Genomic DNA, 541034 nt, shown 5'->3' with positions numbered 1-541034 from the left:
AAACTGTTTTCCTATCTTTGAGTTGAATGTCAGTCAGTGAAAACAGCTTATCTCCCTTCCACTTTTCAGAGTTCTCAACATCACAGGTATATTTTGCTCTTCAGATCTAGGGAATTATAAACATCAACAAAAAGTCCCTAGGAAGGAATGAATGAAGAAAGCAATCAATAAGGACCCAATCAGTGCTTATTTTTAAAGACTTGTCCAGCCGGACAGTGGTCATAAATTTTACTGCTACAGTAATGAAGCAAAATTATCAAAGAAATTCTCAAAGTTGGACACAAGCCTGTGTCCCGTACAAATAATAGGGAGAGGAACAGAAACAACAAAAAGGTTCAGGCAAAAAACGTTTGTTGCAAATGGCAGGAATAGAGAGTGAACTAACAAACATTACATGGGACACCCTTATGTATCATACTTAGTATTGCTAAGAACATATAGGGTGTTTACAAGTGTCGACGGCGTTTCGATCCTACAAACGAAATATTAGGATCATCATCAGGACAACATTGATTATGCCTGTACAGTTAAACCTGAATAGCCTTAAAAAATAGGAGGGAAGAAGAGGGAGAAAAGCAAGATAACAGTTAGAAAGTAATAATTCAATAAACATGATTAAAAAGGGGGTTAAAAAGTCTGATCAGGTGGAGGAGGAGCCTAGCGCGCAACCAAGATGGCCGCGTAGGTGCGAGGCTCCCGAGGACCACCACGACCTCCTGAATTAATCCTGGCTATATCCTGTCCTTGTTGAGGGGACTGCATCGGTGAACCCGAGCTGAGGCGCCATCCGTTTTTCCTTTTCGAATCGGACCCCGGACACCGGTGGGAGCACCGATTGAAGGTTGCGGCCTTCTCCGCGCTGGCCCCCCGGATTGGAGTAGTGGGGCGATCTGGGGACAAAGCGAACAACAGCGGCGGGCAGGGCTGGGCGACTCGCGTCTCCCGTGCTTTCACTTTCGCTTTTGCGCTCTCCTTGCCCTCAAGCGAGGTAGGGTTGCGGAGCGGGGTGCGGTGGTGTGGCCTTGTCCAGGTGCCCGGCTGACCCGCCGGCCGTGAGTCGTCCTGCGGCCCAGTGGTTGCCCTCCCCCCCCCCGGAACCCGTGAACTGGTTTATCGGCCCTTTCGAGGAGATTGGCACGACGGTGGGAGAGCAGGCATGTCCACCAAACAAGATGGCGACCGGGCGAAGGTGAAGACGACCCGCCGCGGCCCGGCGCCTCAATCCAACAGTATGGACCGCTACACCCTCCAGAAGGGATCTCCGGAGACATCGCGCACATCCCCGGCGGGCCCGACGGAGGCATCTGCTCAACCGGTGGATCTGACCCTCCGGGACGTCATGGGCGCCATCGCAGAGATGAAGGCCTCGGTGGACCAGCGCTTCGACACCCTAGCGCAAAAGATAGACTCGGTCCTGGTGGATGTTAGCCTTGTGAGGGCTGACTTGTCCAAAACCAACGACCGGGTCGATTCCCTGGCCCACACCACAACGAGCCTCACGACGGACGTGGTGGCCCTCCAAAAGGAGGTGCGCCGGCTTGGCCAGGCGAGCGCCCTGATGGACCGGCGACTGGAGGATTCCGAGGGTCGGGCCCGGAGGAATAACGTTCGTATTGTGGGAGTGCCGGAGGGACGAGAGGCGGAGGCGGCAGATCTTTTTGTGGAAGAATTGATCCTTACCCATCTCCAGCCCCGGGGGCTGAGTAAGCTTTTTGCGGTGGAACGTGCTCACCGGGTCCCTGGGGGCAGACCTAAGGCCGGTGCCCCGCCGCGGCCTCTCATTGCCCGGATTTTTAATTTTCGGGACAGAGACGCTATCCTGCAGACCTCCAGGCAACAGGGACCGGTCAAGCTTGATAACATGGATGTGCATTTCTACCCAGACTTTACTCCGGCGGTCCAAAAACAGAGATTGAGTTTTCTCGGAGTTAAACGTCGCCTACGGGACCTGAACCTTAAGTACTCAATGCTTTTTCCAGCTAAGCTGAGGGTGGAGGTGGATGGGCGCACGCACTTTTTTGACCGACCCGAGGCGGCTGGGGACTGGTTGGACACTCTGCCTGGAGATCGGGGCCGAGGGGGTGGGGGGGGTGCGGTTGGCGGGGAGGGCCCGCCGGATCAGAACTGAGGGGTGAAGAATAGGCCTTGCTCGGGACAACATTCCTTTACCATTTACTGATCGTTTATGTTCCCCTCCGATGGAGGTCGTGTGGGGTCTGTTGGGGGCTTCCCTCCTCCTCTGGGGGACTAGTTAGTTTTTCATCTATGGGGCGACAGGCACACTGCACTTTGGGGGGGCTGTTCGGGCTCATGCAGGGGTGCAGGGAGGGGGGAGTTCTGTTGGGATGGGGGGGTGGGGGGGGGTGTGTTGTTTGTTTGCACCACAAGGCAAGCCCTTTACTGTATTGTTGCTCTCGAGATGCTCTGTGGGGGACGACTGATTGCTTCTACGTATGATGGGGGGTAGGGATTTGACTGTGTTGTCATGGAATGTTAACGGCCTGGGGGACAGGATTAAGCGTGGTGTGGTCCTGCAGTACCTGAAACGTATCTCACCAGATGTTGTCTTCCTGCAGGAGACACACCTTATAGGTAACTCCTTTCATGCCATGAATCGGCGCGGCTATCGTTTGGTGGCCCATTCGGGCTTCACCTCGGGCTCGCGGGGGGTGGGTATCATGATTAAGAACTCGCTCCCGTTGGAGATTGATGAGGTGCGCCATGATGAGAGGGGACGCTACACTGTTCTGGTGGGTAGAATGGAGGGTAGAGTGTTTGTTTTTATATCAGTGTACGTCCCGCCTGGGTTACAATCTACTACATTTGCGGACTTGGGGCGCCTCCTCCTGGACCTCCCGGGTGGCCTGCTGGTGGTTGGGGGGGACTTTAATGCGGTAGTTTCTGGGTCTATGGATCGCCATCCCCCTAGGGACCTCCCCCGGGCACAGGCCTGGCTGTCCGGCCTTTTAGATACTCTGGGCCTGGTGGATTGCTGGCGACTAAAGCATCCCGCGCTGCGGCAATACACCTTCCACTCGGGTGCCCATGGTAGCCTCTCGCGGCTTGATTACATCCTTGTCCCGGCGGCCTCTGCTGGGAGGGTGGGAGAGGTGTGCCATCTGGCACGGGGCATTTCAGATCACTCCCCAGTACTGTTACATTTCGATGTCTTCCCTAGGGGGGAGGGCAGGGTGGCTCCAATCAATGCTTGGTACTTGCGTGACCCCACTATTCGTGCCGACTTGATCAAATCCTTACAGAGATACTTTGATGAGAATGTGGGGTCTGTCCCTTCGGCCATCTCCCTGTGGGAGGCTTTTAAGGTAGTTCTCAGAGGGGAGGCCCTCTCCTTTATCTCCCATGCCCGGAGGCGCGAGCGGGAGGAGGTAACCCGGGTGGAGGCCGAAATTGCGGAACTAGAGGGTGACCTGGGGAGCGGGGTAACAGACGCCAAGTTGCATGTTTTGCACCTCAAGCAGGCGGCCTATAGGGCCCTCGTCACGGAGGCGGCCAGGGGCCTCAGTAGAGAGCAACAGGGGCGACTGTATGATGTGGGTGATAAGGCTGGTAAATTGATTGCGTGGTTGGACAAGAGGGAGAGAGCGAGTCGTGTGGTTCCTTTGATTGAGGGGATGGATGGTGCGCCTGTCACCGAGCCGGAAGCCATTGTCTCCTGCTTCGCGGATTACTTCTGCGAGGTGTATTCCCCGGTTTCTCCCTGCTCGGAGGAAGATTCCCATGCCCTGCTTCGGGACATCGCGCTGCCCTCCCTTACGGTGGAGGACAGGGATTTGCTGGACGCTCCTCCCACCTCGGACGAAATTGCCCTGGCTATTCGCTCGGTCGCATCCGGCAAGGCCATGGGCCCCAATGGTATCCCCATCGAGCTTTACAAGCTGCGACCGGATGTACTGGCGCCCCACCTGCGCGCCATGTTCCTGGCGGCCCACTCGCAGGGTTCCCTCCCGCCGGACCAGCGTCTGGCCACAATCGTGGTGATCCACAAGGAGGGGAGACCCCGTGAGCGGGTTACATCCTATAGGCCTATCTCGCTCTTGAACGCGGAGCCCAAAATCCTCGCCAAGGTACTGGCCAACCGGCTGGTTGGCGTGGTGGGCGATTTGGTCCACCAAGACCAATCTGGCTTTATACCCCATCGCAACACGGCTCTTAATCTGCGACGCTTGCATGGGGTGCTCGCGCGTGTCCCGTTTGTGCGGGAGCCGGCCATCTTGGCGTCCTTAGACGCCACCATGGCGTTTGACACGCTTGAATGGCCATACATCTGGGCGATGCTGGCGAAATTTGGATTTGGACCGGGATTCATTAGCTGGGTCAAATTGTTGTATTCGGGCCCATTGGCGCAGGTGGTGGTGAATGGGCGAGTTTCGGCCCCCTTCGCGCTGGGGCGGGGCACGCGTCAGGGTTGCCCCTTGTCACCGCTCCTGTTTGCATTGGCCTTGGAGCCCTTGGCGGAGTGGCTGCGGTGGCACCCCTCTATCCGTAGTCTCCGCTGGACCCCCGAGCATGAGGACCGCGTGTCCCTCTACGCCGATGATATCCTCTTGTATCTCGCCTCCCCGCGTAACTCGCTGATTGTCCTGGTTGATGTTTTGCGCTCCTTCGGTCGTAACTCAGGCCTTGTCATCAACTGGGCGAAATCCTGCGTGTATGTGCTCTCCGGGGAGGCTCCGGCCCTACCACGGGACTGCCCGATCCAGATTGCCTCCCAGGGGTTCCGGTACCTGGGTATATATATTACCCTAGACCCGGAGGCCCGCTACGAGCGGAATTTGCTACCCCCCCTCCAGCGCTTGCGGGAGGACGTTGCGCGCTGGCGGCGTCTTCCGCTTTCGCCGCTTGGCCGAGCGGCCTTGTTTAAGATGATGTCCTTGCCGCGCTTTCTGTATGCGCTTCAGAACACTATGGACTTGGTTCCGGCGCGCTACTTCCGTGAGGTGGAGAGCCTGCAGCGGCGCCTGTTCTGGGACGGGAGGCCGCGTATTGCTCTGGCTAAATTGACGCTCCCGTGGTACGATGGGGGGGTTGCCCTCCCGGACATTAAACGGTATTACTGGGCCTCCCAGCTCGCTGCGATTAATCATGGCCTTTACGGGCCCGCCCTGAACCCGGCATTTGAAATGGACAAGATGCTCCTGCCCGGTGGCGACTACAATCGAGCGCTCTACTCTGGCGCGCCCGACTCCCGTCTGACGGGACCGACGCGTGTCATGGTGCGTGTCTGGCACGCGGCTAATGCAGCGATGGGGTGGAAGGACCGTTTGACCCGGGCGACACCGCTATATGCGTCTGAGAGGTTGGGCTCCCTGTGGACATCGAAGGGCTTCGAGAAGTGGGACACGATCGGAATCAGCACAGTGGGAGACCTCTGGACAAGGGGTGGATTCAAAACTTTTGAGACGCTGCGGACGGAATTTCAGCTGCAAGGCAGTGAGTACTTTCGGTACTTACAAGTCCGCCACGCGCTGGGCTCCGTCTTCCCTGATGTCGCGTCCATTCCGGAGTCTTCCCCCCTGGAGGACAGAGTGCTGGATGGCCATGTCCCAGACAGCACGATCTCCCTTATATATAAAAAACTGATCAACGACAGATCGTGCCTGCTGACTAGTCTCCGCGAGGCCTGGGTTGCCGACGGGCTGGAACTGGACGACGAGGACTGGATTTCCGCGGTGGCCTCTCCGAAGGAGGTGGCCATCCCGGCTCGCCTTCGCTTCGTCCAGCTTAAGATCCTCCACCGGGTTTACGTGACGGGGCCAAGGCTTCTACGTATGGGCTTTGTTGGTGACGGATTGTGTAAGCGTGGCTGTGGTGCCTTGGCAACTTTCATGCATATTCTGTGGGAATGCCCACAGGTGGAGCGATTCTGGCGTGGTGTGCATGAGGTCCTGCGTGTGGTGACGCGTGTTGCGCTGTTGCCTGAAGCGAGGAGATGCTTGCTGAATGTGTGGGAACCAAATGACTATTCGGTCCCGCAGACGCGGTGGGTGACTCTGGGATACATGATAGCTAAGCGCGACATTGCTCAATTGTGGGGATCCCAGTGGCCCCCAGCGGTGTTGGCCTGGAAAGAACATATGGATTGGTGTATGTTTCGTGAAAAGGTAGTGTATGTGGCGAGGGGTAAGCCTGGGGCGTGGGTGAAAATCTGGGGCCCCTGGAACGCCTATCGCGGGGGTATTTGTGAGCCGCCACTGCTACCGGCCGCCTCACCAGCTCCGTCCCCCTAGCCGACCCCCTCCCCCAGCCACGGCCGTGTGGTTCCCCTGTCCCTGATCTATTCCCATTCCCCTCTTCCGAGTTTGGCTGCTGGTTGGGATCCCCCACTTAAGGAGCACGTGCTGTCACTTTGGATGGCGGGTTGCCTTGCGGGTGTGGTTTTTTGTGTTGTGCTGTTTTGAAAAAAGGAAACCGTATTGTGGGCTTGGAGTTGTGTGGCCTGCGCTATTGATATCTCCTGATTTACCGATCTGCACCGCCAAGAGACTCTTACTGTAGGTATGTCATGTGCTTCTGCCACTCTAGCGGCCGGCCGGATGGTTGTAGGCCCATACTTGTAACCCTTTTTAACATGTAATAAACGGTTTCAAAAAAAAACAAAAAAAAAAAAAAGTCTGATCAAACACAATACTGTACGTCATCTTATATCAAGGAGCAAAGAGTGATGAAGAAACGAATAAGAAGGCAAAGAAAGGGGGGCAGATATACTCACACAATAGTGAATGTACACGGTGTCAAGAATCTTACGAGGTGTATTTGGGATCAGTTTCCAAAATAACCATGCAGACCAGTGAGAAGGTAAATTCCAGACAGCTAAGTACAGAATTAAGTGGCGTTAGGAAGAAGGTCATCATAAGACCTTAATCAATGTCCGAGAAATCAGAGGTATACTGTGCATAGTGACAACCAGGTAATTCGACCGTCGATGCCGACAATATATGTAGCAAAACAAAATTGTTAGAACAGAAGGCTGTCCGGTAAGTATACATGCCAAGGGGAGGGAGTGCGAAGGACTAAGGTTTAAGAATAACCTTGTGACAGAGAAGCTGTAATGAAGAATTTATCAGGACGTGCGGCGCATAAGGAGTGACTAACCCGAATATATAAGATGAACCAATTGTGAGGACAGGCGGTGATAGAAGGATGGCGAGAACCAAGTAGGGACGGATCATGAGCGGGTAAGTAAGACTAACCGCAGGAGGCGGTGCCAATGTGGAGTGCTCTGTGTGCAAATAGAAGGTAAAGATTAGGTGTAGTTCGAACAAGGGGGGACAAGGAAGGTAGAACGACAGGGGAGAGTAAACTCACCGTAACGTGAGTGAGAATAAGTACGTAACGGGAATTGGAGGCGGTTGGAGCCGTACATGAGAGGAATCGTCAGGAGGACTTGGAGTAACATGTGGGTACACTGTGGAGAGAAGAAGGGAATTAAAAGCCAAGACAAGAAGTAGCGCCAGCAGAGTGGGGTAGGGAGAACGGGAGGGCTCACCGGGGTGGTAGAGTAATGCACAGGTCTGTCAATGCGGGGTGTGCGATCCGTAGTAGCGGCAGGAGCCGCAACTGTAGGGATAGCCTGATTGCCGGATCGTCAGGAGGGCTGGAGTTTGTCCACGGAATTGCGCTATGAGGAAAAAAGGGGATTAGGGGCCATCGGCAAGGAGTAGTGTCATCAGAATAGAAACGGGAGGGCGGGAAGGCTCACCGGTAAGATAGAAGATTCGTTACTATCCGTCAATGCGGGAAGAGAGAGGTCCGGTGATACGGCTGCTGCCATGGGTGGAAGAACAGGACTGTGTTAAGGGCAGGGAAAGGCCGCTGGTTGGTCGACCCGAGCAGGGGCGTAAAAAGGGAGAAAGGACAAGATGGAAAGAAGGTTGCCATCTTGGAAAGGGCTGAAGAAAAAGAAAACAGTGTTGCAATTGAGAAAATAATAGAGAAAAAGGAAGTGTTACAGTGAGGGAAAATAGGAGAAAGAGTAGATGACAGGTTGGGTGATTGCGTACACGGTGACAATAAGGTGCTAGTTATAATTCCAAAGGAATTAGAGAAGGTAAAACGAAGTATTTGCAGTAGTTGCAAAAAGCCAGGAGGCAGTAGAAAACCAGACATGGAAACAATTGGACAGACAGGAGTTGAAAGCATTACCAGTAATTACTCATTGAATTGTACAATTGATTTCTTAGTCAATGGGGAGAACAGAGTTACAGATCAAATAGTTGTGGACCAGTCCTCATGTCTGTTCAATCCCGAGTTGAAGCTATCTGTCTTCAAAATCCATTTTAGTTCCTCTCTGTTCAGTGTTTTCACGATATCACCTCCTCTTGGAGGCAATTTCACAGCAGAAATGACAGTCCACCGAATTTCATCCTCGGAGTGTTTCTTTTCCAGGAAATGTTCAACCAATGGTGCTGTGAGGATTTTACATCTAATTCTACTGCGATGTTGAGAAATTCGAAGGCGGATCTTTTGCGTCGTCTGGTCAATGTAAATCTTATTACAGGGACAGAAGATTGCATATATGACATTGATAGAATTACAATTGGTGAACATTTTTAATTCATTTCTGATGTTGCCAAAGACAAAAACTTTACACTCAATGGTCAATGCACATACTACACAGTTACCACATTTGGCATGACCTTTCAATGGTGGAAGAGACCAGATATCATTTAGGGTGTTGATGGTTGTCTTATTGGTAGTAGTGGGTAAGGCTGCACGAACCAAGTGGTCCTTAATATTTTAATTTTTCTTGAATGCAAACAAGGGACGTTCCAAGCGGAGATTACCAGCATTCAGAATTGGCCAATTATTAAGGATGCTTTTGCGTATGGAGTTAGACACTGTAGAAAAGGTGGTAACGCAAACCAATCTGTTGGTTTCAGACTTAGGTTTGGGTTCAAGGAGTGCTTCACGGGGACAGTACCAAGCACGTTTCATGGAGTTACGTACTAATTTCTTAGGATAGCCCCTTTTGGATAGTTTGGTGGAAAGTATTTTAGCTTCATGAAAGTAGTCCTCCTTTAAACAACAATTTCTGCGAATTCTCAAACTGTGAAAAAGGAAGGGAATCTCTCAAGGCACGTGGGTGACTGCTGTTGTAACTTAACAAGGTATTCCTTTCAGTGGGTTTACGAAAGAGACCGGTGACAAGATAGCCATCTATGTGCTTAATGGTAAGGTCAAGGAAAGGAATAGAGTCAGGGTAAATTTAAGGACCCCACAATTGTTATTAAGCCAATGGAGGAACGGAGCGAGTAGATTTTCATTTGCCTGCCATATCATAAAGATATCATCAATGTATCTTTTCCACTTATAGATACAGGATCAAAAAGGATTAGTAGTGGTCAGGATACAGTTCATTTCTAGTGCATCCATGTATAGAATAGCCAAATTTGGGGCAAAAATTGCGCCCATGGATGTGCCTTTGACTTGTTGGTAAAAAATGTCTTCAAACATGAAAAAATTCTTAGTAAGACAAACTTCTAATAGTTGCAATATGAAGTTTGTAGGGACTGTGTGGGGTCGAGGTCTTTGATCAAGGACGGTTTCCATCACAAGCGACGAATCCCTTTGCGGTATATTAGTATAAAGGGATTCTACATCCAAAGTGCAAAGAATGTTAAGTTTGGGGTCATATGGGTGGTGCTCAATCAGGTTAATCATAGACATACTGTCACGGATGTAACAGTCAGTAAGGGGAACAAAGTCCTTAATAAAATGATTAACATAATGGCCTAACGGCTCAAGAATAGAGCCACATCCAGAGACAATAGGTCGTCCAGGGGGATTCTTAAGGTTTTTATGAATCTTAAGGAGCGTATAGATTACTGGCATCCTGGGACTTTTGATATTAAGAAATTGGTATTCTAGTTTGGAGAGGAAACCTTGTTGTAGGCCTTCATCCGTGATCTGTCGAATGAGGGTCTGAAGTTCCTTAGTAGGGTTAGTATTTAATTTACAATAATGGTCAGTATTTGCCAATTGGCGATTAACCTCATCTTTATAGTCCTTTAACAAGATACATTGATGATATCTTTATAATATGGCAGGCAAATGAAAATCTACTCGCTCCGTTCTTCCATTGGCTTAATAACAATTGTGGGGGCCTTAAATTTACCCTGACTCATCAAAGGGACTCTATTCCTTTCCTTGACCTTACCATTAAGCACATAGATGGTTATCTTGTCACCGGTCTCTTTCGTAAACCCACTGAAAGGAATCCCTTGTTAAGTTACAACAGCAGTCACCCACGTGCCTTGAGAGATTCCCTTCCTTTTTCGCAGTTTCTGAGAATTCGCAGAAATTGTTGTTTAAAGGAGGACTACTTTCATGAAGCTAAAATACTTTCCACCAAACTATCCAAAAGGGGCTATCCTAAGAGATTAGTACGTAACTCCATGAAACGTGCTTGGTACTGTCCCCGTGAAGCACTCCTTGAACCCAAACCTAAGTCTGAACCCAACAGATTGGTTTGCGTTACCACCTTTTCTACAGTGTCAAACTCCATACGCAAAAGCATCCTTAATAATTGGCCAATTCTGAATGCTGGTAATCTCCGCTTGGAACGTCCCTTGTTCGCATTTAAGAAAAATTAAAATATTAAGGACCACTTGGTTTGTGCAGCCTTACCCACTACTACCAATAAAACAACCATCAACACCCTAAATGATATCTGGTCTCTTCCACCATTGAAAGGTCATGCCAAATGTGGTAACTGTGTAGTATGTGCATTGACCATTGAGTGTAAAGTTTTTGTCTTTGTCAACCTCAGAAATAAATTAAAAATGTTCACCAATTGTAATTCTATCGATGTCATATATGCGATCTTCTGTCCCTGTAATAAGATTTACATTGGCCAGGCGACGCAAAAGATCCGCCTTCTAATTTCTCAACATCGCAGTAGAATTAGATGTAAAATCCTCACAGCACCATTGGTTGAACATTTCCTGGAAAAGAAACACTCCGAGGATGAAATTCGGTGGACTGTCATTTCTGCTGTGAAATTGCCTCCAAGAGGAGGTGATATCGTGAAAACACTGAACAGAGAGGAACTAAAATGGATTTTGAAGACAGATCGCTTCAACTCGGGATTGAACAGACATGAGGACTGGTCCACAACTATTTGATCTGTAACTCTGTTCTCCCCATTGACTAAGAAATCAATTGTACAATTCAATGAGTAATTACTGGTAATGCTTTCAACTCCTGTCTGTCCAATTGTTTCCATGTCTGGTTTTCTACTGCCTCCTGGCTTTTTGCAACTACTGCAAATACTTCGTTTTACCTTCTCTAATTCCTTTGGAATTATAACTAGCACCTTATTGTCACCGTGTACGCAATCACCCAACCTGTCATCTACTCTTTATCCTATTTTCCCTCACTGTAACACTTCCTTTTTTCTCTATTATTTTCTCAATTACAACACTGTTTTCTTTTTCTTCAGCCCTTTCCAAGATGGCAACCTTCTTTCCATCTTGTCCTTTCTCCCTTTTTACGCCCCTGCTCGGGTCGACCAACCAGCGGCCTTTCCCTGCCCTTAACACAGTCCTGTTCTTCCACCCATGGCAGCAGCCGTATCACCGGACCTCTCTCTTCCCGCATTGACGGATAGTAATGAATCTTCTATCTTACCGGTGAGCCTTCCCGCCCTCTGTTTCTATTCTGATGACACTACTCCTTGCCGATGGCCCCTAATCCCCTTTTTTCCTCATAGCGCAATTCCGTGGACAAACTCCAGCCCTCCTGACGATCCGGCAATCAGGCTATCCCTACAGTCGCGGCTCTTGCCGCTACTACGGATCGCGCACCCCGCACTGACGGACCTGTGCATTACTCTACCACCCCGGTGAGCCCTCCCGTTCTCCCTACCCCACTCTGCTGGCGCTACTTCTTGTCTTGGCTTTTAATTCCCTTCTTCTCTCCACAGTGTACCCACATGTTACTCCAAGTCCTCCTGACGATTCCTCTTATTTACGGCTCCAACCGCCTCCAATTCCCGTTACGTACTTATTCTCACTCACGTTACGGTGAGTTTACTCTCCCCTGTCGTTCTACCTTCCTTGTCCCCCCTTGTTCGAACTACACCTAATCTTTACCTTCTATTTGCACACAGAGCACTCCACATTGGCACCGCCTCCTGCGGTTAGTCTTACTTACCCGCTCATGATCCGTCCCTACTTGGTTCTCGCCATCCTTCTATCACCGCCTGTCCTCACAATTGGTTCATCTTATATATTCGGGTTAGTCACTCCTTATCCGCCGCACGTCCTGATAAATTCTTCATTACAGCTTCTCTGTCACAAGGTTATTCTTAAACCTTAGTCCTTCGCACTCCCTCCCCTTGGCATGTATACTTACCGGACAGCCTTCTGTCCTAACAATTTTGTTTTGCTACATATATAGTCTGCATCGACGGTCGAATTACCTGGTTGTCACTATGCACAGTATACCTCTGATTTCTCGGACATTGATTCAGGTCTTATGATGACCTTCTTCCTAACGCCACTTAATTCTGTACTTAGCTGTCTGGAATTTACCTTCTCACTGGTCTGCATGGTTATTTTGGAAACTGATCCCAAATACACCTCGTAAGATTCTTGACACCGTGTACATTCACTATTGTGTGAGTATATCTGCCCCCCTTTCTTTGCCTTCTTATTCGTTTCTTCATCACTCTTTGCTCCTTGATATAAGATGACGTACAGTATTGTGTTTGATCAGACTTTTTAACCCCCTTTTTAATCATGTTTATTGAATTATTACTTTCTAACTGTTATCTTGCTTTTCTCTCTCTTCTTCCCTCCTATTTTTTAAGGCTATTCAGATTTAACTGTACAGGCATAATCAATGTTGTCCTGATGATGATCCTAATATTTCGTTTGTAGGATCGAAACGCCGTCGACACTTGTAAACACCCTATATGTTCTTAGCAATACTAAGTATGATACTTAAGGGTGTCCCATGTAATGTTTGTTAGTTCACTCTCTATTCCTGCCATTTGCAACAAACGTTTTTTGCCTGCACCTTTTTGTTGTTTCTGTTCCTCTCCCTATTATTTGTACGGGACACAGGCTTGTGTCCTACTTTGAGAATTTCTTTGAGAATTTTGCTTCATTACTGTAGCAGTAAAATTTATGACCACTGTCCGGCTGGACAAGTCTTTAAAAATAAGCACTGATTGGGTCCTTATTGATTGCTTTCTTCATTCATTCCTTCCTAGGGACTTTTTGTTGTTTATAATTACGCAATTTCCAGGGTCCCTGGTCGACCTTATATGGGTGCTCTTGTTGCTATTTAAATATATCTTCAGATCTAGGGAGCTTATGAATTTACTCGAGTGGGACATATTATCTTAAAAGGGATGTAGACAATACGTTAGACACCCTTCTATCTTAGATGTCTCACACCATGGAGCACTATGTTATACTTAGTCTTAATGGCTGCGTTCATTGCAAAGTCTCACACCTGGGACTCATCACTCTTTCATAGAACTATGACATTTTGTCTAAGAGTGGTAGATGCATGCTATACACATTCTATACAAGTGCTAAGTAACATAGGTTTTCGGATCTGTGCTTAGAAGATACATTTGGTACACTAAAAGTACACCTAAAAGATAGAAATGGTGTGTATTTCGATGAATTAATATCCATGCTTCATTTTCTACCATCAAACAGGGTTTTCAGAAGCAACTACAACTCTAAAGAAATGCTTCTATTTGTAGAATGTATTGGCTGCAGAAACACCTCCTGTGCACACTCCTGACATCTAGTGTTGGGCCCGGACGCTGCAATTTGTTTTTCTCGAGGGTTATGGTCTGCGTCATAGCTTCTCCACCCTGAGGCAATGTGCATGTTGAATGGCTCCTTTTGTTAGATTAGATACTTAATGGAGAAAACAAGATTGGAAATCGACAGCAAAAACTGTTGGAACCGTGTAGGAGTCAATCAGAAAGCAACCAACTTCGACATCATTGCCTTCCACACCTATTGAGAATGCTGGTCTCCTGTTAATGGAGGCTGAAAAGGACACTCTTTAGAATGTGCTCTCAGTGTGGGGCGAAGTACGCCTACTCTGACACCCACAACGTCTGTAACCTGTGTTGATCGCCGGAGCACAAATAGGACTGTGCCATGTGCGACATATTTGAAAATAAGAAAGCACTTTGAAGCAGATTGGATTGGCGGGGCTAGCCCACAATATGAAGATACCAACGGAGGCGGAGTCTTCCCCTAAAGAACCCCACCAGCTTCACACCAGCGAAGGTGAGATGGATGCCGATGTCACAACTGGAGGAAGGTATGTTATCGCCATCCCCTTCTGATGCCTCCAATGAGTCCAGTGGGTGTGAAGAGTCGGATGTGCAGGTCGATGACACAACTCACCAAGCTCCGCTGCCAGGGTCGGGCCCGGACGAAAACGACTTCAAGGGTCGTAGGTACAATTAACCCACCCCGCTAGAAGAAAATCCTACATAAGTTTCCTCCTCAAGGCCACGGTGCACCACATCCCTCGGGCTCTTGTCGACACTGAGAGCGTGCCTCAGAGCCAAGACAGGACGAAAATATTCTCTATCCTGATCTGGTGACAAGGCCTACAGAGAGGCATGGAGCCCACACCAGGCTGACATCGATGTCAAAACAACCATCGACCTCGAGCCACAAAACGCCCATGCCATTCTTCGGCACAGGACAACCACTCGAAGCTGAATAAGCGATCGGTGTCAGGCTATAAGGATTCAAAACACTCCTCTACTCCCACTTAAAAGATCACGGTCTGTCTTTGAATTAGAAGAAAACCATGACTCCATCAGTGCCAGAGAAACAGCCTACAGTATCGCAAAAACCAATAATGCAGGCAGAAGGGAATGTTTTTGAAGGCCTTCACTAATCCATGCAGAAGCGGCACCATAACTAAACGTCCAAAAGACAGTCAGGACTTAGATTTTCCACAGCCACTACCAAAAAAGGTAGCAACAGAACATAGGGCCACAAGCTCCATGCCATTAAGTCAACCTGTCACCACACACGGTACAGTATCGGCCCTGCCGCAGATATGGCAGGGCACCGACCCCCTCCCCTCGCCTGCTCGCCCGGCCCGGCGCGTTGCACCGCGTCAGTATGACGTGGTGGGCACACCGCACCGCGCCGGGGATTGGCTGATGGGGGCGAACCCTTGGCCCGGAAGCGATTAAGGCGCTTCCGGGTCAAGGGGGGGCAGGGGACAGGCCAGTTAGAACTGGCCTGTCCCCAGTAGTAAGAATAAAAGGCCGGGTAGCGCGGGACTCGGACTCTTTGTCCCGCGCTCTCAGGCATACGGCACGCAGCCTCTGGGAGGCTGCTAACTTTTTGTTTACTTTATTTTACTGCAGGTCTTCGTGTTTACGGATTTCGTAGAGGAAGCGCGTCGCTGAAGACTCGGGCGGAGAGCGGGACTTGGAAGCTGAAGGACCATGGAGGTTGCCTTATCGAGATTCGCGTGATGCCCAGTCCCTGTGTCGGTTTCGTCGGTGTAGAAGGCATTCGAGCGCAAGAGGAACAGCGGTGTTGGTCAGCAGCGATGCGAGCGGCTGCCGCCGCCTTTGATAATGATGGTGAGCATGCGCTTGTCTGGCAGCGTAATTCGTTAATGGGGGGGGGCCTTGAAATAAGAAAAGGTAGCAAGCGGCACACGGGTGCAAGGGCTCTAAAAAATGCAGAGTAACTGGCTTAATGTTTAAGATATGAGATTCTTGCTTTTCAAGGTTGCGGGTTCAATTCGGGGAGAGGAGTTGGCTTGCTGGCTGGGGCGCTCGACCCCGGACCTGGCGAGCTGGGTTCGAGTCTCGTTGAGGACGCTGAACATCATGTGATTTTGGGCAAAGTCACTTTCCCGTTGATTTTGTTCGGTTGGTTCTCTTCGCATGTTCTGGAGCAAAAAATGTAGGGGTAGTGTTTAATTTGAGGATGGTTGAAGCCGTGCTTCGTGTTTGCCATCCATCTTGGTGTTGGGATGGCGAGGCAGGAGCGGGTAGCTGCGGATAGTATGACATACAGTGTGCCAAGAATTTTTTACACTGCGGGTCTTTTTGGGAGCAGAGTAGCTTGGATATTGTGTAGGTTGGTAGGTGTTGGCCTTGACTTTGGAGTAGCTCAGCTAGTTGTGTGTGGGCCATGATTTCAGCCGCAAGGCAGGGCGTGAACATCAATAGGCTACGCTCTGCTGGTGGCAAAGTAGGGGACGCTAATGGTGTTGAGTTCCATCAGCGGCAGCGGCCAATTTTGACCTGCTTTTCTGCTAGGGACACAACAGATCATGCACGATATGAAGAAAGGCCCCGTATATTTCAATTGCATTTCGAAAAGGGGGAGAGGTTGTGGTGTGATGGCTAGGGATGGAGCCTCGGGGTAGCGTACACATCCTGTGAGTGTGGACAGGTCTCCCCACGCATACCGGTTGCTCATGCACTGGAATGAGTACATGAATGCGTTCATTGTGTAATGTACAGGAGTGAGTCCTTGTGTAACGTAGCGGGTGCTCATTTAGAGCGCCCCAATACCTTCGGGGCGATTTCGCGCTTTAAACATTGAAATAGAATTGTATCCTTCCATGCCTTGCACAAGTTCGCACGGGCTAGAGAAACAGTCAGGTCTTGTGTTCCATTGCGGAACATAACTGTGATGGTTGTGTGATGAAGTGCTGACATGCTGGCAATCCGCCTCTTGTGCTTCAATGATCCTCGTGTAGGTCATGTGGCGCAGTTGTACGCTCTCGAAGAGAGAGTCCGTTTTGTGGGTTTTGTCTACTGCGGCAACGTGGACTATGTTGTGCTATGTTAGGCAACGGGTGCTAAGCTAGGCGGTTTCAATTGAAAAGTGAGTACGAGGCTCCTCGAGTATTGCTCATGGTAGGCACTCTCCTTTGGGGGAGTCCAATGTTACCTCATGGGATGCGACCAGATGCTATGCATGGCAATCCCAAGTGTAAGTCGGATTCTAGTGTCCCTGATGTAGTGCAATGTTTCATATGGGATGGGACTGGCGGGGCGCTCTCAAGGGAGTTTGCTTCCAATGATCCTGGGGTAATGCATTTGGTCTTATGTTAAGAGCTCTCAATTTCTGAGTCTGATCATCAATTGCGGTTGACACCCCTGAAAAGGTTCTCGGGTAGTTGAGGCCGCACCTGCAGGTGAATACAGATGAATAAGGCGGCTGATGTTTGCCGCTCCCCTTTTTTAGTTTTCCCTAATGAAGGCAAGAGCGTTCAATAGATTCAATGTTTTCAATGCTGAAGCAATTGCCTTAGGAATTATGGTTTGCTGTCAAAGCCAAAGGATATTGGGCGCTATAGATTGCTTTGATTTTTACAACATTACAGGCTTCGGATCAATGGGGAACACATAAGGGTTGTACATGCAAGTCAGTACTCAGTGCCTTAGAGGCAGCATATACATTGGACCCAATTCCAAACTGTTTGGAAATTCATTAGATGGTTGAAAGCAATGCCTTAGCCTGTATTGCAAATACATTAGGTAACACTGTAGGAAGCTGTGTTAGGGGCGTTGGCATTCGATATGGAGGAATGAAGTATGCAGGAGTTGGAACAGTATATTGTGAGTCAGTGTTTTGCTTCGGGGGTTTCAGCAAGAACATTCATACAAAGCGGAACATAGCCAAAAAAGCGTCCTATGGTGAATGTACCTGATTTACTGAAAAATCTTTGGGATTACGAGGGGTGTGTGCCATGGCCTGTAAGTCAAGTACTGCTAGTGGGCCTCTACCGCAAACGTTGCCACCCGCCGGGGTACCCCCTTTTGGTGGGTCTGCTCACACAGTTGGTAAATTGCCATGTTGGGCCAAAATCTTCATTTCTTTACATATAAGTTACCTCTATGCTAGGCTACACGATTCCACATTGGGCGACATTTACTTGCGTAGTGAGTTATGCTTAGCATATTAAGCACTTTTCTTTACATGGTTGTGAGGTCAGGCCCACTAGGCACTGGCCTCAGGTGAGGGTCATTTAAGTATAATCTTAACATGTATGACGTCAAAAACATTACATTGCAAGGCTGTTTGTCATTCCGTCAAGGGTATCCGTGTGTGCGATGGTGGTACATAGGAAGTAGGGGTCTGGGTGAAGAAGCCCTAGGCACCATGTGCAGGGGAAGTGAGCTGTAGGAGGGTGTTATGTCCGCTTATACACGTAGGCGCTGGATTCCGCTGTCTGCTCAGTGTCTATACACCCTCATGCGCATACATGTAGGCACAATGATGTATTGTATCGCACGGTATCTCGGCACCCATGTGCCTGTGTACTTGTACCTTGAATGGCTGTGTGGCATCACACGGTACCGTCGCTCCCCTGGTGCGTGTACAATGCGGCATTATATGCCTGGGGTTTGTCGTGTTGTACCTATGCACCATTGTTCCTGTGCACTTACACAGTGAGATATATGTGTGGGGTCGCAAATTATTGACGTCCTTGGGCCTGTAAAATAGGCAGGTTATTCCTGGGTTGTGTTGTGCAGGACCAACTCCCTGGGGCTGGTTCACATTTGGGGGCCTATGTTGTTAGACCCACGCAGTATCAATGCATCCGTCGGCCGGCAGATTATGGGGCCTGGTGGTGTCACACCTAGAGACAGGTGTAGTATCGGCAGTACCAACGCACCCCTTGGCGTACAAATGATGGGTCCGGTGGGCGTCAAAACAGTACCTATACACTTTAAAGCCTGGGGTGTGTGGGAAAAAGGGGTACAGTCTCACGAAGCAACGCTGACTTGAGAATCGTTTTGGGCATCTGAAAACATAAGGCACTAATCATTGATCTTTGATTTTCATTTGTGTATGACTGGATCCACGCCTGGTGCCTGGGAAGTGCTACACACCGCAATGGCTACAAGAAGGGGACAATCAAGGGGACCGGTGGATCCGGAACGTGAGTGGCAAGCGACGGCATCAAGTGGGATGGGTGATCAACCCAAGCGGTGCTAGCATGAGGCAGTGCTCTCTATGCATTATAGTTGAAGTGTATAGTTATCACCCATTTGTTGTTGCCATTTGTGGTAAGTCGGCAGTACGCTGCCTTGCAGGTGTATACCTTGCCAGCTGCCCATGCTTTATAGATTATAGTTGAAGGGTATAGTTGGCACCCATTTGTTGTTGCCATCTGTGGTAAGTCGGCAGTACGCTGCCTTGCAGGTGTATACCTTGCCAGCTGCCCATGCATTATAGATTATAGTTGAAGGGTATAGTTGGCACCCATTTGTTGCCATTTGTGTTATGGTAGCAGTACGCTGCCTTACGGGTGTATTCCTTGACCTCTTGTCCGGAACACAGGTATTAAGGGCAGAAGCGACACATCAATTCCCGTGTCATGGAATGGTTAGCTGCAATTACGGCGCCTGTGCACGCAGGCGCCTTCGGGGCGGACATTCCGCAGTGTTAGTGTTGGGATGCTCCGTGTAGGAGGATAGGCGGACACAGAGCCTACCCCAGAACATAGCGGTCGGGTGCAGGTGGTTCACGGTTTACAGGATGTGCTTAAGGGTGAAGCGTGGGACCTGTGGGGCACTCCTTGGGTAGCCTTCCAATAGCATAGATTCACCGCCAATGAGTAGCATTGTCTGGGGGCGATGTGATTACCCGCAGCACCGCGAGGCGATGAAGTCAGGCCGGGTAGGGGCTCCAAAACGGTATGTTAAGTCCCTATGAGTAAGCCAGCCCTAGCATTATTATCCTGCACCTGGGGTGTGACCGGGTACAAAACTATTCCTAAACACCCCTGCTCATTAAAATTGGTTTTGGCCATTAAGGTGCCTGTGCTTGCAGGTGCCATCACAGCGGTCACTGTGCGTTGTTGGGATGCTCCGTAGTAGGGGCAGCAGCCAACACAGAACCTATCCTAGAACATATTGGTTAGGTGGTTTATGAGTCCCATGGTATGCTTATGGGAGATTTTGGGGAGCCTGTGGGGCACTACTTGGTTAGTATTCTAAGGGTATAGTTACATCGGCGATGAGTAGCAGGTCTGTGAGTGGCCAGTTAACTCGGATGGTTAGAGCGTGGTGCTCATAACGCCAAGGGCACGGGTTGAAACGTGTTACATCGCGATGCGATCAATCGAGACCATTTAGTGGCTCCAAGACGGTATGTCAATTTTGTCTGATTGGGTCAGCCCTGGCATTGTTATCCTACACTGGGGGGAGGCGGGTTGCGGACTGTACGCCTGGGTAGAACAGTAGGAATACTTCGCATGAAGTGGGGAAAGTTGACACGTCTATGCCCGGGGTACACCTCGGCATAGATCGCAGAGAAGTATCTTTCCATGAAGAAGGGGGGCCTTGGCCTTAGTCAATTTAGGGGTTTTATGACTGATCTTCTGAAGAGACACGGTCCTCCACCACAATAGTTATTTCACATGTGGGGGGGGGGGGGGGGGAACGACTTGGTAACAGTAGGCAGAAGGGCCTTGATGGAGGGCATACTCTCCGAGGTTGGCTGGTTAGCAAAGGAGTGCCAGGGCTGCAGCACAGTTTGGTCACAGATGATACCCAGATTTTAATGGAGGGGGGGGGGACTCTGTGAGGGCATTGAACCACTCGGTAAAGAGGGTCAACAATAAAATAGCAAGGGTGTGTCAGGGGGGAACTGTGCTTCATAAAAGTCGGGGTCCACTTGACTAGGTTAGGTAATGAAATAGTGTTAAGAAATCTTTCATAGCTTGGCCAGGGAGTTTAAGGGCAGGGGCATGACCTTTCTGAGTGATAGTATGGGGGGGGCCAGATAGTCGGGCAACTATGCTGGCCTGTGGCGGTAAGGTCATGACTGGTGAGCAGTAAATTTAAGGTCCTTAGGGGGCGGCACCATTCTCGGATGGGGTCGCCCAGGGGGAGGGACAAGGGGGTCCATCCTAGAACTCCAGGGGCGGTACACCCGGTTGGCTGGATGGGTGCGGGGAAAGGGGGGAGTCACGCTTTCTTTAGGCTGGTTGGCCACCCCGCACTGGCATGGACGTCATTAAATGGCGCAGAATGCAAGATCCCCCAAATTGGAATGGAGTTCAGGGAACGTATGGGGGTAACCGGGGGGTGGAAGTACCCTCTCGGTAAGCGGGCCCTCTGCACATGCGCAACTCCTACGGGAGGGCGTGGCTAATTGATAAGGATCTGACACCGGTTAGCGACCTTGCCGTAGGCCCAAATAGGATACGCAGAAAGTAATTAATGTATGATTATGTACAGATGTTAGATTCGGATAGGAAAAACTATGTATTAGAATTATGTTAAGGTTAGCCATCCGATATCTGTGAATCTGAATTTGTAATCAAATGTCGTGTTATGTTTCTGCGTATAATTGTGTTAATATTGTTTATTTCAACATTTTTAATTTTGTTTTCATATTTTAATAAATACGGCCGGGGGTTGTACGACCTCCGCCTCCAAAAGAAACTCCCTTCTCATGTCCATCATTAGAAATGTGGTTATGCGCAAGGGGGAGGGGGAAATTCGGTAGTCCCAGACCATATCACCCACTCAAGAAGTTGGGGGCAGAGCCGGCCCAGATCATGAGGCCTACTACTCTGACTTGCAAGGGAAAACAGCCTTAACTACGAGGTCTTTACCTCGTTGTGCATTTACCACGCATTTTTTAGCACTCATTTTTACCGCAAATATGCATTTACAACGCATGCCAATACCGCTCATTTAAGTTAAGTTGAGAGAGAGTGGGTGATCTCCCCCCACAAATACATTGTTTTTAAATCTAAAAACAATGCTTGGTATTGGCATGTGTTGTAAATGCATATTTGCGGTAAAAACGTGTGCTAAAAAATGCGTGGCAATGGCACACAATGTATTTACATGCGTTGTACCATCGTCCAACCCCTCGCAGGTTGATACACAATACAGCCCAGACCCGTGGGATGATTATGATGTAGTCCATCCAGATACTGACATAGAACCACCTGTCCTGGATAAAGCATCTCCACCTGATGATACCTCCTTGTTCAATAGTGTGATACTAAGTGCAGCGGAATATCGCAAACTGCCAATGGTAAGGAGGAAACGTATATCCTGGTAGAAACACTTTCCAGAACGGAAAGCACAGTCCAATATCTACGCATGATGTATTCTGTGCTGAAGGTATCTAAAGACCTTTTTAAAGACTTAGTCAAATCTGATAGAAACATCTAGCCACAGATTCGTTAACTTTTGAATTCTACAAAGGCGCCATTCTAGATCCGGATTTTTCAGCAGTACCTCTGCGCGCCTAGGGACGGTGTTGTATGGCTCCGCGATGACGTCTACTCCGGTCAAGACGGTAGTGGAGCCATATAAGTCCCATACGGCGCGCAGACGTATGTTTCTTCTTTTCCGCTCTGTAACACAGATCTGGAGAAAGTGTTCCTAGGGTCGATTTTTCTTTTTTCTTTTTCCTTTTTTGACACTGTCGGTGGAACAGTGTGCCTTTGTTTAATGTCTACAGGTTTCAAACCTTGTCGGTCTTGTAGCATACCATTTTTCTGTGGTATCTGAAGGAAACAGTTAGTTATAGAGTCCTTACCTTAGAATTACCCCAAGGCATCAGACTAGATCCGGAAAGTTTGTCAGCAGTACCCCTGCGTGTTGGAAGGTGGCGTCGGTCGAGTCGGTCGTCGGCGTCGTGGTCCTTGGGATGACGTCGCGGTAGCTACATAGACGCCACCCTTGCACGCTGCTGTCAGTTCTTTCTTTTTCCGCGCCAGCAAGTGCAGATCCGGAGAGAGCGATACTCCCAGTCACTTTTTGACCTAGTGTTTTGCGACTTTTGTCGACTGAGTTCTTGAGTCTTCAACCGACTCCTGGTGCACCAGGGATGCCCAGTTTCAAGGCATGCGGTTCCTGTACCTGACTGATGTCGGTGATGGATCCGCACCACATGTGCCTCTTCTGCCTGGAGTGCGACCATGACCCCAAATCGTGCTCCGACAGTCGAACCATGGCCCCGAAGTCTTTGCGGGAGCGGTCCCTAAAGCTCCTCGAGGCCCGGCAGTCTGCTCCGCGTCACGCAAGGTCCCAGTCACATGGGAGGTCTAGGGACCGATCACGGAGTCATCATCACTCCTCTTCTAAGTCTTCGCACTCTGGGTCAGGTAAGTCGAAGCATAAGAAGTTTAAGAAGCATTGTCGCTCTTCGACTTCCGCTCGTCCATCGGCCGATGCGACGCAGGGTGCGGGTGGTGCCCATCCCGGGCTCCGCGTGCGGAGCCTTCAGGGTCGACTCTGGCCTTCCCTCCCAGCCCGGGACAGGGAGCGACCCCTGCCCAGCTTCCTCAATTTTACAAAGCGCTACACGCCATCTTTGGGCAGCCAGACTCCGCCTATGCGCCTTCCAGCCCTGCGAACTCAATTGGGTGCCCTAGGCCTTCGACGCCGGCGGCTCCAGCCTTGGCACTGCAGGGCCCCCTTTGATCCAGGCCTGGATCCGGATTGACGCAGGTAGATCTCGTGACCCCTCCACTGGCACAAACTCCACCAGCACCATGTCCGCAGCCGATGCTGGTGTCGGCCCCGGCTTCCAACCTGACATAGACACGGAGCCAGACCGGCGTCGGCCGCATCCGGTGTCGATGAGTACTTTTGTCCCTGTGTTCCACCCTGGCTGTTTTCAGCCAGTTTGGCAGCCAGAGGGAGGGTGAGGAAGACTGGGAGGGGTCTGGGGACCGTGTGACAGACCAGTTGGAGTACGATCCAGACTGGAGAGAGGAACTGGGGGATGCCAGTGGTCTGGATACCTCCCCAGGCCTAGGCATGTTGTCTCCTTCTACTGTCATACGCAGTGGTGTTGTGTAGGGCGGCCGAGGCTCTCCACCTCGAGCTACCTACGGTGGCAGTCAGGACTAACCACCTGACAATATCCTTCAACCGGCAGCGAGCTCTTGTAAGCCCCTGCTGCCGTTTAATGAAGCCCTCAAGGAACTCCTTTTGGGCACGTGGTCCAGGTCCAACACAGGGGCTCCTGTGGACAGAATGATTGCCCAACGCCACCGCCCGGCCCCGTGCCACCCCACTTTCCTCTCCGAAGACCCCACCCCTGAGAGCTTGGTGGTTCAAGCCTTTACTTCTGAAGGCGCCTTCCCTACCACACCACCGGAAAGGGAATCCAAAAAGCTGACCCACCTTGGGAAGAAAATGTTTTCTTCTGCCAGCTTGAGACTGCGGTCGGTAAACACTGCGTGTCTGTTGGGCCGTTAAACCCACTCTGCGTGGGATACGGTGGCTCAGGTGCTGCCTCAGTGCCTGGGCAAGGCTCGGGCCATACCCTCGCCAGCAGTTGCCAAGGGGAGAGACGCAGCAAAGTTTACTGTCCTCTGTGGGCTGGATACCACCGATGCACGTGGCAGAACGATTTCAACATCAGTAGCCCTTCGACTGGTTTTTCCGGGAATGCCCTTTCCACCCTTATGGACATGCCCTTTGATGGTCGCTGCCTGTTCGGCGACAAGGCAGACAACGCGCTGGAACGCTTTAAGGGCTCTCGGGCTACGGCCAGGTCCTTGGGCCTCTCCACTACCCGCCCTGCGCAGTCTGCCTTTCGCCCCTTTCGTGGCTACGGAAGGGGTGCCCCACTATTTCCCACCCAAAGCCACAGGCACTTTGACCAGAGAACTGGAGGCGTAAACGACTATCGCAAGAGATTCAATCCTTTACTGTGAGGGATGTTATGACCCACAAGCTTAATTCCAGATGTCTGCGCATGCACTGTTGGCCGCACAGTCTTTCCGTTCATAGAGCTCGTTTGAGCCCAATTTCTTCAACTACACAGCCTGAATCACTAAGCTGTGATTTTAAGTGCTCTTACCAAGTCCTGATGAAGACCCCAATCTAAGGATCTAATCACCTTGAACACACAAAGGGGGTTGAAACGTTCACTATCACCATTACCATACAAGCCCCGATGACTGTAATTTATTAACAGTGTCCCTAAGTGCTATGTATATCTATTAGAACAATTGACCTTTAACAGGACGGATAGGTCTTGCTATATGAATCTGATGTATATATGTCAGTATACCTCTCCTTTGTCCTTTACCTTTACCCACTCACTAAGAACCCAACACTCCTACCCATCCTTCCCTTACACTAGAGCACTTTTGATTACATGTGTATCTATGATGCTAGAGCAACTTGATTGCCTAAGCAAATGTGTTTAATGCTTTAAAAAAAAAAAAAAACATGAAATGCATAGTATGCTTAATTGAAGTTGTGAATGTCATGTATTCCTTTTCTAAAGGTGTTGCTACTGTGACCATTTGTTTACTATACTGCAAAGCCACAGGCCGGTGCAAGCTGTTCAGCCCCAACATGGCCGGGGACGTGGGGACCACCGGCGTGGTTCTGGGAGCCAGCAAGCGGGCCAGTCCACCACAGCCCCCTCTGCAGCATCTACCAAACCTTACTAGTCTGACCTTTCAAGGCCAGCAAACGCCAGTGGGTGACAGGATCCGCCATCACCTCCCCCACTGGCGCACCATGACGTCGGACAGGTGGGTTTTGCAAATAGTCCGATGGGGCTACTCCCTCCCCTTCAAGACTACCCCTTCCTCCATGCCACCTCAGTATCCTCGCATGTTGGGGGATCACCTGGCCCTTCTCCAACAGGAAGTTTCGGCACTCTTGGCCAAGGGTGCCATAGAGCGCGTTCCTGCCCCAGAAGTAGGTCGTGGTTGCTATTCCCCCTACTTTCTGGTTCCTAAGAATGACAAAGGCCTGCGTCCTATCTTGGATCTCAGGAACGTCAACCGCTTCCTCCGGAAGGAGAAGTTCAAGATGTTGACGCTCGCTCAGGTCTTGCCTGCCCTAGACCCTGGAGACTGGATGGTAGCGTTGGACTTGCAGGACCCTTACTTTCACATCCCCGCCTTCCGGCCCACTGGCGTTACCTGCAGTTCACGGTAGGCCACGAGCAGTTTGTTTACCATGCTCCCCTTTGGCCTTCCGAGCACCCCTCGGGTGTTTACGAAAGTGGCGGTGGTCGCAGCTCATCTGCGCAGATCAGAGGTTCCAGTCTTCCCCTATCTCGACAACTGGCTGTTGAAGGAGGGCTCGCATCAGGCTGTCGTCTCCCACCTCCAGACTACGGCAGACCTCCTGCATTCGCTGGGGTTCTCCAACGTGCCGAAGTCACACCTGACCCCCTCTCAGAAGCTCCTCTTCATCGGAGCGGTTCTGGACACGACACAGTTTCGGGTTTATCCTCCCAAACAGCGAGTCTGGGATATTCGGGCTATGAATGCGATCTTTCAGCCTCTATCCCAGGTTTCGGTCAGGATGACCCTGAGGCTGCTTGGCCTCATGGCCTCCTGCATCCTGCTGGTCAATCATGCCAGGTGGCATATGCTGGCTCTGCAGTAGGACCTGAAGTTCCAGTGGGCACAGCATCAGGGGTATCTATCCGAATGCGTCCAGATCTCGGAGGGCACTGCACAACAATTGCAGTGGTGGCTCACAAACCAGCGTTGGCTCAACGGCGGATCCCTCTCTGTTCCCCAACCAGACCACACAGTGATGACAGACGCATCCCTTCTGGGATAGGTCAGCCACATGGGAGAGGCAGCGATCAGAGGCCTCTGGTCTCTGGCGGAGTCTGAGCTCCACATGGAGCTTCGGGCGATCCGTCTTGCACTCAAAGCCTTCCTTCCCTCGGTCCGGGGGAAGAGTAGTGCAGGTGTTCACGGACAACACCACCGCCATGTGGTACTGCAACAAACAAGGCAGGGTTGTGGACCATATGTCAGGAGGCCCTCTGCCTCTGGACATGGATGAAACATCAGGGCATATCCCTGGTGGTTCCACACCTGGCAGGTTCACTGAACGCCAGGGCCGACGAACTCAGCCGCCGGTGCATTATGGATCACAAATGGTGTCTTCACTCGGAGGTGGTGCAAGGTCTCTTTCAGCAGTGGGGAGAGCCTTTGTTAGATTTATTTGCCACCGAAGAGAACGCGCAATGTTAGCAGTTCTGCGCGTAAGAATTTCCAAGTCGGCACTCGCTGGGCAATGCTTTTCGTCGCGAGTGGAGTTGCAGTCTTCTATACGCCTTTCCGCCTACACCACTTCTGCCCAGAGTGCTGAAGAAGATCAAGCGCGACCGGGCCAAAGTCATTCTTGTGGCTCCGGATTGAGCACGAAGAGTCTGGTGTCCCGAGCTGCTCAACATGGCCACCAATCCTCCGATCAGACTGCCTCTTCGGGAGGATCTTCTGTTGCAGCAGTAGGGGACGGTCCTCCATCCGAACCTGTCCAGCCTCCCCCTCCTTGCGTGGAGATTGAACGGAAGCAGTTGACGTCGTTTGACCTGCCTCCCAAAGTCTGTGATGTTATCTTGGCAGCCAGGCGTCCCTCCATTAAAATGGTATACGCCTGCAGATGGAATACATTTGTGGCATGGTGCACAGCAAAGGCTGTGGACCCCTTTCTGCCTCTTTCTGAGGTTCTCTTGTTTATACTTTTTTTAGCCCAGCAGGGCTCTGCTCTGGGCACTCTTAAGGGCTACCTCTCGGCCATATCAGCCATTCTCAGGCTCCCTGATCAGATCCGGAGAGAGCAGTACCCCCAGTCAATTTTTTACTGAGTTTTTAGCGCCTTTTGTCGACTTTGTTTTTGAGTCTTCAACCGACTCCTGGTGCACGAGGGATGCCCGGTTTCAAGGCATGCGGTTCCTGGACCCGACTGATGTCGGTGACGGATCCGCACCGCATGTGCCTCTTCTGCCTGGAGTGCGACCATGACCCCAAGTTGTGCTCCGACTGTCGAACCATGGCCCCGAAGTCTTTGCGGGAGCGGTCCCAAAAGCTCATCGAGGCCCGGCAGTCGGCTCCGCGTCACGCAAGGTCCCAGACGCGTGGAAGGTCGAGGGACCGATCGTGGAGTCTTCATCACTCCACTTCTAAGTCTTCGCACTCTGGGTCAGGTAAGTCGAAGCATAAGAAGTTGAAGTATCGTCGCTCTTCGACTTCCCCTCATCCATCGGTCGATGCGACACAGGGTGCCCATCCCGGGCTCTGCGTGCGGAGCCTTCAGGGTCGACTCTGGCCTTCTCTTTCTGCCCGGGACAGGAAGCGACCCCTGCCCAGCTTCCTCAATTTTACGAAGCGATGCGCGCCATCTTTGGGCAGCCCATCTCCGCTAGCGCGCCTTCTGACCCCGCGGACTCAGCTAGGGGCCCTAGGCCTTCGATGCCCGTGGCTCCAGCCATGGCACCGCAGGGCCCCTTTGGATCCAGGCCTGGTGCAGGTAGATCTCGTGACACCTCCACTGTCGCAGACTCCACCAGCACCACGTCCGCAGCCGATGCTGGCTGGACCCACAGCCGGCGTCTACCCCGGCTTCCAACCAGACGTGGACACTGAGCCGGACCGGCATCGGCCGATGCTGGATGTGACGCCGATGAGTACTTTTGTCCCTATGTTCCACCCTGGCCATTTTCAGCCAGTTTGGCAGCCAGAGGAGGGTGAGGAAGACTGGGAGAGGTCTGGAGACCCTTTGACAGACCAGTTGGAGTATGATCCGGACTGGAGAGAGGAACTGGGGGATGCCAGTGGTCTGGATACCTCCTCAGACCTAGGCATGCTGTCTCCTTTTACCGTGGCTACGGAGGACGGAGCGACGTACATAGTGGTGTTGTGTAGGGCGGCCGAGGCTCTCCACCTCGAGCTACCTACGGTGGCAGTCAGGACTAACCTCCTGACAGAGGTCCTTCAACCGGTAGCGAGCTCTTCGGAGCCCCTGCTGTCGTTTTAAAGAAGCCTTCACGGACATCCTTTTGGGCACGTGGTCCAGGCCCAACACAGGGGCTCCTGTGGACAGGATGATTGCCCGACACCACCGCCTGGCCCTGTACGACCACACTTTCCTCTCCCAAGACCCCACCCCTGAGAGCTTGGTAGTTCAAGCCTCTACTTCTAAAGGTGCTTCCCTTCCGCACCACCGGAAAGGGAACCCAAAAGGCTGGCCCACCTTGGGAAGAAAATGTTTTCTTCCGCCAGCTTGGGGCTGCGGTCGGTAAACACCGCATGTCTGTTGGGCCGTTACACCCACTCTGTGTGGGATACGGTGGCGCAGGTGCTGCCTCAGTGCCCGGACAAGTCCCGGGCCATACTCTCCCGTGCAGTTGCGAGGGGAGAGACGCAGCAAAGTTTACTATCCGCTGTGGGCTGGATACGGCCGACGCACTTGGCAGGACGATTAAAACGGACGCAGAGTAGACAGACGCCACCTTCTGACGTGCAGCGGTACTTCTGATGAAAAACGTTCCGATCCAGTCTGATGGCTTGGGGTAATTCGAAGGTAAGGAATCTATAACTAACCTATGTTTCTTACAGATATATCATTACCGAAGGTAAGTAACTTGTTCGTTTTAGGCGAGCACCACGATGCCGAGGATTGTGGCTTCTGCCAGGAACTAAAGCTGATGTTGTTAAAGGAGCAGCGTTTGAAGTTGATGGCGGTGTGTGTGTGTTTCAATGCCTCAGAGGCTTTCGAGCCTCGGTCTTCATCTCGGTAAGAGCATTTGCGGGGTCGATCTAGGAGCCAAAGCTGTTCTGGAGGGCGTCATTCTCGGGGGAAGTCAAAAGGTAAGCGGGTGTGAAGTTGTTGCATTCTCTGACTTCACTGCATGGAGACTCCTTCTCCCATGGCTCCTCCTGTTCGACGGTTGAGGAGGCCGTATGCGACTCTGCACCGCCTCACCTCGTGTTTCCGGGAGTTGGGGCATCGATGGCTCAGATGAGGTAATATTATAGTTCCTTGCACCTCATCTTTGGTCCCCTATCTCCCTCTGGAGTTCCCGTAGGCCCCAAGGAGGTGGGTGGGGCACTATCTGAGGGTTTGCCCTTGGTGACGGTTAAGCCGTTGAAGTCGAGGGGTCAGCGCTGGTTGAAGTAGGCTACCGACGCTTTGGCACAGGTTCGCATTCCTTCGGGATCATGACCTATGATGACTGACTTCCATCAGCTGACTCCGACACTGACCGCGGTGTCGACGAAGTTGCTTCTCCTTCGTGTAGGCGTCGTACGATGTCTGATATACAAAGTCGACTATTCAGATTGAGGGGAATATGCAAGTTTTGATTCCTTCTCAGGAAGAGGTTGTGTAAAGACAGCATGTGTCGATTGAGACAGGGCCCTTTCAGTCCATTTCTGACATTAATGTGCTTCAGATGGAGGAGAGCTGATTTTCTGCACTGGGAGAGGCTAGTGACCTGGATTTATCACCAGCATCAGGGTTGCTTTTTCTCCCCCCTGGCCTTGCTACGGAGGCAAGTTCCTCCTTTGTAGATATGCTAAGAAAAGTGACTAGTTTTAAAGTTGTCACTCCTGTGGTGCAAAGGTCCACAGACCCTTTGATTGAGGTCCTTATTCAGGGATAGACCGGGGTAGAACCTGTTCTTCAGTTTGGGGAGGCCCTTGTTCATATTTTATTAGGTACTTGAACCAAGCTGGAGTCGGGAGTCTCAGTGGACGGAGATATTGCACGTACCCACCTGCGTTCACCTGGGGACCCAGGTTGTCTTCGTAGACACCCTTCTACCTGTAGCTTGGTGACTAAAGTTGCGACTACTTCATGGGATGTAGATTCTGTTCCTAAAACTCCAGTGGGTTAGGAGTCATAAGCATGTGGTAAACACATCTTTGCTTCGGCAAGCTCTGCCTTAAGATCCATAAATACATCTTGTGTGCTGGGGTGAAATTCCCATGCTTTATGGGATTCACTACAGAATGTGTTGCCATCTCTTCTGGGTAACCTCAGCTCAGAGATTGGTGATTTCATTAAAGATGGTCAGCAGGCTGCTAGGCTAGGTGTGGTATGGACTCTATGGTCTCTGTGGGTCGCGCTATGGCATCGGCAGTGGCATTAAGGAGTCAGTCTTGCTTGGTAACTTTGGGTGGCCATCTTTTTAGGAGTCGAGCTGAAGCAGCATTAAGACGCTTCTGTGACAGACGGAGGTCTTCAGAATGAGTGCTTTTCATTGTTTGTTACTGGGTAACTTGTCTTTATACTTGAGATGCAGCCCATTGCTTTATAAGTGAGTAAGCTTTGTTAGGGCATTTTACATGTCCATTGTTGATTTGACCACTTGGTGTCCTGCAAGAGCAGATGTTCTATTTTCAGTATCATTTTTTGCTTGTTTAGGATTGGTTTAGATGATCGAGGGAGGTTTCCCTTTGTCCCTTGCTTGCTGAGGATGAGCTTTGTGCCCAAGAGGTTATTGTCAAGAGACGTGCCTTCTTGTATGTAAGATTTTCTGAAGCAAGCTTTTTTGAAGCAGTTCAGTATGCTAAAATGTGTATGGCTTCGACCTTTTGTTGTCTCCCATAGGGACATGTTGGTATGCCAGTGGTAAGTCTGGTACATAGACATGACATCTATCCTTTTCAATTAAGGTTTTGGACGATCAAAAAAAAAAAGTTTGGTACATAGGGATGTTCTGGTCTTTACTCGTTAGAGTAATCAGCGCAGTATGTCCTCACTACTCGTGTGGTGTGCATTTTTAGGTCTCGCCTGGCGTTAGCAGCGCACAGCGCTGCTCTCACCATGCGAAGGCTTATTGTAATCAATTCAACATGTGCACGCGTATGAAGGGACAAAGATGCCATCTTTGTCCCTCCGTACGCGTGCACATGTAAAAAGCCCTCGCATGGCGAGAGCAGCGCTGTGCGCTGCTAACGCCGTCGGGCTGTCAACATGCGCGCATGTGGACAGCCCGCCGCCATCTTTGTTTTACCTGAGAGAGAGGGGGCTTGGTAGTTCACGCTGCTCCTTCAGCGAAGCAGCTTCCTCCATCTTTGTTTTACCTGCGAGAGAGGGGGCGGCGCTCTCCTGGGCGCACTCTGATTTTCTTTGCCAGGCGTAGGGAAGACACGGTCATTAGAAGGTACCGGGCGCTTCCCTATTTTAGCAGTTGATTCTGGATTTGTGTTCTTCTACATTTCCATCTCCTTGTTCTCTTCTCTCATCTAGGAACACCACATCACTAGGCCTCTCATTGTGTATGTTTACAACGTCCATTAGCAACAGAGTAGGCAGAGTTATTGGGTTATTTTGTGGCAGACTGATTCCTGAAGTACCGTGAGAAAAAAAATCAGAGGGGTAACAAGTGAACACAGACAGGCCTGAATATCCCAACGACGTTATGCTGCATAACCAGTAAATAAAAAATGACGCTGGGCGGTGTACGAGTCAGTCCACGAGACAGCCGTCGCCGCTGCTGAATTGTCGGCATATGTTCAACTGCTGCTGTGGAGAGTTCAGTAAATATGTGTCTGGCGGTAAGAGGGTCTACATGCCTCGCTGGCTGAGATTAAATTGGCTTTTGTCCGAGTCAGTAACGAAATTTCCAACTGGCTGAGGGTAAGTGTCTGTCTGCGTGCCTCACTGTGTGGAAACAATTGTCTGGGAGAGGGAAGGAATTAATAACCTTTAAGGGGAGATTGAGAAAGCGCAGCCTCTCTTGGAGATGAGACAGCGAGTTGGTGGGGTCCAGTAAAATCTATCATGGCCTTTGGTGGGTGACAGAAGCATTAGTCAGTGTGTGTGAGACGTCAGTTTAAAGAAAACAAACCAGCGTGTCTCATTGGTTGAGGGGGAGCTATTTCCGGTTGGGTAAGACTGAGATTAAATTGGTAGGTAAAACCCAGTGAATTTGCATGTCATTGCATAGATTGCCCATTGCATTGAGCGAGCTCAAGAAGCAATATATAAAGACAATTACAACCTAGCTGAGCTGGAGTTGTTTTGAGTGCATAGGTATGGTGTCACTTCTGGGTTAAAAGTTGGGGCGCCAGGCTGCAAGTCTGAATGTATGGAAGAGGCTGAATATCTTCCTATTCAAGTGTGACAGAGGGTTTCAGGTTGCTGAGGGAACGTCAAAGGACATCCGCTCCTATAAACCCTGAGCAATGGAGCAAGAGCTGGGCAGTGCAGAGAGGCCACCATTGGCCCTTTATTCATAAAGTCACAGTTCAAATGAAGACAGCACGAGCTGGCATCTGAGCCATCGCAGGGGGCCTTGTGAGGCATTGCCACCTTTGGAGGATGAAGCAGTCAGCACAGGGTTCATGGCATGCAGGCGCTTTTGGGAACGGCTAGTCATGTGTATGGACCAGTGCTTCCATTGCACGTGACCTGGGAAGTGCTGTGGCTCCTGAGCGCTTGGTTTCTTGCCTTGAGCATTCCTTGCCCCGGCAGTGCCTGGTCACCCATCCATCAGTGCCTGTCATATCTAGAGCATACAAGAAGTGCTTGTCATATCTGGAGCATACAGGAGGTGCAGTGGTGGCATGCCCCTGCTCTCTCTCAGGGGCTCAAAGATACAATCCTGTCTCAATGGCCTCAGCTACCATTCATCCAGCAGGTGCAGTTGCCCAGGGCTCATGGGTACCAGGAGCCCACCAGTGCAACCCAATTACAGCTGGCCTGTATAATCCATCAATGAGTTGGTGGCGGTAGTTTTCTTGCTTGCATTAGAATTAACGTTACCAGATGACCCCACCGTTACCAAGGACACAGTGCACAACACATGTGATTTAGTTTAACAACATATTGCATTCTGGGATTTGTAGTCCCGGTTCGCTTCTTTTTATCTAGTTCAACTAAATGAATGAGGTATTTGTATAGTGAGACAGCTGCCCTAACAAGCAGTAAAAATGCAATCAGTCTTGGCTTTGATAAAGTTAAAGCCATTTGCTTTGCTAATGGTATTGTATAGCAAAGCAAATGGCTTTAACTTAATGAAAGGCGAGACCTATTGAATTTTTAATGCTTGTTATTATAGTGCTGATGGATTCAGGGCCTGCGCTTTGTATTCTTTTGAATACATATTCTTGTTCACCTTACATTAAAGTCCTCTTGGACTATGTGTTTTATGGTGCAGGTTGTTTTCTCCTCCTGAATGGACTGCATATCTACATTTTTATTATGTGTGCTTCACTTTTTGGAGAATTGTGTGAGTAAACTCAGTTTATGGTGTATTCCTTGGAAGACTCGAGTTAGTTGCATTCTCCTCTGTGGAGGGGATAGGTGATTAATTTTTTCATTCTTAGAACACAATGGGGTGAACTCAGCATCTTATGCTGTGTAATAGGTAGTGTTGGAAACAATCTGATGAAGACTTCTAGCTGCAGTTTCCTTACCTGTTTTCGGTAATACAATTTATGTTTGGAGTTTTTTAGGCTTTATAGGAAGTTCTTCTTGTTGTTCTCCCACAATGCTTTTTTCATCTGCCTGAAGGATATATATTACCAGTCTTTTTGGGTATATATCTGTGTTTTGAAAGTCTTTGGGAAATTATGGCTGTGACTTCTTGAGGTGGTCTTGTGATCAAATTGTTTTGTATGAACAGTGTTTTTGCATGCGCTTGTTGCTAACAATGACTCAGTTTATATATTAGTTCATTTCAATGTTTTGTTTTTTCCTTATTTAATATTTTGATACTGCACTGATAGACGCGTTTTCTTCTTTCTCTTGCCTTGGTATTTTGAGTGTGCCCACGGCTCAGTCATGTTCAGACTTACGGGCCATGACAAAGGCCATGCAGGCGCAGGCTTTGTAGATACCTGCCGTCCTGCTGTAAATGTGGGCCAGTGATGCTCTGTGTTGTCAGACCACTTGAACTCTATTGTGACACAAATGTATATATATTATGCATATGTCCAGGTGATACACCTTTGTGGCAAAACCTTTTTACAACGGGCATAATTGATGAACATCAATATTAAATTCAAACCTCTCGTCACAGCTAGAGGGTTGAGGCCGGACCAGTCCGCACCTATCAATGTAAGTAATGTATGGGAAATAAGTACTGGTGCAAGGAACCAAGGAGTACACCCTTCTCTACTCCATATTTTGAAGAAAACTCCAAATCAACAAAAAATTCAAAGCGGTTCAGCACACAATGATCAACAAAAGGCACAAAGTGGTACAACACACAATGATAGTATAAGTAGAGTTCACGGGGAGGACAGTCTTTGTGCTCATCCAAGAACTTCCAAGTCAATATATTTTTTTCCCTAAAAAGTTCTTTATTAGGCTTTTCCTCAATCAAAGACTGGTTGGTCAAATAAAATCCAGTAGCTGAAGCGTTTCGGCCCAAGGGGGACTTCTTCAGGGCTCCACAATGTAAAAAGGTTTGTCAGAGTCCCAAGCTTTCTCTTGGTATGGTTTACATCCTGAGATCACACATTTTGTATAGTGTGTATATCTATTAGCACAGCTTGGTAACCAGAGGTCGGTCAATGTGTCTGCTTCAAAGACTTAATAAAGAACGTTTTTGAAAAAAGAAAAATATTGAAATGGAAGTTCTTGGATGTGCACATAAAGACTGTCCTCCCCGTGAACTCTAATTATATTATAGTTGTGTTTTGAACCACTTTGTGCCTTGTTTTTTTTTTCCTTTTCATAGTGCATGATAATTATTTATTGAGTCTCCGAGGCAACATTAGTAAGGCTTTCCAGGTAACTGCATGACATTGTGCACAAAGCTGCAATTGGTATTTTGTGTTTCCATGTGTAATTTTTGTGCTGCATCCATAAACAGGCAGACACCACATGGCCAGTATGTCCTGCTTAAGAAATTAACTATCTTAAACTTTCTGGTGAGTTCCTTTCAATTCCATGCAGGAATCAAGTCAGTTTCACTGAGAACAAAACTTATATTGATTCAAAAGAAGAACCAGTCCTGAAAGAGGTCATCAGCATCATGACAGCCATGAACGAACAACACCACTTTGAGAGAGGATAAGGATTCTTCCCCTGTAGTTCAAGACACCGTAATACTTTGTGCCTTTTGTTGATCATTGTGTGCTGAACCGCTTTGTGTTCTTTATTAAATTCAAACCTATTAGTGTAATGTTATTCTCTTTACAGTGCATTATGTAATCTTGGAGTGGTCATTTTGTTCTAACAAAATTCTCTATACCATGGAGGTATTATTCTTCATCTTTCTTTTGGTGTTCTTTCATCTTGGTGTAATGGAATGTGTTCTGAGCCCTCCTTTTGGTTTTTATCAGGACAGTTCTTTCTGATATTTCTTTGTTAAGAAGAATGCGGATTACATGACTTTTGTCTTGCACTCTGCTCTTTTGGTCAACGAGTTCTCTTTTCCCGTGGGGGGATGAGGAGAATGTCTGTTAACTGACAGGTGGTTCTTTTTTTCCTGTTTCCTTCAAGGGCCGATTCTCTCAGGCCTGTAGTGGTGTAGGTTTTTTTTTGTTTAATATATGCTCTGCGACAGTGATTATGGATTCTATTAACAGCCAAGCTCTTGTTCTGCTATTCCTACGTACATTTGGTCGGTTATTAGTTCTGACCAGCTGGTTCTCCTTGAGAACTTTTGTAGGATTAGTTCGTAGACCCTCCTCTAGTGGTGTATAGCTATGGTATTTAATTCCAAAGTTAAGGAATCTGCTGCTAGATGTCTCTATCAGATGTAAAAGTTACTTACCTTCGTTAAAGTAATTCCTGGTAGAGACCCAGTCTACCCGCAGATTCAGTAACTCCCTACCCATCCTCCTCACTCTGCGAATAGCCTATGAGGTAAGGGCGCTACCTTTTTTCAGTACTGGTTTTATGTTCCAGTGATCACTATGTCAGCCTATGTTAGGACTAAACAGACCGCTTTGGCTGGCCACATTGGTTTTGTTTAGGTGTGGCCATACCATCCATTTCCAAATGTGTGTGGTCGGTAGAGTGGGGGGTGTTTTCTCTTTCACACTGGATTGCACACCAGTGGGTAGTATGGATTTATTTGTTCTTTCTTTGAAAGTCCTTGTTTGGTATCGTCACATCTTGTTATGGCACTATCAATATGTCACATAATGGTGTGATTCAACAAGCAGTTTGGTGTTGTCTTTATAGGTTTAGTTTGCTGTTACCATGCCATTCATTACCATTGATGAATGGTCTATGGAGTGTAAGGTTTTCTTCCTTCACATGATGGTAATTCAACAGGGTGCAGGGTTTCAAGTAGCCCTGTACTTTATTGATTCTTTTGGAGTTTTCTTTAAAATACATGTCTGGTATTAAGATACCATTTGATGTTTCTTCTTTATAAATGTTTCAAATTGTTTTTTTATCTTTTTGGCACACTGTTTCTGCAAGCATTTTCTATAGTGCCTCTGCGTTCTGGCGCGGAGAGTTTCACAGAAGAAACTGATGTCTGTGCTCCAGAGAGGGAATATATGGGTCCACTGACATCATGCCCGGAGTCGACATTATTGCAGAGCCCAACATCGCTGTCCCCGGTGCGCAGAGGTACTACTGAAAAATGTCCGGATCCACACTAGCACCTGGGGAGAATTCAAAAGTTAATGAATCTGCGGCTAGACTGTGTCTCTACCAGATGTTATGTTACTGAAGGCAAGTAACTTTTACATCAAGGGTACTTACCTCTAGGATTGAAAGAAAGTACAGGCCTTCACCTTCAGACCTTATACATCAGAGACCCAACTGCAGACTCCTTAGTTATTACTACACCTCGTAAAAGAGCAGCATCCCAAACCACCGAGGAAGCTCCACCTCTTGATAAGGAGAGTAAGCTCATTGACGCAGCAGCGAAAAGGGTTGCAACTGGTCATGCAGACACTGGAGGGTTGCCAATTCAGTCAGCCTTCCATCACGTTATACTAGAGATACATGGGATGAGATGGAAGAACTGTTGTAACATCTCCCAGAGCAATATAAGAACAAGCATTGGCATAGCCAATAGGTCTCGCTTTTGGGACCTTATAAGTATTTAGTTATGCAGCACAATATCTTTGGTGCAACAGCATCAACTGTTGCATGGCTGAACACTTATAAGGTCCCAAAGGCGAGACCTATTGGCTATGCCAATGCTTGGATGCAAGGCGGAGGGGAGAAGGGTGCAAGGGGGAGAAGGGTGCAAGGCGGAGGGGGAGAAGGGTGCAACGGGGAGGGGTAGAGGGGTGCAAGGCAAAGGGGGATATGGGTTGAAGGTGGAGAAGGGTGCAAGGCGGAGGGGGAGAAGGGTACAAGGCAGAGGGGGAGAAGGGTGCAAGGTGGAAGGGGAGAAGGATGCAAGGCAGAGCATGAGGATCGTCTAGCAGCACCAGGCCTGTCATCAGTTTTTACGGACCCCTATACAAACAACTACTGCTTAGGCCTGATGTGTATGAAACGAAAATCACTTTTTAACAAATAAGTATGGCGCATTCCTACCAAGCGGAATCTGTCCATGTTGCCTGTTCACCTTGCCAAGACCAGCATGAAAAAACTTCTGGAAGTACCGGCTGCTTAGTATGAGAAATCGTTGCACGTTCTCGCTCCTCCTCAGTCTGACAATACAAATCGCGAACGACTCCGGTGTGTGGCATACGTCATCTTTTCACCTTCAGGTCGAACCGTTGCCTCCGATTAATCCTTTGAGAGGCGGACAGTTTGAGGTGACAGGATTCCTACGGCTCCCACCTGTTTCGTTCAACAAACAAGGCGCTGTTAGTGACACACAGCAAGTCGCCCATAACCGACCTCGGTTTCACGTCAGTTCATTAAGTAAACTCAATCCTCCAACCACCGTCCCCCCCCCCCCCCCCCAATCTCCGTTCAGTTTTTAAATTAATCTCCACCAAAGTTTCACACTCGCTTGTCATCAGACTTGTGCACGCCTTGAATTTCCCTTCATTCAGAAAAGGAGGGAAAAAAAGCACGGCGAGACGAAGAGGGAGGAGGCTGGAGGGAGGGAGTGGCCCAGGCTGACACAAAGAGAAAGCGAGCCCAGGGAGGACATGAATCACTGGCTGGAGGTGGAGTGAGTGACAAGGAAACAAGCTTCCTAGGACCGGTTTCTGGTATTTCAGCCGTCTTCAGCCAGGCTTGCTTGAATCCAGTGGCAAAGTGAGCAAGGGACTCAACGTCTGACCATGCCCTGCCAACTTATGGCGAACAAAGCGGTACAAAAGGGGGATTCAAGCAAGCCTGGCTGAAGACGGCTGAAATGCCAGAAACCGGTCCTAGGAGGCTTGTTTCCGGTCCAGGGAAGGCATGGCTTGGCGGTTCGGGCTGGACTGTTCCCATGAGGCACAGGGTCAGACTGATTTGCATATGGCCATGTCTGAACTGGGGTGGCAGAGTGGGCTAAAGAACGGTGATGGATCAAACCCAGATCTGTTGACTGGGTGTGCGTGTTTGATTGGTTCTGATGCTCCGTCCATCACCACCCCTTTTTGTACCGCTTTGTTCGCCATAAGTTGCAGGGTATGCTCAGACGTGAGTCCCTTGCTCACTTTGCCACTGGATTCAAGCAAGCCTGGCTGAAGACGGCTGAAATGTCAGAAACCGATCCTAGGAAGCTTGTTTCCGGTCCAGGGAAGACATGGCTTGGCAGTTCGGGCTGGACTGTTCCCATGAGGCACAGGGTCAGACTGATTTGCATATGGCCATGTCTGAACTGGGGTGGCAGAGTGGGCTAAAGAACGGTGATGGATCAAACCCAGATCTGTTGACTGGGTGTGAGTGTTTGATTGGTTCTGATGCTCCGTCCATCACCACCCCCTTTTGTACCGCTCAGAGGGAATCCGAGGCATAGTCCCAGCTCCAGAAATTTAAATGGAGTTAACTTTTGGGCAAGGAACGGATCGTTGTTCCACTTTACGTCTGAGATTATTCAGACAAGTGGCTTGATAGAGGGACAACGGGGGAAGTACATCAGTGCTGTAAAGAGCTATAAGCGTGGAACACTTCCTTCCATATAGCTGGGAAGCTTTGAGCACAAAAAGTCACCAGTTCCATGGGGACCGAGTATGAGAGAACAGTAGGTGAGACCTAAAAAGCTGACGAGAAGGGCGGGGGAGATAGGAGGGGGTAGTGCAAGCAGAGGTGACGAGAAGGGCGGGGGGAGAAGGGAGTGCAAGCAGAGGAGCCTGAATAAAGCTGACGAGGAGGGAGGGGGAGAAGGGAGGGGGGAGTGTGAGCAACAAGATAAGAAAGGTAGATGGCGGCTGCGTGCGTTCACATGCACGCAAGCTTTAGGCCAGGAATAAAGCTGTGGGTAGCACTTTAAAAAGCCCCTTACTAAAGTCGAGCTAGCAGCGCATGCGCTGCTCTAGGCTCAACCTAAAAAAAGAGGAGATCTGATTGCTGAAGGAAGACCAACATCAAATACAACAATCTGCTGTGCTCTAGATAGTGCAGACGCAGCTGCAAGAGGTATTAATTCTTCAGTGATGCTTTGTAGACATGCATAGCTTTGCATTTCAGGGTTCAAGCCAGAAGTGAAACAGCACATTTTAAACCTATCCTTTGCTAGCAAGCATTTCTTTGCTCCAGAAGTTGGCACTTGAAAAAATCAAATAGGAAGCACCTAAAAATGAATGGGAGCCTTGCAGTCCACTACTGAGCACCATCAGCCCTTTCGGAGGGACCAGGACCTCAAAGAATAACACCCAGAATCCCCAAGTTACCAATGACAGCAACAACAATACCACCAACAGTCTGGAAAAGGATATTATAGAGATGGATTCAAATCAAGAAGTTAAAGGTAGAGGAACATCCACAAAGGGAGCATTAACCACAAAACAGTGTCTCACCAATCATTCCCCCTGATCGCACATCACCTGTCTGGAGAAGGCTACTACAATTCCACCAGCTGTAGCCGGAAGTCAAATCAAACCAATGTGTGTTAGACATCCTCAGGCAGGGATATGGTCCAGAGCTCAAACCTCAACCACCAAATATCTCACCAGGAAAACACACCCTCAATTCTCATCATCTACACCTGCTACAGGAAGAGGTTAAAGTGTTATTACAAAAAAGAGCCTTAGAACCGGACTCATTCAAACATCAAGGGAAAGGAGTATACTCCCTATACTTCTTAATACCCAAAAAGGATGGGACACTTCGCTCCATACTGGACTTACGCCTACTCAATCAACACATCCTGTCTGAATACTTTCACAATGATGATACTGCAGGATGTGATACCATTTCTGCAGGAAGGCGACTTTGTGCCAGCATTAGATCTGAAGGATGCATATTTTCATGTACCAATCCATCCGGCACATTGCCGTTACCTCCGGTTTGTGAAAATGTACATCATTATCTGGTCAAAGTACTACCATTCGGTGTAATACCTCATGGTTGTTCATCAAATGTCTAGCTGTACAGCAAGTCTAAGAAGGGAAAACATCCATGTCTTACCATACCTGGACGATTGGCTGATCAAGAGTTCCAGCAAACAAAAATGTCTACAGGACACCCAAACCACTATTGACCTCTTACTCAAATTGGGATTTAGAACAAATGCAACAAAATCATATTTATTCCTACTCCAAATACCACCTTACCTTGGAGCCATACTTTGTTCGATCACAGCAAAATTTTACCCCAATCCGCAAAGGGTTCTCAATCTCCAGAACCAACTGGCTCTTTTTCAGCCACATCGTTGCCTATTAGTCAAAATGGTGTTGCGACTTCTAGGTATGATGGCTTCATGCATAGCGATAATTCTCCATGCAGGACTACATATGAGACCCCTACAGGAGTGCTAAGCACCACAATGGTCGGACCCAATTCCGCTAGTGTCAATTACCACGGATGCGCCACTCATGGGTTGGGTGCTCATATGGAGGACATTACAGTACAGGACCACTAGTCTGCACAACAACAGACATTTCACATCATTGTTCTAGAACTACTAGCCATACAAAGCATTTCTACCCAACATAACAGGGAAGAATGTTCTTCTACGCACATACAATATGACTGCGATGTACTACATCCAGACACAGGGAGGGACCCATTCCTTACAGCTATATCAACTAGCACAACTCATATGGAAATGGACAATCGGGCATGAGATCCACCTCCTGTCACAATACTTACCAGGAGTGGACAACACGCTAGCAGACCTACTAAGCAGGACGCAGCAACAAGTCCATGATTGGGAAGTCCACACTCCAGTCCTACAAAAAATACTTCCAACGGTGGAGGACTCCAACAATAGATTTTTGCCACTGCAGAAAATGCAAAATGACAGTCTTGCATTCAGGTGCCCATTTCCACAGTCCAAATGCAATGGTCTATGGGTAAACTAATCGGGGATATTTTCATACGCTTTTCCACCTCGCCCACTCATTCCTCATCTGCTCGGGAAACTGAGACAAACATCCCTAAAAATGATACTCATAGCACCAACGTGAGCACGCCAACCATGGTACACAGCACTAGTGCAATGAATAAATGTATTGGTTTCAATTAATAAAAATTGTTACAAAACAGTTACATGTTCACACTAAAATTATCCCATTATTAATTACCACATTTCATTACAATCAGTGCATTTCAATATGCGACTAAAAGGAGTTAATAAAACCACCCTTAAAACAAAGGTTTGTGTTCTGGCGTGAAGTCACGTTTATTCAGTGTTCGTGAATATGCGCATGGCATCCCGTTAATAGGATTTGAAGCTGCCGTGCAAATTTGGCTAGCCTTGCCAATTCAATGGCGTTTAGAATTTGAAACAGAAGTTCCATTGCCTGTTTGCAAGAATGGTTTCCATATTTTTAAAACGGGGGATCTGAAAGAGACGGTTAGTTATAGATTCCTTACCTTAGAATAGATTCCTTACCTTAGAATTACCCCTAGGTGTCAGACTGGATCCGAAGAATTTTTTCTTAGCAGTACCCCCCTGCGTGTCGGTGGGTGGTGTCTGTTGACTCTGTGTCCGGCGTCGTGTTTGTCGGGATGACGTCTAGGTGTCTATTTAGACGCCGCCTCTGATTGCTGACATCAGTTCTTTCTTTTTCCGCGCCAGTCTAGTGCAGATCCGGAGAGAGTTTGCCCTTTATTCACTTTTTGACTAGCCTTTTTCGACCTTTTGTCCACGTCTTTTTTGATTCTTCGACTCCTGGTGCACAAGAGATGTTCCATCGCCGAACCAGATTCAAACCTTGTAACTCTTGTCCCAAGCTGATGTCCATTACGGATCCGCACCTCGTGTGCCTCTGGTGCCTGGAGCACAACCACGACCTGAAGTTGTCCTCAGACTGTTGGGCCATGAACCCAAAGTCTTTGCAGGAACAGTCCTGAAAGCTTTTGGAGGCCCCGCAGTTGGCTCGAGATCCCGGGTGAGAGGAAGGTCTCCAGACCTGTCGCGGAGCCACCATCATCACTCGTCTTCGTATTCGGGTAAGTCGAACCACAAGAAAAAGGTGAAGAAGCACCATCGCTCTTCGCCCTGTCCGTCAGCCTACGCGACGCGGGACCCCAGAAAATTGTTGCTCTCCAGCGGAGCCTGCTTCTAGGATGACTCCGCGCTACCCTCCCTTTCCGGGAACAGGAGTGTCACCTGCCCAGCTTCGTGCCTTTTACTAAGCGCTTCATAGCATCTTTGAGGGCCCCCGAGGATCCAGACCCTGGACCAGATCGGCGCCGGTCGACCTCACAGTACCTTCCCCGGTGCCAATTCCAATGACTATGCCCCCAACGTCGGTTGTGCCCCCGACCGACGTCGACCCCCAGTCTTGCCCCCGACTTGGACACGACGGCGGACAAACGTCGCTCGACGTTGGTACCGGCGCAGGAGGGTACTTTTGTACCCCTGTTTGTTCTGGGTGTTCCTTTTCGCCCTGAGTGGCGACCAGAGGAGGGTGAGGAGGACTGTGAGGGGTCTCTGGTTTGGATACCTCCCCAGGCCTTGGCATGCTTTCTCCCCTACTGTGGCTACGGAGGAGGGAGCTTCCTATACAGTGGTGTTGGGCAGCTGAGGCCTTGAACTTCCTACGGTGGCAGGCGGGACTAACCTGACGGAGGGGCTTCAACCGGCAGCAACCTCTTTGGAGCCCCTTCTGCCTTTTAATGAGGCCCTCACCAACGTCCTTCTGGCTACTTGGTCCAAGCCCAGCACAGGGGCTCCTGTGGACAAGATGATTGCTGGACGCCACCGCCCGGCCCCGGGTGACCCACTTTTCCTCTCCCAACACCAGAGAGCTTGGTGGTCCAAGCCTCGTCCTCTAACGGCACATTCCCTACTGCTCCCCCAGATAGGGAATCCAAGAAACTGGGCCATCTTGGGGAGATGTTTTCTTCCACCAGCTTAGCGCTGCGGTCGGTGAACACTGCATGCCTCTTGGGCTGTTATACCCATGTGTGTGGGATACGGTTGCGCAGGTGCTGCCACAGTGCCTGGAGGAGGCCAAGGCCGTTCTCACCCGCGCAGTGGCAGAGGGTAGAGACGCAGCTAAGTTCGCCATCCGATTTGAGCTGGATACCGCCCACTTGCTGGGCAGAACTGTTTCCACGTCAGTAGCCTTGAGGAGCCACACCTTGTTGAGGCGGTCTGGTTTCTCTGGGGATGTACAATCCACCCTATTGGACATGTCCTTTGATGGCCGTTGCGTTTTTGGTGGCAAGGCGTACTCGGCAGTCGAGCGCTTCAGGGATTTTAGGGCTACGCCAAGGTCCTTGGGCCTCGCATCCACTTCTCGCCCCACGCAGTCTGCCTGTCGCCCCTTTCGTGACTACGGAGGGGTGCCCCGCCACATTCAACACCGTCCAGCCACTGGCCTACACAAGCTCACCAGCCTCTGTGTGGCCACGGACGTGGGACCTAGCAATGCCGGTCTGGGTCAGCGGGTGGACCAGTCCACCCATAACCCCCCTGCAGCCTACAAGCCCTCCTAGTCCGATCTTTCAGAGCCATCAGAGGCCAGTGGGCGGCAGGATTCGCCATCACCTCCCCCACTCGCAAACCATCACGTTGGACAGGTGGGTTTTTCAGATAGTCCAAAGGGGCTACTCCCTCTCCTTCAAGACTATCCCTCCCTCCATGCCACTGTCCTTCCATTGCATGTTGGAGGATCTCTTGGCCCTTCTCCGCCAGGAAGTTGCACCTGTCTTAGCCAAGGGAGCTATCAAATGGGTCCCTGTGCCAGAAGTAGGTCGTGGTTGCTACTCCCACTACTTTCTGGTGCCCCAGAAGGACAAAGGCCTGCGTCCTTAGACCTCAGGGCCCTCAACCGCTTCCTCCGGAAGGAGAAGTTCAAGATGCTCACGTTGGCTCAGGTCCTGTCTGCCCTCGACCCCGGAGATTGGATGGTAGCATTGGACTTGCAGGACACATACTTCCATATCCCCTTCCTGGCAGCCTACAGGCTAGTAGCCTATGGTTCACGGTAGGCTACTAGCATTTTCAGTTTACCTGCTCCCCTTTGGCCTTACCAGCGCCCCTCGGGTGTTCACGAAAGTGATGGTGGTGGTTGCAGCTCATCTGTGCAGATCAGGGGTTCCAGTCTTCCCCTATCTCAATGACTGGCTTTTAAAGGCGGGATCGCCCTGGGCTGTCGTCTCCCACCTCCAGACTATGGTGGACCTCCTGCACTCGCTGGAGTTCACTATCAACGTGCCTAAGTCACACCTGACCCCCTCTCAGTAGCTCCTTTTCAGCGGAGCAGTTCTGGATACAGCGCAGGTTCAGGCTTATCCTCCACAGCAGCGAGTTTGGGATATTTGGGCTATGACATTGATGTTTCAGCCTCTATCCCAGATTTCAGTGAGAATGACCCTGAGGCTGCTGGGCCTCATGGCCTCCTGTATCCTGCTGCGGGATCATGCCAGATGGCATATGCCGGCTCTGCAGTAGGACCTGACGTTCCAGTGGGCGCAGCATCAGGGCAATCTTTCCGACTATGTCCAGATCTCGGGGTGGGGGAGGGGGGGAAGGGACTGCAAGTCAAATGCAGTGGTGGCTAACAAACTAGGATTGGGTCAGAGGCAGATCCCTCTCCCTTCCCCAACCAGACCTCACAGTGGTGACAGAGGCGTCACTCCTGGGATGGGGCGGTCATCTGGGAGAGGCGGAGATCAGAGGACTTGGGTCTCCGGTGGAGTCCGGGCTCCATATCAACCTGATGGAGCACTGGGCGATTCGTCTGGCACTGAAGGCATTCCTTCCCTCTCTCAAACGAAAGGTGGTGCAGGTGTTCAGACAACACAACCGCCATGTGGTACTGCAACAAACAAGGTGGGATGAGGTCATGGACCCTATGTCATGAGGCTGTTCGTCGCTGTGCATGCCTGGAACATCAGGGCATGTCCCTGGTGGTTCAACACCTGGCAGGTTCTCTGAACGCCAGGGCGGACAAACTCTGCCATCGGTTCATGATGGATCCTGAATGGCGTCTTCACTCGGAGGTGGTGGGAGGTCTCTTTCAGCAGTCGGGAGAGCCTTGGTTAGATCTGTTTGCCACCGAAGAGAACGTGCAATGTCAGCAATTCTGCGGGTTGGAATTTTCAAGCCGGCACTCACTCGGCAACGCTTTTCGTTGCGAGTGAAACTGGGGCCTCCTGTACGCCTTTCCCCCTGTACCACTTCTACCCAGAGTGCTGAAGATCAAGCGTGACCGGGCCCAAGTCATTCTTGTGGCACCGGACTGGGCACGACGAGTTTGGTACCCCGAGCTCAAAATGCCGTGGTGGGGCTTGAACCTGGTCTTAACCGATCCTATGTGCGCTCCCTTCGAGCCTCTTCAGAACTGTCCTCTTAGGCTCCTCACGCTAAGAAACGCTTACCTGGTTGCCATCACCTCTGCATGCAGGGTGAGTGAGCTTCAGGCTTTGTCTTCAAAACCTCCTTTTCTGGCTGTCCATCTAGACAAAGTAGTCCTTCGCACAAGGCCCTCTTTTCTTCCCAAAGTGGTTACCTCTTTCCATATAGGACAGACCATCACTTTGTCCACATTCTCCCCGCTTCCGCACCCTTCCAAGGAGGAGGAAAGACTCCACCATCTGGACCTCAAACGTGCGCGGTCTTTCTACCTCGACCGCACAAAAGATTTCTGGGTGGACGACCAACTCTTTGTTGGATATGTGGGGGCCAAGAAAGGTCAGGCTGTACAAAAACGCACCATCTCTCGATGGGTTGTCCAATGCATTAAAATCTTCTACTCCTTGGTGAAGGACCCTCTAGTGGGACTGTGTGCCCACTCCATCGGGGCAATGGCAGCAACTACTGCCTTGAGGCGTGGAGTTCCGCTCCTTGTTATCTGTCAGGCGGCTACTTGGACCTCTGCACACGTTCACCAAACATTACTGCCTGGACAGCCAAGTCCGGAGAGACGGCTACTTTGGCCGCTCTGTTCTCCATGACTTTCTGGTGTGAACTGGGTTTGCAGACCCACCTCCGGGGCTGGCATTGCTGGGGTATCTATTCTAAGGTAAGGAATCTATAACTAACAGTCTCTTTCAGATAAACAAGTTAATTACCTACGGTAACGAAGTATCTGTAGGAGACATGTTATTTAAAGATTCCTTACCGCCCTACCTATCCTCCCCGTTCTGCGAACTGACTTCTAGGGATAGGGACTACCTTCCAAGGCCCTGGTTATATGCACCAGTGATCAGTGTCTTGTATGACTCTGCGCTTCTGGCGTGGAAAGTCGTGTCAAAACGGATGTCAGTACACAGGGGCGGTATCTAAATAGACACCGCTACGTCATCCCGGCGAACATGACGACGGACATGGAGTCCACCGACACCACCTACTGATGCGAAGGGGTACTGCTAAGAAAAAATTCTCCGGCTCTATTATGATGCCTAGGGGTAATTTTAAGGTAAGGAATCTATAACTAACATATGTCTCCTACAGATACATCGTTACCGAAGGTAAGTAACTTGTTCTTTTAGTAAAGTGCAGCGTGCTTTCATCATACTAAGACAGATGCAAAGGAAGCAAGCCAGAGATTAGTCGTTTAATTTATACATTCTGCCGATAATGACTGTCCCCAGGGCTTTCCAGTGGTTGTTTATATCTTTTATTGGGAGCGACATAAGCCAAATTATTAAAATTTGCTTTAAAATGTGTTTGTTTAGCCTGCTAGTTAAGTACGGCTGGCATGTTTTGTTCCTGTAGGAATTAACTAATACCTGAATATTACTTTCAGAACTTTCAATGAGTTGCGTGTCTTCATGCCTGAATAAATGACTGACTTGATCCCTCTGCACTTTATTTAGTATCCCAGGTTGATGGACAAAAGTGCTCCAGTTTGTCATACCTAGGTGTAATTTACTGCAGGCGATCCACAGGTACACTGACCTGGGGTTATTCTCTTCTATAAAAATTTCCTTCAAGGCTTCCTTCATTGTATTTAGGGCCGCTGCACAGATTCTGCGGTAGTATTGCATAATAGAAGGCCAGTTTTCATATGTTTGTTTAGTCCGAACTCCAGTCTTATCCATGCGTTCCGAGTGTGGTGGGGGATTTGAAAGACCCTTTTGAAAGCCTGACAATGTGCGGGTTCCAAAGTTTTTACCAGAGCCCCTGGAAAGGCCAGTTGACCATATGCAATTGAAGGGAGTGTCAAGAATTCCTGTCATACAAGGGAAACACGCCCTTATGTAAACAGGAGAGCTGTTACATAACTCAAGGAAAACACGCCCTTATGTAAACAGGAGAGCTGTTACATAACTCAAGGGAAACACGCCCTTATGTAAACAGGAGAGCTGTTACATAACTCAAGGAAACACGCCCTTATGTAAACAGGAGAGCTGTTACATAACTCAAGGAAAACACGCCCTATAAAGGGAGGAACCGGGAGGTACAACGCTGTCGGATATTGTGTTCACACCGACGTACCTGCTTCGTGAAGAGCAGTGTTCCGGAGTGGTGCTCCAGTAAGGCAAGAACGGAGGTAGGTCGAGTCGTTACTCCCTGGGCCGTGTCTTGCCCCATCGTCACCTGTGAAGGACCCGGAAGCTCTACCGGTCAACCATTGAGCTTCGCTTTTTGACTCGGCTGAGTCCAAGCGCAGTGGCGCTTTTGCTGGTTGGAGTCGTAACTCCCAGCCCGACCAGAGACACAGGGACTGCCAGCTGTAACGCACACCAGGAGGTGTTTGCCGCGTTACAGACTCGGAAGTCCACAGGATCGATCGAGCGGCTGCTCTCGGTTCAGTCTTCTTGCTTGTGATTGGGGTATCGGTGACGCATCACCAGGAGGTGACTCCGCGTCCCGGTGCAGTCTGAGGAAGAGGTTGAGCGGCTGCTCCCTTCAGGTAGAGACCCCGGCTGGGTGTTTCCCTGACTCCTCGATTCTCCCCAACACTCTTCGTGCCCCTCACAGCCTACCGATTGGCATTGTCGGCCATTTCATTTCTGCCCTCTGTTGGCATACGCCGGGACCGGCGTATATGCAGAGGACGGTTAGGACCATCCGTGCTGTGGGCTGGTAACGTACTTAGCCTGGAGGATTCCAGTGACTATAACTTGTTTATTCTTTGTATTATATTTGCCTTCATTAAAACAACTAACCCTTAACTAGTGGTTGCGTCCTCATTGTCGTGTCTGTTAAACGATCCTGAGACGTTCAGGGCGTTACAAAATATCCGACCTTAATAACACTAACTGTCTCCCGGTCGATAACAGACATGGCAACACTTGATGATGTGCTGGCTGCTTTAGCGGCCATGCAAGTTGAAGTGGCTGCCTCTAGGCAAGAAACAGCCGATGTAAAAGCCAGACTGGATGCTATCCAATTGGACCCGCTCACGCCCAGCACCTCCCTCACGAATCAGACCCCTGCGGTAGTAGTGGAAATGCCGGTAGCCATCCCCTTGGCGACACCAGAGAGGTACAGTGGGGATCCTAACACAGTGCAGGTATTCCTCACACAAGTGGCGCTACATTTATCGTGCAAACCAAAGGCGTTCCCCACGAGTCAGGCTCGTGTGGCTTTCCTTATATCCTATTTGGCTGGAAACGCGGCACAATGGGCCGTACCTCTGGTGAGCAGGGACGACCCCCTCTTATGTGATTGGGGTGCTTTTCGCGAGGAATTCCTGAAGGTATTCGACAGAAGGGCTGACTCGTACACGGCGGACCGTGAAATGCTTGAGTTGAGACAGGGATCCAACGACCTGGTGCAGTATCTCAACGCGTTCCGAAGGCTGGTTGCGGAAACCAAGTGGCCTGTTGCTAAACAGACGGCGCTCTTCCATCAAGGGCTGTGCGATGAGCTCAAGGACGCCGTGGCTCATATTGACCCTCAACCCAAGACATGTGAGGGCCTTATCAACCTGGTATTACGGCTGGAACATAGGCTAAGTGAAAGAAAGGGGGATCATGGGAGAAAAGGAAAATCCCTTCCATCCTATGTGACGGTGGGAAGTCCTGAAACTTCCACCGCATCCAAGGGAGAACCCATGGACATCGGCGCAATACGAGCGAGCCTCACAGCCACGGAGAAAGAGTCACGCCGTAAACAAGGATTGTGCCTATATTGTGGCAAAAAAGGCCACTACGTACGTGAATGCCCTGCCAAACCGAAGACGTCACGTTATCGGGCCAACCGGTCGGTAACAGCCGTGGTGGACATACCGGCGGAAAACTAGAGGACTCCAAGACCAGAGAAGGGGCATCTCGGAGTCACTCATCCATCCCTTCACTTTCCAACTCGGTCACTAAGGGACAACGACACCTGTTTATCACGGTGCACGTGGGAGTGCATGACCAGTGGATACCCGTTGTGGCCATGGTGGATTCAGGGGCCACTGGCATGTTTATGGACCACAACGAGGCATGCAGGCTAGGGCTAGTGCTTCTTCCCAAAGCTGTACCCGAAGACGTCTATGCTGTAGACGGAAGGCGATTGGTGACGGGGCCCATCGGGCAGCACACGGGGGTCCTTCCGATGAGATATGGGTGGAACCATTTGGAACAAATCGATTTTAACATCATCCGAGCGCCCCAATATGGCGTCATATTGGGATTGCCGTGGCTACAGAAACACAACCCCTTTGTGGATTGGCCAACACATCGCATCGAAATGACGTCACCGTATTGCATCCTGCATTGTGGAATAAGAACGGAATCCCTTGACGCAGATGAGAGCGGGAGTCAGACGGTGGCTACAGCGGCAGAAAAAGATGTGGCTCTCCCCCAGGCTTATCACAGTTTTGAGGATGTATTTGATGAGGTGAAGGCGGAAGTGCTACCACCACATAGACAGTTTGACTGCCAGATCGACCTGGTGCCAGGGGCCAGCGTTCCCAGCGGCAGGCTGTATGCCCTGACGGAGCCTGAAAACGTGCATCTCCGGGGGTACCTGGATAAACTCCTCAAGCTAGGATAAGACCGCCCTGTCCACCAGCTACCACCCTCAAACGGACGGCCAAACCGAGCGCCTGAACCAAACGCTCAAACAGTATCTGCGATGTTTTGTGGACCAGGGCAGGGAAGAATGGGTCGACTTGCTATGGGTTGCAGAGATAGCCTATAACAACGCCACTCACAGCTCCACACAGTCATCTCCGTTCTATAGCAACTATGGCCAACATCCCAGGTTCTTGCCATTTCTACATCCGTTCAGAGAGGACAGGATTCCCGCCACAGCGGACAGGGTGGCACACATAAAAGACACATTGATGCGCTCAAGGGCTGTCCTAATAGAGGCCAAGAGAAGATACAAGGCTGCGGCAGATAGGAAGAGAAGGCCCGGGCCACTGTACCGCACTGGAGACTACGTCTGGATATCCACAAGAAACATGAGGTTTCGAAAGAACAGTGTGTTCCATCCCAAGTACATGGGCCCCTATCGAATTACCAAGTGTATGGGTCCCGTGAACGTGAAGGTGTGCTTGCCCCAGTCATTGCGGATACACCCTGTCTTTCATGTATCATTGCTCAAACCAGCACCCTCCAAGCCGTCTGGGACACCTCGGCCGGTATGCGTGGAGTCGGAGGTGGAGTATGAAGTGTCGGGCATACGGGCGTCCAAATGGCGCAGGGGGAAGCTGTGGTACCTGGTTGCGTGGAAAGGCTATGGCCCGGAGGAGCATTCATGGGAACCGGCTGAAGGGGTTCATGCTCCGCGCTTGGTCTCCTTGTTCCATCGGCGTTTTCCTGCCAGCGCTGGACCCGTGGGGAGCCGCTGAGAGGGAGGATGTACTGTCAAGAATTCCTGTCATACAAGGGAAACACGCCCTTATGTAAACAGGAGAGCTGTTACATAACTCAAGGAAAACACGCCCTTATGTAAACAGGAGAGCTGTTACATAACTCAAGGGAAACACGCCCTTATGTAAACAGGAGAGCTGTTACATAACTCAAGGAAACACGCCCTTATGTAAACAGGAGAGCTGTTACATAACTCAAGGAAAACACGCCCTATAAAGGGAGGAACCGGGAGGTACAACGCTGTCGGATATTGTGTTCACACCGACGTACCTGCTTCGTGAAGAGCAGTGTTCCGGAGTGGTGCTCCAGTAAGGCAAGAACGGAGGTAGGTCGAGTCGTTACTCCCTGGGCCGTGTCTTGCCCCATCGTCACCTGTGAAGGACCCGGAAGCTCTACCGGTCAACCATTGAGCTTCGCTTTTTGACTCGGCTGAGTCCAAGCGCAGTGGCGCTTTTGCTGGTTGGAGTCGTAACTCCCAGCCCGACCAGAGACACAGGGACTGCCAGCTGTAACGCACACCAGGAGGTGTTTGCCGCGTTACAGACTCGGAAGTCCACAGGATCGATCGAGCGGCTGCTCTCGGTTCAGTCTTCTTGCTTGTGATTGGGGTATCGGTGACGCATCACCAGGAGGTGACTCCGCGTCCCGGTGCAGTCTGAGGAAGAGGTTGAGCGGCTGCTCCCTTCAGGTAGAGACCCCGGCTGGGTGTTTCCCTGACTCCTCGATTCTCCCCAACACTCTTCGTGCCCCTCACAGCCTACCGATTGGCATTGTCGGCCATTTCATTTCTGCCCTCTGTTGGCATACGCCGGGACCGGCGTATATGCAGAGGACGGTTAGGACCATCCGTGCTGTGGGCTGGTAACGTACTTAGCCTGGAGGATTCCAGTGACTATAACTTGTTTATTCTTTGTATTATATTTGCCTTCATTAAAACAACTAACCCTTCACTAGTGGTTGCGTCCTCATTGTCGTGTCTGTTAAACGATCCTGAGACGTTCAGGGCGTTACAGGGAGTTGCTTGCCTTTTAGCATTTTTTGTATTGCCGTGGTAGATGGACTACATTTTTGCATTTAATTTACACATGGTGTAGGTCAGCGCCGTGGCCTTTGTTTCTATGGTGGCAATATGCTGGTTGGGCCTACCCTTGCTAGTAACACACGTGCCCATATAGTTGTACTTGGGAGCGGTGCTGATTTTCAGTTTTCACCAACCTCCAGTATCACTTAAGTTTATTGGCAAAGGCTCCAAAATAACCACCTTTGTTATATTGGCATTGGCCACTACCTCGTTAGCGGTGTTGTACTTGCTTTGCGCATCTAGGGCTTTCTGCAGTCCCATACGTTTGTGGTCTATAAGGACCATGTCATCTGCCTACTGCATTAAAAACAGAGACCGCCTGATTGTTGGAATAAACAAGTTGGCCGCTGTTAAAAAACTGCCTAGATCCGCAGGGTACAGGTTAAAAAGTAGAGGTGCTAGCACACAACCTTGCTTGAGCCCCTGGTCCGTGAACACCTTTTTTGTTGCGGTGCTTGAGTTTTACCCGTACTCAGGTTTTTGTGTAAAGGGCAATAATGGCATTCAGCAACATATTCAGGATCCACCGGTTTTGTAACTTTGCCCGTAGTAAATTCCTATTAACATAGTCAAATGTTGCAGTATAATCCACGAAACAGGCAAAAAGTGGGCGTTGTCTTTCATATGTAGCTTGATCAATGAGATAGGCTAGGGCTATCACATTTGCCAGTGTTTTATGCACTGGCCCTGAAGCCTGCCTGAAATGCTGGGAGTATGTCCTCATCCCTGACCCAGTTTTGTAGTTCCTGTAAAAGGCGTGTGAATATCCTTGCCTCAATATTCAGAAGCGCTATCATACTGTTATTTATAGGGTCTGATGTATCGCCTTTTTATGGATTGGTTGTAATAGAGATCTTCTCCAGCTTTCTCGGATGGTGGCATTGGGCATGCAATAAACGAATAACAGGGTGAGTAAAGATGCCCAGAAATCGTAGTCCTCGAAAAATGGGGTGTATCGACTAAACCTGCCCATGCCTAGTTTTTTCCTGACCCTAGTCCAGTTTTGGAATGCTGTAATCAGAGTCTTGAATCGGGTTCTTTTATAATAACTGGGCTCATACATTTTTAGAAAGCAACCGCGCACTCCCGGACCCATTAGCATCTCATATATAGTGGGCAATGCATTTAATGACATAATGCAATTTTCAGCAGATCGAAACAAGGGCCAGTAATATTTAAATGAGGCTGCCAAATAATATAATCTGAAGTTTGGCAGTCCGAGACCACCTCTTTCAACTGGTAATGATATAAAAAAACGCGTCGTGCAAATAGTTTTTTAAGACCAGATAAATCTCGCTATCTCTCGCTCAATCTGTTGAAACCAAATATTGTGTATTTCCAGGGGTATTGTACGAAAGATATAGAGTAATTTAGGTAGAACTACCATTTTTATCATATTACATCTGCCAATAATAGATAATTTCAGATTATCCCATCTAACCATGTCTTTCTTAGTTTTATGTATTATAGGGGTTAAGTTTGCCGCTACTATCTTGTGGTAAATAATTTAATTACCGGGACTTAATTTGATACAGAAACATAATAAAAATAGCTCAGTAAATAAGAGGCAGAATCCGTGGTATTAGAGGTTTGGAATGGGCTTTATTCCAATGGACGATTCGAATCGGTTGCTCCAAGTTCCATCACCACGAAGGTTCAGGAAGTGAAGTACATACTTTATTGATAATTAATCACTTTTATACAATAGGCATTACAGTGAAGCAAATGCAAGAGGCGTAACAATTGATAGTGTAGATAAGAGATACATACGTAGCAAAAAGTGGGCGTAACTAGGTGTGACTAAAGAACGTCATCAGGTGTGATGTCATAATAGGGTGGTTCCATGAAAGAATTTCGCAATGTCAGCAGAAATACTTGGCAGAAATGCGCGCGCAGCAACATGACGTGTGATTGACGTGCAACTAGGGGGTGAAGGGGACTTGACATTTAGCTCTACATGTGGCGACAGAAGTCTGGAGGGTCAAGTCAACCTAATCCCAAATCATATCTAACATCCTATGTTTAATGAACTATGTTATCCAAAAGAGAGGTCTTCTTAGAGTAGAATCTTATTCTATACTGACTATACTGACTGTTAGTGCGTGTACAAGCGTCTAAGTGTCTACACTAGATGCGAGGGTAGAAATCTTCCATAATAATAGGGCTATGAATTACTTGCATAAAGACAGAGAAGCCGGGCCTTTGCTGGGTAACTGGAAGAATGTTTACTTAAACTACTAGACAGGAATGCATTGGGCAGGGAGCGGAGCAGATAATTTCGAAGGTGAAATACAGTTTTTGGCAGGCAACAGGCTGATGTCAGACTTCGTGAGCCGCGCAGGGAATGAGACAAAGTTCATGGTCACAGATGCAGGCTCAGACTGGAGCTTTCAGAGGCAGAAGGCAAGAAAAGCTTGATGACAGAATCAGGGCCTACTTGCCTGGACTGTAAAATGGCATGAGTGAACCATATAAAGCCGGTGGCCTTTCATACTTAGGAATGGAATATCCGGCCTATTCATGGCGGATCTGAAAGAGGACATGTTGACGGTGGACGCACATGTGTTTGCGTCTTCATAACTGGAACTGGAGGGAACATACATGTACTTGTGATTCATACATGAAACCGTTGGGGTCCAAGATAGGGGACATAACTGATCGGAAAAATCCACATTTCCACATTCCCTCCTTGTCCCCTACTTGCCCGTTAAGAGATATCAATCTTCATCAATCCGTTGATCTGTTCATATAGCATCATTTGTTCTTCTTTTTTCTTCTGGGATGAATGAAATCTTGGTGGTGGAATACACGATGTGGCACACAGACCACAGATCGCTGGTCCACATTGTAGACATAGACAGCAACTGAATAGTATGAGAAGGCCAATACCTAGGACAGATAGGACCTTCCATCCAAAGGTAGATAATACACTCCAAAACCAACCGGACCAAGTCCAGGTGCCTGGATTCTGGTGTATCTGGCTTACAATCTTATGAAGGCGAGTTATGGCTTTATATACAGATGGCGAATTTTCTGGTATGAAAATGCAACAACTTGATCCGATGACCCTACAAGCTCCGCCCCTATCGGCCAAGATGACGTCAAGGACAAGACGATTTTGAAGCACAACAATCCGCATAGCAGACTGCTCTTCTGTTAAATTGCCTAAGGCGGAAATAGTTTCGTTCACTACTGCTTCAAGGGTTCTAGTTAATCTACGTATCAGCTTACTATTAGTAACGGTACCTATATAGGGAAAGAGACCTTTATTGAAATCTGTGTATTTTTCCCATGCTGTTTCAGTGTAATCGACTATTGGGAGATCTCTCCTTACTCTATTATATACTAAATGAGTATTTCTGTGATAATCAGGAGGAGCTAGGAAAACAGGTGGCAAAAGAAATCCAATGTAGCAGGTACCATCCCAATCTAGAGGCAAACGTACATATGCCGTCTGACCACATATGAAATAGGAATGGCGGGAAGCTCTAAATGTAGACTTGCCTTGATCACTAAATTCTACTACAGTGGTGCATCTACTATGGCCCATATGTATGGAACCATTCTTTCTTACACATAATTCACCTTTTACTGGAAATATTGACATAGCGGATAAAATTGGAGTAGCTTCGGATTCGACATTTAGGATCATAAGATTAAGCGTAAAATTACCTAATCCATACACTTCATTTTCTAGATCAGTTCCTGTTCTCTTGGGAAGTCCCTCCTTGTTAGGGTAGCAGACTTTAAGTAAAACTAAGTTCAAATTTCCCCATACCCAGTTATCTTGATAAACTGCAGAATTCGAATCTAGGGAATTAATTAAACTAAACCATGCTCCACAGGAGCCGTTGTGTGTGAACGGGTATGGAAAGAGAGGTAGAATTCCTTTATAATTCTGATAGGGAGGGAGTCGGCCACATATCCAACAATTTGTAGCATTGCTAACCTGATGGGAATGATGTAACATACTAATAAACGTGTTATTGCGCAGCGCAAATCTATAAGACAATTCATGTGGAGGTAATTCACTAAAAGAATGTTCAGCGGTAACATTATAAACATGTCTAGAAATAGGATAATATATGTGCAACAATATACTTGCAGTAATTATTAAAAGACTTAAGAAGAACAAAATTAATAACGTCACTGTGCAATGACTACGCAGTGATTTACAGTACGCATGTCGTTTCAACATTTTTCGGGGTTGTTCTCTATTCAGGTCTAAGGGATACATGTCAGAGACAATTCAACCGCTTCACCTTGGAGAGGACTTAAACAATCAAATTGCTTGACTGATTAGACCTGAGTTTTAGTTTATATAGTTCGTGATTGCTCATGTCAACCAAAGGAAGTTTTGAGTCAATAGGTGAAGACACACGAGGTGTGGTATTTACATCCGATGGTAGTCCATGAAATTTCTTGATATGACTTGAATGTATCCAGCCTTTTCTGCCCTCGATCTTCACGGCTGTCCTTGTGGTGAGCAAGACAAGTTGCGGCGACTTCCACCTAGGATCCAGTTGAGTCTTTCGATCAAAGTTCCTCACTAGGACCAGGTCGCCCGGGACTACGTCATGGGGTTTCACCTCAGTGTTGTCAGGAAAAGCTGCAGCTACCTGTGAACGACAAGATTGTAGTGCAGACATCAAGGAAGCCAAGTAATCTGTCAGCATATTACAGTCAATATCAGTTATTTTGCGTGGTATCGGCGTCCCCCACATATTCGGTGGTCTGCCAAAGATCACCTCATACGGGGATAGCCCTGTTCGAGAGTGTGCTACCATTCTCATGTAAAAGAGTGCAACTGGTAACGCTACTACCCAGTCGACACCTTTCTCTCTGCATATTTTGGACAATCTGATTTTCAGGATCTGATTATGTCTTTCTACGAGACCTGCTGCCTCGGGGTGTCGGACACAGTGGAATTTCCACTGATAGCCTAACAAAAGTGAAACGTGTTTCATTAATTCGGATGAGAACGGCTGGCCGTTATCTGAGTAGACAACACGTGGTAAACCGTATCGTGGGAAGAATTCTCGAACCAACTGTTTGGCAGTAGTCGGGGCAGTGTAATCTGAAACCGGGTATGCCTCTGTCCAACGGGAAAGAGCACAGACAACTACGAGAACATATTTGAATCCTCGACATCGTTCCATCTGGATATAATCCATCTGGAGGACTTCAAAAGGGTGATCAGGAGGCTGAAATCCACCCTGTTCTACGGGAACGCTTTTTCCTGGGTTGAACTGACAACAGATCATACAGGTACGAACTTTTTGTTTAGCTGCTGCTCGTAAATGTTTATTGAACCAAATGTGTTGAATGCTGTCTAGCATAGCTTTTTCTCCTAGATGCGCTGGACTATGTATAGTGTTAATTATAACTTGGACCATTGAATCAGGAAGGAACCACACAGATTTTTCCTTCGTCATCCATCCTTGATCCGTTTGGATCCCTCCTAATTCAGTCCATTTCCTTATTTCATCTGGTGTAGCATGTGTCTGTATGTCAATTACGTCAAGAGTAGGATCTTTAATCGTCATACAATGTGTTGGCGTCGGGACTATTGTCTTTGTCATGTCGGATGTTTGAGTTTGAGCAGTCTGTTTAGCTGTTCTGTCAGCTAGATCATTGCCTTGGGAAATGATATCAGTAACTTTCGTATGAGCTTTACATTTCATAATTGATATTGCAGTGGGTAGATGTATTGCCTCTAATAAGGCATGGATGAGGGGTCCGTGCTGAATGTGGGCACCGTGAGAAGTTAAATAACCTCTCTCTCGCCACAGCACGCCGAAGTCATGTACAACTCCGAATGCATAACGTGAATCAGTGTATATGTTGACTTTTTTATTTGTGGCTTGAATACAGGCTTGTGTCAGAGCGATGAGCTCTGCGGCTTGAGCTGACAAGGTATTTATGCAATTTGTTTCGATGACTTCAGTGTCTGTTGTGACTGCGTAAGCGGCCACTAACTCTCCTGTACTTGTTCTCATACATGAACCATCTACATACAACGTCAGGTCTGGGTCTGACAATGGGACATCTGTCAAGTCTTGTCTGGGTTTCGTCGTGATTGTAATAACTTCAATACAGTCATGAGCTAGTGGGTCTGTTCCGATTACAGGTAAAAGTGTGGCAGGATTCAATGTGTTACAACGTCTGATTTCTATATGTGGCTGAAACAATGTTAATTCATACCCTGTAAGTCGCGCTATAGTCAAGTGTTGTGTTTGCGTTCTATTTACAAGAACCTCTACTGCATGTGGTACTTGAACTGTCAATGGATGTCCTAACACTATGGCATCGCTTTGTCTGATTGCTAAAGCTGTTGCTGCCACTGATTTTAGGCATGCAGGCAAAGCCTGAGCTACGGGATCTAATGTACTAGAAAAATAAGCACATGGTTTGTGTGATCCTGCTTGTTCCTGTGTGAGTACTGACAAGGCAGTACCTTCGCGTTCAGTAACAAAGAGTGTAAACTGTTTATTGTAACATGGTGTTGCTAAAACAGGTGCTTGGCATAAGGCTTTCTTTAGGCTTTCAAAAGCTTGTGTATGTTCCTGAGTCCAAGGGAGAACAGTCGATGTGGCTGCCTCCTGTGTTGTCAATTGAATGAGTGGTTTTGCTAGAAATGCATACTGAGGGATCCACTGCCTACAATATGAAGTGAGGCCTATGAAAGCCCGCACCTCCTTCTGTGTCTTGGGTATTGGCATGTTAGCTATTAACTGAATGCGGTTGGGTGTAAGCTGCCTTCCCTCCTTGGACAGCGAGTGTCCAAGATAAACAACTCGCTGGACACAGAATTGCAGCTTAGAAGGGGACACCTTGTGCCCCTTTTCGGCTAGAAATTGTAAAACTGTCAGTGATGCTTTCTCACATTCGGGTTCGCTTCTAGCGGTGATCAGCAGATCATCGACATATTGAAGCAAGGCAGTGTTAACTGGCATGTGGATACTGTCGAGTTCTCGTTTCAGTGCTTGGCTATAGATGCTGGGGCTTTCTGTAAATCCTTGAGGTGCGCGTGAGAATTTAAAGCTACGTCCATTTAAACTAAATCCGAACAAGTATTGGCTTTCCGGATCTATTGGGACGCTGAAAAAGGCATTCTTGAGATCAATTACAGTAAAGAATGTTGCTTCGGAGTCAATAGCTGTCAGTAATGACGAGATATCTGGGACCACAGGGAATTGTGGCACAATGCACTTGTTTAATTCGCGCAGATCAATAACCAATCGATATACTGGCGGGGCCTTTGGATCTGTTCGTTTAAGAATCGGAATTATCGGTGAATTACATACATTGGAGTCTGTTTCCATAACCACTCCTTGGGTAATGAGCTCGTCAATGATTTGCAGTAAAGCCACTACAGCATCTGGTGGTAACTTGTATTGTCGCATTCGTGGTAGTACCACTCCTGCCTTTAGTGTAACTCGATATGGTGTAATATTCATGCAACCAACATCAGTAGGGCCTTGTGCCCATAGATGTGTAGGTAAAGTCTGTAATCGGGGATCCATGTCTCGAGACACATAGTGACCTTTGAAATCACGTAAAAACAATCTTACTCCTTCCGGAGAACAACATATTATAGCTCCTAGAGCTTTCAGTGTTTTTATACCTAACAAGTTTTCTGGACATGATTTAGTAAGCAATAAATCTGTAGTTCGGGTCAAAGGTCCTATCGTAAGTGGAAGAGGCTGTGATACTTCATTAACAATAGGTTTTCCTGAAAAACCAAGGGAAATATTCTGTGAGCCTGAGAGGGGTGCCCCTGGAACTTCACTACGTTTTATGGTTGTTCGACTTGCCCCTGTATCGAGTAAAAATTTTCTATCTTGGCCTAATAATTCACTATGTACATAAGGTCCTTCTTGGTCTACAGGGACCTCGATAAGGGGTAAGTCAACTTCCCTCTCTAGGCTGGTTCATGTGTATCGTTGATAATCAGGATAGTCGTACTGTGCGGTCTGGTACAGCTGTCGTGTCGTGGTTTGTGTGGCAGCAACAGGCAGCGCTGGTGCAGCTGGCACAAACTGTATAGACTGTGGTGGAGCTGGCATGGACTGTGCATGCTGCGGGGCTCCTTGTTCATTCTGATCCTGTCTAAGTGGCCGTGGTCTTTCTTTTGTAATACCTGTGGCGATATTACGCTTCAGGACTGGGCAATCGTGTATATAATGTCCTGGCTGTTTACAATAGTTGCATGTCCCTTTTACAGGTCCTGCTGAATCACCGGAATGTGTCGTACCCTTTTTATGTCCTTCAGCTGGAACTGTCTGGGAGACTAGCATTTTCATTTTCGTGTCTTTCATGCGTCTTTGTTCATGTTCTTGTTCCTCTCTAATTCTATTGTGATGATACTGTAACATTTGTAACATTTGCGATGGGGTGTTACCTTGCCAGGTACTCTCGAATTTTAATACTCTATTCTTCACTTGGGGTAAGGAATTTTCAACTAATTTTGTCACAAACAGATGTGGGTATGATTCGCTACTTGCTTTTATGCCACTATTTATACCAAAACATTTTTCAAATCGGGCATAGAAATCACTAGTGTCTTCATCTTGCTTTTGTTTACAGGCTGAAATTGTACCCCAGTCTTCTTTTTTCGTAGTTAATAAACGTGGCAGTACCTGTACTAGTAAACCTGGTAGTGCTTTAGTTTTATCCCCAAGCCCTGCTCCTGCAGTTCGGGCCTTTTCTTCTGCTTCTAATGCTGACCAGTCTATCTTTTTCCTCCCACTCTTTTTCCTTGAGTTTTTCATAAATGCCAGCAGGCATCAATACCTTTAATATTGTCATAATGTCGGGATAGGTATACTCTCCCATGAGTAACATGTCTTTAATTTCTCGGTGGAAACCCGCTGGGTCTTTGTCATGACTGGGTACCACTTTCTTCATTTGTAACAATTCTATTTTCGATATGGGCGTATATACAAATACACGTTTAAACTCATTGTCCTCGCCTTTTATTGGGTGTACTTCTCGTAAGGGATTCCGTCTGTCCATGTAATACGTGGTTCTTTCCTTGATGGGCAGTGAGACATGTTCTGGGCATACAAAGAGAATGTACTGCTTTCTTGATTGTAGTATTTCTTTAATTAATTTAGTACCTGAACCTCTCCATCTATTTGTGAGTAATTCAGTCAATATATCAGGTAAGGGACCAGGATCTGAATGCTGACTCTGATATAGTATAAGGAGTTGTTGAATCATATAAATCCCAGCTAAACGCTGTTCATCTGGGGTGAGATTCAAAAATGTGTGTGCTACTGTATCATCACCATACATTCCGGGACTGTCAACCCAATGAACGGCTGACCTGGCTAATTCTTGTTCATCCATAGAATCGAGAAAATGATAACCCCTTCGTTCTCGGAGTAATTTGTCAGCGGCTTGGAACGAATGCTTGGGGGACCTTATATTTATTATAGGTGTTTGGAAATTCCTGTTATTATCTGGACATATCGGACGTATCGGGTCAATAAAACATCTAGTACTATTACAAGATCTTCCTCTACCTACATAGGCTATGGTGTCTGACTGTCCTGTGGGCAGTCCTGATCCTTCCTCCTCGCTTTGTTCGAACTGATCTACCGCTAATCTCTCTTCGTGTAGGCGTTCTATTTCTTTACGGATCTTTCGGCACATGGCTATTATACAATTTTGCTTATCATGTCTCCCTTCTGATATATTCTGGCTCCATCTGGTAAGAGTTTGCATTGCTTCCGGGTCTACCCCCGGTCGGTCTTGATTTCTGATCACACAATTTATGAGGAAACGTAACAGTTCCCCCTGTATCTCCACTTTCTGGTATTCCATAGCTCTGTTAATACATTCAGAATCTCGCCCTGTTTGGACAAAATGGTATATATTATCTAGATGCACAGTCATTCCTGGTATCTTCCCTAAATACACCGCGGCTCGTCTGATACGTAATGATGCCATGATCATTTCGTCCTCTTTGCCGGGCACAGGGTCATATCTACAATCTATAAGAAGTTCCTTAAGCGTGCGGGCATTTATGAGTTTGGGGGTACGTGAATGTGCTGATTCTTGAAAGGTAAGTTTATTTACTCTGGGTGGCGTAGAAAAAATATTGGTAGCACCTCCGGTAGCCCCGTCTGGGGTATCGGGCGCGAAAGTATTCGTTGAACGCGATACAGCAACTATAGGTGTGGACACAGCTATAGAAGTAGCTGTAGGAACAGATGCTGAAACAGATGTGCTTGCCGGAACTTGTGTCAGGATTTGTTGCTGTAGAGATACAGATACAGGATCTTGGCGTTGAACCTCCCTGGCAGGCGGTCTATGTGGGGCGGGATTAGCGTACTCGGGAGCTGCGTCATCTAAATATGAGGAAAGAAAAACATCTTCTGCTGTTCTAGGATGCCCTTTAGGATGCATTTTTATTGGAAACAATGGGGGTGGCAAGTCTTTTGGTATCTCCGGGGTAGCCTTAGGTAATCCCTCGGGCAGGAGGGGATACATACCATTCATAAGGGCATTTCTTTGTCTGTCTATTTGTTCTGATTTCACTCGTGTACCTTCTTCAATTAATAGATTTTCTCGGACTTTATTTGAATTCTCTTTATTTTTCTCTTCCTGTCGGAGTGCTTTTTCTGCACGTCTATGAGATTCTTTACGCCATAACTCAACGGCGTCTTTCTGTGACTGTCTGACTTTCCTTTTCCATAACTCTTCTTCTACTTTCATGATGCACTCTGCATCCCAGGTCCCAGCTGCGGGCCACCTCTGACTTTCTGGTAATTCCTTGGTGTAGTCTACCCATAAATCAAGAAATAATATAGCGTCTAAGCCATGTTTATGATACATGAAGTACCCTGGAGTGTCCCTAGGAGGAATAGGAACAGCTTCTTCGAGTACCCCTTTTCTAGTTGTGATCTGTCTTAATTTCGAAAAGAGCGGCATATTGAGAACTGATCTGATACTTGATCTTGAACAAACTTAATACAAATAAACACAATAATGAACAGTCATTCACACCACAATATGCAGGACGTATTTAAAACATTTAACATTTAACATTTAACTGAGCAACGCTGATGATGACGATCTAAGGAAACTGAATCACTAGACATAATACTCGACATTATCTGGATTATTCTGAATTTATATACTTGATATACTAGATATACTGCTAAACAGTACAGATACACTGCTGAAACAGTGCAGACCGGATTTGTGTACCCAAACCCGTCTTGACCGGCACAACCTATGTGCACGTCAGAATGCCTCCCCGATAATGGTACTCACCGGGTAGCTCGGAACGGAAGGCCTCGGAACGGAACTGAACTGGACCGGACTGGACTCGACTCGAAAACTTCGGACACTTCGGACACCTGGCGGGCCTCTGTATACCTCGGATCTTGCTCTCTCAGCTAGGCTCTGGTCGGGATACTTCGCACTTCTCACCGCCTCGTCTGGGTGTTGATCGCAGCCTCAGTCGCCCCCGCTTGACCGGAGGGAGATACAGGAAATCCTGCTGGTACGCGTTGTTGTCCGTCCAGCTGTGGCAGGAGACCGGGCCTGCAACGCACCGCCGGCGCGTGAGATGAGAAAGTGTCCCTGTTCGGGCGCCATTCATGTGGTAAATAATTTAATTACCGGGACTTAATTTGATACAGAAACATAATAAAAATAGCTCAGTAAATAAGAGGCAGAATCCGTGGTATTAGAGGTTCGGAATGGGCTTTATTCCAATGGACGATTCGAATCGGTTGCTCCAAGTTCCATCACCACGAAGGTTCAGGAAGTGAAGTACATACTTTATTGATAATTAATCACTTTTATACAATAGGCATTACAGTGAAGCAAATGCAAGAGGCGTAACAATTGATAGTGTAGATAAGAGATACATACGTAGCAAAAAGTGGGCGTAACTAGGTGTGACTAAAGAACGTCATCAGGTGTGATGTCATAATAGGGTGGTTCCATGAAAGAATTTCGCAATGTCAGCAGAAATACTTGGCAGAAATGCGCGCGCAGCAACATGACGTGTGATTGACGTGCAACTAGGGGGTGAAGGGGACTTGACATTTAGCTCTACATGTGGCGACAGAAGTCTGGAGGGTCAAGTCAACCTAATCCCAAATCATATCTAACATCCTATGTTTAATGAACTATGTTATCCAAAAGAGAGGTCTTCTTAGAGTAGAATCTTATTCTATACTGACTATACTGACTGTTAGTGCGTGTACAAGCGTCTAGGTGTCTACACTAGATGCGAGGGTAGAAATCTTCCATAATAATAGGGCTATGAATTACTTGCATAAAGACAGAGAAGCCGGGCCTTTGCTGGGTAACTGGAAGAATGTTTACTTAAACTACTAGACAGGAATGCATTGGGCAGGGAGCGGAGCAGATAATTTCGAAGGTGAAATACAGTTTTTGGCAGGCAACAGGCTGATATCAGACTTCGTGAGCCGCGCAGGGAATGAGACAAAGTTCATGGTCACAGATGCAGGCTCAGACTGGAGCTTTCAGAGGCAGAAGGCAAGAAAAGCTTGATGACAGAATCAGGGCCTACTTGCCTGGACTGTAAAATGGTATGAGTGAACCATATAAAGCCGGTGGCCTTTCATACTTAGGAATGGAATATCCGGCCTATTCATGGCGGATCTGAAAGAGGACATGTTGGCGGTGGACGCACATGTGTTTGCGTCTTCATAACTGGAACTGGAGGGAACATACATGTACTTGTGATTCATACATGAAACCGTTGGGGTCCAAGATAGGGGACATAACTGATCGGAAAAATCCACATTTCCACAATCTCCTCAGTTTTAGCCCTGACTCGGATACCGAGATACACCGCCTCCTCCACTATTCTATCATCTGAAGAAGTCATAAATTTATTAACAATAACCTGGGTTTTATCTCTGTTAAGCCTGTAGCCAGAGGTTCGGCCGAGCTTCTCGGCCAGCATTTCGACTTCAGGCAAAGCGGTAGATAAATCCGACGTAACGACAGCGGCGTCATCGGCGGATTTTAATGTCCATATGATTTAGTCTGAAGGGGGAAATATTCTCTGAGGCCTCTAAGAGCTTGAGAAAAGGATCCATATAGAGTGCATATAGCAAGGGCGAAGATGGACATCCTTGTCTTGTCCCGCGCTCTATTGGGAAAGTTTTGGAGGAGGCACCCATAATCTGTACCTGTGCTGACGGTTTATAGTAAAGAGCCTGCATTGCCCCAATGAAGCCTTCTCCTAGGTTGTTAGCTTTGAGGCATTTCCATAAGTAATTCCAAGAGACACGATCAAATGCCTTTTCGGCATCTAGGAAGGCCACTGCAAGTGGAAGTTTTAAAGCATCAGAGGCATCAAGCATTGTAATAAGTCTCCTTATATGGTCCTCTGTCCCCCTCCCCTGTATAAATCCATGCTGCCATTGGGAGACCAATCGCGGCATGACTCTGTTAAGGCGAGAGGCAAGAATCTTGGAATATAGCTTAGCGTCGCTATTTAAAAGTGTTATAGGTCTATAAGAGCCCATATTTAACGGGTCCATATCCTTCTTTAGGAAGATGACGATGTTTGCCGAACCCCAGGTGGCTGGTGGTGTGTCTCCTCCCTTAATAGAATTGAAAAGATCAAGGAGCTCCGCCCTTACCTCCTTGAAGAAGGTTTTTCAATAACAGTCAGGTCCCTGAATCATTGTTGGATGGTTATTTCGACCGGTGGCTAAGGGCCGGTGTTCGCAATATAGCAGACCTGCTTGATGGAGATCAATTGGCCACATTCGAAATAATTAAAAATAGGTTTAACCTGTCCAATAGTGAATTTTTTAAGTTCCTACAAATTAGGGACTTTATTACTAAGAAAACTGGGGGTACAACTGGGCTCACTGTGATCCCGCTGTTAGAAGCCCTTACTGGCAGGGATCCTCTTACAATTTCGAAGTTATATGGGATACTCCGGGAAGGGTTACCTGACGATATTAAAAAGCATTCCAATAAATGGCAGGAAAGGCTCGATGTCACTGACTCATGCCTTGAAAATGCTATCATTTTAGCTAATACTGTCTTGTTCACTGCTAACCTTCGCGCTCAATGTTTTAAAACATTTTTTGACCTCTATATCTCTCCTGCCAAAATTTTCAAATGGGGCGGGCTGGAGGGTATCCACTGTTTTAGATGTAAAACTTTGGGTGCAGACCTGGTACATATTTTTTCTACATATCCAGAGCTTGATAAACTTAGATTGGAGATCACGTTTTTGCAACATGCTTTGAATAGGAGGGTATTGTTATCCCCCCAACTTATGCTACTCGGGGTATCAATTTTAGCGGATAAGGACAAGGAGTTCCTGTTTATCGGGATGTCTATACTCAGATTATGCATCGCTTCCTCGTGGCTCGACCCAAAACCTCCTACATTTGGGCAATGGAAAATGCGTCTGTTACATGTTTTTCATTTGGAGAATGCCCTCTATGCTCATAAGGGGAAGAGAGGGAAACTTAAGGGATTACAGATCTGGAGACCAATCAGAGATTGGGTGGATGATCTAAGCAATTAAAAGTATTTTTCTTCTTTCTCCATTTGCTCTCTTTTTTTTCTGTCTTTTTTCTCTTGTTTTTTTTCTTTCTCTTTCTTTTTTTTCTCAAAATATTGATGAATTTGCTTAAAATGTATTCCTGAATTGTGCTCATTATATACCCCTATTACGCACGTGCCTGCATTTCAAGCAATGTTGTGTTTCAGCTTTTTGTCTAATAAAAAAAAATAAAATAAAAAAAAAAAGAAATCGTAGTCCTCTTTAAATAACTGGCCAGGTAGCTTGTTCGGACCCACTGCTCCGTTGCCCCTGATGTTCTTTTAATATTGTGATCACGCGCTTATGTGCATCCTAGACTTTATATGCACCATTGCTTGCTGTTCCCTTTGTTCCAGTTTTTGGACCCGAGATGTTGTCCTGGGCAGTTATTTCTGAGCTTCTACTGTTCGATTTGCAGTATAGTGAGTTCATATGCTTGATCCATGTGAGGCTTGGACTCCGTTTCGACTGTCATGACCGTGCCCGTTTTAAAAGACTGTGTGCGTATATCCATTGAGATTCTTGTTGTAGTTTTTTTAAGTTCCAAATGTTTTCCTTGTGCATTTTGTGGGTTAAGAACCACTTGCGTTGGACTGCTCACCACCCAACCCCCCCCCCCTTCCAGTTGCTTGTAGCGGCGTTTTGCCTGACTTTTGCTTTAAGTTATTGTTGTACAATTTGTTTGACCTTGCTGGTCCCGACATTATACCTTGTTCAACTTCCACGTTGGTTGCAGTTGCCAAGGCTTGTTGGTGCTCCTGCCAGACACCGACCCCTCAACTCTCGACATCCAATGTGGGACAGCTCGTGTACAGCTCCTGGTCTTCCACAGCGTCACCTGGTCCACACAGCTGCAGTTTCAAGGTCACCCTCAGTTCGCCTGCAACACTACATCGGTGGGCATTCGCCTTCCGTGCTCCTTGGTCACTCCTGAGTGGCATAGACTCTGTCCCCTCTGCTTGCAAGTTCTTCACATCTTGAATCCACCTTTGGTTTCCACCTGACACTTTCACCTTGTCCAGCAGTGGATTCCTGAAGTCCTCCATTGGGGTAGACAGCAGTTTCCGACGCCACTCCACACCTATGCATCCGGCTTCCCTGGTGCAGGTATTCTGGTTCCTAAGTTACCCCACAGGTGGGTGGCTCTCCAGCCTTCTGTCTTCCACTGGGTTTCTTCAGGGTCCACTGGGAAGGGCCCAATTGCAACCGCGACCTACCTATTAACTTGCATTGATCCCGCGTTTGTGTTCCCACTCTGCACACAGCCTGCGTGTGGCTCCTGGTTACTTACCTTGGGTGGTTCCTTCGGTCCCCGGCACACCTGTGTCTTCTGGGTATAGTCTTGACTTGAGTCGTCATTCACATACCACTATTTTAGTATATGGTTTGGTCTTTCCCTGGTGACCACTGTGTATTTCGTGCTACTTAGCTGTTTCTATTGCAAAGTATCGTGTGCATTGTGATATCTCCGGCTAGGAGATATCTGTATGTGTTAGTGAGTGTGTTATATTAAATGCATATATTTATAAATACACTGTGTGGTTCTTTTTCACTTAATCTATTCCTACAAGATTGTTTTGATAAAACATGCTGCTTTACACTCCTTCTGGACTAAGCCTGAAGGCTGCTCTCCACAGCTACATCTTAGAGAGCTTTCTAAGGTTGTCCAAGACCACTGAAATCACCATAGGGATTGAATGGATTGGTGAAAGGTGCCCACTTACATAAGTGTACACCATATATCAAGCCAGATTCTCTCTAGGGGTTTGTGTTCAAGATGGCTCATGGGGGCTGCCACCTAGACCTTGAAGCGATTCATTGTTTTTCACCTTTGATGTTAGAGTTAACTTGTGGGGAGGCCAGGTCCAATGATATTTCAATAAACTGTAGTTCTTCATGTGCCTGCTCAGCTTCCTGATGTAATCCTGGATATGCCTCCTGCTTATCTGTGTTCTTTCGGGGCAGGGTTGAATTGGCTTGCATCTGGCCCTTCGTTAAAATTTGCCACGAAGTGGGGACTGGAGTAAAGTACTTGGTAATTGTCGCAACATAAGGGGATGGGAGAGTGGTAGGTGTTTACTCACTGCGGGCATAAGAGGCTTTGATGGATCCTTGTGATGGGTGGACATAGCTCATGGTTTCCCCTTTTTCCTCATGTTTCTTTTTTGTCAGTGTTTGCCTCTGTTGTGTCCCTACTTGTTTATGCTTTTTATTGCGTTTCTTGTCTTGTAACTTGACCGGTAATCTGTTATTCAATTTCCAGCTGTGGAAAAGACCCTTGCTTTTTTTTATGCCCCAAAATGTTTTTGCTCCGTGTTCTTTCTGTACTTTATCCTTCCGGGGTGAAGTTGATATCATTTGTGTCATTGGCATACTGGTTCCTGTGTAGTGCCACATGGTTTTGTTCTTGCCGAGGGATGCAGTATGGGTCGTCGGCAGCAGAGGCAGGGAGCTCACCCAGGCCACAAGCCGCACCCGGGCTTAGCTGGGACGCCTCCGTCATCTTGGGCTCACCCTGGTCAATGCCCATACTGCAGTGTCTAACCCTGCACCTACCTTGCTGAGGCCCCTATCCACCCAGAGTTCTGCCAAGAATCTGACCAGGCTCTAATGGGTTTTGTTTGTGCTTTTCCCTGCTCGGGTATTGACCCCACGTGAGTTGGGGATGACAATCTTACTCCTTTGATATTAAGACCCTTCCTTGCTTGATCCAGTTCGTACGAAGAATGGCCCGCCCTGCATTCAGTCACTTGTTCCCCGGGCTTGGGTGGCCTGTGTGCCAGCACACAACACTTTTGACTATGTGTGGCAATACTTGAACTGCAGTTCCCTGCACTGCACTGCCCTGTCGAGACTTGGCTATCAAGAGGGAAGGAGAAGAGCATGGGGACAGCCCCCCCTCCCCCCGTGGTGCATGCCACTCGGATGCGCAATCAGCAGTTGCCCCTTCAGGGACCTTACCGGAGGTCACGATCCTCCCTTCCCCTTCTAATCTGGGCAGAACCAGGAACTGGTCAGTGGTCCGAGCCAGTGGTCAGGGGCCGTGCCTGCCCTTCTTGCGCTCTATGGCCCCTCCTGGTCTGGCTTTGGTTCGCCGCCTCCCCCCCTGTGGATGCTTCCCACTGGTCGTGGCTCCACTCTCCATGCCACGCCGTAGCGAGAGATGGTGCGGCGGACTGTGCTCTCCGACTCGCTCACTCCGGTTTCCCTTCACCTCACTCAGTACCTTTCATGTAAATACCAGTTGCTCCCTCGCCTTCACCCCTTTAACGGAAAGGCCTCTGCGCCAGGTGCGGCTTGGGCCAAGCGTGAACAGCTTCTGGACACACTACTGGAGCTGTCCCTAGTACATCATGAGAAGCTTCCCACCATTCCAAATCTTCCTCATTTATTTCGAATTTGATAAAACGTGATAAGCCTGTCAAAAAGCACCAAAGGGGTAGCTCTTCCAGGATCCGCGCTTAACTGGCGCAGAAATAAAAGAACTGACGTCTGTGCTCCTGAGTGGCACCTATCGTGGTACTGCAATGTCATTACTGACACTACCAATGCCATCACGCGGAGCTGGATGGAGGCACCGTATTGGTAAGGAATCTAAGTTTCTATCAGAGAAGGAGCTACCAAAGGTAAGTACCTAGTCCATCTGATAGAGACATGATCTAGCCGCAGATACCTTACCGACCCACCCTTCCTCCCCGCACTGCGGATTCGTTTTTAGTGTCAGGGTTGTTCCCCCTTCAGGACCCTAGTTATTTTTTTAACACACTATGGTCAGTTACTTCATGGCTCCGTGCTTCTGGCGTGGAAAGTACAGATCTCACTGTGCCAAGGTGGCGCCATTATAGACAATGCGGATGTCATGACTATTACGAACAAGGAGCCGATGATGTCAGGCAGTCAACCGTTGCCACCTATCGCACGCTGGGATACTGCTATCAAAAATCTTCCGGAACCAGCCTGTGAGTTCTGAGGTAAGGAATCTGCGACTAGATTATGTCTCTACCAGATAAGGTATTACCAAAGGTAAGTAACTTGTCCATCGATGCATATCTGCAGAACAGAAGACGACAATCTCTTTTTCGCATACCAGTGATAAAAGCATTCATGAAGGACTCGTAAGAGTAATTTCACCAAGAATACCTCTTGTGCCATCATGATATTTATACCTTGTATTAACATGATTAATGTCTACACCCTTTGAATCAGTGCATAAATGTAAAATTCAGTTTCTAAAATGGAAAGTGGTTTTCCTGGTTGAAATTACGTAGCTAAGAAGAGTAAGCGAAATACATGCACTAACTATTGAGGAACCTTATTTCCAATTATTCCAAGACAAAGTTAGACTACGCACAAACCCAAGATTTCTGCCAAAGTGATATCCCCATTCCACTTAAATCAAACAGACTTACTGGTTTACTTCCCAAAACCAGCAACAGTTGCAGAAAGAGTGTTACGTACACTAGATGTTAAAGAAGCCTATATGTACTATGAGGAAAGAACACACTGATTTAGAAAATCACAACTCTTTGTAGCTTTTTCCAATCCAAGGAATGGTAACCCCATCTCAAAGGCAGGAATTGCTAGATGGATTGTGAATTGTGTACAGATTTGCTGCATTAAAGCAAAACAAACACTACCCACAACGCCAAGGCCTCATTCCACAAGGAAAAAGGGAACATCAATAGCCTTCTTGGGAAATATCTCGCTAACAGACATTTGTATAGCGGCAACATGGACACACCCACACACTTTTACCAAACCCTATTGTGTTCATATACAAGCTAGACAGCAAGCTCTAGTGGGACACAGTTCTACGTGCATTATTTCAAGCAAATACACCATATGATTCCTAAAGCCACCGCAAGAGGAGTACTGCTTTACAGTTGATGCATAGCGTGTATCTGCAGCCAACACTTGCTATGAATGGAGTATGTTACTTGCCCTGTAAGCATTAAACCATAGCTTTTAATGCTGCAGATTCACATGTACCTTACTGCCTCCCCGGCAGGTATTAGATGGTGGGACATACCCACAACCACTTTAAGCACGTTCAACTGCAAATGCTAACTTAGCAGATTATATCCTCAATTCCCGTGTGGCAGGGAAAATCCTTTACAGTCTAACAAAAAAGCCGTTGAGCATGCATTTTGCCTTGAGGAGGAAATATGACGCACAATGTCGACCATAAAAGACTTCCTTGAGAAAAATAAATTGCCGAGTCCTGGCCCAACTCTAGATGGCAGGAGTGTGCATAGCATGTGACTCTGCACCGCTGCACACTATGAATAGATGCTTACAGGGTAAGAAACATACTCCTTTTGCATGATGACCTACAAAGTTTTAGACTGAAGCTGCTGGTTTTTCGATCAGAGTGTACTGAGGCCTATTAAGCAGATCCCAGTGCCAGTGTTCTAACCTCTTACAAAATGTATGTTGATTTGGCAAACCCTGGTTGGCATACGCTGACTCACATATAAGTACCTGTTTTTATGGTAGCCAGGGCATGTGAGACAGAATTAGTGCTGCAGCCCTGGACGGACACTATGTCAGGACCGGAGGCGAGGATTATGCTTTTATCTTCCTTCGCTTTATTTTTTGATAGCAGCCAGATTTTCAAAACATATGCAACAAAACTACCATTCCCATGAAGCTCTGGGAATGAGAAAAACATCAACAAACTCCCATCAAGATCCAGTCAGGTCCACATAATTCACAATATAGTATTTCAACTGTGTGCCTTCTTCCTCTTTCTTCACAGCTCGCAGCCATAAGATAAGTGCCTCCTAATTGCCTGCTTGTTTTCTGTGATCTTCATTGTCCTAGCTAGAGTTTATAATTGAGCATTGCATTGCTTGTATGCTTCGTTGCTTGTTAATGCCTGCTTACTTTCTGTTTGTTTTCCTTGATCACGGGAACGCTCTGCTCCCCTTCGCGATTGGATTTATTGGTGCGGCTCTGAAGTGCTGTGGGGACTGCCCACTGCTAGAAGGCACGCGTGCTCCAGCCCAGCGCCGTCGCACAGCTCGGTTTCCCCTCACAGCGGGAACAGAGCCACGTGCCTGAGCCGAGAAGCCTACGCCTGGAGAGTGATGCCCCCACAGCTTGTCTGTACAGCCCGATTGGGCTTTAATTGCAATAGTTTTGTTGATGCCCTTGCAGGATTCTGTAAAAATCATTTCCCTGACGCCCCAGGGGTCTGTACCACTGTCAGGCACTGACACCACCCAGGATGACACGCTGCCAGGCGGCCCCGCTCCCAACATTATCTCCTGCACCAGAGGTTTTGTGTCCTCTGCCTTTGACCCATTTGAAGTGCAGCACCACCCACCCATATTTTTTGGGCTGTAACCCCACATTGTAAGTAGTTACCTGCTAGCCTGAGTTCCCTGCAGGTTTCTGTGAGCGATTGTTCTATAATCACTCTAGCAGCGTTGTGTCCCTACCTTAATGTTTTTGCACCCACGCCTAGTCTGCCTTTTGCTCCAGGGTTACTACCTTTTGCGAAAATAATAGGATTAACAATTCCTAATAACAAAACTGTTGTGACACTGCAAATCAATCTGAAGTTATTCATGAACCCTCACTCACCAACATAGTTGGTGACATGCTTCATCATGGGGTTCTCCTGGGGGTACCTTGTGTACCGCCAGTGTGCTACGACGCTATGTTAGGGCGGAGCAGCAAAATCAGACTAAAAAATGTGATTGTCAGTGAGAAAAGTGAAGGAAAATTTCTAAAATGTCAAGATTCATCCACCAATATATTTAATTAAGATGAAGCTTAGACGTTAAAAACAGTGACGGATGTATAATCGTGACTATTAGTGGGTCAGATACATCCAATGGCGGTCATATTGGTCGACATGTTTCAGCTTCACATGTATAATTTACAAATCTTTCATCAGGACCTAACCAGAACAAAAAATACACCAGGGCGGTATAAGCTTACTAAAGCCTACCCTGACCTCAGGTGTCGGAAACCAGGCTAGGTGGTTTCGTGTAGGTTTACGAGCCAGGCAGTGGACTTGGAAGATTTGTCCTGTAGTCCCGCCGCCCACCTTTTGCCTAAGGAGCACAGCAACTTTTTTACATATGTATCCTTTCGGAATTGCGGAAGGCACATAACGAGAACCGTGAGTGTATCGGTTTCCGACACCTGAGGTCAGGGTAGGCTTTAGTAAGCTTATACCGCCCTGGTGTATTTTTTGTTCTGGTTAGGTCCTGATGAAAGATTTGTAAATTATACATGTGAAGCTGAAACATGTCGACCAATATGACCGCCATTGGATGTATCTGACCCACTAATAGTCACGATTATACATCCGTCACTGTTTTTAACGTCTAAGCTTCATCTTAATTAAATATATTGGTGGATGAATCTTGACATTTTAGAAATTTTCCTTCACTTTTCTCACTGACAATCACATTTTTTAGTCTGATTTTGCTGCTCCGCCCTAACATAGCGTCGTAGCACACTGGCGGTACACAAGGTACCCCCAGGAGAACCCCATGATGAAGCATGTCACCAACTATGTTGGTGAGTGAGGGTTCATGAATAACTTCAGATTGATTTGCAGTGTCACAACAGTTTTGTTATTAGGAATTGTTAATCCTATTATTTTCACACTCTTCTGTTGTTTTCTTCTGATTATTTTAGGGGGACTAAGAGTGTGGCTTGCCATCTCTCTCTTGTTGTTTGAAACTTACTACCTTTTGCACCAGCTTCTGCGCAGTGCCCCTTATGGTGGGCATGGTGAAGCTGGGAGACGTGGATCAAGGGTAAGTAGACCCCTTAGGATTGCTCCTCTGGGATGATGATTTTTACGATGTAGTTGATCAATCAATTTGCAGAGCAGTGTCTGAGGCTATGTCCCCATTAGAAGATCGCCTCTCACAAAAGATTGCACGCGAATGTGCAAAAATTGCAGGGTCGCTTCAGACCCTCCCGGCGAACTTTGCTGGCTAAACGCCGCCGGGAGGCCGGTGTAGATTATGACGCATTTGACAGGCTGAAGCAAGCATTTTTGGCACAATCCACTGCCCCCATCCCGGCGAACTGAGACCCAGCTGGTCTATTTACAGAACCCTGGCCCCAGACCCCCAGGGTGACGACCCCCAAGGAAACTCCGATGAGGAACCGGGTCCATCTAGACCATGGCTCCCCTGTTCCCTGCCCCTCCCTCCCCAAACCAGAGTAGTACTGACCCTACTTCGGACATGCTTGACCCAGATGAGACCCTTCACCCGCGTTCTTCCAAATGGGCCCCTTCGGAAAAGGTAGTAAGTTATGTAGCAGGCCGCATTCGCAAGCTGCTGGAGAAGGAATTTTGCAGTTACCGTCTGGCAGAGTGCTCCCATCCTTCTCTCGAGGGCAAGGTGGGCCTCACCCCAAGCTGGATCCTCGAATGTCCACCTTCCTCCAAAAGTTCATGAAGGATCCAAAAAAAGAGGATAGATAGGTCCTGGCGGGCATGCCAGGACAAACTCGTGGATGTCCTTGGTTCTTTAACAAAAATTCTTGACATGGGCGAGGATGTTTTGTCTGGTTGGGTGCAACACGCCGTCATATTTTTAGGTAATGCAAACTGCGCCCTATCAACTCAGGGTTGCCCCTCTTTGTTAAGCAAGGTTGACCACAAGCTGGGGGAACTGGCCGGCTCCGAGGCAAAGGCGTTTGCTGAGGGGGGTCTCTTAGGGGAGCCCTTTATCAAAGAGCTGGGCAAATTTGTAAATACTTTCACCTCACTGGACCAAACCCAGTCCTCCAGTAAGAGAGTTTTTCATGCCCGAGTTTTCCAAGGGGCTGGACGAGGCAGGGGCCTCTCGACCAGCAATGCTCAAGCACACAATACCTCTAAAGGGCAAGGCCTCCGGCTAGGCCAATATCGAGACCAAGGCTGCTTCGCCAATTTCTACCCGAGAAGACTTTAAGAAGCAGGGGTGGCAGAGGAGCCTCGACAACCAATTCTTCCGTTGAGTGTTCTCCCTTCTTCCTTGCTAAGAGTAGAGGGCCTGCTGGTAAATTTCACCCAGGCTTGAGAGTCCATTACAGGGGACGCATGGGTGCTTCAAACGATCAGGAGGTTCCACATAGAGTTCCACGGCTCTCCCAGACAGGATTCCCGTCCTCGTTCCATTCAGTTTTCAGGCTTCCAGGCAGGGTTGGTGGATGCAGAGGTTGCAGCCCTCCTCTCCAAAGGGGCTGTTGCTCTAGCAACTCCTCATATGTGGGGTTTAATCAGCAATATCTTTCTAGTCCACAAGATGGATTGGGGCCAGAGACTGGTCATCAACCTCTGGGATTTCAACAAGTGGCTGGTATATCACCACTTCAAAATAGGAGGGATCTCCCTCCCTGCTGTAACTACTCTCCTAAGGTCCTTTGAAGACGCCGCGGGACACCAGAATAATCTTGCTAAATCTCATGCCCTTAATCTTACTCTTAAGACCTCAGAAGTCTGGGAATTACAAGATCTGATTCCGGTACAGTGGACTGAGGTATCGATTTGGTACTTTGGCCTACACTTGACCCCCACACTCTCGACATGGACCTCATCCAATTGGCCTAGATCTAGGAAATATAATCAAACAACAAGAGAGAGAGGGTCAAAAAAACACACTCTTCATCCCCCTAAAGTAATATTACTAAACAACAAAAGAGTATGAACAACTAACTTTACAAAGGGGAAGGGGAATTACCGAAAAAAGCACACAAAGTGTTTTAAAACACTTTGTGTGCTTTTTTCGGTAATTCCCCTTCCCCTTTGTAAAGTTAGTTGTTCATACTCTTTTGTTGTTTAGTACTAGATCTAGGAAAGCCATCCGTGAGGAACTGCATAGATGGACGGGCCTTCCTCTTGCATGGTTAGGTCGCATCAATACTATTAAAATGTCTCTTCTTCCTAAAATCTTATATCTTTTTCAAACCCTTCCCACTCCTATACCACAGTCTGATATTCTTGCCCTACAGCGTGCCCCCCACCTTCTGGAATACTATTGGGCCTGTCACCTCCGTTATATATATCGGAGTGGGAGGTTGGCGAGAGCGAGAAACATTGGTTCCACCTGGACCGAGCGGTCTCCTTTCGACCTTTGGGGGACTTGGCATGGCTACCACGAGGGGCCTGCCCCCACAGCACCTACATAGCCACCCCTACGTGAAAAGTACTAGAGGTCTGGGATAAGTTGGCGATATCCCGAGGCCTAACAACATTTCCCTCCCCTAACCCCATGTTCCCTCCTGCTCTGCAAACCCAGGTGTTTAGTGCATCAACCGAGGGGGAGTGCCGGGTTATCCATGACCTCTTTCAGGGCAATGACTTCCTTACGTTTGAACAATGTAGGCAAACTTTTCATCTCACTGAGGGGACACAAATGCAATATTATCAGCTACGTTATTGGCTTACACCCAGGGAGCCACCAGACGGCTTTCCACCTTTGAATCCTTGGTTCGCAAATTTGAGGGTTCGAAAGGTCTGATCTCTAATACATACACCGTTTTTCAACATTCTCAGCGACCCATACCACATGGATACCAGACGCGATGGGCTGTAGACTTGGAAGAGTATATACCTCCAGAGGGGTGGGCTCAACTGTGGCAGGATATCCCAAGGGTATACTGGAGCATGCCCCAACGCAAGTCAGCATATAAATAAATGACGCAGTGGTATTACACCCCAACCCGCTTGCTCCAGATGTTCCCAAACTCCCCCCGACCTGTTGGAGGTGCCAGAGTGATAGAGGCGACTTAATTCACATTTGGTGGTCCTGCCTGAGTCTCACGATGTTTTGGAAGGAGGTCCTCAGTCATATCAAAGAGGTGGCGAGCTTCCCTATTCCTTTCTCCCTGCTAGTCACGCTCTTTAGCATCAAACCCCCAACTCTAACTGCTATGACAGACACGGATTGGCACTTGATTCTCCACTCACTAGGAGCTGCTCGACAGTCAATAGCTTTATTTTGGGAAAAAGCCACACACCCCCTCCCCCATAGCCACCTGGTTTCTTTGATTGTGGAATGTTTTAGCCCTTGAATTACTTACAGCACGCATCAACCACGCCGGTGCAAGATTTGACCGCATTTGGTAGCCACTTGTACACTATTTCCCCATGTCTAGGCACCCCCACTGGTTCCCCCCAGATTACTGGCCTTAGTTGTTTGAAGACTCCCTTGAACCATTCTTTAGGGGTTAGAAACTGGGCTCCCCCAGAACAGCCCACCTAAATCAGAAGGCCTGCCCTCTTGCCCCCTGATGACCCTTTAGCTCCCAATTTGGGGTCTGAATTCTGCCAGCGCATCCTCCTTTTTCTCTCCCCTTTCCTGAGGGAATTTCTCTCTCGTTTTTTCTTTTGTATCATTTTTTTATATAATTGCCGACAGGTCTCTGTTGCTTTCTTAGTCTAAAGGGCTCTCTTGGACAGTGAGAAGAACTTGTATATCATGAGGTCATGCATAACACGGCCCCAAAGATTTCATCGATGTGTCCATGATAACACATTGGGCATTCGGAGTACGGGGAGCCTCTTGTTTTATCCCTTTACTGTCCCCTGGAAGTGGGTATATTGTTAGGATAGTTGGGGATGGGGCTTAAGCATGTACGGTTCTCCTCCACTATGGCATACTTTACAATAGAAATTTTGGTGATATCCTGCATGGGTTCAACTAAGCTCTGTATGATCTTATTATGTTGTTTCACCACGTATATAGAATGTGGACTTATTAGATGTTCTTCTTACAGGGACATGTGTCCTCAATTTGTTTGAACTTTTGCTTCTGTTCTTTATTCAATAAACAGAATTTACAAAAAAAAGTAATTTAAATAATTGTATATTCTTCAAGCTACCTCTAATGTATTATACAAGGTATTCAAAATCCAAAAGTTAAAATTCAGTGCAGGTTCTCAGCGAAAATATTTATTTACAAAACATGTTGTGTTTTTGAGTGATTGTTATAAAGCACATATTTCAATTAAAGGAAAAGTAATCCAGGGGGAAAAAAAATAGGAGGGATCCATCTCCTTCATCTTTTGTGCGGAGGACTGGCTGTTCTACCTCGACCTCAAGGATGTGTATCTGGCGATCCCAATATTCCCACCACACAGGCATTTTCTGCATTTCCTTTGGCAGCACCAAAACTTTCAGTTTACCACTCTAACCTTTTGGACTCTCCTCCGCCCCTTGGTGCTTCACCAAGGTCCTCAAACCAGTCATGGAGCACCTCTGGGCACAGGGAATCAGTCTTATCGTTTTGTAAGGCACTAATTTAACGCTAGATACTGAAGTAACTCAGTCGTGCTTTTCTCAGAGACCCCTACTCATAAATACTCTATAAGACGTCTGGAGTGGGTAGGGATAATATCCGCCATGGCTGAGTAGGATGAAAATCCCATGTATTAGCTGCTTGGTTTGTTCAACGTTGAAGGATACAGTGTTCCAAAATATTGTCCCTTGAACCTTGTTCTACATTTTTTATTAAACAAAAATGTCTGATACAGAGACCAAGTCGTAGCAGCTCTCAATACTACAGGTTTAAATTAAACCGATGAGGGTGTTATAAACATCCATCCAAATTTTAGGAGAGCCATCACTCTAAAACATGGCCTAACACCAAGAGGTGGTAGAGCAGTTTTTGTGATAGAGGCACATGAATCTTTTCAGACAGAGGTATTCTATTCATGGATTACATTCCCAGAATCAAATCCAGTAACAAAAATGTTTCACTTCTTCAAAGAAGATGAACCACCTGAGGAATACATTCCCTTCGAGGATGTTGAAATTCGACTCATATACCAGGAGCATCAGCTCTGGTTTAAAGGCACCCTAAAACATTACAATCACATCACCAGGCTTGATCCACTAGATAGACCAGAAGCAACATGGCCGATTCTAGCTGGCTACATACCTCATCGTGACATTGAGGCAATGTCAGATAAGGAATTACTTAATCAAATACAAGAATTAATAGAATTACACAGTTAAACCACAACTGTCTGAGGGTCCTGAAAAAGATTCTATTAAACACAATCCTACATCTTCTAAAAAGAAGTGGGAAAACAAAAAACAACATTCAAAAGAGAAACGTTCTCAATCCCGAGGTAGGTCTCCTCAAAAGGAGCACTCTGACAGGAAGTATAACCTCAGGAATAGGGATAATTTGAAAAAAACTGACCGGTATCAAGATACTGATACACGTTCCTCTCGTACCTTTCAGACCTCTTCACAGACATCCAAAAGAAGAGGACGGTCAGATCACAAAGAAGAACGCGTTAAGTCCAGAGACGATCAACACATTCAGAAAAACAAACCAAAACCTCAATTGAACAAGAAAAAGGTAGCAGGTCTGAAGATCAGACATGCCGAAAATCCTGAGTACGCAACTCAAGAACGGAGAATGGGCTCAGACAATGCTGGAGTAACAATAGCTCGCTAGAACCTGAAGGAACTTCTGGAGACAGTGGACTTGAATGAGTACATAACAGTTGAAACTGTAGACCTCAGGGTTAGTTCTCCACAAAAGTTATATGAGATAACACTCCGGATGGAGGGAGACATACCAAGAAAAGTGAAAGCACTCTTTTGGGAAAAACATTCAAGGGGTTATGACATACTTCTAGCAGAAAAAGACTGGCCACCAGAATTTGTCAGGGAGTGCCCACATGGCGAAGACATCATTATGCCAGCCTTCTCCAACCATGTTCCTATACATTTAAAATATACTTATGCCAGGAAATGGGCAGTAGCCCAGGCCCTAGCATTATACAAAAATCATTTAGGATGGGATGAGGACTCACCTCACCATAGAATCCAATTAAAATGTCAACCTACTGCACAAAGGCAGTACCCAATTAAGCAAGAAGCTAAAAAACAGGTCAGGTTGATCTTAGATCAACTTGAATACCAAGGGTTGATTGAAACATGCACCTCATCGATGAACAATCCTTTGTTTCCTGTCTCCAAACCAGACAACACATATCGTCTAGTTTTGGATTACAGACACTTGAACACTTGTTCTAAAACTTTTACAGTACAAAATGCACACAGTACAGCACTAATGAATAACATTGTGCGTAAAAACTATAAAACCACATTGATATTTCAAATGGTTTCTTTTGTCAAAATATAGCACCTGAAAGTAGGTACTTGACAGCTTTCTCAATAATGGGAACCCAGCATCACTTCTGTCGACTCCCACAAGGGTTCAAGAACAGCCCAGGGTTATTCTCAGCAAGAGTAACAGAGTTACTACAAATTTATGATGACGAGGCATTGTCATATCTCGATGATATCTATCTGACAGACGATGACCTGGATAGGCACTTGAACAGGGTGAACATCATTATACTGGGCTTCGCCTCTGAGGGCTATAAATTCAACTTTAAGAAATCAAGAATTGCCCATCTCAATGTCCTTTTCCTAGGATATGAACTTTCAAGTGAAGGCAAAAGCCTGGCAGCAAACTTTTTAGAAAAGTGTGCGCTGCTCCAACCTCCGAAAACGCTGAAAAACTTAGTCAATTCTGGGTTTCCTGAATTTTGGAAGAACTTACATTTCTAAATTATGCAGAAAGGGTTAAACCTCTCTGCAAACTAATCAAACCTGATTTCAAAATCAAAGATTGGACACAGGAACACACAGAAATCCTGCGTTCACTTCAAGCTGACATGTTAGCAACAAATCACTTATAAACACGCAATTTAGTGATCCAAATAATTTCGGGTCAATGCGGATTCACCTATTTAACTTTTAACGAAGGTGAAAAAGTACCAATTGCATACAAATCACATTTGTATACACAAGCGGAAATGCGCTTCGCTTCACTTCAACAGAAAAAATTCTGACAGCAGTTCAAACCGCTGTAGCAAAAGACAGAGCCCTAGCTCAGGGGAAACGCAATATTGTCGTAACTCCAGTACCAGCCTTAGAGGCAGTTACAAAAGCGAGCATTCCAAAAGCTTTACATCCAAGATGGATACAATGGGTTAATTCTATTGCTGCAACAGATGTTGAATATGTTTTTGATCCTTATTTAAAAACACAAGCATTCCTGCAATACGAACACGAATGTCCTCTGCCTATTGAGATTCTCCCTCGTGACCAGTATGAATTCATAATTTATACTGACGGATCAGCATAACCCGCTAGGGAAAGTAAGCAAGCTCACAGTGCAGCCTGCACGATCGTTAAAGGTCATATGCGCAATGGTAAATTCCGACCGATGGTCACTAAAACACAATCTCTACGAGATTGTACAGCTCAGCGAGCTGAACTGCAAGCATTCAAATTGGCACTTGAAAATACGGATCGCAAATTCCCCACATTAATAGTGTGCGATTCTTTTACTGTGTTCAATCATACAATGAATATTTACAGAACTGGCTTCAAAATGGTTTCAAAGATGCAAAAGGTGGCACAATCAAGCATAAAACGCTTTGGGAACAAGTAGTTCAGTTGTGAAACGGACTACAAAACACTCATGTGATACACACGCTGAGTCATCAATGTGATGGCGTTCACGTTGCAGGGAATTCATTGGCTGACGAAGCCGCAAAACGGGGCTGTGCAAACGGCTTCCGTAGCTGCGATCACTCGTTCAAAAACGAAAATAGACAGTGAGATATTGTTGGCTGTCAATGCTTCAAGCCAAGGCAATGGTGCAGCGTTACCTAAAAGGTTTCCACTCAAATACTCGTATATAATTGATGTGAACAACGTTCCATTTGCTCGAATCCCTGGAGTTGGGGATAGGGTTATTCCAAACTTGGAACGTAAATTAGGACTAATCCTAGCAGCACATGAAGGGATAACCTCTGCCCATGCAGGTGTTTCTCCCACAGTATCATTATTAAAACGAAGATATTGGTGGCCCGGCATTAGGAGACAGACAAAAAACTATGTTTTGGAATGTGAAATATACCAGAAGATGAAAGTCTCTACAGTGAAACTTCCTGCGCAGACACCCCTGTTAATTTCAGATAAACCATTAGCTTGTGTTTACCTGGATTACTGCGGTCCCTTGCAAAGGGATGGTAACTATAAATATATCATGGTCGCAGTGGATTCGTGCTCAAGGTTCCTATGGATGTTGCCTCAGCGCTCGGCTGACGCTCAAACTGTTATAAAAGATTTGCTAGTCTTTATCAGCACATACACAATTGGCACACTACATTCTGACCAGGGCCCTGCGTTTAGCTCTCGGGCTTACGAAGAAGCCATGGCCAGTTTGGGCGTTGCATTGCGGTACTCCTCTCCATTCCATCCTGAGGAAAATTCGGTTGTGGAAAGGAAAAACCGGGACATAAAGCGGTCTATAACAGCTAGGATATTAGGTTTGGGTGATGGGTGGGTTAAACATCTTTATGGGGTCCAACGCTCATTAAACAATTTGCCAAGACATTCTCTAGGGGGTCACTCCATATGAGGTCCTATTTGGGACAAGAATGTGGGTTCCTGATCTTGAATGTAAAGGCACAGTGGTGGAAAATAAGCCATTTGTTATCGAAGATCGTTTGGCTGTTTTAGAGGACTTATATGAACTAAGATCGAAACAAAGCAACGTGTTCCTGAAGCCAAACACCACTGGGGATAATCCAGCCATCCCAGCAAGGCCTGTCTGGATCCCAAAGCTCGGGGATCTACACAGAGAGAAGATCGCAGACTAGAAGGAATTTGGGCCTTCTTACAGACAACCAGTACTTGTCCTAGCAATCCACAGATCAAGAACTGTACTTCTGCCGCCCCTTGCTGGTAAAAAGGAGAAAAGATTTGTATCCATCGACCTCATCAAACCACACTATGTGGCCGAAACTAAGCAGTAGGTCATGTGGACTCCGACCAAGTAGCAGACGCACTCCTCTAGCTACTATCCAAGAGGTTCAAACTGAAAGACTCATCACCATTGAGAATCCAACAGTAAGAAATGAAGGACTAAGCAACAATGCTATGGAACTTGTTCCCCTTGAAACCCAAATAACAGTTCGTCCTGAAACACCGGTCTACACCAACGTTGCAAGTGATCCACTGGTTCCAGCGATTTCAAAGAATCCTGATGCAATTTCAACCATTGACAGAACTGCTTCTGGCTATTTAATTAACTTTGATACGTTTTCGGAGGATCCCAGCGAGCCTGAAACGACGCCAGCGAAAAGAACTTTCAAAGAACAAGCAACACCTAGAAATGTATTTATGTATAACCAAAGGGAACATTGTCCTACACCACCAAGGGGTAGCTCAAAAACGTTTGAAATTAAGTTTCCATATTTTTCAGGGTACAATATATCCAATCCAGAAACGTTTTACTTTAAAAATGTGAACAAAACAGGAACAAAAAATATGTTAACTAATACGAAATAGATTACAGGGTTACGACTTTTGGAAAAAGACAATTGACACAAAATCTGTCTGGGGTACAAAAGATTGGCAAGTGCAAGGGATAGAAGCTTTGTTTAGAGCCTGCATCATCCCACAGCAGATAATGTTTTTGAATGACACTGTCCAACAAATGTCTTGCCTTGGGTTAGCCAAGATCAAAGACATGAACAAACTGTCCATACCTACACCTGCAAGTAATAGCACTACACAGAGGCTAGTCGACGTACATACTAACCTACAAGACAACAGATCAGATTCCGAATGGAAAAAACTGGTTGCTCTGGCCCACAGACACAAACATATCAAGAAAGATTCCTGAACAAAAGACAAGGTTTAACAATCAATAGGCCAGACCCATGCTATGTTCAAAGACAGCATCTAGGGGTAGTAACAACGTACAGTGTAGGAAAATGATGCCTTGATTGGCTACAGACATCTACACTAGAGGATGTGAAACAACACTTATCTTTACTTAAAGAAGATGCAGACCTTAGGGAATGCTTGCTAGGTCCAAGAAAACCATGTCAAAACGTATCGTATATGCCGGCATCTATGCTGCTTATAATGAAATATGGAAGGTTACCCAAGCAGACGCTGCAGAAAGAATACGAGAAATTGATTGTATTAATTTAGAGAAATCTCTCGCTGTGGTCGACAATGGGTTAACGACTCTGCCATCCAGGATATATTCATTGGGCAACATTGTATCCTCTACTATAGACATTGTGGAACAAGATTTGGTCCTGCTGCGTCAAGGCCAGTCTCAATTAAGTTCTATTCTGTCATTAGGCTGGACGCTACAAAACTTGCGTGCAGGCTATGTGCCTTGGCGTTTCATCAACACGTCTTCTCTGTTTTCTGATTACAATCTCACTGACAAACAGATCGAGCTGGCACAAACGGGAGCGAAGTATACAATGCTGAGCATTGAAAAACTGGAAAAATTGCCATTTACGGTAGTGGAAAAACCAGCTACAGAATGGATCATACATGGAAAAATAACTCTGCCTGTTACAACTTTCCATTTTCAGTATTGCCTTAAACACATGCCAGTAGGCAAATATGAAAGGTTGGGTTAAGAATACATCAGGACTTCCTGGGATTTACCTTACACACACAGATGTTTGAGTGGGGGGCGTGAAGTGTTTATTATGTTATGTTATTTAAATTTATTGAGCGCACAGATACTCGGGAGTGTCCCGGCGCTAACAACAGAAAAAAGGCAACCATCCCACGAAATTCATCAAAACAGCAAGGTCTTCAGGGATTTCCTGAACAAGAGAGGATCACGAATGGCCCTCAAAGACAGGGGAAGAGCGTTCCAGGCAAGGCAAGCTCTACGGGCGAAGGAATTGCCCCCCAAGCGGGCCCGCTCAAATTTAGGGGTCTGCATAAGCAGCAGTGAGGAAGACCTCAGCTGTCTCCTAGGGATGTAAAAGGAGAATCTGACCTGAAGATATTTGGGGCCAAGACCATAAAGGGCTTTTTGTACAATTGACAGCATTTTAAATTTAAGACGAGACTGAACGGGGAGCCAGTGAAGTGCCCGCAGTTGGTCCCGGGCACTTTGCCGGGAGGACAGTCCGCCCAGAAGTCTAGCTGCTGAATTCTGGACCACCTGTAATTTCGATACAAGGTAACCAGGGCTCCCTACCAGGAGGGCATTGGCATAGTCTAAACGGGATAAAAGCAAAGCGCGCACCACCGTTTCTCTAGCCCTGTCTGGGAGCAAGGGGAGAAACTTCCTAAGACTCCGCACAAGCCCAAAGCATGTGCCGGTAAGTTTTCTTATATGCGAGGCAAAGTTCAGGTTATCATCAAACCAAATACCGAGGTTTTATTAGCGGTACATACTGTGAAAATGCACTAAGCGGTTCACTCATATGTCGGGATTTAAGTTTACACGGGGCTTGTAGCGGTTCCACTGCAAATTTATCCTGCCACCTGCAAGGTACACCAGCCGCTGTAATTAATCCAACGTTTGGACAACTTTCAAATGGGAGTTACCTCATGTTGAATGATCAGAGCTGTTGTGGCATGTTGCCAGGTATCCCATATCCAGTAACGGTTACTTCCAGGGTCACTTGCTGTATGCAAGTCTTGTTCCCCCAAATAGACAGTCAGGGAGTCGCCTTTATGGCCTTCACTGAACATCTCTTCTATACGAATTGATACTTTAAGCAGAATAAAAGCCATTCTTTTACAACAAACCGTGCCTTTGACCTCGACCAAAGAAACCTATGATCTACAAGTCACAAGGACTTCGGCTGCGATACAGGCTCTGTTAAGGACAAATTGCCCTACACATTTCACAGAAATGTTGGGACGTATCTTAAACATGATTGATACGAGCGGTATTGGGCATGTATTTAAGACCGTATGTTCAGGACTGTTAACACCTTTTCAAGCAGTCCTCGGAATCATTCCAAACTTCATGCACTCGGTGTTTGGTGGTCTGCCACTAATTCTAGCACTCGTTGCAGGAATCCTGTTTTTATTCCTTCTGCTACGCTATGGCAAGCCAATCCACCAGCGTCACTCCCAGCACCTTCGAGAATGCTCTCCTGGAAATGAAGTGTCGTGAGCGCATAATACAGCTATTAGGTTTACCTCGTCTACGAGAACTAAATACCACATGGTTTCTGTCGTTCAGACCAATCTGGCAAGATCGCATGTTACCTGTTCTACGCTGCCTGCTTTGTGGTGAAGAATGTGTGCTAGACATCTGTCTTACAATCCCATCAGTCGTGCCAACGGATATCGATACTCTGCTGGACCCGATAATGGCCCATGCTCTCTGTTGTCCCCAGAGGCTACCAATCCTGATGACGGAATTCATTGAGATCTCACAGACGCAACATGCAACTGCTGAGGTACGAGATGGATCAACAGGCCCACAGGTATCAACGAACAGTGCTACTGACAATGCATCACATCTATGTGCAGTTAGTCTTCTAAACGAGGTAATCGACCTATCACCGACAACAATACACAACTTTTTGTCTACACGATTAGAGGATTTCATGTTTTCCCCAGCATCTTCAAATAACTTGATTTGTCTCACAATGCACCATATAATCTATGAATTTGGCCTTCATTTTTTCAAAACAAAAAGACTAAATTTGGAACTTTCCTAAGATTGCACTTTTGTGAATATTGACTATTTTCTTTTATGGCTAAAAGCTCTGCTTACAGTAGAACTATTCATAGAGAACAGACTTTTTTGAAACACTTCCAGGGACACATTGTCACCTTTTTCCACATTTATGTAATCATGTCGTGAAATGGCTCCGGAATGTTGTTTTTCCTTTCTGTAAAACTGGTCCATTTCATTACATATGTGTAGGCTTTCCTGTTTTCAGTTTCTATTTTTTGGAAATTCTGGTGGTGTTTTTTCAGTGTTTTCAATACCTCAAAAAAACAGTGCTTTTCAGTGGTTACTCCTTTTCGTGCCACAAAAAACAACTGAAACAGTGTTTTACCAGTTTTTATGGAACGCTTTGCTTTTATTATTGCTTTTGCCATTTTTCTTCAGAAAATGTATACTGCTCTACATTTCAGAAGCTTAATACATTCATGAAATACTTTCCATTGTCCTTTGATTCTGCAGCTCAGATTTAACAAGCATTTGCAATGCAATAGGTCTCGCATTTATGCGAGTTTAAGCTATTCGCATTGTAAATGACAAAGCCTTTTATTTATGTTTTAAAAACAAAAACAAAATACAAGGCATTGTTATTTGCAATGTCAATAGCTCAAACTCGTGTAAATGTGACACCTATTGCATTACAAATGCACTTTGAGAATAGGCCTCTCTGTGTTGAGTGCAGATAGTTTTCAACTAATTCCCTGCCAAATAGGCAGTCAAAGCAGATTGGCTGGGAGAGCAGGAATTTGTGCAAACCTTTTGGTACCAGAAGTCAATCTAGCTACAGAGTTTTGAATCCCATTACAACGGAGCTATTTTGTGATTGAAACCCCAAAATATGCACCACAAAATTAACTACTGCTTGTGGGTGTCTGCATCAATGATGGTGTTCTGTAGAACTGTGTCGTCAGAGACCACACCGTCAATAGTAGTGTGCAGTGGAACACAACCACTGATGCAGATGCTAGTGCGCAATTGGCTCCATGCTCTCGGACTACTGCAACCCACTTCCCAACAGTTACTCTTCTGTACCAGAATTGAGAACAAGTTGCCCTACCCAGGGGAACTATCAGAGATAGGAAGGGGCGAAGAGTGCCAAGTATGCAACCCTTTGCATGCCTTGACGCACTGGCTGAACACTCTGCCCACGAAGTTCTGTTCAGTGGAAAAGCCATGACTTTTATTCAGTGGCAGCTACTGCAGAACAGGAGTGGCGGGGGGCGGTATAAAAAATAACAATAAAGATCTCTTACCTGTTAACGCTGCACGCTTTTCGTCGTCCCCTGCTCTTCCTCACTCCTGGAAGCACCCAGGGGTTCATCAGTGCAAATACTGGATTTGCTGAAATCGACATTACAAATCGCACTGCGGGCTTGCCTGGAAGCAGTTCTGAGCTACTTGGCGTCAGTGCACTATCTAAGAAACTTGACCGGAATCGAGTTTGAGCGCTTTACATAGCACCAGTTGCATTACATGAGGACACATTAATTTTTGTTAGGCCGGCCAACCGAATCGGTGGTATCCATCCCACACCGAATGATTAATTTAGCAGCCTGCTGTCCATCCAAAATCAACTGGGTCAGATCGTTCCGATTAGCTTCTGGGAGCAATGGCAACAGCTGTGCCAACAGATCCCATAGGGCAGGAGAAAAACGTCCGAGGACACAAGATGCATTGATGGAACGCAAAGCAGCACTAGTGGATGAGAAAATATGCTTTCCACAAGAGTACTATTTCCGGGAATGTCTGTCAAGAGGAGTATGAGGCAGACAATCCAAATCATGAGAAGCTGTAGCGAACTGCACCACGAAACTGCGGTCTGTCAGGTTGCGGAGGAGACAATCCAGGTTGGTGGGGGCAGGACGGTGATTGTAGGCAATAGAATAGTCCACAGGGGCACCACTATCTGGTTTAGACCAAGTCCCTAACAAAATATTATGCAGTGCCTCACAAAAGGGCAATAACTCAAAACCTGTTTGGCCCGTGTGAAGAACTCAAAGGAGGGGTTGCATAGACTTTGCCACCGAAGGAAGGGACAAATCTAAAACTACAGCCGGCGGAGCTTGCCGGAGCCGAGAATGGCCGCCTAAGGGACGAGCTCCGCACTACTGACAAATCCTGCAGGAATTCTACATTACCGAAACGAATATCACTTTACCACATGGTGCCCTGAGTTGCAGAGACTATCCGCTGCGATAGCGCTGCTCCCGAGGCCTGACGGAGCGGCGTGAGTGGAGTGGCAGACACGGCGGGGAGCGCGCTGATTGGGCCGCACAGCCTCGGACTCAAGTCTACAAGACGCCCGCCGGAAGTGACACCCGGCTGGGCTGCTGAACCTGCGTTAGCCGGCCAGAGCCCTGAAGAAGCCTGTCGCACCCTCGGAGACGGAGGCCGCCTGCGGACAGCACTGCATTGCTGGCTGCAACTTATTGTCCTGACGTGAGGAGCAGCAGTGCAACGAGCACGCCCAGATCGGAGCTGAGGGGAACGTGTGCCCCGGGACCGCGGCTCTCCCGCAACGGCAATTCGGAGATGTTGGTGAGTGTGCAGTGGTGCGGCTACCCAGGCGTTCACCCTGAGATCTTGTGGAGACCGTCAGACGGCCTGTTCGGAAGGGTGCGGTGGCTGGGGGTCTTGATGAGGCGCGAAGAGTGAAGTGGTTTCCACTGTCATAGCCGTCTCGCCCAGCACTGCTGTCTCTCCATTGATAGCCGCTTGGCAGGACCTGCATTGCCATGAGCTTGTCCCGTAGCCTGGAGCACCATCAAGGGGCCAAAATGCGCAACAACAAAAATCAGTGACACTCGGTTTAAACCGAGTCAGCTGATTTTCGTCCGGTAGGGTACTCTCGGGCATAATCGTTTTAAACCGAATTCCGGACAGCCTACATATGTGTATATGTATTTCTGTTCATTCTCTTAGCATTTACTGTAAATATATGCTTAGAATGAAACATTGCTTTAATATGTACAGCACCTTTGCATTTCATGCGTAGCAAACTTAACGACAACATCTTTTGGTATGCTTTTACAAATGTTTTTATTGAACATGTGATACTCAATTTTATGTGTTTAGCATGTTTAGCATTTAGTAATATCGATCATTCATCAATGGAGTGGGTGTTGTGTTTCGATTTAGATACCCGTATATAGGTTTCCCTGAATCATGTCTTTATACAGGAACAATTCGCTTTGCCCTTATTTAGGCATAGAATCCCAGTCCTTATTTAGGCATTAGCCATGCAATCCAAATACAGACATGGTCACCTACATCCGTCCATCCCACGTCACAACGAGTTCTTAGAAACCAGACCTTTAAGCCGAACGGGACTTTCCCTAGCTAGGATTATTGATTTCTCCAAGAACTCATCTATTATGCATGAACTACTATTCCTTAGGGGTTCATCCATGACGTCTTCCTCTGCCCGACTTTACGTCAATGCTAGCACTCCTAAGCACCTTCCAGGTATAAATATACCTTCCCTTACCATGGCAAATCATGGCACGACTCAGCACGACCTGACTGCACGGTTCGCCACAGCAAGTTCGGAAGAATCCCGGCCTGATGCACTGACCAGACGCTGTCATCCCTGCTCGCAGAGAATCCAGCTTCCAGTGTTCTGACTCCCTTCGCGGGGTGTTAGAGTTTGAGACCCGGAAAGAGATTCCCACCTCTCTCATTCGAACGGTATGGAGCTGACTAGAACCTAGAAGGACTCTTGGCATACTAAACTTAGTATATACCATACTATAGAAAACAGCACCTACTTCTTACCCCGTACTACACTTAGGTTAGGTACACTGGAGTAGAACTATTTAGAAGCATCAGACGAGTATTCACTTTTTAGCCTGTGTTATTTATGTATATATATATGTATATGATATGTCATAGCTAAAAGACAATGCTATTGCAGTATTTCTTCTTACTGCTTACGCTGTGTGTATTATATCTAGCTTACAGTCTAATGATTGTAACAGCTCATATCTCTTACACGAGAAACAATACTGTTCAATAAACCCTTTTTATTGAAAGGCCCGTCTATTTATTTCTGTGTAACTCTGGAGAAACTAAGCATGTACGATTGACTGAGTGAAACTGTTATCTATTGTTTCCACGATTCTGAGACGCGTTCCGATTCTAAGGGAAACAAAGTTGTCATGTTTATGCGGTTGTCAGAAACTAATCCATTCTTGTTAATTCAAGAAGTTTCTAGTGACCTCCAAGTTATCTGGCACACACAAGTAATTAAGTTTAATGTACTCGATAGGAGCATACTGACCGTAGTCCTATGCAGAAACTATAGTGTATAATATTCCAATGCGCAGAGCCTATAAGGGAAATAGGAACTACACTACACCGCTAGGTCCGGTATATTGTCCTGCCATGCCTGTCTGGTTTTATGCAGTGTTGTTTTAGAGTGTGTGGTTAGGGTCTGGTAGACCAGTCTAATTTTATGGTCCCCTATAAGAGGTCAGTATTCAAGAGAATGGAACTCTGGCAAGCTGTCCAGGGTACGGATGGTAGGAGCCAAAGCGTGGCGCAATTGCAAATATTTATAAAACTGATTTATGCAACTGGTATTCCACCTGCAGCTGCTGAAAGGATTTTAAGACCGTTCCCTTCATAATATCTCCCAATGTGGATATGCCTACCACGTCCCATTGACGGAATCCATGGCGCGAATGGGTTCCGTGTGAGAGGGGAGTCGCCTGGGTCAGCCGACCACACAACCCCATCCGCCCAACATACCGCCAGAGCCGAATTACAGTCCTGCCAGCAGGGGGTAGGCAATCAAGGCCCCGTGCACTATAATGTAGCTGCAGGAGGGGGGCCCCTTCCAATACTGTGTGTTCCAGTGTGAACACAGGATCCGAAACCATATTTATTTTAATACTATTTACCCACAGGGGATGGTGGTGTGTGCACAGGGGTGTTCTCATGGCTTAAAATAATATTGCAACATCCCTTTGGGAGAGTCGCCCTGTTTAAAATGATGTTTCTCCCCAGATTCCTCTATGTCCTCCAAAACACCCCCTTCTGCTTTCCTCAAGCCTGGTTTCGGGTGCTGGATAGTATGGCCACCAAATTCCGGGGGGGGGGTGTTTGTGTAAGGGGAGGCCTCGTCTGGCTCTGACTCTATGCCGGATTCTTCCCTTCCATGGGGGTATGGGGGTGACACATTTATACTTGTACTACTTGGCGACCCGCCAACTTATCATACATGATTGGTTTAATGGGGGCTGGTCCGACCCGGCCTATAAGCTTGAACTGAGCGAGCTAGGTTTGCCCAAAATCTAGTCCCTGCTGTACTGGGAGTCCATTCCGTCCACCTTACCAGAGGTGACACGCACCACGTTTGGCCTGGTGGGCAGCTCTGCGTCATACCCAATGGACACACAAGTTAACTCAGCATATGCCTCTTTGGCAAGGCACATGGCTCTGGGAGGTCAGTGGGTTGCAGGGATTTAGAGCGTGGGACCTTATAATGATCTCCCAGCTCAGGTATGTGTGGGCGAGCGGCCACATGCGCTCCTTCCAAGACCTTCGGTCCAGATACTCCCTACATCCAACTCAATTTTACAAATATCTGCAACTGCGACATGCCCTCCATGTACACATATCGGAAGATACAACGATCCCAGAGTACAGTGCATCCGAAGCACAGACTGTTGGGCGACCTGGGAAAGGGGAATATTTACCGAACACCGGTTAATAACACCCCAACCTCACTGGACCGGCTTCGAGGCCAATGGGAGGAGTGGGTGGGTCCACTGGATGAGGCGGACTGGCGAGATGCTCTCATGGCACCCAAGACAATTACTGCAGCACCTAAGCTCCGCTTGATCCAACTATACTATTTACATGCCGCCTATTTAACCCCAGAATGACTTCATCAGGCAGGCTTTTACCAGACTGCTTCCTGCACACGGTGCGGCCAAGACCCGGCTGATTTTTTCTATATGGTATGGGCATGTCCCCTTTTGGCAAGGTTCTGATGAGACATCGAGAAAGCTCACAGAAATCCTGGGGTGGGAAGTCCCCCATGACCCACGGCACTCACTCCTCGGGATTACGGATGGGCTGGATGGGTCTAGGAACGAGAAGCTATTTTTCAACACAGCTATGGTCGTGGCAAAGCGAGGCATAGCCGCTTCTTGGAAGCTTCTAGCTCTGCCTTGCTCTGGTAGGTGGCGGAAGGGGGTGGACTGGTATGCGACACAAGATAAGCCTATGTACGAAGCACGGGGTTGTCCAAGGAAGTACCATAGGGTGTGGGGCCCACAGTTTCCCACCGCACACTCGCAGCGAGACTTCACGACGCGGGGATACAAGGAACTGCCCTCATCTGGATCCAATCCTCTCTCGCCGGAAGAACCCAGAGGATCAGACTCCCTCCCTTCATCTCCAAACCCACCGATATCAACTGCGGTGTACCCCAGGGTTCCTCACTCAGCCCCACAATCTTCAACATCTACATGGCCCCCCTCGCCGCCATCGTAAGACAACATGGGCTCAGTATTGTATCCTATACCGATGACACCCAGCTCATCCTCTCACTCACGAAGAAACCCGAAGACACCAGACTGTTTCCAGGAAGGAATGAAGAACATGGCAGCCTGGATGAAAGACAGCTGTCTGAAGCTCAACTCAGAGAAGACCAAGGTCCTCATCCTCAGACCCTGCACGTCCACCTGGGACAACACCTGATGGCCCTCCGCCCTCGGGAATCTACTCACCCCTACTGACCACACACGAAACCTCTGCATCCTCGACTCCTCCCTCTCCATGAATCACCAGATCAACACTGTCGCTTCCACCAGTCGCTTCCACCAGTTTCAACTGCCTGCGCATCCTCCGCAAGACCCTCATATGGATCCCACCCGACTGCAGAAAGACCGTCACCCGTGCACTCAACTAGCAGATTGGACTACGGCAACGCCTTATATGCCGGAATTAACAGAACTCTACTACAGACTCCAGACGATCCAGAATGCTGCCGCCAGACTCATCCTCGGGACTCCGCACCACGAACACATGACCCAACACCTGCAAGACCTCCACTGGCTCCCCATCGAGAACAGGGTCACCTTCAAACACCTCACCCACGCCTACAAATCCATCAACAACATAAGACCAAAGTACCTCAACGAGAAAGTTTTCTTCCACGTACCCAAAAGGAACCTCCGCACCGCAGACCTCGTGCTGGCTGAGGTCCCCCGCATCCGCAGAACAAGAACAGGCGGGAGAGCCTTCTACATCGCAGCCAAAACCTGGAACGAGCTCCCCATGCACATCAGACGCTCCCCAACCCTGCTAACCTTCAGGAAGGACCTCAAGACCTGGCTCTTCGACTGAACCGAAACTGTGACTGATCCGGAGCTGCTTCCCCCCCACCCATAGCGCCTTGAGACCTTCACGGGTGAGTAGTGCGCTTTACCAACCCTTGATTGATTGGGGCAAATGGCTGGGTACCATGGAGTAGTCAAAATTGTGTGCACATTGTTTATATCCAACTGAATCTTATGGGGTCGAGCGTTCTGGGATTGTTCATTTATTCGACTGGGAATTGTTATCCTCTGTCCACTGCTGATTTGCTGGCGTTTTACTGTCAACAACAAAATTGTTTATAAAAAAAAAAGAAATATTGCAAAACATACAAATAATGTTGGCATAGTGCTGTTGAGACGAGCTAAAGGTAAAGATGTTTTTGGCTACATTAATTGTAATAAATCTGTTTTTATTGAGAACAGTGTGACAACCTCTGATGTTCATTGGGATTCTTTAAGGATATCTGAAAGTACACTCACTGCTTTCATCTGGGTACAGACACTGCCTTTTTTCCTCTCTTTTATTCAGATTCTTTTTTCCATTCAAGTTTTCAGTCCGTAAAGTAGTTGTTCAGCTACAATCAATGTTTTTGGGGGTTTTCTACCCTGGGTGAAGGTACTGCAGCCGTCAATTCCACTACCAACTTATTCCCATTAATGAAACATTCCAACCGCATCCTTAAAATTCCATGTAGTAGAAGGAATGCCACCCAAGTATCCCTGAAGCTGGTCAATGGACTACCCTGAGGTTTACCTGGGAAGTGAGAGAATAAGCATATAAGAACATGCATTGGAAAAGCCAATAGGTCTCACCTATTCAGGAGCATTTGGCTTTGGTAATGTCTTTTAGCCATGTTATATAAATCAGTGTAGCTGCTGTTTAGCAGGGCTAAATGCTAGTAGACTGGAGTAGATTGGAATGAGAGAGTTAGGTAGATTAGCGGGGTAAATAAAGTGGGGTAGATTATGGTTGGGTGAAGTGGTGTATATTGGAGTGGGGAAGAGTGGGGTCGATTGGGGGAGAGGGATAGATTAGAGTGATGTGGGGGTAGGCTCTCTGGAATGCACTACCCCCAACCCCAAATCAGGAACATCCAGAACCAACTATCTTTCAGGAAGACTCTAAGGACCTGGCTTTTTTCCTGTTAAGATTGTTCTCTTGGGTTCTTCTTGGGCCATTGCTGCAGCTAGTTTTTACTTCTGGACTTGCACTGGGAAGCCCATTCTTTGGGGCATTTATGCACTGTATAAATTTAACATAACATTTAACATATTTTAATACAAACCTGGCTAACGGAACATCACATCCTAGAGGACTGCCAGGCAGGGTTCAGGGTTGGGATTTAAACCATGGACCAGGTGTTCCGCTTCAGCTTCAGTGCGCTATGCTGGAAATACGTAGCTCTGAAGCAAGCCCATCATTATGTTGCCTTCATTGATTTGAGGGCAGCATGTGATCTGGTTTCCAGGGAGAACCTTTGGCCGGCCCTGGAGGCATATGGTATTTCACAAAATATTCTCAGAATTTTAAAAATTCAACATTTACACTCATATGCTCAGGTCAGGTGGAATGAGGGGAGCCGGGGGAGGAGACCTTACATCCAAGAGAAGTATCAAGCGTGGGGTGAGGCAAAGTTGTGTGCTTGCTCCAACACTTTAGTTTGTATATAAAATGGTGCAGTACAGTGGCTGGCAAATTGCCTGCCCGATGCACCAAAACTAGCAGGCAAGAGTCACCCCATTGTAATGTCTGCAGAGGATGCGTTGTGAATATCCCGTACATCTCGTGGACTACAGTTGTTGATTGACCACTTCATCCTTTTGCCGCTCAAGGTGTCTTGAGATACACTTGGTAAAAACAAAATGTATGGCCCTAAACATCCATCATTCTTTTAGGGGTAAAATAGAGATCGAGGGGGTTCCACTGGAGCAGGTAAAGTCTTTTGATTATTTAGGAGTAAGACTATCAGATAACATGGCTTGGGTATAGCAAATAAGAAAAAGCAAACTATTTTACTTCAGAGAGCCATGGCCATAGGGAAGAAATGTAAGGCCACCTCTAGCGGAGCTGTAACCCCAGTGCTGGAAGTGTACAGGGCTACGGCTGTGTCGGGGGCAACCTATGGTGCTGAGCTTCGGGGATATACAGATAACTGACCTCACTCTTGTGGAAAATAGATGTATTAGGTTTCTTTTTTACCTTCCCATACGTACTCCCCTTACCCCACTTCGTTTTGATCTAGGTTTAGGAAGGATTGATCATATGATCACCCTAAAACCCTTAATGTATTGACTCCGTATTTAGAACACCCCGGAACTGAGAACATATAGGGAAGGCCTGGCGGAGATTATTAGGTTAGACAAGGAACTCCGTCTCCCCTGGTTAAAAAAGATAAAGTCTTTCTAGCAGGATCGAGTGACCGTATCGAATGCTGCTGAAAGGCCGAGGAGCACTAGTATGGCCGATAAGCCTCCAGACACTACTCCGAGCAGTGCAGTTTCAGTGCTGTACCCTGTGTGGAAGCCAGATTGCGAATCATGTAGCAGCTCATTGGCTTCCACAAAGTTAGCTAGTTGAAGATGGGCCAGTTTCTCTAGTTTTTTGGCTGGAGCCAATAGTTGGGATATAGGCTGGAAGTTGCTGGGTACTTCCGGGTCGGCATTGGCCTTCAGGATAGGTAATAGGTAGGCATGTTTCCATGCAGAAGGGAAGATCCCAGACCTAAGTGAGATGTTCCAGATGTGATAGAGGACCGGGTTAAGCCAGTTGGCTACTAGCCCAAACTGCAGAGATGGGCAAGGGTGCCCAGGCGACCCAGATTTGCATTTCCGCAGTTCAGCCAGAGAAACCTCCGAGGGAATCCTGGAAAAGGAAGATCAAACTAGCTGGTTCTTGGGGGCTGTGGATGTCACCTGAACCTCTAGGATCCGGAGCCAGGGGGAACAAGGCAAAGATCTGCATAATTTTTTCTTTGAAGAAATTTGAGAGGCTGCTGCACAGGTCCTGAGGCTGTCAGGCTTCGTGCTCTAGTACTGTGGGATTAGGGAAAGATTTCACTATCCTGAAAACTTCCCTAGATGAACTTTTTGCACTGGCGATGCGATCAGCCAGGAAATCCCTTCTTTTGGAGAAATTTGTGGTCTTCTTTTAAGACATTTTTAGATAGGTGTTTGGCATCTTGTGAGTAGCACTTTCTCCATTCACGTTCCAATCTGTACTCTTGTTTTTTTTGCATCTGATTTCCTCTGTGAACCAAGGGGCAGATGGTGTAGCTCTAGAGAAGCTAACGGATCTCAGAGGGGCAAGTTTATCAAGCGCAGCCGTCAACCAAGTATTCAGACTCGCAGTGTCGTGGTCGGCATTGCCCATGAGGAGAGGTCTCGAGTCATCCAGTGTAGAACCTAGGGCCTCAGGTGTGGCCCTGTGCCAGTTCCTTTTGACTACCTTGGGTCAGGTAGGTACTCTTGGTGTGGTCTTCATGGGGAACCAGAAGGGGACAAGGCAGTGGTGCGACCAGATAATATGTATGGGCTTGTCGACCCTCACCTCCTGCATATTCGTGCAGATGAGGTCAAGCATGTGTCCGGCTTTATGGGTGGGAGAAGAGACCAGTTGGACAAAGATTAAAGCCAGCAAGGGTCAATATGAAATTTGCACTATGGGTGCAATGGGGGTCGTCTACATGGAGGTTGAGTTCACCTAGGACTGTAAAATTTGTGTACCGGTGGATGCTCGAGTGATCTGGTCTGCCAGAATCGTCGTGGCACTATGACAGCAATCCGGTGGCCTGTATAGCAGAAGCCCCAAGAAGGAGAAGGTGGGGGATAGTTTAATACAGGAATGCTACCAATTTGATCAAGGTTGAGGGTGGAAGTCTCCCATGTGTCTATATACACAATAGCCACCCTGCCCCAGTGTCTTTAGCCCCCCTATTGGAGCAGACTATGCGACATCCCAGAGGAATTGCCAGGGGAACCGAAAGGTTCATGTATTCCCTTAGCGGAGTCTGTGAGAAACATATCATCCCATTTGTTATCTTCGAGGGATTGGTTAGCTCTCAAGTGCGTGCTTGAGTAAGGATCTACAGTTGATTAGGCAGGTTTTCATTTTGCTGGGACTGGAATTCTGAGGTGCGACGCGACCAACCTCAGAGTCCTGATTGGAAAATTCGAAGTTAAGGGCGAAATTGCATGCTGGGCAGCAATAGGTCTTGCGTATCCCCCCCCCCCCAGAGTGGCACGAGGAGGGTCAGCACATTTATTAGGCCTAAGTGCCAGCAACTCATTTCTCCCCATCTTACCATTTTGCTGCTATTGATTTGGGCAGCATGGCTGGCGCTGGTTGCGATCCGGGCACGGACGGGCTTGCCTTTGGCATCCGCGTAGCCGTGGTGATTAAATAGCAGCCAGACGAGAGAACTGGTCTGCTAATCTGGGGAAAATGGTGGCAGAATGTCACCGCAGGAGCGAGAAAAATTGCGCTCAAGCAGGACTTCACCACGCCGGTCAATGGCCGTTCAAGTACTCCGCTCCGGGGGAGCGGCAAGACCACGTTGAGCAGGGGATCAGAAAGGATATTAAAATCCCCTTTGGGGCAGTGTGAATCATAAGTTTAAAATCAAGCAAAAACATACAAATGAGCAGTAAAAATATTAAATTAAAACTCCTTTAAAACCAGCAAATATAAAAATAAGGTTAAAGAGAGGGGCTGTGCACCCTGCAACATGCAGCAGTGCACAGCGCAGCAAAGACAGAAGATTCTGGAGCAGGAGAAACGCTTACGAAGCCACTGGCGGGCACGGGCAACAGTACGGGCTTCTAACACTGAAGTCCGCATCAGTCTATAAAACTCCATAGCCTCATTTGGGTGCGAAATATGCAGCAGTTGGGGTTTAGAATACTTGGTTTGCAGCATTGGTGCAGAACCTACTGTATATACATAGATATTTCTGCAACATATTCCCTGAAAACAAAAAAGCGGAATAAGCAAGGCTCAGTTCACAATTGTTTTCCTAACTCTTTATACCTACCATACAGTTTCAAGGTTTTTTTCCCTTGCTATTAAAGGCTGTGACCCAGCCATCTGTGCCACGTCATTGATTTCATGGACCTCTTAGTTAACTCATCTCCGTTTACTTCCTTTATTCACCTGCTCTCATTTACCTAAAAACAGGCTCCAACAGTTCAGTTTACGGCCAACTATTTACTTTCACTCCATTCAGTTTCATTTATAATACCCATTGTTTGTAAGCAGCATTTATGTTCTTGGATCACTAAACATTTATTACTAATGTGAACTAAGCCTTTCTCATTCCCTTTATGATATATTTTACCTCTCACCAAAGTCTCCGCTACATCTCTAGTGTCTGTTTGCAGACTTGTTTCCCAATACTCTAGTGCCTGGCGACAATGTAGCAACAATCAGAGGGGTACTTCCGGACAGAGTTCTACCTCCTCAAATGGATGCACCCTCCTCAAATGGGTCACGTTCTTACAGCGCCTTAAACCGACCCAGAGCCTGCTTCATAAACCTGTCCTGCCAAGAAGTGCAAGGTCAATGGAGATGGTCTTTTCAGGCTCAGAAGAGGTTCGAGCATCTGCTTTAAACTAACTTCTCGTCCAGAAAACAGGCAGACCTTGGAGATGGTTCCTTCTTTGAAACCCACAGTTTAAGATGTTTTTGCCACGCGCTCCTCCCCTGTAGGCTAACATAATATTGAATAGGAATGCATCCTTAATGAAGATTAATTTTGTACAGATCAACAAAGTTGCGACTCAATCAATCAATCAATAGTTCTTTATTCGGATGTTAAAAACACCATAAAAGCACATGTACACAATACAGGATCTTTTTAAAAAGTAATTAAATCAATCAAGTAAGAACATTTGATGAGAATAAAACCGAGTAAAAACAGTCGTATCACCTAACAGGTACACAACTTCTTGACGGACGCAGTTTAAACCTGACCTTTGGTTGATCTTAGTCAGTGCTACTTTGATGAAATTCAGAATACAGCACAAAGTCAGTGGGTCAGCTGCCCTTTGTAGAAACAATAATGCTGAGTTTGCCTGAGTCAAATTAGCCCTTTTCAGGATATCAATTAAAAAACTTCGCCTGGGTATGGAATAATAAGAACAAAAGAATACAAAATGAAGGGTGTCCTGCGGAGACCGATTGTCGCAGCCGCAGGCACCCTTCTGCTCAATCGGTACAATGTAACCTTGTGGGTCCGCCAATAAATAAGGTAAAAGATTGAGCCTAAAACGGGATATTAAAAATCTATCCTGTGCATTATGCATTAAACAGAGATAGGGTTCCATTCCCACAGTGGTCTTGATGTGACTGTGCAAGTTCACTGACCTTATAGTCCCTTCTTCCAACATTCTAGTTGTATTTCTTTGGGCCATGAACAAGCTTTTTACCATTGGTTTATCCTGGGCTCTAATCACTGATGGGTTGGTAAAAAATTCTATGTGACCCAACTTCTCTAAGGTAGCCATAACATATTTAAACCAGGGTATCTTCATACATTTCTCTCTTCCTAGACAATCGCTCAGTATTAGTCTACTTAACTTGGCTTCTGTGTTTAACCAAATATTGAGCCACGCCAGGATCAGTCTAAGCTTAACCGTGTCTTCAATGTATGGCCTCCCTAGCTCTCTATGAGCGATGATGGCTGGGGTACTCCGAGGGATTTTTAGTATGGACCGGAATATTTTATTTTCCTCCCGCTGTAGTTGTGTTATATTTACAAAACCCCAGACTTCAGCTCCATACAGAACTTTAGAACAGCTGATGGAATTATACAAATGCAATACTTGTTCTGGGGACCATCTACCTAGTCTACGCCCATAACTGATCACTGCACCATTTGAGGATATTAATTTCCCGCATCTCTCTTCTACCAGGGATGTGAATTTTAATCTCTCATCAAACAATATCCCTAGGTAGGAAAAGAGTTGCACTCTTTCCAGTGTGTGAGACCCGATTCTATGTGTAAACGTGGGCCGTGATTTTTTCCCTGCCATCATCACGAATGATTTACCCAAGTTTACAGAGAGATCTAGGGTTCCCATGAACTTCACAAAGCCATCAATTAGAGTCTGTAAGCTTTTCGGGGTACGGGCTAACAGTACGGCGTCGTCAGCATATAGTAAAACTGGGATTTGACGCGTACCAATTCTCGGGCAATCAGTATTTAAAGCAATCAGGGTCTGCTCTAAGTTGTTAATGTAAAGGGAAAATAAAAAAGGGCGCAAGGATGCACCCTTGTCTTACCCCACTAGAGCACACAAAAGCTTCAGTGAGGCCCCCTTCATTATTATAGCGTACCCTGGCTGTAGTATCTCTATGTAACTCCCTGAGAATGGTAATCAGTCCCTGGTCAATACCAAGTTGGGTCATCATTAGCCACAATTTCTCCCGATTTACATGATCAAAGGCAGCCGTCAAGTCCATGAATCCTAAATAAATGGATTCGTTACTTGTTATGGTGTACTTGGCGACTAGCATGTATAAATTAAGACATTGATCACTAGTTGACCTCCCAGATCTAAATCCGTATTGGATTTCCGAGACGATATTATTGTCCTCGGTCCATTCAATTAGTCTGTTAAGGATTACCCTTTCCAGGATCTTAGCAGAGACGTCGATCAGAGAAATGGGCCGGTAGCACTGGGGGTTATCCCTATTACCCTTCTTAAAAATAGTGATAATGGTGGCAGTTGACCATGATCGCGGCAGGCCAAACATGATTGCTACATTTATTACCCTGGTCATTAAAGGGGCCCACAACTCCACGTTGCTAATAAACAGGTCAGGGGGGACCCCATCGGGACCTGGTGCCTTATTTTTTGATAGGCCCTCGATTCCTGTGGCAATTTCAGCTAGAGTGAACTCGACCATCTGATTCTGCGAGGTGACATCTTCCTCGATGACAGTGATCGTCTTCTCGTGATTGTACAAACTCTTAAAGTGTGCGACCCACTGCTCCGGGAGGATATTTGCACCGATTTCTGGTGTATGGCTATCGTGAAAGCAGGGTTTATTAATTATACTTCAAAATTTTGAGAGATCCCTACTTTCAGCCGCTTCCCTTAGGTCAGCCCACACTTCCCCCTGTAGGACTAATTTCCTTCTTTTGGTTACAGCCTTGTATTTTGCTCTACACTGGGTAACCCTATCTATGTTCCTGGGCTTCTGTTTTAAACAGCTTTTTAGCTCTCTGAGGGCCCAAGAGCAATCACTATCGAACCATTTAGGCTTTTTACAGATCGTGTTGTCAAAAGCTTATCAACCAAGCTGGTGATCTTCCCAAATGCGCTCAATAGAGGTCCCTCAGTTGCTAAATCAAGGCATTCTTCAATTGATTGTTTCCCTTGCTCGATCAGGTCTCTATAGAATGCTACACCCTCAATCTTGGCCCACCTGGGCCGCCTTCCTTGGTCTGTCGCCCTCTCAAAGACCCCGTCCACTATGCCTATACTGACTGATACTGCAATTTCATTATTAAAGGGTTGTGATCACTGAATGGATTCCACTCTATTCCAACCACTATAATCAGGCGCTTAAGGGATCTAGAGACCAAAAAATAGTCGATGATTGACGAGCACCCTCTACCTTTAAAGGTCGGGGGAAGAGAGCCGTCACTTTCCATAGCCATCATGTCCATAGTATGTTCCATGTTATGACTAATCAGGAGTTTACTCAGTTCTCTGCCTGCTGTTGTATGAGCAAAATGAGGCCCCTTATCCGAAGGACAGCGCGACCAGTCTGAGCTTGTTGGAAGCAAGAAGGAGCATAGGTGGGTATTTAAATCACCCATAATTATGTAGTGTGGATACATTGCTCCATTTACATGTGAGTGGTCCTTACTCAATAAGGCGTCTAATGTTCCCACAATATCATCTTCCTCATTGACTTCACCCGGATTATACATGTTGAATAATATCAGGCCAAGTCCCTGCCCCTCAAACCTTACGGCCTGTACATTACGAGATGGGCTTGGTATATTTATCCACTTGCCTTTTACCCTTAAGTCCACGTATATGGATAAACCCCCCATAGCTCTGCCAAAGCTTGGTTTTAGGGCTGGGATAAAAAAACATTTAAAGCCCTGTATGTGAAAGGGGCTATTTTCAGTTACCCAGGTTTCCTGGAGGCCTATTACCTCAAATTTGGTGATGTATTCTCTCCACTCCTGATTATGGAACTTGCTTGCCAGGCCAGCCGTGTTCCAGGAGATGACGTTTAAACCACCCTCTAGCTTCCTTGCCTGGTCCATTTTTTGGAAAGTGGCTTGTATCCTATCTGAACCTCCTGTCGCCCTTAACTCCTCTCTTATACCCTCCAGACCCTGAGGTATCCCGCCTTCATCTAACTCCCTTTCCACTCTGTTGGTGCGTGACATGTCGCCACTGGGAGCAATTAACTGATCAGCTGACTCAGCCTCTCTAGTTTCTGGAGGCAATACTAGCTGATCTAAGTTGTTCGTTTGGCATTTACCTACTAAGGGGGCAACCTGTGCAATGGTCAGTTCGTCTGCCTTATCTCCCGGATTATTGACCTTCCCGTCCTTGCATTGGTGTAACATTGTCCACGCGGAATGGGTTAGTCAATCATTATCCTCTAGGGACATGAGGGGGGTGAACCTATTTTCCCACCTAGCCAGGTCGGCTTCCCGCAGCCTCAGCCTCTCCCTGGCATCCCTGTATTTCGTGAGGGTTTATACGGGTTAACTCCCATTGACCGCCCTCATGATGTCTTCCCGTATGTGGGGCATTTTGGCGGGGATAGAAGTAGTCCAAGGGTAACGGTTTTATAATCCTACTGTGTACCACTGTATCCTCTCTGAGAATGTGTTTAACTACACTGCTGTCCCTGAAGTTAATGATTATGCAGTTTCCTGGGATGTCTTTATACCGGTTTCCAAGCCAATTCACCCTTCTCACTAGAAGAATCTCTCCGTCTTTCCCATGTGGCAAGGGTTTATGACAGCCCAACCAGTGAATAACCTTGTTTTTTAATTCCTGATGGGACTCCTTCTGATCATCTTTAAGTTCTGGAGCCCCTGCCAGAATAACAACTAGTGGACATGCCTCTGGCGGTAAATTTAGCGTTGGAAGGGAAACTGTAACAGCTGGCCTGGGTACACTCGTTGATTGTTGAGTGACATGATTCGTTTGAGCTGTACTTAGGGGGTTTGGATAGTTCCTTAATGTCACGTTTGAAGCTTGCCCTAGCACTTCCTTTTGCTGAACCTTCCCCTTTGAGTTTATAAGCTTGGTCTGCAGCATTATATGGGTCTCACGTGCTAGAGTCTGCGTAACTTGTGCTTGGTTCACCTCTAAGTTACTGAATTGTCCCTCATTCACAGAGGCACAATTGAGGCCACTTGCGCTAGGGGTAGGGACTGTGTCTGAAGCTGACTTATGTACCCTCTCCCTACTTTTTATTTCATTAATTATCTTGTCCAATCTACTGGCAAGTGGTTTGATCTGGTTAACTATAAAGGTTTCCAATTGAGATTGGAGATCTGCCACTATTTGAGACAGCCAAAGTGGTGGGATTGAGTATTGTTTAGGCTCATCTTCCCTCCCTGTCCCTATTTTGGTTTTCGTTGTAAGCGGGGCATTACAGCTTTTTAATTTTTTCGGCCTGCCTTTCGTTGGGCCGGCTTTGCGTTTCCTGCTTGCCTCTGGTGGTATGCCCATGGTATGGACCGCCCTGTCCCTCTCCGAATTCTGCTGGGCACATGGGAGATCCAAAACACTCCTCTCTAAGGTTAGGAGAGGGGGAGAATCCAATTTATCGCTAACTATCACTTGGGTGGGGGTCGATGTATCTAGTAGTGGTGTGAGGGATAATCGTCTCTCCGTGCGTTCAATTTCGCTAGAAACCGCCCCTATGGCTTTTTGCAACATTCGGTCAATTGCCGTCGGATGAATCTGTGTTGGCAATAAACCCTCTTACGTGGGGGGCGGTTTTAGCTGAGTGGGTTGCCTCAATTTTAATTTAGTTGAGCGGGTTCTTGCTGTACCTGCCATGCTGCCGCTGTCTTATGCTTAGACCACCAGGCAATCAGCTGGTACACCCACCGCTTACTCAGCAGTATTCCCTACCACTTGCCTGCACCGCCCATAGAGGCCTTCTACACCCCTAATAGTCACCGACTCCTTTACTTAGTATCTGTGACCCTTCCAGGGCACTCCCAGTGCACGAAAAACAGTTAAGGCCTCAGGGGCTAAATGCGTCCGTGGTATCAGTCCAGCCACCTTGCCACTGGATCACACTGCAACCACGTTGACCCAGGTAAGCAGTATTAAGTCTCCAATCTGGGGTACTCACAGCTGGGTCTGTTCTGCCACCACAGTACTTACAGTTCGCAGCTTACTCACAGTGAGATGAACATGCTTTGGTTATTATTCTTCCCAATCACGTAGTCAATGTTAGGGGGGGCGGCCCAGCCCTGCCTCTTCCTGGCGATGACGGGCAAGGACGGGCAAGGACGGGCAAGGACGGGCAAGGACGGGCCCGCCCTTGGCCCGGGCTTCGCCCGGGCGCGTCCCGCGCTGCGGGAGGCGTGCATCGAAGATGTAGGCAGGTGACGCCTGCCACTGACGTCACCTGCTGCGCCGCTCCGGGGGACCTGGGAGGTGTAGTTTTTAGCCGAGCCGTTGCCCTCACGGCGGACCTGGAGGTCTGTTAGCAGGTAAGTGTCCCTGCGTTCGGGGAGAAAGCCAGACTCGCGCCCCCTTCAACTGCGTCCCATTAAACTTGATGTGGCGTGAATGGTTATGTCTTCATGGTGTTACCTACTTCGATCAGATATCCAGACCTGCTATCCAATATAAAATATTCAATCTATTCATCTACTAAGGAATAGTTGGGCAACGGCAGCCAAAGTAACCATATCACTCATTGACAAAATGTCCACCTTCTCTAACCAGTACTTTACAAAAAGTCACAAGCTTTTAAAGTCTAAACAGATGTAAAAAAATACAACTAGTTACTTACCTGTACACTATGGTTCTCCAGTATTATCTTTTATAGATTCACATGCTTGTATCTTCCCCGTCATGGGGGAGTCTCACGGTAACAGAACGACCATAGCAGTACTAGAAAAAACTGCATAGAAAAATCCCATAGGGAATCACATTAGGTAACCAAACCTCATTATTTGGTCCAAAACTCAGCCAATTAGCTGCTAGCCCTGACATCATACTCCTCAGCAGAGCCATCATACCTCAGGTTTCCAGCCCCAAGTGAGAGACAAGGATATATCTAGAGATAAAAAGGTTCTACCTGAGAAACGGGGAGGTGGGCGGGCAGCATGCGAATCTATGAAAGATAATACTGGAGAACCATAGTGTACAGGTAAGCAACTAGTTTTTTCTCCAGTATTAAATCTTAAATAGATTCACATGCTTGTATTAGAATAGCGAGCAGTACTTGTACCAAACTGCGTTTCCAGGATAGAACCCCATATTCTCTGTGGGCTCTGCTCCTATTTCTAGAATATTAACAATCTTATAAGTATACTAATGCCAAGACAGTACTCAAGACATGCAAAAAAATAAATAGTTATACATATTGCTAATATATCTATGTCTACCAGAACATATAAATATCTTGAGAAATACCTTATTGAAATAGATGGCATAGAACTGCTTGTCCCACTGCTGCATCCTTTTTCCATGCTGCGTCTAGACGATAGTGTCTAGTGAAGCTGTGCGCATTTTTCCATGTCGCTGCCCTGCAAATGTCTGGCAAAGACACTCCTGCAAACAGAGCCGTGGAAGTTGCAATCTTTCTCGTAGAATGCACGTGCACCTTGGGTTGTAGAGGTTTTCCAACTTTGACATGACACAAGGAAATGGCCGAAGTTATCCACCTCGAAATACTAGATCGGGACAGCGCCAAACCTTTTCTGGGACCAGAAAAAGCCACAAAAAGTTGGTTTATTTTCCTGAAAGATTTCGTTTTATCAATGTAGAATTTTAAACACCGTTTAATGTCTAAAGAGTGTAGGGCTCTCTCCGCAGATGACGAAAGATCTTTAAAGAATGTAGGTAACACTACAGGCTCATTCAGATGAAAGTTGGATGGGACCATAGGAATGAACTTTGGATTAGTTCTAAGGATAACTCCATCCGGTCGGAATTGGAGAAAAGGTTCTGCATTTGAGAAGGCTTGAATTTCGCTGACCCTTCTTGCTGACGTGAGAGCTAATAGTAAAGCTGTTTTCCATGAAATGAACTGTAAATCCGCTTTATGTACTGGTTCAAACAGTGGTTTCATGAGCTGCGTAAGAACCGTATTAAGCTGCCAAGAGACTATTGGGCGTTGCACCGGGGGAACACTCTGAAGAGCCCTTTGAGAAATTCTTTTATCACTCTTTGTGACCAAAGAGATGGATGGTTAGGAACTCTCATCTTGAGATAGTGGCCAAATGCACTTTTATAGACGTATGTGAAAGTCCTGATTTAGCCAAATGTAAAAGATACGGAAGAATTTGTTCTGAGTAGGCGTTAAAAGGATGTAGATTTTTAGATGCACACCATTGACAAAATCTCTTCCATTTTGTTGTATATGTTTTATTCGTAGAGATTGCCCGAGATCGTGAAAGAATCTCGGCATTCCTGAGAAATATCGAAAGATTGGAATTCATGTTCGTGAGGTTCCATGCTGACAAGTTCAGCGATTTCAACTTTGGATGGAGAATTTGACCTTCGTTCATAGTGATCAGATCCTGCACTAATGGAAACTGTATCCTGGGTGCCACTGATAATTTGAGAAGTTCGGAGAACCAAGCTTGTCTCGGCCATGCCGGGGCTATAAGAATCAAATGGCACGGTTCCGATTTCATCTTCCGCAACACTTTCGATATCCGAGGAAAAGGAGGAAATGCATACGCGAACATCCCTGTCCAGCGCATTTGTAGTGCATTGCCCCACGATCCCTTTTGCGGAAACCTGCTTGCAAAGTATTTGCATTTTGAGTTGTGGTGGTTCGCGAACAGATCCAGCGATGGGGTGCCCCATAGATGAAATACTCAGAGAAGTTGGCTTTGGTCCAATTCCCACTCGTGAGAAACACTGGACGATCTGCTCAGAACATCTTCTCGTGTTGTTCACTCCTGGAACGTGCTGGACCTGAAGTGATATGTTGTGAAGCAGTAACCACCTCCAAATCTCCTGTGCTTGTTTCAACAGGAGTTTTGACTTTGTACCCCCTTGTTTTAATAGGTAAAACATCGTTGTTGGGCTGTCTGTTTTGACAAGTACTGTTGAATCGTAAATTCTGGGGAGAAACGCCTGTAATCCCAAGAAGACCACTTTTAGCTCTAGCAGGTTGATGTGAAGCTGAGCTTCGCGGTTTGACCAGTGACCCTGTATTTCGAGGTCCTGGAGATGCGCTCCCAAACCTTGTAGCGATGTATCTGTCATCATAACATAACTGTGATGCTGAGGTTCAAAAAGTAGACCTTCTGTCAAATGTTCCCTGATCTTCCACCATGACAGGGCCTTTTGGATCTGAGGAGTGATAACAATCCGATCTTCGAAGGATCCTTGAGATTGAATCCATTGTTTGTCTAGGAGCTCTTGAAGAGGCCTCATGTGTAGTCTGCAATTGGGAAGTAAGGGGATACAAGATGACATCATCCCCAATAGGATTTGTAGATTCTCACTGAAACGCACTTTATTTGTAGATGCGACGCCAGGCTTATGATTTTTTGAGTACGCTTTTCTGAATGATAAGCTTTTGCTTCCTTTGTGCGAAGCATGGCTCCCAGAAATTTAAGGGCCTGAGATGGCATGAGGTGCGACTTTTCTAGATTGATCCTTAGACACAGACGACTGAAGAGATCCATGCTACATTGCAGAGAGCGCTGGGTTTCCTGGAACGAAGTACCCTTTATTAGCCAATCGTCTAGATATGGGAACATTTGGTGATCTTGAAGTCTCAGGTGTGCTGCTACTGGCGCCATACATTTCGTAAAGACCCTTGGCACAGACTTCAGGCCGAATGGCAAGACTTTGAACTGGTAATGGCGCCACGCCACCATGAAACGTAGAAACTTTGTGATTTAAATGAATCGGAATGTGAAAATAAGCATCTAAAAGGTCCAGGGATGCCATGTAATCTACCTTGCAGAGAAGTAGGAATATTTCTTGCAGGGATAACATTCGAAAAGATATCTTTTTGATGAATTTGTTCAAACCTCTCAGGTCCATTACCTGCCTCCATTTCGAGGTGTCTTTTTTCTTTCTCAAAAAGAAATGCGAATAAAAGCCTTTTCCTCGTTGAAGACGCGGAACCTCTTCTATTGCTTCTTTTTGTAAAAGGGATATAATTTCCGCCTTGAGAGCTGATAGGTGTTCTTGCTTCCTGTGAATAGGAGGATGATTTGGAGGCTTCTGTATGAATTCCAGGGTATGGCCTTGTTGTATAACGTCCAGTACCCATCTGTCTTATCGACAGCCAAGCCTGATGAGAGAGAAAGGTAATGATCCTTGACGTCTGAGCATGTGGCGGGCGCTTTGACGGAGTCACTGTCTATTAGATTGTTGCGATTTACCTCTTGCAGAAGACTACCCTCTGCTGCTGATACGGGATGTTAGAGGATCGAAATTGTTGGTTACTTGAAAATGGACGATACCCCTGCTGACTGTATGGCTGGTATTTGTTGGACTGGTACGAAGATCTTCGATTATATTGTCCGATCTTGCGAAAGGACTGGAACCTGCCCTGCTGAAGAGATCCCAACGCTCGCGCAGTGTCTGTGTCAGCTTTGGAAAACATATAGATGATGCCCTCCAAAGTATCAAAGAGATTTTCTCAGTCGAACAGCATGTCAACTATTTTTGCTTGGACTTCCGGTCTAAAAGATGTGGCTTTAAGCCATCCTTGCCTTCGGAGGGCCACTGCACCAGCCATTTGCCTGAATGCTACAGAAGACGTATCCATTGCAATAACTAGGGATTCAGATGCCGCCCTAGCCATCTTGTAAAATGGCGGCCGCTTCTTCCTTCTTATCCTCTGGTAAATGGGCAAACAAAGGTGCTATATCTGACCACATCTGCCTATTATATCTACTGATAAGAGCTCAAGCATTTGCAGCTTTAATGGAGGCTGCTGCCATTACAGCAATACACTTTCCCGCACCATCCATTAGTCTTCCTTCCTTATCAGGAGGGGCTGCAGAAGTGGAAACTGGGTTTTTCGATTGTCTTTGAGCGGCTTGCATCACTACAGACTCTGATGTCCAATTAAACAAGCTGGAGAGGATTCTGGGGCTCGATATTTTTTCTCTATTCTGGGTACCGAGACAGCAACCAAAGCCGGATTCTTCATTATTTTCAATCCCTCGTCCCAAATGTGATCAATAATTGGAATCGATCTAATGGATTTTCTTGATACCTCTTTAAAATCTTAGAGAAAACACTCAGCTTCTTGTACCGGAAGTGGGAGTTCAAATCTCCTTGAGGCTTTTTCCATATTGTCATGGAATCCTCCAATATCTTGTGGAGGAGAGTTTGCCGGCGACGGTGATGGAGACGGCGTAGTAGGTAGAATGTACTGATCCCATTCTATCCCAGCTGGATTGTCCTGAAGAAGTTCCCCTTCTTCTGGTTGTTCTGCATCACTCCCCTCTAAATCATCCCGGATTGTAACAATTGGAGGAGATTGAACCTTTTGAGATGAAAAAATGGGAGGAGGTTGTGTTAGTTGAATTTGAGTAGGACCAGATGAAGACTTCGAGGCTTGGACGTTAGCTTCAGGAAAACGTCGTTAATAGTCGTTGATCATGAGACATAAGTCAGTCACTAGAGAAATTGGCATTAAGATAGATTCTTCTCTCACATCAGGCTGTGCTTCTTCCTCATAATCATATGATTGCTAAAAAGACTCATATCTTTTTGACTTATGCACTGGACGATCTTGGAATGAGAATACCTCCTGAACCTCCTGATATTCTTAATCATCCGTTTCCTGACTCTTTATCGGAAGTTGGAAAGGACTATATGCCACTCGTGATGACTTCATCCTCTGACTGCAATTCTAGAAATTTTTGTCCAGCCTGTAAAATCTGAAGATTACTTCATAGTCGACGAGCCCGTCGACGGTGGAATAGACTTCAATGATATCTTTGTCTTTGCTTTTGGAGATTTGAAAGACGTAGCCAACGGAGCTCCCATCGACGGAGTTCTCGTCGACGAGGAAATACGCATTATCGTTGATGGGTTGGTCGTCGACGAGGTCATAGTCGACGGAGTCGTCCTCAAGGTTGCTGGCGAAGGAGTCGTCGACGAGGTAGTCACCGGTCTTCCCGTCGACGGGGTCGTCAACGAACCTTTCGACGACTATATTTAAGTAGTCTACGTCGACACAGCTATCGTCGAGATTGTAGTAGTCGACGGAGTAGTCGTCGACGGAGCTGTCGACGTTTTCATGGAAATCAGTGCCGGCGACGCCCCAGTCTTCGTAGACGGAGCTGAAGACACCCCTCTTGACTGAGGATTTTTTCAGAGGAGTGTGAGGAAGAGAAGACTAAGAAGCCTCTTTGTCTTTGGTTTTCTGCTTTACGTTCTACTTTTCTCAGAAGCAGAAGATTTCCTCTTTTTAGAAGACTGAGGATTAACTTCCTCTTCAGAATCAGATTCTGAAGTGACTTTTTTTGAAGCCACAACAGTAAACGTGCCTCCTTGTCTGAGTTTTTGCCGAAAAGGTTCTGCAGTGTTTGAAGTCTTTAGGCACATGTTTAGGATGAAGACAGTACAAAGCGTCCTTGTGGGGATCTTCAGAATACAGTCTAGGTTTCCCACAGGATCTGCAGGGCCTGAAGAGACTCTTTTTAGAGCTTTCAGCCATAGTAGGTAAAATATAAAAACAGTACCTCAAATCCAGAAGAAAAAACTTTCAGTTGAAAAGGTCAAAAGTTCACTCAGGAACAAAACTGAGCAAGGCTCAGGGAGACTCCTCACACGAAGGCGGTTGGAAATCTGAGGTTATGATGGCTCTGCTGGGGAGTGTGATGTCAAGGCTAGCAGCTGATTGGCTGAGTTTTGGACCAAATAATGATGAGGTTTGGTTACCAAATAATGTGATTCCCTATTGGATTTTTCTATGTAGTTTTTTCTACTACTGCTATGGTCATTCTGTTACCGTGAGACTCCCACCATGACGACGGGGAAGATACAAGCATGTGAATCTATGAAATATTCAATACTGGAGAATGAAGCAGCCCCTTTTCCAACAAATGTGTTTTGTACCAATTACACATCCAATAAAGCAAGTACAGCTGTGAGCAGGATCAAAAGGCTGACCTGCTTTCACTCCTAGGCTGTGGATTTGTCCTGTTTCTCCCCATTAAGTTGCATGCCCACTGAAAATAAAGACTGTTCTTTCCAAAACACATATCCATGGCTTTTGAAGGCATTTTCCTCCCTCTTTCTCCTACAGCTCCTGAATTTCTGGTAACATTTCAAAATGCAGTGCATACATCAAATATCTTCTTACCACCATAGAGTTGACCTAGAAAATGTAGATGCCTGTGGTGTTTAACTTCTGACCCTGCACCCCTGAGACTCCATATGATAGTTGCATGTTTTTGTTGCAGGTATTTGATCTGTACTAATCTTTTGCACATGCAGAGAGTGGACAAGGGCCAACATGTGGCAAGTTTTGCGGGTGGATGACATGTGGATTGTCTTCATGTCCAGACACTTGTATTAAGGAACGCCATCAATACCTGGCCTTTGCTCTAAGTATTCTTACAAATTGAAGACTGGTGGGTCCGTCACTGAAATTTGTTAGCAGTCCACTGTAGTATCTGGCGAACACACATCGCCAAAAAGCTGCAGCTGAGTCCAATGAATTCACAAGGTGTTTTTTTCTCCCATGTGAAGCTAATAATTTGAAATTCTGAATAGTGATCAAGTGGTAGTTAAAAACTAGTTACCCATTTTGGAATACCGAATCAAGTGATTAGTTCAATTATCCAGAGGAGAGGCATTGATTTAGTCCACCAATCTTTTAGTATGACTACTAGTCTATTGCATGCTTCTCATTACTGCTGTGCCGAATTCAAGTCCATCTGCATGCATCCATACCCTAAATGCATCCAGCATCCATCTACGCTGCCCATTTCTCAATCCAGTTATTCTTTTATGGCAAATCTGGTTTAATCCTCATTACAGTTACCAGCTTTTGAACATGGTAATTAGGTTTTAGAGCAAAGACCTACCAGATTTTTATCTAAACTGGACATACGACAACTAATCAATTCTCTATGCACTGCGCTCTCGGCAGTTGCCCATAGACATTAAATGTCTGATCTATTAAATCATACTAGTTTTAACTGTGACTGGTGACAGTTTATTGATCAGTTTGTATGAAACCGAAATGCAGATTAAGACAAAAAGGTTGCACAAAGCAAGCGGCCCCTCCGCTCTTACTTTTGACACGAGGGACAGTGGCTAGATAAAGGTCGGCTACTTAACACTAAATGACCTCCACCAAGCCAAAGCATCATGCGCCCTCAGACACAAACGACATTATCACAACTATAAGTTTCCCTAACTCAGCTTGATTAATCTTCCGACTATCAATTTTAAGTGTGTTTTGGCATTGCAACCTTTTGTCTTCGTGTGCATTTTGGTTTCTGAAAATACACATTTTTTCTATTAAATACCACTTTTCATCTTGGGCAAAAAACCAAAGGAAAGCTTTTGTAAAAAAACTATTTTTGCCATGAAAATATCAGTTTTCCGTTTTAAGAAACTGTACCCAAACAGCTTGTAACCATCAAGTGCTCACATGTCCAAATGTCTCACATGGACAGATTCTGCCTCAAATGAACGGGTATTACAGTCATAGGCCATGATTTTTCACCATAACATCAAGGGTGCCTGTAATATGCCAATAATGTCCACCATTGTGTCAAGATTGGACACCATAATGGCAAGGATGCCCATGATATATCAGTCATGGCATGAGTGGCTGAAAGTATGCAAATCATGATCTTAATAGGTCAATGATGGTTTCCAGTATGCCACAACTAGACCAAGAATGCCTCACATATTTAAGGATTACATTAGTTTGCCACTGGCACCGTTATTCCATGAACAGAAAACTGCGACAGATGAACCCCTTATGATGGGGAGTAGCATATAATTCTGATGGCCCTTGGCAACAGTCATAGCTTCCAGGGAGCAAACTTCTTTGGGCTGATTCACAAAGGTGACTTACACTTTTGAATCAGTTTATTTCTTTTAGTATTCACAAACTAAAATGTAATAGTAACTTTATGACCGGTCCTTTCTAAGCGCAAAGTGTTCAGTCCCGCCTGTGGGGCCTCTGCAGTTGGAAATTTGCTGTTAACTGATAGAGCATACCAAAAACAATACCTTACATACCACTAAGTTTACTTTTGAGAATCCGGACCCCCCAGCATGCAGGGACACAGTGTCAAACAGACACATATGCGTGCACACAGACAGACGAATGGACAGGACGTTTTTACTCGTTTCACCTCATGATCCATAACTTTCTCCTCGGCTCTTGGGCTGAATATGCAGCCAACTAAAGCATTTTGACAATGGCTCCTGTAGTGCCACACTTCAGTGGGTCAGCAATAGTTACTGCTCACGCTATTGCTGGCATTCATATTTCATGGTTCATTGTTCACACAATGCCATTGATAGAACAGGGCCTAAAACATGGCCATCTCCATGTAACTTAGCTAGATGGAGAGGGGAGCCGGATGTTCATGTGGTGGAATCATAGGCAGGCACAGGATGTTTTTTTCATGAGTCCCTGCCATTGATTTGGCTGGCTGTCACACTACAGGTCTTGAGAAAAGTAGTGCTGCCTCCTTTAATATGCACAGACTCTCCAAATGAGATACTAGCCTTGGCTTCACCTCCGAGAGCTACTTTGAGGGGGTGCCTGTGAGCTATCAGTAGCTTATGAGCTACTCATTGGAGACCCGTGGCTTAAAGATTGTTTGGAATTGTAGACTCCGCAGCTATCTCCTTTGTGGTACCTTCAAGCTAGTGAGAAGTTAGTCGGGACTACAGCTGGTTCACGGTTTTGCAACCTAAAACATTCCACCAAGAGGTTTTTGTACATTTTTGAATTCAGATGTTGCAAGGACCACAGACTGGAAGGAGAACCAAGAACCTCATACTGCTACCACAGGGCATTTGCCAATGAGGACTGCAGCAATGCCAAATCTCTCTCAATGTACAAGAGATTGCGTCCTGCAATCAAGTCAATGTCCTTCTTTAGTAGTGGTTCAAAGTTAAGACTGCCCATTTTTCATTTCTGAATTCCAGCTACATTTCAAGTCAGACTTTTTGTAATGCAGCCTGGCTGGATAACATACAAAGTGGGCATGACATTTTGGCTGGCCAGAGACCGTCGGCCAAAATGTCCTCCGCACTTAAGTGCCTACCACTTCTCCCCTAGGCTCTAAACAACCCAGCCCGCCCCACAAATCAATTGAGCCAGTACGCTTAAATAAAATAAATTATTTTATGTTTCCGTTTTTAATTGCTCCGTGGGGAGACACTCCTCTGCCTTAGAGGGGGAGGTGCCCCCGATATATCCCTCCAAAAAATGTATTTGGTAGCATATAGTTGGGTCAAGGTGGTTTCAGTCTGGTATGGTGAGGTGTGAGCTGGATTCACTCTGGATTTTGTCATGCCCTCACCGACAACACACACTCATCTCCGCCTTAAAACTTGATTAGTTGAAAACGATTGTGTTTGAAGTACCCCTAACAATCTGCACTCCTCTCCCTTTCCACTGACCCTTAGGCCCCCCTCGTGTCCTTCTCACCACATTTTAACAAGATCCGCCAACGTGTGTTGGGAAACCTGAAGCTTGCATTCCTGGCTTATGGACCACGCTACACGCCTGTAAACTAACTCTTGCCTATAGCGTAAGGCAGTCTCGTAAATCCAAATATCACAAACCTCTTTCCACTCCAAGATGTCTTTCCTAGGAAAACCCAGCCTTCTGTAACACCCTACTTAAAACAACCAGGTCAGGAAACTGAATGAAGGCCAACAAGTGAACGGATGAAATTGCATTCTAGCATTATTTGTTGTTATCCATGCAATGACTGTGGCAAGGCATGCTCTAGTTTAGGGAATATCAGCACCAACCAAGAGTGAAAATTCTAATTTCCAGATAAGACACTTGAATGTTAACTGGTTGCACTTCACATGATTATCATTGTGCAAGGTATTGTTACATACACCTGTGGTGGAATTTCGTTGCATTTTGATGCATCTTTGACAAAACAATGAATCTTAAAACTTTAACAAATGACTCCACAAATGTTTTAGTGTCAACTTCACTCATGTTTATTGAGCAGAGTATTAAAGTGTCTCAAGCAGTTTGTAAACAATTTCATAAAATTAGCTTACACAGCCATCCCAGTGACTCTAAAATTACAAATGTTTTCGCACCAGTCACGCAAGTAATTATCAAAAATATTTTTTTAACCAAGTTAATAAAATGCTACGTGGTGCACCTTCATAATCTTGTACCTCAAATGTGCACCGTTATTTTAAAAACTGCACAATTAAAAAACATTCAGATGAACCCATAGCAAACAGTTTTCACCTCACATATAATAGTCGTTGTATTTAAATCATTTGTTAATTCAAAGATGAGGCTTTCAATTAACTTCAGCCTTCAAAAAAAGTTTTTAAACTCCTAGCTGGAACTGAAAAAATACAGTAAGATTCAACCAAAGCAATGCTCCATATCGGCTCTTCAGATTGTTAATTTACATTTTTTCTTTTTTTTTTTTTTACTTTATCCAAATTTTGATAGTAATTTGACCTTTAGGCATACATAATATACACAATTACAAGGAACAATGACCAAGATAACGAGCAATTATTCGAAAGGAAGATGAAGTGGATAGGGCTGTCCAGTTCAAAAGTCACATTAACATTAAACTGAGTTTGAAGTGCAACTCAGCAGAGCCTTCACATAACGTAGAAAGTTTAACTGTTGATAAAGCAACATAAACTCCTTATTTTATGTAGTATAATGCTGCGTTTTTATTAGCAGTGAGGTGTTAAATCTCCAAATTACTTTCCAGCATAATCATAATGACTCCACATTTTATGCGCATCAACTTGCACTGCTAACCAAACGGCTGTTTTAAAAAATGACCAATCAGGGTGCAACTGGGGTGGTAGTTTACGTCTCATATGGTAAACGTGTTGCACAAGCTGGCAGAAAAACCCTCAGTGCGTTCCCTTACCTGACCACCAAAAGGCTGGAAGGGCATATGCGCATTACCATCTGGTCGACAATTCTAAAAACTAACACTAGTGTTTCAAGAATCTGTAACCTGCTCCCAAAGAAAAAGTCAAAAAAAAAAATTCATTACTCATTTGTTTTGTTTCTAAAAAATGTGGCATGTGTAGTCAAACACGGTCCAACTGTTTGCTAATCTTGCTTCGTCTCTTCTGCCTGCAGATTTGAATCTTCCATTGGCCGTACATCATCTGCTAAAGAAAGATCAGTCTGGTTTAGTACTCCATCTTGAGCAGTGTTATCCACTTCAAAATCTGGTTTGGAATCTGTGCTGTTCAGATGAGTGAAAGGAACCGTTGTGTTTGGAACTGGATAAGGGGACTCTTCGGGAAGAGTAGACGTGGAGTGATCTGAAAAACATACATAGACCAAACAAATTTAGCAGATTTAAAGAAAGTTAAAGTCATGGTCACACCTTCGTAAGCTGCCACAATTTTGCGTATAAACAACGTATTTGAAGCAGCACAATATTAAATGGGCTATTGATGTCTCAACCCAGCTCTCACCCCAGACTGAGAAATAAACATTCTATAAGGGATAAAGCACCCCCTGCTGTATAGTAGGATATTGCAAGTCACAGAGGAATCCCAGAACCGTGTGCCTTTATAAGGTTCGGGAACTCAAAGGTCACTAGAAATATCCTTGTGTGCCCCAGAGTGTTCTTTATCCCATATAAACACAATCACCTTTCCTACAAACCACTTTAAACCTTGGTGCATGGATTGTTCAAATGAAAGCGCATGTTTGCAAACATGAATACAAATCAAACCTCTAGTGCAAAATTAAACCCATCAAAAACCAGTGAGATTTGTTGCAAATAGATTAGAAACAGTTCAATACAAGTCAGGTGAAAATATAAAAGCTGCAGTAAGCTCTGAATGTCTAGAAACACGCACAAGGATTCTAGCTTTAACCTTTCTATTATTATCTATGGAGTACAAAAAACAAACATGTTCTCTCTGCTGGTCACTGAAACAGGGCAAAAGAAAGAAAAGCAAGGCTTCCTTTTCCTTGCTTTTAACAGCTGCTTCAATTATGCTCCGAGACCTGACCTGCCTTTCACCTCTGCTGCTGGCTCTGGTGATGTCTCAACTCGAGTGAAATAATCTATTGTTGAGTTCTGACACTTCTCTATAATCTGGGACTGGGTGCGTCACAAATAGCTGATTATAAAGAAATTAGACAAGGTGTTTATACAGGGAATACAGAATCTTTGTTAAAGATGCAGGACTGAGCAAATAACGTTTTTTTCTTCTACACTTGATGGCCCTTTAACCCATGACGTGGACACATTCATAAGCATGATGCATAGTTTACGAGGGAAAAAAAAGGTTTTGCTGCAAGCAGGATGTAGCTGTACTGATCAGTCTGGGGCAAGATCATTGGGAGTTTGCCAATTCCTTTGCTATACTTCAAAGACGTGCACTTTGTATCCAGGATTCACACAAAAGTGGCGGCTTGTGAATTTAGAAAGTGATTGACTGAGCAAGATAGCGAAGAGAACGAGCTACATTTCTTCATGTGCGTTCGGGGATCAGGTGGTTCTCCACTCCCACAAAAGGAGTCAACTGGAGCATTTTACATCACACTTCATACATTGACCTAAAAATCTAGATGGAGGGTGAGCGACTGCAAGTATGACCCAGATGCCTGGCTCAGCTCGAGATCTTTGACCCTCGATACCCAAAACAAAGTGAGCTTTCATATGGCTTCTGCTTGCCACCCACACTCTAACCTCATGTGTCAAGAATGACAGGCAAATTTATTAACCTATGATGTATAACAGGAGTAAGAGATACCCATCTAGGGGCTGAATTGCACAATGTGAAACTAGAAAACCTGGGATCAATCTCAGCTTTCCAGCTTGAACACGTTCTGTGCTCCTATCAAAATATATTTCAGTGAGCCACCTTATTTCATTATCACATATGAGAGCCTTTAAATACATACATTCAGGACATGCACTGTACAAAAATCTCATGTTTGATTTCATACACTATAATGTTGCTTCATGTATAACAAGAATGCAAGCTACCTCTAGGTACACAGGGTGTATGTTACCACAGGGCGGCGTATGTTTCTAAATACATGTTTAAAAACACTGCAGACTTTGCGTCCTACTGGCTACAGGTGCCAACTATGCAATATGGAGAAGCAGTTTTGTATCCTGACAATTCTCTCTGCTGAACAATTGGAACATTATATAAGTCTTTGGTAAAGTGCCCTTATGTCCTTGGGCAAAGTTATTTTAATGTAAAACTGCCAAAAATGAAATGTGAATATTGACTCACCTATGCTCTAATCATCCTCCAAGAATTGAGAGCAAAACATTACACATTTGACTAAATTGACTAAATTGCAGTGTGAAACTAGAAAATCTGGCATCAATCTTGGCTTCCTGCTTGACCAAATTGTGTGATCCTAGGCAAATAATTTCAATGAGCCACCGTTTTGTTCATTATTATACATAAGAGCACCTCCAAACTCATGAGTTCATGGTGTGTGTGCTGTACAAAAATAGGTCTTATTTTAAGAGTCTATAAATCTGTTCCATGCATAATAAGCATCCAGCCCACATACAAGTTACGGTCTGGTCTTAGTTCACTTACAACGTTATTACATTGGGGCAAATAATGAACAAGTTACTTACCTTTGTTAATGATATATGTAAGACATTAGTTGTAGATTCCTTACCTTAGAATTACCCACAGGCGTCAGACTAGATCCGGAGAAATCTTTTCATAGCAGTACCCTTGCGCGTCTTTAGGTAGCATCGGTCGACCCCCCATTCGTAGTCTGCATCATGGTCGCCGGAATGACATCGCGGTATCTACTTAGATGCCGCCCTAGCGCGCTGACATCAGTTCTTTACAAGACATTCCACGCCAGAAGCGCAGAGCCATGCAAGACATGGTACACAAAACTAGGGCCTTGAAAGGAAGTCCTTAATCCAAGAAGTCAATTTGCAGAACAGGGAGGATGGGTGGGGCGGTAAGTCATTTTTAACTAATATAGGTCTCTTACAGATATATCGTTACTGGAGGCAAGTAACTTGTTCATCTGAAAGAACATTAGTTATATAGATTCCTTACCTTAGAATAGATACCCCAGTAATACCAACCCAGGAGGTGGGTCTGCGAACTAAGTTCACACCAGGAAGACCTGGAGAACAGAACGGCCAAAAAAGCAGTCTCTCCGGACTTGAGATTTCAGACAGTAATGTTTGGTAAACATGTGCAGGGATGCCCACTTGGCTGCCTGGCAGATGTCATGAAGAGGGACTCCACGTCCCAAAGCAGTAGTGGCTGCTGTCGCCCTGGTGGAATGGGCACGCAGTCCTGCCGGAGGCTCCTTCTTTGCCAAAGAGTAACAACGTTTTATGCAAAGAACGACCCACCGAGAGATGGTTAATTTTTTCATGTCTCGACCTTTCTTGGCACCCACATAGCCAACAAAGAGTTGGTCATCTACCCGGAATTGTCTTGTGCGATCTAGATCGAAAGATAGTGCACGTTTTGGATCCAGACAGTGGAGCCTCTTCCTCTTTTGAAGGATGTGGTGGCAGAAAGAAAGTGGGCAAAGTGATTGTTTGACCAATGTGGAAAGAAGTAACCACTTTGGAAAGAAAAGAAGGTCTGGTTTTTAAGATTATCTTGTCCGGATGCACAGCAAGAAAAGGAGGGCAGAGCCTGAAGCTCACTCACCCTGCGAGCAGAGGTGATCACCACTAGCAAGGCAGTCTTTAAAGTGAAGTCTGAGAGGACAGTTATGTAATGGCTCAAAAGGAGGGCACATAAAATATGTTAGAACCAAGTTCAAGTCCCACTGAGGCATTACGAAAGGAATAGGAGGAAAGAGGTGTAATGCCCTTAAGAAACCTATTTAAAATAGGGGACTTGAAAAGAGAAGGTTGATCAGGCAGCCGAAGAAAGGCTGAGATGGCTGAGAGATAGCCCCTTTAGCCCAAAGCTCTGCTGGGCCAATTAAAGGAGGAATAAAAGAACCTCAGAAAGAGAGGATCCACAGCCTTTGCTGTGCACCATGCCACAAACTTGTTCCATCTACAGGCGTATACTGTCTTAGGGGAGGGATGCCTGGCTGCCAAGATAACATTGCAGACTTCAGGAGGAAGGGCAAAGGCTGTGAACTGTCGCCGCTCAATCTCCACGCAAGGAGGTGGGGGCTCAACAGGTTCGGGTGGAGGACCGTCCCCTGCTGCTGAGACAGAAGATCCTCCCGAAGAGGCAGTCGGATCGATGGCCAGTTCTAACAGCTCGGGATAGACTCTTCGTGCCCAATCTGGAGCGAGAAGGATGACTTTGGCCGGTCGCGCTTGATCTTCAGCACTCTGGGCAGAAGTGGTATAGGCGGAAAGGCGTATAGAAGACTGCAACGCCACTCGCGATGAAAAGCGCCGCCTAGCGAGTGCCGCCTTAGAAATTCCAACGTGCAGAACTGCTGACATTGCACGTTCTCTTTGGTGGCAAATAGATATAACCAAGGCTCTCCCCACTGCTGAAAGAGACCTTGCACGACCTCCAAGTGAAATCCCTTAAACAGGTGGCAAATGTTCTTTCCACTCCGCTTGCGGATCTTATTAATCTTTCGCTTGCACAAGGAATAGTGCCTCAAAGGTGGAAATCCGCTGTTGTCAAAGCACTTTTGAAGAAACCGGGACTAGATCCGTCTAATCTGGCCAATTTTAGGCCCATTTCACTCTTGCCCGGTTTCTCTAAAGTCGCAGAGAAGCTGGTCAATTACCAACTTTCTCGCCATCTTGAAGACCACCATTTGCTAGGGGATTCCCAGACGGGTTTTCGCCCTGGTCAGGGGACAGATACAGCCTTACTGGCAGTGGTGGAGGAAGCAAGGAGCATTCTCGATTCAGGGGGGTCAGTGGCAGTGATCCTCCTGGACTTGAGTGCGGCCTTTGACACCGTTAACCATCAGGTGCTCCTCCAACGGCTGGCAGAGGTGGGTGTTAAAGGGATGGCCCTTAAATGGTTGAAATCCTTCCTCTCAGACCGGTCCTATCAAGTCTGGGAAGGGGGAGAACAGTCCACCTTGTTCCCTCTTCAATGTGGAGTCCCGCAGGGCTCATCTTTGAGCCCTACCTTATTTAACACCTATATGGCTCCCCTTGAAAGAGTGGTCTCCCCTTCAGGAGTGAAGATCATCAGCTATGCTGATGATACGCAGCTGGTTGTGGGCCTCACCCAGCTGGAAGAACAACCCGAAGTCCTTCATGACTGTCTCTCCAATGTTCATCGTTGGATGTCTCAGTCCGCGTTGAAGCTCAACGGTGACAAGACTGAGCTGATGGTGCTGGGCAAGGCCTGTCCCTCTCTCATCACCAGTTGCTGGCCGCGGTCCCTGGGTGATCCACCATCCCCCAAGAAGGAAATCAAGAGCTTGGGGGTTTGGTTGGAGGAAGATCTATCCTTCAGGACCCATGCTAGGAAAACCGCGGGGGTATGCTTTGGCTTGCTGCGATCTGCTCGCAAAGTGCTACCTCTGCTCCCTAACTCTTCCAGGAAGCTTTTGATTCGCGGCCTAATTTTGTCGCGGCTTGACTTCGGGAACGCACTATTTTTGGGCGCCCCAGAAGCAACTTTCAAAACCCTTCAGCAGGTGCAGAATGCAGCAGCGAGGGTGTTAATGGAAGTGCCGCGTAGACAATCAGCTGCCCCCGCCCTGAAAGCGCTCCACTGGCTCCCTGTTAAGGAGCGGGTGAAATTTAAGGCGCTATGTACGGCCCATAAAATCTTGTACGGCAGGGGCCCTTCTATTCTGTCTTCTATGGCACGCCCCTACAAGCCCACACGCCCACTGCGCTCGGATCAAAGACATCTGATGCAGACCACAAGAGTAAAAAGAGCTCGCTCCGGGGGCCGACGCTTCTCGGTGCAAGTAGCGTCACACTGGAATGCCTTGCCCCTTAAGATCCGCGCTGAGCCCAATATCCTGCACTTCAGGAAACTACTTAAAACACACTTATTTCCAGTGTAGGATTGAGTAAGAACCTTTCGTGTCTGTGTTCACAGCGCCGGGCTGCCCCTGGGTAACTGCGCGCGTTACAAATTTTATATAATAATAATAACAAGTGAAGACGCCATTTGTGATCCATCATGCACCTGCGGCCGAGTTAGTCCGTCCTGACGTTCAGTGAACCTGCCAAGTGTTGAACCACCAGGGAAATTCGCTGATGTTCCAGCCATGTCCAGAGGCTAAGAGCCTCTTGACATAGGGTCCACGACCCCACCCAGCCCAGTGTGTTGCAGTACCACATAGCAGTGGTGTGGTCTGAACACCTGCACTACTCTTCCCCAGACAGAGGGAAGGAATGCCTTCAGTGCAAGACGAATCGCCTGGAGCTCCAGAAGGTTAATGTGGAGCCCGGACTCCGCGGGAGACCAGAGGCCTCTGATCTCTGCCTCTTCGATGTGGCCGCCCCATCCCAGAAGGGATGAGTGTCTCACCACCTTGAACTCTGGTTGGGGAAGGGAGAGGAACCTGCTGTTGACCCAACCCTGGTTCGTGAGTCACCACTGCAAGTGGTGTGCAGAGCGCTCTGAGATCTGGACGCAGTCTGAAAGATTCCCCTGATGCTGTGCCCACTGGAACTTCAGGCCCCACTGCAGAGCCCGCATATGCCACCTGGCATGATCCACCAGCAGGATGCAGGAGGCCATGAGGCCCAGCAGCCTCAGGTTCATTCTGACAAACCTGGGATAGAGACATAAAGATCTTAATCATAGCCTGAATATCCCAGACTCTGTGCTCGGGAGGATATGCCTGAAACTGCGTCGTATCCAGAACCGCTCCGATGAAGAGGAGCTTCTGAGAGGGACTCCGGTGTGACTTCGCCACGTTGATAGAGAACCCCAGAGAATGCAGGAGGTCCGCCATAGTCTGGAGGTGGGAGACGACAGCCGGGGGCGAGCCCACCTTCAACAGCCAGTCGTTGAGATCGGAGAAGACTGGAACACCTGACCTGCACGCATGAGCTGCAACCACCATCAGTTTCGTGAACACCCATGGGGTGCTGGTAAGGCCAAAGGGGAGCATGGTGAACTGAAAGTGCTTGTGGCCTACCATGAACCATAGGTAATGACGATGGGTCGGCAGGACAGGGATGGAGAAATAAGCGTCCTTCAAGTCCAATGCTACCATCCAGTCTCCAAGGTCGAGGGCAGACAGGACATTTTGAACTTCTCCTTCCGGAGGAAGCGATTGACGTTCCTGAGATCCAAGATAGGATGCAGGCCCTTGTCCTTCTTGGGCACCAGAAAGTAGTGGGAACAACCATGGCCTACTTCTGGAACAGGAACTCGCTCGATGGCTCCCTTGGCCAAGAGCTATAACTTCCTGTTGAAGGACCAAGTGATCCTCCGGCATGCAATGGAATTGAGGTGGCATGGATGGAGGGGTAGTCTCAAAGGGGAGGGAGTAGCCCTTTCGGACTATCTGCAAAACCCACCTGTTTAACGTAATGTCCTGCCAGTGGGGGGGGGGGGGGGGGGGGGGAGGTGATGTTGGCCCTGGAGGGTTGAACTAGGAGGGTTTGGAGGCTGCTGCAGAGGGCATTGGTGGACTGGGCCGCCCACTGGTCCTCTGACCCATGATGCTGGGTCCACGTCACCAGCTGCGCAGCGGCTGAACAGTTTGAGCAGGCCTGTGGCTCTGGGCAGAACGTGGTGGGGCACCCTTCCGTACCCACGAAAGGGGCAAAAAGCAGACTGCATAGGGCAGGTGGAAGCGAGGCCTAAGGATCTGGCCGTAGCCCCAGAATTCTTAAAGCGCTCGAGGCGTTGTCAGCTTTGTCGACAAACAAGCGACGGCCATCAAAGGGCATGTCCAAAAGAGTCAATTGGACATACCCAGAAAATCCACTGGACCTCAGCAAGGCGTAGCGTCCCAGGGCTACCGTCGTGGAAATCGTTCTGCCCAGCGATTGAATGGTGAACTTGGCTACATCTCAACCCTCGGCAACGGCATGAGAGTGTGGCATGGGCCTCCTCCGGGCACTGTGGCAGCACCTGGGCAACCATATCCCACACGGAGTGGGTGTAACGGCCCAACAGACATGCGGTGTTCGCCGACCGCAGTCCCAAGCCGGCGAAAGAAAACATCTTCTCAACATGATTCAGCTTTTTTGTTTCCCTATCTGGGGGGGACCGGTAAGGAATCCACCCTTGGAAGTAGAAGCTTGGACCATCAAGTAGGGTGTTGGGAGAGGAAAATGGGGTTGCCCGAGGCGGTGGCAATCATGCTATCCACAGGAGCCCCTGTGCTGTGCCTGGACCAGGTGCCCAGAAGGATGTCTGAGGGCCTCATTGAACAGCAGCAGGGGCTCCGAAGAGGCTGCTGCTGGTTGAAGCACCTCAGTCAGGAGGTTAGTCCTAACTGCGACCGTAGGAAGCTCAAGGTTTAAGGCCTCAGCCGCCCAACGCAACACCATTACCTAAGATGCCCCTTCCTCCGTAGCCACGGTAGGGGGAGAAAGCATGCCAAGGTCTGGTGAAGGGTCCAGACCACTGGCATCGCACAGCTCTACTCTCCAGTCTGGTTCTTCCAACTGCCCTGCAAGAGGGTAAACAGACACCTTCCAGTCCTCAGCCTCACCTGGTTGCTACTCAGGGCGATGGAGAACACCAGGGTAGAACAGGGGTACAAAAGTAACCATCGGCAACATCGGTCCGGCTCAGTGTCCACATCGAGGTGGAGGCCGGGGTCGCCGCCGGCTGGGGATACAACTGGCATCGTAGTTGGCGGAGGGGTCGACATCGGGAGTGGCGCCGGGGGAGGTGTTGTAAGGTCGACTGGCACCGATCCTGATCCAGGCCTAGATCTTTGGAGGCCATTTGGGCCAGAGCCAGCTGGTTTGAAGGCCTAGGGCCCCCAACCGAATACGCGGGGCCCAAAGGCGCGCCGGCAGATGCGGGCTGCCCAAAAATGGAGTGGAGAGCTTCGTAAAAACTACGAAGTTGGGCAGGGCTCGCTCCGTGTCCCGGAAAGGGAAGAAGCTCAGAGCCGACCCAGCAGGCTCCGCAGACGGAGCCACAGGACGAGCACCATCCGCATCCCGTGTCGTGTCGGCCAACGGATGGGGAGAATGTGAAGAGCGACGATGCTTCTTCGCTTTCATCTTGTGCTTCGACTTACCCGAAGACTAAGACTTCGATGACTAGTGGTGATGGCAGCTACACGACCAGTCCCGCGACCTCCCTCTTGACCGGGACCTCGAGCGGAGTGGATTGCCGAGCCTCGAGAAGCTTTCGGGACCGCTCCCGCAAAGACTTCGGTTCATGGCCCAGCCGTCAGGGCACAACTTTGGGTCGTGGTCGTGCTCCAGGCACCAAAGGCACACAAGGTGGGGGTCCATGACCGACATCAGTTTGCGACAGGAGTCACAAGCCTTGAAGCCAGTCTGATGTGGCATTCTTAGTGCACTAGGAGTTAACATGACAAAAAAGACGTCGACAAAAGTCGAAAAATGTCAGTCAGAAAGTGACTGAGGTACTGCTCTCTCCGGATCTGGGCTGGCTGACGCGGAAAAAGAAAACTGACCACAGCATGCGAGGGCGACGTCTAATTAGATACCGTGACGTCATCCCGGCGACCACGACACCGACTAAACGCGGAGTTGACCGATGCCAACTAATAACGCGCAGGGGTACTGCTACGAAAAATGTTCTCCGGATACAATCTGACGCCTGGGGGCAATTCTATGGTAAGGAATCTATAACTAATGGTCTCCTTCAGATGTTTTAATTTGTGTTTAAAAGCTGACTTTTTAGAATTACTTTTCAGTGCTGGGATATAATCTGATATGTTAAAGAATCTCTTGGTTTCATGATTTGCAAGCCAGAGTGATAGCGTTTAAAAAAAAAAAAAAAAAAAAAAAGATCATGTTAAATACTTTTACTGCTCATATCATCTCTCCCTTTTTTGATGGCTCGCCCACCTCAGTTTGCTACTCTTTTGCCGATAAAATTCTAAACAATCTACCTGCCTCTTAGAGGACCCATGTTACCTCGTAGAAACTACCAGTAAAGTGTGAGGTACAGCGTGCACCCCTGTCATTTCTTACAGAATTCATGCAGAGGAAGATGGAAAGAAACCCACAACTAGCCTCAAGAGTTCATGCAGTGGGGCAGTAAGCACCTCTAATTACTATCTCCATATTAAACATTTGTGGGCTGCTTTTAATTCACAGATCATCCCTGCTCCATGCCACTTAGGGCCAGATGACAAGTTGGGCAGTTAGTTCTGTCCTGTGGTTAAAACCCGACAAATAATGTACAACATGGAATCTTTATTTTTCAGGGGTGATAAATTATGCCTTAGCTTGTAATCAGGCCCTTAGAGAATACATGCAGGGAGCAGGAAGCCAAGCTTTGTTGTGCTGCTCTTAACACTTCATAAACCGGAGCCCGAGGGGGCAGGAAGTTTCTCTTCAGCTGCCCTATTCCTCACTTCATACAGTGCAGCTTCATGGAGCAGTAAGAAAAAAAAAAAAACACTTTCTGGTGCTGTTAATACCGCAAGGTGCACCTTCAGGGGCATTAAGCATACCATGAGCTGCCCTGCTTGCCAATTATTACTGGATCTAGCCTAACCTGCAGTGGCGGCTCCTCCGCTATGGCAGAGGAGCATTGCCCCACTGCTTTCAAGCAATGCAGGAAGCAAAAACATAAAATGATTTGTTATTATCATTTTATGTTTGTGCTGTTTGTGGGCGGGACTGCTCTGCACTCTGAGCAGGGCTGGAGAGGAGGGGTTTGCCCACTCCTATGTGCGCAATGACTGTTTGGGCGGCCAGAGTCGTGCGCACTTTCCCCGTTCTCCATGCAGGCTGCATTACAGCCTGCATGGAGAACATGCCCACCCCTCCAGACCCTGGCTGAGTGCTGTGTCACAGCGCTCAGACCAATCAACGCTGCAGTGCAGCATTGTGATTGGCTTAGGGGAGGGAGTCTGGCTGCCTGCTTCCTGTTCCTGAAGTCGGAGGGAAGAGAGCAGGAGCAGAGACGTGGGACCCGGCGGCAAGGTAAGACTTTTTTATTCTGCTCACTCCCTCCAGCAATTGCAGCCTCGTCCCGCGTGACCTTCACTCTGCAAGCCATGTCAGCAGCCACTGCTAGCCTGCCAGCATGGAGCTGCCGCCGATGGTCTTACAATGATGAGGGAGGCCACGAGGCTTTACGGGCACGTGCTGGCACATAACCTTATGCCCAATCAAACTCAGACAAGCTTCTGAAGGGACCTAAGGGCGCATGACAGACAAGCCCCAAATTACTATTATCGGACATGCTGAATTGCCCAACGATAGTACAGCATGTCGGGTATGTATTGAGTCTGTGTAAAGACTGGCTGTAAGCCCACACCTGGCATGCACAATACAGTCCAGTGACACCCTCTTCTTGCACTATGTGATCTTGTAGCTTTTACGTGTAAACTATCAGAGCGTTGCTGTCATGTAACAGTTCTAATATGTAATAAGTAAGATACAGTGAGGCTTGGTGGCTAGTGAGCAGATGATACAGAAGACGGATGCCATTTTTAAAACTGTTTCGACAACTAAAACCTCTTGGTGGGCTTGACTGTACACTCAAAACTTTTGGGTAAACTTGGTGTTGACCAGGTAGCAGCTTTATTCAGGTCTCCCATGGGAATGTTCCCTAAGAACACCATAGTAGACACCTTCTTTAGAGTGGAATATGCTTGTGGCATTATATGTACTACAAGTTTATTTTTTGCATTGCATGTTTGTAAACGTGTATTGATTCTGAGGATTCATCCTTTAGGAGATAGGATTACCTGTATGAAGTTTTGCAAATGTAGCAGTACCTTCAGCATACATGCAGATCTATATCGGTCAATTTAGTACATCAGTGCTCTCTTGACAAGTGTCTCCAAAGCCCTTTCAGCCAGTCTATGGGCGGAGGAAGAAAACTGGCAAATCAACTGCCTAACTTCTATGAAAAGGAGACAACTTTATGAAGACATTTTTTTCTAAAACTACTCTAACTTTATGTACCTCAATAAAAGGTTCCGCCACCATTGGGGCTTGCAACTCAGATTCTCCGGAGTCAAGTTAACGCAACAAGAAAGGCTACCTTCGAGGACAAGAATCACACTTCACAACAATGTAGTGGCTACAGATAAAAAGCAACTAGAGCTGTTCAGATTATGTTCCAGACATATGTTGTAGGAATACTTGGTTGAATCACTTAAGGCGCTCCATAAAGGCCATAACCACCTGAATTTTAAAGGGAGACATTCTGCTTTGCTGTGGGCTTCTACTGCAAATAAGCGTAAGTGAATGGTAGTTTGTCACTCTGAGTTATGTAGATGTAAAAATAGCAGATGCTGCCCTGTAGCAATGGATTATTGGGGGGGCGGATGGAGAGGAGGAGGTGGGGGTCTATTTGTATACTCAAGCAGAAATGGAAAAATCTCTTCCACTTTGCTGTATAGTGCGCACACAGTGGAATTACACAACTCATGCAGAATTTGAATACACTTCTCAGGAAGTTTGGGGTAACCCAACTCTAAGACCTTGCTCGTCACAGCTAGATTTAGCAGCAGGAGGTTGGATGTAAGAACTGGCCTTGATGCTGAGCTGAAGCTTCTTGTGAGGGTTTACCGACATTTCCAGCAGCATAGAGTATTCGTTATGTCTTGCGCCCAAGTCTGTGCTGTCAGAAATGAGTGAACTGGATATTGGCCTCATTTTTCCTTATGTATATGCTATCTCTAGTATTTGGTCGGCATGTTTCGAGGTATCCCCTAAACCTCTTCCTCAGGACCACATGGGGAACAGCCCCATGCGTACCACTCCGTGATAAAAAAAAAAACAAGTCTCTAATATGGAATACGCTAAGAAAAACACAAATGCACACCTAATGTGTGAGCCTCAAATTAAAATACATACGGTTTAAATGACTCGTAGTATCTATTCAGGGAGATAAAGCAACATGGGCATTAGTATACACTGCCTGCCCACCTCTCACGTGGGCAGGTCCATATCATATGCAGTTCCAAGATCAATGCGCTCCTCTATAATTGGTGTCAGTGCCCTTACAAATTCAAACTTTAATTAGTGCTTGTATCCAATGTGAATCTATAAACCACATCAGACAGCTCTGTTGTGAGAAAGCATGGTTAAACATTAAAAACATTTGTAGAAAGGAAAAGAAACTCGTGAAGAAACATCACAAGACTAACATACAAATATGCTGCTCATAATTCTAAGAACATACTTCTGTTTTGGCAATACTGTGCTTCACAGATTGCCAGGGTGGAGGGGCTTGTAGTAACCCTAGAGGAATGTGTATAAGGCATTAGAGTCACGCACTGAAAAAGGAAAATTCTGATTAGTTATTTCCCATAGTGTGAGCAGAAAAAATGAAAAACTAGCGTTTCTCAGGGATCCTGGGTTCCTAAAAGGGAAAAAGGGCCTTGCTTTCTTCAACACTCTTCCGTCAATGACACCTACTCATACTCTGGCCGACCGCATATTGGCATGTCTATCGCTAGATGCTGTTTAAGTACTGGCAGGAGAAGCCCAGTCATGCTCCTGTGCGAGCAAAAATTGGACCGCGGTTGTTGAGGAAAATGGCCGCCCATTCTTGGAACAATGTGCCCACTATTTTGGATCATTTTTTAGTATTGACAAAAGAAAGCCCTTTCATGGTTGTATACAAGTGAAGACTGGACCGCGGGTCTGAGGAAAAATGGCCGCCCAGCCTTGGAAGCAAATCGAGGACAGTCTTGGATCAATTATTTCTAGTGACGATGATCGTCACGTAAAGTTTTAACTGGGTTTATAAAACCATTGAAAATAACATGGGGTGTAAAGTGACTTTAGAAAAAATTAGTTTTCATGGAGTCACAAAAGCAATTTAATTTTTACATATAGATATATATATCTTAGCCAGGGCGTGTTAAGGCAGTTGCCACAATTAGGAAAAGACTGCTTTTTTCATGATGAAGTCAGAGTGTCATATTGGAAGGAGGACCACTCCCAATTTTTTTCAAATGGGGTGGAGTTATAACATCATTACGGTGTCTTTTGAGCAGAAAAAAACTATAGTCATTACTTGGCAGTGAAAACATGGGACTCACAACGTGGCTGTGTTACTGCTATAGACAGGTCGTTGTGTGTTGGCATGTTCATCGCGCCATTACTGTAGAGTTGTATAAGCAAAAAGGGGTCTTACGTAGGGGTCTGTGCATGGCACCTTTGTTTGGAGAGGTGATGTGATCACCAGCCGGTCTTCACAGCCGTGATTCCAGTTGTTTTGTTAAAAACAAATAATCCCAGGATGGTATTGTGGTTATTTTTGTCTGTATCTCCTATGTGCCCATGATGTGCTTCACCTTGTGAACGGCCCCCATAGGATATTATCATTGAGGTCTGTCGTATCTGTGTGCAATTTGAACACCCATCTTTGTTCCTTTTCCAGTAGTTTTTGTTCCAAACTGTCACAGTATGTTATATGTTCCAACACCACCCGTCGCATGTCATTAGGGGTGTGTTTCTTTTCGTTGAAGTGGGCTGTCATCCTAGTGCTTGCCCTGTGGCATCTGATGTTGCTATGGTGCTCACATATTTCTGTGCTGACTTTCCTAGTCGTCATGCCTACATAGTGTAGGTTGCAACAGCATGTAGTCAAGTATATCACCCCTGAGCTATTACTTCCTTAAGTCCCAAGTTGTTCCTGTTTTAAAGGTCCTGTGTTAAAGGTCACCTATTTCGTAGTTGATGTTAGGTGGCAGACACTACAGTTGCCACATGTGTGATGGCCTGTGGGCAACGTGCTGAGTAGCTGTTGGTTATTTTATAGTTGGGGTTTTTGGCGAGTGTTTACTAGGATGTCTCTGAGTTTCTTCCCCCTCCTGTGTCAGAACATGGGTAGTGGAATGTCCAATTTTCCGCTGTTGAGGATGCACCAGTAATTTTTTACTATTTTAGAGACTTTGTCTGATGTTATATTAAATGTAGTAATACAAATTGGTCTTTTGTTCTTTCCTCTATCCTCTTTTTCATATGTCTCGAGGAGTGCATCCCTGTGATTGTTGGCTGCTCTTTTCTTAGCTTTGCTAATGGTCTTAGCAGGGTATTTTCTCCTCCAGAGTTTTTCCGATAGGTCTTTTGCCTTTGTTTCATAATCCTTTATTTCTGAACAGTTCCTTCTGAGCCGGAGAAACTGGGCGAATGGAAGGTTTTCATTCAGGTGTGGAGGATGAAAACTGTCAAAGTAGTAGATAGTTCTTGGCTGTGGGTTTAAAGTGAATCGTCTTGAGAACTCATTCTGCTGCGTAGATGTTGAGGCCTAGGAACACCAATTCTGTTCTGCTCATGGTGTCGGTGAATTTTAGAAAAGGGTCCTGTTGATTGAGCCATTCCAGGAAAACATTAGCTTCAGATTGGTCACCTTTCCATATCATAAGCACATCGTCAATGTACCTCTTCCATTCCAGTATTTTTTATCTGTGTGGGTTGTTGTCTGACAAAATCTTTTGTTCTTCTAAGTGATGCACATACAATCCTGCCACACTTGGAGCAAAGGTACTCCCCATGCTGGTCCCATGCTGTTGTTGGAACAGGATGTCCTCAAAACTGAAAAAATTCTCAGTCAGTGCCCATTTGCAACAGTCAAGGACTAGATGATGTGGTGTGCGGTAGGGCCATTCTGCTCCATATAAGGTCTCTTCTTGGATGTCCAAGGTTTCTTTGTGTGATAAGTTTGTGTAAAGGCACATCCAAACCAATGAGGTCGTTCTGTGTAGGGTTAAAGTTAAGGTCCTTAAGTAGGCAAAGTACTGCTTTTGTATCCTTCAGATACGTGTTTTTTTTGTATCAGAGGATGGAGAAATGCATCTAGATAGTGTAGAAATAGGGCACGATTGTTTGGGTAGTGATCATAAGTTCACCTTCTTTCTTAGTGACCCAATCGTGTGTTAGTGCTTCTTCAATCATGCTGGTAATCCCAATTCGTAATCGTTCTGTGGGGTCTTCTTTGAAGCACTTGTAATTTCTTTCATCTGATAGGAGTCTGTGGCATTCTTTTCAGTATCCCTCAGTGCTTTGTAGGACGATACCTCCGCCTTTATCTGCTGGTTTTATTGTACTATCACAGTTGTTGGCCAGTTCCTTGATGGCTTCTTGTTCTTTCTTTGTGGTGTTATGGAATGTTTTTAGCTTCTTGAATCAATTTCTCTCACTTCTTTTAGAACCGCCTTCTCAAAGGCAAATAGTTCTACCGGTAGCGTGACTTGTGGCGGTGTTAAAGTGGATTTAGGATATAAGCTAGTGTCTCCTCTTTGATTATCCATAGTTGTTTTGTTTCCAAAAAATACCTGTAGCTTTATTTTTCTTATGAACTCATTAAGCTCACAGCTGAGTAGGAACTTATCTAGAGTTGGTGTAGGTACAAAACCTAATCCTTTTTCTAGGACCGTTAGTTGTGTCCTTGATAGGGTATTTCCTGATAAGTTTACCACTAGACTGGATTGTTGCTGGTTATCGGATAGTTCGGTGGACCCATGCTTGCATGCAATGGGGTGTCATCCACAGAAACACGTTGATGAAGCCGCCATCAACACCATAGTTAGGTGGAGCGGACGACGTCAAGGCGTCCTTGAAGTCATAGTCGACGCATATGTAGACATCATTGGCATCTATGAGGCAGTAAAAATGTATGCCTTGCTGTCAAATGGATTGAGATGCATTTAGGTAGAGTGAACTCCAGGAAAACAACCAGAGCTGTAGGCACCGACAGCGAAGTTCATGAGGAGAGGTATTTGCATTTCTCCTGTGAACTATCCTTCTGTGACCCGAAAAGAGTCTAAGAAGGACCTTAAAGCGCATCTGGAGTACCATACTCCTTTGCTGTCCTCATTTGACATGTATTCTGTTAGACACCATAGGAATATCCTTCTCTCTTACCTTACAAGGGTGGATACAATAAATAAATCCATAAGTGGAGTATCTGAAAGAAAAACAATTAACTCAACCACAGTCACAGGGTCTAGAGTGCCCCCCCCCCTTTTTTTTTTTAAACTGCTTCTGTGGTAATAATAAAGATGAAATGTAAGAAATATGAGTTGGTATAGCTGAGCAGAGCTCAGGAGACTCCCTGCATACGACGTGCAGTAAAAAATCTGAGGGATCCAGCCTCTGTTGGACGTGTTCTAAGAGAGTGCTGTCACCTGATTGGTTATAGTTCAAGTTTGGTCCATTTTTTTTTAAAAGAACAAAGATAGGCTATTAAAATGTCTTTGCATTACCATTATAGCCTCGTATAATATTAGATACTGCTTTACTATAGTACCTTGGGACTCCCACCTCAACGAAGGGGAATGATCAAGCATGTGAATCTATGAAAGATCCAATACTAGATGAACATTGTTCAGCTCTTACATTCCATCGATGATCCAATTTCTATTACACTGCACCTCAATGAGCTAGGGGTGCAGGTGGACACCTGCAAAATCTACTTTGCTCTTATAGGGGCTCTGGACTAGGGCTAGTGAGTCCTTCACAGCCAATGAGAGCATTAAGAGGCATCAGATGCATTTAAATCCTCTGGTACTATGTCCTGTCAACTCTATGGACCATGATTTGCTACTCACCAGGATGATGCACAACGCTTTCAAATCAATGGCATTATGCAACTTAAGACTACTTTAATGGAAGGCAGCCTTTTAGTGCCCGTAAAATCAGTGAGGTGCATAAGAGAGCTTAAAGCCCTTTGTGTCTTAGAGCCCTTTACAATGTTTTACAGTGTCATTCTTCAAGTTCATCCTTCCTTCTTCTCTAAAATGTTGTCAGATTGTGACCTAGATTGGAATTTGGTTATTCCCACTTTCTTCCCACCGCACAAGCCTCTTTGCTGGGGAGTCTAAGCATAACTAGACTTATCTAGATTAAACCAGGCATATGTGTTTGCCAGACCTGCTTTTTGTGAACCTTGAGGGTAATAGTGCTGGCACAGTATGTCCTAAGGCCACCATGTCTAACTGGATAACATCATGCATCACCCATCCTTGTTCCTGCTTGTACACAGCCCCAAGGAATTATTTTCCTTAATGACTGAAAAATTCAGAATAAATGGCAGGCATTAGTCTCCGCATCAAATTTTATAAGCTAGATTTTGTCAATAATACTAACCTATTTCTTACCTATAATCTTACTCCCACATGGAGAAGTATGTTAGTGCATGAGGCTTCTTAATAATTATTTGATCAGCAGAGTCAAATAGATTCTCACTGGGTCACTGGAAATTGATCAAAATGGGATAGGTGATTCTATCGCAAAGAAACAGGGATTGTAAATGACTCTCCAACACTTAATTCAAATAATATCATAAATCGTGCCTTGAAAATGTATTTTTATATGTGACATCGGTTGCATGAATTACACAAACATAATTGATTCAAATTATAGATATATTTATTATAACAATATAAAAATATAACTTTGTACAATATATGAAAGGCATTAGAATTCATAAATAGCACTATGAACACTATCCAGATAGTTATAAGATTGCTACAGAATAACTCTTCCGGCATAGACGAATAGTTCATTTTCTAATATGATGTTCAGATGTGCTTTGACCATTTATATTCTTCATTAAATAGTTCCCTTTGATAAAAAAAAAAGGTCTGTCCAATGGGTCTAAAATTATATTGTGAATATTTCAGCATTTTGGCACTACAATATAATTTTTTCATAGTAATATTAGATGAAACCTTTATTATATCTTTGGCAATTTTATTATGCTTTCAATGTATCAATTAAACAACCACAGACCAAATAGGTGGAGGGAGTCTTCACAATGGGAAAGATTTGAGCAGATATGTAAAATTGGTGGGGTGAACAGAGAATTGTAACTTTTAGCATATTGGCTAATTCAAGGGCCACAAGATGCAAACATCTTTGGAGTATTACCCATAGTTTTTGTCACCATTGAAAACTGAATAGACATTATGAAACCAAAAATCTCATTCAACTGGCAACTTTAAGCAAATTGGATACTTTTATTCTTAAGGTTTAAGAGCTGCTTGAGCCTTTTCCAGAATTTCTTCTCGGATCCTCGGGTAACTGGGATGAGTTTTAAGAACCTGAAAGCAAGAACAACAGTCTGTAAGGTGAGTGCATTTCCAAACATAATAGACAAACCAGTAGAGCACTGGAATCAGGGGAGCAACACTGAAGATAGTGGAGAGGCATGGAGCCAATAATTAATCTTTATAGCCTGACCGTGGGCAATCCCAGCCATTAAAGACCCAAACTGAACGCAAGGGCCTTTAACAAGGGAGCGGGCTTTTGATGGACAGGATATCTCAGCTACGGCAGGCTATAAAGCTATCAGAGCATTCTGCTCCATCAGGACAGAATGTTCTAATTAGTAAAACAAAGGCCTCATGGAGCCTGAAGGGGTCAAAATCCTCTCGGGCTCCATGAGGCTTTTGTTCTCAGCTGTCGCTGTGAATGTTCTACAGCTAACAGCCACGCGCAGGGCCTGTGCTGTTAGCTTTTGAACATTCACAGTAAGAGTACTTAAAAAGGGGCTGAAATCAGCCCCTGGTGCTCCCCAGCTTGGCTGAAGTGCTTTTTGCATTTCAGACAAGCAAAGGAGACACAGGAGCTGAGCAGCATTTCCCCAACCTCCTTCTGATGCTCAAGTGACTCTGAGCTAGGGAGGGGAAAGGCTCCGGTGTGCCCTGCAGCACAGCCTCTGCCTTTTGCTTTCATCTGCCCACTCCATGTATTTTGGAGAGGCAGGGAAAGAAAAAGGCAGAGGCGGTCTATTAGAGCTTTGAAATGTTGTGAGGCAGGAATATACCAGTTCCTATAGGCCGCTGTTGCTCCGTTATCTTCAATGGAGCACTCAACATTCCATTGTTCTAATTGGTAACATACGTCTTCTCCAACATTTCAATGTTTGTCATTCTGTCTCTCCCTATTTAATTCATAACAGTAGATGAAATGTTTTAATAGCCATGTACCCCTCATGCCTGAAGCTTTATCAATATTTAAAGGTCTGCACTCGGTTTATAGACCCCTGCCTGTGGCTCAGGCCTTTAACTCGGGAAATAAAAAGCAAGACTTACCTTGTGACAAACGTCTATTGCATTCAGATATTTCTTCCCCTTCAAATAATTGAATGCCAGTTTAAAACCTAGAAAATTAAGGTGGAACAAGAGTAAAAATAAAATATATAATATTTACCAACCCACCTGAACACAATCCAACGTTAACATGTTTCTCGTTCGAGTGTAATCATTGTAACAAAACTACACAAGTCTACTTAGAGAGTAAGCTTGAGTGCAAAAGTTGCAAGAGCTCACAAGAATGGCTATCAGGCAGATGCTCTATGAAAAACCACAGTTTTATTGTAAGGCTGCACGGATGACATGGCCGAGTGCTCCCCTTGTTGATAAAGAATGTGGTTGTTGCTTGTGTTGATCAACACTGAAAAGGAAGGAAAGAAATATTGTGGAGCTAGAAAAACTACCTTAACTCCAGCATGTTGATATGTATGAGGGATTTTAAAAAAGGATTATAAGTTGCAATCTTGGAAAGTCCCATGGCTGTACTCAAATCATACTCCGAGGGCTCAGTAGTGACCATCGGCTGATGGCTGGAGGAAATTAAATGACTCCTTGAGACCACTATTGAAGGCCATACAGGAGATCCTGGAAAACTGTCAACAATGGAAAATTAACCATGCCCTGCTCAAACGACTGGAAGAAAATCATCTGTGAGTGAGAAACTTCTTTCAATACTAGGTAGGTCAAGTTGGAAGAGTATAACTACTAATCCAATGTTATAGTAGGCGACAGGATGATCCCGTCGATCCTAAACACGCCCATAGAGTGCCCTCTTTCAAATCTAAGAACATGTCCACCCCAGGGACACTGATTTTCCAACCTTTGTGCTACGAGCATACAGAATCTGTCCTGTCACATATGAAGAAGACCAGGTCACTTCTCTGCCAAGGCGCAAAGATCAACATTTCCCAGGACTACGCCAGAGATACAGTTATCAGGAGAAAAGGGTTTTTAGACCTCAAATGAACACTGCTGTACAGAGCAATCCAACACTCTCATTGATCCAGCCAAATTTAAGATGGTTTACCATGAAAGACCCATGTGTTCTTTAACCCAGTGATTTGTGAGTGTTCTTAGACAACACTATGGAGTCTCACATGGAAGACTCTGAGTGGTCCTGGTTGATGACAATACTCACTCCACACCTCAGATTCACAGATCACTGCTGAGGAAGTATTGTCGCCGGAGGGAGTAACAGTCGACTGAGGGCCCTATGGGTGGAGGTTGGATTATACTACCTGTGTTCTTACATACAAGTTAGCCCCCCAACAAGGCATTGGTCAGCGGTGTGAAGATCTGTAACCGCAGGGGATATTGCGCTTACCGTTGATATAATTGTATACATGATACCCCTCATATACCAGATTTATGCCTTTGAGTACAAATGTATTTGTGTGCTGTTGTGATTGGATATATTGAACTACCTGTCTATGCCACAATCGCGTTTTTGAGTTGTCTGCATTTGGGTTTATGCTGAAACCAATAAAAAACAAATCTACACTCACTCCACATTTGGTCAGCCCACCTAAACGATATCCTTTACAATCTATCACGATGCTTTATAAAACCAAGTACTGTTCTAGTGTTCATATTGCTTGTAACATTTTGATTGTTTTGCTTTTCAGATTTAACCTTATACCACATGCTCCCACATACTATTCATTTTCCATGATTGATCCACACATGATACACACATGATCTATATACCATAATCTCTACCTACCCTGCATCACTGCACCATGTTCATATGGCCATATACACAATACACGCACTCTACTTTTCTCCCCAGTATGTCTTCTCCTAACATGACATATTACCACTGATGTGTGTAACTATCTTCCACATGGTCTCTGCCTATGCAGGCTATGTGACTTTGACCTGTCTCATGCTTCACTCATCACCTCCTACGACATGTTCTACTATTATAATCATAGGTCCTGCACTCCATGGTAAGTCCCACATTCCCCTGATGTGTTTTCCAATGATCCGTCATACGGTCTTGCACGGAACCAGACACATGACACATCAGGTATCATATATATTCTAGCCTTGTGTGACCTCTCAAAATGGACCTTCGCTCATTGTTCCCTGTCTAGTAAGCAGCTGTCCTGCCCACAAACTATTTGAGCGCCTGGGTCATGACCCCCTCACCTTCCCATTCATAATATGCTAGGCACAAAGTTTCCCATCATAAAGTTCTATTACCTATGCAATGCCCCACTACAGCTACAGTGTTTATCCATGACACTTTATCACACTTCAAGCTACATCCATCTGCTCGCATACAGCAAGTCCATATTATAACGTCCCTTAACACCTCACAAGGTCTCCACACACTTGTTACTGTTTATGTGCATGTATATGCTCATGTATTATTATCCTGGTTATTGATGTTGACAATGATTGTAATACCGTGCATTAAGCCATGTGTTTTACTCGCTAGCATTTATTGCCGGTCAGGGTCCTACTGGTTATATACTGTTTACACCTTGTTGCTCCACATGCGTTGTTGCGGGCTCGTGCCCTCCTTTTTGCGCTTATTGGTTATATCTTATTGCTTATATCCTGCAGCGGACATCCACTGCCCCACACTCTACACTTCGCCTTTTCAGACTTTTTTCCCAGTTGGAGAACGATTGCTCTCCCCGTGACACCCTGACTCAAACACCACTATGCTTAAAGTGATTTCACCTAAAGCCAAAGGACTCAACCACCCGGTAAAGCACAGAAAGATTTATGATACTGCCACTCTATAAAAGGCAGTTTTGTTTTCTTGCAGGAGACCAAAATTACACATACAGCTGCACTTTCCTTCCGTACGTGTTAGGTATTAGACATTGCTTGCTTGCCCGCTATCACCCAAAAAACTGAGTTCTTACACTGATCTCCAAAATTTCAGAGCTCTCAATTATTTCATCGGAACCAGATAACAATGGTAGATGGTTAATTACACAACTACAAAACCCCACCACAGAAATCTATGCAGTGAAAGTATACGGCCCCAACATAGACAACCCTAAATTCTGGGATGCCCTTTCTGCCAAACTTGCTCTTTCCCCGGATGCAAGGATTATACTTGGAGGCGATTTCAACCTTCTATTGGACCCTCTCTTTTAGATACAGAATCCCTACATCTCATAAAGCGCTTCACGCCCTATGTTCGGCTCACAAACTGGCTGATGTCTGGAGACTCCACAACCCCACTGGCTGCGAATTTACCTTTTTCTCACCTCCTTATAACACTTTCTTCAGAATCAACCACCTCATAGTGATTCCACTCTCCTTCCACAAGCCGCCTCTACCTCTATACAACTGATCCTTATTTCGGATCATGCAGCCATCTCATTGCAACTCCAGCTCCTTCCCCCTCCCCGAAATCAAAGTCCTGGCGTATGAATTTAGAGATCCTGGAGGACTCATATGCGGTGAAGGAACTCCACGATGAACTATCCCAATTTGTTCAGATAAATTATAACTCTATCCTCTATGGGACTCCCTGACATGCTATTGTAGAAGTAAAATAACAGGTTGAGTGTCGTGGGAAAACAGACATAAAATCATCCCTAGACCTACTGTCCTCAAAAATTAAATCGAAAGAACTGAGTTACCGGCAAAATAATGACCCAGCTACATTAAGACAACTTAAATGTGAATTTAAATCCATAGTCAGTAAACGCATGCATCACTGGGTCCATACACAAAAAGGCAAAAAGTTGTGCTACCTTAAAAAGGCTGGCAAGTCCCTGGTGGCCTATCTGTAGTTTAAGTGTAACTCTAATCTCATCCAAAAGATCAAAGATGGACACTACAAACTTCAACTGAAATGATACAAAAAGTCAACATTTCTACACCAACTTATACACTCCTTCGACAAACAGGCCTTTTAACGATTGCTCAAACTTCCTGAAGTCCTTACAAATCAAGCAAATCTCCAACTCTGATAGAATCTCGCTTGCCAGTCCAATCACAAGTGAGGAGATCATTCACGCGATAAAAAGTATTCCATCTGGTAAGGCACCGGACTGATTCTAGATCACATTTTATAAAACCATTCTCCCGCTCCAATATCACCACATTAGAATTGACTCTCTCTCACTGTGCTACTGCTGGCTCAGAATCAGGACCCGCGTCCAAAGCCACCATAGTGGTGATCCCAAAGATGGTAAGGACCAATCTGACCCCAACGATTTTAAGCCTATTTTCCTCATCAATATGGAAGCTAAAATCTATGCAAAAATTCTTGCAAACCGTCTCACCGCCCTGATTCTCAAACTAGTCCACCCTACTCAATCTGGTTTTATCAAAGGACGCCTAGTTAGTGACAACATCCATCTCTTCTTGCATATTACTGAAAAAGCCTCCAACCCGCTTTCCCCACCAGTGGCGTCCACAGCCCTGGACGTGGAGAAGGTTTTCGACAAGGTCTCCTGGCCATACCTCAAAGCTGTTCTCTCGAGACATGCTTTAAGAAAAGAATTCACAACAATGTATAAAGCGGGTTAGCCCTGTTAATCCAACCGCATCTGGGCAAACAAGCATACATAAATACAAGTAATGCGTTGGAACCAATCTATCCTAAACAATAAATAGATGGACAACATCAATTATTCCTTCGAAACAAGGTTCACTCTCTGGATTAATCATATCAATCAATATCATTGACAGAAGGCAGTTTTAGAAAAAAACTTTTTATGTATCTATATGCAAAGAAATAAAGACACTTATTATGTTCAACTATACATGCGAATATAACATTGTTTTAAGCAAACTAAAGGAAATTAAATCCCCAAAAAATTAAATTAAAAAACTCAATCAAAAAAACAAGGAATATATCCTCTATTCCCTATTCCCCTATTAGTGAATATGGATGCTCTCACTTTTTAATAAGAGCATTCCATTGTCTCAGATAGCCCTACTACACAGTACTATGAGGAAAAAACAAGATTCTCAGAACAATTTTCTTAGTACTTTTTTAAAATTATTTTATAAACACTTTTGATTTGTCAAGGGCTTCTTCAATTCATAAAGTCGACGCGTTTCAGCCCAACTTGCTTTGGGCCTCATCAGGACTAGGGTGTATAAGGATATCTTTCGATAAAGACATCAGTCTCATTGAATAGTCCCGGCTCATCAATATAGTAAAGTCTGGAATGAATATCCACCGGATAAACGGAGATGTCTCAAGAGTTCAGTTCGTAGTGTTGCAAGTGCAACGTATTATTCGCGTCACATAATTCGTCTCGCAGGGTTTAACTTCCTTAATCCTTTATTCATGCATTCATTCAGTGTGCTGTGCACGCGTTCTCATCCGACTCTCAACTTAATTCCAAGTTTGTGGTAAATGTCACGAAAATGTCGAAGAAAAGAATTCATCACAATGACTATGGCCCTATACTCCAACCCTTCAGCAATAATAGAATCAATGGAACCCCGTCCCAGCCCTTTATGCTACAACAGAGAACCCGTCAAGAATGCCACCTACCCTGCTACTGTTCTTACTTACCATTGACCTTTTGCTCCTGATGCTAAATGAATTGCCAGACATCCCAGGCGTCTCCTTTAACAACCTCCGATACAAAACAGCTACATATACAGACAACATCTTGATATTTACAGAATCTCCGGATCTCGCGATTACTGCAATCCTATCGTGTATTGATCGTTTTTCTAACTCGTCAGGTTACTCCCTGAATAGAGACAGCACTGAAATCCTTTAGCTGAATATCCACTGCCATCCCTCAATGGCAGTGAAATCTACTATCAAATATATTGGGATATGGTTTTGTAAAGACCTCGCCGAATCCATTTCCGTCAATTAGAATAAAACCCTGAATAAAATAAAAGACCTACTATTAACGTGGTCAACGAAGAGCATATCCTGGTGGGGTAGATACAAAACCATCAAAATTATGGTTTCATCCTTGATTAACTTCTTATTAAATATGTTACCGACTCAACTCTACGCCAGACTTTTTTCTTAAAATTGACAAAGCTGTTTCACACTTCCTGTGGGAGTATAGAAGACCCAGAATTAGTCTTAAAAAACTGAGGACAACCACAAAAGTGGGTGATTGAGATTTCCCTAATTGGATATCCTACCAAACTGCCTACCTGGCATCCCAGGGTTTACAGTGGTTTGAAACTGACCCGGTAACAAAAACAACCTATATGGATCGACATGGAGTCTTCTATCTGCCACCCCTTTCCACGCTGACTATGTCACAACATCCTTATACCCAGTCCCGTACCATCTTGAAAGACACTGTGTACACCACACTTTCCTTAGATGCAACACTGGAAACCAATATTTGTAAAGCAAACTTGATATCACTACGGCACAATAAGAAAATACATATTCCTAACTCCCTTACCATCGGACCGATCTGGGCAACTAAAGGGATTGCAACGAAACCAGACCTCTACGATAAAGCTGATCTGATCTCCTTTAACTCCCTACAACAAATACAATCTCTCAAACATGGACTTCCATGACTTCCTTCATATTAAGGCCAAAATATGTAAGCTTGGTCCCTTTCATAGCTCACCCATACAACAGAAACTTCGACTGATACTATCAAGTGATCATGCTGCTTCATAATTCTACAAAATCCTTACCACCTCTAAAACCCCACGCCATCCACCTTTAACACAGAAATGGGCTTAAGTGGGTTTACACCTACTTCAGCACAAACTGATTCCTTCTCTAACCCAGACCAAATGTTTTGCAGCACACTTCATGTACTGGACTCAAGGATGCCAACACTTGCTGGGCATGCAACTCATTCCCTGGCGACGAGTAACACATGTTCTTCTCTTGTCCTTTCCTGCAATCCTACTGGGAAGATGTTTCCCTACAGCTACAAAAAAAATTCAAATCGACCAATTCAATTCAATTTATCTTTATTCGGATAAAGTAATAATCCATAAAAGTACAACATCACTATTGATACCTATAGCATACAATATTCTCTTGAACAAGAAAAATGATTAAAATAAGCATGTGTTAAATTTGTAAAATCCATATCATAGGCCTATATATAGCTTAAAAGTACAATTTAAAATAAGAGTGGGTTTGACCGATTGTTCATACAGTGGTCAACAATCTTACATGTGGAAAAACACAAAAATGTAAACTTTAGAGCACTGTGCAAAATAAGCAATTTGTAAACATCAGACTGTGTAAATAACAAGTTGGTCATAAGTTACAAACTGTTCGGTACTAGAAAAGCCCTGTATGTGCAAATATTAATAAATTGTAAATGGTCAGTAATGTGTCTTAAGTAGACCATGAGAGTGACCTCGACATTGCTATACAGAGAGTTGGCAGACATCTAGACATAATCATAATGCAGATAAGCAATTTGTGGCAACCAGCTTTAAACAAAATAGACATGTCTTGGCTATCCATGATCAAACGAGTTTTGCAGATTATGGCTTTTTTTCAGGGGGTGAGCATAGAAGCTCGAGATTTAACGGCTGCTAGTAAAAAAGAGCTAACACGATAAATCATATTCTCGCTACCCAGTTGCAATATTTCTTCATATGCAGAATTGTGACTGGTCGTCCCATTTGCCTTAAAATGGGGGATTAGATATTGTTTAGTGTACCTTACATAAAATCTACAGGAGAACAAAAAATGTGGTAAGGTTTGTTTACAGCCATCACCGCATGGGCAAACCGTCTCCTCCAGATTTTTATTAAAACCAATCGGGAAGCAGAGCAGAAATTTTACGCTATTGTCCCTAAGACGGAAGAGCAGACACCTGTTCCATCTCCCAATGTTTTTTCTTAGGTACTCCTGTGGTTGTGAATGGTTGGAACCTACTGTCCTCGGGATGGACATATATCTAATAATGAATGGCTTACTGCACTGAGCCTTTAGTCTGTCAATACGATATAGATCATATAATGCATCCCTTGCTGATTTTAAGATTATATTCTCAGCAGCAGAGGGAAGAAAAAAAGTATGTTCTAGGTGTATACTGGCTAAGCTTTTATGTACAGCATTGAGCGAGGGTATGAATTTACCCCTATCGCATCTCTGGCAGTCTGTTATAATTTGTTGGGTTAAAATGGCTGCAGGGTTGCGCCATATCTTTAGCCAGAATAAGGCGGGACGAGATTTAATAAAGTCTTCTACATAATGTAGATTCAATTCTTTGTGGCATAGGAAGGTGGGTGATGAAATTTGTGCCCTAAGTAACCTTCTGCAAAATCTGTTTTCTTCCATTTGTATCCCGCTGCAGTCCACGAACCCCCAAACTTCAGAGCCGTAGGTCGCTGTAGGCAGACACTGAGTTCTGTAGATCTGCAGTAATGGGGTCACTACATCTGCCTTTTTAGGTTGTCGCAGGCTGATTATGGAATTAATTGCCATACCTAGTTTGTTTCTGCCTCTAGCTACATGCGATTTCCATGAGCCCGTGTCAGAGAAAACTAGGCCTAGATAAGGAAAAGTGCTCGTGCTTTTTAAGAGATCAGTTCCGATCCTTATGTTCTTTATACAATATTTTTTGGGTCCACATGACATGAGAAAAGATTTATTAAAATTGGTGCGTAATCCCAACTCTCCCATAAAAGATACAAAACCAGAGATTAAAATACGTAATGTTTTAGGTGTGCGACCCATAAGGACCGCATCGTCTGCGTATAAAAGTGAAGGGTACAGTTGACCGTTGATTTTTGGTACGTCACTGGTTAATTCGATCAGGGAATTGTTCAATTCATTGATATAAAGGATAAAAAGCAGGGGGGCCAAGACACACCCTTGTCTGACCCCTCTGCCAATTAAAATATCCCTGGAGACCTCCCCTTCATTGTTAATCCTTACTCGTGCTTTCAGGTCTCTGTGCAAATATGCCAAAAAGTGTACAAGTGCATCATCCAACCCATAATTTAAAAGAATCTCCCATAGGCGTGAACGGTTGACAAAATCGAACGCTGAAGTTAAGTCCATAAAACCCAAATATAAGGGTACTTTTTTTGCTACTGTATATTTCCCCACTATAAGATTTAGATTTAAACACTGTTTGACAGTACCAACGTGGCTCCTGAAGCCCAATTGGCATCAGTTTAAAATTTGTTCCTCTTCTGCCCAATTCCTGATTTTATTAAAAACAACCCGGCCCAAGATCTTCAGGGTGTTATCTATCAAGGATATTGGGCGATAACAGCAAGGGTTGGATCTATCCCCTTTCTTAAAAATGGGTACTATTATGCTTGTGGACCAAGTTTCTGGGATGGGAGTATTAGTCAAATTATTAACAACATTACATAAGAGAGGGGACCAAAGATCGGGTTCAGATTTAATGAGATCGATTGACAAACCATCTGGGCCTGGGGCTTTATTACCTGCACTTTCGTGTATGGCATCTTCGACTTCAGACAGTAGTATGGTTAAATTGGAGGGTGAGGGGAGACTGTCCATGCTTGCTGTATCAGCTAAATAAATTTTTGAGAAATGCTCCTACCATACGTTGCTCAGTATATTACAGCTTATGGGAGTGATATTTGATCCTATGGATCTAAAAGCTTTCACCTCTCTCCAAAACCCCGTTACGTCTTTGAGAGCTGCAGCGCAGGCAAGGGAATCCCACCGTTCTTTTAACACCGCCTCTGCGCGTATTTTAGTTGCATTCTTATAGCGCTCTCTCAAAAGCTTAACTAATGCCGTATCCCTAGGTTCAGCTTTTAATGCGTCACGTAGGGCCCTATTTGCCCTAGAACAAGTGCCATCAAACCATCTAGGGTTCTTGCCCTGGGTCGTGACTGATTTCGAGATTTCTAGTTTTATTCGGGCGCACAACATAGTAAAAGCCTGGATAATATCGATTCCTGGGCAAGTGCTAGACAGACACGTCTCTATAAGTGGACGGTGAGATTTTATGATACGAGCCAATAAAGCATTGTTATCTATCCCTCTCCATATCACTTTCAGCTTGTCAGTGGATGCTGTCAAATCTTTTGCCCCTATTTCTTTACGTTTCCTAAATTTATTTAGAAATCTAATAGTAGTGAGAGTTGGGTTATGATCGCTGTAACTAGTACCTAGAACTTCGGCCTTCACTAAAAATTTTTCGAGAGAAGCTGAAATGAAAATATAATCAATAGTAGATGAACAGCCACGGCCTATATAAGTAGGCAGTGGGGGGTTGTCTGGGTCATGACCGACTTTTACCATTACATCAACTAGGTCGTGGCTGGATAAATAATTATGCAGTTCATCGCCTCTGCTACAGGGAATTTTCCCAGCATTACTCATAGCAGATGTATCTATGCTATTATAGAAGTGGGCGTTAAAGTCTCCCCCCAGACAAATACCGTCTAGTTTTCCATATTTTTCTTTGTGCACTAAATTATCAATGAATTCAAATAGCCTAATAAAATTTTTGTTGGGCAATGATGTAAAATGGTTATTATAGAAGTTTATTAGACAAACCGTGATTCCGTGCGTATAAATCAAAGCCTGGACATTGTCGTTATTAGTCTCTATGGGTTTAATGCTATTGCCTTCAATACTTTTTATCCAAATGGATAAACCCCCGCTTGGTCTACCAAAATCAGGGGTGGGTGCGATTTTATTGTGGCATGCAAATCCCTCAAGTAATAGACCGCTAGTGCACCAGGTTTCTTGGAACATCAAAATATCAAAGCGACTGACCATATGAATCCATTCATTTGAGGCCAGTTTAGCTTTTAGGCCTGCGATGTTCCAACTAAGTATATTCAGGTTTTGTTCATGGGGTTTTAAAGCAGTAGTCACGGGCAGATTGACTAATGCTAATTCTACCTGCCGTGATCCCTGGAGGTTATCAATAGGGCTACATTCAATTATGTCAGAATTGTCGTATGGGGGGCTCGATTGTGATGTTTCGATAGCGGTGGAACTATACATTGGTCAATCCTGGTTCTCCAGATCAAATAAGGTACTAAACCTATTGCATAGCTGGGGTGCCAGGGTGATGTTATTGTATGACCTTGCTCGAGGTCTATAAAAGAAGCCCAATGGTACGAGGATAATATTTGTAGGACTAGTGAACGGATCGAATGGGGCATTCAGCAGCCATTTTGCCAGTGAGGGAAACCTTAAGGATACGACTATGCAGTCGCCCATAATGTGTTTGGTAGAAGGTCCCACCCAGGCCACCCTGCGGACCATTAGAATGTCGTTTGCGATTTCCCACCCAACACCCTTATGTTTACATAGCCAGTCCATACATTTGTTTTTGAGCTCATCCCAGGACTCTGTCTGATTGTGTCTAAGGGGGGTACGCCAACTAGTGTTATTACGTAAGGACAGGCTTCTGGGGGCAACTGAAGAATGGCTTCCATGCATTTATTAACCTGAGGAGTTGCGATGGATCTATTGGTTGTCTCAGAGGCTTGTTTTGCAGGACCTAACGTAGATGTTACAGTTGGTGCTACGGGGGGGGGGGTTACCAAGTTACCAGAAATATTATTAATAGTGTGTGCCTTTTGTGGTGGCAGTGTACTAGGCACAAAACTGTGTATGGGGTTGGTTGGTGATGGATTAGAATTAACCCCCCCAATGCATTCTTTACACGCGCTAGTTGGTCCAAACGGAACACTATTACTAATACCCTCTGTAATTCTTTTATGGAGGGCATCCAGATCTTTTAATAGCTTTTCGCCTCTAATATTTTCTATAGTCATGGACCCTTTTCTCTTTTTTTCCTCGTTTTTTATAATGCTTTCCAGTCTATCAAGTCTTTTGAAGATGACATTAAACTGGTTTACCATTAGATCCTTCAGTCGATTGAAAGTGGAGTCCACTATAGTATCGATTAGGTTTCCATTCGGGCTTCCGTGTAAACCATCCCTTGGTGCAGGCTCTGTTTGTGTGGGGGAGGAAATACGAGCCATTTCCGCTATTGTGGGGTCAGGAGTGCTGATTGCTGGATGCACAATACAGTCAATAGGTGCCCTACCAGGGTCGTCAGCACCTCGTGACCACATACTCATTGGCGTTGGTTGAAGTTTGTTACAAGGGGGCTGTTTCCTCTTGCTTCTAGTAGATTTACCAGGACCCCTCTTCCTTTTCTCCCCCACAGTCTTTTCTGGTGTTATAACAGAGTTTTTGTTACTTGCAGCATCAGGGCTTTGCTGGGAGTCAGGGATGGTAATTACAGCATCGGTGGACGTAAGAGCCTCAAGAGTGGTTTCAAGGTGTGCTGGCTTATTGATTATTACAGTAGGGAACAATGGAAATAGGGTCACAGTCCCGTTTTCACGTGGGCCCTCTGACGGTGGCTGCTGTGAGGGTATATAGCCCATGGACAGTCTTCTCTCAGTGTTTTCGATTTCTTTATTGACCCTATTTACAGCGTCCTCCAACATGTTCTCAAATGAGGAGGTGAGCGTGCTGAAGCTTCCAAATGCGGGGGCAGTGGGGGCGGTGATAGGTATGGAACTCACGCATTTACTCATTGTGTGCTAGATGACCACTTACCGGCGCTCGCCGCTTAGAGGGGGGCCCCAGCCCAGCCACGGACGGCCACAGACGGCCCGCCCTTTGCCCGGGCTTAGCCCGGCGCCGTCCGCGCGCGTCCCGCGACGCGGAGGGAGCCTCTCAAATTTTAGCGCCTCCGGGCGCGCTGGTAGGCGGGACCAGGAAGTGCCGCCAAGGACTCTGGGGGCTGTAGTCCCCCCCAACAGCGGCCAGCGAAGGTAATGGCGGCGGGGGAGACCACAGCGTCACCGTCCCAGGAGAGATGCCAGGAGTTGAGCAGAGCGTCAGGTAAGTTCAGCAGGTTCAGCAAAATGCCCCCGCTCCACCGAGGGAGCCTCTCAAATTTAAGCGCCTCCGGGCGCGCTGGTAGGCGGGACCAGGAAGTGCCGCCAAGGACTCTGGGGGCTGTAGTCCCCCCCCACAGCGGCCAGTGAAGGTAATGGCGGCGGGGGAGACCACAGCGTCACCGTCCCAGGAGAGATGCCAGGAGTTGAGCAGAGCGTCAGGTAAGTTCAGCAGGTTCAGCAAAATGCCCCCGCTCCACCGAGGGAGCCTCTCAAATTTAAGCGCCTCCGGGCGCGCTGGTAGGCGGGACCAGGAAGTGCCGCCAAGGACTCTGGGGGCTGTAGTCCCCCCCCCCCACAGCGGCCAGCGAAGGTAATGGCGGCGGGGGAGACCCCAGCGTCACCGTCCCAGGAGAGATGCCAGGAGTTGAGCAGAGCGTCAGGTAAGTTCAGCAGGTTCAGCAAAATGCCCCATTTCCTTATCCTTCCCATTACTAGGACCTCATCTGGCCAATACCCCAATTGATCTCTCTGACATAGATCTTCCCCTCCTTGATCTTTTACTCACCATTGGTATCAAAGTAATACTGATTGATTGGAAATCTAGTAACAACGTATCTTATCATATCTGGTGGGCCCGAGTTACCCATCTAAGAAGCACACATATAACCCAATCTAGTAAAGGCTGGCCTGTAATCTCCCAATGTATTTAGGAAACGCTTGATCTCTTTATTCACAACACTCCCCCACCCCTAAAGGGAAATCTGCATCTCACCCCCTGGCCACAGGTTCTCCCTGAAACACCACAACTTAGGTTTTAACTCCTCTCCTACTGACTCACATGACTCCACCTCTCCCCCCTTCTGTATCCTCTCACCCCTTCCCCCTAAGATATAGTACTGAACACAATCGTACAGATTTGTACAATATGCATATATTTCTGCTTGCATTTCCCAAGACTCATCATATTTCCTACAGCTACATACCTCTCCTATACATCAAAGCTCTATCCCTACACTACAATCTGAGTATGGTTTATAGTTAATGGTGTTCTAAGAATTCTGTCAATAACAAACGCAAGCATCACATGGATGTACATATCTTGAAATTAATTATTTTATTTAACCTTTTCTTCTCCCTTATTGTTTCCTTCTGTATTGTTTTTTTATTCATTAAAATGACAAAAATATCTTTAACTAAAAAATGAATAAAAAGATAGGACAACTACTCTCTTTTTGGGTCCAGACGGAGTCTCTTCTCCTCTTTGGAGGGATGAGGCAGAGCAAAGAATGTAGGCAGGGTACTGCTCTGGCCTACACGGAAGGGAGTGACAACCTTCGGAAAGAATCAAGCCTCGAGAAGATCAAGGCTTGCACCAAAAGCTTCCTGGCAGAGAATGGCAAAAGTGGAAGAACCTTCCTAATCATTTTTAGAATGCCATAGCAGGTGCCTGCCACCCTGCGCACCTGTTCCTTAAAGTTCAGGCTGTCGTCCAGCCACACCCCGAGACTTTTTATTTGAGTTTTGGGAGTAGGCATCACCCCTAAACATTTAGGCCAAAGGGTGAGGAGCTCGGACTCCACTGGAGACCAGAACCTTCTGATCTTCAACTCTCCCAGATGGCCACCCCAGCCGATGAGTGACATCTCTCACTACTGTTATATCTGGTTGGGGAAGGGAGAGGGGGTTGCCACTGACCCAATCGACCCCCTACCCTTTCAAAAGGAATCCCAACAACTGGAAGGGGAATTAAGGGGGGCTTGGCTTGACAGGTAACACAGGAGTTACAGAACTCCTTTACTTTCTGGGACACGTTGGGCCAGTACAAGTGTGTAACCAACTTACTCGAAGTTTTAGACTGGGCAAGTTGCCCAGCTAGGGGATGTCATGGGCCAAAGTGAGTAGAAACTCTGTACATCTACCACTCTCTTAGGGGCACCAGGTTCAGCTTGCTGTCTCAGGCTTTTAAGCATGGGACAGGTTTTTGGTTCCTGGCATAGATCTTCCCTAGAGGGTCCCCCTGGACCTAGAAGCTCTGCCGTCTAAGGCCCAAGTTCCTGAGATTCAGTTCCCTCAAGTGCTGACTGGTCTTCTCCCCGGGGAGAGGGGACCTGAGCTCGGGTCTGTATGGAAGTTGGTTTCCCAGCCTTCCTGCCTTTTCTCTTGGAGGTTTTGTGGACCATAATTCCAGGCTCCAAGACCTCTTTTCCACCCTGGGCTTTGCGCTGTTTAAAGGATATCAGTTTTTCAGTCATCACGGTGACAGTTGCACCTGTATCTCTCATGGTTTCTACCTCAATCGCATTGAGTGCTTCTGTCTCTATTTCTTCAGGTTACTGGGCTGGACAGCTACGGTAGCCATATCCACCCCACCCTCAGACTAAAATAGCTTCAGTGTGCAGTCTGCCTTGGGCAGGGCACACTAGGGGTCCCATCTGTAGTCAGGCAAACCCGAAGATTTCTTGTTGATGTCCCACCCCTTTCCCCAGGAAGGGAGAAGTAAGCCCTTTCTTTTGGTCACACTCACCCTGGGCTTTTCTGGACACCCTTGTTTTGACCCAATGGTCAGTCTTCTTCCATAACTCCTGAGGAGAGACTAACCCTAAGTCCACCAGGTACCGATGTAATTTCTTAGATGTACAATTACTCAACAGATGCAACTTCATCAGCAAATTATAGAGCTCATCATAACCTTCACATTACTGCCCTTCAACCAGCCACTTAGTGTATTGACTGAATAGTCAACAAAGTCTATTCATGATGGACTCAAAGTTTTGCGAATCTCCCTGAACTTAACCCAGTACTGTTCAGTTCTGAGACCAATGCCTTCAATTAGGGTAACCTTCATGAGGTCATAGGACTCAGCTTCTTCCTCATCAAGCGTCAGGAGTCTATCCATGCACTTTTCTGAGAATCACTCCCACAGTACAGCTCTAGTGTCTCTGGTGTAACTGTCTCATTTGACAAGCCCTCTAAAAGGCTGTAAACCATTTTGAAATGTCATCACCATCAACATATTTAGGGATAATCCCTTCGGGGATTTTGGGATCAAACGTTTCCTCCTTCTCCCTATTTATTTTGTTGCTGCAAACACTCATGGATGCCAGACCCATCTCAGCCCTTTCTTTTTCCATAGCCAGGATTTTGGCTTCAAAGGCTACTCTCTTGGCTAGTCTAGAAAGATATACAGCTTCCTCGTCTATTTCATCTATTTCTCAGTCACATGAGTTGTCTGGCCTATCCACAGAAGGAGAAAGCACTCAAGGTACAGGGATAGGATAGAGGTTTTGGACCTCATCCTCTCTGGTTAAGTTAGAGGGGCTGCCCCCTTGGGGACTGACTACAGTCTCATTTTCACTGTCATTCTCCTCTTCAGATGTGACAGGACCTTTTATCAACTGGGCTGCATCAAAATCTGCAAGGGCCTCCTGGAAGCTCGCCTTGGTAGGACTTGAGCCAGTAGCAATGTTAATGGCTTTACAGAGGCTCTTTAACTGCTGCATACTAAGCTTCAGATAAGGGGTCAGGCTGAGTTCCTGCACTTTATCCTCTGGGCCAACAACGTTTAGTACAGTTGGGACCTTTTCAGAAAATTGTGCAACATATTCTAAAATAATTTTAAAGACCTAACTAACTAGCCCTCTTTAACTTTCTAATGCAGTGGGACAGAGGACTTCACACAATGCACTGACAGTTGCAATTAGAAAATTTTGCAAAAATCAAAAAATAAACAAATTTACAAAATATTTTGAACTAGTGTCAATTGTGGATTTCTTAGTGGAATCACCATTGACCAAGTGGTATCAGCAAATACAAGTCTTGTATCCCATCGCTGAACCACCTAATGTAGGAAGCTGGCTTTTTATGTACTGATGCCTATGAAAGGGCACACCAAGCAAAAAGTCCAGACGACCCTTATTTCGTTTACAGGGCTTAGTTACATAATCCCTATGCTCTATTAAAGGTATTGTGGTCGAGCAGCTTAGCCTTATCAGAGGGGAGTGTGAAGCATCTGTTGTACATACAAGTCAATAAATGGTTCACACACTCATGAAGAAATCCAAGACCAATTTATAAAAATAAAGTATATATTTTTATAGGAATTTAGACACAAAGAGCTTTAGAATAACTTTACTACATTCGGAGATAAAGATTTTAGAAGAAAAATAGGAAAATGGTTTCAATAACCATTTTAAGGCACGCGTCTCGAACTCTACAATGCTAACCTATGGGAGGAAAAACTCATGTAGCTAAACGGTACTTGCAGTCCGAGTTCAGAGGTGCCTTTTGAGACTTATGTGCTAAGGGGCCAAGGTCCAAAGTATCACCCTCAGTTTCACTTTACCTGTCCTAGTGTTTGGGTGCAGAGGTGCTGGTCGGGATGGTAGCCTTGAACGCTACACCGGTAAAGTCAATGGGACTTAGAACAAAGGTTGCAATGGGGGAATTGGGGACAAGTCTGGCTGAATCCCAAAGGGGAGGTCAGGTCCTGGGGACCCCTATACCAAAGGGATGCAAACAGAAGTTGTGAACCCAGGCTGAGGGGTGGGGGGGGGGGGGGAGCAGGTACAGAGGTGCTTGGCCGGCTGGCCACTTGCAAATGAGTCTCCCACCATTGTCGGTATGGAGGGGAAAAACAAGACCGCAGGGCCACTCTGGTCTTGGGTCTTGTTGGTCCTAAAGTCCCTCAACAAACAGGAGTATTTCCAAAGAGGTGGTGTCCACGCTGGACGAAGAACATGCCTTGGCTAGTGCCAGTGCCCCTGGTACTCGAGGTATTGTTGCAGGTGGGCTCCTGGATGGTCTAGTGTCTCGAAACTCGGCAGGGAGCTGGGACTGATCTGCCAGAGCCACAAAAACCTCCTCATGAAGTGTTGCTCCCTCGGGGAGATCATGGACCTGCAACACAGTAAACTGGGCAGATGCAGTCAGTGCCTGCTGATGCAGTAGTATGGCTCCTCCACCCCAAGGGAGATGATAGCTGGTTGTCAAAGTGCTGGGCAGTCCTCCAAGCTTTGGGAAAGATGCACAGATGCAGGACAAGTTGGCTCTTTGCAGTTTTTTAGAAGCAAGCAGCAAGGCAGGGTTTGGTGACAGTTTCGTTGCAGGTCCTTGGTTCTCACTGTATCATCTCTTTGTCCTTCTGTTCCCAGGAAGTCAACTCTGTGTCGGGGGACCCCTAAATACTCAATATAGGGTCATTTAGGGTACTATAAGGTAAGCTACCTATGACTAGGGTGACTACACCCCCTTTAGGTCCACTTCCTGCTGGGAGTGGGCATAACCCTGACCCAGAAGTCTATATTTTCACCAAAAACAAGATGGTGAAAACCTTCTCTGGCTGTTCACTTCAGGCAGCCCACCTTTCAGGTGTGATTAGCTGTGAGTGAAACACGCTTCCTGAATATCTAAATTCCCGCCCGATTTGGCTTCCAAATGGGCTCCAGGGCATGGGTGGCATTCCCCAGGTCTGGGGGGAAGCCGAAGTTGCATGTCAAAAGCGTCAGAGGCTTTGAAGCCTCTTGATTTGATATGCTAAATTGCTAGCCATCTTGCTTGAGGAGGTGAGAGCACCTTCTGCCGAGCAGGTATTGTTCCTGGCCTCAAAGAGCAGCTCTCCTTTGCGGGGGCCAGAAATCCATCTATGGTGGCAGGCTGGAAGATTCCAGTCAGCCAGCACACCAAATGACTAGTAGGGCTATAGGGGGCACCTCCAACGTGCCCACCGGGTGCATGTCCTAATAAATCTGATACTGGCATGAGTACAGATTTAGTATGGCGAGGTGTTTGATACCAAACACCATTACTTTCAGTCAAGCCATCATGTAGCTGGGCAACTCATAATGAACAGTGTCCAGTACAAGTTCTTAAAATGCCTTCCTGAACACTTAATTACTAGTAATGGATCTAGGCATCACAGGGGCACATCTGCTCATGCCAGAGGAAGGAGAGATCATTATATATCATAATAAGGGAGTGACTAGAGCCCTGCCGGGAGCTCCTCCAGATGGAAGAGGGTTCTGCGACCTTGAATTTAGGGCTTCTGGTAAGTTTTACAGTAAGACGTTTAACTATAGGGGTGCATATAGGGATAAAATAAATAGGATAGGGAAACTGCTCTATTCAGTGGCTACTACACAGGATAAGACAAGCACATCACCACCAACCTCCCCAGAACATTCCTCGACCTGGAAAGAACCCTCCTGAAGGATAATGCCCTGCTGGAAGAAAGAAGATACTAGACTCCTGATTTCTGCCTTTCACCCTTGGATTAAAAGAACAAGTAACTTACCTTCAGTAATGCCTTATCTGGTAGAGACTCTCTCTAGCCTTAGACTCCTTACCTTAGAAGTATCCCCAGAAGTCAGACTGGACCAGGAAAGTTTTCAGCAGTACCCCTGCATGCCGGTAAGTGGTGCTGTTCGGTTATGCGTTGACCGTACCAAAAGTGACATACACTGGACCTATATAGACGCCACCTTGGCGCAATGAACTCAGCACATGTTCTTGACTTTCCACGCTAGGAGCATGGACCCAAAATGAAGACTGTACACTGGTGTGAGTTTCAAGGGAAACCCTCTTCCTTTAATCAGGTCGCAGAGCAGAGAGGATGGGAGGGTCTGTAAGGAATCTGTGGCTAGACACAGTCTCTACCAGATAAGGCATTACCAAAGGTAAATAACTTGTTCATCTGATAGAGACTCCTAGCCGCAGATTGGTTACCTTAGACTATATAACCAAGCAATACCTCACTGGGGGCGGGTCTGTGAACCAACTTAGGACTAGAAAGTTCTGCAGGATCGAATGGGCAAAATGCCCGTCCCAACGGACCTGCCTGTTCCCGGAAGTAGTGCTTTGTGTAAGTGTGCAATGAAGCCCACATTGAAACCTGACAGATGTCCAGGACTGGAACTCCCCGAGCTAATGAAATGGTCGCAGCTTTTGCTCTGGTAGAATGAGTGCACAAACCGTCAGGTGCTTGCTTTGTGGCCAACCTGGAGCAGTTCTTTATGCAGAGCACAATCCATCAGGAGATGGTTCATTTCTGCAGTGACTTCCCTTTCGTGGCCTTGATGTACCCTACGAAGAGTTGGTTATCCATCTGGAATTCTTCTGTAAGGTGTAAGAAATTGGGTTGTTAGTTGACTGGGGTGTGAGCCCTGTTCAAGCAGGAAAGACAATCCTTGTCATGTTGAGCCACAACATGACAGGGATGAACCCTCTGGTAGCTTGGCACACAGTAGCCAGGCTTAACTTAGAGGCAATGTGTATGTGTAAAGTATTTGTGCAACACTTCAAACAGTAATAAAGTGAAAAACACCACACAAAAACGATCCCACGCCAAGTTACAAAGATAGAGTTGTTTCTAATAAATAAAACACAACCAAAATGACAAAAATCCAATCAGTAGAACCTGAAATATGCAATTTTATAGATTTTGTTAAAATAATGCCAAAAAAGCTCAAAGCACAATGTAGTAGCACTTTACTAGGGACTTATAAGTTAATTAAATATACCAATTGGGTATAAGCAATGGTTACCATGTTCAGAGGGGAAGACACAAGCAGTTCAGCACTGGTTAGCAGTGGTAAAGTGCACAGAGGCCAACAAAATGAATTTAGCAAAAACTAGGAAGAGGAGGAGAACAAAGTCTACAGATGACCAAGTTCAAAATGCAGTCAAGGTTAGAACGAAAATGCTCTTTTTGGATCCAGATGGCAGAGTAGCTCCTCATCCTTGAGAGGGTGAAATGGGGTTAAAAAAAAAAAGGTAGGCAGGGTGATCGTCTAGCCTACGTGGAAAGGGGTGATTACCTTTGAGAGGAAGGAGACAAGTGTCAGGAGAACCAGTTTTTCAGGATAAAAAGTAGTGTAAGGCGGGTGTACCGAGAGGGCCTGCAACTTGCTGACCCTCCTGGTTGATGTAATGGCCACCAGAAGGGAGGTCTTGGTGGTTAATAACCAAAGATGACAGTTGTGCAACGGCTCAAAAGGGGCACACATCAGGAATATGAGGACCAGGTTCAAGTCCCACTGGGGCATGAAGAATGGCCTTGGGAGAAATGTGTGTTGCAAACATTTGAGAAATCTCATCACAACGTGCAACTTAAATAAGGAAGGCCGGTCCAGCAACCACAAAAGCAGAATTGGCTAAAAGATAGCCCTTAACTGCAGCAGTTAGGGGATCAATGCCTTTTGATGCACACTATACCATGCAATTAGTCCGGATGGCAGGCATATACCAATTTTGGGGGGGGGGGGGGGAACCACACCTGGCTGGCAGAATACCATCAGAGACTTCAGGAGGAAGGTCGAAGGATATCACCTGTCTCTCCATGCCCAATCCGGAGCCACAAAAATGACTTGGGCCCGTTTGTTCCTGATCTCCTTGAGAACTCTGGGCAGGAGTGATATTGGTCAAAAGGTATACAGGATGTCGCAGCTCCACTCAAGACAAGAAGCGTCTCCGAGTCAGAGCCGCCTTGGAAAGTCCAGCATGCAGAACTGCTGACATTGAAATTCCTCTGCAATGGCGAATAGATCCAACCAGGGCTCTCCACACTCTTGGAAGAGGGGGCTTGCACCACCAACAGATGGAAACTACATTCATGATCCACTAGGCATTGACAGCTGCATTCGTACGCTCTGGTGTCCAGAGAGCCTGCCAGTTGTTGCACTACCAGGTAAATGCCCTGGAGTTCTACCCATGTCCAGACATGCAGCACCTCAAGGCAAAGGGTCCACAACCACATCACCCTCTGCTTGTTGCAGTACCATATGACGGTGGTGTTGTCCGTAAACACCTGCACTAACCTTCCCTTGATGGAGAGTTGAAATGCCTTCAATGCCAAACAAATGTCCCGGAGCCCCAACAAGTTCATGTGGAATCCAGAATCTGCCAGAGACCAGAGTCCTCCGATCTCCACCTCCCCTAGATGGCTGTGCCAGTCCAAGAGTGACGCATCTGTCCATACACTCAATTCTGGCTGGGGAATGAAGAGGGGTCTGCCGCTGACCTAATCATGGTTTGTCAGCTACCACCTCATGCCTTTTGCAGTTCCCTCCATGAGCTGGTCCATGTCAGAGAGATTCCCCTGATGCTGCTCCCAGTGGAACGTAGTCTCACTACAGAGCCCGCATATGTTAATAGGCATGTGTTACCAGCAGGATGCAGGAAGCTTTGAGGCCCAGCAGCCTCATAGTTTGTCTCACCAAAATCCAGGGTGGAGGCTAAAACATCGATATCATAGCCTGAACATCCTCGCCTCTTCATTCGGGAGGAGAAGCCAGAAAATGTACCAAGTCCAGAACAGCTCTGATGAAAGGGAGCGTATGAGAGAGAATCAGGTGCGAGTTCAGCACATCGATAGTGAACCCCAGTGAGTGCAAGGGGTTCACCATAGTCTGGAGGTTGGAGACTACTGCCTGGAGCGAACCTGCCTTTAACAAGCAATTATCGAGTCAGGGGAAGACTGGAACCCCAGACCTCCACAGGTGTGCTGCAACTAACGCCATCACCTAGGTGAACATACAAGGGGTGCTGGTAAGGAAGAAGTGAAGAATGGCAAACAAAGTGCTCGTAGGCCACCATGAACAGCAGGTAACGTCTGTGGGTGGGCAGGACGGGGATGTGAAAATATGCATCCTGGAAATCCAATGCTACATTCAGTCTCGGGGATCTAGGGCATAGAAAACTTGAGCAAGTGTGAGCATTTTGAATTTCTCCTGCTTGAGGAAGAGATTTAGAAGGCGCAGGTCTAGTATAGGACGAAGGCCTCCGGCCTACTTGGGCAACAGAAAGTAGAGAGAATAGCAACCAAAATCTACTTCTGATTTCAGCACCCTCCCTATAGCTCTCTTCGCCTAGGGAGCCAACGCTACCTGGCAGAGTAAGGAAAGATGGTCCTCCAACTGGTCGTAAGTGGATGGCATGGGTAGAGGGCAGCCACACTGGGGACAGAGTAGGCCCTTTGTACAATCTATAGTACCCAACGGTCTGATGTTAAGTTCCAGTGGGGCAGGTGACGGCATATCCTGCCCCCCCCCCCCCCCCCCATTGGATGTCCATGATGGTCGGGGGGCAAACTAAAGGGGCTTGAAGGCTGTGGCTGCCTGGGGAGTAGTGGACTGGCATGACCTCTGGCTACCTGTCCTATGTGGTCTGTGGGAACCACATCCTGAGTCAGAAAAAGTAGAGAAGCTTGTTGGTCATGGTGGCTGGTAGGGCACTGATGCAGTTGGAAACCAACACCATGGCCACAAAAGGGATGATAGGCAAACTGGAGGTGGCATGGGGCCATAAAGAGGCCCGAGGCCCAAGGGCCCGGCCCTAGCCCTGGAATCCTTAAAGCGCTTCAGAACTGAGTCGGTCTTCTCTCGAAGAGCCCGAAGCCATCAGAGGGCATGTCCATAGGCGATGCTTGGACATCCTCAGAGAAGCCAGTAGTCCCAAGCCAGGTGTGGTGCCAAATGGCCACCGGTGAAGAAATTGCTCAGCTCAGTGAGTCGATCGTGTCCAGACTAACGAATGATGAACTTTGCAGGGTCTCTCCTGTCTGCAATAACCTGGGAGAGTATGGCTCAGGCCTCCAAGACCATCAATTGTTCTTTTTGCATTTGTCTCCCCAAATGGGATGGGTATGCCCAGACGTGGGTCCATGCTCTCCATGCCACTCGAGTCAAGCTATCCTGGCCTGATCCGAAACCGGTCCTAGTATGCTCGTTTCCAGTCCAGGGAAGACCTGGCCTCGCAGATCGGGCTGGACTGTTGCCATTGGGCACAGGGTCAAGACTGATTTGCATATGGCTGGCTTCAAACTGGAATGGCATGGGTGAGCATAAATATGATGGACTCCGGCCTAGATCTCTGTACTGGGGCAAATGTAGGACATTATTCTGCATTCAGTTCATTCTGTTTATCAACTGCTCTTTTTGCATTCCTCCAAGACCATTGGTAGCACTTGCACAACCAAGTCCAGAGTGTGGGAGTAACGACCCAAGAGGCATGTAGTGTTCACCGATCACAGTGTTAGGCTAGCGGAAGAGAACATTTTCTACCAAAGTTATCCAGCCTCTTGGACTCCTTATCCAGTAAAGTGGATGGGAACGTGCCAGGGTTAAATATGGAAGTGGAGACCTGGACCACCAAGCTCTCTGCAATGGGGTGCTGGGTGAGGAAACTGGGGTCACCTGGAGTAGGGTGGTAGTGGCTGGTAATCATCCTGTACACAGAAGCCACTGTGCAGGGATTGGACTAGGCACCAAGGAGGATATTGTGAGGGCTTTATTAAAGAGGAGCAAGAGTTTGGAGAGGACAGTCCCTGGTGAAGCACCTCCATCAAGACGTTAATCTTGACCACCACTGTGGGCAGCTAAATGTCCATGATCTTAGCTGCCCTACGCACCATCTTAGCGAAAGAGGCCCCCTCCTCCGTAGCCACAGTCGGAGGGGAGACCGAGCCAGTGTCAGGTGGGGTGTCTAACTCATTGGCATCCACCAAATCCTCACACCAGGTGTCCTCACTATCATCCAATGGGTGGCGATGTTCATCAGGGTTTCCATACCCCTGCAATTCATCCCCTGTACCAGGCCAGTCAAAGATAAAATGTCCTGACTCGGACCTAGAAGGCACTGCTCAGGAATTGGTGTCATGTGATAGCAGTCCTGCTGTCGTACTTTAATATTCGGGACCGCGTAGGGGACAGGGCCCTACCTCTTTCTATCTTGGTATTAGCGAACCGCAAATGGTAAATGCGGCATGTACGAGTGCTTTATATATCGTTCTAGCTATGAATGCACTGTGTACACGTTATTCTGCTCCACTACGCGGGTTCCATTTTGGAAGCAGTGGCCATCTTGTCATTGCCCTCACATAGGCTATGATGGAGTTAATACGGGCCTCACAGTACATGGGCTTTCCCTCTGACTGCTCTGTGACCTGGGCAGCTGGCTCTGCTGCCCCGGGTCAAACCGGTCTCACGAGCTCCCCTTCCTCCGTCCACCTGTGATTAGCATCAGGGTTTGACCCGTCATAAAGCCCTTTCATTCTACACAATCCCCCGGCTAATCTCTTCCACACCTGCTTGTTCCTGCTTTATGACTTGTTTCCCAAAACAGGAGATGCTCATGTTTATTGGGGGGTCTCTTTACATCAAACGTGGGATCTGAACCTTACTGTGTAAATCATTGTGGGCTGGCCGAACTGGAATGTGGGATGGTCATCATGACTCTGCTTTTTCGTTTGTAATGTATATCTTTATATAACCATATCGTAAACCAAGGAATGTGTGCCTGGAGCATGATATTTTGTACTTAAGGAGAAGTCCGTTCCTATGATTTTCAGCAGTCTCCTGAGAACATACACGCTGTTGTACTTCTAGGATACCTGTCATTGGTCTGCAGCCAATAAACGAATCTTTGACTTCACCCAGAAGACTCTGTGTTTCTGTAGGTCCGGAACAGGGTGAACCCAGAAGTCATAGGGTGTGTGCCCCTGCACCGCTGGGTCTAAAATACCCAGTACTTCACTGCTCTGTGACGAAGTAAAAGACGATGGGGATGGCATCGTCGATAGGCATCAGCACGGAGCGCAAAAGTAGATCTGTCTCACTGGCAGTGCCACTCCAGATCCAACAACGGTTCAATGGGGCCCAACTGGTGCCGAGGGCATACCTGCAGGTGGGAAACAAGTAGAGGCGCCTGCCGAACCCAGGGGGCCCAAAAGCTCTCCACAGGGGTTGGGACACCCAAAAATGTGGTACATGGCCTCAGACTAATGTATTGGTCAGGAGTCACACCGGGAAAAGTGGGGAAGCGTGGAGCGGACTCTGGTTGGGGCTTCGCAGAAGCGCGGGGCATGGAGTGCTTCCTTGTTTCCTCCGACGATTTGGACAGATACAGAGAAGTCAAAGATCTCTTTGACTCCTTGTATTTCTTTTGCGATTTACCCGACAACGACTTTGACCGGGACGACGACCACCAGCAAGCAGTCCCGAGACCTTCCACAAAATTGGGATCTTGATCGTCGCGGGTCACCCGAAGTCAGGTGGCCAGGAACTTAAGGGAGCATTCCCTCAGCACCTTCAGGTGTATGGCACAGCAATCATCGTAGGACTTTGAATCATTTTCTTTCTCGAGGCATCACAGACGGACCAAGTGGGGGTCTGTCCCAGAAATTGGTCTGTGACTGGCGCCACATGGTTTGAAATCCGCTGGTTACTTGGGGGACATCCCTGTCACACCAGGAGAAAGGATTTTTCTCAAAAAGTAGTTGACGAAATGCTGAAAAAAACCAGTCAAATAGTGAGTGAAGGGTAGACCTTCACAAATCTGCGCTATTTGGTGCAGAAAGGAAAGAACTGATGTCGGATTGGCTGAGGTGGCACCTATATAGGTATCGCGTATGTCACTTTTGGTGCGGACGACATTGATGCTGGGCAGAACAATGCCACCTACCAGAGCGCCGGGGTACTGCTTCAAAATTTCCAGATACAGTCTGATGCCTGGGGATAATTCAAAGGTAAGACGTCTATCAAATCTGCTCTCCAAAGGCCATATTGATGACCTTCTGCTTGCTTGCTCCAAGGACTCAAAAAGCAGGACTCTTGACTCCAGGAAGAATCGGCTGACCACAGATTACTGGATCCTGCAGGTGAGAGACCAAGTGCACAAAAGCCTCTCATGAGTGTCAAGTCATTTAGATATAAACCAACCAAAAACCTGATTCGACATCAGTCTGGAATAAGTGATTTGATTTATTTGAATATTTATAAAGCGCGCGATTGCCCATGGGCGTCTTGGCGCTAGGAAGATGCAGAGGACGGAGAGCTGCTGAATCTATGTAACTAGCCAACGTTGAATAACCAAGTTTTTATCTCTTTCCTGAATAAAAGCAAAGATGGGCTGTTCTTGATTGCTACTGGAAGCATATTCCATGCCCTAGCTGCGTGCAATAGAAAGCTTCTTCTTCCCCACCTGACCTGTTTGTATTTTGCACCTGTATAAGTTTTGATTGGCTGGATCTCAAGGTTCTGGAAGGCTCATACAGTTTTAGACGGTTTTTAAAAAACTGCGAACCCATCCCATGCAAGGCATTGTAGGCCAGACACAATGCCTTAAACTTTATTCTTTTTCCTATTGGAAGCCAGTGGAGGGATTTTAATGTGTGTGTAATAGGTTCAGACCTGGGAATGTCCAGTACCAGCCTGGCTGCTGCGTTTTGGAGTTGTTGCAGTTTAGCCAGATGCTGGACCTGTAACCCTGCATATAGAGCGTTCCCGTAGTCCAGCCTTGATAAGGCCAGGGTTGTTACAACTGTTTTACAGGAATCATGGGGAATGAACGGCAGGAGTTTCCTTATTTTCAGGATGAACCAGATGTTGGATGCTAATTTGTTTGACTGGGCATCGTAGGATAGTTTATTGTCTAGAAGGACTCCCAGATTTTTTACCTTATTGACTGGGGATGGGCAATTACCTAAACTATCTGGCCACCAATCCCGGGACCAGATTTCCATGTCTGTCCCCAATAGCATGACTTCGCTTTTATCTCCATTTAGCTTTAGGCAATTGCTTTGCATCCATAGGTTAACCTGTTCCATGCATATTTTAAAGCTATCTGCTGTTGCTTTGGCGTTGTTAGCGATTGACACCACGATTTAGGTGTCGTCAGCATAGGAGACAGGTAGGAAGCCACAGTTCCTTATTATTGCCACGAGAAGTGCCACGTACAAGTTGAATAGAGTGGGACTTAGCGAGGACCCCTGGAGTACACCACACGGCGAGTTAAATGGTTTTGATTTAGCCCCTCCCAGCTCCACTGTAAACGTTCTGTCAGACAGGTAAGAGGCCAGCAGTGTTCGGGATGACGCATGGACTCCTGATTCTGTAAGTCGGGTCAGGAGCGTATCATGGTTTACCGTGTCAAAGGCCGCCAAAAGATCCAAAAGGATCAAGGCGGCCCTTCCTCCGGCATCCAGTACGCTCCTGAGCTCTTCAGTTGCCATGAGTAGGGCAGTCTCTGTTCCATGTCCCTCTCGGAAACCAAATTGCGAGTGGTCTAGGGCGTTTGTCTCCAAGAGAAATTGAGACAGCTGTATATTCAATAATTTCTCCAGTACTTTAGCGGTGAACGGGATTCTCGCAATGGGTCGGTAATTACAGGGTTCCTGTGGGTCTAAGCTTGGTTTCTTAAGCAATGGCAGCACTGAGGCTGTTTTCCATGCCTCTGGGAAGTGGCCGGAACTGATTATTCCTGTAAATAGCAAACCTAATTGCTCACTCAATAGTTCAGGAAATAAGTGCATCACCTTTGGTGGACAAGGGTCCGTTAGACCCCCGGATTTAGTTAATCTAGCCACCTGAAGAATCTGCTCTACTGATGGTGGCCGGAAGTGAAACAGAGGGTTCTCATTGGATGGACGTATTTCCTCATTAGGTTCTATGATGGACCGTATGGGCAGAGGTTTGGCTGTCATCTTAAAGGAATCATATACTGCGATAACTATCTACAAAAAATTGGCCCAAGATGTTGCAGAATTCGGAGCTTAATACTGTCTGTTCGGTGCTATCTATTTTCGTTAGTTTTTTTTATTGTGGAGAAGAGTTCTTTGCTAGAATTCTGTGCCTCCTTTATTTTTCATGTGAAGTATTTGCTTTTTTCTTCTAATATTTATTTTTTGTAGATGACCAGGGAGGTTTTATAATCATCTTTCAACCGATGATCATAGTTGATCCTCCATCTCTTTTCAAGCTTTCTGCATTTTTGCTTTTGTGCCTTAAGTGAGTCCGAATACCATATTTGGGAAGGGGTTTTTCTCCTAGAGGTATCTTTTTTCTGAGGGACTGCTATTTTAATGGCTGAATTTATCCAGCTCGAAATTTGATTTGCGGCTAAATTACTGTCTTGTTCTAATTCAGGAATTGACTGTGCGAGATGCTCCTTTAAGATGTGGGAGTCAGTCTTTGACCAGTTGAAGTACGTGGCGCGCCTAGGAGGTGGTGCAGGTATAGCTGCTTCCCTTTCCACATTTATAACGAATGTTATTGCCTTGTGGTCTGACCAGGGCACCGGTAGGATTTAAATTATCTCAAGGTCATTGTTGGAGGTAAAGATCCCATCAAATGTGTGCCCTGCCTTGTGCGTGTTATGCCTGACAATCTGATCCATGGCTAAATTGGACAGTGTGTCTATCAATGTCATTGTGTTAGTATCAGAGCATTTTTCTAGGTGCATGTTGAAATCGCCCAGAACGGTAAAGTCGGAGTTCTTCACGCTTGATTCCAAAAAAGGGCTCAGTAATTGTAGCAGTGGCGTTTTGGCCCTAGGCAGTCTGTAGATCAGGAGGCCTTTGAACGTATAATTGTTAGTAATGTTTATCTGGAAGAGTAGGGTCTCACAATCTGGGTTGCTGCCCTGTTCTGGGCCCTTAGCCTTCAGTTCATTTCTGTAAATGATAGCAAGCCCCCCCCCCCCCCCCCGTTTCCCATTTATATCCGCCCTGATTATTGAGTATCCTTCCGGAATAGCTAGTGCAAGGTCAATGGAAGAGGCATCGTCAGCCCACGTCTCGGTAATAAAGATGAGGTTGAGGTCTTGGGTTTCTATCAGTTCTGCCATTTCTGAGTTGTGTTTGACTAGTGACTGAGAGTTGATTAACCCAGCCTTGATGGTCTTGTTGTTAGACCTGACCGGGTGAGTCTGAAGAGCTTTCATCCTTCTGCTCTGTGTGAAACTGAAGGATAGCTGATATGTAGGGCAAGTGCCTTGTTATCTCAATTTCAAGGTCAAGCAAAGAACAGTCAAAATAATGTATTCTGAATTGTCATACTTTTACCTTATATGCTTAAAGGAGAGCATCCTAGACTAGCATTTCGTGCTAATTGATAAAATCTAACATTTTCAAGTTGACAATGGAAATTCCATCTCAGATAAGATACAGTACATAAGGACTGTCGTTTGACTGCCTGCGAGGAAAGGTCCTTTGCCCCAGGTTATCGTGAGCAAGTTACTGCCGGTCCAGAAGATGATCCTCTGCCTGCGAGAAACGTTACAGCCGTATTGCGCTTTCTACTGAAAACAGACACTGAACCCGGGAGGAGTTGAGGCTGATGCTGAGCGTGTTAACCCATCGCAGGGAACACGGCCTCCACGAAACCTGATAATTATACTATTCTGCTATAAACAATGTATGCAGTGTGCCTATTATCCCTAGGAAACTCTAGTTGCAAGTTATTCTACTTTCCATTCTCTTCCAGCATAGAGCATATTTGTAGGTTTTAGGGTGTTAGATGGTTAAAATGCCATCTAAAAGCCTAAGAATGTCTATGTTGTTCTTGTTGTTAGCAACATGCATTTGAGCTTTGTTAATCCTATTCTGAGGTTATTTTAGATCTGCTGATCAACAGGGTGCGCCAGTTGAAATAAATGTGCTTTTTTGTTAAAGTGTCTTTTTCTTAGGGGGTGGGGTGGGGGTGTGTGTGCGCGTGTGTGTGTGAGAGAGCGAGAGAGAGCGAGAGAGAGCGAGAGAGAGCGAGAGAGAGCGAGAGAGAGCGACAGAGAGACAGAGAGACAGAGAGAGACAGAGAGAGACAGAAAAAGGCTTTTCTGATCCACCACAGTGTCCCTGGATCTCTATTTAGGGACTGTTAGTAACACATAAGCATTGACACAAATTCAACTATGTATTGAGTGGCGTTCGGAGGGCTACAAAAATCAGTCTTTCACATTCAAGCATTGGCGTATTGAACTAAGTTCACTCGTGTCACTGTGGGTTAGAAAGCAAACCTTGTAGCTCTTATACAGAGACACAGTTTACGCAACAAGAGGAACACAACATGGTGCTGAGGTGTGCCCATGAAGGTTGCACTCCAGCCACTCAAAATGATGAGGCTCATACTGCTCAGGGCATTTTAGCATGCCGAAAAATGATTCAGTAGGACATCTTGTTGAAAGCATCCAACATTGTGGAACCTTGCCTAGCTACAGCTTCCAGCCTTGCCCTGCTGGAGAAATGAAATTATTTGTAGGAAATTAGGATCTGCTTCTTACGGTTACCCCCACTTTTTGCTTGATGTTATACGGTTTTGACTAGTCTGAGTGGGATCCTGCTAATCAGGACCCCAGTATGTCTGCTTTCTCCTTAAAATGTATTGACATGTACTTAGGTACACTCCAGACTGGATACTGGGGTACCCTTATAAGTCCCTAGTATATGGTCCACAGGTACCCAGGGCAAAGATACACCAGAGGCCTCTCATGGGCTGAAGCCTGTATTATGCCACCCATGAGAGGCCATGTAAAATGGAAGTACAGGCCTGCCATTGCAGCCTCTGTAAGATGGTGCATGCACGACTTACGATAGATATATGTTTACTATATCTATAGGTCACTACACTTAAAACCTATAGGTCACCCCTATAGCCGGCCTTGACAATCCTGAAGGCAGGGTGCTGGGTTTTACTTGAGAGGGTGCCCCTGCATGAACAGAGCCCCTCTGCAGCCTTCGGAGACCATTCTCCCTGGTTGTCTGTGACACAGTCAGACATATAGGTAGAGGTATATTATATGTATCAACAAAAGAGAAAAGGGGGGGGGCAGGAGCCAAGTGTGGTCCAATGTCTGTGCTCCTAACGTGAAAGTCTAATCAAAACAATGGGGACACTGTTCTGGAAGAGGGGTGCAACGTGTAACCCACTCACTCAGAGGAAGGAAAGAGACAGAAACATGAGGTGAAGAGTATCCTAGGTAATTAGGAACCACTAGTGAGAGGTAAGAACAAGTCTTGCCTCTTGTTGCCCTCACACACCCCGAAGGATGTCATGCTTCATCATCGGGTGTTTGCTTCTTGTCGGGCAGGCTCTGCAATGCCCCACAGGTCCCCCGAAGGGTAACTTTAACGGAGCTCTTTTTAGAGAACTGCTGTCAGATGCATGCTGTGTCCTATGTGGAGGGTGATAAAGTGTGTGCAACGTAAGCTGAAACGGTCTAAGGGTTACCAGAAAAATATTTAATGCGACGGTACCCTTGGTAGAGTAAAAAACCCGTAGGTTAAGTGTTACCCCAATAGTCTCAATATACCCAGGTAACTGCAAGGTTAAAAGGTCAACATGTTTCGCGCCTATGTGGTCTCAAGGATCCATGGCGCTTCTTCAGGACTGAAACAAAGTGAGGTGATGTGCACGTGAGAAGTGAAAGGGTTAATACCCTTTGAGGGTGTCAGGGCGAGCCAAAGAACTGTGTAACCTACAGCATGGCTGCACACTCAAAAGTTGTGACCGCTTCCTGAACACCACCTAGGAAAGAGTGGGCAGACAACAAATAGGACATGCGTCAAACATGTGAGGCATGCCCCAACAGAAAACAGCAGAGCTGTGCAAGTCACATAAAAAGATAAAAACACGAGACAGGTAGGGTTGAAGTGTTACCCTTTGTGCAGTGACCACAGCGCAGTGTCTCAAACTCGGGCTCCAGGCAGGCCAGGCATATGCAGTGCCAGAAAGCATGGCCGCTACGTGTGTGGCCCCGCCTGTGCCCCAGAAGCCACCCGCCCTGGGCATTGCAACAATTTGAGAAGGGGCCCAGCATTGTAGGCTAATACCTGCATGTGGCAGGTCAGGTGTGTGGTAGAGAAAGAGGAACACACGTCTGTGCCATGTGGACGGGCATCGGAAGGTATTGAACACTCTGAGCCGTAATGGTCTGCCACACAAGTGCAACTGTAATTACCAGAAATGACATCGCCCCGAAACTAATGTCGGCACATAACAAAACTCCCAACGAGAGCTAGCGATTGTGAACTGGTGCCCTTGCCTATAAATAAGGGGAGAGTTGCTCCATAGGCTAGGGAGCTAAGGATGCCCGCACCTTACCAGGCTAAAACGAAATATGGGACACAGACATAAGTGGGGAAAAATGATACATATTCACAGTGCAGAGAACTTATTGCTCGGTTTCCGTAGGCCACATCACAGCGTTCTTACTTACAGTTTACTCGGGTGCCGGATCAATCGCACCTACCCAGTCCATACGCCTGCCTGCAGTCAATGGCCATGGCGGGGACTGCCTGATATAGAGTTGGTAATTGGTGCTCAGGAGGTGCCCTCTTCTGGAAAGCCCAGTCATGCCGCTGGGTATTGCGCATGTGTAGCGAGGCAGAAGCATGCGCCCAGGAGGAACCTTCTCACCAGGAACCTGCGCATAGCATGCTGAGAGAGACCTGGACAGCATGACGATAGTTGACGCCGGAGGTGCGCGTGTGTTTGTCTGGATGCAGTTTTAAAATTCAGTGTGCGGCAGGTGGAAGCCAGTCCTCAATGGCACTCATACCCGTACAGATCGTATGGGTGCGGGAGGGGGGTAAGTACATGTGATATTATCACATTCAGTGGGACTATAATAAAATAGAGTATGGAGCCAGCTCCCTGGTCACGTTAAGATTTACAGATACATGAAGGCACGGCGGAACTGCCCATCAAGGGATAAAAGGAAAGGAGTGTCATGGCTACAAGATATGGTTAGTCCCATGTCCCAAGGCACAAAAGTACGGAGCCCAAGAACCACATGCACATGGGTAGAGGGCGTACCTGATGTGGTGCGGTAACCCCAATTAGGACGTGCCCTCAGAGAGGGGATAGGGGAGGCCGTGATGGTGTGGTCCTGCCCTACATGACACTATGCTAACGTCTCCTCTGTCCTCAGTGTAGATCGTGTATGTTAGGCGGCCCAAGGTACTGCGAACTTGGGCGTTATTTTCATAGTTCCACCCAGGGGACCTCATCGTTAAGACCTCGTTAGTGTGTGCGGAGACGGTGTACCCATCCATGTTGGCTGAGTAGAAGGGAGGCACTGCTCCAGCTGGTTTGCCTCCAAAACCATCCACTAAATGTCATCACAAGTGTGGCCTTTCTCAATATAGTGGTTTGTCACTCTTGTGGCCGTCCGGCCACGTCGGATAGTGCTATTATGTTCACTAATCCGTACTTTGAACGCTCGAGTCATCATCCCCACGTACCTCAATGAACAAGGACAGGTGACCAGGTAGACAGTTCTTAGTATTACAGTTGGTGTGTGCCTGCTGTTGCCAAGTGAAGTCGTCAAGGTGCAGGGTTTTGGTGTGTCTGGTAGAGAAACATGCACTGCATGTGCCACATGGGTAGTGGCCGGACACTGGTGGAAGGTTCCATAGAGTCGCGTCCTTTGGTTTCCTTTTTGCACGTGGTCTGGTGTTGACCAGCTGATAACGGAGATTAGTGGTTCGTCTGAACGCGAAACGTGTTTGATCAAGGTTGAGGGAACCGGTATTAAGGATACTCCAATTAGGTCTAATGATGTTTTTGATTCTGTTAGACATAGGGGTGAAGGTCGTGATGCAGGTGATCACCTCACTGGATCGTTTCTAGTTTGTTTCAAGAAGTGCCTGCCGGTCGATGTTCCTAGCACGTTTCCTGGCCTTGCGGACCACCTCCATGGGGTAGTCCCTGTCATGTAGATTCCTGGCAAGTGAGCTGGCTTGGGTGTCATATTCCTTGATGCTGCTGCAGTTTTGTCATGTCCTCAGAAACTGGCTGTACGGCAGGTTTTCCCTCAGGGCCTTAGGGTGGTGGCTCTTAAAGCTGAGGAGGCTATTACGATTGGTCGCCTTCTTGTAGGTCTTAGTGTGGAGGTGTCCGTTCTCCATGGTGATGAGCAAGGTCCAGAGATGGAATTGCCTTATCACTAGCTGTCTTAGTGAAGCGAAAGTGAGGGTTGAGGTTATTTATCCACTCATGAAACTTAACGCTGGTCTCCTCATCTCCTTTCCAGAGGATGAGGACATCGTCGATATACCTCTTCCAGGTTATGAGGTTATCTTTGAACGGGTTATTATCCGTAAAGATGTTGGTGGCCTCAAAGTATGCCATGTACAAACCCGCCAGACTCGGCACGAAGGTGCTCCCCATGCTGGTGCCCTGTACTTGGGTGATAGATGGTGGTTTTGTACATAAAGTTATTTTTGAGTGTGATGGTGATGTCAGTGATAAACTCACCCGGCATGTTGGTCGGGAGGTCAGCTTCATGTAGTAATTTACCCACCACCTCAATGGTGGCATCCTGAGGAATGTTGGTAGAGAGCTTCTACGTCAAGCGTGAGGAGAAGATTGATTGTCTCAGTGTTCTCATCATTGATTTCCTGTATCAAGTTTAGGACATCACGTGTGTCCTTGAGATATGCCGGTGTCGACTGGACTAGTAGGCTCAGGAAGTGGTCGCTGAACTGGCTCAGTGGTTCAAGTAAAGAGTCTATGCCGGATACAATCGGGCGGCCAGGAGGAGGGACGGTGCCCTTGTGAATCTTAGGCAGAAGATAAAAATACAGCATCCTGGGGTTCCCATTTACCAGGAAAGCCGCAACCTGGGGGGGGGGGGGATCCACCCCTCAGTAGCTGCCTCATTTACCATATTCCGGATCTGTGATAGTACTCGGTCCGTAGGGTCTGCCTCCAGTTTGTGGTAGTCCTTGTTGCTGCTTAGTTGCCGGTAGCACTCAGATTATTGTCCTCGATGTTAGGGATGACAGTCGAACCCCCATTGTCCGCGGGTTTGATGAGGATTGTCTCATCATCTTTAAGCGAGTTGATCGCGTGGCGTAGTTTCTTAGGTATGTTGTCATAGGTCGGTTTCCCTCTTAAGCGATTCGCCTCCTTCAGTACAGCTTATCAAAGGTAAGGACCTGGCTAGGGACCATCCCCGTCGTGGGAGTGAATTTGGAGGGGGTTCTGAGGCCCGAATCTTGGTGCTTCGGTATTGGATTGTCGCTAAAGAAGGACTTCAGTCTTATCTTGTGGAACAATTGGTGAAGTTCTTCATTCATCCTGAAATTATCCTCTTTGGGTGTGGGTACAAATCCAAGAAATGATGAGTCACACGCATTATTTGCTTACACACACCTTTATATTACTGAGCGTATAGGTCGTTTCATCTTCGCTTGTTTTAACTACAGATTTTTCTATTTTTATTATCACATGACTTGAGACGCTTCTTCGCCCATGAATCGAAAGGTTGGAAAATTACTAATTTTGTAATCTTCATAGTCTCTTGGCTTGCTTTTCATTCACAATCTAATTTTTTTCACATTTATTTACAATAATAGCTCTCACACTCTTTCCCATACAATTTGCTAGTCTAATTTCTATGAATGGCACAGTTTCACTATGTACTCGTTCGCTGCTCACAGGTCAGGTGATCCCTGACATCATTATATGGCACCATACTTTTCACGGCGTTTGAATCTCGCCGGACTCACATTCGGGACTGCACCTGTTTGAATCCATTGAAAAAGCCTCTTTTCGGTAAGCTGCTTTCAGAAACGTATTTTCCTGCAGCATTGTTGCCTTATAGTAGCCTCTACGGACTCGAGTTACTTTCTTTATTAATTTATTCACCGTTTTTCCAGATTGTGAATACGCATTCACTTGGGACCAGGTTTCCAAGTTCGACATTTTCAGGTATGAGTTCCTATACTTTGTTAGCATAAACAGTGTCCCACATCGAGCTCACTCGTTTATACTGTATTTCACTTCACCCATTTATAGATTTATCTTTGATTCAACTAGTAAACTACGTTATATACCCGGTAAGCATTCTTCAGCTCATCGTGCACTTTTCCTTCACTTACTTCACCACTCCGAGTTCAACCGTATTTTTCACCATCACTATATGTTATTGATAAAATCCGAACGGCGTGTTTTTTTATTTTTAAGGTTTGCCAAATTTTTACAACTTTATCTTTATTTTTATCGTGGCGAACACAGCATGCAATATATTCTCGACTATTCACTATCAATTTGGGCACTTTGCACATTTTATTCAGTGATTTAACTGAGATTAGTTCCTGTGCTGTAACTGATTGTATAATTTCTCAAATACTGCAGAAATTTAGCCCCTGATGAAGGGCTACGGGCCGAAATGCATTGGGTAACAGGATGATTCACCATGGTTATTGTATAAGAATTATCTTCTGATGATTTTGTAGAAAGAAACAAAACATGTAATTCAATTAAAGAAGAAAGCAAATAAAATTTGATTGGATATAACTAAAGACTAACATTGGTCATCAACATCCATTAAATTTAAAGTACTGCATTTTTATGCGAATAGGGGACGCTCATCTATTGTGGAGGATAGCGCTATTTTGATACAAATCCAAGACCCATCTCCAAGACCGTGATCTCATCGGTGCCGAGTTGTCCCTTATATAGGTTGACAATCAAGGTCTTGGGTGCGTCATGCTCCTCGTCGTTCTTCGTTGTGCCTCTGTGTCCTGCCATTGTACCTGTATCTGCCCTCTTCCTTTTCCTCTGCCTCGCCCCCTGCCTCTGATCTGAAAAGGAGGAGGCGGGATTTGGAAAAAAGGTGGTTGGAATCCCTGTTGTGGCCCAGGGAAGGCCGGGTACCACATGGGTCCTTGTAAGGGGTAGGGTTGGTGGGGGGTACCCATACATGAGTGTCATGGAGGGGGTGGAAAGAGTCCTTGTTTGTTTGGATTTCTTCCCCAGCTGCTGTTGCTGGAGTTGCTGTGTGAAGAGCATCTAGAGCTAGCTGAGGTCGATGAGCCATCATCGGACAAGGCATCATTATCGGATGGAAGGAAGTCCTCCTTTCTATAAGGGTATATCTTCTCACTGTCAATTTCTTAATATCCTTCTGCAACTTGGTGATCTTTTGTTCCAGAAGGTAGTCGTGGGGGTCGGACATCTCCGCATTAATCTCAGCCAGGCGAGTTTTAAAGGTGGATATGTGGATGGCTGTCTTCTGGCCCTTCTCCACAATATTGATTTTAATAATCAAAGCCTCCGAAAGACGCTTGACCGAGCCAATAATCAGGATGAGCCAGTCGCGGGTGCATTTCCACGCGATCTGGCTCCATTCCCATCTAAAGACTAGGTCGTCTAGGAAGATCCTCAGTGCTGTACGTATTATCAGGCCATTGGGCGAAGCATTTGCCCTCAGGTACTCAGTCATGACAGAGCCATGAAGTGCAATCTTAACCTGTAGTTTTTTCAAAGAGGCTAGTGAGTTCCAGTCACCGTGCAGACTGGCGCCTGCCATGTTACCCTCACTGTTCAGTAATGAGGGGGTTCTAAGGATCTCAGCCTCGACGTCCTCGCCGAAGACGAGCCCCAAGTTCTCACCCATAGTAGAGGTGGTCGTGTCTCGTGTAAAAAAAGGGGAAAGAGAAAGCAAAAGGATAGAGGTTGGGTCCCTCGGGTGAGCAGCCGTGCTTCAAATGTATCAATAAAAGAGAAAAGGGGGGGGGGGGGTCAGGAGCCAGTTGTGGTCCAGTGTCCCTGCTCCCAACGCGAAAGTCTAATCAAAACAAAGGGGACACAGTTACGGAAGAGGGGTGCAACGTGTCACCCACTCACTCAGAGGAAGGAAAGAGACAGAAACAGAAGGTGAAGGTCATCCTAGGTAATCAGGAACCACTAGTGAGAGCGAAGAACAAGTCTTGACTCTTGTTGCCCTCACACACCCCGAAGGATGTCATGCTTCATCATCGGGTGTTTGCTCCTCGTTGGGCCGGCGCTGCAATGCCCCACAAGTCCCCCGAAGGGTCACTTAAGAGGAAATCTTTTTAGAGAACTGCCGTCAGATGCATGCGGGTGTGTGGGGTGGGTCCTATGTGGAGGGTGATAAAGTACGCGCAACGTAAGCTAAAACTGTCTAAGGGTTACCAGAAAAATATTTAATGTGATGGTACTCTTTGGCAGAGTAAAAAACCTGTAGGTTATGTATTACCCCAATAGGCTCAATGTGCCCCGGTAATTGCAAGGTTAAAAGGTCCATATGTTTCACGCCTATGTCATCTCAAGGATACATGGCGCTTCTTCGGGACCGAAACAAACAAAGTGAGAATGTGCATGTGAGAAGTGAAAGGGTTAATACCCTCTTAGGGTGTCAGGGTGGGCCAAAGAACTGTGTACCCTACAGTATGGCTGCACACTCAAAAGTTGTGACCGCTTCCTTAACACCACCTGGGAAAGAGAGGACAGACAACAAATAGGACATGCGTCAAACATGTGAGGAATGCCCCAACAGAAAACAGCAGAGCTGCGCAAGTCACATAAAAAGATAAAAACACAAGACAGGTAGGGTTGAAGTGTTACCCTTAATGCAGTGACCGCAGCGCGGTATCTCAAACTCGGGCTCAAGGCTGGCCAGAAAGCATGGCTGCTACGCGTATGGCCCCGCCTGCGCCCCAGGAGCCACCCGCCCTGGGCTTTGCACCAATTTGAGAAGGGGCGCAGCATTGTGGGCTAATACCTGCATGTGGCAGGTCAGGTGTGCGGTAGAGAAAGAGGAACACCTCTGTGCCATGTGGAGGGGCATCGGAAGTTATTGAACACTGAGCCGTGAAGGTCTCCCTCAGCACGCTATGCGCAGGTTCCTGGTGAGAAGGTTCATCTTGAGCACAAGCGCATTGCTTCTGCCTGCGCAATGCCCAGCAGCATGACTGGGCTGTCCAGAAGAGGGCACCTCCCGAGCACCAATTACCAACACTATATCAGGTGGTCCCCGCCATGGCCATTGACTGCAGGCAGGCGTACGAACTGGGTAGGTGCGATTGAGCCGGCACCCGAGTAAACTGTAAGTAAGAACGCTGTGATGTGGCCTACAGAAACTGAGCAATTAGTTCTCGGCACTCTGAATATGTATCATGTTTCCCCACTTATATCTGTGTCCCATATTGTTTCATTTTAGCTCCTCTGCCTATGGAGCAATTCACCTTATTTAGAGATAAGGTCACAAGTTCACAATCGCTAGTTCTCATTGGGGGTTTGGTTACGTGCCGACATCGGTTTCAGGGTGATGTCATTTCTGGTTATTACAGTTGCACTCATGTGGCAGACCATTACGGCTCAAAGAGAGTGTTCAATACCTTCCGATGCCCCTCCACATGGCACAGAGGTGTGTTCCTCATTCTCTACCTCACACCTGACCTGCTACATGCAGTTATTAGCCCCTTCTCAAATTGGCGCAACCCCCAGGGCGGGTGGCTCCTGGGGCGCTGTCTGGGTCACACACGTAGCGGCCAAGCTTTCTGCAATAAGGGTAACACTTCAACCCTACCTGTCTCGTGTTTTTATCTTTTTCTGTGATTTGCGCAGCTCTGCTGTTTTCTGTTGGGGCATGCTTCACATGTTTGATGCATGTCCTATTTGTTGTCTGTCCTCTCTTTCCTAGGTGGTGTTCAGGAAGCGGTCACAACTTTTGAGTGTGCAGCCATACTGTAGGGTACACAGTTCTTTGGCCCGCCCCGACACCCTCAGAGGGTTTTAACCCTTTCACTTCTCACATGCACATCACCTCACTGTTTGTTTCAGTCCTGAAAAAGAGCCATGTTTCCTTGAGACCACATAGGCGCGAAACATGTCGACCTTTTAACCTTGCAGGTATCTGGGCACATTGAGCCTATTGGGGTACCACACAACCTACGGGTTTTTTACTCTACAAAGGGTACCTTCACAATAAATATTTTTCTGGTATCCCTTAGACCGTTTTAGCTTACGCTGCGTGCACTTTAATACCCTCCACATAGGACCCACCCCACACACCCGCATGCATCTGACGGCAGTTCTCTAAAAAGATCTCCACTAAAGTGACCCTTCGAGGGACCCATGGGGCATTGCAGCGCCGGCCTGATGAGGAGCAAACGCCCGATGATGAAGCATGATATCCTTTGTGGTGTGTGAGGGCAACAAGAGGCAAGACTTGTTTTTCCCTCTCACTAGTGGTTCCTAATTACCTAGGATACTCTTCACCTCATGTTTCTCTGTCCCTTTCCTTCCTCTGAGTGGGTGACACGCTGCACCCCTCTTCCGGAACAGTGTCCCCTTTGTTTTGATTAGACTTTCACGTTAGGAGCACGGACACTGGACCACAACTGGCTCCTGGTCCCCCCCTTTTCTCTTTTGTTGATACATTTGAAGCACGGCGGCTCAGCCGAGGGACCGTACCTTTATCCTTTTGCTTTCTCTTTCCCTCTTTTTCACACGAGACATGACAACCTCTACTATGGGTGAGAACTTAGGGCTCAGCTTCGGCGAAGACGTCGTGGCTGAGATCCTCAGAACCCCCTCATTACTGAACAGTGAGGGTAACATGCAGGCGCCAGTCTGCAAGGCGACTGGAACTCACTAGCCTCTTTGAAAAAACTACAGGTTAAGATTGCACTTCATGGCTCTGTCATGACTGAGTACCTGAGGGCAAATGCTGCGCCCAAAGGCCTGATAGTAGATACAGCACCAAGGATCTTCCTAGACGACCTTCTCTTTAGATGGGAATGGAGCCAGATCACGTGGAAATGCAGCCGCGACTGGCTCATCCTGATTATTGGCACGGCCAAGCGTCTTTTGGAGGCTTTGATTATTAAAATCAATATGCGGAGAAGGGCCTCAAGACGGCCATCCACATATCCACCTTTAAAACTCACCTGGCTGAGATTAATGCGGGGATGTCCGACCACCGGGACTACCTTCTGCAACAAAAGATCACCAAGTTGCAGAATGATATTAAGAAATTCGACAGGGAGAAGATATACCCTTATACAAAGGAGGACTTCCTACCATCCAATAATGATGCCTTGTCTGATGATGGCTCATCGACCTCAGCTAGCTCTGGCCGCTCTTCACACAGCAACTCAAGCAACAGCAGCTGGGGAAGAAATCCAAACAAACAAGGACTCCTTCCACCCCCCCATAGGTACCCCCACCACCTCTACCCCCTACAAGGACCGAATGTGGTACCCGGCCTTCCCTGGGCCACAACAGGGATTCCAACCACCTTTTTTCCAAAACCCGCCTCCTCCTTTTCAGATCAGAGGCAGGGGGCGAGGCAGAGGAAAAAGAAGAGGGCAGAAACCGGTACAATGGCAGGACAGAGGTACAACGGAGAACGACGAGGAGTATGACGCACCCAAGAAATTGATTGTCAACCTATCTAAGACAACTCAGCACCGATGAGGTCACTGCCTAGGAGATGGGTCTTGGATTTGTACCCACACCCAAAGAGGAAAATTTCAGGATGAATGAAGAACTTCACCAATTTTTCCGCAAGATAAGACTGAAGTCCTTCTTTAGCGACAATCCAACACCGGAGCGCCAATATTCAGGCCTCAGACCCCCCTCCAAATTCACTCCCATGACAGGGATGGTCCCTAGTGAGGTCCTTACCTTTGAAAAAGCTGTACTGAAGGAGGCGAATCACTTAAGCATGTTGTCATAAGTCGGATTCCCTCTTAAGAAACTACGCCACGCGATCAACTCGCTTAAAGATGATGAGACAATCCTCGTCAAACTCGCAGACAAAGGGGGTGCGACCGTCATCCTTAACATCGAGGACTACGAAACGGAATGCTCCTGGCAACTAAGCAGCACAAAGTACTACCACAAACTGGAAACAGACCCAACGGACCGACTATCATCATGGATCCGGATTATGGTAAATGAGTCAGCTACTGAGGGGTGGATCTCACCCCAGGAAGCGGCATTCCTGGTGAATGGGAACCCCAGGGTGCCGTATTTTTGTCTTCTGCCTAAGATTCACAAGAGCACCGTCCCTCCTCCTGGCCACCCGATTATTGAATCCAGCATAGGCTCTTTACTTGAACCACTGAGCCACTTCCTGCGCCCAGTGGTCCAGTCGACACCGGCATATCTCAAGGACACACATGATGTCCTAAACTTGATACAGGAAATCAACAATGAGACAATCCATCTTCTCCTCACGCTTGACGTAGAGAAGCTCTATACCAACATCCTCAGGATGCCACCATTGAGATGGTAGGTAAATTACTACATGAAGCTGACCTCCCGACCAACAAACCGGCTGCGTTTATCACGGACATCACCATCGCACTCAAAAATAACGTTATGAACAAAACCACCATCTATCGCCAAGTACAGGGCACCAGCATGGGGAGCACCTTCGTGCCAAGGCAGACGGGTTTGTACATGGCATACTTTGAGGCCACCAACATCTTCACGAATAATAAACCGTTCAAAGATAACCTCATAACCTGGAGGAGGTATATCGACGATGTCCTCATCCTCTGGAAAGGAGATGAGGAGACCAGCATCAAGTTTCTTGAGTGGATAAGCAACCTCAACCCTCACCTTCACTTCACTAAGACAGCTACTAATAAGGAGATTCCATTCCTGGACCTACTCATCACCTTGGAGAACGGACACCTCCACCATACAAACTACAAGGCGGCGACCGATCGCAATAGCCTCCTCAGCTTTAAGAGCCACCACCCCAAGGCCCTGAGGGAAAACCTGCCGTACGGCCAGTTTCTGAGGATACAACGAAACTGTAGCAGCATCAAGGAATATGACACCCAAGCAAGCTCACTTGCCAAGAATCTACATGACAGGGACTACCCCATGGAGGTGGTCCGCAAGGTCAGGAAACGCGCTAGGAACAACGACCGGCAGGCACTCCTTGAAACAAGGGAGAAACATTCCAGTGAGGTGATAACCTGCGTCACGACCTTCACCCCTATGTCTAACAGAATCAAAAACATCATTAGACATAATTGAAGAATCCTTAATACCGGTTCCCTCAACCTTGATCAACCACGTTTCGCGTTCAGACAAACCACTAATCTGCGTGATCAGCTGGTCAACACCAGACCACGTGCAAAAAGGAAACCACAGGACACAACTCATAGAACCTACCACCAGTGTCAGACGACAACCAATGTGGCATATGCAGTGCATGTTCCTATACCAGACACACCAAAACCCTGCACCTGGACGACTTCACTTGGGAACAGCGGGCACACACCAACTGTAATATTAAGAAGTGTGTCTACGTGGTCACCTGTCCGTGTTCATTGAGGTACATGGGGATGACGACTCGAGTGATCAAAGTACGGATTAGTGAACATAACAGCACAATCAGACGTGGCCGGACGACCACAAGAATGACAAACCACTATATTGAGAAAGGCCACACTTGTGATGACATTCAGTTGATGGTTTGGGAGGCAAACCAGCTGTGAAGCAGTGCCTCCCTTCTACGCCGCGAACAACGATGGGTACACAGTCTCCACACAGATGAACGGGGTCTCAACGATGAGGTCCCGTGGGTAGAACTATGAAAATAACCCCCAGGTCCGCATTACCTTGGGCCACCTAACACATACGATCTGTACTGAGGACAGAGGAGACATTAGCATAGTGTCATGGAGGGCGGGACCACACCATCACGGCCTCCCCTATCCCCTCTCTCTGAGGGCACGTCCAAAATTGGGGTTACCTCACCACATCAGGTACGCCCTCTAACCATATGCATGTGGTTCTTGGGCTCTGTACTTAGGTGCCTTGGGACATGGGACTAACCATAACTTGTAGCCATGACGCACCTTTCCTTTTATCTCTTCACTAAAATGTCCAAAAGTGCTCTGGTGGATGCCTGTCCCTTGACAGACAGTTCTGCCGTGCCTTCATGTATCTGTAAACCTTAAAGTGACCAGGGAGCTCGTACCATACTTTATTTTATTTTACTATAGTCCCACTGAATGTGATAATATCGCATCTACTGACACCCCCCCCCCCCCCCGCCCGCACCCATACTATCTGTACAGGTTTGAGAGCCATTGAGGACTGGCTTCCACCTGGCGCACACTGAATTTTAAAACTGCATCCGGAAACACACACGCGCACCTCTGGCGTCAACTATCGTCATGCCGACCAGGTCTATCTCAGCACGCTATGTGCAGGTTCCTCCTGAGCGCATGCACATTGCTTCTGCCTCGCTACACATGCGTAATACCCAGCGGCATGACTGGGCTTTCCGGAAGAGGGCAACTCCCGAGCACCAATTACCAACACTATATCAGGCGGTCCCCGCCATGGCTATTTACTGCAGGCAGGCATACGGACTGGGTAGGTGCGATTGAGCCGGCACCAGAGTAAACTGTAAGTAAGAACGTTGTGATGTGACCTACGGAAACCAAGCAATAAGTTCTCTGCACTGTGAATATGTAACATGTTTCCCTACTCAAGTCTGTGTCCCATATTGTTTCGTTTTAGCCCGGTATGGTGCAGGCGTCCTGCGCTCTTTAGCCTATGGAGCAACTCTTCCCTTATTTATATGTAAGGGCATCTGTTCACAATCGCTAGCTCTCATTGGGGGCTTTGTTACGTGCAGACATCAGTTTTGGGGCGATGTCATTTCTGGTAATTACAGTTGCACTTGTGTGGCAGACCATTACGGCTCAAAGAGTGTTCAATACCTTCCGATGCTCCTCCACATGGCACAGAGGTGTGTTCCTCTTTCTCTACCACACACCTGACCTGCCACATGCAGGTATTAGCCCACATTGCTGGCCCCTTCTCAAATTGGCGCAACGCCCAGGGCGGGTGGCTCCTGGGGCGCAGGTGGGGCCACACACGTAGCGGCCAAGCTTTCTGCAATAAGGGTAACACTTCAACCCTACCTGTCTCGTGTTTTTATCTTTTTCTGTGACCTGCGCAGCTCTGCTGTTTTCTGTTGGGGAATGCCTCACATGTTTAACACATGTCCTATTTATTGTCTGTCCTCTCTTTCCTGGGTGGTGTTCAGGAAGCGGTCACAACTTTTGAGTGTGCAGCCAGACCAGAAGCTCGATTCCTTACCGAGAGCCAAGGTACTATTCCATATTTCTATACACTCCCCAAAATCCACAAGGGCAGACTCCCTCCCCCTGGGCGCCCGATTGTGTCAGGGATTGGCTCCCTCCTGGAACCACTATCACGGTTCTGCGACCATTTCCTCAAGCCCCTGGTCCAACAGTCATCCACGTATCTTCAAGATACTAAGGACCTGCTCAAACTATTGAACAATATTCAATGTTCAGACAACACAATTTTGGTCACATTGGATATTGAGAGTTTATACACCAGTATCCCCCAGGATGAGACCATCCGGGTCCTGGGGGAATCTCTCAATTCCCATCCTTGGGAGTATAGGACATCTAAGAACTTTATTATCCAATGTGCTACTCTGGCCTTGAAAAGGAACTTCTTTGAATATCAGGGACACCTATATCTGCAATCCACGGGTACTTCCATGGGGAGTACCTTTGCTCCCAGTGTAGCGGGATTATATGTGTACGATTTCGAACAGAAGTTCATTCTCCCTGACACCAACCCTCATCTACCCTCCATAGGCCTATGGAGACGCTATATAGATGACGTGCTCCTCATTTGGCACGGCGATACCAACGCCCTTCAAACCTTCTTCCAGTGGGTTAACACCTTGGATCCAAATTTGAGATTCACGTACACTTATGACCCTCATGAAGTCATATTCCTTGATGTTCTGATCACCACGAAAGATGGATCCCTTCACACCAAGACACACTATAAACCTACCTCCAGAAATAACCTTCTTGAGTGCACGAGCTTCCACCCGCGTGCACTGAGGGAGAATCTACCTTACGGGCAATTCCTCCGTCTCCGGCGGAATTGCACCTCCCTGGTAGATTTCAAGGCTCAATCCAGTGACCTTACTTCCAAAATGACAGCTAGAGGGTATCCTCGCCCCCTCCTTTCCAGAAGTTATAAACGGGCCAGAAACCAACCCAGAGAAGTCCTTTTGGAGGACTCCGTTAAAGACACCATGTCCATACCACTCACATGCGTCACCACTTACAGTACCTTGTCCAATGCTATGAAAAAAGTCGTCATGAAACATTGGCGCATTATCAACAGCAATAACCGGAGATGGGAAAAACCTTTGTTCTCCTTCAAACGAGCACAGAGCCTGCGGAGCAGCCTGGTACAGACACGCCCCATCATTCAACCTAACACTGCTCAAAGATCCATTACAGAAGCATGGGGTCTTCCTAAGATTACGGGCCATTTCCCTTGCTCAGATTGCAGTATATGTCACCTGACTGCTCATACTACCAGTCTTAATCTGGAACCAGGCAAGGTCTGGACCCAGAAGGGGCACACCAACTGCAACACGCCTAATGTCATTTACCTCATCACTTGTCCTTGTGGTCTACGCTATGTAGGGATGACCACTAGGAAAGTGAAACTCCGTATTTGCGAACATCGGAGCAACATTAGGTGTAAACGAATCACTACTAAACTTAGTGAACATTTCCTGTCTGCCAACCATACCACTAATGACCTACACTGGACGATAATTGAAGAGATTACAACACGCAGAAACACTCAAAAAATCCTTTTCGAGAAGGAACAAAGATGGGTGTACCGTCTGGGCACCAACCTTGTGGGTCTCAATGATAATATACCCTGGGTCAACATACTGTAAGCATGCACTCATGTTTGCTATACCTATATGGTACCTCTAGCCCACTCAGACCTTTGCACCAATTTGGCCGGACCTCATTTGGTCCCTTCTGTGTGTTTTTACAACTTATCCACCGAGTACATAGTACTTTTATGTACCTACCTGTGTTGGACCCCTCCACCCGACTAGCGAAGCCTTACAATTGGGGGTTCACTTCATTACATGCAGCGTTTCCTGTACACTTGATCTCCCGCATTAGCATTGGCATTTCTCACTGATTGAACCTCTTAACCGATGTTCTACTGCCTCACCGTCTGTTTTCTCTGCATCTAGAGTACATCCACCGATGGAACACGTTCTTAGTGATACCAGCGTGTAAAATGTTCGTTTTCATAGTACCGCATAAAGTTTTCATTGATGAGCTGTCAAAGGATACAGCGGCCGAGCTTCGCTGGTTGACTTTGTCTTTCCATGCATCCTATTGGCTGGGGCTCAGCCAATCTCTGCACAGCCTTGGATGCTTTGCCCTATCTCTGACAGGCTTACTTTTCTTCTCCGACCCATTCAGGTCCCCTTTGTTGCTTATAGGTGCCTCGCCTCATGTCTCTCCACTTCCTGGACCCGGTGGCTTGAGGCATTGCAGGTTCCTAACGGGTGCCGAGCAGCGAGGGCGTAAGTGAACCTCCCGCCCCCTGTCTCCTTATGGTATTGTTTCTAGTTCTTTACAGCCTTTGTGTGTGTTACCTAGCCGCTCGTGGCCGTCTCTTCTTTCTTTTCCCTTCTAGGGTGTGCCATATTGCTCGCACCCTCACCCCGGGATCCCTGAGGCGACGAACGGTCTTGCCTCACAGTAAGAACCTTTCTCCACCCTCTTGCATTTCTACTTCCCAGGAATGCTACACGGGCCACGTTCATTAATTTCCCGGCCCGCATTTGTTTTTAGACGCTCACGTAATATCGAGACTCCACGTTCATTTCGGTATACAGTATTAGGCACGCTATTCAGGCGAAGTTATCTTCCCTGACACTAGTACCTGGCTAATTCTAGGTGCACGGACAGCACAACTATTTGCACCTGAGGTACTTATTATTGGCACAGCCCCATCCATGCACTATGCTTGAGCCTGTAGCTGTGGCGCTTTATAATGAAATGACTACGCACATTTACGACTCTTTTATGTTTTGTCCTGTGTTTGTTTGTCTCTTTTTTTCATTATAGAGTAAACTCGTTTCTCTCCACCATTATATCATTTGGCGGATTTTTGAACTGTGTTTATATAATTTTTCACACAGCAGCCCACGGTAGGGTGAACCTGTTCTGCTTTGGTTTTCCCTCCAGATAGAACCCGCTCCACAGAGCCTTTCTAACCCAAACCAGAACGTTACCCCCTCCCTAGGGCCTTTTTACACCTAAATAACCACATATATATGTACCACCTAAGGACAGGGAATTCCTATTATATATATATATCAAGACCTCACAGCCTCGCGATCTCAGCAACCACAGTCTCGCGGCCTTAGTCAGACCCAGAATCTCCTACCCAGACGGCAGCAACACACATAGTCTCGCGGCCTCAGTCAGACCCAGAATCTCCTACCCAGACGGCAGCAACACACACAGTCTCGCGGCCTCAGTCAGACCCAGAATCTCCTACCCAGCCGGCAGCAACACACACAGTCTCGCGGCCTCAGGCAGACCCAGAATCTCCTACCCAGACGGCAGCAACACACATAGTCTCGCGGCCTCAGTCAGACCCAGAATCTCCTACCCAGACGGCAGCAACACACACAGTCTCGCGGCCTCAGGCAGACCCAGAATCTCCTACCCAGACGGCAGCAACACACACAGTCTCGCGGCCTCAGTCAGACCCAGAATCTCCTACCCAGACGGCAGCAACACACACAGTCTCGCGGCCTCAGTCAGACCCAGAATCTCCTACCCAGACGGCAGCAACACACATAGTCTCGCGGCCTCAGTCAGACCCAGAATCTCCTACCCAGACGGCAGCAACACACACAGTCTCGCGGCCTCAGTCAGACCCAGAATCTCCTACCCAGACGGCAGCAACACACACAGTCTCGCGGCCTCAGTCAGACCCAGAATCTCCTACCAGACGGCAGCCTTAGCACGAGCTCATCCTATTATTACCGTGGTACACGACAGGGGAATCGGGATTACTATATATCAGATCACACAAAGACTATTAGTTGAGCACAACCTGTTCTTTAGTTCGAGGGGCTCCTTTCCCCTCATCCAGTTACCACTTACCTGACCAGGATTAACCTCTGTTCATGTCGAGTTAACTCTGACTAAAAGAATAGGCTATCCTCCTATACAAAGATACACAACACATGCTAACTCACGACAAGCTAAATACTTTATTTAAATGCCACATGCACATTCACAGAATACATCATATATATAACCTGCAAGGAAAGTAAAAGGTTAAGTTACACACTTCAATAGAAAGGGGTCGACATCACCTTGGTTATATGTAGCCTGTACTCAAAGGTCATCTAGGTTCCCTTCCCGTCTACGCCTCGGCTTCGCCTGGAAGTCACACCTCTGCAGTCACAGATCTACTCCCTTCTCTTTTCTCCGAGTCACTGGGATCTCTTCCTCATCGGCTACTCTCTCCTCTTTAGATTCTTAGGTTTTCTTCTCCTTCAAATTCATCATCTGTCTCCCCTGAAACAAGTAGTAGCTTTTCTGCTAACGGCCAGGTGCCGCCTACGGACTAGAAGCAAGTGCCAGTGTCTGCCTCAGACTTTCACTAATATAGATGTGCATTCTCTCATGGAAATTTCCAGCTCGAAACCTGCCGCCCACCAAATTCCTGTACCTCCCCGTGCCAAGGACACGTTCCCAGCCGGCCGGCCTGATGTAGTGTCTTCGGCATGAAGGAGAATACAATCCTTCGATAAGGGCCGGCCTGAACCGGTTCTCTCCAAGCAAATAACACCTCCTAACTAAAACACTGCCTATGACCTAGAAACTTCCCAAGCTGCCAGAGCAGGAGGAAAGATGGAGTCTCTCCCGTTTAAGGCCTACCAGGCCTGAATGCAGCACAGCTCCATTAGATACCCTCACTACAGAACAGATTACCCCTAATGCTAACGAATCTATCCCCTAGGATATGTATGCAAACCCTGATCTATGGGGAAGAACACAGGATCATGTTGAAGTGCCTAATAAATAGGCTCTATACACTACTCTAACCCTTAGACTTGAATGGAAAGAGACTGAAGTCACATTAGGCCCCCCTTAACACGAAAAGGCCGGGGAAATCGAGCAGTACATTCCACCCTTGACTTCAGTCTATTATACATTCATTAAACAGGACTAACATCGGTGGAAGAATAATATCTCTCCCGTTTAAGGCCTACCAGGCCTGAATTCAGCTCCATGAAATACCCTTACTACAGAACAGACTACCCCTAATGCTAACGAATCTATCCCCTAGGATATGTATGCAAACCCTGATCTATGGGGAAGAACACAGGATCATGTCGAAGTGCCTAATAACTAGGCTCTATACACTACTCTAACCCCTAGACTTGAATGGAAAGAGACTGAAGTCACATCAATAGCAGTACAACACAATAAGGCCGGAAAGATCGAGCAGTACATTCCACCCTTGACTTCAGTCTATTATACAAAACACAGGATCATGTCGAAGTGCCTAATAACTAGGCTCTATACACTACTCTAACCCCTAGACTTGAATGGAAAGAGACTGAAGTCACATCAATCGCTCTACAACACAATAAGGCCGGAAAGATCGAGCAGTACATTCCACCCTTGACTTCAGTCTATTATACCTAATATGAAACAAAACGAACTGATCTATGTCTAGTACCAAGTGTGCAGAATTGAAGCATTGAAGGAATACACTTGAATAAAGCAACAGATAGAAATCAAAATGCCGATAATAATCAGAATACCTAACAATCGTGTCCATGTTTAAGCAAAAGATAATCAATGGCCGTTCGATTTTGCAAAATGGTCCTACGTTCACCCTGGGCGTCCAATAGCATGTCAGACAGGACTGTAGAAGTATTATTAATGGATTTCACCATCCAGCAGGCCATTTTCTCAATAGATTTGGCATTATAGACTGCCAAAGCAGGAACACCAATAATTCTCATCCACACAACTTACAAGCACCACTGTGCACACAGAGAAGTTTGAAGCAAGGTAGAGTCAAAAAGGCAGAATCACATTAGACCACGTCAAAGCCAATAGGTCAAAATCATAATTCACCTAACCCAAATAACATTATACGCTAAATCCCTCAGTATACAACATTGAGCACATGTGTGCACCACCACCCACAAGACTGCACCTCAACATACCATACCTTCTATTCTTGGAAAGACTATTCCACTAAAAGGCAGAACACACTTAAGTCAGTACAGAATGGTGGTGGTTGAGGGTCACCATAGGGTGTCAGACCACAAGTGGCTGATTCACTACATTGCACCCCATGACCCTTGATCATCACCATTCACATATGTCAAAAACAAAATCTAGCAAATAGCAACTGTATTACATAACTGAAAAGCAAAACGATCATTAAAGTACTGCATATCGCAATGGAAAGCAAAAACCATTGAAAGCCACATGTCTAAATTAAAAGTCACAACTACTAAAAAGCACATGTTGAAACAGCAACTCATATTGTGAAGTGGCTACACAAAAATACATAATTCAAAACAAATCATGACTAAAAAGCAAAAAAAACTCATCAAAGGTATGTGATAATCACTTTAGAGCAAATAAAGTCCGCATTCTCCAAACACATGTAGTATCCACAACTCAGGTGCAGCTAGAAATAGCTCATAGACATCCAGATACATGTTGAATGGATACAGAAAATAAATCAATCAAGCTTTTGAACGCTCCTAATGCTTCTAATGATTAAACTGGAGACTCCACTGTCAAACTCAGATATAGTAGCAACAGCTACAAGTTATTACTGTTCACTAACTTAGAAAATATCAACTCTGAGCGCTGCAAAGCGTCTCTATTGATCTCCAGCCCTAAAAAAAAAAAACAGTCCTTCAGTATGAAAAAACACACAGCCGCCTTCCATGGCCTCCTAACTCCACGTCGAGAAGACAGTTCTGGCAAAGCACATCCTGTAATCTCCTCTTATGTCGTTTGTTTTCACCGTCACACAAGCAGTCACCTTGTGTGAAAGGCACACAGCCTTCATGCAAATAAAGTTGGCCTCACGTGAAGGAAACAGTTCCACACTTTGCTGATCCCATTTCGCTTGGAAAGAAGCAGGCCATCATGCTCTCCGGTATACATCAGCAGCTGTATCTTCTTGATAAGGGAGGACCCCATCCAGTCTAGATAGCCACCGGCATCAGCCGCCACCGTCTCGTCTGGTGATCACTCCAGGCTTGGGGGGGGGGAGGGAGGGGAAGGGGGGAGGGGGGGGGAGAGGGAGGGCCCCACTCACACGGGAGAAGGGAGTCCCACTCACACGCGGAGAACTGGGCGAATCTGAAAAAGAAACAAGCATCACTTTTCTTGCAAAGAACATTTTCAAAAGTACACTACTTTCGTCTTGCATTTCCAAAAATACAATATTTTAATTTCTGTCTATATAGGTCTCCTCCAGCTCTGGGGAATCGTGTAAGAATACTACTAACGCTTTAGCCTCTGAAGTGTTGATAAAATCCCTCTTTTTCTATACACAGCAAGAAGGGCTGGGGCAGTCTCCTTCTCTCACTTCTCTCACTGCACCCCTCACAGGAGCTGCCCCCCTTCACAACTCTCCGCGGACACTAAATGGCCCCTTGCCAAACATAACAAGCAGAGGCTTCTCCGGCTGTCTGTAGCTCACACCTTATCTCTTTCAAGGTCGGAGTGAACTGCACGCCTGCCAACTTTCTTGGACTGTCTGCGACTCTCCTCATGGGGGGGGGGGGCCTGCGCCTGTGCAAGCCTCCCAGACATCTATCTCCAGGAAGCTGTCCCTGCCTACGGAGGAGAGGAGCTGAGATGAGATGACCCCTCCCGTGGGAATTCCTTCTCGGACTTCACAGAAAGCCCGAGCCCTGCCCAGCGTTGCTGGATGATCTCACTGCAAGACTCCCAAACAGCAATCTGTAAGACGCTGTCAAATGACCCACTTCCAGAACAACTCTTTACAGGTCTGAGAGGAAAAATAGCTGTAACCACTCCTTACCTCCAGCAAGACTGCACATTCCTTAATCTGAAAATGCTCTCCCATAGGCAAACCACATTGCCTCTAACCCTGTTCTGTTCAGTATTTGTTGGGGCGCAAAAACACAACATGTGTCCAGCATCTGAATTTAAAAGCGACCTATTATTTCCCTGCACTTTCCTGTAACTAAAAAGGGCACATTGCTCTAGAAGTGACTCACGAAATAAATGTTCATGTTAATGAAGTGGCCACATATCAGACTTATTGTACACAATCAGCTGTTCACATCCAAAATCACATTGTTGCAATTCTCTTTTAAAGCAAAATGTATCATACACTGTCATGTCTAATTTATGTCCGCAACCGGTGATCGTGAAGCCTAAAACATTAGTCTGTTTACTTTCATGCACATTCCATTCAGGCTGAGAAAGCTTCCCAGAGGAAGTAATTAAAACCGTCTGTGTAGCTCATAGTCTGCCTGCATTCTCGGTTACACTTATCACACCTGAATCATTCTGGCATGGCAAAGTGAACAACTTCACAGCCTGGTACACGTTTAATTTAGTCTTCAAAGATATTTTAGCAAACTGGGCATCAACCAGCTCTGTTTTCAACTCACTACGTTCTTATTGCAAATGCCCACATGTGTAATGCATGTTAACCAACACTTGAAAATAACACCGCTGTCTCTCTCCAAAATGCCATCAATCACCTGCTGAATAACACCCTTCATTGCAACTACGGAGACTGGAATTTCAAGGGAGTCCCACGTTTCAGAGTCATGCTCTGAGATCTTACATGCACTTTGCAACTGAAAACATTAGATATGCATTCCTTAACTAACACTCGAAAGGGATCCAGCCCTCTCTGCCTCACGTAGCAAGCTATTTATAAGCACTCTTTACAAGACACGCTGAAACACACACATACCAATTCTAAATCAGCACAATTAGCTCACTTCACGAGCCATCACATCATACGGTCTGCCCCCATGCAAATAAATCAAGTGATATTTAACAGTCTGCTTCCAATTACTCAGCCCACTCACGGGCTAAGGCTTCACAAGGCATTGAATCCCAGCCGGGAATATCAACGGGCAACTTAAAAGTAGATTTACATTGTCTAGAACAGATCGTGAAAAAGAGAGAAGAAGAGAAAGAAAAGAAAGAAGAAGAAAGGCTAGACACACCAGTATATCACAAAGAATATACAAGCAAAATCACGCACACGCTGGCAGCAAACACGGGACAACACAACGCACACAGAATACGTAAACGGTTCACGACGCCAAATGTTCTGCTTTGGTTTTCCCTCCAGATAGAACCCGCTCCACAGAGCCTTTCTAACCCAAACCAGAACGTTACCCCCTCCCTAGGGCCTTTTTACACCTAAATAACCACATATATATGTACCACCTAAGGACAGGGAATTCCTATTATATATATATATCAAGACCTCTCAGCCTTGCGATCTCAGCAACCACAGTCTCGCGGCCTTAGTCAGACCCAGAATCTCCTACCCAGACGGCAGCAACACACACAGTCTCGCGGCCTCAGTCAGACCCAGAATCTCCTACCCAGACGGCAGCAACACACACAGTCTCGCGGCCTCAGTCAGACCCAGAATCTCCTACCCAGACGGCAGCAACACACACAGTCTCGCGGCCTCAGTCAGACCCTGAATCTCCTACCCAGACGGCAGCAACACACATAGTCTCGCGGCCTCAGTCAGACCCAGAATCTCCTACCCAGACGGCAGCAACACACACAGTCTCGCGGCCTCAGTCAGACCCAGAATCTCCTACCCAGCCGGCAGCAACACACACAGTCTCGCGGCCTCAGGCAGACCCAGAATCTCCTACCCAGACGGCAGCAACACACATAGTCTCGCGGCCTCAGTCAGACCCAGAATCTCCTACCCAGACGGCAGCGACACACACAGTCTCGCGGCCTCAGGCAGACCCAGAATCTCCTACCCAGACGGCAGCAACACACACAGTCTCGCGGCCTCAGTCAGACCCAGAATCTCCTACCCAGACGGCAGCAACACACATAGTCTCGCGGCCTCAGTCAGACCCAGAATCTCCTACCCAGACGGCAGCAACACACACAGTCTCGCGGCCTCAGTCAGACCCAGAATCTCCTACCCAGACGGCAGCAACACACACAGTCTCGCGGCCTCAGTCAGACCCAGAATCTCCTACCAGACGGCAGCCTTAGCACGAGCTCATCCTATTATTACCGTGGTACACGACAGGGGAATCGGGATTACTATATATCAGATCACACAAAGACTATTAGTTGAGCACAACCTGTTCTTTAGTTCGAGGGGCTCCTTTCCCCTCATCCAGTTACCACTTACCTGACCAGGATTAACCTCTGTTCATGTCGAGTTAACTCTGACTAAAAGAATAGGCTATCCTCCTATACAAAGATACACAACACATGCTAACTCACGACAAGCTAAATACTTTATTTAAATGCCACATGCACATTCACAGAATACATCATATATATAACCTGCAAGGAAAGTAAAAGGTTAAGTTACACACTTCAATAGAAAGGGGTCGACATCACCTTGGTTATATGTAGCCTGTACTCAAAGGTCATCTAGGTTCCCTTCCCGTCTGCGCCTCGGCTTCGCCTGGAAGTCACACCTCTGCAGTCACAGATCTACTCCCTTCTCTTTTCTCCGAGTCACTGGGATCTCTTCCTCATCGGCTACTCTCTCCTCTTTAGATTCTTAGGTTTTCTTCTCCTTCAAATTCATCATCTGTCTCCCCTGAAACAAGTAGTAGCTTTTCTGCTAACGGCCAGGTGCCGCCTACGGACTAGAAGCAAGTGCCAGTGTCTGCCTCAGACTTTCACTAATATAGATGTGCATTCTCTCATGGAAATTTCCAGCTCGAAACCTGCCGCCCACCAAATTCCTGTACCTCCCCGTGCCAAGGACACGTTCCCAGCCGGCCGGCCTGATGTAGTGTCTTCGGCATGAAGGAGAATACAATCCTTCGATAAGGGCCGGCCTGAACCGGTTCTCTCCAAGCAAATAACACCTCCTAACTAAAACACTGCCTATGACCTAGAAACTTCCCAAGCTGCCAGAGCAGGAGGAAAGATGGAGTCTCTCCCGTTTAAGGCCTACCAGGCCTGAATGCAGCACAGCTCCATTAGATACCCTCACTACAGAACAGATTACCCCTAATGCTAACGAATCTATCCCCTAGGATATGTATGCAAACCCTGATCTATGGGGAAGAACACAGGATCATGTTGAAGTGCCTAATAAATAGGCTCTATACACTACTCTAACCCTTAGACTTGAATGGAAAGAGACTGAAGTCACATTAGGCCCCCCTTAACACGAAAAGGCCGGGGAAATCGAGCAGTACATTCCACCCTTGACTTCAGTCTATTATACATTCATTAAACAGGACTAACATCGGTGGAAGAATAATATCTCTCCCGTTTAAGGCCTACCAGGCCTGAATTCAGCTCCATGAAATACCCTTACTACAGAACAGATTACCCCTAATGCTAACGAATCTATCCCCTAGGATATGTATGCAAACCCTGATCTATGGGGAAGAACACAGGATCATGTCGAAGTGCCTAATAACTATGCTCTATACACTACTCTAACCCCTAGACTTGAATGGAAAGAGACTGAAGTCACATCAATAGCAGTACAACACAATAAGGCCGGAAAGATCGAGCAATACATTCCACCCTTGACTTCAGTCTATTATACAAAACACAGGATCATGTCGAAGTGCCTAATAACTAGGCTCTATACACTACTCTAACCCCTAGACTTGAATGGAAAGAGACTGAAGTCACATCAATCGCTCTACAACACAATAAGGCCGGCAAGATCGAGCAGTACAGAACCTTAGCGCGTTCACACCACCGGGGCTCTCACACTCCCACTCTGGTCCTGATGAAAGCCTGTCGAACACACATTAAGGCAGAAACATGTTGACCGCCATGGAGTGAACCCGGTCTGTTATTTTTTGACCCTCACTCCTTTTTATTTTTTTATTTTTTCCAATTAGCAAAACTATTAAAATATTTTTTTGACTCAATTGGGAATTTTAAATTCACTGTCACCTCACAAAATCCCGCTCCGCAGTAACCTGGCGTTGCAGCACACTGGGATGGCATTCGGCCATACCCAGTGGAGCCCGATGATGAAGCATGTCACCAACCAGGTTGGTGAGTGACGGCTTTCATACACAACTTGTATTACCTCCTTAGGTCTGTTTTCCTCCCTATAACATATTGGGCAGGTTCTGACTCTGGAGACCCATGCCTTGTGGATGGTAAGTGCCTTGTTGACATTACACTGACTTCGTTGGTTTGTTACCTTTCCCTTGAGGGGACTAGTCGTGTTATTACCCTTCCTCTTCTGTTGCTGATTTGCCATACTGTAGGGTACACAGTTCTTTGGCCCACTCTGACACCCTCAGAGGGTATTAACCCTTTCACTTCTCACGTGCACATCACCTCACTTTGTTCGTTTCAGTCCGGAAGAAGCGCCATGGATCCTTGAGACCACATAGGCGCGAAACATGTCGACGTTTTCACCTTGCAGTTACCTGGGCACATTGAGCCTATTGGGTTAACAGAACCTACAGGTTTTTTTACTCTGCCAAGGGTACCGTCACGTTCAATATTTTTCTGGTAACCCTTAGACCGTTTTGGCTTGCGTTGCATGCAGTTTATCACCCTCCACATAAGACCCACCCCACACAGCCGCATACATCTGACGGCAGTTCTCTAAAAAGATCTCCGCTAAAGTGACCCTTAGGGGGACCCGTGGGGCATTGCAGCGCCATCCCGACGAGGAGCAAATGCCCGATGATGAAGCAAGACATCCTTCGGGGTGAATGAGGGCAACAAGAGAGCAAGACTTGTTCTTCCCTCTCACTAGTGGTTCCTAATTACCTAGGATACTCTTCACCTCCTGTTTCTCTGTCTTTCCTTCCTCTGAGTGAGTGGGTGGGTGGGTGACACCTTGCACCCCTCTTCCGGACCAGTGTCCCCTTTGTTTTGATTAGAGGTGCACTATAACCTCAAGGTAAATGCTATCTCGAAAACGGACAAAACAAAACATGTCGTGTTTGGTATCAAACACCTTGGAATCATGCCTCCACACTTGTAACCGGTGTGGGAGGTATGAAACCACCCCTCAGAAGCAAGCTTCGTGGGTCCCTGGTCTTCCCGGAACCAGCCTTCTCGACCCGGACAGCACAAAATGGATGCTGCCGACCAGAGACATGTCTGCCCTCCTGCTGCTGGGCCTAGCTCGAGCAGAGGAAGGCAGCACAATAGGCATCCTGTCACAGAGAGGTGTGACCACCTCCCAGACAGGATTTAGTGTACTGGAGCTGGGAGGCTGCACTGCCAAAGTGCCTGAAAGTCTACACGAGGGGCACATATGGTGTCACTGTACATAGTTTAGTTCAAACCAGTTCTGGGAGCCGTTGGCTCCTGCTCTGGCGTGAATTTGGACAAAGGACATGGGTGTAACCACCCCCCTGTCCTGACCCTCCCCTGGGAGAGTCCCCTGAATCTGTCCAACCCTCTCCCGTGGGTACAAAAGGGCGTTCCTGGTTGTAGGACCCTAGATTCGACGTGGACAAGATTCTGAAAAAGAAACCACTGGCCTTCAACCGTCTGGAAATACTGGACTTCGCCTGGGCCTCACTTTGTCTCCCTCTCCGTCCAAAGCATGGTCTGTGCCCGTGCACAATACAGGCTCCGTGCAGGACCTGTGGAGCATCAAGGACAACTGAAGTATCTCCCATGGAGTGAAGGAGTCCCTCCCCTGCATTCGCAGGCACCTTAACATAACTGACCGGTCTGCTTATCCTGAGCTACTGCGGACTCCGAAGGCTCTAGCAACACAGGAGGTGGGTTACTACGTTCCTTGAGATCGAGCTAGCCTCTCATCAAGTTTGAGGCCAGTATCCCTCGTGTAGACCGCTCAACCCAAACCCTTGTGCACTGCATACTTTTGCAATTGCATTTGCATGTTGGTGTTCCCCAACCTCATGCATTTGGGCTGTCAATAGCTCGCACTTCTGTGCACATTTCCTACAAAGGACTTTGGCCTCCTCGCACTCTGTGCCTTGCAAGATGCTGCTTTGTGAAACTGCTAGAGGTCCCCTTGTGACTCCTGTGCCTTCAGCCTGTGGGTCCATTTGAGGGACAACACTGCTTTTCTTGGGCTCCCCTGGTTGCTCCAGGCCTGCCCTGACACTCCTTGCTGTGGTGAGTCCTCTGGTCCTTGCTGGGCCAGACCGTACCCATCTTTGATCTCCTTCGTGGGTTGCCGCTGCCAAGGCTTGTTGGTGCTCCCACCGGACACCGACCCCTCGGCACTCGACATCCTTCGTGGGACAACTCGCATCCGGCTCCTGGTCATCCTCAACGTCTCCTGGTCCCTGCAGTTGTAGAGTCAAGGTCTCCTTTTTCGAACCTGAAGCACCAGACATCGTTGGGCATTCGTCTACCAAGCCCAGGTCACTCCTGAGTGACCCAGACTCTGTCCCCACTGCTTTCAGATTCCTTCCATCAAGAATCCACCTGCGGATTCCACTAGCATTTCTTTGAAGACTCCCATTGAGAACGATGGCGGTTTCCGACGCCACTTCAAACCTATGCACCCAGCTTCCCTGGAATAGGTAACTCTGGTACTTCTGTATACACGGGTGGGGTGGCTCTCCAACCTTCTATGTTCCAAAGGGTTTCCTCGTAATGCACTGGGAAGGGTCCTTTAACTCAAAGTTCAACCGCGACTCTCCCATTGAACTGCACGTAGCACGCGATTGTGTCCTCATACTGCACCTGTCCTACGTGGGGTCCCTACGTACTCACCTTGGGTGGTTCCTTGGGGTCCCAGCAATTCTACACACTCTAGACTGTCTTGACTCGAGTCGTGGTTCTTATACCACTATTTTAGTATATGATTTGGTCTCCCCCTGGAGCACACTGTGTATTGTTTGAGCAAAAGTATTGTGTGTTTTTTAGCTGCATGAGCAGATACTGTGAGGTATTTAAGGTGTTATAATAATAAATATATATTCTTATAACTACTGTCTGGTTCCCCTTTTATTTAACCAATACAATAAGGTTGCAGTCTGGTAAAACAAGCTGCTTAACATTCCATCATGATTAAACCTGAAGGCTGCTCTCCACAGCTACCACTTGGATGGTTTTCTAAGGTTATATTTGACTTCTTAAATCACCATAAGGGTTGTTTTAACTGGTGCAAGGTGCCCACTTTAACTAGTGGACATCAAATACCAGGCCAAATTCTCACATTGGAGTGCAGCGGTTGGGATTCAAACCTGCATTTTTTTTACCAGATAAATCTTTGTATTGATTAACTGAAAACCACTAAGTACTAGGTACATATAATACTAGCTTAGAATAAGTTAACTCTACTGAACTTAGGGTCGGGTAAGTGAAGGGTCTAGCACACCCTTTCTCCAACCTCAGAGAGTTTAATTCCCACTAGGTTAGGTAGGTGCAACATCTCACTACACTTAGTATGTCTTCTAAAGGAGATGCCAGTGGCTCTCTGCACTCTAGATACAGTGAGCTTTCATTCCAAGAATTGAAAGCCCTGTGTGCCTCTAGAAAGCTGAAGACAGGAAGAACTGCAAACACCACCAGACTCAGAGGCCTTCCTGCTAGATGACCTTAGCAAGACCCCTGGGGAAGATGAACAGGAGAAAGTGGGTGGGAAAGGGAATGAGGTCAGGAGGTGACACCTTCTATGACCTAGACTCAAACCCTGGCCAGGAGGATCAAGATGATTCCCACCTGGACAACTCAGGTCTTCAGGGAGATGGTGAGGAAGGCCAAAATGGCCCTCTCTTCACCCCTCCTGGAAGAGTGCAGAGTTTACCAAGGTGATCTAGATCTCCCTCTGCAGTCACATCACTCAGGACAGTCTGTAGGGACCTCTGTATCTAGCAAGAGGGACCATTCTTTGGACAGGGAGTACCAACTGCTTGAACGTGAGAAAGCTAGATTTAGGCTCGGGCAAGAGCAGTTGAGCCTAGCTCTCCATGCCACTGGAATCAAGCTATACTGGCTGAAGAGGGGAGAAACCCCGAAACTGGTCCTAGGATGCTTGTTTCCGGTCCAGGATGCATATGAATGGGTTCAAACTGGAACGGCATGGTGTGCAAAAAAATGATGGATTTAGGCCCAGATCTCCGTACTGGGGTGAATGTTTGACATTGTTCTGCATTTTGTCCATCAACTGTTGTTTTTGCATTTGTAACCCCGAGTGGGAAGTGTATGGCCAGACGTGGGTCCCGTGCTCTCCATGCCACTGGAATCAAGCTATCCTAGCTGAAGAGGGGTGAAACCACGAATCCGGTCCTAGGATGGTGGTTTCCGGTCCAGGGAGGACCTGGCTTGGCAGTTCGGGCTGGACTGTTGCCATGAGGCACAGGGTCAAGACTGATTTGCATATGGCTGGGTTCAAACTGGAACGGCATGGTGAGCAAAAAAATGATGGATTTAGGCCCAGATCTCTGTACTGGGATGAATGTTTGACATTGTTCTGCATTTTGTCCATCAACTGTTGTTTTTGCCCTAGTCAAGGAAGCACCAGAAGTATAGCGATCTAGAAAAAAGTTGGGACTAGAGTCCTATGGTGGCAGCAACAGTGTCCCTAGAGTTAAAGAACTTTCTTTTGACAATATGAACCCGAGCAAGATTGTCCCTCCCTACCATGTGATGACATCCATAAATGTAAATGAGAGCCTCTAAAGTTCAGAGGGTCCCTCAAGAGCAGTGGGCAGCTATCATGTGGTTCTCCTTTGCTGACAAAGGTAGAGATAAGCTTCTCACTGTTAGAGAAGAGGATGCTGACAACTATTCGGTCCTAAAGAGTGCTCTTGGTGATGGGTTTGGCTTAACCACTGAACAATACAGGATTAAGTTCAGAGACACCCAGAAGGCACTGAATCAAGACTGGGTAGACTTTGTGGATAGTGCTATTAAGGCTCTGCAAGGCTTGTTACTTGGCAGCAAAGTGAATGATTTCAAGGGATTGTACAACTTGATTATGAGGGAGCAGATCCTTAAAAATTGCCAAAATCAGTTGTTGCATCAATACCTGGTTGCCTCTGATCTGACTTCTCCCCACGAATTTGGAAAGAAGGCAGATAAGGGGGTCAGGACCAGGGTGAAGCAGAAAAAACAGAACTCTGGTAGTGACCAGTAGTACCAAGATTCTAAAACTCCAGATAAGGGTGGGGACAAGGGTAAAGATCAAAAGTCTTCATCAGGGCCCCAAAAACTTGCATCGGGGGAGGGGGGGTCACCATCCAACAAAGGAAAAGTATTAAAAGCCGGTACTCCCGTTATGATCCATAAGTAGGCTTTATTATCGCAACCACCAACGTAAGCCAACTCCTCTTCACAGCATCTCTCAGCCTGAATGCCTGTCACCAGAACATTCACATTCCATCACCCAGACAACAGGGATTCCACAATCCAACCACAAGTAGATTACAACACATCCCCTTTACAATACATTAAAAACAAAATGATAATAAATAAAGATAACAAATACTAAATGCAAAATACAGTGCAAAATATAAAGAATAACATATGCTTAATACAAAACATAATCTTTAAACTTGGCTGGAACATGCCTGAGTCTGGCAGAACCATAACAATTCCCATTACCATTTACAGGAACACAAGGCCGGTTGTTGTCTGAACGCAACTTGACATCAACAACTTTTACCAGTCTTGACATGCTCCAGGTACAGCCATTATTCAAAGTCACAACATTTTTCCTTATTGCAGTAATAACAAAAGGACCCAGAAAGTTAGACAGACCCTTGTGACCAAACCTGGATCTTTTGACCCAAACACGATCACCAAGGTTCCACTTCCTTTCTTTCACAGACATCTTGTCATCATAGCGCTGTTTGTATTTAGACTGATAATCAGCCAATCTCCTCTTCCTCACATCCTCACTAACCTCATTCCCCTTCCATACAGGAAGCCACCCTGGATTCAGCTTAGTCATCGCCACCCTTCCCCTCAAAGCCTCAAAAGGTGATTTCTGAGAAATAGCATTAGGAACAGTGCGGTGTGCCCACCATGTTTCCCTCAGCATACAACTGAACGAAACCCCAGTATCAAGTGCCCTTTGAGCACAACTTTTCACCACCCTATTCATTCTCTCAGTGAGACCATTAGCCTGTGGCGAATATAGCGCAGTTTTTAGATGAATTATACCAACACTCTCTAGAAAATGTTGCATTTCATGGGAGACAAACTGCACTCCATTATCTGTGACCAGATATTTTGGAACACCTTCAGACGTAAAGACGTCCTTTAAAAACTCAATAATGGACTTGGAATTGACCACACCCATACACTTGGTAACCACCCACTTCGAGGTGTAGTCCACCAAGAGAACAACAAATCTTTCTTGGGCAGGCATAAGCTCAAAAGGACCCATAATGTCCAACCCCAACTTGGTCCACACCACATCCGGAACCTCCACAGGTGAAAGAGGAGCACGACTAGTCACATGAGACTTGTCATTGATGGCACACAAATGACAATCTTTCACCACCGTCTCCACCAACCGATCCATCCCGGGCCACCAATACCTTTCCCTAACACGCGCTTTCGTAAGACTCCTACCAAGATGTCCCTCATGAGCCAAATTGACTACTTTCTCCTTAAGAACATCAGGTGGAACTAATCTTTCTCCTCTCATAAGCTTATCCCCACAAAAGGTCAATTCATCCTTCACACACCAAAACGACTTCACATTCGGATCAAGATCCTTACAACTCATCCATCCTTTAGATATTAAATCCTTCAAAACACCAAAAGTGGTATCCTTAACCGCACAAGACAACCACTCCTCTTCCAACAACGGGTTTTCCATCACCCAATTCACACACTCAATCTCCTCACTTTCTTCCCCAGACCACACAGGCAACCTGGACAAACAGTCAGCAGACTTATTGTCCAGCCCAGAAATGTAGTGTACACGGAAATTAAACTCTTGCAGCCCCTCACTCCATCTCTTAAGCCTAGGAGTCATGCGCTCACTGACGATCAGAATAAATTTGTACAAGGGGACGATGATCTGACTTTACCATAAAAGGAATTCCCCACAAATAAAATTTAAAATGCTGTATCGCCCAATACACACTTAATGCCTCCCTTTCAATGCAAGAATAGTTAATTTCCGCATCCCTAAGGGCCCTAGAAGCAAAAGCTACCACCTTTTCTTCCCCATCAACAACCTGAGAAAGTACCGCCCCCAGACCCTTGAGACTAGCATCAGTTGTGAGAACAGTCTTTAATCTGGTGTCAAAATGACCCAGCGTTGGCATCTTCCCAATCTCAGACTTAATCAAATTAAAAGCCTTCTCACAATCTGCTGTCCAAACAAACCGTGAACCTTTTTTTAAGAGCACTCTGATCGGCTCTACCACTCCAGCAAACCCTTTTACAAATTTGGAATAAAATTCCGCCATTCCTAGAAAAGACCTAACCTGTTCCTTGTCCTGAGGTGCTGGAGCACCGATTATACTCTCTGCAAGCTGCACTTTGGGCTGTATACCTTTCCCTGAAATGACATGTCCTAGATAGGTTACAGACTCCAGACCAATACGGCACTTATCCTTTCTAAGAGTGAGACCTCGCTCCCTCAATTTGCCCAACACAGATCTTAAAAGTCTCATGCTCACCCTCACCCTTCCCATAAACCAATATATCATCTTGAAAAAACAAGACATTGGGAAGGTCCCCAAGTACCGTTTTCATGATCCTTTGAAAACAAGCTGCGGCCGAAGCCAAACAAAAAACCGCATCCTCAAAAATCGATACGCCCCCAAAGGAGTGACAAAGGACGTCAAATGTCTGGAATCCTTGTGAAGTCTCACCTGATGATAAGCGGACGATAAATCCAGAACACTAAATATTTTAGCCCCCTTCAATAAACTCAAACATTCTGAAATATTTGGAAGAGGTTGGCGATCCACCCAAATCCACTCATTCAACCCACGCAAATCAACACACATCCTCACCGCCAATCCTCCATCCTTGGGTGCTAAAACAACCGGAGACAACCACTCCGAAGCCTCTATCTCTTCAATCACTCCTAGTTTGAGCAATCTCTCAAGTTCCTGCTTTAACGGTTCAACCATTAAATTTGGCACCCTCCGTACCTTATGCACACACGGCTTGGCTGAATCCTTCAGGATTATCCGATGCTCAAACCCTTTCAGACAACCCAGAGAATCAGTGAATACTTCCGGATAATCTTCAATATACCTTTCCACACTCACACCATCCACAGCTAATATCTTGCCAGTTGAGCCCATACCTAACTCCTCCATCAACATAACCTGGTCTTCTGGGTTGGTAGCGCTAGGATTAAGAATTATGCCTAAATCACGCTGATGTCTCCAACCCAACAAATTATCACCTCTCACAGCTACATAAACCTTCCCTATGGTTTCTTTTCGTTTGAACACAATTTTTGCAGTTATGTATCCAAGAATATCCACCCTTGTACCTCCATAACTGAAAGGTGAAATGTCTGGAGATTGAAGCTTTACATTCTCCAATCCAACTACCTCATCCCATATCTTATTCCCAATCAACGTGAAAGGAGACCCCGAGTCAGCCAAGACAGTAAATTCATCACTATTCACCATAATGTTACAAAATGGCATAATAATCTTGTCCGAATCCACCTTATTCTCTTCTTCCGAAATGCTCGAAATGACCACTGTATGAATGTTGTCCGAGGAATTTCCCATGTTACGATCCTTTTTGGCCGATTTGCAAACTCTAGCATAATGCCCTTTTACCCCACAATTCATACACACACACATTCCCTTGCATAACAATTCGGAAAGTTTGACGAATGGGAGAAACTTCCACATCTGTAACATCTCATCTTCTGTTTGTCACTGTTACTTCTCTCACGGTCAAAGGAACGCTGTTGTCGAGGATCTCGTTCAATAGTTTGTTGAGTATCTTTAAAAGCCACACAAGGTTGAGTGCTCTTTGCAACCGCTTTAACTCTTGACCCTGAAGACACTTTGGCAATACTTTCAAATGACTCATCCTCAACATCACGCTCCAACATAGAATGGACACCTTCTTGGTTTTTCTTTACACCTTCAGTACTCCCTTGGTCATTATCATCGCGATTCTTCCTTATCTCCTTCACCCATGAGTAAGTATTTTCAACCCCCTCAACAATCGCAATAGCCTCAGTTAACGATGGATTCTTGGACAACAGTTTACCTTGTACCCTTGAACTGTTCGTGCATCTGACTAATTGGTCCCTCACCAGGGAATCAGACAACTCCCCAAATTCGCACGTGCGTGCTAACGTTTTCAGTGCAGCAATATAAGTTCCCACACGTTCTGTTTGACCTTGAACCCTGGTGAAAAACCTGTGACGTTCTAAAACAACGTTAATCCTTGGACCAAAATAGCGCTCAAGCATAGTCATAGACATTTCATAAACATCTGAAGGTTCACCATCACCACCTCCAACGATGATGGGGTCCATGCTATCGTAGGTGTTCCTGCCTTCAACTCCTAAATTGTGTAATAATATAGCTTGTTTCCTTGTGGCAGAAAATTTCTCCCCCCCAATAGCCACTAAATATGAATCAAACAGATTCCTCCACCTTTTCCAAGGAAGAATGGGTTCTCCTTTTTCTGACAGAAAAGCAGGAGGTTGTGACATACTAGAAGCCGTTGCCATGACGCTAACAATCGTCAATGTCTCCAAACAAATTAAAATGCAATGTCAAAAATGACTTTGTTCACTGCTTCTTTTTTTTTAAAAAAAAATAAATAAATCAAGTCAAAAGAAGAATTCCTCACCCTGAACGAGTAGCTATAGTCTTCAAAGTCCAGAAACACGCGTCGCTATCGCCGAGAGATCAACAGCAAGGTTTAAAACTGAATTGCGAGTAATCTCCTTAATATCCCAATTCAAAATGGCCGCCACATAAGACCATTCTCATATCCCAAGTCAAAATGGCCGCCGCGTAGGATAACGTGATGCGTGTGACGCGCTGCGTGTGGTGTCACTCAGCTTCCAGGAAACTCAAGATTCGGTTCATCGCGAGCAGAGCAGAGCGTGCAGAACTCAGGATTCGATTCTTCACGAGCAGAGCAGCGCGTGCAGGATCAGTTTAAAAGTAATCTTGACGGTTACCTTGCTTTAGTCCTGAACACAAGGGAAAAGCCTTTTTTTGCTCCAAAAGTCCATGAATCTCAACATCCAAGATCCGGGTGACAAAGAATCACCAAAGCCAAGTCCAAATTTTGTGAGATTTCCACAATCTCAGAGCGATAGGCTCATCGTTAAAATCCAATCCTTCCAGTCATGCGGGTTCGCAGGGGAATTGGTGGTTGCCGCTTGTCCCCAATCAAGCACAACTCGTCGCCAGTATTAAAAGCCAGTACTCCAGTTATGATCCATAAGTAGGCTTTATTATCGCAACCACCAACGTAAGCCAACTCCTCTTCACAGCATCTCTCAGCCTGAATGCCTGTCACCAGAACATTCACATTCCATCACCCAGACAACAGGGATTCCACAATCCAACCACAAGTAGATTACAACAAAAAGGCAAGAGAAAACCTTGGTGTTACTTTTGTAAGGTAAAGACCCATTGGCCAAACGATGCTTATTGTCTAAAAGCCAAGGAAAATCCTCCCACCACTGCCCCTAAGGCAACTGCGCCCCCTAGCACAAGTACAGGTGGTGGTACAAGGAACAAGGGATTAGTAGGGTTAACTTTGGGCTCTGAACTGGGTTCTGGCCTAGTCAGAACTCCCCTCAGGCTGTACTAGTCTGTGATGGTGGCATAGATATTGCCACCTTATTTGTCAGTCCCAGTAACCTGGGTAAATAGACAACAGCCTTTGATTAATGGCAAGGAGGCCATGGCCTACAGGGACACAGGTGCAAGTGTCACTATGGTGACAACATATCTTGTGGCCCCTGATCAGATCATACTTGGTGAGATGTACCATGTGACCAATGCTAACTAAGTCAGGACCGATCATTCTTTGGCAGTTGTTAATTTCAGCTGGGGAGGGGTAACTGGCCCAAAGAAAGTTGTGGTTAGCTCAGAAATTCCAGTGGAATGCTTATTGGGCAATGATTTGGAGACTTCAGCCTGGGCTGAAGTGGAATTGAGGACTCATGCAGCAATGCTGGGCCTCTCTGCAGTTGTGTTTGCTGTGACCAGGACACAGGCCAAACTGATGTCCACTGAACAGGCCCTGGATTCAGAAAAAATAGACCAGGTGCCTTCCATGAGTAGGAGCAGGTGGGTTAAGGCTGCTTATTCCCCCCTAGGCTAAGAGAGAAGATCAGTCTCTTGAGGGAGATGATCCCAGTCCCTGTGAAGGAACTGTCTCAGATTAACTGGAACTTGATCAGGTTGAGTTCTTGGGGACAGGGTGCCCTTCCAGGGCAGATCTGAGTCAGGAGCAGCACAGCTGCCCCTCTCTTGAACCCCTCAGACAGCAAGCTGCTGCTGAGGCTTCTGGGATTGTCAGTGGGTCCCACAGGATCTATTGGGATGAGGGACTCCTGTACTCAGAGGGTAGAGACCCCAAGCCTGGTACCACCAGGAGGTTGGTCATACCTCTGAAGTTTAGGGGCTTCCTACTCACCTTGGCACATGATATTCCCTTAGTAGGACACCTAGGTCACACTAAGACTTGGGACAGGCTTGTCCCACACTTTCACTGGCCTCACACGTCAGAGGACACCAAGGGGTTTTATCGCTCCTGCACCACCTGTCAAGCCAGTGGCAAGTCAGTTGGTGCCACAAAGGCCCCTCTAATACCACTACCTGTGGTGGGGGTTCCCTTTGAGAGGGTTGAGATTGACATAATTGGTCCCGTGAACCCTCCAACTACATCTGGGCACAGTTATATTCTAGTGGTGGTGGACCATGCCACTATGTATCCAGAGGCTATACCCCTTAGAACCACCACAGCTCCTGTGGTGGCCAGGACCCTCCTGGGAATTTTTTCCAGAGTGGGTTTCCCTAAGGAGATCTTAACTGACAGAGATAAAAACTTCATGTCTAGCTACATCACTGCAATGTGATAGGAGTGTGGAGTGAATTACAAATTCACCACTCCATATCACCCACAATGCAAGGGGTGAAAGGTTCATCAAAGCCCTAAATAGCTTGATCATGTGCCTCCCAGAAAAGCTTAGGTGAAAATGGGATATCCTGTTGCCCTGCCTTCTTTGCCTACAGAGAGGTCCCACAAAAGGGGGTTGGCTACAGCCCTTTTGAACTTTTGTTTGGCATCCAGTTAGGGGTCACTTGTGTTTGGTGAAGGAGGGAATAGAGTTACCTCTAAAACCTCCCAAACAAGACGTAGTAGAGTATGTACTTGGTCTCCGCTCCAGGATAGCCAAGTACATGAAGGCCAGCAAAAACCCTGAGGCAAGCCAAGAGATGCAAAAAGTTTGGCGTGATCAAAAGGCGGTACTTACTGTGTATCAGCCAGAAAAAGTATGAGTGTTAGAGCCTGTGGCCCCAGCAGCTCTCCACGACAAGTGGAGTGGACCCCATAGTATTATTGAACAGAAGGGAGAGGTCACCTACTTGGTGGACTTTGGTACTCCCAAGAGCCCCCCAGGGTGCTCCATGTAAACTGGCTCAAACCCTATGTGGACAGGGCAGACATGGGCTTGCTTACGGCTTAGGGATAGGAGGAAGAGAGTGACCCACTCCTGGACCTCCTCTCACAGAAGCCTGATGATGGCTCAGTTGATGGTGTAGCCTTGGCAGGCAGCCTCACTGAGCAACAGCAGATTGAGTGCAGGAAAGTACTCAATACAGGCATATGTTTTCCTAGTCAGACCACTTGCTGTACCCATGAAGTGGACACAGGTGAGAGTTTACTTGTTCAAAATAATATTTACAGGCAGCCTGACCATGTCAGAGATTGCATCACGACTGAGGTCCAAAAGATGCTGGAATTGGGAGTGGTTGAATCCTCAGATAGCCCTTGGGCTAGTCCAGTGGTCCTGGTACCCAAACCTCATACCCAAGGTGGTAAGAGAGAAATTAGGTTTTCATGTGGACTACAGGGGGCTCAATGAAATCGCTAGGACTGATGCTCACCCTATTCCTAGGGGAGATAAACTTATTGATACTTTGGCCTCAGCCACGTGCTTGAGCACATGAGACCTTACTGCTGGATATAGGCAAATCAGATTAGCTGAGGATGCCAAACCAAAAACAGCATTTTCAACCCCTAGTGGGCATTTCCAATTTATTGTGATGCCCTTTGGCTTGAAGAATGCACCTGCCACATTCCAAAGGTTGGTGAACAAAGTCCTTACAGGCCTGGAAGCCTATAGTGCAGCAGATCTTCATGATTTAGCTCCACCTGGGAGGATCACCTGGTCCACCTGAAGAATGTTTTGGAGGCCCTGCAGAAAGCAGGCCTCACTATCGAGGCCACCAAGTGCCAGATAGGGTAGAGTAAGGTTGTATAGCAGGCTACCTGGTGGGTGGAGGTCAGGTTCAACCATTGCAGAACAAAATTCAGACCATCATGGACTGGGTTGCTCCCACTACCCAGACTCCGGTCAGAGCTTTCTTGGGCCTGACCGGGTACTACAGAAGAGTTGTAAAAGGATATGGATCCATAGTGACTCCCTTGAAAGATCTTACCTCAAAGAGAATGCCCAAGAAAGGTCAGTGGACAGTTAGTTGTCAGAAGGCATTTGATGACCTCAAGCAGGCTATGTGCACTGCTCCCATTCGGTCCTGACTATTCCAAACAATTCATTTTCCAAACAGATGCATCTGAGTTGGGGGTAGGGGCTGTGTTGTCACTACTTAATGCAGAGGGTCAGGATCAACCAGTAGCTTTTATCAGCAAAAGGTTGACCCCCAGAGAGAAATGTTGGTCAGCTATTGAGTGGGAAGCCTTTGCTGTGGTTTGGGCTCTGAAGTAGCGGAGGCCATACTTGTTTGGTGCTCATTTCATTGTTCAGACAGAGCATAAGCCCCTCTTATGGCTAAAACAGATGAAGGGTGTGAGAAGATGGCCTGGTATTTCATGTCCACTAATTAAAGTGGGCACCTTGCACCAGTTCAAACAACCCTTATGGTGATTTAAGAGGTCAAAGATAACTTTATGAAAGCTATCCAAGTGGTAGCTGTGGAGAGCAGTCTTCAGGCTTAGTCTTGATGGAATGTTAAGCAGCTTTTTTTAACCAGAATGCAACGTTATTGTATTGGTTAAATGAAAGGAGAACCACACAGAAGTTATAAGAATATATATTTACTATTATAACACCTTAAATACCTCACAGTATCTGCTACACGCATATAAACAAAGCCCACAATACTATAGCACAGAAACAATTGTAAGTAGCACTAATACACAGTGGGCTCCCGGGAGAGACCAAACCATATACTAAAATAGTGGTATAAGAACCACGACTCGAGTCAAGACAATGTCTAGAATGTGTAGAATCGCTGTGACCCCAACAAACCACCCAAGGTGAGAAAGTAGGGACCCCATGGGGGACGGTGCAGTGTGAGAACATGACTGCGTGCTATGTACAATTCAATGGGAGAGTCGCGGTTGCAATTTTAAAGTTAAAGGACCCTTACAAGTGGATTACGAGGAATCCCTTTGGAACATAAAAGGTTGGAGAGCCACCCCAACCGTGGATACTGCAGTACCAGAGCTACCTATCCCAAGGAAGTCGGGTGCATAGGTCTGAAGTGGCTTCGGGAACCGCCGTTGTTCTCAATGGGAGTCTTCAAAGAAATGCCACTGCTGGAAAGAAGAAAAGTGTCCAGTGGAATCTGCGGATGAATTCTTGATGGAAGGAACCTGAAAGCAGAGGGGTCAGTGTCTGGGTCACTCAGGAGTGACCAGGGGCTCGGTAGACGAATGTCCACAGATGTCGGATGCTTCAGGTGCGAATAAGGAGACCTTGACTCTACATATGCAGGGACCAGGAGACGTCGAGGACGACCAGGAGCCGGATATGAGCTGTCCCACGAAGGATGTCGAGGGCTGAGGGGTCGGTGTCCAGCGTGAGCACCAACAAGCCTTGACAGCGGCAACCCATGAAGAAGGTCAAAGAAAGATACGGTCTCGCCCAGCAAGGACCAGAGGACTCACCACAGCAAGGGGAGTCACGGCAGTCATAGAGCAACCAGGGGAGCCCAAGAAAATCAGGATTGTCCCTTAAATGGGGACACAGGCCGAAGGCACAGGAGTCGCGAGGGGGCTCTAGCCATTTCACCAAACAGCAGCTTGTAGGGCACTGAGTGCGAGGAGGCCGAAGTCCTTGGTAGGAAATGTGATCAGAGGTGAGGGCTATCCACAGCCCGAAGTTGGGGAACACCAACAAGCATATGCAATTGCAAAAGTACGCGGTGCACAGGATTTCGGGTAATGCGGTCCGCACGAGGGATACTGGTCTCAAACTTGGTGAGAGGGCAGCTAGACCTCAAGGAACGTAGGAATCCACGTCCTGTGCTGCTGGAGCCTTCAGAGTACCTAGGAGCTCAGGATTAGCAGACCGCTCAGTTGCATTGCGGTGCCTGCGAATGCAGGGAGCGACTCCTTCACTCCAAGGGAGATACTTCAGTTGTCCTTGAAGCTCCACAGGTCCTGCACGGAGCCTGTATGGTGCACGGGCACAGAATGCTTTGGACGGAGAGGGAGACTAAGTTGGGCCCAGTCGAAGTCCAGAGTGTCCAGACTGTCGAAGGCCAGTGGTTTCTTGTTCAGAATCTTGTCCACATCGAATCTAGGGTCCTACAGCCAGGTAAGCCCTTTTGTACCCACAGGAGAGGGTTGGACAGATTCAGGGGACCTCCTAGGGGAGGGTCAGGACAGAGGGGTGGTTAAACCCATTTCCTTTGTCCAGTTTCGGACCAGAGCAGGAGCCAACGGCTCCCAGAACTGGTTTGAACTGGACTGTGCACAGGGACACCAAAAGTCCCCTTGTGCAGACTTTCAGGCACTTTGGCAGTGCACCCACCCAGCTCCAATACACTAAATCCGGTCTGGAAGGTGGTCACACCTCCCTGCGACAGACTGTCTATTGTGCTGCCTTCCTCTGCTCGAGCTTGGTTTGGCAGCAGGAGGGCAGAAATGTTTCTCTGGTCGGCAGCATCCATTTTGTGCTGTTCAGGTTGAGAAGGCTGGTACGGGGAAGATCAGGGACCCACAAAGTTTGCTTCCAAGGGGTGGAATCATACCACCCACACTGGTTACTGGTGTGGAGGTATGATTCCAAGGTGTTCGATACCAAACACAAAATGTTTTGTTTCAGCTGTCCGAGATAGCATTTACCGCGAGGTTATAATGCACCTCTTCCTATATGTCTGGCTGTGTCACAGACAACCCGGGAGAATGGTCTCCGAAGGTTGCAGAGAAACTCTGCTCATGCAGGGGCACCCTCATGTAAAACCCAACACTCTGCCTTCAGGATGGATTGTTAAGGTGTGCTATAGGGGTGACTTATAGGTTTGAAGTGTAGTGACCTATAGATATAGTAAACCTATATCTATTGTAAGTGGTGCATGCACCATCTTACACAGGCTGCAATGGCAGGCCTGTAGTTCCATTTTGCATGGACTATCATGGGTGGCATAATACATGCTTTAGCTCATGGGAGGACTCTGGGGTACGTATGGCCTGGGAACATGTGTACCATATACTAGGGACTTATAAGGGTACCCCAATATCCAATCTGGAGTGTACCCAAGTACATGTCATAACATTTTAAGGAGAAAGCAGATTGACTGGGGTCCTGATTAGCAGGATCCCAGTCAGACTAGTCAAAAATAGTGTAACATCAAGCAAAAAGTGTGGGTAACCAGAAGAAGCAGGTCCTAATTTCCTAGACAACCCCCCCACCCTCAAACGTAAGTAGAGGAGACTAACCTTGCCCAGTTGAGTCTTCATTTTCTAAGTGGAAATATCTGGAGAGTCCATCTGCATTGGCATGGTTACTCCCAGGTCTATGTTCCACTGTATAGCCCATCCCCTGTAGGGAAATGGACCACCCCAAAAGTTTGGGGTTTTCACCCTTCATCTGCTTTAGCTATAAGAGGGGCTTATGGTCTGTCTGAACAATGAAGTGAGTTCACAACAAGTATGGCCTCAGCTTCTTCAGAGCCAAAACCACAGCAAAGGCTTGCCTCTAAATAGCTGACCAACGTTTCTCTCTGGGGGTCAACATTCTGCTGATACAAGCTACTGGTTGATCCTGACCCTCTGCATTTAGTTGTGACAACACAGCCCCTACCCCCAACTCAGAAGTTTCAGTTTGGACAATGAATTGTTTGAAATAGTCAGGACTTTGTAGAATGGGAGCAGTGAATATGCTTGAGGTCAAATGCCTTCTGACAGCTAACTGTCCACTGAACTTTCTTGGGCATTCTTTTTGATGCAAGATCATTCAAGAGAGTCACTATAGACCCATATCTTTTTACAAATCTTCTGTAGTACCCAGTCAGGCCCAAGAAAGCTCTGACCTCAGTCTGGGTAGTGGGAGCAACCAGTGCATGATAGTCTGTATTCTGCTCTGCAATGGCTGAACCTGGCCTCCACCCACAAGATGGCCCAGGTACACAACCTTACTCTGCCCTATCTGGCACTTGGTGGCCTTGATAGTGAGGACTGCCTTCGGTGGAGTCTCCAAAAAAGTATTTAGGTGGACCACGTGATCCTCCCAGGAGGAGCTAAAGACAGGTATATCATCAAGATATGCTGCACTATAGGTTTCCAGGCCTGTAAGTACTTTATTCACAAACCTTTGGAATGTGGCAGGTGCATTCTTCAAGCCAATGGACATCACAATAAATTGATAATGCCCACTAGGGGTTGCAAATGATGTTTTTGGTTTGGCATCCTCAGCTAGTCCGATTTGACAATATCCAGCAGTAAGGTCAAATGTGCTCAAGAAATTGGCTGAGGCCAAAGTGTCAATGAGCTTATCTGCCCTAGGAATAGGATGAGCATCAGTCCTAGTGACTGCATTGAGCTCCCTGTAGTCCACACAAAACCTAATTTCTCTTTTACCACCCTGGGTTGAGGTTTGGGTACCAGGACCACTGGACTAGCCCAAGGGCTTTCTGAGGGTTCACTCACTCCCAATTCCAGCATCTTTTGGGCCTCCATCCTGATGCAATCTCTGACATGGTCAGGCTGCCTGTACATCTTATTTTTAACAGGCAGACTGTCACCTATGTCCACTTCATGGGTACACCAAGGGGTCTGACTAGGAGTCAAAGAGAACATGTGCCTGTATTGATTGAGGACACTCCTGCAATCAATCTTCTATTGCTCAGTGAGACTGCCTGCCAAGGCTACACCATCAACTGAGCCATCATCAGGGTTCTGTGAGAGGAGGTCAAGGAGTGGGTGACTTCCTCCTGCCCCTCATCAATAGCCATGAGCAAGCCCATGTCTGCCTTGTCCACATAGGGTCTGAGCCGGTTTACATGGAGCACCCTATGGGGGCTCCAGGGAGTTCCAAGGTCCACCACATAGGTAACCTCTCCCTTTTTCTCAAGAATAGTATGGGGTCCACTCAACTTGTCTTGGAGAGCTGCTGGGGCCACAGGCTCCAACACCCATACTTTCTGTTCTGGCTTATACACAGTAAGTACAGCCTTTTGGTCATACCAAGCTTTTAGCAATTCTTGACTTGCCTCGAGGATTTTGCTGGCCTTCTTTATGTATTCAGGCATCCTGGAGCCGAGTCCAAGTACACAGTCCACTAGGTCTTGCTTGGGAGGTTTGAGAGGTAACTCCCATCCCTCTTTCACCAAACACCAGGGACCACTAACTGGATGCCCAAACAAAAGTTCAAAAGGGCTGTAGCCAACCCCCTTTACTGGGACTTCTCTGTAGACAAAGAAAAGGCAGGGCAACAGGACACCCCCTTTTTGCCTCAGCTTTTCTGGGAGGGCCATGATAATTCCCTTTTTGGTTTTGTTGAACTTTTCAACCAACCCATTACATTGTGGGTGATAGGGTGTGGTGAATTTGTAATTCACTCCACACCCCTTCCACATTGCAGTGATGTAACTAGACATGAAGTTTGTATCTCTGTCAGTTAAGACCTCCTTAGGGAAACCCAGTCTGGAAAAAATTCCTAGGAGGGCCCTGGCCATCACAGGAGCTGTGGTGGTTCCAAGGGGTATAGCCTCTGCATACCTAGCCTAGTGGCATGGTCCGCCACCACTAGAATGCAAGTGTGCCCAGATGCAGTTGGAGGGATCATGGGACTAATTACGTTAATCCCAACCCTATCAAAGAGAACCCCCACCACAGGTAGTGGTATTAGGGGGGCCTTTGTGGTACCACCTGCCTTACCACTGGCTTGACAGGTGGTACAGGAGCGACAAAACTCCTTGGTGTCCTCTGATATGTGGGGCCAGTGAAAGTGAGGGACAAGCCTGTCCCAAGTCTTACTGTGGCCAAGGGGACCTGCTCAAGGTGTCAAGGTGAGTAGGAAGCTCCTCATTTTCAGCGGTATGACCAACCTCCTGGTGGCACTAGGCTTGGGGTCTCCACCCTCTGAGTACAGGAGTCCCTCATCCCAATAGATTCTGTGGGACCCACTGACACTCCCAGCAGCAGCTTGCTGTCTGATGAGTTCAAAATAGAGGCAGGTTTGCTGCTCCTGATTTAGACCTGCCCTGGAAGGGCACCCTGTCTCCAAGAACTCCAACTGATCATTTACCAGTTCATATGAGACAATTCCTTCGCTGGGAGTGGGATCATCTCCGTCAAGAGACTGATCCTCTCTCTGAGCCTGGGGAGAAGACACAGCCTTAACCCTCCTGCTCCCTCTCTTGGAAGGAACCTGGTCCATTTTTTTCAGAATCCAGGGCCTGTTTAGTGCATATTAGTTTGGCCTGTGACCTGGGCACAGCAAACATTTGCAGAGATGCCCAGCATTGCTGCCCGAGTCCTTAATTCCACTTCAGCCCAGGATGAAGTCTCCAAATCATTGCCCAATAAGCATTCCACTGGAAGGTCTGAGCTCACCACAACTTTCTTTGGACCAGTTAGCTCTCCCCAGCTGAAATTAACAACTGCCAAGGAATGATCAGTCCTAACATTGTTAGCATTGGTCACTTGGTACATCTCACCAAGTATGATCTGATCAGGGTACACAAGATCTTTTGTCACCATAGTGACACTTTCACCTGTGTCCCTGTATGTCATGGCCTCCTTACCATTAATCAAAGGCTGTTGTCTGTATTTGCCCCGGTTACTGGGATTGACAAATAAGGTGGCAATATCCATGCCACCATCACAGACTAGTACAGCCTGAGCTGGAGTTCTGACTAGGCCAGAACCCATCTCAGAGCCCAAGGTTAACCCTATTAATCCCTTGTTCCCTGTACCACCACCTGTACTTGTGGTAGGGGACGCAGGTGTCTTAGGGGCAGTGGTGGTAGGAGGATTTTCCTTGGCTTTTGGACAATCAGCATATTTTCTCCAATGGGTCTTTACCATACAAAAGTAACACCAAGGTTTTCTCTTGCCTTATCCTTTGTTGGATTGTGAGCCCCCCCCCACCATGCAGGTTTTTGGGGCCCTGCTGAAGACTTTTGATCTTTACCCTTGTACCCACCCTTTAGAGTTTTAGAGTCTTGCTTCTTCTGGTCTCCACCATAGTTCTGTTTTTTCTGCTTCACCCTGGTCCTGACCCACTTATCTGCCTTCATTCCCAATTCTTGGGGAGAAGTCAAATCAGAGGCAACCAGGTATTGATGCAACAACTGATTTTGGCAATTTTTAAGGATCTGCTCCTTCATAATCAAATTGTACAATCCCTTGAAATCATTCACTTTGCTGCCCAGTAACAAGCCTTCCAAATCCTTAATAGCACTATCCACAAAGTCTACCCAGTCCTGATTCATTGCCTTCTGGGTGTCTCTGAACTTAATCCTATATTGTTCAGTGGTTAAGCCAAACCCATCAACAAGAGCACTCTTCAGGACCGAATAGTTGTCAGCATCCTCTTCTCTAACAGTGAGAAGCTTATCTCTACCTTTGTCAGCAAAGGAGAACCACAAGATAGCTGCCCACTGCACTTGAGGGATCCTATGAACTTTAGTGGCCCTCTCTAAAGCAGTTATCCATTTATGGATGTCATCCCAACATGGTAGGGAGGGACAATCTTGCTGAGGTTCCTATTGTCAAAAGAATGTTCTTTATCTCTAGGGACACTATTGCTGCCACCATTGGATTCTAGTCCCAACTTTTTTCTAGCTCCCTGTACTTCTAGGGCTTCCTTGTCTAGGGTCAACTGCGCTTGCCCGAGCCTAAATCTAGGTTTCTCAAATTCAAGCAGTTGTACTCCCTCTCCAAGGAATGGTCCCTCTTGCTAGATACAGAGGTCCCTACAGACCGCCCTTAGTGATGTGACTCTGCAGAGGGAGATATAGATCTCCTCGCTAAACTCTGCACTCTTCCAGGAGGGGTGAAGAGAGGGCCATTATGACCTTCCTCACCATCTTCCTAAAGATCTGAGTTGTCCAAGTGGGAATCATCTTGATCCTCCTGGCCAGGGTTTGAGTATAGGTCATAGAAGGTGTCACCTCCTGATCTGTCCTCATTCCCTGTCCTACCAACCATCTCCTGTTCATCTGACCCACGGGTCTTCCTAAGGTCATCTAGCAGTAAGGCCTCTACAAAGCGGTGGGTGTTGGCAGTTCTTCCTGTCTTCAGCTTTCATGAGACACACAGGGCTTTCAATTCTTGGAATGAAAGCTCACTGTATCTAGAGTTCCGCGAGCCACTGGCATCTCTTTTAGAAGACATACTAAGTGTGGTGACTTGTTGCCCCTACCGAACCTAGCGTGAACTCAACTCTCCGAGGCTGGAGAAAGGGTGTGCTAGACCCTGGACTTACCCAACCGTAAGTTGAGTAGAACTTGCTTATTCTCAGCTAGTATTATATGTACCTGGTACTTAGTGGTTTTTTTGTTATTTGATACAAAGATTTTTCTGGTAAAACAATGTAGGCTTGAATCCCAACCGCAGCACACCAAAGTGAGGAGTTGGCCTGGTATATGATGTCCACTAATTAAAATGGGCACCTTGCCCCAGTCCAAACCACTCAAAGATAACCTTATAAAAGCTATTCAAGTCGTAGCTGTGGAGAGCAGCCTTCAGGCTTAGTCTTGATGGAATGTTAAGCAGCTTGTTTTACCAGAATGCAACCTTATTGTATTGGTTAAATGAAAGGAGAACCACACAGTAGTTATAAGAATATATATTTATTATTTACCCATTAAATACCTCACAGTATCTGCTACACGCAGATAAGCACAAAGGACAATACTGTAGCACAGAAACAATCATAAGTAGCACTAATACACAGTGGGCTCCCGGGGGAGATTAAAACATATACTAAAATAGTGGTATAAGAACTACGACTCGAGTCAAGAGAGTGTATAGAGGATGTAGAATTGCTGAGACCCAAAGGAACCACCCAAGGTGAGTAAGTAGGGACCCTACGGAAGACGGGTTCAGTGTGGGAATACGACCGCGTGCTACGTACAATTCAATGGGAGAGTTGCGGTTCAAATTTTAAAGTTAAAGGACCCTTCCCAGTGGATTACGAGGAAACCCTTTGGAACATAGAAGGTTGGAGAGCCACCCCACCCGTGGATACTGAAGTACCAGCGTTAGCTAGCCCAGGGACGCCGGGTGCATAGGTCTGAAGTGGCGTCGGAAACTGCCGTCGTTCTCAATGGGAGTCTTCAAAGAAATGCCACTGCTGGAAAGAAGAAAGTGTCCGGTAGAATCCGCAGGTGGATTCTTGATGGAAGGAACCTGAAAGCAGAGGGGACAGAGTCTGGGTCACTCAGGAGTGACCAGGGGCTCGGTAGACAAATGCCTACTGATGTCGGATGATTCAGGTGCAAAGAAGGAAACCTTGACTCAACAGCTGCAGGAACCAGGAGACATCGTGGACGACCAGGAGCCGGATACGAGCGGTTCCGTGAAGGATGTCGAGTGCTGAAAGGTCAGTGTCCGGCGGGAGCACCAACAAGCCTTGGCAGCGGCAACCCACGTAGACAGTCAAAGAAAGGTACGGTCTGGCCCAGCAACGACCAGAGGGCTCATCACAGCAAGGGGAGTCAGGGCAGGCCTGGAGCAAGCAGGGGAGCCCAAGAAAATCAGGATTGTCCCTCAAATGGACCCACAGGCCGAAGGCAGAGGAGTCGTGAGGGGGCCTCTAGCAGTTTCACCAAACAGCTTGCAGGTCACTGAGTGCGAGGAGGCCAAAGTACTTGGTAGGAAATGTGCACAAAGGTGAGGGCAATCAACAGCCCAATGCACGAAGTTTGGGAACACCAACAAGCATATGCAATTGCAAAAGTACATGGTGCACAGGGTTTCGGGTTATGCAGTCCCCCACAAGGGATACTGGCTCCAAACTTGGTGAGAGGGCAGCTCAATCTCAAGGAATGTAGGAACCCACATCCTGTGTTGCTGGAGCCTTTGGAGTCCGTAGGAGCTCAGGATAAGCAGACCAGTCAGTAATGTTAAGGTGCCTGCGAATGCAGGGGAGGGACTCCTTTACTCCAAGGGAGATTCTTCAGTTGTCTTTAAAGCTCGACAGGTTCTGCACAGAGCCTGTATGATGCACGGGCACAGACGATGCTTTTGACAGAGAGGGAGACGAAGTCGGGCCTAGTCAAAGTCCAGGGTGTCCAGACGGTCGAAGGACAGTGGTTTCTTGTTCAGAATCTTCTCCACGTCAAATCTAGGGTCCTACAGCCAGGTAAGCCCTTTTGTACCCACGGGAGAGGGTTGGACAGATTCAGCGGACCTGCCTAGGGGAGGGTCAGGACAGTGGGGTGGTTACACCCATGTCCTTTTTCCAGTTTCACGCCAGAGCAGGAGCAAACGGCTCCAAGAACTGGTTTGAACTGGACTATGCACAGGGACATCAAATGTGCCCATCGTGCAGCCTTTCAGGCACTTTGGCAGTGCAGCCATCCAGCTCCAGTAACCTAAATCTGTCTGGGAGGTGGTCACACCTCCCTGTGACAGGATGCCTATTATGCTGCCTTCCTCTGCTCGAGCTTGGCTCAGCAGCAGGAGGGCAGAAATGTGTCTCTGGTCGGCAGCATCCATTTTGTGCTCTCCGGGTTGAGAAGGCTGATACCAGGAAGACCAGGGACCCACAAAGTTTGCTTCTGAGGGGTGGAATCCTACCTCCCACACCGGTTATCTGTGGAGGTATGATTCCAAGGTCAGTCAGTCAAAATACTCTTTATTCGATTTTTGTTAAAATCATAAAAGGCGTACAACAAACACAAATACAGTATTTAAAAACATCACTTAATCTCATTACAAAAAGGGTTTTCTGCGTAATGATTACATTTCATCAGATTATTGCATGCGAAAGTACAAGTCTATTTACAAATATTAAAAGTATTCCTTTAAAAACAAGTTTGAGTTAAAACAGATCAATCTGGGGTAGTCTTTTCTTCCTAGATCTAAATGCAGCGGTTAGATAGCAAGCAACACTAAACATGGTGTAAGTATCTGCTAACGTTTGGAGGAAGATTAAGGCTGGCCTTATTTGAGTAAAGCCCGCCGCTTTCAAGACAGGGAATAGATATTTCCTCCTTTCACTGCTGTAAAAATCACAAAAAAATATAAAATGGAGGGTATCTTGAATTGAAAAATTATCACATCCGCATGGCGGCCCATCATCAGGTTTTGACCACACCGGAAAATTTCCTAAAGAATAATGGATTAAATTCATCCTGAATTTAGTCAGTAGGAGTCTATGAAGAGGGTTAGTCACAGTTTTTAGGTAGAGTTCCATGGTGGGCGAAGTAGTTAAAAAGATATGTGCCCTCACCATGGGTTTCCTCAATTCCAAATCTTCTCTATCCATACGAACCCTCTCCAGAAACATCTGCTTAATCCATCTGACATCCTCCCTCCTGATGTTAGATGGGTCATTAAAAAGTTCCGGTCTCCCTAGCATTAGTAAAGTAGATTTAATAAATTTTAGCCAGGGAATTCTCATGGCGTTATCCCTTGCAATGACGTCCTTGAGGATGGCATGATTTAGCGTCAGCTCGGGATTCAACCACGTTTTGACCCAAAAAAGGAGGGGAGCTAATTTTAATTTATCAGAGATGTATGCTAAGCCTATTTCCTCATGGATAGAGAAGGTGGGTGTGGAATCTGGGACAGATAAAATATTCCTGATGATACCGTTTTCTACCCTCTGTATTTTTGCCGTCTCTGCATAGCCCCAAATCGCAGATCCATACATAGCGATTGGAATGCACTTACTGTTGTATATTTTAATCACAGCCTCCATTGGTTTAGCTCCCAGTCTTTTTGTAAAGGCCAGCAAGGCTGATGAAGATCGTGCTAGGCTAAAACTTTTAGCTTTAACCTGGGAGACCCAGGACCCTCTTTGGTCAAAAAGGACTCCCAGGTAAGGAAAGACTGGGACCCTAGAAAGGATCTCCCCTTTGCAAATAAACGATTTTTTCTGCAACATATTTACTTTACGACCAATAATCATGGTGTGGGACTTGGAGACATTGATTTTCAAGTCTAGATTCTCCATAAAGGAACCAAAACGGTCCAGGAGAATCTGTAGGCTAATCCCTGTTCGTGCTATCAGGACGGCATCGTCCGCGTATAGGAGGGCTGGGATCTGAGCTCCGCCTACACGGGGAACATCTGCCAATCCTGTTTCTAGGTGTTTCCCCAGACCATTTATATAAATAGTAAAAAGAAGGGGGGCCAGGATACAACCCTGGCGCACCCCTTTTTCAGATTTAAAACTTTCCGTGCACCTTCCGTCCCTGGTGACTCTTATTTTTGCCTTGAGATCTTGATGTAACCTTGCCATAAAAGCCACCAAGGGCTCCTCTATGCCTAGCTCTAGTAGGATAGTCCATAGCTTACTTCTATTCACCAGATCGAAGGCCGAGGAGAGGTCCATAAAGGCCAGGTAAACTGTCCCCTCCCCGGCCACCGTATACCTGGAGACTAGAAGGTGGAGGTTAGAACATTGTTCCAATGTCCCCCTATTCTCACGAAAGCCGTATTGGATATTCGAAAGTCCCCCATTCAGTTCTATATTTTCCCTTAGTTGATTCAAAAGGACTCTACCTAAGATTTTGAAAGTAGAGTCGATGAGGGAAATTGGGCGATAGCACCCGGGGTCCTCCCGATTTCCCTTCTTAAAAATGGGGACTATTATGGATGTTGCCCAAGTTTGAGGTAGGCATCCTTCGGCTGCTGCTCTGAATACTCTGGTCAAAACTTTACTCCAGAGTACTGGGCAATATTTAAAAAAGTCTGCCGGGACACCGTCCGGGCCTGGAGCCTTATTTTTTGTGGTATCCCTAATGGCTTTAAGGACCTGCTCTTCCGTAAATACCACTGTGGCTGCACCATAAGCCACCTCAGTGGTACTTGGGCAGACTAATGGTTCGCCCCCATAAATCTTGCTAAAATGCTGTACCCATCTCTCATCGGGAATTACACAATCTGTATTCAGGTTGTTCGCCCCTGTAAAAAAGGAGTGGTTGATGATTTCCCAGAACTGTTTACTATTTTTTAAAACATCTACATTGAGAAGATCGGTCCAAGCATTGTTCTTAATTTCATTTTTCCTTGCCCTCGCATTGGCTTTATAGGCCCGTCTTAGATGAGAGATTAGTTCTTTATCCCTTTTCTTGGCCTTAAGAGCCAGTTTCAGTTCTCTATGTGCCCTTGAGCATTTGCTATCAAACCATTTGTGGGGCTTTGGGGGGTACTTAGATTTAGGTTTTGTAAGATCCCTGACGGTTTGTGCACAGATACAATTAAAAGCTGCGACAACCTGAAGGTTCGAGGCAGTGTGATCTAGACAAGTTTCTATCGGTCCCTCAATTTTGGGAAGTAGGGTTTCCATAAACCGTTCCTCCATGGCCATACCCCATCTAAGTCGTCTGCCTTGATCACTGGGCACCGTCAAGGCGCAAACCCGGGGCTGATCCACCTGCCTGCGCCATAAGTCACTCCAGTGTATTGCAGCTGACAGAGGGTTATGATCACTATGGTGTGAGACCGTAACTTTATAGTCACTTGTCTTTGAAATTAAGCCTACAGACATAAATATGTAATCAATTATCGTCCCCTTAGTTGTACCTTTGTACGTGGGGACCTTCTCATTAATAGCAGTTTTAAATGATTCATATAAATTAAAATTGGCACACAATAAGTCAAGTGACTCCCCCATTTTGGTGTGTTCAAAGTGAGGAATGCAGGCTCCGGCAGGAGAATCTGCATCTAATGATTGACAAGGCAATTGACATTTGTGGCTGTTAAAATCGCCCATTAAAAATATTGCGAAGGGAGTATGTGAATTTTGACTGTATTTATTTATCAAGTTCGCCAAACAATGCACATGTTCGAATTCATTTGGTCCACCCCAGGCATTGTAAAAATTAATTACTAGTATGATACAGCTTGGGGAGACTGTCCATTCTATAGCTAGAATGTTTGGGGAACCTGAATTCAGTAGGTTAAAAGTTCCTACTAGATCTAATGAAAAAAATGTAATAAGCCCCCCTTTTGCTCTCCCCGCGTTACTGGGACTAGCGGGTATTGTAAAACTTAGGAAACCATCTAAGTTAAAGGAAAGTGAAGTGTCCCACGTTTCTTGCAGAGCTATGACCTTATGTTTAGAAATGTATTGGGTCCAAGTAAGGTCTGATCTTTTAGCTCTTATTCCTGCAACGTTCCAGGTCATAAATGTACATGGTAGGGAATTTACCCTCTCAGGCATGGCTATTATAGGTGATGTTAGGCGTAAAGGTAGTCAATCGTTGGTGTTCAAATCACTTAAAGGATTAAAACGATTAACCAAATCCATAATAGGACCTGTGTTATGGTACGTTGGTGGGTTTCGGCTCACTTTCCTAATTACAGTTTGCCACCCATTCACTGGTGGGACCGTAATTGGGGGGGGCATCCTATGTGAGTTAAAATGGGGCTGTGGGGGATAAAAGAAGCCTAAAGGGACTGCCCTGAGGCTATCACTTTCCTTAATATCTGATCCATCCCAGAACAGAGTACTCGGGCAATGGTCGTTATTAAAGTTTATCACCACACAATCACCTTTCACATTTTTAGCCCGTTTTCCCACCCATCCTACCCTTCTTGAGGCTATGATGCTAGAGGATGTATTTGAATCACCACTGCTTAAATCATCACACCATTTTTTTGCTTTTCCAATAAGTGCGGAAGTTGACTCCTCCTCGCCTTCCCTTAGCGGGGTCACCCCTAGGAAAACAGCTACGTAGGGTACTACCGCAGGGGGCAGATTTAAATGAATCTTGCTTCCCAAGTAATTAGTTTCCCCTGATGTTAAGGGGACCACCTGTTGGGTAATAGGTATGGGTGGTTGGGGAGCCTGTAAACCTACTATATCTGATTCCATGGGCTCGGAGGTGGCCTCAGGTAGTGGTAGAGGTAGGTGTTGTGCTCTGTGACAATCTACGACCTTTTTATCACCAAGATGCAAGCTATCAATTTTTTTTGCTATATCATCTATCAGGACACATTTTTTTAACAAGCCTTCGAGACATGTGTTCATAGTGTCTACTATGTCCTTTGCAATTCCCACTAAAAGGGGTTCAATCCGTTCCTCGAAAAGAGCCTCAATAAGGTCCTTTAGAGACTCCTCCATCCCATGAGTAGCTCGAGGGGGGGCCTCCCTCTTATTACGTTTTTTCGAGGATGATTTTAAAGTTCCCAAAGGGTCCGGATTTACAGTGGGAAGCAAAGTTTGGAATGCACAAGCTTGAGGTAGAGTGGAAACAGTGGCAGTTGTGGGTTTTGTTATGATGACGTCAGGCTCTAAAGGGATGGCTTGTGCTTCAGGTGATATAACTGAGGAGGGAGACTTAGCTATTAAACCCAGTTCTTGCTGTGCTGTAGCAATTTCTTTAGTTAAAGCCCCCACCGCAGAAGTAAGATAGGACAAAATGGAGTCAGATTGTTTTGCCACTTTAGCCTTTTTTCCACCATCGTCTGTGGTAGCACCGCTTTTCCGCTTACCCATATTTACAGGAGATGTACGATAGGTGGCCCAGCCCTGCCTAGTCTTGCCGTGGACTGCCGTAGACTGTCCCGCCCTTGTCCCGGGCTTCTCCCGGCGCCGACCGCGCGCGTCCCGCGGTGCGTGGGGCCCCGCGGCAGAAGTAGGCAGCGGCTGGCGCTTGTAGCGCGTCACCCTCGGCGACCTCCCGGTGCTTCTGGGGGATGTAGTTTCCCCTGGCCGTTTCCCTCACGGCGGCGATGTTCTTCTGTTCCGTGTAGCCGTTTCCCTCACGGCCCCGAAACTGCCTGCAGCAATGCACCCCGTAACAGGAGTGCTCCCTTTAGCATCAATGCTGCCCGCTCTGCAAGGGTGTCCCGCGGTGCGTGGGGCCCCGCAGCAGAAGTAGGCAGCGGCTGGCGCTTGTAGCGCGTCACCCTCGGCGACCTCCCGGTGCTTCTGGGGGATGTAGTTTCCCCTGGCCGTTTCCCTCACGGCGGCGATGTTCTTCTGTTCCGTGTAGCCGTCTCCCTCACGGCCCCGAAACTGCCTGCAGCAATGCACCCCGTAACAGGAGTGCTCCCTTTAGCATCAATGCTGCCCGCTCTGCAAGGGTGTCCAAGGTGTTTGATACCAAACACGACATGTTTTGTTTCTGCTGTTTTCGAGATAGCATTTACCGTGAGGCTATAATGAACCTCTAGCTATATGCCTGGCTGTGTCACAGACAACCCAGGAGAATGGTCTCCGAAGGCTGCAGAGGGGCTCTACTCATGCAGGGGCACCCTCGCCCAGGGTGTCTGTGACACAGCCAGACATAGGTAGAGGTGCATTATAATCTTGCGGTAACTGCTATCTCGAAAACGGCAGAAACAAAACATGTTGTGTTTTCTATCAAACACCTTGGAATCATACCTCCACACCGGCAAACGGAGTGGGAGGTACGATTCCACCCCTTAGAAGCAAGCTTCATGGGTTCCTGGTCTTCCCGGTACCAGGCGTCTCGACCCGGACAGCACAAAATGGATGCTGCCGACCAGAGAAACATTTCTGCCCTCCTGATGGTGAGCCAAGCTCGAGCAGAGGAAGGCACCACAATAGACATCTTGTCTCAGGGAGGTGTGACAATCTCCCAGACAGGATTTCGTGTATTGGAGTTGGGTAGGTACACTGCCAAAGTGCCTGAAAGTCTGCACGAGGGGCACACTTGGTGTCCCTGTGCATAGTCCTGTACAAACCAGTTCTGGGAGCTGTTGGCGCCTGCTCTGGCACGAAACTGGACAAAGGACATGGCTGTAACCCACCCCCTGTCCTGACCCTCCCCTGGGAGGGTCCCCTGAATCTGTCCAACCCTCTCCTGTGGGTACAAAATGGTTTACCTGACTGTAGGACCCTAGATTCGACGTGAACAAGATTCTGAACAAGAAACCACTGACCTTCGACGATCTGGACACACTGGACTTCGCTGAACTTCGACTGAGCCTGACTTAATCTCCCTCTCTGTCCAAAGCATCGTCTGTGCCCGTGCACCATACAGGCTCCGTGCAGGATCTGTGGAGCATCAAGGACAACTGAAGTATCTCCCTTGGATTGAAGGAGTCACTCCCCTGTGTTTGCAGGCACCGCAACGCAACTGACCGGTCTGCTGATCCTGAGCTCCTGTGGACTTAGAAGGCTCCAGCAACACAGGAGGTTGGTTCCTATGTCCTTGAGGTCAGGCTGCCGTCTCACCAAGTTTGAGGCCAGTATCCCTCGTGGGGACCGCATAACCCGAAACCCTGTGCACCGCGTACTTTTGCAATGGCATATGCTTTTGGTGTTCCCCAACTTCGTGCATTTGGCTGACAATAGCCCTCACGTCTGCGCACATTTCTTACAAAGGACTTCGGCCTCCTCGCACTCTGTGCCCTGCAAGCTGTTGGTTTGTGAAACTGATAGAGTTACCCTCGCGACTTCTGTGCCTTCGGCCTGTGGGTCCAGTTGAGGGACATCACTGCTTTTCTTGGGCTCCCCTGGTTGCTCCAGGCCTGCTCTGACTCCCCTTGCTGTGGTGAGTCTTCTCATTCTTGTTGGGCCAGACCATACCCGTCTTTGACCTTCATAGGTTGCTGCTGCCAAGGCTTGTTGGTGCTCCCAGCAGACACCGACCCATCAGCACTCAACATCCTTTGTGCGGCAGCTCCCATCTGGCTCCTGGTCATCCTCAACATCTCCTGGTTCCTGCAGCCGTTGAGTCAAGGTGTCCTTCTTTGCACCTGAAGCACCCGACATCGGTGGGCATTTGTCTACCGAGCCCCTGGTCACTCCGGAGTGACCCAGACACTGTCCCCTCTGCTTTCAGGTTCCTTCCATCAAGACTCCACATGCGGATTCCACCGGACACTTTTCTTCTTTCCAGCAGTGGCATTTCTTTGAAGACTCCCATTGCGAACAACTGTGGTTTCCGATGACACTTCAGACCTAAGCAGCCGGCTTCCCTGGGATAGGTAACTCTGGTACTTCGGTATCCACGGGTGGGGTGGCTCACCAACCTTCTATGTTACAAAGGGTTTCCTTGTAATCCACTGGGAAAGGTCCTTGAACTTAAAAATTGCAACCACGACTCTCTCATTGAATTGCACGTAGCATGCGGTCGTGTCCTCACACTGCACCCGTCCTCCGCGGGGTCCCTATGTACTCACCTTGAGTGGTTCCTTGAGGTCCCAGTGATTTTACACACTCTAGACACTGTCTTGACTCAAGTCGTGGGTCTTATACCACTTTAGCATATTGTTTGGTCTCCCCCTGGAGCTCACTGTGTATTAGTGCTACTTACGATTGTTTCTGTGCTAAAGTATTGTGCACTTTGTGTTTATCTGCATGTAGCGGATACTGTGAGGTATTTAAGGTGTTATAATAATAAATATCTATTCTTATAACTACTGTGTGGTTCTCCTTTCATTTAACTAATACAATAAGGTTGCATTCTGGAAAAACATGCTGCTTAACAGTCCTTCAAGATTAAGGCTGAAGGCTGCTCCCCACAGCTACAACTTCAATAGCTTTCTAAGGTTATCTTTGATCTCTTAAATCACCATAAGGGTTCTTTGGACTGGTGCAAGGTGCCCACTTTAACTAGTGGACTTCATATACCAGGCCAACTTCTCACATTACTGAAAAAGGTTGAAGGTTAAAGCCCGGCAACAACAAAATCCAGCTTTATCCTGCTTGGAACTTTTGGCACCAAAACCAACGGCCTCATCAGGTGGTGAATGATTACGTATATGACTTTGATGGACCCTTACAGCCATTATCTTGGATCTTTCCCTGCTAAAGGACTTTGACTGCTATGAAAAAAGAAAAAGTCTGAAGGGAAAAACTATGACCGGGACAACCTGCTTGGAATACCAGACCTTCGCTCCATCGCGTTTGGCCTAAAGAACAAGTTACTTACCTTCGGTAACGATATATCTGTAAGAAACAGTTGGATTCCTCACCTTAGAATATCCCCAGGCGTCAGGCTGGATCCGGAAAGATTTTTCGTCAGCAATACCCTTGCGCGTCGGTAGGAGTCATGTGCGGCTCCGCGTCCGTCGTTGGCGTCGTGATAGCCGGGAGGACTTCGGAGTACTTAGATGCCGCCCTTGCGCGCTGACATCAGTTCTTGCACATAGCTTTCCACGCCAGGAACGTAGAGCCATGCAAGAGACCGACACTGGTGCCAAAAAATTCTAGAGCCCTGAAAGGGATGACCTCAACCCTAGATATCGGTTCACAGAACGGGGAGGATGGGTGGGTCAGTGAGGAATCTAACTAACTAATGTTTCTTACAGATATATCGTTACCGAAGGTAAGTAACTTGTTCATCTGAAAGAAACACGTTAGTTAGATTCCTCACCTTAGAATAGATACCCCAGCAATACCAACCCCGGTGGTGGGTCTGCGAACCAAGATCACACCAGAAAGTCCTGGAGAACAGAACGGCCAAAGAAGCCGTCTCTCTGGACTTGGCTGTCCAGGCAATAGTGTTTGGCAAACGCGTGCAGCGAGGCCCACATTGCTGCCTGACAAATGTCCTGCAAGGGGACTCCCCGGCCCAGGGCAGTGGTCGCCGCTGTGGCCCGAGTGGAATGGGCCCTCAGTCATACAGGAGGTTCCTTTTTAGCTAAGGAGTAACAGGCCTTAATACACAAAACGACCCACCGAGAGATGGTTCGTTTGTGTACTGCCCGTCCATTCTTAGCGCCCACGTAGCCGACAAAGAGTTGGTCGTCCACCCGGAACTGCTGGGTGCGGTCCAGATAGAAGGACAGCGCCCGTTTTGGGTCCAGATGGTGGAGCCTCTCTTCCTCTTTCGAGGGATGCGAAGGCGGAAAGAAGGTGGGCAGCATAACAGACTGCCCGATGTGAAAGGCAGTCACCACCTTAGGAAGAACGGAAGGACGAGTCCTGAGAACAACTTTATCCGGAAGGACAGAAAGAAAAGGAGGCTTAGAAGAGAATGCCTGGAGCTCAATCACCCTTCTAGCAGAGGTGATGGCCACCAGGAAAGCAGTCTTAAGTGTCAACAGACGAAGGGGACAATTATGAAGTGGCTCAAAGGGAGCGCACATCAGAAACGTAAAGACCAGATTCAAATCCCACTGAGGCATTACGAAAGGGACAGGAGGAAACATGTGAGTAATGCCCTTAAAGAAGCGAGAAACAAGAGGGGATTTGAAAAGAGAAGGCTGATCAGGAAGCTGTAAGAATGCAGAAATAGCAGAAAGACAACCTTTAAGGGTGCCCAGAGCAGAGCCCTGCCGGGCCATGGAAAGAAGAAAGAGGAGAACCTCAGAAAGAGGGGCGGAAAGGGGATCAATAGCCTTTGCTGTGCACCATGCCACAAATTTGTTCCACCTGCAGGCGTATACCGATTTTGTGGAGGGACGCCTGGCTGCCAGAATAACATTACAGACTTCAGGAGGCAAGTCAAATGGCATCAACTGCCGCCGCTCAATCTCCACGCATGGAGGTGGAGGCTGGACAGGTTCGGGTGGAGGACCTTCCCCTGCTGCTGCGACAGAAGGTCCTCCTGAAGAGGCAGTCGGATCGGGGGATCGAGCGACAGACTGAGTAGCTCGGGATACCAGAATCTTTGTGCCCAATCCGGAGCCACCAAGATGACTTGGACCCGGCCGCGCCTGATCTTCTTCAGCACTCTGGGCAGAAGTGGTATAGGCGGAAAAGCATACAACAGACCGCAGCTCCACTCTCGACAAAAGGCGTCGCCGAGCGAGTGCCGCCTTGGAAATTCCAACGCGCAGAACTGCTGACATTGCGCGTTCTCTTCGGTGGCGAATAGATCTAACCAAGGCTCTCCCCACTGCCGAAAGAGGCCTTGCGCCACATCCGAGTTGAGACGCCATTCGTGAGCCATCATGCACCGGCGGCTGAGTTTGTCTGCTCTGGCGTTCAGAGAGCCCGCCAGATGTTGAACCACCAGGGTGATGCCCTGATGTTCCAGCCATGTCCAGAGACAGAGGGAAGGAATGCTTTCAGTGTGGCCCCCCCATCCCAGGAGGGACGCATCCGTCACTACTACGTGCTCCGGCTGGGGAAGGGAGATACTCCTCGAACTTACCATGCATTTCTCTGGTGAACTGCCTTCTTGTGGCATTCTACTAGGGGCTGAGCAGAGCTTCTCAGACTTGTTTTGAGACCTAACCAGGATGTATTAAGTTGGTAAGGGATCCCCATTTTCAAACCAATAACCCTTTTTCTAACAACACATTCCTAAATTTTGGCCAAAGCTTGTTTTGGTGCTGGAAGAGGTTGCTAAGATGGCGAGTTCTGACAAATCAATATTAAAACGTTTTATTTTTATGATGTATATCTGCCAAAAAATCTCCACCAGCAACATCACTTTGACAAAAGTAAGACTATGTGAATAAAAATAGCAAAATGTGTTTTCATAACTCACCAATTGTTGTGTTTGATTCATTGCTGTATTTCCAAGCCAATTCATAGTTAATGGATGCGTCTTGATAGGATTGCTCTTTTTCCATGATGAAGCCAAGGTATTCATATGCTTTACAACATGACTAAAACAAAACATAAATGAAAGCTTCACAATGTCTGGCATTTCATTACATAGAGAGTACATAATAAATAATATCAGAGAGAACTTTTTGTACTCGACCCCCAATGTACAAGACTAGCTTGAGTTACAAATAAAGCCATATTCTTCAAAGTTCTTCACATATAATTGGTAGAGCAATTATTGGTCTCCAACCAGGTCTTCTCAGAAAAGAAGAAAAACACTCACTTGTAGTTACACCTAACTAGCCCTGAGACATCACCAGGAACACAAAATCTCCGACTAGTAATAATGTTAAGAGATAGTAACACTCTAGCTACATTTCCTGGGGTTTATGTACCTGCACAGAGAAATTGTAATGGCTTCTTAGGAATCTAATACTGAAGAACAAGGTGTACACACGTACTGACACGTTTCAAGCACGCATGCGTGCATACAATCCCCCTCCTCCTCCCATTGTTTTTGGCGGATACAATATATCCCTAGCAATACATTCCAGAGACCAAGTTGAGGGTTTGTTTTTTTGTGGTCACCCTTTGAAGTAATCATTAAATCATAGGATGTTTGAATAATGTTACAAACTGAGCGTAGTTAGAAATAAAACGTCTGCAATTAGTTTACTGAAAAAAATGTATGTGGGAGAAATACATCTCCTTGAAAACCAAGGAGAGGTGACTCTTGAAGCCAAAGGCTGGAGTACCCAGAAATACAAGTATAAAAATATATGTGCCTGTTGGCTATTGGTCAACCATCACTATCCTCTTAATCATCCAACACATTCATGTTGCACACTTTACTCACACACTCACTGTTGGGTAGGTAGGAAGCACTTCTAATGAAACGAAATAGATAAAAAAAATCTGTATTTTAATAATCAATATAAATTCATCACTGCTGTGTTGTATAAAACATAATAGATCATACACATAAAGATCATATACAGTTAAAAATGATAAAAGCACCACACACTATATCACAGTTGTTTCAAAACATATTCCATGTCATGAAAAGGAGAACAAAAAATTGACAAGCAATGTGTCATACATATGTCAATTTGGATTTCTAGAGGCAGTGTCAGACATAAAATACTGATCCCTGTCTTTCCCTAACTGTACCAAATTTAACACTTAAAAAACAGGCGTCGACGCGTTTCGGTGGTGAAACCTTCACTTAGAACCACCTTCCTCAGGACTCAAGCTATTTTCTCCTTGTAAATATAAGTGTTCAGTTATGATGTAGAGTTCACCTATTGAAGAAACATATTTGTACATTTTAAGCTCTAAACCAATAAATTAAAAAATATTCTTTTGTGTTACAACGGTGCATTCATATATGTTACCAATACAGATGTATAATTTTTCTACAGGCATTCATTTTTACACTGTGTCTATTAAATAGACTAGTATTTCTACATATATAAACTATTTCAAGATCAAAAAGTGCTTAATACCGGACAACAAACCCAACTATTCATTATTCCAATCTATGTGGCTCCTTGCACGCACCTTTTCATACTCATTCGACCCTTGTCATTACACCCAACTTTTATCCTCCACTTCTACAAGGAACTCACCGGTACAATTGTACTACGGCAAAGGAGTCTCCAAAAGTGGAGTACTTGTAGATGTCTTGACGGACGTTGGAAACTTGCAGAAATTGCTAGAATAATAGAAAACTCAAATATAGATCTCTATTTCCGGAAATAATTGCGAAACAAAACGGACCTCCTTAATTATCCTTATTTGATGTCACTAATTTTCCTCTTATTATATCATTTAGCCAAACTTTCACGATTCCTTTTTAGTAGTTGTGCATTTACATAAATTGCTACAATGAAGAGATACATCCATGATAATCATCGGTGGACTTTTATAAAAAAATTCTATAATTTGTACCTCCAGATAGAGCATTCCCAAGATGGAAATATAATGCATTGATTGTATCTAATTATTATGCTCACTGTGTAGGTATACTTCAATTGTTTTCATATTCAGGACCAACAACCCACCTCAATTTTTTTCAAGGAACGAAAAAGACGGGGTAGGTTTCAGTTCATATTCAATTAGTTTGCCAGGGACGGTCTCGGTCACTGTAAGATTAAATTAGGGTAATGGTTGTTAATTAATCTCCCTTTTTATTGAAAGTATACATCGGTTTTTTGAATGGTTTGTTCAATTCGCGCTCACCTTTCGTTTCTGGAGCTTTGTTTATTCCAGATGGATATCGATCCCTCTTTTGTGTTTATTTATTTTTCAAGCCGGGGTGAGCATATAGTTTGTCATCTCCCTTGATATTCTGAAAAGTGAGTAAAAACCACTGTGTGAGACCCAGTATATATACATCGCTTGTTTGTTAAACTGTCTATTCATCCATTTCTTATTTATTCATTAATGCTTTCTTTTAGACCCCCTATATGTTAATACTGAAGGGTAACCTGAAATGGAGGTAGGCGTATTTGTGACCCCCTTTGTTTATATTTCCTGTTCTAAAAGGATAAACACATTCGTCCACCTTACTGGATCGACATCACCCTCTTTATGACTACTTAGTTAGTTTACCGCCAACTCCCACCCGTTGTGTCAATATTTTGGTCAATTACCAAAAGCCCTCCGGTGTTGGGATACTTCTTAACTGACTTCTAGTACTTAACTGCAAAGCGGCACATGTTGGAACTCGATAAGGCTTTAACTGGTTCCGACACAATATAAAAGATATTTCTATCCCCGTGCTATAGTGTCATTGATTGAGCGGACTAATTCTGGCCCATATCGTTAATTAACCCACCCATTGCTTACCGTATACCGGGGTCGTATATGTATCCCTCCGTCTTTCGTCTATTCTTCCGCTTTCTGTTCGGGCTTACTACAATTGGTTGTTATACACGCTACATCACGTGTGACGTGCTACCTTGCGTGTCTTAGTGGAAACTGACGTTTTTGTTCCCCTATATCTCTCGCCTATCGTTCTGAGGGTTCCTACGCATGACACATTTGCTTGGGATTTTTCTGAATATACAGAAAAATCCCAAGCAAATGAGTCATGCGTAGGAACCCTCAGAATGATAGGCGAGAGATATAGGGGGAATAATAATAAAAAAAAACAGGAAGTAAGGAATAATATAAAAAAAATTTTTTTAAATAAATCAGAGTGGTTGTCATTAGTCAGCAACATCGAAAACAGGTTTTATATACAACCGATATCTGGTCTTTACGTATCAAGAAGGGGATGTATTAAATACAGGGATGACCCCCCAACCACGAAATGAATAAGATTATAATAATAATAAAAAAGACAATATAGAGTATCTATTTAGATCACAATCAATCTGACATCATTTGGATAAAAGAGGTCCATTTTTGGTACACCTGAATAATTCCGGGATTAAAACGGGTAAATTAAGCCACCTATGAGCATGAAACTATCCGAGTGATAGTTTTCATCCCATTCCAAGATGGCGACTATGGATCAAACAGGGGAACAAAAACATCAGTTTCCACTAAGACACGCAAGGTAGCACGTCACACGTGATGTAGCGTATATAACAACCAATTGTAGTAAGCCCGAACAGAAAGCGGAAGAATAGACGAAAGACGGAGGGATACATATACGACCCCGGTATACGGTAAGCAATGGGTGGGTTAATTAACGATATGGGCCAGAATTAGTCCGCTCAATCAGTGACACTATAGCACGGGGATAGAAATATCTTTTATATTGTGTCGGAACCAGTTAAAGCCTTATCGAGTTCCAACATGTGCCGCTTTGCAGTTAAGTACTAGAAGTCAGTTAAGAAGTATCCCAACACCGGAGGGCTTTTGGTAATTGACCAAAATATTGACACAACGGGTGGGAGTTGGCGGTAAACTAACTAAGTAGTCGTAAAGAGGGTGATGTCGATCCAGTAAGGTGGACGAATGTGTTTATCCTTTTAGAACAGGAAATATAAACAAAGGGGGTCACAAATACGCCTACCTCCATTTCAGGTTACCCTTCAGTATTAACATATAGGGGGTCTAAAAGAAAGCATTAATGAATAAATAAGAAATGGATGAATAGACAGTTTAACAAACAAGCGATGTATATATACTGGGTCTCACACAGTGGTTTTTACTCACTTTTCAGAATATCAAGGGAGATGACAAACTATATGCTCACCCCGGCTTGAAAAATAAATAAACACAAAAGAGGGATCGATATCCATCTGGAATAAACAAAGCTCCAGAAACGAAAGGTGAGCGCGAATTGAACAAACCATTCAAAAAACCGATGTATACTTTCAATAAAAAGGGAGATTAATTAACAACCATTACCCTAATTTAATCTTACAGTGACCGAGACCGTCCCTGGCAAACTAATTGAATATGAACTGAAACCTACCCCGTCTTTTTCGTTCCTTGAAAAAAATTGAGGTGGGTTGTTGGTCCTGAATATGAAAACAATTGAAGTATACCTACACAGTGAGCATAATAATTAGATACAATCAATGCATTATATTTCCATCTTGGGAATGCTCTATCTGGAGGTACAAATTATAGAGGTTTTTTATAAAAGTCCACCGATGATTATCATGGATGTATCTCTTCATTGTAGCAATTTATGTAAATGCACAACTACTAAAAAGGAATCGTGAAAGTTTGGCTAAATGATATAATAAGAGGAAAATTAGTGACATCAAATAAGGATAATTACGGAGGTCCGTTTTGTTTCGCAATTATTTCCGGAAATAGAGATCTATATTTGAGTTTTCTATTATTCTAGCAATTTCTGCAAGTTTCCAACGTCCGTCAAGACATCTACAAGTACTCCACTTTTGGAGACTCCTTTGCCGTAGTACAATTGTACCGGTGAGTTCCTTGTAGAAGTGGAGGATAAAAGTTGGGTGTAATGACAAGGGTCGAATGAGTATGAAAAGGTGCGTGCAAGGAGCCACATAGATTGGAATAATGAATAGTTGGGTTTGTTGTCCGGTATTAAGCACTTTTTGATCTTGAAATAGTTTATATATGTAGAAATACTAGTCTATTTAATAGACACAGTGTAAAAATGAATGCCTGTAGAAAAATTATACATCTGTATTGGTAACATATATGAATGCACCGTTGTAACACAAAAGAATATTTTTTAATTTATTGGTTTAGAGCTTAAAATGTACAAATATGTTTCTTCAATAGGTGAACTCTACATCATAACTGAACACTTATATTTACAAGGAGAAAATAGCTTGAGTCCTGAGGAAGGTGGTTCTAAGTGAAGGTTTCACCACCGAAACGCGTCGACGCCTGTTGTTTTTTAAGTGTTAAATTTGGTACAGTTAGGGAAAGACAGGGATCAGTATTTTATGTCTGACACTGCCTCTAGAAATCCAAATTGACAGATGTATGACACATTGCTTGTCAATTTTTTGTTCTCCTTTTCATGACATGGAATATGTTTTGAAACAACTGTGATATAGTGTGTGGTGCTTTTATCATTTTTAACTGTATATGATCTTTATGTGTATGATCTATTATGTTTTATACAACACAGCAGTGATGAATTTATATTGATTATTAAAATACAGATTATTTTTATCTATTTCGTTTCATTAGAAGTGCTTCCTACCTACCCAACAGTGAGTGTGTGAGTAAAGTGTGCAACATGAATGTGTTGGATGATTAAGAGGATAGTGATGGTTGACCAATAGCCAACAGGCACATATATTTTTATACTTGGAGAAATACATCTCACCTATAAATTCACCTTTAAACTCACTGACGTCACACACTCAAATATTTACCATTCCCCACTATATTTGCCTTATCTCACCCTCCCTCCACATACCTCGATTTGCCAGATCCATTTCCACCACAATATGCACCACAAACTTTTACATGATTTGTCCTTGCATCACACCAACTCCTGTCAAGCTTGCTTCACCGAAGCAGTGTTAACAAAAATCTCTGTGCAGCATCATGATTAAATACATTGTCCAATGCAGTGAAAAATGTATGTTTTATCACCCTCTGACTGGCTACTACCAAAGTCACAATTGGTGATGTCAGATCTCAGAAAAAAATACTTGCTCGACGAACAAGTTACTTACCTTCGGTAACGATGTATCTGTAAGAAACATTAGTTAGTTAGATTCCTCACCTTAGAGTCCTCAGGCGTCAGGCTGGATCCGGAAAGATTTTTGTAGCAATACCCCTTGCGCGTCGCTAGGCGTAGTCTGCGGCTCTGCCTCCGTCGTCGGCGTCGGCGTGCGCCGGAATGATGTCGGAGTACTTAGACGCCGCCTTCGCGCGCTGACGTCAGTTCTTATACATAGCTTTCCGCGCCAGGGACGCTGAGCCATGCAAGAGACCGACACTGGTGCCAAAAAATCTAGGGCCCTGAACGGGAGAACCTTAACCCTAGATGTCGGTTCGCAGAACGGGGAGGCTGGGTGGGTCGGTGAGGAATGTAACTAACTAATGTTTCTTACAGATACATCGTTACCGAAGGTAAGTAACTTGTTCATCTGAAAGAAACACGTCAGTTAGATTCCTCACCTTAGAATAGATACCCCAGCAATACCAACCCCGGAGGTGGGCCTGCGAACCAAGATCACACCAGAAAGTCCCGGAGAACAGAACGGCCAAAGTGGCCATCTCTCCTGACTTGGCTGTCCAGGCAATAGTGCTTGGCGAACGTGTGCAGTGAAGCCCACGTCGCCGCCTGACAGATGTCCTGCAAGGGGACTCCCCGTCCCAGGGCAGTTGTCGCCGCTGTGGCCCGGGTGGAATGGGCTCGCAGCCCAACAGGAGGGACCTTTGTCGCCAAGGAACAGCAGAGTTTAATACACAACACGACCCATCGCGAGATGGTGCGCTTGTGCACAGCTTTACCCTTCTTCGCACCTACAAATCCAACAAAAAGTTGGTCATCCACCCGGAACTGCTTTGTGCGGTCCAAAGAAAAGGACAGCGCACGTTTTGGGTCCAGACGGTGGAGCCTCTCTTCATCTTTTGAAGTATGCGGAGGCGGAAAGAAGGTGGGCAGCGTGACAGATTGCCCGATGTGAAAGGGAGTCACGACTTTAGGAAGAAAAGAAGGACGCGTCCGGAGGACAACCTTATCCGGATGTACCGAAAGGAAGGGAGGCTTAGCTGACAGAGCCTGGAGCTCACTCACCCGCCTAGCGGAGGTGATAGCCACCAGGAAGGCAGTTTTCATAGTCAGTAGACGAATGGGACAGTTGTGAAGGGGCTCAAAGGGAGCGCACATCAGAAAAGTGATAACAAGGTTCAAGTCCCACTGAGGCATTACGAATGGAACAGGAGGGAACATATGAGTAATGCCCTTGAGAAAACGTGAGACAACAGGGGACTTGAAAAGAGAAGGCTGATCAGGAAGACTTAAGAAAGCAGAGATTGCAGCAAGATAACCCTTCAAGGTGCCCAGAGCACAGCCCTGCTGGGACAAAGAAAGAAGAAAGATAAGAACCTCAGAAAGAGGGGCAGAAAGGGGATCCACAGCCTTTGCTGTGCACCATGCCACAAATTTGTTCCACCGGCAGGCGTATACCGTCTTTGTGGAGGGACGCCTGGCTGCCAGAATGACATCACAGACTTCAGGAGGCAAGTCAAATGGCATCAACTGTCACCGCTCAATCTCCACGCATGGAGGTGGAGGCTGGACAGGTTTGGGTGGAGGACCGTCCCCTGCTGCTGCGACAGAAGGTCCTCCTGAAGAGGCAGTCGTAGCGGGGGATCGATGGACATACTGAGTAGCTCGGGATACCAGTACCTTCGTGCCCAATCCGAAGCCACCAAGATGACTTGGGCCCGGTCGCGCCTGATCTTCTTCAGCACTCATGGCAGAAGTGGTATAGGCGGAAAGGCATACAACAGACCGCAACTCCACTCGCGACGAAAAGCGTCTCCGAGCGAGTGCCACCTTGGAAATTCCAATGCGCAGAACTGCTGACATTGCGCGTTCTCTTCGGTGGCGAATAGATCTAACCAAGTCTCTCCCCACTGCAGAAAGAGACCTTGCGCCACGTCCGAGTTTAGACGCCATTCGTGATCCATCATGCACCGGCGGCTGAGTTCGTCTGCTCTGGCGTTCAGAGAGCCCGCCAGATGTTGAACCACCAGGGTGATGCCCTGATTTTCCAGCCATGTCCAGAGGCGCAGAGCCTCCTGACAAAGGGTCCACGACCCCACCCCGCCCTGTTTGTTGCAATACCACATGGCGGTGGTGTTGTCCATGAACACCTGCATGACACTTCCCCGGACAGAGGGAAGGAAGGCTTTTAGTGCAAGTCGGATCGCCCTCAGCTCCAATAGGTTGATATGGAGCCGAGTCTCCGCCGGAGACCAGAGGCCTCTGATCTCCGCCTCTCCCATATGGCCCCGCCATCCCAGGAGGGACGCATCCGTCACTACGACATGCTCCGGTTGGGGTAGGGAGAGGGATCTGCCGCTGACCCAATCGCGATTCATGTGCCACCACTGCAGCTGGTTCGCAGTGCCCTCCTAGATCAAGACATGGTCGGACAGGTTGCCTCGATGCGGGGCCCACTGTAACTTCAGGTCCCACTGCAGAGCCCGCATCCGCCACCTGGCGTGAGGTACCAACAGGATGCAGGAGGCCATCAGCCCCAGAAGCCGCAGCACCAACCTGACCGAAACCCTGGACAGAGGCCGGAAGATGGAAATCAGGGCCTGAATGTCCCGGACCCGCTGTTCCGGCGGATAGACCCGGAACTGCGCCGAATCGAGAATCGCCCCAATGAAAAGGAGCTTCTGGGAGGGACTCGGGTGCGACATCGGCACATTGATGGAGAATTCCAGCGAGTGCAGGAGGTTGGCCGTAGTCTGGAGGTGGGAGACTACTTGCTGGGGTGAGCCCGCCTTCAACAGCCAGTCGTCTAGATAGGGGAAGACTGGAACCCCTGATCGGCGCAGATGAGCTGCGACCACCGCCATCACTTTCGTGAACACCCGAGGGGCACTGGTGAGGCACGGTGAACTGAAAGTGCTCCTGACCCACCGTGAACCGCAGGTAACGCCGGTGGGCCGGCAGGACGGGGATGTGGAAATAAGCGTCCTGCAAGTCCAACGCTACCATCCAGTCTCCAGGGTCTAGGGCAGCCAGAACCTGAGCTAAAGTGAGCATCCTGAACCGGTCCTTCCGGAGGAAGGTGTTGACGCTCCTGAGGTCCAAGATCGGGCGTAGGCCCCCTTTGCCCTTCTTGGGAACCAGAAAGTAGTGGGAATAACAACCACAACCTACTTCTGGACCAGGAACGCGCTCGACGGCCTCTTTGGCCAAGAGGGCCGAACCTTCCTCTCGTAGAAGATGCAAATGATCCCTCGACATACGGTGGTTCACCGGTGGCATGGCTGGAGGTGTCGTCTCGAAGGGGAGGGAGTAGCCCCTTCGGACGATTTGCAGCACCCACCTGTCCGACGTGATGGAGCGCCAGTGGAGCAGGTGACGGCGAACCCTGCCGCCCACTGGCGTTGAATGGGCCTGAAAGCTCAGACTAGGAAGGCTTTGAGGCGGATGCTGCCGGGGTGGATGTGGACTGACCAGGCACGTTGACCTCCAGTACCGCCTCGGCGGAATCCACATCCGCTACCGCGTGCAGGTTGGTTCTGCGGCCGGTGGCTGGGCGGATGTGAGGAGGCGCCCTTTCCTTGGCCACGAAAGGGACGAAAGGCAGGAGTTTCCAGCCGCGGGGCCGAAAGACGCAAGGACTTGGCCATGGCCCGTGAGTCCTTGAACTGAGCCAGCGCACTGTCCGCCTTCTCACCAAAAAGGCGAGTGCCATCAAAGGGCATGTCCATGAGGGAACTCTGTACATCCCCCGAAAATGACGTGGACCTCAGCAAGGCGTGACGCCGAAGCGCCACCATGGTGGAAATCGCCCGACCCAGCGAGTTCGTGGTGTCAAGTCCACACCGTATGGCGTGCCGTGCTGCATATCGACCGTCAGCAAGTGCTTGAGTGAGTCATGTCCGGGCCTCCACCGGACACATGGGCAGCACGTCCTCCACCGTATCCCACAGAGAGTGGGAATAACGGTCCAAAGGCAAGCGGTATTTAAAGACCGCAGCCCCAAACTCAGGGACGAGAACAGTTTCTTGCCAAACTGTTCCAACCTCTTGGATTCCCGATCCGGAGGAGCGGACGGGAAGGAGGATTGGGAGGTGCAGGCCTGGATAACCAGACTCTCGGGGGTGGGGTGTTGGGAGAGGAAACTGGGGTCGCCCGGAGCAGGGCGGTGGCGCCGGGCAACATTCCGGTCCACAGGAGGGACTGTGGAGGGCTTGACCAAGTGCCCTGCAGAACGTCAATGAGGGCCTCATTAAACTGCAGCAGATGCTCAGTGGAGCTTGCTGTCGGTTGAAGGACCTCTGTGAGGACGTTAGTCCTCACGGCCACAGCAGGCAACTCCAGCCCTAGGGCTTTGGCCGCCTTGCGCAGCACCACTGAAAAGGCTGCACCCTCCTCCGAGGCCACAGTAGGAGGAGAGATGAAACCAGCGTCCGGGGAGGTTTCCAGACCGCTGGCATCCTCTGCCCAGTCCTGAGAAAGTTGGGCCTGAGCGGCCATAGGGTCTTCAGACCCCTCCCAGTCGCCCTCGTCATCCGATTCCCGATAAACAGGAGGAATGATCGGAGCCGGGCAGTAGATGAAGCGTTCACCAATCGGCGCCGGTAGCGGCGCCAGGTGGCGCCGCGCCGGCGTCGGGCCCGGACCGGGGCTAAACTGGGGAACGACGTCGTCCGGGGAACCGGTGTCCGCGCCGGCGGAGGAGGCGTCGTGAGGTCGACCGGCGCCGACCGAAATCCAGGCCTGGATCCCTCGGGGACCTGCGGCGTCGGGGCCAGACCCGTCGACGGCAATGGGGCCGGAGCCGCCGGCATGCAAGGTCGCCCAGTCGAACCTGCGGGGCCCGAAGGCGCGCCTTCAGGCGTCGACGGCAGAGCCAGGCCCCTCATGGCCGAGAGGAAGGCACTGACCTCCGCCGGAGTTACGTCAGTCCCAGGGACCGGCGGGTATGGGGACGGACGCGGCTCCTGCGGTTCCGACGGAGCCGCGGGGGTGGGACCACCCTGACCCTCAGCCGAGTCGCGTGACCGGCGAGGGGAGTCCTTAGAGCGATGTCATCTCTTGGACTTCTTGGAGTGCTTCGACTTACCAGAAGACCACGACGAGCGATGACGATGGCTGACCACGACGAGCCGAGTGCCGAAGCTCGAGAAGCTTACAGGACGGCTCCCGCCTAGCTTTCGACGTCAAGGCCTGGCAATCGAGGCACGACTCCGCGTCATGGTCGGCCCCCAGGCAAAGGCTCCGGCGATGGTGATCAGTCACCGACATCAGGCGATGACAGGCGTCACAGGCTTTGAAACCAGGGATCCTACCGGCACCAGAGTCGAGTCGATAGACCAAAAAAGTCAAAAAAGTTAGTCAAAAAATTACTAGGGGTAAGCTCTTCCCGGATCGGCGCTTACTGGGGCGGAAAAAAGAAGAACTGACGTCAGCGCGTGAGGGCGGCGTCTAAGTACTCCGACGACGTCATTCCGGCGCACTACGCAGACAACGCCTAGCGACGCGCAAGGGGTATTGCTACAAAATTCTTTCCGGATCCAGCCTGACGCCTGGGGATATTCTAAGGTGAGGAATCTAACTAACGTGTTTCTTTCAGATTGTGGTTACTATGATACTTGTACTTAACTGGCTATTTGACCGCACCAGGAAACCTAGGAGGATTCCGACCCGAATATCTGGATGTAGTGTCCGCATGTCACAAGTGTTCCTCTAATCTTGTGTGAACGCATGTACCTAGGCCCTGTCTGTGGACAATGATACGTTCTGGACCTAATCCTGAACTGGGAGAAGTGTACCAAGAGCACCCTCATAATGGCAAGAGAATACGGTTTCTGGCGCAGGGTTGGTGCATGGAGCGCAGTGGTAGCAGCGTACCATGGTTGGTGGATTATAGTGACAAGCTTGTGTGGCACATAAATGCACTTACTCATTCATACAAAGTTCCACAGCTCACAATGAACCCAGAATCCAGAATGGGACATCCTATGCTTGGTATATGTGCACTAAACGTGACAGTGTGCTGTGCATGAGTGATAAAGGCTTCTGGGTTCCATTTTGAAAGCCCACAGCCTAGACCAGAGTACAAGATGGAGGAGTGGTTGCTTTCTCCAAACAGCACATGTATTGATGGCGTCTCCGAGATGGAAGGGGAGCACCAGATGCTATAGTGAGGAAAGAGAAGACAGGCTTTCCTTAGACGTGCCAGGGCCCTTCTTGATACATGGGGCTGTAAGTGACCGACTGCAGCTGCCAGTAGGAAGATGGCTTGAGATAAAGGATGAGGCCTCCAGTATCTGTTAATAGGGAAAGGGGCCTTTTGATGGGGCACAGATTCTTGCCTCTCTAAATGATCCCTGTGAGGAGGGGTTGTAAATAATTGAATGTGGCCTGCTCCCACCTCTTAGTAATTCTATGGTGGCCACTCCACCTGCACAGTGCCTTGCTGGGCAGAGCATCCTTGCAGAAATAGGACAAGCTTGGAAGGTGGCCTGGCCAGGACCCAAACCGGTTTCATGTAAGCAGACCTGGAATGCACATCCTGCAGCTGCAAAACCAGTATAAAGATGGAATCTCAAGAACCATCATTGTTCGTTGGTATGGTCTCTTCTACAGAGGAGGGGTATTCACAGAGTACTCAGGGACTACTATGCAGCAAGGGATGGGATTGCACTGACAGCCAACTTCACAAAGGCATGGGAACATGGCCTGGAATCGGATTTGAAAGAGGAATCACTGGACAGTCCTGTGTTCCAAGATAGCCTACCTGTGAGTGAGGGAAGGAAGAGCCAACCCTGGCATCATATCGGTTCGGCAGAGTCTCTCTGAACAAGTGCACCAAAGGACTTGCAGCACTTCCAGGTCAGGCACTATAACCTTCATCATTTATCCCCATTGTATCTACCAGGCTCCTAGAGCAGTGCACGTGTGTGGTAGGCCACACTAAAGCTGGGATAAAGGTCTGCTGGTTGTCCGTGTGCCCTACAAGTGGAATACATGATTGCAGCACCGATGCGTGCCTTGGGGCCACTTTTGAAAGAATTTAGGTCATCGCCTCGAGGTACTGTATGCCAAAGATAGTACCTGGCATTCGTTGTGCCAAAGAACCGTCATCTGCCGGTGTGTAGCCGTCGCCATCAAGAAGCAGCACCAGGTGACTCATCGTTGTGCTGGAGTACGCTGGAACATGAATGAAGTATCCACCGAAGCGCTGGAATGAACTGGGAACTTGAGCCCACTACCTGGAAGAGGGGCCCCATCAGAAGGTTCCACTCCTGCTGTGACCTTCAGAGTGATGTGCTGTGTGGTTAGATGCCACATGGCTCCTGATGAGATTTCCACCGGTGAGATCCTACTGCAGTAAGAGGGAAGAGTGCAGTATCGTGCGGCGACTATGAGCTTGGTGAGAGACTGAATGGGCCTAGACCTGAGAGACTGAGTGCTAAGACTAGATAAAAGGAGGAAGAAGAATGAGCTGCACCTAGCTCGAAACACAGAACCAAAGTGTTAGAGTAGAAGTGGAATGCAAGTTAAGCATCCGGCATTGGGCAGTGGCTCCTGGCAGTGTAAGGGTCGGCTGCCATATGATGGTTTTACTACATTTAAATAAAGTCCAGATTACTTTTCACTCGTATTGCCCTTATTTGTAGACCAACACAACACATTGTAGTCAACCTTTCCACAGCAAGGAGCAACTATCCAGGATTCCTAACTTGCATTCCACTTTTCCTTTGTGACATAATCCATTCTGGGAAGAAAAAGAAAACAGGCCATGATAGTTGCCATCCAGTATTCCATATACAGAACTGCCGGTTAATGTTTACAAATTCCTATAGTTTACTGCCACTATCAGCCAACAAACACTATCAAATGTGGCTCTTCCACTTCTGACAGATGACAGGAAGGTGAACTTAAACATTTTGAGCCTAGGACGTTGAGGCCCTAATTCCGAGATTCTTTCAAGCTGTGTTTTCTGAGATGCAAGTCATTGTTCCGGGCATTCTTATGGATGTTGTGGGCATTGACGTTCACATAAGTTTAGGCCAACACTTGGGATCTGGACTCGCTGGGTGCCTGGTATCGTTCTAATCTACTCTAGACCCATTAAATGAGGATTGTGTGGAGTCTTGTCTGTCAGGACACCTATATATTTAATAGAATATTAATACAATGAGGGTTCCTTGGCAGACAGACAGCGTCACTAAGGCTGAGCTGAAAGCTGTATCTGCTCCAGGTGAGGCCATTCATGTACCTATCTAACGTACAATAACGCATCTTATCAAGCCTTGTGTACTCAGTACTATTAAATAGATCATTCAGCAGAAAGATGCACCAGAGTAGATGCTGATCAGTTGGGGGGGAGGGGGAAAGGTGTCGGACCTTTGAGGTAAGCACAGGAAATAAACAAGCCACATGAGATTGGGTACTTTGCTAATTATGCGTGCATAGCTTACATCACACCCATCCTCAGATTGATCTAATGCTTTGTTAAAGAGATCAGTTTTCTGTACCTTTCCAAAGCTAAGGTCATTTGGTTAGGCTCTAAGGGCCTTTTAAGCGGGTTACACAACTTTTGGACTTTTATGCTGGGACATTTTCCTCATATTTCATTCATCTTAAATTTTATTTTGGAATGGCTTGCAACTATGCAATTGGGAGATTCTGGTCAGGGCATTGCGAGTGACCAGATTATGCCCTTACAGTGGATCACGGACACTATATTGTAAACAATATCGTTGACAAAAATATTGTGTCAAAACTATTGTTTACCACAATATTGTGCTCCTATTCTTATAATGGCAAGTTCAAAAATATCAGAAAAAGCTCCACTGTAGGGGAAGCGTTAGACTTCGAGGGGTCAAATGTACTATTCCCACTCCAACCTGTGCAGCAATACGGAAAGCGCTGGTCTTTGGAGGGGTGAACTGTACTATTACCAGCCCAAACAACATAACAGAAGGGAAAGAGTAGAACTTCAGAGGGGTTACATTTACTATTCTTACTCCAAACAGGGCAACAGCAGGGAAAACATTAGATTACAGAAGGGTGAAATGTACAATTCCTACTCCAGTCAGCACAACAATAGAGAAAGCGTTGGACTTGAGGGGTATTATTAAAATTTCCATTCCAGTCTGTGCAACAGTAGGGAAAGCATTGGATTTCGTAGGAGTGAAATGTATTATTTACGCTCCAGTCAGCGCAATAGTAGGAAAATTGTTGGGCCTTGCAGGAGTAAAATATGCTATTTCAATTTTAGTTTCTGCAACAGTAAATAAAGCATTGGATTACTGAGGGGTAATATTTACTATTCCCACTTCAAACAGCACAACAGTATATTACATAGTCAAAAAAGAATTAAATAATTAAAAATTAACACATTTTAAAAATTACTTAAATTCTCACCCTAGACCCCTACAACTCTAGCAGCCTGCAACTAAAATAGAAGCAAAATGAATAAGTATTCCATAAATTACATAAATAAAATTAACTACTTAACAATTAACAAGTCATTGTTAATCATTTTTTAATTAACTTTCCACCCTATACCACTACAAACATAGCCCACAAAAAACATAACTAAAATAAATCAATACATAATTTACATTATAAAATATTCATAAAAATTAAAATAAATGTAATAAATAATTCATCATTATTAACTAATTAACTTAATTTCCACCCTATTTCTCAATGAACTCAACAACCCACTACAAAACTATAAATTACAAAAAATTAAATTAAAAATTCTACATTTCTTAAACATTTCAAGCTATTTTAAAAAAAACCTTTATATAAACAATAGTAAAATGAATATATAATTAAAACATTTTAATAATTCAAAAACAAATTTTTAACCACTATATTATTGAAAACTATATTAAAAACATTGATATTATTGAACAAGTTACTTACCTTCATTAACGATATATCTGTAAGAAAAATTAGTTAGCTATAGATTCCTTACCTTAGAATTACCCCAAGGCGCCAGACTGGATCTGGAAAGTTTTTCGGCAGCAGTACCTCAGCGCGTCGTAAGGTGGCGTCGTTGGCTCAGCGTTCCTCGTTGGCGTCGGGTCGCCGGGATGAAGTTGCGGTAACTACTTAGACACCGCCCTCGCGTGCGGACGTCAATTCTGTACAAGACTTTCTGCGCCAGAAACACAGAGCCATGCAACACACTAACCACTGGTGCACAGAACTAGGGCCCTGAAAGGATATCCTTAACCCTAGAAATCATTTCGCAGAACGGGGAGGATGGGTGGGGCGGTAAGGAATCTATAACTAACTAATGTTTCTTACAGATATATCGTTACTGAAGGTAAGTAACTTGTTCATCTGAAAGAAAAACGTTATTTATAGATTCCTTACCTTAGAATAGATACCCCAGCAGTACCAACCCCGGAAGTTGGTCTGCGAACCAAGATCACACCAGAAGGTCCTGGGGAACAGAACGGCCAAAGAAGCCGTCTCTCCGGACTTGACTGTCAAGGCAGTAGTGTTTGGTAAATGTGTGCAACGAAGCCCATGTAGCTGCCTGACAGATGTCATTGAGAGGCACTCCCCGCCCCCAATACAGTAGTTGCTGCCATCGCCCTGGTGGAATGGGCACGCAGCCCCGCTGGAGGCTCCTTCTTTGCCCGAGAACAGCAGGCTTGGATACACAAAACGACCCACCGGGAGATAGTCCACTTGTGTACGGCCCGACCTTTCTTGGCGCCCACGTACCAAACAAAGAGCTGGTCATCCACCCAGAACGTTTGGTGCGATCCAAATAAAAGGAAAGCGAACTTTTGGGTCCAGACGGTGGAGCCTCTCCTCCTCTTTCGGAGGAGGCGGAGGCAGAAAGAGGGTGAGCAAAGTGATGGTCTGCCCGATGTGAAAGGCAGTGACAACCTTGGGCAGGAAGGATGGACACGTCCTGAGAACTACCTTGTCCAGATGGACAGACAGGAAAGGAGGCTGAGAAGAAAGAGCCTGGAGCTCGCTCACTCTTCTGGCAGATGCGATGGCAACCAGGAATGCAGTCTTAAGCGTTAAAATTCTCAAAGGACAGTTATGAAGCGGCTCAAAGTGAGCGCACATTAAATAAGCTAAAACCCGGTTCAAGTCCCACTGAGGCATAATGAAAGGAATAGGAGTAAAGATATGAGTTATGCCTTTTAAGAAACGATTGAAAACCAGGGACTTGAAAAGAGAAGGCTGAACTGGAAGCCGAAGGAAGGCAGAAATGGCTGAGAGATAGCCTTTGATAGTGCCCAGAGCAGAGCCCTGCTGGGCCAAAGAAAAGAGGAACAAGAGAACCTCAGAAAAAGGGGCAGAGAAGGGATCCACAGCCTTTGCTGTGCACCATGCCACAAATTTGTTCCACCGACAGGCGTATACCGTCTTAGTGGAGGGATGCCTGGCTGCCAAGATAACATCACAGGCTATGGGAGGCAGGTCAAAAGACGTCAACTGCCGCTGCTCAATCTCCACGCAAGGAGTTGGAGGCAGGACAGGTTCGGGTGGAGGACCGTCCCCTGCTGCTGCGACAGAAGATCCTCCCAAAGAGGCAGACGGGTCGGAAGATCGATGGCCATGCTGAGCAGCTCGGGCTACCAGACTCTTTTTGCCCAATCAGGAGCCACAAGGATGACTTGGGCCCGGTCACGCATGATCTTCTTCAGCACTGTGGGCAGAAGTGGTACTGCCGGAAAGGCGTACAGCAGACCACAACTCCACTCACGATAAAAAGCATCGCCTAGCGAGTGCCGCCTTGGAAATTCCAATGTGCAGAATTGCTGACATTGCACGTTCTTTTCGGTGGCGAAAAGATCTAACCAAGGCTCTCCCCACTGTCGAAAGAAGTTTGCACCACCTCCGAGTGAAGATGCCATTCATTATCCATCATGCACCTGCGGCTGAGTTAGTCCGCCCTGGCGTTCGGAGAACCTGCCAGGTGTTGAACCACCAGGGACAGGCCTTGATGCTCCAGCCATGTCCAGAGGCGGAGGGCCTCCTGACATAGGGTCCCTGAACCCACCCCGCCCAGTTTGTTGCAGTACCACATGGCGGTGGTGTTATCTGTGAACACCTGTGCTTCTCTTCCCCGGAAAGAGGGAAGGAATGTTTTTAGTGCAAGACGAATCGCCCGAACCGCCAGAAGATTGATGTGCAGCCCGGACTCCGCTGGAGACCAGAGGCCTCTGCTCTCTGCCTCTCCCATGTGGCCACTCCATCCCAGAAGGGATGCGCCTGTCACCACTGTGTGGTCTGGTTGGGGAGGGGATCTGCCGTTGACCCAATCCTGGTTCGTGAGCCACCACTGCAATTGAAGTGCAGTGCCCTCCGAGATCTGGACGCTATACGACAGATTCCCCTGATGCTGCGCCCACTGGAACTTCAGGTCCCACTGCAGAGTCCACATATGCCACCTGGCATGATCGACCAGCAGGATGCAGGAGGCCATGAGGCCCAGCAGCCTCAGGGTCATCCTGACCGAAACCTGGGATAGAGGCTGAAATATCGGAATCATAGCCTGAATATCCCGGACTCACTGTTCGGGAAGATAGACCCGAAACCGCGTTGTGTCCAGAACCGCTCCAATGAAGGAGGGGCTTCTGAGAGAGAATCAGGTGTTACTTCGGCACATTGATGGAAAACCCCAGCAAATGCAGGAGGTCGGCTGCAGTCTGGAGGTGGGAGATGACTGCCTTGGGCGAGCCCGCCTTCAACAGCCAGTCATCGAGATAGGGGAAGACTGAAACCCCTGACCTGCGCAGATGAGCTGCGACCACCGCCATCACTTATGTGAACACACGAGGGGTGCTGGTAAGGCCAAAGGGGAGCACGGTAAATTGAAAATGCTCGTGGCCTACCGTGAACCGTAGGTAACACCGGTGGGCCGGCAAGACAGCGATGTGAAAATAAGCTTCCTGCAAGTCCAACGCTACCATCCAGTCTTCCGGGTCGAGGGCAGACCAGACCTGAGCAAGCGTCAACATCTTGAACTTCTCCTTCCGGAGGAAGTGGTTGACGTCCCTGAGATCCAAGATAGGACGCAGGCCCTTGTCCTCCTTGGGGACAATAAAGTAGTGGGAATAACCACCACGACCTACTTCTGGGACAGGAACACGCTCGATGGCTCCCTTGGCAAAGAGAGGCATAACTTACTGCTGGAGAAGGGCCAGATGATCCTCTGACATGCGGTGGTATTGCGGTGGCATGGCTGGAGGGGTAGCCTTGAAGGGGAGGGAGTAGCCCCTTCGGACTATCTGCAAAACCCACCTGTCCGACATGATGGTGGGCCAAAGGGGGAGGTGATGGCGAATCCTGCCACCCATTCGCGTTTGATGGGCCTGAAATGTCGGACTAGGAATGTTTGGAGGCTGTTGCAGAGGAGGGGTTGGTGGACCGCTGGCCCCTGGAACCACGACGGTTGTTCCCACATCCCCAGCTGCGTTGGGGCTGAACAGCCTGCGCCGGCCTGTGGCTGCTGAACAGCCTGTGGCTCTGGGCGGGACATAACAGGGCACCCCTTCCGTAGCCCTGAAAGGGGCAAAGGCAGACTGAGCAGGGCGGGTGGTGGAGAGGCCCAAGGACCTGGCTGTAGCCCGAGAGTCCTTAAAGCACTCTAGCTCGTTGTCTGCCTTGTCGCCGAAAGGGTAACGGCCATCAAAGGGCATGTCCATAAGGGTGGAATGGACATCCCCAGAAAAAACAGTCGAACACAACCAGGCATAGCGTCGAAGGGCTACTGACGTGGAAATCGTCTTGCCAAGGGCGTCAGCGGTATCCAGCCCACAGCGGATGGTAAACTTCGCCGCATCTCTCCCCTCGGCAACTGCACGGGAGAGTACGGCCCGGGCCTCCTCAGGGCACTAAGGTAGCACATGCACCATCATATCCCACACAGAGTGGGTGTAACGACCCAACAGACATGCGGTGTTTACCGACCGCAGTGTCAAGTTGGCAGAATAAAACATTTTCTTTCCAAGGGGGTCTAGCTTTTTGGATTCCCCATACGGTGGTGCGGTAGGGAAGGCACCCTTAGAAGTGGAGCCTTGAACCACAAAGCTCTCAGGGGTGGGGTGTTGGGAGAGGAAAGTGAGGTCGTGCCGGGCGATCATCCTGTCCATAGGAGCCCCTGTGTTGGGCCTGGACTACGTGCCCAAAAGGATGTCCGTGAGGGCTTTATTAAGCGGCAGCAGGGACACCGAAGAGCTCGCTGCCGGTTGAAGGACCTCTGTCAGGAGGTTAGTCCTGCCTGCCACCGTAGGTAGCTCGAGGTGGAGAGCCTTGTCCGCCCTACGCAACACCACTGCATATGACGCTCCCTCCTATGTAGCCAAGGTAGGAGGAGACAACATGCCTAGGTCTGGGAGGTATCCAGACCCCTGGCATCCCCCAGTTCCTCTCTTCCGTCCGGATCATACTCCAACTGGTCTGTCAAAGGTTCTCCAGAACCCTCCCAGTCTTCCTCACCCTCCTCTGCCTGCCAATCTGGCTGAAAATGGCCAGGGTGGAACACCGGGACAAAAGTACCCATTGGCGCCGGATCCGGCGTCGGTCCATGCCGGTCCGGCTCTGTGCACATTGGGGCGGACCCCCAGCCGGCGTCGGCTGCAGAGATCGTACCGGTGGAATCGGCGCCGGTGGTGGTGTAACGAGATCGACCGGCGCCCATCCGGATCCAGGCCTGGATCCAAGGGGGCCCTGCGGTGCAGAGGCCAAAGCCACCGGTGTCGAAGGCCTAGGGCCCCCAGGCGAGTCCGCGGGGCCAAAGGCGCGCCGGCGGAGTTGGGCTGCCCAAAGATGGCGTGCATTGCTTTGTTAAATTGACTAAGCTGGGCAGGGATCGCTCCCAGTCCCCGGAAGGGTGTGAAGGCCGGAGTCGACCCTGAAGGCTCCGCACACGGAGCCGCGGGAGGGGCACCACCGGCACCCTTCGTCGTGTCGGCTGACGGATGAGGGGAAATCGAAGAGCGATGATGCTTCTTCGACTTCTTCTTGTGCTTCGACTTACCGGACCCAGAGTGTGAAGATTTAGAAGAGAAGCCGACTGCCGGGCCATGAGGAGCTTTCGGGATCGCTCCTGCAAAGACTCCAGGGCCATGGTTCGATGTGGCTGTGGGCCTGCTAATCAGACCCACAGCCCTGCTGTTCTCTCTCTAAATTAATACTATGTACTTTAGGTGCATAACCCAATTGGATAGGATCACCTTATTGGCCCCTGTACAAGTGTACCTTAGGTACCCAGGGCATAGGTGTACCCTAGGCCTACCAGGGGCTGCAGCATGTATTATGCCACCCCTGGCCTGGCCTTCCATTATGACAACTGGCTGGTCACTCAGCTGGGGCAAGGTCGTGTAATCACCCCTTGCTTAAGGGTAGTATTCCTATACCTACCTTATATATAGACACACGTGTACCTATCAGCCACTCCTATGGCAGGCCTTAACAATCCTGGAGGCAGAGTGCTTGGTAACATGTGAGATAGTGCTCTAGCATGAGCTGGGCCTGTCTGCAGCTTTCAGAACCATGTCCTTATAGCGGTTGTATGATATACCATATACTCTTAACGTACCTTATAATCTTAAACGGTTATGGTAACTATGGTTTGGCTTTATCAAAACATGTCCTGTAAGGTGTCTAACACTTTGGAATAATACCCCCATCCCATTTCTGGTGATGAGGATATTATCCCTCCCTTCTAGAGGGAGAAGACATGTTGAAACCTACTTACCCGGTTAAAGTTAACCAGAGCCCCAGCTTCACAAAATGGATGCTGCTGCCACGACACAAGTCTGACCTCCTGCTGCTGGGAGTGATCCCGGCAAGGGAGGCTTGGACAATGGGTTTCCTGCCTTGGGAGGTGCGAGCACCACCCCAGACAGGCCTTAGTGTATTGGGGCAGGGAGGGATGAATGAAACGAGACACTGCCTGTTCAGTCCAGTTCAAACCGGTGCTGGGGCACTCCAGCCCACGTCCTGGAGCGAAACTGGACAAAGGGAAGGGGGTGTAACCACCCCCCTCCCAGGTCCCACCCATAAGGCGTGACCTAGCAGGCAACCCAGCCCCCCAGATTAGTATAAGTGTGGTAGCTGGGCCCCAGGAGATTAGATGATCCTTAACAGAAACTTTGGACCTTCGACATTCGACGAAAGAAGAAGACTGAAGAATCTCCCTTGTGGCCAAGGAGTGGTCACCCTGTGCGAACAGGCACCATCAAGAGACTTACACTTTGCTGAAGTTCTACGAGGGACCGACTGCAGAGCCTGACCAGAGCCTTGACTTCCAGACTTCTCCGACCCTGATCCACATCCACAGCCGAGCTGAGATCCGTGGAGGCGACGAGAGACGTGGGACCGGCTACCTGGGAAAAGTGGCGAGTATCTTCCAGCGCAGCTTCTGAGGCACCCTCGAGGTTGTGCACCGGGGGTGAGAAGCCCCAACCCCAAGCACCATCTGCACCGAAGATCAGCCCCCCACACTCCACGAGTCCTGCGTGGGGCCCTTCTGCATTTTCCTGCTTGCCGCATCTGTCCGGTTGCTTGCCCGTTGGCACTGGCAGATGTATCCATCAGAAGAACAAGTTACTTACCTTCGGTAACGCTTTTTCTGGTGGATACAGTATCTGCCTGTGGATTCCTCACTGACCCACCCGCCTCCCCGTTGTCCACCTTTGTATACCATGAAATAGGTCTTGTTGATATGTTTTTATGCTTTGTTGTGCAATTGTAGGAAATGCTTGTTTATTTAGCATTCTTTTCCTTTGTATGCTATGCATATGTGTTGGTGTATTGTATACTGTGTATGCTTTGAGTCTGTCGTTAGTCCACCTGTTCGCCTCGAAGGCACGGGGAAAAAATGGGTGGAAGTGACGTCATCACGCCGACGTGGGCTTCTTATGGCTCCGGTGACGTCGATCGGAGTCGCGAGCGGAGCCGATGTATTGTGACGTCGCCCACGTCGATGTGGAATGCTGGGGAAGAAAAGTTCCGTGGAATGCTGGCGCAGGGGATATTCACAAGGTGAGGAATCCACTGACAGATGTATCCATCAGAAGACACACCTTCCATTTTCCACTGCTGGTTTGGCTCCTCCAGACTGGCTCCTGCTCCTCTGTAAAAGAGAAGCACCCCAGACCTTCCTGGTCTGCACCAGAAGCAAGTCCTCCATTCTTCGTGGGTTCCGCTTGCCAAGGCTTGGTGAGTCCTAGTTCGACTTCGTCGCCACCGACAGCACGAGCCTTCGTGGGACAGCTCACCTCCTGGTCGTCCTCGACGTCTCCTGGTACCCGTGGCTGCTGCGACAAGCTTCACCTCTTCACCTGCAATCTCCCGACATCGCCTGGTTCCTTCCTGGTTCCACGTGGTCACTGGCTAGTTACCCAGACTCTGTCCCTTCTGCTTGCAGGTATCCTTCCATCTTGATCCCGGCCTTGGGATCCACCGGACACTCTTCACTGACTGCCTGTCAGCATCTTTCCTTCAGGCATCCATAGGAGTCGACAACGAAACCCGACGCAAGTTCACACCTATGCACCCGCAGCCCGTGGGCTAGGTAACTTGGGTACTCCGGTGCTCATCAGGGTATTGACTATCCTAGTGTCTAGTTCTCAAGTCTCGACTTCCTAGTTACTCCAGAAGTGTCCTAAATCTTAATAATTCTAAACTGTACTATTTCTATCGATTATACGCATTACGCGCGAGTGTTTCCACTCTGCACCTGAATCCCGTGGGCCTCCCACTTCCTAACCTTGGGTAGTATAGTGTGGCCCCAGCGATTCCCTAGGCCTAGGCCTATCCTATTTCCGTGACAGTGGTCCTTATACCACTTACTTAGTATATGGTTTGCATGGCCCCTAGGGCCTAACTGTATTACTTACCTGTGTGACTTAATGTATGCTTGAATAAGACTGTGTTGTACTTACCTCGAATCCCATAAAGAGTGCTGAGGGTTTGACTAGAATAAATACATTTTATATATATATATATATATATATATATATATATATATATATATATATATCTGTTGTGGTGTCCTTTCATTTGGTATTCAAGGGGTTACAAATGGTATAACAGCTGGCTTCACATGCCATTCAGAGTTTAGCCTAAGACTCCTCTTGTCCATGCTACCACTAGGATAGCTGGTCTATAAGGTTGACTTTACAACCAATCACCATAAGGGTTGTTTGTACTGATACAAGGTGTACACTAGAATTAGTGACATCATATATCAGGCCAACTTCTCACAAACGCTCTCTCCAGATCTGCACTTTCTGGCGCGGAAAAAGAAAGAACTGACTTCAGCACGCGAGGGCAGCGTCTATGTAGCTACCGTGACGTCATTCCGGCAACCACAAAGACTGACACAGAGTCTACCGATGTAACCTTCCAACTAACAAGGGTAGTGCTGACGAAAAACTTTACGGATCCATGACATCTGGGGGTAATTCTAAGGTAAGGAATCTATAACTGTTTTTTTCAGATGAAGATAAAATTCAAGCTATGGCCAGGAGTACGCTGAGGAACTAGCTCTGCATCTGCACATAATGTATGAGGAAACCAGGAACGCTACCACCCGCCTCCCTCCGTTCAGGCAGCCTTAATAGTAACTACCCTAAAGCCCAATCTGTATGCATTGTACAGAACTCTATCCACATAGATAAAATACTGAGCAAACTGCTTGCTCCTAAGACCCTTCCTCTCTTCCCAGATGTCATTAGCCCAGATCAGTTGGGCTTCGTTGCAGGACGTTCCACTGACCACAACCTTCAAACCCTTTCAGCATTGCTCCACACATTAAATCTGCAACTATCAGCGACAGTGGTGTTTCTTGATGCTACGAATGCAGTCGACTCACTAGAGTGTCCCTATCTTTTGCATCGCTCTAACACATACACTTTTGCCATTAATTCCTTCAGTGGATCAGGATGTTGTATGAATTACCTACTGCCAGGTTCCATGTCAATAGTGTGGTTTTCCCACTCTTCACAATTAGTACAGGCACTTGACAGAGATGCCCAGATTACCTGATTCTACATGCCTTTGCCATGAAGCCACTAGTGGCAACATCAGCCGTACGTGGCCTAAATTATACGGCTCAAAGCCTTATGGTATCTATGCACACAGATGATGAGACCATTTATGTGAATGACCCTGTATTAAATCTTGTGCCTATGCTATGTCAATTCCCTACATTTGGTGCTCTTTCTGGAATCACTATTAATGGGTCCAAGTCGTTTATCTTCCATCTGACTGAGACCACGATCCCCACTGGCGTTCCCAATGAAGTGGGCTAACACGACTGTACAATACTTGGGTATCTGGATAAGTGGTGACTTGGGACAAACTCGGCAAGAAAACTATGGTGCAGTTGTTGGGTGCCAGAAGAGTGCATTCCTGTCTGGTCCATTTTGCCCTTGTCCCTTGCAGGGAGAATAGCCATCAAAAAGATAGTAGTGTTGCCCAAAAATCTTTATATTTTAATGGAAAATCAGATTCCACTCTTGGAGGTCTTTTCTAAACAAGTCAGATCTATCTTGACTCTCCTGGAGGGGGCTGGTGCATCCGAGATTATCTTGGGATGTGCTAACCCTACCATTCAAACAGGGAGGACGGTGTGTGTCTGCTATAGAATGGTGTTATTACTGCCTGCAGGCCCAATTTGTGCACTACTGGGTTCATCCCATGCTGTATCTGCCCCAAGCTGCGGCAGAGGTGGATAACGCTGCCTTCATGCTTCTTGGCTATGGCAGTATGTGCAATGCCAATACTCCCCAGGGACACGATTGACACTGTTAAATGTACAGTGTAGGCATGGACTGGCTTAGTAGTAGTGCCTGTTTGGACTGTCTTTATTTGGCTAGCCTGAGGCTGGCTAACAATCCAATGGTGCCTCACTTATATTAAATTCCTACATCGATTATATTGTACACCTATTGGATTGTACAGGATGGGACTATTGACCGATGCATGCTCTATGCACTGCTGCACAGCTGATGCTTATTTTATGCACTTGGGGGTGTAGCAGAGTTCTACACTTTTGTTTTTGATTGTATAGATAAAGCGATCTGTGATATGGTACCCAAAACACCTCCAGTCGCCCTGCTGGGCTATGTCAGGGACAATCCAGATGGCACTCAAACTCACAGCTATGATATGGTTTCTGGACGAGAGAGAATGGCACTGCATTGGAAGTGAAGTGCCTGCCCATGTATATGCTGCTGGTTGAAGGCTATGTCTTATTGCTAGGAGAAACTGGAAAAGAAGTGAGCACTTATGCCAATTAAATCTGGCTCAAAAGTGATCTGGAGCCCCCTTAGAGCCGGTTTATTTTTACAAGCTGAGCAGGAAACATGCAACAGCTGACACTGTGGGAACCATCAAGCAGCGACAAAATGCTATAGACCTAGGCACAATCACAAGGCAAATGGAACCTAACACTGCTGTATAACGTTGACTTTTACTTCTCAGTCATAGGGTCGCACACACTCATATTGCTCAAATATGTGTAAAGAAGTATGCACTGTGGGAACTCTATTGTTTGCTTTATATCTTATGTAAATGTTTCAATAAATAAATAGAAAAAACCCCATGAAGCTGTACATTTCTGAAAAGTAGACAATTCTCATTTCAGGGAGGAGGTATTTGGGTAGACGGCTCATGGTTTTACCAAAAACTAATGAAAGTAAGTAGGAAAAAACATATGTGACAATGTTTCCATCTGTAATTTCTTGCACGATGGCCAGTCGACTAAAGAAATCTATTATGTTCATCAGGTCCGTCTGGTGGCAAGAAAGTAGTGTGTTTGTTGTTTGTCCAAAAACAAGCAACACCCATATCCCTCACCCAAGCTGCAGATTACATCAGTTATTTCTGTGCACCACCCACGCATCAATTCATAAGGTAAAATCTTATGTATGAAAAATGGGTATTAAGGAATGCTATACATGTTTTTACAATTTGCCAAAATATCAGACTTTTCGAATAGTGGCTACTTGTAGGACTGTGAATCTTGGATTAACTAATGTCATGCGATTCTATGTCAGGACCGGAGGCTCGGATTATGCTATACTTCCTCCGCTTTATTCAACAGCAGCCATTCAAAGTATACAAGAAACAACTACAATTCCCATAAAGCCTTGTGAATGTGGGGAAAAAAGGCAGATAGTCCATCCCAGTCTCCAGCCAATAAGCAGGAAGCCACGGTGTTCATAATCCATCTTCTCTATTCACCATGCCTCTTTCTTCGCTGCTCGCAGCCTAGCTAAGTGGCTTTTTCTCTCTCTTGTCGCATGACTGTTTAACGGCATTTAGCATGTTTAATTGTGCTGGTCTTGATTATATACTTGTAAATCGATTATATTTTTCTCGCTTTGTGAGTGTCTTAAGTATCCTGCACGGCTTCGGGAATGTTCTTGCACCTTTGCGGCCGTTTCACTTTTGTGGTGTGGCTCTGCAGTGCAGACCTCCCGCGGCTAGGTGGCACCTGAGCGCATCATTCGGTTGCAATTCGCAAACCGAATTCCTGTATTTCCTGAGGAGTTGGAGCTGCGCGCCGCCGTCCTGAGCCTTTGGCCCCTGTGGAGAGACGCCTCCACAGGGGTCCGTACCGGCCATGAGACCGTGATTTGCCTAGTTATTTCTGGCGAACGCCCTATTCAGGTTCAGTACTGTGATTTAACACCCCCCAGTGGGAGGGGTCCGTATCACATATTGCAGGCCAGAGACCTGCAGCAACACACTCCAAGGAGGGCGCCCCCCCTTTTGATTCTGCACCGGGGTGTTTGTAGGTGTCCCCGGGCGTGACCAATGACCATGAGACTTGCCCCACAAAATATTAGGCTGCCACCCAGCCCCCCTTTTAATTTGCCAGCCCCAGTGCTGTGCTAAATGATAATCAGTGCCCCACACAAAGCGCTTGGTACCCACGTGGTTTGTCGCCTACCCAAGGCTCTGGGAGGGGTCCAGCTAGCCCATTTAAGTTGGTACCTTGATAATGGAGCCCTATGATGAGGACCAAGGAGAGAAAGACCCCTTGGCTGACTTCCCTTGGGATGATAGGTTTATGATGCGGCGGATGCTTCAATATATAGGGCAGTGTCAGAGGCAATGACACCCTTAGAGGAATGCCTCTCAGCAAATCGCACAGGCCTGTGCAAAATTGACAGTCCTTGCCCCAGGACCGGGGGGTCCCCCCAAACGCCCAGTGAGGGTACCCCCTCGGCCCCACTTGACCAAGATGGGGTTCCGGCGAAACGCCCTGGCGAGGCTGGTGTGGATCTTGATGACTTTGCCAGGCTCAAAAAGGCCTTCCTGGCCAGCAAAACCCCGGCCCCCTTCTGCCCCTGTAACTCCGACTGAGGAAGACCACAGGGACACAGATGACTAGGGCCCCTACCGACCCTGGTTACCTTCTTCCAACCCTCCCATTCCTGCCCCAGGGGACCAGGGGTTGAGCGCAGATATGTTAGACCCGAGGACATCCTTCACCCGAGGTCTTCCGAATGGGCCCTGGCAGAGAAGGTGGCAATCCATGTGGCGGGCGCATTCGGAAACATTTGGGGAAGGAGGAACGTAACTGTCTTAGAGCATCTTTTTGGGCAAGGGAAAACTGTGCGCTATTAATGGAGCGACGCCGCTCCCTGATGATTAAGGTCGACCCCAAACTGGGTAATTTAGCAGATTCCGAGGTGGGGCATATTGCGCAAGGGGGACTCTTCAGGGAACCCTTTATAAAGGATTTAGGGAAGTTCGTGAATACATTTACCTCCCTAGACAAAGCAAAAACTTCCATGAAGAAAGTTTTCCTGAACCGGGTTTTCCATTGGGCTTGCTGAGTTAGGGGGCGCTTGTCAGGCCGTCCAAATAACCAATATCCTCCCAAGGGGACAAGGCTCCTGCCACAGCCAGTTTCATGACCAGACTCGCCAATTTCTACCCTACCCTATAATAGCAGAGGAAGAGGTGGCACAGGCACAGGCGCAGATGCAACCAACGGCTCCGGTGAGTGTTCTCCGTAAAAGTAGGGGGCCGGCTGGCAATTTTTTTCACAGCTTGGACTTCCATCACAAACAATGTCTGGGTGGTGCAGCCTGTGCGGGGATTTCAAATAGAGTTCTACGATTCCCCCTGGCAGGCCACCACCCGCGACTGCTTTGCTTTTCGGAAACCGAGAAGAAGTTGGTGGACGAGGAGGTGTGTTCCTTCTTAGCCAAAGGGGCCATATCACAAGCGACCACGAATCCGCAGAGCTTCATCTGCAACATCTTTTTGGTCAACAAGGCCAATGGAGGCCAGTGGCCGGTTAGCAACTTCTGCAAGTTCAACGAATGGTTAGTCTACCACCACTTCAAAATGGAGGGAATCCACCTCTACCGGGATGTGCTTCGGCCCCGGGACTGGATGTTGCATCTGGACCTCAAGGACGCGTATCTCGCGGTTCCCATTTTTCCTCCTCACCAGCGGTTCCTGCAGTTCCTGTGGAACAACAAAACTTACAAATTCACCACCCTGCCTTTCGGGCTCTCTTCCGCTCCTTGGTGCTTCACGTAGGTTCTCAGGCCGGTTGTGTAACGCCTGCGGACGCAAGGACTCTGGTTAATAGTTTATCTCAACAACATCCTCATCATGGCGCAATGTCCACACAAGCTTGAGCTCCAGTTACAGATGGCAGTTGATCTCCTTCAGAGCTTGGGACGCATGGTCAACGAGACCAAGTCCCTCCAGGTTCCTTCCCAAGCTTCTTGATAGACTGTCAATGCTACTCTCAGCCTCCCTTCTCAGAAGGTGGCAAAGATCCGACACGAGTTGCGGAGAACCTTGATCAGACAGTGGGTCTCGCTGCGACATCTAGCCCGGGTCGTGGGCCTTCTATCATCTTCGATTCAGGCCATTTTTTCTGGCCCTCTACATTATCAAGCCATACAACGATTGAAAGCCGAGCACTTGCGCAGGGGCCTCTCTTACTCTCAAATGGTAACCCTGTCAGGAGGGGCATGTGCTGATATCGACTTGTAGGTGACCAACATGGAGGCCTGGAACGGTCAGGCAATCTTCAGGTCAGTTCCAGACATCGCCATAGAGTCAGACGCCAGCAGGTCAGGGTGGGGCGCCAGATGTGGCGAATTCTACACCGGAGGATCGTGGTCTCCTCACGAACAGTTACAGTCCTTCTCAAGATGGACAATGTATCTGCAGTACAATACATAAACCACTTGGATGGGCACTCGCCCCAAGGCCCTCTCCAATTTCGCAATTAGCTTCTGGCAATATTGCCTGGACCATCAGATTTCAGTCACAGCAGAGTACTTGCAGGGCCAAGCCAATCAGGGGGCGGATTTCCAGTCCCACAACTTCCAGGATTCGAGTCTGGAAACTCCACTGATGGTGTTTTCTTCCCTTTGGGAGAAGTGAGGTCCATTCACTGTCGACCTCTTTGCATCCAGACTGGATCATCAGACGCCCAAGTTCTTCAGTTGGAAGCCGGATCCCCTGGCGGCTGCCACGGATGCGTTCCTTCAGGACTGGTCACCAGAGACGGGGCTATGCGTTTCCCCTGTTCGCAATGATTACAAGGGCCTTGGTGCAGATCAGGCATCAGAGGGTGGAGGTGGTGATGGTCACCCCGCTGTAGAGATCTAAAGTTTGGTTTCCAGTTCTTCTGAAACTTTCTTGGATTTTCCAATCCTTCTCCCCCTCTTTCTAGAGGTTTTGCTCAACCCGGATCATCAGCCTCATCCATTGATCCTGGGAGGGTGGATGTCGCTCAGGGCATGGAGGATTACAGGGGACGATGGTCACTCCCAGGCCTTTCGGACGCAACTGAGGGACTCTTATCCAGAGCCTTGGCCGACAGCACAGTCAAATGCTACCAATCCCTCCTGGAACCGATGGACCCGTTGGTGTTTACAACAGGGTCTTGATTCGGTGGCAGCAGATGTGATCCACATTCTCAATTTCCTGGCCTCCCTAGTAGAGGAGGGTTTGGCCTGCAGGTCGATCAATTCCTTTCGCTCGGCGATTTCGGTGGGACACCTCCCAGTGGATGGCGCTCCTATCGGCGAACACCCCTTTGTGTGTTGCCTGTTGGGGGGTGTATGCCTGTCGCTCCTGCCACAACCAAGATACTCGGCGCTATGGGATGTCAACGTGGTCCCCAACCTCTTCCTATCCTTGCAGCCCAATCGCTTTTTGTCCAGAAAAGAGCTATCGGCCAAGCTGGCCATGTTACTCTGTTTGATTTCCTGTCGGAGAGTCTCAGACATGCGCGCCCTGGATATTACGGGTGCACTTTCTCACCTTCTGGTATTACCTTTACGATCCGTAGATGGACGAAATGTGGTACCAGGTCAGTTTCCCACCCGGCTTTTCCAGACTTCCCTAAGTTGTGTGTCATGGGTTGTCTCAAGGCGTATGAGTAGATGTCCGCAGAGCTCGGACCTCCGGGGGAACGTCAGATGGGTGATGCAAGAGGCTGGCCTTAATCTGCGCACGTTTGGCGCCCATTAGACCGGCGATGCAATACCTTCCAAGGCCTTCGCCCTCGGAGCCTGACTGGAGGATATCCTCAATGCAGCGGATTGGTACTCTAACTCAACCTTTCAGAGGTTCTATTTTAAACCCATCCTGAATATGGCTAGTTTGGTGGTAAGTAAGCTTTGAACTAGCATAATCCGAGCTCCAATCCTGACATAGAATAAAAAATTTCCTAGCTATTGTTACGGAAAGTTTCAATTCTATTAAGGACTTTATTAAGGCGAGGATTATCCCACCCGGTGGTTCTGGAATGGAATAGTCCCCCCGTAACTAGTAAGTAATTAATTCGTTATTTTCTGCTGTGTTGAGCATGCTGGTGTTCACTGTCTTTGTCAGTTTGAGATTGAGATCATTGCAAGGTTTTGTTCACAGAATAAACCTAAGCCACGTGCTGGGTGTAATGTGGGCCTGTCGTCGTAGGAGGCGACGCAAATAAACAAGACTCATGAAAAAGAAGAAGTGGCTTTCGCACGTCGAAAGAGGCATGGTGAATAGAGAAGATGGACTAAACACTGTGGCTTCTCTCTCATTGGCTGGAGACTGGGATGGACTTCTGATTGGACTATCTGCCTTTTTTCTTTCCACATTCCCAAGGCTTCATGGGAATTGTAGTTGTTTGTTGTTTACCTTGAATGGCTGCTGTTAAATAAAGCGGAGGAAGTACAGCCTAATCCATGCCTCCGAGTCATTAATAGAATTGAAACTTTCTGTTACGATCGCTAGGAAATGTTTCATTCAGTTTGCATTTTGCAAACTGTTGTTCTATCTTGTACTCGGACATATATTTGGAACCCAAAAATGGAGAAAAAAACCAATTGATAATAACAAATGTTCTACTATTCTGTGTTACCACTTGTTTCCTGCTAAATATGGTAGCCCACTTGTGTTAGTAGGCCTTTCATGCGCAAAAGGAAAAGCCCCAATATGCAACATGGAGACATCAAGATTAATCCTTGGAATTAAAACATTTGAGGATAAGGGTTGTGGCGGTAATTTGGCCTGGGTGGTAAACATCCAGCGTACCCTACCAATCCCAGACATTTCTAACAACTAGACACTCAGGGGAGTCCACAGTAATGTGTCTTACATGATTCCCAACACTTTTTCTTACCCAGAACGCTCAGCAAATTTCGAGCTTTGGCTAAAATAATAGATTTTCCTCATCTATCTCAGGGAAAGTTCTGGAATCTGTGAGGACTGACAAAAGTCCTGCCATCCAGCATTCCTACACTTTTCCCAAAAAGAACAGTAACACACTTGTGTGGGTGGGCCTATCACCCATAGAAGGAAAAGCCCAAAAATGAAGCATAGGTACATTAAGATTTTTTTGTGGAATTTCAAACATTTGGGAGACGTGGGTAGCTGTAGTATTTGGTCCCAAAGCCAGTTGGCACTCCTAGGAACCTACCAGCCCCAGACACTTCTGAAAACTAGACATCTGGTGGCTTCAAGATTCTGTGGCTTATGAGGATCTCACCACATGTTCTTACCCATAATGTTCTCCAAACATCAAACCATGGATAAAATATATGATTTTCTGCGCATTTTTGAGAGGGAATGTTTCAGGAAGTGAAGGGATTGACAAAATCCCTGCCACCCAGAATTTCCACACACTAACTAATACAAATGGTACACCCCTTACATGAGTAGGTCTATCCCCCTCAACGAGAAAGGACCCAAATTGCAACATTTAGTCTGAAATAACAGATTTTCCCAACATTTCTGAGATTTTCCAATCCCTCTGAGCTGTTAGGCTAAGGGAGGGTTGGAAAATCCTTATTTCAGATGAATCTCTGATATACACATCATGCATTGTGCTTTGTTGGCACTGAATCAAGAGCAAGAAGTGATAGTGACCCAAGAAGTAAGAAAAGCTCCTCTCAGGCATGTTCTGATCCGATTCATATTGCATACCCCGTTGTCAAGAATGTCGAAGGAGCCACTTTAACAAGAGTAGCAGGAATGATATTGACATTTACTACATAATAAAGACAATTTCACTTTTTTTGAGGGGCAGTGTGCTCCGAAGAAAACTTCACAATTAATTCTTGACTTAATCTTTCAGCCTGAAGGCTACTAGTGACAAATGATTAATTGGGTACTGGATTAATCAACACTAACCTTATTGTACTGTAAGCAACGTTTTAGTAGCTCAGTGGCAATGTCATATTTTGCTGACTTGATGTAGATGTCAGATAACAAAAGCCAGCTCTTCTCCAGGACCTCTGCATCCCACAAGGACCAACTCACTTTGGAAAGCCGCTTCAGTTTATTTCTGGCCCGCGGAGTCTGTTTCAGGAGCATGCAACACTGCGCTACTGCCAAAACAGCATCAACATTTTCTTTCTGGAAAGCATATTGAAATAAGGAAAAAGCCAAATAAAAGTAAAGAGGACAGGTATTGGCAATGTTCACAGATCATCAACTGATGGTTGTCTGCTTATAATCATGCTTATATTATATAGGCACATTGCTAATCACGGTCTGAAATAAGTTAAAGTTGTTGAGTATGCAAACAATGCAGAACCTCTTTGTGTAACAAGAGTTCTGTGCTTGTTGACTATCCATTATGTGTTCAAAGAATTCAAGAACATAAACATTAGGAACAAAAACTACCACAAGAACAATGCATTTGCACACACATCACAAGACCATATTTACGCAAGTAACATAACATCAAGGAATTTGTTATTTACTTTCAATAATGATCTTTCTGGTAGGTACTCTAGCTATATGCCGATTTCCAAACTGGGAAATCGCCGTGAGGTGCCAGACCGGACCTAGAAACTCTTACTATAGCTCCTCTGTGCCGAAAGGTGTCGCTGTGTGGCTCCTATCAACTTTGGATGTGAAATCACACAACCAAATAAAAAGTCGAACTACTAGCTGACAAGTATGTATGTATTGTTATTTATATAGTGAAAACCGAGCTAGGATGCAACACAGCTGTAGATTACTGGGGGGGGGGGGGGATGGAGAAGATCTGCAAGATTGTGTACTTCAAGTGGCTATTACACAAAGAACAAGTTACTTAGCTTCGGAAAGGCCTAATCTGGTAGAGACTATCTAGCCGCAGATTCCTTAACTTAGAATAATCTCCGGGTGTTAGATTGGATCCAGAATTTTTATGGGGAGCAGTACACTAGCGCACAGTAGGTGGCATTGTTCACCTCCATGTAGCATCTGTGCCACAAATGACATGCACGGAGCCTATATAGGCACCACCCCAGCACGCTGAAATCTGTTTCTGTTTGTGACTTTCCACGCCAGGAGCGGGAAAGGCACAAAGAACACTGACCACTGATGTGGAAAACTAGGGCCATGAAAGGGGAATAGCCTTCACACTAGAAATCTGTTCACAGAGCAGGGAGGATGGGTGGGTTGGTAAGGAATCTGCGGCTATATAGAGTCTCTACAGATAAGGCGTTACTGAAGGTAAGTAATTTGTTAATCTGCTAGAGTTTTCTAGCCACAGATTTCTTACCTTAGAATAGATACCAAAGCAATACTTCCCTGGAAGTGGGTCTGCAAAACAATTTCACACTAAAAAGTCCTACAAGACCGAATGGGCAAAGTGATCACCCCTATGGACCTGACTGTCTAGGCAGTAGTGCTTGGGAAAGGTATGGAGAGATGCCCATGTTACTGCCTGGCAGATGTCCGGGACTGGAACTCTGCATGCTAATGCAGTGGTCACAGCCTTGGCTCTAGTTGAATGAGCAAGCAAACTGTCAGGGGTTTGCTTTTTGGCATGCACAGCAGATTTTAATGCAGAGCACGATCCATTGGAAGATGGTCGTTTCTGCACGGCCTCCCACTTCTTGGCCCCGACATACCCCACGAAGAGTTGATGGTACACCCAGAACAGTTTTACGTGATCAAGGTAGAATGACAACAGTCTATTTTCGGGTCCAGACAGTGGAGTCTCTCCACCTCCTTAAAGAGAGGAGGCAGAGCGTAAAAGATAGGCAAAGTGATAGACTGGCCTATGTTGAACTGGGAAACTGCCTTCGCCAAGAAGGACACTCAAGTCTGAAGGACCATTTTCACTGGAAAAAAGGAGATGTAGGGAGGTTGAGAGGACAGTGCCTGTAGCTCACTGACCCTCTGGCAGATGTAATTGCCACCAGAAAGGCCATCTTGATGGTGAGGAGCCTAAGTGGACAAGAATGAAGCAGCTCAAAGAGAGTGCATGTTAAGAAAGTAGGAATCAAGTTAAGGTCCCATTGACGCTCAACAAAGGGAGCTGGGGGAAACATATGTTGTAGACCATTAAGGAACCTATTTACAGTAGGGGACTTGAAGAGAGAGGGCTGATCTGGCGGACCTGAAAGTGGAGATGGCAGATAAATAGCCCTTCAAAGTGCCCAATGTAGAGCCTTGCTGGGCTAGGATAAGGATAAACAAAAGAACTTGGGAAAGGAGAGCAGATAATCTGTTTCCCAAGACACCGTGCCACAAATGGGTTCCAATGGCCGGCATACACTGTCTTGGTGGAGGGAGGCCGGGCTGCTAAGATAACATTGCAGACCTCAGGTGGAAGCTCAATAGCTGTCAACTGTTGCTGCTCAATTTCCATGCATGAAGGCACATCGTTGACCGGTTCAAGTGGAGAACCCTCCCCTGCTGCTGTTACAGAAGATCCTCCAGAAGGACCGATTGCCATGCTCTACAACTCGGGATACCAAACTCTCTAAACCTAGTACGGAGCCACAAGGATGAGTTGAGCCTGGTCGTTTCTGATCTTCTTGATAACTTGGTATGAGTAGTATGAGCAGAAAGGCGTACAGGAGCCCTGAGCTCCACTCAATAAGAAAAGCGTCTCCAAGCAAGAGCCGCCTTGGAAACTCCAGCAAGTAAAACATAGATTGAAGAAAGGAGAAAGAATGAGGGAGAGATGGAGAGGAGCAGAAATAGAGAAAGAAAAGTGGGAAGCGTAAAGCGGAGCAGGAAGAGAATAAAAAAAGCAAGGAAGGAGAGAACATAAAGCACGGAGATCAAGTTGAAGAGGACAGGCTGCAAGGAGGAGATAAGAGTGGCATGAAGATAAGATAGCAAATAGAGTGGAATTATAGGTAGAATGATTAGTGCACAAGATGCAGTGGCACCCATGCCCAGGGGTGCAAGGAGTCCCCTGCACCACAGTAATGGTTGTCTTTCAATACCACCCAGAGGTGGGGTGGGTCATTAATTTCTGGCTTACATTAAAGCCCATGGCTCCCTTCCTATGCCACTGATTTTGGTAGTTTGCACACTGCACATGCTTGCTAATTCAGTTGTTGCGTATCTTCAGTGCACACAGCCTTAGCTACAGAGTATGAAGCGCCTTTATTGCTGCACATAGAGGAATATTGCCTCCAAGCTACGTTAGCAGCTGAAGGAGCCCCGTTGATTAGTTCAAGTCCTTTGCCATAAAGAAATTAGAAAAATGCTATTTAGGTCATTTAAACCTAGAACTGGCTATATCTAATGTACATGTCAATATACCAAAATCGAAGATGCAAAGCGAGGTAGAGATGCTACAGTCCAGTGCTCAATTCGAGCCAGTGGTTTCCGGTGTTCGGCACAGGCACTTAATTGCCAACACTGGCATTTATGACACCTGCCAAATGGTGGTGCTGTTTCTGTAATTTATATATGAGCAAAAAACAGTTGTTTATGAATTCCATATACATGAAAAACAATTAATACCGACCACCCAAGCCATTCTTATAACTTTGGGGACCTCGAAAAAACTGAATAGTCACATTTGTAGCAGTGTGATGGTTAGTAGTTGTGTAGGTGCGGTCATTGGCAATGCTGGCAAAGACAAGGGGTAGTGGAAGCTACGGTGGCCTCCTGGCAAGGACCCAGGTAATCAAGTTTTTTACACATTAAGCACCGCTACAGCCCAGTGTGCCTTACCAATGAAATCATCACAGAGGTCAACTGTTCACATTATGAAGGTGACTTTTAACCAGTCCTATTTTTATTGCTCAAACTTGTAGGGACATATTAGAGGAACCGTGAAACCCGATACCCCGACATATTTAGCTTTGTTGGCTGAAATATCTTGATTGGTTGACATTCACCCTCATAACATGGGGCTATTTGACAGATATTTAACACCATTTATATTGAGTCACTTCAATGACAAACTTGGGAGAGCCATTAACTCCCTACATATAAATTAGGGCTTCCTTAGCTGCCTTTTCACTGACAAGCTGTGCTTAGCTCTCCAGCTGCATTGTACTCTCAGTCCTTCAAACATGTTTTTACTGATGTAGAAACCTTGGATGATGGTTCAGTGTCATGTGGGTGTGCGGTACTGAATAAATTAAGCCAGCAGTGGCACTGGCACACAGAGCGAATTCTTGGGGAAGGGAGTGCACCCGTGACAAAATTCAGGCTCTGGCATACTGGAGGTAATGTGTTGTAATCATCTTCTGGTATTCCATTTTGAGCCCCCACCCCCACTCCCTTCGCCTCCCCTTGGAATGTTCCCTGTTCCCAACTGTCATCCTCAAATTTCCACTGCAGACTGACAGCTGCTCATCTGACTGGAAATGTGATGGTGCATGTCCTGTTCTAATGAACTCTGACAAATATTGTGTCATGGACTTCACTTCATGACACTAGTCTTTGCATCTGTGTCTACACATCGCATAATAAGTCCTGGCGTACGGGAGGCAATTCTTGGTATTTAGGTCACCTATGGCAAAAACACTGGCATATTGGGGTAACTCTTGCTGTTAACTATGGCATATGGAAGGGAGGGCAAACTATAAGAAAATGCTGCCTGTGTCATACTGGAGGTAATTTTTGATCCTTGGGTCATCCATGGTATGAGAAAGCATACATAGCTAAATTTTGGCACTGGCATATTGCACATAATTCTTGGCATAATGGGTGGCCCATGCAATATGCATGGGACGAATGACAAGATGCTGACAATGGTGTACTGAAGGTAATTCTTAACATATGGGGGGGAACCATTTTGAAAAACTGGGGTCATCTTGTTTTAAGCATTGGGCTTAATTGGCACACGATGAAAGCACAGGAATTTTTCATAAACGCCCTCGGACTCTGTAGCAAGTTTAAGTAAAAATGGTGGTTTAAAATGCACTATTAGAAGCTATTTTTTCAAACTTTACCCAGTTGGGGGGAGAAACCCCACAAAATCTGCGCTCACTGGAATTCGAGACAAGTATTCGGCCTTACCACTTTCCTAGTCCACCAGCCGCCGCTGGCAGTGACTGACCCCTACCTCAGCTGTGGCTATCTCTGTAAAAGAGTTAAGGGCAGACTCCACAAGAGCTTTGTCCTTGGTGGCCATCATGCAGTAGGTATGGAGCACTTTAAGTTGTTCCTGTCCTTGTGTTGTGCGGGGGTGAAACTCTTTCAGTAACTTCTCGGCTGTGCACAGGCCCAGTTTCTGAGAATCCCTCCGTTCAGGCGAGTCCCTGTTAAAACAATTTTATTGTATTCAGTTAATCACTGATTGTACTCTCTTGTACAGTGCCTTCCTGCCACATCAGTTATTCAAGCACATGAAAATAGAAAGGGAAATTAAGGTGGGGGGGGGGGGGGGGGAGTTAACTTGTGGAAGGGTCGAAGCAGAAAGGGGGAAAGAGGGAGTAATGATCAAAGCGAATGAGATGGAGTAAGTGTTGAAGTAAAGAACGTTTTGTAAATGAAGTGTCAGCGCCTGGATACTCTCACAGGTGATTAGCCGCGCTCTATAAATCCTATTTGATTGATTGATTGATTGATACCCGGGGTGGCTTCTCCACGTGGGCAGAGGTGCGTCGCCCCAGTGCTTTCTCACAGTGCTAGAAGCAGAAACATAAGATGGTATTTTAAATACCATTTTATGTTTCTGCTTCTCGCACTGCGAGAAAGCAGAAGGCAGGGTTTGGTTGGGCGTTTCTGCTCCAGGCAGGGGAGGAGTGGCTAGCCCACTGCTGTGGGCGCTGGCTGTTTGGTCGGCCCCAGGGTCGACCAAACCAGTCATACACACACTGCATTTTCGCTCATGCAGCCTGCATAGAGAAAATGGCCTTGCCATAGACGTCTGTGGGGTAGGCGCCCTAGCCAATGACAATGCTGCTATTGCAGCGTTATGATTGGCTTTGGGGAGGAGAGGGAGGCTGCCTGCTTTCTGTAAGGAGCAGAGAGAGGAGACGTGACGCAGGACTTGAGGTAAAGGTAACTTTAATATTCTTTTTTTTTTAATTACCCTCTCCTCTCGTGCAACGCTTCCCACCCCCCACCCGCGAGCCATGCCGGCAGCAACAGCTTGATAGTGGCTTCCGTTAGTACCGCTGACCTTTAAAGAAACTGTAGATTTTTGGTTGCAGTGTTCCTTCCTACTGCAGTTGGTGGGCAATGTTGTTCCTATTGCAACAAGGATATTTTATGGAAGCCGCCAACAAAGTTAACTACAGACTGTCAGATGGTTAGTGGCAGGACTGGGAAGCCTAACTAGTATGCAAATGAACTCCTGTGTAGCAGGGAGCTGCTCCTGTCCCCCTGGCTTAAGGTACTCGGACTGCAAGTGCTGGCAGGGATCAGAAAGGCCTCACCTGGGGGCTTTCAAGCTTTGTGAAAAATGATGTACGAGACAGGGCATCCTTTGGAGCAAGGCCAGCGCTGGGCATGGGCAGTGTGGACAACTGCCCAGGGCCTCACACTCAGCCCATCAGCTGAGTGTGCATCGGTGGTGTCCTTTTGTTTCCCGGCCAATCCAACTGAAAGAAAGGTGTCTCCTTGCAATTAGGGTTCATGGGTGGGTCCCTCTCCCCCCAACTCCCCCCCACGCGCGCCTCTCACAGATGTCGGGAGGCCTAGGAGAGGGAGACACTTCCTCTTGTCCCAATTGCAAGGAGACCGTTCAGAGACACTGCGGGACGCCCATTGTCCAGCATTTTAGCTCTCCCACAGTTTTAACTTTCAGCTCTCAAGCAATTCACACCTTCAGCCCGATATGAGCTGTAAAAGTGGTGCTTGTAGGAGGCTGGTAGGAGAAGCTGCGGCCCAGGAGGAGTCTGCACAAAGCAGCTTCCTGAGCTGTGTCACTTATCTCAATTATAGGGGCTACGCACATTCCCTTTTGGCTCAGGGACTCACAACTCCTAGAACCGGCCCTGCTTTGGAGCATGACGGGTACGTGACATGATAAAACTGGAGGAAAACATTGTCGTAATGATCGTATCCAGTCTTTTATATTTAGTCAGAGGCCTGGCCTGACATGAGCTTTCTTATGAGGAACTACATCGTGTGTCAGGTTATGCATGTTAGATAGAGTCCTCGGCGGTAGCTTTCTACCCAAGGTGCGGACGCTAACAGCCACAAGAGACCCCTTTTGTGCAAGCATTTGATTTGCAGTTTGAAAGCGCCTGCAGCTATAACATGCAGCTTCGCCAGGAATGGCAGAGACACGATGGTCATGATGTTCTTCATGCTTTTCAGACCTTGTTTTAACCTCTAATAGGTTTGGCGAGTCATCCTCCTCCAAGACGGTGGATTCAACGTTAGTTCAGTTCCAGACATCACCAGTACTCATGTCATGTTTTCTAAGCAGAACTAACATGCTAGTTGGAAAATGAGGAACCCTGGGAACCAGCCAGTTTTTATCTGGTTATAAATCTTGTTACTCCTGCAGTAAAGTGGTGTACAGTGACTGCAAGGCATTTGAAGGTTCTCCATTGGCCATGGTAAGATAAAACCAGGATATTTTTTATTTGTATGCAAAAACACGGATGTAGCAATGTTTGTTTTAAAATGCGGCTCTCTTACAAAGACCATTTTATTCTTTTCGCCTATTGTTCTGCTGCAAGATTATGTCAAAACCACCAGCATACCAGACCTCAAGTCAAGTCAAAGATCTTTATTCGGATATAAAAAAAAAACATCCATAAAAGTACATATAGTCATAACAGTCGTCCAATAAAAACAATAAGATAACATTTAAAAGCTAATAAAAAACGGCTTAGTTAATCTTATAATGTAAGCATTTCATAGAATACAGATATCATGACAGTAACAACAATTTTACAATAAATGTGCAATATGATTTAGACTGAAATAAGCAACAATTAAAACAATGCGCAGCTAATTAGCTATGACATGTGCAAAGAAGCAACCACTATTGCAAATATTCAATGTGCAAACTATGCAAAAATGATGCAAACTTATCAGACCGTGTTCATTGTTGCTCGAGATCGAACGGAGAGTTGAAGGAAACAACTGACTCTGAGGATTACATCATCAGAGCTTAGCATCAATAAATCCCTAAATGCTAGGTTAAAATCCATCAGAGCGTTCTTTCTAAAATACAGAATTAGGTAGTGTTTGGTGCATTTTACGTAAAAACCACAAAAAAAACGTAAAATGTAACAGGCTTTGTTTGCCACCTAGGTTACAGGGACAGCTTAAGTTTTCCAAATTTTTGTTAAAGCCTAAAGGGAAGCAAAGTACATTTTTAATGCTCCCATCCCTGAACCGAAACAACAAACTCCTATTCCATTTGCCCAGTTTTTTTCGCAGGTAACCCTGGGGCATGTTGTAGGGCCTACCACATGGTTCCAGAAGGGGGCTGTACCTTATAATTGCCGGCTTTACATGCTCGGTCTTTTCCCGATCTTTGCGGTACAGGTCATACAACGCCCTTTTTACTAAATTCTTATGCGTGCAATCAATAGTTTGGGGTGATAAAAATAAGTGCCCCTTCTCCACGCTTACTAAGCTTTTCTCGACTGCCCTGAGTCAGGGTATATAATTAGCCCGCTCGCATTTTAAGCAATCCGAGATAATGTCACGGGTCAAAGAGGCAGCAGGGTTCCGCCATATTTTCAGCCAAAACAGGGCGGGTCTAGATCTTATAAAGTCCTCTATAAAGGGGAGATTCAATTCCCTGTGGCAGACGTAAGATGGGGCTGAGATGACCCCCCCCCAAAACCTTCCTACAAAATCTATTCTCTTCGATCTGTATATTAGTGCAGTTCGAATATCCCCACACCTCTGCACCAAAGGTTCCTGTCGGTAAGCATTGAGTTTTGTAAATTTGTAACAATGGTGAAATAACCTCAGCATGTTTGGGTTGGCGGAGGGTAATTATGGAGTTGATAGCTTTGCCCAATTTGTTCCTCCCACAGGCAACATGAGGCTGCCAGGATCCAGAATCGGAGAACAACAGGCCCAAATAGGGAAAAGTGCAGGTGCTTTTTAAAACATTGTTCCCTGATATGATATGACGGATTCTATGTTTCTTTGGGCCACAGGACATTATATAGGATTTATTAAAATTAGTACATAAGCCAAGGTCGGCCATATATGAAACGAAACCTGATATTAAAGTACGCAGTGCATTGGGTGTGCGGCCCATAAGGACCGCATCAACCGCATAAAGGAGTGCGGGGAGTGGTTTACCATTAATGTGCGGGACATCGCTGGTTAAATTACACAAAGAATTACTTAATTCATTTATGTACAAAATAAAAAGCAGGGGGGCCAAGACGCAGCCCTGTCTGACCCCCCTGCCAACTAAAATGTCACCAGAGACTTCACCATCATTATTTATTCGAACGCGGGCTTTCAGGTCACTGTGTAGGTGGGCCAAAAAATAAACCATAATTCAACAGAACTAACCATAAGCGGGAACGATTAACAATATCAAAAGCAGAACTTAAATCCATAAACCCTAAATACAATGGCGATTTTTTTGCTATGGTGTATTTGGCCAATAATAAGTTTAAATTTAGGCATTGCTCCACGGTCCCTACGTTACTTCTAAAGCCTAGCTGGCACGGGTGTAAGATCATATTTTCCTCTGCCCAGATTCTGATCTTGTTAAAGATAACCCTACCTAGAATCTTCAGGGTGTTATCTATTAAAGATATTGGTCGATAACAGCCGGGGTCGAGTCTATTGCCTTTTTTAAAAATTGGCACGATGATGCTATTGGACCAGGTTCTTGGGAGTGGGGTATGAGATAAGTTATTAAAGATGTTACACAGTAAAGGTGACCAAAAGTCAGGCTCTGATTTTATTTGGTCGATGGATAGTCCATCGGGTCCAGGTGCTTTGTTCCCCGCACTTTGTGAAATGGCATCTTCCACCTCCATTATAGAAATATTCAGTGCCGTAAAAGGCTGAGAGGTTTCCATGGAAGGGTGCGGTGCAGCATAGATATTTGAAAAATGGTCCACCCACACGTCCCCTGCTATATTGCAATTTATGGGGGTGATATTAGATCCAATTGATCTCAAGTTCTTAACCTCGCTCCAGAACCCGGCGGCATCTCTCAGTGCTGCTGTGCGCACAAGAGATTCCCAGTGGTCTTTTAGTAGCTCTTCAAATCTTATTTTTACAGTGCGCTTATAATTTGACCTCAGTCTCCTCACCAGAGACTGGTCCCGTGGTTCAACTGTAAGGGCAGCCCTTAGTTCCCGGTTTGCTTTGGAACATGAGGTGTCAAACCACCTTGGATTTTTATTAATATTGGCTGGGACTGGTTTAGAGATCTCCTTTTTTATGGCCTTACACAACCCTGTAAAGGCCTCAACAATGCCATGTCCAGAACTATCGGTAGATAAACAGACAGACACTAATAAAGGGTACATCTTAATGGTGCGAGCTAGAACCCCCTTATTGTCTATCCCCTTCCAGACCACCCTAAGTTTGTCTGTTGATGCTGCTAAGTTTTTTGCCCCAATTTCTCTACGATTCCCCTGTTTTTTGATGGATTTAAAACTGGTTAAGATTGGGTAGTGGTCACTGTATATGGTACTAACGACCACGGCCTCTAGTAAAAGGTCCACGAGCAGGGTAGATATAAATACATAGTCTATTGTTGTTGAACTCACACGCCCGACATAGGTGGCCACAGGTCCTTTATTCACGGCGGTGTTTGCCTTCTCCATAACATTGACTAAATCCTGTGTGGCTAGGTGATTGAGCAATTCTTCACCTCTTTTACAAGGAGGGGTTCTAAGATGGATATGTGCATTAAAATCGCCTCCTAAACAAATACCATCAAGTTTACCATACTTTTGACCATCTACAATTTCATCAATTAAATCAAACAATCTTATGAAATTTGTATTGGGATGAGTTGTAAAATCATTGTTATGAAAATTAATTAAGCATAACTTTATCCTGCTAGTATAAATCAAAGCCTGGAAATTCATATCGTTAGTTTGCAAGGATTCAATTTTATCTCCTGCCCTGATCTTAACCCAAATAGATAGTCCGCCGCTAGGTCGATCCATATCCGGGATGGGTACAATTTGGTTGTAACGGCTATAACCCTCGTAAAGCAAAGAACTAGTGCACCAAGTTTCTTGGAACATTAAAATATCAAAATTAATAACCCAGTCTGTCCAGTCCCTAATTTTCATTTTCGCGTTGAGACCGGCAATGTTCCAGCTCAGGATTGTCAAATTAACGGACAGTATAGGGGTGGCGGTGGTATGGGCGGTTATTTTAAGATGGAATGGCGACGCTGGCGCTCTAATGCCATTAGACACCATTGTAGTGGAGCAAGTTGACGATTCACCCACGGGACCAGTTCTATTCAAGTGATCGCTAACTGCTATATCTGGGAGAATAGCTGGTGGTCAGTCCAAGGTGCCCAGCTCAGATAATACACTGAATCTATTATGCAATGGATAGGGTGGTGGAGCTGGGCTAAATAGTCTCTGAGGGGGCCTATAGAAGTAACCCAATGGCAATGGAGTTACAACAGTTGAAGGGCTAGGATAAATGTTGTTACTACTAAGAATAAATTTAACTGTAGTGGGGTGTCTGAAATTAATTACAATACAGTCTCCTGTGATGTTCTTAAATAAGGGACCAACCCAACTCACCCGGCGGACTGACAAGATTTCACTCGAGATGTTAGGACCTACCCCTTTATGTTTGGTCAACCAGTCAATGCACTTGTTATTCAACTGGACCCAGGACTCACCTTGTCCCTCCTTAAGCGGTGGTACACCCGCTAAGATTAAAACATATGGGCAGGCATCAAGGGGCAAATGAAGGGCCGGATGTTTTGTGGGCCTAGTAGCAGCAGCTTGGCCCTTGTCTGAGCCAACATTAGTGGGTGCCCCCGGCTTCGTAATGACCAAGGTGGGTCCGCCCTTTGATGTACCAGCGACCACACTAGTGGGGCAAGGCAGTTCGGCTGCTACAACCGGAGTGTGCTGCGATGTCATGGCAAATTGGGTTTTCCCTACAGTGTCACCCCTGGGTGCGATGTTAGATGTTGGTGTACTACTGGTAGTGATAGGCCTGCCACCCAAAAAGCCCTTGCTGACAGCTTCCAAATCTTTCAATAGGCAATCTCCCCTCATTAGGTCAAGGCTAATCACTCCTTTCCTTTTAGCGTCTTCCTTTTTTACCAGGTTTTCCAATCTATCTAATCTTTTAAAAATGATATTAAACTGTTTGATCATTTAACTTTCCATTTGTTTAAATATTGTGTCAACTATAGTCTCAATAAAATTCCCATTTAGCTTTTTTTGAGTAACACTTTCAGTTACAGGTTCAGTCTGTGTGCAGGCAGAGTTATGTCCTTCTTTAGGCGGAGTTGTGACTGGGAGCCCCTCAACGAGTTGCAGAGACTCATTAATATCGCTGCCACCCCCTTGCGGTTGTTGCTTCCCTCTAGTCCACATACTCTGGGGGGTCGGTTGGCTCTTGTTACGAGGGGGTTGTTTAATCTTATTAACTATTAGTTTCGAAGGGCCTCTTTTCCTTTTCTCTCCAACAATCTTGTTGCTCGGGGTCAGGGGAGGGATAGCAGCATGTGCAACAGGGTAAGGCTGTGAGTCAATAATAATAGTAGGACTACTACCCCCAGGTAGCATTACCATCGGATTGACCGATGGATTGGGTTTCATAACTGTGACCACAGGGGAAAGCGGCAAAACGTTTTTTGGGCTCGTTTGCTGGGGTTCTGAGTGTAAACTTATACGGTCCATTGACATTCTCCTCTCAGTATTGGCAATTTCATTAGTAACCATATTGAAAGCAGTTTCCAACATACTTTCAAATGAAGGCGGGAGAACAGAAGGTCCCTCAGATGCCTGTAAGGTAGTACTTGTGTTTCGTTTCCCCATTATGAATATTTCAGGGCTCCCCTTGCTGGCAACTTAGAGGGGTGGCCCGCCCAACCAATGTTGACCTCTGAGGGCCTCAGAGGGCCCGCCCTTTGCCCGGGCGTAGCCCGGCGCAGTCCCGCGCGCGGACCCGCGAGTTGGTGGCTCTGCTGGAATTTGATTGCCTCCTGGCGCGATATTGCGGGAGGTGGCTTCCGGTTCCGCCGCTGAGGGTGCTGGTAAACGTAGTCCCCCTCCACACAGCGGCCGCATTTGAATGGCAGCGGTGGGAGGGAGACAGGCAGTGACCGCAGAACTGTGCCCAGGATAAGATGCAGGTAAGGTTTGGCCTCAGAACAGAGTTTGCCTTCTGGGAAAAGACCTGAATATTTAGTTAGACAGGGGCGCACTAGGTTGGTACCCAGCGTGGCTGCTCTTCTACTAATCACCTTATTGCCCCCTGCCTTTTGGAAAGCAACAGACCTGTTTAATTGAGGGTCCTTTTGCGAGCTAGAATGTGTCTTTATTGCCTCCAACTGCTCAAGTTTTGAAGGGCTCCAGTGGCAGCGTGTGGGTTTAAGGGACGCCCTTGTGTTTCTCGTCAGATGACAAGTTGGGAGCACCGCTCTCAAGTTACCCAGTCCTGAGTGTAATGGAGCCTCGCCGTCCGGGTCCTCTCCCAGCGTATTTAATCACAGGCACTCCTTGGTATATAAATGCTTGTGTATAAAATTCCATAAAGAACATAAAACTGTCTCCTAAAATCAAGGACACAAAACTAAATTGAAAGAAATTGAATCTGTCCTCCTTGCTCGTAACAGGACGATCCATGGAAATCTGAAATTGTCAGCAATGAGTTGTAATCGCTGTAGTTGTCTAGTTGTTATCCCACTCCACTGCCCCATTGCACGGAAGAGCACCTTTACTTTGCAACACTCTCTGGCCAGGCGTGGCCAGAGAGCATAAATAAACGGGCGGAGGTCGCACGGGACTTCCGGCCCATACTAGGCTACCAGTGTGAGTGTCTGTGATTTGTGTCTTCGTAGCACCAGGCCGCAAATCAGGCGTTGCCACAACAAGAACACTACACTGGCGACGAGGATGGGCACTGTGGCCATCGCGTGCTGCCTATCGTCGTGTGCCACCGACCGACTCCATCATCTGGGCGCTGTCGTCCAAGCGGAGGGCTGCTGGAGTCCCGCTACATCCCGTAGTGCAGCCGCATGCTTGCGGTGAAGAAGGCCAGCCGTGTCTGACCTCTGCGGCGCTGCCCTGAGTGTCACCAGCTGCAGATCAAGGGCAGCCCAGATCAAGAGCAGCCCGCTGGTGTCCCCGGAGCGCCTACCGCTCTGCCTCAACATCGCACGTGTGCGCGCACCGGCTTGCCCGACAGCCTGAGTCTCATGATCGGCATTGAGAAGCGCTTGCCACCTGCTGGCTGATAAAGGTACTGCGTGCAGCTCATTATTCAATGCTACTGTGACTGGGCAACTGTAGCCTGCAGCATTTGGCCTTGAACTCTTTGCCCAACCATCCCTGGAAAAAAAACTTTACCAGCTTGCATGGAAGAGACTGCATCCTGGGCAACCACAGAGGCAGGCATTCATTTGATCATACTCCCAGGCCTGTGAGGGGGTCACCATCCTAATCTGCTGCAGTTTTCCAGCGCGATCCCAGTTTATGTGAAGGAGGGGCCCAGAGGAAGCCTGTTCAACCCCACACGCCTCACCTAGCGTTACAGGAGCAGCGGTCAACCCCAGTGGAAGGTCCTGTTGCGCCCACACTACCGAGGCATCACCATGTCAGGTCCCGCGGTGGCAGCCGTGCCCACGGCCCAACAAAATGCGCCTCCTGCACAGCCAATCGCGCAGCCGACGTCGCAACACGTGCAAATCACAGCGCTGCCTCTGTTCAGCGAGCTCATTGATTCGGCGACAGCATCTCAGAGGTGGAAAATTTGGATTGGAAGGCTCAACAACTACTTTACCGCCACTCGTGAGACAAATGTCTCGGTGAAAAGATCGCTGCTGCTTCCTTTTGGTGGGGAGGAAATATACAAACTGTTTGCACACCTTCCAGACACCGACACTCCCACTGACTACGATATAGCTGTCAGGACGTTAAATGCCCATTTTGACCCACAACTTAACCCGGATTACGAGCGTTTCAAACTCCGTGAAGCACGTCAGAGAGAGGGCGAGACCATGGCCGCTTTTCACGCTCGGCTGCGAGAATTGGCCAGTACATGCACAGACGACAACCAGAACAAGGAAGTATGAGCCCAAGCGATCCAAGGGTGCCACAACAAACATCTTCGGACCCTTATACTGCGACAACCAGGAATCACCCTGGAAGACATCCTTATCCTAGCAAGGTCGCACAAACTGTCTGATGCCAGGGCTACCGTGATGGACGCCGCGCTTGCCCAGCAAGCAGAAAAGCCAGTAACAAAGACTGAACGAGCAGATGCAATACGAACCCCAGTCAGAGGCACCTGAGGACGATGGGTGAACAGAAACCCACGTGGGTCATGTTGTGGCTACTGCGGTAACGGAGAACATCCACCCGAAGAATGCCCTGCTCAAGGTCAGACGTGCTCTAAATGCGGTACCCCCAATCACTATGCAAGCGTCTGTAGAGGAGGAGCCCGAAGCAGAGGAGCTCGAGGAAGACGTCCACCGTCCATGTCAGTACGACAACTGTCACTCGAGGAAGTGGACAAGCCTAAAGGGGCGAGAATCCCAGCTAGTCGGAGGCAATACCTAGAGGACTCGTCCACAGAAGACGAAGCAGAAGCTTACATGATATCCTTTGCAAGTGACCTGAAGAGAAGATGGAGGCCCCAACCGACGAGCGCCATAAAAATTGCAGGAACACCAGTAACGGCTCTAATTGACACAGGGGCGCCTGTAAATGTGATGGGTTGCCAGCAGTATAAACAGCTAAAGCCGAGACCGACATTAATCCCATCAAACGTAAAAATGACGTATGGAAGTCAGAAGCCACTACCCCTCAAAGGGAAGATGATGGTGCAAGTCAAGTCAGACACTCACGAGGTCACCACGACGTTCCACGTCATAGACCAAGAAGCAGACCTCTTAGTGAGCAGTCACACAACAGAAGATCTGGGGCTAGTGAAATTTGCCAACGCGGTCAAGACCCTACAGGTGGACGATATACTCGAGCTATTCCCACAGCTCTTCAAAGGCCTCGGATGTATGCAACGAGACCCCGTGAAGATGCACATTGACAAAGCAGTAAAGCCAATTGCCCTGCGACACTGTCGTATACCTTTTCATCTCAGGACACTCGTCGAGCAAGAACTGCAAAATCTAGAGCAGCAGGGAGTGATCGAAAAGGTCACGGGGCATACGCCATGGGTGTCGCCCATGGTCATAGCCGAGAAACCGAAACAGCCAGGGAAGATACGTCTCTGCATTGACATGCGCATGCCAAATAAAGCGGGAGAGACACCTTACCCCAACGGTTGACGACATACTGGCGGATTTAAACAGATCCCGCTGGTTTTCTAAACTCGAACTCAATGCAAGATACCACCAGCTGAAACTGGCGGAGGAAAGTAGGTACATTACGACCTTCTTGACTCACCTGGGCTACGCCGCTATAAAAGATTAAATTTTGGCATATCTTCGGCAGCAGAAATCTTTCAAAATGCCGTCCGGGAGATGCTATCAGGGTTTCAGGGAGTCAACGTCAGTGACAATATACTTATTCACCTAGCAACACTCGAAGATCACCATCGTCAGCTTAGAGCCACTCTGCAACGTTTAGTGGACCATGGTGTAACGCTCCACCGGGACAAATGCCAATTCTTCCAAAGGTCCATTGAATTCTTTGGCTACGTGTTCAGCAAAGATGGAGTACAGGTAGACCCCAGGAAGTCGCAAGCCATTCAGCAAGCACAAGCACCTAACACAGCATCAGAAGTTTGGAGATTTCTGGGCATGGCCACATACTGTGGACGGTTCATACCAAACCTAGCCACAGTAGCTGAACCGTTGACAGCCCTCACCAAGAAGGACGCAGGGTGGGAATGGGGGAGAGAAGAGGAAGAAGCATTCCAAAAAGTCAAGTCGACCCTGTTGAGCAAAATCACCATGGCCTACTTTAACACGGCACGACGCACGGAAGTAGTAGTGGACGCCAGCCCCGTGGGGCTAGGGGCCCTCCTTGCTCAAGAAGTGGAGCCAGGGAATTGGGTTCCGTTGGCCTTCGCAAGCAAAGCTCTAACACCAACCGAAGCTCGTTACTCCCAAATTGAACAAGAGGCACTAGCCGTCAAGGGGGCCTGTAACCATTTTCATATTCTTTCAAAGTTGTAACAGACCACCAATCACTACTTCCGCTATTCAGAGGCACCGTTCCACATCCCCTGCCCAGGATCGAAAGATGGGCAATACAACTACAACACTACCAAATGGACATAGAGTACAGACCTGGAGCCAAGAACCCTGCGGACTTACTGTCTTGGCACCCGTTAGACGGGTTCCCGGGGGATACCCGACAAGACCAACGCACCGAAGAATATGTTTGCATGCTGTCTCAATGGGCCTGTCCACGAGCTCTCACGGTAGAGGAAATAAAGACGGAAACAGACAACGATGCAGTCCTTCAAAAGGTACTCTCAGCCATACGCAGTGGATCCTGGGAAGGTTTCCTCCAGGGTATCGCTGGATGGAACGAACCAGACCGTATCCAGCTGGGGAAGATGTGGTGAGTCCACGACGAACTAAGCACAGCTGACAGCGGCGTTGTGTTACGGGGGACCCGGATCGTCATCCCTGTAGGTCTCCAGGAACAAGCAACAGTCCTAGCACACGAGGGCCATCAAGGTACCATGAGAATGAAGTCACGAATTCGAGAAAAAGTGTGGTTCTGAGGCTGAGAAGCAGCGGTAGAAACCGTTGTGAGAAATTGCCGGGCCTGCCAGCTTACCAGCAACCTAGAAGTACCAGTCCCATTGATAACGGAAGATCCAGCGCCAGCCCCGTGGTCATGGGTGAGCCTGGATTTCGGGAGCTTTCCAGACGGAAGGGTCACCGCTGTCCCAGTTGACAGCTACACGAAGTATCCTATTGTAGAGGTCATACCGTCCACATCTTTCAACCATCTACAGCCAGTCCTCGAAAAAGCGTTCGCTCTTTTCGGCCTGCCTCAGGTTGTAAAGACTGATAATGGAACTCTGTTCCAAAGGGGGAGGGGGGGGGGGGGGGGGGGGGAGTTTAAAGAACTGCTAAAACACCTGGGAATCAAACATCACCGCATCACCCCACAATGGCCTCAGGCCAATGGCGAACGGTTTATGCTGACACTAAATAAAATTCTTCGTATTATCAATAGCTGAGCAATCTGACCCTAAAATGGTGCTTCACAGATTTTTTAGGGAATATTGCAGTACCCCACACTGCACTACACAAAGGTCACCGTGGGCCCTAATGTTAGCCGGTCCTCGGAGATAAACCATCCCAGTGGCTGATAACTGGGCACCTGAGCCATATAACCCTGTCGAGACACAAATTCGACGGAGAGCCAACAACGACAAAGCTAGCAGCCGGAGAAGAGCACGACCAAGAGTTCTAGCACCTGGATGCACCGTCCTAGTGCGTCACCGCCGCAGCGGGAGGAAAATCCACACAGCATATGAGCCTGGGCTGTGGACAGTACTAAAGATCAACGGGACAGCCATTACTGCCAAGAAAGGTGGAGAGACCATCACCCAGAACATTTCTAGGTTTAAAGGAGTACAGCCGGACGATGCTGATCTGGAATACCCCGGTGAACCAGAGGATTAAGGCACGGTGAGGGGCAGCACGTCCCCACGACCTGACAACACCCAATGCCCAGTTCCCGGAACTGTCACAACAGAGGATGACGAACACCACAATACCATAGGAACACCACCGGCAGCCAACCCGGTGAGAAGTCAGCGAAGTACACAATGCCGGTACAGCCTAAGGTCCAACCCTAGGCCGAACCAGAGACTGGCAGACTTTGCATTTTGATTCATTGTTAAAACCGTTGTGAACACTGATTTGGGATGGAATGGGATGAGTCTAGTTGTTATCCCACTCCACTGCCCTATTGCCTGGAAGAGCACCCTTACTTTGCAACACTCTCTTGCCAGGCGTGGCCAGAGAGCATAAATAAACGGGCGGAGGTCGCACGGGACTTCCGGCCCATACTAGGCTACCAGTGTGAGTGTCTGTGATTTGTGTCTTCGTACCACCAGGCCGCAAATCAGGCGTTGCCACAACAAGATCGCCACAAGCGCCACCATCTCAAAACAAGTTCCGGCGTCACGTGAGTGCTGCGTGGGGCGGAATCCTTTGTCAAAGTGAAAGCGGCACGGTGCGCTGCTAATACAAAGAAGCAGCCACATTTGATTTGGAAGCTACCGATGTGGCGCAGCTTATTTACAGAGCTGCCAACCTTGTGCCTGGGGAACAGGTTTGAGTCTGTCAGCACTACAAAAATAATCCCATTCTAAATAAATAAAATTAAACTCCTACGAAAATAAATTGAAACTGGGGAATCTGGAACAAATGGTGCAGACCAATTCAAAGTAAACAAGCAAATGCCAAGTCTGTTTAACAGGAAGCAGCGGCCATTGCTGAAGTCCCAGGAGTCCTGTGTACATTAATTAAGTAAATATTTCTCCGACCTGCTAATGAAAGCTCCCAAGTTAGGACACATGTAAAAGGGCAAGTCCTCATGGTAGGTAACAGCAGAAGACTGGGAGGTACTTAGGAGGGACTAATACGCTTATTAACAAATCCGAAGCCAACATTTACAAAGGAAAATGATGCAAGTCAATGAAAAATATGGGCGGAGCTTCAATGCCATACCTGAATACAGCATGTCTTGCAGCGATGGCGAAGTGAGCTTAAGATCGATGATGGATTCAACCCAGATCTGTGACTGGGGTTAAGTGTCTGAAAAGTTTCAGTGCTCCGTCCATCATCTCCTTGCGTTTTCTTTGTTTGCCCTAAGTTGGCAGAGTATGCCCAGACATGGGTCCCTGGCCCACTTTGCCACTGGATTCAAGATAGCCTGGCTGATATGGGGTATTACCCCGAAACCAGTCACAGGATGCTTGCTGGACTGTTCCCATGAAGCACAGGGTCAAGACTGATTTGCATATGGCTGGTTCTGAACTGGGGTGGCGAAGTGAGCTAAAGAACGATGATGGATTCAACCCAGATCTGTGACTGGGGGTGAGTGTCTGAAAAGTTTCAGCGCTCCGTCCATCATCACCTTGTGTTTGCCCTTTTCTTGAGATGTAAATGTTCCTATTTTAGCACCAAGTCTATGACTTGGAAAGTTCTCCATACTTGGTAATAACCTAATCTTACACAAACGTTTCTGTAAAAAGTGAAAATATTCATAACATAGATGTTTACAGCTAGGCACCATGTACAAGCCGGATGCTTTAATGACTCACCTAAGCATTATTGTGCAGGAGAGGGAAAGGTGCGATATCCTTGTTTAGGAATATAGGATAAAGTAGAAGACATACATTCTTATGGGAGACAAAAGGAGTGAATAAGAAAAAGGGAAAATCAACGCCGCAAGCTGTGCTTGATCTTTGCTTTAGCACCTCTTGCGCACACCTCGCCACCCATCAACCCCACCTTCTCCACGCAAAAAAAGCCACAATTGTAAGCCTAGTATATCTCTGTATTGCGGAAATACAGCACCCTCCTGAAAAGGCATTATTTTTCTTTTCTAATATTTTACTTTCCTCCACTGGAAAAAAAAAATTCCCCGGGAGAAACCCTTTCCCCAATTCCCCACAAAGTCTGGGTCTGTCTGTTCTCTTGCCCACTCTGGTATCTGCTATCTTTGACAGGAGTACATCTCTGACCATTTCCACGGTGGGGAAAGTTCAGAGAGCAGTTTCTGAATGGTCACAAACTCACGGTTGTGACCATGCTCCAATTTTTTAAGCTAACCATGCTATTTTGAAACAAAAACATTTCAACACAAAAAAAAACAGCTTCATGGTCATCGTCTAAAAACCCTCTGGGTTTGTCCAGTTTTGGTTATGGATATAAACAGAACTACAATGCGCTGAAAGTAAAACTAACACAAAGCAGCTTGGCATTTGGGTGTAGGACAAGTAGTAACCATTACCATCGCTGGCAAATTCACAGGTGTTTAGTTATACCATAACCAAAATATTTGTTCCTAATATTTGCATTGATGCTTATTTAGGTACACAAATGCAAAACATACAGTAGTCATAGGGCTTTTCTCACAGGAAAAAAACTGTTGCAACACAGGTTTGATGGTATTTCGGGGGTAAACGGCGTTTACTTAGCATGCGTTACTTCGCATGCCATTACTACGCGGACGTTAGTACGCACGTGTTTTTAGTTTGCATATCTTTCCTAAGCAAGTCGGAACAGCGACTTGCGTTGGGGGGGGGGGGGAAGGTGTTGGATTTAAAATCCAACACCTTCCCTAGTGTCCGCATAGACTGGAGTTGGAATAGTAAATTATACTATTCCAACATCCAGCACCCCCTAATGCAATTCGTTGTTCCGAATTGCGTAGGAAAGGTATGCGAACTAAAAACGCGGTCGTACTAACGACCGCGTAGTAATGGCATGCGTACTAAACACATGCGAAGTAACGTCATATATTCGTTAGATATTTATCGGGTGCAAGAAACATCTCATATTACGAATTAAGTCCTTCGCAATGGAGAATGACATACAGCCTTCAGTGCTTAGTGCACTGAAATTTGTATAACTGAGTGTTTTCCCCCATTTTGACTTACCAATATGAAACTGCGAAAAATGACAGGGTAATTACCAGGTCCGACAAACTCCACACAACTCATAATTTTCACCACTTCACCACCCTCGTAGGGTGTAAATAATGCTAAACTCATAGTGTGCACCCTTACTCTGATGAGTGGTCTACTGTCTGACATCTGTAAAGTTTGGTGAACAGTACTTATAAAAAAAGAAATGCTACAGAATATGAATATTTACCAGATGCAATAATAAGTATTGTTAAAATTAGGGAATGAAAGGAGGATGCAGTACTTTGCTGCTTAGACTGCTACATACTCCTGGCTACAGCAATCGCAGCAGCAGATAAATTCACTAATTAAAGATGACTGCTATTTAAGCAGCAATTCTGGCATCCATGTTCCTAGAGATGACCAATGAAACCAGCAACAGACCTAACTTGAAGAGGAAGGAAGAGAAAGGCCAATTTACAGAGGCCGATATCGGTTTTCATCCTGCTTGAAAGGATCTGTGAGGTTGTTAGCAATCTCTATAAAGTTTTACAATTATTTAACGTTTATATATTTAAGATCTCCAGGCACCTATAATTGCTTCTTCATTATCAGCTTTGAAAAGGTTTTCGTTCTCTGGATTTGAGAGCTAGAAATGGTCTGTTGAACCAAGTATTGGAAATCATTTCAATCCATTTAACAAGGCGTTCGGCATACACCGGGTTGTATGAATTTGCTTACACTATTTTATTGCTGAATGTCCTGTAACCATAGGAAATCAAAGGTTAAATCTTAATTTGTTACAACCATTCTGAATAGGCGAACTTAGAGACAGAGTAAAAAGACAGACAGTGAGGCTGCCTGCAAGACCTACTGCTTACCAAATATGTAGAGCCGGCTTTAGGTCGGCCCTGTCAGTCACATGCGTCAGCGGTAAGACATTGTCAATCACATTGTACATCAGGTAAGGTGAGTATTTCTCTCTCATCTCTTTCTACTGCCAGTTTAGTATATCTTTCCATCACCAATACATTCACCACAAGGCACCACAACCAACAATACAACGACCAATACTACCACCACCACCGTCTCAACAACCAATACTAATATGATCACCAATACCACCACCAATACCGTCAGCACATCAATTACCAAGTTCTACAATAACAATACGGTTACCAATACAACCACATAAACCACCATCAATACCACACCGCCAGAAGCACTACCAAGCATTAATGTGCTATTGCATGAAAGAACAAGTTACTTAACTTCGGTAACAATAGATCTGTAAGAAACATTAGTTAGTTATAGATTCCTTACCTTAGAATTAGCCTCAGGCGTCTAACTGGATCCGGAACGTTTTTGTCAGCAGTACCTCTGAGCGTCGGAAGGTAGCGTCGGTCGGCTCCACGTTAGTCGTTGACGTCGTGGTCGCCAAAATGACTTTGCAGTAGGTACTTAGATGCCGCCCTCACGCGCTAACTTCAGTTCTGTACACTACTTTCTGAGCCAGAAACGCAGAGCCATGCACGACACCGATCACTGGTGCACAAAACTAGGGCCCTGAAAGGATATCCTTAATGCTAGAAATCAGTTCGCAGAATCGGGAGGATGGGCGGGAAGGAATCTATAACTAACTAATGTTTCTTACAGATATATCGTTACCGAAGGCAAGTAACTTGTTCATCTGAAAGAAACACGTTAGTTATAGATACCTTACCTTAGAATAGATGCCCCAGCAATACCAACCCCGGTGGAGGGTCTGGAGAACAGTACGGCCAAAGAAGCAGTCACTCCGGACTTGGCTGTCCAGACAGTAGTGTTTTGTAAACGTGTGCAGTGATGCCCACGTAGCTGCCTGACAGATGTCATGTAGAAGAACTCCCCTTCCCAAGGCAGTAGTGGATGCCGTCGACCCTGGTTGAATGGGCGCGTAGCCCCACTGAAGGCTCCTTTTTAGCCAGAGAATAGCATGCTTTAATACACAAATCGACCCATCTAGAAATGGTGCGCTTGTGTACGGCCCGACCTTCCTTGGCACCCATGTAACCAACAAAGAGTTGGTTATCCACCCGGAAAGGTTTTGTGCGATCCAGATAGAAAGAAACCATACGTTTTGGGTCCAGACGGTGGAGCTTCTTTTCCTCTTTCGAAGGATGCGGAGGCTGAAAGAAGGTGAGCAAAGTGATGATCTGCCCGATGTGAAAGGCAGTGACAACCTTAGGAAGGAAGGATGGATGGGTCCTGTGAACCACCTTGTCCGGATGGACAGACATGAAAGGGGGTTTGGAGGAAAGAGCCTGGAGCTCGCTCGCTCACTCACCCTTCTGGCAGAAGTGATGGCCACCAAGAATGCAGTCTTAAGAGTTAAGAGTCTAAAAGGACAGTTGAAAAGCAGCTCAAAGTGAGCGCACATTAAATAGGTTAAAACAAGATTCAAGTCCCACTGAGGCATAATGAAGGGAATAGGAGGAAAGAGATGAGTTATGCCTTTAAATAATCAATTAACAACCGGGGACTTGAAAAGAGAAGGCTGATCGGAAAGCCGAAGGAAGGCAGAGATGGCCAAAAGATAGCCTTTGATAGTGCCCAGAGCGGAGCCCTGCTGGGCTAAAGAAATAAGTAACAAGAGAACTTCAGAAAGAGGGGCAGAAAGGGGATCCACAGCCTTTGCTGTGCACCATACCACAAACTTGTTCCACCAGCAGGCATATACCGTCTTAGTGGAGGGACGCCTGCCTGGCAAGATTACATTGCAAACTTCGGGAGGCAGGTCAAAAGATGTCAACTGCCGCTGCTCAATCTCCATGCATGGAGGTGGAGGCTGGACAGGTTTGTGTGGAGGACCATCCCCTGCTGCTGCGACAGAAGATCCTCCTGAAGAGGCAGTCTGATCAGAGGATCGATGGCAATGTTGAGCAGCTCAGGATACAAGACTCTTCGTGCCCAATCCGGAGCCACAAGAATGATTTGGGCCCGATCGCGCCTGATCTGCTTCAGACCTCTGGGCAGAAGTGGTATTGGCGGAAAGACGTACAACAGACCACAACTCAAATCGCGACGAAAAGCGTCGCCTAGAGTGCGCCTCCTTGGAAATTCCAACGCACAGAATTGCTGATATTGTGCATTCTCTTCGGTGGCGAATAGATCTAACCAAGGCCCTCCCCACTGTTGAGAGACCTTGCACCACCTCCGAGTGAAGACGCCATTTGCGATCCATAATGCACCTGTGGCTGAGTTCGTCCGCCCTGGCGTACAGGGAACCTGCCAGGTGTTGAACCACCAGGGATATGCACTGATGTTCCAGCCATGTCCAGAGGCAGAGGGCCTCCTGCACAGGGTCCACGACCCCACCCACCCAGTTTGATGCAGTACCACATGGTGGTGGTGTTGTCCGTGAACACCTGCACTACTCTTCCCCGGACAGAGGGAAGGAATGCCTTGACTGCAAGATGAATCTCCCGAAGCTCCAGAAGGTTGATGTGGAGCCTGGACTCCGCCGGAGACCAGAGGCCTCTGCTCTCCGCCTCTCCCATGTGGCCGCAGCATCCCAGAAGGGACACGTCTGTCACCACCGTGGGGTCTGGTTGGGGAAGGGAGAGGGATCTGCCGTTGACCCAATCCTGGTTCATGAGCCACCACTGCAACTGTCGAGCAGTGCCCTCCAAGATCTGGATGCAATCGGACAGATTCCCCTGATGCTGCACCCACTGAAGCTTCAGGTCCCACTGCAGAGCCAGCATATGCCACCTGGCATGATCGACCAGCAGGATGCAGGAGGCCATGAGGCCCAGCAGCCTAAGGGTCATTCAGACCGAAACCCAGGATAGAGGCTGAAAGATCGGAATCACAGCCCGAGTATCCCAGACTCGCTGCTCAGGAGGATAAACCCGAAACTGCGTCCTGTCCAGAACCGCTCCGATGAAGAGAAGCATCTGAGAGGGCATCAGATGTGACTTTGGCACATTGATGGAGAACCCCAGCGAATGGAGGTCGGCCGTAGTCTGGAGGTGGGAGACTACTGCCTGGGGCGAGCCCGACTTCAACAGCCAGTCGTCGAGATAGGGGGAAGACTGGAATCCCTGATCCGCGCATATTAACTGCGACCACCGCCATCACTTTCGTGAAAACCCAAGGGGCGTTGGTAAGGCCAAAGGGGAACACGGTAAACTCAAAATGCTCGTGGCCTACCGTGAACCGCAGGTAACGCCAGTGGGCCGGCAGGACGGGGATGTGAAAATAAGCGCGAGCATCAACATCTTGAACTTCTCCTTCCGAGATCCAAGATTGGACACAGGCCCTTGTCCTTCTTAGGTACCAGAAAGTAGTGGGAATAGCAACCATGACCTACTTCTTCGGCAGGAACGCGATCGATGGCTCCCTTGGCCGAGAGAGCCAAAACTTCCTGTTGGAGTAGTGTCAGGTGATCCTCCAACAAGCGGTGGTATTGAGGTGGCATAGCTGGAGGGGTAGCCTCGAATGGAAGGGAGTAGCCCCTTCGGACTATTTGCAAAACCTACCTGTCCGACGGAATGGTGCGCCAGTGGTGGGGGTGATGGCAAATCCTGCCGCCCACTGGCGTTTGATGGGCCTGAAAGGTCGGACTAGGAGGGTTTGGAGGCTACTGCAGAGGGGGGGTTGGTGAACTGGCCCACCCGCTGGCCCCCTGAACCACAGCGTTGGTTCCCACGTCCCCGGCTGCGCGAAGGTTGGAAAACTTGCTGCGGCCTGTGGCTCTGTGCGGGATGCAACCGTATCCCACACAGACTGGGAATAACAGCCCAATAGGGGGAACAACCTTTACAACACAACTTTTACAACGCACTACCATTACAACAAAACTGTTACAACGCGAGTGCATTGACAACGCAGGACATTACAACGCAAGTCTTTACATCGACTTGCACTAGATGGCGTGCTAACATTAAAAATAGTGTAGTTTACTATCCCAACACCTTCCCTACTGTTACGTGGACTGGAGTTGGAATAGTAAATTACACTTTTTTAATGTTAGCACGCCATCTAGTGCAAGTCGATGTAAAGACTTGCGTTGTAATGTCCTGCGTTGTCAATGCACTCGCGTTGTAAAACTTTCGCTGTAACAGCATGCGTTGTAACAGCATGCGTTGTAACGTCATACATCCCCCCAATAGACATGCTGTGTTTACCGACCGTAGTCCCAAGCTGGCGGAAAAGGATATGTTCTTCCCAAGATGGTCCAGCTTCTTGGATTCCCTTTCTGGTGGAGCTGTAGGGAATGCGCTCTTGGAAGTGGAGGCTTGGACCACCAAGCTCTCCGGGGTGAGGTGTTGGGAGAGGAAAGTGGGGTCGCCCGGAGCAGGGCGGTGGCGTTGCGCAATCATCCTATCCATGGGAGCCCCAGTGTTGGGCCTGGACCACGTGCCCAAAAGGACTTTGGGAAGAGCCTCATTAAACAGCAGCAGGGGCTCCAAAGAGCTCGCTGCTGGCTGAGGCACCTCAGGAGGTTAGTCCTGACCGCCACCATTGAAAGCTCGAGGTCCTCTGCCGCTCTCAGCAACACCACTGCGTACAACGCTCCCTCCTCCGTAGCCACGGTAGGAGGAGACAACATGCCAAGGTCAGGAGATGTGTCAAGACCACTGACATCCCCCAGTTCCTCTCCCCAGTCCTGCTCAGGTTGCCAATCTGGCCAAAAAGGGACCCCAGGAGTGAACAGGGGCACAAAAACGCCTTTCGGCGCCAGATCCGGCGTTGGATGACGCCGGTCCGGCTCCGGGCCCACTTCGGGATGGAGGCCGGGGTCGACGCCGGCCGGGGACATGACCTGCATCAGTTGCAGTGCCGGAGGAAGCGGCGCCGATGGAGGTGTAATGAGGTCAACCGGCATGGATCCAAGGCTTGCGGTGCTGTGGCCGGAGCAGACAGCAGAGAAGGCCCAGGCCCCCCCCCCAACCAAGTCCGCAGGGACCGAATGCACACCGGCGGGTTTGGGTCGCACAAAGATGGCATGCATTGCTTTGTAGAACGTACGAAGTTGGGCGGGAGTCGCACCGGGTCCTGGAAAGGGAGGGAAGCCCGCATCCCTCGTTGCGTCAGCCGACCGATAGGGAGAAGTCAAAGAGCGACTATGCTTCTTCGACTTTTTTGTGCTTCGACTAACCCGATCCGAGTGCGAAGACTTCAAAGACTTGGATGAGTGGTGATGGACCGTGACCAGTCACTCAACCTCCCCCGCGACTGGGACCTCAAACACTGCAGAGCCGACCGCCGGCGCTCAAGCAGCTTTCGTGACTGCTCCTGCAAAGTCTTTGGCGCCATCAACCGGCAGTTGGAGCACGACTTGGGGTCGTGGTCGCGCTCCAGGCAAAAGAGGCACACGCAGTGCGGATCCGTAACCGACATCAGTCGAGGACAGGATCCGCAGGCCTTGAAAGCAAGCATCCCTCGTGCACCAGGAGTCGTAGACTCAAATAAAAAAAATAAAAAATAAAAAAAAAAGACGTCGACAATAGTCGTATAAAAGTCAGTCAAAAAGTGACTGGAGGTACCTCTCTCTCTGGATCTGCGCTGGCTGGCGCGGAAAAACATCAGCACGCAAGGGCAGCGTTTAAGTAGCTACTGCGACGTCATCCTAGTGACCACGACGCCAACGACGAACGTGGAGCCGACCAATGCCACCTTCTGACACGCAGAGGTACAGCTGACGAAAAAGCTTTCTGGATCCAGTCTGACACCTGGGGGTAATTCTAAGGTAAGGCATCTATAACTAACGTGTTTCTTTCACATATTCATTTCTACATGTCTCTAAATTATCACATTAAGCCCAGGCCTTTTGCCTTTGCCAATGGTTGTTCCGACATGCAGCACATACTCATGCAAAATAAATAAACCAACGTGAAACATCCTCCTCATTCTGTGAACTATACTTTACCCGAGAAAAGGCACCCAAAACTATTTAAATGGATGGTGCCTTTTTTCAATTGAAAACACCACACACTTTAGATATTTAGATTCAACACATTCAAATCACAGGCAAAACCTTATATTTAGAGCAGTAGGCTCAACTAAAAATACAAAAAATTCAAATGACAGACAATTTTAAGAATGTTGCATATTTTATAATTGTTTATATGCTGAATTTGTAATGTTTTCATAAACTGCACAAATAACTATAATTGAGTTGAACATCCCTTAAATATTACAAATTGAACAGCTACCCCCTGTGCATTTGATTCACAAACCTGGAAGGAGGAATGACTATTGAGTGACAAAGAAAGGCATCTGAAAATTACAACATGTCCCCATTATCCAACCTAATATATTTAGAGAAACTCACACCAAAACCTTGCTGTCACTCCAAGCACGAGTGTTTCTGCACATGTTTTAAGTTGATAGCCAAGAATACCTATTTGAACAGCTATGTTCAACCACATTTTTTCATCTGAAGAGAGACTTGAAATAAACATCGTTTCCTGTACAGGTCGATGGCAAAGTTCGCACTGAACAGGATGGACCAAATTCAAAAGTTAAATGCGCACTTACTATAAAATTAGGTGCAATTCCGAATGCATTTACAAAGACAATATCCTAATCTGATTTATAATTCACGATTGGTAGAACTTTGGCCTCACAAGATGAATTTGCAAATTCGGAAATTCTGCCCTAAATTGAATTATCTGCATTCACAAATATAGATTTGTTAGCGATCTAGAAGGTCTACCTGAACACTAAAAAACTTGTAAGTTTGAGTATTCACATACTCTTTGCAAATAGAATCCCAGTCTGGAAAAGTTTGCAAATTTACTTCTGTGTAGGGCAGGATTAATAGTAGGAGCAGGAAGGAAACCTCTCCAAAATAAATTAACTTAATGGGGGTCGAGGGCAAGAAGTTACTTCATCACGAAAATGTCGTTGCACATAGAGAAACAAGAATACATTTAGAAGTTCTAACACACATTTGTTTCACATTAATGCATGCAGAATTTTAGACCAGGTTGAAATTCTGCATGCATAAACGTTACAGATGCAAGTACTTTGAAAACTTCTACTATCGTAGTTTTGTAAAACACAAAAGTTGATCTCCCTTAGGATTAAAAGTTGCAAGGATAAACTCCTGACTTTTCCATCTTGCCCTTTTAGGTCTAGCATTCGAGACCTCCTGTATATACTTTAATATATACGTTTATACATTTTGTGGGCTCTGGAGATCAGCCCTAGGACTTGTCTGTTTCCTCTTATGGACTTTTTTCTGTTCAACTGCCTCTATTTAACTGTCTTGATAGAAAATGACCAGTAGAGGTCAGTAAAATACCAGAATTGATTTCTGCTGAAGGACCTTCTTTTTAGGTCTCGCCTACGCAGCACACATGCGCTGCTTAGGAAGAGACATTTAGAAATCGATTCCCTTTTTCTGCCAAAAACGTGCACGCTTTGCATTGCTTTCAATTGCACGTTTGGCGATTCCCTTGCGAGAGCCAGCTTTGAAACCATCTGTTTGTAATTAACAGATGGTTCCTGCTCGCTCTCGCAAGGGAAACAGGCGCAGGACCCCTCCTCTCTCCCCTCCTCCTCTTTTTTTTTTTTTTACTTTCAGCGCGAGGCGCGCACACTTGTTTTTTTTACACTATCACCCGAAGCACATTTTGGAGTAATCATCCTTTGATCACCAGTCAGTACAGACAACGTAATCAAGAGTTTTGGCTACAAGGCAAAGCGTGTGAGTTTTCCTAAAGGTTCATCATGTGAACATGTCTGTAGAACGGACCCCAGTCTTGCATTACAAAGATTCTTAAGAAGCTTGCAGTTCGGCTGTTCAGGATTGATAACCTCCTTTCCAAAAGGACCAGTGGTGCGGATGTGCACAGTCAACTGTGACTTTGCGTGTCTAACAATAAATAGGCGGATGTGTCATTAAAATGTGAAAGCGCAGGAGTTTTATGTCGAGGGGTATCCACTGCATTGACCCCTTTCAGGGGCTAGAAGTGACAGCAGGCGTATTTCTACATGGCTGAGCCAGCGGCTTTCTTTCTCCAGCTGTACCTGCCTTTTTAAGATGCATTTCCTGTTCTGTGGCGCCGAGGAGGCCATTTGTGGAGATACACGGTCAGCCATCCAGACAGTCCTGTTTGCATTAGTATACTAAACTCTGAAACCGAAGGAATGAACTAGACGCTGTTACAGGAAGAAAACTCCATTGCGCACCGAAATTTTTTTTTATTTCATTCAATTTCTCTCCAGAGAGGCTAGTGGCAGCGTCTGACGTCACAGCCTCACATGCTTTAACTGTGGGATATTGCACTTGGACAGGGCTTTGAGTGGGCCTGGTCTTGCCGGTGCTCAACACCGGCAGTTCTTAAAAGCAGGTGCCGAGACGGGTCCCCATCGGGCTCTCCCTTTTTGCCCTCACCATGAAAAAAATAGATCTTAAATCAGCCGTGCCACCCTTCACTGCCTTTTAATGTAACTTCAAAGAGACTTGTTATAGTTCTTTCACAGTGCCACCATTTCAGAACTGAAGCATTTTCAGTATGATATTCTACGAAGGAATGGTTGTTGCTTATTTATCTTATGCAACTAACCGCCAATGACAAAGCAAATAGTACTGGCTTGTTGTAAGTGTAATGTTTGCTGAATTATATATCTGGATTTAACGACAGAAGTAACAAAATACCAGTGGGGTGGCACACTAAGCGAAGCATAGATTTTCAGCTTACCTGCATTTAACCCACGCTCTTAATTACATCGGCCACACCCCTTTGAAAGACCCTCGAGTTTTTTTTTTAATCCCACTTAAAGCCCTGCATTTGGATAATATAGGGCTGCTTCTAACCTCAATACAAGATTATGCAGAACGAATGTATGGCTTAAAACATAAGCAATCTTTTTATGCAATGTCGTTAGGGATGCATCAATACGGATAAAAAACCCACTTTGTTAAAGTGGTGTCAAAGATTTTTTTTTCCTTTGGAACACAAACAGTGGGTGTGCCTTCACTCAAGGAATTAATTTTCAGAAGGGGACGTATGTGATAAAATAGAATTACTTTCTTAATGTTTTCAGTTTATTTTACCAACTTGCCCTACTGAGCTTGACTACGGAAGTCTAACCTACTGGCTGTGAACTGTCAATTATTCTAAAGACGAGATCTTTTACGTTCTTTTCAGAAAATGAAAGAATACTTGGAAAAGCGGTGTGCTCTGGCATGCATAAGAGTTCTAGGTAGATCACTGTTCAGGCTACCACGCAAAGTGTACCCCATCCCTACCAATATGGCTTCTTAGCAGGTAGATGGAGCATTGATACCAGAATTCCACCGGCACCAAATTGTTGCTAATGCCACTACCAACTTTAGGGTTGTTTTGAGGTCTCCGAGTGAACCTCGGACCTTAGTCAATCAATCAAGATATTTATAGAGCACGCTACTCACCCGTTCGGGTCTCAAGGCGCTGGGAGGGGGGGGGGGGTGCCGCTACTGCTCGAAGAGCCAGGTCTTGAGGTGCTTCCTGAAGCTGAGATGGTCCTGTGTCAGTCGAAGGTGGGAGGAGAGGGAGTTCCAGGTCTTTGCTGCCAGGTAGGAGAAGGATCTTCCTCCGGAGGTGGCTCTGCGGATCCGTGGGACGATGGCGAGGGCGTGGCTGGTGGAGCGGAGCGGAGCTGGCGGGTGGGGGTGTAGAACGTGAGACGGCTGTTGAGGTATTTCGGTCCCATGTTGTGGAGGGCTTTGTGTGCGTGGGTGAGCAGTCTGAACGTGATCCTCTTGTTGACGGGGAGCCAGTGGAGATTTCTTAGGTGCGTTGAGATGAGGCTGCGGCGAGGGATATTGAGGATGAGTCGCGCAGAGGTGTTTTGTATGCGCTGGAGACGGTTTTTGAGTTTGGTTGTTGTCCCAGCGTAGAGGGCGTTCCCGTAGTCCAGTCGGCTGGTGACGAAGGCCTGGGTGACTGTTCTTCTGGTTTCGGTGGGGATCCTGGTTTAGTGTGATGGATTGCAACGTTTGAGAAATAGTGTGTACACCTTTAAAAATGTGGGTAATGAGAAACCTTTCCTTCGTATCAAGGTGCTGCCTTTGATTGTTTTTACTGCAAAGACCTTCTTATATGTTGATATGACGTCTCAATGTTTACACAAGCTGTAGATTTGAAACTGGCTTCCAACTATTCTCCATTCAGCAAGATTTTCTGTTTTTCTTGACCTACAACTAGACCCTATGTTTCCAGCAGGGTGTAATATCTGACTCTCGTAAAAATGTAATCTTTTGTGTTAACCACGGTGGTGAAGATAAAACAATCCGAGAAAGTCTGTGTTCTCATTTTGTTATTTGACTGTGTGCACGATTGATTGATTGTGTGCAGAAACTTCAAACCGCTTACTCGAGGAGGTGGAGAAAACAATTCCAAATGTTAAATCTTTTATCTGCACGTGCATTTGCACACTCCTCTCCCAGCATGGCATGCTTATTTTGTTTGTAATGGCTGATAAAATATTCAGCAGAACAAGAGGCAGTGGAACAAATTTCAATACTGTGAAAGAGTAGCTATTTTATTTGGTAGTGGCCTTCTCTCATTTGTGGACAAAGGCAATTAAAAAGTACTCCTTCAAGAAAGCATTTTCAAGTAGTCATTAGCGTACACTTCTGAAGTTATGCCGAACTACTCTGCTAAATCTAATGGCTTGTTTTGTCACTCGTTGGGTCATAGCGCCACACTTTAAACAAGCATTGGCACAGCCAATAGGTCTCCCTTTGGGACCTTATAAGTGTTTAGCCATGCAACAGTTGATGTTGTTGCACCAAGGATAACAAAACACTTATAAGATCCCAAAGGCGAGACCTATTGGCTATGCCAATGCTTGTTTTTATTTTTATGGCAACTACCTCTATTTAACTTTGATAGAAAACGACCAGCAGACATCAGTAAAATACCAGAATGACTTTAGCATTCCCAAGATTCCAGTCCACAGAAATTGTCTTCCACGAGCACCCGTAGACAATATTTTTTCAAATCTTGTATTTTCAGTGATATGACCACGAAGGCCCTGATTTTATATCATAAACAGAGCTTTGGAGTATACCATTTTTACCGCTGAAAGGCAATATTTCTCTCCATGTGTTCCCAAACCTAGTGTGTCACACAGTTTGGTGCTTACTTTCCCTCCATGGTAAAGAACAGTAGATGTTTCAGCACCCAGGCTAATGTGCTGCATGCTAAATACATATAAGGTCCCAAAGGCGAGAACGATTGCATTGCAAATGCTTGTTTCACTCGGGTCCAGTGATGGTAAATGTTAACCAGTTACAGAAGCCATGAATGGACAAATACAATTTTGCTGTGAATCACTGTAAAGTTATCTATTGAGAAAATCCCTGTTGATGTTGGATGGAAGGCAGAATTCAGCGTGGGTAGTGTGTGAGGGTGAGGCAGACCTAAGAGGGGAGAAAGGTGGTTGGGATGGCAACTGGAGTTTTTGTCCAAGTTCTCTCAAGTGGAAGCAAGCAGAAAGGCATAAATGGCAAGACAACTTTATACAAGACAATGGAATTATCACTGGAATCAATAATTTGATTCCATATGGCCCAGAGCAATGAGCTGTCCAAAATTAGAAAATGTATTACCTAACTTGGAAACAGAACTTTAATTGCATAGTAATAGTGCTTTAAAAAAATTAATAGAGAATGTACTATTAGAAAGTTCATCGTTCTTTGCCAATGATTATGTGAATACATTACAGCAAGAATAAACAAAAATTCAATTTTTAAAGTATATCAAAACCATAATTCTTAATGGTGAGAGCAAAATTTACCTTTTGTTTTCATCGAGTTCTTCAAACACTTCACCGCCCACAATTTCATTGTCTGGGTTGAGGCAGATCTGAACCATATTGTAAATGGCACGTTCCCCCCAGTCACTGTCTTTTCGTGCCTTGTTGAAAAATTTTAGTGCCTCGTTGGGTTCACCCTTGAACCTGTGGAAGAAATAAAAGAGTAGCAAGAAATAATAAGAAAAAATAATTTGAAGGGAACGAAGGAGTCTACAGAAATATGGATACAGAAATACTGTGGGAAATAGGAAGGGGCACGTTTGTTTTGGAATTTGAACTTCAACACATGATTTTTCAATTACAATGTATTTTCATCAAACTAAAGCCTGTACTGACTTGAACCCGTTGTAGCCCACTGACACCAACTGCCTGATTATGGATGTGCCCTAGGGGCACAAAAGTCATTTGCGCCTGCTTATTGTACACTCCGGGTACTTTTAAATTACAGCATAAACTTGTATGGCCGCATCTGTAATATGGATGGAGAGGGTACACATCATGCATCTCCACAATGCCAAGTGTTACTTATTTGCATGGAATGCAGTGTGTGAGAAAGTCATCCTTTTTGCCCCGATCTCCCCTATGTTTTTGCTTGCTACCCGTGGTAACGGACTGACTGCGCCCTGGGCCTTGCTTACCAGGCCCAAGGCCATTGCTGTGATTAAAAGGATATGCTAATTAGGTGTAATAATAATTGGTGCCGACAGCCTAGCTGTAAGTCCCTAGTATATAATAGGGCATGTAGGTTTAGAGGTCCAGTAGACTTAATGCACTTAAGTGTGCTTTACTGTGGTGCCTGCTGTGATCTTAAAGCCTTTATCTTAAATTTATATGCAAATTCGATTTTGGATTTACAGGTACTTCCAAAGTATCAAACTACCTTATGTTTACATATAAGTCACCACTAAGGTCTCCCCTAGAATCCTTTGTGAATAAAAAAAAAAAACTGGAAGTGTATGTTATACGTAGACCTAATTGTAAAGGAGTACATTTCCAACTGCTTTTGATATATTTTTTATGTAGAAGGAAGAACTGTCAGAATGCGTAAAGCCATGGTTTATGCTCCTGCTAATGAGTTTTTCTGGCATTTTCCGAATTTATGCTTAGTGTTAATGTAGTGACATATTGAGAGCTTGTAGTTTTAACCTGCTCTGGATTCAATCCTGGATACAAGTGCAACGGTAAGAGTCAGACATTCTTCAGCTATGAATGTAGTAAACAACATGATAAAAATTTGTCTTATAACTCTGTGGAGAGCACAACTGTACAGAATGTTCATACCCATTCTCTTAAGTCACACATGGTTCTGTCACTAAATAAGTGTTCTCATTTGTAAAAAAAAATCCTTCAAACTGAGGTTAATGCATGAACATGTATTATTTGTCTAACAGATTGTGTCTAAATCCTTATTGACTTACTCCTTGAAAATGCATGAAGAGAAACTGAAAGGGTCATCTTAGCTGAAGAGGATATTGAGGCGACACCTGGTAAAGTATTAACATCCTCCCACTAAGGGTAACCTTAAGAGGGTGACCAACGTAAAATATAAAATTATTGGAGTTTAGTGGCAGGGCAGAATTTGCTATGATAAAACTACATCATAACGTTCTCTTCTTGTTTTGGAGACTGGGAGGTGGATCATTGTTTTGGCAGAGCCTCATAATTAACTTTATCTTCTCCTTGTCCAGAAAGGGTCTCATCATAAATGCAACAAAGAGGCATTGTTAGAGTAAGGTCATTTGTTTAATCTCTGCCGGTTCTTGAGTTTTCTGAAGATTCTCCAGAATACCTACTCAGCTATGTGATTTTTTTTTCTTTTTACTGAGACTTTAACTTGGTCCTTACAATTTTCATGTTTGGGGTGATGCATTCTGGTCCTCCAGTAGCCTTCACCTATGAAGCCTGTGCCATTTTTGGGCACCACCACTACATACAAATACCATATTGACACAGCATTACGTGCATGTCACAAGTCAACATTTGTTGATTTGGCCCTTGGGTCACTTCTGGGGTCGTGGGTTCAAGCCACACAGGTCCAGTCTTCCTTCAGGCATCTCAGACAGCAAGGCAGTCCTTCATCTGATGCCTCACAGTACCAGGAGTGTTCTGAGGAGAGGTCTGTGGGATCCACATTGATACCCATTCTAATCAATTCCACTAACCCCACTGGGTTTGTTGCCAGCCTGACTAGTGAGACAAAGCGGCAGCAGGCCTAGGTGTGAGGTTCATATGCCAGTGACAAGTAAGGCATTCTTTGAAGTTTAGGAAGGGACTGGGCACAGACCCATGGCCATCCCATCAAGGGAGGAGTCCCCATCCCTGCTCCCAGGACCTTTTGTCCACTGTCTCGAAGCAATGCACATTTCACCACTGGGGAGTCATCAGTGGTCAGATGACAGGTGGACACAGAGGAAAGCCTTTTGACTTGGGAAGGAAAATGACAACATCCTAAATGTGTCAGTTCTAAAATAATATAAAGTCCAACGTTACCATTAAGTTAGATTTTAAATTCCTCTTAAAATGAGTCCTTGAGCCATTTTTTTTAGCTACACCCAAATGAATTTAGCACTTGTAAGGAAATGTCCCTTTTTGTATGGTCACCCTCAGGTTTTTCAACAGATTCTGCTGGTTTTTCGACTGAGAATGCACTAGGACCTGCTAACCAGAGCTCAGTGCCCTGACCGTTAACCCCTTTGGTGCATGCGTCGGCCAATGGCGGCCCACCTTTAAACCGCCAGTAAAAAGCACAGGAGATTTTTTTTTTTTTTTCCCGGGGGAGACACTGAAGGCATTCCTGGTCTCCCCCCGCACCCCCTACCACCCATCTGTGACGTCAGCATGCCGCGATGGGGTTGTGCATAAACCAACCTTGCTATCCTACTGGTCTACTCGCACGGTTTGGTCAACCCCCATCTTCGCACCATACCTGGGCACAGACAATTCCGCTGCATTGCCTCGGGACCATCCAGACCATGACAGGTTGTTCAAAATTCAGCCTGTCGTGGAACATTTGTCTGCCAGGTTTCCAGAGGTTTATACTCCAGGAAAGAATATAGCCATTGATGAGTCCTTGATCTTGTATAAAGGGTGGCTGCTGTTTAGGCAGTACATTCCGAGCAAACGCGCTCGCTATGGCATCAAGCTGTACATGCTGTGTGAGAGCTCGACTGGCTATGTGTACAGCTTGGGTGTGTATACAGGGAAGGACAACTCTTAACCCTGTAGGTTGCCCTCCCTCGCTTGCGGTCACAGGAAAGATCGTATGGGAGCTTGTCCAGCCACCACTTCGCAAAGGTTATAACCTTTATGTGGACAATTTCTATACAGGAGTAGAGCTGTTCAGTGAGCTCTACAAAGCTGGCACCGTGGTTTGCGGTACAATTTGTTGTCGCCGCAAAGGATTCCCGCAGGAGCTTGTTTGCAAGAAGCTCCAGAAATCCCAGAGCACTGCGTTGCGTTCCAACGAACTGCTCGCAGTCAAGTTCTCAGATAGGCATGAGGTGTATGTGCTCACTACAATTCATACTGAGAGCACTTCCCCTGTCATGGTTTGGGGTCAGATGGCCAAAGTCCACAAGCCCACCTGTATACTTGATTACAACAAGTACATGGGCGGGGTGGACAAGAACGACCAGGTTCTTCAGCCATACAATGCGAGTCGTAAAACTCGCACTTGGTATAAGAAACTGTTTACGCACCTGATCCAGATGGCAACATACAATGCGCATGTTATTTATCGTGAGACCACCACAGGAAGACTAATGGCTTTCCTTGACTTTGTGGTCTGTGATTGAAAGTCTCACTGCTACAGAAGCAGCAGCTTCCACTTCATGTGTTCTGGAAGACATGGCAAGGCTGCAGGACCGACACTTTGCTGATCAAATTCCTGCAACACCCAAAAAGGAGCGACCATGTCGTCGTTGTAAAGTGTGCTCGATGCAGGGAAAGGGGCAGGAGACTCGTGTTTACTGTCCCCAGTGCCCAAGTAAGCCTGCCTTCTGTTTTCCTACTTGCTTTATGTTGTATCACACTAAAACAAAATACTAGGAAATTGAATGAGGTGGAGCTGCCGATAGGTAAACCTTTCAATTGGTGGGAATGGATACCTACTGTCTGTGGGCAACTCCTTCACTACGCAAGCAGCTGCAGAATATTTCTTCCTCTACTTCAGGAAATCATAGACTTCAACAACTTTATCTGCTTTGAGAACGTGGCAGTTGTGCTGTTCGACAATTGATAAGTGTATTATAGTCTCCACGCTGCACATACTGGTGGACACAACATATGCCACATTGTCATGGAGTACCCATGTTTCACATTCAACCGTTCTTCATGGTTTATGGTGTTAGCTTTAGAAAACTTTTGAAAATTTCCAGCATGTTTGCCTTAGTTTCAAAGATAGATATGCTTGCTCAGCTCGAGGAATGACTTTGCGGCATACTTTGGCACCACCAACTTGCATCCAAAAACTGCAAGGAGTTGGATTTAGCACAGTGAGAGCATTGATAACATGTGACAGTAATGTTTACTCATGCTTCAAGTAACTAGAGATGGAAGGCATTAGTATAGGGTCTCTTGACAATTACAAAAATGCTTGTTGCCGGTCCAGGGAAGACATGGCTTGGCAGTTCGGGCTGGACTGTTCCCATGAGGCACAGGGTCAGACTGATTTGCATATGGACTTGTCTGAACTGGGGTGGCGGAGTGAGCTAAAGAATGATGATGGATTAAATCCAGATCAGTTGACTGGGGGTGAGTGCTTGCAATGTTCAACACTCCGTCCATCATCCCCTTTGGTTTTGCTCTCTTGACAATTAGACAGAATTAGTTAGGACTCTGATGAGGACAGACATGAAAACGGGTTAGAACAGCTTATGGTAGGTGCGCTCTCCAAGGAATATTGCAAAGGTACAAGGCAGATAGTAAAGGAAGTATAGATACACGTCATGACTTCATCTTCACCCATGGATTCAAATCCATTGCTGCCACACTCGCACTGAATTTACTATAGTACTAAAGGGTCAATGCTGCTTGCCATGTTCATCCTCCGTTAGAACTTAGTAGATGGTCAGTTTGCTGTATGATGAGTGCATTACAGTCACTGTACATAACGGTGAATTGGACATATGCTACGTTGTCATGGGCTACCCGTGTTTCACATTCATCCGTTCTTTATAGTTTATGATGTTATCTTTTGAAACCTTACAGCATGTTTGCCTTAGTTTCAAAGGTAGATATGCTCGCTTAGTTTGAGATATGGCCTACAAGGATACTCGGACACCCCCCAACTTGCATTCACAAACGGGAAGGAGTTGGATTTAGCATAGTGAGTGCGCTAAAGGCCCATGAAAGACATGTCTTTTTGAGCCTCATGTGGCTGTCTTGGAAGCCATTAGTAAAGGCTCACTCTGCATGCGTTCGGTAACGTTCAGGAAGAAGGAGGGGGAGACTTGACAGGTGGTAAAATGTAGTCAAACATTATGTCTTGTGGCATATGAATGTGATGGGCCCTTGCATGGCGTCGGTATGTTTGTGTGAGTGCAAGTGATTTGGTTGTTTGAGCGCGTGGCTGGTGGTATGGAAGTCTTGTGTGTGGTGTGTGAATGGCGTGTGAAGGGACCATAAAGCGGTTGGTGCCGTGAAGTGGCTTCATGGCTCACCTTCAGAAGCTTGGCTTCAATATTTATATACTTTGATAAGTATTTGTGCTCTGAAGCCAGCGTTTATGGAGGTGCTAAAACCAACCAGTGTAAGTGGTGGATTAGTTTACCAAATTAGTGTTAGATTGAGATTTGTGGCGGTGTAATGGCCATTTAGAAATCATTATTTTCTCAATATGGGTAGCATGGAACTTTGTGCCCTAGCTCAGCTGTCACCTAGGCAAACCTTCACATTTTTGAGTAGTAGACAAAGGGGGGAAGTACAAGGGTGAATGACTCGTGTGGCTCTCACAGTTTTTTTTTTACCCAACATGCCCTGAAAAGCACATGAGTGAGACACCATTTTTAATCGGGAGACCTAGGGGAATGCTGGGTGGTAGGAAATTTGTGTCAGCCCGGTGATGCCACAACTGTCCAGCACAAAAATGTGTGGAAAAAGTGATTTTTTCAGTTAAATTTGAGGTTTGCAGGGTATTCTGGGTAAGAAATCGAGGGGGATCCATGCAAGCCATACCTCCCTGGAATTCCCCGGGTATCTAGTTTTCAGAAATGTGTGGGTTTGGTAGGTTTCCCTAGCTGGCCGCCGGGCACAGGGCCAAATACCCAGGTGACCCCCCTTGCAAAACCAGGTTGTATTTTGATAGGCAATTTTGATGTCGCCTCAATGTGTTTTGGGACCTTGCCTGTCGAGGTACTTGGGCCTCCCACACAAGTGAGGTACCATTTGTTTCGGAAGACTTTGGGGAACGCGGGGTGGGTGGAATTTTGTTGATCCACACAGATTCCAGAACTATCCACCACAGAAATGTGAGGAAAATGTGTTTTTTTGGACTAATTTTTAGGTTTGCAAGGAATTCTGGGTAACAGAACCTGGTGAGAGCCAGTCAAGTCACCCCATCCTGGATTCCCCTGGGTGTCTAGTTTTCAAAAATGTATAGGTTTGATAGGTTTCCCTAGGTGCCGGCAGAGGTATGGTTCAAAATCTACAGCTAGGCACTTTACAAAAAAAGATGTCAGTTTTCACCGTTAAAATGAAGTGTGTCCACGTTGCCTTTTGAGCCATTTCCTGTTGCGGGCACTAGGCCTACCCACACAAGTGAGGTACCATTTTTATCGGGAGACTTTGGGTACCACAGAATTGTAGAGCAAATGTTATCATTGACTTTCGATGCATTTCTGCCTTCCAAATGAAAGACAATGTATAAAAAAGAAGTCATTTTGAAAAATGACCTATATGCTAGTATGGTACTCCCAATTTCGGAAATGTGCAAATATCTACGGTTTCTAAACTCTATAATTTGTTCCCATTTCAGAAATACATAGGTGTCTTTCATACCGATTATTCCATGTATACATTTTCCCAGAATAATTGCAATATACTCGGTACATAATAAAAAACGACTGCAAGACGCTGCTCAGTTATTGGCTCTGGGTTCGTTGGGTTCTTGGTGAACCTACAAGTCCTATATATCCCCACAACCAGAAAGGTCCATCGGATGTAACGGTATATTGCTTTCAAATAGCTGTCGTAATTATAAGTTACACGTGAAAACGTTGACACAAATGTCTTTTTTTCAACTAATTTTCAATTTTTCCTATATTCAACGGTTAGTTTCAATAAAGAAACCTTGAAGGATCTACACAAATGATCCCTTGATGAATTTAGAATTTTGTCTACTTTTCTAAAATGTATAGCTTTCCAGGATCCATTATTGCTTTCATACCCATTTCTACCATTTACTGGAAAGAGTTTGAAAGCACAATAATTAGCAAAAATAGGCTATGTCACAGAAAAATGACAAAACTGTAACAAATTTTTGTTTTCTGACAAAAGTGTTTGTCCCTGAAAATTGTGAAGATGGTGATTTCAGCACCACAACCCCACAACGCTTTCATCTGTAGCCTTTTTTTAATCATTTTTCAAAAATAAAAACATTCCTGTATTTTGGCTAATTTCTGGGAACCCTCCAGGAGAATCCACAAACCCTGGGTACCTTTAGAATCCCCATGATGTTGGGAGAAAAGGACGCAAATTTGGTGTGGATACATTATGTGGTCAAAAAGTTAAAGACCTAAGCGCAAACTACCCCAAGTAGCTAAAAAAGGACTCGGCACTGGGGGCGGTGGGGGAGGAAGGCCCAGCAGTTAAGGGGTTAAGTGTATGTCGAATTGGCTAAATTGAATTGGAAATGGCTAACTTACCTGTAAGTTCCTAGTAAATGGTACTCTGGTACCCAGGGCATGTAAGTTAAAGGAGCACTCTAGGGCTTGCAGCCACCCTGGAAATCCCGCAAGTAAAGCAAGTCCCCCAGTCCGCCACTGAAGACTGGTAAAGCAGTCGTGCACGACAAGCCCGACTTTTGCCATTTGAAGCAATTGCAAAGCGAGCACTTCCCCAGGACAGGTGTGTAAGTCACCTCTTTGACAGGCCTACCGAGCCCTAAAGGCAGGGTGCAGCATATGCCACATGCAGGACATGTACTTTACATGTCCTGGTAGTTAAACACGCAAATCCCCAGTTTTACTGGGGCAAGACTTGGTTGTCCAATTGGCAGGTACAGGATTACATGCTGACCCCTAAGCTATGCTAACTCCTGAATGGTGAGACCAACGTGAGCACTCCAAGGTATCAAACAACTTGTTACATTAAGCCCAACTTGTAGCTCAGGTCGAAATAAATGTAACTTGTTGCAGTGTGCAGCTTTAGCAAAGCTGCAACTTTGTTGCCTTTATAAAGCCTATGCATTCCATGAGCACATGGAGCCTGCTCCATGAGACAACTTTCTGCCCTCCTGGAGAGACGTGCCAACAACTCTCAGGAAGGAGAACAATGAGAGATTGCAGGCCAGGGAGGTATCTCCTCCCTCCTGCAGGAAGCCACTTACGTGTTAGCCACAAAAGGCAGGCTTCAAAGAGCAGATATGGGAACCCAGAGGGAGGGCTGTCCCATTTTTGAGGTACACAGGCTGGCAAGAGGAGCAAAGAGGGGAAACCAGTTGCAAAACCAGTTTCCCCAGGGCTTGTAACCCTGAGGTAACCACACCCGTGGGTGGGCTAGTGAGGTCCGTACGCACAGAGAGGGGTCTCGCTATCTTGGGAGCGGACAGAATGGCTCATCCTGGGATAGCCAGATGCCACACTCCACAGGAATTGGCCACCAGGTGGAAGAGAACCTGGTAGCCCATTGGCTACCAACTGTATCCTGTCCTGAGGGCCCTTTCCGAGCATAAAGAGGGCATCTCTGGTACACAGACCTCAGATCCCAACCAACTTGGAAGATGACCGAAGAAGGACTGCTGTACTGCGTGAGGGGCCAGTGAAGAGTGGCTGCACAGACTAGGACTGCACCTGGTGATTAGAGAAGAGAGGGACTGCGTCTGCTGTGTCCTGCTCAGGGAGAAGCAGTCTCTAGAGCCCAGTCAAACCAAGAGAACCCAAAGTGCCAGATGACTGGGACGCCGATCCAGAAACCTTGAACCCCTCATCACCTTCGTGTACTAGGAATCTCTGCAGGAAGACCACTATTGATCATGACGCATCCACAGAATCCTGAGAGGATCTTCAGCATCCTTCATCCTTTGCATCAGGCCACTCTATAGGAAGCAATCGCAATGTGGATAAAGTGCCTGCAACTGTTGAAAGACTGCAAATGAAACAAATGATGGACGAAATGCTGAACAAAGCAAACATTCACCCCCAGTCACAAAGATCTGGGTTGTGTTTAATCCATCGTTTTTTTGGATCACCAGGCCACCCCAGTTTGGACCAAGCATATACAAACCAGTCTTGAGCCTGCTCCAATGGGAACAGTCCAGCTTGAACTGCCAAGCCAGGCACTCCCTGGACCGGAAACAAGCATCCTGTGACCGGTATCGGGGCATCACCCCTCATCAGCCAGGCTAGCTTTCATCCAGTGGCGCAGTGAGCATGGGACCCACATCTGGGCAGACCCTTCCCACTTAGGGCGACAAAAGCAAATGAAACCAATGATGGATGGAATACTGAACAATGCAAACATTCACCCCCAGTCACAAAGATCTGGTTTAATCCGTTGTTTTTTTGCTCACCACGCCACCCCATTTTGGACCCAGCCATGTGCAAATCAGTCTTCACCCTGCTCCAACGGATACATTCCAGGCTGGACTGCATAGCCAGGCCCTCCCTCGAGCGGAACCAAGCATCCTGGGCTGATTTTGGGGCATCACTCCTCATCAGCCTGGCTAGCTTTAATCCAGAGGCACAGTTTGCATGGGACCCATATCTGGGCATACCCTTCCCACTTAGTGCGACAAAGGCAAGTGAAACTCCCATGGCTAGGTTCAAATTGGAATGGCAGGGGAGCAAAAAAAAAATTGGATTTAGGCCCAGATCTCTGTACTGGGGTGAATGTATGACATTGTTCCGCATTCTGTCCATCAATTTTTTTTTGCATTTGCCACCCAAAGTGGGACGGGTATGCCCAGACCTGGGTCCTGTGCTCTCCATGCCACTGGAGTCAAGCTATCCTGGCTGATGAGGGGTGAAACCCCTAAACCGGTCCTAGGATGTTTGTTTCCAGTCCAGGGAGGACCTGGCATGGCAGTTCGGGCTGGACTGTTCCCATGGAGCACAGGGTTTATTTATTTATTTATGGTTTATAACGCGCTAGAATCGACTCTATAAAGAGTATCTCTGCGCACAGACAGAAAATAGGAAGAAGAAAAGAGAAAGGATGTAAATGAAGACATCAGCAGTAGCAGAAAGTGTGTCCTTCAAGTTTGTTAAAATAGGAAAGTTTTAAGTTTTTTCCTGAAATTTAGATGTTCTGGGCATTGCCTAAGTTCAAAAGGAAGAGTATTCCATAGAGTAGATCCGATAACCGAAAATGCTTTACCACCTTGTCTGGCCTTCTTAGTAATCGGTATTTTCAGTAGGAGTTGGCTGCTTGACCTAAGTGAGCGGGTAGGGTTGTAAGGAATGAATTTATCCATCCAATAAGGGGGTCCACATCCATGAAGGCTCTTATGGATCAGACAGTACATTTTAAAATGAATTCTTTTACGAACTGGGAGCCAGTGTAATTTATTCAGGAGAGGCTGGGACGGTGTTCTCAAAGGGGCATTTAGCACGAGCCTTGCAGCCGTATTCTGCATCACCTGGAGTCTTGCTAGAACACTTTCATTAGCTGACAGCAAGAGTCCATTGCAATAATCCAGGCGACTCAGAACTAGCGCCTGTACTAGAGTTTTTCTAACAGAATCTGGTAACATTGGAAAAACTTTACGTAAGAGTCCGATTGCATGGAAACATTGGCCAACCACCCAGTTGCCGTGTTGTTTGAAAGTAAGTTCTCGATCGAGCCGAACCCCTAGGTTTTTTACTACCTGTTTGGGTTCTGGCACTTGGCCAAGCTCGCATGGCCACCAATCAGGAGTCCACAGCGTTCTTACTTCCCCGAAGAGCACAACTTCTGTCTTGTTTACGTTACATTGGAGATAATTTGATGTCATCCAATTTGCCACAGCCTTCATGCCTTCTGAGAAGGCCATCCTCACTTCCTGTGTGAGTTTTTTGAAAGGGAATAAGAGCTGTGTATCGTCTGCGTATGAGACGGGGATGAACCCAAAATTTCTCAGAATGTTGGCCAGGGGTGCCACATAGATGTTAAAAAGAGTAGGGCTAAGACAAGAGCCCTGTGGCACCCCCTTCGTAATACAAGTCTCTGTTGACTGAAATATGCCCATGCTGACAGTTTGGGTACGATTAGACAAAAAGCTTTTTAACCAGGCTAATGCGGTGTTCTCAATACCCATCATAACCAGACGTTCGATTAAGATTTGATGTGATATAGTATCGAACGCTGCCGATAGATCCAATAGGACCAGGATAACAGAATATCCTCTGTCCTGGTACATATGGAGATCGTCAGTCACTGAAAGCAGGGCAGATTCGGTGCTATGTTTGGGTCTGAAGCCGAACTGAGAACCATCTAACCTACCAGTCTGTTCAATGTAATTTGATACATGTTTGTTGACGTGGTTTTCTGTCAGTTTCCCCAAGAAAGGGAGTAAGGAAATGGGCCTAAGATTGGACATATCGGTCCAGGGAATGGAAGAATTTTTCCTGATCGGTCTTACTATTGCTTTCTTCCATTCCTTAGGAACTTGGCCTTCCTTCAATGAGAGATTAACAAGACATTGGATCTGTGAGCCAATAATCTTGCCTACTGTTGGTACAATTCTTGCCGGTATGATATCTAGGGGGCTCCCACTCTTAATCTGACTTAGATAGCATTCAGTTTCTAACAGAGAAATGGGGGGAAAAGAGTCTAAGGTCACCACTCCTAATTCTATTCTTTCTTCCGGGGGAGGGGGTGTATCTCCTATGGTAGACAAATTTGATCTAGTGATAGCATCATGTATCTTGTTTATTTTATTGGTGAAAAACTGAGCCACTTCATTACATAATTGTTGGGATGTTGACTCAGAAGTTTCACATGCAGCCGGTTTCAAAAACGACTGGAGGGTTCGATATAGCACTCTAGGGTTATTACCTGCGGTCGTGAGAAGGGACTCAATATGGGTTTTTCGGGCACGCCGAATTTCTTTGTGATACGTGCCGAGAGCTGCCCAGTAATGCTTTTTGTCAACTTCATCATGAGTCACCCTCCACACCCTTTCCAGTTTCCTGGCTGATTGTTTAAGCGATTTCAAATGCTCTGTGAACCAAGCTTCTTGTTTACGTACTACGCATGGTTTAAATGTTTTTATGGGAGCTATATGATCTATCGCTTTCAAAATGGCATGATTATACTTGGCCAGCGCCATGTCCACATCATCTGTAGAACCAATAATGGGTTCAACAAATTGCTCTAGAAGCGATTTGGAGGAGACTTTGTGCCATTGCCTGCGTGTAGTAGAAAAAGTTTGTGCCAGCAAGGGAGCTTTTCCTAAATGAGACATATGGAATTCTAGGACATAGTGGTCCGTCCAGCTCACTTGAGTAGGAGGAGTACATGTCATCGTAGTGGGTTTATTAGTGAAAATAAGGTCTAGGGTGTGACCTGCTAAGTGTGTGGGGCCCAAGTTCATATGGGTTAATCCGAACAGAGAAAGATCTGACAGTAGGGATTTTGCATCTTTATTATCTTCCAGATCACTATGTACATTGAAATCTCCTAACAGTACGAATACATTCTCAGGGTCAATGTGTCTGGCCAGCACTTCCAACAGTAGGATGTTAAAGCTGGCACACGGGCCTGGAGGACGGTATACTAAAGCCCCTTTATAGTTCATTTTACTCGAGATGAAGACCCTAAAAACCATAATTAAGACTTATTTGCATACGATGAGTTGCGCACCATGTACTGCAAAACCTGTGCCACAGGTCTCTCCTGCTATGTCAATTTGAAAATGATGTTGAGCTGAGGACTGTATTATGTTCAATAAAAATATGTTAAAAAAATAAAAATAAAAGACTGATTTGCATAAGGCTGGGTTCAAACTAGAATAGCACGGGGAGCAAAAAAACAATGGATTTGGGTCCAGATCTCCATACTAGGGTGAATGTATGACATTGTTCTGCATTCTATCAATTGTTCTTTCTGTATTTGTCACCCCTAGTGAGACGGGTATGCCCAGACGTGGGTCCCATGATCTCCATGCCACTGGAGTCAAGCTATCCTGGCTGATGAGGGTTGAAACACTGAAACTGGTCCTATGATGCTTGTTTCCAGTCCAGGAAGGACCTGGCCTGGCAGTTCAGGCAGGACTGTTCCCATTGGGCGACGTTCAAGACTGATTTGCATATGGCTGGGTTCATTTTGGAATGGCATGGGAAGCTAAAAAACGATGGATTTAGGCCCAGATCTCTGCACTGGGTTGAATGTATGACCCTGTTCTGCATTCTATTCATCAATTGTTCTTTCTGTATTTGTCACTCCGAGTGAGACGGGTATGCCTAGACGTGGGTCCCATGATCTCCATGCCTATGGGGTCAAGCTATTCTGGCTGATGAGGGGTGAAACCCTGAAACCGGTCCTAGGATGCTTGTTTCCAGTCCAGGGAGGACCTGGCCTTGCAGTTCGGGCTGGACTGTCCCCATTAGGCGCAGAGTCAAGACTGATTTGCATATGGCTGAGTACAAACTGGAATGGCCTGGGGAGCAATAAAATAATGGATTTAGGTCCAGATCTCTGTACTGGGGTGAATGTATGACATTGTTTTGCATTCTGTCCATCAATTGTTCTTTTTACTGATGGACTGCTTAATCTCTGGGAATTTAACTGCTCTTGAGGATCCTTGACGGGACCCCTGACTAGCGCCCTGCCGGAGTTGGTCACCCTAAGTACTTCTAACTGACCTCAATGGCACTTAAATGCTTAACACGTATTCCTCTGTGTAAGCCTTGCTGCTCAGTGCCACAACTACCCAGGATTGAGTTGAGGGTTTGACAGATGAAAACCAAGGGTCCTAAAAGGTTTGGTAAGTATTACACGGTGAGGATTCACTACCACATCATGTAATACACCCAATTTCCTTAAAGCACTTATTAAATGTAATAGTGTAGACCAGGGTTAACCTATGGGAAAGACAGCCTTGCCACCGTGAAAAAACACTCTGTATGCTTTTCATTGCCAAGACATGTAAAAATAAAATCAATACATGTCCTGCTTTTTGAAATACTATGCACCCTGCACTATGGTCATTAAGGACATACCTTAGGGGTAACTTACAAATCTTAAAAATAAAGGTTTAGGCCTGGCAAAGGGTTTTGTTTGCTAGATGGAAATGGAAGTTTAAACCTGCCAAACCAGGCTGCAGGGACAGGCCTGGAGACATGTTTTATAGTGCCACTTTAATTGGTGGCACAATGAGTTCTGTAGCCTTCTAGAAGGATTTCATTATAGGCCCTAGTTACCTGTAGTATCATATACTATGGACATATAGGTGAATTAAGTGTGCTGATTAGGTTTATGCCAATTTTAATATGTTTGGAAGGGAGAGCACAAGCACTTTACCACTGGTTGGCAGAGGTAAAGTGCACACAGTTCCATGATCAACAAGCCAACAGAAAGCAAAAATCTGGGGCGCCCATGCTGGAAGGGAACATTTCCAATAAAGAAACTTGCTTCTTTATACGGTGCTTTTTGAGGTCTTTTGCGGGATCTTTTAGGAAATCCTTCCCCGACAGGGTACTTATGGGAAGGAGAACCTGAGTCCATGAGCATATTCCTTGAAGACCGACCTTAGTCACAACAGTTTGGCCTCTTATTCTTTGATGGCCATCAGGTGCATAAATAATCAGAACAGAGAGCCTGATTTAGATATCGGCAGACGGGTTACTCCATCACAACAGGGATGGATATCCCGTTCATCGGTACCTAAATCCCATATCATCAGATTTTGATTTTGGCCGACGAGATATCTGTCCTTTGTTGTGACGGATTGACCCATCTACAAATATCTAAATCAGGCCCAGAGTCTAGACACCATAAACACATGTCCATTAAGTATTTGTTTTTGTGGCACCTATGGCAGAGGGTGATTCACAAGATCTTAGGGTGAGGTAATAGAACTAAATGTGAAAAGCACTGGAATTCTGACTAGGAATCACAGAGAAGAGCTAAGGACGCACATTGATGAGGCGTGGGAAAACAGGAGCTAGTGCCTTACATTTTCAGTTGTCATATCCTGGGTGGCAGAGCTGTAGTTGGAGTCTTTTGGTGCCACATGTCAGTGCTGGAGAATTATTGAACGGGAAAATGTTTATGAGGTGAGGATCCTGCGGGAAGAATTATCCATCAGGAAAGACTATTATGACTGATTGACAATCCAGTAAAGTGAAGGGCAAGTTGGAAGATTCTTGCACATATTTTTGGCTGAGTATTTTGCAGCTCCATCATTACAACTACACAAGCCAGACAACTGATGGCCAAATGCAAAGGTTCTGTATTCGAATGATTCCCCATCCAAAGTAATGTTCTGCACTGCACAAATTTCAAATGCATTCAGCACAGTCACATAAAATGTGTCGCTACAGCATAAGTAAATGTAGAGTCTCAGCTCATGGTGCGAAGTATTTTGCTTTGCAGTTTTCACAAAATTAATCCTTCTAAAAGGGAATTTTAGTTTTAGACAATCTGTTTCTTACACTTTATACCCTGCCAAATTCAAATTCACAAATGAAATTTCAGACCGACACAGGAATTAGGGGACATCAATACTACATCATCTTGTTCATGATGTCACAAAACACATTACATTTTTCAGTTAACTTCTTAAAGGATTTTCAATTTAAACATATTTCATTATTACATTTCTCTAACAATTGCAAATATAATTACGTTTCAAGGATATTATCTGAAGAAATTTACCAGCAGCAAAGGCCTTCGCAGTAGTTAAAACCTGGCTCCATCGGAATTCGGGACGATTTGGCTAATGCCAAGTCAAAAAAGGTTGGGGCTTCGTCAAGTTTTCCACTTCTTCTCAGCAGATCAATTAGCTTGCTCAGGTCTATGAAGTTGTCTATAAAAACAATATATTAGATTACAGCACAGACGCTAAGGTCAGATAGCACACTACAAAAAACTTGACCATTCAGAAGTTACAGAAGATAGCATATGATCATTATGCACACTTGTAAATGAGAGCGTTATCCTCAAGAAAGGTAGTACAAATTCTGGTTAGGAATCTGATATGTTATCATAGCAATAGCAAAATTTATTAGGAAAGTTGATTCCATCAGCACCTATTTAAACGTCTTGCATTAACCACATAAAAGAGGAAAACATCTCAGAAAAAATGCTCAATTCCTGGCAATCTCCCAGCCTCATTCTCCACAGCCAGTTGTTCGCTATCAGCTTTCTCCTTCATTATCACAAAATTGTTTCTTCTGAATTACACAAGCTTTAGGTATCCCTCTCAGCATCATTCCTATCACATTCGTGGGGCCAGCGAAGATTATCAAGTTTTCCTTTACTTGCTTTAGTCACATCTCATTCGAGATTGTTTTAATGAAATTGTAACATTGTAGCTACCTGCAATTTGAGCGCTTGCTTATGTATAACTGTAGGAAGGTAGGACCTTTCTGCATGGTTACCCCCACTTCTTGCATGGTGTTGCTATATTTTTCTGATTAGTCTGACTGGGATCCTGCTAATCAGGACCCCAGTCTCTGTGCTTCTTCCCTAGACATGGTGAGTACTTGGGTACACCCCAGATTGCCTGCTTATGTACCCTTGTAAGTCCCTAGCATATGGTACTAAGGTACCCAGGTCATAAGTACACCAGGAGTCCCCCATGGGCTGAAGCATGTATTATGCCAGCCATGGGAGACCACTCAAATTGTGACTACAGACCTGCTATTGCAGCCAGTGTACGCTAGTGCTAGCACCACTTACGACAGATATAAGATTCCTTATATCTGAAGTCACTGCACTTAAAACCTATAAGTCAACCCTACGACAGGCCTTTCAATCCTGAAGGCAGAGTGCTCGGGTATAAGTGTGAGGGTGCCCCTGCATAAGCAGGACACCCCTACAATCCACAGAGTCCTTTCTCCCGAGTTGGAAGTGCATCAGCCATTACAATATAAAGAGCGGCCATGCGTCATTATGCGATTGCTAACTCTAAACTGGCTGTAACGAACCCCATCATGTTTGTTATCAAACATTTTGGAATCATACCCCAACACGATTTCATGCACTGTACAGCTCCTCCAGGAGGCCCTCAGTGCTCCCGGTACCAGTTTTCTAGACATGGACAGCAAACTATGGCTGCTGCCGACCAGAGAAACGATTCTGCCCTCCTGCTGCTCAGCCAAGCTCGACCAGGGGAACGCAGGACAATAGGTTCCCTGTCACGGAAAGGTGTGACCACCTCCCAGGTCGGACTTAGTATATTGGCACAGGGTGGGGGCGCTTGCCAGCACCACTAGACTGCATTGAAGGGCACATTTGGTGCCCTCCTTGCATACTCCTTTTGAAACCAGTTCAGGGGGCCGTTGGCTCCTGCTCTGGCACAAAACTGGACAAAGGACATGGGAGTATCCTCCACACTGTCCAGCCCCTCATGTGGGAGGGTCCCCTGAATTGTCCCAACCCTTTCCTTGGGGTACATAAGGGCTTACCTGTAGATAGTTACTCAGATTTGTCATGGGACAAGATTCAGATCTGAAACCACTTAATCTTCAACCGTCTGGGCACTTTGGACTTCGCTTTGGGAACAGAGACTGCACCTGGGAAGATTCCTGCTGCCCCTAGTCTCGTCGTCCTGCCAGTCTTCTGCATCATCTGTGCCTGTGCTCCATAAAGGTTATTCTACAGGCCTGTGAACATCCAAGTACCCTGAAGGAATCTCCCTTGAAGTGAAGGAGTCACTTCTCTACATCTGAAGACACTGCAACGAAGCTGACCGATCTGCTGTTCCTCAGCTTATACGGACTTCCGAAATGTTCAGCAACACAAGTGGTGGTTCTGCAACTCCCTCAAGGCCTGCACGGTCTTCACAGCAAGTTTGAAGGCAGTATCCCTCGTAGGAACAGCTGGAGCAGTACCCCTGTGCACAGCATCGACTGGCCGTTGCCAAGGCTTGTTGACTCTTCACCAGAGATCTTCGGGCTCCAAGATGCTCCAGCCTCAAGCATCTCCTGCAACCAAGATCTTTGCCTGCACTGCATCCTCCGCACCGTGGGCCTTCATCCTTTGGCGAGCTGCTCAAGGTCCTCGTGCGACTCCTGTGCCTTCCGTCCGTGGGTCCTCTTAAGGGTCTTCTTTGGCTCCAGTGGGTTCCCCTGCTTGCTCGGGCCTGCTCTGACTTACCTGCTTGTGGTGAGTCACTTGGACCTTGATGGTCCCGACACTGCACCTTCTTCGAATACTATGTTGGTTGTCGTTGACAAGGGTGGTTGGTGCCCCTGTCGAGCACTGACCCACTGGCTCTTGACATCCGACGTGGCACAGCTCGTGAATAGCTCCTGGTCTTCCACAGCGTCGCCTGGTCCACACAGCTGCAACTTCAAGGGCACTATCAACTCACCTGCAGTTCCGACATCGGTGGGCATTTGTCTTCCGTGCCTCTTGGCCACTCCTGAGTGGCAGAGTCTGTCCCCTCTGCTTGCAGGTACGCTCATCTTGAATCCACCTTTGGGTTCCACCGGACTTTTTCACCTTCTTTGCCAGTGTCATCTTCACTGAAGTCCTCCATTCTGTTCTACAGCGGTTTCCGACGTCATTTCACACCTATGAGCCGGGCTTCCCTGGTGTAGGTATCCTGGTTCCTGGGGTATCCACGGGTGGGGTGACTCTCTAACCTTCCATCTTCCGCTGGGTTTCTTCAGGGTCCTCTGGGAAGGGTCCATCTTTAAAACTGCAACCCCGACTCACCCATTGTCTTGTATTGAGCATACAGTCGTGTTCCCATGCTGCACACAGCCTTCGTGGGGTTCCTGGGTACTTACCTTGGGTGGTTCCTTGGGTCCCCAGCTCTTCAACATCTTCTGGGTCCAGTCTCGACTTAAGTCGTGGTTCACATTCCACTATTTTAGTATATGGTTTGGTCTCCCCCTGGAGACCACTGTGTATTTGTGCTACTTACGTGTTCTATTATACAAGTACTGTGTGCATTGTGGTTATAAATCCAGGTAGGAGTGTTAGTGAGTGTTTATAATAAATACATACGTTTAAAACTACACTGTGTGGTTCTTTTTCACTTAACCTACAACATTAGATTAATTTCTGGTAAAACAAGCTGCTTCACACTCCTGCTGGGCTAAGCCTGAAGGCTGCTCTCCACAGCTACCACTTAGAGAGCTTTCTAAGTTTGTCTAAGAACATTAAAACCACCATAAGGGCGGTCTGTGTTGATTTGTGCATGGTGTTACACTTACATAAGTGAGCACTATATACTAAGCCAGCCTCCTACAATGGCTTATTGTTGTTTAGTTGACATATGATAATGAAATTTAAGACGCAACTGAAATGGTTATTTTTTTGAAAGAAAACATCACTAGTAAGACAGCCACATTAGTGAAAAAAAAATGCAATTAATTTTTTTAATTTCAAGCATATGAAGGCCACATTTAGGTGACTGCAGGTTTCCTTTTTTTCTATTTATATTTATGACACAAGATTGCAATAAAATATAATAACAAAAATAACCATTGTAGCAGTTTGCCAAGGCCAGACGTATTCTCTTTGGCAACACGATTTAGAATTTAAGCAACTCAAAGTTATCCCCATCCACAGGATTGCTTTTTTTCACTGCACTCAGATTTTTCTGGTTAGGTTCTTTCTGACTTATGGTAGGTTAAAATTATAAACTGCCACATAAAAGGCCTAAACTGGTATGGGGAAAAAAACAACAAAGAGTCTTTCGGACTTTAAGGAATTTAAAGACTAATATGATATTGCAAGAGACGCAAGTCGCCAACGGAGATCTAACATGGCTATTGGCAGGATGGAAAAATTTATTATTACGATTAAAAAAAGTGAAACCAGAGTACTCTCAAACTGCAATCACTGGAACCGGTGGCTCCTGGTCACCAAAGTTAGTGAAAGGTGTAGAGAGTGGCCCAAATCAGCAATCAAATAAAAGACAGCTTATACTTGTCAGGGTCAAAGCTGCTAGCCTAGATAGTTATTGTCCTACGATGACTTTAGCGATGAGCTTATAAAACCATAATAGAGGGAGGGGATTTGTATATCATGCTTGAGCATCAGGTGGACAAACAAATAGGAAGAGAATCCGCATTATGCGCTAAATGGGAAATATGCATGAAGAAAATTTGTCGAGAGAGTCTGCTGTATTGGATATTTAGCAATTGCAACATCAAGGTCTTCGGTAATATACTTACCATGGCCATTTTTCTGAAACAGACCCTTTTTTAGTTAGTATAGCATAGATGTGAGTAATCAGGAATAAAGACAATGGGTTGTTGTCTGACTGTGCTAAGGTGTAACAAACAGTAAGTAAAGTAAGTAAAACATTTATAGAGCGGACGAATGCCGAGGTGTATTGGCGCTGAATGTAACAAGTAACATGTACGGTTTTGGGGAGGACAATGCTTCATTTCCCTATGAGGGGAATAGCCATGTCTCAAGCATTTTCCTAAACAGGGGTCTAATAGGTTGTAGCCTAGTGGTGACCGGAAGTTCATTCCAGAGCTTAGCCGCCCGATAGGAAAGACTTCAACCCCCCACCCCTCAACCACACAATGCTTTATGCACCAAGCATAGAGCCTTGAATTTGATGCGCTGCTTAACAGGAAGCCAATGAAGCTCCCGAATGCTGTTGGAAATAGGATGATATTTGGGAATGTTGAGCAGCACTCACGCTGCGGCACTCTGTAAAGATTGAAGTTTTACTAATTGGCATTTGTCAATGCCCAAGAAAAGCGCATTGAGGTAGTCAATTCTTGAAAGAATTAATATAACTACTACTGTTTTCCTGAGACCCAGGGTAATAATAGAAAGTTTTGCACAGGGTCTTTAGTAAAAAAAGAAGCAGGAGGATGTCAAAAGATTGATCTGACCTGCACAGTTTAGTTGGTCATCGAACATGAAATCTACGTTCCTAGCTTTTACCGACTGGTCAGGACAGTGACCTGCTTCTACTGGCCACCATAATTGGTTCCAGATGGGTGGCCCTTTTCCAAACTCCATGACCTCAGCTTTATCTGCATTCGATTTGGCATTTAGCGAGTTCCCGACAGGCTTGTGGGGGTTATTTTCCCCTTTTGAGGGATTAAACGAGGGGGCAGATGAAAAAGTGGCTCTAGTGACTGCGTCTAATAAATGATTGTCCCTTTTGGGAGGACTGAGAGCGGGTGTGATAGTGAGAGTGCTTGTAGTCTCCCTGATCGTTAATGAATATATGTCATTACTACGCATTCCGTTGCAACGCATGCCTTTACCACGCATGCGTTACAACTGAATGTTTTTTCTACGCTTTGCCTTTACCTCGATTTTACCTTTACCCAGCTTTTCCTTTTTGGGGGGGGAGAGACCCCCCCCAAACCCCCTTTCTTGTTTTTTTTGCCTTTTTCGCAGGTCTCCGCCGACACTGAAAACGGACTGACGCATTTTTTCGGATTAGGAAGACGTTGTTCCGTGATTACGTTGCTTGCGTGGTAAAGATGGCCGTTGAAGCATTACGCGTTGTGAAGACGTTTACGAGGTAAGTGTACCGTTGTAAACATAATGCATAGAAAATGCTTCGTGGTAAAGGCTGTTTCCCATCGTTAATGAAAAGTTGCAGGAATTGCACTGAAATGGGAGGTAGTCCCTTTTCCCAACCCAAGTAGGGGAGTTACAGCACTTACCATTATTGTAGGCCAGCAGCTGTTCCCTAGTGTAATCTGGCAGGGAAAACTGGCAGGCGTCCTGGCGGATGGCCCATTCCGGCAATGACCGGCACAGACTGCCTTGCCTTTAGCGTGACGGGGGCACCCCAGCTGCGCCGTCGCACCAGCATGCTTTTTATTCCCTGCGTGCTTAAACAACTACCACGCCGACCTTGTAGAGGGCGGCCCGCTCTTACATACAGGCACAACTCACAGATTTATCACAAAAAAGCAGCACCCCCATGAGGTGGTCGTTCAAAAGAAAGTTTTGAACAATAACGGATGCCTATAATTTCTCAAAACTGAAGAACGTATATTGTGACCCTGTAAATAAGAGGTCTGCAAACATTTTGGTGGGACAAGATGTGTTAAAGCCATAATGAGAGGACATTTTGCAAGGTACATCTTAGTGGACGTGAAGGACAGGTGAACCATGAAAGAAGATCAAATCTCAGAAATTAAGAGCCTCAAAAAAGAGCTGCTAGAGGATTTACACTGTAGTCGAGGGGCGGAGTGCAAGCAAAGTCTTCCCATGACAAGAGAATTAAAGCTCGAATAGATTTATTGGGCAAGAGTCCCAAGTACACCACACAGAATTATAGTAGAGAACCACAATAACAAAACTGGTAAATCTGTGGCACTACTAAACTGCACAGTTAACACAAGTAATCAAATCGGGCGAGTAAAAGATTCAAAAGGAAATTTTGCGTTTAAAACAACAAACTTAAAAATGAAAGGCTTTTAGAGATTGTCACAGAGCTCACGTTGAGATCAAGAAAAGAGGGGTGTGGGTCACGGAGGAGCCTGCCTAGAGAAGATTGAATTTAAAACCCTTAAGGGCTGCATCAGTTAATGTCTGGCCAGGAAGACAACTAGTTCGAAGGCGATTAAGGGAGCTATAGTATCTCGAAAGGATGGAAGAGTGAGTGAATGAGATGGTCAGGAAATGATACTTTAAAAAAACTTGGAAACAAAAGCACCTAAATTGTATACGCTGCTTAAAGACCGTGAGGGTGGTACAGGCCAATCCACCCGACAATAAAATATATGCTGTAAAAGACTAACGAAACTAGTCCCCCAGGTTTATTATGAGGAGCAGCATGGGTTTATTCAGTCCCGGAAGAACATGATCATGTGACTGACCTTCCAATAGAACTTTGTATAGTTCTTAGAGAGTGTGAGCCACAATCTTTAACAACCGTTGATGCCTAAAAGTTCTGTTCTTTGGGAATTGTATTTTGGAGAAAATTACTTTTTCGGATAAACTGGATAGGAATATCAAAACTCTATTTAAGAGTCAACAAATAACCGATTATCTATCAGGAAATATTTAAAACAGATGCGGGAAGACGATAGGGCTGAGTCATGTCCAGTTCGAAGTGCATATTCAGCCCTCTCCAAGTTAATTAACGTTTGCGGGTTGATGGGGAAATCTGAGCTGAAGGGCCGGTTGCCAAAGCATTTATGGCCTTTTTGAAATTTGCAACGATTTGCACGAGTATGCCTGAGTAGTCAAAACAGTCGCAGGATTACTCCTAGAAAAGCTTAATGAATTTTCGTTTACGCATATCTGAATGCATTTCTGCATGTATAAATACACACAGTGTACATTTATGCACGTGAAGAACAAGTTACTTACCTTCGGTAACGCTTTTTCTGGTGGATACAGTATCTGCCTGTGGATTCCTCACCTTGTGAATATCCCCTGCGCCAGCATTCCACTGAACTTTTCTTCCCCAGCACTCCACGTCGACGTGGGCGACGTCATAATGCCTCGGCTCCGCTCGCGACTCCGTTCAACGTCACCGGAGCCATAAGAAGCCCACGTCGGCGTGATGACGTCAGTTCCACCCATTTTTTCCCCGTGCCTTCGAGGCGAACAGGTGGACTAACGACAGACTCAAAGTATACACAGTATACAATAAACCATAACATCTATATAATATTCAAAGGAAAGGAATGCAAAGAAAAACAAGCATTTCCTACAACTGTACTATACAGTATACTATACAGCAAAAACACATATCTACAAGACCTTTTTCATGGCATATGAAGGTGGACAACGGGGAGGCGGGTGGGCCAGTGAGGAATCCACAGGCAGATACTGTATCCACCAGAAAAAGCGTTACCGAAGGTAAGTGACTTGTTCTTCTGATGGATACATCTGCCAGTGGATTCCTCACCTTGTGAATAGATTCCCACAGCAGTCCCCACTCCCGGAGGAGGGTGTCCACCTTCCTATACCAGAAAGTCTTGCAGGACAGAGCGCGCGAAGTGGCCCTCCCTCCTCATCTCAGATTCCAAGCAATAATGCTTTGCGAAAGTATGGAGGGAGGCCCAAGTCGCGGCTTTACAAATATCTGCCACAGGAACACCCCGGGCCAGAGCAGATGTTGAAGACTTAGCTCTAGTAGAGTGAGCACGAATACCCTCAGGAGGAGTCTTACCAGCCAGGGCGTAGCAGATCTTGATAGCCAGTATTATCCATCTCGACAGCGTGTGCTTGTGCACCGCTTTACCCTTAGAACGACCAACGTATCCAATAAAGAGCTGGTCGTCAAGGCGAAAATCCTTGGTTCTGGCCAAATAAAAGCTTACAGCTCTCTTTGGGTCCAGGCGATGGAGTCTTTCCTCCTCTTTGGAAGGATGAGGAGGTGGGTAAAAAACAGGGAGAGTAATGGACTGCCCCAAATGAAACGGAGTGACAACTTTAGGCAGGAAAGCAGCCCTGGTCCTGAGAACCATCCTTTCAGCATGTAAGGTAAGAAAAGGAGGTTTGGAACTAAGAGCTTGAAGCTCACTCACCCTCCTTGCCGAGGTTATGGCCACAAGAAAAACCACCTTAAAGGACAACAGCCTCAAAGGACAACTATGTAGAGGCTCAAATGGGGACCCCATTAGAAAGTTTAAACAAGATTAAGGTCCCACTGAGGCATTACAAATGGAGTGGGAGGAAACATGTTTGTAAGGCCCTTGATGAACCTCAGAACAACCGGAGATTTAAATAGTGAAGGTTGATCCGGAAGGCACAGAAATGCCGATAAGGCCGAAAGGTAGCCCTTGACCGTGGCCACAGCAAAGCCCTGCTGAGCCAAGGAAAGAGCAAACTGGAGCACATTGGAAAGATGGGCCTTTAAAGGGTCAATGGATCTCTCTCCACACCATTTTACAAATTTTGACCACCTGTAGGAGTAAATGGACTTGGTGGAGTGTCGCCTGGCCGATAAAATAACGTCCACCACATCAGGTGGGAGAGAGAAGGAACTCAGGTTGCCCCGTTCAATCTCCAGGCATGAAGGTGTAAGCTCTGGAGGTGGGGGTGTAGAACCTGCCCCTCCGACTGCGAGAGGAGGTCTGCCCTCAGAGGGAGACGGAGCGGAGGGCATGAGGAGAGGTGGAGAAGGTCTGTGTACCACACCCTTCTTGGCCAATCCGGGGCGACCAATATGACTTGGGCCCGGTCTTGGCGAATCTTCCTCAGAACCCGAGGAATCAAGGGTATGGGAAGAAACGCGTAAAGGAGTTGCGAGCCCCCAACTCAACTGAAACGCGTCCCCCAACGCCCCCTGCATCGGATACTGGAGACTGCAGAATGACGGGAAGTGCGCGTTCTCGAAAGTGGCAAACCGATCCACCCGAGGAGTTCCCCACGTCCGAAAGACGTGACGAACTACCTCCGGATGGAGCCTCCACTCGTGGTCGGCGGAGAACTGCCGACTGAGACTGTCCGCACGCACGTTCAGCACCCCGGCCAGATGATTTGCCATCAGACAGGACCATAGACGTAAAGCCTCTCTGCAAAGACAAAGAGACCCCACTCCTCCCTGCTTGTTGACATACCACATCGCGGTCGTGTTGTCTGTCAGGACTTGAATCGACTGACCGCGAAGGGAAGGGAGGAAGGCCTTGAGCACCAAACGAATCTCCCGCAATTCCAGAAGGTTGATGTGAAGCAACCTTTCCTCTGGAGACCAAAGTCCTTTGATCTCCGGGTCCCCCAGATGCGCACCCCACCCTAAGGTGGATGCATCCGTTATCACTGTGGCCACCGATGGAGTTAGATGGAAGGGCTTTCCTTGAGACAGATTGCCCTCCACGCTCCACCAAGACAGATCCGCTGCAGCTTCTCTGGAGATCTTGATCGACTCCCCGAGATCCCAGTTGTGCTGATACCACTGCTTGCGGAGGCACCACTGGAGCGCCCTCATGTGCCAGCGTGCATGGTTGACCAACAGAATGCAGGAAGCGAACAGACCGAGCAGGCGAAGGACCTTCAGAACTGGAACAACCGCTCCATTGTGGAATAAAGGGACCATCTCCTGAATGTCGAGAATCCTTTGAGGAGGAGGGAATGCTCGACACACAGTAGTGTCCAGTACCGCCCCTATGAACAGGTTGCGTTGAGAGGGCACCAGGTGAGATTTGGGCACGTTGATCGAAAAACCCAAGTCGAATAACAGCTGAGATGTTACCTGCAGATGACGCTGCACCATCTCTGGGGACTCTGCCTTCAGAAGCCAGTCGTCCAGGTAGGGGAAAACCGGAATCCCCGACCTCCTGAGATGAGCAGCCACCACTGCCATCACCTTCGTGAAGACTCGAGGTGCGGTAGTAAGACCAAACGGGAGGACCACAAACTGGTAGTGTTGCGACCCAACCGTAAAACGGAGATACTTCCTGTGCGACTTCAGGATTGGGACATGAAAGTACGCGTCCTGCAAGTCGAGCGACACCATCCAGTCTCCTTGCTGCAACGCTTGAAGAACCTGCGCAAGGGTCAGCATCTTGAATTTCTCCTGTTTCAGGTAAAAGTTCAAGATTCTGAGGTCCAGGATTGGACGCAATCTGCCGTCCTTTTTGGGAATCAGGAAATACCGGGAGTAGCATCCCTGACCCCCTTTCCTGCTCCGGAACCACCTCTATTGCACCTTTCTGAAGCAAGGCTAGACCCTCTTTCTGTAGGAAAAGCAGATGGTCTTCCGAGCAATAACCTTGGCAAGGAGGGTAAGGGGGAGGAAACTCCCGAAAGGGAAGAGCGTACCCAGTCTCTACGAGGTTCAAAACCCAAAGGTCTGTTGTAATAGATTTCCAACCCCGTAGAAAGTAGGACACCCGACCCCCCACAGGTCTTACATGATCCGGGATGGGGGATCTAGGGCTGCTTCCCTGAAGCTTCATTGGGAGCAGAAGAGGAGGAGGAAGAAGAGGGGTTACGCCCAGAACCTCTCCGACCCCTTTGTCTCCCTCTATAGGACTTATAGAGGGGATTCTGCTACTGTTGTTGCTGCTGCTGTTGGGGCTGCCGGTAAGAGCGAAATGACGATCTTCCAAAACCCCCCTCAATTTTCAAAAAGACGAACCCCTAGCAGGAGCCTGCAGCCCCAAGGATTTTGCAGTCAACCTGCTGTCCTTAAATCGCTGAAGGGCAGTCTGCCTTTTCCCCAAACAGCTTCTGTCCGTCGAATGGCAGATCAACCAGCGTAGCTTGCACATCAGCTGAGAACCCAGAGGCACGGAGCCAAGCCTGCCTCCTTGCGGCAACAGACGATCCCATGATCCTTGCCACAGAGTCCGCAGTATCCAACCCAGATTGGATAACTTGTCTGGCAGCTGCCTGAGTGTCCGCCACAACCTCCAAAAAGGACGACTTATCCCCCTCAGGCAACTTAGGGGCCAAAGACTTAATGGAGTCCATTAGCGCATGTACATAACGCCCCAACAGGCATGTAGCATTAGTTGATTTTAACGCCATACTTCCAGTGGAAAAGGTCTTTTTGGCTGCCTGATCAACCTTTTTAGATTCCCTGTCAGCTGGAGACTGAGGGAAGGGACCCGAAGCATGCTTGGAACATGAAGCCTGCACAACCAAGCTGTCTGGAGAAGGATGAGTTGACAAAAAGTCAGGATCCCCTGGTGCAACCTTGTACCTTCTTGCCACCTGCCTACACACCGCCGGAGATGAAAGGGGTTTCTTCCACATCTCCAAGACCGGCTCCAAGATGGCCTCATTGAAAGGCAACAAAGGCTCTGATGTTGACGATGGAGAATGCAACACCTCTGTAAGCAAGTTGGATTTGTACTCCACAGAAGGCAGCTGCAAATCCAAAAGTTCTGCCGCCTTTTTGATCACTACATGATAGGGAGCCAATTCCTGAGGTGGAGAAGACCTGGCAGATACATGCTCCCACTCTGGGGTTGTATCCAAACCACTAGCTTCATCAATGCCTTCAAATTCATCTGAGGAAGAGTCAACCGCACCTTCTTCCACATCTGTCCGATATCTCCTTTCCTCCAACACCCTCTGGGCCTCCCTCCTCGACCGGATCCGGATCCGGGGAGCCGGCATAGACGACGTCGTACGCGGCGTCGGAGGAGCCAAAGGTACCGGAGTCGGCGGCGCCATTGGTGGAGTCGGCGACGCCGGACGCTGCGCCGATGGAGTCGGCCTCGGCGTCGAGGAAGGCTCCGAAGTCCGCTGGTCCTTCCGAGGTCGAATCGGATCCCCAGACGGCGCCGGAAACTGCCAAGATGGCGCCATCGGCATAAAGGGCATAAAAGGGGCCTGAGCATACTGCTGCGGCACCCCTAGTGTAAATGCCATCGGACCCACGGGACCAGTTGGTGCTCCGGATGGGTAGGCCGCCCTATTAAAAATGCCATACATAGCATTTAAGAAATTGGTTGAATCTGTACCTGGAGCCGGGAACTGAGGAAAAGGAACAGGCCCTGTATCCCCTTGTGGAGTCACCGGCGTCGGCTCCGCAGTATCTTCAACCGGAGCCTCAGACTCTTCAGGCACCGGAACAGACTCTTCCTGCTCCTGTTCATGCATGGAAGCATCCTACTCCCCTCGAACCGGAGTCGATTCCTTAGACGGATCCGATGACCGCGTCGGGGACTGAGCCGGAGTCTACTTCTTCGAAGGAGAACACCTCGGTGACTTCAAAGGTGAAGGAGAAGGAGACAAGCATTTGCTCCGGCGTCGAAGGGGCGAAGCCGACCTCGACCTCGACTTCCTGGACCTCGAGGACCGACGTCGAGAAGAATGTTTCCTCTTCTTGTGGTGCTTCTTCGACCTCGAAGACTTCGAAGTCGATGACCCCCTCTTCGACTTCTCCTTTTTCCTCCCTCTCTTCTCCTCACCGATCCTCTTCATGAAGAGCTTGGTCTTCCTCTCCTTGAGTGCTTTCGGGTTCATGCTTCTAAAGCATCCGCACTCCTCCATATCATGTTCCGAAGAGAGGCACCATAAACAGTTCTGGTGTGGATCCGTCATCGACATCAGACCTCCACATTCCCTACAGGGCTTAAATCCCGACTTTCTAGTCGAAGACATACTCGAATTAACAAATTAACACGGCTAAACTACAAAGTAGCCAACGAGCACTGGAAAAAAAAAGTTGCGCGTCGAAGGCGCGGAAAAAAGGGAACGGATGTCATCACGCCGACGTGGGCTTCTTATGGCTCCGGTGACGTCGAACGGAGTCGCGAGCGGAGCCGAGGCATTATGACGTCGCCCACGTCGACGTGGAGTGCTGGGGAAGAAAAGTTCCGTGGAATGCTGGCGCAGGGGATATTCACAAGGTGAGGAATCCACTGGCAGATGTATCCATCAGAAAATGTTTTACAGTGCAATTGTACTTAACTTTTTTTCTCTTCACCGAAAATAGTTTGTCATGCTCCAAGGCAAGATTAACAGATCAAAAGGCAAACAAATGATTGACGAATGCGAAACAAATCAAACATTCACCCCCAGTCAAGAGATCTGGGTTACATCCAAAATTCTTTTGCTCACCATGCCATTCCAGTTTAGGCCCAGCCATATGTAAATCGATCTTGACCCTGCTCCTCAAGGGAGCAGTCAAGCCTGAACTGTCAAGCCAGGTCCTCTCTCTGGACCAGAAACTAGCATCCTGGGACCAGTTTCGGGGTATCACCCCTCATCAGCCAGGCAAGCATGAATCCAGCGTCACAGTGAGCCCGGGACCCACGTCTGGGCAGTTCCAGTGCACTTAGGGCGAGAAAGAAAATGACAAAAATGATGGATGGAATGCGGAACAAACCAAATGGTCATCCCCAGTCAAAAAATCTTGGTTAAATCCATAGTTCTTTTGCTCACCATGCCACCCCAGTTTAGACCCAGCCATATGCAAATCAGTCTCGACCCTGCTCCTCATGGGAACATTCCAGTCCGAACTGCCAAGCCAGGTCTTACCTGGACCAGAAAAAAGCATCCTGGGACCGGTTTCAGTGTATTACGATTAATTTTAACCCAAATCTGTGACTGGAGGTGAATGTTTGATTTGCTCAGCATTCCATCCATCATCTGTTGGGGTTGAGTAAGAGATATTGCGCCCACTTCAATTTTGCTTTTTTGTAATATGTAAAACTGAACTATGAGAATGGTTTGCAAATGATGTAATATTTATGCACTATTGCATCTAATATTATAACACTTCGTTAAATTGCTGGTGTGTACTGGTTTCAGTTTTAAAATTTTTGTCGGAAATGTGGTATACACTATCTATGTCAACTTTGCAGAAGTAGCTATGGGGATGGGGAAGTCGAATACATAAACTGGCACACACATACATACTCGCACACCCATTTACATGCAGTCTCACTCACACCCATACATTCATAAGTGCACGTACATACACCCACCATTCACAAGCACACACACACCATTCACAGATCGCACGCACTAAGACACATTCATACATGCACACACCTACACACAAAAAAAAAAAACACAGAGGCCGGCGGGAAAACTTAGTGGTTCTTGGAGGACTGGGATTGTTGCCTCCACTTTGTTATGGGTCAGCCAACAAGGGAAGGTGACAGTCCCTTACTAGTCACAGAGTGGAATGGGGTCAGTGAGACTGCTGATCCTACCCCACTCCGTGATGAGGCGTCAATGATGGACAGTCAGCCCTGGGCACTTCAGGTCCTAAAAAATAAGCACCAAGGTCTGAGTCTATTTGTGACACACCCCTCTCGTCATAATGGGGATGACCTCTACGCGCTTTGCCGGGCTGAGGAGGTCACGCCCACAGGGCTGTGAAATCTTCAGTCCTGAAAAGTTCAGCTCAGGCGCCTGCACATTTAGGGCATGTACAGTGCCTAGTTATCTGACCTGAACATCTGAAGAGTGTCTATCAGGCTGACCTTTGCTCCGCTGGCTCCTCCACGCATATAGACGGGCTGTGCCTGGCAGACGAGTTTGACAATTTATTAACCCAAAAGCATTGTCTTTTCATCAAGAGGACCATACTGTAACTGGCAGGGTGTACACCTACATTCCAAACTTCACTCTGGAGTGCAGCATAAAACAGACGACCTTAACTGTAGACCACTGTCCTGCTTGACCAGATGGCACAATGTTATACGAAGGCCTCAGAAACTGAATACCAGGCCCCCTAAGAGCGCAGAGAGGATTGCTGTTTATTCCACTAATGCTGGCAGTGGCACCCATAATCTTTTCAATGATGTCAAAGGTGAGGCGATCAAAGCAAAATCAAAGGAAATGATGGACGGAGTGTTAAACATTGCAAGCACTCACCCCCAGTCCCCACCCCAGTTCAGACATGGCCATATGCAAATCAGTCTGACCCTGTGCCTCATGGGAACAGTCCAGGTGAGGCGATGCATTGGGGACATTTCCGTTCCAAGATGGCCACTCATTTAGGACCTGTTGCCGCATTAGACTTTGGTAGTTGTTATGAGAACCATAAATGTCTCAGCAAGTGCAACGTTGCAGAGTTGTATACCAGAATGACATGACGTCTGCAGCTTCAGTAGATGCTTGTGGCTCTGTTCCTAATGGTGTGTCACACAGGGTCTGCAGACAGTGCACAAAAGCCCACATGGGCAGTGACAGCACAGCCGGATTTGGACCACGGTGTAAACATCTTCCCCATTAGTTGTGATCACAGAGATGGACTCGTTTGTTTTTCCAAATTCTACAGTAAACAGGCAGAACTTCATACGCTCTGACAAACTGTTCCAAATATGAATGTTGTGTGGGCTGATTCAAATATGATTTTCTTTAAAAAAGCACTAACGGAGTAGGGCTGACCTATTATTCATATCCCCATATGTTATTATGCATCGATTTCGGAAGATATGATTGCCAAATAAAGCTCCCTCTGCAAGACCTAAAACAAAATGAAACCAGTGCACTGAACTTTAACGGAAAATAATAGGCGCTCTGCCCAATAGCAGTGCATTAGAGGAACCGATTTGCCCTGGCAGCACAATACGAGCACTGGGCACTAAAGAGCAGTAGGAGCACTGGCCGCAAACTGGAAGCTATGGACACCAATAGCACACACAAGGAGCTATGATACAGGAGTGTGAGAAGTTGGCCTGGCATATGCTGATCACTAGTTATAGTGGCCACCTTGCACCAGTCCAATTCGACTCTAATGGTAGATAGGTTTAAGACAACCTTTTAAAGAAAGCTATCCTAGTGGTAGCTGTGGAGAGCAGCCTTCAGGCTAAGTCTCAGAGGAATGTAAAGCAGCTTGTTTTACCTTATAATCTCTTGAATTACCAAATGAAAGGGCACCACACAGGTATATATATCAAATATATATGTATTTATTTCTAGACACACTTGACTAATCTCTTTGAGATTCGAAGCCAGATAAACATTCAAAATTCAACGTTTCTCAATAAATTAAGCACAAATATGGCTGGAGCCCTAGGGGCGTACAAGACCATATACTAAAAAATGGTATAAGAATGTCGACTTGCAAAATGACAAGGCCTAGGGCATCACTGGGGCTTCACTACTGCAGTGTTAGCAGGTAAGTAACAGGCCCACGGGAGACGCGTGCAGTGTGTGAACACAGCCGCGGGTTCCCTATTGATTATAATGGAGCAAGTCGCGGTTTGATTTTTAAAGTTTTAGGGTACTTCGAGGAAGTCTACAAGAAAGCCACTTAAAAGGTAAGTAATTCGAGGGCCAGCACACTAGGGCACCGGAGTGCACGAGTTACTTCACCAAGGGAAGCCGGGTGCATAGGTGTCTTTTGGTGTCGGGTCGCGTCGCTGTTTTCTATGGAGACCAAAGAAGACTTGCTGCTTGCGTCGACTGAAGAAGTGTCCGGTGGAATCCAAGGGTGAATTCAAGTTGCAGATGACCTGAAAATTGAAGGGACAGTGTTCAAAGTCACTTGCCAGTGACCGGTGGCCAGGAAGATGGATGACCACAAATGTCGGGTGATTTCAGGTCGCCGATGGTGTTTTGACTCTTCACTCACGAGGTCCAGGAGAGTTCGACGATGACCAGCAGCTGGATTCGGAGTGTCCCACGACGTCTGCAGCTGACTGCGGTGTCGGCAACCGGATTGGAGCCAACAAGCCTTGGCAACTGCAAGTCTCGTGTAGAGTGAAGAAAGTCGATGGTGCAGACCAGCAAGGTCTGAGGGACTCACCCAGTGAGGGTAAGTGAGGGCAGGCCTGGAGCAACCAGGGGAGCCCTTTGAGTTGATAAAGTCTTCGGGGGATCCACAAGCCAACGGGCAAGCGATCGCGAAGACGCCTCTTCAGGAAATGATTCACAGGAGCCCACGGTCACTCGGGACGGGGTAGGCCTCTGATTTTCACTGCAAAACCTGCTGGAGGCTTGGGCCACAGATGGTCCAATGCACAAGTTCGTAGAACGTCGTGAAGGGGTTGCACTTGACAATAGTGCACGGTCCCCGGGTATTGCTGTTCCTTGTCACTCGTGGGGTCCACTCGCCACAGCTCTGCTGGGGACTCACAATGGCCGTCGAGAAGTCAGGAAATCCACTTCCTGGGCTGCAGGGACTTCGAACTCCGGCGGGAGCGGGAAAGTTTGCGACCGTTTATTAAGGTTTTTGGTGCCTGCCAAGCAGGGGAGTCACTCCTTGACTCCAAGGGAGATTATTCTGTCTTCCAAAGGTAGTGGAACATCGAAGGGCCAGGATTCTTCTTTGTAGAGCGTCGTCCAGGGTTATCTGTTTTGCAATGGCAAAGTTTGCTATCTTATACTGAAGATAGGGGAGGGACTAGCTCTATGACCACTCCTCTAGGAGGGTGAGGGGAGGGGGTAGTTACACCCACTTCCCTTTGTCCAGTTTTGCGCCAGAGCAGGGGCAGGTAGCCCCTGAACCGGTTTGAGCTGGCATATGCACAGAGGAGCCTACTGCTCCCCCAGTGCAGGACTTCAAAGCACTCTAGGAGTGCACCCACCCAGCCCCAATACACTAAATCCTGTCTGGAAGGTGGTGACACCTCCCTGTGACAGGAGGTCTTTTGTTGGGCTTCCTCCACTGCGAGTTTCAGTCAGCAGAAGGAGGGCAGCCCAGTGTCTGTGCTGGTGGCATCCATTTTTTGATGTCAGGGCTCTTTCAGATTTCTGTCGTTTTACATGTCGTCTCCTCTAGAAGGGTGGGATCATGCTCCCACATCATGGACTGATGTGGGGGTATGATTCCAAATTGTTTGACACCAAACACAACATGTTTTGATGCAGTCATTCCAAAGTTCAGCATTTTAATGCACTTAAGAGTATATGGTTTAACCGCATCCACAAACAGCCATAGAGAATAGACTCTGGTAGCTGCAGAGGGGCCCTGCTCATGCAGAGGCATCCCCTCACATTGTAAACCAAGCACCCTGCCCTCAGGGTTGATAGGGCCTGCCATAGGGGTGGCTGATGTGTGTGTATGGTGAGATATAGAAACCTATACCTCAGTGAGGAGTGCGAACACTACCTCACACAGGCTGCAGTAGCAGGCCTGTGGTGTCAGATTGAGTCTGCTTCCCAGGGGCGGCATAATGCATGCTGCAGCCCCTGGTAGGCCTGTGAAGTGCCTATGCCCTAGGTACCTAAAGTACCATATACTAGGGGCTCATAAGGTACCACAGTATCCAATCACTAGTGCATCTAATATGCACACCAAGTCGTTTAGAGAGAACAGAGAGACTGGGGCCCTGATTAGCATGGACACAGCCAGACTATAGCCAGAAACCAGTGTATACATCAGAAAAAAAGTGGGGGCAACATAAGTGCAGATCCTACTCTCCTACAAGGAGCTATTATCCCATTTAGAACTCTAGGCACTGGATGCAATGGTCACAAGGGCAGTTACATGGAAACACCGGGCACTTGAAGCTCAATGTATAATGCTTGGACACGTGAAGCAGCAACTGATTATTGTGAGATGACCCGTAACTCTATACGCCAGAAGAAAACTTGCAGAAAACACTAAGATCTGGGCTAAGGGTCACAATTGACAACCATGGGCACTAGGCGCCCCTTTTTGTAGAGACACCATTGGAAGTGCTGTGTAGCAAGGCAGGTGCACCATTCTTGACAACAAGAACGAGATGTTGCAAAATGTTTACAAGCTACAGCGAGAACAATGGGGAAAGAATGATGCAAAACTATACATTATAAGAAATAAAGACATTTTGCACATGTATTACAAGCTCCGTTGAAATTTACGGGAGCAGAGTGATGCAAATGTTTGCAGGCCACTGTGAGAACTTGGGGGCATACTTTTGCAAATAAGTACAAGATCCATTGGGTGGAAAGAATGTTGCAAGTTGTCACCATTACAATGAAAACAATGGTGCAGAATGTTAGAAATTAATACAAACCCATTGAGTGGATTGGAGCAGAATGCTGCAAATTATTACAACACCAATTTAAAACAGGAACCGAATTTTGTGAATAAAAAACATTTCTAGAAGAAAATGGAGGGGTAGAATGTTTAAAAATGTTTCTCAGACCCATTGATCTCAATCAAACCAAATTTTGCAAATGCATAGAAGTCCTGGGTTGAACAATTAAAAGTTCCAATTAGAGCGATGGGGCAGGATGTTTGAAATATTGTATGCTCCATCGAGAACGTTATAGATAATGTTGCAGCAAAGGACAACATGAAACGTCATTAGTGTGAAATTCTATATTGGAGACTTTGTCAAAGCAAACAATTAACAATATTTTCTTGTGCAGAACTCTGGAGTAACTCTAAACTGAGTTCACATATATTGCCTCCACAATCTGTCTACGTTTCCTGATTTATTCTGCAACGTTATCCGGTGCATACTCAAGCAAGCTGTACAAAAGGGGGTGGTGATGGACGGAGCATCAGAACCAATCAAACACTCACACCCAGTCCACAGATCTGGGTTTGATCCATCACCGTTCTTTAGCCCACTCTGCCACCCCAGTTCAGACATGGCCATATGCAAATCAGTCTGACCCTGTGCCTCATGGGAACAGTCCAGCCCGAACTGCCAAGCCATGCCTTCCCTGGACCGGAAACAAGCTTTCTAGGACCGTTTTCTGGCATTTCAGCCGTCTTCACCCAGGCTTGCTTGAATCCAGTGGCAAAGTGAGCAAGGGACTCACGTCTGAGCATACCCTGCCAACTTATGGCGAACAAAGCGGTACAAAAGGGGGTGGTGATGGACGGAGCATCAGAACCAATCAAATACTCACACCCAGTCCACAGATCTGGGTTTGACCCATCACCGTTCTTTAGCCCACTCTGCAACCCCAGTTCAGACATGGCCATATGCAAATCAATCTGACCCTGTGCCTCATGGGAACAGTCCAGCCCGAACTGCCAAGCCATGCCTTCCCTGGACCGCAAACAAGCTTCCTAGGACCGGTTTCTGGCATTTCAGCAGTCTTCAGCCAGGCTTGCTTGAATCCAGTGGCAAAGTGAGCAAGGGACTCACGTCTGAGCATACCCTGCCAACTTATGGCGAACAAAGCGGTACAAAAGGGGGTGGTGATGGACGGAGCATCACAACCAATCAAACACTCACACCCAGTCCACAGATCTGGGTTTGATCCATCACCGTTCTTTAGCCCACTCTGCCACCCCAGTTCAGATATGGCCATATGCAAAGCAAGCTGGCACATATTTTGTAGGAAGTCAGATAGTATCCCCATTCATATGTAGTCTTGGTACGAATCATCATTTTGTAAAACCTCCCTTGCAATGCTTGTAAAATTACTTAACTTGTCACAAATGCCAGTGTCATTATGCATAAAACAGAATCGATTTTGCATATATTCTAATATTCTATTTCATTAAAGTCCAAGAGTAAAAACAGCTAATATTTTGACTGTTCATTGGTTTACATTTGATTTGAGCAAGGTCTACGGACAGACAGGTGTACTGGGTTCAGAGTGTAGGCACAAGCACTGGGGTGCAGTCACTTATTTAGGTAGTTGTTTCAAAGTGTCTCTTGTGACTGACACCTCTGGCTTGCTTGCAGGCTAGTAAACAAGCAAAACACCTTATGTCATGGCTGACTGTTCCAACAGAGTGCTGCAGTCTGTAAAATGTGCTGACACTTCCAGCAAGCAATGGTTAAAGGGGCTGACCCATTGCCCCTCTCTGTGTATTATAATGATGACTTTATTTCAAAAGCTCTGACGAGTTACCCAGTTTATTACAAATGTCCAACTTTAGGAAAAGTGGGATTACAAACAGAAACTGAAAGGTACCTGGTGCCTTTTGCAATATTTGTTGGTAAAGCTGTATGGCATTTTCATATTCCTGTTTCCGAAACATAATATCTGCAATCATCTAAAAGAAAATAGACATTTTCATAAAGTTGAATATTATTAATTTAACTTATTAATCACCTTTCTTCCTCTAATAGGACATGCCTTGGCAACTTGGTACGACGATAACATTTTTAATTTACTGCGTATGCCAAGAAATTAAAATGAAGTGCACCCTAAATGTGATGGCCATGCAATCGGATTAAACAGTTTGAATTCAAAATGAAAATTAACCATCACATGTCATTTTAATGGAACATGAATGTTATTTAAGAGAAGACAGGTGTATTTAAAAGAGGGCTGTCCCAAAGACCCTTTATTTATATACATATAAAAGCATGCATGTTTTAAAAAATGTATGACAGTTTTAATATATGAGGCTGTAAGACATTTTAAGCGGTCCCTAGAATAGACCTAAAAAGAAAATCAATAAAAATGTACTGAACAAAAAAAAAAAAAAAAGGAGGTTCTTGAATATAATGGAAAGGCTTCTCATCTTTATGGGCTAGATGTATGAACAATACTAATAGTGATTACCATATAGCGATGTTTTGCAAATCGCTATTCAGTAATTGCTACCACTAATGTACAAAGGGGCTATTTAGCCCCCTTTTCTTACATAGCGATTCATAGTGGGTCGCAAATAGACCTACCTCATGAATATTAATGAGGTAGGTCAAAATTTGTGACCCACTATGATTCGCTGCCATCACAGCGATGGTGGCCTGCTGAGCTCAGCAGACCACCATGTCTGTGACTGCTTTTAAATAAACCAAGTTTAAAAAAAACACAGACTATTTTCCTTAAAGGAAAACGGGATGTGTTGAAAAATACAAAAATGAAACGTTTAAGTTTTATTTTTTAAGAGTAGGCATTGGTACCTTGGACCGCTGCCTACTCAAAAAAAAATTCCTCCATTCTTTAAGGGATCAGGCATCCCTTGGGGACCCCTTCCAATTTGCGAATGGATTACTACCAACTTTGAGTTGGCAGTAAAGTGCAAAGGTTTTGTGACCGCTTTCGGTCGCAAAACATTCATACCAATGCGAATTGGTATTTGGAAGGTATGCCCTAAACATGCCCCTTCCAAATACCGATTCGCAAAACCAAACTACAATTCGGTAACAGGTTACCGAATTGCAATTAGGACATTGTACATTTGAAAATGCGTTCTTGCATTCACAAATGGCCCGATTCTGCAAATTAGGCCGTTTGTGACCACAAAAAGGCTTCTTACATCTAGCCCTCAGTTCGAGTAATAAGAGATGGCCTGTGAGCTTTCTGTAATTGCTCACTTAATGAAAATCACTTCAGTATCCTGTGCCAGTTTTTTTGTACTTAAGGACCCTGGCTGGGAGGAGATGAGAGGTCAGAGCGCCTATAGCACAGCTGGATGTCTCAGTTTATAAGTCAACTAAGAGATTAAACGAGATAAGAAAAAAATCAATGTAAGATCCCGAGCCCTGACTGAAAATGTAAATTATTTTTCACATAAGTGTACCAAATGCATGTAGAACGAGAGACAGCAGAAGTTACTGTCTCTCGTTCACAGTCATTCTTTTGTTATTCATATACATGAAAATGTGTACATCACGTCAGTGTGTTTGAACACACCATGTGCATAGAAGGCTATGATGTGTTCTCACGTTACAAAAATACCACCACGTGTCCAGTAGATATACCTCCCGTTCATTTCCAACAAACTTTAAAATAGTGTGAATTTAGGCGTTTTTTAATACAGAATAGAATACAATTGAAAATAAAATCCAACAAAGTATACAGATCGCTTGTCAGACCTAATACCCCCACAGGCAGTCTTGCTCTAGCCTTATTAGGTAAGTTTGTGTACATTTTTATGTGAATTTTATATCACAGGTGTTGTCATTTTCTGGCAGCCGCGAGAGCTAGTAGACACCCGCTTACATAGAGTTGGCTTTTTTGGTCCATTGCTTTCAACCATTGGCTTTCTTTGACTAGCCTTTTCAGCCATCGACTTGAGAATTTCTCAATCACATCTTGCCTCAGCCCCATGAACTAATCATATTTCACCTAAGGCTATTGGCTGTTTAGATGCATCCTTCCACCATCTCTTTAGGGATTGTATTGAAATGTAAGAGTGACTACTTTACAACTATGGCCCTCCCTATCCGCTCATGATGGCTCCCTCTCATGTGTATCAATCTAATGTGCTAACGCTAAGTGTTAGCAAAATAAAGCCATGACTATTATCTTTCCAATACTTGTTATTTGTTAATAAGAACACAGTAATACCTAAACTACCTGACAAAGGACGAACTGTCTCAGGTTCTCCTTTTTGATGGTAAAATGTCAATGCTATTTTCTATGTAGGAGTCCTTGGTAACTGATTTTGGGAAAGGGAAAAAATAAAGTTACTAAACACAAAATATCCACAGGTGTAATAGGCGAAAATAGCATCAAAAAGGGCAACACACAACAAAGACACCTAATCACTGATGGAGTCCTTTAGTTAGGACGAAATCCCATCACCCACTGAGGTGGCATGCTTAATCATGTGTGATTTCTCCTCCTAGCGGAGACATCTAGCTTGGCCAAGGGCTACAACCCCCCTCACTCTGAGGGAGGAGCTCAGGGATGTTTTTGATTGCTACTCTTACAAAGGATGTACTAAAATCATCCAGATGTGAAACACTAGAATAGTTAGGTGATTGGCGCAGTGCAAAGAAACTTAACCAAGTGATGTATGTGATGCTAAAACAAACTACTAGGGGCGAAAAAACGTTATTGGTTCACTCCTACTGTCAAGATTAAAAACAGTGCATGTGCAGTATAAAAATATTAACTGCGTATGTCCAATAAATAGGTCTACATGTTTCGGCCAGTATGACCCCTGTGGTGTCGTGGCCTTCCTCAGGACCTAGATGTCAAATGCTACTGTGTTCCAAAAAGTGATACAATGAAAAATTAATAAAGATAATACTTTTAGGTGTAATATAGAACAGATACAACCTACAACACCAGTAGTCTCACTTTTGGTGAATAACTATATACTGGTGGTAATCCGTTGATTACGAGTAAGAGGCCTCACCTCACCTGGTAACAGCTCAGGACGGGAGGCACCACTCTATCCGTTGATACCCCGGACGATTAAAGAGCTGTGACTGGAGGTAGCAGTAGCATTTGACATATAGGTCCTGAGAAAGGCCACACCACCACTGGGGTCATACCGGCTGTTAGACCTGGCACCATTGACGTGGGTCTCCCTTCCATTTTCTGCTATTGCCTCCTGTTTTTTTGGTACATGTTTTGCTGGTCTAGATGCTTTGGGCACTGTGCCACTGCTGTTCAGTGCAATTGCTGCCCTGTTGACTTGGTAAGTGCATCCACTTGCCAGTCCCTAAACCTTCCCTTTTCTGCATGTTAGCCACCCCTAAGGTAGGCCAAGGGCAGGGTGCATTGTATGTAAAAGGTAGGACATGCCCTGGTGTGTGTGGCATGTCCTGATAGTGAATTACAGCCATTTTCATTTTTCACTATTGCAAGGCTACCTGTCCCCATAGGCCAGAATGGGTAGTTTGATTATAACACCTTATAATCATAACTGACCCAGGGAACATGGCAGAAAAACTAATTTAGTATGCCTGAACTCAAAATGATAAAATACATATTTTAGAGAAGTTGGTTTTAACATTCTGTGTTTGAGAATACCACTTTTAGAAAGTAGGTTTTTTTCTTGCCTAACCATCCAAGCCCGCCTCTGCTAGGTTGTGTATTCCATGTCTGGTTTGGGAGTGACAGGGGCGGGGGTGCTCCAGGAGACAGGGTGAGTCAGCACAAGGCTGAATAGACCTATCTGCATGAGGAGTGGTGGGAGGAGTAGCACCTGGGCCTGAATAGGGCTGTGCTTGCCTTCCACAATGCTGGCTCCATCTGCTGGGGTGCGTCTGATGACCCTGTCCCACACTGACAAAGGAAGAAGTTGTGCACTGGCAGAATGCTCCCAGAACTGGTTTGGACTAGGTACTCTGCCTTCAGAGACAATGGATTTGTGGATATAAAAAGGGGGACCCAGATCCCAGAACTTTAGATCACTTCTGGGAATCAAGATGAACCTTTACTGAGGAGAAGAACCAGGAAGCTGAAGGAGGAGACTGCCCCTGTGCTGTGTGTTTGGCCTGCAGTGGTTGCTTCATTGCCAAAGAAAGGAGAAGAGGACTGAGTGTGCTTTTCATCATCTTGTAGAAGATCTCCAAGGGCTTGATCTTTGAGCTTGCCTCCTGCCTAAAGTCTCAGGGATACAAGACTTCACCACCAGCTCCCCCTGAATTCCCTTACTGGGAATTGAAGTGCCTGCTGTTGTGCTGGGCCTTCTGAGGGACTGCGTGTTGCTGGGAGCTGGAAGCGCGACTCGAAGCTTGTCGCCGCCTCAGTAGTTGCCGTCGCAACGCCGAGTATGCGTGCTGCCGCTGTCACCATCGCATCACCAAAGCACGTCGCATCACCGGAGAAGCGCGCCGCCGCCGCAGAGGTCGCCATCGCATCACCGGAGAAGCACGTCGCAGGGCGTGTCGCAGCTCAGAAGATCACCGAATCGCCGCACGGCCGTCGGGTGTGCACGCATCGCATCTACGTTGTCGCATCGTAACCAAGGCGCCATCTTGTCGCATTGTACCGGAGAGCAGTAAGAAACCGACGCATCACCTCCCCACACAGTAAGGATGTGAGCATAAACTCCCCTGCGCAGCAGTAAGGAACTGATGCATCACCTTCCCTGCGACCCTTTTGTTTGTTTTGCATTACGCATCCAAGGTACTTTGAAGTAAAGTGTTGCATTTGCAATCTAAAGTGAACTGAGCTATTTCCTACCATTTTAAAGTCTATTTTTGATTACAGTATTGTAGATTTTTGTCGTTTGGTCTTGTGTTAAGTCTAGTAAAGATTACTTATTCTTCTAAACTGGTGTGGTGTCCATTTGTAGTGTTTTCACTGTATTACCGTATGTGTTCAGAAATGCTTTACACACTGCCTCTGAGATAAGCCTGCCTGTTCGTGCCAAGCTACCAAGGGGGTGAGCAGGGGTTATTTTAGGAGTGCAGCCCCTTACCCTGACTAGACTCAAGGGTCCCTATTTGGACAAAGGTGCAAACCATAGCCAACTAGAGACCCCCAAATCTAACACTGGCCGAAATATGTAGACCTGTTTTATTGGACATACGCAGTTAATATTTTTATACTGCACATGCACTGTTTTTAATCCCGACACTAGGAGTGAACCAATAAAGTTTTTTCGCCCCTAGTAGTTAGTTTTAGCATCACACACAACTTGTTTAAGTTTATTTGCACTGCGCCCATCACCTAACTATTCTAGTGTTTCACATCTGGAGGAATTCAGTACATCCTTTGTAAGAATAGCAATCAAAAACATCCCTGAGCTCCTACCTCACAATGAGAGGGTTGTAACCCTTGGCGGCGCTAGGTGTCTCCGCTAAGAGGAGAAATCCCAGATGATGAAGCATGCCACCTTGGTGGGTGATGGGATTTCGTCCTAACTAAAGGACTCCTTCATTAGTGATTAGGTGTCTTCGCTTGTGTCCCCCTTTTTGGTGCTATTTTAGCCCATTGGACCCGTGTTTATTTTGTGTTTAGTAGCAGGTTTGTTTGGGGAATCTATCCGCGCTGGTCTTAAAACTTCCCGTGGACCCTCCACTCCCAGTTTGTTTTTCTCCAAAAAAAGAAAGAGCGTCAGGGGAGATAAAGAGAAGGAGGACGAATTTTTGACGAACGAAAGTGCAGTAGGATGTAAGCCCCACACACTTCGCCTTTGGACAATAACTGTAAATAATTGTAATACACTTTTGCCAATTTGCAAACCACAGAAACAGCCAGTGTGATAGCTCAGTGGGTCAATATTCTTCCTTTGAAAAACTGTAAGAATCTTTAAGGCTAAAATGTAGCCGACATCAACACAGCTCTTCATACTTTTAAAGGTTGATACAATAAGTACCACGAAAGTGGGTAATAACACTAATTAAAGACAGTACTACTTAACAGTAGATAGTAGTAACAAGGGAATTATAAATTACAATTATGGCGTCTGTGAGCTGATTACAGATTTCAGTTAGTCTAGCTAGATTTAGGAATTTGTCAAGCATAAGCTTCTATTCCACGTGCAGTACTGAGCCACGCAGTGAGTTTCATAGGCTAAGTCCTTTATGACGTTATGAAGGCTTCTTACTAGGGGTGTGCAATTCACGTAATTTGCTTTAATGTAATTATGCGAAATTTCGGGCAAATTACATGGAAACTCGTGGAATGATGCATTATGCAAATCCGTTTTTTAGCTCTAGATTTTAGCATGAAATGTATCCTTGCATCTTTTTAGATTAGAGAACACTTTTGAGCAACAAAAGCGAACACAATAGCAACTTGTGTTCTGGTTGTTTGCATTGTTCCTGCTGTCCTGTGCTTTAGCTTTGCTGCAAACGGCAGCGTAATTACATGTTGTGGCAAAGTTTCAGGAATTTGGTGTAAGGCAATACCCCCAAAATTAAACGAATTATGCCAGCCTCATTTAAATTTCGCCCAGGCCTCGTTCTTAGCCAGGCCACACAGCTTTGAGGTCAATAGATAGTTCTTTTGTGCTTCTTGTTCAGGACAAAGGTAGAAAGTTAGGGGATGGATTATACAGATTTCCCCTGTCCCAGGCAATTAGGCACTGATGATATTTTGCTCCATTACCTACACCAGCGGTTCTTAACCTTTTGACTTCTGTGGACCCCAACTTAATCATTACTGGAACCGGGCAGCCCCACTGAATCAGTTCAATTCAAATAACTTTATTCGGTCTAGTTAGACCATAAAAGTATAAAAGCAATCACAAGACTTGTATAAAACATCAGTATACAGTGCTCTAATAATAAATAATCATTTAAAAAAATCATGCAGACAAATAAGGTCCATAAAACATCACATAAAAATTGGTGGTCCTCTGCTTTATGGCACGTTCAAGTTATACAGCAGCAAGAATACAGATCTTAAAGGTGGGCAAAGTTTGCAGATAAGTGAAAGCCGATCTACAGTAGCAAATGTTTGCCTCCACAAGAAAGGGCAATAAATAACGTTCCCTCAACAGCATATAAAATTTACATTAAATATAAAGTAGTTTGTTGTGATTGATCAACACAGGGAGACGGAGGTAAAAAAATGCAAAAACAAGCATTCAACAAACAAGATACAAAAGATTCAATATTTTATTTAATTCATAAACAAATCTTTAATAAAAATCTAAATATTAATGGGAAGGTTGAAGCTTTTCTAAATTCAATTGAGGCCACTCATGAGCCATAATATTTCCTGTTTGATGCACTTGCACTGCTCCCATGACACAATCTGAGGATATTGACTTAAGTTTTAGTCTCCAATTTCAAACTCCTTAATACTTAGAAAGTTTAACATTTTCCAATTCTATATGTTGCTTCTTTATTTATATACACTTTATTAATTTATTATCTACTTTCCTAAGCAGTCACGGACCCCCAGGGTTCACCGGAACACTGACCGACACCAACTGAAAGGTGCAAAATTGACACGTGCACTAGCAAATGCAAAACGTTAGTTTGTACTAGCTAGTCAGCACAAGCTTTTTTGCACTGCGGACCTGGTGAAAATAACTACAAAATTGTAATGGCACAAGAGTGCTTGACACCTGTAAATTTTATTAAAGAAAATGCACGTTTCACGTATTTGCACACACCAAGTGCCCATGACTGCTTGGCCGCTGTCCTGGACTGACCAAACAGTCATGCGCACTTTGCATTTCCACACCAGGCTGCATTACACAGCCTGGTGGAGAACATGCCCAGACCCCTAGTCCCCGTTTGAGCGCTGATCCACAGCGCTGAGACCAATCACAACGCTGCAATGCAGCATTGTGATTGGCTTTGGGGAGCCTGTGTGCTTCCGGAATCTTCAGAAACGAAGGCAGAGAGAGGGAGGCGGCCGCGGCACAAGGGGGTACATTTTTTTGTTTGTTTTTTTAAATATTTTGACTTGCACATCTTACCATTGAAGCATCATCTTTGCTTTGGTCATACTGAAGGAGAACTGTACATTGTTCATTACAAGACTCCATGTCTTCCCGTATCAAGTACAGCCGTGCTAACTCCAGCATCACCTAATAAGACACAATTAACCAATTCTAATTAACTTGCAATATAATCAGTCATGTTCTAATGTTAATTTTTAAAAACGTTCAATTGTGATCCCTTTCTACGAAGTGTTTTTGCTACAGTTGAAAAGCCCAAAGCGTGTCATTAAGTTCAGAGGGTTATGTAAGTTACTGGTTGATAATTCAGCACCTTGAGACTCTTCACTTGAATACTAGCCAGGAATCATTGTGGATATGACATCGGCTTTTTATCACATATTTAATATCGCACAGAATTCTAGACTAATGCAGGAAGTCTTCAGCCCCAATAGCCTCAGATGTTCCCTTGCTGTATGATGTGCTGATGCTGTGAACTTCACAACCGTGTTCAATGTATTCAACCACCTGTCATGTAGAGCAAAAACATTTAAATGAAAGGTATCCAGAACTGCACCTAAGAACTAGTGGCGTAGCTAGACCTTTTGTCACCCGTGACAGTCGAGCTTTTGCTGCCCCACGACGACTACAGGTGAGGTGGGGGGTCTGGCGATGGTCCCTGGGTGGGTTGGGGCGTGACACCACTGCCCCAAAGCTCATGCCGCCCGGGCAGACACCCCCTTCCCCCTCCCCTTGCTATGCCACCACTAAGAACGGGAGGACGTGAGGTGGAACCAAACACAACACTTTCACATTCAGTCTGAAACCCAAGAAGCACAAAAGAAGGATTGTATTTCGTAAAGTTTCCTTGAGTGGAGGACGTGACATTGCCCTAAGGAGAGAGTCATTCACATGCAGAAAGAGAAAATACTCCAGATGGTGGAGATGAGACACCACTACTGTCATCACTCTGGTAAAAACTCTAGGAGCTGACTTCAGACCAAAATGCAGAGCTGCAAATTGATAATGATCATTCCTCGATACTAAAGTAATGTTTGAACAGTTGGTAGATGGGAATGTGGAAGTAAGCATCTGTGAGTCTAGAGACACTAGCCACTTCTGCTCCTGCAGTGCTTGTAATGACTGCTGAATTATTAGAATCTTGAATTTCTCTGATTTGAAGAAGAGATTTCAAACTTAAATGAAGTTGTCCCCTTTTCTTGGGTAACAGAAGATACTTTGATTAACCCTTACACTCTTTCAACAAGGGTGCCAGCTCTATGTCAACCCTTGCCAAAAGAGAAATAACCTTCATAACCTTACAGTATCACCCACCCCCCCTAATACTAAGCATACCCTATCCTATGCAATCATCTCTCCAAACATCTTCTTCGAGACACATTTGCTGCACCATGATTCTATATCTGTTCAGCAATAGAACCACAGCATGTCTTCAGAACCTCCAGACAACACTCTTCAAAATATTGTTGTGTAGTTCCTGTAAAACCTATATAGGATCTTCAAGTTTAGACAACATACACTGCGGGTATGTTGGCCTGTATAACAGCTAGCTCACAGTGCCACTAGAAACTCCTCTTACCAAGGAGAGAATAGTTCTTAGCAACTATGGAACATGACAACCCTGATCCCTCAGGACCATGGAAACAGTGCAATACTTTTCGCTCAGTCAATCGTGCTCACTTTGTCTCAGAGAGATACTCAGGATAAAAGATAGATGTTTTTCAAAAAACATTTATTGAACATTCGTCATTCTATTCTACCATCTTGCTAGAACCATGAATACAGTTAAGTATATAAAATACATGATAATAAAATACGTACTCCTATGATGCTTCCCTAACTAGATGTCCCTAAGTGTACCTAGCATGTATGTAGGTGTTAAGCCAAGAATCCCTCTAGGATAAAGTCAACAGCTTTACCTGAAGTGAGACACTGTGGGACCCAGTCTTGGTCTCGAGTTGGACACCTCGCAAGGGATGCTAGACCACTGCGAGCTGGAGTATCTTCATGCAGGAAGAAACAAGTTACTTACCTGTAACTATAGTTCTCCAGTATTGGAAGCTTTCATAAATTCACATGCTTGAATCATTACTCGTCATCATGATGGGAGTCCCCGGTATTTAAAAATAGTAGTAGTAAATGCAAACGTGGGTAACCATAGGCATGCTGGTGGAAAAACGAAATATAGCGCAGAGGTGGGGATCCAGACAGACCCCTACCCTCCCCCAATGGTGCGGAGACATGGATACCGTCATGATTGCGGAAAAGGCGGTGTATATCCACAGAGGGTGCCCCAAGAAATGGACACAGATGTGGGGGAAATGGAACAGTTATCGAGGGGATATATGCGAGCCCCCTAGGGAGAACTCAGATTCAGAACTCAGTGAATAGGCCGGTTGAGGGAATATCTGGGAAACGAGTGGGCAATGATGAAGTCCTGGATATAGCACTGACTCGGAGAACCGAGATAATGTATTCGCACGTTATTGTAATGCTGTATTTGATGTGGAAAGTAACTGCAGCTACTTGTGAAATGATTCATAATGTAAGTAATGTCACAGATTGTTCTAAATGGTATGGAAAGACCAATAAAAAGTTTTACAACAAAAAATAGTAGTAGTAGACTAAGTAGAAGTAATAGTACACTGATAGGTATGGACTAGAAAGGCCTAGGCCTCTCAGTTATTTAACCTATCATGGTCATTATTAAAATAGAAGCAAAGTTCTGCTTCAACCAATCAGCATCCAGTCACCCACTAGAACTCTCCAGAGAGAAGGTCAGCACCTCAGATTTTCGAGCACAAGTGCCAACCCAATTATGCCATGGGGAAGAGGGTGAGTCGCATGTGAATCTATGAAAGCTTCCAATACTCGAGAACTATAGTTACATGTAAGTAACTTGTTTCTTACTCCAGTATTGGAACTTTCATAGATTCACATACTTGAATCAGAATAGCAAGCAGTTGGCAGCATATTTACCATAGACTTTAGAGCTTAACCAAAACATATATATCAGTAAGACTTTCAAGTATTCATCAAATATTATACTAGATGATAATAATAGACCTCATTAATACAAAACTCCCGTAAACTGCAGCATGGTAAACTGTAAAACATGTGGAAATGTGATACAGAAGAAGAGGTAAGAGGGTAGACAGGGGTGGCTCACCTTAATGGAACATGAGACGAAGTACTGCTTGACCATCTGCTGTGTCATTTAGTATTGCTCAGTCCAGGCAGTAGTGTTGGGTGAATAAGTGTCTATTCTTCCACGTTACAGCCCTGTAAATTTCTGGAAGCGATACTCCGGCAAATAAAGCTGCAGACATCGACACCGCCCTTGTGGAATGGGTTTGGACTCTTGCGGATAGAGGTCTTCCTGCTTTGTGATGACAACATTTTATGGCACTCGCAATCCATCTAGATATACTATGTTTGGAGAGCGGAAAACCTTTCCTTGTTGCACTGTATGCAACAAACAATTGAGATGTCATGCAGAAAGGTTCCGTGGTATGTAGATAAAATTTCCAGCAAGGCCTGACATCCAGTGACTGCAGAGCCCTCTCTGCCAATGTCGTTGGATTTGGGAAGAAAGTTTTAAGTACCACCAGTTCGTTCAGGTGGAAATCAGAGGGAACCTTGGGAATGAACTTCGGATTTGTGCATAGCAGAACTCCATCCGTTTTAAATTGCAAAAAGGGTTCCTCTATTACAAAGCCTGAATCTCACTGACCCTTCTAGCAGATGTCAAGGCAAGGAGCAGAGCCAATTTCCAAGACCAGAACTTTATATCTGCTGGATGAATTGGTTTGAACAGGGGTTTCATTAACTGCGAGAGGACAGTGTTCAATTGCCATGTTGGAGGTGAAGGTCTTACCGGAGGAAACATTCGAAACAGTCCTTTGAGAAATTCTCTTATAACTCTACAGGACCAAAGAGGTGGAGAAGAAGGTGATCTTCTATATTGGGAAATGGCCGCTAAATTAACCTTTATCGAACTATGAGCCAAGCCCAATCTTGCGAGCAGTAAGAGGTAAGGTAAGATTTGTTAAGGAGAAGATGACAGTGGGTTTATGTTCTCTTGATGACACCAGATGCAGAAACGCCTCCATTTGAGGTGGTAAGTCTTGTTGGTACTATCCGCCCGCGCCCTGGCTAGTACATCTCTGCACTCACTAGAAATGTTCAGGTGTTGGAATTCATTGTATTCAGGAGGCATGCAGACAAATGCAAGCTCTTAAGATCTGGGTGAAGTATCTGGCCCTGGTTCATGGTCAGAAGATTGGGAAATACTGGTAGTCGACGGTGTGGGACCTGCAATAGAAGAAGCAGTTCTGTGCACCACTGTTGGCATGGCCACGCCGGAGCGAGGAGTATCAACTTGCATGGTACGGTTCTTATCTGCATCAGAACTCTTGGGAGAAGATGAATGGGAGGAAAGGCATAGGCAAAGATGTTGGACCATGCAATTGAAAAGGCATTCCCCCCCATGACCCCTGTTGGGGATGCCAACTTCATAGTACCCGCATTTGCGGTTCTGGCGAGTTGCAAACCGGTCCAATTCCGGCTTGTCCCAGATCCAAAATATGTCCTATAGCGTTTGATAGTGAATCGGCTATTCGGACACAATGTTGTCAACCTGTTTGGAGTGTCAGCAATCGTGTTCTGACGTCCCAGAACATGCTCTGCCTACAAGCGGATTCCTTGAGCTATGGCCCATTCCCATAAAACCGGAGCCTCTCTGGAGAGATGGAATGACTTTGTGCCGCCTTGCTTGTTGACGTAGTGCATCGTAGTGGTATTGTCCGTCCAGACTAAGATAAGTTGCGAATTCTGGAATGAAATGCCTGTAAAGCTAGATGCACCGCTTTCAGTTCTAGCACGTTTATGTGGGATTGAGTTTGAGTTTGATTCCACTTACAACTTACTTGGAGTTCCTCGAGGTAAGCTCCCCATTCCTCTAAGGACGCATCCGTCGTAACCACTAGTGGAGCAGCTACTCGTTGCAAGAGAAACCCCACTGACAGATGGTTCTTGTCTATTCGCCACCCTAGGGCTTTTACCAGGCGTGGAGTTGCGCGGACGATGTCGAAGGATCCTCTTGATTGGACTCACTGCTTGTCCAGCCCTTCTTGAATTGGGAGCATCTTGAGACGGCAGAAAATAACTAGTGGTATGCACGACAACATCATTCCCAAAAGGGATTTGTAAAGTCAGACCGAAGGAGACTTTTCTTTTGATGGAATTTGCCAAATTGAGAAGATGCTGTTTATGCTCTTCCGCAGGACTTGCCTTTAAGGAGACTGTGTCTAAATGAGCTCCTAGGAAGACAATTTTTTAAAACTGAATTTGATTGGATTTTTGTAGATTGTAGATTGATCGTAAGACCCAATCTCTTGAAAAGAGTAGTGCAGACTTTTGTGGATTTTATTGCTGCTGCTTCGGACGGAGCTTTGATCAGCCAGTCGTCCAGAGATGGAAAGACTTGATGTTGCTGTTGTCTGAGAAATGCTACGACTGGAGCCAAGCACTTGGTAAAAATCCTGGGAGCCGACTTCAGGCCAAAGGGAAGGACTCTGAATTGGTAGTGGCATCCAGCTACCACAAATCTCAGGTATTTTGTGTGTTTTGGATAAATAGGAATGTGGAAGTAGGCATCCTGGAGGTCTAAGGTTGTCATAAAATCTCATTGATGTAGGAGCTTCAGCACCTCTTGCAATGTTATCATTCGGAACAATTGTTTCCTTAAGTACAGATTTAGGTTTCGGAGGTCCAAACTCGGTCTCCACTGCTTTCACTTCTTTCTGACCATGAACAAACGGGAATAGAAACCAGTGCCCCTGCTGGATAATGGGACCTTTTCTATTGCTCCTTTCTGAAGCATGTTTCTGACCTCCTTCTGAAGTGCTTTGAGATGCCTGTGGGCGGAGATTTGAGGAGGGGTTGTAGGTGGTTTCTGGTAAACTCTAGAGTGTGTCTGAATTGTACTAGGCAAAGGATCCACTGGTCCGTAGTAATGGACTGCCATTGATGGAGGCAGTGGGAGATATTGCCTCCTAGGCGGGTAGGATGAGTTGGACATAAACGTGAAGGAAGGAGAGATGGAGCCAGAGCCTGTGGTTTATCATTGTCGACGGCCAGCATCCTTGCCAGCTCATTGTGTTTTCCCTCTATTTGGTAAGATGTAGGATGATTGGGGTGGCTGCCTCTGCTGGTACTGAGGCCGGTATGACTGAGGTGTCGAAGAGTATGTTGGGTGGCAGTATTGCTGATACCCCCTCTGTAGGAAGGCTGTCCTCTTCCCCTAGAACCTCGAAAAGGAACTTTTCTGAATTGCAGCGTCCTCAATGACTTGGCAGTATCTATGTCTGCCTTGATGGTTTTGAGGGCCTCTTCCACATGGCTACCGAAAAGAGCTTCCCCATCATATGGGAGATCCAATATCTTATTTTGAACCTCTGGACGAAATGAGGTGGCTTTGAGCCATCCCTGTCTGCGCAATACTGCAGCTCCAGCCAGTTGCGTTAATCCTGTCAGTGACATCCACAGCTGAATCAATTATCTCATTGGATGCCCTCTCTTCTTCGTGCAGAATCTTTTTTGCTTCTTCCTACAAATCTTCTGGCAGCCGGTCGATATATGAGGCAATGTCTGACCACATTTGGCGATCGTAGCGCCCTAGAATCGCCAGGGAATTTGCAGCCTTAACTGTTAGCGCAGACATCGCAGAGAACTATTTGCCAATGGAATCCAGACGTCTGCCTTCTCTGTCCGGGGGTGCAGATAAATGCGCCGCAGGATTTTTGGAGCATAGTTGAGCAGCCTGCATTACCACAGAGTCTGGCTTTGGATGACCTGTGAGGCACGCTGGGGCATCATCTGTGGTCTTATATTTCTTATCCAGACGTGGCAGTACCACTGGTACTGAGGCTGGGTTCTTCATGATCCTAATACCTTCATCCCAAATATAATCTATAATGGGAATAGTTCTAACTGTCTTTGGAAAAGGCTCTTTAAAATCGTATAAAAAGCAGTCAGCTTATTTGGATGGCATAGGTATAGCAAATTGTTTCGCTGCACGCTCCAACAAGTTGCGAAATACCCCAATATCCTCAAGTGGGGAATCTACTGGAGGGGGTGTTGGTGAGGCAGGCGATGACATTCTGTAATCGTCCAATTCCGAGGCCATGTCATGCAATTCCCCCTCCTCACCTGAAGAGGCTGGTTCATGGAGAGGAACAACTTGTAGAGTACTAGGGACCCATAATACAGCAGGAGTATTTAGTCGTAAAGGTGAAGCCACCAGAGATGGCAGGTGTCTACTGGCTGGCCCTGGGCGGTGGAAAGTGTGCCTGTAATCTTGTAGCATGAACTGTAAATCAGATAACAATGCAGAGGGCATTGTAACCATTTCATCATGAGACTGTTGGTGTCTCCACCCCCCCCCCCCCCTCCTTCTCCCTCCCTTCCCCCCCCACCGGCCACTCGGCTACTCTCTTGGATGCCATTTGGCTCCCTTCCTCCCTCCCCCCCCCCCGCCCAGGGACACACTAGATCAACATTACCTTGATTGAACCTTAAGGGCCTGTCCCGGTGACACAAGTTGGAATAAAGCGGCTAAGTTGGTGGTTACCAGTTAGTAGGGAGGGAAGAGTTGCAGGTGGGATGGCGAGGGTGGGTGTTGGGGTAAGAAAATGAAGATATGCTGAGATATGAGATGTGCTGCTCTGAACAAATTGTGGTTACAATGATGTCATGGACTATTAGCTTACGTATTAATTACTTGTACTTAACAGTGCAATGTCACGAAAGCACTCAATAAGATGTACACACAATCTGAATGCTCACATGTAACCATAAATATATCTTATATCATGATGTGTATTGCAAACTTCTAATAAAATGGTGCTATAAAAATACAAAAATAAACGAGACTGTTGGTGTACTTGTGCAGGCTGTAAAAAATAGGCTTAATCATAGTATTGTTGATCATCATCCTCATCATCATATGGCTGACACTTAACGTGTAACTCCAATGGACTACAAGCGTCCCCAAATGGACCAATATCTTGTTCGGAATCTTCATCATGCCCTTCCAGTAGATGAGTTGGCAATAAAGACGTAATCCTACTGGGCGAAGTGTGCTCTGGTGTAATTTCCACTTCCTGTGTCTTTTACGGTGATTTTTTCTTCATAGACCATTATCGTCGACTACTGCGTCGATGAGTGTCTTCAGTTCCAAAGATTTTGCCTCAGTTGTCGACGGTGACGTCGTCGACGGTCGTGACTTTGACGACAGTTGCGGTTTCGTTAACGCTAGATATCTAGTCAATGCTGGCCAGCGATTGCCTCTTCGTCGACGGTTTCTTCAACGACGATATCTTAGACGGTGGCATGCTTGACAACCAAGACTGTCTCGTCTACTGCTGTAGTTTCGTCAACGCCTCCGTCGACGACGACTTCGTCGACTATACCTTACTCGACGAAGACTCATAGAAGATGCTTCTCCTTGGGTATCAGAAGATTTGGCGACGAAATTGGACCCTGTGTCGACGATATCAAGGATGTCGTCGACAAAGAGAGCCATAGAACAAGTTATCGACGTGCCTGCAGAGCAGCCTCTCATCGACGAAATGGTTGACATACCCTCCTTCACAAGAGAACTGACTGATGGCTTGTCAGAAGAGGTTTTTTTCCATGTTAATTTTAGATGACCTGGGGGTGTATCCGGCTCAGAAACAGTCTTAGGAAGTTGCTCTTTTTTGTGAGAGCCCTTACTGCGCTCAGAGAAAGATTTGTTAGAGGACTTCTTGGCGCATTTCCTGGCAGTGACCGTATCCGACTGTGAAGGATCCCTGGCTCTGTTTGAAGAGATTTTTGAAGCTTTAGAAGTTTTAGAAGAGGTTGACTGCTCACTTTCTGAATCTGATACAGGATCAGACCTAGTTTTCAATTTTTGAAGCCAAATTAAAAGACGTCCTCAGTCCCTCTGGGTTTTATTTGAGAATGTACGACACATTTTGCAGTCTGTAGCCTTATGAGAAGGGTACAAACAAATGCAGTCTTTATGAGGGTCCTCTACATAAAGACTCTTCTTCAAACAAGTGGCACATTCTCTAAAGAGAGCCTACCTAATCTTATCAGCCATAGTTCAGTCCCAACAAATAAGTAAATCCACTCTAATATCAATATAATGAGGTTAAAGTACTTTCCTGACAGGAAATCCTGAAAATGTCCTTAAGAAGAGAAAACTGAGCAGAGCTCAGAGGAGACCCCCTTAGCACAATGTGCAGTAGGAAATCTGAGGTGCTGACCTTCTCTCTGGAGGGTTCTAGAGGGTGGCTGGATGCTGATTGGTTGAGGCAGAACTTTGGTTCTTTTTTAATAATGACCATGATAGGTTAATAACCTTAGAGACCTAGGCCTTTCTAGTCTATACCCATCAGTGTACTATTACTTCTACTAAGTCTATTACTACTATTTTTAAATATCGGGGGCTCCGATGATGACGGGGAATGATTCAAGCATGTGAATCTATGAAAGTTCCAATACTGGAGTAACGTCAGCGTCTTGTGTCAGTGTGTCGGCAGGGAAGTCCTGCACTCCTCTGACTATCTTAGCAAGATGTGATGTTTATATATCCAAAGGTATTCCCAGGGGTTCTACCTTGCTGGTCCACTAGAAAACAAGTTTCTTTTTCTAACGTGCATGCTCCTGCACGCCACCGATGGCGAAGTAACAGCACTTTGAGCGACAGTTATGGTAAAGGTCAGTACAGATGCAATGATACGAGGAGATGTAGATTTCTCTGGAAAATCCCACAATTTGAAATATTCAGAGGCTTCATGTAAGAGAACAACCAGTAATGGTCTGGTGCCTGAATCTGCAAAAGCACTCTTGGCTAAGTACCAAATCTGCCTCTCTGAAAGCATTTTCATTGTCAAGACAAGCAAGTTCATGGTGCTACCTGCCATTAGCTTACAAATGTACCTTTCGATGTGTGTCTGGTACTGCATGCAATTCAACAGTATTAAGCACCACAGTCGTCCGGTTTTATTCTAGGCATCATAAAGAGATCAAATTTGTGGTTACATCTGCACTCTAAAATCCCACATAGAAGCCCCAACATTAATGCAGACAAGTACTATTGGACATGACTCTGTAAAATCCTAAAAAGCTCATTAGAAATGGAGGCAACAGTCCTAGACATGAGAGACACCTCAACCTCGAACCAAGTAGAATGGTTGAAAGTAGTTACCAAGAGGGAGCCGTCAGCAGAGAAATCTACTCACCTTTTAAAACTCAATGAAGCCCAAGAACCTCCTACTGGTGTGAGTAATGCAACCAAGGTAGACAACCCTTAGACAAAATAATAACATTGTGGTATCCACACAAGGCAGAGAAAAAGTGTATTGGTAGGGGAAACCATAAAGCATGTCAGTGGTATGAGGGCTGTAGAATAGCTGTGAATGTTTCAAGCTGCCAAACTGTGTACACTCTTAAACCTGCTTCTGTTGCTACAGGCATTCCAACAGAGTAATAGGAGATGGTAAGATGTAGAAGACCTCCTGATTTCATAGAGCTTTACACATTACAACCCCTATTAATATGTGTTCAGTAGGAATGTTAGGATTTGGACCTTAGCAACATTTTACAACATGATGATCTTAAACCTTTGCTTGTGCTGAGAAGCAGTGAACAGTGATATTAAACCTTATATAGTTCTATGCTCATAGAAGCAGAGCAGATTTAGTTATGTACTCACCTTGCTGTCTGACTCCGAGTAGAACAGTGCATCTTTGTAGTATTTTATGGCTTTCTCAAAGTCTTTCTGGTCCAAGTACTGCTCAGCAAGCTGAACGCAGATAACAGACGCCTGCTGCTTCTGGGATGGGACCATCTCTGGCTGTTCAACATGGACACGTTTTAGGATCCTGGACTGGATATCAAATGCCTACGGGAATACAAAAAAGTGTCCAATCAGTAGAGAAAAAATAACTAAGTGCCAGATTCTACAAGAAAGCCCCCTTTACCAAGAATCTATAAGAAGGAGGCTTCTAACGAGATTCATTGTATTTAAAGAGATCTTTTCAGTTGAAGAAACAGATGCATATACAAAGAATTTGAACGTTTAAAAATATAATGTGGTATACTCCGAGACATTTTAGTCAATGGTAAAATGAAAAGTGACGAAGTCCAAGCGCAAATGCCAATATACATTTACAAATAAAAATAAAAATACATTGAAATTGTGCAATATGTGGGAGAACCAGACACAAATGGGGGGAGGTGGGGACCGCCAGTCTTGGGCAAGGAGGAAAGGTAGAGTGCAGAAGCAATAGGGAAGGAAGATGCATCTATAGAGGCCTCTGATACAAAACACTGATGCTTCAGGAACTGGCAGCTTCAAATTTCCAGTTTTTGTTTACTAAAAATCATATAAAATGTTCTATATAGGGCTTGCTACTGCAGATTTGCTGTAGCAAAGTAACACACAAAAGAAACTTTTACTCAACTCCTATATTGAGTGAATAACTAAATGAGATGCCTTTCAGAGGCTTAATATTGATTCCATTTCACAGCTCTTTCAGTTTTGTATTGCATCGGTGTTTACGTATCGCATCCCATATTCCTTGAGAGGCCTACAAGTGTTTGACTGTCGAGTAAGTAGCTACTCCTTATGTATAGTTTATACAGAGCAGTGTGACCTTACCCAGGTCATGGAAACACTTGAATGCTTATTGGTTTCTAAGATATAGCACACACAGGGGCACCAGGAATGTTTGTTCTCACCATTTCATATTGTTAGCCTTGTCAGCTCAACAGCTGGCCTGCATAATGAGACTCAGGTGCTGGGACTTTGGAACTGAATGTATGAGAATTCCACACCTTATAATATGTAGGTTGCGTGTTGATTTACATGACTGACTCTATAGCGGCCTTCCCTACAGTTTTGGAATTAGATGAAGACTTCAGAATGATATGGGGAGAGAATGGTGCCTAATAGCTAGAGTGGTCGACCTCGAAGCTGGGGAACTGGGTTTGATCCTCAGCAGGGACGTTCAACATCCCAGGATTCTACTGGTGTAGCCGGGGGGTGACACAAGTTTTGGGGGCGGCGGCCGCCCCCTGCTCTTACCTGCTGTGCCAGGGAGATAATCGGCAGCCTCCCCCCCCCCCCCCCCCTTCAATGTGGCCAAAACTGGGACTGCCTCCGGCGGCCAAAGGGCTAGCTACGCCACTACATGATTCTGGGCATATTACTTATCCCCCGTGCCTAACAAAATGAAGGTGTCCGACTGTAACGCAACTGGTGCTAATGTAAAGCACTCCGATACCCGAGTTCGTGCTATATAAAACTACCCCCTCCAAAACAAAATTACATACAAGGACAAAAGATTAACTTGCAAAAATCGGAACTCTACCCGCAGCCTAGCATCAGGTTACAACAATGGCTTGCTATCCCTTTAAAGTATCCAGGGACCCACTTTAAAATCTAGAAATCTCGGATTAGTTGATCTGCAGAGGAAACTTTCCAGAAATGTGTTAATAAAGCGACAGGGCAGTACACTACACGCTGCTGTGGAGTCTTTTCAAAATGTTTTTGTTTTCTAGATTATTGTACATCTTTCAAGGTCTGCTCCTGCAATACATAAGAGCTTTTATCGCACAAATGGTTCTATGAAAAGAGTATTTCACACATATTTCTTACATTTACAGAAGGGGAAGCAGAAGGTAGACTCTTTGAATCCTATTACAGTGCAGCAGTGCTCCAATGCGTATTAGAACATTGAAATGTTGAGCGCTCCATTGAAGACAATGGAATGCTCCGGGCTTCTAATGGCTGTTAGAATCCCGGAGGGCAACATTACCATGTTATTTTCATTTCACAGCTGTTGCTGTGAAAAAAGGCCTCTCATAGCCCATGGGGATTTAAACTCCTTCGGGCTCTGAGAGACCTTTCTTTTTACAAATCAAGCATTGTGTCCGCTAGCGACGGAATGTTCTAATAGCCTTAGAGCCCTTGGTATCGTGCTCTACCGGCCAATAAAAGTCCGCTCCCTTGTGAAGCTCGAGTAGGACTTTAATGTATGGTAGAGCCTGCTACGTCGGACTCTAAGGCTAAAGATGACTTGTTGAAGGGTCACATATGGCGAGATGTGTTCCCCAAATATGAAGGTCGGAATCTCGATGGTACCAAATATCGTGCACACAAATTCAAAGGACAAAATACTGAAGGGTAAGTCTAAATTTTCTCTACCTAGCTTCACATATATGTACCTTGACAATATATATCTTAAATGTGCATATATTTGGAGTTCAGAATAGTTAATCTATACTTCCTCAATATGTACTTACCTATCAATGTTTTGTCCCTTGATATGCTGTCTATGATATTAATGTACTGCATTATTCCGAGCCTCGAAATTCTATAGTACAATCACATGGTGGGGGTAGCCTGAAAGGTAACACCTTATAATCGGTTCTGGTGGTGTCTGCAAATAAACAGCTGTGGTATGCCAGAACCTGTGGCCCTGATACAATAGCTAAGAAAAGCTCCAACTCCAGCAAGTGTAAAGAAAAAATATATATTGCTGAATTTCTGATAAGTGAAACCTATTCCTTTTCTGAATAGAACTGTGGCCTATAGTGTGGAGAAACAGAAGGTGTTGTACTGGAAACTGTACGACAACTGTATCTTGAAGAGAGGGTCAAAACCTTTGCGGCATACACAACTAGGAATGGTGTTCGGCCATGGCTGTCCTTAACCTTTCCATGTTGGTCTGGTCACATAAATCATTTAAATACATAAATGGAAGCAGTAATACACGAACGCTCGCAGAATCTGTAACTCACTGCCTCAATTTTACGTGATGATCATTCCCTCAAATCTGAAAGAGACAGTTATAGATTCCTTACCTTAGACTTACCCCCAGGCGTCAGACTGGATCCGGAGAATTTGTCAGCAGTACCCCTGCGCGTCGAAAGGTGGTGTGAGTCGGCTCTGCGTTAGTCGTTGGCGTCGTAGTGGCCGGGATGACGTCGGAGTAGCTACTTAGATTCCGTCCTCGCTCGCTTACGTCAGTTCTTTCTTTTTCCGCGCCAGCCAGCGCAGATCCGGAGAAAGCGGTACCTCCAGTCACTTTTTGACTAACAAGTTACTTACCTTTGGTAATGATATATCTGCAAAATACATAGATTAGTTATAGATTCCTTACCTTAGAATTACCCCCAGGTGTCAGACTGGATCTGGAGAATTTTTCATCAGCAGTCCCCTGCACGTCGAAAGGTGGCATCCGTCTGCTCCGCGTTAGTCGTTGGCGTTGTGGTCACTGGGATGATGTCGCAGTACCTACTCCGACGCCGCTCTTACGCGCTGAGGTCCGTTCCTTTACACGACATTCCACGCCAGAAGCACAGAGCCATGCAAGACACTGACCACTGGTGCACAAAGCTAGGGCCCTGAAAAGGATTCCCTGACCCTAGAAGTCAGTTCACAGAGCTGGGAGGATGGGTGGGTCGTTAAGGAATCTATAACTAATCTATGTCTCTTCAAGATATATCGTTACCGAAGGTAAGTAACTTATTCATCTGAAAGAGACAATTAGTTATAGATTCCTCTCCTTAGAAAGATACCCCAGCAATACCAACCCCGGAGGTGGGTCTGCGACCCAGTTCACACCAGAAAGTCCTGGAGAACAGACCGGCCAAAGAAGCAGTCTCCCAGGACTTGACTGTCCAGGCAATAGCGTTTTGTGAACGTGTGCAGAGATACCCATGCAGCTGCATGACAGATGTCATTGATTCCCCGTCCCAAAGCATTGGTCGCTGCCGTCGCCCTGGTGGAATGGGCAGGCAGTCCCACTGGAGGCTCCTTCTTTGCCAAAGAGTAGCAAGCTTTGATGCACAAAACAACCCACCTAGAGATGGTCCGTTTGTGCACGGCCCAACCTTTTTTGGCGCCCATGGAGCCAACAAAGAGATGGTCATCCACCCTGAATTGCTTGGTGCGATCCAAATAAAATGAAAGCGCACGTTTTGGATCCAGACTGTGGAGCCTTTCTTCCTCCTTAGAAGGATGCGGAAAGAAGGTGGGCAGAGTGATAGTTTGACCAATGTGGAAAGAAGTAACAACCTTGGGAATAAATGAAGGTCTGCTTCTCAGGACGGCCTTATCCCGATGAACAGCCAGAAAAGGAGGCTTTGAATAAGAGCTTGTAGCTCACTCACCCTGCAAGCAGAGGTGATGGCAACTAGAAAAGCAGTCTTTAGAGTAAGAAGTCTGAGGAGAGTTATGAAGTGGCTCAAAGGGAGCATACATTTGATATGTAAGAACCAAGTTCAAGTCCCACAGGGGCATTACGAAGGGAACAGGAGGGAAAAAATGAGTAAGGCCCTTAAGGAAGTGATTTACAACAGGGGACTTGAAAAGAGAAGGCTGATCAGGAAGCCTAAGGAAGGCTGAAATGGCTGAGAGGTAGCCCTTTAGAGTGCCCAGAGAAGAGCCCTGGTGGGCCCTTCAGAAGCTCTCCCCGGTGAGGGGAACTGGGGCTGCGAGCAGCGTACACAGCATATCGTGGTGTTTTACTCGTCATTGTGTTTTTCTATTGAGCATTTGGAACGCTTTTAAAATTGATTACTTTGTACTACATTGATCCGCTTTTTCTGGGGGGCTTCAAAAAGTTAAGGGGAATTATTTTAGGGAGGCACTCTGACACCTTGACACTTGCAGCAGGCTTTGACCGCCCACATTTGGCACAACCGCTTTTACCGACTCTCGGCGGCGGTGGGCGCCATCTTGAGTCAGGCGGGGACAGCGCTCTAGTCGCGCCGTCCTCCCGCCCTTTTCTCTTTCTATAACATGTGCATGCCGGCCAGACGGCGCAGCGGGCTGGCGCAGCGGGCGCGCCGGACTGCGCGGGCGCAGGGCATGCTGCCCAACTAGCCCCTAAAATCAGGTACGACAGCCGAAATTTACTCGCCCTACGTCCTAAAACAGTCAATCACTGCGCTGATTGCCCCCCTATTGATCCCCTCTCCAGCCCCTTCTTATGTTCACATTGCAAATGGGTACCCCCCCTCTTAACCTCGGAAGTACTTGACTCCCCTTCCCCTTTAAAGACTAATCCCACTTACTTTAAGGGAGGTCTCATTAATGCTAGATCCCTAGCCTGTCACAGCCAAGACATACTTGATTTAATAACAGGACATGATTTAGATGCTCTTCTTATTACCGAAACTTGGCTCAATGACTCGTCAAATCCCGACCTGGCTACTGCCCTTCCCCCTAATTTCACAATTTTTAGACGGGACAGACCACTTGGGCGTGGCGGTGGGGTAGCTTTAGCTATTAAAAAAACCTTCCCCTGCCATATATTTGATCTAGGCCACCTCAAAGAAAGTGAGGGCATAGGCTTCTCAATTAAAATTAATGCAGCGACCTCCTTTTCAGGGGGACTCATATACCGCCCCCCTGGGAATGCCACCCCTTTTCTTGAGTCACTAGATGAGGTCTTGGGAGCACTTACACTGCACTATCCCAATTTTACCTTATTAGGAGATATGAATTTGCATTTAGAGTCTTGTATAGACCCCCATGCCATTTCTTTCCAACATTCATTAAATATCTTTGGATTGTCCCAACTTGTCACTGCGGCCACTCATATCGTGGGTCATACCCTTGACGGTATTTGCTCTAATCTTACAACTCTGACCACGTCCCTCCCGATACCTCAAATTTGGACTGACCATTCTTTCATTCCTTTTAATATCAAGACACAAGCCCCCACCTTGCCTAACAAGAAACGCCCCCCCCCTCCTTTATAGTGAACTGGAGGAAAGTGTCGGAACATATTAAATTGGCCTCTCAACCCCCACCTAAACCCCCGATACTAACTGGAGACGTAACTGCCGACTCCCATAATTTCCATGCTTGGATTGACCAAATTGTTTTGGAGAATTCCGCACCCAAAAATCAACATGGGAATCAACATAAAAGAAAACCTAACGCACCTTGGTTTACCCAGGCCCTATCCGATAGCCATCTTCTCTGTCGTAGACTAGAAAGAAAATGGAGAAAAACGTACGATGAGGCTGCAAGGGCGCTTTATGTCCAACAAAGGAAATCATACCACTCTAACATAAAAAAGGCAAAAAAGGAATATTTCACGAAAGCCATAAATGATGCCCATCAAAAACAAAAAACTATCTTCACTATAGTTAAGTCCTTCACCCATCCCAAAACTCTTGCGCCGGAAATTCCTCCATCGGCAACCTTGTGCAATCAAATCGCTGACTTTTTCGTAGAGAAAATTGTTAATATTCAGAAAGACTTCCCTCCTTCCTTGACCACCTCTTGCAAGGTTACAGACAACCACGGTCTGCTCTCTAGTTTCAAACCTGTTTCCATTCAACAAACACGTAAGGCAATTTTGGCATGTAAATCAGGAGCCCCCCACTGACTCCTGTCCACCTAGCATCCTGCACCATTTGATTGATACAGTGAATCCCTATATTAACACCATCATAAATGAATCTCTCGACTCCGGGATGGTGCCCAATGACTGGAAGAAGGCTATTGTGAAGCCTCTGATGAAGAAGCCAAACAAATCCCCCACTGATCTTACCAATATGCGCCCCATCTCATTACTACCTGTCCTTGGTAAAATCACGGAACAGCTGGTATATGAAGAGTTGAAAACCTTTGTAGAGACTGGTAACATCCTGCATCCGCAGCAGTCGGGATTTCGATCTGGTCACTCCACAGAAACAGCTCTGATCGAACTAGCTGATTCTATCAAGTTCCTGCAGGATGAGGGCAGGCAGGCCATCCTCATCCTGCTTGACCTAACAGCAGCGTTCGACACTATCTCGCATGTCATCCTGATCAACAGACTGCGAGAGATCGGCGTGACAGACACAGCTTTGGCATGGGTTAAATCTTTCCTATCTAATAGGTCCCAAACTGTGTCCTTGGGTCCCTATCTATCCAGCGAGAAACCCATAACATCAGGAGTGCCCCAGGGGTCCATATTAAGTCCCCTCTTTTTTAATATCTATATGGCCCCCCTCCTCGCTGTGATAGAATCCCATGGGATCCTCGTCACGTCATACGCTGACGACACACAACTTGTCGTTACGATCGTCAAAAAGTGTACGAGCGCAGATCTGCGTTTCCAAAATTGTCTTTCCGATGTCTTCCAGTGGCTTAACAACAATCATCTAAGATGCAATAGTGCCAAGACCGAAATCATACTGCTGAGCAAAGATATATCCTTCTGCCCGAAGGACTGGTGGCCCACAGGATCTGAGGCTCCACCTAGCGCTGTACATTCAGCGCGGAACCTGGGCGTGCAATTAGATTCATTCCTCTCTTTCGATGACCACGTCAGGATCACTGCTGGCCGCTGTTTTGGACTCATTAAGTCTTTGAAAAAATTCTTTGACTTCCTCCCCATTGCAGCCCGAAAATCAGTCGCGGTAGCTCTAATACTCTCCCGACTTGATTATTGTAATGGTTTAATGGCGGGAGTAAAAAAGTCCACCCTTAAAAAGCTGCAGAGCACACAACATGCAGCCGCCAGATTGGTGTTGGGACTTCCTAGAAGGTCATCAGCTTCAACGGCGTTGAACACTCTCCATTGGCTACCGTTACACAAAAGGATTCTTTTTAAACTTCTCCTTACTGTTTTTAAAACTATGAAAAACTCAGGGCCCCATTACTTTGCAAAGCGCTTCATACGCTACAACCCTTCGCGAGATCTGAGATCATCTGGTACAAATCTTATTACCATTCCAAGATTCAAATACAAAACCAGGGGTGGGAGGACCTTCACCGTCCTGGCAGCTAGGGCATGGAACAATCTACCTGTCAATCTTAGATTCACCGACAAGGAGAGCACCTTTAGAAAACTCCTAAAGACCTGGGTTTACCAACAATCAGATACCTCTGTATTGGCAGCTATCTAGCTTTAGTCTCCTCACCACGTACCATCTCTTATGTACCCGCTGCTTGCTAACTTAGCGCCAAGATGCTCCTTCCGGAGCGTATGTCTGCGCTCTACAAATACCCAAAAATATCAAATATCAAATATCAAAGAAGGGAGGAACAAGAGAACCACAGAAAGAGGGGCAGAAAGGGGATCCACAGCCTTTGTTGTGCACCATGCCACAAATTTGTTCCATCTGCAGGCGTATACCGTCTCAGTGGAGGGACGCCTAGCTGCCAAGAGATCACCACAGACTTCGGGAGGTAGGTCAAATGAGGTCAACTGCCGCAGCTCAATCTCCACGAAAGAAGGGGGAGGCTGGACAGGTTCGGGTGGAGGATAGTCCCCTGCTGCCGCGACAGAAGATCCTCCTGAAGAGGCAGTCTGATTGGAGGGTCGATGGCCATGTGTAGCAGCTCAGATACCAGACTCTTCGTGCCCAATCCGGAGCCACAAGGATGACATGAGCCCGGTCGCGCTTGATCTTCTTCAGCACTCTGGGTAGAAGTGGTATAGGTGGAAAGGCGTATAGAAGACCGCAACACCACTTGCGACAAAAAGCGTCGCCTTGTGAGTGCCGCCTTGGAAATTCCAACTCACTGAATTGCTGACATTGCACGTTCTCTTCGGTGGCGAATAGATCTAACCAAGGCTCTCCCCACTGTCGAAAGAGACCTTACACCACCTCCGAGGGAAGTTGCAAATACGTGATCCATCGTGCACCTGCAGCTGAGTTTGTCCGCCCTGGTGTTAAGTGAACATGCCAGGTGTTGAACCACCAGGGATATGCCCTGATGTTCCAGCCATGTCCAGAGATGGAGGGCCTCTTGACATAGGGTCCATGACCCCAACCCGCCCTGTTTGTTGCAGTACCACATGGCGGTGGTGTTGTCCATGAACACCTGCACTACTCTTCCCCGGAAAAAGGGAAGGAGTGCCTTGAGTGAAAGACTAATTGCCCCGAGCTCCAGCAGGTTGATGTAGAGCTCAGACTCCGCCGGAGAACAGAGGCCTCTGATCTCTGCCTCTCCCATGTGGCTGCCCCACCCTAGAAGTGATGCATTTGTCACCACCGTGTACTCCGGTTGGGGAAGAGAGAAGGATCTGCAGTTGACACAATCCCGGTACACTAGCCACCACTGTAATTGGTGTGCAGTGCCCTCTGAGATCTGGACGCTATCGGACAGGTTCCCCTGATGTTGTCCTCACTGGAACTTCTGGTCCCACTGCAGAGCCCGCATATACCATCTGGCATGGTCCACCAGCAGGATGCAGGAGGCCATCAGGCCTAGTAGCCTGAGGGTCACCCTGACCAAAACCCGGGATAGAGACTGAAAGATCGGAATCATAGCCCGAATATCCCGGACTCGCTGTTCGGGGAGGGTGGCTGGAATAGACCCGAAGCTGCATTGTCTCCAGAACCGCTCCGATGGAGAGGAGCTTCTGAGAGAGAGTCAGGTGTGACTTCGGCATGCTGATTGAGAGCCCCAGCGAATGCAGGAGGTCGGCCGTAGTCTGGAGGTGGGAGACGACAGTCTGGGGCCAGCTCGCCTTCAACAGCCAGTCGTTGAGATAGGGGAATACTGGAACCCCTGATCTGCGCGGATGAGCTGCGACCACCGCCATCAGTTTTGTGAACATCAGAGGGGCTCTTGTAAGGCCAAAGTGTGGCACGGTAAACTGAAAATGCTCCTGGCCTACCATGAACCGCAGGTAACGCTGGTGGGCCGACAGGACGGGGATGTGAAAATAGAGGTCCTGCAAGTCCAACGCTACCATCCAGTCTCCAGGGTTGAGGGCAGACAGGACCTGAGCAAGCGTCAACATTTTGAACTTCTTCCGGAGGAAGCGGTTGAAGTTCCTGAGATTCAAGATATGACGCAGGCCTTTGCCCCTCTTGGGCACCAGAAAGTAGTGGGAATAGCAACCACGTCCTACTTCTGGGGCAGGAATGCGCTCAATGGCTCCCTTGACCAAGAGTGCAGAAACTTCCTGTTGGAGAAGGGCCGGATGATCCTCCGACATGCAATGGTACAGAGGTGGCATGGATGGAGGGGTAGTCTCGTAGGGGAGGGAGTAGCCCCTTCGGACTATTTGCAAAACCCACCAGTCAGACGTGATGGTGCGCCAGTAGAGGAGGTGATGGAAAATCCGGAGGCCCACTGGCTTTTGGTGGCCCTGAAAGATCGGACCAGGAGGGTTTGGACGATGCTGCAGAGGGGACTGTGGGGGACTGGCCCATCCGTTGGCCCCCAGAACCTAGACTGTGGTTCCCTCATCTCTGGCAGCACAGGGGCTAAACAGCTTGTGCTGGACTGTGGCTCTGGGCGGGACGTGGCAGGGCACCCCTTCCGTAGCCACGAAAGTGGCGAAAGGCAGAATGCACAGGGCGGGTGGTGGAGAGGCCCAAGGTCCTCGCTGTAACCCTGAGAGTCCTTAAAGCACTCCAGCGCATTGTCTGCCTTGTCGCCGAATAGGCGACGGCCATCAAAGGGCATGTCCATAAGGGTGGATTGGACATCCCCTGAAAAACCAGTCGACTTCAACCAGGCGTAGCGTTGAAGGGCTACCGATGTGGAAATTGTCATGCCTAGTGAGTCAGCGGTATCCAGCCCACAGCGGATGGTAAACTTCACTGTCTCTCCCGTCGGCAACTGCACGGGAGAGTACGGGCCAGGCCTCCTCAGGGCACAGGGGCAGCACTTGCGCCACCGTATCCCACACGGAGTGGGTGTAACAGCCCAACAAACATGCAGGGTTTACCAACCGCAGTCCCAAGCTGGAGGAAAAAAACATCTTCCCAGGATAGGCCAGCTTTTTGGATTCAGGTGGTACGTTAGGGAATGCGCCTTCGGAGGTGGAGGCTTGGACCACCAAGCTCTCAGGGGTGGGGTGTTGGGAGAGGAAAGTGGGGTCACCCGGAGGCGGGCGGTGGCATCGGGCAATCATCCGATCCACAGCAGCCCCTGTGTTGGGCCTGGACCAGGTGCCCAAAAGGATGTCAGTGAGGGCTTCATTAAACGGTAGCAGGGGCTCTGAGAAGATTTAATGAAGCCCTCACTGACATCTTTTTGGGCACCAACACAGGGGCTCCTGTGGATAGGATGATTGCCCGACGCCACTGCCCGGCCGACCCCACTTTCCTCTCCCAGCACCCCACCCCTGAGAGCTTGGTGGTCCAAGTCTCAACATCCAAAAGGTGCATTCCCGAACGCACCACATGATGGGAAATCCAAAGAGCTGGACCACCTTGGGAAGATGATGTTTTCTTCCTCTAACTTGGGACTGCGATCAGTGAACACCACATGTCTGTTGGGCCGTTACACCCACTCTGTGTGGGATACGGTGGCGCATGTGCTGCCCCAGTCCCCGGAGGAGGCCCGGGCCGTGCTCTTCCGTGCAGTCGCCGAGGGAAAAGACGCAGCCAAGTTTACCATCCGATGTGGGCTGGTCACCGTAGACTCGCTAGGCAGGACGATTTCAACGTCGGTAGCTCTTCAACGCTACACCTGGCTATGGTCGACTGGCTTTTCCAGGGATGTCCAAGCTACCCTTATGAAAATGTCCTTTGATGGCTGTCGCCTGTTCGGCGACAAAGCACTGGAATGCTTCAAGGACTGCCGCCAAGTCCCTGGGCCTCTCCACCACCCAACCTGCGCAGTCTGTTTTTCGCCACTTTCGTGGCTACGGAAGGGGTGCCTGCTACGTTCCACCCAGAGCCACAGGCCGGCACAATCTGTTCAGCCTCAGTGCAGCCAGGGACGTGGAACCCGCCGTCATAGGTCTGGGGGCCAGCAAGCAGGCCAGTCCCCCACAGTCCCCTCTGCGGCAGCCTCCAAACCCTCCTAGTCCGACCTTTCAGGGCCACCAGTGGGCGGCAGGATTCGCCATCACCTACCCCACTGGCGCACCATAACGTCAGACAGATGGGTTTTGCGAATAGTCCGAAGGGGCTACTCCCTCCCCTTCGAGGCTCCCCCCCCCCCACCAGCCATGCCACCTCAGTACCATCGAATGTCGGAGGATCATCTGACCCTTCTCCAACAGGAAGTTACGGCTGTCTTGGCCAAGGGAGCCATCGAGCGTGTTCCTGCCCCAGAAGTAGGTCGTGGTTGCTATTCCCACTACTTTCTGGTGCCCGAGAAGTACAAAGGCCAGCATCCTATCTTGGATTTCAGGAACGTCAAACGCTTCCTCTGGAAGGAGAAGTTCAAAATGGTGACGCTAGCTCAGGTCCTTTCTACCCTCAATCCTAGAGACTGGATGGTAGCGTTGGACTTGCAGGATGCTTATTTTCACATCCCCCTCCTGCCGGCCCACCGGTGCTACCTGTGGTTCATGGTAAGCCACGAGCACTTTCAGTTTACCATGCTCCCCTCTGGCTTTACCAGTGCCCCTCGGGTGTTCACGAAAGTGATGGCAGTGGTCATAGCTCATCCGCACAGAATAGGGGTTCCAGTCTTCCCCCTATCTCAAAGACTGGCTGTTGAAGGGGGGCTCCCACCTCTAGACTACGGCCGACCTCCTGCATTTGCTGGGGTTTTCTATCAATGTGCCGAAGTCACAACTGACTCCCTCTCAGAAGCTCCTCGTCATCGGAGCAGTTCTGGACACAATGCAGTATCAGGTTTATCCTCCTGAGCAGCGAGTCCAGGATGTTTAGGCTATGATACCAATCTTTCAGCCTCTATTCCGGGTTTCGGTCAGGGTGACCCTGCAGCTGCTGGGTCTGATGGCCTCCTGCATCCTGCTGGTGGATCATGCCAGATGGCATATGCAGGCTGTGCAGTGGGACCTGAAGTTCCAGTGGGCACAGCATCAGGGGAATCTGTCCGATTGCATCCAGATCTCGGAGGGCACTGCACGCCAATTGCATGGTGGCTAGTGAACCGGGATTGGGTCAACGGCAGATCCCTCTCCCTTCCCCAACCGGAGTACAAGGTGGTGACAGATGCATCACTTCTAGGGTGGGGCGGCCACATGAGAGAGGCGGAGATCAGAGGCCTCTTGTCTCCAGCAGAGTCTGAGCTCCACATCAACCTGCTGGAGCTCCGGGTGATTAGTCTTTCACTCAAGGCATTCCTTCCCTCTGTCCGGGGAAGAGTAGTGAAGGTGTTCACGGACAACACCACCGCCATGTGGTACTGCAACAAACAGGGCGGGGTGGGGTCGTGGACCCTATGTCAAGAGGCCCTCCGTCTCTGGACATGGCTAGAACATCAGGGCATATCCCTGGTGGCTCAACACCTGGCAGGTTCCCTGAACGCCAGGGCGGATGAACTCAGCCGCAGGTGCACGATGGATCACGAATGGAGTCTTCACTCGGAGGTGGCGCAAGGACTATTTCGGCAGTGGGAAGAGCCTTGGTTAGATCTATTCACCACCAACGAGAATGCGCAATGTCAGCAATTCTGCACGTTGGAATTTCCAAGGCGGCACTCGCTAGCGGACGCTTTTTGTCGGGATTGGAGTAGCCGCCTTCTCTCCGCCTTTCCCTCTATACCACTTCTGCCCAGAGTGCTGAAGAAGATCAAGCACGACCGGGCCCAAGTCATCCTTGTGGCTCTGGATTGGCCACGAAGAGTCTGGTATCCCGAGCTGTTACACATGGCCATCGATCCTCTGATCCGACTGCCTCTTCGGGAGGATCTTCTGTCGCAGCAGCAGGGAACGGTCCTTCAACGAAACCTGTCCAGTCTCCACCTCCTTGCATAGAGATTGAGCGGCAACAGTTGACCGCTTTTGACCTTCCTCCTGAAGTCTGTGATACTATTTTGGCAGCCAGGCATCCCACCACTAAGACGGTATACGCCTGCAGATGGAACAAATTTGTGGCATGGTGCACAGCAAAGGCTGTGCCCCTCTTTCTGAGGTTCTCTTGTTCCTCCTGCCTTTGTCCCAGCAGGGCTCTCCTCTGGGCAGTCTTATGGGCTACCTCTCAGCCATTTCAGTCTTTCTTAGGCTTACTGATCAGCCTTCTCTTTTTCAAGTCCCCTGTTGTAAGTCGCTTTCTTAAGGGCATTACTTATCTTTTTCCTCCTGTTCCCCTCCTAGTGCCTCAGTGGGACTTGAACTTGGTTCTTACTTACCTTATGTGCGCTCCCTTTGAGCTGCTTCATAACTGTTCTCTCAGACTTCTTACTCTAAAGACTGCTTTTCTGGTTGCCATCACCTCTGCTCGCAGGGTGAGTGAGCTACAAGCTCTTTGTTCAAAGCCTCCTTTTCTGGCTTTTCATCCAGACAAAGTCATCCTGAGAACCAGACCTTCCTTTCCTCCCAAGGTGGTTACTTCGTTCCAAGGTGGTTACTTCTTTCCACATTGGTCAAACCATCACTTTGCCCACCTTCTTTACGCCTCCGCATCCTTCTGAGGTGGAAGAGAGGCTCCACCGTCTGGATCCAAAACGTACGCATTCATTTTATTTGGATCACACCAAGCAAATCCGGGTGGATGACCAGCTCTGTTGGCTACGTGGGTGCCAAAAAAGGTCAGGCAGTGTACAAAAGGACCATCTCTAGGTAGGTTGTTTTGTGCATCAAAGCTTACTACTCTTTGGCATAGAAGGAGCCTCCATTTGAACTGCATGGACATTCCACCAGGGTGACGGCAGCGACCACTGTTTTGGGATGGGGAGTCCCCCTTAATGACCTCTGTTAGGCAGCTACGTGGGCATCTCTGCACACGTTGACAAAACACTACTGCCTGAACAGTCCGGTCCGGAGAAACGGCTTCTGTTCTCCAGGACTTTCTAGTGTGAACTTGGTTTGCAGACCTACCTCTGGGGTTGGTATTGCGGAGGTATCTATTCTAAGGTAAGGAATCTATAACTAATTGTCTCTTTCAGATGAACAAGTTAATTACCTTCAGTAATGATATATCTGTAAGAGACAGATTAGTTATATATTCCTTACCGCCCCAACCTTCCTCCCCGCTCTGCTTCTAGGGTCATGGAATCCTGGTCAGTGTCTTGCATGGCTCTGTGCTTCTGGCTTGGAATGTCGTGTAAAAGAACAGACGTCAGCACGCGAGGGCGGCGTCTAAGTGGCTACCACGAGGTCATCCCGGCGACCAATATGCCAACCACCAATGCGGAGCCGACCAACACCACCTTTCGACGCGCTGAGGCACTGCAGACAAAAAATTCTCTGGATCGAGTCGAACGCCTGGGGTAATTCTAAGGTAAGGAATCTATAACTAATCTAGGTCTCTTACAGATATATTGTTACCGAAGGTAAGTAACTTGTTCTTCAAGAAGAAACTTATTCACTTCAATAAATTCATAAACCCTCTCTCTTAAACCATCCGACTGGTCTGTTTTACTCCCACCCCATAGTCAAAAAAAGAAAAAAAAAAAAAAAAGGAGAGTCACTGCCTTGGGGAAAAAACTGCGCATTTACTCTGGTCGAGGGACCAGTTGCGGAGCCACCACCACCAGTCCTCTTCCAAGTCTTTGTACTCCTCAGGTAAGTCGAATCAAAAGAAGAAGTCGAAGAAGCATTGTTGCTCTTCGACTTCTCCCCGTCCGTCGGCTGACGCGACGAGGGATGCGGGTGGTGCCCCTCCAGCGGCTCCATGTGAGGAGCCCGCTGGGTCAACTTCGAGTTTCCCTCCCTTCCCAGAACCCGGAGCGACCCCTGCCCAACTTCAGAGTTACTACGAAGTGATGCATGCCATCTTTGGGCAGCCCGACTCTGCCGGTGCACCTTCGGGCGCCGCGGACTGGGCTGGGGGCCCTGGGCCTTCAACACCGGTGGCTTTGGCCCCGGTACCGCAGGGTCCCCTTGGATCCAGGCCTGGATCCAGATCGACACCGGTCGAACTTGTAACACCTCCGGCGGCACTGACTCCGGCACCGCAGCAGATGCCGGTTGTGTCCCCAGCCGGCGTCATCCCTGGCCTCCACCCTCAGGTGGACACGGAGCCAGACTGGCGTCGACCGACGCTGAATCCAGCACCGACGGCTACTTTTGTACCCCTGTTCCATCCTGGTATTCCTTTTAGGCCAGATTGGCAAACAGAGGAGGGGGAGGAGGACTGGGAGGGGTCTGGAGACCCTTTGACTAACCATTTGCAATGTGAACCGGACTGGAGAGAGGAGCTGGGGGAAGCCAGTGGTCTGGATACCTTACTAGACCTTGGCATGTTGTCTCCTCCTACCGTGGCTATGGAGGAGGGAGCGTCTTACGCTGTGGTGTTGCGTAGGACGGCCGAGGCTCTCAACCTCGAGCTACCTAAGGTGGCAGTCAGGACCAACCTCCTGATTAACAAGTTACTTACCTTCGGTAATTATATGTCTGTAAGAAACATAGGTTAGTTATAGATTCCTTACCTTAGAATTACCCCCAGGCGTCAGACTGGATCCGTAAAGTTTTTTGTCAGCAGTACCCCTGTGCATCGAAAGGTAGGGTCGGTACGCTCCGTGTTCGTCGTCGGAGTTGTGGTCACCGGGCTGACGTCACGGTAGCTACATAGATGCCGCCCTCGCGCGCTGACGTCAGTTCTGTACACGACTTCCCACGCCAGAAGTGCAGAGCCATGGAAGACACTGACCACTGGTGCACAAAGCTAGGGCCCTGAAAGGAAGTCTTAACCCTAGAAGTCAGTTTGCAGAACGTGGAGGATGGGTGCTAAGGAATCTATAACCTATGTTTCTTACAGATATATCGTTACCGAAGGTAAGTAACTTGTTCATCTGAAAGAAACAGTTAGTTATAGATTCCTTACCTTAGAATAGATACCGCAGCAATACCAACCCCGGGGGTGGGTCTGCAAATAAAGTTCACATCAGGAAGTCCTCGAGAACAGAACGGCCAAAGAAGCGGTCTCTCCGGACTTGGCTGTCCAGGCAGTAGTGTCTTGTGAATGTGTGCAGAGATGCCCACGTAGCTGCCTGACAGATGTCATTAAGGCGGACTCCACGTCACAAAGCAGTGGTAGCAGCCGTCGCCCTGGTGGCATGGGCGTGCAACCCCACTCAAGGCTTCTTTGCCAAGGAATAGCAAGCTTTGATGCACATAACAACCCATCTGGAAATGGTCCGTTTGTGCGCAGCCTGACCTTTTCTGGCGCACACGTAGCCAAAGAGCTGGTCATCCACCCGGAATTGTTCTGTGCGATACAAGTAAAAGGAAAGCGCATGATTGGATCCAGACAGTACAGCCTCTTCTTTGGAAGGATGCGGAGGTGGAAAGAAGGTAGGCAAAGTGAAGGTCTGTCCAATATGGAAAGGAGTAACCACTTTGGGAAGGAAGGACGGACAAGTTCGAAGGACAAACTTGTCCGGATAAACAGTCAGAAAAGGAGGCTTAGAAGAAAGTGCTTGGAGCTCACTCACCCTGTGCGCATAGGTGATGGCCACCAGAAAAGCAGTTTAAGGTCAGAAGCCTGAGAGGACAGTTATGCAGTGGCTCAAAGGGAGCACACATTAGATATGTAAGAACCAAGTTCAAGTCCCACAGGGGTATTACAAAGGAACAGGAGGAAAAGGATGAGTAATGTCCTTAAGGAAGCGATTTACAACAGGGGAATTGAAAAGAGAAAGCTGATCAGGAAGCCTAAGGAAGGCAGAAATGGCTGAGAGGTAGCCCTTTAGAGTGCCCAGAGCAGAGCCTGCTCGGCCAAAGAAAGGAGCAACAAGAGAACCTCAGAGAAAGGGGCGGAAAGGGGCTCCACAGTCTTTGCTGTGCACCATGCCACAAATTTCTTCCATCTGCAGGCATATTCCGTGTTAGTGGAGGGACGCCTGGCTGCCGAGATAACACTACAGACTTCGGAAGGCAGGTCAAACTACGTCAACTGCCGCCGCTCAATCTCCATGCCAGAAGGTGGAGGCTGGACAGGTTCGGGTGGAGGACCGTCTCCTGCTGCTGCGACAGAAGATCCTCCCGAAGAGGCAGCCTGATTGGAGGATCGATGGCCATGTGTATCAGCTCGGGATACCACACTCTTTGTGCCCAATCCGGAGCCACAAGAATGACATGTGCCCGGTTGCGCTTGATCTTCTTCAACACTCTGGGCAGAAGTGGTATAGGCGGAAAGATGAATAGAAGACTGCAAATCCACTTGCGACGAAAAGCGTTGCCTAATTAGTGCCACCTTGGAAATTCCAACGCGCAGAATTGTTGACATTGCACGTTTTCTTCGGTGGCGAATAGATCTAACCAAGGCTCTCCTCACTGTCGAAAGAGACCTTGCACCACCTCCGAGTGAAGACGCCATTCGTGATCCATCATGCACCTGCGGCTGAGTTTGTCCGCCCTGGCGTACAGGGAATCTGCCAGGTGTTGACCCACCAACAAATTGCCCTAATGTCCAGAGGCGGAGGGCCTCCTGACATAGGGTCTACGACCCCACCCGCCTTGCTTGTTGCAGTACCACATGGCGGGTGTGTTGTCTGTCAACACCTGCACTACTCTTCCCCGGACAGAGGGAAGAAATGCTTTGAGTGCAAGACGAATCGCCCAAAGATCCAGAAGGATGATGTGGAGCCCAGACTTTGCCGGAGACCAGAGGCACCTGATCTCCGCCTCCCCCATGTAGCCACCCTATCACAGAAGTGATGCATCGGTCACCACGGTAAACTCTGGTTGGGGAAGGGAGAGGGATCTGCCGTCGACCCAATCCTGATTTGTGAGCCATCACTGCAATTAGTGTGCAGTGCCATACAAGATCTGGACGCAATCGGACAGGTTTCCCTGATGTTGTGCCCACTGGAACTTCAGGTCCCATTGCAGAGCCCGCATATACCATCTGGCATGGTCCACCAGCAGGATGCAGGAGGCCATCAGGCCTAGAAGCCTGAGGGTCAGCCTGACCGAAACCCGGGATAGAGGCTGAAAGATCGGAATCATAGCCCGAATATCCCGGACTCACTGTTCGGGGGGGTATAGACTCGAAACTGCGCTGTGTCCAGAACCACTGCGAAGGAGAGGAGCTTCTGAGAGGGAGTCAGGTGTGACTTCGGCACGCTGATGGAGAACAGCAGTGACTGCAGGAGGTCGGCCGTAGTCTGAAGGTGGGAGACTACAGTCTGGAGCCAGCCCGTCTTCAACAGCCAGTCGTTGACATAGGGGAAAACTGGAACCCCTGATCCGCGCAGATGAGTTGCGACCACTGCCATCAGTTTCATGAACACGCAAGGGGCGATGGTAAGGCCAAAGAGGAGCACGGTAAACTGAAAAGGCTCGCGGCCTACCGTGAACCGCAGGTAACGCCGGCAGGACGAGGATGTGAAAATAGGGGTCCTGCAAGTCCAACGCTACCATCCAGTCTCCAGGGTCGAGGGCAGACAGGACCTGACTGATCTTCAACTTTTTGAACTTCTCCTTCCGGCGAAAGCAGTTGAGGTTCCTGAGATCCAAGGTAGGACACAGGCCTTTGTCCTTCTTGGGCACCAGAAAGTAGTGGGAACAGCAACAACGTCCAACTTCTGGGACAGGAACACGCTCAATGGCTCCCTTGGCCAAGAGTGTCGAAACTTCCTGTTGGATAAGGGCCAGCTGATCCTCCGACATGCGACCATGCGGTTTCAGGGCCACCAATGGCGAGTGGGCGGCAGGATTCGCCATCACCTCCCCAACTGGCGCACCATCACGTCAGACAGGTGAGTTTTGCAAATAGTCCGAAGGGGCTACTCCCTCCCCTTCGAAGCTACCCCCCCCCAGCCATGCCACCTCAGTAATATCGAATGTCGGAGGATCATCTGGCCCTTCTCCAACAGGAAGTTACGGCTCTCTTGGCCAAGGGAGCCATTGAGCGTGTTCCTGCCCCAGAAGTAGGTTGTGGTTGATTTTTTCACTACTTTCTGGTGCACAAGAAGTACAAAGGCCTGCATCCTATCTTGGATCTCAGGAACATCAGACGCTTGATGGTGATGCTAGCTCAGGTCCTTTCTGCTCTCGACCCTAGAGACTGGATGGTAGCATTGGACTTGCAGGATGCTTATTTTCACATCTCCGCGCTGCCGGCCCACTGGTGTTACCTGCGGTTCACAGTAGGCCACGAGCATGTTCAGTTTACCGTGCTCCCATTTGGCCTTACCAGCGCCCCTGGGGTGTTCACGAAAGTGATGGCGGTGGTCACAGCTCATCTGCGCAGATCAGGGGTTCCAGTCTTCTCCCTATGTCGACTGGCTGTTGAAGGGAGGCTCGCCCCAGGCTGTCGTCTCCCACCTCTAGACTATGGCCGACCTCCTGCATTTGCTGGGGTTTTCTATCAATGTGCCGAAGTCACAACTGACTCCCTCTCAGAAGTTCCCTCTTCATCGAAGCGGTTCTGGACACAACACAGTTTCAGGTCTATCCTCCTGAGCAGCGAGTCCGGGATATTCGGGCTACGATTCCAATCATTCAGACTCTACCCTGGGATTCGGTCAGGGAGACCCTGCAGCTGCTGGGTCCGATGGCCTCCTGTATCCTGCTGGTGGATCATGCCAGATGGCATATGCAGGCTCTGCAGTGGGACCTGAATTTCCAGTGGGCACAGCATCAGGGGAATCTGTCTCATTGCATCCAGATCTCGGAGAACACTGCGAGCCAATTGCAGTGCTGGCTAGCGTACCGGGATTATGTGAACTGCAGATCCCTCTTTCTTCCCCAACCGGAGTACACGGTGGTGACAGATGCATCACTTCTAGAGTGGGGTGGCCACATGGCAGAGGCGGAGATCAGAGGCCTCTGTTCTCCTGCGGAGTCTGAGCTCTACATCAACCTGCTGGAGCTCGGGCGATTCGTCTTTCACTCAAGGCATTCCTTCCCTTTGTCCGGGGAAGAGTAGTGCAGGTGTTCATGGACAACACCACCGCCATGTGGTACTGCAACAAACAGGGTGGGGGTGGGGTCATGGACCCTATGTCAAGAGGCCCTCCATCTCTGGACATGGCTGGAACATCAGGGCATATCCCTGGTGGTTCAACACCTGGTAGGTTCACTGAACACCAGGGTGGACAAACTCAGCCGCAGGTGCATGATGGATCACAAATTGGCGTCTTCACTCAGATGTGGCGCAAGGACTCTTTCAGCATTGAGGAGAGCCTTGATTAGATCTATTCGCCACCGAAGAGAACGCGCAATGTCATCAATTCTGCACGTTGGAATTTCCAAGGCGGCACTCGCGAGCCAACGCTTTCGTCACGAGTAGAGTAGCGGTCTTCAATCTGCCTTTCGTCTGTATCACTTCTGCCCAGAGTGCTTAAGAAGATCAAGCACGACCGGCCCTATGTCATCCTTGTGGCTCCGGATTGGGCACGAAGAGTCTGGTATCCCGAGCTGTTACACATGGCCATCGATCCTCCGATCCAACTGCCTCTTCGGGAGGATCTTCTGTTGCAGCAGCAGGGGACGGTCCTCCACCCGAACCTGTCCAGTCTCCACCTCCTTGCATGGAGATTGAGTGCCAACAGTTGACATCTTTTGACCTTCCTCCCGAAGTCTGTGATGTTATTTTGGCAGCCAGGCATCTCTCCATTAAGATGGTATACGCCTCCAGATGGAACAAATGTGTGGCATGGTGCACAGCAAAGGCTGTGGATCCCCTTTCTGCCCCTCTTTCTGAGGTTCTGTTGTTCCTCCTGTCTTTGGCACAGCAGGGCTCTCCTATGGGCACTCTGAAGGGCTACCTCTCAGCCATTTCAGCCTTCTTAGGCTTCCTGATCAGCCTTCTCTTTTCAAGTCCCCTGTTGTAAGTCGCTTTCTTAAGGGCATTACTCATCTTTTTCCTCCTGTTCCCTTCATAATGCCTCAGTGGGACTTGAACCTGGTACTTACTTACCTTATGTGCGCTCCCTTTGAGCCGCTTCATAACTGTCCTCTCAGACTTCTTACTCTAAAGACTGCTTTTCTGGTTGCCATCACCTCTGCTTGCAGGGTGAGTGAGCTACAAGCTCTTTCTTCAACGTCTCTTCTTCTCTGGCTTTTCATCCGGACAAGGTTGTTCTGAGAACCAGACCTTCCTTTCTTCCCCAGGTGGTTACTTCTTTCCACATTGGTCAAACCATCACTTAGCCCACCTTCTTTCCGCCTCCTTCTGAGGAGGAAGAGAGACTCCACCATCTGGAACCAAAACATGCGCTTTCATTTTATTTGGATCACAACAAGCAATTCCGGGTGGATGACCAGCTCTTTGTTGGCTACATGGGCGCCCAAAAAGGTTGGGCCGTGCACAAAAGGACCATCTTTAGGTAAGTCTTTTTGTGCATCAAAGCTTGGTATTCTTTGGCAAAGAAGGAACCTTCAGTGGGACTGCGCACCCATTCCACCAGGGCGACGGCAGCAACCACTGCTTTGGGACGGGGAGTCCCCCTCAATGACATCTGTCAGGCAGCTACGGGGGCATCTCTGCACACGTTCACAAAACACTACTGCCTGGACCGTCCGGTCCGGAGAGACATCTTCTTTGGCCGTTCTGTTCTCCAGGACTTTCTGGTGTGAACTTGCTTCGCAAACCTACCTCCGGGTTTGGTATTGCTGGGGTATCTATTCTAACGTAAGGAATCTATAACTAATTGTCTCTTTCAGATGAACAAGTTACTTACCTTCAGTAATGATAGATCTGTAAGGAACAGATTAGTTATAGATTCCTTACCGCCCCACCCATCCTCCCCGCTCTGCAAACTGACTTCTAGGGTCAGGGAATCCTTTTCTGGGCCCTAGCTTTGTGCACCAGTGGTCAGTGTCTTACATGGCTCTGCGCTTCTGGTGCGGAATGTCATGTAAAAGAACGGATGAGATCGCAAGGGCAGCGTCTAAGTGGCTACCACGACGTCATCCCGGCAACCACGATGGCAACGACGAACGCGGAGCCGACCGATGCCACCTTTCGATGCGCTGAGGTACTGCGGATGAAAAATTTGCCGGATAGAGTCTGACGCCTGGGGATAACTCTAAGGTAAGGAATCTATAACTAATCTATGTCTCTTACAGATATATTGTTACCGAAGGTAAGTAACTTGTTCTTCAGGAAGAAAATTATTCACTTCAATAAATACATAAGCCCTCTCCCTTAAACCATCTGACTGGTCTGTTTTACTCCCACCCCACACTCTAAAAAAGAATTTACAATTTTATTTTTTTAAAAGAGCATCACTGCCTTGGGGAGAAAACTATGTCGGGTCTGGTGGCTCAGTGGACTAAAGCAGCCACTGCAGGGGCCTGTGTTCAACCTCATGATCACAGGTTCAAATCCCGGTGGGTCCACTCAGTCTTTCATCCATCTGAGGTCGATAAAATGAGTACCATTGAGTTGGGCAACAATAAACATCTGTTATTCAGCGCTAGGACACCTACGGGTAATCGTGCACTTTACAAATACACATGTTATGTTTACTCTCCCCACCTTCTTAACACCCTGCCAGAGCTACCTCAAGATGTTATTGTCCGTCTCTACTACTGTCCATCGTAAATTTATTTTATATATTGTTACTATGTATTTTTTACTCCACATGCAATTCGTGCAAATGCTGCAGCATAAAGCGCTTTATATATATCTATATATCAACATATACTACTGTCTTTCGCATACTTTTTAGATACTGTCACTATGTATTTATATTTACGCCATATGAAACTAGTGAAATTGCTGCTGTTGCCAACTTTGTAAAGCACTCAAATACCTTCGGGTCAAGTTCAAGCTATACCAACCTCGATAAATAAATAAATAAATATAAATACACTTCTAGTTCTAATCTAATACAAAACAATATATATTTACATTTGATCAACTACAATCAATCAGCAGTTAGGAGAGACTTTTTGGGGAATTCACTGTAAGGACAATATCAATGTAGTTTCTTTGTCATTTTGTTCTTTATTATAGAGCAGAACATTTAATTAAGATACAATTTCAAGAGCAACAGTTAAGTTTGGAAAGGTATAGTTATAGACAGGATGGTAAATAAGACAATAACTATAAAGACTGAACCATTTCCATATAAAAGTTTCTAAAGCAGGTTGCCTTCGCATCAATTCCGGACTTAATCAATTGCAGACAGCATTTTGCTTCACCAACACAAAACCTTGGAGAATATGGGTGCACCTATGCCCAATGAAGCAGCTAAAGGAGCCACAGCCCAAACACTTAGTGCTGATGTAGGCACGTTTGCTTGAATCAACTATTAAAAAACGTGAAATCTAGGAATTTATAAATTGCATAACTAAGAGACTGATGGAGCCGTCTCTGGTGCAAGAACAAGACTGAAAGAGCTTCCTTCTCCAAGTAGAACACAGCCACACCAGTAATTCTCTCTCACACAGGTCCTCATGCAAGGTTTTATGACTGCCGTCAGAAGAAACAGACAAAGGACAAGTATTAAGAGGTACTTCTATTGAGGTGCAGGAATACCATATGTTCAGTATCCCCGTGCTCAAATCTGCAGATTACAGTTGCCCCCAGAATGGGGAATAACACGCAGACGTGGGAATGTTGGGTACGGATCTTCATATTTTTCCCTCATTCCAACAGGCCCAAATCTGCACATAAAAAAAGACCTGATGGTAGCAGGTGGTAAACCGGTTTGAGCTTTTTTTAGGGCCATTGTAGGAAGGATGAAGTGAAGGGGGGGGGGGGAAGAGTAGAGCAGGTGATTGTAGTGGGAGGTGAGGCGACAGCGTTTACCGCTGTCTTCAAGCTGCCTTCGGCTGATGTGTGTGTGGGGGGGGGGGGGGGGATGTTGCCTGAAGCCTGTGCATCTCCACTCCACAGTCCAGAGTTTGTGGACCCAGTAATGCCAGGCCTGGGGACACTGAGAATGAAAAAACAGCTGACAGTGGTATCCCTCGAGGATACTTCTCCAGATCACTTGTAATGTGGGGGGGGTGGAAGAGTTAGAAGGAGCAACACAGACAAGACAATGGGGGATATAAATAAATAGAGAGAGAAGGAAAGTGAGTGAGAGAAAGAACATGGAAGTATACTGGTATTACTGAGTCTGGCGGTATCCACCTCAACAGCCACTAATATGACTCGTTTCAGGACACTCTTGGCATCTCCTAACTGGTTTCTTCTTCCTCTCCACATGCCGGGTCTCTCTGATGTATGGTGGCCTAGCTTTGGCAAAGTAGTGCTAATTGTAAATGAGGATAGGCCATTCATCTAGCCAGCTACCCAATAAGCAGATAGGGGCTGTAAATAGCCCTTAAAGTTTTTTTTTCATTTTATGATCAGTTTCATTCATGATTATACTAAACACGGCAGAAATAAACATGAAAAATCTCACCCGGATCATGTTCCAAAGCTGATTTCAGAACTTTTTCTGCCTTAAGATACTGCTTGAGCTTAATGAGGAGTTCAGCGAGATCGTAGGAAAGGAAATCCTGTCCACTGATCTTCTCGGCTGCTTCATAGTAGTTTATTGCCTAAAAAACACTACAATAAGTCACCACCTGGTATGCAGATAAAGGAGCCTACAAAGATCATGCAGACTTTTTTCATTGTCTATGAAAGTCACATTTACCCCTAGGAAAGCTGGTAAATTGAGCCATGGATCTCAGAGTTCCTAATTTACCCAAGGAATGGAATTAAAAAGCGAATTACATTGTATTTTATGGATTTTGGGTCAGGCCATACATCTTTCACTGACATGGCGCGCATGCTCAGGCAAGTTAAATAGTGTAACTGACCGCCATACTTGCCCATGCTGGAGCCAGAATCACATGACATGAAAGTTGGGGACTTTTGCTCTCCTTTTCAATTCCAAGTTAGGGTTAACAAAAGCAATATTTAACATGGACATTTCTTCATTATCTGTGAATGGTTCAACCGTTAGACATTGATTTTTACACACATTTTAGCTTTTCCATTTTCACACACAACAGCGTTTTAACCCAAACTACTGAATCTAAACCTCCAGTGTCTAGGTATAATTCTGTTTGAGATGTGTCAAGAGTGCTTAACTATCTGGAAGGTTTGGGAAACAATTCTGGTCTCGAATTGAAGATTTTGACTCAAAAGTTGACTATTTTGTTATGTTTTCTCTCATTTAATAGAGTTTCAGCTGTTAGAGCATTAGATGTTTGGGGAAGAATTTTTAATCCAGAAGGGGGGTTGTTTTTATTTTAGCAAAAGAACAAAGTCAATTTCAGAAACTACATTATATCCATAATTTTGATGAACATGAAGATTTGTGTGTTGCATTGTATGCAAGAGTATGAAAGGAGGATTTCTGGGCTTCGTTCCCTTTCTGAGCATCAGTTGTTAATATCTTTTATGCACCCATATAAGGCAGTATCACCTCTTACTCTTGCTCGTTAGGTGAACGAGATAATGAGGAATGTAGGGGTGGGTGCAAGTTTGTTTGGTGTACAGTCTGAGGAGTGCTTCTGCTTCAAAAGCTTTTATTCTGGGGGGTGCTTTGCAAGACATTTTGAGGTGTGTGGATTGGTCTAATGATGCAATTATTATGAAATTTTATTTTAAACCGGTTGTGAATGCAGCTTCTTGTTTAGCAGAGAAGCTTTAAACTTGAAATAATGGGGCGTGGCCAAGATGGCGGATGGGAGAGATGCACTTTCGGCTCTTCCCACTCCCTGCCGCTAGGCCCCATTGCCAAAATCACCTCTAGCAATTGATTTGCCTCCCCAGCCACGACATGGCGCTCCCAGAAGATACTGGGGGTGCCTGGACAACTATAACAGCCCACCAGACCCTGGAGGAAATATTGCGGAGACCAGACACGGTCTAAGCAAACATGGGCCTGAGCTATCGGGGTGGGCAGCCCAAGACAGCGCATGATGAGATCTGCAATGGCAGAGATGGATCGCCCACTTGCACCAGTCTGGCAACAGGACTGTTGCAGAGATTCTCCCCCCCTAGCCCCCCCGCCCAGGGTAGCGGCTCGCAGCAGAGGACCTTCAAGAGCGAATTGGCAAAGTTAGGCGCGGACGCCTCTTGCAGCCTGCCTTCAATCTGCGGACTCCGGAGAGCGGGTCGGCCGGCAACTGCTTGGTTTGTGCTGGATTGGCACCCCTGGCCTTCCGCCCTGCCTGCGACTGTGTGCCTCTACGGAAAGCAGAGACTAAGCCGGATTCCCTGCCTCGGACGGCTGGGGCCCTGCTGGGCGTGCCCGAGGACCCGCACCATGCAGCAGCACCGCTCCAGAAACCCTGCAACACACCCGGAGACCTGCCGAGGACCGCAGGGTTGTGACCGCTCATGGCTGGGCCCTGAAGGACTTGCGCCCCAAGGAGGCGACCTCGCAATGGGAGAAACCATGAGACCTGCTGTTGCCTGACCTGGCCCAGGTAGTGATCACAGAGGGAGGAAGACCTGCGGTGGTGCGCCCCCTATCCCCCGGTGAGGCTTGCTGGGGTAACGTACCCCACCTTCAGTGTCAGATAACTACAGCATTGAAGGTGAGGGGGGTGGGACTGTTGGCTGGCCCATCTGCTGTGTATGCCCCCCTCTTCTCGCAACGCTATGCCTCCACCTAAAGCGGTAGCTGAGCACCACTAAAATATGCCACCATCAAACTGCTTGCTGGGCGGTTCCAGCCCTTACATCACCACGTGGTTTATGTGGGCACCTGATTTGCCTGGGATGAGAAAATGGGCCGTGGCTCCGGGGCCCAGCCAACACCACAAGTTTAAGCTCTCCTGCATACCCCTTCTCCTGATTGTCACCACGGTGCCCGTTATTTGGTACCGCATTACAGCAAGCTGAGTTTCCCTCCCATGCTGGTCGCCCTTCCATAAGGAGGTCCACTGCTGCTGGGCCCCGCCCTCTGGCTCTGTGACCGCAGACTGCTGATCGGACCCAAGGGGTGGTCGCAGACTGCAGGGTGAAGCCTTTCTCTACCTACCACCATGATCTCGGGAAAAGGCAAGAGGGGCAGGAACGTCAGGGACATGCTCGTTAAAAAGCTATTGGGGCCCAGGTGGGCGATGCAGTGGTAAAGGGCGCATGGAAGAGCTCACAGACTCTACGCACACGGAGGTGGCCATCACCCGCCCCTACCTAGAGACGCTGTTTGCCTCTCTACGAGAATACCTTCTGTCTATCAAAACTGAACTGGCAGGAGAATTTAGACCTTTAGAGATCCACGATTTCTCACTGAAGGAGCAAATTCTGCAACATGCCAGAGAGGCGCACCCCATCTAGTTCCAAGGCCAGTCTCCGGTTCTGTACCAAGATCTAGCGGAGTCCATATGCAAAAGCGCAGGGCCTTCCGACCCTTCACCTTGTGCCTCCGGGAGAAGGGGGTGCTCTACTTATGGGGCATCCCTTTAGGATTGTCTTTCGCCTGGTGGGGAAACTGCACCAGATCCATTCTTTGGACGAGGCGAGCCGTCTCCTTGATATCAAGGACCTCCTGCCTGTGCGCTCCCAGGGGCGCGGGGGCGGCACAGCCGTGGGAGCGCGGAGCCCTCGGTCCACAGTGGCAGTCTGTATTCCCTGGCTGGGCTTTGATCGGATCCAGAGATCAGTGCTAGAGAGGGACAACCTGTCCTTGTTACACTTGCCGGAGATCCAGCTGGGACAACGACATGATGCAAGACACCTACACATCACCTCATTCTCATTGCTTTTTCCCTATTTTGCATCAGTAGGGGGCTGGGTGGGAAGCGGGGAATAGGGCCACTACTAACCCCCTTTCTACTTAATACCCTAAGGAGATCTACACCCTGGACAGTGACTCTTGCTCTAAGGACATATTGTTAATGTTTTATTGGGCCACTTAGCTTCTTTGTTTGGGGTTTATTTTGGGACCTATTTGATGTAGATGGCCTCCTTCCCTTTGAGGCCTTACGCATGAAATTTGCACTCCCAGTATCACTACATGCAGATCCGCTATTGGGTAATGCACCGCTCTGTTCACACGGGAGCCAAGCGGCAACGTACTGCCTTCGAGCGGTGGCTCCTGGCCAAGAGTCTGACAAACGCATGGTCTCAGAACTGCACCGACTAATGGGCTCTGACTACAGAGACTCCTAAGCTTAAGAGCCAGCTCCGATGGGAGACAGATAGGTAGGGAACTACCGTTAAAAGAGTGGGATGACATTAACTACCGGGCATGTCACATGGTCCACAATATGGTTAGCATCTAAATACTCCACCGATTGCACAGCTATAACCCATCCAAATCACCAGAGTGCTGGCGCCAATGCGGGCAAACCGCCACGTTGCTGCACATTCTATGGGATTGCCCGAAAATACAGTAATACTGGGAGCCGGTACTCGCAGATACAAATACACTTTGATACGCAACTCCAGATTTCCAGCATGCATTGTATTAGGACTCCCAAACACTCTCACTTCCCCCTTAGGTTGAAGCAAGGCAGACACATTGGCCTGGCCCTGGGGGCGGCCTTAAAGAATATCCTATCCCACTGGGGCTCAGAGCTGCTACCCACAAACTTAGGATGGCTGCACCGGTTACGGCATACACTAGGGATGGAACAAATCTCGCTCTCCTTGTCCAACCAAAGTGCTTCCTTCTCTGAAATATGAAGGCCATTACTAACCTTGCTGACATCGGAATTCAGGGAACTTGTCCAAAATATCTACAGCTCTTGAGACTGGCTGATGCCCGGGGCCACTCGTAGCCTCCACATAGAGAGTACGAATTGGGACAACTGAGGGCATAAGCTACATTAAGATCTTCCCCCTCCCTTTTCCTTCCTTTAATTGTTCCCTTCTTTTGTAGTCACCAAGGACGGAGATGGGGGTGTTGATTGTGGACAACCTACAGCGTACACGGCCCTGACAGTAGGGCCTTACTTGTCGATATATCATTGCTTGTTGTCCTTTTTTTCTGTTGATGATAAATCAATAAAGATTTAAACCATAAAATTGCAATAATGTTAGCCTCCGGTGTTGCCATAAAATGTATATTTTCCCCAGTTTTGATGGTCAGAAAATCTGGATATTAACTCGTTCCGTGCTCATGACGGAACCACGCCGTCATGAGCCACGGTTACCGTGTGCTCATGACGGAGTGGTTCCGTCATGCTGCGGCCGTTGGCGGCCGCGCCGCCCACGCGGCGCTAATTCCCCGCCTGTGCGGGCGATTAGCGCAGTGGGCGGAGTCATGACGGAACCACTCCGTCAAAAGAAAAACAGCCCAACCGTGGCTCATGACGGAGTGGCTCCGTCATGAGCACTGCGCCACCGCGCTGCCCCCCCTACACCCCCCTGCGCTGTGGCGGAATTTCCGCCGCAGCGAAGGGGTTAAAGACAAGGAGACTAATGCTATCCCTCCCTTGTACCCAACCCAGTTTTGATGTTTGTTGGTTTTTTTTTATCTCGTAGCTTGTGCGCAACAGTAAAGGAAGATGAAGTTGAAGTTGAAAGTATTTGTAGAGCGCACTGTGACCAAGCGGTTTCCTGGCGCTAGGAGATTACGAGAGGCAGAAGGAGTAGCATAGGCGGTCAGTGAGAGGGAAACTCTAGGGTGAAAAAGTGAGTCTTGAGCGCCTTCCGGAAATGTAAATAGGTGGTGGCAGATCTAATTGAAAGTGGAAGACTGTTCCAGAAATGGGGGGAGAGAGTAGGAAACCTAGTGCCACCTACTCTAGACTTACGGAAGCGGGGGATAGTGAGAAGAGCCTGGCTGGAGGAGCGGAGATTGCGACTGGGGAGGTAGTGAGTGACCATCGAGTTAATGAAGAGAGGGGCTGTACGGGCACGGGCCATGAAGACTATGCATCCCATTTTAAAAAGGGTACGATACAGGATAGGAAGCCAGTGAAGGGATTTGAGGAGGGGGGAGGTGTGGTGAAATTTAGGGAGTCGATGGATAAGGCGAGCAGCCTGATTCTGAATGGTCTGAGACGCCGCAGCTCGTAGGCGGGGATGCCCACGTACAGGCAGTTGCCGTAGTCCAGGCGGGAAAGAATCATGGCTAAAATAATTTTAAGGGCGTCAAGGGAAAAAAACGGGAAATCTTACGGATAATACGGAGAGATAGAAAACAAGAGGAGACAACGGAGCTGATCTGAGGGCGCATGGAGAGGTCCTGTCTGATTTTAATGCCGAGAGTTCTAACTGAGGCAGAGGGGGCCGGGGGGGAGCCAAGACTGGAAGGCCAGAAGGCAGAAGACCAGGGGCTGGAAGGCCCACCAGTCAGGATCAACTCCGTTTTATCCGGATTGAGTTTGAGGTGGTTTAAACTCATCCAATCAGAGATAAAAACAAGTGTGGTTTGGAATTTAAGAAGGGAGTTGGTGGAAGAGGAAGGATCAAAGATTAACTGAAGGTCATCCGCGTAATTGTAAATGGAGACCTCCATATTGAGCAAAGAAACAATAAGAGGGTAAATGTAAAGGTCAAAGAGAAGAGGGGAAAGGGAGGAACGCTGGGGGACCCCACAGGACACCGTACGAGGTGGGGCAGAGAAACCAGAGAGCTGAACCGTCTGCGACCGGCCTTGGAGGAAAGACGCGAGCCAAGAGAAAGCGGCGCCCTGGATGCCCGCTGCACCGACACGGTCGAGGAGGATGGAATGGTCGACCGTGTCAAAGGCAGCGGACAAATCAAGAAGCACCAAGGCTTGAGGGCAGTTGAAATCCGCCTTGCTTTTAAGCTCGTCCAGGACAGAGAGGACAACCGTTTCGGTCGAATGAGTCGGGCGAAAGCCAGCTTGGTGGGAAGCCAAGAGATGGTTGTCCTCGATGTATGTCGACAGGCAGGAGGATCTCTCGAGGATCTTGCCTAGATACGGAAGCAGGAAGGATGGGGTCTGAACCAGGTTTTTTAGGATGGGGATGACACTTGTGTGTCACCCCTGAGGCGGAAGCCGGGGGCCGTGAGTGTGTTAATGCTTATTGTGGGAGCCGGCCTCGTGGCGTGGTCCTGTTCCCCCTTGCTAAGCCGTACGAGGTCCCATGCACCTCGGGGCTCCTCCATTTTGGATCATACGTCACTCCACGTGACCACCTGCGTGACCCCGCTTCACCTGGCCTCTGTCCCAGCGAGGCCCGACATCAAGGCGCCAACCCCTGGCCCGGGGGATACCACGTGAACCCTTCCCACTCCCGGCGGAGGGCAGTATCGATGGGACCCCCAACCGTCCTTCCACACCTAGGTGCGATCGCCCCACAGCTCTCTGGGGCCTGGCGCCTCTCCTGCTGGGTGTCTGGCCGCTCCCTACCCGGCCTCTCCGCCCCCTCCGGGCGCAAGGGTCCGGACATCAAAGGGCTCCAGTCCTATATCTGGGGCGACCCGACAACAGGACACCAGTTGTATCCTGGAGTAAAGAGCCCTGCTGATCGGATCGCGGCTGACCCTACGGAAGAAGAATCATCCTAAACCCACACTCTGAGCCCTGCTGACGACGTCGCGGCTCCACCGTGCTTAAAGACCTTCACGAACCTTTGGGGCCCTGCTGACGCTGTCGCGGCCCGACCTTGTTGAACCTTACCATCAGAGCCCAGCTGACCTCGTCGCGGCTCGACCGAAGCGGACCTACCACCGGAGCCCTGCTGACTGTGTCGCGGCTCGACCCAAGCGGAACTACCACCGAGCCCTGCAGACGCCGTCGCGGCTCCCCACGTCCGAGCCGCTCTGAGACCAGCACTCAAGGTCTGGCGCAGAGCCCTCCCGTACCTGGTTGGTACTAAGACTGTCCCGCTACCCTATCCTTCTAGCAGACATTGAGACTCTTACTGGATCCCTCGATCCCACTGTAAATATTGAATGTACTACTGCTGATAAAGAACCAAGTCAAGCAACTGATATTGAGTCCTGTGTGGTGGTGTTACTGGGCCTAGTGCGATCATAGAAGAAGGACCTCCTCGCAGGGGGCTTCTCAGCGGCGCTCGGCTATAACTTTGCGGTAGGAAGGTGCCCCGGAATAGTCTCCCCGACTCCCCGGTGGTCCTCCCTCCAACACTTATTTTTTAACCTTACGCTGTGTGCTGTGATTAACGCTCAGCCTTGCTTTATTCTGCGTGTGCTCGCCTCCTTTTTAAAAGCGCTCATTCTATGAACTTTGTACCTGCTTGTCGCCCTCTGCTACCTCAGCTTCCTTCCTCGCCCGGCAGATCTGGTGCTGGGTCGAGCAGAGGGTCGCCGCCATCTTGGGAGAAGGCAGGGGTAGCGCTCTAGTCGCGGCTGCCTCCCACCCTCCCGGACTACTTAAACATCTGCTACTCGCTCCCACACAGATGACTTGTGTGTCACCCCTGAGTCGGAAGCCGGGGGCCGTGAGTGTGTTAATGCTTATTTTTTAACCTTACGCTGTGTGCTGTGATTAACGCTCAGCCTTGCTTTATTTTGCTTGTTCTCGCCTCCCTTTTAAAAACGCTCATTCGATTAACTTTGTACCTGCTTGTCGCCCTCTGCTACCTCAGCTTCCTTCCCCGCCCGGCTCTAGTCGCGGCTGCCTTCCACCCTCCTCTCCTCCTATAAAATGCGCTCTGTTCCCCGACAGCGCAGCAGGCCGAAGGTGCGCCAAAGGTAAGCCCGTCTGCGCCCGTCCGCAACCGTCCGAGACCAGGGGCCATAAACTCTGCCCCTGCTCTAAGGTACACCCCCGGGCAGCTTCTCACTTACCAAGATACTTGGCCCCTTAGCCCTTTCACGCGTAATCGCATTCAGGCCCTGAACATTGCTGCCCCTTCCATCTCCTCCCCCGTCGTCTCCTTGCCCAGTCAGCAAATTATCGTTCCTCCTGTATACTCTTCCCCTCCCCCCCCCCTGTTTTCCGACGGTGGCCTCTGCCTACCTTCTTAATACCCGCTCAGCGGGCAGGCATCAGCTGGAACTTTACAACCTCCTTGACACCGAGCTCCCCGATTTCCTGTTTTTGACAGAATCCTGGTTCTCCGCTGATTCCCAGCCTGATGTACTCTCTGCACTCCCCGATTCGTATTACATACTTCGGGCTGATCGCCCTGACAAGAAAGTCGGTGAGGGAGTGGCACTGATCATTCGGTCTACTCTCCAGTTTCAGCCTCTGTCCTTTCCTCCCATACCTAAAATTGATTTCGTAGAGGCCCGTTAAGTGATTTTCTCTGTCCCCCTTACTATAGTTCTGGTATATCGTCCTCCTCAAACAATGCCCCATTTTCTACCTGAACTGCAAGAACTCTTAGCCACTCTGGTGATCAACAATTCGTCAGTCCGTCTGCTGGGCGATTTTAACTATTGGCCTGGCGACCCCAGGGAAGATCAGGCCTCCAAAGATTTTTCTGACACTCTTCGCTGCCTCAATTTTATCCTCCACATTCATGCTCCCACCCATGTTCTTGGTCACATTCTCGACCAGATTTGGTCGGCCAATCGGGCCCTATCCCCGACCACTATTCTTCCTTGTATCTGGTCGGACCATTCGCTCATCTACTTTTCCATTGACTCAGCAGTGATTGATAAGTCCCCCTTGCCCAAGAACGTCCCTGCTCGGAACTGGAATCGGGTTGATTTCAATTCCCTCCATTCCTCTCTGATAATGTCCTCTCCGGACTTATCGGCCCTTTCCCTCGACCTTCAAGTGGACGCCATCAACACCTGGCTTTCTACCTCTTGTGATCGGATTGCTCCGCTCAGGACGGTTAAAGTTTGTTGTCTCCATGAAGCCAATAAATGGTTCTCTAGCGACCTTAAAACCCTTAAACTGGCTCTCCGTCAATCAGAGCGGCAGTGGAGGCGCAACTACTGTCCTGCCCTGAGGGATCATTACAGGTCTCGCTTAAACAACTGGAATGGAAGGAAACCTTGAGAAACGGATAAAGTCTTTTCGTACAATAGGAGTTGTTATTTGGACGTTCGTGAGAAATAAATCTAGTACATTTTATAAGTGATGTTTTTATGTTATGTTGGCAGTTCACTAAGAAAAAAGCAAGAGGGATGTGGATTCTGGCCTTTAGTTGGGTTTGGAATTTTAATACAGTAATGTATTCTTTAAAGGGCTGCTGTGCGTGGTGCAATTAAAGGAGATTGAAATAATATTAGCCTCCGTGTCTTTAATTTAAAAAAAAAAAAAAGGCTTTCTAACAATCAAAGCTGGGGAAAATCTTAATTTCCCCTATATGATGTACATGTGTTGTATTTCTAATTATGTTATTTTTGTACAAGACATTTTAAATATCAAAAATATGTTTTATTATGTTTAAAAGAAAGAATTAAATGCACATATTTTATTTTAAATTTCAGAGGTATATGGTTTTGTGAGTTAGGTATGTGTGAGCAGTGCGAGTATTGAGATAAGGGTACTGAGTGGAATTTAATGTTTTCTGAATGCTGTAGCTTCATATACGTTACAAAGAACCCAGAAACAGCTGCAGCCACTGGTAACCCAAACCTTAAAATACAACTTGAGTCAACATCCTGTGCACAATCACCTGAAATAGTGCCTAATCGATAAATGTTGAGACCGATTCATAAAACTATTTGTGCACTTTAGAAAAACTTGGGGGTGCATTAGCGGCACTTATTTAGATGTATTTGATCATATTGGGGAGCGTGAAGTAGATCTTAAGGCCTAAGTTTGTTGGTCAGAGAAAAAAGGGTTTGTCAAAAAACGACAATGTGATACACAAGTGGATACAAGATATTAAATTCTGAGGTGCAGAAAAACATGCAGCGATGGTGGCATATAGGTTAATTATGATCAGAACGTGATGGAAAACTATGCATTCACGCCTGGCAAGTGGGGTTAGAAAAACAACATGCGGCACTGGATTTGAATACACTGTATTAAAATATTTAAATACAATGTCAGCGCACTAGAATTGGGATAGCTTGGTAAGGGAGGTCTTTGTTCATTGAGGATAAAAGAGAAGAAGATAGTGGTTTCAGGTTAGGGTCATGGTCAAGAACATTAAACTGGAAATATCGCGTGGCTATGCTGCAAAGGGGCATGTAAATGCTATGAAGATATACTGTTTTATACGCTAATAACATCAGAGACTGTATGACTAACTGAATCTAGTTAGGCTTTGTTTTTGAAAATAATATATTTTTTTTTTAAACGGAAAATATAATCAAGCTTTAGATGTTTGCGCTTATGTTTATAAACTCTGATGCAAGGGGATGTCTCATGTAAATGGCTGAAGGTTTCCGAGCAGAGAAAAGCAAATAGCTGAGGAAGGCGGAAACTAAAGTCCCATAAAGTATAAAATTCAATGTTTGCCATGAATGGAGCATCCACAAATTACAACAAACCTAAAAATTGATAGTTTTCCTTGATGATCAATTTCAATTGATTTTATTTTTCATTGTCAAGCGTTGCATGGTTGGTACACAATGAAAAATTATTGCAATCTATGGTTCCGTTACAGGCTCTGAGTGTTGCCTGCTTTTAGACAAACTTAAAAAACTATACATCTTTGTGGCCAAAACAGTCTGGGGAACTTAAAAGCCCTAGACACAAAAAGCCACAAGACCCTGTTGCTAATTTTTCATTTCCTCCACTTTTTATTCCATGTTTTCTGAGTTCAATGATAAGTTTGGAAAAATCTTGCCCAATCTAAAAGAAAAAATTACCCTAAGTTGAATCCAACATGAGTGGATAAATGTTTTCCCTCTTACACAGTATTAGAAAGCTGGGATAACGTCATTCAGCACAGCAACATTTTTATTGAGGCGGATTTTAGGGTGCAAAAAAAAAGATGGATTTAGGTCCAGATCTCTGTACTGGGGTGAATGTTTGACATCGTGCAGCATTCTGTCCATCAATTGTTCTATTTCCATTTGGCACCCAGAGTAGGACAGGTATGCCCAAACGTGGGTCCCGTGCTTTCCATCCCACTGGAGTCAAGCTAATCTGGCTGATGAGGGGTGATGCCCTGAAACCGGTCCCAGGATGCTTATTTCCAGTCCAGGGTGGACCTGGCCTGGCAGTTCGGGCTGGACTGTTCCCATGGGGAACAGGGTCAAGACTGATTTGCATATAGCTGGGTCTGAACTGGAATGGCATGAGGAGCAAAAGACGATGGGTTTTGGCCCAGATCATTTTGTTTTTAGGGGAAAAACATACTTTTTGCACAACAGTCTTTTGGCATTTTTCCTCCGATCACGTTAAATCTTTACAAATCACAACATGTGTGGGGAAAAATACATGCATTTAGCTTGGGAATCCTTCATTTAAAAAACTGTTATGAAGGCATAAATTGAAACTGTCCCACCAAGAGGGGGGGAATACCCTTAGCGCTTAAAGGGTTAATAAACATCAGAGGGAAGCATATGAGTCGCACCCACTTCACAGTTTACACATAACACAGCTGCTGATGGGTGTCTATTGTTTTCAAATTGTATAAATGTATTGCTTCAATTGTTCCTCAGAGGTAAGGTGGCTGGACATTGCATAATACAATGCTCTATTCTCATCCAAATGTGTCTGAATAACAGCAATAATAACTGTGTGTGATCCTAAAATAAAAATATGGCTGCCGTGTCCCTAAAATGTATGATAAAAGAAAACACTTCTGCTATAGGCCAGTCAGTAAACACCTGGAACACATCTCAACAACATGCAGATGAAGCCCCTGAATGTCAACCCCATATATTGCCATCATCAATTGTGAAATGGTTTCTGTTCCAGACCTTCTTGTACTGATGAGTCTTGACTAGGGCTTGCCCGATTCTGCTGGCCAGCGTTGCATCGGTTGGATTCCTCCTATGGGCTTGGTCATACACCTCCAAAGCTTTCTCAGGCTAAGAAAGAAAGAGAAGAAAGACCTATTAGCAACGGACATTTTTCGAGCTCAGCAAGCATTATTCGCTTCTCTCTTAATGGGATAGCATTGATGTTATCAGTTTTTAGAGTTCTATCAAAAACATATACATACCTCTTGAATTTTCATATATGCATCTCCCAACAGAAGGCTGGTCTGAGGGCCGGCCAAATGCTCGCAAAGCTCTCTGCAAAAACAACCAAATGGAAGGTTAGAATACGTTTCAATAAAAAGCATCATTGCTTCTACAGATTCATTATGAAAAGCAACCAAGACCATTAGAGAAGGAGATCTCAGAAGAGGAGGTGGGAAAAGCGATCGCCCATTTAAAGTAAGGGAAAGCGGCGGGTCCAGATGGCCTACCCGGAGAATTATATCGCGTGATAAGTCCCGTTATTACCCCAATATTGTCAAGTCTCTTTAATGCCATTCTTTTAAGAGGGGAGAACTCCCCTGAATCATGGAAGGACGCCACGATTGTTCTCATTCCAAAGCCAGGGAAAAAGCTATCAGAATGTGGGTCGTATAGGCCGATTTCTTTTCTAAACAACGATTACAAAATTTTCACATCTATTTTGGCACTAAGATTGGGGAAGGTAATCGGATCTATAATTCACCAAGATCAAAGGGGTTTTAAAAGGGGACGCCAGTTGGCTGATCATACTTGTGAATTGGTTGGGGCAATTGACATTGCAACAACCTTTTCTCTTCCATTCGCCACCCTGACCCTAGACGCCACAAAAGCCTTTGATAGGGTCAATTGGCCCTATCTGGTGGAGGTTATGAGAAGATTTGGGCTGGGGGAGGTTTTTTGTTGGGATGTCGAGATATTGTAGAGGGCTCCTACAGCTAGATTATTAGTCAATGGCACTTTAACAGACCCGATAAAAATTACCAGAGGCACTAGACAGGGCTGCCCGTTATCCCCGCTCCTATTTAACCTTTATATAGAGCCGTTTGCCCATATTCTGAGAAAGGAAGTGGATATTCCTTCATTTGTATATGGTGAATGGGAGAAGCGGATAGCGTTTTATGCAGACGATATTTTGGTGTATACTTCAGATCCGCAGAGAGCTTTTCCGACGGTAATTAAAAAGGCAGGAGAATTTGGGCAAATCTCCGGTTATGACATTAATGCCAATAAAACAGAGATTAAGTGTTGGAACGTTCCACATCCACAGTTCACAGTTGTATCATCAATGAGATACCTGGGAATACGTATCACTCATGATTTAGGTAGCTTGGCACAGTTTAATTTAGATCGGGTAGCAACGGATAGTAGGAAACTTTTGAGATCTTGGACATTCTTACCACTCTCGATTTTTGGGAGAGTAAACTTCGTCAAAATGTCTATTCTCCCAAAATTCACTTTTATTTTTAACTCAATCCCCCTGTCCTTCGATCGGAGAAAAGTGGAAAAAAGTCAGCGAGAAATACATTCGTTTATCTGGAATTTTAAATCAGTAAGGCTGACTTGGAAGAAGTTGAGAAGGAGGAGGGAAAAGGGAGGTCTGGCTTTGCCAGACCTGTTATATTACGCATGGGCATTTCAGCTAACTTATTCGAGGATGCTTCTGAAAATTTCCGTAACATCTTTGGGGAGTATGTTCAGGGCTATGCTAGGAGGAATGGACATCTCATTGGATGGTTTTTTATTTAAGTTTGGAGACATTAAATATTTCAAAAAAGTCAGACTAAAGACCTTGCAATCTGCCTTAATAAATTGGGTTCAGATAAGAAAAAATGTCAGGTTACACTATTATTCTAATTTTGCGCCGGTTTGGGACTCTCCCGGCCTTCCACCCTGTATGCAGGACAGCCTTGCAACCCCGTTAAGGGACGCTGGGATTTTAAGATGGGGAGAGATACTGGTGGATGGAAGGGTACAAGACTGGGAGGTTCTGAGGGACAGGGTGGGCACGGCTTTCTCTAGATTTAAGTATATACAGTTGGATGGCTGGGCACGGGCGGAAAATAGGAAAGGTCCTCAAGTGGGGAGTTACAGCCTGTTTGAACAACAACTGGTAGAAAAGCAAGAAGGGGGCAAAGAAGTGGCAATCTGGTATTGGGGTATGGTAGAGGAGGGGGATGGAGACTTTGTCTTGCCAGAAGAGCTATGGGGGAAGGAGTTGATCCCCCAGTGTGAGGACTTATGGATAAGATGATTTTCTTTTCTTTATAAAATTGTGAAACCAGTCTGGCTAAGACGTAATCACTTGTTTACCCTCCACCGGGCCTACCTTTCACCCCTGAGGCTCTCCAAGTTTCTCCCTGGGAAGAAATGCAACAAGTGTAATTTGGTGGCAGCCTCAGACATACATATGTTTATGGAATGCCCGGCCATCAGGCTGTTTTGGGAGGAAGTAATGGCCACTTTGGCCTCAATTTTAAGCTTATCATTGGAAATTACTCTTCCGCTAATAATTTTTGGTCTGGAAGAAAATATATCTGGACAGGCAAAGTCTTTCCTTTTTTACTCTATCATCCTGGCAAGACGACAAATATGTAAATTTTGGGTGGATGCCAAAGGCCCATCTCACGCAGCGTGGCTGATATCAATGTATGGAAAACGCTAAGACTGATCTGGCTAGATCATGCTCCAAACAAAAGGTGTCCTTTTGGGAATTGCTAATAAACTGGATATAGGATACCGTGTTTTTTTTTTGGTTTTTTTTTCCCCGGGTCCGATGAATGTGTCAACTAGGCTCCAGTAGATCCTGGGAAGTGGCCTCCCCCGTACGTTTTTTTCTCCTGGGTCGACTAACATTGATTGGTGCTTCTCCGTTCCTTGCCCAAAGAGGTAGTCTCCCGCCTAACATACATATTCTGCCCGGAAAAAGATATGGAGGATAGATCGACAACATTCTATGGCAAATAATTGGTGCTTGGCTTCTCTTCGGCGAGTGGAGGTAATCGCAAATGAGGACAAAAAAAAAAAAGAAAATACAAAAAAAAAAAGAAAAGCAACCAAGACCAGTAACTAAAATGAATTTCATTTCAAAAGGTTAAATCAATAATGGTAGGCCTACTTAAAGAGCTAAAAATTTTCATACTAAGTATATCTGGCGCACGTTCAAAGTTGTGGCATCATTTCATCCTCTGACTCACTTCCAGAAATGACTGGAAAACATAGAACTTAAAAATAAATAACTGTATACATTTTTTCAGTAGGGCCTGTCAGATCGACATGAAGCTTTTGAAAATAGCCCGAAGTAGAGTTACCGCTCCCAAAACAAGGGGGAAAATGACGTACTTGTAAATCGGGATAGTTGGAGCTTTCATCACAGGGGCTGAATGTCACTGGCACTATCACAGGATTTCACCTAAAGTGTCAGTCAGGAGAGTAAGGAATTCAGGAAATTCTATGTCTAGCAAGAACCCGGGAAGGTAGGATTGAGGACAACAGTAGCACTGATAATTTTTCATTTCAAATAATGAATAATATGCCAACAACATGCAATAGAATATTTTTATTATGTCAAAAAAGGAGAGGGGGGGGACCAGGAGCTTGATAATGGTCCAGTGCCTATGCTCCGAAAATCGATGAGGTACTCACAAAAGGAGGCACTGTTCCCTAGTGAACCTGGTCAAAGAGCGACCAGGATGCACATACGAATAAGAGGGATAGGGGAGTTAGGTCAGGGATTAGGTACTCAGGATGGCGGGGGAGACACAATATTGTCTCTTGTTGCCCTCACACACCCCGAAGGATGTCATGCTTCATCATCGGGCGTTTGCTCCTCGTCGGGCCGGCGGTGCAATGCCCTACGGGTCCCCCGAAGGGTCTCTTTGGCGGAGATCTTTAGAGAACTGCCGATGGGTGCATGCGGGTATGTGGAAGGGGAGTACCAGAGTAATCAGTGCAAGGTAGTGTGTGCAAAGTGAGTTAAAAATACCTAAGGGTTACCAAAAACAAGAGGGTGGTTTAATAAAAAGGTACCCTTGGTACATTAAAAGACCCGTAGGTTGATAGTTATCTGTCGAGACGTTATGTGTCTGGATAACTTACAGAATGGTCGACATGTTTCACGCCTTGGGTGGTCAAAGTGATCCTTAGCGTTTCATCAGGACCAGGGGTGATAGTGAAGTGAAGTAAGTGCACAGACTAAGTATAGCGAGTAGGGTGGTATTAACCCTCTCGCTGGTAAAATAAGGGGGGTTATATCTCCTGCACAAGTTGTGTGTGGGAAAGGAGTAAGTTATGCCCCCTTTGAAACTGACCTAGAACACAGAAAAACAAGGGAAGAGGAAATGGGGAGAAAACACATGAGTTAAGAAACGTACATGCTCTTACGGAAGGCACATGAGGAGTGTCACTGTCTCCATATCTAGAACATGTTGCCGAAAAAACAGACAATAAGAACACTATGGAGGCATAAGAAGGCTCGATTCTTGTATCGCAAGTTAGCGTGAATAGCATACCGAGTCGGCTGCGTGTGGATGTGTGGAGGGAGGTGGGGGCCCTGAAACCCAAGCCGGGAAGGCTTGGTAACAAAAGAAACCCAGACCCGCTCCATGTTATCCCATCGCAGACACGACACAGGACTGCTATCACGTTTGTGTTTGCGTTAAACTCCAGACACCAGATGAGAGAATGCACACAGAAGAGCCAACCGAGGCATAGGAAGTGCGCGCTTACCTAGCAGAGGAGTGAGGGTTACTCCATGAGTCTAGCGGCGTAGGGTGCCCACACCTTCTAGGGCTGTAGGCGAGTGGTCCCGGGTTCCAAATAGACAGAGCCCGAGGAGGGGAGAGAGCAAGGTATATGTGCGGGAAAGCATTAGTCGTTGCGTGAGCACAAAAACATTCGCATTGTGGAGACTTACTTCGGGCGGTGTGGCGGGTAGTAGTCCTGGAGAATACTCACGGGTTGCTCAGGTGACGGCACTGGAAACCTGCCCGATCCAAACGCCTGCTCGTAGGTAGGCTGAGAGATCAAACTAGTTGTATTTAAGGGGGCAGAACCCATGGGAGTGGGGAGGTGCCTGTTTCCGGTGAAGCGCGAGGTGCTGCGTCCCTAGGAGAAAAGTCGCCCATGCGTGTAGTGTGACACAAGACCGTGCTTACTCGCGCATGCGTAGGAGGTAGCATGCTGGGCCTGTGCATGTGTGAGGAGAAAGTGTTCTACGAGGATCACGTAGAGACTAGGCGGTCTCAAAAGCATCTTGTGAATACTGTGCTCATCCTTCATAAATACATGCAATGCGTAGATATCTGAAGGAGGTTAGGCATGGTGTATAATTAGAGGTGGTGAAGCTCTCGGTGTTGTGGATATAAGCATGTAACGCAGGAGTATGACCTGCCTAACTCGACTATAGAGTGAGGCTGGTTGTGGTGGTACAAGGAGAAAGGGTAACACGGCCACCTCTGATCTGCTCAAGACGGGATCTCAAGTGGTGTATAGGTGTGAAAATTACACAGATTCATTCTTCCTAGAGTGGAGAGTTGCCACACGGTAAGGATAGACACAAAAAGGCGGACCCTATACAGGGTGGATGTTCCCACGGTCAGCCCTACAGTTCTGACCAAGGGATGTCGTCGTTCAGGCCATGTGTATCAGTATGTAGGCGATGGACCCAGCGTTCTTGTCTGAAGAGGGAATCGCTGGTCCAGTTGGGGTTTGCTTCCAGAATGGTCCATTGGATGGTTTCACAGGGGTGGCCCTTCTCCAGGAAGTGATTGGTCAATTTTGTGGCTGAGCATGCTCGTCTGATCGTACTCTTATGCTCGCTGATCCTTTTCTTGATTGCTCTGGTTGTCATCCCCACATAGTACAGGGTACAGGGGCATGAAATAAGATATACGCAATTCGTGGTGTTACAGTTGGTATGCTTGCGTTGTTCCCATTTAATATTGCCCAATTGTAGTACTTTGGTATGTTGGGTAGAGGCACACGCACCACATGTGCCGCATGGATAGTGGCCTCTGACAGCTGGAAGGTTCCAGAGGGTGTTTTCTCTTGTTACCTGTGTGGGTCGTGGTCTTGTATTGACAAGTTGGTCCCTCAGGTTCTCAGGCCTTCTGAAGGCAAACCTGGGCGTTGGAATATTCAGGGTATCGCTGTTCAGAATTCGCCAATTGCGATTGATGATTTTTTTTAAGTTGATTAGAAAGCGGGGTAAAGGTTGTTACACACGTAATCAGATTATTAGTTTTTGGCTCCCTTGTTTCCAGGAGGCCTTCACGGGTGTTATTCCTAGCCCGTTTCTTAGCCTGCTTGATCACCTGTTGAGGGTAGTGTCTCTCTGTCAGATTATCTGCCAAGTTATTGGCTTGCAGTTCAAAGTCCTGTATTTTGCTGCAGTTGTGTCTTGATTCTTAAGAACTGCCCGTAAGGTATATTTTCCCTCAGGGCTTTGGGGTGATGGCTCTTGAAGCGAAGGAGGCTGTTGCAATCAGTGCTTTTCTTGTAAGTGCTGGTGTGTAGTACTCCATTCTCGAGGTAAATGGATAGGTCCAGGAAGGCGATCCCCTCCTTGCTGGTCGTCATCATGAAGCGAAGATGAGGGTCTTGATTGTTAATCCATTCGAAAAAATCCCTCGTCAAGGTTACGGGACCCCTCCACAGGATCAGGATGTCATCGATGTGGCGTTTCCAGGTTACAAGATGTTGATGGAAGGGGTTAGTATCCGCAAAGATGTGAGTAGCTTCAAAGTGGGACATGTACAAGCCTGCCAGGCTCGGCGCAAAGGTGCTGCCCATACTGGTACCTTGTACCTGGTGGTATATGGTGGTTTTATACATGAAAACGTTCTTTGTGAGTGCCAATGCGATAAGTGCTGAGATGAAGGTTGCCGGAGTTTGTGTGGGGAGCTCAGACTCTTGTAGGAGGTTGCTAATCACCTCGATGGTAGCACCTTGTGGTATGTTGGTATACAGTGCTTCTACATCGAGTGTGAGAAGTAAGTCAATGTCCTCGGTGTTCTCCTCGTTGATGGTCTGGATGAGGTTGAGGACATCACGGGTATCCTTGAGGTATGCAGGTGTGGCTTGGACCAAAGGACGTAGAAAGAAATCGCAGAATTGGCTGAGGGGCTCCAGCAAAGAGCCGATCCCTGAGACGATGGGGCGACCTGGACAGGGGGAGACCCCTTTGTGGATCTTAGGAAGGAGGTAGAAATAGGGCATCTTAGGTGTCAGATTCACCAAGAATGCCGCTTCTTTGGGTGTGATCCATCCTTCCGTGGATGCCTCATTGACCAAAATGCGAATCTGTCCCAGTAACGTCACGGTAGGGTCGGTCTCCAAGATTTCATAGTACTCCGTGTTGCTCAATTGGCGACAGCATTCCTGATCGTAGTCCTGTGCATTGAGGATTACCGTAGCACCCCCTTTGTCCGCTGGTTTGATTACAATGGTGTCGTCATTTTTGAGGGATGTCACCGCGTTTCGTAGTTTCTTCGAGAGGTTGTTAAAAGGACTGGGAGATTTCAGAAGATTGACTTCCTTCAGGACTGCCTTTTCAAAGGTAAGGACCTCATGCGGGACCATCCCAGTAGTGGGGGTAAATCTCGAGGGGGTTCTCAGCCCTGTGTCGTCCTGTGTTGGTGTTTTAGTATCCTTGAAAAAAGCCCTCAGTCTCACTTTGCGAAAAAGTTGATGAAGTTCTTCATTGATCCTGAAGTTGTCCTCTTTAGGGGTAGGGACGAAACCCAGTCCTAGTTCCAGAGCTGCAGTCTCGTCAGGGTTGAGCGGTCTAGAAGATAAGTTGACGATCAATTTTTTTGGTGTGCCATGCTCCTGGTTGTTCTCTGCTGGTTTGCCCGGTCTTGCCATTGGACTTGTTTGTTCCCTCTTCTTCTTCCTCTGCCTCTGCCCCTGCCTCTGTTCTGAAAAGGAGGTGGAGGGGTTTGGAAGAAGGGTTGCTGATACCCCGGTTGGGGTAGACTGTAGGGGGGGGGTACCACATCGGCCCTGGTTGTGGAAACGGTTGGGCTTGGAACCCGTAGAATGGTGGCATCCCAGGCGGTGGTAACAGACCTTGTTGGTTGGAGCGGCGGCCCCAGCTCTTATTACTTGAGTTGCTGCCGGAGGATCTGCCCGATTGGTTGGATGTAGATGAACCATCATCGGAGATTGTGTCATTTTCCGTGGGTTGGAAATCTTCTTTAGTGTACGGGTAGATTTTTTCCCTGTCAAATCTTTTGAGATCCTTTTGTAATTTGGTTATCTTCTGGTTAAGGAGATAGTCTCGATGGTCGGAGATTTCAGAATTAATTTCTGCCAAGCGGGTCTTGTATGCCGATAGACTAATGCCTGTTATTAGGCCATTCTCTGCTAAATTGATTTTGATAATAAGAGCCTCAGACAGGCGTTTCGCGGTGCTGATGATCAAGACGATCCAGTCGCGAGTGCATTTCCATGCTATTTGGCTCCATTCCCGCCTGAAGATAAGATCTTCCAAAAAAATTCTCGGTGCCGTACATACCAACAGTCCATTGGGTGCTGTGTTGGCTCGAAGGTATTCGGTCATGACAGATCCATGGAGGGCAATTTTGACTTGTAACTTTTAAAGAGATGTTAGTGAGTTCCAGTCTCCCTGTGCACTCGTACAGGCTGTGTTACCATCAGCATCAAGTAGTGACGGGGTTCTGAGGATCTTTGCCACTATATCCTCGCCAAAACTAAGGCCTAGATTGTCCCCCATAGTGGATAGTGACATGTCTTAGGGAAGAGGGGGAGGGTAAATGTGAAAGGCAAAAGGAAAAAAGGAAAAAGGTGAAAAGAGAAAAAGGGAAGAGAGGGTCCCTCGGCTGAGCCGCCGTGCTTACTACTATGTCAAAAAAGGAGAGGGGGTGACCAGGAGCTTGATAATGGTCCAGTGCCTATGCTCCGAAAAATCGATGAGGTACTCACAAAAGGAGGCACTGTTCCCTAGTGAACCTGGTCAAAGAGCAACCAGGATCCACATACGAATAAGAGGGATAGGGGAGTTAGGTCAGGGATTAGGTACTCAGGATGGCGGGGGAGACACAATATTGTCTCTTGTTGCCCTCACACACCCCGAAGGATGTCATGCTTCATCATCGGGCGTTTGCTCCTCGTCGGGCCAGCGGTACAATGCCCTACGGGTCCCCCGAGGGGTCTCTTTGGCGGAGATCTTTTAGAGTCCTCACACACATCCTTCGGGGTGTGTGAGGGCAACAAGAGACAATATTGTGTCTCCCGCGCCATCCTGAGTACCTAATCCCTGACCTAACTCCCCTATCCCTCTTATTCATATGTGGATCCTGGTCGCTCTTTGACCAGGTTCACTAGGGAACAGTGCCTCCTTTTGTGAGTACCTCATCGATTTTCCAGAGCATAGGCACTGGACCATTATCAAGCTCCTGGTCCCCCCCCCTCTCCTTTTTTGACATAGTAGTAAGCACGACGGCTCAGCCGAGGGACCCTCTCTTCCCTTTTTCTCTTTCCACCTTTCCTTTTTTCCTTTTGCCTTTCACATTTACCCTCCCCCTCTTCCCTAAGACATGTCACTATCCACTATGGGGGACAACCTAGGCCTTAGTTTTGGCGAGGATATAGTGGCAGAGATCCTCAGAACCCCGTCACTACTTGATGGTGATGGTAACACAGCCTGTACGAGTGCACTGGGAGACTGGAACTCACTAACATCTCTTAAAAAGTTACAAGTCAAAATTGCCCTCCATGGATCTGTCATGACCGAATACCTTAGAGCCAACACAGCACCCAATGGACTGCTGGTACGTACGGCACCAATAATTTTTTGGGAAGATCTTATCTTCAGGCGGGAATGGAGCCAAATAGCATGGAAATGCACTCGCGACTGGATCGTCTTGATCATCAGCACCGCGAAACGCCTGTCTGAGGCTCTGATTATCAAAATCAATATAGCAGAGAATGGCCTAAAAACAGGCATTAGTCTATCCGCATACAAGACCCGCTTGGCAGAAATTAATTCTGAAATCTCCGACCATCGAGACTATCTCCTTAACCAGCAGATAACCAAATTACAAAAGGATCTCAAAAGATTTGACAGGGAAAAAATCTACCCGTACACTAAAGAAGATTTCCAACCCACGGAAAATGACACAATCTCCGATGATGGTTCATCTACATCCAACCAATCGGGCCGATCCTCCGGCAGCAACTCAAGTAATCAGAGCTGGGGCCGCCGCTCCAACCAACAAGGTCTGTTACCACCGCCTGGGATGCCAGCATTCTATGGGTTCCAAGCCCAACCGTTTCCACAACCAGGGCCGATGTGGTACCCCCCCCCCCCTACAGTCTACCCCAACCGGGGTATCAGCAACCCTTCTTCCAAACCCCTCCACCTCCTTTTCAGAACAGAGGCAGAGGCAGAGGAAGAAGAAGAGGGAACAAACAAGTCCAATGGCAAGACCGGGCAAACCAGCAGAGAACAACCAGGAGCATGGCACACCAAAAAAATTGATAGTCAACTTATCTTCTAGACCGCTCAACCCTGACGAGACTGCAGCTCTGGAACTAGGACTGGGTTTCGTCCCTACCCCTAAAGAGGACAACTTCAGAATCAATGAAGAACATCAACTTTTTCGCAAAGTGAGACTGAGGGCTTTTTTCAAGGATACTGAAACACCAACACAGGACGACACGGGGCTGAGACCCCCCTCGAGATTTACCCCCACTACTGGGATGGTCCCGCATGAGGTCCTTACCTTTGAAAAGGCAGTCCTGAAGGAAGTCAATCTTCTGAAATCTCCCAGTCCTTTTAACAACCTTTCGAAGAAACTACGAAACGCGGTGACATCCCTCAAAAATGACGACACCATTGTAATCAAACCAGCGGACAAAGGGGGTGCTACTGTAATCCTCAATGCACAGGACTACGATCAGGAATGCTGTCGCCAATTGAGCAACACGGAGTACTATGAAATCTTGGAGATCGACCCTACCGTGACATTACTGGGACAGATTCGCATTTTGGTCAATGAGGCATCCACGGAAGGATGGATCACACCCAAAGAAGCGGCATTCTTGGTGAATCTGACACCTAAGATGCCCTATTTCTACCTCCTTCCTAAGATCCAAAAAGGGGTCTACCCCTGTCCAGGTCGCCCCATCGTCTCAGGGATCGGCTCTTTGCTGGAGCCCCTCAGCCAATTCTGTGATTTCTTTCTACGTTCTTTGGTCCAAGCCACACCTGCATACCTCAAGGATACCCGTGATGTCCTCAACCTCATCCAGACCATCAACGAGGAGAACACCGAGGACATCGACTTACTTCTCACACTCGATGTAGAAGCACTGTATACCAACATACCACAAGGTGCTACCATCGAGGTGATTAGCTATCTCCTACAAGAGTCTGTGCTCCCCACACAAACTCTGGCAACCTTCATGTCAGCACTTATCGCATTGGCACTCACAAATAACTTTTTCATGTACAAAACCACCATATACCACCAGGTACAAGGTACCAGTATGGGCAGCACCTTTGCGCCGAGCCTGGCAGGCTTGTACATGTCCCACTTTGAAGCTACTCACATCTTTGCGGATACTAACCCCTTCCATCAACATCTTGTAACCTGGAAACGCTACATCGATGACATCCTGATGCTGTGGAGGGGTCCCGTAACCTTGACGAGGGATTTTTTCGAATGGATTAACAATCAAGACCCTCATCTTCGCTTCATGATGACGACCAGCAAGGAGAGGATCGCCTTCCTGGACCTATCCATTAACCTCGAGAATAAAGTACTACACACCAGCACTTACAAGAAAAGCACGGATTGCAACAGCCTCCTTAGCTTCAAGAGCCATCACCCCAAAGCCCTGAGGGAAAATCTACCTTACAGGCAGTTCTTAAGAATCAGACGCAACTGCAGCAAAATACAGGACTTTGAACTGCAAGCCAATAACTTGGCAGAGATTCTGACAGAGAGACACTACCCTCAACAGGTGATGAAGCAGGCTAAGAAACGGGCTAGGAATAACACACGTGAAGGCCTCCTGGAAACAAGGGAGCCAAAAACTAATAATCTGATTACGTGTGTAACAACCTTTACCCCGCTTTCTAATCAACTTAAAAAAATCATCAATTGCAATTGGCAAATTCTGAACAGCGATACCCTGAATATTCCAACGCCCAGGTTTGCCTTCAGAAGGACTGAGAACCTGAGGGACCAACTTGTCAATACCAGACCACGACCCACACAGGTAACAAGAGAAAACACCCTCTGGAACCTTCCAGCTGTCAGAGGCCACTATCCATGCGGCACATGTGGTGCGTTTGCCTCTACCCAACATACCAAAATACTACAATATTAAATGGGAACAACGCAAGCATACTAACTAACACCACGAATTGCGTATATCTTATTTCATGCCCCTGTACCCTGTACTATGTGGGGATGACAACCAGAGCAATCAAGAAAAGGATCAGCAAGCATAAGAGTACGATCAGACGAGCACGCTCAGCCACAAAATTGACCAATCACTTCCTGGAGAAGGGCCACCCCTGTGAAACCATCCAATGGACCATTCTGGAAGCAAACCCCAACTGGACCAGCGATTCCCTCTTCAGACAAGAACAACGCTGGGTCCATCGCCTACATACTGATACACATGGCCTGAACGACGACATCCCTTGGTCAGAACTGTAGGGCTGACCGTGGGAACATCCACCCCGTATAGGGTCCGCCTTTTTGTGTCTATCCTTACCGGGTGGCAACACTCCACTCTAGGAAGAATGAATCTGTGTAATTTTCACACCTACACACCACTTGAGATCCAGTCTTGAGCAGATCAGAGGTGGCCGTGTTACCCTTTCTCCTTGTACCACCACAACCAGCCTCACTCTATAGTCGAGTTAGGCAGGTCATACCCCTGCGTTACATGCTTATAGCCACAACACCGAGAGCTTCACTACCTCTAATTATACACCATGCCTAACCTCCTTCAGATATCTAAGCATTGCATGTATTTATGAAGGATGAGCACAGTATTCACAAGATGCTTTTGAGACCGCCTAGTCTCTACGTGATCCTCGTAGAACACTTTTTCCTCACGCATGCGCAGGCCCAGCATGCTACCTCCTACGCATGCGCGAGTAAGCATGGTCTTGTGTCACACTACACGCATGGGCGACTCGTCTCCTAGGGACACAGCACCTCGCGCTTCACCGGAAACAGGCACCTCCCCACTCCCACGGGTTCTGCCCCCTTAAATACAACTAGTTTGATCTCTCAGCCTACCTACAAGCAGGCGTCTGGATCGGGCATGTTTCCAGTGCCGTCACCTGAGCAACCCGTGAGTATTCTCCAGGACTACTACCCGCCACACCGCCCGAAGTAAGTCTAGACAATACGAATGTTTTTGTGCTCACGCAACGACTAATGCTTTCCCGCACATATACCTTGCTCTCTCCCCTCCTCGGGCTCTGTCTATTTGGAACCCGGGACCACTCGCCTACAGCCCTAGAAGGTGTGGGCACCCTACGCCGCTAGACTCATGGAGTAACCCTCACTCCTCTGCTAGGTAAGCGCGCACTTCCTATGCCTCGGTTGGCTCTTCTGTGTGCATTCTCTCATCTGGTGTCTGGAGTTTAACGCAAACACAAACGTGATAGCAGGCCTGTGTCGTGTCTGCGATGGGGTAACATGGAGCGGGTCTGGGTTGCTTTTGTTACCAAGCCTTCCCGGCTTGGGTTTCAGGGCCCCCATCTCCCTCCACACATCCACACGCAGCCGACGCGGTACGCTATCCACGCTAACTTGTGATACCAGAATCGAGCCTTCTTATGCCTCCATAGTGTTCTTATTGTCTGTTTTTTCGGCAACATGTTCTAGATATGGAAACAGTGACACTCCTCATGTGCCTTCCTGAAGAGCATGTACGTTTCTTAACTCATGTTTTTTCTCCCCATTTCCTCTTTCCTTGTTTTTCTGTGTTCTAGGTCAGTTTCAAAGGGGGCATAACTTACTCCTTTCCCACACACAACTTGTGCAGGAGATATAACCCCCCTTATTTTACCAGCGAGAGGGCTAATACCACCCTACTCGCTATACTTAGTCTGTGCACTTACTTCACTATCACCCCTGGTCCTGATGAAACGCCAAGGATCACTTTGACCACCCAAGGCGTGAAACATGTCGACCATTCTGTAAGTTATCCAGACACATAACGTCTCGACAGATAACTATCAACCTACGGGTCTTTTAATGTACCAAGGGTACCTTTTTATTAAACCACCCTCTTGTTTTCGGTAATCCTTAGGTATTTTTAACTCACTTTGCACACACTACCTTGCACTGATTACTCTGGTACTCCCCTTCCACATACCCGCATGCACCCATCGGCAGTTCTCTAAAAGATCTCCGCCAAAGAGACCCTTCGGGGGACCCGTAGGGCATTGCACCGCTGGCCCGACGAGGAGCAAACGCCCGATGATGAAGCATGACATCCTTCGGGGTGTGTGAGGGCAACAAGAGACAATATTGTGTCTCCCCCGCCATCCTGAGTACCTAATCCCTGACCTAACTCCCCTATCCCTCTTATTCGTATGTGGATCCTGGTCGCTCTTTGACCAGGTTCACTAGGGAATATAGAATATTTTTATACATTAATCATTTTTTAAATTGCATCTCAGTTCAAGTACTTTTTTTGTATGATGGACACTTGAGTTCATGACTCTTTAGGATTCAGGATTCCTTTGTGTTTGGTTTCTTCAATCACATGGATGAAGTTACAAGGAAGTTCGTAAACAAACTATTGTTTCTCAAGACTTGTGCCCAAGGGTGCTAATTATTTTACGTTTTTAACTGCTACAAGGCTGCTTTTTATAGCAATGCTATTTTAGGTGTATTGCCGTTATAAAGAGATAGAAGCAACCATAAAGTGACCGAAACCTGGAAATATTTCCTTTATAATTAACTATTTGTGTCATTTGTTCGAATTATATACTAGTTGATGAGTGGTGAAATGACTCACAGATGCCACAGTAAAAAAAAAAATGAATCAATATCTAAACCTTGACGGATGACCTCTGCACAATCCTCTGTCAGTATCACAGTTGTCTCCAACTACATCCTGTGGCTTACATCTCAATATACTTTACAATTCTTGAGTCCTTCATTTAATATAGACTCATGGGCCAAACCAGCTGTGAGAATGTGTGTGTATTATATGGTATGGTTATGCAACCTTGTTGAACTCGGCCCTTCTGGCAGTTTCACCCCTGAAACTTTTTGCTTTTTATTGTGACCTGGTGTTAGTGATTTTTGGCTTCTGCACACCTTACCACTATGTCCCAGGGTAAAGTGCGTGCGTGCAGTGAGGTTGGCCTGCCCTCCCATAGGAATGCATGGGGGAATGTATGTGTCCCTGGTAGTTCCTGAAGCGGGGGGAGTGCAGGTGCGAGTTTGGTATGTGCGGACTCGTGTGATGAAATGCTGCGCGATGATGTGTGCGGCGTCAATGTACCTAGTGTGGAAGTGCCACTTCTAGAAGTTGGCATTTCTGTGTGCAGTGTGAGATAAGTGCCTTGTCTGGCGATTGGCTGGCTGAGGTCATGTGATGGGATAGGGAATCCCCAGAGTCAGGAGGAGTCACCCAGTGGTGAATGGGGAGATCAGCAGCCAGATGGGTGGGAGGAGTACACCTGGGACCTGAATAGGGCTGGGCTTTCCCCACACAATACTGGCTCCGCCCCCTGTGGTGCGACTGATGACCCTGGCCTGTCCTGTGAAAGGAAGGAGAGGAGCTGAGCAAAACAAAGTGCTCAAGTGCTCCTGAACCAGTTGTAACTGGTTCTGCCCTAAACCCTGTGCTGTGTCACAAAAGGTAACCTGTGTATACAAAGGGGCTGTGACCCCAAGCAAAGTGTTCTCTGCTGATCCAAACGGGGGGGCCTGCTGCTGCTGCTGGGCGCCAGGAGAGACCGCCACTGGGGACTGCCTCCCTGCCTGGAGGGCCCTGTGAGCTGGGCCCTGGGCCCAGCCCTTGCCCCCCTGCCCTCCTTGAAGACTTTGTTCCTGGGCCTTGCCTGGGTGGAGCGCTGTGTCTTCCCTGGTCGAGAAGCGCTTTAGATTGACTTGCTGAAGAGCGCCTTCGTGATGACCAGCAGCACTGAGCTGCAATAATTTATGAGGGAACCCCGACGTAGGGATTCCCCCGCTTTGCCCGTGGTTTATAGCGGGTGCCCACCCCGCATTGTGGTGCTCGTTGGCGGGTGCTCACACCACTTATTTAATTATTTAAATAGCGGGTGCCCACCCCGCGTTGCGGTGCTCGTTGGCGGGTGCCCACCCCGCTTATCTCCGCCTATTTTAGCTTTCAGACGAAGGCGGGAGCCCACCCCGCGCTTCGGGGAAAGCAGAGGAAAAATCACCTCTGCAGCCCGATCCGGGCTTCGCCAGGAAGTCTGGCACCCTCTGGGGGCGGGCTGTGGGACGGAAGTCGTGCCCGGAAGCAGGAAGCAGGCGGGAGCCTACCCCTCGCTCCTGCGTATGCCCCGGGAGACACCAGAGTGGTGGATCTGCACGGGGCTCCCGTGCGGTCGAGGGAAGCCCCGCGCTGAGAAGAGAAACGCCGCCGAAAGGAAGTTCCAGCGGAAGCCTGTCGGGAGCCTACCCCGTGCTCCAGAAGTGCTGCCGGCAAAGGAGAGAGCCCCGCCGCCACCGGAGACATCGGAGCAGCGCGTGGAGTGTCCCAGTGAGTGTGGGGGCAGACCAGGTGTATGTTGAGTGCCCCCAAGGCACAGTGGTGGCGGTGCCGGTGTCTTTCAGCGGCCCCGCAGGAGAGCGGGCCGCTGCAACTTGAGGCAACAATTGTTGTTCAGAGCCCCCGAGAGAGACTCCAACGGATGGGGCATTATTGATTTAGAGCCCAGAGAGGCTCCAACGTTAAAGGGGGCATTATTGATTTAGAGCCCAGAGAGGCTCAAACGTTAAAGGGGGCATTATTGATTTAGAGCCCAGAGAGGCTCCAACGTTAAAGGGGGCATTATTGATTTAGAGCCCAGAGAGGCTCCAACCTTTTGGGGGCATTATTCTTTAAGAGCCCAGAGAGGCTCCAGCGCGTGGCATACAACTTCCCAGAGCCTAGGTGGCTCCTGTGCTACATATTTGTTTTAAAAGGCACAGTGGTGCCCAGGCTAATTTTTCCAGCTGCCCGGCACTTAGTGGGCAGCTGCAACATTTAGGTGGTGCCCTGCGCCCTGCGTGTTGCTGCATTCGCAGCTAGCCCCGACTCTGCTGGACAAAGGGCGTTTGAGCCCCTGAGAGGCCAGGTTGGCCTAGGGGACAGGTCTAAGTGATCTGTGCGCGATTTGTCATTATTGCCTAATGGGATTTATGCAATGCTTTGTGTATCCCTCTAGATGTATTTTTCTACCTAGGAGGTTGTATTACCTAGTATAGTGATACTAGTGAGTTCATGGTTCCCTGCGTAATATTATCCTAAGGTGGTTAGGGTTGCGTAGGTGGTACTTACCTGTTACCAGTGGTTACTGGTTGTGCACTACATTTTCTAATTGGTGCTACAGTGATTATATGTGCTACGTTCTAAAGTGTTGTTCCTACAAAGTGCTAGTTCTAAAAGTGCTTGTTCCTGACAGTGGTCCATGAGGCCCTGTCCCATGTAGATAATTCCCCTGTAAATTCTGCCCGTGCCAGTGGCACATTGTAAAGTGTGTATTTATTATCTAATGTGTTTGGTATATATATATAACCTTGTGTGGAGTTTCTTTTGTGGTGGACCTTGGGTGGTGTTGCTGGGTGCGTGCGCAAATGCTTTACACATTGCCTCCGGGATAAGCCTGACTGCTCGTGCCAAGCTACCAAGGGGGTGAGCAGGGGTTATCTTTGGCGTGTAACTTCCTTGCCCTGACTAGAGTGGTGGTTTCTGCCTGGCTTTGGCGCAAGCCCTAGCCAACCAGAAATCCCATTTCTAACAAACCTTACCTTGTAATACACTCACAAAAACTCTTGGGTCCAGTCAGGCTTGTTAGTAAAGCTTTAGCTCAACTCTGGTTAGCTGTGGCTTTCAGCAGCAAGGCTTAAACAAAGCAACTAGTGTAAAGCATTTAGAAGCACCAAAAAACAAAATAAGAAAGTCACAGCACGGAAGAAATTATACACAAATTTATCAAAATAGATAATATTTTCATTAATGTTTTGAGCTCAAGATGAGCAAAATCCACCGGAGGGTCCAGGAGTGTTAGGAATTGAGTTTCTGCTTGGAAGAGTTATGCACCTGGTCCAAGCAAGAACCACAATCCTAGTCAGGGTAAGTCAGATACACATCCTAAATTAATCTGTGCTTACCCCCGGTAGCTTGGCACAGAGCAGTCAGGCTACTCTTAAGTGGCAATGTGTAAAGCATTTGTGCAAAACTTAATACATAAAAAACAGGTACAACACCACGCAAAAATAATCCACAAGAGGTTAGAAAAATAGAGCTTAAATTAATGAACAAAGCAAGACCAAAACGACAAAAATCCAAATAGAACCTAAATTATGAATTTTTAAATAATATCTTGATATATAGTGCTTACAGTCATAAAGCACCAACCGGGGCTATCTTGTCACACTGGACCAGGTCCAATCCAAAAAATGAAGACAACCACGATGGAGCACAGGTCTGATACGGGAGCCATGCAGGCCCTGCTGAAAACAGTACCTTCACGGAGTAAGTGTCAACCTTGAGGAGCAGCTGTAAGGAGCGATCAGAGGCGATGCGTCAACATTGATCCGAAGGATTGTAGGTGATGCGTTGGCTCCGAGTCGAGCAGTTTGGGGATGCGTTCAACCCCTTGGCGATGCATCGTCGTCAAGCCACACTTTCGGCGTTGTGGTGTCTTCGGAGCAACAATGCATTGTCGTAGAAGAGAATGTGCCGGTTCCGACCAACGCAAAGTCAGCACTGTGTAGATCTTGCCGAAACAGCCAGAAAACCCACCTCCAATGGCCCAGTACTGGAGTGGCACCCCTTAGCAGGGCAGGACCCACAGTTGCCGGAGTTCAGAGGCTGTAGCAGGGTTAAAGGAAGTCTTGGATGTCCCTGAAACTTCAGAACAGGAGGTAAGCCCTTGGAGTCACTTGGTTCTGGGGATGTAGAGATTCAGGTCCAGTCCTTCTAACCACCAAGCAAGGAGGGCAGCAGGGAAAGCACAGCAAAGCAGGAGTCCAGCAGAGTGACAGTCCTTTTAGCAGCACAACAGTCTTTCTTCTTGACAGTGTCCTCCGGTCCAGAAGTGTACTGAGTTGGTGGTGTCGGGGGTCCAGTACTTTTAACCAGTTGGGCTTTTTAAGTGCACTAGGTGCCTGCCCTGGCTACAGACTCCCTAAAGGGGGTATGCAGCTCTTTGTGTGGGGACAGGCACAGCCTTATTCAGGTGCAAGAGGCAGCTCTTCCCTACCATCCTGCCCAGGATAACCCATCAGGATGTGAATGGCCCATCAGGATGTGAATGGCCCATCAGGATGTGAATGGCCCATCATGCATACCTCAGTTTCCTTTGTGTGTGACTGTCTAGAGGGACTGCACAAAGCCCAGCTGTCACTCACCCGAGACATATTCAGAGACAGGCAAAGGCATAGAAAGGTCAAAGTAAGAAAATGTCAACTTTCTAAAAGTGACATTTTCAGACTTACAATTGTGAGTCCATCTAAACCAAACCTGAAATATATATCTTGTCCCAGATGGAAATGACACTTATAAGATGTAATATGGTAATCCCAATGTTAACCTATAGGAGAGAGATGTCTTACGGTTGCAAAATACAAATGTAATTTTTCTTCACTACCAGGATATTTAAAACTTAAACATTCATGTCCAACTTTTTAAATACACTGCACCCTGCCCTTGGGGGTGTTCTAGGCCTACCTTAGGGGTAACTTATATGTATTAAAAAGGAAGGTTTGGGCCTGGCAAGAGAGTTAATGTGCCAGGTCGACATGGCAGTTTAAACTGCAGACACAGGCTCTGCAATGGCAGGCCTGAGACATGTATACAGGGCTACTTACGTGGGTCGTACAATCAGTGGTGCAGGCCTACTACTACTAGCATTTAATTTACAGGCCCTGGGTACAAGTAGTGCACTTTACTAGGGACATATAAGTAAATCAAATATACCAACTGTGGATATGCCAATGTTACCATGTTTTAGGGGAAAAAGTGCCTGCACTTTAGTGCTGGTCAGCAGTGGTGAAGTACCCGGAATCCTAAAGCCAGCAAAAATGAAGTCAGCAAAACAAGATGTCAGAAAGCAAAAGGTCAGTGGAAACCACGCCAAAGTGGCCAGGTCTAACATGAAGATATAGATTTTTTAAAGAAAACATAAATCTCAGTTCTTTTAGTCACAACTGCAAATAAGCATTCGTAACAGTAAAGCTTGGAAAGAGTTGTGTTTGGTCACTCCGGTCTGACTAGGGCAACCAAGTCTGGCAGGGAGATGGTCGGGGGGGGGGCATGAAGGAGTATTTGGACAGTTAAATGCCACCAAAGGGTTCTCCAGTCCAGTTCTGGGCTTTACACCACAACCACCATAGACTGCAATGGAGTAGTCCTGATGCTGGGGATGCAGGAGATGGAGGATGCTCAAGGATGCTCTGGGTGATGTGAAGTCGACAGGGGGTGTCCTTGGGGTTACTCCTCAGTTCAAGGGTCAGGTGGGACAATTTTGACCAAAGAGGATGGGGTCCCTTCAAGTCCTCTTTGAACCAGTAGAAGTCCAGCTGCTCCTGAGCGAATGGTCTCCGGTCACAGAGGGTCCAGCAGTATCCTCTGGTGGAGGCTACTGTCCCTCTAGGCAAATCTGGACTCATACAACACTCCTAGGTCTGGCATACTTGGGTGCAACTTTTGGCAGTTGAGGATCGGTCTCTTGGGGCACCCAGCGGAGGTCAGCGATGATTCACCAAAAGTATCTACTGACTTGCCAAGCTAGGCTACTTCAGCTGTGATAGCCTTGGGGCTGATTTCAGGGAGTCAGACCGGCTGACCTCTGAATCACTTCTTTGGCCTTGGGCTTGTGAGTGACTTTTCCACAAGCCAGCAGACACAGTCCTCTCTTCACTAGCCAAAGGTACAGCAGGTGCAGCCCAGCAGATGGTGCAGCCTCTCTTTGTCAGGTCCCAGGCATGGAAGTCTTTGTTTGGTCCTTTCTCCAGTTACATAGTGATCTGAGGTTTAGGGTGCCTGGGGTGCCATATTTATGCACAGAAAGTGCCCCTGAGGATGAGGCGGTCACTAGCCAATATGCTACCAGGATACCTTCTGCTTTTGACTACTTTGGCTATATGTGGTATCCATCAATCCCAGATTGCACTATTCTGCCCACTCCCAAGACATCTGAACCCTTCCTTGGATGTTAGGAGATTGGTAGCCCACCCTAGATGTGTGGTTACCTGGGGGCTACACTTCCACTGGAAAATGGTTTGAGAACTGGTCTCCCCACTCTGTTACTGCTGCCAGCCTATCTACCTGTACAAAGGGGCAAACGCCAATACCCTGAGTGGCTTCCTGCGAGGGGGAGGTAACACAGGCTACCATTGTTCCTAACCCTAGGAGTTGTTCGCACTACTCCCCAGGAGGACAGAAAGCTGCCTGGTGGCCAGCAACTGTGTTAGGCCACTGGACAACCTTGGCTACCAAAGTGGCAACTGTCTAAAAACTGTTTTTCTTACAAGTGACATAAAAGTTGACTTGGGCATCAAGTTGGTCTCAATGCCACGAATAATTTGATACCTTGAAGCACCCATTTCAGTAGTCCCATTCAGCAGTTAGCCAGGCTGAGGGGGGCTTCCAGTAACTCTGAGTTAGCCAATGGGGCTACTAACTTTTCCACAGGAAAAACGACTATTTGGAAGAGGTGCTGTCAGGACAGATTAAAAGCATATGTCCTACTTCATAATATATATAGCTTCCTGACGTAGGGCTCCATTGGCCTTCCTTAGGGGAGACTTACATATATTGTTAGGGGAAGTGGGGGCTTTGACATTGGTTTATATGGTCGAACTGGCAGTTTAAAAATGCTCTTCCAGGCTGCAGTGGCAGACTGGGAGCCATTTGGCACTTGGTCATACACATGGTGGCGCAACCAGTGCTGCAGCCCTGGGGGGACACTGTCTTACATGTCCTGGTGCCCTTGGTGCATAAGAAACCATCCTCAATAAGGGGACATCATTTGTGCCCACTTACAACAGCACAGAACTTGAAAATAAAGTGGCATTTTTCAAATTCATGAGGGTACTCCGATTACGAAACTATTTTACAAATATAGTGCCCGTTAACTCTACCAAAGAAAAATCGTAAGGCATTCAATTTAAGCCGAAAAGTACTTTAATGGCTCCAGTGTCCCACAAAACCAAGGACACGTTTGAAACATTAGTCAAAAAAGACTAAGAAAATCAACTACACTAAATTGAGGAAAATAAAAAATCTTAGTAGACCAGAATACAGCACATTATCCAGATTGGCCAATAACGCCACAGTAATTTTTCAAAAAGCAGACAAAGGAGGTGGGCTGATCATGATCATCAAGGGGCGGAGCCAGGATCCAACATGGCTGCTCGGAGCTTCTTCTCCGTTGAAGCCCCACTTAAACATTATCTCCTGACATCAGATGGTCTGGAGCGTCTGCCGCTGTGGCCGCCATTCCAACCGGACGCTGCAACGCCACGATATCGGCAGAGATCTTGCCCGGCGTTATAGCCTCAAGATGGCACCTGGAAAGGAACGGACCCGAATCGAGAATGAATCGGAGCGGATGCATGGGAACCGATGCCTAATTGGCGGCATTACCGGGGGCTCCACTGCCTGCTTCCCCGATGGACACCCGCAGCTATATTTTGATCAGTTACTCAGTGAGCTCAGCACTGTTCATTTGACCTGCCCACATCTTCTTCCTGACTTGTGGCGATCCTCCATTTGCCCGAGTCCGCTTGTGTGATAAACATCCCTCGGCCGCAGCGGGCGCGCCGGATATTTTGCCCGGAGTGGCTCCTGTTGCTGAAGATTGAGGTGAGCGGACCCCCCTCTCCCCCTGCGTGAGTCAAAATGGCGGCTCCCACTGCGCTGCCCACCGTAATGGGCGATGTGTCCCTACTCGCCTTCTGGATCTACGCTACGACTGGAGCGCCTAGAGTCTCCGGGGGAGCTCTTGTGTCCTGTTTAGAACTAATGGGAGTCTGACCTTTCCCTCCCCACAAAGCTGTATTGTACTCTTCACTCTCTCGGTTAGGAAAAGGGTCCCAGGATGCATGACCCCAACATAGCTGACAACGATGACTTCTACCTCCTTGCTTATCTTTTTTTACTTTCTCAACCCCTCCAGGACTATGCCTGACTTCTTTCTGTCCATGTCTCCCCCGCCCCCCGGCTCTAATGTGACAATCCCTGTTTAAACATGACCTCTTTCCTGACAGTGGAGTCCGAGCATTATGTCCGACGCCTTGTAGAGCTGCTCTGTTCAGCTAATGAGGAGATTGGACTGGGCTCATCCCCTTACCGTCACCTGCCCAGCCGGACCTTGGGCACAGTTTCTCCCCTTCTCCCTGTCTCCCCCTCAGCGTATTTCTGCTGTTCTACTTTTGCCTAGTCACCTTTCTTTCCACCTGTCTGTCCGATACCCATTGGAGTTTCCTCGAGAGCTATAGGGGAGACCGTCCTTGGACTACCTCCTTGGCCATCACCTACCCATTCGGTATTTGGGCTGACCTTACCTCTCTCTCTAATTCCGTCTTCCCCCTCGTCCTCTCCCTTCTCACTCCCCTTCTCCCTCTGCCCTCTCTACTGTCTCTCCTTCGCTCAGGTTAATGTGTGTCATTTATTTGATGTAACGTTTATTCGTTATTATTGTTGTAACTTTGCTGACCTTATGTAAAGCGCTCTGATACCTACGGGTCTACCCAGCGCTATATAAAACTGTTTAAATAAATAAAATAAAATGATGGATAGGAGCTTTTATGAGCAGAAAGTGTATGAACATTTGAATGATAGATGCATTTACACTCTTCTTGAGACGGATCCTACATCAGGTATCGCCGCTGTACTTGACGAAATACGTGGAAAGCATGAACTGGTTTGACACCACTACTAAGCAATATCTCACTAATCAGTTCCCGAGACGCCCAAAACTGTACATGCTGCCTAAGGTATATAAAAGCCTTGTGGATCCACCATTCAGGCCAATCGTTTCGAGTTGTGAGTCCTTATTTGAAGGTCCAGGACGATACATAGATGCCCAGCTTCAACCAATAGTACAAAGTTGGTTTACATATATTTTGAAGACACAACAGACTTCCTACGGAGACTTGCATCCATTGCTGATCCGGTATCCGAAGATTGGCTTTTATGCACAATAGATGTGGTATCTCTTTATAACTCGATACCACACTCAAGCGCCTCGAGGCAGTAGAATGGGCTCTACCAAGGCAACAGGATTTTGACACCTCCAAAAGCTTTGTGATAGAACTACTTGAATTTTGTTTACTACGCAGTTACCTTGAAGGGAACAAAGAATATTTTTTACAACTATACGGATCAATGGGATTTCCCGGTGCACCGGCTTACACGAACACGTTTATGGCTAAATTTGAGCACGATCATATTCTGACAAATCCAATCTGTCAAGAGGGACTAGTATTCCTCCGGAGATTCATGGAGGACATATTTTTGATCTGGAAAAATTCAGACGAAACACTGATTGAAAATATTGGGATATTAAATTCAAAGGATCCCAGAATACAATTTACATACACAATTCAGAAAAGTGAACAAGCGTTTTTAGACGTGTGGATCAAACTTAAATGCTATCAAATCGTCACACGGCTGTTTAAAAAGCCCACGGAGAAGAATAATTTATTGTAGTTTGGAAGTTTTCATCCACAATCACTTATCAAAAACTTACCAGTATCCAATTTCTTAGAACTCGTAGAATATCATCTGAAATTAACACATGCAAGGAGACCCTGGAAACACAAAAAATGAATTACATGGCCAGAGGATATTCAGAAGAATTATTGGACAAACACATTGACCGGGCCTTAGTTTCCCGTAGAGAAGATCTTCTACAGAAGAAACCCAAAATGACATCCAATAGGGTAGCCTTTGTGTCTAAGTACTCTACAGCTTCAAGATGGATTAAAAAGAGTATCTGCAAGCGTTGGGAATTACTGGAATCAGAATCAGACTTCAACGATTTGTTTCATGATAAGCCACTATTTGCATATACGAGAGCACGGATTATAAAAGATCTTTTATCTTCTAAAAAAAAGAACAAGATCACCAGCGGTCAAGGCAGGAACAAAAAAATGTTGGAACTGCATCCACTGCAACAATGCCATACCTGAAGAAATACTATTGCATCCAAGAACTGGAGAACGCATTACATTAACTCAAATGACAGATTGCAATTCCCAAAATGTTGTTTACTTCATAAAATATCCTTGTGGATTATTATACGTCGGGAAAACAGAGGGGAGCCGCTCGCAGGCGCAGGACTTTGTTTTTACTGTGGTTGGCCCAGAACTTCTCCTCGCAACGGACCTTGGTGTGGACAGCACGAATTCACAGCAAACTACACAGGGCTTTTAACTGGCAGTTTATTTTACCTGCGGGACTGCGAGGACCAGAGTGCTTTCCTTGCTGCTGATCACTCGCACCTGGTTCCTCTTCCCGCCCCTCCCTCCGGCCAGTACTTCACGCCTCGCGGCCCCCGCTTCGCGGGAGCCGCTCGCAGGCGCAGGACTTTGTTTTTACTGTGGTTGGCCCAGAACTTCTCCTCGCAACGGACCTTGGTGTGGACAGCACGAATTCACAGCAAACTACACGGGGCTTTTAACTGGCAGTTTATTTTACCTGCGGGACTGCGAGGACCAGAGTGCTTTCCTTGCTGCTGATCACTCGCACCTGGTTCCTCTTCCCGCCCCTCCCTCCGGCCAGTACTTCACGCCTCGCGGCCCCCGCTTCGCGGGAGCCGCTCGCAGGCGCAGGACTTTGTTTTTACTGTGGTTGGCCCAGAACTTCTCCTCACAACGGACCTTGGTGTGGACAGCACGAATTCACAGCAAACTACACGGGGCTTTTAACTGGCAGTTTATTTTACCTGCGGGACTGCGAGGACCAGAGTGCTTTCCTTGCTGCTGATCACTCGCACCTGGTTCCTCTTCCCGCCCCTCCCTCCGGCCAGTACTTCACGCCTCGCGGCCCCCGCTTCGCGGGTGCCGCTCGCAGGCGCAGGACTTTGTTTTTACTGTGGTTGGCCCAGAACTTCTCCTCACAACGGACCTTGGTGTGGACAGCACGAATTCACAGCAAACTACACGGGGCTTTTAACTGGCAGTTTATTTTACCTGCGGGACTGCGAGGACCAGAGTGCTTTCCTTGCTGCTGATCACTCGCACCTGGTTCCTCTTCCCGCCCCTCCCTCCGGCCAGTACTTCACGCCTCGCGGCCCCCGCTTCGCGGGAGCCGCTCGCAGGCGCAGGACTTTGTTTTTACTGTGGTTGGCCCAGAACTTCTCCTCACAACGGACCTTGGTGTGGACAGCACGAATTCACAGCAAACTACACGGGGCTTTTAACTGGCAGTTTATTTTACCTGCGGGACTGCGAGGACCAGAGTGCTTTCCTTGCTGCTGATCACTCGCACCTGGTTCCTCTTCCCGCCCCTCCCTCCGGCCAGTACTTCACGCCTCGCGGCCCCCGCTTCGCGGGAGCCGCTCGCAGGCGCAGGACTTTGTTTTTACTGTGATTGGCCCAGAACTTCTCCTCACAACGGACCTTGGTGTGGACAGCACGAATTCACAGCAAACTACACGGGGCTTTTAACTGGCAGTTTATTTTACCTGCGGGACTGCGAGGACCAGAGTGCTTTCCTTGCTGCTGATCACTCGCACCTGGTTCCTCTTCCCGCCCCTCCCTCCGGCCAGTACTTCACGCCTCGCGGCCCCCGCTTCGCGGGTGCCGCTCGCAGGCGCAGGACTTTGTTTTTACTGTGGTCGGCCCAGAACTTCTCCTCACAACGGACCTTGGTGTGGACAGCACGAATTCACAGCAAACTACACGGGGCTTTTAACTGGCAGTTTATTTTACCTGCGGGACTGCGAGGACCAGAGTGCTTTCCTTGCTGCTGATCACTCGCACCTGGTTCCTCTTCCCGCCCCTCCCTCCGGCCAGTACTTCACGCCTCGCGGCCCCCGCTTCGCGGGTGCCGCTCGCAGGCGCAGGACTTTGTTTTTACTGTGGTCGGCCCAGAACTTCTCCTCACAACGGACCTTGGTGTGGACAGCACGAATTCACAGCAAACTACACGGGGCTTTTAACTGGCAGTTTATTTTACCTGCGGGACTGCGAGGACCAGAGTGCTTTCCTTGCTGCTGATCACTCGCACCTGGTTCCTCTTCCCGCCCCTCCCTCCGGCCAGTACTTCACGCCTCGCGGCCCCCGCTTCGCGGGTGCCGCTCGCAGGCGCAGGACTTTGTTTTTACTGTGGTCGGCCCAGAACTTCTCCTCACAACGGACCTTGGTGTGGACAGCACGAATTCACAGCAAACTACACGGGGCTTTTAACTGGCAGTTTATTTTACCTGCGGGACTGCGAGGACCAGAGTGCTTTCCTTGCTGCTGATCACTCGCACCTGGTTCCTCTTCCCGCCCCTCCCTCCGGCCCATTTAACCCTCACCTGTTCTCGCGTTAGCGGGACGCGTGCGGGGCGTAGTCCGGGGCGAAGCCCGGGCCAAGGGCGGGCCCGTTCTAGCCCGTTACAGACCGGGTAAGACCGGACCGGGCCATACCTCTTTCGTTTGCTTCAGTATCCCGGCTACCCATGGTCTGTCTTGTGTTGCTACAACTTCAATTGTTTGTGACTATAGTTTAAAATGGCAGCTAGGGAAACTCGTAGTAAATGTCTTGTAAGCAGTGGATCTGTATCAGGGACTTTAGATGCCTTTTTATTTCGAGCCAATTCTCTATTAAATAATGAGATAACGGTTCTTGAGAAGCGCCTTTCTATAGGCATTGAAAATGCCAAAAGATCCTCATTGGGTCATATTGCTCATGCAAGAACGCCTGACAAAGTTTCTTTGCCCGGTAAACAGGCATTATCTACTGTTATCCCTGCTACCCCTGTCTCTAACTCCCCTATTGATAATGAGTGTCTCCACAGAATGAATAATGTTAGGGTATCGCCTTTGAAAAGCCCCAATCCCAATCCTACTACAAAACAAATTTTGGCGGGTAGGAAGCGCTCTAGAGCTGCTAGGGAGGGGGCCATTCCTAAGAGGAATAAAGGCCCTCCAATAAAGAGAAACAAGTTGCATAAGTCATCAGTTCTTCCCCTCCGTGCTGATATTGTCCCTGAGAGTATCACAAACTCAAGCGCGACTCCCGTCGCTATAAGTAAATCTATATCCACCATGATTACTTGTCCAGTTCAGGTGGCCTCCCTTCATCCCTCAGCTACTCCTACTTTTAACACTAATATGGGCACAAACACTGAACCCTTCTACAAAGATGTAAAGGCTCTATTAAAATCCTTGCTTGATCCTCTTTGTATTAAATTGGACCTATTGGAGGATAGAATAGCTAATCTGGCAAGAGTAATTGAGTCTTACACCAACCCCTCCGCTGTTTTATTTTCTTCTGATAGGGGGCGGGGTAATGTCACTGCACCGCAGAGCACAAGCGCCTCAACTTCACAACTACCCATACATACTTTAGCACCCTTGACTTTGTCAGCCCAGGTCCCCACAGCCCCCACTAGTAGCTCTATCCCTCCCTCTTCTACTGTGACAAACGAAAACTCTCTAGTTAGGGTAGAGCCAGACTTGCATCAGACCACAACCACAAATGCTCCCATTACTGGAGTATATCAACCCCCAAATCTCCCCCCAGAGGCTGCCCCGTTTGTCGTAGTTTTAGCGGGAGTCCCTAAACTTACCGAGGGAACCATTGAATCCTTCTCATCGCTCAAGAACAAAGTGGTGAGTTGGCTTACAAAGCATAGACCCCTCCCCCCAAATTTTTCGGGTGAGATCTTGATGGTTCGAAGGGTTCAATGGGTGGGCAATACCAAGAAAGGTTTTATTGGGGATTGTGTGATTATAACTCTGAGGGATAAGGGTGCAGTTTCTTTTATTCTAAACTCTTCCCACGTGGGGTCTGAATCTTTAATAAAGACTCTCCCACTAGCTTTTTTCTATCCCCCTTCCAGAAGACATCAGGAACACGACTATGATCAAGGGTGGACACGGGTGGGTCGCAATGGATTTTGTAGTGGGCATATTACCAGATATGAACCACAGGGCCCTTCTCTACACCTTGGGGATTACAATCGATTTAGATGTCTTAGCGAGATTGATTGACTGGTTCTAAACCCACCTTTGACCAGTAGGTCGAACCACGCTGAATCATCTACCCAAGGAGAATTAGACAGGGGAGTTCCTAAAACCACATCTATGGTGCCATCAAGCCCGATTTTATATCCAAATCCAACTATAGCGACCACCAAACTGCTAACGGACGAGGTATTTAATATTTCACCACAGACCCTGTCTTATGTGAACTCCCCTACTGTCCCTCACACTGGGGATAATGTTTTTGTCCTATGCCCTAATCCTCCTACTATAGCCGATTCCCCAAATCTAATTATAGATGCCCCTACCAAAGGAGAGCTCAAGACTGATGTCAAACTTATCTCCTGGAATGTAGCGGGCCTAAAGAACAAACGGATATGCAATGAGTGGGGTAATTTTATGGACACCTTTGATATCTGTCTGTTACAAGAGACATGGGCCACGGAAAATTACCAACGAGAGGGGTTTGCCTCTTTTGGCATTCTTGCTCTATCCAGTGGTAGGGGGAGACCTTCTGGAGGTCTTAGCACCTGGGTTGCAATCCACCTGGGTGCTAAAGCCAGGCAACTCCAAACAGGATCTGATGACATCTTATGTGTTCTACTGGACCTGCCTGAGAACAGGCATTTGGTTCTCCTAAATGTCTATTCTAGACCTTCCCCAGGAGGAGGTGAATCTAAGGTCATTACAGCTCTGAATGATTTTATTCTGACTTTAGATCCAGATTATTCTGTTATAGTAGGCGGCGATTTTAATTGCCAGTTTGAGCCGCTTAGTCTCTCAGTTCAAAATGACCCTGTGGCGGAAGACACACATTTAAACATCCCTGACCCTATGATTCCTATGGTTAGAGCTTGGACCCCATTAGTACTACAAATTCTTTCTCTTACCCTCTCCTTGTCGTTGAGGGCCTGCAATGGCCGATTTAAATCCGACCAGCCTGGACACACTACTTTCAACAGAGCTGGGCACTTGTCGATCTTGGATTATATCCTGATCGATACAAAATCATGGGATAAGGCCCTAGATTTCAGAGTGGTCGTTCGTGATGATAGTGACCACAACGCCCTTACCCTGAAATTAAAACCAGACCATCGGGGATTTTCAGCGTATGCCAGTGGGGTGTTTCCTCCTTTGCAATCTTTAACTCTGCATAATAATAAACGAAGAGTTAAATGGTCAAGCATCCTTATGCGTCCTGAGAAACTGGCAGAAACTTATAGATTGGTACTTCCCTGCCTTAATGAAATGGCCGGTGTTGTGCTAGATTGCTCTTCCGCGGAAAGTTTATCTAGCCCCGTTACTATCCATACTCAGCTATCTATGAAACTTCTGGACGTCTTTTCTCGTTCAGAGGCTCCTAAGGCACTTGTGGTCAACAAGCAATCCTGGTATACAGGTGAATGCAGGAAACTAAAAGCTGAGTTGATTCTGGCAATAAAAGCAAATGATAAACCCAGAACTAAATCACTCCGTGCCCTTTATAAACAACAGACCAATAGGGCAAGGAAGTCTTGGGAAGACGACATGTGGGAGGAGCTAAGAGTATCTTTACAGAATAAGGATTTCAGGGCTTTCTGGGCCATTGTTAGCAATGGAAAGAAAGATCCTGATGCCATTACTGGTTCCAATATAGCCCCCGCAGTCTGGGAAGGGCACTTCGGGGGTCTATACTCAATAGTGGATTTTAATTTACCTTCCTCAGTTGATTCTTCCCCTAATACAGCTTGTCGTGCTGAAGTTATCCCACAAATTAAAATTAAAGAGGTTGAAAATGCCATCTTCATGCTCATACCTAATAAAGCGCCGGGCCTGGACAACATCCCAGGCGACCTTTTTAGGTCTGAACCTACGGTATGGGCTCCTTACCTATGTGTCCTTTTTAACTCCATCTTGTACGGCGCAGATCCGCCAGTAACCTGGCGTGGTGCTGAGATAGTGCCTATACACAAAAAAGGTTGTCCTTTACAGCCCTCGAATTATCGCCCGATAAGTCTAATTGATACGACTCAAAAACTATTCGGGCGCATAATTTTGAATAGATTACAGGCCTGGGAAGAAGAAAATAACGTTTTAAGTACTTTGCAGGCTGGCTTTAGGAAGGGTACTTCAACCCTTGATCAGATATTTCGTCTCCAGGTTATATTCTGGAAGACTGTGAGTGTAGAGGGTGGCAGCCTCTACCTCATTTTTGTTGATCTAAGGTCAGCATTTGATCTGGTTCCGAGAGAAAAGCTCTGGGCCGTTCTGCAAATGCTCAATGTTCCCCCCTATCTCTTAGATGTTCTGAAGAATTTACACAAGACCAACTTCGCTCAGGTTAGATGTGGGAAGTATGGCGAACTCTCCGAACGCTTCCCTGTTAGCCGGGGAGTCCGACAAGGATGCGTGTTAGCGCCTACGTTGTTTTGCCTATACATCAATGGGCTTATAAAACACCTTTTAGCCCTAAAAGATATTGATTTCCCTAGGCTCGCCTCGGGCAAGGTTCCTGCCCTAATGTTCGCTGACGACACTTTGTTGTTGTCACGCACTCCTATGGGAATCCAGCGAATTTTAGATGGCTTTGTTGACTTCTGTAGTGACAGGGGGCTTGAGATTAACCAAGCCAAAACGAAATTTATGATCCTCAATCCTCCTAAACGTACTCGCCCCAGCCCAGTTCTGAATGGTATCCCCCTTGAAAGGGTGAAAACGTTCACTTACTTGGGGATCACACTCCAAGAAGATCTGGGCTGGGGAGGTCAGGTGGTTAATTCCACACAAGTTGACCCAAACAGGAGGTATGGCTAGATTGTTTAGCGGCACGGTTTTCAAACCAGCGGCTCCAGTGGTAGAAATCTTTAAAACCCAAGCCAGACCTGCCTCAACCTATGGAGCAGAACTATGGGGTCATTCCAAAATAGATAGTCTATTGAGGGTTGAAAACTCCTTTATTAGGAAATTATTAAGTTTCCCCCTAGTACCCAGTTGGTCCCACTTAGACTAGATTTGGGACTGCTTCCCATTGAAGAGGTGGTGGCGGCCCGGCCTGTCCACTATTGGAAGAGATTATGGTCTAATCCAGACCTGGAAATTTTTAGAGATGAATTTCTGGAACTCTGGCCCACACTTAAACATATGAAGATTCCCTGGTTAACCCACGTTAGGGATACTTGTTCCAAGATTGGTCGCCAGGAACTCTGGGATACCCCAGAAGGTTCCTGTCTATCTGTTTCTAAAACCAATCTTGCTGAAGAATTAAGATATTTCCATCTAACACGCTTGCACATGAATCCAAATATAGGCAGGCTGACTGAGCAGTTCCTTCAGATTAAACCGAATTATGGGAGGGAGTTATTTTTGGATTTGATTTTCCCCCCCGTTGCCAGGAAATTATATGTTCAATTTAGAATGGGTACCTTACCACTCAGGTCCTTTACTTCTAGATGGGACACCAACAAAAGCATTTCATGCCCAGCATGTGGCTACAAATTGGAGGATGAAATCCATATGTTCTTTGTTTGCCCAGCGTACCTTACCCACAGGAAACGTTGGGTAAAATCAATTTGTAGGAATCTTGGTTTTAGAGACTGCGCTAATGCCCTGCGAGTTTTAAAATACGACACCCATCCCCCAATTGTGTTCGCAGTTTCACGTTTTTTAAATGCTGTATGGTTTCAGCGTAGGAAATTTTCCACCAATTATTAATAATGTGAATATTTTCATCTGATTATTTTATTCTGTTTTGGTGGTTAAAATGTGATCTGCTTTTTGATATATAATTGCTGTATTGTATTCTTGCTTTTATGGCCTTTGTGGCCGAAATAAAGTTTTTTGAATGAATGAATGAATGAAAACAGAGGAAAATTAAAATGGGTTTGACGGAGCACAAAAGTAAAATTAGAAATAAAAATATCAACTCCAGCCTTGCCGTACATTGGAAACAGAATCGCCATACCATTGGGCAATTGAAGTTCCATATTATAGAACAAGTGCCTATTCGCCCAGACCGATAATTCAAAAAAACTCCTGCAGCGTGAGGCATTCTGGATAAAAAGGTTGAATACCTTAATACCTTATGGGCTCAATGACAGATTTGAAATGGCCTGCTTTCTTTAATCAAGGAGTCAGTGGAGTGACACGAGCAGACGGAGAATTTAAAAACCTCACTTACATTCCCCACGCAGACACAAGATTTTTGATAAGTAACATGGTTTCATCTATGAAAGTTCATGTGACAGAATTAGATTCTTTTTTTAAAGAAAACATGCTTAGATATCTTTTTATTGAAATGTAAACATTGACAGTCGGCCAAGCAATATACACTTACATGGGATCGATTCAGACAGCGAATACATTTCAACATCATAGGCAGCTGGGACACTCATCAGGTACACAGATGGGTTTCAAGGAGACAGATGTTCATCCTCCAAGGGGACCACAGGATCCGCACATACATCTCCCCGGTACACATTCCACTTCGACCATACAGAGAACCACTTCCCCATGTCACATTCACCATTTTCTCCCTGAACATACACCAATCCAAGTTCTTTTTCCAGGTATCCAGGGTCGGCGGCATCCCCACCACCCACATTTGGACTACATCACGTTTGGCCACCATCGCACCCAGAGTAGCCCAGAGCCTCTCCACACCGATCAAATCGGTGGGCTCCCAAACATTAAGGTGACATATTTTCACCTCCGGGCGTATGTCTTTCTGTAACACTTTCCGCATGACCTCGTGCAACCCCCGCCTATACTCCTGGATCTGCTCACACTCCCATAGTATGTGTAGGAAAGTGCCCATCTGACCACAGCGCCTTCTGCAATCTCCCCCCTCCCTATATGAACCAGCTGGGGCCCAGTGACATACGTTCTATGCAATATTGTGAGCTGGACCAGGTGTAGCCGAGCGGAAATCGCCACCTCACAGGGGGGGGGGAGGCCACCGCCTCTCGCCACTCCTCGTCGTCAAGCTCGAGGCCATCCCCCACCCAACACTCATGCAGTCATTCACGGGGATCGGGGGTATTATTAATCCATTTTTTATAAGTTAACGAAATTGCTTTCTGCGGGAGGTACCCATTAAGTAATCTGTCTTCTAACGGTGAAGACTCAGTAGGGGAAGAGCCCTTCTGTAGGGCTGTTACAAGAGCATGACGGATCTGCAGATAATGGAAAAACTGAGTCGGAGAGTTCGTATTGCTGTTGTAGAGTATCGAATGCAATCATATCACCTTTCACCCAGAGGTCACCTATCCGGGAGATACCAATGAGATACCATTTGTCAAATCCCTTTGAGGAACGCAGGTTGCCCAGTTGTTCAGAGTCCCACAAGGGAGTTGCCAGTGTGAGCTTCCTGTCCCAACCTAAGCTTTTAGTAGCTGCATGCCAAACCTGGACCGAGTGTTTGGTTGGACCAGCTAAAGGGAGTTTCCTGAGGTTCGAAAAAGGGCTCTGTTGTAGTCACAATTAGATTCTTAATGTGTAAATAGCTATTAGGGACAGTCCAATATGTCAGACAGTGATATGAGTAACTTAAACATTGTTGCAAGAAGTTTCATGTAATCTCAGATGCATAAAAAACATTTATGTAAATGACTATGGTGAGAGTTACATCATGTTTAAAGTTCAGTACCCATATATTTATTCACATCACCTGTTTTCTGAGCAATGGCACATCTTTTGAGCACGTTTGGAGTACCCACATACTAATCAACATCTAATGTATTCTAGGTAATAGTACCCTCTCTTCAGCTATCTGTACCTTTCATTAAGCATTACACAATTTTAAGATGGTGCCAGTTTAGCGGTTAAGGATCGTAAAATACCTGGTTCATTTTCCAAAACAAATGGTCTTAAATAGGGGTATATAGGTAGGAGAGTATAATCTTATAAATCGTCCTACTTTATGGTGGTCCTCACTGCATTGATGTTCGGGTTGAACGGATTCGGGTGATTAGACGGTACACGGATGATGTTAGTTTGTTGTTTAGGAATGGCGCTTGTGATTGTTGAGAGTACTCTCGCGAGATTCAATGATAGTGTTAAATCATGATGGCTGTGAGTCGGAAGACGCGTTTAGCCAGTAAGCGGGAGACTCGGATCACAGTGGTTAAGGACGAGAAGGTAATATGTTTTGAAGGAGCATTGTGAGTACGGACGAGGTTTGGGTTCGTTATGCTCTTGGAGTAATGGTGGTTATTTTATCCTAACAGCGTTCAGAAATGGTGACTATTGAAGGTACTAATATTATTAACAGAAAGGATTCCGGATTACCACGAGGTATGCAACAGCATAGTCGTTTCAGAGAGTGAAATTTGATCGTTGTATTTAGGAGTATAAAGATAGATGACTTGAATGTTATTGCAGCATCAACACGATCTCAATTGTTACAATGTTCGTCTTTGGTACCACAACCGAGATGACACAAGCGGTCTGTTAAGCATCCTAGAGGTTTACTATTACGAGGTGAACATAACAGCTGACTCCGCGCCACACAAGGTTGTCTTGAGGTAGGCGGGTATATTTCACGAATATGTGTTTTTTACCAACAAGTGAAAACATCACTAGATACAATGTTAAGTTTATATGTTTAGGGGTAGATTGGAAGGCTGTTCCGCCTATCCGTTCTTTCTTCTTTCATGGATTTAAGTGTTTATTCAAGCAGCGCGTCATAAAAGGGGTAGCACTCGGGTGTCAATGCAACTTAATAAAAGTCAACTGGTTTTCTACACTATGAGGTGACACGCTCCTTCTAAACTGAAGTTGCACAAAATAGAATGATGTTTCTTCATATTAATTTGCACATCATCTGATGAGTTTTCTTTTCACCTAACAGGGTTTTCCCTGATGAAGGGACAGTTGGTCCTGCAATGCATTGGGCGCTGTTCTACTAAAGTTGTATACAGCATCAATTGATTGTATTAATGCATGTAAAACAACATATATGTTGTAGTATAAATGTTTGATATTTAGAACTATTATGTTTTGGAATGTTTAGAAAAGTAAAAATGTCCTGGTTAAAAAATTGGTTTACACAGTTTATCTTTAAGTATAGCAAACACAGCAGTGCATGCTAGTGTCCAAGTTACCTCCGGGACTTGGCCACCCTATTTGCATCAGTCATTTGCTAGGCAGGCATATCACTAAGGTAGCACGCCGAACGATTGAAACTCAATATGAAGATTATTGGAATAATATGATTGAGTGCACAATCTCCAACAATTTTGAATTTCCTGGTGCCCTTGGTACCATATATTCGGGACTTATACGTCAGCCTACCCCAATTGGGGGTAGCCAATTTAACATGTAAGGGGTAAGGGGTTAGAACACTGGCACTGAGGTCTGGTTAGCAGACCTCAGTGCAATCTCCGCATCGAAAAAAAACAGCAGCATCAGTCCAAAACTGTGGGGGTGATCATACAAAAAGAGGCATTTCCTTACACCAGGTATCATGGAGTATGCATTGTTTTAAACCTCCGATGGTCTACATGAGTGAAAAGGGTTGGGTTACAGCTTACGTCTATCTGGTTTCTATTGGTAGAGAATTTCACTTTAGATGCAATATTTGTAAATAGCATTCTGGTGTATGCGTTCTCGCCACTGTGCACAAAGCTGAACATAAGAGGAAGTGGTCAACAATAAGAGGCATTGTAGTAAACAAATACAAGAGATATGTTACCGATAGCAGGCAATGTAGAGCTTCTTATCCTTTCGCGTTCCAAGGTAAATCTGTGCCATTTTTTCTTTAACATCGATGAAATATGGCTGGCTTGAAGTGATATTTCTCAACATTCCCAAGGCGGGCTCCACTTCTCCTTTACTTAGTGCCAAATCCGCGTTTGCAATAGTGATGCGAATTTCTTCTGGTGTTCCATGGAATTGATGTATCGCATCTTGCATAACCTTCGTAGCTTCATGCTAAAATATTACAAAGTAGTATAAATGTTATAACAACCGTTAAATGTGATTATAAAATACACCTCATAAATGCCACTCACTGATTGATTGTAGGCCCATAGTCCAAGAAGCCAAATATTTGAGATGATCTTTAGGATTCTAATTTCATATCAAACCAATGTCCTTCTACTGGAGGAGCACTCCCACAGCAGTTAGTCGGTCCTGTGGTAAAATCCCGTGAGAGGTGCACCAGGCCAGCAACTGCAAAGGTTAGATCATCCTCCTCTATATCTCATACCATTTTATATGAACATATTTTTGCAGTCAAATATCGCTTTAAGGTCATCAAGATCCTGTGGGGAAAAGCCTCAAATAAAGCACTTCATGAACGTAAAAATTCATATCCACTGCTATACCCATGAAAAAGAAAAAAATGAGCAAATTGTCTGAAAGCCGAGATCTTTATAAACCATACTTTGAACTGAGGTCTTCCATTGGCAGAAGATCAGCAACTAGAAGCTGTTTAAGTCTGCAGTTAAAGTTTTTTTTTTTTACACTCACTCTTTCATTGCCTCACAAACGGTTCAAAACATTATATCCATGCATTAAAAGTCAGAAATCTACTCTTAGTGTTAATTGTGCACTTTAAACTGGTATCAGAATTTTATGGTAATTGACAAAGAATTGCACGAGTGCACCTGGAAAACTACAAAAGATGTACAGTACTAAAGGCTGCAACACAGAGTGCAAAAATTCACTAGTAAATGGTGTCGAAATATTAACAAATCAATGTATTTTTTCTTTCGTTTCCTCTCAAGCAGGAAAAATAGTTTACCCTACATAGTTAATGCTTGCCTATCCAGAATGGGAAACTAAACAATGTTTGTGAATAGCTACAAGCCATCAAGTGTGTGGGTAGTCACTGCAACCTCCAGGGCCACCAATCCCACATTAACCACTTATCACAGTATTTACAAAGGAGTAAAATCATCTAGCAATTTTTCTACATTCAAAAGTACAATTTCAGGAATAAATTATAATTTACCCTTGCAAGTTGTTAAGCAGATGCGTATTGTAAACCTTTAAAAGTGAAGAGCAAAATGATGACCACAGAATCCCCAATTTCCATCATTAAAATCTAGTTCATGCAATGTTCCTTACCTGCTCACCATTTAGGCGAAGAACCTCTGCAAGTTCCAGATAAATGGACACACGTTCACTGATGCTTATGCTACTCCCTTTTCCCTTCTTACTTTCTCCTTTTCTCATTTCAGGAAGATTCATGATAATTTTGAGTGTTTTAATAGCTTCTGGCAGATCTCCTGTCATTTTCAGTGCCCGAGCTTTGATGAGATGATACAGTGGATAGTCTCGAACCTGGAAAATGAAATGCATTTATGTATATTATACAAGTAGATGCACAGTGAGCTGGTTTTCAAGGCTTTTCTAAACATGAGTATGTACCTAGTGGGATGATGGACACTGGCAAAAACATTTAGGGGCCTATTGCGAGACTGACTCGTGGGAGCGCAGTGGTCTCCCAACCGCCACATTCTGATTTATGCGGTCCGATAGCCATTTTCCTGCCACAGCCGCCAGGGAACCATCATTACCTGGCGGTGTTGCGGCAGTCAAGAGGCCACAGTATACCGTGGACCCGCCAAGCATAATGCGAGTTGCCTCTCCGCCAGCGGTGTCACGGAGGTACCCACTCTATGAACACTGACAGAAAAAAAAAAGAGGGTGCACAAGGGGGGCACATGTGCCCTCCAATGTACATGCACACCAGTTCCTGGACGGCATGGACTTTACAGCCCATGTCATGCAGGAACTGTTTTTGGCGTTCCCATTGCGGTGGCCATTTTCTGAGGCATCACTGTGCAAATGCTAAAAAACAGCCCGCCAGACAGGAGGAAACGCCTAATCGGGCGGGCGGCTTGAGCACAGCTTTGGCGGTGCAGCGGCAGGGCGGATCCGGCGTCACACCGCCAAAGTTGTAATCAGGCCCCTTGTGTTGAGTTGCAATGACTAAATTCATAGCACCCCCTTCAGGTTTTGCAATCAGAAGATTGAAGTATTAAACAAGCCTCCAAAGAGCAGAGGTCATGTGCAGGTGAGTGAACCTTTCATTTCTCTACATGGAAAGGGTGAACATTGTATGGATGTTCTTGGTGAACGTGCATAGCTTTCTGCATTCTGTTCTTTACGAATCCCAAATCTGTTATGCACGAAGATTCCTTGAATTGGAATTTCCTACAGGTCAAGGTGCGAGTCAAATATTACGCATCAAAGAGTATATTCCAGAAGATAGCAGGTAGGAGCAATCATCAGTATACTGGACCCATTATTTGACTGCAGGCATCAGATAATAATTCAAACAGTGCTTCTCCATCCATACTCTTCTATCTTTGCCCAGTGTGATGGAAAAGGTAAGTAGTTGTAATCCTAGTTCTTCAGCATTTGTATTCGCACTGATTTCTTAAAATGTAGAATATATATTGTGCTTCTGCAAGATCCCAGAGCTCAAGTCAATTTTACTTTTTATGTTTTTCAGTTAAAACATATAGCAAGAAAATATGCGAAAAAGGCACCATCTAGTGTTTCCCCTTTTTAACTATTTATCTGAAGTATAGGACACAATGTACATCTGGCTGAAAACTCCACTCTACAAAACAATGCATTTCACATTAGGAGATAAACCCTGGTCAATTAAGAATCTTGGAGTCAGCACTAACTCATTATGCCCAGCAGGGTGACAGTTGGGTTGTTAGTTTTTGCAACAAAAAGAATATACGTATGCATAGAAACCAGTTAAAAATCTTTGGCCCTAAAAGCAGTAAAGTGGGTTGGGCTTTTATGAATTTAGAGAGAACAGCTATGGCTATTAACAGGGATTATAAGAAAATAAAATTTATTTCTTCACCATGGAATTCTTTCAGGTCTTGATAAAAGATAAAACAGAATGGTAAAATAACCCAACCTAGAACTTGCAACCAGGGCCACAGAATTTAACAAATAGGTAAATAAGGTACGAAGAGAAGTCTGGCCCACTAAAGTATCCATCCGGAGTCAGACAATAATTGGTAGTCGTACAAATGTGAGGAATAGGAACATTTATTATCAGAGATGCAGTAACAGCCATACCTTTGAGAAATACACCCTAGACTTCCATCATAAGGGCCTATTAGCTTGTGAATTACAGGTAAGAATGCAAGAAACTATCCACCAAGCTATAATCGGTTTAGAGGAGGCAGGACCTGCTCCTCACTGCATTATAATTAACAAGGAGCTTTTTGACCGTGCGTATATCTTTAGGCTTGCCCAAATAATAACTTATGCCCACTTTACGTTGAGGCTATGTAAAGAACTCTATCCCAGTGATGATGTATTTGGGGAAAAATTAGGCAAGGACATTTTCAGAATAACGTGAAAACCATAAATCTCTTTTTGGACAAAAGAAGGGTGAGTTTGTAAGGATAGTTTGTTAAGATAGAACACAGTGTATGGTTCATCGGTGCACAGGGTGCTTGGACAAAATATCAAGAAAATATAGTGTGCACAAATTATCGTGTCAAGAATATCCAGTACAAAATTATTGTGAAGGTAAGTTTCTATGGGAAAGAAAAGTTTTACTTCACTTAACTCCACATTTACGTACCTTGAGGGTATACATATCTTCAAGGTATGTAGATGTGGAGTTAAGAATAATAAATCTGAACTTACCAATTTGCACTCGCCTGCTTGATATTTCGGTTCTCCATATCTTTAATGTGATTTTCTGTCCACACTAATATTTTGCAATCGATATTCTATCAAACATCCTATGCACAGAGCTTAAAGTTCACTCATCCACGTGGATGAGTTAACAGCCACTAAAAAAGCAACCTTCCACAAAAGGTTCTGTTAATCAGCCTTGTGCATGGGCTCACGCAGAGTTTCGATCACTTTAGAGAACACACATTGAATGGCCAGGGAGGAGAAGGTCTTTTAACAGGAGAAAGCACTGTCCTAAGACCCTACAGGAAATCCTCAATCAGTGGAATACTGAAAACAGCCTGAGAATAATAATAAAGGTAAGCAGCGACAGTAGCCAAATGCACTCTAATAGAAGATTTCTACAAACCAGATTTTGCCAAATAAAGCTGATAAGGTGGTACTTTCTCTTCCAGGCAAGTTTGCGGGTCTGCATGCTTGATGTTGCACTATAAGCAGAACCTGTTCCTTTTGAACGCATATGAAGAACTCATAAAAGGATGCTTTACCTCTCTCAGAATGTTCATGCAGTTATCGGGTACATTGCTAAGTCTTACCTCGGTGATCACCTTGAAAAGAACTGGGATTGCTGGAAAAGTGTACAGAATCCTTGGGACCAACACATCAAAAGTGCATTCCCCAGGGATGACGGCCCAAGAAACCCGGAGGCATAATTGGGAAATAAAACAGGTCCATTTCTGGATCAGGTGTAAGCCTTTGAAGCAGCTGTGGTCTGTAGATTAAACTTTCTTGCAGCTTTCTCTGAGAGTTCATGGAACGTCCATTGAGCTCTCAAATAGAGCTGTGAGAAGGTGTAACCTTTGGATCAAAGCACAAGAGTTCTACACCTCAATAATCTTTTAAACAATCAAAACAAAACCACAAGCTTGTCCTATGGTTCCAATTGTTCTTGCAACCAGATCATGGAAAGGAGAGATCTTAGACATAACCGACTTCACAGGGATCACTGACAAAATATCAATGACAAAAATATTGTTGACAAAAATATCTATTAAGAAATATAGACTGCAAAAATATCAACTCCCTATAATGAAACAGGTAAGTACAAAAATATCAACTAAAAAATATCCAAGTAAAAAATATAGATGTGCAAAATATTGACTTAAAAATATATATAACAAAATAATATATTTTAAATATTTTTAACAAGATAAATTAAATTTAATATACATTTTAACTAAATATAACAAATAAACTTGATTTCAAAAATATAAACACAAACCTAATTTATACATAAACATTTACTTAAACATAATTAAATATCTATTTAATGTAAAAATAATAAACTATTACCTATTTATTGTTTAAACTTAAATTATATAAAAAAAATATACATATCAATAATTTAAAAAAATAACCATTTTATAAATAATTCAAACATTTCACTATAAAAAACAATCAAAATGTACATTACGCAATACAATAAATACAACAGTAGGGAAATTGTTGGATAGCAGGGGAGTAAAAATTACTGTTCCCACTCTAGTGAGTGCAACTGCAACAAATGATGATTCATACATCCTCCCCCAGTCAAGAGATCTGGGTTAAATCCATCGTTCTTTTGCCCACTACGCCACCCCAGTTAGGATCCAGCCATATGCAAATCAGTCTTGACCCTGTGCCTCATGGGAACAGTCCAGACCGAACTGCCAAGTCAGGTCCTCCCTGGACTGGAAACAAGGCTGGCTTATGAGGGCTGAAAGCCCGAAACCGGTCCTAGGATGCCTGGCCAGGCAGTTGGGCGCAGGGTCAAGACTGGTATGCATATGGCTGGGTCCAAGCTGGAATGGCATGGTGAGCAAAAAAACGATGGATTTAGGTCCAGATCCCTGCACTGGGGTGAATGTATGACATTGTTGTGCATTCTGCTCATCTATTGTTCTTTTTGCATTTGTCACTCCAGTGAGTGTAACAGTAGGGAAAGTGATGGATGGCAGAGGGGTAAAAATTACTATTCCCACTACAATAAGTGCAATAGTAGGGAAAGTGCTGGATGGCGGAGGGGAAAAATTACTATTCCCACTCCAGTGAGTGCAACAGTAAGGAAAGTGTTGGATAGCAGAGAACCAAAAATTAATATCATTTAAACAATGAAAAAAAAATGATCTTAAAAATAAAGAATGTTTAAAAAAATCAGATTAAATATATTAAACATTAAATATAATAATTACATATAACAAAGAGATACAGCTATTATCTGAAATAAATTAATCAATACCTTTATAAACAATATTTAAAAGAAGCAAATATTAACAAACAAAAACATTTTTAAAAACAAATGTATTTTCTTTATCTCCTACCCTATAAAAAAAACCTTCAACGTTTTTATTTAAATGTAGTTCCAAAATTTACACAATTTAAAAAATTAATAAAACATTACAAATTCATTGAATATGCATTCTTTAACACTATAATATGCACTACACAGCTAAAATTAATTACCCAATTACCATCATTAATTACTAATTTAAAATAATTAACTAATTCAGTCAGTAAAAACTTTATTTCGGCGCAAAGCCATAAAAGTGCATACATTTTAAAAAGAAATCACAGATACAATATATTTACAAGCCATTTATATCGTTAGATGACAGGCCTGTCCATAGCAACATGATCAAAGAATCCCTAAAAACTACTAAGTTAAAAGAATAAAAGGATGTTAAATCTATCATTAAAAATAGATACGAGAAGATTTACAATAGTAGAAATGGCGGACATCAGGCTGTGCCATTAGACACTCCAATACAATTATACTTGGCAGCTTGCCTGATGTACCACATACTGTTTAAAAAACGAGAAACCGCAAATACAATTGGAGGGCTAGTATCATACTTTAAGATTCTCAATGCCACTATACATTGCTTGAAACCCAGGGTTTTACAAAGTTGTGTTAACCAGCGTTTATGCTGTATCCGATAAGCAGGGCAGAGAAAAAGAACGTGGATTTCAGACTCCTCCTTATAATTACATACAGGACATTCCTTCTTTGAATCTTTCGCCCATCTACTAGTAAGTACATGAATTGGGAGGGTCCCTAATCTGAATTGCAGATATAATTTCCTAGCCCTGGGAAGTAGGATAAAATCTAGGAAGGGTTCCTCATAGTATATATAGCTTTTATAAGTAGAAATTCTGACGTGAAGCGCCCGTGTATGCAATTGTTTTGTATTTGGATGAATTTCATTGCTCTGTATTGTCTTATTAGTTCCAATCTAGAGATCAGAGTACATGAAGTTTCAGGTGAACTCCACAGATCTGGGTTCTTTAATTCCAGAGTGAGGTTCTTTATATGACAGAACCAAGGAATTCCCTTATTGCGGCACTGGGGCAATATCTTTTAGCTCAGCCCTAATGTCAGACAGTTCAGGTGTCACCCAGAGTCGCCTCCAAAATGTAAGGGGTCTCAGTGCTATCTCTTCGCCCAGAGGCATAATGCCCAAATCCATACGGAGGGGAATAAGGGGAGTGCTGTTCGGTAGACTTAAAAGTTGCCTTATAAAATTATTTTCTGCCTTTGTTAGATTGGAAACCTGGCAATGACCCCACAGCTCTACCCCATATAATGCAGCCCCTCTGGTTTGGGCAGTATAAATTTCAAGTGCAGGGGCAATGGGTTTCGAGTCTGAGGTTCTATGCAGCTTCAAGATACTACCAATCGTCTGTGTTAGCCTAAGGCTAGCTTTTGCCACCGATGCCTCCCAATTAAAAGACTCAGCCAGGGTGACTCCCAAGTAGTCAAACGTTTCTACTCTCTCAAGAGGGATACCATGTAGAACTGGGTTGGAACGCTTCAGTTTGGGGGGATTAAAAACCATAAACTTAGTCTTTGCTAGATTTATCTCCAATCCCCACAACATGCAGAACTCTGCGAACCCATCTAGGATCCGCTGGATGCCCATTGGAGTATTGGAAAGTAACAGGGTATCATCCGCAAACATTAGTGCAGGAACCCTTCCTGTGGCTAACTTTGGGACATCACTATCCTTGATTTTTCCTTAGGAAGTCAATGAGCCCGTTTATAAAGAGACAGAATAGGGTGGGAGCGAGGACGCATCCCTGTCGAACACCATTAAGGACACGGAACCGGGCAGGTAGCTCACCTGATTTTCCACATTGGACCTGCGTGAAGTTATCCGTGTGTAATTTTATGATAGACCCGAGCAGGTACGGGGGAATCCCAAGATCCCTCAAGACCCTCCAAAGCTTTGCCCTTGGTACCCTATCAAATTCCGACTTCAGATCCACGAATATTAAATAGAGGCTGCCACCCTCTAGGACAACCGTTTTCCAGAACAGCTGAAGCCTGAATATCTGGTCCACGGTTGACATCTTTGATCTGAAGCCGGCCTGATATGGGCTGAGTATTTGTTCTTGTTCTACCCAGCCCTGTAAGCGATCCAGGAGCACTCGCCCAAAAAGTTTCTGGGAGATGTCAATGAGGCTGATTGGCCTGTAATTAGATGGCGTGAGGGGGCAACCTTTCTTGAATATTGGCACTATCTCGGGCCCACGCCATTTGTCTGGAAGATCCATACCCCCAGCAATTGTATTAAATAAAACACAAAAATAATGGGCCCAGATCTTTGGCTCTCCCCGAAAAAGGTCCCCTGGCATTCTATCCAGCCCGGGGGCCTTGTTGGGACTGAGCTTGCAAATGGTATTGCTCACCTCCAACACACTGAACTCCATTCCCTCAGGACTCGTGCACTCTACTCCGCTAAACTCTCCACTTTCATGTTCGTCTCCCCTTAATGCATATAGTGACTTCATAATCCGGACTCATTTTTACCTGCTTCCTGGCTTTTGGCTTCAGCGTTTGTGTTAGGAAACTTTCACGACCCCTGCTTCGCGGGCGCCGTTCATCGGCATATAGTGACCCAAAATATGATTCCCACGCTTCTGGAGCTATATTAGGTGCAATAGCCAATGTCCCCTCCCTGTCACCTGTTGTCACTATAGCCCAGAAGGATTTCATATCTTTCTCTTTGAGGGCCGTCCTAAGGCCATCCCACCTCCTCTCCTCTCATTTCTTCTTACCTTTCTGGATGGACCGTTTGTAGTTGGCCCTTGCTACTTTTGCTTGCACCCTATCCTGTTCTTTCACCGCCCTCAAAAGTTCTTGTTTTGCCTTGCGGCAATCCCCATTATACCAGGAGCAATTGTTACCAGCGCTTTTTCTATGGCTCCCCGTCGGACAGAAAATATCTGCCAGATTGGAGGATAATTCCGCATGAATTTTTCCTACCTCACCCTGATCTATACTGGGCCCCTCCACCAACGTGAAATCCCTCATCCTAATTAACGTTGGGAGGACTAGCTGATATATTTTTGCTATTTTAAGTGGAGACTCCTGTATTCGCTCCCATCTAACTTTCTTTCTATTGTTTGTTACAACCAATGCACTAGTCTCTTTCTCAAAACGTTGGGATGGATTGCCAATCCCCAGCTTGCATTATGATCACTGTCCTGCCTCTGTATAATGTAGAAATCTTGCACCCTAGTCCAAAATCTGGTTTCTACCAGGATGTAATCCAGGAGTGAGGCTTGGCCTGGTCTGTTAAATGTACACTTCCCCGGCTGGTCTGATTTGGTCCGCCCGTTGCAAGCTCTTCGCGACAAGGTTAAAGTAAGCACATTCAGCTGCAAGGCCAAAGGAGACCAGGTTTTAATGGGTGTTATCTGTGGGTCAGGGATGAGCCAAAATTGGTCTTCTTCCAAAGGGTCTAAATAGTCGGAATCTATGAGTGGTTCGAAGTGGCAGTTAAAATCGCCTCCCACAATGACCCGAATTCCTGGGTCCAGCGACGGTATAAATTGGCCAAGGAGGTCAATAGTAGACGATTCTTGGCTATTATTAACCGGACAAGAGTATACATTGACTAAGGCAATTTTTAGCTTAGGGCGGAAAGAGAGGAGTGCACACTGAATATCCCTAGAGGGAGTAGTCAACATTTCCACTGTACATCCAAGGTATGTGCCCACCCAAATTGACAGCCCACCCGAGGGTCTTATCAAATGTGGCAAAGCCCACCCTCTGCACACCCTCTGTCGCCCACGTCTCTTGGAAGAGACCGATGTCATACTTGCCCACAAATTGCCCCCAGTCCGGGCATGGGAGTATGTTCTTTAGCCCCGCTAAGTTCCATGACAGAAATTTTAACCCGATGCCCTGGTCTGATTCATCTGTCACACCTGCAGTATTACCATCCCTAAAATGTATACAGTCGGCCATACGGGCACTATCCTTCCCATCAGCCCACATAGCTTGTTCTTCTTTATTTACTGATACCCCTTGAGCAGCCAAGTAGTTGAGGGTAAAGACCTCGGGCATTGTAGCTTCACTCCCTGCGGGACTAATTGTAGGATGTGATCTGTTCTGCCGCTACTTGTTGCTTTTTCTAGATCACAATCAACTTTGCTCATTCTAGTTTCCCTCACCAATTTAGTGTTCCCTCGCTGCGTCAACTAATTAATTCATCAATTAAAAATAAATTACTTCCCATCCTTCCCACCATTTTCACCTATAAATTCCACAACACACCTAAAAAAATTACACAATTAACAAATAATTGCCAATTAATTAATTACAATTAATTAAAAAGTAATTATTACATAATTAATAAAAATAAATGTACATAGTTAACACTAACATCTCAATTCAACAATTAATAAATAAAAATATTCTATAAATTTACTAGAATTAAATTACTTTCCACCCTATTGCCCTATAAACCCACAACCTGTAACGGTACTAAAACCGCAAAATTCAAATAGAAAAAAATAACTACTAAAAATAATCAATACATTTTATATAATTAAATTACTTCCCACCCTATTACCCTATAAACCCACAACCCGCCGTGGAACTAAAAATGCAAAATTCAAACAATTTGTTTAAATGACTACTACATTTTTAACACATATAATAAAAATACAAACAATTCTTATACAAAAAAATACATGCATCACACGTATAAAATATATACTAAAATACATAACATTAATAAAAAAAATCAATATCTTTAACATCTATATTTTTGAAAACGATATTAAACACTCAGATATTTTTTACATCGACATTACTTACCCGAGTCGATATTGTTTACCCACAATTATTTTTGTAAGTTGATATTTTTGGATCGATATTCTGTGTCTGCACCAGTCCACTGATACAGGTGAGGGATACCATCAATCAGAAGATGATCCATCCAAGTCTGAATCCTCAGGCGATGACCTGTGCCAACTTTCTTTTCTTGGCGTGGGAGATTCAGATGGGGAAAAATATAATATCTACTTGTGCCAGAACTCTTCACTTCACTATGCCTCTTGCAGTAACACCTAGATGGAGACGCATCACTGGACTCAGAGCTTTTCACTCAGAGAGCACATACTTTCCTGGGAACTGGAGGATACTTTATTCAGTGTAAGGATAAAATGGGACTTCCAAAGATGAATGAGAAGAATCTTCTAGTGATCCCTTGGTGCGTGAGGATGAGTCTGAGCATCATCTAAAGAGAAAGAGACCTGGCCCATTCTGGGTTGTAGGCGACATGCTGTGTATTTTCCCGTTACCCAGAGATATCCTAGTTCACACTCCAGGGACTGTTTATTTCTATGCACCTGACTATTCCAGTTGGCCTCTACGGGGTTGTATGTACCTTGCTGTGTTGTTCACTTGCTTCTTTCTATATTAATAATAAAATAGATTTAATCATACAGAGAAAGAGACTGCTACCTCTTCAAAATCATGAGGAGATGGAGCAGTTGGGATGATTCCCTTCCAGGTCTTATGATCTGAAGGCGATCCAATTTTTGACAAACAGGAAACATTCTGTCTGGATGATGAGGACTGCCAATAATGACATCACTTCAACGTCAACAGGAGCCTTGACTTTGACCCTTAGGTGTCTGAACATTTCTCAGAAGGCACCAGCATAGTGCCCGAAGCCACAGAGAAGTCAAACATCACCAGGAAAATCAGGGAAAAGAAACACTTTTTCTTCAGAAAAAAAGTGTAAAGAGAAAGAAAACCTCCTTAAACATCGATTAAACCCAAACGCTTCCACAAAACAATTGCTGTTAACTGCCAAAGCATCTTTAAATAAAGCAGGCTTGTGTCCAGGATCTTCCCCACAGAGGGGGGAAAATAACTGTCTAAATGCTGGACATGATGGTATGGTGCACTCTTCCAAGATTTTAAAAACAGGTTTTAATTCCTAATGCCTGTATGCTTAGCATTGAGGCACATTTTCCTGATTTCCCTTTTTGCGCTAAATACACTGTTTTCAAGTTTGGTGTTTTCAGCAAAATTAACCATTTTCTCCTATTTATTGGCTATTTGGTGAAAAAGGAAACAGCAATTGATGGCATTCTGGCATGTTCTCGGTTTAGGTTGTTTAAGTGGAAAACGCATAAATAAATACGTTGCGTTTAAGTCTATAGAACAAGTACAAGAATATTCAGAAATCTTGTGTAAGCGTCTACCTGTTGTGAATATGCCCACAAATCCCAAGGTAAAGAACTTTGTTATGTGGCCAGCGATTCATAAGCATAAAATGATTTATTTTTTACAAAAAATCCTTTTATTTTCTAATAACGTAAGCTAAACTGGGCTTTCAGGAACACGCTTCCATAGTTCCTAGTGCCATTCCCCAAATATCAAGCAATAAGGAGCCTTGCAGCTGAAGTGCCCTGGGGATGTAATGTTGCCTTTGCTCATTCATTGCACCCAGGCATTACTTCTGTAATACAGAAGGGGAGACAGAAGCTTGTGCTGCCAATCCTGTGACACCCATTGGGCAGGTGCACATATTGCACCTACATTGCAACAATGTGGCATCCCCTTATTTGAATGGGGGAATGATACCATGCATATAACCCATTTGTCCCTCTGCCTGCAGTGTAATACCTACAAGGGCACTGGGGTCCCGCATCGTCTTTGGCATCCTTGGAGTACCTGGCAACATTGTTTCCTGCAGGATTCTTTCTTGCTGATCCTCGCTCACGCCGAGCCTTCACTGTCGGCGCTAGCAGTTGCTGCTGGGAAGGGAGGAAGACTACATCACCCAGGCGCCCTCAGTTGTCTCCACCTGTGGCTAGGGCCGCCCACCCGACCCTCCCGCCCACTGCCTCTACAAGAAACCTCGCGGAACCCGCTGGCGCGGGTCCCGCATCATCTTTGGCATACTTGGAGTACCTGGCAACATTGTTTCCAGCAGGATTCTTTCTTGCTGATCCTCGCTCACGCCGAGCCTTCACTGTCGGCGCTAGCAGTTGCTGCTGGGAAGGGAGGAAGACTACATCACCCAGGCGCCCTCAGTTGTCTCCACCTGTGGCTAGGGCCGCCCACCCGACCCTCCCGCCCACTGCCTCTACAAGAAACCTCGCGGAACCCGCTGGCGCGGGTCCCGCATCATCTTTGGCATACTTGGAGTACCTGGCAACATTGTTTCCAGCAGGATTCTTTCTTGCTGATCCTCGCTCACGCCGAGCCTTCACTGTCGGCGCTAGCAGTTGCTGCTGGGAAGGGAGGAAGACTACATCACCCAGGCGCCCTCAGTTGTCTCCACCTGTGGCTAGGGCCGCCCACCCGACCCTCCCGCCCACTGCCTCTACAAGAAACCTCGCGGAACCCGCTGGCGCGGGTCCCGCATCGTCTTTGGCATTCTTGGAGTACCTGGCAACATTGTTTCCAGCAGGATTCTTTCTTGCTGATCCTCGCTCATGCCGAGCCTTCACTGTCGGCGCTAGCAGTTGCTGCTGGGAAGGGAGGAAGACTACATCACCCAGGCGCCCTCAGTTGTCTCCACCTGTGGCTAGGGCCGCCCACCCGACCCTCCCGCCCACTGCCTCTACAAGAAACCTCGCGGAACCCGCTGGCGCGGGTCCCGCATCGTCTTTGGCATTCTTGGAGTACCTGGCAACATTGTTTCCAGCAGGATTCTTTCTTGCTGATCCTCGCTCACGCCGAGCCTTCACTGTCGGCGCTAGCAGTTGCTGCTGGGAAGGGAGGAAGACTACATCACCCAGGCGCCCTCAGTTGTCTCCACCTGTGGCTAGGGCCGCCCACCCGACCCTCCCGCCCACTGCCTCCACAAGAAACCTCGCGGAACCCGCTGGCGCGGGTCCCGCATCGTCTTTGGCATTCTTGGAGTACCTAGCAACATTGTTTCCAGCAGGATTCTTTCTTGCTGATCCTCGCTCACGCCGAGCCTTCACTGTCGGCGCTAGCAGTTGCTGCTGGGAAGGGAGGAAGACTACATCACCCAGGCGCCCTCAGTTGTCTCCACCTGTGGCTAGGGCCGCCCACCCGACCCTCCCGCTCACTGCCTCTACAAGAAACCTTGCGGAACCCGCTGGCGCGGGTCCCGCATCGTCTGTGGCATTCTTGGAGTACCTGGCAACATTGTTTCCAGCAGGATTCTTTCTTGCTGATCCTCGCTCACGCCGAGCCTTCACTGTCGGCGCTAGCAGTTGCTGCTGGGAAGGGAGGAAGACTACATCACCCAGGCGCCCTCAGTTGTCTCCACCTGTGGCTAGGGCCGCCCACCCGACCCTCCCGCCCACTGCCTCCACAAGAAACCTCGCGGAACCCGCTGGCGCGGGTCCCGCATCGTCTTTGGCATTCTTGGAATACCTAGCAACATTGTTTCCAGCAGGATTCTTTCTTGCTGATCCTCGCTCACGCCGAGCCTTCACTGTCGGCGCTAGCAGTTGCTGCTGGGAAGGGAGGAAGACTACATCACCCAGGCGCCCTCAGTTGTCTCCACCTGTGGCTAGGGCCGCCCACCCGACCCTCCCGCCCACTGCCTCTACAAGAAACCTCGCGGAACCCGCTGGCGCGGGTCCCGCATCGTCTGTGGCATTCTTGGAGTACCTGGCAACATTGTTTCCAGCAGGATTCTTTCTTGCTGATCCTCGCTCACGCCGAGCCTTCACTGTCGGCGCTAGCAGTTGCTGCTGGGAAGGGAGGAAGACTACATCACCCAGGCGCCCTCAGTTGTCTCCACCTGTGGCTAGGGCCGCCCACCCGACCTTCCCGCCCACTTGTTGTATATCTATCCATCATCGCTTCCGTAGCGCGGAACGCGCGCGGGAACGAGCCCGGGCGAAGCCCGGGACAAGGGCAGGACCGTTTGTGGCCGTTAGTGGCCGGAAGAGGCTGGGCTGGGCCACCCCTCTGAGTCCCACTCCCTTGAGCACTCACAGTGCGAAAGGTTTGTCTAACTACTCGTAAACTCTGGCCATTGGTGTAGTACCTATAATTTGTGTTATAGCAAACTGTGATAGGGGAGTGGCAAATATTATATTGTAGTTCATTTGTTGTGTATATGTATATGGTTGTTTAGCTGGTCCATAACCCTGTATAATACGCTTTAGGTTTGTACCCCCCAATAGAACTCGTAAAATGGGAAAGCGCAATACCCATAAAACCTCACTTGCTCACAACCAAAATGCTATTACACCACAGCTTCCTAGTTTAACAGCGATAGACGGTATGTTACAAAAGACGATTGGCGTGGTGGCAAACGCCATTGAAAGTACGGAACGTCGCTTATCATTGCCCATGGGTTGTCTCCCTCCCCTCCCCAATCCCGATCTGTCACTACTTACTACCAATTCTCAGGATTCCACTCTATTACCTTCCTTTGTATTGCTTCCAATGACTCGTCAGGTTCCTGACACCGTAGTTGTGTCTTCTATGGATAATAATGTGTCCCCTAACCTTCCCCCTTTGCCATCCCACTCAAGGCTATCCCAGTCGCCGATCATATCAGCATCCCCTCCAGGTGGTTCCCAATTAATTATCAATTGTTCGAGGCCACTTAATCTGTCTGGGATCTCAGAGGATGCCCAAAGCATAAGCTCGCCTCATGTAATCACCCGAGGTCAGTCTGCTAGGCTTAGATCTGAGCTACCTCACAGGGTAAATCCCTTCGACCTAAGATCTAGTGGGGGTAGGGGAACTGCAAAAAATAAAAAGCACCAAAAATCCAAGAAGCGCAAGATAACCCTTGAAAACTCTGATGTTAGTCATTTATCTGACACCTCTGTTATAATATCGGAAACTGGTGGTGTTATTCTTGGAGACTCACCTTCACATAGGCTTGAAGCATTGGCAGGAAGACTCCCGGTACAACCCAATAACAAAACTACTAATACTGGTCCCATATTACTCCAGAGTGACACTTCAAACCGGGAACATCCCTTAAGCCGTGCTCAAGAGGTTCCTTTAATTGACTGTATTGAACAAACTATGAAGTCTCTCTTACTTCCGGTCAATGAGAGGCTTAAAGCTTTATCAACTAGGCTGGATAGGCTTGAGCAAGATATCCTTGACAACTTCTTTTCCTTAAAATCTCTTATTAAATTGCACGCAAAAAATAGTTCTATTTCACAGGAACAGAAGTCACAAGATCCATTGCCAACGCATACTGTTGCTATCTTAGAAAATAATAATGTTACCCCTGGGAATGTGGGTAGTGACAACTCTTCTGCATTAAGCTTGAAAAAAGGACATAAAACGAGCAAAAGTTTAGCAACAAAAAGTAGTAAGGTGTAAAGAGCCGATCAAGCTTCCCAACCTAAGGCCACCCTTAACATCCCTAATAATGGAGCTATTGCGGGAAGTGAGAGAGTCGGTCCTGCCACATCTTCACAAAATTTTGGTGATAAATCCACTTCTAAGAATGCAATTGCAGTGGGGGCAAAATTGTCAAATGGTGTGGACAGGGGTGACAATGAACAGTCTAGTCCCCCCAATATTGACCTACCTTCAGCCAGCATGCCTTATGTGGTAGTATTGGTAGGAGTCCCTCAGCTGCCATCTGGTAAGATTGAAGCATACTCGGAATTGAAAAATAAAACCATCTATCACTTGAATAAAACCTGTCCTCTCCCTAGACAGTTAGATGGGAAGGTTCTGTTCGTTAGAAGGGTTGGCTGGGTAGGCAACAGACGCAAGGAGGTCCTTGGTGACTGTATTATAGTCAATTTTCGTGATGCACAGGCCGTGAAGTTCATTTGTAACCACCAGAATGAGTCCTCTAGCAGCACAGAGTAGTTGGTTTAGATTTCTTTTATCCCTGTCAAGTTTCCCAAATACAATGGCCAGCTCAGAGCAATAGATTTTGGGGTAGGCATATGAATGAGTACCACCCTTGTGCTACTTCTACCTATGGCTACAAGGGGGAATTTTTTGACCATAATTTAGGGTTTTGACGTATCCATTATTCCCCCTTGTATTTACAAACTAACCCCATTGATCCCTTCTCTTTGGTGTCCCCTTTAGTGGATATAAGAAGCACTCTGGATCAGGAAACATCTTTCCATTATACTTCCACTCTCAATCAAACCAATGTAGTGGTTAATTCTCCTAGAGATCAATTTGATCCAACATTGAGTTGTATTAGTCCTACTCTGGAACCACTTAAAATTATTAGTTGGAACGTGGCTGGCATAAATAGGAAGTTGGGCCTGCCAGAATGGAATTCTCTGGTAGAAGATCATAAGATCTGTATTTTCCAGGAGACCTGGAGTTTGAAGCCCCTCCACAAAGTCGGGTATGTTACCTTCTTTCTGCCCGCAATACCCTCAAGTACAGGGAAGGGCCGCCCATCCGGGGGTCTCCTTATATGGGTAAGCATCACGCTTGGATGTAATATCACACAAAAAAATACTAATTGCCCTGATATAATGAGAATTTTACTGAGAGGTCCTAATAGGGGGAGAGCCCTGGAAATAATTAATGTTTATGCCAGGGGTTCTAAAAATGGTTCCATTTCCCCTACAGTAACTTTACTCGAAAATGAGCTCAGAGCCTGCAGTGATGGGGCTCAGGTTTTGGTTGCGGGAGATTTTAATTGCTCATTTGAGCCCCTTGCGACCGAAGATATTTTGGACCTGGTGGAAGATGATTTAAAAAGAGGCATACCACCATTAACTATTAAACCAATTAAAAAGTGGTCCCAAAGGGTGATACAACTAAATGCATTGACTATGGAGTTCCGATTGAGAGCTGTAAATGGCCGCACTGTTTCAGACTCAATGGGTGCGGACACCTACAATAGGGTGAATTGCTCCTCACGGATCGACTATATCCTACTTGATTTTTCACTTTGGAACTCGGTTCAGGATATGACGGTCCTATCTACTATTGAGAGTGATCATAACCCGCTGTCTCTAACCCTTAATGATCTATGGCCTAGTAAGACAAATGGATTAAGTCATAAGCCTGCCCCTAAAGTTTTACTATCCAATTGTGGGCGGCGTCTAAAGTGGAATAAAATAGCTTTAGACGAAATCAAACTCAATCTTATAGACCAAACCCTATTAACCTCTCAAACAGAGTTTGATGCTATCTCCCAAAGTCCCCTTGCAACAGGTAGGGTAACCCTAATTTTTGAAGAAGCAATTAAAACTATAGGGGAAGTTTTCCTTGAACAAGTGCCCCGGGGTAAACCCATAACGAATTCACAGCCGAAGGGCACCCACGATTGGTTTACTCCTGCATGTAGGCAGGCAAAAACAGCATTAATTAAAGCAATTAAGGGTAAAACACAATCCCTAATACAGTCCAATAGGACGAATTACAAACGGGTGATAGCTAGTGCTAAAAAGGATTGGGAGGATGAGTATTGGTATACCCTGAAAAAGGCTAGCTCTGCTAAGGATGCTAGACTTTTTTGGGATACTATCAGAGCTAGGAATAGACCTGATAGTAACCATATCACATGCAGTATTACCGGTCAAGCATGGTTTACCCATTTCTCCCAACTGTATACTTGCCCACAGGGGTTTAGCATCGGAGCACCATTTGACTACTCTGTTTTAGATGGTGATATGATCGAGCCCGATTTCACAATTAAAGAAGTTGAGTCTGCTATCAATACTATCTTGCCCCAAAAAGCGGCTGGGCGTGATGGTATTCCTGGCGACTTGCTCCGCTACGATATTCCAAAGTGGGGGAAGCTTGTACATTCCCTGCTTGTTGCCATCCATAAAGGTGCGGCAGTCCCGGAATCATGGAAGGGAGCAGAGGTCGTCCCTATTTTTAAAAAGGGCTTAAGGGACGAGCCTTCTAACTACCGCCCTATAAGCTTATTGGATACAACCCAGAAGGTAGTTGGGAAGGTCTTATTGGGGAGGATCCAACAATGGATTGAAGATAATGATATCCTCTCCAATTACCAAGCGGGGTTCAGAACAGGTACGGGAACAATAGAGCAAGTATTTAGATTAATGCTGATCTATTGGAAGGTCGTGGTTATAGGCAAAGGCAGTCTTTATCTCGCTTTCATTGACTTAAAGACTGCCTTTGACCTTGTGCCTAGGGAGATCTTATGGGAAGTCCTTTATAAAATGGGCCTCCCACGCTATATTCTTTCAATGTTGATGAGGCTCCACGAAGGTAATTTTGCCCAAATTAGATGGGGTACACAGGGCGAGAAAACAAACAAAATCCCGGTGGATAGAGGGGTCCGTCAGGGATGTGTTCTTGCTCCCACCCTCTTTTCTCTATATGTCAACGGTGTGGTCGAGCATCTGTTAAAAGACCCCTCAGACGAACCATCCCTGGCGGGCGAGCGTGTCCCCACTCTCCTCTTTGCGGATGACACGCTCTTGTTATCCAAATCCCCAATGGGCCTTCAGAAGCTCCTTAACAACTTTCAGACCTTTTGCTTGGAGCGGGGATTGGTCATTAATACTGACAAAACCAAATACTTGGTGATGAATCCCCCAAAAAAACTTGCCCGACCCCCTGTCCTGAATTCAGTACCCTTAGGTAGGGAGAGGGTATTTGATTATTTAGGAATACGCATCTCACAAACAATGCAATGGACCCCCCATTTAACCAAAATGCTTCTAAATCATAAGAGGGTGACAGGGGCCCTACTAAAGGAACAGCGTCTCTGCACAATAAGACCGATAGCCCCGGTTGTAGACATTTATAAAGCAAGAGGAGTTAGTTCTGCTCTTTATGGAGCAGAACTATGGGGTACCCAAAATATAGATGAACTTTCCAAGTCGGAAAACAAATTTTGTAGATCATTGATGTTGCTCCCTCAGGGCACGCCAACTTTACCGTTGATGTTTGATCTAGGCTGTCGTTCTATAGCTGATCTTGCAAAACTCCGGCCATTGCTTTTATGGGCCCGGTTGTGGCGAGTCCCAGAACTCGCCAAATACGCTAAAGGGTTGTCCGAAATAATGGCATCACCGGGATGGCACAAAATAAAGTGGTTGAGAGATGTAAAAGCTTTACTTATTGCTCTTGGACTAAGTGAAGCATGGGATAATAGATCATCTCCACCAAAGGCAACTCTAAAGACTTTATACTGGAATTGGGTTATGTCCCGAACATATGTTGACCATTCTTTGGGAAAACTAACGGAGGACTTCTTGAAGTTCAAGGACTTACCCATTCGGGAACTCTATCTGGACATTATTGAAAAACCGTTCGATAGAGCTCTCTATTTCAAGTTTAGAGTTGGGACTCTCCCACTAAGAGCGTTTACAGCACGGTGGAAAATTCCGGCACAGACAACTGCCTTTTGCCCTTTTTGTACAACTTGCACCGAGACCCTAGCGCATTTTTTGTTCCAATGCCCGGAATATGTAAAACCCAGGAAAAAGTGGCTCAAAGCACTGTGTCGGCTTTTAGGCACTAGGTCACACATTGAGGCCTTGCGTATCTTAACGTCAGATTCACGCCCACTTTATGTCTGTGGTTTATCTAAATTTTTATCATGGGCCTGGTATTTACGTAGCAAAAGGCTTAATATTAATGTTTAATTCCTTTTTATTGTTAAATTGCTAATTGCTTTTAACTTGTGTAGAACGTATTTATTTCTTCGTTGAAAATTTATGGAATCTAGTGGTTCTTGTAAATGCCTTTTAAAATGGAAAACTTTATTTATATTCAGCTTTTATGATATGTTTTTATCGAAATAAAGCCTTTTTGACTTTTTAAACAAGCACAACTTTAATTGCTCAGTCACAAAATACCAGAAAAATTAACCATTTATAAATCACAGTTATTTTAAGACTGACAATCTATGTTGTGTCTTTTCCTTTAGTACACTTAAAAGTTTAGATTTCTAAGACACACAGCAGCGCCTACCTTAAAATTGTGGCTAACTCCTGTTTCCAAAGAGAGTGAACACTCAGAGAAGTTGGCTTGAGACAGGTAGATCTGGGCCATCAGAAGATGTGCATCAGCAGATGTTGAATCCAGTTCCAAACAACGTTGCAATGTTCCTTGCGAACCTTCTAAATCACCTGCAAATATAAGGGACGATTCTGGTTACACATTTAATTTTTAATCTGGAGCAAGATGGTCTACTTTTCTTTTCTTGGTACTATTCCTTAGGGCAGATGTCTAGTGAAATCATATAAATACATACACACGCAAATATAGAATTGATCTAGAGCTTCATTCACAATGAAGACATAACTGCTTATCTATAGAGTGGCTTGTTAGATCTTAAAGAAGGATATTTCTGTCTCTGGGACCGTTTGGACCCTGACAGTGCTCATGAAGATGTTTTTGGTATTATCTTGCATATACTATTAGGAATGAGCATCAATCTATGTGCTTGAGGGCATCAGATGTTGGGAAAAATAGATCAGTGTTAGAAGAGAAGAATGGTGATAACAGAAAAAAATGAGAAAGTTTCTATTTGATAGAGTAGGCTATGAGTATATAAGCAGTCCAGTTATTTTGTGTTATAAAATCTCCAGTCTCAATTTGTTCAAGGTATTACTGTTAGAAGTGCGCTCAACTCCCATCTTCGGGTGGTGCTTTCTTTACAATGTTCAAATGTATTCAATTACATTTGGATACAAGTTCTTGTATCTACCATAACTACTGTGATGCAACCACCCATAAAGCCAAGCACTTCTTAGGTTTGGTCTCAACGTCACAGCACAGTAGTGAATTATAACATAACATGTGTATTTGTAAAGCGCACGTTCATCTAGAGGTCTCTTGGCGCTGAATAACAGATGTTCATTGTTACCCAACTCAATGGTACTTATTTTATCGACCTCAGATGGATGAAAGGCTGAGTGGACCCGCCGGGATTTGAACCTGTGACCATGAGGTCGAACACAGGCCCCTGCAATGGACAAATTAGTCCACTGAGCCACCAGACCCGAATTAAGCAGACAACTATTGTGGGTGAAAAGAAAAATTGTCATTTAATGTAACACCACATCCTTTCACATATTTGGGCACTGCCCTCTACACTTGCCCTCCACTCCGTCTTGATTGCCTTACCCACTCCTCCCATACTCCTGCTTGCTGTGTGTGTGTAGCACACAACCCATCCAGGTTGGCATCCTGGTGTTGAAGCAGCTGCTGTATGGACAGAGACCGTGTCGGGGCTAGGTGAAGAGCCAGGCCTGCAGTTTCTTTTAGAATTCAAGAACTGAGAAGGCAGCTCTGATGTGCAGGGGCAGGTCGTTCCAAGCTTTAGGGGCAAGAGAGAAGGCATGAACGCTGGATCTGGTTCTGGATTATGCAGGGTGTGTGCAAGTAGGAGTCTGGCAGAGCGGAGGTGTCCGGTTGGTTTGTGGAAGTCTACGTGGTTGCTGATCTCCTGCTCCCTCAGGGTTCTTGAGGTACTCCTTCTCCCCCACCTCCTCTGGGGAGTGCAGATCAGGAGCTGCATAAGCCCAAGAGCATAGTTAAGAGGCAGGGCTGCCGAAGTAGCAGTCGGATTAGCTAAGATATGAGTAAAAAAAGATCTCTTTGTGTGCACTCAAGTTCATCTGTGCCCGTCTGGGTGTGTGCATGACCGCGAGTGTATTTCTGCTTGTTTGTGTGCATGCATGAATGTCTGTGTGCGGAGGTGAGGAGCAACTATTTTGACCAGTGCCCCAGCTGTGAAATGGTGGACCAGATACAATGGTGGTTATCCCTTCCAACATGCTGACCTTGGAACAATGGTAGTAATTCCTGTATTTTTCATCAAAGATACGACCAGCTCCCAACGTTTCAAAAGTGGTGTTTATGGTTATTCATGGCTGGACATACAAAGCTAGCATTTCACAAACTGCTCTCTCAGGACCAAACTGCAATAACTTTGCAGGTCATTGTGAAACTGAAATAGATAACAGTAAAGCTTGTATAAGGGCACTGAAAAAATGTTGTATGAAGGTGGACAACCAACCAACCAATTGCGCAAGTTGGATCTTGACCAATATGACACTTTGATAAAGAAGAGCAATAGAACAGGCTCAGTAGCATATGTTCTCACAGGAATGCTACACAAAGAACTGAAGCTGAAGTCAGCAAACCATTTTAAAGATATTATCAACACCTCTCCGAACAAAGGTACTATTCCCGAAATTTTTAAAAAGGCACAAATCGTACCACTATTGGAAAAAGTCCCACTATACAAAGGCTGTGTGGAGTATTATAGGCCAGTTTCCCACCTGCCATACCTAGCAAAACTTTGAGAAGGTGCAATCTTTGAACACATTTCATTATCTATCAAAGCTCAAAATGTATTTCATGCGATGCAAGCTGTGTGTCGTACTGGCTAAAGAGATGAAACTGTAGGAAGAGCATCCTTAGACGAGATTTGATGTTGCACCCACCAAGACATCCCAGCCGCCTGATCCTTTTGAATATGTCGGCCACATTTGGTAGGGAAGAAAATCAGGTCCTAATAAACCTTTTAGAAGAGTTAGGTATTAAGGAAACCACTTTAATCTGGATTCAAAAATCCTTTAAGAACAAATCAACAATGGTAGACTTAAATTCCTGCTGATCAGAGCTGAGGCCATTGACTTGGAGTACCACTGGGTTCTATTCTGTCCACTGCTTTTTAATACATACGTTGCCCCTTTTGGAGGACTGAATATCTTCATATGGGTTATCGGTTTTAATGTACACAGAAGATACCCAAATTAGTTTCAAAATTGACGAGGATCTTACAACCAGAGCAGATAACCTCCATAACTGCCTCCAAATAGTTGAGGGTGGATGTTTTGGAACCAACACAAGCCTAATGGAGCAAGACACATATGTTTGCTCGTTTCGAAGCGTCCCTAATACGGACACTTCCTTTTTGGCCAGAATCGATAGGAGAAAAACTCACCTTGCTTCAAAAGGTAAAAACTCCAGGTAACCGGTTTTGTTACATTTGTAATAACTGGTTTTGCACTGAAAAGGAGGGTAACACATTTTATAATTTCCAAGATGATCATGTTTCAGTATGAGCATATAGTGCCACCAGAACAGTCCCAATCTTTTCACAATATTGCAATAACCATTAAGTACACAATAAAATACCCTAAACCAGTTAACTTGACAAACATAGTCACTTACATGCTGTTATTGTCCATCTAGTTATCAAGTTTGATAAGCAACTTACTATGATTCACCAAGTACATGAGGTGGCAAGAAGTTGTACATACCAGGTATGCATCCTGAAACACAGCATATGTACTTTCATAGGGCCACAGATAATTCAAATTGCGAATGCGTTTATATAAATAAGAGTTGATTACTGTAAACCCATTTATCTTGGCCTTCCTGCCAAAACGCAAAGGATCTACAGCTTGTGCAAAATGCAACAGCAAGACTAATTTTCAAGTGTGATTTTATCTCATCTTGATTAGTCAAATTGTATTGGCTGACAATTAAGCAAACTTATTTTTAAGTCACTTTGCTAAGTCCTTACATTTTTCTAGAACAGCTGTCAAAACCCTTTGTTAAGGAATCCCATGATGTATAAACCAAAGCATCACCTTAGATCTGAAAAAGCATTTTTGACTCAGGCACCCAGATTCCATTGTACCACTATGGGCGGTAACACGTTTAAAGCTGCAGCATCCAAGCTGTGAAACAGCCTACCAATAAATTTACAAGATGAATCTCCCCTTACAGTATTTAGGAAACATATGAAAACATGGCTATTTACAACATTTTATTTGTTGTTTTATACCTTTCCCCGTTCAATTACTATTATTTCCCACGTGTCGGTGAGTGTCTAGATAACTTAGGGTGACTGTCATGCTACATAAATACAAAAAATACAAAATAAAATGCTGGCCCAGGCAACATGGTGGAAGTCTCTGCTAACATGAAGGCCTGGCCCACTGGTGGTTATCCCTGGTAAAATGCTGGCCCTGCCACAGTGATGGTAATCTCCTACAACATGCTGATCCCTGACTCAATGATGGATCCCTGGCAACATGCTCACTGGGTGTGTCTGTGTAATTCTGAATCAGTGCACAGCTGTTATTCACGGCAATCTGGTAGCCCTCGCACAATGGCTGTATTCCCTGCAACATTCCGGCACTGCCATAATGGTGATATTCACTAGAAACAGGCAGGCACTGGCACAATTGTGGAAATTCCTGGCAACATTTTTGTCCTAGAACAATGGTGACAATCCCTCCAACATTCTGACTTTGGCACAATTGCAGTAATTTCTGGTAAAATGTTGGCCCTGAAACAATGGTGATACTCCCTGGCAACATGCTGGGCTGGCAAATTGAGGATAATCCATGTCAATACATCGTACATGACACAGGTGGTAATCTCCGACATCATGCTCACAGTGACAAAATGGTGGTAATTCCTTTAACTGCTGCCTTTTGCACAATGATGGTAATCTCGCATCATGGTGGCCCTGGCACAGTGATGGTAACCCCTGAGAACATGCTGGCCCTCGGACAACGGTGGTAATTCCTGGTAAAGTATGGGCCATGGCACGGTGGTTGTAATGCCTGGAAACATGCAGACCCTGGACAACAGTGTTATTCCTAGAAAAATGCAGGTCGACACAACAATGGTAATCTTAGGAAACATGCTCGACCTGGCATGAAATTGGCAATACCTGGCAACATGCTGGCCCTAGCACAGCGGTTGTAATGTCTAGAAAAAAGGCTGGACATCATTTAGTGGTGATTATCTCTGGCACATTGGTGGCAATTCCTGGCAGCATCCTGGCCCTAGCAAACACAAGATGATGATGGACGGAGGGCTGAAACTTTTCAGACACTCACCCCCCTCACAGATCTGGGTTGAAACCATCATTGTTCCTTAGGTCACTTCGCCACCCCAGTTCAGACCCAGCCATATGCAAATCAGTCTTGAACAGGTTCCTCCTGGGAACAGTCGAACCCAAAATGCCAAGCCAGGTCTTCCCTGGACTGGAAACAAGCATCCTGGGACCGGTGTCTGGGTAACACCCCTCATCCTGGTCCTGGCACAATGGTGGTAATCTTTTCTAACATGTTATTCATGGCACAATTGCAACATTTCCCAGTAAAATCTTGGCAACATGATGGCCCCGACACAGTGGTGGTAGTTTCTAGTAAAATACAAGCCCTGGCACAATGGTGATAACCCCTGGAAACATACTGGTCCTGGCACAATGGTGGTCATCCTCAGCAATATGCTAGCACCTAGCACAATGGTGGCAATCCTTGGCAACACGGTGCCCTAGTACAATGAAGGTAATATTGGCAACACACTGACATATTGGTTGTAATTCGTGGGAAAATATTGGTCCAGACACAATGGTGCCATTCACTGGCAACAAGGTAGTCATGGCATACTGATAGTGAAACCTGGAAACATGCTGGTCCTGGCATTATGAAGGTACTTTCTGCGAACATGCAAACCCTGGCACAGTGGTGGAAATTCTTGGTAAAATGCTGGTTATGGCACAAAGATGGTGATCAATGGCAACATGGTAGCCATGGCACAATGATGGAAATAACCTGCAACATGCTGACGCTGGCACAATGGTAGTAATCTCTGGAAATACACTGGCCTTGGCACACTGGTGATAATGTCCGGTAAAGTTCTGCTACTGGCACAATGGTGGTAATCCTAGGCAACATGATGGCCCTGGAATATAATGGTAATCCCTAGCAACATAATAAACATGGTACAGTGATCGCAATTTCTAGCAACACTCCGGCTCTAGCATAATGGGTGTAATTCTTGGTAAAAGGTTGGTCCTGCCACTATGGTGGTAAACTCCGGCAATATGCTGGCCCTGGCACAATGGTGGAAATTTCTGGTAAAATAACAGCCCTTGCACTATGGTGGTAGTCTCCGATAACATGATGAGCCTGCTGTAACGGTTGTAATACCTGGAAACATGCTGGCCCCGTCACATTGCTGTCAATTTATGGCAGCATGCAGACCGTGGCAAAATGGTTGCAATCCATGGCATTATAATAATAATAAAATAATAAAACTTCTTTATTCGGTTATTACAAATTGTAAAACCATAAAAGATACATTTCACAAATAAAAAAAATATAAATGCACAATAGGACAAAAATCATGATAAAAGTAAAATTTACACAAATCCAGAGTCAAATATTTTGCAAGAAACAGTTCTCTTAGTTTCAATACCATGTTTGGAAGTATTTGTACCGTACGTTTTACAAATTTTTCCTATGCTTTATAATACATTTTAAAAAGTTAAGGACGCGGTAACAGACCAAATCAGATTCTAGCAGTTGGAGACGTAGCATGGCAGGGCGGCATTGTCTAAGACCCCACTGCTTTAGTAAGGGTAATAGCCAAACCTTGCTATGTAAATGATGGAATTTACAAAACAGCATTGTATGTAAGTTAGACTGTATTGATTCCTCATCACAAGGACAAGTAGGGAGAATTGGATCCCAGTTTTTTTTGTCTGGAAAGGCTACTAGTCTGTGAAAAAGATCTAGTCTGAATCTTGTCAATAACATTCTATCATAGGTACTAATCTGTAATGTAAGATAGGGCTGGATGAAGAACGTAAGCTGGGTCATATTAGCATGGAGGACCGAGGGTTTTGTCGACTCGGATGTCAACCTTAATGACTCTAAATGTGTCAGGGCCAGTTGTTTCAGTGATCGCTTGGATACTTCGATAATGTTTTTAGGTTCACGATAATACTGCTCCAATCCGAGGTCATTGAAGAAGTTTCTGATGTACCGAAGCCATTTAATTTTTAGTGATTGGTCAAGGATCATTGAATCTGCCACAATTTTCTGGGTTAGGGTGTTTTTATCAGAAGTCCAAATGCGCCGCCAAAGCAGTAGTGGTTGAATCCTTAGTAAATCCTCTAGATAAGGGATTCCAAGTTCTAGATGGGAAGCGTAAGTTGAAGTGCTACGCGGTGTTGCTAAGAGGAATCTAAGGAAGGTGTTTTCGGCTACCTGTAGGGCACTAACATCTGCATATCCCCAGAGTCCCGCCCCATAGAGTGCAATCGCCTGACACTTGGCTAAATATATTTTTAGTAATTCCACTGGGGGCCTTCTCCCCAGTCTCTGAGAAAAGCTCATCAGGGAGGCTATGGCTCTTTTAAGAAGATGACATCTGGCCTCTACTGCTGGTCTCCAATTAAGTCTTTCATCGATCATGATACCCAGGTAGCAGTACTGAGTAGTCACCTCGAGTTGTTGATCTTTGAGGTAAATATTCTTTAAACGTTTTTTCCCGCTACCTGCTACCATGATGAACGTTTTTTTTTAACGTTTACTTGTAGGTCCAACCCACCCATGAAGGCGACATATCTATTCAGAGACCTTTGTAGTTCTCGCGGCGTGCGTGCCAAAATGACAGCATCATCTGCATACAGCAGAGCAGGAATCAGGCGTTGTTTTACTCGTGGTAGATCCTGAGCCCCCTCAACATCTCTCCCTCTAGTCCATTTGTGTACAGAGAGAAGAGGAAGGGAGCCAGGACACATCCCTGCCTGACTCCACGCTCTACTGCAAAAGGTGCTGTCAGCTCCCCCCTCATGCCAAAGCGGACCCTTGCTGATGTATTTGAATAAAGCTCTCTTAGAAAATCTAAAAGAGGTGGATCCACTCCCATATGGGCCAAAATCATCCAAAGTTTTGTGTGTGATACGCAATCGAAAGCGGCGGACAGGTCCACATAGACCATGTAAACCGTATTCTTCTTTGCTTGGAGATATTTGTCCACTATCAAACTGAGGTTAAGAGCCTGCTCTACCGTTCCAAAGCCCTCCAGAAATCCAAACTGAAGGTCTGAAATGATGTCTCCCTCCTCTGCCCAGAGCCTGAGTCGTTCAAGCACGACTCTGCCGACGACCTTTGCCAAAGAATCTAATAGGGAGATCGGACGGTAACATTTCACGTCTTGAAGATCGCCCTTTTTAAAAATTGGGACCATGATCGATTTTGTCCAGGATTTTAGCAAACCCAGCTTTACGGCTGCAATACAAACTCTCGTGAGGATGGGGGACCAGAGATCTAGATTAAATTTAAAAAGATCCACTGGAACCCCATCTGGGCCTGGGGCTTTCCCACTTTTTCTTGCTTCCAAGGCCACTATAACTTCATAAATATCAAAGTACAGGGGAATTGGATATACGACTGTTGGGAGTAACGGTTGTGTCCCTGCCGGTGTTGCTGTATTTTTAAAAATCTTGGAAAAGTGAGACATCCAGATGTCCTCTTCTATTGCGACTTCTATCTTTGGGCCGTCTTGGTCTTGTAAATAAGGGGTTTTAACAGTTCGCCAAAAAGCGACACTGTTTTTGGAGACGGCACTGGAATGTAAATCATTCCATATTTTCTCTTTTAAGTCTTTAATTCTTTGCTTGCGTGCCCGTCGATATTGATGTCTCAGAGATTGGATTTGCTCCCGATCTGACAGTTTTGTTTAGGGCCTCCTTTAATTTAGTTAGTGCCATCGTACAACTATGATTAAACCACCCTTTAGTAGTTGGGTTTGAGTTATTTGAAGTTACTGTAAGAAGTCCCTTAGTTTTCTCTAATATTTGTGTGAAATTATTTAGGACTTCTACATCTGATACTCCTAAATCCAAACATTTAATTATATTTACATATGCCTCATTCACCAATTTTCCTGTAATTTCTTCCGGGTTTATTTTCCCCCATTTTAATGTATACCCATTTTGCCTTCCCAACTCGAGGTTATTTTGTGCGAGGGTCTTCGCTATAGTAGTAGTTCGAGATTGAAAATCAGTTACATAAAGTTCCATCCTAAGGGCAGAATGATCGCTTAAATCATTTGTCAAAACCTCAAACGACCTGGCTCGAGGCAACAATCCTATTGACACGAGGATGTAATCTACTGTCGTTTTGTAACCCCGACCCACATATGTCGGTTGCAGGGAGTTTGAGTCTGGACTTGGCTCGTTAGCGATTACAAGTTCCAGGTCTGTTAAAACATTATTCATTGCGTCCCCCCCCCTACTATGAGACAAATGCATGAGGGGAATATCATTTTCATCCACAATCCCGCAACGATTTTTTCCGACATGTGGGCATGGGTGTAGATTCCAATCTCCTCCCCATAAGAGATTGACTGCCCCTTTTCCTAACCTCAAATTATGGGTTAACTTTTCCTTGATGTTGGAGAGAAGAATCAGGAATTTGTCCTCTTCTAGGTTGTTATAAAGATTAAGCAATAGGATCGACTCTTTATTTTTTAGCACGAGGGAGAGTAGCTGGAAATTTGGATCATACTCTACTACAGATGGCATTATGTTGACCATGGCATAATGAAGGTAAGACCTGGCCACATGCTCACTCTAGTACAATGGTAACAACGTCTGGCAACACAGTGGCCCTGGCACAATGGTGGTAATCTCTGGTAACATACGGGCTCTGACACAAAGGCCATACTCTGTAGGAACAATCTGGCCCTGGCACAATAGTGGTCAATCCAGGCACATGCTGGCCCAGGGACATTGGTGGTAATTTCTGGCAACATGGTGGGCCTGGCACAATGGTGGTAATCTATGGCATCATGTTCCCCATTGCCCAACAGTGGGAATCTGTGGTAAACTGTGGGCCCATATTGAAAAGTGGTGCCAAGGGCATATGTATATCAATTTGAATGTATTAAACTTCAGACAGGCTCCAAGAAAATCTGGTAAAAGTGAACATATGTAACAGGTAGGTGGGAGAAGTTGGCCTGGTATATGCGGTCCACTAATTAAAGTGGGCACCCTGTACCAGTCCAAATAACCTTTATGTTGATTTAAGAGGCCAAAGATAACCTTAGAAAGCTATACAAGTGGTAGCTGTGGAGAGCAGCCTTCCGGCTTATCCTTGAAGGAATGTTAAGCAGCTTGTTTTGCCAGAATACAACATTTTAGTATTGATTAAATGAAAAGAGAACCACTCAGTAGTTATAAGAATTATGTATTTATTAATATAACGCTAAAAGTACGACACAGTATCTTCCACAAGAAGATACTCACAAAGCACACAATACTGTAGCACAGAAACAGTAGTAAATAGCACTAATGCACAGTGGGCTCCAGGGGGAGACCAAATCATATACTAAAATAGTGGTATAAGAAGCACGACTCTAGTCAAGACAGTGTCCAGAGGAGGTAGAATCTCTGGGACCCCAAGGAACCACCCAAGGTGAGTAAGTAGTGACCCCATGGAGGACGTGTGCAGTGTGGGAACACGACCGCATGCACCATACAATTCTATCGGAGAGTCGTGGTTGCAGTTTTAAAGTTTAAGGACCCTTCTAAGTGGACTTCGAAGAAACCCTGTGGAAGTTAGGAGGTTGGAGAGCCACCCCACCTGTGGATACCGTAGTACCAGAGTTATCTTTCCCAGGGGAGCTGGGTGCAAGGTCTTTGGCATCAGAAACCACCGTCGATCTCTATGGAGGACTCCAAAGAAGAGCCACTGCTGGGAAGAAGGAAAGTGTTTGTCGGAATACCTGAAATCATAGGGGACAGAGTCTGGGTCACTCAGAAGTGACCAGGGCTCGGTAGACGACTGCCCACCGATGTCAGGTGCTTCAAGTGTGTTGAGGGGGTTCTCAACTATGCAGCCGCCGGGACCAGGAGACGTCAAGGACGACCAAGAGCTGGATATGAGCGGTCCCACATAGGATGTTGAGTGCTGTAGGGTCGGTGTCCGGTGGGAGCACCAACAAGCCTTGGCAGCAGCAACCCACGAAGGTCAAGAAAGGTTACGATTCGGACAAGCAAGGTCCAGGAGACTCCCAAAACACAGGGGAGTCAAGGCAAGCCTGGAGCAACCAAGGAAGGCCAAGAAGAGCAGTGTTGACCCTCAAGAGGACCCACAACAGGCCGAAGACACAGGAGTCGCAAGTGGACCTCGAGCAGTTTCACAAAGCAGCAGCCCACAGAGCAATCAGTGCGAGGAGGCCGGAGTTTCTTGTGAGAAATGGTGCTAGAGGTTGGGGCTACTCTGAGCCGAGTGCACTTGTTTTGGGGACGCCAAAAAGCATATGCATTTGCAAAAGTAAGCGGTGCACAGGGGTATGGGTATTGCAGCCCCCACAAGGAATTCTGACCTCAAACTCAGTAAGAAGGCAGCTCGGTCCTCGAAGGAGTTGGAAACCCACCTCCTGTGATGCTGGAGCCTTCAGAGTCCGGAGGAGCTCTGGAGCAGCAGACCGGTCAATCGTGATGTGGTGCCCGCGGTTGCAGGGGAGTGACTCCTATAGTCTAAGGGAGATACCTTCAGTTGTCCTTGATGCTCCCCCAGCTCCTGCATGGAGCCTGTATGGTGCACAGACAATGCTTTGGACGGAGTGGGAGACGAAGTCGGGCCCAAACGAAGTCCAGAGTGTCCAGACGGTCGAGTTCAATGGTTTCTGGTTCAGAATCTTGTCCACATCGAATCTAGGGTCCGACAGCCAGGTAAGCCCTTTTTTACCCACTGGAGAGGGTTGGACAGATTCGGGGGACCCTTCCAAGGGAGGGTCTGGACAGTGGGAGGTTACTCCCACGTCCTTTGTCCAGTTTTGCGCCAGAGCAGGAGCCAACAGTTACCAGGACTGGTTTGAACTGGACTATGCACAGGGAAACCAAATGTGCCCCTCATGTAGACATTTGGTCGCTGTCAAGCACACCCACCCAGGCCTCATACACTAAATCCTGTCTGGGAGGTGGTCACACCTCCCTGTGACAGGATGCCTATTGTTCTGCCTTCCCCTGCTCGAGCTTGGTTCAGCAGCAGGATGGCAGAAATGTGTCTCTGGTCTGCAGCAACCCTTTTGGGCTGCCAGGCACTAAAAGGCTGGGACCGGGAAAACCAGGGACCTCACAAAGCTTGTTTGAGGGGTGGAATCATACCTCCCACACCAGTTACCGGTCTGGGGTATGATTCAGTGGAATCACATCTCCCACACCGGTTACCGATAGGGTTACTTTCAGCCGTTTTAGAGTAGGTCATCACGCGGTCGCGTAATGCCACTCTATATGTCGTAAATGGCTGCAGCACTAACCCCGAAGAATGGACTCCGTAGCCTGCAGGATTGTCCTGCTCATGCAGTGGCACCCTCTCACTTAGAACCAAGCACCCTGCCTTCAAAATTGTCAAGGCCTGCTATAGGGGTGACTTATAGGTTTTAAGTCTAGTGACCCTTAGATATAGTAAGCCTATATCTTAAGTAAGTGGTGAATGCACCAACTTACACAGGCTGCAATGGCAGGCCTGTACTTCCATTTCACATGGCCTCTCATGGGTGGCATAATACATGCTTCAGCCCATGAGAGGCCACAGGGGTACCGATGCCCTGGGTACATGGGTACCATATACTAGGGACTGACAAGAGTACCCTAGTATCCAATCTGGAGTGTACCCTTAGTACCCAACATAAAAGTCTAGGGAGAAAGCAGATAGACTGGGGTCCTGATTAGCAGTTTTCCAGTCAGACTAGTCAAAAATAATATAATATTAAGCAAAAAGTGGGGGTAACCATAAGAAACAGACAACTTTGACAGTATGTTAGTGTACATGCTTAGGCATCCTCTCCAAAACCAGGTATAAATAGCTTCACCATTGCCCAGTTTTTTCCCCCCAAAGTTATATATAGCACTAACTTGACCCGAAGCTATCAGAGTGCTTTACATTGGCACCTGTTGCATTACACAAGGACACATTCATTTTTTGTTAGGCACGGGGAGATCAAGTGATTTTCCCAGAATCACAGGATGTTGAGCGTCCCTGCCGAGACTCGAACCCTGTTGCCCAGCGTAGAGGTCGACTGCTCTAGCCGTAAGGCCACATCCTCTGCATTTATAAATGGGATGCCTTTCTGACAATTTCCAACTCTGTTTGCGGACAGGACTCGGACTTCCAGTGTCTGCTTCGCTACAAGGAGGGGGAGCAGGAGTATGCCCCCAGCTGACCCGCGCTGGACATCGTAAAGGTGCTGCTCATCTCCCACAGTGGGGAACACCTTTCTGACAATTTCCAACGTGGTTTGCCGACAAGACTGACTTCCATTGTCCGCTTCGCTTGTGGACCGTAATACTCCTATTCCCTTCATTAAGATAATCTGTCCGCTGTTGGTGCCTGTTGGGTCCGGTAGGGTACTCCTGGATTTAAGCATCTCCACAATGGAAAAAACCAGGGGGCGGCAGAACCCACATCTAAAGATCCTTTGAATATGGTGAGCACCATGGAAGCTTTACTGCAGCGAGCCGTTGGGGTCCTGGGTAAGAAGATCGAATTGGCCACCAGGCGATTGTCCCGGTCACCCATTCCCCCCCCCCCCCGCCCAAAGGGTTTTTCCCCACCCTCACAAGAAGGATCTCCAGTACTGGCATAGGCACTACGTGTTGGGCTGATGGACATGACAAGATAGGGCTGGGGTCATCCGTCTTTCCACGCCAATCGCCTCCTCGCAGGATAGTGCCCAGTTAACAGTACCTGGGGTACGTACTGGTTTGAGCACTTGAGTGGGGAAGAGAGTAGGGGGTGCAAAGAGGAAATTCCCTTCAATGGGGGGCCTTGCTAAACGTAGAAAGAGTAATGGCCCACAGTTAAACCCAGTCGTCAGCGCTGGATACCAAATTAGACACTATCCTACTTCGATTATCCACGTTGGAAACAACTGATCCATACTGACTGCTTCACTGCGAAGGGACAGCACTCCACCTCTTATAAGCCCCCTTCTCCAAGGCCCACGGACAATAGCTCCGGTGGTTATGGAACGGGGCTTGGCATTAGAGCATAGACTGTCAGGCAGCGGTCAAGTCACGTTGTGGCTAAAGCCCGCCCTGATATGATACTACCACCCGTGAACAGTAGTGAACTTTACGCCCGACAAGTCAATTGTAGGGGGGAGGGTCTCTGGAATCCAGAGTTTCTTCAGTCTCATCAAGCCCAGGGTCCCAAAGTGGGAGGAGTCAACAGCTTTTCTGATGAATGGCAGGGAGGCACGTTCCCAGAGGAATTCAACAACCCTCCCCCTAACCTGTGTTCCTTCTACCAGAGTCTACCCCGCTTGCTGTGGTCTTATCCAACGTGCCCAGTCTTGATCCAGGAACCATGGAAGATTTTGTTCAACTGAAGAATAAGGTGGTGCACTGGCTGAATTCGAATATTGCCTCAGGGCAGAGGGTGGTAAGCCAAATCATTATGGTGCGCAGGACAACTTTGGTGGGCAGTGCCAAGAGAGCCTGGGCGGGGGGCTGTGTTATCATTAATTTTAATAACTTTTACAGTGAACCACATTTTAAGCACATCTGCACAAAGCAACTACAGGTGTTGGAACTCAGCAATTGTAGCACTCCCGCTGGGCTACTTTTATAGGTCCAGAAGTCACCACCCCGGGTATCCACAGGGGTGGCTTCTAGATGTGGGCTACAGGAGTCATTTTGAGGTGACAACAGGAGTAAGCTTAGCAAACTCGTTCACTCCCCTGAGCTCACTGGAAGGTAGTAATTGACAGTGTGTTGGCTCCCAGCACCCTGACGCACCTCCACCTCAGGGGAAGGTACAACCCTTGGACCAGGGACTTAATGAGTTTGAAGAGTGTAAGTTTATCTCCTGGAACATTGCAGGGTTTGCGAGTAAGATAGAGGATCCTGAATGGTTACTCCTTGTTAAACGCATTGACATGATCTGCAGCCAGCAAACATGGGCTGTAGAGAACAGTTTCCATCTGGAAGGCTATAAAACCTTCTTCGTACCAGCTACCCCCTGCATGGGGGGGGGGGGGGTGAAAGCCATGGGCTGCGCGCAAAATGCTGGTTTGCATATGGAACACACCCCTCAGGGCACCGCACTTAATGCTATCTTGCATGAATTCGATCTAACATCGCCATGAACAAGTTGCCTCTGGGAATAACTGATATTGCTCCCACTTTTATCTGGAGAGGGTGTGAGACAATCATCGACTTCATCTTTGTTCCTACACCTTTTAATTTCTTGATTACGGAATTCTCAGTTAAGGCATGTGTACACAGCAACCACAATCCTGTTTGTGTTTCAACAGGATGGCCTTGAGTAAATAAACACATTAAGGAGGCTTCAGGAGTTCCTTTAAAAGTCAGTGGAAGGGGGGAGGATACTAAAGTGGGGGCAAATCGTCCTGGAGCAGCTCCAAGAGTCTCCTAACTCAGTGCCACTGAGAATTTGCCACCTGTCTAGATAGCAAGGCCACTCCGTCGGACATCATGGATGCATTTGGAAGCATGTCCAGTGCTATAGGTAAGTTATTACGGGGACCGGGTGGTCGTTTTACGCAGCTAGGACTGAGATGAATTGACTGAGTGCTCCCATGCATCTAGGAAACTGAAACAGGTCTTGGGAGTGACGCCTCGAGACCAGGTAGCTGTTAAAAGCCTCCGGAGAGCCTACGAGGCTGCCCCAGCAAAACGCAAATCTGCCCTGAAGTAGGAAGCCTGGTCAGATCTAGAGGAGGCTAGCACCTTAAGCAATAGTTCAAAGTTTTGGGGCATCAATAGTCCCTTTCTAGCAGAAGACAGCGGCAACCTACTGGATACCCATATCCCAGAGGATGATTCGGTATCCCATTTTGAGGGTATCTTCCAGTCTGATACTTTGTTAACAGAAGGGCAGGAAAGGGTGGAAGGCAAATCGGAGGTTGTTTTCACAGCACAAGAGGTAACGGCCGGCATCATGGGACGGTCTAAAAATAAAGCCCCGGGTCCCGATGAGATCCCACCCCTCCCTCCCCTAGACCCCTACATCGTGCTTGTGGAAACCTGGGTGCCTGTACTTACAGCTGTCATCAATTCATCGGTCCAGGCCAGCCGCCCGGACTCCTGGGCCTTATCAACCATTGTCCATGTCTTTAAAAGGGTGATCGGGATAGCACTCTTTGCTACAGGCCCATCTCCCTTTTGGATTCTGTGGTGAAGGAGGCGAATCGTATGGTACTGGACAGACTTGTATCATGGGCAGATGAAAACAACATTTTAGCCAAGACAATATGGTTTATGCCCAGGTCGTTCCACAGTGGAACAATGTTTAAACCTGTACATGGTTTTGAATAAGCACACTGTTGCTCGCACCAGCTCTACCCACCTAGCCTTTATGGATCTGTTCTCAGCGTTCGATTGTGTAAATAGATCGAAGCTTTGGCAGTTGATGTCCTCTATTGGCATTAACAGGGATATCGTTTTGTTTCTAAGGTACCTTCAGAGATATTCAAAAGTGGATGTCTGTTATTCAAAAGATCACGAGGTGACCCACAAGTTTGATATCAAGAGATGCATACTGGCCCCCTTCTTCTTTAATCTGTACATTAACTCCCTGGAGAAGGTCCTTTTGGATGCAAAAGCCAATTGCCCCCAGGTGGGTAAGCGCAGCCTGCCGGTCCTCCTATATGCACATGATGCGGTCCTCATGGCGAGGACAGCCAGGAGTTTACAACTCCTGTTAAACTCGGTTTATTTTATGGAGAACCTGGACTTGATGGTTAATCATATCAAATTATTTGTTATGCAGGTGGGACCTCGTATAGCCAAGCAGTCTACCTTTAAGATAGGAAACTAGTCAATCCCCAAGACAAAATTATTTTCTTACCTGGGAGTAGTGTTTGACGATGCACTGAGTTGGGCCCATTTGATAACTCGCAAGAAAGGGGACCTGGTCAGAGCGACCGCAGCAGTTTTTAACTTTGCTTCCAGAGTGGGCGGAAACCAATAGGGGCCCTTTTGAAGATTTACAGAGCAAAATGTATTGCAAAGGCCAGTTATGAGAGCGAGATATGGGGTCACACTGGTTTGGAGGCTTTGCGAATTGAAGCAAATATATCCGAAGACTGGTTCTCTCAGTGCCGCAAAGCATCCCGTCCTATGCTGCGCACAAAGAGCTGGGGATGGCTTTTCTCTCAGACAAATTGGCTTTCCGCCCACTAGCATTGTGGTTAAAGATTTTGGCCAAGCAAGAAAATGCTCTTAGCAAGGACATTTTAAAGGACTGTCTTTCCCTTGACCAGGTCACTCTCATCCGATGGCTCCAGTATGTAGGAGTAGGCCTCTGTAGGCTAGGAAGGGCAGATCTATTCAATAACCCCAAAGGCATATGCAAGAGGGAGTTTACCTGGGCTAAAGAGTGTTTTCTTAGATGGCGCTGTTGTGACAGAGAGGAAACAGCTGTGCAAGCCCAGCGTGCGTAGGCATATCGCACTAAAAACCATACTAACTATTGAACCATAACTCTTAGGGCTCAGAAGCATCCACGATCACTTCCTACTGACTAGATTTCAGCTTGATCTTTTTCACTATCTCATGGCCCAACCATGTGGTGTTCATAGAGGGCAGTGCCTCATGCCCTGTGGCTGCGACAGCCAGTATACTCAGGACATGATGCACTTTTTAAATGTTTTGCAGTTTTTAGGAGGTTCTCAGAAAGTATTTTATTATTCCCATTTTTTTAAAAAAGGCTCGTTTTAAAAGGCGGATACCTGCTTTTATCTTTTTACAACTTCTCTCAAACAACACCGTTTTGTACACACTTAGTTTTTTAAGGGCCGCCATTACGCTTCGGTCAAGCGCTGACTAACCTTGCCATCAGGATTTATGCTTCTTATTCTGTAAATAGATCACATTGGATGTACTGGATCACGATTTTGTACTGTGAAGTTTTTATTGATGTTTGTATGACTTTTATGGTTTGATTTGAAAAACCGGATAAAGATTAATGAAATGCTTGTTTTAAATATATTACTTCATAAAATATAAATTAACAAGCAAACACAATAGCAGTTCAGGTATCCCAAACCTATTTCAATCCACAGCTTCAGCCCAGTAAGCCCTTCCTAATATTTGTAATGGTTCTTTACCAGCTGTCCTCAAGGAAAGAGATTGTTCAGCCTTTTTAATTAATTCATTTTAAATATCGTTGGAACTTATACTGCTCACAGTGCGAACCAATTCAGGTTTAAACCTGGCACAACAAACAGCAGAGGAGATTAGAGACAAAAGAGAACTGCATGAAGAGATCAGTCTTAATAATCTTCCAGGAAAACAGAAGGGTAGAAAGAAGTATAAAGGGACAGGGTGGTCGGTTCCAAAGCAAATAGACCAGAACAGCAAAGCATCCATCAAAAAGTTCCACCCTTCTAGAAACAGAGGTAAAAAGGAAAATATTCTCAATAGGGCAGAGTTTTTTTTAAGGGAACTGAAGACCATATTTTGTATGGGTGAAATGAGGAGTGTTTCCAAATATCCACTTAAGGTTACGCGGAGACCACTGAAATGGTTTCTACTGAGCACCGGATACCGAGTGAGGCTTTGCTGCTATTGACCTGAGAAAAGTATTAGGATCTTAAATCATGGCGAGGATCCCACAATGCAAAACTACTTAGACATCCAACACTGTGGCCTTAGGAGGACGCTAAGCAAAATCACAATAACCATCATGTCTTACTAATTTATGTTATAATGTGCTTACAGGGAGACACTAAAAAAGATCTTTAAATGTACCTACCTGACATATATTTGGCTTCGGCCATTAAAAATAGAGGTTCCATCATAGCAGGAGCTACAGTCACCACTGGATTTAAGATAGCAATCGCCTGTTTCAGCAGTGGAGACACAGGTTGGCCAGGAGACTTGGGCTGCCAAAAATATATATATAAAATCAGCTTTTGAACTACACGTGTGAACTGATAAAGAATATTGCTCATTTCTCAAACAAAAATGATACAGTGGCAGATACCTCTTAATTTAACCTCAGGGAAAAATAAGAATTTTAAAATATTTCCCACCTGTTTGGGGCAGAAGACCAGGTATTCTTTCACAACGTCAACGAGGAAGCTGGGGTTAAGCTTTTCAAAGTACTCCACACTCAGAGGAATTCCACGAAGGGATGCAAAATGAAGTTCGACAGCATCTTTGAGAAGAGCAATGACAACTTCCTCATCCTTCTCTTTTTTCGTGGCTAGTACAGCCTCAATGTAAGACCGATCCTAAAAATGTTAAAAAAAGAAACCTCAGTGAACCAAATTGTGAGGTGCTAAACTGAACACAGGAAAGCGCTATATTTTACCTCATGTAATGTGGACTGTTTCTTTAATGTCATGTGATAGGATCGTCGAATCAAAGGCAACAGAGTTGTTACAATATACGATGATTATTATACATACATATTCACACTTCAATATGGCAACAGATGAATAAAAAAATATTTCCAAGAAAAATAAAAATTAAAAGTAAAAATATAAATATAAATATATATCTCCATATATATATCCATATATAGATCCATCCCAAAACCTTGGACCTCCGGGTTGGGACCCAACAGCTACGGTGTGCGGACGGGTGAGGAGCCCGTATCAATTCAGCCACTCCTCCACATTGCGATTTACAATAATTTTACATTTCCTTGTATGGAGAAAGAGTGTGACTAAACCACTTTGGTGTGAAGGACGGTCGCCATCTTCTATGTCTTTGTAGAACCTTTTTAACTGTGTATTTATTCTATGTATTTTTTAATGGATATTGTGGACGATTTTGTAGTGTGTGATGGCTCGCTTTACTTTTATGGTTTTTAATTCAAAGACTGAATACAGTTTATACTGATTGATTGATGGTTGTACCTCAGCAGTCCATTAAGGAGAATGTTCAATTATGCCCATTAGGACTTACTATGTTCTAAGATGGCCGCCGCTATCACTCTAGACTATCCTCATGATAGCCTGTAACCCGTCATTTATTTTTATGCACACATGCGTTTTCTATTTCTTTGTATGAACAAATGGTAAATCAACCTGGGACCAAGGAGTGCAAGGCGCCGAAACCCATTGGGTTCTTGGTGGTGAGGTGTAGCTACGGTTGCGGTGCGGGCACCACCACACCAGCAGACCAACCGCCATTTTACAAGTTGGGTGGTCAGACAGCCATGGGACCGCCGGTGTTGCGGTGGTCTTGAGGCTGCAATATGCTTGGTGGTGCCACTGCGGCACCGCCAAGCATATTTAGGAGCTTCCTCTCTGCCACGGTTTTCATGGCGGTGAGCCTGCCATGAAAAGTGTGGCAGAGAGGAAACAAAGGGGACCTTAAAGGGCCCACTGTTGCCTCGGGCCATGGGGTGCATGCAGGGGGACACGTTGTGCCCCCCTGTGTGCATGCACCCTAGTTCCTGCACAGCATGGACTGCAGAATCCATGCCGTACAGGAACTGCCTTTGACGCTCCCATTGTGGTGCTCTTTTTCAGAGACACCACTGTGGGACTACCAAAGAAACGCCTGCCAGACACGAGAAAACTCATAATCTGGCAGGCGGTGCCCACATGGCTTTGGCGATGTGGGTGAAGGGCAGCAGTGTGGCGGCCCTGCTCTCACACCACCAAAGTCGTAATCTGGGCCAGAGTGTGTAGTGTTTTAGTCTCTGTGCCATGGGCTATGATTTAGGATTCTTGATCATTGTGACATCAGGACTGATTGATGTTATGGTCTTCCACATTCTTGCCTATTTTTACAGGTGAATTTAGATGAGTGGGTACATTTTGGTGGCAACCCGCATGGGTAATCGGAACCCCAACCTCTATGCAAGTTCAGATTATATGCAACACCGACCATTTATAACAATTTAAAGTCTGCATAAGGGTGTTGTGCACGCAGTATCCTTGATTGGCACTACTTGAGTGCATTAAGTTTGGAAATCACTGGTCTGCAGGGGTGACTAAGTGGCACCCGGTGGTTGACTGGTGCATCAGCAAACGCTGGCCTTCATTTCGATATCAATGATTTGCTAAAGTACAGATTTGAAATGGTTGGGTAATTGGAGCATGCTGATGGGAGACAGCAATTGCAAGGCAAATAGAGGGAAGCTTGCCTTGGTTGTCTAGGAGAATGACACAAACAAACAATGGCTAACTATTGTGTTGTTTGATGATTCCGAATAGCACGATTGTAGTATGATGGGGAAATTAGGGCATGTTGATGTGAGGTACGAATCACTAAGTCGTGACTGGGCTGTCTGCCTTGAATTGGTCAGGCACACATTACTAGTGTGCCAATTAGGTTGTGCACATTAAGGTAAGATAGATTGTGCATGGGAAAGTTCACAGACAATGTTAATTTGAAATCTTGCCTCTATTGCAGAGTTTTGAATATTCTGATGGCGACTATTGGAGTGCCTCAGTGCTCACACTGAGTGTTGTGTACATTCATTTGTTGGTTAAATTGTGTTGGATGCTGTACAACAATTGTACATGGACTGAGTCAAATTTCTTTTACACAATAGGTGCATCAGTCAGATGATAAAGGCCCTGTTGAGACCCAACATGGGTCAAAATGTCAACACCTCCTCCCTTGGTTGTTTAGCATTTGATATTGCGAAGAGATATTGTAAACACACAAATGCAATCCTTGTTCATAATTGCTTTGAATTATCTTGCAACCCTGAGCTTTGTACAGTGTTCCTTTTGTATGTTTTTGTCTATATGTATATATATTGTTTGAGCACTGCGTTGCTTCCACCACTATTACTCTGTAGATATTGAACCTTGTTCCTACAAAGCAAATTAAGTAATGGTGGAAACAAAGAAAAATCACCTCTACTCTTTTTGGGGTATTATTTAATAAGAGATTAAGGATTGAATTAATTTGTGTACCTTCTAAATATATGAGAAGTTCTGTGAAAAGGGAGTACCACAGGACAATTGTTGCTTTCTATTCATGGACATTTAGGGGTCGCCAGGGGTCGCAGTTGCGACCCCTAGCTTGCCCTTTGCTGCGCTTGGCACTGCCAATGCGACCCCTAGCCTCAGAGGTGGCAAAATCAGTGCCAAGAACAAAAGGGTGACTCGCATTATCAGAGTCAGGCTCTAAACTTGTTTTCTGCCCATTTTTATTACTTTAATATTGAATAATCGTTTATTATTCACTATTAGTGTAATAAAGTGGAGCAAGAAGATCTGGACCTTCAATGGCATCTTAGGTAAGAAAAATAAAATGGCTTTAAATGTATGTTGTGTGCATGCATGTGGGTAAGAGTGAGTTTGTGTGAGAGCGTGTATGTGTGAGCATGCATGTGAGATCGTGGGTGGGTATCAAAATGAGAGAGCAAACAAGTCAGATTAAGAGTGAGTGTGAATGAATGATTCAAAGTGAGAGTGAGTGCAAGAGACTAGGTGAAAATGAAAGAGTGCAATTGAGTGCTAGTGAGAGAATAAGTGTGAGTAAGTGCATGTAAGTGAAACTGTGCTTGCAAATCCAATGTTGGACCTGGCATGCTTCTTGGCATATAGAAGCACCCTTGGCAAAATGTTGGCACTTGGATACTGAGTCAATACTTGGATATGGGATACCCTCAGCAAAATGCTAGTGCCGGCACACAGCAGGTCATTTTTGGCATGGGGCACCTATGAAAAATAGGCAGGGCTGGCCTACTGGATGAATCCACTGCATAGGTAGACCGTGTGGCAAATCGCTGATGGCAAATTGGAGGAACTTCTTGACATGTGGGAAAACTGTGGCAATGTCATGGGGGCATCCATGGTAAAATGTGGTCAACAACATATTAGACATAACCTTTGACATAAGGCACATCCATAGTGTAAGAGAAGCATTATTAGGAAGATTCTGGCACTGGCACATTGTATGTGATGTTTGGGCAAAATGGTCCACCATAAAAAAGGCTGGTCCTAGCAATGAAAGTAATTTTTGAGGTAAGTGGGTACCCATAGGATATTTTAAAAACATAATTGGCTGAACTCATGGGGACTGTTAGGTTTCATTAGCTATGCACACCATGAAAGGGCTTGAATATTTAGTGAGTACCTTTACAGAGCCTACGGCTGTTTAGCAAATTTATGTGACAATTGTGCATTAAAATCCACTAGTAAAGCACATATTTTTCAAACTTTTCTCAGGGGAGAGATACCCCCACCCCTCTGTTCTCCCCTAAAAGAATATAGAATATTAATTGTGGAATTATTACATAACTTCAGAAATGTTAATTATTGAAATGTCATCAGGATTAGGGTAGTGTGACATCACTTCGTGGGATGATTCAGAGACAAAGGTCATATGATGTCATTTCGAGTGACATCATTTAGGTAAACGGGTATATAATGTCACTTCCGCTACCCCAGGGATTTTGCTGAATCGACAACCATGATTCTATTATTGATTTTACTTGAAAAAGATACAGCCTCATACAGCATACTATTTGTATGCACTTCCACAACACAATGAATTGAAAAACCCCCTCTTCAATTAATACAGCTGCAGACAATTTCAAGCAAAAGGTGACAGTGCAAAACACAGCTAAACAATGCCAATAAAACATCTAAATAAACCTCAGGTGGGGCCAAACAGGACCATGACGAAGAGTAAAAGATAATTATGCGTAATACTTCACATATAAAATAGTTTTAAAGTAACAGTGCAAAAATAAAATATTGTAATGTATAATACAAAACCTTCCACAACCCAAGTCCCAATCCTATTCTTAATACGGTTTTCACCTACTTATTAGCAATGAAATGGCAGTGCAAAGTGTAATATAATAATTCAAAATGGCAAACACTTAATCAGCTGAAAGTTGTTTTTTGTAGGCCCAACTGCCTCAAATATTGCGATACATAATTTGTTGTACGAAAAAGGTACCAGCATTTCAGCTTACTAATCGTCCCCATTTTAGTCTTCCATTGTAAAAAAGGGGGGGGGGCTAGTGGGTGACTTTCAGTATTGGGCAATGAAAGAACGAGCTATCACCATAGAGCTAAAAATAGAAACTATGTAATTCTTACCCACTTATGTAGTCAGAGCTGAATGGATCAAAACCAACACTGCAGTTCTAGATGTAGGGAAAAATTAAAAGGAAATCGGTCACAGAGATCTTCAGGCGGCAGATGGTCCCTTGGGTGATACCTACACCAAGAGAGGGAGGTGGACTGTAACAGTGAGAAAAGGAAATAACAGACGAGAGCCTGTTCTCGATAATTTTTGGAAAACAGGTCAAGAAGATCACGAGTGAAGGTTTTGGGGGCTAGGTTTCTAGTCGAGTTTTTTTTTTTTAAGTTGTGATGCTTTACCCATGCCCAGTGAGTAATACTGGTCTCAGAAAGAACTTCTTGACTAAGACTAGTTTGTGTCACCAACAAGTTTACATCCTTGTATACCATCCTAGGATCCAGATGGCCTTATCTAGGATTTCCAGTGGACCACTTGGTCTTTGAGGTAGATAATTTAGATCAATGCACAATAATAAAATGTGTAGGCCTTCTTCAACTTTCTTTTTAATTGGTGTATTGTTTTTTCCCCATCCTTTCTATGCTTCCATCCCAATTGACAACATTGTTTAGCTTCTGTAATGCACAATTCGAGAGAGTACATCTTAGTCTAATAGGCAGCAAGCCTTCGCTTCATGGCATGCAGCTTGTCATGGGCTTTCATTGTAACGCAATCAAAAGCCTCTCAGCCCTTGTCAGGGCAGAGAGATCTTGGTCTTTCTTCAGGCGGGAGGATGTCCATAGCTGGAAAAACTGCTCCACAGGGACTAAGTCTCTTACTTGTATTCCTGTTGTGTCCCTGGGTCCAGACTGGCTTCACCATTGCAATTTATTCATATATACGAAGTCTCCATGTTGTCCCTGTTGCTGCTTTGCAGCCATTCAAGTAATCACTGTGAGCCACCGGATGTCGGAAAGCCTCTCTGATCAAAATAGAAAGGGAGCTGTGAAAAGGCAGCAGTCTATGCGCTTGAAGCAGGTGTGCCACCTGTACTGCACATATCAATTCACTGAGTCTCAGTAATAGTCACCTCCTGCCCTGAACACACCAACAGCCTTGGACCATTAGTCCTCAAGGGGAAGGGCGAGAAGGAGCGCGTCTCTCGAGTCTACCACAACCTTCCCTCCCACAGCCCAGAGTTTCCCTTCGCCACCCAGCAGCTGAACCAAAGTGCCTGCTGCTGCTCTTCCATGCAAAAAGAACTATTGATGGACAGAATGCAGAACAATGTCATACATTCACCCCAGTACAGGGATCTAGGCCTAAATCCATCGTTTTTTTGCTCACCATGCCATTCCAGTTTGGACCCAGCCATATGCAAATCAGTCTTGACCCTGTGCCCAATGGGAACAGTCCAGCCCGAACTGCCAGGCCAGGTCCTCCCTGGACTGAAAACAAGCATCCTAAGACCGGTTTGTCAAATGTGCCAAGAAACAGTAATCTTTCAAGTACAGAATTTCATTATTATTTTCTAGATTATTTCTACTCTGAATTGCAGAAGCAAAATGACAGAGGCAACACCTATTGCCTGGCTACTCCCTTCGAGTAGGTTTTTCTGTGCCCTCTTGACAACATTTGATGTGGTCTGTCTTCCTAGTCGACTGCGTAGGGTCTAGGGATAAAAAGAGTGACTCCAAAATAGCGCTATATTGAATGGTTCCAAAAATAACGAAACACGGCCAGTGGTACAAGAACGCCCCAGACAGGTAGCTATAAATAAGAAAGAGATTGCACAAGGAACCCCTTGTGTTGCCTTCCGGTATAATTCTTTTATTAAACATTTTACAGACGTCTTTCTGCATTCGGAAAAGAACTTTGATGCTACTGACGCTGAAGATCACCGTTCCATTATACGAAAGGGACAGGGCCAGATTGGCCTACAGGGCAATCAGGGTGCGCCTGATGGGCTGGTCTGGAAGGTCGGCGTGTAGGCCGGTTTAGTGGCTATAGGAGGGCCGGTTTTATGGACCCTGTTTTAACTGTGGATTTCCCTTATACTAAAAGAAATATTGCCTGCAGCAAACTTAAATCCATGTGGCTAGCCATTCCTTGCAAAACATTTATACTGCGTGTCTTTACAAGTTCAAATCTGTCCCAGTCTGAAAATAAGGGGAACGTTTTCACTTCTCTATGGGGGCTCTTTTATTTTGGTGCTCGGGCCTATGGTCTGTCCGAGTCTAACCCTGGAAAGGGAGCAGACATCAGTCAGATTGAACAGCGCACCACGCAGCCTTAAAAAATACTTTATGTGGCAGCGTACACTACAAGATGTAAGAAACTAAACTACTCAAAAAAAGAGCTTCCCTTTTGTGTTAATTCAAAGTTATCCAACAATGGAATTATGTATAATATATTATGAACCCAAGACAAGAAATCTACAGACTATAGCACCATAAAACTAGGGTATGACATATTTATTAAAAAATTTCAAATGGTATTACAGTATTATATCCAGAACTGCTTAATATCTTGCAGTCTCCATCAATAAATGGAATTCACATAATCACAACCATAATTATTCATTCACAATAGTACACATTTAACAATTCTAATCAATAATTGCACATAATTAAATCTGACAAAGTAAAACACTTGATTGAAAAAGACAATACAATAAAAGTAAAAAATATAAAAACAGCAAATACAATTGTGTCCTCTTGTCGACGCGTTTCGGTGCAATATATAATGTACAACACCTTCTTCAGGACCAACACTTTAAAACCGCTCTCACTATCGAATAAAATCAATACAGAAATGGGGCTTCACAATCGTTATCTTAGATAGCCATGGGGGAGTGTCTCAATTCACTTCAACCCTATTGTCACACTTGTATTTTCTAACGATGATTCCTCAATTCTTGTGTGTTTGTACGTGCAAAGCGATTAATGATTCATAGACCCGTTTTAACAGTAATAAAGATTTATATCATTCTTTGCTTTTCCAATTGTTTTCCATGTGGTACGATCCTTTTAAATTGCTTCTCACAGTGTCAATGGTTCTCTTGCTATTATTCAATTCAAGCAGAGGCCAGTACCTTGTTCGGACACGTAGCGTCGCGTCTAACGGGGTTCTCAGATGCGGTCCCTTTTGGTCAAACCTGGGAAACTCTCTCTCTTTGTACCCAGAAAATAAACTACAACAGAGACCAAACAAGCTAATAGTCCAAATAATAAAAAACAACAAGGTTATTAACTAGCTTTTACATCTGAAGTTTCTGGGCACTGTAAACAACAAGGGGTCGATTCCGGATCAGGTCGGAAGGGCACCGAACGCGATCCGGCCGGAAAAACCACGAGCCGTACGCGTGGTTTCCGGCCGACTCGTACAGTTGTACGAGCGAGCAAGTACGATGCGAGCTACGTGAGATTCACCGACCGAGTCGTTTCCGGGTCCAAACCGCTCCGTACGTCTCGGTCGGAAGCTAACCGTGGCGTGCAATGGATGCGATATACAACCGAGCCAGTACGATGCACGCGTCGGACAGCCTGTGCGAGCCGGAGTGTCCGGCTCGCAAAAGCTCCCGGAGTCGGACTTCAGGGGTCCGCGTCGGACCCCCTGACACCCGCAGCCTTACGACTCGGACACAGGGGGAGACCTATGGGTCTCCCCAACACAGGCATGTACGGTGCAGATGGCACCGATGTGTACCCACTGTAGGGGGCCCACTTGTTCGAGACGTACCCATTCAGTCAATGGGAGCGCATGTACAAGTCGTACAACTGGCTCCCATTGACTTCTATGGGAGTCCGACCGAACCGAGTCCGACAGCATACGTGCGCATCGTACTCGCTCTGTCGGACTGTAGGGGACCGGCTCGGTCGGAAAACCCCACGGATCCGGCTCTGTCGGAGTGCTTTCCGACCCAGATCGGAATCGGCCCCCAAGTGTTATTATTACCGTATTTATCAGCAGGGCACTAGTCGGGGTCCACCCACTCTTTTCACAGGGTAAACACCGTCCCCCCTGCCAAGAAGTTGGGCCCCACAGAAATATGCTGAACGTGTCCCAGTGTAATTTTCAGACACCAGGACACATTCAGCTGCGCCTGCACGTTGTCTGCTTTCGATTCCCAGCAGCAATGTGCAGGCAGCGCGGGAGCTTTTTTTCACCTCCAGCTGTGCCAAAGTTAAGGGGCCAGTAACCCTCCTTTTGTTTGAATATCCTGGCTGAAGGCGGCCTGGAAAATCACACTTAAATTTAAATACCACAGAGGGGAAACAAATGTACGCAGCTTGTTATCTCTTCACAGGTACAAGAGAGGCAGTTTTTGCCTTTGTTCAGTCCCTCTATACAAGAGATGCATGCACTATAAGAATGTCAGGTGGGTAGGTCTGTACCTGTATTTACACAAATAAGAATTTCAGTAGCACCATTTTATTTCTTTTATAGCGCTACCCAACCCAAATGCAGGGTGTCAGAGCTCTATACTCATAATACATTGACAAATCATGTACAAGTGTAAATCAATGTACAAGGCAAGTTACATGAGACAGGGTTACAAGGTGTAGGAGTCATATGTCCTTCAATGCTCACTGTGCTATATTACAAGGATTACAATTTATGAACAGCAGGTAACAAAAGGATCTCTGTGGTGAAAGCAGTCACACACTTACCCATCTACATAAAATAAAAATTTGTCATCTGCATGTTACGTGATGTGATTTGCAGGAGACGCATTAACCCGCTATGCTACTTTGATTTAAATCTGGGACTTCACAAGACACAGATCTCTCCAATAAATGCTTTAACCTCCAGTTATCTCACCATTATTACTATTCCCTGAGATTTACCGGGCACCTTTACAGCAGATGCCTTAACCCAGAAAATATTTTAAAATGCAGACTTTGCGACCAATTAAGCGGAACATGTCTACTGCCATGCTTCTCCTTGTTTCCAATTTCTTTGTGGCAGGGTTTAAAACAAGCATTGGCATAGCCAATAGGTCTCGCCTTTGGGACCTTGTAAGTGTTTAGCCAGAGCTATTGACTTTGCCAATTGACGTACCCACAGTCTTGAAGTCTGCGACATATGTCCATTGACTGGTCCTTCCCACTGCAAATCGGACACAGGAGTGAAGGCATCCGGTGGGTCACCTCGATGGCTCTGCCCACGTGACCTGGCTGGACTCCACCAATAAGTCAGTAAATTCGTCTTCTATGAAATAGGTTTAAGAAGATTACCGTCTGATGCCATCCTGTTGCTAGTGCTCATTTAAGAGGGGACATAGAGAAAGGCTTAGAACATTGTACCCGGTGGCAACAGCGCGCAAAGCTGTCCTTAATGACCCATGCGACTGACCGGTGTCAGTCAAGTAGTTAGGATGAACTGCCAGCCAATCCATCGGCTGACAACTCAACTCCAAAACAAACACAAAAAAACAAGTTATAATCCTGGCTTCCCCAGTTGCACAGGTTTGCTCCCTGACAATTTTCCTTTTGCTAAGATAACTTTATCCTCTAGGACTGGGTGTGCTTGGAAACAGGCTAAACGCTATATAGAAACATGGATTGATGCATCTACAAAGCACGTTTTTCGCGCTCATTAAATAAAGCAGTTTTAGTTTCAAATTAAATAATTATGTGGCTTACAAGACACAGCCACAGAGCAGAGATATCTTCAGCTATAGAACGTTCCAGGCGTATACAACAGGGCTAAGTTGCTTGCGGTTTTCGGATGTGTGCATACACAAGTGACAATGAAGTTTTCCTACCAGTTCTGGACGAGTGTGTGCATACACGAGTGACAAGTTTTCTTGTGGTTTTAGGTGTCTCCGGCAGTCCCCTTTCCGCCTCTCCTTCCCAGGAATACAGCATGCCCCAGCTAGCAGCAGGGCCATGCCGGACCATGCCCCCGCGCCCCGGTGGTCGTTCTGGGCATCTGTGCGCTGCCGTAGGTGTAGGGGCGCAGTTTGTAGCTGGCACACTGCTGCAAGGGACCGTCCTGTGGCCGCTGGGTCTGGTTAAAGCTGAGGCTTCCTGGTGAAGCCGGTGGTGGGAGGCGCTCTGGGGCCAGCCTCCCTCCCTCTCCGAGCAAGGACCAGAGGTTGAGGGAGGTGGACAAGAACGGTCATGCCACACGCAGATGCTAACCTGTTACCCAACTCATTCCGACCTACAGCGTGTTTGTTCATGTGCGTCCTCAGTGTTTTAAGTAAATATCTGTGAGTAACTTGCAGGTCACGAGTTCGAATCCCGACAGAGCCACCGCGGCTCCTCACTCACCTGAGGCCGTGGGTCTGAATATCATTGTTGGGGTGGCAGCAGCGGTGTCTGTTATTTGCAGCACTACGCATGGGCATAGAAAGTGTGGAGGACATGGGGGGGGGGGGGGGTTCATCCCCCCCCTCCCAGATTTTGGAGTGGAGGGGACACGGGACAAAAACAATGCGCACTTCCACTGTTCACAGAGCCATTGGAGCTTATAACAAGCATGTGCAATGCAATAGGACTCGCATTTAAGCAAGACCTGTTGCATTGCAAACGGGAGTGCGGATGGGCGAGAAGGCACGAACACCGGGAGTGCGACGAGGGGGGCCGAGAAGGCATTGAGTGCCGACGAGCAAGAAGGCATGAACACCGGGTGTGCGAGGGGGGGGTGGGGGAGAAGGCACGGACTGAGGGGAGGGCACGGGAAGAAAATATTGCTCACATTGTAAATAAAACATACTGTAAAAACACGAAGTAAAGGGGCCAGTAGCCATGGAAGGATACAAATGACGACATGGCAGTCATAAGGAGGGACTAACAAGCCTATAACCAATCAGAAGACAGCATTCAGGAACTAAGCCAATGAAAAAGATGGGCGGAGATTCCACTCCATACTGAATACTGCATGCCTCGCAAAGCGAGCAGTGCATGCGCGCTGCCACTATAGGCTCGACCCAAAAATACATATATTAGTCGAGGCCCAGATTTTGCGCCGTGGTTGAGCCACTTTTTTGGCACAGCCTCCACACCAAATCTCATAATGTGCTGAAATGTAATAATTATTTACCTGATAAACTTGTATGAGGTCTTAATATCTGATGTCACTTCTTGTGAGGTCACTTCCTGTGATGTCACGAGTCATGCTTTCACTTGCATACTGCCTAACCTGGTTAGTCCCCTCAATTCTTTTTTTAGGACTTGGAGGGCCCAAGTCCTAAAAAAAGAATTGAGGGGACTAACCAGGTTAATTCATGAAGCTGGAAAGATGGAAGGCTATGTCACCCTTCAAACTCAGCTCACTGCATATTTCATTGGCAAGGGTTGAACTCATCGAGCCATTGGGACAAAGATTTCTCCCTTCGGTCCCAGAAAAAAAAATAAAAACTTTTCAAAAGGTGGAGAGGTACATTCAGTACTGAAGAGGCAGTACCGGAAGTTGAAACTGCGAGAATGGGATTTACCTCAAAGTCGCTCCCTTATTAGGGTCCTGATTTAGTGTTTAACGGAAAGGGTACTCCATCACAAACACAACAAAGGACCCTGCTCACTAAACCCCTGGTCCACCCGCCTCATTTAGAGATGGGCAAAACCTAACCATTCTGACGGTCTGAACATCTACTGGCTCTGTCGTCAGAATATTTCCTTCAAAAGAATACTTCCTTCCACGGCCCAAAAGAGAAGGCGTCGTCAGAGGAAGGACATTATGTTGTCTGTCCTATTTAAGGTGAATGTGTTAACATACATTTTTCCTATCAATCATCGCCTGTTTTTTGGGCGGTGAGGGAAAGAAACATATAATGGTCACCACACCCTCGGAGAAAACTCCCATTCTGAAAAACAAAAAATGTCAAATATTTAGGGACGCCGTCAAATGCACTGGAGGGCCTCCAATAAACTTTTAGTACATTGAGAGACACCACCAGGGCCCCCGGTTGGGGGTACACGCGGGTACAGGGCATCCACCCACTATTTTCATAGGGTGAACACGGTCCACCCTGCAAGAAGGCCCCACTGAAATATGCTGAACTTGTCCCAGTGTATTTTTCAGGCAACGGGACACTTTCAGCAGCACGCCGGCCCCTTGCCTGCTTTCTTTCAGAGCAGCAACGTGCAGGCGGTGAGGGAGCTATCGTATTTCAAACTTAAGCTGGGCCCATAATAAATGCCGAATTTAAGCGGCCATCAGGCTTCCTTTAGGTCCACTATCCTAGTTGGGAGCAATCGGAGCGTCACACCTAGATGCAAGGGAGGGGGAACAAAGGCACACAGCTTACCTCTAACCAAATACTTGAGAGACATGCTTTACACTTTGTATAATCCCTGGATGGAAGAGCAATGCATGCACTATAAGAATGTCAAATGCACATTTTAAATACCATTATTTTATTTTTTATAGGCACTAATGATCCCAATTCAGGGAGTCAGAGCGCTTTATGTCACACATGTACATTATACATTGACAATAAATCGTATACATTTGTAAATCAATGTACAAGATGTGTTCCATAAGACAGTAAGGGTTACAAGGCAAGGAGTCACATGGCCTTTATAGCTCGCTGTGCTATATTAGAAGGATTACAGTATATGAACACCAAGGAACAAAATTATCTCTGTGCTAAAAGCAGTAATCCACTTAACTAGCTAAATAAAACACGAATCTGTCATCTTCTGTTAAATGATGTGCTTTGCAGGAGACACATTAACCCAGAATGCTACTTTGATTCAAAACTGGAACTAGAGAAAACAAAGATCTCTCCAGCAAATGTGTTTCCCCCCAAAATTACCTTAACATTACTATTGTTCCTTGGGATTTACTGGGCACACAAAGATCTCTGCAGCAGGTGCTTTAACCCCCTAAGTTATTTACATATGCAGACTTTGCAACCAATTAAACAGAATATATTTACTGCCACATTTCTCCTTTTGTCAATTTGTGTGGCAGAGCTTTTACAAAATAAATATCTAAGTTGAGGCCCAAATTTTGCGTTGGGGGAGGTGTCACTTTTTTGGCACAACCGGGACGCAAGCTCATTTGGTTAATCTCGTAATGGACTCAAATGTACTCAAGTTAGACCTGTGAAACAGATTTGCGAGATGTTAAGATCAGATGTCACCTCCTTGTGATGTCACTTCCTGTGAGGTCATGGGTTTTGATGCACTTCCCGTGATGCAGCGCCTTGAAAATGCACTGTGATGCCATGCGCCATGATGTCAGTTGCATACTGCCTAACTTGGTTAGTCCCCCCACTTTTTTTTAGGACTTGTGCCCTGGACACCACCATTGCTTAGGGCCTTATCCATGGTTTGGCGGACTTGATACACTGACATACACGTGGTGGATGTCCCGTTTGCGGTATAACAAGTGCATTAAAGTCACATGGCACTTATAATACGCCGGATGAGATAACCCTCACGTTTTGATAGAGTATCTAGGCTGCCAAACTCTAAACAATGTCGTAAGTATTGTTGATATATGGTAGCATGCTTTATTTCATTTTATTAACACCCTGAGGTCAAAATAAAACATACAGGCCCGATTGCTTCTAGGCCTAGGTGGCACGCGCTCCGAAATACTCTAAAACCAGTTCAGCTTTCGCTGTATCAAGAATCCCTTAATATACGGAGGTGGGGCTGAGGGCTGCCGAAAGGGTAATTGGTCAATAAAGATGCCCATAAAGGTCACAGAAGTTGAAAAGCAAAGTCTAGCACGTTGGCAGCACTGTATCCACACCTGTGGCTGACCTTAGATTTTCCAATAGACTGCTGAACTTCACGAAGGAATTCCAACTGCTGTTCGGCTTCGTCCAGCTGTCCCTCTAGGATCTGGCACCAGATGATACCTATAATAGAATGGGAGCCGATAAGAGTGGATGAAACGTAAACAGAAAATGTAGATAAAGTGTATCTATAGGCAGCACAACGTTAAACTATTTAAACACAGTTTGTTCGTATGAAATTACAAGTTGAAGTTACCAGTAGTCGAGTCTGGCCAAGAAAGAGAATGAGAGCGAGAGAGAGAGAGAGAAAGAGCGCGAGAGAGCAAGACAGCGAAAGAGAGAGAACGAGAGAGAGGGAGAGAGAGAGAGAGAGAGACAGACAGAGAAAGCGAGAGAGAGAAAGAGAGAGCGAGAGAGAGAATGTGTATGCGTGTTGTAGTGTGGTCATGCGCGTGGACGCACGAGGTCGACACAGCCCCTAGTCTGCCGTTCAGCTTAGCCTTTGCCTTTAACATTACGCCATATTGAATTATAACACTCAAAATTAGCGTTCATTAAACGGTCTACGAGTTCAAAGTGATTTCGGCTAATTCGTGTGCTTCAAAGCAAAAGGCACGTCTAAGACCAATGTTTAAAGTGCGCCAGTGACTGGCGCTCGCGCTTGATCAAACTTTTGAGACCGAGGTATATTTCGTATCATCAGACTCTGCCACAGAGAGAAAAGGGAGAAAGAACGGGGACGAGAAAGATGAGACCAAAAAGCTGCAAAGGGAGAAAGCAGGAAAGAAAAAGAACGTGCAAGAGCGAAATGAAGAGTCAGGAAGTCTGTCTAGGGTCGGGAAAGAAAGAAGCACTTAGTAGAAACAAGCCGACGCAGCCGGCGGGGGGCTCCAAACAACTTTGGGCTGCTGCATATGTTTATTTATTTATCACAAATTATGGAGTGGTTTAGACAACTGTTAAAGGAATACAAAGGCTGAAAATCTGGCCAGCTGACTGGTGCTAGTAGAGATTCGTCTGCGATCTGTGTGACAAGACCCTCCCTAGTAAAAGGCGAGAAGAGAGTTATGGTGACCCCAGCTAGACTTTATTAACGTACGATTACTTAAAATCGTTACAGTATAAAACACATAAGCAACGCCCTGTCTGCCCTCCCCCAAAGAGCTTCCTGGCATTCAAAGTAAAAATGCACCATGCCTGCATGGGCTCTGTTTACTTGTGTCCTTTTAAGACTTCAAATTAAAATGAATTAAAATGTGGGATCAACTCCGTTTCACACCAATTTTCGATTAGTCCTGTAAGGATCAATGGTTATATAAAATCCATTGGGGTCACTCCCTCCGTAATATCGATGGTCATTGATAAAAAGTACTTGATGTGCCCCCCACCCTCTTTGTGATCCGATTGTCCATACTGAGAGCCCCTGGGTTGAGTGACATCCGTCGGGGCTCGGGCTCCAGCTGGTTTAATTACCGAGTGATTGGGACCCTGGAATCTGCAGCCGGTTGCTGGGAGTCAAGTGAATTTCTTCTGCAGACTATTGCACCATTATATGAATATTTAGCCAGTTAGACCAACATCTTAAATTTTATTTGATTAAACCACAGAACAGTAATGCTTCATCTCCAGTAAAACAAACCTATATGCGGTTGGTTAAATAAAACAAATTGTCTTTTCACAAACAATACAAAGAGCAAACACAGATTACTTGATTTAGTAAGACGGCAAATAGAAAGTTAAATGCCTCAGTGACAACTCCAATGGATCAAATTAAAATCAGTACCAGATTTCAAACTAATACCAGCGAACTTTCATATGCAACCACTCATTCCACAAACTGTAATAATGATGACAAACTGTCAAGTAGTCATGTATTTAGAGGTCGACAACCACTGTACTGCACGCCGTATACTGCATGTCAAAAACACTGCACTACATGATAATGTAAGTCTAGGTAAAGGAATGTGGATGTAAAAAAATAAATATCTACTCATGTTGATGATATAGGGGTTAGTGAAGCAATGATATTGTAGATTGGTGTTATAATGACAGAAAATTCATGGGTGTAGTTAAACAGTAGCTTTATTGGTCAGCAACCAGAGCGTGAGCGTGGTCCTTCTTTGCCAGTTAGCAGAATCAACATGCTTTGGAATTCCCTCTCTCAATCCACAACAAAGATGGAACACGTGTACTTAAGAAGCCATTACTAAACACAGAATAGCACGTTTCGAAGGTATAAAATATCTCATTCCCTTCACTATACAAATTACATATTCTTGCAAATATACAAGAGGTGTTTGGAACCGCTGTTTCCGTGGATGGTCAATCCTAATCTGTTTCCTTAGAACATTGCGTCTCTGATCAACATCACTCTTCCATTTATCTCCACCTCCTACACTCGTTGAGGTTCTGAGCCTCCACCGTCCCACTCGCATTTGATCTACCCTACCCAAAACGTCATCATTCTTCCATCATTGTAAAACTGCTACAACATTTCTCCTCACCTTTTTCCATGCCTAAATTCTTTCCATAAAAAACAACTCTCCTATGGATAATTTCTCTCCTTTCATCCGAACCACAGAAATCTCATGGCTTTTTTGTATTTTTTATTTTTTTTACTTTAAATGGACCACGAGGTTTAGTTAAGCCATTCCTGGGTTGCCCGGATTTTTTTTTAACAATCTTCAGGCACTAAATCACTTTCATTTTTAGCCCTCTCTCATTGCAAATTCTCATCACTCCTAATCAATTCTTTCTTCCAGACTGGATGTAGGCTTTCTACCCCTCATGAAGGCGAAAGCTGGCTCAATCGTAACTCCATTCTTAGTGGTGTAGTACAAACCTTTCCTAGCTGCCAAGTTATACTTTGCAGGCATCTTTAGGACCAGGAAGAATCAATTAAGGAGGTCATGAGTATTCAAACAGTCCCCTTGGCAGTGATCGCGTAATCAGGTAAAGGAGAATGCATCGTATGTATCCTAAGAAACCAAACCTCACACAAGAAGATAGTTGGCTAGATTATCCTTGAAAAGAATTAATGTAACTATGGATCCTAGTACTTAGACTAGTCAACTGCACAAGACCTCAATGATAATAGACTGCCAATCTGGTGAAAGTGCACTACTGCATACGACACCCATATGGTTTAGTAAAAAAAAAGGGGCACTGTCACAAGATGCATTTCCTTAAGGGATGTAACTAAATATATAGGTGCCTTGTAGATATGTTTTGTCAGGCTACCTGTAGGAGAGGTTAAGAATGGCAAATCTATACTTACCTATGTGTGCTTACCTTAACAACATTGTAATAATGTGATTGGCAGGAATTTATTTTTTATAGCACAAATTTTAAAATAGCTGAATGACATCAGAGCCCTGTACAGGGTCGAAATCAAAGATAAAGTTAACAAGGGATTACAGGAGTAGCTGGATTCTGAGAGCTTCAAAGAGGTTTGTCTTCAGCTATCTCCTATATTCAACCAGGTTGGAGTAGTTCTGGGGTTTAGTGAAAAGAGTTGGTATCCAGTCCTCTTGGTTTTCTTGGCTATGTGTGTGAGGACAAGGTTGGTCTCTAGGGTGAATAACATCTGTGTTGCTCCTGTTCTTAAAGCCCCTTAGGTTAGGCAGGTAGTTACTGCAGAAATGGGGTAAATCCTGCTGGCCAGTTGAACATTCAAGCTTGATAAATGTCTTCATTACCACAGTCGCAAAACCAACTGAATTGGGCTTACTATTAGGGCTTTATCATGAGTGTTAGACCTGTCAGCCTCTGGACTGTCTTCCCCCCCAAACCTTTTGCCTCACCTATATTTTTGCTGGACTTCTTTTTGTTGGCCATAGGACTCTGTGCACTTTACCACTGCTAACCAGTGCTAAAATACGTGTGCTCACTTCCCTTAAACATGGTTAAATTGGCTTTTACCCAATTGACATATTTAATTTACCCGCAATTCCCTTGTAGAGTGGTATACTATATACCCAGGGCCTCTAAATTAAATGCTACCAGTGGACCTGAAAAAACAACAATTGACGGACAGAATGCTGAACAATATCAAACATTCACCTTAGTACAGCGATCTAGACCTAAATCCATTGTTTTATTGCTCCCCATGACATTCCAGAACCTGCAGCACTTATTGTGCCACCCACTTAAAACACCTCCCAGGCCTGCCACTGCAGCCTGTATGCGGTTCTAAACTGACAAGTCGATTTGGCATTATAATCTCCTTGCCAAGTCTTAAACTCCCCTTTTATTTCGCATAGCAATAGCCAAAGGTTCAATAAACAAAGCAAATAAAAAGGGGGTGGGGGAGGGGGGGGGGACAGTGGACACCCTTGGTTGGTCCCCCGTTTGACACGGATTGTCCTGCCTCTGAGGTGTTAACAATTATATTGGCTTCTGCGTTATGGTACATTCTCTGAATCAACCCCCGTGATATTCGTCCCCCTTTACCTACCATGGGGAAACTAAAATTATATGCGGTTGATATCATGCTCATAATCAAAGATAAGGGGGTCCAACCAAAAGTCTGAGGTTTTTGAGCAGTTTGAATTGCTCGGCGGGTATACAATTAACAAAAAGAAAACAGAAAAAAAAACCTAGGTTTTACACTGATATTTTCTCCTGTCTAAATTTGAAACCAAAAAGGTATCTGGGGGTTAATATTTCGTCACAAATCGAATTTGTATGACTTAAAAGGTTGTCCCGCTTCTGCTGAAAGTACAGGAATTACTGCATCAGTGGAACTCACTCCCGTTAACTATTATTGGGGAAGGTCTCACTGATCAAGATGTCCATTCTCCCGTTACTTAATTTTTTATTTTCTGCAACTCCGTGTGTTTTAACAGCACCTTTCTCTGCCAAATTAGAGTCCATGTATACATCTTTTATTTGGGGAAAGAACCGCCCCCCCGCCCCCCCCGAATTGTACTTAGCACTTTATATGAGGAGCTGGAGAATGGAGAGTTAACTCTCCTTAATCTCAGGGTTTATTATTTTGTATACTTTGCACAATATATGTCTAGAATTAAGTTGTAATCACATACAGGAATATTCGTAAATTATTTTATGAATTTAATTTGCAAAGAGCACCAGATACGCTGTCCATTAAAAATGTTTTAAAAAAACTAAATTAGTGCACTATAAGTGTATGCAGAAGTTCTTTCATAAACGTCAGGACTTTTATAGATGATATACAATCCCGGTAATCAATTTTTCAACTCCGTTATCCAAACTTACTTCAGTATTTGGGATTGGAGATTCGACTGAAATTATTCAAAAATGGGCTAAGGCCGGTTTTCGGATAATCTCAGATTTTATAAGGATCGATAGATGGCTAAACATTTCTGAAATGTATGATTTAATCCAAATGATTTCCTTCTGCTCAGGTCATATAATAGCCTTATCAAGTTCTTAAGTAATCTGGATCTGATACAGATTAATGAGCGTAAAAATCTGGAAAATGTACTATTTGAAGGAATCAGTTAGGAGACCCTGGGAGTGGAAACAACTTTTAGTCCCTATTAAGGGTCTAGATCTTGAGGAGAAAGCAATTACAAAACGGAAAAAACACAAAAATGTGGAGGTTACAGCAAGTATGGGGTCTGAATTAAATAAACTTAATTTTAGTACTTTAAGGGGGGCTAACTGGCGCGGGATGCTATTTTTTAGCAAATGGTTTCTATATAGAACCCCACATTTTTCTAAGGTCTATCCCAGCCAATCCGGTCACTTTTTAAGTTATCCGACAGCCAATTGGACGCATATTATATCACAGTGCCCCTTAATTCAGGGTTTCTGGGACGATAGTTTGCCATTTAGAGGCTGAATGTTTAATCACAATAGACCCTAACCACTGGCTAAAAGTCCTTGGCTATGACCCTACTCTACATCTTTCCGATAAGTTTGTTAAACTAATATATATTGCAATGGCGGTTGCCAGATCACTCCTGCTTCAGAGATGGAGATCAGACCTGGTACCAACTAAATGCAACTGGGTTCGGAAAATGAGGCAGGAAAGAAATAGTGAGCACTTGTATGCATTGCGAATTGGGGGGATTAAAAAGTTTGAGCAAGTCTGGAAAGCCAATTTTGATTACATTTTAATTAAGAGCTTACATTTTAAATGCACTCCTAATATGCTGAAATTTTACTTGATGCTGCATGTGTTGATGTATCTGTACTTTTTTGTGCACGTTATTGCACTATAGACACCTATTTTATAGCACTTTATTGCACTATAGACAATTTAGCTTCTTTTTTATAAGCAGTCGAAGTTGTCTTAACATGACAAAATAATATTTACGGTACATATGTTGATATTTCTGCATAGTTTAATGTACCTAAGGCACTATAGATACCGTAGCTCGTTTTAAATCAGGCAGGCAATGTCGTATCTGATCTTGATTACATCAATACACTATTGGCAGCCTAATTTCAAAACTTTACCGGGATTTATATTTCAATGCATTATGGGCATTTTAGTTATCTTTTCAATTGTGTTGTATCTGGTCTCTATCGATTTGTTTTAGTCCGCGATCACTCTGGATTTTATTCTATGTTACTCTTTTGTAGCTGACTTTTTATGCTGTATTGAAAGGCTCTATTACTAAATATTCACATTGCGTTATATGGATGAATTTGCAAAATCTTGACGGATCTCAATTAAAAAAATAAACTAAAAAAAGCTCCTCTTTTATTACATATAGGTGCTCACCCTGAAGGTTGGCCCTAGGAAGCCTCGAGGGCTGGGTGCGCTAGAATTCAAAAGGTTCAACATGCACTTTTAAGTTTTACAAGTACTGGCAGTGAAAAACTCCTAAAATCATTGTTCACTACTGTGAGGCCTACCCTTCCCATAGGACAACATAGGGAATCTCCTTATTACGTTTAATAAGCTGTAATTTCCAATTGACTGCTGGTGGCTATGTCATGTTTGGTGACTTTGGAATTGTAATCATAAACCCTATTTAATGCTAAAGTCATATCTTCAATACATTTTGAAAATGGCACTTTTAGAAAGTTGGCATTTTCCCAAACATAGCCCATTTTTTACCTATAGCCGGTCTTGGGTTCATGACTTGATGTAACTGACAGTTAAACCTTGTGAATTCCTCCCAGACAGTCACACCATAGCGATTAAGTGTGCCTGGATGAGCCATCTGCTGACAGGGCTGGGGGGGGGGGGGGGGGGGAGCTGCTAAGCCCCACTTACAACTGAATAGCTTGTTTTATCTTCACACAAAGAGCCTAATGACCACAAAGAGTCTAACCACCCCACATTGTTACTGCAGCCAGCTTGGAGCCACTGGAGGCAGGAAATTCCATACACTTCAAAGCCACTGTCTAAAAGTTTCTCACACCCTCCAAATCCTGGACACCAAGGTACAAAAAGGGGACCTCAGACACCAACTCTTCAGTACATGCCCAGATCTCTGGATACTCGCTCCATCACGGTTGGCCTGGAAGTATGACTTTTACCTGGTCCAGCGAGACCAGATATCCTGAGGTGGCACTTTCTGGCACTATTTTTGTTAAAATATTTAAAAATACTTAACTTCTGTTCTACTGATTGGAATTTTCTCACTTTGGTCTTGTTTTATTTATTACATTTTACTCTGTTTCAAATGTGATAATCCTGTTTGTGTGGTGTTTTTCACTTTATTACTGTTTGAAGTGTTGCAGCAGCAACTTTACACATTCCATCCAAGTTACGCCTGACTGCTCTGTGCCAGCAAATCAGAGCGTTGAGCACAGGTTTATTTATGGTTGTCTTGTGCCTCACCCTGACAAGCATTCTGGTTGCTGCTTGATCAGGGCTCACACCCCAATCAACCAACAGCCCAGCATCTCACAATGAGTATCACAGTTTATCTTACAAGTCAAATCTGCCCCCTGAAGGTACCTATACTGGTAACTCCACTTGCCAGAGTTTTACTGGGTGATAAATGGGAATGTGAGGGTCCCTTTAGAAATGAGGAATTAAGGGAAAATCAGTAGTTCTGAGTCTGATTCACTCCGCAATTCCTCATTTTCCAGTGGAGTTTCACACAGAGATTTCAGCTTCATTCAACAGATCAAATAACTAGGTGAACCAAAACAGATCAGTGGTTTTGCTGTGGATCTCAAAAAATCCAAATGGGCCGGTAACAGGCATTACCAGCACTTCTGGATTTAAAGGGGAACTCAGAATAATGCCCGATGCATCCAAGTAACATATTGTAGGCCCATAACTTTCAGGTAACATATTTTATCACACACAAAGGCGGAAGGAAAGAAATGAAGCATCGGGTACCTATTATCAGGCTTCAAAATCAGTAGCTATCTTATAAGCACCCTATTTTATCCATATATGTCACTGGTTGGTTCAATCTAGATCTGAGTTCTCCCAAAAGGTTAATGTGAAGGCCTGAAATTTTCCTTAATCATATGATCTTTATGTTCCTTACGATGTTCCATGCCGCTTAATGTTCGAATGTTGACTATCATTTAACATCATCCTTAAGTCTTCTGAACTCGATCACAGAGGCTTATGAGGTAGAACTCAGTGTTAGCTACTTAAATGTGAGGGGGTATCACAAACCAAAACATTTAGACAGGCACAGTACTTACCTTTTTGTTTTAGCACCACTGTAGTCATCTGTCAGATCTATCTGTAAATCTTGACTGAATATATTTCTCACATCAAGAAACGCGATAAGCAGCAAGTATAGTTTTATATGTGAGAGTACCTTCTTTTTCGTATACATTGATGTACACATTGTGAAATGCCCATGTGAAAAAATGTATTTAGTGTAAACAATCAGTCAAAGGTCACATGGACTGCACGTAAATCCATTAGAAGAACGGACAAAGAGTTGCTGACAGTAAGGCATTGGAAGGGTTTTAATCATACTTTCCAATAATAGGTTTTCAGAAATGTCCACAATTAAATGAAGGACTATTTAGAGGCATAAGATCAGAAACACAGTAATGATATACACTGAACATGAAGCTGATGGAAGAAATATGCCTAGATGGTACAGAAAGGAACATAATGATACAAACTAGTCTTGGAAGAGCAGGAGACTAGGGAAATGGTTGGAGAGAGATGCTAACACTAAACAAGTAACTCATAAGGTCTCTTGAAAATCAGAATTAGAATTTTCATGAATTGGTGGCAAACGCATAAAACAGGAGTTTTGGACATTAATGAAAACTGACTTTATATGATGATTTAGATGTGATGTTTTTCTCTGGTAGATACATTTGGGACACACGGAAAGGACAAAGTACCCTTGTGATGAACTTAAAAAGGGATAAGCCTTCATAAACTTTGCAATCTACAAGGTTGCTGCTGACACTGGTTAAGTTAAAAATATTCCTTTAAAATCACAAATAGGTCTTGACAAAATAAATAACTAAGCACAATAGTTACAAACTATGTTATGTTACTGAGATCAGTAGGAATAAAATTAACCTTGATCTTGATGATGAAAGTTTAATTTCAAAATGCATTCATCAAAGTGTAGTTCATCAGCACAAATAAAAATCAAGAAATTACATTTTAATATCATAAAGAAGAGAATATATGATGCGGTGATGATTTAATAAATACATATAACCCAATCAGAAGGGCTCCAGAATGAGTATTTATTTAAAAGATAATTATACCCTGTGTGAACTGTTTACCTAGAGACTCTAGGGAGTCAACATATAGGTCAACTTCAGACTACTTATTTTGGTGAGTGAGGCTTGAACAAGGACTATCAAATGTATGTGACCCATTTGTGTGATACGCTTAGTATGGTTTATTTCTGTGTCTTGCTTTAAGTGAGAAAATTATCATAGGAATCAAAGAACAGGTCTGGCCTAGGTCACTTAAATTGCAGGATCTGTTGAAGTGTCTCAGGTGCAAGACAGATGCGAGACTGTGTCCTGAAGAGTGAGCGCTTCAACCAAGATGTGGACAGCACTACAATTGAACATAATCTGCTTCTTTGGCTGGGGCTTTCGCAAGTCCATGCCTTGTTCCTGGCCGCTAATTTATGGGATGTGAAGACAACAAAAATAAAAGCCTAAAAATCAAGATCACATGTGATGACTGTAGCTTTCCACAAGAACATTAAAGTTAGCAAAATACATGTTCATGGCCGGGTGCTCCTGCCTCTTTGACATGATTGGAGCCTGAAAAGACAAATCTATTTGGCCCCGTTTCTGATGCCAGAGGCCAGAGAATGTTAGTGGTTAACTGGATCTGGGGCTTCCCATACATTTGCAGGAGTTACAGAATAGCACAGTTTCCTATTATGGCCATCGGATGGCAAGGTATCAAGAGACTCAAAAGTAATGAGGACTAAAACAAATCCTCCTATTTTGAAAAATCAGTATTCATATTCCTCAAGTTCTTAACAGACGTCTCTTGAGAAAGTACGGGAGGGCTGCTGATCATTGGAGAAGCCTTGTCCACAGAATAGATCTGGTGATGACTTCCCCAAAGTCTAGAAACACTCTGAATGGTATTCAAGCCTTGGAGCATGAGGTGTGCAGACTTCCAGGAGGTTGATGGAATAGATGAGGTCATTGATGGGTACATACTCCATTAATAATCACTCGGGTGGCATTTGTTGCCAATCAAGCGCATAAGGCACAAAAAGCCAGCTACCCACTAGAGAGATTTGCTGTGATGGCTGGAAAGGGAATTATAACTGACCCTGTGACTGAATTAAAAGTTCAAAATACAAGGCTCAAACGTTTGGGTGCGGGGAAAGCGAAATATGAAGAGGCTCAAATGGCAAATGATACATACCAAGAGGACTCTGTTATGTGTACAGAATTCTTTTTGCATAGAGTTTTGACAGGTATGTACAGCAAAACTGTCAACCATGTGGCCAACCACCCATTGGCATTTCTAGTTAAAGTGTATCTAACAATACAAATGTCTATGCTGGCTATGAGAGCCGTGGGCAACTGGTGGTTCTTTCGCAGGAGAAACAAAGTCCACCATGACCCTCAAACCTCATGATATGAACTTATAGAAAAATATATTGCCTCAGACTTCCTTCTCTTGTAAGCTAGATGGCAGGGAAAAAGTCGCCAGGGCCACAAAAGCACAACTGTAGCTAATTGATAAAAACGAAAAATACTTTTTTATTCTCTCTCTTCATTGGAGTTACAGTTCCCATGCTGTGAACTGAAAACTTTTAAGATGCAGCTCATCTTGCAAACTGCATGCTGCATGCTGGATAGATGTTGAAACCATGGATACATCAAGAGTAAAACAGAGAAGCCAGTGGTTCCCAACTAAGAAAACTACAAAAGACAAAATGTGTTAGAAAGGAAAAAATCCAAATTTAAGTAATTTAAACTTTGGCAGGTCTCTCAATATTAAGTGTACTACACACTTCTAAAGGGTAAAATTAACTGAACCTCAAGAAGGTCTCCGACAAAACTCAAGATGTTTGACTGGAAAAATGCTGCTATTCAGGGTGCTGAAGGAACAGCTGTAATGCTGTCCATAGTGATGACATTCAGTAGTATTGTCAAAAAGGTATGAAAATGGTCAATTAGTTAGAAGTGAGAGGGGAGTATGCATAAGAGTCGAGGAGAATAAAACTGAAAAGAAAGACACCAGAGCCGCTTTCTCCGATAACAATAACCCATTTTTGAAAATTTAAGTTATGAAAATTTGGAAGGGATCATGTTGGATTACGGATGCTGTGTAAATAAAAATGGTTTTTTGGGGGGTAATGTTTATAAGGGTCCTTTTTAGTAAAGATGTGGCGTTACACAGTGTTTCAACTCTGCTCTCCCAGGCATTAATTGTGGATCATTGAATTACTGGAGATCCACAACTGTGAGACATCTATTACAATGTATTTGACTCTTCCAGCTTAAATTGTACTCAAATTGTACCTGTGAGTGCAGCTACACAGCTCCCATCTAGCTTCATGGCTGTCGAATACCAAACCGAGGCTTCCTTCACCTTCCCCTGCAGAGTCTTCTGATACGCTAGCTCCGTTGCTATTGCCGCATCCTCCGGAGCCATTTTAAATGCCCTTTCTGTGAAAGCATAGAGCTGATGCAGGATAGGCTGATTTTTTCCACACTGGAAGTAACAAAAGGGACAGTGTTCAATTACTAAGTACAGCAATGTATACACCAGCCTTGGAAAGGTATATTTCAGAGGGCGGAAATGTATACAGAACACCGCGATTGTGAATGTTCACATAAATTAGGACGAAAATTAAGTAACGTGCTGCCATCACATAGTCTCTGATGTTTATATACTTGCTCAAAACTGCATGTGTATCTTAAAACTACCAGCAATCAAATCATTGACAAAGCAGGGAAAAATTGAAATGTGAGGTTATCCCCTATACAACAAACACAACTTCGAATCTACTGTTGCAAGTAGGGAGAATAGGTTTGCCACACAAAGAGTACAATTTGGTGTCGCAAAACGAGCATAATAACCAATTGGCGGCCTTGCACAAAGCCTACAGTCATCTGGTTAAATCATATTTTAGGTTGCTCGCCTCATGGTAGCAGTTTGCACTTTATAGATTAGATTCACACAACAGACCACAGGTTTCAATACTATAGATGTCTCCTGTGGAGGATAACAAGGCCTAGAGACTCAAGATTAATGAATGATATGCCCATAAGGCGTGAGAAGGCCTACGAGTAGAGCATAAGTAAACACTCTAAATTGCCAATCATTTTTCCCAGTTAATATATTTCTATCCCCTCGATTATGAGCCGCCGCTGTGAATACAAGATTTTGAAGTCTGAAAGTAATATGTATGTGTTATACAAATGTTTGCCACGGAAAGATTACACCGATAATCCCATTATTTTTATTTATTTATGTTTATTGTTATTTGTATAGCGCCAATCACCAAAGGTCTCTAAGTTTTTATATAGTGCAACCTCGACCCAACGGTATTGGAGCGCTTCTCACATGAGCATCAGTTACATTACACAAGGACACATTCATTTTTTTTGGGTTGGAACAGGGTGCTCAAATGATTTGCCCAGAATCACAGGAAGTTGCGCCCATGCCAAGACTCAGACCTGGCTTCCCAGTTCCAAAGTCGGCAGCTCTTGCCCTTACACCGCATCCACCCCTTATTGTAGGTATGTCGCAAATATAGAGGTTGGTACATAAATCCTTCAGTGCTTTGCTCACACAGTCTTCTGAAGCATCAGCAACATGGCTCAACAACTTGATAATATCTTCATATAAGGGTTGCCGAGTCATTGGAGAAGGGACTGCACATAGCACCCTTGACAATATATTTTGTACTTTCCAGCTTAAGCACAGAGTTCGAGAATATATCTCCACAGTCTAATTGGTTATGTGTTACAAAATTAATACAAAACGGTTCTTAAACAAATAAACAAGTGAATCCCATTCCATACATTGGCAGCTGAAGGCATAAGGTTTTCTCAATCAAAATATTTTAGGTACCAGATACCCTGGCGGCAAAGTACCTGGGTTAATTTCCAACCAGTCCAAAACACCACGATCGAATATTTTCAAAAATGTAAACCTCCTTGCCCAGGTTCCCGAGCAGACACATTAATATTATAGATCTATTATGTCAAATGCTGTCAATGTTTTCCCTGATAAGAATAAAAGGGCGAATCACTTACCATGGAAAAATCACAGCCATTTCTGTATAATATTAGTTATAAGATGGATAAATACATTTGATTTGATCTCTGAATCCACCTATATTTTAAAGGTTAATGACACAAGAAACAACTATGTATATGAAATCAGACAACTGCATAATTTAAAAAACTTACCAGTCTACTGACTACTTTAATTTTTTCAAGTTGTAGTTCTGGATTTCGAGGCTCCATGGTTTCTAGAGCATTAATAAGGTTTGTGATATACTCCAGTGCCTATAAAAGTAAAATATGCAATGAATTAGAGAAATGCAGAGCTTGGTACCTATTACGAATTCTTGATTGGTCCATCCAGCCAATACAATTCAGATTGTTAATTGCACAATGAAGATGCAATAGAGAATGTCACCCTGTTGAAGGCGAGCATCTAGCCCAGGAGTTTTGCGCCTTATGAGGCCGTGTACAAATCCAATGTCCATATTTTAGTCACTCCCTATCCAAACATGCCATTATCTCTGTTAAGCGTGTGCACACCATGACCGAAAAGGCTGCCTGGAGCCAAAGACCATAGTGTCTTTCCTGCAGAAAGGACACATGAAATCCATCCTCCTTTACAAATTGCCCCAGATTTGAGATCTTCTTTGGGGTGCAAGGGTCTTCAGAAATGTTAGTTAAGGGGGGGACAGAAGAAGGTACCAAAGGACCCAAGTGATCAACGCATCAGACCAAAGTATTACAATGCAGGCGAGGACCCAAAAACGAGTACAGCAGCAACACATCTTTTACTACCAAACACTCAGACAGCCTTCAAGTGGGTTTGGACCCATAGTGACTAACATCAGGCATACTGAGGTCAGATGTTTAATCAATTGCATACCAGACATCTTTCCAGAGGTTTTCTCACATAGAAGCCAGCAGCAGGAATCCTGGTTGATTGTTTAGTATCCAAGAGAACAAAGTTCAGTTTCCTGAACATTTAGTCCATTTGGCGCCATACAGGGCATTCTATAACTGTGTAATATACTGTAAACCACCAGGCAAGGTCCAGAGTACCAGCCCCATCACTTAGAGGCTTGATGTCACAAAGACCAGGGTATCACTTTGAGAACAGAGTATTAGTAGACAATAAGATCTATCAGGATGGGCAGGTGCTAGTAAGCTGGTAAGGGCCCACAGGAGGTGAAACCAGCTACAATGAGCTTTTGAGATGGTAAGATGAGGAAGAAAAGGGAGCGGGAACACAGAGATACATAGATTAGAGTCTTGGACTTCACAGGGTAATGCCAACTATTTCAGAACGGAAAGCAAACAGAGCAAATATTTGCCAGAATTAAATGAGGGTCAATGCTACTGAGGGGAGGTTGTGTGAGGGCTCTGATAAGATCAGAGTGAAGAGACTAATATAGTAGAGGTTCCTACAGATAAAGCATCTAAAGAGGACAAGGTGATGACAAAGTATTTGAGAACGGTCAGCTAAAAGGAGAAGGCCAAAGTGCTGCGAATAAACTATATGGAAAACGGAAAATTGGCCAGAGAACATGAAATGGCCCGGTTAGTGGCATGATGAAATGAAGGAATGTAGATCAGTTAGAAACAGAGAGAAGGAAGGGGAAGCATGATGAAAAGAAGAAAGGGGACAGATGAGAAAAGTAGTAATGTGGAATGAAACTGGTTAAAAAGCGAGATGGAAAGCAAGATTAAGGAGAAGACTGGTGTTGTTCAACTGACAAAACATTGGAAAGTGTGACAGAAAGAAAGGATGACCTGGACATATATATGTAACACGTTACTCTAATCCTAAAACTAGTGCTTGCATCACTAACTAACGTTTAATTTATTTAAAGTTAATTAAAACAATCAACCTAATAAACGGATTTTGAAAAATAATCCTAAATCTAATTATAACCCCAAAAACCGAACTATTTCTCCCAAATTATTTCAAAAAACGGTTGAACAATGATGCCCTTACCCTTGTGCTAACCATATCAGTAACCCTAGACAACATTGCCTACTTTATTATAATAAACGTCAATATATTTGAGTAAATTCAATTAAGTATTTTATTTTGCTGATCTAAAAAAATACTGTTAAATATTTAGTTAGTTTATCCCTTTTATACTTTGATGAGATAATGGTGCACTATGCACTGGCAAAAGAGATAATGGCATTTAAGGGTAATTTTGTTGAGGTACTGATCAGATGGAAATGAATGGTATGCCTTATAGAAACTACGATTCATAGTATGCAGGATAAACATCTTTGATAGAGAAACTTCTTCGGCCTGCCCCTCCGCTATATACTGGAAAGAGCAGTAGTCGCTCTTAATCACAGTAGGTGCTTCAGGAGGCTTTCTAAAGGTGCAAAGCATGGCTTACAGGAATGGGACAATTATTTGGTGACTTTAAGGGTGAATCCAAGCAGTGTGGTAAGAGGCCCTCAAACTCAGTGTTACAAATATTCACCGGTTTAGGATTTATTTTGCAGTATGGCCAGGCAAATACATTGTGTTAGAGTTGTCTAAACGGTGGGACAATAGCCATGTTGGTTCTCACGTTAGTTTCCTGAAACGCGGATGCTTGTAGTAATTACAATTTGGTGGGTAGAAATGGACCAACAAGTGAATTTTTAAAATGTTGAACAAACACTCAACTAAATGCCTTACAATAAGAGAGTGGCTCAGATCATTGGTCCCGAAAAGTTGAAGCTCAAACATCTATTTCAATGCACACTTTGGGGAAGAATATAGCTAGGAGATGGCTCATGCCCTACCTTCTTTAAAGATGGATACACTTGGGGCTCTGGCCCCAGAAGGAGATAAAAGATATCCTTCCTCATCTTGCACAATCTGTGGCATTTTCTGTATCCCCAATCCTAGGGTTTACGGTTCAGATCATAAAAAGGGAGTTCATATTCATTGTATTTTTTGAATGAAGGTCTTCCCAATTCAGTTAATAGCTCAAATGGGTTATTTGCCTTTCAAAACACCCTTAAGCACATTAATCTATCCCTAATAAAAACACTAGACTAAATGCATCATATCGTAAGGGAACTAACTTAAACTCACCGCAGCTAATTCTACAGGGGAAAAGAAAGCATAAATTACTGATCAAATGCCTACTTACATCTAAAGTTGGGTTCCGAAATTGCGTGCTACTTGCCGCAAAGTGCTTCAATGCCTCGTCCGGTTTAATAAGCGCTACTTAAATACAATTTACAATATTGTAAAATTACCTACCTTACCGAGGAGGCCCGGCATCAAGTTGATCCGTTGCAGAATCCAACCAAGGTGTCCATGTCCTGATACTACCAACATCTCTCAATGAGTGATGAACGGATAGGGCAGATGCAAGTAAATTAAAACCTACATGAGAGAGGAAACCTCGCTGCCTATAGAATGCTTAGTGGACACACTGTGCAAGAATGCACAATTTTGTTTTACTGTCCAGAGCTGTAGGCATGAACTTATATGTTGGACCTTTTCTGGGCTATGAGAGGGAAGGAGCTGGCAGTGACTTTGAGAAATGAAGAGGCTGATAAAGGGATAGAGAAGACGAGCTACATGATAGAGGAAGAAAGGATGGAGCTTATAAAACTGAAATCTAAAACAGACATGAAAAGAAGGAGTGCATGGTATAGTACCTTTGCCTGGTGGGTGCAATTAAAACACAACCAAACCCAAAAACCACCATCAGGGAGGCCTGATGTTGTATAATGATGAATCTAAGTTTAACAGTGTGATAAAAGTAGCACCAGGCAAGCGCAGGCTGGGGCACAGACAATACGAGTAATTTTTTTTCAGACTGGTGCAGTTTAAAAAATTGTAGGTGCATGAAGGAAAATAAACTGAGAATAGTGTAATGGAAAATCAATCTTTTAAAGATATTTGCATCTGGTAAAAAAAACTTCTCTAGTGAACCAAATCAGTGCTGACTTTTGTGGGGGTGTTGCTTTAACTTAACTGGTTGCAGCTAGGGGCACTAATTATTTTTTTCTGCTTTACGTTTGGATTTGGGGTGGTAAGAATACTGTCTCCCAGAAATTACTTGGGCCCAGATAGGAGGAGGTGCTCCACCAGATAGTGCAGCAGAGGCCCACATCTCACTGCACAGCCACGTTTAGCAACAGCTTCGTCTCTTGATGCAAGTGATCTGGTTATCACTTATTGGTGACCTAATATTAAAATCAGAGGGATTCCTCGCCGTTCAGCCTGGTGACTGCAAAGTTGGGTGAGGGACGTGTATACATTTTTATTCATGGTTCTCATTCGTGAACTGAGAGTGTCTGTTTGACGAGTGCAAGTTGTTGGATTGTTGAGTCATACATGTGCAGTAACTGATCAACTCATAACAACTCAGGACCCACAATTTTAAGAAGGAAACTGCAAGCTCATCAGTGGTGGTGTCCTGCTAAAAGACTTTTGTTTTAATAACATGAAAGAATACAACAAGTCTTAGCAGCCCCTAAAAACACTTCTCAATATAATCATATGTTTCTGTGAGGGGGCTGGTCAAAGAAGGCTGAGTTCCTGTGGACTCTGCAAAGGTTTTCCAGCACCAATTCAGGAGGAGTGAAGGGCTCCAACCTGGTGAATGTGGCTGGTAAGCTTGATCTGGCATCCTCTCAACCTGCATCTCCAGTCTACTCAGCACCATGCGGCCTGTAATTCAACACCAGAAGCTACAGGAATACAACACAGCTCCAGCACCAAAAGGTGGAGAATGCAGAAAGGTAAATTCGAACCTAGTGAAACAAACATTTCTGCAACATTACCGCAGTATAGTGAAGCACCTATGGAGGAATCAGGAGCTGCAAGGGTCTATGCCACGGCAAGCAGGTGATCAATGCAAATATCAGGAGCTTGAATTCCTGCAACAAAACACCTGAGAGTTTCAGGAAGTAGCGTGCATTTTTTTCTGTGCACTTATCATTGCAGCGTTCTTCCCTCCCCCTGTCAACACTGTCAATGGGGTATTAGTATTTTCTACCTTTCCTTGTAGGGCCCTTCAGACATTGGGGGTCACTGGACAACAGTCAGTGGGGAGGGTTACAGGTATGGCAAATTTCGCAAAATAGCAACATCTTGAATGTATTAGTCTGAACTCAAACCTTCCCGTAGTGGCCACATCAACCATGGTGAAGTCATTTAAGTATCCTAGTAGTGCCCTAGTAAAAGAGAAAAACACTATAATGTATTGTCAAAGTTGCAGTTTTTGAAGACTTTCCACAGCCCCCACATAGGACTAACCTAGTCCAAGAGCAATGGCAGACAATTTACACTGCCCTGGCACCTCTGGACAGCCTCTATATAATACACTTGTACACTGGTTGCCATCCCAGGACCGAAATGATCAGGAGCTTGGCGTCATGGATGGTGTGCGGATGATAGAAGAGACAAGTAAAGTGTTTGGAGAAGATGGGGCTGGCACAGAAACTACTGAGGCAAAAGGAGGGACTTCCCTAAAAAAAAGCTACTTTTAATACAGGTCTACTGCTGTTAACTGGGTTATTGCCCTATTGCGAAGAGCATTCCTTTTAACTTTTTAAATCCTCACACTGCACCTTTACACTTTACCTTAAATTACTGTAAATTCTTCATTCTCACTGACTGCCTTGACGTTTATTCCCCCACGACCTGCGGTGCCAGTATCTAAGACCGGGCCCGCCCTTAGCAAGGTCGGCGTGCTAGTTATTAAAGCACAAGGGGGATAAAACCAGCATGCTGATGCGACCACACAGCAGACGCGTGCAGTGGGCGCGCCAAAGGCAAGCTCGTCTGCGGCAGTCAGTGCCCGGAATGCACCATGGGGTAGTGCGCCAGGACCCCTGCACCTTTTTTTTCCGCCAGCCATACTCTAGGGCTCAGTTACTGGCATAAAATAAGGGTAAGTGCTGCAACACTACTACATGAGTCGGGGAAAGGGATTTTCTTTCATATCAGTGCACTTCTTGCAACTTTTCATTGGCGGTCAATAACTCTCCCTCTAGTACCTTTGGCCTCAGCCCTCCTATCAGGGATAATAACTCACCAGACTTATTTACTGAAGCTTGCAGAGTCACCTCTATCTCCTCTTCCACACAACCCCTTAGAAGAGAAGAACAAGCTACTTACCTTCGGTAACGCTTTTTCTGGTGGATACAGTATCGGCCTGTGGATTCCTCACCTTGTGAATATCCCCTGCGCCAGCAACATTCAGAAACTTTTGTAGTAGTCCACGCCGATGAGGTCAAAGACGACGTCACAGAGACACGGCTCCGCTCGCGACTCCGCTGACGTCACCGGATCCATAAGAAGACCTCGTTGGCATGATGACGTTAGTTACGCCCTTTTTTCCGTGCCTTCGAGGCACACGGATGGACTGACAGCAATATATACACAGTATACACAGTACATAATATACAAAGACACACACACAGTGTGGAGAATAAATAGGATGGCAAAAGAAATAACACACTGCCTTTAACAGTAACAAATTTTGAAACACCATCATTAGAATTGTAGGTATACAAGGGTGGACAACGGGGAGGCGGGTGGGTATCCACCAGAAAAAGCATTACCGAAGGTAAGTAACTTGTTCTTCTGATGGCTACATCTGCCAGTGGATTCCTCACATTGTGAAAAGATTCCCACAGCAGTCTCACTCCCGGAGAAGGGTGTCCACCCTTCTATACCAGAAAGTCCTGAAGGACGAACGAGCAAAGTGTCCGTCCCTCCTCACCTCAGAATCCAAGCTGTAATGCTTCGCGAAAGTGTGGAGGGAGGCCCAAGTTGCCTCCCTACAAATGTCCTCCACAGGAACACCTCTAGACAAGGGAGACGTAGAAGACTTAGCCCTAGTAGAATGAGCCCTTAAACCCTCTGGAGGTTCCTTACCGGCCAAAGAGTAACATATCTTGATGCACAAGACAGTCCGTCTGGAAAGGGTGCGCTTGTGCACCGCTCTGCTGTTCCTGCAGCGAACAAAGCCCAAGAAGAGCTGGTCGTCCACTTGAAAGTCTTTAGTCCTATCAAGGTAGAAGCTCACCGCCCTCTTAGGGTCTAAGCGGTGAAGCTTCTCCTCCTCCTTGGAAGGGTGAGGGGGAGGATAGAAGGTAGGAAGGGTAATGGACTGCCCCAGATGGAAAGGAGTTACCACCTTAGGCAGAAAAGCAGCCCTGGTCCTGAGTACCATTCTTTCAGCATGAATGGTCAAGAACGGGGGATTGAACTCAGAGCTTGAAGCTCACTTACCCTCCTTGTCGAGGTGATCGCAATGAGAAAAACCGTTTTGAAAGACAACAGTCTCAAGGGACACTTGTGTAAGGGCTCGAAGGGAGAACCCATCAAGTAAGTTAAGACAAGATTTAAATCCCATTGAGGTACAATAAAAGGAGTAGGCGGAAACTTGTTTGTAAGGCCCTTCAGAAATCGTAAAACAATAGGTGATTTGAACAATGACGGCTGATCCGGCAAGCAAAGGAAAGCCGACAAGGCCGAAAGATATCCCTTCATAGTGGCTACAGCAAAACCTTGCTGAGCAAGAGAAAGAGCAAACTGAATGATGTTTGATAAACGAGCCTTCAAAGGGTCAATAGATTTCTCTCCACACCAAATAACAAATTTAGACCACCTATAGGAATGGATAGATTTGGTGGAATGACGTCTGGCAGACAAAATTACATCTACCACATCTGGCGGGAGAGAAAATGAATTCAGGTTGCCCCGTTCAATCTCCAGGCATGAAGGTGTAAGCTCTGGAGGTGGGGGTTTAGAACCTGCCGCTCCATCTGAGAGAGGAGGTCTGCCCTGAGAGGGAGAGGGAGCGGAGGGCACGAGGAGAGGTGGAGAAGATCTGTATACCACACCCTTCTTGGCCAATCCGGGGCGATCAATATGACTTGGGCCCGGTCTTGGCATATCTTCCTCAGAACCCGAGGAATCAAGGGTATGGGAGGAAATGCGTAAAGAAGATGCGAGTCCCATCTCAACTGAAACGCGTCTCCCAAAGCTCCCTGAAACGGATACTGGAGACTGCAGAATGACGGGCAGTGAGCGTTCTCGTGAGTGGCAAACAGGTCCACCTGAGGAGTTCCCCACGTCCGAAAGACGTGACGAACCACCTCCGGATGGAGCCTCCACTCGTGGTCGACGGAGAACTGCCGACTGAGACAGTCTGCACGCACGTTCAGAACTCCGGCCAGATGATTTGCCATCAGACAAATCTGATGGTCCTGAGCCCAGGATCAGAGACGCAGAGCCTCTCTGCAGATACAAAGCGACCCCACTCCCCCCTGCTTGTTGACATACCACATCGCGGTAGTGTTGTCCGTCATGGCTTGAATCGACTGACCACGAAGGGAGAGGAGGAAGGCCTTGAGCGCCAAACGTATCGCCCGCAATTCCATAAGGTTGATGTGAAGCAACCTTTCCTCCAGAGACCAAAGATCCTTGATCTCCAGATCCCCCAGATGCGCACCCCACCCTAAAGTGGATGCATCCGTTATCACTGTGGCCACCGATGGAGGTAGATGAAAGGGCTTTCCTTGAGACAGGTTGCCCTCCACACTCCACCAATACAGACCTGCTGCAGCTTCTCTGGAGATCCTCACAGACTCCGAGATCTCCCTTGTGCTGATACCACTGCCAGCGGAGGCACCACTGGAGTGCCCTCATGTGCCAGCGTGCATGGTTGACCAACAGAATGCAGGAGGCGAACAGACCGAGCAGACGAAGGACCTTCAGGACGGGAACGACAGCTCCATTGTAAAACAAGGGAATCATTTCCTGAATGTCGAGAATCCTTTGCGGAGGTGGGAATGCTCGACACACAGTAGTGTCCAGTACCGCCCCTATGAACAGGTTACGCTGAGAGGGCACCAGGTGAGATTTGGGCACGTTTATCGAGAAACCCAACTTGTGCAACAGCTGAGTTGTATCCTGCAGATGATGAAGCACCCTCTCTGGCGACTCTGCTTTGATCAGCCAGTCATCCAGATAGGGGAAAACTGGAATCCCCGACCTTCTGAGATGGGCTGTCACCACTGCCATCACCTTGGTGAAGACTCGAGGCGCAGTAGTAAGACCAAACGGAAGGAGCGCAAACTGATAATGTTGGGACCCTACCGTAAACCGGAGATACTTCCTGTGCGACTTTAGGATAGGGATATGGAAATGCGCATCCTGAAAGTCGATCGACACCAGCCAGTCCTCCTGATGCAGCGCTTTAAGAACCTGTGCAAGGGTGAGCATCTTGAACTTCTCTTGCTTTAGAAAAAGATTCAAGATCCTGAGGTCCAGGATTGGACGCAGCCTGCCATTCTTCTTTGGAATCAGGAAATACCGGGAGTAGCATCCCTGACCCCTTTCCTGCTCCGGAACCACCTCTATCGCACCTTTTTTTAGCAACGTTAGGACTTCCTCCTGGTGAAGAAGAATATAGTCCTTCAAGCAAGCACCTTGGCAAGGAGGGTAATTTTGAGGAAATTCCTGAAAGTGAAGGACGTACCCATTTTCTACAAGATCTAGAACCCAAAGGTCTGTAGTAAACGATTCCCAATCGGGTAGAAAATGGGTAAGCCGGCCCCCCACAGGACCAGCATGATCCAAAATGGTGGCTCTAGGGCTGCTTTGCGTTGGTGGGAGGGACTGAGGAAGAGGAGGAGGAGGAGGAGGAGGAGAAGGAGGAGGAGAAGGAGGAGGAGGAGAGCTGTCGACCTCGAGCACGACCTCTGACTCTGCCTCTGTAGCTCTTATACAGAGTGTTCTGCTTCTGTTGCTGCAGCTGCTGGGGCTGCCTGCAAGTACGAAAGGATGACCTTCCAAAGCCCCTGTACCTCCTGAACAACCCCTAGGCTGAGTTTGCAGACCCAGAGATTCGGCCGTGGCTTTGCTCTCTTTAAATCTTTCGAGTGCAGCATCCGCTTTCTTACCAAAAAGACCAGAGCCGTCAAAAGGCAAGTCCAGGAGCGTTGCCTGCACATCAGGGGAGAACTCGGATGACTTGAGCAACGGACACCTTGTGGCAACAGAAGAGCCCATAATCCTTGCGACAGAATCAGTGGTATCCAAGCCGCTTTGGATTACCTGACGTGCAGCCGCCTGGGTGTCCGACAGTACCTCATTAAAGTTCAGTCTATCTTCCTCTGACAGTTTTGGGGTCAGTTGTTTTGCTGAATCCATAAGAGCATGGATATATCGGCCCAAAAGACAGGTGGCATTTGTCGAATTTAAAGCCATACTGGCAGAAGAGATGACCTTCTTGGCTGATTAGTCTAATTTCATTGTATCCCTGTCACTCAGGACTTGGGTAAAAGCACCTGAAGATCTTTTGGAACAGGCAGCCTGAACCACCAGACTCTCCGGAGAAGGATGGGAGGTCAGAAAGTCTGGGTCACCTGGAGCCGCCCTACATCTCCTTGCAACAACCTTAGAGACCGCAGGAGCACAGAAGGGCTTACGCCATACTTCCATTACCGGTTCAATAATGGCGTCATTGAAAGAAAGCAAGGGCTCCAATACAGAGGAGGGAGAGTGTAGAACCTCTGTAAGGATGTTTGGTTTAAACTCTGCAGATGGTAACTGCAGATCCAGAAGCTCAGCCACATTTTTCATAACGGAGTGATAGGGAGCCACATCCTTTGAAGGAGCATCAGCAGGAGGAGTAATCTCCCATTCAGGTGACAAGTCCAGGCCACTAGCTTCCTTCAATTCCTCAAAGAGATCGTCTGATTCCATCAGCTCACCTTCTTCCACTTCTTCCATCTGGTACCTCTGTTCCTCCAGTACCCTTTGAGCCTCCCTCCTGGATCTGATTCTCACAGCAGGAGTCAGCGGTGCCGTAACCGAATCAGACGGCGCCGGAGCCGGCGTCGAGCACGGATCCAAAGGAGCACCCGGCGTCGAACGAGGCCGAGTCGGCGCCGGTGAAGATGGAAGCGGCGTCGATGTCCTCAGTGCTGGTAAATGCCAAGACGGTGTCGCCGGAAAAAATGGCATGAAGGGAGCCTGAGGGTAAGCTTGAGAACCTCCCAAGCTGAATGCCATAGGACCCATGGGACCCGAAGGCGCACCAGAGGGATACAAGGCTCTGGAAAAGACCCCATACATCGCATTCAAACAATGCGTTGGATCTTGACCTGGGCCTGGAAATGAAGGATATGGCTCAGCCTGAGGCATCACCGGACTCGGGCCGATCGGTGCCGACGGTGGAATCTGCGGAGTCGAAGACTCGTCCGGAGCTGGAAGATCTTCAATTGGAACCGGAGACGAAGCCGGCGCCTGAGATGGAGCCGGCGTCGGAGATGGAGCCGGAGCTGGAGAATGCTCCGGAGAAGCAGCAGGCGATGTCAGGCCAACAGGAGAATCAGGAACAGAAACCGGTGAAGGAGATACAAAGTCCTTACGACGTCGAGAAGGTGAGGTCGATGTCGGAGCCGCATCCCTGTCCGAGCAATGTCGAGATCCATGCCTTTTTTTTTTCTTATGTTTCTTGGACTTGGAAACATGCCCAGACGTCGACTTCGACCTTCTCCGACCTCTCTTCTCCTTTTTCATCCTGGCGATTAATAATTTGGCCTCCCTCCGCTTCAGAGCCTTTGTGCTCATCTTGCGACAGCAAGAACATCCTTCGACATCGTGGTCCGATGAAAGGCACCATACACAGTCCTCATGCGGATCCGTTATCGACATGTGCTTACCCCACTCCCTGCAAGGCTTAAACCCGGACTTCTTTGTCAACATCTTCAGCTGCAGACAAGAAGAAAGAGAGAGAGATACCAGCAGAAAACAAAGTATCCAACTAAAGCTACAGAGAGAGTCCCGAAAACCGTTAGCGTCGACGGCGCGGAAAAAAGGGAACTGACGTCATCACGCCGACGAGGTCTTCTTATGGATCCGGTGACGTCAGCAGAGTCGCGAGCGGAGCCGTGTCTCTGTGACTCGACCTCATCGGCGTGGACAGCTACAAAAGTTTCCGAATGTTGCTGGTGCAGGGGATATTCACAAGGTGAGGAATCCACTGGCAGATGTATCCATCAGAAAAATTATTACTATGAACCGGTTGGGAGGTCGCTAAATGCCATTTTGCTTAACACTAGATTAGTGATAGTACGAATACGAGTTTGAACGTATGTTGCAGACGTTAAACCTGGATATGGTTTTCCTAACGGAAACCTGGACAAATGATACGACCGAAGCAGACTGGGTTATATATTTACTACTAGGATATGTATTGGCCAATGTAGACAGGTAAGGGCAAAAGGGGCGTGGCTTAGCAATCATTTATCCGTCTATCTTTAAAGCCACCTTTGAGGCTACTCAGCTGCCAGGTGCAGCAGCTACGACCTTTAACATTAAAATTTCTAGCACCTTATCCTTCCCCAGTCTACTTCTAGTTTGGGCCAGAGCCAAAATCTGTTCACTCAAGGTATATAGACCTTCATGGAATCCGGTCTGGATTCCCTGACACTTACGATACTGGGGGATTTTAATTTTTATCTAGAATGTGATAAGAATGGAGACACCTCCACTCTATTAGACAGTTTGGTAGGCTTTGGTCTCACACAATTAGTTCACAGCCAACAAATCAGGCCCATCATATTCTTGATGGTAAGTTCGCCAACAATTCTAATATTATAGTGGACAAAGTAATACCCCTAACATGGACAGACCACAAAGCTATTCTCTTCAAACTCACCCATTTGGAGGGTTATATGTCGCAGTCTAAGAGCTTACCCCCTGTCAAATTCAGACCATGGCATAAAATCAATAAAGAGAATTTAACAGAGATGATTGACAAAAGTCCACCCTTGTTAGAGCCAGACGACAACAAGGACGCCAATAACTTTGATGGCTCGATTAGATCAGCTATGGATCAGTTGGCCCCAGAAAGAAAAAAGCAAACAACGGAGAAATAAAGCTCCAGCCCCCTGGTATAACTCAGATCTTAAACTTATCAAATCTAAGTGTGGACGCTTAGAGCGGACGTGGAAGGCGGACTACAGAGAGCAGGGCAAACTTACCTACAAACTTACACTAGCTGAATACTAGGAAGCCATTAACAACTCTAAAATGAAATACTTTACAGGCAAAATCGAGGTGGCTAAAAACTCTTCGAGAGAGCTTTTTAAGACTGTCACCACTTTGTCCAAACTGAATCAGGAGAATCAATTTGTACCAGATCAAGCTCTCTGCGATAAGGTGGCCAATTTCTTTCAGACCAAAGTGCAAACGGTCTACGACAAACTTGCAGGACAGGTCCCTGCTTCTATTACACCACTTTTACAATCAACTCTGGATACCATTGCCTGCCAATTGACCAGTCTCACACCCTTATCAGTGGACAAAGTAAATGATCTGCTACTATCCTCAAAATCTGGGTCACCGACAGACCCTTGTCCCCCGCTATAATACATCTGGCTTCAGATAAGATTAGTATTCAACTAGCCCCACTTTTGAACAATGAAGTCAGGTCAGGAATCTTTCCGTCCTCTCGGAAGAAAGCCTGTATTAGACCGATCTTGAAGATACCATCTCTGGATCCTTCCGAGGTGAAAACCTATCGGCCTATATCCTGCTTACCATTTGTGGTCAAAATTCTAGAAAAATCAATTAACCAAGATCTAACTGGAAATCCTGGTGCCAATGACCTTCTGGAATCCACCCAACATGGCTTCAGACCACGGCACTCCACCGAGTCAACTCCGATCATGGCCACAGAGGAAATACGCAGACAGCTGGATAGGGGAGGAAGAGCCGTTTTGGTCCTACTTGACCTATCAGCCGCATTTGATACTGTTAACCATCTGGTAATAATGCAGCAGTTGAAGGCAATAGGAATCAAAGTGGCGGCCCCAACCCTTCTTACCTCGTTCCTCACTGCGAGGGAACAGAGGGTGTGTTGGAACCATTTTAAATCTGAGAGGTTCTCCCACCCCTGTGGAGTTCCCCAAGGCACAGCACTGTTGCCAACTTTATTCAACATCTATGTTACACCTCTGGCCAAGCTGACTAGGGCTCATGGTTTCTGCCTGGTATCGTATGCCGGCGATACTCCGATTGTCATCTCTATTTCTTCGTGTGTGGAAACAATGGCAAGGAGATTCTACAGCTACCTGAAGCACATTATGGGGTGGATACACCAGGATTACCTCCAATCAAGCACAGGCATAATGGAGGTCATGGAGTTTGGGAATGGGCCACGATCTAGAATCAAACCTGGTTGCCGGCAGAAGCAGGCTACTGCCCGATCCACACGGTATAAGCCAGGAACTTAGGTTTCCTGTTTGATGACCAACTAAACTCTGCAGGACAGATCAATCTCTTGACATCTTGCTTTTTCCTACTAAAAACCTTGCGCAAAATCTTGCCGTTTATTCCCCTTGACCTCAGAAAATCTGTTGTAGTCTCACTAATTCTCCCACGAAGCGACTACTGCAATGCACATTTCTTGGTGATAAACAAACGCCAACTGTCAAAACTTCAATCCCTCCAAAATGCTGAAGCGCAAATGCTGCTAGATATTTCTAAATACCACCATATTGCCAGCAGCATTAGGGAACTGCATTGGCTCCCGGTCAAGCAGCGCATTGAATTCATTAGACCTACAGAAACTGTTTCACTGGCACTCCCCACGGTGTAATCTTAGATCTGCCAATAAAGGTCTAGTCCAGGTCCCCAGAATACAAGAGGCTAGATGGGTAGGTAGAAGCCTTTCCTATCAAGCATCTAAGCTCTAGAATGAATTACCGGTCATCATTAGGCTACAATCTTCTAGACCCCTGTTTAGGAAAATGTTTAAGATCTGGCTATTCCCCCTTACAGGAATTAAGCTTTCACCCGATAGTTCACTTGTTTCCTCGCCACTCCCAGCGCCAAGACGCCTTGGCATTTGTGGGCTTTATAAGCTATTTACCTACTTACTTACTAAGAGTGATGAGTGCGACAAGGGCAAACAATTGCTTCAGACAGTGTCTCTGAAACCCTTGACAACTGCACAACCCCACAAAGTGGAGTTGGGAATGCATTAGGGGGCAGTAACAAAGGAGAAACACCTCCAGGCTACACTGTGTCAAGCCCATAGCATCTGGGGGTCCTGCAATGTAACCAAAATAGGGTACCAACATAGGTCAAGTCAATAAAGACAAATCTAGGAAAACAAATCACCATACTCTGAGTGAATGATCCGAAGACAAACTATTTGGCACAGAGTTGTAGAAGGCAAGCCCTCATTTAGGAGTGCCTACACATCCTGGCATGGGTTATCACGGGTCACATTCACTATGGGAGCAATAGGGGGAACAAGGAGTCAGACAGCTCCCACTCAATTATAAACAATATTGGGTCTGACCCCAGAGAGCAGTGGCTCACACTTTTTTTCAGAATTTAGAGAAAATGTGTGAAAAGGCTAGAAAGCACCTCACATGCGCAAGAGGTGTGTGTGAGAATTCTGTAGAGGTGGAAAGTCAAACAACATAAATAAGTGTGTGACAGACGACACTGAAATTCTGTAGCTCTCTGGGTTTGCTCAACCCCAACCGTGCAAGGAGAATACGGTTCTCAAGTTAAAAATGAGGTATCGCTCACATACAGCACGTCCTTTATTAATTGTTGTGAGCGTCCTCAGTTTAAAAAGCAGGCATGTCACTGGCCACTTTTAACTGCAAAAGGCCAACATGTTTCGTTGCCATACACTCTTGGCAACTTCATCAGGGCTGTTGGGGAATAAATCTTCACCTCAGTCCATTATCCACACCCAGTTTGTGGTTATTAACAAAAATAAAAAATGGAAAGAACATATCGATCATGAACAAACTCTACATACAATGGGAGTGAAACGCCCCTTTATCCCCACCTTACATTTACCTAATGGCTGCTTATGTCCAGCGTACCAGCAACGACTATCATTAAAAGAACATGCGCCAACTGGTCACGTTCCACCATGCAGACCGCAAGTGTCAATCCCCGTCTGAAAATTTACATACAACATAACTTATTCAAAGGGAGTTCATTTACCATCGCAAAGTCACATTACATATATCCTCTCCTTCTCCTATTGCTCTGTGCCCATTAATGCTCACAGGTCCCTAAACGGTTTCCAACTTGATACTACCGGCTTACTCTGCAGTCAGTTTCAAAGATTGACTTTGTTTTTGCCGCGTTATCTTGGCGGCTCCTGACAATTATCATGCTCCAGTATTGTTGAAATGCCCATTGGTGCTCATGAGTCCCGGACCGGTCTCCAAATTAAAATCACCGACTTGCTATACTGTCAGTTTCAGATACTGACTTAGCATTTGCAGCGTTCGCTGTGGGCAGTTCCTGATAGTTATCACGCTGCCAGTAAATAGCCAACACTTCAGAACCCCTAAGACTGCCGCCCTAATAAATCATTCAAAACCAGCGCTTCTACCTTCTGTACCCTCACGGAACCCCGTTACAACGCTACAGAGTTTACTCTGCGTTCTCTCTTCCAGCACGGACGCCCGATCGTGACGCTGCTATAGTTTTAATGGCGCCCGGCGTCACGTGCTGCATAATCGTGACCAGCCAACCCCTGTGAATGCGGCAGCCATCATGGAACGGAGCACTTTCGTATCTCTATTGCTCCTCTCCCCATTTCAACCAGCTTCAGACCCCTTCTCCCCCCCCACCCCCCCCCCCCCAAGTCTTGCTGATAATGTTACAATTGAGAATTCACATACAGTGTATAGAAGCCAACTATATTTATCAATAATAAAGGCTTCCAAAAGGAACTATTCAACAACCGTTTTGTCAAGGGAGTTTTTTCAAATGAGAATTTTTCAACAGCTTTTTAGAGAGGGAGCAACATCTAGACCTAGATTGTATGCCTGGTTTGACAGTATACAAAACATAGGGTAATGACTGCCTTAAAGATGCCACACAAGGTCAGAGACCTATTCTATTCCATTCAATGGAATCGTTTGAACCATGCCAATCCAATCTCGGTAAAAATCCATTTTGCCTCTTTCCTAGCCAGGATATCATCTATATTGTATTTCTCTCCCACTACATGTTCCAACACTGTCCATCTCAGATCCCTGAGATGATGTTTAGATTCACAGAAATGTTGGACACGGCGTGTGGTTAACTTTCCTGACTTCAGGGTGCTCAAATGCTCTTGTATGCGCACTTTAACTTGCTGAGTTGTAAGGCCTATGTAATGCAACCCACAAACACACATAATCCTATAGATAATGTGTGGTGTTGCAATTACTAAACTTGTTGAGGTACCATGTTTTCCCACTAACAAGTTGGACACTTTTTGTTGCTACAGTAAGCCCACATACCGAACATCCCCCACAACGGTAATGACCTGTGGGTAAGTTTGATTCTCTCTTTTCTTGTCCAGGGCGTGTATGGACTAATTTATCCTTCAAATTCGGAGCCCTCATGAAGGCAAATCTAGGAGGTGGCATTTTCTTCCCCCCAGTATCCAACAAGGACCAATGCTTCCGTATCACCTGTCCAATTTGAGTAGTCAGGGGATCAAAGGTTGTAACTACCGGTAAACACTGGTCTTTTTGTTAGTCCACTCTTTCTAATAACGCTTCACGGGGTGTATTCAGGGCACTCTTATGGGCCCTTTTGATCACATTATTAGGGTACCCTCTGTTTTTCAAGTTCACAACTAGGTCATCAGATTGCTCCATGAATGATCCACTCGAGGAGCAGTTCCTCCGGTATCTCAAAAATTGCCCCTCTGGCAAATTATCACGGAGGGCTCTGGGATGAAAAGACCGGTAATGTAACAGAATTCCGGTCAGTGGGTTTCTGGTGCACAGTTGTCACCAGTCCATTGTTTTCAGCTGCGATGTCAACATCCAAATGTACAGCAGTATCTTTGCTTATACTCCAAGTGAACCGCAGGCACTAATCTTGTGCATTGAGCCAAGAAAGAAATTCCAAGAGCCTGTCCTCTGATCCAGTCCATATACCGAGGACATCATCTATGAACCTCCTCCAGAGAATAATATTCTCCCTGAAGGGGTTCGAGACGTGGTGTACCACGTTCTCCTCGAACTAGCCCACATAAATGCAGGCCAGACTCGGCGCGAACTTGGCACCCATTGAAGTTCCTGACACTTGGAGATAGATCTTATCTGGTCCTTGTATGCAAAGAAATTTCTAGTTCGAGCAAGCTCTATGCATTGTAATACGAAAGTTTGAGGTACATCGTAGAACCATTCCAGTGCCCCAAGACCACGCACTGCTGCCACCAGCGTGGCATCCTGGGGGATACTGGTGTATAAAGACTCAATGTCTAGTGTAACCAGCAATTGTCTAGATGGATTGTATTCCATCGCCTTCAGGATATTCAATACATCGGTGGTATCCTGCACAAATGATGGTTGGGTGATCACAGATTCCCTGAGAAAGAAGTCTGCAAATTGGTACAAGAGCTCCAATATTGATTGAATCCCCGATACGATTGGGCGGCCTGGTGGAGGGCGCTGGGCTTTATGTATCTTCGGCTGAATATAAAAGGCCGGCATTCTAGGTCTCACATTAACAAGAAAGTCTGCCTCCTTATGGGTTATCTATTTCTTTCCCTAGCTTCCGCCACCAGGGTCCCAATACTTTCTTGGAGTTGAGGTGTGGGGTCACGTGCCAGTGATTGGTAGTTGGTACGAGCCTCCAGACGACTAAAGACTTATTTTTCATAATCCTGTGTATTTAGGACTACCACCGCACCGTCTTTGTCGGCTTGTTTTATTATCGGTTTGTTATCCTGCAGTGACTTGACCGCCAACCAGTCAGTTCTATTCATATCGCATGGATGAATTATTTCATGCATCTCTTCCAATGCCTCAATGTCCTGAAAGACACGTTGCTCGAACACAGCAAACTCTGGGCCAACAGCTGAATTAGGGGGGGGCAAAAGCGTGACGGGCAATTTAAATTGGTGGAAAATATTAACGGTACTTGAACCTCTTGCTTTACATTTAAAGGGATCATGCTTGGGTGTAGGGACAAACCCCAATCCTTTGTTCAATACTTTAGATTCCTCAACAGATAGTGGATAGTCAGAAAGATTCACTACAATGTCCCCAGTCTGTGTTAGGGTAGTATGCCCTCCCCCTTGTCCATTGTTCACAAGGTTGACTGCTGTGGTGTCCTGCCTCTGCTGCATGTTATATTGTCCGGTCCCTCATTATTTCCAGAGACACCACTAGCTAGTACTGCAACAGCTAGGGCAGAGTGGGAAAACTTTACTAACACTAGGAAGCTCCAGATTCGGGTAGCCCTCCATGGGGCGTTGATGACAGAATACCTCCGGGCAGGTGCAGCACCACCAAGCCTGCTCCTGAGTATAGAACCTAAAATCTTCCTTGAAGACAACATTTCCGAGTGGACTGGAGCTATATAGCCAATAAGTGCACTCGTGATTGGTTATTTTAATCATTAACACTGCTAAGAGGCTCAGTGAGGAGCTGTTGAAAGAATTTTGATCTAGAGGAAGCAATCAAGGGTGACAACAATCACTGATGCTGAAGAGCAACTGGATCGTATACGAAGTGATTAGGCAGATCACAACATACATGGTAAATCTGAAAAATCAAAGGTCATTAAAGAAATCTAGAACGATTCTCGCATTTCCGTATTTTGAGGATAAGTATTACCAGGCGCCAGAACAGCAACAGGTGCAGAGATTCCCGAAAGGGGGGCGTAGACAGGCAAGGAGAACTCCTTATAATTGGAAATTCGACAATACAAGCAGAAGGGAGGAGGACTTGGGTGAGCAGCCTTCAACATCGAACTAGAATAGGTTAGATTTACATCAAAGAACACAGCAGGTGAGGACCTAGGGGCGCTTTTAAGATCTTTTTTAGGCCAGGGCCAGATAAGCAACAGGGAAGGAAGCATACAAAGGGGAAGAGGCAGGGGTAGGGTCAACCAACAGCAACAAACATGGAAGGCATACTCTCCCCGGATAACACGCGGTAGAGGCAGGACACCACAGCAGTCAACCTTGTGAACAATGGACAAGGGGGAGGGCCTACTGCCTTAACACAGACTGGGGACATTGTAGTGAATCTTTCTGACTATCCACTATCTGTTGAGGAATCCAAAGAATTGAACAAGGATTGGGGTTTGTCCCTACAACCAAGCATGACACCTTTAAATGTAAAGTCGAGTTGTTTGAACTGATGAGAAGGATTAAGATTCATAAATTCTTTGAAAATCAAGACGTTCAAGCACCGTCAATATTTTCCACCAATTTACATCGCCCGTCACGCTTTTGCCCACCTAATTCAGCTGGTGGCCCAGAGGTTGCTGTGTTCGAGCAATGTGTCTTTCAGTACATTGGAGGAGCTGCAAGAAACAACTCATCCATGCAATATAAATAGAACTGACTGGTTGGCGGTCAAGTCACTGCAGGATAACAAACATATAACAATAAAACAAGCCGACAAAGGCAATGCTTTGGCAGTCCTAAATACACAGGATTATGAAAAAGAAGTCTTGAGGCTTCTGGAGGTTCGTACCAACTACTGGCACGTGACCCCACACCTCAACTCCAAGAGACTGTTGGGACCCTGGTGCCGGACGCTAGGTAAAAGAAATGGATAACCCACAAGGAGGCAGACTTTCTTGTTAATGTGAGACCTAGAATGCCGGCGTTTTGTATTCTGGCGAAGATACATAAAGCCCAGCGCCCTCCACCAGGCCGCCCGATCATATCGGGGATTCAATCATTATTGGAGCCCTTGTCCCAATTTGCTGACTTCTTTCTCAGGGAATCTGTGATCCCCCAACCATCATTTGTGCAGGATACCACCGATGTAATGAATATACTGAAAGCGGTGGAATACAATCCATGTACACAATTGCTGGTTACAATAGACATTGAGTCTTTATGAAATGAAATTGTATTTAGAAAGCGCGATGGCTACCCTGAGGCCTCCCAGCGCTACGGACAACCCAGCCAGAGCCAGTAGGATGCAAATTAGTGCCAGTTTTTATAGAGCCAAGTTTTTAAAAGCCTTCGGGAGACAAGCAGATTGGATTCCTGTCAAAGAGAAATAAGGAGAGTATTCCAAAGGATTGATGCGTTATACGTGAAGGACCGTCCAACACTTCTAGCTCTCTTTATTCTGGGTGGAATAGAGAGGAAGGGGGTGGTGGATCGGAGAACCCTTCTCAGTTGGTAAGGAGTGATTAAAGATTGAATAATCGGAGGGCCAGTCTTCCAGAAAGCTTTCTGGGCAAGACACATGGCTTTAAACTGAATTCTCTCTTTGATCGGCAGCCAGTGTAATGTCTTAATGGCAGGTTTTGCCGACTGCCACCGCGGGATCTGTAAAAGGAAGCGAGCAGCGCAGTTTTGTACAATCTGGAGCCTATTGATGGTTGAATGCGGGGCACCCAGATAAAGAGCATTGCCATAATCGAGGCGAGAAAGAATAGGCGCCTGGACCATGATCCTTCTGGCTTGAAAAGGGAGGAGAGGAAGGACCTTTCGAAGCATTCTAAGTATGCCAAAGCAGGAGGCAGAAAGTTTTACCACTTGATTGCTAAAAGTGAGAGAGCGGTCCAGCCATATTCCCAGACTCCTAATTTGCTCTTTAGAAGCTGGCATGGGCCCAAGGCAGTTGGGCCACAGCAAAGCGGAGTCAAATACGGGGGCATTGCCCAAAAGCATAAGCTCCGTTTTGTCCCCATTAAGCTTAAGGCATGAGTGGTCCACCCACCTGGCTATCTCTTCTAGGCAACAACCTAGAGCACTGGGTGATCGCTCAGGGTGGTTTAACGCCACCACTGAGTGTCATCTCCGTAGGTGACCATTTTTATGCCAAATGAATGGACAACATCCGCCAGTGGCCTCATGTAGACATTAAACAATGTGGGGCTCAGGGAAGAGCCCTGAGGAACTCCACAGTCCAACATCATCTGGCTGGAAACTGTCTCTCCTTCAAAGACCATAAATGATCGTTCGGTCAAAAAAGATTGCAACCAGTGGAGAGCTATACCGGACACTCCCAGATCTCTTAGTCTGCAAATCAAGATGTTATGGTTTACAGTATCGAAGGGCTGCACTGAGATCAAGGAGGATGATGGCAGCATTACCCCCCTGATCCAGGATCCTCCTCGCCTTTATACACCAGTATCCCCCAGGATGCCACGCTGGTGGCAGCAGCGAGTGCTCTTGGGGCACTGGAATGGTTCTACGATGTACCTCAAACTTTCGTATTACAATGATAGCGCTTGCTCTAACTAGAAATGTATTTGCGTACAAGGACCAGATATATCTCCAAGTGTCAGGAACTTCAATGGGTGCCACGTTCGCGCAGAGTCTGGCCTGCATTTATGTGGGCCAGTTCGAAGAGAACGTGGTACACCACTTCTCGAACCCCTTCAGGGAGAATATTACTCTCTGCAGGAGGTTCATAGATTATGTCCTCTGTATATGGACTGGATCAGAGGACAAGCTCTTGGAATTTCTTTCTTGGCTCAATGCATAAGATGAGTGCCTGCGGTTCACTTGGAGTATAAGCAAAGATACTGCTGTATATTTGGATGTTGACATCGCAGCTGAAAACAAGGGACTGGTGACAAGTGTGCACCAGAAACCCACTGACCGGAACTCTGTTACACTACCAGTCTTTTAATCCCAGAGCCCTCTGTGATAATTTGCCAGTGGGGCAATTTTTGAGATACCGGAGGAACTGCTCCTCCACTGGATCATTCATGGAGCAATCTGATGACCTAATCGTGAAATTGAAAAACAGAGGGTACCCTAAAAATGTGATCAAAAGGGCCCATAAGCGTGCCCTGAATACACCCCGGGATGCGTTATTAGTGGACAAACAGAGTCCAGTGTATACCGGTAGTTACAACCTTTGATCCCCTGAATACTCAAATTAGACAGATGATACGGAAACATTGGTCCTTGTTGGATACTGGAGGGAAGAAAATGCCACCTCCTAGATTTGCCTTCCGAAGGGCTCCGAATTTGAAGGATAAATTAGTCCATACATGCCCTGGACAAGAAAAGAGAATCAAACTTACCCACAGGTTATTACTGTTGTGGGGGATGTTCAGTATATGGGCTTACTGAAGCAACAAAAAGTGTCCAACTTGTTAGTGGGAAAACATGGTACCTCAACAGGTTTAGTAATTGCAACACCACACATGTTATCTATAGGATTACGTGTGTTTGTGGGTTGCATTACATAGGCGTTACAACTCGGAAAGTTAAAGTGCGCATACAAGAGCATTTGAGCACCCTGAAGTCAGGAAAGTTAACCACACGCCTTGTCCAACATTTCCGTGAATCTCAACATCATCTCCGGGATCTGAGATGGACAGTGTTGGAACGTGTTGTGGGAGAGAAATACAACATAGATGATATCCTGGCTAGGAAAGAGGCAAAATGGATTTTTACCGAGCCAGTGGATTGGCATGGTTCAAACGATTCCATTGAATGGAATAGAATAGGTCTGACCTTGTGTGGCATCTTTAAGGCAGTCATTACCCTATGTTTTGTATTCAGTCAAACCAGGCATACAATCTAGGTCGAGCTGTTTCTCCCTTTCTTAAAAGCTGTTGAAAAATTCTCATTTGAAAATATTCCCTTGTCAAAACGGTTGTTGAATAGTTACTTTTGGAAACCTTTATCATTGATGAATATAGTGGGTTTCTATACACTGTATGTGAATTCTGGATTGTAACATTATCAGCAAGACTTGGGAAAAAGGGTCTGAAGCTGGTTGAAATGGGGAGAGGAGCAATAGAGATATGAAAGTCCTCCGTTCCTAGATGGCCGCCGAATTCACAAGGGTTGGCTGGTCCCGATTATGCAGCACGTGACGCCGGGCACCATTAAAACTATAGCAGCACCACGATCGGACGTCCGTGCTGGAAGAGAGAACGCAGAGTAAACTCTGTAGCGCGGTAAGGGGGTTCGTGAGGGTACAAGAGGTAGAAGCGCTGGTTTTGAAGGCATTCTACATTGACAAATTTTTTTTCTTGGCAACCATGCCTAATGCAGTGAGGTGGTCACTGCAGGTAACCTTGCATGTGGTGAACACTAATGTAATCTTATATGATGTGCCCACTTTTACATCAACAATAATATTACTAGCTCGGGCTGATTTCCTTTGAACATAGGTAGCTCATTACAGGTAAGGTTGGAGACCCGCGGACTAACATGTTGTGAGAATCATGGTCAAACATTTCTGGCTGGGATGGATTACCATTCTCTTTCTTCCCCCCACTCCACCGGATTAGGGAAAAACGACTGCGATGTTATTTGCTGTAGGTTTCTAAGGAAACATTTCCCATTAAAAATTGAAATTAAAAAGGATTTTGTTGGACTTGGCCCTTCTGGCAGGTTCACCCCTGAACTTTTTGCCTTAAGCTCTGACATATTGGCAGTGATTTGTGACCTCTGCGCACTTTAGCACTGTGGCCCAGTGTAAAGTGCGTGCTCTCTCTGAGTGCATGTGGTGAGATAGGGCTGCCCTCCCATAGGAATGCACGGGGGATATGTGTGTCCATGGTAATTCCTGATGTGAGAAGAGTGCAGGGTCAAGTTTAGTATGTGCGAACTCGTAAGAATAAATGCTGCGCAATGATGTGCGCGGATTTATATTAACTATAGGAGAAGTGCCACTTCTAGAAGTTGGCATGTCTGTGTGCTGTATGATGTGAATTGCCTGTCTGGCTTGTGATTGACAGGAGCTGAGGAATTCCAGGAGCCAGGGTGAGTCTGCCCGGTGCTGAATGGAGAGATCTGCATGTAGATAGGAGGGAGGAGTTGCACCTGGGACCTGAATAGGGCTGGGCCTTCCCTCCACAATCCTGGCTCCACCCTCTGTGGTGCGTCTGATGTCCCTGGCCTGTCCTGTGAATAGAAGAGATAAGCTGAGCAAAATAAAGTGCTCAAGTGCTCCTGAACCAGTTGTATCTGGTTCTCCCCTTGAACTACAGTTGTAAAACAAAGGATTTGCGGAAATAAATAGAGAGGCTGTGACCCCATGAAAATGTTCTTGTTCTGGACTTGAATCTACCAGGGGCGTGCTGCTGCTGGGGCTCAGGTGAAGGCTTGCATCCCTGGGCCCTGCCCTGACCCTGAATGCCTGGAGGACTTTCCCTTGCTGGGAGCTGTTGTGCTCCATCCCTGATGCCCAGGACTTCTTGGACCTTTTGTTTTTAGCGTTGCCTTTCCTTTGCCAAGGCTTGATGGAGCCTTTGCTATCCTGAGGAGGAGCGCTTGCTATTGCTGGTGATTTGCCCAGCCGAGGGGAGAGCTTGGGGGCTGAGCAGCGCTTAGCTGCAGCCCCTGTGGGAGGGAACCCCCACCTTGGGGATGCCCCCGTGATGCCAGCCTTGCGGGTGCCCACCCCGCTTATTTTTATTATAGTGCGCGGGTGCCCACCCCGCGACTTCGCTTTATTTAGTGGGTGCCCAACCCGCGTTGAGTATTTTTAATGCGGGTGCCCACCCCGCGTTGTGTGCCTTAGCGGGAGCCCACCCCGCATTTTACTGATGAGAATCACCGCCGCGGCCCGAGCCGCACATTGAATTCCTTACGGGCCGCTGCCCAGCGCGACCCAGAAGGCAGGGACTCCGTGGGCAGGGCTTCCAGGAAGGGAAGCCCCGCGAGAGAAGAGCCCCGCGGGGACTGGAAGGCTGGCGCGACTCGAAGCGGAGCTCTCATGAGGAGAGAGAGCCACGCGTGGAAGGTGCCGCTCCAGAGTCCCCGGAGACCGAGTCCTGCCTCCGCCCCCCAGCCGGTGAGTTGTGCGAGTGAGTCCGGGTGAGGAGAGTCAGAGCGGCCCCATCTGGCCAAATGTTCCTAGAGCCTAGATGGCTCCAACCAAGGGCATAGCTATTTTGACGGCCCAGCTGAGGGGAGAGCCTGGGGGCTGAGCAGCACATACCTTGTCCCCAGCTGCCCCGATGCCTAGAGGGCAGCGGCCACAGTTGGCCAGGATTATTTAGAGGGCCCAGAGGAGCCCATGCTTTTCACCGTGTAGGGGCACAGTGGTGCCCGCGTTTTTGGCGGATCTCAGCTGCCCTGCGAGAGCGCAGGCAGCTGCAACGTTTTCTGTGCAAGTATTGGATTTAGGAGTCCCTGAGAGGTGCAGTAGCAGCATAGTGGAGCCAGGCCTCATTGGATTCCCAGCTGCCCAGCAAGTAGTGGGCAGCTGCACCGTGTAGGTCTTTCTTTTTAGGGAACAGGTTTTGAATACAGGAGTGAGACGCCCTCCTTTGCCGCCATCTTTTCCTTCCCAGCTGCGCAGCACTTAGTGCCAGCTGCTACGTTTAGGCCTGCGCAAAGTGCGCACCCCTGACTTTCGCTGCCTTTGCAGCGTGCCTCGACTCTGGGGACCTAGGGCATTTGAGCCCCTTTTGAGATGGCCAGTTGGCCAGGGGGACTAGAAGGTAAATAGGGCGCCAGGCCCTAATGTGATCTATGTGCTAAAAATATTATGGTGCTAGGAAATGTAATTCATGGAGTATGTTTTACGCACCCTGTGTTATGCCTCTAAATGGGGTCTTTCACGATTATGAGGTTGTTTTGCAGACAGGGTTTATGCTAGTGAGATTATGTTCCAGTGGGTGATTTATGCCCCTAATGGTTATACTTAGGACGTTAGGGTCTAATGCTTTTAGACTTGAGAGAATTGTATAATGTGGTTATACTGATGAGGTTGGCGTGCAATGCATCTGGCGCCTAATGTGATACTGTGCATAAGGTAGTTTATGTTACAGGCTGATGCTAAGTGCAGTGATTACCAGTAGTACTGGTTGTGTTCTATGTTTATGCTAAATTCTACATTTACTAAGTTCCCTTTGTGACGGTACTGACAGTGGTCCAGTGGGCCCTGTCAGGTGTAAATAATCCCTTGTAAATATGACCTAGTGCCAGGTGGCACCATGTATAATATGTGTTCCCTATTCTAATGTGTTATGATAATACAAAGGCTATTTTTATATATAACCTGGTGTGGAGTTTCCTTTGTGGTGGGCCTGGGATGTTGTTGCTGTGTGCGTGCGCAAATGCTTTACACATTGCCTCCGGGATAAGCCTGACTGCTCGTGCCAAGCTACCAACGGGGTGAGCAGGGGTTATCTTTGGCGTGTAACTCCCTCGCCCTGACTAGAGTGGTGGTTTCTGCCTGGCTTTGGCGCACGCCTTAGCCAACCAGAAATCCCATTTCTAACAGATTTCATGAGAAATTATTTGGGGGCAGAATGCCCAATTATAGTATTTTATGTGAGAAGTAGATAAAGAGCCAGATGGACTATTGGAACTTTTTGTGGAAGTTACAGAGATTGACCTACGGACATGAATTTAACATAAGTAATGCTAAAATCGAACATTACTATAACAAACTCGAGGGTAACATGCAGAATTTGAAAATGCCAGCAGTTTTCGAAATGAATATGTAAACATTGTACTTGAATACATATGCTCTGCCCACAGCACCAAACATTGCCCCCTTCCAGCCATGCTCCTGCTGTACTTCATGTATATGATCTCTAACTGTTGCCAGTTTGCACAGTAGTACAGGACCCTGATTTCAGTGAGGGGCTGCAGAATGGATTGTAAATTTAATCTGAACTTGGTCAGCGTTCAGAGCAGCTGCAGGCAGTCACATGCTTGCAAGATTCCGCGTAGGCAGCACAGTTGGGGATCTTGTGTACTAATGGTGAACTGAGCGCATACATTGGGTGTGAGAGCTATTGAAAGGGAAAACTAATTGTTGCAACAAGTACCTGACCCTGTAAGGAGGCGGGGATTTAGACAAAATGCATTTGCATCACATGTGAAGCACGATACCTGGTAGACCCGACTAAGTTGCAAGCAGTTAAACAAGAAAACAAATAACATCCCCGTTTGTGATTATTCTTTGAATTCTGGCACTTGTAGTGCTGAGTTAATAATGAAGATAGCAAAACTAAAAGTGCTTTATGTCGTCAAAGAACCACACGTTGAGCAGAAGTATCGCCCCCGGTCAAGGCCGCTAATTAATTGAGTCTTTGACTTTATCGACATCTTTAAACACGTTGCATTAAACCTTAAATCCATGTCATAAAAGCCATACATTGTAGCTCGACCTACCTTCCCTAGCTCCCTTTCTCAATTTTCACACTTTATGCTTTTCTTTATTTTCAAACTGGTGAGAGGTTAGATAAGTATCATTGAGTTGGGGCACCATAAACACCTGTTATTGAGTGCCAAGGAGCCCCAAGGGGTGAACATGCTCTTTACAAATACACGTGTTATGTTAGTTTATGTTTTGTTATGTTACATGTGTGTACAGCAGGAAAGAGGAATTTTAGAAATGATGGCGCATAGCAGTACAACAGTATTAAAGTTATTGTTTTCCCCTGTTGACGGTCCTCTGAAACAACATGTTCCATTGAAAGATAACTAGCAGAGATAGTGTGACAGTGCCAGGTGTTGTGTTATACAACTATGGCTAAGTTGTGTTCTGTATATTTTGGGCTCTAGTATCTCCTGAATTAGAATGTCAGTCATAGGAAGGGATTGGAAGCCCTGGCTGGTGGTTATGCTGGGTGCCACAGGAGTCTTGAAGAAAGAATGCGTTTACCAGTTAACTTAACTCATGTACTGTGGTGGAACATAATACATTTGGCAACGAGTACTCAAGCCTGTGACCCGTGCAGGAAAATCATCCCATCTACAAAACGGAGACTTGTTTGTATCATATTTGATGACACTGCTCTACTGATTTAGGAGCCCTGAGACGCCTAAGGAATACTTCTGGTATTAGCTGCCGAATGTTCCACAATTTACGATTGGCAACTGCAGTACATTGAAGAAGGAACATGGAAGCACTGGGACTTGTGCTTCAATTTTAAAATGCATCATAAGATTGGCTGCCAAACTGAATGACGTCCAGTCACCTAGCAGCCATTTTGCATTGTGATATGCTATGAAATGAGTATCAAATTAGTTGTGTAAGTGGTACAGAGCTGAGATACGTCCTTGTCCTCACAAGTGAAACGTTGGACAGCTTTTCTAAGGAAGCTATAAGAACCATATGAACAAAGTATTTGACGAGAACACAACCTTTAACATTGTCGTAGTTTAATCTTATTGACTTTATTAATACATTCTAGCATGTCTGCATTTAATTTACACTCTCCACAACACTTTATGGTTACGGAAAGAGAATCTTCAATGAAATGGTATGAGTGGAAAGAATATTTTATCAATTATCTGTCTACTTTTGGAGATTTAGAGTTTGTCAGAAAGGAAAAAAAAATCAGATTAAACTGTTTAGGTCCAGGAGGACTAAAAGGTTTATAACAGAGAAAAAAAAACGAGATCAGGCGATGAGGGCAATGTTTTTTCCTATGCCAGTAAAGATCTTGATGTATATTTTTCTCCAACAGTTTATGTAGCTATTGCCCGTTATAACTTTTTTCCCCACAGGAAACCAAGTATCAATGAGAAATACGTTTTTTCATTAAAGGTAGCTCTGTCGTGTAGATTTGGGAATCTACACGATGAATTGATTAGAAATCAAATGACAATGCTTTACAATTATTCTGGTATACAAGACAGGCTGTGGGTTAATGGGGATTCAAATTTAAAGGAACTGATATCCATATTCAGGGAGGAAGAGCAAACATCCAGGTGTGAAAAAGTGATGTTAAGTAATTTTGATGGGAAAGATTTTGTAGAAAAAGTCAACATGAGGAGACACAAATCTTCAAATGAGAATAAAGAAGATAGTAGAAAGAAAGATTAGACAGTAACTAGCGTAAGATGGATAACTTGAATATAAATTGTATAAATGTGGAAGTTTGGACCACCTAGCATGTGATAACTAAAGCCCTGCCGTTAATCAAATATGTTTGAAATGTGATTTGAAGGGTCATTTTGCAAGAGTTAGTCAGTAATAATTTGAATTGGGAGAATGAGATTAAATAAAACTTTGTGGGCATACAGAATCACACCTTGTGGTGCCACTGGGTATAGCCCTTTCACCTTAATGAGAGGTAGCCCATCTAAAGAGAGGTAGCCAGGGCTGGACTGGCCATGGCGGGCACCGGGCATTTCCCTGGTGGGCCGCCAGTGTGGGGGACGGTTTTGGGCCCCTGGGGGGGGCATGTTTGCTACCTGGGGCCACCAATATCGGCCCCCTGTAACAAAATAGGCCAAGATCAGCTCTATCAAACAACTCTGCCGCACACACCCCTACTCCCCCCCAGGGGGGCCGGCCGAGCAGTTCCCAGTTCGGCCCTGGAGGTAGCGCATCTTAATGAGAGATATCCCAACTACGGAGGGCCAAAAACTATTAGAACATTCCACCCCATGATGGCAGAAAGTTTTAATTGTTTTTCTAAAGGCTTCTCGGATTCAGAGGGGGTTGAAATCCCCTTTGGCTTTGAAAGCTTTGTTCACAGCTCTTGCTGTGAATGTTCTGCAGTTAACAGCCGTACGCATTGCTACGCTGTCTGCTGTTGAACATTCAAAGCAAGAGCTGTGAAAGGGCCCTGAAGTCAGCCCCTGGATCTCCCTGGGCTTGGCTAAACTGCTTTCTATAGTTCAGCCAAGCCAGGGAGACCCAGAGCTGAGCAGCATTCGCCCCTCCCTGCATCTGAAGGCCTAGTGACACTGAGCTATAAGAGAGAAGGGTGAAGGTTCCATGTGTGCTACTACACGGCCTCTGCCTTTCACTTTCCTCGGACTAGTTATATATTTTGGAGATGCAGGGGAATTACTGTTGTAGCGTCACTGGGCGCTTTCTGATCACTGACTTTTCTGTCTTCTTACTCGCCTTAGTCCTCATTCACTTGGTCATCCGATGGATCTTGCTTAGTGCAGAGAGTGGTCGGATATAGGGGAGCCAACTCCAGTTATCCAATGAGGGTCAAGAATTGGATAACTGACCTACAAACTAGTAATTAGATTCATGTAAATAACTCTAAGAACTAAGCTATACAAGTAAAGTATTTCACTGCTAGACCAAATCTCCTGAAGAAATTCAGTCGAACCAAGATCATACAAACCAATATTTCACTTAGAGCTATGTAGAATAATAACTACATATCTGCTGTCCAGAGATCTATTAGCATTCCCTTCAATCATTAATAACCCAATTGGAATGCACAACCAATTGTTTGAGACAAATCATGGACAGAAACAGGATTTAGTTAAAGTTAGATTTTATCATAATTATTAAATGAGTAACTACATCAATATTAGGCATTTAAGACCCAAGAAAACAAGATAGTCAAATCAAAATGTTGAGTTTGCCATTTATTACCAAAGCTCTGAGAAAGTTCAGGAAGGAACATGAACCACGACAGTTGAAAAGTACTCTCCCATTAGAGGGAAAGAAGTCAGAGAATAGCACAAACAGCGTATGCGTCAGTTGAAAGGAAAGTTAGAGTCCGCAAGGAAGTTCCAAAAAGCTCTGCCCAACAGGTGAAGAGTAAGTCCAAGGAATATCCATCCCTCTCTCCATCACATCAACCTATCATATAATCCTCAAATTCTGGGGTGACTCCTCCTCGGTTACCTCATCTCGTCGGAACACTCAGTCCACTGGTCAGTTTGTATAGGGTGATTTTTATGCAGCATAAAGTAGACACATTATAGCAAAATGTGGGGATCATCATGTAAGTTGTCGAACCATCCAGTATGTATAGCTTTCAAACAATAGTCCTTTTGCAAAAAGCATTTGAGGGAGATCAAGAGGGTAGTTTCTCATGGTAAATGTTCTCAAAGAAACAAAATTGTTGCAAGCATTCCTCGTATGCGAATGGCAACTCTCCCTATGAGACATAGTTTCTCTTCACATTGCAAGTTTAGGAAGCCTTTCCACAAGAACAGAATCAAGCAAAGTAAGAAAAATGCAGGCCTTAAGGGAATTCGGTTAATGAAATTCAGAATATAAAATAAGGGAAATATACATTTCATTTATAACCTTCGGTACCTTACATTTGTCTTTCAACTTATTGCACTAATAAAGCATTTTAGTTTCGTAACTGCATATTAAAAGTACAAAAATTAAGTCAAAACAAATTAATATAGTTTCTGGTGATTCTTTTTAGTATATGTATGAAGCCTATTTCCTAAACCTTACTAAACATTTGGTTTTAATATAAACGTGCAGCACCCGTTTCTCCTTTTCCACTTGGTGCACAATTTCACACGTGCAGAAACGGAGTTTAGAATGAGACTCCTAAATAGCACACAAAATGTCACCTTAATTACTTTAGTTTTCATTAATGCTTCATGCGCCTTACTATTACACAGGTGTAATTAGTTAAATCTTAGACCATGTGGATTCGTTACTTAAACTCTTCCATTACGTTTTGGAAAGATACACCAATATTAGTAAATAGAGTACAGCCTATGTTATTCAAATGACTATTTTTCATCTAATTTACTCGTCTGCATGTTTTTACGGTGCAGTAACTAAGTCTTCAAGATTGTTTTCTCATATTTCTTCAGCGTATAGTTAGCATAATTAGGGTATGTTTTATCATTTTTCTCTCAAATGTGTCATACCCGGTTTTATGTGTCCGTTAAAAGTTCAGCAGCGTATCTGCTTTATCACAGGGAAAAGAGAAAGGAAGAGACTGTATTAGGATATTGAAATGCTGAGAGCAGCGGACCTCGAACAGTACATATAGGCTGCTGCTGCTCCATGGTCTTCAATGGGGCTACCAATATTCCATTCTAATAAAGAATGAATCAATCAGTCAACTTAACTCAAGCATACTACCATCGTCCTGGGAGGTGCAGCTTGCTACACCTGTGATGATCCCCGAGACAGTCAGGGTAGTTGTCATGGTTAAGGGAGCAGCACCTCTAACTAGAGTGCCCCTCAACTCAAAGGTTGTCATGCCTTGGTGTCTATATAGTCACTGCCATCTGAGCCCAATCACAACACAGAGGGTGATGTTACAATTGGGAGCTGCAGCCCTCATGTTGTTGAATCAACCAGGGCCAGGTGTAGGCTGTACCAATGATAACCATCACCTCTGTTCCATCCAAGGCCAGAGTTCTCCGACTATCTGGGGCATGTAACTTTTGAAGACCTCAATTTGTGCTGGGCAGTGCTGATTTAGCCAGTGCTGTGAATAGAAATATAGAAGTGCAGGTACTCACTAATGAGAATTGCAGGTATCTCTTCCAATAAATGTTTTGCAGCATTGCTAAGTGCAGGCACTCTACCTTTTAAACTGAAGAAGTGCAGGTTATAAGTACCGGACAGTACCTGCCCTTTTAGGGCACTGGATTTAGTAGAGTTATTCATGAAATATGCTGAAGTAGGAGAGTTATTATATATGTATGACATTGTATAATAGTGCTGTGATGCACAAACTAGCACTATTTAGCGTGGTCTGCGATTTAAGAAACTTGGAATGGCTGTCTTCCTCTAGACTAATACCCAGACGCATAATGGAAGGTGTTCCATTCCCCCCTTTCTCTTCATGCTCCACCTACTTTTGTTACTTTGCCCTCTTCTTTTATGATATTGCCTTTTGTGGTATTGTGGCCCAGGGCCTAGGAATAAACGGGGACACCACACGTGTTCTCTTGTTGTGGCCAGTCCAATCCTTGCCACGCCCAGCACTCCGGGCCCTTTATTCTTTTCATCACGTGCCTCCTCTGTGTGGACGTCGGGCACGTCCACGGAGTGCACGCACAAAGGGGGAAACTCCTTTCCCTATTGCCAGGGACCCCCGTGACAGTGGTCGGGTCCACTTGGCAAGCACTAAATTCCTCCTTTACCCACAAATGCAAAAACTAAACAAACGTAAGGCCTAGCGACAAAACATCTTTAAAGTCTCAAACTCAGTCTCTGCAGGTTTCCTGAACAAACAAAAAGAACAGTCTTACTTGGTCTTGGCAGAGGTGCAGCTCACTTCCGCATCGGGAGTTGACAGCGGGCCACAAAGTCTCGGTACCTCTGGGATGGCTGCGGACATGGGCGTTGGTGGTACCTGCTCTGGCTGCGCCCTTCTGGAGGGGTTGGAAACATGTCCTCAGAACAGTCTGTACCCGCCGTGCTGGGGCGGCTCTGTGTCCCTTGCGACTCCCGGTCTCCTTGGGCTGGTGTGGTCGAGGCGTTCTCCGCGTTTTCAGTTCTGCGTGGAGTCTCTCCTTCTGCCGCTGTCTCATCTTCCGTGGCCTCTCGGGGACCCGGGGGTGCCGCTGGCCGGTAGCCTTCTGGCTCGGGGAACTCTTCCTCTCCTTCATCTGGGACTTTCTTAAAGAATGTTTACCACAAAAAGCTGCTCCTAGTGTGTTAACCCAAACGATTTACGAGAACGTCGTGAGTGTGGGCATCTCACAAAAAGTTACGGACTGGTCTCACACACCACCTGGTGTCATGCTTCATCATTGACCTGTCCTCGCCCTCTAAAACCTTAGTTTGATAGAGGGCGGGCATACACTCGACGACAAGGATGCACTTCTAAATGACTAAGTGGGGGCCCGTGATATTGTGAGTGGATTTAAAAATCATTATAGTAATCAGGAGTGTTTAATGTGACTGATAACTATATGATATAAAAAATATATGTGACGGTGAATGGGGTAATTAGTGTCCCCTAACCGTCTCGTGAGTGGTCAACATGTTTCTGCTGTGTCGGCCCAAATGAGTCCAAGGCATTCATCAGGACCTAGTGATATCAGGGGGGCTCCGTTCTTACCAACCGGTGGTAAGATACTACCACTGCGTGGGTGTGGCGAAGGCCACCCTCAACTTCCTAGATGGCTTCCAACGGTGAAGCCTGAAAAAAGAGAAGAATGTTGGAGAAATCATAGTTACTTCGAACAGGTCGGGTCAACAATACCTGTAAAGGAAAAGAGAACAATGCATGCATTGGTTTCTATAGGTGATTGATAATTGTGCGCGACTTCGTGACACTATTTGTGTACACATGTGTGAGAATTCAAGAGGTGGTAGCAGCTGAAGCTGCCACCAGTCTTACCCTAATTCTATGGACTACTTGTCCCATAGGGGGAGGAAAGAAATCCTGTTTTTGTCCGCTCTGCAAAAGAAAGCATAAAAAACCATAGTTCCCATCAAACACAGTGGTGGAGCAAGATCTCCAAACATTCTGAACAACATCCACTCAAGCACCTTGCGAGTAAGTGAAAACTCACATGTCTCTCAGTTCATTCGCACTCTTACTGTGACAAGTATTGGATTGCTCCGGAGTCCTATGCGTCCGCTCCCGGTCCTCCCGATTGTAGAAATGAGAGGGAGCGGTAGCTGGGTCACTTAGTATATGTAATCAGCGTTAATGAGGGAAGAATGTTGTCAGGTGTGCATTCCCCGGTGTCCCGAGCGTTTAAAAAAATGGTTTGACTGGACCCAATGTGGCGGATGTGGGCGTGTCTATGACAGTAGTACGCGAGGAAAGGGAGCCTATTCGATATAAGGCTGGGGGCGATCCACGCGGTCGCGTGGTTGGCTAGAATGCTAATAGGGGCGTTAACCAGTTGCCGCCAAAGGTAAACAACGGGGCTTGCGCTACGCCTGGGCGCGTCAGTGTGTGCTTCGTTGGTATGGTGACGCCGCACGCGCCGAGAAAAAGAAACGTGGAAGGCAATCTGCCTATTATGTATAAAGAGAGGAAGCGTGCCATTGGTATCAACCCATGAGGGGAGTGCGGGGAAGCGCGCTGCTGACATAATGATGCGTATTAAGTCAAACGAGTCCCAATTGAGGCTCGCTCCTAAAGGCGATTTGCAAACATGCATGAGTGCGTGTGAGCGTATGCCGGTATCCAAGTTCTATTGTATGTGAGCTGGTATTGAATACTAAGGAAATAAACATTAGTTGTAATGGAAGCACCGGCCTTGTGGTGTAGATGCATGCATGATATAGCTGTGTGCCATGCAGTGTTTTTGCACGAGGGGGGGGTTGGCCATCTGAGTAAGGCCTGCCATGAAAACATTCAATGGGTCAATGTGTGCAGTAAACAGATATACTGGGAGGGTATGTTTATATATACCTCTAGTTCAATAGAGATTACTGAAGGTGTGTGAACTAGACTAGGTTGCGAGCATGTGGTGTCGGTGTCTTATTGCGTGTGCTCGATATATGCTGAGCATGCTTTTCATGTAAATGTAGATATTGAGTGGATTATGAACTGGAGACAACAGGTGCCATACTAGTGAGAAATTATCATCGCGTTAGCTGCAGCCATGGGATGTCATCATTGAGGCCCCTCTTGTGGGATCGTAAGCGGTAGACCCATCGTTGCTCCCTCACATGCAGGGCTCTGGTTAGGTCGAATTTGCTTTTCTTCATGACCTCGAGGATGGTCCAGCTTAGATCCGTGTCATTATGTTTTTTTTCCAAAAAATGCCGGGTCAACCTTGTATTTGTTTTTGTACACCTGATCGTACTTCGGTGTTCGTTAATGCGGGTTTTTATCTTCCTTGTTGTCATTCCCACATATTGAAGGTTGCAGGGGCATGTTATCAGGTACACAACATTTTCTGTGTTGCAATTACTGAATGTTCGGAGCTGCCATGGTTTGCCTGTGCCTATGTCCACTTCTTTAGTGTTTTTCGTGAGATTGCATGAGTTGCACCCGCCACAGGAGAAATGGCCCACTGCTCGCGGCTGATCCCAGAGTCTTAGTTGTTCTGCACTCTCTTTGGTAGTCATCTGGGCATGTACTAGTTCGTCCCGTAAGCTTTTCTTGCGTTTGAAAGCAAACAAAGGGGTTTCCCATTGTTTGCCGGCACTGTTCAGTATATGCCATCTTTTTCTGATAATTTTTTGGACTAAGTTGGATGCTGGCGTGAACGTGGTAACACACACTGGTCTTCCTGTGTTTTCTTTCTCTACATTTTCCAAAACTGCTTCTCTCGAGATGTTGTTTGCTCTTTTCTTCGCCTTTCTCACCATTTTCCTGGGATAATGGCATTCGATGAGTTTTTTCTCAAGGTGTTCTGCCTGTTCTTCATAGGTATCTTTATCAGAGCAATTTCTCCTCACTCGGAGGAACTGACCGACCGGTAGGTTTTGTTTGAGGGCTTTTGGGTGGTAACTCTCGTATAGGAGTAAACTGTTCCTATCAGTAGGTTTATTGTGTACCTTGGTTGTTATCCCCTCATTGGTGAATGTGATGTCCAAGTCCAGGAAGACTGCGTGGTTCTTATTGATGGTATGTGTGAACTTGGGGTGTCTGTCTTGAGAATTGACCCAATGGACAAAGGCTGTTGTGTCCTCTTCTGTTCCATTCCATACTATGAGTATGTCGTCTATGTACAGTTTCCAGATTCTCAGATGTCTCAGAAATGGGTTGGCTGGATTGTGGATGAAATCATCCTCAAATTGCTGGATGTATAGACATGCCATACTGGGGGCAAAAGTGCTCCCCATCGAAGTACCTGTTATTTGATGGTAAATAACTTGTTCGTATTGGAAAAAGTTCTCTGTAAGGGCCAATTCAGCACATTCCATCACGAAGTGTTGAGGAGTGATAAAATCCCATTCTCTTCGTAGAATGAGGTTTTCCACAACTTCCAATGTTCGTCGTTGAAGTATGCTCGTGTACAGAGCTTCAATGTCCATCGTTATGAGCCAGTCGCTGGTTGTATCCACCTCCAGGTCTCTTAGGAGGCAGAGGACATCTTTCGTGTCCCTCAGATAAGATTGTGTCTCTTTTACAATGGGCCGTAGGAACCAGTCGCAAAATTGTGACAATGGTTCCAAAACTGACCCAATGCCTGACACGATTGGCCTACTCGGTGGGGGCATCCGGTCTTTGTGGATCTTTGGGAGAATGTAAAATCTTGGCATCCTTGGTTCTTCGTTGATGAGAAAACCAGCCTCTTGTCTCGTGATCCAGTCCTTGCTGAGTGCTTCCTCCACTATGTTTTTTATTTTGATCATGAGTGGGCCAGTGGGGTCCGTTTGATGTATGGCTTAGCTGTTTGTGTCGGCTAACAGTCGTAGGCACTCATCCCGGTACATGGTTAGGTCCATGAGGACAGTGGCGCCCCCTTTGTCCGCAGGTTTTATGACTAGGTCATGGTTGTTTTTAAGTGCTTGTAGGGCAGTTCGCTCCTTCCCGGTGAGGTTATTAAACCCTTTTATGTTATGGAAGTTGATATCCTCTATATCCCCGAGTACAGCCTGTTCGAAGGAGAGTGTTTGGCATGAGATACTTTGATTTGGAGGTTGGAAGGTTGACATTTTGCGTAAACCAGTTGATTTTTTTATTATTGTCCTCATTAACTTCTGTGGTGTCTCCAAAGTAATCACGAAGTTTAAGTTTCCGAAAAATCTGAGCCAGTTCTGTGTTGAGAACAAAGGGGTCATTTTTGGGTGTGGGGACGAAGCCCAGGCCTTTGGAGAGGATGGTTTCTTCGTCGCATGCGAGTCTATGTCTGCTGATGTTGACAATGTTTCTTATTCTCTGCTTGTCCAGGGCATCTCCGTTCTCCCTCTGCTCCTGGTGGTCACTCCTTGGGGGGGGGTTGTTGGTCCTCCCACTGTACCCTTGTGTTTCTTCTTTTTTGTCTGCCTCTGCCCTGGAATAAAAAAAGAAGGTGGGCCTGAATGGTATCCGAAGCCTGGTGGAAAATAAGGCTGTTGCCAGTAGCCAAAGGGAGGGGGTTGTGGTTGTGGTGCTTGCATCAGAGGTGGATACCCGGATTGTTTCCCATAGTGTGGTCCTGAGCTCTCGTCACTGCTGGAGTCACTCCTCTCCTCTCCCGAACTGAAGGTCCAGTTCCGGGGGTGGGTCTAAACCGTTGTCTTCTCCCTGGCTGCTGTGGTACTTGTTTGTTGTAATGCTCATCAGTGACATATGGATAAACAATCTCTTTGCTAAACTTCTGTACATCTTTCTTAAGTTTTGTCAGCTTAGATTGTGTCAGATATTCTTTGTATTCTGAATGGTCTTTATTGATTTCATCCAATTTCTTCTTGAAGATCGAGAGTTGTACTGTTGTTTTCAGTTTACACTCGCTCTGCTGGATCTCCACTAGGAGAGCATCAGCTAGCTGTCTGGCAGTATTGATAATAAGGATCAGACAGTCTTTTGTGCATTTCCACGCAATGCTAGACCAGTTAATCCTGAACTCTTTGTTATTGAGGAACAATCTTGGCTCATTGGTAACGATGAGTCCTCTGGGGGCCGTGTTCTTCCGGAGGTATTCCGTCATAAAAGCCCCGTGGAGGGCTGTACGGATTTGCTCTTTTTTCTTCGTGGATAGTGCTTCCCACTCGTCTGAGTTTTGTACCATTTGTGTGACTATGGTTTCGGCTAGTAGAGATGGTGTGTTTAAAATCTCTGCTAGAATTTCCTCCCCGAACGAAAATTCGGTGTCCATATTGAATGATAGGGCAATGGGATCGTGACACTTAGTCAGACCTTAAATTTATTCTTTTTATTTGCAAGGCGAGACTTAATTTTGTCTGTCCCTTCGTTCTGTTTGCAGCAATCTGTGTAACAAAATGAGTCCCTTATACTGGGAAAGGTACCCCTTGGTTTGTTCCCACAGCCATCAGCTGTACGTAAATCTAATCACAAGAGAACTCCACTGCATATGTGGAGAAGGGAACAAGAGGCATGGGGTTCTAGGAGCTAGCAGCCTCTAATACTAAATGTTTTCCACAAAAAGCTGCTCCTAGTGTGATAACCCAAACGAGTTACGAGAACGTCGTGAGTGTGGGCATCTCACAAAAAGTTAGACTGTCCGTAACTTTTTGTGAGATGCCCACAACGTACAGCTGATGGCTGTGGGAACAAACCAAGGGGTACCTTTCCCAGTATAAGGGACTCGTTTTGTTACACAGATTGCTGCAAACAGAACGAAGGGACAGACAAAATTAAGTCTCGCCTTGCAAATAAGAAGAATAAATTTAAGGTCTGACTATGTGTCACGATCCCATTACCCTATCATTCAATATGGACACCGAACTTTCGTTCGGGGAGGAAATTCTAGCAGAGATTTTAAACACACCATCTCTACTAGCCGAAACCATAGTCACACAAACGGTACAAAACTCAGACGAGTGGGAAGCACTATCCACGAAGAAAAAAGAGCAAATCCGTACAGCCTTCCACGGGGCTTTTATGACGGAATACCTCCGAAGAACACGGCCCCCAGAGGACTCATCGTTACCAATGAGCCAAGATTGTTCCTCAATAATAAAGAGTTCAGGATTAACTGGTCTAGCATTGAGTGGAAATGCACAAAAGACTGGCTGATCCTTATTATAATACTGCCAGGCAGCTAGCTGATGCTCTCCTACTGGAGATCCAGCAGAGCGAGTGTAAACTGAAAACAACAGTACAACTCTCGATCTTCAAGAAGAAATTGGATGAAATCAATAAAGACCATTCAGAATACAAAGAATATCTGACACAATCTAAGCTGACAAAACTAAAGAAAGATGTACAGAAGTTTAGCAAAGAGATTGTTTATCCATATGTCACTGATGAGCATTACAACAAACAAGTACCACTGCAGCCAGGGAGAAGACAACGGTTTAGACCCACCCCCGGAACTGGACCTTCAGTTCGGGAGAGGAGAGGAGTGACTCCAGCAGTGACGAGAGCTCAGGACCACACTATGGGAAACAATCCGGGTATCCACCTCTGATGCAAGCACCACAACCACAACCCCCTCCCTTTGGCTACTGGCAACAGCCTTATTTTCCACCAGGCTTCGGATACCATAAAGGCCCACCTTCTTTTTTTATTCCAGGGCAGAGGCAGACAAAAAAGAATAAACACAAGGGTACAGTGGGAGGACCAACAACCCCCTCCAAGGAGTGACCACCAGGAGCAGAGGGAGAACGGAGATGCCCTGGACAAGCAGAGAATAAGAAACATTGTCAACATCAGCAGACATAGACTCACATGCGACGAAGAAACCATCCTCTCCAAAGGCCTGGGCTTCGTCCCCACACCCAAAAATGACCCCTTTGTTCTCAACACAGAACTGGCTCAGATTTTTCGGAAACTTAAACTTCGTGATTACTTTGGAGACACCACAGAAGTTAATGAGGACAATAATAAAAAATCAACTGGTTTACGCAAAATGTCAACCTTCCAACCTCCAAATCAAAGTATCTCATGCCAAACACTCTCCTTCGAACAGGCTGTACTCAGGGATATAGAGGATATCAACTTCCATAACATAAAAGGGTTTAATAACCTCACCGGGAAGGAGCGAACTGCCCTACAAGCACTTAAAAACAACCATGACCTAGTCATAAAACCTGCGGACAAAGGGGGCGCCACTGTCCTCATGGACCTAACCATGTACCGGGATGAGTGCCTACGACTGTTAGCCGACACAAACAGCTAAGCCATACATCAAACGGACCCCACTGGCCCACGCCTGATCAAAATAAAAAACATAGTTGAGGAAGCACTCAGCAATGACTGGATCACGAGACAAGAGGCTGCTTTTCTCATCAACGAAGAACCAAGGATGCCAAGATTTTACATTCTCCCAAAGACAGGATGCCCCCACCGGGTAGTCCAATCGTGTCAGGCATTGGGTCCGTTTTGGAACCATTGTCACAATTTTTCCTACGGCCCATTGTAAAAGAGACACAATCTTATCTGAGGGACACGAAAGATGTCCTCTGCCTCCTAAGAGACCTGGAGGTGGATACAACTAGCGACTGGCTCATAACGATGGACATTGAAGCTCTGTACATGAGCATACCTCAACGACGAACATTGGAAGTTGTGGAAAACATCATTCTACGAAGAGAATGGGATTTTATCACTCCTCAACACTTCGTGATGGAATGTGCTGAATTGGCCCTTACAGAGAACTTTTTCCATTACGAACAAGTTATTTACCATCAAATAACAGGTACTTCGATGGGGAGCACTTTTGCCCCCAGTATGGCATGTCTATACGTCCAGCAATTTGAGGATGATTTCATTCACAATCCAGCCAACCCATTTCTGAGACATCTCAGAATCTGGAAACCGTACATAGACGACGTACTCATAGTATGGAATGGAACAGAAGAGGACGCAACAGCCTTTGTTCATTGGGTCAATTCTCAAGACAGACACCTCAAGTTCACACATACCATCAATAAGAACCACGCAGTCTTCCTGGACTTGGACATCACACTCAC

The 541034-nt window shown here is 46.4% G+C and overlaps 1 protein-coding gene across 1 annotated transcript; it reads right to left on the bottom strand.

Annotated features, from left to right (window-relative positions):
* Positions 1-137220: 137220 nt before the first annotated feature.
* Positions 137221-509535, bottom strand: LOC146789726 (tetratricopeptide repeat protein 21B-like). The gene is made up of 23 exons (XM_085631186.1): positions 509398-509535; positions 499125-499223; positions 497226-497418; positions 485359-485456; positions 470716-470916; positions 470436-470565; positions 451846-452003; positions 432111-432326; positions 430732-430970; positions 393876-393948; positions 393631-393741; positions 381368-381506; positions 378689-378705; positions 355934-356122; positions 345187-345297; positions 337086-337167; positions 315618-315768; positions 299586-299747; positions 270199-270394; positions 265074-265298; positions 231228-231348; positions 138906-138973; positions 137221-137912 (listed from the first exon to the last, which is right to left on the bottom strand). Exons 1-23 carry the CDS (start codon positions 509533-509535, stop codon positions 137835-137837), a joined length of 3195 nt encoding a protein of 1064 aa, XP_085487312.1. The 3' UTR covers positions 137221-137834.
* Positions 509536-541034: the final 31499 nt, after the last annotated feature.

Source organism: Triturus cristatus, chromosome 10 (genome assembly GCF_964204655.1).
Source record: "Triturus cristatus chromosome 10, aTriCri1.1, whole genome shotgun sequence".
NCBI classification, from domain to species: Eukaryota; Metazoa; Chordata; class Amphibia; order Caudata; family Salamandridae; genus Triturus; species Triturus cristatus.
Note: the sequence above shows the minus strand (reverse complement) of the source record. Positions and strands in the feature narration are given on the sequence as shown.

Excerpts from the sequence above, each read along its gene's own strand:
- LOC146789726 (XM_085631186.1), bottom strand. The coding sequence starts at position 509,535 with ATGAAAAATGTGGCTGAGCTTCTGGATCTGCAGTTACCATCTGCAGAG. Across the intron at positions 499,224-509,397 it reads ATGACGCCATTATTGAACCG|GCACTGGAGTATATCACAAA; the intron begins GTAATGGAAGTA and ends TTACTTTTATAG. Across the intron at positions 299,748-315,617 it reads TGCGAAGGCCTTTGCTGCTG|GTTCAAGGGTGAACCCAACG; the intron begins GTAAATTTCTTC and ends TTTCTTCCACAG.